The sequence below is a fragment of the Diabrotica virgifera genome, chromosome 7, assembly GCF_917563875.1.
Source record: "Diabrotica virgifera virgifera chromosome 7, PGI_DIABVI_V3a".
NCBI lineage: Eukaryota > Metazoa > Arthropoda > Insecta > Coleoptera > Chrysomelidae > Diabrotica > Diabrotica virgifera.
In genome coordinates, this window is record NC_065449.1 from 91,607,906 (window position 1) to 92,184,621 (window position 576,716).

The window sequence follows — 576,716 nt, forward strand, 5'->3', positions numbered from 1 at the left end:
TATTGCATAGCAAGCTGAGGATAGTTTCTTACTTAACACATCGATATGATAAATAAATAACCTACAAACAAAATTGTGTTACTGTTTTTTCCCTCTGTAGTACAACAGCAATTCATTAGTGTAAAGGGACTTTTCAGCCACCCTATAGATAAAAATAAGAGGAATTACTGTAATATCTTAGTTATTGATTAAGAAATTCATCTACTGAATATATGGTCTTTCAGATAGATAGGATTTTGTCATTTTAGGGAACTTGGGGAAAGGTGTTGCAGATTTAAGATGAAGAGGGAGATGGTCGTCTAGTTTCTTGCATAATATAGTATAGATTTCTTTACTAACTCGGTGGACAGGATCGGTAAATACACGTCAAAGGAAGAATTTTTGATGGAATAGTCATGATTAGGTCTTGCTGGAAAGACATGCAGATGTTTACGGATTAAACACACAGTTTCTAAAATATATAAAAAAGGAAGTGTTAAAATCCTGTGATCTTTGAAGTAGCTTCTGCAATATGTTGTTCTTTTGAGGCCAAACAGATATCTTATTGCTCTTTTTTATAATTAAAAAATAACATCGGATTGGGCAGCTATACCAGAACGCCAAAAACGAAGACCATATCGAAGATGCGACTCGAACAAAGAAAAATATGATATTTTGGAAGAGGGTAAATTGATATCCTTCGAAACAGATCTTATTGCATAGCAAGCTGAGGATAGTTTCTTACTTAACACATCGATATGCATATCGATGTATTTACCGATCCTGTCCACCGAGTTAGTAAAGAAATCTATACTATATTATGCAAGAAACTAGACGACCATCTCCCTCTTCATCTTAAATCTGCAACACCTTTCCCCAAGTTCCGTAAAATGACAAAATCCTATCTATCTGAAAGACCATATATTCAGTAGATGAATTTCTTAATCAATAACTAAGATATTACAGTACCTACTCTTATTTTTATCTACAGGGTGGCTGAAAAGTCCCTTTACACTAATGAATTGCGTTGTACTACAGAGGGAAAAACAGTTACACAATTTTGTTTGTAGGTTATTTATTTATCAAAATCATCGGAGTACATACCTCCATACTTCATTGTCGCAACGCAACTTCATACGACGCCATGTTCGTATGCTCACCCGCCTCAGCATGTCCGGAGTTACTGACGTAAAAGCTTGGCGAACTCCGTTTCGCAAGTCCTTATTTGAAACTTATCTGCGTTTTCGAAATCTTCTCTTTAATGAAATCCCACAGTGCATTGTACGGCGTTGTCAAGCCTGGACTTTTTGGAGGCCAAGAAATTGGAGAACCTCATCTAATCCATCGGTCCGGGAATATTTTATTCGCAGGCGATTGCGAAAGCAAAATGAGGGGAGGCGCCATCTTGTTGAAAATAAACAAGGCCCTAACTTGTAAATCCTTTCGCATATGATCTTGCATTGTTGACCGTGCAATACCAAACTCTGCAGAGCGTTTCCGCGTCGACTACATCGGTGAACGTTTAATGGAATCTTCAATACCGGCATAAGTTGCAGCTCCACTTTTTGGTGCGTCGATAACGGTTCCCAATGAAAAAGCATTCTTCTCCTCGACGTAAAACTTTGTCTGAATGGTAAGGGTTTTTCAAAACAAACAGCAAAATAATTCATAATGTCGGCCATTGTTTTATTGTTATGACGACGTTCGTGTATCCACATCCACACTGCAGCGACCAAACGCTCTTTAATTGTATACTCAGGGTCGATTTCTCATGCCTGCGGTAATCTATGGTTCAGTTGAACCAGGTTCACCGGTGATCTACTAGTCCGTTCTTTAACGGTAAAATATTGCAAAACCTCTAAATTTTAAAGAACCGCTTGGATTGACATGAAATTTGGCATACACATAGCTAACAAATCAAAGAAAAAAGTGATATTGTGCCGATATGTGCTTTTGTCTTGCGGGTGGTTTTCACCCCCTCTTGGGGGTGAAAAAATATTCGTCCAAGGAAAGTCAGGAAATGGATAAACTGGCTAATTTTAAGTAACTTTTGTTCTATAGAGTTTTTTCACTAAGTCAATACTTTTCGAGTTATTTTGCAGTGAATATGTTCATTTTTTCAACAAAATAACCACGCTTTTAGACGGTTTTTCGCAAATAACTCAAATATCAAGTATTTTGTCGAAAAAACATTCCTAGCAAAAATATAGCCTGTAAAAAGTTTAAAAAAATGGTGTATATATCACGTCTCTACACCTGGTAGAAGCAGAGTTATTGGTAATGAAAAATAGGTTCATATGCGTCAAATTCCAAATGGAATATTTTAACGTGAAATAACCAAAAATGAAGGACATTTCGGGGAAAACTCATTACAACTTATTTAAAGTGTTTAAAAAAAGCTTCATTTTTGTTTTATAAAAGAAATTTCTAGCATCAGAATTAAACAAGTTACGCTCAAAATAAAGTTAGTCCCTTTTGTTTTTGGTAAAAAAATCGAGAAAATCACCCTCTAATTAGTATCTTAAATGAACTTAATCGTTACGACTTCACAAGTTTCTTGACTCGTGTATATATTGTTTATATGATCTGTAAGTTTCATCGGTTCAAAGTCCTTATTATTGAAAGGGCTGTAGTTAAAAAGGGTTGAACGAGTCACTGAGATTACGAATGTATGCAAATTTAGAAACACCAAATCTTAATCAATTTTTGTCTAACAGAAAAACAAAAAATACATGATATTCAGAAAAGCAAATCTAACTTTTTTTGTTTTTCGAGATTTTTGGTATCTCTAACAATTTTTAAGTTATTTTGAAAAAAAGCATATTTTTCAAAATTTAAATTTTTAAAAATTTTACTTTGAAACCAAATTTTTTCAAAAATAAGTAATAATTTTTTGGATATTTCACGTCGAAATATTCTATTTGAAATTTGGTGAATATGAATCTATTTTTCATTGGCTATAACTCTGGTTTTACGAGATCCAGAGACCTAACGCGTACACCATTTTTTTACTTTTTTATAGGCTATATTTTTGCTAAGAACGTTTTTTTCGACAAAATACTTACTTTTTGAGTTATTTGCGAAAATCCGTCTAAAAATGTGGTTATTTTGTTGAAAAATGGACATATTCACTCGCAAATAACTCGAAAAGTGTTGACTTAGCGAAAAAGCTCTATAGAACAAAAGTTACTTAAAATTAGTCAGTTTACCCATTTCCGGACTTATTTTAGACATATATTTTTTTACCCCCTAGAGGGGGTGAAAGTCACCCCCATGGCAAAAGCACACATCGGCACAATATCACTTTTTTTCTTTGACATCCCACATAACAATTTCATGTTCTTAGTAGATTCATAGAACATACTTTTCAGAAAAAGTATATACTTAGAATATGCGTAATTACCATTGCGAATGTGCAGAGCATATACTGAGTATATACTACATTACAGTACTTAAACGTTCTATGTATATACTTAGAATGTACTACCGCACTTCTTTTCAGTATATACCAAGAACATACTTTTTAGAAGATTCTAAGGAGGTGCTATAAACCTTCTATTTATATACTTAGAATGTACTATCGCACATATTTTAGTATATGGGAAGAATATTCCAAGTAAGTGCTATATACCTTCTAGTTATATACTTAGAATGTACTATCGCACATATTTTTAGTATATGGGAAGAATATTCCAAGGAAGTGCTATATACCTTCTATGTATATACTTAGAATGTACTATCGCACATATTTTTAGTATATGGGAAGAATATTCCAAGGATGTGCTGTATTTCTCAGAAGTATGTTTTCAACATCACCCAATCTCATCCTATAGGTTCTACCAAAGAATACTAACACACCCACAGGGTGTGTTAGTATTATTTGGTTCTACTAATATATTATATTTACATATTCTAATTGCATATGAGAATGTAGTTATTACATTCTACAATATTACGTAAAAAGTAAGTATAAAATATATAAACTTTAGTTAGTTATATAAGTACCTATGTATAATAAATATTATATGGGTAAGTAGCCTATATATAAAATATAAGTAATATATTTAGTTATTATGTGCACATCAAAATAAAAATGCTGCTTATATAATTATATAATAGCCAAATATATTATAATATGTATGTAAATTACTAAAATTTATAGGTATCTATATACATTATACATACTTTTACTTACTAGGTATTTAGGAAATATTGAAGTACCAATATGAATTTATTATTTTCAAACTGCTTTTTATGTTCTTAAAAATGTTTTAGTCCTTGTAGCTAGAAATACTTGGTCCTACCTAACAGCGTAGACATAAATGCATAACTGTACTGGAAACTATTTTCATATTTTGCTCTTTTGTTACCTACCCCCTTCCCTTGTGCAGGTATAAAATGCAATGCAAGGGTCAGAATGAATGGCCGTTTCCGGATTCCCGAAAATTATTTTACTTATGGTATAAACTCAAATCAAAATGGTATATTCATTTCAACTGAAAACGAAACGAGAATTTTTCATTTTTCTTCACAATAGAATTAAGTTTTAAACTTTTTACCATACAATTAAAACGGTTTAAAAAAATTAATTAGATAGTTCAGTAGTACCTACTAAAATACATAAATTTTATTAATTATTCTTAACGCGAAGTTGATAATCTATAGGCTCACATTATTCTTCTTCCTATAGGTACGTACACGTACATACAGTATATTATTTTTTAGATATTTTAAAAGTATATACAAGTAGGTATGTGTTAAGTATATACTTTTGCATATACTTACGCATATACTAATAATATTCGATTAAGGTATATTCTAAGAATAAACTTTTACGAACATTCCGAGATATACTACGTACCCGAATGTGCTCAGTATATTCGGTGCAAGAATATTCTTTGAGGCACATGCAAAGAACATGAAATTTGGAATGTTTTTTATGGTACATGCTATGCTTGTATTACGCATATACTAAAAAGGATATACTTCGACGAATGTTGGTAGGATATGCTTAGAACATGATGCGAACATCATTGTTATGTGGGATGTAAGCTATACGTATGCCAAATTTCATGTCAATCCTAGCGATTCTTTAAAATTTAGAGCAAAAACCGTGAAAGAATGGACTATACGGTTTTGTTGGGAATGCATTTCTCATTGCACGTTCATGTCAGCGCTCGTTCTACAGCTTTCGAGAAATGCCAATAGATGGCAAAAGGTAAAAAACTGTCGCCATTTTGAACTAGGTACCTTTTTTATGCTGTTTTTGAATAAAGTTAAATTTAAGTATTTATAGTCAAATAGTCATGTTAATAATTATAAAAAAATATTATAAAAACAAAAATAATGTTATCGTTTATCGTTAGGCTTAATATAATAAAATAGGATATATTTATATTATGACAGCGTTTCGTGTTATTACAACGCATGCGTAGTCCATGAAATCATCTGAACTGAGTTCTGAAATCTTTGAACGGCCGAATTCCACCGTTCAAGCATCGTTCAAGTTTAAACTGCCATCGGTTGAACGTGCGAATTGAGAAAGACCATTTTGACTTTAAACTGACGTTTATTAGAAGTTCAGGTTAAACTGGAGTTGAACTCGATATGAGAAATTGGCCCTCAGTGATATGCGTCCGCCATTACGTTTCAATCGCAAATTATTGTTGTCCGTCTGCGTGACCAGACAGGTACCATTGACGATACGCATGCGTCGGAACGCCAACAAACATTGGCGCGGTGTTTGAAACGTTATTATTTTTAGTCTAAAGGGACTTTCCAGCCACCCTATATATTTTGGTATCATAATAATATGTAGCAGCTTAATTTATTAAACTTGTTCTTTCTTAAGGTTGGTTATTTGCAATTTATTTAAATTTTGCAGTAGATTGTTTTTGTTTTACTTTTTCTTGAAGTGAAAACTTATCTAGGGACGTTGTACGATTTTTGAATAGGGTAAAAAGCAATGAATTCGTGACCGTCATCGCGATCTTCATCTTTAGGGACGTTGTGTGATTTTTGGATAGGGGAAAAAGCATTGAATTGGCGACCGTCATTGCGACCGTCATCGTTTATGCTATCGCTTATGCTTATGTGTATGTATATATAAATTGTGTAGAGGCATTTAAATTTTAAATCCTGTGTAAAACCTATTTTAGGATGAGGAAAAAGGATTGATTTCGCGACCGTCATCGCGTCGGCGAAATAAATTTTGTACATAGGTATATTATGTACATAAATTGTACAGAAGTATATAAATTTAAAATAAATGTAAACCCTATTTTAGGATAGAGAAAAATGATTTATTTCTCGACCGTCATCTCTTCGGAGAAATAAATTTTGTACGTACGTATCTATATTATGAGTATGTATACATAAATTGTATAAAAGTATTAAAATTTAAAATAAATGTAAAATCTATTTTGGGATGCGGCAAAAAGATTGATTTCACGACCGTCATCGCTTCGAAATAAATTTTGTACGTGTATTATTATAATCTACGTATAATAATAATACTAATATTATTGAAGTGAAAACTTCTCTAGGGACGTTGTGCACTTTTTAGATGGGGAAAAAGTATTTAAATAGCGACCGTCATCGTCTTGGCGAAATCAATTTTTGAAGTGAAAACTTTTTAGAGACGTTGTGCACTTTTTAGATGTGGAAAAATTGTTGAATTAGCGACCGCCATTGCTTCTGCGAAATAAATTTTTGAAGTGAAAACTAGCGACGTTGTGCACTTTTTAGATAGGCAAAAATATTGAATTAGCGACCGTCATCGTGACCGTCATTGCTTCAACGAAATACATTTTTGAAGTGAACACTTCTTTAACGACGTTGTGCACTTTTTAGATGGGGAAAAAGTATTGAATTAGCGACCGTCATCACTTCAGCGAAATAAAATTCCCGAAAAGTTCATTAGGGACGTTGTGCAGTTTTTAGATGGGGAAAAAGTATTAAATTAGCGACCGGTAAAGTGAAAGTTTTTGAAGTGAAAACTTTTTTAGGGATCCACAAGGAAGAATTTCCTGTAGCTGGCTGTATACCATTAATTACAAGTAAAATTTAATAAAAAAATTTTGGCTTGGTAAAAGGTATATTAGTTTAAAAAACCCCTATAGGGCTACAAACATAGAAACAAAACATTTTCGCTCTGTAACCAGAGCATCATCAGTGTTACAAGAACATGGTGAGCCAATGGTGAGTTGCCTGTCACCTCTTGTAACATAATGACCTAATTTTTACCTATTGGCCCACTTACCACGTGTGGGAGTCATATCTTGCCCTAGGGCCTTAGCCATAAGAATTTTATCTATCCTTTGGATTTTGCCATGTCGGCATCTATATAAGACTTTTAGTCTGTTTTTGAAAGGCTTTGACCTTTGTATTTTTTGGTTGGCTCACCATGTTCTTGTAACACTGATGTTGCTCTTGTTACAGAGCGAAAACGTTTGGTTTCTATGTTTGTAGCCCTATAGAGGCTTTTCAAACTAATATGCCTTTTACCAAGCCAAAATTTTTTTATTAAATTTTACTTTTTTAGGGATGTTGTGCACTTTTAAGATGGGGAAAAAGTGTTGAAGTAGCGGCCGTAATCGCTTCGGCGAAATAAATTTTTGAAGTGAAAACTTCTTTAGGGACGTTTTGCACTTTTTAGATGGAGAAAAATATTGAATTATCGACCGCCATCGCGACCGTCATTGCTTCGACGAAATAAATTTTTGGACGAAACCTTTTTTAGGGACGTTACACACTTTTTAGATGGAGAAAAAGTGTTGAATTAGCGACCGTCATCGCTTCGGCGAAATAAATTTTTCAAATGAAAATTTCCTTAGGGACGTTGTGCACTTTTTGGGTGGGAAAGAGGTATTGAATTAGCGACCGTTATTGCTTCGACGAAATAAATTTTTGAAGTGAAAACTTCTTTAGGCACGTTGTGCCCTTTTAGATGGATAAAAAGTATTGAATTATCGACCGTCATCGCGACCGCCATCACGACCGTCGTTGCTTCGACGAAATAAATTTTTGAAGCGAAAACTTTTTTAGGGACGTTATACATTTTAGATGGGGAATAAGTGTTGTATTAGCGGCCGATAAATTTTTCAAATGAAAACTTCTTAGGGACGTTATGCACTCTTTAGATGGAGAAAAAGTATTAAATTAGCGACCGTCATTGTTTGGCGAAATAAATTTTCAAAGTGAAAAATTCTGTAGGGACGTTGTGCACTTTTTAAATAAGAAAAAAGTATTGAGTTTGCGACCGTCATCACCTTGCCGAAATAAATTTCGTACGTACATAAATGTGTATGTATACATAAATAGCATAGAACGTACGCAACGCTTATATAATATAGGTATAGCACTTCTTTTTGGATGTTGAAAAGCATTGAGCTTGTAATTTATACACTATAAGAAGATTTTACTTCTGCACTCCCATGACTGCTTTAAAAAATTTTTATTTATATTGACGATTTATGTAATTTTAGTAAATTGTAGTTGTTATTGTTTTGTTTTTCTACTGTTTCTATAAAATTGTACAAGTTTCAACGACAATAAAGCGTATTTATATTCTAAAAAGATAGGGTGACTTGGATAGAGACTCCTATCTGGTTACACTAGGTCACGTGCTTATGCATTATTAATTATTATCATTCCATGTGGTTCGTATTCTTATCATTAAAGAAAACCTAAGTTGGGATAAAATATGTATGGAAGACTTATGCAAAGTTATTGTACCATAACTAATGGACGAACTTGACATTACAGCGATGGCAAGGTCAGTTGTTACGTATTGAGTATGCAAAATTAAATAATTTATTTACTATTATCTATACGTGAACATTACTTACATTTATTTGATTTAAAGTATAAGCAGGAAAATCGTGCATAAATTATAAACCTATAATAAAATCAAACTATCTACGGCATACGGCAAAATCAAATTTTCTACGGCAAATTTATATGTTCCTAAAACAGGAAAAACATACTCAGACAAATTTTATGGCCCATGAAAATTATAAACAATGATTTGAATTTCAATGGTGTTTTTGTAAAATTAAATATTTTGTTCTTTTACAAGGTGCCGATAGCGTTTTATGTTTCTGTATAAATTACAAAATTTATAACCATATATTATTCTTTCACGGTTTGTGCTGTAAATTTTAAAGAACCGCTTGGATTGACATGAAATTTGGCATACCCATAGCTAACATGGTAACGAAAAAAAAGTGATATTGTGCCGATGTGTGCTTTTGTCGCGGGGGTGAGTTTTACCCCCTTTTGGGGTGAAAAATATATGCCCAAAATAAGTGCTGAAATGTATAAATTAACAAATTTTAAGCAACTTTTGTTCTATAGATTTTTTTCACCAAGTCAATACTTTTTGAGATATTTCCGAGTGAATATGTTAATTTTTTAACAAAATAACCACGTTTTTAGACAGTTTTTCGCAAATCATTCAGAAAGTAAGTACTTTATCGAAAAAACATTCCTAGCAAAAATATTGCCTGTAAAAAAGTACAAAAAAATATTGTACGCATGAGGTCTCTACACCTAGCAGAACCAGAGTTATAGATAATGAAAAATAGGTTTATGTTCGCCAAATTCCAAATGGAATATTTCAATGTGAAATATCAAAATAACTAAGCACTCTTTGGGGATTACTCATTAGACCTTTTTTGAAGTGTTTTAAAAAAGCTTTATTTCTGTTTTTATAAAAAAAGTTGCTAGCATCAAATGTAAGCAAGTTACGCTCAAAATAAAGTTGGTCTCTTTTGTTTTGGCATAAAAAATCGGGAAGATCAACCCCTAATTAGCCGCTTAAATGAAATTAATCATTGCCGCTTCACAAATTGTTTTAATTATGCTGTGTTTATATGATCTATAAGTTTCATCGATTCAAAGTACTTATTTTAAAAAAAAATTGGTTTTAAAATAAAATTTTTAAAATTTTTAATTTTGAAAAAAATGCTTTTTTTAAAAATCACTTAAAGTTTGTCACAGATACCAAAAATCTCAAACAATAAAAAAAGTCGGCTTTGCCGAATGCTTTTTTGCTTTTCTGAATATTTTGTATTTTTTTGTTTTTCTGTAAGATAAAATTTGGTTAAGATTTGGTGTTTCTCAATTTGCATACAGTCCTGATAAGAGAATCGTTCAAGCCCTTTTAACTACAGCCCTTTGAAAAATAAGGACGTTGAACCAATGAAACTTACAGATTATGTAAAAAATACATACACGAATAAAGAAACTTGCGAAGTGGTAACGATTAAGTTTATTTGAGGTGCTAATTAGGGGGCGGTTTTCACGATTTTTTTACAGAAAAAGACCAACTTTATTTTGAGCGTAACTTGTTTACTTTTGATGCTAAAAATGTTTTTTATAAAACCAAAATAAAGCTTTTTTTAAACAATTTAAGAAAGTTGTAATGAGTTTTTCCCAAAAAATGCTTTATTTTTTGGTTATGTCTTCTTTACAGGCTATATTTTTGCTAAGAATGTTTTTTTCGACAAAATACTTACATTTTAATTTATTTCCGAAAAACCGTCTAAAAACGTGAATATTTTGTTGAAAAATGAACATGTTCACCCGCAAAGCTTAGAATTAATCAGTTTATCGATTTCCGGACCCATTTTGGACATATATTTTTTCACCCCCAATAGGGGGTGAAACCCACCCGCGGGGCAAAAGCACACATCGGCACAATATCACTTTTTTTCTTTGACTTGTTAGCTATGTGTATGCTAAATTTCATGTCAATCCAAGCGGTTCTTTAAAATTTAGAGGTTTTGCAATATTTTACCGTTAAAGAACGTACTAATAACCAAAAAACATTTTGTCAATATAATAATAGAACTAATAAAATACAAAATCGACAGAGTGCAAAATCAAGAAAGTAAGGGCACCTACTATCCAAATTTCTATTTTCCATCGCCTCTTTGATACCGCCTTTCAATATTTTTGCTGGACGAGCCTCCTTCAAATTTGGTTCTTTCCTATGGTATTCTTGTATATTCTCCAACCACTTGTATAGGAGTGTATATTGGGCTTAAGTTGCTAATAACTACAAAGTGACATTTATCTTCTGTAATTATTGACTTTTGCTCTGGAATTGCTTCTAAATGCGGAGGGTCTTCAATTTGGGTACTTAAGATGGTATAAAATGTATTTTTCTTCAATATTTGTTTTCTTTTGTATAGTAGATAGATTGTTGGTAAGATTACTCATTTAATTAGATATTTCACTGATGTTTGAAGAGAGCCTTTCTAATCACAACTTAATCTGTGAACCTCACAAAAAGCCAAAAACTCGCAAAAACTCTTAAAAGACTTATTCTTTCTGGGGGTTTAAATAAAAGTATGAATAGAAAAAGACTCTATAACTTGTACACACTTCTATACAAATAAAAAATCAAAACGGGAACTGGTGTATGTTTTCAAAAAACTGATAGTATGTAAAAACTTTATTATAAATTCAGTTTAGTAGTTTCAGCATATTAAAATGCCATCATCAGAGGCCATATACCTCAAATGAAGAGAAATCATTGAACAAACATATTTAAAATTGACTCAGGGATCAACCACTGGTCAGGGTAAAAACCCTTAAAATATATATAATTGTCACATTTAATGTATTCTAAATAATGGCTGCCATTTTACATTTAACAGCTAACTATTTTACATTTTACTAGCTTCTCAGTTTTTTGAAAACCTACACCAGTTCCAGTTTTGATTTAAATAAAAGTGTTTCACCCAATTTTCTAATGTCCTAAAAGACTCATTTACTTCAAATTATATATTATAAAAATGTATATAAATTATATATAATAAGCGAATCTTCTACAGCTGTCGCTGCATCTCGCATCCTAATTTCCATCGTTTTCTGTCGAAGCAATCTTCAGTTTTTACTGTTTTTACTTGGTCTACCTCGTTTTCTTCTAGTGGGTAGAGTCCTTTTTTCTATTTTTTTCGGCCATCTATTTTCAGGCATTCTCTGAAGGTGTCCATACCAGTTGAGTCTTTTGGCTTCGATTGTATCTATTATATCTAGATCAATTTCAATTGCCCTCCTACTATCTTCGTTTCTCACCCTATCAAGTCTAGTGAGCCGGCAACATCGTCTCCAATAGTTCATTTCCATGGCCTTAATTTTTGATTTGTTTCTTTGGTTTATTGTCCAGAGATCGGCGCTGTTCAACCCAATACTTTCTATTATTGTTTTATACATTCTTCTTTTATTTTCTTTTGTTATTTTATTATTCCACAAAAGTCCGTGTAGCTGTCTGGTGGCTGATCTTGCTTGGCCAATCCTGAAATGTATTTTGTCGTTACTCCGTGTAAAAATATAATACATTTTTCAGGCCACCCCTAAAAGTCAGGCCACAGGTATTGTAAGAATGTGAGGGTTCTTGGGTTTTTGGGCACCAGGTGTACCGGGGGGTCGGTTCTAATGGCGTATCTTGTGGAGCAACCCCGAAAACCCCCGAGTAATCTGTTTGCATCAATTTAGTGCCGAAATATGTACTTAAAAAACCCTAAAATATGCATGCAAATATGCACAAAAAACAGTTAAAATATGCACTGAAACATCCTTTTAGGCATTTAATGCATATAAATAAAAACACAGTAATCCTTGTCTTGAAGGTATTTAATTTATTTTATGCTAAAATCAGAGAGAATATTTATTGGCATTTCTATTACCTACTATTTCTATCATTATATTCATTTATCCTTTATATTCATCATCATCATTCTTTATTATATTATTATTACGGATAAAACTATATTATATTATTGAATGTTTTTTTCTAAATTTTCTAGAGAAAAACTGTGCCATCTATCTGATAATAATTGTTTATACGCGGAAAAACTATTTTTACTTCACATGAAGTTAAAGGACCAAAATATTGTATAATTGAGGATTCTAACGAAAACTAAAATATTTTTACAATTCCCCGTCTTAATACTATTATTTATTTGAATTATTTTTGATATCACTCATTTTTTTTAACACCGTGCAGAATTTTTGATATACTTTGTTGGTTTTCCCAAGGTGTTTAATCTTTTCATTTAGTGAATTGATGCTTTCAATACTTATGAAATGTTTCGCTTTATAATTTAGTAATGAATTCAGCAATATTTTCAAAGTTGGTTTGGATGTGGCAAATTACTTTCTAATATCGGTTTTTATTAAACATCCTCAATTTTTTTTATAGCAACTGAGAGATCTACATCGAAATTACTAATAATGACGTCTCTAATTCCCTCAAAATTATCGCTTATGAGATTTAGAGAATTTAACCATATTCCCCATCTAGTTATCACAGGTTCAGATGGTAAAGGCACATTAGAAAACGATTTTTATACACCTATAATCGCAGAGGGACTTTTAAAAATATATTTTCTATATTTGATACAAGAATATTGATCATTGAAAATTCTCTCCTTACAGTTCCTGCTACTCTATTTCAAGCGTGTGCTAGACAAGTAACGTGTATCAAATTTGAAAAAAATATTTTTAAATGTTGTCCAGCTTTGATCATAATATATGGTGCAGCATCACTTAACAATAACAATTTTTTTTTGTTGAGCTAAAGAAAGTTACTCAGAGATTCATTTAAAAATCTACAAATAGTTACATTGTTCATTTTTTACAACTCCCTAACGGAAAATAAATATCCGGTGCTACACTCACTCCCGTTTAAATTTCCTATAACCAAATTTGTAATATACCAAATAATGGATTATCCAATGGGGAACTTGCACATTTTTTTTATTACATACTAGTGTTCGTTTTGTATAAAAATGAGATTTCTAAAATTTCACGCTTCAAAAACTCATAATACTTTAGATATACAAATTTAAAATCTTCTGTAATTTAAAATACTTCATACGGCCCGTGACGTCACATAGTTTTACTAGATTGTTATGTTTATGGTTATATTTAGGTATATTCTTCTCCTCCTTCATTAGTTTATTGGCCTCCATCTACTTGGGTACTTTGCCAGCTCAGCGTCGCGGAATAAGTGAAAAATATGTATATTCTAATGACATTTACCGTATATCATTGTAATAATATATACCAGTTTGTTGAGATTGGAGTTTGATACAGTTTTTGAAGGAAAGGAAAGAAGGTTTACTATGGAAAATAAAACCATTTTGTAAAAGTACAAGTTTTCTATGAATAGTTCAAACGATCAAAACACTTGTGACGTCACATAACTGTATTTTCTACTGACGTTTATAATGTCTAATTTAAAATTATATTATACAATAGGGAACTTGCACATTTTTTTTTATTACATAATAATGTTCAGTTTTGTATAAAAATGAGATTTCCAAAATTTCACGCTACAAAAACTCATAATAACTTAGAAGTACAAATTTAAAGTCTTCGGTATCTTAAAATAGGTCAAACGGCCCGTGACGTCACTCAGTTTAACTATATGGTTCTGTTTATGGTTATAATTAGGTATATTCTTCTTCTTCTTCTTTAGTTTATTGTCCTCCACCTATTTTGGTATACCTCGTCGCGAAATAAAGGAAAAATATTTATATTCTATTAACATTTATCGTATGTCATTGTAATAATATATACCAGTTTGTTGACATTGGAGTTTGATATAGTTATTGAAGGAAAGGAAAGAAGGTTTACTACGGAAAATAAAACCATTTTGTAAAAGTACAGTTTTCTATGAATAGTTCAAACGATCAAAACACTTGTAACGTCAAATAAATGTATTTTCTACTGACGTTTATAACGTCTAATTTAAAATTATGTTTACTTTGTTGGAAAAATGTAAATGTACAAACGAGTGACGTCACGACGCGTTTTAGGCCACCTGTTTTAATTTGAATTTTTATTCGCCTTTGGGGGCCAAACGAAAGACCTACCAAATTTTTTTATCTTTGATACATGTTTTAAATTATGTTCTGTTGTGATTTATAACATTTTTTTCGAATTTAAAAATTTATGCAAGTTCCCTATTTTGTTTACTTTGTCGGTGCAAAATGTAAACATATGATCATATGACGTCACGACGCGTTTTGGGCTAGTTGCTTTAATTTGAATTTAGAATCGTCTTTAGGGGCTAAACAGAAACAAAAACAACTTTTTTATCTTTGATACATGTTTTAAATTATGTTCTATTGTCATTTATAACATTTTTTTTTCGAATTTAAAATTTTATGCAAGTTCCCTATTTTGCAATTGGAATATTTCAACCTGTCCACTGGGGTCTATTATCATATTATGCTAATACCAATAAGGGGTATTTCCTAAGAATATTTTTACCTACCTCGCTAACCTGCATTATTTGTGTCCTCAGATGTTTGTCCATATTTTGATATATCTGAAAATATGCACTTTTAATAAAGGCATATGCACTTACACAATTTATTCAAAATATGCAAATATGCACTTAATATGCATTTTGCATATTTCCCGAGATCTAGTCATCAGCGACTCCAAAAATCCACGAGTAACAAAATCTGGCCCTTAATACACCTCTTTTGACATGTTTGTGTACTTTTGGATGTATCTTATGCAATTTAAAATGCACCTATGCATTTCCACCCATTTTTCTATAGTAGACTTTTTTCTTGATATTATCCTGAACATAATGCAAAATGGTTCTAGGGGCCATATTTAAAAATCGATTTATTTTGTGCTAAATACCCTGGTCTATAAACATACTACGCTTCCACTAAAATTTTTTGGAATATCGATTACGCTTTTCAGTTACTACGTCACTATTTCCTTATTAGAACAGTATAAACCCTGAAGACGGGTATATGACGTAGGAAGATAATTTAAACCAAGCCCATATTAGTAACTAAAAAATAAGATAAGTAAGAAAGTAAGGTAGCCCACGGTTTTAACGGGTTCACGTTTCACAAACTCGTAATTATTGTACACTGTATCTACGTCATTGGCAGTCCGTGCATCATTGCATCATGAATTTTGGGAAAGTTTGATAATCAAACAGACTTTGTGGGTGGTTTATAAAAAAATTATCTTATGGATTTAATGCAAGGGATTTAAAAAGAATGTGTTAAATATTAATACATTTTGTTGCTGTGTCACGTATCGTACTAGGTGTTGATAATACCGGGTTCGTCACTTTGCAATTTGGAACGCTCACTTAAACAGGGACATTTTGCAAATAATAATAAACGAGGTACAATTGAACGCACAGTTAGACGTAACCAAAACCTTTTTAATGTATAGCATGTGCTAATTTTAATCCCAAGGTGTCTGTTAGAATCCTTGCCAATGATTGTGGCATCTCAAGAAGTTCTGTGCCTAAAATTCTCAAAGATTTTAAGTACCATCCTTTTGTAAAGTGCACCTAGTTCAAGGATTACAGCCTGGTGATGACCAAAGACGTCTTGATTTTATTGCAAAAATGATGTTAAAAATCAATGATAATCCACATTTTTATCAAAAATATTGTGTAGCAATGAGGCTAGATTCCACAATAATGAATTTTCACTCCCGTGAACCCACATTGGATGATGGAAACACGATTTCAGAATATTTGGGATATAAATGTGCTGTGCAGTTTATTTAATGGCCGTGGTATAGGTCCTTACTTTTTTAACGGCACTCTAACAGTTGTTCGATATTTAGACTTTTTAGAAAACATTCTACCCGATTTGCTAGAAGATATTCCTCTTCATTAGCGTCAAGAAATGTGGTGGCAACAAAACGGAGCTCTTCCACATAATGCGAGAATCGCTAGCGACCACCTACAAAACCGTTTTGATAACCACTGGATAGCAAACAACTCTCCAGAAATTATGTGGGCGGCAAGTTCACCTGATTGGTCACCTCTTGACTATTTCTTTTGGGGAGCGATAAAAGATATTGTTTATCAATCAAAACCGCAAAATGTAGAGGAATTAAAACATAAGATAAGCATGTCGCCAAGTTACCTTACATTATATTTTTAACATACCTTACAAACCCATTATATGTTTAAATAATCTGTTGAATAGACGATAGAAGACAACATCCAAAACTATAAAAAAATGTACGGGGTGCTATTAAAAAAATTAAAGTTAGGGATTGTAACTAAGGAATGAATATTTAGGGAATGATTTTTTTTTCTGCGCCATATTAAGGTGTATTACAAATGGAATAGATCAGTTTTTGCCTCATTCGATAATATCTATTCATTTAAGAGATATAGCCTGGAAAAATTAGTCTGGGATACATAATTGACAAAAATTAAAAATAAACTGATATTTTCTTGATTATTTACTAACCGATTTTATTTTTAATACATTTGTTGAATAGACGATAGACCACATCCAAAACTATAAAAAATATACAGGGTGCTATTAAAAAAATTAAAGTTAGGGGTTGTAACTAAGGGATGAATATTTAGGGGATGTTTTTTTTCTACGCCATATTAAAGTGTATTACAAGTAGAATAGATCATTTTTTGTCCCTTTCCAAAATCTCTATTCGTTTAAGAGATATAGCGTGGCTAAATTAGTCTGGGACACCCTGTATATAAGAAGGTTATATACAATTTGAAGTAACTGACTCCTTTGGGTTATAAAAAAATGGGAGAAATACGTTCAAACCCCCAACAAAGCCCCGAAAAAAAATCCCTACGTTTTTGTGGGGTTTAAACGTGTTCCTTTTGTTTTGTTAAATTAAAAATACTCTCAAGACCGGCGAAAATAAGAGTATATAAGATAATAATTTGACCCACAATAACGTATGGAAACGAGACATGGACTCTGAACCAGCGGGAAGCAACAAAGTTACTGGTACTTGAAAGAAAGATACTGCGGTCTATCTATGGGCCTTGCGGAGAAAAGACAACAAGAGAATGGAGAAGAAGACACAATGATGAACTCCAGACAATATATGGAGATGAAAACATAGTACGCTACATCAAAGCAAACCGAATAAGATGGGCGGGTCACGTGCTAAGATCGAGTGACGAAAGACTTCTGAACGCCACATTCTGGGAAAGGCCCGATGGTAGGTCAGTTGGTCGCCCAAGAAAGAGATGGAAGGACGCAGTAGCCAGTGATCTACACAAAATGGGAGTACAGCAATGGGAAATAGCTGCTCAGGACCGACAACAATGAAGGAAAATAGTAAACGCGGCCAAGACTCACATAGAGTTGTAGAGCCAAATGGTGATGATGATGATGAAACGTGTTCCTCCCATTTTTGAATACTCTAAAAGACTCAGTTACTTCAATTTATATACAGGGTGTCCCATAATTAATTGGACATTAGCTAGTGGGTGATAGATGACATCAAAATATTAAGATTTAACCAAAATCGCTTAAATAAAATATGCCTTCTTACTGAGTTACAGGGTGTTTTATTTAAAAATTTAAAAATTATTTTTGCGCAGTGTTTTAAAACTATTCGACGCATGACGGATCCTCTTCATACTTGACAGAAAGTGTAGGTTTTATACACCCTATGAATTTATGATAAATAAACGTTTCTGGCTACTACCGGTGGCGTACGACAGGGTACAGCGAATGTTTGATCCTTCCCAAATGCTACGCCACTGGCGGAGTTGCCATTTTAGCGCAATTTTTAGATTCTCCAATACTCCTTATGTAAATAACGTACTATTTACTCGTAACAATAAAGTCATTAGCTTTCGAGATATTTGAACGGTAGGTAACGAACGGCACAGATATTTTGATTAATGTATTGTGCCGCTTAATTTTAAACTTCAAATATCTCAAAACTAATGATTTTATCATTAATTCTGAAGAGCATATTATTCATTCTTAACGATAAATTCATTAGTTTTGTGGGTGGGTTGTGATTGCGCGCAGCGGTCAAATACCTCATGCGGTTCTCTCACTCTAATACCCGCAAGTTAGGTTTGGACCGAAGGGTTAGGTCTTCCTCCTTTCTGACCGCTGCGCGCAATTGCAATCTGCCCTTCGAAATATTTGAAATTAAAAATTAACCGGCACAATACATTAATTAAAATAACTGTTCCGTTACATATTTATCTCAAATATCTCTAAAACTATGGACTTTAACGTTACGCGTGAATAGACGTTATTTACATAGAGAGTATTGGAGAATCGAAAAATTGCGGTAAAATGGCAATTTCGCCAGTGGCGTAGAATTTGGGAAGGGTGAAACATTCGCTGTTCCCTGTCGTACGTCACTGGCAGTAGCCAGAAACGTTTATTTATCATAATTTCATAAGGTGTATAATACCTACACTTTCTGCCAAGTAGAAAGGCAGAAGTGTGCCAAATGAAAAGGTTACGTAGAATAGTTTTAAAATAGTGAGCAAAAATAGTTTTTTATTTTTGAAATAAAACACCCTTTAAGGAGGCATATTTTATTTAGCGATTGTGGTTAAATCTTAATTTTTTGATGTCTTCTATCACCCGTTAGCTATGATGTCCAATTAATTATAGGACCCTGTATAACCTATAAACAAAACTTGATCTTATCTATTTTAAAGTCTCTAAAATGGGGGAAATCCTCAAAAACCCACTAAAAACAGTTTTTCAAATTTTTTAAGGTGTCGCACCTTACGGAAAAATCTAAAAAAAGAAGTCCAGTATTTGGCAAAATACAAAACATGTAAAAAAATTAGATATGCATCCATCTCCAAAAAAAAAGGTATACGCTTTATTAAAAACAAAAATTTTGAGATTATATAGCCTCAACATACGGGTCTATAAAAAATATACATCTTTGTAAGAGTCAACCATGCGTGTGAATTTTTTTAATTTCTAAAATTGATTGCATCCCACCTTCAAAAAATATAAACGAAAAAATAACGTTTTTGGTTTTAGGTAGGAGGGAAGAGTGGGAGGGTTAAAATTGCGCTGACTTTATTTTTTAATCGCATAAAACGTAAAAAATGAAAAAAAATTATTTCTAGTAGTGAGGGCATTTTGCCTATCATTTGTTGAATATGATGTCCGGTTATCGAAGTCTTAACTTCATGAGGTACAATTGATGTGGATGGTTTACTTTTCACTTACTTTATATTTATTTTTTTATATTTGCCTCTTATTATAATCCAATACTTTGGGACGTTAAAATCTAATTTGTCCACACCTCCCATCCCTTTATTGTGTTCTGTAAAAAGTTTAGGCTGGGGTAAACGGACATCTTTCTTCTCTCTGCGGCTATATCTTCTATTCACGTATCATAGTGGTTCGACTTCTAATGAGTTTATTATACGTTAACAATGTTAATTGTGTAGGTATTATCTTGTTAATGTTGCTGCTGAGATTGCATTATCCGGGTCAAATCTGTAGTCTAGTTCCTCTGGCTGATTTGTTGTGAAAGCGCTGTTGTCATTTGATATTGGAAGAGAACGAACCCGTTCGAGTTAGTGCAATAAGTTCAAGTGCGTGAAAGTTAAAAAGCAGAGCAAAGTGCGGCTAAAGTGTACACGTTAGCTAGTAGTACTGTAATTTATTAGAGCCTAAGGAATATTGTTGAATATGACCTTAGATAAGTTTTTTATAATATTTTGTATATAGAACTAACTTGCTTATTGATCATAGTAATAATCAGATAGCAATAATCATAAGATTCCTGTTGGAGTTTTATTAAACAAAAAAAATTGATATTAGACAGTTTTTGCATCTATTGTATCGAGCAGTAAAAGTTGCTCTTACTCCATTTTCCCACAGCTTTAGCATTAGATTGAAATCTGAAAAAAGTTTTCATTTTATATAATAAACTCATTAAAGATTACACTAAAACAAGACAGTACCAATACCCAGAAGGTACTTAGACTCGCTAACTGATCCGGAACGAAACGATTGAAAATTATAAAAAAATATAAAAAATAGTTTTTCATGCAGCGTTAGTCCTCGCGCTACTTCTACAGGTATAATAAAGTTTCCTACTATATCCAATTCTGTTACTCCTTCAATGCGAGTTGACATTATTAGTGAATAACGAACGTGGCTTACGCTTACGTATTTTGCCCGTGCTATTGTTAGATATTTTATTATCTATTTTCAAAGTTGATATGTCAAAAATCATGGTTTTCAGCTTTGCGAAGTTATATTTTTATTTGCCAAAACTTGATATGTCTAAGGACAATATTATTAAAGGTATAAGTTAAAAACTTAACATGACGTATTAAATTACCTCATTTTAATATTTGCCAAAAGTTGATAAGTCGACATATCAAGTTTTGTCACCATCAGATTTAAAATGGGGACGGATGTTTTATAGACATATCAAGTTTTGGTTACCAGCTGACGATAACATAACCTAATTTTATTGTTGTGCATTTTACTAAATTAAGGTGGTTCTTTGGTTGTCTTAAGAAAACTATTAGTAAAAGTATGCCGCGTGGAAAGCTGTTAGTTGATATGGTTATTAGCCAACATGAAGATTCGGCGGTTTTAGTAAATATCGAAGAAACAGTATTACACACTGAAAGTGAGGACTTTAAAAAATCAGTGGGAAGTGATATAAGAGGATTGAAAAGGTGTTTAGTTGATGCCGAAATTAAAGAATAAATTCAACTTCTGGATCCACTGGCCATTCTGAAGAATTAGTGTCATATTTGAATAGTGATAATTCAGATGTAGATGAAGATTATATTCCTTCGGACACTTCATCTGACACAAGTGACAATGAGAGGCCAGGTAAATATCAAGCAATGCCATCTAAAAAGTGTGAAACAACAGCTACTTCCAGTAATAATACGGATGACATAGTAAGTAATGATACTTTTACAAATAAAAGTGACGATGGCAAAGACCAAATAAATAACTCTAATGTTCAACCTAAAAAACCGAAATATAACAGAGTACAAATGAAAGAAAGGAAAATGTTAGGAGAAGAACATATTACAAGAAAAGGTATAAAAAAACCTGCAAAAGTATTTCAAGCGCTTACTAGTTGCTGTCGCATTAAATGTCACGAGAAAGTCTCCATAGATGAACAAAAAGAAATTTTTTATGATTTTCTTAAAAAAGTGCAAGACAAAGACCAAGTAATTTCTGAAAGAGTGAAGATTGAGTCAAAGAAGACAGAAAGAAAAGATAAAGGAGAACGAGGAAATAATAAAAACAGACAAATTGTGATATTATATAATATCACATATAACGACAAAACGTTAAAAGTTTGCAAATACATGTGCCAGAATCTACATGGTATCACAAGAGGAAAAATTGATATTTTGATAAAAAAAAACAAATATCACCCACGGGTTTTATAGAACCTAATGGATCTGGAAAACGCCAACCACATAACGCTCGACCAGACGAAAAAGCTGAAGCTACAAAACACATAGAGTCTTTCCCAAAATATGAGAGCCACTACTCTCAAAGACACACAAGTCGACTCTATTTAGCTCCCAATCTAAATATTATACTTATGTATGATCTTTATGTATCAAACAGAACAATGCCTTGATCATATTCATTTTATGCTAATATTTTTAAAGAACTTGGATATAAATCTAAAAATCCTACTATCGATACATGTAAGACTTGTGATTATCTAGAAAATAAGAAAAATCCTCTAATAGTGAAGAAATACGTGCAGCCGTGGATGAAGAGAAAAATAAACACCTTCAGCTAGCAGAGATTGCCTATGGTGAAAAAAAATGCAAATATAGAGTTCTCCAGAAACAGTAACGGTAAAAAGGTTGTTTTAGTATTTGACTTACAACAGAACCTACCAACACCCTATTTTAGCACAAATGTAGTCTACTATAAAAGATTGCTCTGGGCATATAACATCACCATCAGAAATTGCACTGAAAATACCACTTCATGTTTTATGTGGCATGAGGGGTTGTAAGACCGTGGATCAGATCAAGTTGCTTCTTGACTTTTAAAATACCTTGACAGCTTATTTGATACAGTTGAAAAAGTTGTTCTATATTCGGATTCTTGTCCCGGACAAAACAAAAATAACATTGTTGCAGGAGCACTGCCTTTATTTGTTTATAGATCAACAACCATAAATGAAATACAACACAAGTTCCTGGAAGTGGGTCATACTAGAATGGAATGTGATGCCGACCATGCAAGAATTGAGCGTGCCAAAAAATCGTCACAAATTGAAATAAGGATACCTCATGGTTGGTACCAGTTTTTAGAACTGTCCCCGGTAAGAAGAAATTCCAGGTTATGGAAATGCAGAGGAAAGATTTTCTAGCGTATTCAAAACTTTTCCAGAATATCTATGTAAAGCGTGATAAAGGTGTGGATAATGAAAATGTGAAATGGCATGATATAAAAGTTCTACGTTTTGGTAAAGAGTTGGGTGTTATAGACATTAAATATGCACATAAAGGTCTTGACTTTTCTACCCTTAATATTAAACGCAGAGGGCAGCAGATGGATCCTACATTAGAACCTGTTTATAGTGGACCTAAACCCATAAAACATCAAAAAAAGGAAGACTTGCTTTTCCTGCTGCAATACCTTGATCCAGTGTACCATCCATTTTACCACGGACTCAAGACTAGTGAGAATGTAGATGATGGAATTTAATGTTTTATTTTTAAATGATAAACATTGTTTTTTTATGTAGATTGATAACAGTGAACAATAAAAATAATTTTGCTAATTGTTATTACTCATTTCAAAGAGATTTATACTGAAGTTTAAATTTAGATATTCAATAAATTGGTGAATTTTACATTATTTTATAAATTGATTAAAAATCTTTATTAAATATCAAGTTTTAATTTCAGTATAAATTTCTTCAGTTTTTATTTTGTAATTATGATATTCACGTATTTTATATACTTCACTTTGACATGATATGTCTATATATGGCATCTAAGATATTTGCCAAAACATGATATGTTAGTAAAATCATTTTTCACAATAGAATTTCCAAAATTAATGTACACGATTAGTTTAAGGAGCATTTTATTTATTTATATACGAAATTTCATAAAAATCTAATAAAATTTGAGCGAGTTAAAAATAAAAACAAATTGTCATGAGGTTATATATTTTTAATTTCACTCTACTGAAAACTTGTTCTATTTGACATATCAAGTTTTGGCAAATAGCCACAGATTTGTAATTATTCAATGCATAGATACAAATGTACTGCTCGAGTTTGAAAATAGATAATAAAATATCTAACAATAGCATGAGCAAAATACGTAAGCGTGAGTCACGTTCGTTATTTACTAGTAATGTCAACCCGCCTTCAAGGAGCATAGGGCATCCACGAAGCTTCTACATTTCTCCATCTGCATCTCTCCAGGTTTTCTTCATAATTTTGTAGTCATCTTCAATCGTGCGTCTCTCTCAATTGTTTCTTGTTTAGTTTTCCTTCACAATTTTTCATTTGTAATGAAATTGGGCCAATATATCCTCAAAATTTTTCGTAGGCATCTATTTACAAAACTTGGATTTTTGTTTCATTTCCTTCTGTCGTTGTCCATATGTCCACGTCTGATTCCCGTATAGTAGTACTGATTTGACGTTACTATTAAATATTCTTATTGTAGTGTTTTGGCTGTGTTGATGTCGATATGTTTAAAAGGATTCCAAAAGCATGTTGTGCTTTTCCTATTCTGTGTTTAATTTCTGCTTGGACTCCATTTTTTGCACTAATTATACTGCATAGGTAGCAGAATTCTTTAATCTGTTTTAATTCTTCTTGAAGGACGCATGGTTTGCCATGTTCACATATTACTACTCTCATCTCTACTGTCTTATTAGTGTTGATTTTAAGGCCAGCTGCAGCTGACTTTTCCTCTAGTTCCATAAGACCTCTAGCTCCTCTAGACCATAATGTTGCAAATTTCGTTTTAATGTAGTTTTGTAAGTGCTGGAAAAAATTTGAAATTTACAATAGCAAAACATTAACATTACCCTTGGTTTTTTAAAGGTGTCGTACTTTCAAAATAATTTTTCAGTTTTTTTCAAATAGAAAAACGATCATAGTCCAAGTGGTGAGACCGCTCCCGTCTGAAAAAATTTCTGATTCGGTTAAACACATCTGAGGGGTGCCGGGCGGAATTTTTAGGCAGAGATTGTTTAAACAATTTTTTAAAAGAAATACCAAACATCAAATTTTTTTGCATATTTTTTTAGATTTTTTGGGTCATTCTAAACAAGAAAGGTATCTTATGATTTTTCTCAAAAATTGATAGTTTTCGAGTTATAAGCGATTTAAAATCTAAAAAATGCGAAAATACGCATTTTCGAGGCTTAAGAACTCATATTTAAAATAGTATTTTTGAGGGTACCAAGTACTTAGATTGTAGTTTAAACATTCATTTTCAAGATTCTAAACAGTGATCGGGTGTCTAACTTCAATTTACACCTTTGTTATTTAATTGTTAAATATGCGTGTCCATCCGGTTTTTTGCCGGTGCGGCGCGCTCTATTTCAACAATCTCCTATTTTCCTCCGAAAAATATTTTATTACATTCTAAATAAAATAGGTTCCTTGTCATTTTTCTCAAAAATTAATAGTTTTAAAGTTATAAGCGATTTAAAAACCGAAAATGTGTATTTTCGCTTTTTTCGGATTTTAAATCACTTATAACTATTAAACTATTAACTTTTGAGAAAAATGACACGAAACTTATGTTATTTAGAATGTCCCAAAATATCTAAAAAAAAAATATATTTCTACGACCGTTTAATAATATGCTCATTATTCACTATTTTTGAATAAATAATGACACCCATTACTTTATTCGTGCGTAATATTTCATTACTCACGGGCTGAAGTTACACACGGGTTATTACTCACGGGTTGAAGTTAGATTCAAGTGGTGTATGGCACTTTTAATATACTTATTATTAAAAAATAAAATTACTTAAACTTGTTTATTTAATAAAATAATCATTGTAATTTATATCAACAATTAACTTCGAAAAATGTTTAAAAGATTTTTAACTGTAACAATGCGTCAGTACATATATATTTTTAGTCAGTACATTTTTTACTTCTAAATTTCAAAATTTGACAGTGTAAGATTGACGTTATTAAAAGGTAAACAAATAATGCGTAGGTACTATTAGGTACTATGGTACTAGGTATTAGGTACGTAGGTACTATTAGTTACAAATCCAAATAAAAAAGGTCGTAGAAAAAGTATAGTATTCTAGTCGCATGTAATGGGTATTACTCACTCTGATGAATTACGACACTCGCCTACGGCTCGTGTCGCAAACTTCATCATCGTGAGTAATAGCCATCATTACATGCTCGTTGAATAATATACTATTTTCGTAGGAAAATGGGAGATTGTTGAAATAGAGCGCGCTGCACCGGCAAAAAAATCGGATGGACACGCCTATTTAACAATAATTAAATAACAAGGTCTAAATTAAAGTTAAACCCGATAACTCTTCAAAATCTTGAAAACGAATGTTTAAACTACAATGTAAGAGCTTGGCAACTCAAATATGAGTTCTTAAGCCTAGAAAATTCCAATTTTCGCATTTTTCAGATTTTAAATCGCCTATAACTCGAAAACTATCAATTTTTGAGAAACATCACGTTTTTTGTTTAGAATGCACCAAAAAACCAAAAAAAAAATATGTTCCAAAGCAACAAAATGTGATTTTTGGTATTTGTTAAAAAAATTGTTGCCCAAAAACAATTTCTGCTCCAAAAATTCCGCCCGGCAACCTTCCGATTTGTTTAAAGGAACATTTTTGAATAGGAATCCGCAAAGAAACCGAATCAGACATTTTTTCAGACGGGAGCGGTCTCACCACATGGACTACATGGATACCTAAATTCTTAAGAAAAATACAAAAAATCCACAGATTTAAGGTACGTGCAAAAGAATTTAATATGACCACCTAATATAAATAAAAATATTATTCATAATGTATTGGCTGACTTGTGGCTCAAAGACAATAACACGTAATATAAAGGATTCACTTGGATTATTAGAATTCGTACTTGTTAAATATATTTATTGTAATTTGTATGATTTCCTATTAAATCTATTGTTTTAGCAATAAAATAAACAATTGCTAATTAATATCGTGATTTATTGATTTAGATGTAAGATAAAAGTTATTTTCCCAATATTATACGTGAGCAATAACAAACAGCTTGTAGTCGTAATTCACAAATATGTGAATTATGTATGAGTCATTTCTTTTTCTAATCCGAACTAATACGTGAGATGATAAAACGCAATATATTGATATATTGTAACTGATAGGTAATATTCTTCTTCTTCTTGTAGTGCCTATCCGTTTCGGATGTTGACGACCATCATGGCAATCTGTACTTTGCACACTGCTGTTCTGAAAAGATCTGTAGTGGTTGTGTTGAACCACGTACGTAGATTTTTCAGCCAGGAAATCCTTCGCCTTCCTGGTCCTCGCTTTCCCTCTACTTTTCCTGCAATATTAGTTGCAGTAGTCCATATTGTTCACTGTTCCTCATGACGTGGCCGAGGTACTTGATTTTGGCTGATTTTATTTTGATTAACAGCTCTTTTTCTTTTTACATTCTAAGCAAAACACCCTCCTTAGTAATGTGGTCGGTATTAAATATATTCAGGATTCGACGATAAAGCCACATTTTCATAGTTAATATAATATAGAAAAAATAGTACAAAAGAACATTGGAGATATCTCACTGTAAAATTTCTGCAGACAAATGTAAAATTGTAAATGATAATAGCTAAAACTTTATTCTGAATTGTTCTTATCAACTTATTGTGATACATTTAAGCTTTTCAAGTGCTTCATACATGCGACCAAAATGAGTACCTATTTATGTCGTTTTAAAGGTACGTATAGATATGCGTGCCGCGCACTTTGCGCCGTATGTGCGCTGCGCGTTCGTGGCGCGTTCGTTCAATTAGTACGTGTTTTAAAGTGGCGCACAAACGGTGCGCACTCGCCGCACCACGATCCAACTTCTGTCGGCCCCACGAACGCACGGCGCACACACGGCGCGAAGTGCGCAGCGCGCATATCTATACGTAATTTAACACATTGGGAAACCATACGTGGACTTACATTCGGACAATATGCTCTGCTATAAAGGCAAGAGACTATACACAGATACGGTGGAGTAGATTTCTCAAGCAAAAAGAAAAGGAAATTACAATTTCAAATAATTAATAGCATCTCCGATAGGGTAACGAACATGACCTTAAAAACCACAAATTCAGAAACCAGAATAAAGATTGTGCACGGTTATGCTCCAACTGACAAAGCATCTGATGATGACACATCTGCTGTATACGACAACAAAGAATCTAAAATAAAAATAATGGGAGATTTTAACAAAGAACTTGGGAGGAAGATTGAAGACTATGAAAGTTTGGATTCGGCACAAGCAACACAAGAGCAGAAAAACTTATGAAATTCCTGGAACAAGGAAACCTGTACGGTATGAATACGTTTTATACAAAAAGGAACCTAACCTAGAAATTTCACACGGATCGCGCCTGGCAGAACAACCAGAAATGCAATAGATTCAGAGGTGATGCACAATCTACAGACAGCTGTTCCCGTTTAGAACTTCATTAATAGTGTATAGTGCGCGCCCTCCCTCCTCCTCTGATTCAAAACGAAACGAGATTGTCGTTTTAAGGGAAATTTCAAAAATAGATTGAAGTCCACCATTAGGGTGCTGCCGCGACATCTATTTACAAATAGAACAAATTCTGGCCTTCACTGCGTCACCTCCAGTCCACGGTACTGCTCACGTCGCCAACGCATGGTCACTCGATACGAAATTATCTATTAAGCTGGGATCCCATCGAACGTGCTATGGCATGTCAAAATAAATAGAAAACATGTAATAGAAAAAGATAAAAACTAAAGACGGGAATCAACGCAACGTAAAATAATGTTATTTCCATCAAACTTTGTAATTTATGATCCTTATTGGACTAGAAACATACCGTTCATTTATGGCCAGCTGCGATGGATCGGCGCGAGGTCTCCAATCGTTTGTCGGTAAATGAACACGGTTCAAAGGAAGTCAGAAGCTGGTACAGACTAAGAGGAGCTGGTACGGTTAGTGCCGTGGTAATTTTAATATGGAGTGAACTAACGACGTTGTGTTGTATTTTTTATCATTGTATGAATTAACCTGTAGTACTGATGGACTATCCATAAAAATCTTCTCAAATCTCACAGAAAATGTGTTGGAAAACCTCGTCTCACTAATTAATGATTCCTTTGAAAGAGGCAAATTCCCAGAGTGCCTAAAGATAGCCATTATTATTCCCCTTCATAAGGGTGGTGAAAAATCTAATGCTTGCAACTATAGACCTATTGCCTTACTACCGGTACTTTCAAAAATTATTGAGAGACTCATAAAAACCCGTCTCATGTCCTTTCTCATTGATAACAACATCTTATCCCAAAATCAGTTCGGCTTTTTAACTAATAAATGTACCACTGATGCCTTGTTTTCTGTGTTTCATGAGGTTTACCAAGCACTAAACAATAATCTTTATACTGCCACTGTTTTCTGTGACTATGCCAAAGCTTTTGATTGTGTAAATCACGACATTTTGATTAAAAAACTAAATTTCTATGGGATTCGAGGTATTTCTTTGAATTGGTTCCAATCTTACTTGAATAATAGGAAACAAATAGTTAGAGCAAATGATACTGACTCTAGTCTCAAAAACATTGTATGTGGAGTACCACAAGGTTCAGTATTGGGTCCTCTACTGTTCCTTATCTTTATAAATGACATCACTAACTTAAAAATCGATGGAAAAATTTTTCTTTTTGCTGATGATACCAGTATCACTTGGAGCAACTCAACTATTGCATCTCTTCATGCAACTATAACTTCTGATTTGCTTACGATAAAAACCTGGTCTGACTCTAATTTACTCTCTTTTAACGTGGATAAGACAGTAGCATTATCCTATAAAAGTGCTCTTCAACCCCTGCTTGTTAATAACAGCCAGATCTCTACCGTTGATTCTGTAAAATTTCTTGGTATTTTTTTAGACAGCAACCTCAAATGGTCCCTTCATATCGATGTGTTAAGTAAGAAACTCGCCTCAGCCTGCTATGCTATAAGATCTGTTTCGAAAGAACTCAATTTAGCATCTTCTAAACTAACATATTTTTCTTTGTTCGAGTCTCATCTTCGATATGGTCTTCCTTTTTGGGGTTGTAGTACAGCTGCCCAGTTAGATGTTATTTTCAAATTACAAAAAAGAGCAATAAGGTATCTGTTTGGCCTCAGAAGAACAACACATTGCAGAAGTTACTTCAAAGATCACGGCATTTTAACCCTTACATCTTTATATATTTTAGAAACTGTTTGCTTAATTCGTAAACACATGCATGTCTTTCCAGCAAGGCCTCGTCATGACTACTCCACCAGAAATTCAAATTTTGATGTCTATTTACCGATCCCGTCCTCTGAGTTAGTAAAGAAATCTATATTATATTCCGCAAAAAAACTATACAACCATCTTCCTTTACAACTCAAATCTGCAACATATTTCCCCAAGTTCCGTAAAATGACAAAAGCTCATCTATCTAAAAGGCCATATTATTCAGTAGAAGAGTTTCTGAATGACTAACTAAGAAATTACAGTAATGTACAAGTAACCAAACTTATTTATATTTGGGTGTCACATGCAGCAGCTTAAACTTATTAGTTCCTATTCTATAAATAGTTTACTTTGTTGTATATTCACTTTGCAATTTCTATAAATTGTTGCAAATATATCGATTTTGTTTTCTTTTCTTTACTTTATTAACTTATATTTTGTATTTATGTATATTTTTTTTATATTGACGATTTATCAAATTTCAGAAAATTGTATTTGTTATTGTTATTGTTAGATATTATTTATTTATTTTTTCTGACTTTAATTAAGCTTTGTCCATAAAATTTGTATTTTCAGTGACAATAAAGCATACTTCTATTCTATTCTATTCTATTCTATTCTATTATATTCTAAAAAAACCAACTAAATTTTTTTATGGTACACTGGTTTATTAATTTCACAGTAACGTGGGGCGCCAATTGTGCTCTCTTTTCTTTTGATTATTATCTATTTCTCTTTGCCGACATGAACTGGCGAAAATACCACATCACATTCCATGGGATCCCGTCTTTAAATGTGTGTATCCTATACAATCCTCCTTCATTCTCCCTCCTTCATTTCCATTCCAACTAAACCTATATCCCCCAACACACGAGGTAAAGATGTAATTGTGCCGGGCCCAGAGCTGCATGGTAGTTGTGTGTCAAATTGAACTGTTCCAAACGGTCGGCTGAGGGAAATAGGTCGCATCCAGGGCCGTAATTACCATTGGGGCGACAGGGACAGTGCCCCGGGCTCTTCAGCAAGGGGCCCTGTTGGGGCCCTTATTTGGTTGGCCGTACATAGATTTTAACGAGGAAAATAAAAAGATGTTTTTTAAAAGCCGATCCCAATGAAATATTTTCAAATCATACAATTTTAAAACACCTTACAGGAGCACCCTAGACCTCAACATAAAGTTTTAATTTTTTACTGGGGAAATTAGTCTTTTCGGCTAAAATGCAAGTGGGACAGAACAGGGACCCCTGAGGTCTGAGATAAGCTGGGGCCCCGAGACCTTAACATAAAATTTAAATTAATACTTAGGAAATTAGTTATTTCGGCGTGATAAATCCTAAAATGCCATTGGAAGAGGGGGCCCGCGCTAATCTGGTGCCCCCAAGACCTTTCGTAAAGATATAAAGAATTGAAGAATGAATTAGAGGAATCTGTAAACCATGAAGTAGAAAGGGCCTAGCCGGATAAGATGGTGAAAAGTGCCCCCAACCCAATTTAAATTCCATATAGGCCACTTTTTAGCACATATAGAGGAACTCACTGTCTGAAATTTTTAGCCCCATAGGTGGTCCCGTGACCCCCCTAGAGCCTAATTAGGCTTTTTATGTTTTTATTTTTTCTCTCAGCCGCATCAAGAGCTAGCCAAAAACTTTATTAAAAAAAGTTGTAAGTTTCAAAAAGATCTATATGAAAAAATTTTTTTTATTTTTTTGGCGGGAAATTCGAATTTTTAGAACAATTTTAAACTTTTAAATACCTCTGAAAAAAAAACTAAGACACTCGTTTTTACGAAAATTAATTATAATGTGTATTTTTGCACAATCTTTCACTCTTAATTTTTTCAGATTTTTAAAATTGGTGAAACGTACCTTTAAAAATAAAAAACCGCATTTTTTCGGTTTTTTTTTTCGTTTTTTTGATACAATTTTATACATATTTTTCAAAAAATTTAACACCGTCACTAGAATAGGTAAAAAACTGAAAAATAATTGGGGTTTGCTTAATAAAAATTTTTTGTAACGATATCCATTTTCAAGATACAGGGCGTTGAAGAAAACAAAATTTTACATATTTTTTACGATTTTGCCGAAACTACTGGCAACATTGTAATTAAACTTAGCGGGTTTTAAGAGGTAGTTATTGTGCATGTTTTGACATACAACTAAGGATTTGATATTCATCATTGGCGCGCATAGGGGTAATGGTCTGAACTTTTTAAAGAAAAAAGGATAGTACGCCACTGACATATTTCAAATTAACAATCATTTTTGAATTTCTCGTTCAATTTTCAATAAAAAATCTATCTTCTCATTTTTTCATACGACGCGCCGTTTTGCTGCAAAAAATAAAATATCTTAACGCTTCCAAAGTATTCGAATTAATTTTGATAATAATGGATGTACGAGTTTATTATGTAGATGTAGGTAGAGAGTACTAGAAGTTCGAATAATTTGTAAGGGTTAAGATCTTTTATTTTTTGAATAAAAATGGCGCGTCGGATGAAAAAATAAGAAGATACATTTTTTGTCACAAATTGAACGAGAAATTCAAAAACCATTGTTAATTTGAAATATGTCAGTGGCGTACTATCTTTTTTTCTTTGAAAAGTTCAGACCATTACCCCTATGCGCGCCAATGATGAATATAAAATCCTTAGTTGTATGTCAAAACATGCACAATAACTACCTCTTAAAACCCGCCAAGTTTTATTACAATGTTGCCAGTAGTTTCGGCAAAATCGTAAAAAATATGTAAAATTTTGTTTTCTTCAACGCCCTGTATCTTGAAAATGGATATCGTTACAAAAAATTTTTATTAAGCAAACCCCAATTATTTTTCAGTTTTTTACCTATTCTAGTGACGGTGTTAAATTTTTTGAAAAATATGTATAAAATTGTATCAAAAAACGAAAAAAAAAACCGAAAAAATGCGGTTTTTTATTTTTAAAGGTACGTTTCACCAATTTTAAAAATCTGAAAAAATTAAGGGTGAAAGATTGTGCAAAAATACACGTTATAATTAATTTTCGTAAAAACGAGTGTCTTAGTTTTTTTTTCAGAGGTATTTAAAAGTTTAAAATTGTTCTAAAAATTCGAATTTCCCGCCAAAAAAATAAAAAAAAAAATTTCGTATAGATCTTTTTGAAACTTATAACTTTTTTAAATAAAGTTTTTGGCTAGCTCTTGATGCGGCTGAGATAAAAAATAAAAACATAAAATGCCTAATTAGGCTCTAGGGGGGTCACGTGACAACCTAGGGGGCTAAAAATTTCATAAAGTGAGTTCCTCTATATGTGCTAAAAAGTGGCCTATATGGAATTTAAATCGAGCTAGGGGCACTTTTCACCATCTTACCCGGCTAGGCCCTTTGTCATTACTTTGAAGAAAATGATAAAAATCTGCTTGATCTGCAAGTAGAATCAATTACTAAAGAGTCTGGTCGTAGTGAAGATACCATTCCGGTTTAAGAACCAACCTCTACAGATAAAGAAGTAAGCTTGTGCGATGTTTTCCCAAGAACTGTGCATGAAAGTGACCTGAAGCGAAAACTTATCCAGGCAGGACCTTTTCAGCATGATGGACCTTTTCCAAGAGATAAAGATCAACAGGGTAGATGTTTCTCAAACCACTTTTACACCTTAACCACTAAGGGTGGAATGAAGCTAAAAATAAATTTTTTGTGCTACTCTAAAATAAATGATAGTGATAGTATTTATTGTTTTCCTTGCTGGTTATTTTCTGACCATAAAAAGACGTCGGTCATGGAATGCATTTGCATTAAAATGCGTTTTCAAAAGGTTAACCTTTAACTACACACGCTGGCGTATTTTGTACGCCAGATATAAGAATTCTACTGCAAATATATTTAAAAATTTAATTTTTGACCTTGTTTATCTCTCTAACCTATCACTGGAATGTGCTTTGTAATTTGGTCTTAGTTTCGTTATAATCGGCGTTCTGGGAAGATCGTAATTTACAGTTTATTATTTGTTGTTTCCGGTGGTGAACAATATACGTCACGATTATATTAATATAAGTCGTAATATAAGTACATATTTGAATTGTTTTTTAGTCATTATGGCACAAAATATATTTTTCTTTATAAACAATACTTTTTCTCCTGTAAAAAATCACATTTCAAAAAATTTTTTATTAGTAATTTTATTTATCATGGAAGCCAGTTATTCCATGATTCCAGTTATAAATCCCAATTGGCTTACTGAGAAGGAACTCCAAGCATTCACTGATGCCGAATAAGGTTTATAACAAACAACTCAGTGTATTTAAAAAAAAAAAAAATAAACAAATCCGCTGTTTTTAAGTGTATTTACTTGTGGCGTATAAAGTACGCCACGCGTGTAGTTATGTTATAACTTGATGCGCGGGTAGTTAAAGGTTAAATATCAAATACTTTTTTGGACCCCGGCCCCCCTTCCACTGGAGGGTAAACCCCCACGGCCCTCCGGTATGGGGTCCCCAAATCACGTTTGCCCCGGGGCCCCCAACATCGTACTTACGGCCCTGAGTCACATCCCTTTCATTTTAGGCCTTATACCTGTACAGGGGGCGAGGCAGGTATGGACAAATTACTCTTCTCATACTGGTGGGATCAACATGGAACCATGCATGAACTAGATGGGACAAGAGGAGCCAACAAAGTCTAATAATTCTGCTGTGGCTGTTCGGCTTACTTTTTTCTTTTGCTTCTTCCTTTTTCCCTAGTGTTTTCCTAATTAAACATTTGTATTCGAAAAAAGACTAAGTTTTCACTCTAATGGCATATAAAACAAAATAATGCTATTCTACACCCCACCAGAATGAAAACAATGGGAACCTTCTCTGGTTACACCTCCGACGCTTCTACAATTTGCAAGCCATACGGATGCTGAGACTAAGGAAGATGAGGGAATTCTACAATTTAAAATTCACGTCCCATCTGCTCAGCGCGGTAAAGTTCCAACGAGAATGGTTCCCTTCATACTCCACACAGAGTAAATGTAAATCAAAAATGAATAACCATTTTCAATTTCGTTGCAAAACGAAAACACAGCCGAACCATATTCTAGTCCAATCAGAGAGTGCTGCAAGCACCCCTACCGGTTTCGAAACTTATTAGTCTTTCATCAGGAGGCACATATGCTGCTCTCCCCGATCCAACCAAAACAAACCCCAGCGTGCAGTCCCGGATTGCAACGAACGAAAGGGCATAGATGCCCTAGCGGCAACTGCTAGCAAAAAGACTAAGTTTTCACTCTAATGGCATATAAAACAACATAATGCTATTCTACACCCCACCAGAATGAAAACAATGGGAACCTTCTCTGGTTACACCTCCGAGGCTTCTACAATTTGCAAGCCATACGGATGCTGAGACTAAGGAAGATGAGGGAATTCTACAATTTACAATTCACGTCCCATCTTCTCAGCGCGGTAAAGTTCCAACGAGAATGGTTCCCTTCATACTCCACACAGAGTAAATGTAAAAAAATGAATAACCATTTTCAATTTCGTTGCAAAACGAAAACACAGCCGAACCATATTCTAGTCCAATCAGAGAGTGCTGCAAGCACCCCCACCGGTTTCGAAACTTATTAGTCTCTCATCAGGAGGCACATATGCTGCTCTCCCCGATCCAAGCAAAACAAACCCCAGCGTGCAATTTGTATTCGACTATTATCTTATTTTTTATTTGCTTCTTTTTTTCATCACATGCATAACGTCCATTACTTCGTCTAAGTGGTGTTCTACAAATTACAAATGAACTGGAAAAACAACAAGAAAAGGTTTTTCACGTTTAGCTTTCCATGGGTATACGAAAAACTGTTGTCCAAATATAGAAATAAAATATTTAAATTTTAACAAAATCATCGTATGTATTTACAATAAAACACATTTATTTTTATGTTTTATAACATTTATTCAACGTAATCTCATGTACAAAATTTAGATAATATTATAAGAAATTGTATGTTTTTAATTAATCTTATAGTCGGTTCGCTAAACTCAGACACAACTGGCTAGTGATTTTAGTAGGTAATTTTTTTTGTTTTTGGCCAATTTTTCCAAAATTGGTAAAATTACTAACTATTTAGTAATTATTAACTAGTATTTAGTAATTTTTTTGCCAATTTTACATTATTGGTAAAATTACTGACTAAAATCACTAGTCAGTTGTGTCTGAGTTTAGCGAACGGACTATATTAAGTATCCTTAATATAATAAATCAGTCGCTCACGCTTAAATTGTGCAAGACTTAAAAATTTATAACTCATACCTATCCATTTTTTTTATTTATTAAATTTTTCATTTAAAACTTTATAAATCTGACAACTCTTATAAATATATAACATATATGTATTAATTTCTAATGTGTAAAAATGACTAAATTGTTAATAAATAATATAACGATATCTACTTATACCTATTTGACAAGAGGTGTAGATTAGTTTGAAAATGAGATAAAACTATTTATTAAAAACATTGGTAATAATCCAGTAGGGTTAGATGAAAAAAATGTCTATCCTTACATGGCGAGCCACCACAAATTTTATTGTTCTAACCAGGCGCGGATCTAAAAATTCATAATAGGGGGGTCAGACGTACCGCAAATATTTTATTGTCCAGATTTAGCCATACGATTCACGCTTACTCTAAGGATAAAATTCAGTCATCTCAGATACTTACGGTATCAAAAGAATTGATCTCTGGTTGACAAAAAAAAAATAAATAATAAAAAAATACTTCTAGACTAAATACAATAGGGGCTCCATGGACCCGTTGACCCCCCTCTGTATCCGCACCTGGTTCTAACCTTTAGGCTTGAATTTAAAAGAGAGAATCCTTGTTGCTCAGTATCTCCGCCATTTTCAATTTTTCGACAAAAATACAAACAGCTGAAATTGTTGCAAATGTGATCGCTAGGGAGCGGATTTATATGCGACAAATGTTGATAAAACATACGCATATATAATTTGCACTAAAAGATTACGGAACATGAGCAAGAATATGAACAAAAATTTCAAAAAAAATATGGGCATTTAGAGAAACTACATATGTTTCTGTTCTATTCTAGTGGGATTTTTTAGATGTTATCTTTCAGATAAATAATTACATATTGTTTTTTATACAATGTGATGAGCGCGCTAATAACCGGCAAAATAGCACAAAAGATGGAAAACGTATTAAATTGTGAGATAAAAAAATGAAACTACTCGAGCCTGGAAGTTTAGCGATATTAACTCATAAATCTACATTATATTGATTGTTTCCCACCTTTACACGTATCAGAGGAGTATGTCAATTAAAACTCTCACTGTGACAGTGGTAGTTGCCAAACTCGTGCGATACGTCTAAAGGTGGGAAACAATCAATATAATGTAAATTTATAGATTAGTATCGCTAAATTTCCCAGCTCGACTAGTTGCATTTCTTTTTATCTCACAACTTAATACGTTTTTCATCTTTTGTGCTATTTTGCCGATTATTAGAGCGCTCATCACTGTATACGCAATTTATTCACCTTTTTTACAAAAGCTAATATCAATAGTAAAGTAGGTACCGATTCAGAATAAAACAACAATATAACTGCATATATCTTCAATTATAATTCGATTATAATTCGATAATTAACTACAATGTGATTGTCCAAATTATTTATTAGAAAACATTTTCTTTGGTCTGATAAAATATTTTTATTACTTGAAAAACTCCTTTCAACATCAACAGACGTAATTGGGGCGTATTTAAAATAACGTGTTAAAGCCGAAAATTCTACAGAAAAATCAATTTCAAAGTTTCCATTCAAAAATTTCGTAAATGTCCTGCAAACTTTTAAAGCCGTTATTTCATGTAGAATTGCCCCTTAAAGTTTGTCATAATTATTTACTAACATCCTGTATTAAACATGTCGTAAAGTTAATAAACGAAATAATTCAATAATTACAGTTGGTCATAATTTTCAAAGAAAAAAGTGTAGGAAATCGCAATTGCAACAACTTAAGTCCTCACTATTTTGGTGAAAGTTTAAAATATCCGAGATACTAAGCAGAAGCGGTTCGCCTTTAAATTCAAGATGGCAGCTAACGCAGTGCCGGAATTCAGTCATGATTTTAAATTTACACTACTATTGAACTCTCTAAAAACGCCACTGTAAGAATAAGAAGAGGAAGAAGAAGAAGAAGAAGAAGGCGATGAAGAAGAAGAAGAAGAAGAAAGGTTAGCATAACAATAGGGCATTCCAAGACTTTGACGTTTATGTCACCGCTGGGAGGCAAGTCTTGTATTTGTTTATATTTTTGTCATTGTGTTTCTTAAATTTTTTACCTTTATTAGTTTTCTAGTTGTATTGTGCGAACATTTTGTTGTTGATTTTGTGTAGTTTTTAGTTGTAAAAGTACCTGAACGACTTCTTTAGTTTTAAGCAGAGAATAAATAAACATGAGTGAAGATTTTCGAAAGTTATTGGCAGACAATAGAGATGTTGTTAGTAGGTACAAGCAAAAGATTGTCAAAATAAATAATATAGATTAATTTTTCCTTCAAAGACTCTGAGTTAACCTACAGTGTAGACAGTTTTCCAAGCGTAAGTAACATGGACATTAATTATTTAGCATTTTTATACGACATTTTATAGCATTGAACCATTGTTTTGTTTCTCAGATAATAAATTATTTAGTTCAGTTCGTTTTATGCTTAAAATATAGCACTGATGGTAACCGATGACCGATATAACTGAACTTTATCACGATTACTTCGCATTCCATACTTCAAAAGACAACTAAGATGATGCATATTATCTTTCTAAAACTATTCTTCCAGTGAAAATGTTAAATTAATCCTTGTGCAAAACAAAATTACAAATAAACGCAACTAAAATGATTTAAAACACATTAAGAACTATTGTGCCATATTGATTTAATTTTGACAGCATGTTGGAATGGGTCTAGGACATTTCGGCGTCGCCGTTTCGGCGTGGCCATTTCGGCGTGGCCGTTTGGGCGTAGAGCCGTTTCGGCGTAGGCCGTTTCGGCGTCGGCCATTTCGGCGTCAGAGATTTTATTTTAGTTGACTAAATACCTACATTGGAGTCTATTAGTAAGACATTATTTTGAAAAAAATCTTTTAATATAGTTATTTAAGTAGATACATTGGAGTCCATTGATCACAAAATTTTAATATTAATGGTAGATTTGTATATGTCAATTTTATACTTATGTGTGTGTGCTTGTTATTTAGCTCATAGTTAATGTAATATCTGTAATTGGCTTCTAGCTGTAGATATTATATATAAATAAATGAATAAACAAGATTTTGGAAAAATGAATATTTTATTTTAGTTATTATTTACATGTTATAATTAGATATGTGCTAGTCCAATTAAAAATTCTGAAACATTTATACTTACATACAAGACATTTATATTTAACCTACAAAACTTATTCACGAAATATTAATTAAAATAAAGTACCTACTTACATATTATAATTATGTGCTAGTCCTCTTAAAAATTCTAATATATTTAGTTTATTTTTCTACTTGACCATTAATGTTAAAATTGTGTGACCAATGAACTCCAATGTATTTAAATAACTATATTAAAAGATTTTTTTCCAAAAAATTGCCTGACCAATAAACCTCAATGTAGGTATTTAGTCAACTAAAATAAAATTTCTGACGCCGAAATGGCCGACGCCGAAACGGCCTACGCCGAAACGGCCTACGCCGAAACGGCTCTACGCCCAAACGGCCACGCCGAAATGGCCACGCCGAAACGGCGACGCCGAAACGTCCCATTCCGTGTTGGAATGCCTTATATTTTGGTTTAGCTAGCCATGCAAGGTCAAATGAAATCCTATAACAAATGACTGTACTATAACCGACAAGAGTAGAACAAGCAGCTGGAACAGTAATCAAAATTAATAAAGGCAAAAAATATATTCAGTACACTAAATTTCTTTAACATAGGTACATTTACTAATTTTAAATGTAACTCAATACAAAAATCAGAGGTTCGGCAGGAAAAGTGATGTATACCCCATTCCACGAATATACGACCCTCTTGAATTATCGCGACAACGAATATTTTACTGTGCAAAATATGAAGAACGAAAGTAAATTGCAAATTATATTGTTGTTTATTGGAGTAAATATTAGAGCAAAATACTTTCGTACTTCTTATGTTGCACACTAAAATATTCGTTGTCGCGATAATCCAAAACAGTCGTATATTCGTGGAATACACCTAAAGTCAAAATTTGCGAAAAAATGAGGTAAATTCATGTCTGAATTTACCAAAATTGGATCCAGATATTAAAAGTAGTGTAAGTTAAAATCTATTCAAATTGTATGAAAATAATGTTATATAAATATGCTAAAAGTTTGATTTAGCAATTCTTTTTTGGCAATTTTACTTGGAAAATGAACACATTCATGTAATCGTATGTGACTAAAGTTTCTCTAGGACATTATTTACCTCTAACATTATTTCAGTATAACTCAACTAAATAATGTATTTCTATTAATAGATAGGTACCTATAATTAAATATATTGCGTGCCCTAAATAACTACGAGATTATGGTATCCTGGTCATAATGGCAACGAAAAAACAGATAAAATGGGCAAACAAGGCTCGCAAATGCAATTTATTGCACCGAAACCCTTCTTCGGCATTGCAAAGTTAGTAGAAAGAGAATGGCTACAATGGGTACCTCACAAATCTATGGCATGGTAAAAGGCAAAACCAGGACAAAGACAGGCATCAGGTGTATCATCAGACAAACCTAATAATATAAGCAAAGACAGAACAGTCAAAGCCTAGCAGGTCTGCTAAAAGTGCACAGTAAGCTGAATAGGCAGTTAAAGCTGATGGGATTGGCAGATGATAACTTCTGTTAATGCAGATTCTGTCTCCTGAAGGAAAAAAATAGCAAAGCACATTTTGTCAGTGTGACAACCTGGCAAATGTGCGATTTATTGCATTAGCTTGAAGAAATTCCACCGAAAAAGAACTACATAGAAAGTTCAGAGTCAAAGTTATTAGACCTTTTAAAAAGGGTCAGGTTAGAGAATTTAATCTAGCCGTTAACTATTGACGTGAATGTTTCAAAACGTAGACACTAACATGCGGTATGCCATACCGTTGTCTATTCTCATTTGTTTTCAATATGAGTTTGTCTTATATCACGGTATTTGTTTTTAACATCAACTAAGGAATGATTATTCACACTGCTGTAGATTAAAATACTGCTCCAAATAAAATAATCTTTATTTTTTTTAATTATGAACGCATTCATAATATTAAAAAAATGGTGGAGGTTTTTACAAAATCTTTTATAACTGAATTATAAAACAACTAGCATTGGTAACTAAAAAATAGTAAAATAATGTTGAAAGCACTTGAAAGTAGAACGACTGGATGAACTTGCTGCCATACTAGTAGCGAAGGAATACTAAATGGACTGTTTTTAATTATAGAAATGTAAACTCTGACATGGGGGTAGCGGGTAGACTTTTTTTACGATCCCAGTAAAGACAGGTCTGCTTCAGGGATGCGCCCCTGCCCTTGCATATGCGAGCTCGGCTTTTTCTCCCAATCCTCTTCCGGGAGAGAAGCAGATCCTAGTCCCCATATCCTACCCACCAACCCAAACCTACCCAAATCCTCCCCTCCTCAACCCGCACTGGACCAGCGTGAGGAGATAACGGTCCAAACCTTCAAGTCAATGGATAGCACAAAAAAGAAAAGGTCCCCAGTCCCCAGCACTTCCCAAAGTCTTGATCAAGGCAGCGATCAAACAACAGACGGAAGAGGGGGTGCCAAGAATCCCTGGGCAGGACCCGGCTGCCACAAGATGACAATTTGGCTATGTTCTTACAATATTCGAACATTGACGGACGACAATAGATTCCTAGAAATAAAAAATGAACTAAAGAATATAAAATGGGATATCCTGGGTATATGCGAAACCAGAAGAAAAAGTGATGAGTATGTAATATTAAAAAATGGCACACATTTTATGCATAAAGGTCGCGAATACACTGGAGTGGGATTCTTGGTAAAACAAAGCCTCACACAGTGTATCGAAGAATTCAAGCCCATATCAGACAGAGTAGCATATCTTATCATCAGAATTAATAATAGAACCACTTTGAAAGTGATCCAAGTATACGCCCCAACAAAAGCCACGATGAAGAAGAAGTAAAAATATTTTATGATGAAATAAGAACAGCTATAGAAACAAATAAAGCAAACTATGAAATACTATTAGGAGATTTTAATGCTAAATTGGGCAAAAAAGAAGAAGATTATGAACATTTAATTGGCAATTATGGCTACGGGAAAATAAACGATAGAGGAGAAATGCTTCTCAATTTCATGAATGAACATAACATGTACTAAATGAACTTCTTTTTCAATAAAAAACCAAGCAGAAAATGGACATGGATGAGCCCCGATAAAAAGAGAAAAGAATGAAATAGATTATATCTTAACGAAAAATAGAAACCTAGTAAAAGACGTATCGGTATTAAATCAGTTTGACCTAGGAAGCGACCATAGACTAATAAGAACAAAACTAGTAATAAACAAAAAACTAGAAAGAAAAAGAATACATGAAAAAAGATACAAATGGACATCTGAAGAAATAAAAAATAGTGAATTTAATAAAAAAGATAATTGCATTAAATCAAGTTAACATGCAGCAGATAGACTCCAATGATATTGATGATTTGAATAACCTGATAACCGAGACAGTGAACAAAAGCATTCTTCAACTGAAAAATCCAAAAACAACACACAATGAATTAGACAAAGAAATATTACAACAAAAAGAAAAAAGGAAGTTCTTAAATAAATCTAACAAAAAGGGAACCGCAGAATATAGAGAACTTAGTAGGCAGATTAGAAAAGGAATCAGAAAACAAAAAAGAAAAGAAGAAGAAAAATTAATAACAACAACTATTGAAAAAAATAAGAGTATGAAATGCCTCAGACCAACACTAGGACGACGTTAGATAATATCATTAATGGGCAAAGACGAAAATGAAATCACAACTAGAGAAAACATACTGAAACGAATAGAAGAATTTTACACGGAACTCTACAGAACACATCAACAAGACGATGAAATGAGACCAGGACGGAAATTAATAAAAAATGTTGGATCGGAAATAATGCCAAAAGTAACAATTTCAGATGTAACTACAGCATTGGGAAACATGAAGAGAAATAAAGCTACAGGAGAAGATATGATTACCACAGATACGATATTAGAAGGAGGTTAGCAACTCATTGCAATGGTAACTAAGCTTATAGACAGTTGTTTACACCAGGGCAAAGTCCCTAAGAGCTGGAACAACTCTAAAGTAATCTTATTACACAAGAAAGGTGATAATCGAAAGTTGGAAAACTACAGGCCCGTCAGTCTATTGTCACACCTATTTAAAATACTCACCAAAGTCATAACTACCCGACTAACAAGAAAATTAGAAGAATACCAACCATATGAACAGGCAGGTTTCCGATCACCTGTTAACCACAAAAATATTAATAGAAAAATGTAACTAATCCAAGTTTCCAGTTTTTATAGCATTTGTAGACTACGAAAAAGCTTTCGACACTATAGAACACAGGGCCGTAATAAACGCAATGCAAAATTGTAGAATAGACAGCAGATATATTAACTTAATAAAAGAAACTATGAACCAAGCTACAGCTACATACTACCTAAATGAAAATGAATACACGAACCCTGTACCATTAAACAGGCGAGTCAAACAGGGAGACACTCTATCGCCCAAACTGTTCACCTTAGTTTTGGAGGACCTTTTTTATAAAATCTAAATTGGAAATATAAGGGAATAAACATCAATGACCGCTACCTCAGTAATCTACGATTTGCGGATGACATACCTAATCCTGATAGCTACTGACCTACAGGAACTGCAAACCATGCTTTCAGAACTACACACAGAATCTTTTAAATTAGGACTGAAAATGAATTTAAACAAAACAAAAGTCATGCACTCCGAAGAAACGATGACAGTAATAAACAACAAAGTTATAGAAAAAGTTGAAGAATATACTTGGGACAAAAAATAATACTAAATGGGGAAATTCAAACGGAATAAATAAAAAGAAGAAGAAAGTTAGCCTGGGCAGCATTCGGCAAACTGAACTATATACTCAGAAATAAGCAAATTCAACGACATCTTAGATCTAAAGTTGTGATGCATGCATTATTCCGATATTAACATATGGGGCACAAACATGGACAATCACAAAAAAGAATATGAACATACTCAGAGTCACTCAGCACGCGATGGAAAGAGCAATGCTTGGCATATCACTTAAGGACAGGAAAACAAACACATGGATAAGACAGAAAACCAAAGTCACCGATGTGGTACAAAAATCACTAAAATTGAAATGGGAATATGCTAGACATGTAGCTAGGAGCGATCTTAACAAATGGCACAGAACAATTCTAACCTGGAGACCATACAAACACAAAAGACCCAGAGGCAGACCGCCTATGAGATGGACAGATGATTTGAAACGAACTGCTGGGAAAAATTGGCTACAAGTAGCGTACAACAAAAAACAATGGAAAGGAAGACTTGAAGAGGCTTATGTTCAGATATGGACGTGAATGGCTAGACGAAGAAGAAGAAGAAGAAACTCTGACATGTGTTACGTGATACCACAAGAAAAATTTACGTCAACGTAGCTCAAAGACCAAACCATACTAAAACTGTAGAAGTTGTGAACAGGTACAATTACACACCACTTAAAAGTACACAGAGGGTTTTCTGGAATTTTTTATAAAACAAGTTTTACAACAGAATATATTTTCGGCGGGGTATGGCATATCGCATGTCAGTAGTTAAAGGTTAAGACTAGATGACTAAAATAGATCTAAAAAGATCATAATGAACTAGGTCAAAATTCACTTCATTTGATCAATCGGTATCTATTTATATCTATACAAAAATACTTACTGGATAAATCTTAAAAGAATATAAAAAAGAACTCATACAGAAGTAAAAACTTCGAGATGTATTCTGGTATAAAATCGTTTATTTAAAAACTATCTAAAATGTCATGGATTGCAAAACGTTTTCGTTCTAATACAGAACATCTTCAGGCCTCCTGCCGAGTAGTTTGAAACTAGCACACTGTATATAGTGGTAACCCCTTCATATATGGTTTACATAATATAATTTACTAAAATTTTATGACTACAAGTCGATGTTTATAGATATAATGGAACACATGCTAAAAGGATCCCATGCTTCCCTACTCGAAGATGCTAGGTACTGGCCAATTCAATGGGCATAGACCAACCAGTGTACCAACCAGCACAGACCAACCAGTGAATTGGCAAGTACCTAGCATCTTCGAGCAGGGAAGCATGGCACCCTTTTAGCATGTGTTCCATTATATCTATTAACATCGACTTGTAGTCATAAAATTTTAGTAAATTATATTACGTAAACCATATATGATGGGGTTACATATACAGTGTGCTAGTTTCAAACTACTCGGCAGGATGCACTGAAGATGTTCTGTATTAGAACGAAAATGTTTTGCAATCCATGACATTTTAGATAGTTTTTAAATAAACGATTTTATACCAGAATACATCTTGAAGTTTTTACTTCTGTATGAGTTTTTGAAACTATGGTATACAGCCAACTATTGGGATTTTCCCATTGATTTTTTTTTAATATAAAAAAGGTTAAATAATTTAATGCTATGCTGGAACAACGTTGTAACCGCCAATACTTTCATATGTGGGTTTTCCATGGAACAACGTTCTAAATGTGCAAAATAATGTACTGCTGACTGTGGGGAATATTATGAGACTTAACTTGCCTGTTTTGGTAGTTTAAAAATTAGTCAACTTTCGGTGTAACAACGTTGTATTAAGTGGGTCGTCTTTCGAGTCAAATTTTGTGCACGTGTTTTGTAAATCAATGTTTTCAATCGTGTAATTTGACATTTCGAGCTAAAATGGAAGTTAGTATAACCAAGTCACTGATTATCTACCCAAATAGGGAAGTGCATATAGATTTTCACTTCGGAAAAAATAGAACTTTTTGTAATTTCATTAAGAAATGTTTAATAAACAACATATCAAAAAGTTCTACTCGAGAAGTGGGTGCTTCATTTTTATTAAACAAAAATGAACTACGAAATTAGATGTTTTTTTAAATAACTCCGAAAATATAAATTTTAGAAAAAAACTGACTTGACCATTGAAAAATTCAGAAAAGTTTACAAAAAAAACCTTATATAAAGAATTTTCTAAAGTTAAATCTGTATCTTCTGAAATTTTTTATTTATAACGCTAAAGTCACCCTTCTCACAAACATTGGCGCACTGTAAACTAGCGTACGGCGAAGTGCACGGTTGAGTTAGTTTAATGTAATTCTTTAACTAATGGATCAAATGAAATTTTACATATTTAACATGAAAGAAGAGTGATTAAGCTATCTTATGGTTATAACAGAAAAAAATAATATGTATGGGCATAAGTACGGTGTGGGCGGAAAATGAGCCTTACATGAATTTTGTTTAAAAATGATTTAAAAATGTGTAACTAATACAATTTTTCTTATAAAAAACTCTCAATTTTGCACAACTTACCTTTCAAGCATCTTACTAAATGACGATTCATTCAAAAAAATTCTCAAAAATTTAATTCAAATGATATGACGTCTCAAAAAATGTAATTTTTGAAATCTTCGTAGTTTTATAGAATTACCACCAATTTAAGACGGTGTTACTCAAGTTTGAACAGATCTATTACAGTTTTATAAGTACTTTTTAAAGCTTTAAATTATTTTACTTTAGAGATGAAATAAACTATTTCTTTTTGAGAAAATTAAGAAAGATAACAAAAATGTAATACAAAAGCCGAAAACTACCAGCTAAAAAAATGTTTATACAAAGTGATTAAAACTTTTTTCTGTAAAACTTACCTAAAATACATTTAATTATAAGCTGTAACAATAATAAATGCTCAGTAAAAAATTTTTTTAGCTCTTATACAGTATGTCTGCGTAACTTGGAACCTATTGATAACTTTTTTATTATCAGTTTTACGAAAAAAAGTTAATATTATTTATAAAATACTCTGCATCATATATAATCTAAGATGCAATCATCAAATATCAATTTTAATTAATTTTTTACGAGTTATGTCAAAAAGTATGAATTTCACTCAAGAGTAAAATACCTTTACATTTCAAAATATCGAAAAGTGTTATTAAGAAAAGTTTTTTGGAATTAAAAAATTTGTTTTAGTGTTCAATTAGATCCTTCTAATATTGTGAATAATAAAGGCACGTAACTATTAAGAAAAATTCATATTTTTTAGATACCTCATATAAAATTTAAAAAGTTTGATATCTGATGGTTGTATCTTAGATTTTAGACCAGGGAGGGCATTTTATGAACAATAACTTTTTTTCGTAAAAGTGATAATAAAATAGATATCATAATTGTAATAAAATAATGATGAGTATCCGTAATTTGGGAAAAAACTGATTTTTTTTTTCGATTAGAATGATGTAATTGTATATTTAAACATAGTTTTTAATTTCAAACAACTTTTCATAATACCATATTTTGATATTCTGGAATATAAAGGTAATTTACTCTTTAACGTAATTCATATTTTTGACATAACTCGTATAAAATTGATAAAATTTGATATCTGATGGTTAAGTTTTAAATTTTTGACTATCCAGAGCATTTTATGAACTTTTTTTGGTAAAAATTCATAATAAAAAAGTTTTCCATGTGGTTCCTAGCTAAGCATACATACTGTATAACAACTTCTGTATAAGAATTTTTAAATTGCAATGCCATATTCGGATTCAGCATAATCAAAAACAAAATAGAAACATATTTGATCAGAGTAAAATGATGAATTTGACGATATTTTTAAAATTATTTATACAAAAAAATTGTTATTGTTTAAACAATTAGTAAACAATTAGCGGCCAAATCTGCGAGTAGAACTTTTTACTTTAACAAGTATATAAACTAACACAAAAATTTTTAGAAAAATATAAGCTTGTTTGAATTTTTCCGAAACAATGCATGTTTTCGTTCTAATTGCACTCCCCTAAAATTAATAGAGGGAAAACACGTTTCTTAATTTCAGGTGTACTTCATTTTTTCTTTCTTAAACAACGTTTTAACCGCCTTACTTCCACACAACAACGTTTTAACCGACGGGGATTTAACATATTGTTTTATTAAAATATAGCATATTTGTTCATAAATGCTTGTTTTGTATAACCTAAGGTTATTTTTGTTGATATTAATATTATGCATCCTATAGTCTATCATATTACTCTCATAATTTTTTTTTCAAAACTATCAATTATAAAGTGTTTTTTGCAATTTGTCAACAAAATGTGATTTGGCGTTGACAACGTTGTTCCAGCATAGCATTCAATTCGAGTTTATTTTTAAAACATGTATGACCAAAGCTGATAAATTAATATTCCGGCTATGTTCCTAACAGTTTCTAATTGCCAAAAGTAACAAAATATAATGTTTATTTTAAACTATACGCACTAAGTTGTTTCCTATCTATTCTAAATATGGACATCGACCTACAATCAGGCGATAAATTTATACGCAATCTTGAAGAAATCTAAGCAAATAGTATTCTGGAAATTAGGTTTATAATTATTTATGGAGGCTAAAAAACAATTTTTTATAAAATCAGTAGTAATCGAAATATTATGCTTTATATTGCCTTTCAATGTCGTCTCTAGAAAAACAATTGGTATACCCAGGGAGTAATTTACTTACTGCAATCCCTCTATACCTACCACATCGTTCGGATTCGACGTTAGAACACTCACAGATATTCGTTTATGGTAACGACCATTTCCACCCCTGCAAAGATAAACGTTGTAACTAACATTTTTGGCGATTTTGAGTTACAGTGTTCTTCTTGTACGACTTTTTATGCTATATCTGACAATATGATCGGTGTGGCTGTAACTGCATTTAAGAAAGATTCCGAATGGGGTAATACCGTAACTGTAAAAACTATTTGGAATATTTGTAGGATAACATAGTAACTACACATACAATGCATCAAAATAATTGTCGTATTTCAAAAACTACTGTTGTTACAATTTTAATCGCCGTACTGGCTGCTAACCCAGACAACCAAGTGACGTCAAGAACGTCGAGGAAACGTCAGTTTTTGGTGGAATATATACACGTGGTTGAACATTACGTCATATCGACGTCTTTTGTAGATGATTTTAAATACGTAAGATTAATGACGTTAAAATACGTTTAAAAGACGTTTTCATTTCAGACAGCCTAAGTCTGACGTCACGAAATTGGGAGGAGCTTAAAAGTTACAAAACAAAGGTTATGTTTGTATCGTCCTTTCATTTCATTGTTTATTGTTTGTCGTCGTATTTTGCCTATTTTGGATTCATTTGGATTTTGTTGGCTTTTTTTGTGTATTTTTTAAAACTTTTGTTTGTCATTTGTGAATTTTATAAATTTACTACAATGCAAAGTGATTATTTAAGGAAATTATTATTGGAAACTCCCCAGATGTTTTAGAAAGATAGGCGAAAGAGTTTTTATTTACTATTCATTTTTCCCTGATATTTATCAATAATGATGAATTTTGCAAGCAATAACATTATTTCTTTTATTGTTTTAGATATTCATTGAAGCTGAAAATAATTGGAGATTTGGATTTAAAACCAGAATTGGATTTTACAGTAAAGGAGTAAAGTGCATTCCACCAATTACTATTATAATGCTATTATAGATATTTATACATATCTGGTAGAGTCTCACAGGTACTACTTTAAGCAACAGATGAAAGCATACAAAAGCCTTCAGGCACATAAAAGCCTTCACAACTGGATTTGTTTTGAAAGTTGGAGTAAAAATTGTTAATGATTTCTATATTATTGTTGGAAAGGTAAGCCTTTATTTTATTTAATCACCATTAAGAAATATATGGATAACAGTATTAGTGTCTTTTGGATAAATTGGTTTTAAATATTAGATTTATTTACATTTATATATCTATATGAAACCAGACATATTGTCGTCCTAATTTGTAAACTGTGTAACTCCATATTTCTCTGAAAATGAGTTATTACTGTCATTTATTTGAAAAAATCATTTGAAAAAATCCCTACTTGTTTAACCCATTTAGCGCCAAAGGTGCGAAAACGCACCATTTTTTTGTAGAATTTTTTTTTGGCAATTCGTTAATTTTTTTTAAATCTTTGTATTTTTTAAGCAACCAGAAGATATAAGTGTAACTAAATTTAATTTTGTTTAATTTCCAAACTCATGCTTTCATCACAAAAATATTTTCTAAATGTCCGACATTTTCAATCCTTCGACGCAACTTTATTTTTACTGTAGTAATTTTATCGGCATAACACTTTTGTGGTCAAATAAATTAAAACATTATTTTTTTAAGCTATTTGTACACCAATTGTTATAAAAATACAAAAAAAATAATTTCTGAGTCATCAAATCTCGTGTTTGAAAATAATGGTTCGATAACGAACCATTGGCGGAAGTCGACATATAATCCTGTCTGATTAGGAATAAGTTCAAGGTGATGCACAGGCAGTAATTTGTTGGGATATTTCTTTATTATGTGTAAAAATACGTATCCACTATGCTTGCACTCCGAGCTCCTGCAACTGCTCCACATAGTGGACACGTTTGGCGCTCCCGGGCTGTGCAATTATGCGCATTCTGCCTCGGCGCTCCAATCTGGGGCAGTTTATATGTAAGGGAGCGCATACCGTATCGATTGGAGCAGTTGCAGGGAGCGCGGAGCGCAAGAAGTTCGTGAACATAGTGGATGGTTGGCGCTCTCGGACCATGCAACAGTGTGCGCTCCTCCTCAACGGTCCAATAGGTGGCGGTTTATATGTAGAGGAGCGCATGCATGTAGATGGGAGCAGTTGCAGGGAGCGCGGAGCGCAAGAGGTTTGTAAACATAGTGAATGGTAGGCACTCCCGGACCGTGCAACAGTGCGCGCTCCGCCTCGGCGTTCCAATTGGTGTCGGTTTATATGTAGAGGAACGCATACCGTATCGATTGGAGCAGTTGCAGGGAGCGCGGAGTGCAAGAGGTTCGTGAACATAGTGGATGGTTGGCGCTCCCGGACCGTGCAACAGTGCGCCATCGACCGTGCGGCAGTGCCTCGGTTGTCCAATATTACGAACATAGTGGATACGTACCTTTAGAAAGACGGGTATTCTGGTATTCAGTTTTGTTATAATCTAGGGTGGGGGAGGGGGGGCTCCATAAGGGAGTTTGTGTAGTGTTGTAGACAATATGACGATTTGTTGAATTTATGCAACTGGCGCAGTGCAAGATACAGGATTGGAAAGTGTAAACTTGAAATATCTAAAATAATTTCTAAAAAGGATAGAGGGCCGTTCGACTTCGTTTTTGACAAAGAAGCTGAAGAAGGTGTAGGCAATGTTCTAACCATATTATTTTTGTTTATGAAAACTTCCACGTCCATTTACACTCTAAATGTTTTGAGACTTTTCACAACAAATAAAATTGTGTATTTCAATTTTTATATCTCATTTCCGCCAAAGGTTCGAAAACGAACCATTTTGTTGTTGTGACACCTGCCATTATCAAAGTGTAAAAAAAGTTTTTTACGAATGTTTAAGTTTATTTTACTCTAGTTAATCAAATATATTACATATTATTGCAGTATTTCTTTGCTTGGCGGTTAATGGGTTAAACATCATTGTTTAAACAGGTTTTCTGTAGGTTTTTTCACAAACAATACAAAAAAAATTCGGTGTCCAAGCTAACCCCTCCCAGAAGAAAATTCTCGGTGCGCAACTGACAATAATGATGAATTGAAATTAAAAATTAAAAGCGGCTACCTACAATTCTTGAGCGGAAAAGGACATACATACGGAGTATCTTAAAAAATATAGGTTGGATGTAATTAAAAAGTTCTTAATTGCATTTCCTTGATAATATTTAGTGTAACGTTAATTTATTGTAGTAACCAATTTCTTAACAAAAAACAATAAACTGATTACTAATAGTCAACAACGGTAATTTAATATTAGAGCTGACGAAAATAGAGCCGATATTATTTGGTAACAACACACCAGGTTCATCCCTCTGATTAAGATGATTTCGAATATTTTAACTTTTTTTGCACTGCTTTTCTACTCTACGTAGTTTCATAATTTTAAGGTTCAATGTTCATTTGTTTCCAAGTTCACTTATAAACAAACAGACCATATAATATTTGGTAAAAATTATTTCAGAATTTTATACGCCAGTCAATGGGAGCAAGAATAGGATATTACCTCCGAATAGGGATGTTCACTAATTTTTAAATATAGTTAAATGCAATAGATTACAAGGTATATAAAAACGTAACAATCATAAAACTGTTTAAAAATGTATATTTTTTAAGATAAATGAGTTCATAATGTTGATTTTCTTGGAGGCTAGAAAAACGGTACCCTGCAGCGAGGCTACGGTCTGTGACGTCAGCAGTCGTAACGTCTTTGATCGACGACTGACGACTAGTTTTGTATACTTATTTACTCAGTGTATTTGAATGTGCGCAGTTTTTTACGTATTTAATTGTATTAAAAATAAAGCCAAATAAGTGGTGTTTTGTTCCTGGGTGTGTAAATACATCAAAAAACAGTTCTGACAAGATTTTTATTACCGTTCCAGCCAATTTAAAACAGAAAAAGAAATGGTTTGTTGCAGCTAGAACTTAAAATAACACTAACTTAAAGAACTAACTTAATAAAATAAACATTATAGAAGTTTTCCAGAGACTTTCGGCCCTTGGTAATAATGTAATTGTTCTTTCTGCATCTACATTTTTCAAAAATACTTATTAGTTTTCTCAGGATTCGAAAAAAATGAATGAATTTAAATAGCATTGGACCAAGATTTTGCACCTACCCCCTTAAAGAGTAAATGAAACCTTTCGGGACCTCAAATTTGTATTCCTTAAACTGGGATATTCCTAAAAACGGAATTCTAATAATACATACAGTAAAAGTAAACCTTGAAATAACTACATGTGGATGTAGGTATGACTTTATATTATATTAAAATCATTAATAATTTAGTGAAAAGATTGGTTGAAATGAAAATGTATAATACCCAAGTTCAAAAATATTTTTTACCTTGGAACAGTTGTCAACTCGAAATACGAAGCAACCGAAATAAGATCTAGAGTTGAAAAGGACATAGCAACATTTAACAACATGCATGAGAAATATTTTCACCCATTGCGACATAATATCTCTCCCACTAAAAATGCGGCTGCTAAAATGTTATTATTTCCGGTCTTGCTATATGGCGCAGAGGCCTGGACAATAATGGAAACATTAATGAAAAAGCTAGAGGCATTCGAGATGTGGGTGCACCCACGTATCCTCAAAATATTCTGGGCGACCCACACCAACGTACAGGTATTGCGTCGAATGGGAAAACAAAAATAAATCTCTTTTACAATTAAGAAACGAAATCTTAAATATTTCGGTCATATCATGAAGCATAATAAATATCGTATACTCCAACTGATAACGCAAGGTAAAATAGAGAGCAAACGCGGAACCGGAAGAAAAGACACTCATGACTTAAAAACTTACGCCAATGATTTGGACAAAAATCGATCGAGTTATTCAGAAACGCCTCAAATGAAATTAAAATTGCCATGATGATAGCCAACGTCCACAACGGACAAGGCACATGAATAAGAATAAAAATATTTTTAATACACTTAACCAAGGTAAAGTAATAACCAGCCAATGTATGTATACAATATGCATGCGTACAATGCATGCATACAACTTTCTCTATTTTTTTTTTGTGGAGTATTAAGCATTTATTTTTTTAGCTTAAAGAAGACATGGAAAATTATATGGAATATACACTCAGTAAAGCTGTGGTAGATTTATTTTTTTACAAGATGCCAATAAATCATACACCATTGTTACATCTACACTACAGTCGGTAGTTTATACGAATCGGCTTTCTGAAAACCTTCTTCCATTTTATTTGTTTATTTTTGTAAAACCCAAAATATGTCCTTACAAACAGTCTATCCACTTTAAACTAAACAAATTCACTATAAAACTCCACTTTAACCCTGATAAAACAAGAAGAGAACAAAATAAAATGACCTGAAACGTCAAACAGGTAAACAGTAACACTATGAGAATGGCGCGCGCTTGGGGTATGCAACTAGTGACGTCAGGCCAATAGAGAAGCGTTCTTGAAATTTAAAATAATGCTAGATTTCTAATAAAGATTTTTTATAGAAAGGCTTTTTCAATTTTGTTGAAATTTTGGACAATTATTCCTAGGGTGTTTCTTAATCGTTTTACATGTTTGAAATGACTTTTTAATTTTTTGTGAACATCCCTATTCTATCCTACTGCATGGATTTTAATGAAATTTTGGGAATAGCCTCCACTTATCATCTAATTCAAAGTCTACCCTACACAAATGTGCGCTTTTATCTTGGGGGTGGTTCCCATCCCTTTTCGGGGGTGGGAAATTTCTTGATAAAATAACCACGGAAATGGCTAGAGAACCTAATTCTAAGCAAAAACTGTTCTATAATGTTTTTTTGAAAACTCAATACTTTTTGAGTTATTCGCGGTTGAAAATTAGTCATTTTCATTGAAACGTAACACCTTTTCCAACGGTTTTTTGCGAATACCTTACAAAATATACATCTAACTAAAAAAACTATATAAAACAATTTTGTAGCTTATAAAAAAACAAAGAGATGTGTTCCTTCACAAATCTTCTAGTTATAATACAAAAAGAGATATGGTAGGTGAAAGAGTTTGTTTTTTTGCTGCATGCTCAAATCGGTGTATTCAACTTGAAATAACAGAGAAACGGTCGATTTTAGGGGTATAATGCTATAAATCCGTTTTGTAGTGCTTGAAAAGACCTTTAAAATGAGGAATATTAAATGTCGATTGCATTCAAACTAAGTGAGATATGCTACAAAAAAAATTGACGACTAATGTATTTTAAGAGAAAATCAGAAGTATATTTAACCCATCCACCAGAATTTAAATGCATCGATTTCTTCTGCAATACCTTTTATTATAGTGTTATTTCTATGTTCAAAACATTGAGCAGGTTTAAAATGAATGGTTTTTGTAAAAATATAAGATTAGGTAAATTATAAAGCGCATTTTTAAATTTTCCTAAAATTCTTCTTTTTCTCCATCTAACTTGAAAATAATAAGAGATGCAGTAATGAAAAACCAAAACAAAATTTTTGCCTAAAAAAACCAACATTTTTGTTCGATATCCTTTTTCGTATCTCTGTTTATTTTCGAGTTACATGGAAAAAAAGAAAGATTGTTAGGAAAATTTAAAAATGCGTTCTATAATTTGATCTTATTTTTTTCAAAAACCATTAATTTTAAACCCGTCCAACTTTTTGAACATTTAAATAACACTTTAGTAAAAAGTTTTGTAGAAGGAAAACGATGTATTTAAATTCTGATGGATAAGGGGTTAAATATACTTCTCAATTTCTCTTAAAATACATTAGTCATAAATTTTGTTTGCAGCATATTTCGCTTAGTTTGAACGGAATCAGCATTTAATATTGCTCATTTTAAAGGTCTTTCCAAGCACTACAAAAGGTATTGGTAGCATTATACACCTAAACTCGACCGTTTCTCTGTTATTTTAAGTTGAATACACCAATTTGAGCATGCATCAAAAAACAAACTCTTCTCACCTACCATATCTCTTTGTGTATTATAATTAGAAGATTTAGGAAGGAACTAATCTCTTTGTTTTTTCTAAGCTATAAAAATATTTTCTATAGTTTTTTTTCGTTAGATGCGTAGTTTTTAAAGTATTCGCAAAAAACCGTCCGAAAAGGTGTCATTTTTCAATGAAAATGGCCAATTTTCAACAATGAATAACTCAAAAAGTATTGAGTTTCCAAAAAAAAATTATAGAACAGTTTTTGCTTATAATTAGGTTCTCTATCCACTTCCGTGATTATTTTACCCAACAATTTTCCACCCCCGAGAAGGGGTGGGAACCACCCCCAATATAAAAGCGCATATCGGTATAGGTTAGACTTTGTTTCTTGAGCTCTTCCCTACTTACTGTGAAAATATCAAGTAAATCGATGTAGTACGATGGAATTCGGAGCTAAATACCCTCATTGACTGCCCTATTATAATTTAAATTGTACATAGAGAAACAAACAATCCATTAGAATAGGTAACAATTCACCCTGAGTATATTACTATAACCAACCTCTATCTAACTCTTTATATTGTCAAGATAAGACGGCGTTTAAAAAAAAATAATAGGTGTATATTTACAGAAATACTGTTTATAATAATTATTCCGCCACTCTAGTAAGATATGTAAGTAACTTCAAATTATATACTGTTTATCAGTTAATTCTTAAAAGGCCTTAATTACCTTATAGGCATAGCATAAGGCTACTTCTAAAATACTAATAAAATATAATATCGCCACAATAATGTATAAACAAATGTAATGCAACTGTCACACAAAAAGAACTAATAAACATCATAAACACCGATAAACACTCATAAAATAGGGTAAAAGATCAGTAGAAAGATTCCAGAATGCATGGTAAAATTTTCAATTTTCAAAACTACAATTATTGCAATTTGGATCGATTATCTTCGAAAGGACAACGCGTAATAAGAACAAGTATCTATTATTTTAAGACAAAATCTACGGACTATAATATTGTTAACTAATGAAAAAAAAAAAGAATGTATGTGTACGTTGTACGCACGTAAGAAGTTATACTTCTATTAGGTATATGATTTCGACGAAATAAATAAACTTTAAACAGTTTGTTTTTATTTTGTTTAAATATTAAACTAATTTTTATACTTACCACTTTCCAAAAATATTATTAAAACAATACCAAAAATAAAAAAAAGAACAGGAATCGTCCGGATTTGAACCCGGGACCTCTCGATCTGTAGTCGAATGCTCTACCAATGACCCATAATCGCTTTATTTACATGATTTCTCGGACATAATGACAACTCACGGTTACAAATAGACGAAGACAAATATAAAAATGTTTTAATAATACTTATATCTTACTCTCGAGAAAGATAAATTAAAAGACACAAAAACTATAATAAATATTGAATAGAAAAATACTGTTTGACTTGTACACACTTCTATATAAATCTAAACGGGAACTGGTGTATGTTTTCAAAAGACTGATAGTGTGTAAATAAATTTATTAAATCAGCTAAGTACTTTCAGCATATTATGCCATCATCAGAGCTATCGTCTTATAGGTGTAAAAACCTCAAAAGAAGAGAAAACTTCGAACAAACACATTCTTTAGTTTAAAATAAACCCAGGGATATAACCACTGGTTAGGGTAAAAACCCTTAAATGTTTAAAAATCACATTTAATGTGTTTTTTTTTTTATAAAATGGCTACCATTCTTACAAACAGCTGTTACTAATTGTAAGAATGGTAGCCATTTTATAAAAAAAAACACATTAAATGTGATTTTTAAACATTTAAGGGTTTTTACCCTAACCAGTGGTTATATCCCTGGGTTTATTTTAAACTAAAGAATGTGTTTGTTCGAAGTTTTCTCTTCTTTTGAGGTTTTTACACCTATAAGACGATAGCTCTGATGATGGCATAATATGCTGAAAGTACTTAGCTGATTTAATAAATTTATTTACACACTATCAGTCTTTTGAAAACATACACCAGTTCCCGTTTAGATTTATAATAAATATATCTACTAAAAACACTAATAATATATTCTTTTCACACCTTACTTGCACTGATACATACATAACTTAAAAGATTTAGCAACTAACTCCATACTGTCTGTGTGCGCATGCGCGTGACATAATAAAAATTCACTCCCAATCGCGCCTAAAGAAGTATAACTTCAAAAATTAATGGAGATTATATATTTTTTAGATTTCAAAATGGCTATATTGTTTCTAGGTTCTAGTAATTTTAAACCTAGCATATCTGCAGAAAAGTTCGATCGCATTTTATTGTTTATACTATGGTATTTCACTCGGAATTGTCATTCGCCACAATATTGTCGATTTATTTGATCTATGATGAAACTTAATTTGTAATTAAAACACCAAAATGGAAAATTTTTACAATTATCACAAATACAGGGTTGTCTTTAAGTAATTGTACAAAAAGAAACAGTAGATTCTACACTCTAAAATATTACGATTTAACCCAACCTACTTTAATAAAATGTTGATATTAAGAAAGATACAGGGTGGTAAAGTTAAACTTTTTTCTTATTATTGAATATTTCCTGACAGGTATGAGATAACAACATTAAATTTGGTATGTGGGGGTTTCTTGGGCGGAGAAAACTAAATTCTCTACCAAAAATTATGTATTGCCCAGAGGGCGCCACATACGCCTTTCAGCACTCATTTATTATGTTCAATTTTTTTTATCCCTCACTTTGTATAATTTTGACATTCAAATTTTTATTCTCATATTAGTTTTACTTAAAAAAGGTATACTTCTTTCATCTCCCTAAACTCAACCGTTTTCGAGATAAACGCATTTTAAATCTGCGATACACCATAATTTTTAGCATAATATCATTGTAGTTACATCCGAAAAATAACTTAAAACCATAAAATTATCCAAAAATGTATCGCAAATTTCTTCAAATGGAATTTGCGATGCAATGATATAAATTTGAGAACTGGCACAATTATTATTACTCTGGGCTAATTAGCAAAATTCATGGAAAAGTTATTTACCAGCAATTTTATTGCTGGAATCGAATTATAAGATCCTATATATTAATAATATAGGTATGCAAAGTCCGCAGATAGTGTGCTACTTTTTTAATAAACAAAATGGAGCCGAAAAATCGTATTTTTTTCAATTATTGCTCTATAACTCCGAAGATTTTAATTTTACAACTAAAACACCTTAATAAAAATTCACCGCAATTAAATTCTGCATAGAGATATGTTTTTCACGATTTGCTCCGACGAAAATTTTCCTCGGAAAATGCGGGTTTTCCTAACAAAAACTCTAATTTTCAAATAAAGTTTTAGATAAGTAATTATTAATCAATAATTAAATAACTTAGTGACATCAAAGCTTTCTTGGTATAGATTGTAATTCCAGAAGCCGGTGAAAATTAAACGAATATTTTAGCAACAATTCAATTGTTAATTAACAAATTACGATCGCAATAATAACCAAAATAATCATGATACATTGATCAAACTTATAAAGATTATAAAGATGAGATGCTTATTTAATATTTTATCGACAAAATATAAATTTTTCTTTTTTTTTGCATAATCTTTAAATTTTGAAAAAAAAAATAGTTATAATACGCTGGTCTAATTAGTAAAGTACAAAGAAAGATTATTTACCAGCAATTTTATTGCTGGAATCGAATTATAAGATCCTATATATTATTAATATAGGTATGCAAAGTCCGCATATAGTGTGCTACTTTTTTATAAACAAAATGGCGCCGACAAATCGTATTTTTTTCAATTATTGCTCTATAACTCCGAAGATTTTAACTTTACACCAAAAACACTCAAATAAAAATTCACCCCAATTTAATTCTGCATAGAGGCATGTTTTTCCCGATTTGCTCCGATGAAAATTTTCCTCGGAAAATGTGGGTTTTCCCAACAAAATCTCGAATTTTCAAATAAATTTTTTGGGCCAGTAATTATTTATCAATAATTATATAGCTTGGTGAAATAAAAGCTTTCTTGTTATAGATTATAAATTCAGAAGCCGGTAAAAATGAAACGAACATTTTAGCAACAATTCAATTGTTAATTAACAATTTACAGTCGCAATAACAACCAAAATAATCATGAGACATTGATCAAACTTAGAAAGATTATAAAGGTTTGATGCCTATTTAATATTTTGTCGACAAAATATAAATTTTTCATTTTTTTTGCATAATCTTTAAATGTTTAAAAAAAATTGTTATAAACAAATTAACATTTCTCAGAAATTGTTTATTACATTCTAATTTAAAAAAATACTTAAAATGCGTATTTCATAGGTCTTGAAAATAAATGCTTTAAAAATTTTTTCCAACCATTTGCAAAAAAGTTATGAAGCAGCAAAGTAAATATACGAAGTCTCCGTTGTTTATAATTTGTTTTAATTGTTTCAAAGCGTAAAAGTGAGTCTATGGTACAACCTAATTACTCACAAATAATGTCAAAAATTAGTGCAATGGTTATATTTTAATCAAAGATTAAAAATACTTTTTTTTGTAATTTTTAGCGCAAACGTAGGCCTGATACAGAGTCGGAGCTAAAATGTTCACTCGAACCGACTGACACGCAGCATGCATTATTTATTAAAAGTGTACATCACGCGGCTGGTCGTCGCCCAGAGTGAAAATTTTAGCTGCAGTACTGTGTTACTCTACTTTCGCGCGTGTAAATTACAAAAAAATATATTTATAATCTTTAATTAATATATAACCATTAAACTGAGATCGATATTTTTTTGTAAATAATTAGCTTGTACTCTAAACTCACTTCTACGCTTTGAAAGAATTAAAAAAATATATAAACACAGCAGTAATCGTATGTTTATTTTGCTATTTCATAACTTTTTTACACATGGTTGCAAAAAAGTTTTAAAGCATTTATTTTAAAGATATTTAAAATGCGCATTTTAGCTATTTTTTTAAATTATAATATAATAAAAACTTTCTGAGAAACGTTAATTTGTTTATAACTATTTTTTTTAAACATTTAAAGATTATGCAAAAAAATAAAAAATTCATATTTTGTCGACAAAATATTAAATAGACATCTCATCTTTATAAGATTTCAAAGCTTGATCAGTGTATCATAATTATTTTGGTTATTATTGCGACCGTAAATTATTAATTAACAATTGAATTGTTACTAAAATATTCGTTTAATTTTCATCAGCTTCTGTAACTATAATCTAAACCAAAAAGTCACCAAATCATTTAATTATTGGTAGATAATTACTTATCTAAAACTTTATTTGAAAATTAAAGGTTTTGTTGGGAAAACCCGCATTTTCCGAGGAAAATTTTCGTCGGAGCAGATCGGGAAAAACACGTCTCTATGCAGAATTTAATCGCGGTGAATTTTTATTTGGGTATTTTTGTTGTAAAGTTAAAATCTTCGGAGTTATAGAGCTATAATTGAAAAAAACACGATTTTCGTGCGCCATTTTGTTTATAAAAAAAGTAGCACACTATCTGAGGACTTTGCATGCCTATATTATTAATATATAGGATCTTATAATTCGATTCCAGCAATAAAATTGCTGGTAAATAACTTTTCCCAAAAATGGCCTATTCTCCGGTAATCAGCCCAGACTATATGGCTTTAAGTTATTTTTCGGGTGTAACTACAATGATATTATGCTAAAAATGATGGTGTATCGCAGATTTAAAATGCGTTTATCTCGAAAACGGTTGAGTTTAGGGAGATGAAAGAAGTATACCTTTTTTAAGTAAAACTAATAGGAGAATAAAAATTTTGACGGAAAATTGAACGTAATAAATAAGTGCTGAAAGGCGTATGTGGCGCCCTTTGGGTAATACATAGGGGAACGAGGGGCTTGTTGTAACAGGGGTAAGTAGTAACACGGCTTTTTCATAGGTTATTTAACCGTTTTTAACTAATTTAGCTGACTCAATCTTATTCTCTTATCGCCCTGCAAATGACACCGTCTAGCCAGTCATCCTCCGATAGTTGCAAATATGTACATAGTAGTTTTGTGCACGTGCTTCATTTGGATGAGGTAATTTAAAATTTGACTCTCATAAAATGTTGGTTGCCACTATTGTTTTAAACGGAAATGAAACTTTTGGTGTTCATTTCTTTTCTAAATTTAGTTACACTTTGATGTTGCTTAACGATTTTACGATTAGCAAGGTATTTTTACAGTTATTTTACTAAATATACAAAAGTGTGCCACGGGGCATGTTGTAACAAAACTTAGGGGCTTGTTGTAACATGTTACAAATTGCGCTGAATCTTACTAAATTTATGATCTACAAAATAAAAACGTATTATTTAGTTTAGTACTAGTCCAGAATGACACAACATAAAAGAAAATCAAAAAGGACAACTCAAAGCCAGAAAGTGAAGTCTACCAGTTAGGTTCAGCGGATATTTTAGATAATCAATGTAGCATAAAGCAAGCAAGTAAAACAGCACAGACTGTATCATGTATCTTGATACCGATAGAGAAAAAAAGAAAAACATTAAGAGTCTACAAGTGGCCTTTACTAAACCAGGGATAGTTTTTACAGCCGAAGAAGAAAGTAAAATGGCTTCGTATATTCTGAAGTGCACCGAAATATATTTTGGACTAATTCCCATGAAGATGCGAAAACTGCCTTACCAATGTGCTCTGAAACTCAGTGCTAAGCAATTTCTTTCTTCTTGGTATCAAAATTATACGGTTGGTCCAGATTGGGTCCAAAATTTTATGCGTATAAATCTACATTTATATTTAGGAACACCGGAAGCCACGTTATTAAGTCGAGGTCTTTCAACAGGACCAACGTTGGTATTTTCTTCGAAATATTACAAAAAAATTCGAATTTTTTTAATGTTACAACCTGCCCCAATAGATGTTATAACTAGCCCCAAGCGCGGGGTAAGTTGTAACAATGCATTTTTTTTTTGGTAAAATGCTAGTTAATTACAAAATACCAGTCTTTTTAACTTTTCTTCAGTTCAATTTTATTCAGAAAGAGTTAAACTAACGTTTAGTGTTTAATTAGTGATAATTGGGAAAATAGCTGTCAAGATATATTTGATTATATGAAAATTGTTACAACTAGCCCCCTGCTCCCCTAATTTTTGGTAGAGAATTTAGTATTCTCGACACCAAAAAACCCCCGCATACCATTTCATGTTGTTATCTCATACCTGTCAGGAAATATTCAATAATAAATAAAAAGAAAGTTTAACTTTACCACCCTGTATCTTTCTTAATATCAACATTTTATTAAAGTAAGTTGGGTTAAATCGTAATATTTTAGAGTGTGGAATCTACTGTTTCTTTTTGTACAATTACTTAAGAACCACCCTGTATACAATATTTACCCGCGATAGTTCTTTCGGCGTTTGTAAAAATATGGAATATTTTTTTTAAATTCAAAGAGACCAAAATATTAAAATTTAATAATATTGTAGGTATTATTTATAATTAATATTTGCAGTTTTTAACACATCTTACTATAACAGCGATATACAGTGCGTCCATAAAATAACGCATAAATTCGTTATTTCGTAAACCGGCACTTTAAGAAAAAATCCCGAAACAGGTCAATTTTTATTTTTAAATTACGATTTAAATTACGATTTTTGTGGGATCGGTACTCTCCGGAGGGACCGCAGACGTTCGGAAACAATTAGCGTCTCTTTGCAAAGACAATGACGTTGACTTTGTAAAGTAACAAGACACTTACTCAACACACACACACTACACATTATTCCCCTGACTTAGTGATAAGTTATACAATTACGTGGCTAAAGGTTCTAATTCTAAACCAAAGCCAGAATCAGAGAAAAAAAAAATTACGATTTTTTGGCATATATATCATCCTCGTGACGTCATCCATCTGGGCGTGATGACGTAATCGATGATTTTTTTAAATGGGAACAGGGGTCATGTGATAGCTCATTTGAAAGGGTATTTAATTCTCTATCCAATAATATAAACATTAACATAATTATTTATACAGGGTGTTCAAAAAACATTTTTTTAATTGAAATAATTGAGACAAAAAGAAGAATATATGTAATTTATTTTAAATCAAAATGCATTTTACTACTGTCTTTAAAGAGAAAAAAATTTTATTTGACAAATAAACATTGATTCTCGTTTAAACGAAATGTTCAAACTGCCAAGAGACAGGTGGGTGGCAGCTTTAACATTGAATTTAAGCGAAAAACAATATTTATTTGTCAAATAAACATTTTTTTCCTGTTTTATGACAACAGTAAAACGTATTTTGAATTAAATAAATTACATACATTCTTCTTTTTGTCTCCATTATTTTAATTAATAAAATGTTTTTTTGAACACCTTGTATAAATAAATAAATTCTCTATTCACCTTGTGAATAGAGAATTGAATACCCTTTCAAATGAGCTATCACATGAGCCCTATTCTCATTTAAAAAAATCATCGATTACGTCATCATGCCCAGATGGATGACGTCACTAGTATGACATATATGTCAAAAAATCAGAATTTAAAAATAAAATCGACCTGTTTCGGGATTTTTCCTTAATTAATATCACCGGTTTACGAAAGAATGAATTTATGCGTTACTTTTTGGACGCACTGTATAAACTAAACTTGTACCCATACAAAATTTTCAAGTTTCGCATAGGTACATTCCAAAATAAATTACGTAAAATTAAAAAACTAGATCGTTAACTCCTCGGTGAATCGTGTTTTTCCTGTATGGTATTCGAACAATCCTCAAGTTTAACTCCTGTTCAGATACAGTCTTTAAGAAAAATCTTTGGAATCTTGTACTTAAAATCCAAAGATACCCATCATTTTTCCATCTTAACTCAGCACAAAATTGGAGTTGATCAGGATCGTACGCCAACAAACTAAAAACAGAATAATTAGACAGACGATTTGTTTATGTTTATATTTAAATATTTCCTATACAATTTATTGTTTATCAATTTTATTGTCATATAATTTGTAAAAATAATAATAAAACTACTGTTCCAAGGGATTTGATGATCTGGGGAGTGCTAAAAGTACTTTTCTGATGGTATTTTGTTGCCTTGAAAACTTATGCAAGTTTCCTGCAAGTGCATATTTAATTTATGTCAAATAAACACATCGGAGGAGTCTAAATAGGTATACTTTTAGAAAGAGGCGTAGTTTCTTCTTTGTACTAGTACCTACACTTTAGAAGACCAAAAATTATTATTTTTTTTTCAAGAATTTTTTTCTCATAACCTTTATTAAAAATGAACATAAAACTTTTTACATATTAATTTGTCACTCTTCGAGAGTACAAAAAAATATATCTTTTTCATTTATGCACGTACACTAATATTGTAGAGGGCGCAAAACTCGAGACCTCGAAAAATGATGGAGCACATCATTTTTCGATACATTTTTTTCGATAAAATTAATAGTTTCCGATTTATTCGCTATCGAAAGTGTTAGTTTTATATCGAAAAAATCTATGTTTTTAATCAGTTTTCTGCTAATAACTCAAAAAGGTTTCGTTTTATCAAAACAACTTTACTTAACAAAAATGTACCTTTTGAAAAAATAAACAAAACCGTTTTTTTTTTATTTGTTTCAAAGTCAGCGGACGGGGAGACTATGCAGTTTACGAGGATAACTTGTTGAAACTAATTTAAGCTATTTAAAAATATGTCTCTTCAGAAATAAAAAAATTCTGTAACTAAAAAAATTAAGTGACTTATGATGAAAAGAACGTCAGTCCCTATTTTTTTCAGCAAAAACGTGATCGTAAACAACCCCTAATCACCACCCTAATTAAAATTTGTCATTGGCCTGATTTGATTTTATTGATTTATATATTGATAATAGGTCTTAGAAGTTTGATCGGCTTAGAATGATTATTAAAAAAAATGAAGTTAAAAGCGAATAACGAGTTTTTGTAGTTTGGTAAAAAATACCTTTTCTTCAGAATATAAAGATTAGCATCAGAGATACGAAAAAATATTTAAATATTAAATTGTAGCTTATTTAATTCTCAAGAATTTGGTTTGCAAAAATTTTTTTACGGCAAAAATCGAGTGAGCTATTGACAATTAAAACTTGTAATATCATGCAAAAACCACCTTTACCAACCCTTTCAATGCCACCTCTTTTTGCCACTGAGAATTTTAAAAATATTTAATATCAATAGCCTTATAGATCTTATAAAAAACTACAAAATTCTTTTTTAACGAACTTTGTAAGATAAAAAAGTTTCAATTAACAAATCAATATAATTTTTTGAAAAAAAAGGGAAATCCAATTGGAAGCATAATAATGTAAGTTAGCGATGTTTTTAGTCATGCGCCTTGTTTGTTCTTCTTTATTTATGTATTGTTAATAGATTCTAGAAGTTTAACTGGCTTAGATTAATTAGTTTTTAAAAAACTGAAGTTTAACACTAGAAGCACCAACATTTCTGCATACCTAGAAGCACCGCAGCGGTCAAAATGACGGGTATTAGAATTTCTATTGCGAGCCGTTTTTAAATTCTTTTTTACTTGATAAAAACCTATATTGAGTTAATAACTAATAATAAAAGACATATTTAATTAATTTAAATGAATTATTTAATTATTTAAGCACGATTTATGCAGAAGCAAAATTTTTCAATTTTGCTTGTACAAGACCCACACAAATTTTATTTACATTTATGTATATGACAAATTTCACATGTTTTTTACTTTAACTTGCTACGTCTTCTCTGTTGTTTTTTGTGGTGTTGAATCGTGGACCTTGAACAAAGAATATGTGCAGAAAATTGGAAGATTTCCAAATGTGGCTATATCGGAGAATAGCCACAAAAGAATCGGAGAGTCACAAATGAGGAGGTCCTCAGAAGAATGTAGAGAAGAACCGAGAGGTACCACTATCAAATCTCGAAAGTTCGAATACTTTGGACACATTATACGAAATGAATCCAGATATACCCTTCTAGAAGCCATCTTGCAAGGAAAAATATTTGGAAAACGGGGTCCAGGAAGAAGAACATCCTGCGGATAAGGTAAAAATTCCCATGATGGTCGCCAACATTCATCACGGATAGGCACATAAAAAAAGAATATCCTCAAAAATATTATATGCCTAAGTGAATACATAAATATAAGCTAGTGAAGCTACTAATATAATATAGTTGCTAACCTGGTGTACTAGCGCTATTGCAAAGTAACTCCCATCCTATAGTGTCGATGGAGGAACTTTTGCGGTCAAAATATTTGACCGCAATATAAAAAATTTCCACCCTCGAGATGGGGTGGCAACCACCCCCATGGTAAAAGCTTCTATCGGCATCATATAGATTTTGATCCATGGACTATACACTACTTATTCTCAAATTTTCAAGGAAATTGATCCATTCTGTAAAACTTTCGAGGAGAAAAGCTTTAGTTCCTGGACTACAGGTATAATGTTACCCATATACATATATGTGGAGTAATTCTTCGTTGAAGCATGTCCCACACATGCTCGATGGGATACAGGTTTAGGGATTGTGCTGTCCAAGACAACACATCAATACCTTCGTTCGTAAGCCAGTCTGTCACTGAGCGTGCGACATGGGGACGAGCATTATCATGCATCAGGTGGAAGTTTTGACCAACCGCATCAGCAAACGGGGAATGATAGGTTGTATTTAGAATGGTGTCGAGGTACTGATGAGCTGAAAGGAAGCGGTTTGAAAAAACGGGATCCGTTCTGCCACCGAGTATTTTTTTAATCCATACCATTATTATACCACTTCTGTATGTGTAAACGTCCAGAACATGTTTCAAGCGTTTTAGGTTTTCATACTCTTACTCGACGAGAATCTGGATAAAATCCAAATCTAGATTCGTCGACGAATAAAACCGTAGTCCAGTCATTTGCATCCTAGTTGTAATATTCTTGACACCACTCTATAATATCTCTGAGACGATTTCAGTAATTGCTGTAATTGTTGGTTGTCTTCTAGAGCTAGAGGTAACACTAAAAATGGGTTTCCCATGCCGTTTGACCATCGAATGTAAATAGCTTTAAAATCCTGCTATAGTTCTATTTCTGGACCTCGGATATAAACTACACTACAGTCGGAAAAATGAAAAAATACCCATGAACGAACATATAAAACACGCTGTATTTTCCTGTCACCGTGTCACAAAGAAAATTGACCAGCGCAAGTTCATATAATAATAATTATAACATGTATTTGCGCTGGTCAATTTTTTGTGTGACACAATGACAGGAAAATGCAGCGTGTTTTATATGTTCGTTCATGGGTATTCTTTCATTTTTCCTACTGTATGTCATTTCGAGCAACTGTGTTTAGCGTGTGTTTGCAACAAAGTTTCGAGATGTTAATAAATATCTGATATATCGCATAATTGGTTGAAAGACAATATGACCTTATTTTAATGATAATATATAACCTGTATTATTATGTTTATTGTTGACATGTAACGACACACACATTAGCTTTTATATTTTATTAAGTATTATTCAGTATCTCTTTACAACGTGTTCATCTTCTAACCTATCTATGTTCTAACCTAACCTAGTCAACTTGTTGACAGCTGATCTGTATGAGATCCCTGCCTTCACGCCTAGTGTTGCCAACCAACCTAAGCTATATCATACATCTCCCTTTTTACTCCCTAAATCTAGAAGGCTTGATTATTCTCCTACCTGATCTAGTTTGAAGTGGAATATCATTTTCACTACTATCACTTGAACTGTTAATATTATTATGGAAATTGTTATCAAGTTTGTCTGGTGATGTATTAGATATATTTTTAGAAGATTGATTAGAAGGTTCTATAGCAGGTAATTCTAAACTAGGATGAAATTCAGTATGAGTATTAAAAGGATGTGGAGAAAATTTTATAAATGATGAGTTTCTTCTATATACGTTATTTTCAAAATCCTTTACAATATAGGACCTGGGACTCTCATGTGTGTCTACAATTTCTGCAGGCACCCAGACCCTGTCTTTCTTAAGCATTACACTTTGTCTCTTATAAAACCCATCTCTTTCCTTTGCCTGTCTATCATGATAATATTTCCTCTCTGCCCTCTTTTTTCTTATTTCATTTTTTTCCACTGTAGGTTTCTCTTCTAAAATTTTACTGCATACTGGTAATGTTGTTCTTAACAGTCTATTATTCAACAATTCTGATGGAGAAATATTTAGTCCTGATAACGGCGAGGTCCTATATTCTAAGAGTGCCAGCTGCACATCATTACCAGAGTCATTACATTTTTTTAATATGCCCTTACAGATTCCTACAGCTCGTTCGGCCAGTCCATTGGACCTTGGATATAACGGACTAGAGGTGATTAGGTTTATATTCCAACTTTCACAAAATTTTCTAAACTCACAGCTGCCAAATGGCATATTATCTGCAACAAGACTGCTAGGAATGCCATGAGTTGAGAACAGATTTCTGAGTTTATCACTTACTTCCTTGGCTGTTTTACATTCCAATGGAATTAATTCAAGCCAATTGCTGTAGTAGTCGACAACAGTTAAATAATCATGGCCTGCATAGTTAAATATATCTGCAGCTACTTTTGCAAACGGTATGTCTGGTCTTTCATGTTGCAATAATGGTTCTTTTTGCATGTTGCGACTATATTTTAGGCAAGTTTTGCATTTAGAAACAAATTGTTCTACATCAGAAGCTAGCTGCGGCCAATAAAATATTTTTCTAGCTCTAGATTTGGTCTTTTCTATACCAAAATGTCCTACATGTAATTTTGTTAACATTAGAGATCTTAACTTAAATGGTACAACCAGTTTAAAATTATTATACCTATAGAAGATTACCAGATACATGAAAGTTATTCCTGATTTTGTAATACACTCCAAGTTCTGGACTTATTTTCACCTTTTCTGGCCATCCATTCTCACAATAAGCTATTACTTGCTTTAAATTTACGTCTTCACCTGTTGCATCTTTTAGTTCACTCATCCTCGCTTGGGAAATAGGTAATTCAATTTCTACGGAGTGAACAATGTCTAACATGTCTGGAACGTCTTTTACTTTATTTTTAACGAAAAACCTGGAAAGTAAATCTGCTATGTACATATATTTTCCAGGCAAGTAGGTTATTATGTAGTTATATTTAAGCAATTTTAATTTTAGTCTTTGTAAGCTATTGGTAAGTTTACAAATATCTTTTATGTCTATGCTTACAAGTGGCTTATGGTCACTTTTTACACAAATTCTATTACCATATATAAAATGATAAAACTTGCTTAGACAAAAGTATATTGCAAGATATTCTTTCTCTATCTGTGCCCACTTTATCTCTGTTTCTGTTAAGCTACGAGAACAGAATGCTACTGGTTTTCCGTTCTGCAACAAACATCCACCAATACCATTTTGACTAGCATCGGTTTGAACCTCTATGGGTAAATTTTTATCAAAGATCTGTAAAGTAGGTATTTTAGCTATTAAGTTTTTTATTTTTGACAAACACTCTGTATGATCATCAGTCCATAACCATTGAACATTATTTTTTATTAGATTTCTTAGCGGTGTAAGAATATCTGAAAGATTAGGCAGATACTTAGTTAAATAATTTATCATTCCTAAAATTTTTAAGAGTTCATTTTTATTTTTAGGTTCCTCAAGCTGTACTATGGCCTGAACATAATATTCTGGGTCTGGTTTAACTCCACTTTCAGAAAATATTTGGCCTACATAACTAACCTCTTTTACTTTGAATTGTACTTTTTTATCATTAAATTTTATGCCATTCTGTCTAGCTCTTTCTATTACTTCAGCAAGAATCTTATCATGTTCTGCTTCATTTTCACCTGGAATAATAAAATCATCAAAATAGATACCTACAGGCAAGTCCCCAAATATCTTTTGATTAACTCTTTGGAAGACTTCTGGGCTGACATTTAACCCAAATGGAAGTCTTTTAAAGGCATATTTCCCAAATGGTGTTATAAATGTACAATATTTTGTACTCTCTCGATCCAACGGAATATGGTAAAATCCTTCCTTTAAATCTAAAACAGTGAAGACTTTCTTTCCCTTTAACTTTGACCCTAACTCTTCTACGGTAGGTATAGGGAATTGATCAGAACAAACATATTTATTTAGGTGTAAAGGATCTAAACACAACCTTAACTTACCATCATTTTTTTCTACAATTACTAGATTATTAACCCATTCTGTCGGTTCATCCATTTTAACTATTATATCCCTATTTTCAAGGTCATCAAGGGCTAATTTTAGTTTTGGTTTTATTGTCTCTGGTACCCTTCTACAAGGACTTACTACCGGATTAGCGTTATTTTTTAAAATAATTTTATATTTGAAGGGTACTTTACCAGTGCCTCCAAAAATATCTTTGTTATGAGTTATAAACTTACTGCATTCACTTTGATTATCATTATTTATCTCATCTACCTTTTTTATCAAACCTAACTTTACACATGCATTAAGGCCTAAAATTGGCATACTGTCGACATCGACCAAAACAAACTTGATATCATAGAATTTACCTTTTATTAAGCATTTTAATATTACTTGACCTATGGTATTTAATTTGTTGTTACCATATGTTATTAAGGGAGATTCATTTTTTGTTATTTTTGCAATATCATTTACATTTAAACCCTCAAATTTTTTTAAAGGCAAGCAGTTACAATTTGCACCAGTGTCTAATTTAAAACTAATAGTTTTATCATTGATAACAACTCTAGTTGTCCACAAGTTGACTTGATTATTTTTACAATTTATATTATCTAATAGTAAAATACTGTCTATATATGGTTTATCACCTACAGTTGTGTCATAACTATCATGTGTAACATCGTAGACTTTTTGATTAGTACTAGCAGACCTAGAGTAGGTTGCTCCTGCATTAGTTAAATTAGAAAACTTGCATCCTACCTGGAAATGATTTGGTCTATTACATCTTTTACATGTTTTACCATAAGCTGGGCAGCTTCTTGGACCATGTCGTCTCCCACATTTGAAACAATTGTACTCTTGATTGTTAGATATATTACCATTATCTGCACCTGCATTCCTTATATTACCATCTTTAAAGCTATTATTTCCTCTACTTCTTAAACTGTTAACTTCCATTTCTTTTCTAAGGTCCTTCAGTTGAAACTTACTTGCTTCCGCTGTTCTACAGTGAGTCTCGGCTTGAGTCAACGTCAAATTTGGAACTCTTAATAATCTCTCTTGCATTGTCTGGTCTCTAATGCCACTAAATATTTTATCTCGGACTAGTGAATCTTCTAGTGTTCCAAAATTACACAGCTTTGCTAACATTTTAATATCTGTCAGGAACCTATCAAATTCTTCGTCTTCACCTTGACTTCTGTTAAAAAACTTATATCTGTCATATGTTTCGTTCCGAAGTGGCTTGCAATACTCCTCAAACGCCTGTATTACTTTATTATAATTTTTTCCATCGTCACCAACAAATTTTAATGTCCTGAAAATGTCTTGAGCTTCTTCACCAGCTAAATTCAAGAAAATTGCAATTTTTGTTTCATTATCTTTATTGCAGAAGCCAGTTGCCGTTAAATAAATAGAAAAACTATTAATAAATTTCTCGTAATTTTGACTGGTATGCTGATCGAACACAATGCTTTTTGGGACCTTGGCAGACTCCATTTTATAGGTCTCTTACAACTGGATTCTTATTTAGGGTTCTTATAAACCTGACACCATGTATTATTATGTTTATTGTTGACATGTAACGACACACACATTAGCTTTTATATTTTATTAAGTATTATTCAGTATCTCTTTACAACGTGTTCATCTTCTAACCTATCTATGTTCTAACCCATAGATATATAATACTCTTCTAACCTAACCTAGTCAACTTGTTGACAGCTGATCTGTATGAGATCCCTGCCTTCACGCCTAGTGTTGCCAACCAACCTAAGCTATATCATCAGGGCCGGATTAAGGCACGGGCCAACTGGGCCGCGGCCCAGGGCGGCAAAATTTTGGGGCGGCGGATTTGAGAAAAAAAAAGTGTAATTATTTTTGATTGATTATAAAGCTTTATTATCGATTATCAAGACCAGTGAACCTGAGCATTAAATATTAAAAAACTATTTTATTGTTTATTATTTATTTATAACGCGACACTCTGCGCGGTGTAATGTGTCGCAGTACACTACGCTACGCCACTCTATCCAAGTGAGTCGAAGGGGCGAGGCGGCAGTCTGTATCGTACGCTACGCACGGGAAATTTAGTTGTGGGATCGTAGTAGTTGCTAGCATTGGCTGATGGCAGGCGTCTTGTCGCCTTGCCGCTTCCCTCCCCCCACCAACTCCATCACCGCCACGCGCCATTGTCATTCGGTTGTCTGGTCTCAACTCCACGTACTGCAGTCTGTCTAACTGTTTAGGTTTAACGTTTTTGTAATTTGTTTTGAGCGGAGTAACATTTTGAAATTGTAACTTGTGAGGTAAGAAATATTTATTTGTTTATAGTAATGGTAATGTAAGTTAATATAGACCGCGCTCTAGCGGTCGCAATTTTTGACCGATTTTCTTCAAATTCGGCACACGCACACACTTTCCTTTTTGCAATATCTCGGCTAAGTTATTTAGCCAAAAGAATCCCATAACATTTACCCCCTTTTTGGGGGGGTTTTACCCCAAAATTTTGGTTTTTGGGGCCCGTATGGGAAAAATTCTTCTTTATGTTTTAAATTCGTGTAGAGCATATTTTTCTGAAAATGTTAAGGCAAATTTCGATTTTCTAGCTAATTCCGTTCTCTATAAGGAAAAATGTAATTCGGCATGTTGCCATACGTATAGGTTTCACAATGAGTTGAATAAGTAATGGAAGGAAATTCGCTTCCCTCATTTTTTCGCTTCATTTTTCCTGTCGTATCGTACTACAGTTTTGAATTATACAGATATTCTTTTTTTTACAGTCAGACCTTTACTTCCGATGTCATTGATGCTATAACAAGCAGCTGTACAAATGGATGGACGCAAACGGCTCAGTGGGTGGCAATACAAAAAAGTAGCCGAAGAGAAGAAAAAAAAATTGACAGAAGTTGTAAATAAAACTGCGAAGCTTGATACATTTTTTACAAGAAGTAACCTACCAGTGCCACCAGAACCAGTGCTTTTAGAAAGTGTCAAAGAATTTTGTGAAGTAGAACTAGAAGTATGTTCCATATTAACGCCTTCAGCTTCAACAGCTTCAGCATCAGTGCCTTCAGCTTTAACATCAACCCCTCCAGCTTCAGCATCAGCCCCTTCAGCTTCAACATCAACCCCTTTAGCTTCAGCATCAGCCCCTCCGGTTTCAACATCAACCCCTTCAGCTTCAGCATCAACCCCTTCAGCTTCACCCTCAACCCCTTCAGCATCAGCACCTTCAGCTTCGTCATGTGTTGATACTGACAAGATCAAACCAGCTATATCCGAATTAACTTTTGTTGTTGACGAGATTGAAGATCAATTAACAGTCTCTGAACCTGACTCTTCTGTCCATTTGAAACCAAATTATGATCCTGCTTTATGGATAGTGAATGAAGAGACGCGGGAATATTTTGTTAAAAATGGATGGAATCAAAATAAAGATTGCGATTTTAAAAAATCTGAAAGGCAATATCCAGACAGGAAAAGAGTGTTGGCTAAATGGCTATTCGACAGAAAACTTGCAAATGGCGAAATTGTAAATAGAGATTTCTTGATTTACTCACCAAGTTTAGGCTCTTTGTTCTGTGGTCCATGCAAATTGTTTAGTTCGACCTCTACTCAGTTTACTGAAAATGGGTTCAGTGATTGGAAACATGCATCAGCGAGAATAAAAGAGCATGAAAACTCGCACGTTCACTACAATAGTGTAATAGTATACAAACAAAGAGCAGAAGCAGCCGGGAGGATCGATAAGCTTCTACAAAACCAAGTGGAAGAAGAAATAAGGTATTGGAAGGCAGTTCTCCAGAGAGTGGTGGCCGTAATAAAAAAACTTGCCTCGCGTGGTCTTGCCTTTAGGGGGACTGACGAAAAATTTGGTTCTTTTTCAAATGGCAACTATATGATGTGCTTGGAGCTGATTGCCGAATTTGATCCATTTTTGAAAGCACACATTGAAAAATATGGGAAAGCGGGTAAAGGCAAACAGTCATACCTATCATCAACCATTTGTGAAGAACTCATCGAAATAATGGCAAAAACCGTTATTGATACAATTTTGAATGATGCTAAGAAAAGCAAGTACTATTCTATAATAGTAGATTCCACCCCTGATGTAACACACATTGATCAATTGTCTTTCATATTAAGGTATGTGAATGAATTGGGAATCCCTGAAGAACATTTTGTTGAATTTATGAAAAATCAAGGTCATACAGGTGAAGAACTAGTGAACTCAGTGCTTTCTTTCCTACAGTCGAAAGGATTGGACATACAAAACTGTAGGGGACAGTCCTATGACAACGCGTCAAATATGTCAGGAATGTACTCGGGGTTGCAGGCAAGACTTAAAGAAAAGAATCCCTTGATATTTTATGTGCCTTGTTCAGCGCATTCACTAAATTTAGTGGGATCAAGCGCAGCAGAATGCTGTTCTCTTGCAAAACATTTCTTTGATCTCTTGCAAGGATTGTACAATTTTTTCTCGTCTTCTACGCACAGGTGGAATCTTCTTCTGTCAAATTTCACGGCCACAGGAAAGGACAAGAACACGTCGTTGAAGTCTCTCAGTGTTACAAGATGGTCTGCAAGGGAAGAAGCTTGCAAAAGCCTTAATAAAGACTACAAACCCATGGTCAAGACGCTGATAGACATGACTTCAAGCAATCATGAAAACAAACAGACACAATCCAAAGCCAAAGGGTTGTTGCGAAAACTAATGTCTCTAGAAACATGTTTCATGGCAGCCCTTTGGGGAGATGTACTTCAAAAATTTAATTCAGTCAGTGAAAAGATCCAGGCTGAAAATATGACCGTGGACAGCGTTGTAATCCTGTACAACTCACTCACAGAGTATGTGATGAACATGAAAGACATGTTTACCCACTATAAGAAAGAGGGCGAAAAAAAACTGCAAATTGCGCAAGGTGAAATGAGACAGAACGATGAGCCAGAACTTCCACAAGAGACGCAGCCGCAGGTGCAGCAAGATTTTGATCGCCCAAAAAGAAAGGCGAAAAGAAAGAGGTTCTTTGATGAATCTTCAGAAGAAGATGAAGAAAGAACTTATGATGAGGATGATGACATTAGGGGAAATTGTCTTCAACAAAGTTATGACATCATCGTGGAAACACTTCAGTTTCAGTTAGACAAAAGGATCTCTGTGTACACAGACTTCGTTGCAAAGTTTTCATTTCTAACAAAATTAAAGACTCTAACTACCGAAGAAATTACTGCTAACGCGACGTCTTTGCAGAAAATCTATATTGAAGACATTGAAGAGTCAGAGTTTATTTGCGAGTGCATCCATCTGAAAGGACTTCTGATCCGAGGAAACTACAAAGAAGCCGAAAAAGACTTTTCACTATCAAACTTGTACAGATTTTTGATAGAAAAAAATCTACAGGACTTGTTTCCCAACGTGGCTATTGGTTTGAAAATGTTTTTGACAACTCCTGCTACAAACTGTTCTGCTGAGAGATCGTTTTCGACCTTGAAAAGAGTAAAAAACTATCTGCGTTCAACAGTGACTCAAGAACGACTCGTCAGCCTGGCTGTTTTAGCCATAGAACATGAACTGACAACAAAACTCGATTTCAGTGCAGTTGTTGATGATTTTTCCAATGCACGTGCAAGAAAGAAGAAGTTTTAAGTTATATTTACTTTAACAAAGCTAATTTAGTGAGTAAGTTATTTGTTTGGATATGTGATTTGTATGCTCTGAACAGTTATATTTCGATGTTGTATATATTTGTTATTATCCTATATTCAATACAGAAATTATCATTTATTTTGCAGTCTTACTCTGTACACCTTTTACTAATTTTAGCCCCTTCCTAACTGTCCTGTTTTTGCCCATAAATCGACAGCAATGACCGATTATGGCTCAAAGCCTGCGGGCACATTCACAGGTGAGCCGTCGCCGAGTAACGAAGCCGAATTTTCACTTCACTCCAAATCAATCATTCTCAGCCAAAATAGTCATAAAACTATAAAAGAATTGTTGAGTTTGGGAATTACGAGCTGCATGATGTTTCACAAAATAATATCAACAACGATTTTATTTACTATTATTGTAATCTTAAGTAATGGAATATCACGGTTGTAGAAAATGGTTTCGTAATTAACGGAGTTTTGTCAAATAGTTTATTTTAATTAATAAAACGCAATTTTAGGACATAGTTTCTTGTTTTCATCATGAGAGGTACTAAAACCATTACAATATCAAGAGACAGTTGAGCGCTGGAAAATGTCCCAAAATGCGTTATTTTGCCTCTAAATTTCAATTTTTTTCGGGGGGGGGGGCCCCGGACCCCCCCCCCCCGGTGTTGCACCCCCGCTAGGGCGGCAGGCAGACCTCTGGCCCATGGGCGGCAAAAGTGTTAATCCGGCCCTGTATATCATACATAACCAATTTGTATAATTCAACTAATAAAATAAGTGGATTAAAGGAACTTATTCAAAACAACACCATGTTGACATCCATAGTGTAATTTACTGCCTAGGTAGACCAAAAATAACACCAACAATAAGCCTAGGTCCAAAATTGTGCCTGGTGCAACTATCAAAGATGATAAAGCTGTTTGTCCAGATTCAACATTAGTTTTATTGAAACAACATTAGTTAAAACAGCTTGGGTATTATTTTTTGTTTCTAACTCAACTGTTTGTCTTTCTAAATTAGATATTAAAACGTTTTGTTATTGTTATATTTGAATTTATATAAATAGGTTTGTTGTTTTTTAATTTTTTTTTTCATCGGTTTTTATATCGTTCTGTTGTTCTTCTAATTTGTCTCTTCTACTAGTAATTTGAGATAAACTATTTATTATTACTACCTCTGCCTTTTACCCCTCTTCATAATAGAACTTGATATATTACGGGGTAGTTACCCTGAGGAGAGGGTTGATTTGGAAAAACACTATTTACTCATACTCTATTTATTGATCACCTCTAAATATCTGTAACGAGTTGGTCCCCTTGAGGTATAACTATCTAATCATGTATCTGAATCACGAATGATGATTGATTAAAGAATGAAATAGAATGATCCGCGATGCTTTGCTGTAACTGTAAATAAACTAGAAAAGTGTTGATGTTTTTAATGCTGACACGGGCTGGCCATGAATTGAGAATAATATTGATTAGCTGACAAAGCGTTATTGAAACTAGTGCACTCGTGTTGAGGTGTCACCTCATTATTTAACAACAAACGTGATGTTTGTTTTGTAGGACATTTAAAAATTAAATGAATATGTGTTGCTCTTATTTTGGATGCTGATAATCCTGTACATCTTCTTCTACTCTGTCTCGTCTGGTTTGCGCTTTTCCATCACCTTTTTCTCTTCTTGCGTACGCTTCTCCGTCACCACCCTACGCTTCTCCCATTCATCTTCCATTTTTAAAAACCATGTGGGAGGTCCGGACGTATCGATTTATTTTGATCAAACTCAGTAGATGTTGTATTAACCATTAATCATTACTTAATATCTCTTTTAATCCCACCACTGGCACCAATGTTAATCTTCTTTAAATTACTTTTATTGAAACACCAACAATAAGGCATAAACTGTCAACTTCCTGTATTTATATACATTTTCTGATGATCCTGACCTTACTAGACATTTTGGGATATTTTTATGACACCTTGAATATTCTAGATATCTTTAAGACATCTTCTTTTTCGTCTTTTCGGGATTTTTTCTAGATTGAACAAATCTGAGGGAAATGTCGTAACAATAAATAATTATTAGAATAATAATTTTGTTTCCATCTAAACAAAATCCATCTATAGGTACTAAAATTACAATAAAGATGAACTGGAAATAAACAAACCAAGGCACGTTGAGTATTACGAGGAGCACTCCCGAATCAATATTTAAAATGTATAAACTTTTTGTATTGTATACAGGGTGGGCCAAATAAAAGAGTCCACCTCGATATTTGGCAGTAGTTATTAGATTTCAAGCAAATGCCGAAACATATATTTCATACTAGTGACGTCATCCATCTGAGCGTGATGACGTAGTAAATGTTTTTATAATGGGAATAGGGGTCGTGTGGTGGTAGCTCATTTGAAAAGGTGTTCAATTCTCTGTTCAGTAGTAGAAACATTTATATCATTACTTATACATGGTGACCAAAAACAATTTTTAAATTAAATTAATTTACACAAAAATAAGAATATATCTAATTTATTTAATTCAAAATACATTATACTGCTGTTAGAAATTAGAAAAAAATGTTTATTTCACAAATAAACATTGCTTTTCGCTTAAATTACATCACAAACTGCTTCACCTACCTCTTAGCACTTTGAACATTTAATTTAAGCGAAAAGCAATTTTTATTTGCCAAATAAACATTTTTGTACATACACATACATTCTTTTTGTGTCAATTAATATAATTCAAAAATTATTTTTTTGGCCAGCCTGTATAAATAATGATAATAATATTTATATTACTGAATAGAGAATTGAACACCCTTTCAAATGAGCTACCACTTAACCCCTATTTCCATTTAAGGAAATCATCGATTACGTCATCACGCCAAGTTGGATGACGTCACTTAGTATGAAATATATATCAAAAAATTGTAATTTAAAATTAAAAATCGACCTGTTTCGGCATTTCCTATAAACTTTCTAAATCATGATAATAGGGGATATTTACAATGTAGGTATATAAATTGTAAATCATGATTTGGGAATGCTCCTCGTAACATTCAATGTGTCTTGGTTTGTTTATTTCATTTATTACCAAAGAATAACATTTTTGGTCTTAAACTAGAATAAAAATTGTAAAACATTAAGAACTAACGAAGAATTAGAAGGTGATTCCAAGAATTTTAATACACCTTTCTCATAATATAATAAATTTTTTAGACTGATACATAACAAGCTGCTCCGCTACTCGACATCTTTCAAAGAGAACTCTAACTATACTAACGGTAAAATGTTAAAATTATAGATTTAAAGCAAAAAGCTTAATTAACGTTGAAATAATATTCACACTCAGAGAGGGCGCCACAAACAACATCAAAGACGCCATTTTCTATCTCCAATTTTTAAATTTTAAAGTAATATTAAAATAAATTAATTGTAACACAAATTAGCAATATTGCCAAAGAATATTTCTTACAATATTATCTTTGGTTAATTCCACATTTTTTTATAGGTAAATGTGCTTGTAATCTGATATCTGATACAATACTTGGTGAAATTCTGCAACCATAGATGGAGAAAGTAATAAGCAGGGAGAAAGCAAAGAAGGCAAGATGGCACGACCGTTCCGACCCGGGGTGCAAGGGATGCCGGGAAACTGGGCGGCAAGTCAAGAAGCCAGTGCGAACCGCCCTTAAAGCAGGAAAAAAATAATTATAAAAATTATAAAAATATAAATACTTATATATGGTTATAGTTGTAATAGTAACAGGAAGGTTGAATTAAGGAAAATAAATTGTAATTGTATATTTCAGTTCAGGTCTCAACCAGTTAGAAAATAAATATAATCTTATATATATTTTGTTGTTTCAATACGTTTTAACCTGTAATGTCAGTTATGTGGTCATAGAATATAAACGCATGCTGCGGGATAATTTGTGACATTTTAATCTTGAACGTGATCTAATGTATCACAGCGTAATTGTAGCAAACTTGAAACAATTTTGTTACATATTGTGTTGTGGTTAGAGAGACAAAAGAAATTAAAAGGAAAATAGTCTCCATCCCTAAAAACACAAAACATTCCACGAATGTACTATCAAAGTTCTATTAATGTTTGAATGTACTGGACATTCAAGGAACATTCGGTGAATATCTGATTAAGTTATTCGTGGAATGTTACCACAAGACATTCTATGAACAGACTACCAATGTCCTATATTTTAAGAGAGGCCATTTACTATTCAATTTGCATTCATTTTCAAATTTGCTGCGCGTGTATATGTATTTAGGCAATCCAAACCACGTGACTTCTGGCGTTCTGTATGGCATACAGGTTACAGAGGTTATGTTTGTAATTTGTAATATCATTTCATTTCATCATTTCACTGTTTATCGTCATATTTTGGATTCATTTGGATTTCGTTTGCTGTATTTTGTGAACTTTATAAACTTTACCACACTGCAAAGTGATTATTTAAGGAAATTATTATTGGAGACACCAGATGTTTGCATGTTTGGAGAAAGGTAGGGCAAACAATTTTTATCAATGTTCATTTTTCTCTGATATTTATCAATATTGATGAATTTTGCAAGCAATAACATTATTTCTTTTATTGTTTTAGATATTTATTGAAGCTGAAAATAATTGGGGATTTAGATCCATATGCAATTCAGTCAGAATTGGATTTTACCATAAAGTGCATTCCACCAAATTACTATTATAGATATTATAGATGAAAGCATAAAAAAGTCTTCAGGCATATAAATATTTTACAGCTGGGTTTGTTTTTAAAGTTGGAGTAAAGTTGGAAGTCACAAGCAACAACTTCGTAAGTACCTACAAGAATATTGAGGAAATCCAGCTCCTGGATACTACTGGGCAAACTAGAAGATTGAAAAGGACAAAGCCTTTTGAACTAGTTTGAGTGATAGTGAAAAGCAGAGCATAATGCTTGTGTGCATGTGTATGTTAGAATAGTGCGGTTAGCGTTTACAAAAGCAGAGCATAGTGCTTGTGTGCCTGTTAGATTAGATAAGAGACGCTATGGGTAAGCTCTTCATTTTAAGGAACAGTAGTAATTTAGGTTAAATTAAAATTGCTCATTGGTCAGAGTTATGACCAGATTGTAATTCTAATGAATAATTCAATACAATGAATCGTCATCGTAGTGATGATTATGGAAAAAGATATATGACAAGATTTTGTGCAATAAAAATGTTTATATTTATCAAGGATGTATTATTTGGTATGGCTACATATACAGTCGGAAAAATGAAAGAATACTCATGAATGAACATATAAAACACGCTGTGTTTTCCTGTCACCGTGTCACAAAGAAAATTGTCCAGTGCAAGTAACAATAATTATTACATGTACTTGTGCTGACCAGTTTTTTGTGTGACACGGTGACAGGAAAATACAGCGTGTTTTATATGTTCGTTCATGGGTATTCTTTCATTTTTACTACTGTACTTCTGGTATATCGTTGGTGATGTGACAATACCTCCTATCTGCTTTTTCATGAATTTTGTAGATGAAAACTTGTTTGGGCCACCTCGTGTTTTCATATATTTTTTGATTTGTTTTGTAGTAAATTCCAACTATCTATTTACTACAAAACAAGTCAAAACTTACGTATGAAAACAGGAGGTGACCGTAAAAAATGTTTTTCGTCTCCTGCAAAACTCATGAAAAAACATATAGGAGGTATTGTCACATCACTGACGATATATTTCAGAGAATGTCTAAAAAATATACTTTGAATGTCCTAAGAACATTCATGGAATGTTCCAACAAGACATTCAAGGAATGTTTAAAATTCTGACACAGCACTTTCCTGGGACTTTCCAGGGACGTTCGTGTGCTTTTGGGGACATTCCAGGAATGTTTTCAATGTCCTGTGTGTACCTTCTAGGAACATTCCTGGAATGTTTTGTGTTATTAGGGATGTTTCTGAAAACTTTACAAAAATTATTATTTTTCGTTAAAAAGCCTGCTTTATACTTCTGGAAATAGTCAAAATTAATATTTCTTCCACGCATCATAAACTAAAATTTTTTTATACATGTCTAATAATCAAAAAAGTTCCCTGGAGCTGAGTATAGAAACAGGAAGCGGCAAAACGAAGAACTAGTTAAAAAGGCTAGTGGTTTACCCGAAACGTTTACATGAAGCAGCATCAACTTCCCGATTCCGTAATGCAAATGTGACCGTAATGCAAAAAAAGATGAACAAAAGAAGAATTTTTCGAATACCACAACTGTAATAGAAGGTACTTTAGCAGAAGAACAAAGTCCTGAAGAAATAAGTTTTGAAAACAATGATATTCATAAGGATAGCCTAAATTAACTCACTCAAACATAAATTTAGATCTTGAAAGATTGGGTTTAGAGTTGTACAAGTTTGACTTGAATGTTTGAAATTGACTTGATTGAGTTTGACTTAATTTCAAGTCAAACTCAAGTCAATCCTTCTGACAAATAATTCAAGTCAAGTCAAACTGGTCAATCGTACAGGTTTGAAAATTCAAACTGTTTGTCAAACTAGTTTGAAAGATCAAAAATGAATAACCATTTTCAATTTCGTTGCAACACGAAACTACAGCCGCATCATTATTCCAGTTCAATCAGAGAGTGCAGCAAGCATCTCTACCGGTTTCGAAACTTATGAGTCTCTCATCAGAAGGCCCATATGCTGCTCTATCTGACCCAACTAAGACAAACACCGACGTGCAGTCACGGATTGCAACGAACGAAATGGCAGGGATGCCCTAGCGGCAACTGCTAGCAAAAAACTAACATACTACCAGATTGAAAACAATGGGAACCTTCTCTGCTAACACCTCCAAGGCTTCTACAATTTGCAAGCCCTAACAGATGCTGAGACTAAGGAAAATGATGGAATTTTACAATTTATACCCCTGCACGCCGGGGTTTGTCCTAGTTGGGTCAGAGAGAGCAGCATACGTGCCTCATGATGAGATACTAATAAGTTTCGAAACCGGTAGAGGTGCTGGCTGCATTCTCTGATTGAACTGGAATAATGATGCGCCTGTAGTTTCGTGTTGCAAGGAAGTTGAAAATGATTACTTATTTTTGATTTACATGTTTACTCTGATTGGAGTACGAAGGGAACCATTCTCGTTGGAACTTTACCGCGCTGAGCAGATGGGACGTGAATTATAAATTGTAAAATTCCATCATCTTCCTTAGTCTCAGCATCCGTTATGGCTTGCAAATTGTAGAAGCCTCAGAGGTGTTGCCAGAGAAGGTTCCCATTGTTTTCAATCTGGTAGGATGTAGTTGTAGCTTTTTGGATGTTGTTTTATTATGTGCTATTAGATTAAGAACTTAGTTTTTTTTTAGTTTGAAAGAGTTTGAAAAATAATTTATTTAGTAGATATGTTACAGTTCAAGTTGATTATCCAGTTGGAGTTGACTCCAACTAGTTGGAGTCAACTCTAACGGCTGGTTTCAGTAAAAGTTGATTATAAATATAAAATGAACATTTATATTCAACATTTACTAGTAAAAGTAGACTCCAACTAGGAAAAGTATACTCTTCCCAATGCCATTTAGTAAAAGTTGATTCTGATTCACACAAACGTCTGATTCTAGAAATTAAATGTTACTGAATATGTTCAAATTAGTCTACGCTGTATCGTCGCCCCCGTTAGGTAAATTACTCCGATTCGAATTTTTTGCACAAACTTACTCAAAAAGAGGTCCTTATAACAAATCTACTGGGTGCCAGGCAGTACCTTGATCGATAAATTGTTTAAACAATTTTTTTTAGACAAATTCATAAAAATAATTTTTTCACTTTGAACAATTTTTTTTAGATCATTTGGGTTATTCTGAGCAAAAAAAGGTATTTTGTGATTTTTCTCTAAAATTGATTGTTGTCGAGTTGTACGCGATTTAAAATTTGAAAAATGCGAAAATAGCGATTTTCAAGGCTTAATAACTCGGTTAAAATCCATTATTATGAAAGTCAGAAAGTAACCAAATCAAAGTTTATAGCCTCTACAATATCCAACAGAAATTTTTGTCACTATTTTATTTTATTACTAAGCTTTATCCTTAATTATTAACAATGAGCGCTAAGTGCGTATTAGGCGGCCGTCAATAGTGAGTGCTAAAGAGATGCACCATTCCAGCCGTCCAATGGTGAATCTCACTCGCGCTCACATTGACGGCCGCCTCAATACACGGTTAGCGCTCATTGTTGATAATTAAAAATAGTATCTTATTAATGAAATAATGACAAAATTTTCTTCAGGATCTTATGGAGGTAGCTTTAATCTTTGATTTTTTTAGTTTCTGACTTTCATAATATATAATATCGTATGGCAATTTTGCCTTTCGGACAGTTCCGGCGCCAATTACATCTTTAACCCTGTTTCAAGTAACTAGTGTCGATGTGCACTAGCCCAGGGGGACCGACGCGACGGCTTAACGTGCTCTCCGAGGCACGGTGAGACGGCTCGTGTCATTTTGGAAATTAAAATGGTTTGTCTTTAGCACGGCTCGAACCCACGTGCACTGGCGTTTGAGGCCAGCGATTATGCCGTTACTCCACGGCCGCTCGCTCGACTTTCACAATAATTATCTTTAACCGAGTTATTAAACCTTGAAAATGGTTATTTTGGCGTTTTTCAAATTTTAAGTCGCTAATAACTCGACAACAGTCAATTTTAGAGAAAAAAGACCCAACGGATCTAAAAAAAAAATTTGTACGAAGTGAAAAAAGTACACACCGGCAAAATTAGCCGAACACCTTAAAAATGGGACATGTTTGATGTCTCGAATTTCCTAAACCTGTTGTCCGATTTGAGTGATTCTTTTAGTAAGTTATAAGTTCAGTTTATTAAGTTTAGTAAGCCTTATTAGTTAAGAATATCGGTGTAATAATATTGTTGCTAGACAGGTACATGTCATTTTATACCGGGTGTTACAATCATACTGTGTTTTTTTTCTTAAAGTTCGGAACACCCTGTGGAATATTCTAGTATATAATATTTTAAAATTAAAACTCGATTGTAGACTTAGGCTTTCTTAACATTTTCTTTTTTGATTCATTTACTTATGTTGGAAAATAAAAAAGTTATGTGCTTTAACAACTAGCCATGTTTTTTATCAATAAATCCTCATAGTAGGGCAGGAAAGTATGCTAAATTTGCAGTTTGTAAAGATGTCTCCTATTTAAGATTTTAAAGTAACCCCCCAGCCCACCTCCGTCGGGGTCGTGTTTGGTGCCATTCGGTAGATTTTTGAAAAATATTGAATAGGTGTATTTTGCAGTTTTACGATCTGATGCTCATTTTGCGAAATCGCAGGGTTCGTATTTAAAATTTTTAATTTACCCCCCTCCCCTCTTCGTGGGGTGTCACGAACCTCCACGGAGGTGGGGTGGGGGGTTTAATTTAAACTCTTAAATAGGAGCCCCCAATTTTTACTGCAGATTTGAATTCTTTACGTAAAAATAAGCAACTTTTATTCGACACATTTTTTCTAATTATGGATAGATAGCGCTATAAATGGATAGATAGCGCTATAATCGGAGAAAAATGATTGTTTCAAATGGAAAATTAAATTAAAAAATGAAAAGTCCCCCAATTTATGGAAAATTTAACTTAACCTTTTTCTGATTTTAGCACATACTCTTCACAATCCAATAGATTCCCATAAAGCTCGAGTAACTGCAAATTTAGTATACTTTCCTCCCCTACTATGAGGATTTATTGATAAAAAACATGGATAGTCGTTAACGCACATAACTTTTTTATTATCTCACATAAGTAAATGAATCAAAAAGAAAAATGTTAAAAAAGCCTAAATCTACAATCGAGTATTAATTTTAATATTTTACATGTAATAGAATATTCCACAGGGTGTTCCAAACTTTAAGAAAAAAACACAGCATGATTTGTACACCCGGTAAAAAATGATATTTACCTGTCTAGCAACAATATTATTACAACGATATTCTTAAATAATAAGGCTATAACATACTAAAAGAATCACTCAAATCGGATCAGTGGTTTAGGAAACTCGAGACATCAAACATGTCCCATTTTTAAGGTGTTCGGCTAATTTTGCCGGTGTGTGTATTTTTGCGAATTTGTTTAAAATCATTGTTTATCGCCAAACGTCACTAAAATTATTCATTATTTTACTCATTTGCCCTCATTTTCCGCAGTAAAGTAACACTTTGTTGTATTGAAAGAAGAATGTTATTTACCTGCCGCGATAATTAATCAAATTAACCGAGATTAAATGTAAGTGGTCAATGGCAGCAATCGATTATTTATTTGAGTGAAATTAAAATTTATTTACTTTAATTATTAAAAATATTGTACAAAATGTATCTTATTATTAATAAAATTTATGTCAAAAAGTAAAATTCTGTAGTGTTTCGCAATTATAGTGTTTCATACAAAATAAATAAAAACTTTACAGATTTAGTAATTAGGTAGGTACCTATACAATATTGATAACTATCGATTAAACATCAAAACCGGATATCATGCAAAAGTCATCTGTCATTACTGTCATACAATTTTTTATTTCGTCTTAAATTAAAAAAAATTCCACAAAGTTGTAAGTAAGTGTTAATGTTTTTTATGATTGACGATACAATTTTGTACGCACCACCTCAATACTCTTTATCGAATGCGTCTGTTCCTCTACTCGTAATATCAGACTCGTTCGATAAAGAGTCACTTTACTGACTGACTTTACTGAAATTGGTTACACAATTTTTCGACCGCGGTACCGCGTGACACCCTGTGTATTTGTTATAAGGATTGTTATACGGATGTATTTCTTTGAGTAAGTTTATGCAAAAAATCGAATTAGAATAATTTACCTAACGGGGGCGACGTTACAGACTATACTAATAAGTAGTTGAAACGGACAAAACAAAGAAACGCACACTCATCAAAAATGCACTTGAGATTCTCGTATAATCAACATTTACTGAATCGATCCAGGAAGAGTCAACTCCAACTAGTAAAAGTTGATTTAAATTTTTAAAATCAACTTTTACTGCTCGTTTCAGTTGGACTAACTGAGAATCAACTTGAACTGTAACAGATATACTTTTTGTCGAGATAGATATGTTAGTTGCCAATTAAGATAAGAAAATTAATAATACAATGAGTGCCATATAAAAGTAACTTGATATAGGAAGCGATTATACTCAAAATAGGGTCGTAAATTTCTTGAAAATGATTCCTGTACGCTTAGAACTGCTTGCTGGCAAGTTTCGTTTTATCGATATCACTTTTTTTATATTTTTATCTGAGTGTTAATACTAGATTAAAACAAAGAATATGTTGGATGGTTTTTTTATCATACCAAGCGTAATTTAATCTACTTTAACAAAAATTTATGAAGGAACAACAAAATATTATATTTTTGATAGAGTAGGTTTAATGAATTTTTTGCGAATTGCAATGTCGTTTTAAAGAATTAGTTCACTATTTGTCATTTTATAACGCTGTTCTTTATCTTTACATAATACAAGTATGCACTTTCAGAGTTAGGCGTATTTGAAATACTTATATTGTATTTCAAATACTATTTAAAATACACTAATGTATTTTGTATTAGAAATACCAAAGCCGAAAGTATTTTGTATTTTGTATTTCAAATACTCCAAATAGTATTTTCAAAATACTTTGATTGCAAAATACACCTTCTGATGTCTTGTAATGCTTATTTGTTAGGATGAATCACCTCTTTGCGGCGGTTACCTGGAATTAAAATTAGGGGAGTAGGATAGAAGATGGCTCATAAACCTGACCCTAGCAATTTAGTTTATGGCTATGTTTGTGGCAATTCATTTTGAATTAAGTATTTTGTTCTTTTATTCTAGTCTCTATAAAATAACAAATTTGTATTTACACCAAAGAATATTTTACACCACAAGTTGCGCACAACTAGTCTAAAAATAGTTAGATATTTACTAAAGCAATAAAGCCAAAAAGGACAGCAAGAACTAATAGTCCTATTATTCACTTCTTCATTTTCGTCGTCAGAAACATGTGGCCGGCCAGGTGACCCGCCCCGCCCGGCGCTACGAAAGAAAAAATTACAGTGGCGCCTTGACGGGCACCGGTGACCGCATACTTAAAATATGGGTTTTTGTCTAAAAAAAAACTAGAAACAAGATTGAAAAATCAATTGAAATTTACATTTCGGAATATAATGAACCTAAGATAAAAAAAAAATTAATCATTTTCGATAAAAAGTCGACGGCGATCAATGTATTGGAATGTATTTAATGTATGTAATTTAAAATAACATTTTGTTCAAACAAATAAGTTTTTCATTTTTAGTTTTTTTTTTTGAAAAAATTTAGGTTAACCTCCAAAAAAGTCTTGTTAAAGAACACCAGATTGTGACCTCTTCGCACTAGCGACGGATCTACGGGGAGTAGGTATTTGTAATTCCTAAAATTCCTAAAATTCGTCAGGAAGTAGGTATTTGTATTTTGTATTTGAAATACATAGGAGCAAAGTATTTTGTATTTTGTATGTGAAATGCTCATATACAGTATTTTGCCCAGCTCTGGCACTTTGCAATTTTCATTGTTTTAAAATTACCTGGCACAACATCAAATAAATCAGTATATTTATTTTTCTTAATTACTTCTGATTGACTACATATTTTTTTCTTTTAACTTTTGCAGTGGGAATACCTTCAAAATCAGACTCAATTTGTTCTGATACTTATTATGAGCCGAAAAATATTCAGGTTGAGATATTATTTTTTCACAAAGCACACATTTCAAAAAGGCCGTAATAAACAAGCCAAGCATAGACTTCTTAATACGAACTACAAACTTAATTGCGGAGCAGCAGAGTACAGATTCAGACCTATCCAAATAAGTCAAAACAAAAGTTTGGGGGCGGCAAAATTACACTTGCACCCGGGCGGTACATACACTAGAAATGGCACTGCATGGTGGCAGACGTTTATAAAGGAAATTTTTGTAAAGGAAGTTGATATTAAAAATAAATAATCAATTTAAATTTCGTTGCAATACGAAACTACAATCGCATCACATTCTAGTTCAATCAGAGAGCGCAGCAAGCACCTCTACCGGTTTCGAAACTTATTAGTCTCTCATCAGGAGGCACATATGATGCTCTCTCTGACCCAACCAGGACAAACCCCGGCGTGCAGTTACGGATTGCAACGAACGAAATGTCAGGGATGCCCTAGCGGCAACTGCTAGCAAAAGACTAAATTTTCAATCTAATAGCACATAAAATAACATCAAAAATATTACTCTACATCCCACCAGACTGAAAACAATGGGGATCTTCTCTGGTTACACCTCCGAGGCTTGTAAAATTGGTATTGGAATTGATATTGTTAAAATACAAAATATGTACTTATGACGAAATGTACTTATTAAGAAAGTCGTCCCCGCTTCCCCACACTACGAAAAATACAAAGTGAATATGAATGGCTATATAATTTTACAAAACTTATGACTTACGTTTGTCCATTAGTAAGCGGATTCCACGATGCCACTGATGTTTCCGTTAAAGGACTAAAATAGATAGTTTCATCTAAAAGGTTAAGTGTTAGTCCTAATCCTTGAGACGATTTTTTTCCTACGAATGCTATAGGTAACTTTTCAAATTCGGCAGGTGGGCCCTTAATTAACGTTGATGTAGGAATACTGAAGATTCTAAAACAAAAAATATGTTATTTATTATTTTCATTCAACTGGTTAATCGTCGTCATCGTCATCTTATGTTGCAAACATTCTAACTAAAATAAAATAAAAAAAAGAAAAAAAATTTTAAATTAAATTTGAAAATAAGAAAATATTCGTTTATAAACAAATTTTAAAGCAAAACCGAATTGACAATATGCAGATATAAACAGTTATATGCAGATATAAAATACTTCGATTTCGGACCTCACCACGACACCACCACAAACCAGTATAGGATCAGAACCAATATCGAATTAAAAGCACTCTACAATGACGCCGATATTGTCCAAGAAATTAAATCACAGCGACTAAGATGGGGCAGGCCACGTGCACAGACTTCATAGCGAGAGACTTGTAAGACTGGCATGGGACGAGATTCCTACAGGCAAAAGACCACTCGGACGTCCCAGAATGCGATGGAGAGATAACATCCAAGCAGATCTCCAGAAAATGAACATTCCTTTTGACCCGAGGTTGATTGAAGACCGAACAAATTGGAAAAAAGTTGTACAGTCAGCCAGGACCACTCAGGGTTGTAGCACTACGTGATGATGCTAAAGCTCGGATTTATAGGCAACAAAAATTGAAGAAAAAGGCGCCTATATAGGCAAAGATTTTTATTAAAAAAGGCAGGAATATTAACATTTAGGCAAAATATAGGCAATAAAGGAATATAACTTATTATTTATAACCACTTAAAATTTTATCATTAATAGAAATAACTAAATGTTTTTCAATATTTTCGGTCTTAAAACTATGTCTTCGATCACTTAAAATTAATTTGTACATTGAAAACGAACGTTCGACATCGACAGATGTAATTGGAGCATATTTCAGAGCGGATAATAAATCTGGCATAATTTGTAATTCCTCGGAAAATGTCCCATTCAAAACTTTAGCAACATTAGGTAAAAACGAAAAACCTTCATTCTTGTCGAAAACATATTTCATTTTTTTAAAAATTAATTTACCGTTACTTCCAGGTGCCGATTTAATTTTCGTCTTTAAATTATCTATTAATTTTACTGACTCACATAAATTTATCTCTTGTTTTTCTAATAAGGTAATTGTGGTAACTATTAATTTATAATTGTCTTTATATAGTCTTTATATAGTAATAAAGAAGTCTTTCTTTATATATTTGCACCCTCAACGGAGCCTTTACAAAAACTTTTTTTATAAAATTTATAAAATTATTTACCAACGGAAATAGATTTCTTATTTCTTCAGCAATTAATAATAATAATAATAATAATAATAATATCGTCTTTATTATTTCTTCAATATAGAAATGTACATTTTTATATAAAACATAATATATTATTTTCAGAAATAAAGGGCGAAGTTCATTTTCTGAAATGTCGCCATTTACAGAAAATGTTCTTCCACTTAACCCGAAAAAGAAAAAAAAACTTATCTATATAGTGCCATTATAAAAACAACAATAATTTCGTTTCATTTACCAATTTGTTCGAGCTCGAGCATTATGTTCGTCCAGAACCAAAATTATGATTGAGAAATAAACAAATAGTCTCTAGATTTGGATTTAAACTGCCCAATGTTTAATACTTTTATTGTTGATGGTAATGAATTATACAAATGACATACCTGATACCTAAAAGACCTTCTAAATATCTCTGTTTTAAATTTCGGTATTGCCAGCAAACCTTTATATCTAATATTTAAGTTGTGTATGTCCGTTCGATACGTGATTTTACGATGAAGATAAGACGGTTTTTTTGTTAGAATTATTTTATGATAAAGACAGACTGTATGATGTACCCTTCTATTTTCCATATTCAGCCACTCAATTTCCTTAATTTTATGTGAAACCCTTTGTCTTCTGCGAATGCCAAATATGAGTCTTAGGGCCGGTACTTTATGTCCCGGTTAAACCTCGGTTAGCTAACCCCATAGGGCCTCTTGCGTTCTAATAAAAGCAATTATAATTATTATTATAATTATTTATGAATATAATAATAAGTATAATTGCGTTTATGTCTATGTTTTGCATATATTTATGTCCCGATTAAACCTCGGTTAACTAACCGGTTGTTAACGGAGACATAAAGTACCGGCCCTTAGACAGGAATTTTGAACTTTTTGAATTTTATTCTTGTAGTGAGTGGCTAAATTAGGACCGTAAAGAGCGTCAGCATAATTAAAATTTGAAAGTACAAGAGATTCACACAAAACTTTCTTAACATTAAATGGTAGAAAATGTCGATTACCGTATATAATCTTAATTGAAGCGTAGGCACGCTGTATCAATTTATTTATATGTTTTTCGAATCTTAACTCTGAATCCATTAATACACCCAAATTCTTTGCCACATCAACAACATCAAGAATTGAATCCTGAATTTGGATTGATGGTAAAACTAATTCCCTTTGATTTTTTGGCCCAAATATTAATATGTTTGATTTACTGGAATTGATGCATAGGCAATGGTTTAAAGCAGCTTCTACAAATCTTTTTAAATCGGCATTAATCAGATAATTAGCGTTTTTTAAATTTTCGATTGGGAAACTGTAGTAGAGCTGAGTGTCATCAGCATATAAATGAGCTTGGCATGACTGAAGCTTAGAGAGAAGATTAGAAGTATATAGAGAAAATAATAAAGGACCCAATATTGAGCCTTGTGGAACTCCTGAATTAATATTCAAAGAGTTCGAATTTTGACCTTCTATATTAACATGCTGTTGTCGCCCTTCCAAATAGCTTATTATAAGTAACAACGCATCATAGGAAAATCCTAAATACTTTAAAATGCTTATCATTAATTCATGGTTAATAGTGTCAAAAGCTCTGCTAAAATCTAATAAAATCAATATAGTACATTTTCTGTCATCTATAGCCGTAAGTATGTCATCGACAATATGCAAAAGTGCAGTTGTGCAACTAAAGCCTTTGCGAAATCCAGATTGAACGTCAGGTAAAAGAGAAAATTTTTGTATATATTCCTTTATTTGAATTTCCATAGCTCTTTCCAATACTTTGGATAAAGTAGGTAAAATACTGATACCTCGCAAGTCTTTCATTTCTTTTGGATTTTGTTTCTTCGGCAATACCCTCACAACTGCCCTCTTCCACATCGCCGGACAGACATTCTCTGTTAAACAATAATTTATAATATGTGTAATGTAAGGTACGATATGAGGACAACAAAGTTTAATTAATTTAATATTTATACCATCACACCCTCTCGCATTCGTTTTTATATCTGATATGGTCTTAAAAACAAACAAGTCATTAATTTCCTTAAATTTAAAGTTTTCATTGAGTAATCTATTATTATTATAAAAATTTAAAAGATGTTGGGGTGGTTTTTTATTAGGAACAGATTTTATAAAAAAATTATTTAGATCGTTAGGCTTTTTTAAATCCTCTGGAATATTTTTATTTTTATCGGGAAGAAATTTATTCAACTTTAGTGTCTTCCACATTTCTTTTGATGAATTATTATTGAATTGATGTATAAAGTATGCCTTTTTTTCTCTCTCAATAGCCTGATTAGTAAAGTTACGCATTTGTCTATAAAAATCTAAATGTCTCTGTAATCTAGTCCTTTTAAATTTGCTTAAAGCTTTGTCCCTCTCGATCATCATAATTTTGATGACATATGTCATCCATGGTGCTCTGGCTTTAGTGACTCTAGAGGTAACTATGGGAATATGTCTATCAAATAAATTATTTAAGCAATTAACTAAGTACGATATTTTTGCATCAATATTTTCCTGGTCATATATTCTGAAAAATGAAGTATTAAACAAATCAGCCTGAAAGGATTCTTGATTAAAATTTTTAAAGCTTCTATATGTACACATTTTAGATTGTTGCGATGTACCACCTACATTTACCTTACAATAAACAATAGAGTGATCTGAGATGTTATGATGTATGACACCCCCCTCCACTGCAGCTCCTTTTTGTACTATTACATAATCTAGAAGTGTTGCAGATGTAGCAATGACTCTAGTAGGAACGTCTATCAATTGACAATAATTCAGTGATTCTAAAATTGAATAAAAATTCTTAACACTACTATTGTCATAGTCAAACAAGTCTAAATTAAAATCACCCATACAAATTATTTCATCTACAGTTGGTCCAATATCAATTAGACTATTTTCAAACTCATCCAGAAAAGAATTTAAATTTTTTTCATGAGGTCTATATATTACACCTATTCCAAATGTTTTTTTATGAACCGTAATTTTAATCCATAACTGTTCCCAGATATAATCCTGCCTACTTATAAGTGGTTCACAACGCAATCCATCTCCAACATATATACATATTCCTTTACCTCTGCAATTTCTATCCGCCCGGTATAATTTATAATTATTAAAATTTAATTGGTCATCAACAATACTATATTTCAACCATGTTTCACATATTAAAAGAATATCTAAAGAATTATCCGAAACTATTTGTTTAATATTTTGCAATGAAGGTACTAATGATCTTGCATTACAGCAACCTACTTTAAACATTTTGTTTTATTTTAAACAATTTAAATGCTCGAGTTCGAAATTAAAACAATACCAAAACAAACGATATCTAACTTAAACAAAAAATTGTAGTTCTTGTAGTTTTTGTTCCACCTAGATAAAAATCTAGTAACGGGAACAACTCAATTGGTCAAATGCTGCAAATATAATCCTTAACATTGTTATGCTCGTAAAAGATAAAAATAACAAACATCATGATTCTATCTGTTAATTTCAAAAGCCATTAAATAGAGAATAATAATAATACATTATATACTAAGTAAGTAGTTTAGCGACATCCTCCAGTGAGCTGATTCTTCTACGATTTTGTTGACCATTCAGTTTGACGTAAACTTGACCATAATTTGTCCAAACCACACCTGAACCATTAATTTTTTTCACTGCCTCCGTTACAATATTTAGCTGCTCTCTCGTTAAATCCTCTCGAATTATTATATTTGTAGACTTCAGTGACCTTTCTATTTACCCCGTGGGCTACACAAGTGCAATGAATTAAATTAGGATAAAAAATCTTTAAATTAACAGCAGCTTTTAACATATATGCCGCAGCATCTGAAAGCATTAAAACTATTTTATTCACTGGTATAGGGTTGGGTAAAAAGAGATTTGTTAAACTATCTTGTATAAATCGACTTATTGTTAAATTGTTTGTTTTTCAAATTCTTTAACGGCAACTAAATAAGGTTTTCTCGCAAAGTTTTCGTTCAAAATTCCAATCATTAAATTAGCTATATACCTGCCGCATACATATGTCGTTTCATCCACGATAATATACAAAAAATTGCCCTCTAACTCCCGCTTAATTTTTGAAATACATTCCACATAACATTTTTCCACAGTATGTTTTCTCAATGTACTCTCGTCCGGTAAGGATTTATTAAGATATTTTTCGAAAAAGCATTTAAAACTAGGGTTATTAACTTTATATAGAGGAATGTTGGATGCAATCATCATCTGGCATAAATCAAATTTAAATGCGTCTTCCTCCTTTTTTTTGAACTGCTTAAACTATCCCGCAGAGATATTTGGGCTAACTTAGAGGAATTTAATTTTCCAAATTACGTTTATGAAGTGGGGTTCCACAATGCTGGTCAATAAAGTACTTTTTTCTACTTGAAATCTGAGAATTAAAAAAAAATAATTAGAATTCTAAAACCGCTTTTAGTTATGTTGTGGGACGAGAAAAAAAGAGAAAAAATAAAACTTACCGATTTGCCGCATTGTTTACAAAATGCTCCATCTCCTTCTAGAGAAAGTTCCGAATAAGGTGCGATCCATAGCCTTAATTTAGATGTCATCTTTTCACACAAATGTCTAAAACGTGTTCTTTGCTTTTCGGTATACGCAACAAAACTAAACTAAGGTATAGCAATTTGTGACTAAACTCTGATACAGTAACCGACTGTACAACTGATAATAACTAATAAAGCTTAGGGATTTCCCAATAGTTAACCCTCAAGTGTCGATCAGGTACATTTTTCTAGAAATCTGTTATATAGGGTGTCCCAAAAGTAGGGGAACGGTCGAATTTTTCGCGAACTAAACATCGGATCGAAAAACTGAAAAATACGTTTTCATCACTTTCAAAAATCTATCCAATGACACCAAACACCAATCCCCACTACAACCGCTGGAGGTGGGGTGAGGGGTAACTTTAAAATCTCGAATAGAAACCCCCAGTTTTTCTTGCAAATTTAGATTCGTTACATAAAAGTAGGCAACTTTTATTCAAGACATTTTTTCGAACTGTGGATAGATGGCGCTATAATTGGGAAAAACCATGTATCCTGATACCATAGGTAAATTATAGAAACGGTCTAATATCTCACGAAATACACTTCCAAATAAGAAACAAAAAAATAGATTTTTAATATTTTTCGAAAACCTATCGAATAGCACCAAACATCACCCTCCAACCCACCCCTTGGAGGTGGGGTGGGGGGTAACTTTAAAATCTTAAATAGCAATCCCCACTTTTTATTGCAGATTCGGATTCGTCATGAAAAATTAAGCAACATTTATTCGAAACATTTTTTAAAATTTCTGATAGATGGCGCTAATAAATCGTATTTTTCCAATTAAAGCGCCATCTATTAACAATTCTAAAAAATGTTTCGAATAAATGTTGCTTAATTTTTCGTGACGGATCTGAATCTGTAATAAAAAGTGGGGGTTGCTATTTAAGGTTTTAAAGTTACTTCCCACCCCACCTCCATGGGGTGGGTTGGGGTCACGTTTGGTGTTATTCGAAAGGTTTTCGAAAAAGATTAAAATTAATAATAATTAAAATCTGTTTTTTAGTTTCCCATTTGGAAGTGTATTTCGTGAGATATTAGACCGTTTCCATAATTTACCTATGGTATCAGGATAAATCGTTTTTTCCAATTATAGCGCAATCTATCCACAGTTCGAAAAAATGTCTTGAATAAAAGTTGGCTACTTTTACGTAACGAATCCAAATTTTCAAGGAAAACTGGGGGTTTTCATTTGAGATTTTAAAGTTACCCCCACCCCACCTCCAGGGGGTGTACTGGGGATTGCTGTTCCATGTCATTGGATAGATTTTTGAAAATGATTGAACACGTATTTTTCAGTTTTTCGATCCGATGTTTAGTTCGCGAAATATTCGACCGTTCCACTACTTTTGGGACACCTTGTATAAACAAACCATTTATATTTTATTATTGACCCAAAATTTTATTATAGAATTGTTTAGTAATAGAATAATATCATGGGTAGTACCATGAAATTTTAAAAAAGGCACAAATAAGCGGAATTTACGAAAAAAGGCAAAAAGTGCAACAAACAATTTTAATAGGCAAAATAGGCAAAAAAAAGGCATTTTGCCTATAATCCGAGCTTTAATAATGAGATATAAATAGTGTCCAGCTAAAACTAACAATTTACAGTCTAGGGAAATAATTTCTTTTTCAGCACATCACAATAGCCAGCATTTGACCAAATAATCTGTAAATATTTCGACGTGATGTAGATGGACAGGATGGAGTCATCACGATATAGCTGGCTTTTGTAAAGCGGTGGAAGAAAATTCCGTGTTAACTCTGTTAAGATCTATATATAGTATGGTATAGCTAGACCCAAACCCAGACATCCAAAGTGAGAGTTATCCTTCAACACCAAATTTTTCTATATGGTCCACATAATGTTCAGAAAAAAGTCACAGCATTTTGAGCGTCGGGTTTGGGTCGGAGAGGGGGGAGAAATCTGTAAATTCGTAGTTTCTTAGGTTTTTTGTCAATATTTCTAAAACTATGCGGTTTAGCATGAACAACCTTCTATACAAAATTGTTCTACATTAAATTTGAAATAAAAAAGGCATAATCATTCTAAATGAACGGTTCCAAATTTACGGAGGTAGTATAGTATAATTGGTCCAAAAAAAGGCCTAACCCAGACATCCAAAGTAAAAGCTTTCCTCCAATACCAAATTGTTCTATATGGTCCACATATTGTTCAGTAAAAAGTTACACCATTTTGAGATGGGTAAAAGTCGGTAAATTAGTAGTTTTTTTACGTTTTTCGTCAATATTTCTAAAACTATGCTTTAGCGTAAAAAATGTTCTATACAAAATGTTTTACATGAAATTTAAAACAAAGAATGTCCTATACATAATTGTTATAAAATCAACGGTTCCAGAGTTACAGAGGGTGCAAAGTGGAGGTTTTCGATACTTTTTATATTTTTTGGGCAATGTATGGTATAACTAGACCAAAAACCCAGACATCCAAAGTGAAAGTTATCCTCCAACACCAAATGTTCTACATAATGTTCAGAAAAAAGTCACACCATTTTGAGGGTAGGGTTTGGGGGGGAGAGGGGGGAGAATTCGGTAAATTCGTAGTTTTTTAAGTTTTTCGTCAATATTTTTAAGATTATGCGGTTTAGCATAAACAACCCTCTATACAAAATTGTTCTACATTAAATTTGAAATAAAAAAGGCCCTATCCATAATATAGTAGTATAGTCATTGGAAAGATGGGAACGGAGTATGCTGAGGAAGATTTTCGGTGGTGTGAAAGTGAGAGAGAACGAATGAAGAAGACGGTCGAATGCGGAAGTTCAAGAACTGTTTGGGAAGCCAGTAATCAGCCCAGTAACCAGTAATATGGTAAAAACTAGAAGACTTTGCTGGCTGGGACATGTGGAAAGGATGTCAGGGGACCGATGGGCGACAAGTATATTGTTAAGAGGTGAGAGAAGAAGGAGGAGGGGTCGACCGCAGGAAAAGTGGCTGGAAGCAGCCAAAGAAGATCTACAAAGACAGGCGTTTTAAACTGGAAGACAGCTGCCCTGAACAGAGTAAAGTGGAGAAAGACAGTTGAAAAATTTCAAGCCATGGGCCCCTGAGGCCTGCAGTGCAGTGCATATATAACTTTTTAATAAACTTTGTGATACATTCTTAGAGTCGAGTACTTTGTTGGTAAGTTATATATTATTCAGTAACAAAATTTGATACATGGTAACACTTTTTGTAGGTTTTATTAATAAGCATAATACTTACCTGTCTGTTGCTAAAGGTTGGAAATATACAGTTGCTAGTTTCGGCGAATGTGTTATTCCTACAATGCCATCCATAAGACTAAAAGACTCGCCATTAATATTATAATCGCCAAAATTAGGATCTGGAAACATTGTAGGATGTGTGAACCTCCATGCTGTATCTCTTAAACCATCATATACAATCAGTCCTAAAAATTAAATGAAACTATATTTTTATTTTAGGTAAATCTAGAAATATTTACAATATTAAAGGATAAGAAAATCAACAAAAAAATACTAGAAGATAAAAAAAATTAGAGATTAACACACAATTTTAAATATATGGCTGAGACCGGCATGTCTGCTGAAATTGTTCAATAACTACAAGTCAACTAACAGGATTCCCGGAAGCCAAGATGGATGTGGATAAGCTTAAGGCAGTCGAAATAGCCATCTTGGCTGCTTATGAAAAAATTCCGCAAGCAGGACCACAGGTTCGCTTCCTGAAGAGTACCTACAGACCGGGTTTCCTAGAACTAAATTGTGCGGATGACATCAGTGCACGGTGGCTAAAGGAGGTGATTCCATCCCTGAAGCCCTGGGAGAGTGCATCTCTCAGGGCCGTGGAGGACGAAGATATACCCAAGCCGCACTCGTGCACTGTCTTCGTACAGGATGAATATGGGGAACGCCTTGAGTCCAAAAGGATCCTTAATAGACTGAGGATAAGTAACCATGGGCTCAAGACACATCTATGGACAGTCTAGGGTAGTAAACCTTCGGACAAAGGGGTGTTATGGGCCTTCTCAATGGATTCTGAATCTCGAGAAGAGCTCCAGAAATTAAAAATGTCACCCTTTTTCGGAGTAGGACGGTTAACTTTCCGACCCAAAGAAGGGAAGACAAAAACACGGAACGAAAAGCCAGTAGCAACTCGTTCCAGCGAAACAGGGGAAACTTCCCTACCTATGGAGGTTCAAGAAGAGGAACAACCTTCTTCGGATGGAGCGGGCACACTCATAAGGACTAATGTCCAAGGGTGCGTCGGGCCCACGGAAGAAGGAAAGTTCACAGAACCACAACCGGACATCTCTTCTCAGTGAAGAGAAAAATAAGGCTTCTGCAGGCCAATCTTCAACACGCAAAAGCAGCATCGGCAACGCTAGTTAGAAGATTGGAACAAGAAGGCATTGATGTGGCCCTCCTACAGGAGCCTTGGAGGATAGGCGAAAAGATTGCTGGCCTATCAACTAAACAAGGTAAGGTTTTATACACACCTAAAGCTGTAAGGCCAAGGTCGTGTATAATTCACAGTAATAGAGTAGATTGTACACTAATCCCGGTGCTCTGCACCGATGATATTGTTACAGGTATTCTAACTATAAACACGGAAATAGGAGAGAAGAAACTGGTGATTTGTTCAGCCTACTTTCCCGGTGATGAGGCTCTGTGTCCACCAAGCATTATAAGCGACATAGTTGCATATTGTCTAGGAAAAGGATTACATGATGATGCCAACGCACACCACACCATATGGGGCAGCAGAAACATCAACGCAAGGGGTGAGTCTATTTTGAATTTCATCTTATGTGAAGGCTTGGTTATATCCAATATAGGAAACAAACCAACTTTTGTCACGAAGGCACGCAAAGAAGTGTTGGATTTAACACTCTGCACAAGCAAGATAAGTGATATACTAACAAATTGGAGTGTGTCTGACGAACCCTCATGTTCGGATCATAGACATATACGATTTGACCTGGATATATTTCCATCAGAAATTAAATACAGAAATCCTAGAGATACAAACTGGATAGGATATAGGGAGTCCCTCAGCAAAAATCTCGAGGAAAGCATGACCTTGTTTAAAGGCGCAGATGGTGTAGATTTGGCGGCAGAAACAGTAAGCGAAAGTATTATGGCGGCTTAGCAGGAAAACTGTCCAGAAAAAAAACAAGGAAAAATACGGGCAGTAATACAGTCTGGTGGAACAACTGCTTAAAGAGGTTGTGGTCGGAAGTCCGAAGCCTATTTAACAAAGCCAAAAGTAACCAAGATTGGGATGCCTACAGGTATAAGCTAACGCTATACAATAAAGAAATTCGGAAAGCTAAAAGGAATTAATGGAGAGAGTTTTGCGAGGAGATTACAGATATCCCGGCCTGTTCTCGAATCCATAAGGTCCCGGCAAAGGATGGTGCTACAGCTAAAGAAGTAGGTTTCCTAAAGAAAGCTAATGGCAAATTTACGGACACCAAAGAAGAAAGTCTTATAGAACTGATAAACACGCACTTTCCGGGCTCAACATTTCTGAATGATGCAGATAGGCGAACCAACATAGACCAAAGGCTGATTAGGCCGAGATCTATAGATTGGGAAATAGCCACAGCAATCACAAGACCGAACAGAATTAGATGGGCTATAAATAAATTTCGGCCATATAAGTCTTCTGGGACAGATGGCATATATCCGATACTGTTGCATATGGGATTGGAGGTATTGATACCACACCTATGCAAGCTCCTCAAAGCCTGTTTAGCATGGGGAGTCATACCGGAAATATGGCAAAAGGTTAAAGTTATATACTTGCCTAAGGTAGGTAAAGTATCAGACTTAACACCAAAGTCATATAGACCAATAAACCTATCCTCTTTTCTATTAAAAACACAAGAAAGGCTTCTGGATAGATACATCAGGGAAGAAGTGCTAAAAGATAATCCTCTAAGCAATCGTCAATACGCATACCAACCTGGTAAATCTACGGACTCTGCATTGGATGATCTAAATAGGCTTATCTCAAAGTCAATGGAGGACAAAGAGATAGCAATGGCCGCTTTTTTAGATATTGAAGGGGCATTTAATAATGTTACTACCAGCTCTTTGATAGGGGCTATGAGTAGACGAGGCGCACCTGCGGTAATTTGCAGATGGATAAGGGCATCCCTGGAGAATAGGATAGTAATATCCACTCTGGGTAAAGCAACCATCACAGTAAGAGTAGGTGGAGGCTGTCCACAGGGAGAAGTTCTTTCACCTCTACTTTGAGCAACCTTGGTAGATGATCTTCTCAAAAATCTGTCCACAGAAGACTTACTGTCTAGGACGATATAGCAATCGTTGTCAGGGGCAGGTTTGCCCAGGTGGTGTCTGGAAGAATGCAAGCAGCCCAAAATATAGTTGACGACTGGTGTAAACAAGAGAGACTGATAGTCAATGCTCAGAAAACATAAATCGTCAACTTCACCAAAAAGACAGCACTACAAGGCCTAAAACCACCGGTGCTGGGAGGAAAAGAGATTTCATTTCCCAAAGAAACAAAATACCTTGGGGTTTATTTTGATCATAGGCTTACATGGAATACTCACATCATAAAAACCACACAAAAAGCTACTATGTCCTTGGGCAGATGTAGAAGAATGTGTGGTAAGAATTGGGGGCTTAACCCCAAAATGACTCTATGGTTATACACAAGGGTTATTAGACCCATGATAACCTACGGCTCGGTGACGTGGTGGACAAAGACGCAGCAAGTGGGAGCAATAAGGCTGCTAGGTAATACACAAAGGCTAGCATGCCTGTGTATTACGGGGGCCATAAAAACCACTCCTACAGCAGCGCTGGAAGTCCACTGAATCTACCACCACTTCATATCTTTGTGCAGGGCGAAGCCAGATCAGTGATGCACAGATTAATCCATGGTCAGCCACATATAAGCCAGGTGCATGGTGCTGACAATAGAAAGCTAACCGAGGAGCTAAAAGCCGATATTGTGATGGGTAGGGAGCGGATTTATATGCGATCAATTTTGAGGAAATATGCGCATATATATATGCAGCAAAAAATTACAAAATATGCGCAAGATATGCAAAAAAATTCAAAAAATGCGCATTTCGAGAAACCACAAATTTTCTGTTCTATTCTATTCTAGGGGTTTTTTTACTCTCAATCTTATTTATTATCTTTCAAATAAAATCATTATTTTTTATATATGCAATGTATTCACATTTTTTACAAAAACTGATACCAGTAGTTACATATTTAAAATAAAACAACAATATGACTATATAAAATATATCTTTGATTATAATTCACTACAATGTGTTTTTCCAATTTTTTTACGAGGAAACATTTTCTTTGATCAGATAAAATATTTTTATAACTTGAAAAACTCCTTTCAACATCAACAGAAGTAATTTCCGTTAGATAATCGTAAAACTATGATTAAAGGTGTAAATTCTCTTAACAGTAGGGGATTTAAAAGAATCACCAGAATTATAGGTATGATAATAAAAGTAAATAAAATTCGGATTCCCCGGTACACCATCCTTCATCATTTTAACATCCTACAATCATTTTATAACGGCGTACTATACGTACTATAAGCACTATAAGTACTTTGTGTAAAGATCGGGTATTTTCTAAGAAAAAATGAAAAGGCAATGAATGAGCCGTCTCTCTTCAGGTAGTTCTCTAATTAATAGAACAGCCTGTGCGGGGAAATATTTTGTATCGAATTAAAAAATTAAAAATTTTTTTGGACTTACATGTTTTTAAATAAGCACAGAATAGGCATTTTTTTTTTGAAATATGCAAAATTTAGTAAAGTTCTCAAATATGCGAAATATGCATGCAATATGCATTTAGCATAAAATCCGCTCCCTAGTGATGGGGCAGCCTATCGATGCAACAGCAACGAGATACAGCTTTGACAATAAGTTTAAAATTAATATATCAGGCAGGGAAGACTGGAAGGAAGGTGTACCCATACAGGCGGTTGCTACCTGGTACACTGATGGCTCAAAAACATCGGAAGGTGTGGGAGCTGGCATAGTAGGGACAAATCAAGGAATTCAGTTCCCGGTTAGTCTATCAAAGGATGTCACAGTTTTCCAGGCGGAAATAACGGCAATCCATCACTGCGTGGAAGAAATAGAAAGGCAGCAAAGAACGTTCCGTTCAGTTGCCATCTTCACAGATAGTCAGGCAGCGCTTAAGGCACTCAATTCTGTAGAGGTCAAATCTAAGCTAGTATGGGATTGTGTGAGTGCCCTAAATAAACTAGGATATCGTAGCAAGGTTACGGTGGCCTGGGTACCGGGGCACGAGGGTCATAAGGGCAGTGAAAAAGCAGATGAAATGGCCAAACAAGGCTCATCAATGCCATTCGTTGGACCGGAACCCTTCTGCGGCGTTGCAAAGGCAGTTACAAAAACGGCTACAAGAAAGTGGGTAGCTCACAAATCTTTGGAATGGTGGAGGAATTCACCAGGTCAAAGACAGGCGAAACAGTTCATTGCAGAACATTCGCCAAAATTTACGGCAGACCTAGTAAGCAAAGACAGGAAAACAGTCAAAGCCATAGTAGGTCTGCTAACAGGGCACTGTAAGCTGAATAGGCACTTAAAGCTGATGGGATTGGCAGATGATGACCTGTGCAGATTCTGTCACCTCGAAGAAGAAACAACAGAGCACATTTTATGTCATTGTGACAGTCTGGCAAATGTGCGGTTATTTGCATTAGGAGAACAAAATCCAAGGGCAAATAGCTACATGGAAGGTTCAGTCTCGAAGCTATTAGACTTTTTAAAAAAAGGGTCAGGCTAGAGAACGTTATCTAGGACTAGAGGGCCACAATAGATCTGAAATGGTCGCAGTGGAATAGGCCAGAAAGCCACCTCTATGAATCTAATCTAATCTAATCTAACTACAAGTCTTAATAAATAGAAAGTCTAACTTCGGAGAAACTGAAGTTATTGGAAAATATTATCTAAAAATCAACATAAACCAGACAAAAATTACGTTAATTAGTAAAGAATAAATTTAAGGTCTACCAATGAGAAATGATAAAATGTTCCTTTTTATGCCTAAAACTAAAATTGTAAAAAGACAAAAATAATGATCCACAAGGAAAGAAAACTTTTCCTGTAGTTGGCTGTATACCATCAATCACAAAAATTGGAATAAATCCTTTGTAAAAGGTATACAATTTTATTAAAATCCCTAAAGGGCTACATCAGAACAAAACGTTTTCGATTTTATTACAAAATCATCATCAGGGTAAGACAGTCTGGATGCTAGCTGAGCCACCAAAGAAATATCGGTATCTGCCCAATATTTCTTTGCCCGATATTACCACCACCAGGAATTTGGTTTTAACAGTTGATACCTTCATGCTGTAGTTCTTCGCCACTCCCATTGCCATGCGCTGTAGATTATTCTCACTATTAAAAATTAAGATTGCGTCGTCTACGGGGCAAAGGATTTTTAATCTACAATCACAATAGAGATGCACTGGAACAAAACAAACCAAGACACGATGAATGTTACGAAGAGCACTCTCATATCATATCATGATTTATGAAGGTTATACAGTGAGTACGTAAAGGTAATTCAATTCTCCATCCAGTAATATAAACATTGACATAATTATTTATACAGGGTGTCCAAAAAATTTTTTTTTGGATTCAATTTATTGACATAAAAAGAAGAATGTGTGTAATTTGTTTAACTCAAAATATATTTTACAGCTATCAGAAAACAGGAAAAATGTTTATTTGACAAATAAATATTGTTTTTTGCTTAAATTCAATATTAAAGCAGCCACCTGTCTCTTGAGAGTTTGAACATTTAATTTAAGCGAAAAGCAATGAATATTTTTCAAATAAACATTTTTTTGTTGTTTTCTAGGAGCAGTAAAATGTATTTTGAATTAAATAAATTACAGACATTCTTCTTTTTATGTCAATAAATTTAATTCAAAAAAAAATTTTTTTGACACCCTGTATAAATATTTATATTAATATTTATATTACTGAATAGAGAAATAAATTACCTTTGGAATGAGCTACCACACGCCCCCTATTCTCGTTAAAAAAATTATCGGTGATGTCATCACGCCCAGATGGGTGACGTCACTAGTAGGATATATATGCCAAAAAGTCGTAATTTAGAAATAAAAATTGACCTATTTCGGGATTTTTTCCAATATCTTTATTGTGATTTTGGTATAGTTTTCTCAAGTCTTGTATTCTTGACTGTACTTTTAATTTCTACCAATAAGTAAGGGCTTAAGTTATTACCCTTACTGATTTCTGAATTGATTTTTACTTCCGATGTTAGTTCATTTTTATCTTTTATTGTGTTTTTTTTATTTGTATTAATGTCTCTAACTATTGCTATTACATATTTTATTGGGCTGATTTTTCTCCTTTATTAATATTAACAGATCTTCTAAGTCAAAGACAATCTTTAAATCACATATGCATTTTTATTATATTCCAATACTTTTTCGACAATTTGTCTGGCTATGAACACAGTGTCCATCGTAGAACTATTTATCGAAAGCCTTGTTGTTGTTCACTAATTATTGTGCATTCTTTATTTATTTTATTGAATGTATTCCTATTGAAAGTTAAAGTTTAAGACTAAAGAGAGAAGTAAAAGCTCAGCAAGGCTCAGCTATGGTAGGGTCTTTCCTGTTTTTTTTTTTCTTGTGTATTGGTACTGTTACGCTCACCCCTCACGGTGAGGGGTGAGCATGATTGGTACGGTATATACTGGGTTGGGATAAAATATGGAACCAAGCAAATATCTTTGAAACGAAAAGAACAATATTTATGAAACTTTGCATGCAAGTACAGTGACGCAAAAGGCATCTGTTGCCATATTTTTTGTTACTATTCCACTTCCTGTTTCACCGGAAATACCCCTAACTTATTTAATTTAAATGGGACACCCTATATATTTTTGCGGATTTTAAAAGAACTTGTTATTTTTAATTCATACATACCAAATTTGGTAGAGAAAATTTGTTAAAAATTGTCTGTAGATAATTTTTTGTATTAATACAACGTAATAGGAAATAAACGAGTACCATCTATACTGTAGACTAAAAGTGTTGTTTACATGCACTGCATGATTTATTTGAACTTAGTATAGTAGGTAAAACTGTTTTTTGGAAGTGAATTTTCCAAATCCATGGATTGGACATAGAGGATTCATAGAGTGGCCCGCTCGTTCTCCGGACCTCAACCCGTTAGATTTTTTCTTTGGGTTATCTAAAATTACGTGTTTACGTTAGGCGACCAACATGCTTGCAGGATTTGAGACAAAGAATAATAATTGATGAATGTGAACTAATACGTGGAGAAATCTTGCAAAAAGTGACTCACGAATTTATTTATAGGCTTGCACGTTGTCAGGAGGTGAACAGCAAACATTTTCAACATTTGAATTTTTTTTTTTATTTTTAATATCATTGGTCTAACGTAAATAAATTAACCTATTTTTCAACTCTAAAGAGATTTATTTCTTGTTTTAATAGTTTTTTCTTCCAAACTTGGTCTGTATGAATTAAAAATAACAAGTTCTTTTAAAATCTGCAAAAATATACAGGGTGTCCCATTTAAAGTAAATAAGTTAAGGGTATTTCCGGTGAAACCGGAAGTAGAGTAGTAACAAAAAATATGGTATCAGATGCCTTTTGCGTCACTATACTTGCATGCAAAGTTTCATAAATATTGTTCTTTTCGTTTCAAAGATATTTGCTTGGTTCCATACTTTATCCCAAATCTGTATATATTAATTAGTACAAGTGTACCTACTCGTGGTGGGGCTTCTGTGGAAAACTTTAAACAAGGTGTTCTCCACTTCGGTTTAACGTATTTTCGTTGAATTTGTTTAATGTCGGTTCCTAAACTCAGACAAAAGTTACTAGTGATTTTAGTAGGTAATTTCTTTGTTTTTGGCCAATTTTGCAAAAATTGGCAAAATTACTAACTGTTTAGTAATACTTATTAACTATTTAGTAATTATTTTTTTGCCAATTTTACGAAATTGGCAAAATTACTTACTAAAATCACTAGCCAGTTGTATCTCAGTTTAGCGAACCGACTATTATATTAACTATTTTTAATGGGAAATAAGCCACAATTTTACTAAAAAAATGATTTTATTAACGTTTCGACGTCCAAATGGGATGCCGTTGTCAAAATACAAAAAATATTAATCAATTAAACAAAAATGTTGCTTAGTAAAAAATTCTTCTAATAATTTATTTAATCTGACTCATTTATATCGGCAATTCAGACATATATTATACATTTTTGATATTGCCAATATTTATGAGTTGCGTTCCTGGGACGACTTTACTGAAAGATAGTTCATTCGATTACATGAAATCAACCCCAACTTAAGAATATCCGTCACAAAAAAATCATAGCATGTGATCTGTCTTTAAAAAGACAACCACATACAACGGTGACAGTAAAATTCTCGCGTTAGAGATTCCATAGTAAATCACGAGGGAAAACCAGGAAAAAACCTCGTGATACTATCCCGACATCATAAGTAGTAGGTCTTACATTAGTTTACTCTCAAAACTGATACCAAATTCTGACTTTAATATGTACATATTTAAAATTAATAATATTAATAATACATAGATATATAAATAATACTAAAATATAAAATATGTACTGACTCGATATGGTATTGACTTACTAATCGTGGTATTTTCTTTCTATTGACTTTCTCTTTTAGTATGGTTAACCACAGCCTACTGCATTATACCGAGGAATTTGCGACACAATTGGTTTCATTTAGCATAATTAAAGCCGCTTCTTTGATTTTTCTCTTTTTACTATCTGTTTCTTTCAGGACTAGACTTGAATCTCTCCACTGAACTCTATGTTTATTATCCCATTAGTGTTGACATAGGTACTTGAGATCTATCAAATTCTCTATTTTTAATATATGACTGATGTTCACTTATTCTAACGTTTAATAATTTTTTTCCTGGTTTTCCCTCGTGATTTACTATGGAATCTCTAACGCGAGAATTTTACTGTCACCGTTGTATGTGGTTGTCTATTTAAAGACAGATCACATGCTATGATTTTTTTATGACGGATATTCTTGAGTTGGGGTTGATTTCATGTAATCTCATGTCTGATTGACTTTGATTTCTGTAATTCGGTAAACATTTGATTGACGGTTGTTTTCTGTAATCAGTAAAGTCGTCCCAGGAACGCAACTCATAAATATTGGCGATATCATTTTAAAGTCTTTCACTTTAAAATGTATAATATATGTCTGAATTGCCGATATAAATGAGTCAGATTAAAGAAATTATTAGAAGAATTTTTTACTATGCAAGATTTTTGTTTAATTCATTAATATTTTTTGTATTTTGACAACGACATCCGATTTGGACGTCGAAACGTTAATAAAATAATTTTTTAAGTAAAATTGTGGCTTATTTCCCATTAAAAATAGTTAATTACAAAAATGCCATAAGAAAATAGCTTCAGAACAACATTGTTTGTCTATCTATAGTGTCGTTTCCTATTCTTGCGTTAATTGCATTTTCTTGCATTTTCAAGAATAATGATTTTTCTTTCTTTTGTATTTTGTCGATGATATTGTTCAGTTTATTATAAAGGTCATCTGCTTCATCCACGGGCTTAGTACATCTGATGCGTAAACTGATATAAGGTGAGTTTACGGTTTTCCACATTCAAGGTGGTATTCAGGATTCCGTGGCTCACGTGAACCAAAAAATCCACTCCTAAGCTGTCATAATCCCCTCTGTAGGAAATCTTGGTATTTTTAAATTCCTTTTCCTTTCGTTCTGGTTACTGAAAAAACACATTTCGATTTTGTGACTGTTCATTTTTTATTATTGTTATTTGCCTTGTCTTGAGATATTTATGTCCCATATCTGAGACTTTGTGATCGGTTCTATAAGCATTCCTTTTTAACGAGAGCAGGTCGCAAGTATCTCGCTCGAACCCTACTCATTTATCAGTTAGATATGAACTCCTTTATCAGTGGCGTAGCTAGCCCCACGGGGGCCCCATATCAAAGTTTATCACGGCAAACGCTTGTATAGAATCGAATAGAAATATGCTTTATTGTCACTGAAAATTTTACAATTTTATGGACAAAGCTTACAAAAAGTCGGAAAAAAAAACAAAAACAAATACAGTTTACCGAAATTACATAAATCGTCAATGTTAGTACAAAATAAAAGATAATGAAATAAAACAAAACACCCAAATATAGATAATAATAATAAACCTTATAAATTTTAATTAACCAAAGTAGAAAAATAGATTTGAATTGTCGAGACTCATTGTTTGAAAACAGATTCAGCTTTTTTAATCCAAGGATGAATGGGCATTGCAAATGAGCTTAAACAAAGAAGCTCTGTTCTTATGGTATAACGGCGAGCGACAGGCAAATACACTTCTCCAAGAAATTAACGTATGTACCATCTAAAAATTGGTCATTTTTGATGTCTCGAATTTCCTGAACCTGTTGTATGATTTAAGTGATTTTTTAATGTGTTATAGCCTTATTCTTTAACAATGTCATTGTAATAATATTGTTGCTAGACAGATAAATTTTCATTATATACCGGGTATGCCAATCAAACTGTGATTTTTTCTCTCACAAAGTTCGCATTACCCTGTGGAATATTTTAGCATTTGTAAAATGCTGAAATTAAAACCCGACCACATAATTATAGTCTAGTGTCGTAAAATAAAATTACACTACATGTAAATCAAAATGTAAATTCGTACAGGTTGGAACAAATTTTTTATCAAAGTTTAGGTGAGTACAAAAGATATTTTCAAGAAAATATCCAAATCATGTAAGGGGATCATTGTTTAAATAATTAAAAAGGGGTCATTTTTGCACCATATTTACTTTTTTAACTGCTAAGGCAATTCACGTTTTAATGAAGGTGTTTAGAATATTTTTCTGCAAAGCTGAAGGGTAGTGTTGCCCAAAATCGGTCTTGGTCTTGCAGTCTTGGTCTTGTTCTTGCGTTTTAGCAAGACCAAGACCAAGACCAAGACCGCCTTATTTTAGCAAGACCAAGACCAAGACTGACCGTGCAAGACTTGAGCAAGAACAAGACTAAGCCTGCGAGACTCTTGCGTCTTGCAGTTTGAGTGTCGTTTTATGGAATAATACAGGGTGTAACAAAAATACAGGTCATAAATTTAATCACATATTCTGGGAGCAAAAATAGTTCGATTGAACCTAACTTACCTTTGTACAAATGTGCACATAAAAAAGTTACAGCCCTTTGAAGTTACAAAATGAAAATCGATTTTTTCCAATATATCGAAAACTATTGGACATTTTTTATTGAAAATGAAAATGTGGCATTCTTATCGCAGTAGTATCTTAAGAAAAAATTATAGTGAAATTTAGACACCCCATAAAAATTTTATGGGGGTTTGCTTCCTTTAACCCCCCCCCCCAAACTTTTGTGTACGTTTCAATTTGATTATTATTGTAGTACCATTAGTTAAACACAATGTTTTAAAAACTTCTTTGCCTCTTGGTACTTTTTCGAGAAGTTAGTATTTGTCGAGATATTTTGCATATTATTTGTCAAATCCACCACATATTTGTATATGGCTAAGTACGATTATGGAGACTTGATAATAATAGGAAAATTTATTTATGATTTACATTTTTAGGTATATTTTGAACCATATTAAAAAAGAAGTCACATCTCGATAAAATGTGCCTTATCGAAAAAATACAAAGAAGCAAAAAAGTTTTAAAAACACTGTGTTTAACTAATGGTATCGCAGTAATAGTTTAATTGGAACGTACACAACCATTTGGGAGGTTTAAAGGAACAAAACCCCCATAAAATCTCTACGTAAACATATTAGAAAAGAAGCCGCAAGTCGATAAAAACTGCCTTGTCGAAAAAATACTAAGAACCAAAAAAGTTTTAAAAATATTGAGTTTAACTAATAGTATCACAATAATAATTTAATTGGAACGTACACAAAAGTTTGGCACAAAAGGGAACAAAACCCCCATAACATTTTTATGGGGTGCACTATAATTTTTCTTTAAGATATTCCTGCCATAAAAATGCCACATGTCCATTTTCAATAAAAAATCTCTAATAGTTTTTGATATATGTATTGGAAAAAATCGATTTTCATTTTGTAACTTCAAAGGGCTGTAACTTTTTTTATGTGCATATTTGTACCAAGGTAAGTTAGGTTCATTCGAACTATTTTTGGTCCTAGAATAGGTGATTTACTTTATGACCTGTATTTTTGTTACACCCTGTATATTAGTTCGGATATATATGCTTAGAGACTATGAGATACAGAAAAATATGTAACAAAAATTTGGAAAATTGGATTTATCCGCATTATGAACAATACGATGAACATACATATACATACCGAATTAAAAATATAAATATTTATTTATTGGATACGTACTCAGAGGTCATAATAAATTATTATACAATGTAGAAATGAAATATTTCATTTTTTCCTAATATCAGACGACGCCTTCGTTCCGAAATTAATTACAATTGAGCAATTGTCTAGATTTTGAGAATAGCAACCTTTCATAAAATAATCGTCTTGTGTTGTGTGATGCCGACAAGACAGTATAATAATAACGCATTGAAACTTTTAAAGAACTATGTCGCCTAAAGTGATAGAAATATAATACGAATAGCATATCTTGTGTTACGGACAACCACTCAATTGTTTTTCCTTATCCATATCGTAAAGACTAAACGTCCTACTGTTTGCAGGGTGTGCAATTAGATATTAGTTCAATCGGCCAAACAAAATTTTTTGCTGAAAAAGCACTAGATAAGATAATGCCTGGCTACCTTGTATAGTCCATTCACGCACGGTAAAATGTTAAATACAAAACCTTCAAATTTCAAAAAAAGATATTATATAAAAACAGATATTGGACGATGTGTGATTTTGCCATTGTTTTTTTATTGTTAATAAAGAACTTATGAGAGGATAGGCAATTAAAAACTAAAAAACAATGTTTTTTTAAAATGAAACAAACAAATTACTTATCGACAACTGATAAATAAAGTTTAAACTTCAGTTTAGGCACTTCGAGATTTCGAAAATAATATTTTTTACTTGTGTTTTTGACCCTTGAAAATCGTCATTTTTCGATTTTTTTCAGTTTTAAATTGTTTATAACTCGGAAACGAATAACTTTAGACAAAACAACATAAGACCTTTTTTGTTCCATTTGGTTCAAAGAACCTATAATAAGTCTGCCAGGGCTGAAACAATTGATTTTTATAATTTGTTTAAATTATTTTTTAAATAAATATAGAAATAACTCAGAAAGTACGGCATTTCGGTATAGGAAATATTACATGAAAATTAATTAGTAGTTATTATGGTTGAAAATGCAAAAATATACAGGGTGTTCTATTCGAAATATGAAAGTTCAATAAATTTTCAAAAAAACGAAAGATCTGACAACAATGTGTAATTACCACTATAATATCGGCGGCATTAGAAGACCTTTACCCACCAAATTCTATAAAAATCGTTCAAGTCGTTTCCGAGATATTTGAGGCGTTTCATACATAATACTCACTCTGTATAAATGTTATTTAATTAAACTGCGTGTATTACTGTGTATTAATTCTTATTAAAAAAAAAGTCAATCTTAAAATTTTCAACTAATAGCAAACAAAAATTATCAACTAATAATAGTGTCAAGCTATTGCGTACTGTGCTCTAATTTAATTTGTATTTTTTTTATTTTTTATTTGAATAAATGGCAAATTGTAGAACTCTTTTATTCCATTTCATTTCATATACCTAATGTGAGAGTCCATCAATCCCTTTCTAGACAGATAATGTTCTTTAAAATACAGTCAATTTTATGTCATTTATCTGTTTTTTTGTGTGTTTCACCATGTTTTAGCACATGTCAGATTATTAAATGCAAACGTTTATTAAGAAACAGACTAACTCCCGTGGGACATGGTAGATAGCCCAGTTAGTTAGAGTATAGGCAGGGATAGTTTAAATCGTGGGTTCAAACCCACCTAATGTGAGTTGTTTATTAATAAATAGCAATATAGCTAGTGGGTAACTGCGAGACTTGCAAGACTCTTGCTGCAAGACCAAGACCAAGACCAAGACTGGGAGTGCAATACCAAGACCAAGACCAAGACCAGGTGTACTGGTGCAAGACCAAGACCAAGACTGTCCAAGTCTCGTCTTGGTCTTGCATTTGGGCAACACTACTGAAGGGTAAGTCTTTCACCTAAGACTTACTAAATTCAATTTGACTCCCTATTTATTTAAAGAATTGTATTATAAAACTTAAACAAATTTGCAAAAAATAGTATTTGTGATTAAATAAGCACTATAAAATATTTGGTTTTATAGGAGAAGTTGCGCTATTTTCCAGTATTAAGCAAAAAAATTGGTCGAAAAATATTTAATAATTTATGAGATATTGAATATGTCACTATATTTTCAGTTGTAAAAACGCGGTTGTTGCCAAAATAATTTAAACCTGCAAAAGATCTCATTATTTTTATTTTTATGTATATTTTCAATAAATGTATTGATAAATTCAAATTTTAATTAAACTCTCCTCTAAAATGGCATTTAAAAATTGTTCTAATTTGTTTATTACTTCTTTTTTAAATACCGTCGCTGGGGTTAAAAAATTCAATATCTCATAAATTGTTAAATATTTTTCGACAATTTTTTTTTTGCTTTATACTGGTAACATGAACTTCTCGTATAAAACAGAACGTTTTATGGTGCATATTTTATTTGTGTTTTAAGTTTTGAATATATTTGTTTAAATAAATAGGGGTCAAATTTAATTTAGTAAATCTTAAATGAAAGCATTTTTCTTCAACTTTGTAGAAAAAAAATCGTATAGACCTTCATAAAAGCGTGAATTACTGCAGAGAAGTGAAAAAAGTAAATATTGTGCAAAAATGACCCCTTTTTAATTATTTAAACAGTGATCCCCTTGAAGAACACAAAAGATATTTTCAAGAAAGTATCCAAATCATAAAATATGATTTGGATACTTTCTTGAAAATATCTTTTGTATTCACCTAAACTTTGATAAAAGGCTGTCCACAATATGTCTGCAACGAATTCTGCAATTATTTAGTCACGTGATTCGCAGAGGTGACGACAGTTTGGAGAAATTAATTGTTTCTGGAAACGTTCCGGGAGAAGATCAAGAGGACGATCACCAACAAGATGGTCCGACCAAATAAAGAATTCAGCTGGAAACTCATTCTGCGAAGTTCTTAGAGCGACTGAAGATAGAGACCAATGGAGAAACATTGTTAGGAATATTGGAGGAAATCACGATCCCTCAGTAATGGGGAAACGACAAAAGAGAGAGAGAAACTTTGATAAAAATTTAGTTCCAACCTGTATTTAGTACGGAATTACATTTCTGTTGTTTTATTCATTCGCTTTTGGTTAATTCATTTTTATGTTGGATAATAAAAAAGTTACTTTAACAACTTTGTTTTTGGCCTCGTTTTTCAGCAATACAGAGTGTTTTTAAATAAGTATGGCAAACTCTAAGGGGTCATTCTGCATGAAAAAATAATGACAGTTTGCGTTTGCTTTATGAACCTGCTAGTGTGCAAATGCTTCGTCTCCGAGATAGGGTTATTAAAATTTTTCTTACACTCTGACGATTTATTTATTGTCCTAAAACCGGCTAAAATATGCAAGTAAAATTTGGTGTGTTTTAAGAGGTAGTTATTGTGCGTTTTTGATATACAATTAGGAATTTAATATTCATCATTGGCGCGCATACGGTTAATATGACCCATGTGTGCGCCAATGGTAAAACCGGCTAAAATATGCAAGTAAAATTTGGTGTGTTTTAAGAGGTAGTTATTGAGCGTTTTTGATATACAATTAGGAATTTAATATTCATCATTGGCGCGCATACGGTTAATATATATGACCCATGTGTGCGCCAATGGTAAACATGAAATTCTGTTAAAACCCACCAAATTTCATTTGCATATATCAATCGGTTTTAGAGTAATAAATAAATTATCAGTTTGTAAGAAAAACGTCAACACCCCCTATCTCGGACATACGTTTATAAAGCAATCTGTCATTATTTTTTCATGCAGAATTAGCCCTTAAAGTTTGCCATACTTATTTAAAAACACCCTGTATCGATGAAAAATAAGACTAGTTGTTAAAGTATTACCTAACTTTTTTACTATCCAACATAAGCGAATGAACGAAAAACAGAATGTTAAGAACACATGAGGCTATAGTTGGCAGTATTTTATAAATGCAAGAATATTCCTCAGGGTGTGGTGAACTTTGAGAAAAAATTACTGTTTGATTGGTACACCCGGTATACAATGACAATTTACCTATCTAGCAACAATATTATTACAACGATATTGTTCAAAAATACGACTATCACATTTAAAAAAATCCCTTAAATCGGAAAACAGGTTTAGGAAATATGAGACATAAAAAATGACCAATTTTTAAGGTGGTACGTTAATTTCTTGGAGAAATGTAGATATACATAAATACAATTATAGATAAAGAACAGATTATACGAACATACATAATATACTCGAACAATACATACTGTTTCAAATATTCAAAGATAAAGCGATTACAAAAATTGCAATTCGGCATTCTTCAATATACATTATAAATATACATTATACAATAACTCACACACAGCCAACGGAATTGACAATGAGAGATACCTTGAAAATAATAAAGCTCTGTTTTTATGGGGCAGAGAATAGATAATAGATAGATATGATTTATATAGGTATAATATAAAGAATCCACTACACCAAAATGTTGATATCCAAACAACATACACTGTTTCAAAGCGTTTTAATAGTGAAACAATTGTAGAATATTTAGTTCAATCTTTGTAAATGGAATTTTGTTTGGGGCGATGGGGCCCTTGAATGTCGGGGGCCCCGTATAATTGATACGGCTGATACGGCGGTAGCTACGCCCCTGTCCTTTATGTTGGTACAGTTAGATATGACTAGTGCCGGATTATGACTAGAAGACCAGTGCCGGATTAACCAATAGGCAAAGTAGACACTTGCCTAGGGGCCTCGGCCCCAAAGGAGGACTCGCAGGGCCCAAAATGAAAAAATAATAATTAGATTTAAATAAAAATTATAAATCATATTAGGTTGAACAATTCAAATATCGCGCAATACCATAAAATTGATGGTGGACGTATAAAACTACATTACAATGCATAGTTTTGTTCACATAGAAAGCCTATGTTGTGAGAATAAGTCGCTAATGAATGTCATTTGGTAGAAGGAACAGTACTGGCTATCAGTCTGCACGGTTTCTTAGAAAAGTAGTAAGAGGAGCAAAAGCAACAAATAAGTCAGTGCCCCCTCGTTACCCTCTCCTTCATTACCCATACCAGGCAAATACAATGGTCTCATTTATCTAAGATTAACAAACTTCTAATTTAAAAGCAATTTACATTTTTTGTGCTGCATACTCGCTTTAGTCGGAGTAAGTGCTGTAGTCCGTTCTTTAACGGTAAAATATTGCAAAACCTCTAAATTTTAAAGAACCGCTTGGATTGACATGAAATTTGGCATACACACAGCTAACAAGTCAAAGAGAAAAAGTGATATTGTGCCGATATGTGCTTTTGCCCTGGGGGTGGTTTTCACCCCCTCTTGAGGGTGAAAAAATATTCGTCCAAAGAAAGTCAGGAAATGGATAAACCGGCTAATTTTAAGTAACTTTTCTTCTATAGAGTTTTTTCACTAAGTCAATACTTTTCGAGTTATTTGGCAGTGAATATGTTCATTTTTTCAACAAAATAACCACGCTTTTAGACGGTTTTTCGTAAATAACTCAAATAGGAAGTATTTTGTCGAAAAAACATTATTAGCGAAAATATAGCCTGTAAAAAATTTTAAAAAAATAGTGTATATATCACGTCTCTACACCTAGTAGAAGCGGAGTTATAGCTAATGAAAAATAGGTTCATATTCGTCAAATTCCAAATGGAATATTATAACGTGAAATAACCAAAAATTAACCACTTCTCGGGGAAAATTCATTACAACTTATTTAAAGTATTTAAAAAAAGCTTCATTTTTGTTTTATAAAAAAAAATTCTAAAATCAAAATTAAACAAGTTACGCTCAAAATAAAGTTAGTCCCTTTTGGTTTTGGTAAAAAAATCGAGAAAATCACCCCCTAATTAGTATCTTAAATGAACTTAATCGTTACGACTTCACAAGTTTCTTGACTCGTGCATATATTGTTTATACGATCTGTAAGTTTCATCGGTTCAAAGTCCTTATTATTGAAAGGGCTGTAGTTAAAAGGGGTTGAACGAGTCACTGATCACGAATGTATGCACATTTAGAAACACCAAATCTTAATCAATTTTTGTCTAACAGAAAAACAAAAAAATACATGATATTCAGAAAAGCAAATCTGACTTTTTTTGTTTTTCGAGATTTTTGGTATCTCGAATAATTTTTAAGTTATTTTGAAAAAAATCATATTTTTCAAAATTTAAATTTTTAAAAATTTTATTTTGAAACCAAATTTTTTCAAAAATAAGCGCTTTATATCAATAAAACTTACAGATCTTATAAACACAACATAAGTAAAATAATTTGTGGAGCGGTAACGATTAATTTCATTTAAGTTGCTAATTAGGGGATGGTCTTCCCGATTTTTTTTTTTGCAATAACAAAAGGGACCAACTTTATTTTGAGTGTAATTTGCTTCAATTTAATGCTATAAACTTTTTGTAAAAACAGAAGTAAAGCTTTTTTTAAACACTTTAAAAAAGTTATATTGGGTTTTCCCCAAAAAGTGCTTAATTTTTTGGATATTTCACGACGAAATATTCTATTTAAAATTTGGTGAATATGAATCTATTTTTCATTGGCTGTAACTCTGGTTCTACGAGATCCAGAGACCTAACGCGTACACCATTTTTTTTACTTTTTTATATGCAATATTTTTACTAAGAACGTTTTTTTCGACAAAATACTTACTTTTTGAGTTATTTGCGAAAAACCGTCTAAAAATGTGGTTATTTTGTTGAAAAATGAACATATTCACTCGCAAATAACTCGAAAAGTGTTGACTTGGCGAAAAAGCTATATAGAACAAAAGTTACTTAAAATTAGTCAGTTTACCCATTTCCGGACTTACTTTGGACATATATTTTTTCACCCCCAATAGGGGGTGAAAGTCACCCCCAGAACAAAAGCACACATCGGCACAATATCACTTTTTTTCTTTGACATGTAAGCTATACGTATGCCAAATTTCATGTCGATCCAAGCGGTTCTTTAAAATTTAGAGCAAAAACCGTGAAAGAATGGAGTACTGCTAAAAGTTGCGTTGGACCGGTTGGAGCAATATCGTATTTTGAATTTGTTCAGTCCGTGTACAACGTTTTTTCAGCCTCTACCCACCGTTGGGAAGCTACGATCAAATGCTTAAATAAAACTCAACTAAGCGATCCCATTCACCACGATCTAAACCTTGTCCTTAAAAGAACAAGCAGCACTAAATGGACTGCAAGGGCTGATGCAACCAGAGCTTTGTCTAAAACTTACAACGCCTTCAAATCTGCTCTTTATACTCTTGCTGAGGACCCTAATCAGAAAGCTGAAACACTTCGTGAGGCTAAGTGTTTGTTGAAAGAAATGTCAAAACAGAAACATACATAATGAATGAGTTTTGGGCAACAATTTTAGAACTCATTAACGCTGTCAGTAAATCGTTACAGAGAGAAGAGATTGAAATTGAAACTGCAGTTCAGCTTCTAAAATTACTTTTGGAGTTCTTAAAATCCCAAATGCGATTACAGTACTCTAAATATACCGACGAGAGTAAACAAACGCCAGTAAGAAAACTACATTTTGATGATGCTAATTCCATGAAGTTTTTCTACAGGGTGGAGAAAAGTTAAAGGTTGAAACGAATCTACCAATTTCGGATAAGCTAATTATTGAGCTGAGTTGTCAGTTGACAGTGTACGAGTCAGTAACTCAGTATTTGGTATTTTGTGTGTTTTTCTAAAACTGAGTGGTACTCAAAACAAAGGAGTGTCCTTCAAAACTACATGAAAACTATTATACTGATGATATTGAACCTGAAATTTCAGATGAACTACTGCAGTTCAAATATTTTATAGTTCATCTTCAGGATTTGTAGCGAAAACAATAATTTATTCCTGCTTCATAGTCCCTTTGGGTTATTTTTATGAGAACAAATTCGAATCGAAGTTTCGAAATTTGTCAGTAGCTTGTAGGATTTATCTTACGCTGATTATTACAAGTGCAACATGCGAACGGTCATTTTCAAAAACGAAAATTATTAAAAACTGTCACCGATCTACAGAGGCACAAAATAGACTATTTAGCATTTACCTCAATTATGGCTATTGAGAATGATGTGCTCGAAAATTTGGAAGTAGAAGATATTTTAAGTAGTTTTGTTTCTATGAAACAGACCAACTGTTGGTATGTGCCCATTGAACTGGCAAGTACCTACTTTTTTTCGAGCAGGGAAGCATGCTGCCCTTTAAGCATGTACTTAATTTAATCTTATAACATCGACTGGTAGTCACCACATTTTCATAAAATTTAACATGTTATATTATGAATGTACCACTTTGAATAGTGTGCTAGTTACAATTACTTAACAGAATGCACTGAAGATGTTCTAAATTAGAACGAAAACGTTTTGCACGACATTTTATGTTGGCTAAGTTTTTTAATAAACGATTTTATATCAGTTTAATACAACTTGAAGTTTTTACCTCTGTATGAGTGTTTTAAACTATGGTATACAGCCAACTATTCGGATTTTCCCATTGATTTTTTAAAATGAATCGTTCGTTTATGGATAACTACGACAAAAAACAGTAGGAGAACATGTAGGAAACTATGGACTTGGAAACAGAAACGACAGAGGAGATCGATTGATTCAATTTTGCCAGAGCGAAAACTTCGTAATAAAAAACACCCTTTTTAAATTACCTCCTCGGCGATTATATACATGGACATCTCCACAACATACCAAAGAAAAAATAGTGAGAAATCAAATAGACTACATTCTGATAGCAAGGAGGTATCGTAATGCTGTTAAATGTACTAAGACGTACCCAGGAGCTGATATAGGTTCAGATCATAATCCGGTAGTTACTGTGATAGAGGCGAGACCAAAAAAGATAAGGAGACCACAAAGAAAGACACTAGATTTAGTTAAACTTAGAAACAAAAATATACAACAAGAAACAGGAGAAGAAATAAATGAAAACCTCAGTTCAGTGTAACAACAAATTAACGATACAGATAACGTTAACCAAAAATTAAAGTACATAAATACAGCTATACAAACAGCAGGAAAGAAACATCTGACAAAAACGACAACAAAGAACAAGGGGTGGATGACACAGGACATACTAGACTTGATGGAACAAAGAAGAAATATGAAGAATTACCTAGACAAATACAAAGAAATAAACAAACACATAAAAAAGAGAATAAAAGAAGCCAAAGAGGCGTGGATTAAAGAACAGTGTGAAGAAATGGAAACCTATGAGAAAAAGTACGATGCGTTCAATATGCACAAAAAAGTAAAAGAGATAACAGGAAGCATAAAGAAATGCCAAATAGGTAAACTTAAAGACAAAGATGGAAACCTTATTGTAGATCTAGAGAATAAAATAAAAAGATGGACAGAATACCTGAATGAATTATTTGAAGACGATAGAAACAACTTAACTCAGATAATCAATGCAACTGGGCCAGACATATTGAAAGAAGAAGTAGAATACGCAATAAGAAACGCTAAAAATGGAAAAGCAAACGGACCTGATAAAATCCCTACAGAACTGCTGAAGCTTTTGAATGTTCAATCCGTAACCATAATATTGCATATATTCAATACAATATACAGTACTGGTATAATACCACAAGAATGGTTGCTGTCTACGTTTGTCACCATACCGAAGAAAACTAAGGCAGTGCAATGTTCAGATCATCGAACAATCTCCTTGATGAGTCACCTGCTTAAAATATTTCTTAGAGTCATCCACAACCGAATCTATCAAAAACTAGACATCGATATTAACGATACACAGATGGGATTCAGAAAAGGATTAGGTACAAGGGATGCTCTCTTTGCCCTGAACGTTCTAACACAGAGATGCCTAGATGTTAACCAAGAGGTATACGCCTGCTTTATAGACTTTGAAAAGGCCTTTGACAAAGTACGCCACAGTAAACTCAAAGAAATCCTGGAGAGTAAGAACATTGACACCAGAGACATACAAATAATATTAAATCTGTACTGGAATCAGCGAGCTAATATAAAAATAGAAGACCAAACATCGGACGAAATAGAAATACGTAGAGGGGTACGACAGGGTTGTATATTGTCACCGCTCTTGTTTAATATCTACAGCGAACAAATATGCCAAGAAGCTCTCTCATATGCAAACGAAGGGATAATAGTCAATGGAGAAGTTATCAATAACATTCGATATGCTGACGATACTGTGATAACGGCAAGAACAGCCGAAGATCTACAACATCTAGTTGAAAGTATGAATGAGATATGTAATAACTACGGCATAAGGATGAACGTCAAAAAAACCAAATATATGACCTTCAGTAAGAATCCAATAAATGACACTAGTATCACAATAAACGGTACCCAACTTGAAAAAGTAAACGAATACAAATACTTGGGAACCCTTATCAATGAAACAGGTGACCAAAATCACGAGATAAAAAGACGTATTGAAATTGCCAGGTCTACTTTTATAAAAATGAAAAAATTATTTTGTAATCGTGATATTAGTATTCATCTACGAACTAGAATGTTAAAATGCTATGTATTCAGTACTTTGCTCTACGGTGTTGAGTCATGGACTCTTAAACAGAGGAATATTAAAAATCTTGAAAGCTTTGAGATGTGGTGCTACCGCCGTATACTAAGAATAAGTTGGGTGGATAAAATTACAAATGAAGAAGTAATACGCAGAATAAATAACAAGCCAGAAGTTCTACTGAATATAAAAAAGAGAAAACTTGAATACTTAGGCCACCTGATGAGGGGACAAAAGTACACATTCCTACAAAACATAATGCAAGGAAAAATACAAGGACGAAGAAATCCAGGCCGTAGAAAAATGTCCTGGATGAGAAATTTGAGAGAGTGGTTTGGCTGTACCACTAACGAATTGTTCAAAACAGCAGTAAATAAAATTAGAATCGCCCTAATGATATCCAATCTTTGATAGGAGCGGCACTCAAAGAAGAAGATGACAAAAAAATAATTTTTTATTGCAAAATTTAATCAAAATTATATAAATAGTTTCTTGACTATTTCTTTTTTTTTAAGCAACACGTTTTTTAAATGAAACAAAAATTTTAAGTCCACTAATGTCCACTAATATTAATATATCAAAGAGATGCCGCTGCTCGGAGATGGAGGGGTTATCAGGGGGTTTTGGAGGGAAAAGATAAAAGTTTCTTGAGGGGCCTCCTAGCTTGGGTTGCCTAGGGGCCTCAAGATTCTTAATCCAGGACTGCCTAGTACCTACTCCAGAAATTCGAAACACAGAATTAAATTCAACGCTGAAAATAAGAATTGTACATATTTTATTTGTCTTGTTGTACCTATGGAGTCCTGGGCCTTAACGGGAAAACAGCGTAGTGTCTGGAAGTTTAAATAATTTGGACTCCCAAATAAAATGGAAAATTGGAAAATTCCCAAATACCATGTATGGATAAATGGTGACGTTACAGAATATTTTAAAAAACGTAATAAAGACGGGGACATAGCTAAATAATAAGAGCATTAATTATAATGTAATCAACGATATTAAATCAAAAATATTCACTTAAAAATAATACGAAGGATCTATCACAGTTACCAACTTCTTCTTCTTTTTTTGGTGCCTATTCGTTTCGAATAATTACGATCATACTGGCTATAATTATTTTATTAACTGATGCTTTAAATAGTTTTTTGCACGATTGATCGTTTGTGACTGTTTACCGTGACAGATTTTACGTCAGTAGGTGACATTTACTAGCAACTCGACGGTAAGTAATCCAACTCGACGGTAAGTACTCCAACTCGACGGTAAGTACTCCAACTCGACGGTAAGTAATTCACTTACCGTCGAGTTAAAAAATCTCTTAATTTTAATTTATTTTTTGAAAGAATAAAGAAAACTAACGAATTATTTATTAATATTGAAACTTATGGTACAATTTGTTAAATTATTTAATGAAATCCCACTTGTTTGGGCTGTGGTTTCACTTCTAACAGAAACTCCTGCAGAATCGCATACATTAGTAGTATCCAACATTTTTTCTCTTCAAATACGCGATCAAAGTTGAAAACTAGGAAATATCATTGCCATCATAAATAAAAACGGTGGATTTAATCATTGAATATTCTGCCCAGAGGCTTTCAGGAGCTTTCCACTGCATATGTCTTTGAACGAAATATGCCAATAGAGTCTTTTCTTCGATTCTTAAATTCTTGTCTTCGCACCATTTTTTAAAACTTTGGTAGGTATTTTGATAAAGGATTTTGGATTTTTCGGGAATAATTGCGGAACACCCTTCTTCCCAAGCCCGTTCAATTTCTTCAAATTCACTTTCGCTCATATTTTAATTTATAATAATCAAAATTGTACTTAAAATTATTGACAACTAAATAAAAACTCAATTCTCCATTGTTGTTATGCACCCCAGTTACTACCTAACAACCAATCAAAGTATTTATCTTGATAAAATGAATGAAACTAGTCAATATGACGAAAATGTTTAATTTTATAATTTATAATGGTATCAATCGTGCAAAAAACGTTATAAGCATGTCGAACGTTAAGGGTAACCGATCTCAGACAATAATTAGAGTCGTCGTTCCGCTCCTCCTCCAAACAATTGTCTTCGATCGGTATAAAACCCTTACCGTTCTCCATACTTAATTTACTATAGTTGTTGCTGTGGAAAACCATTTTCTCAGATTATTTAACCATGATATTCTTCTTCTCCCAATTGCTCGTTTTTCGAATATTTTGCCTTGAAGGATTATTTTCAGTAATCTGTATTTAATGTCGTTTCTCATTATGTGTCCGAGATATTCTAACTTTCTTCTTTTAATCGTATACATCAACTCTCTTTCTTTCCCCATTCTTTGCAGTACGGTCTCGTTGGCTATCTTGTCCGTCCACGATATCCTTAGGATTCGCCTGTGTAGCCACATCTCCAAGGCTTCAAGTTTTTTCACCATCGCTTCAGTGAGTGTCCAGGATTCAACTCAGTAGTAAAATAATGATAGGATATAACATCGTAGGGGCCTTACTTTTATCTCCAGATTAAGGTTGTAGCTTTTAAAGAGTTTGGCCATTTGGGTGAATGCACCCCTAGCCTACTGTATTCTACACTTTACTTCTTGTGAGTGATCCCATTGTTCGTTTACTATTGTTGCAAGATAGATATACTGTTTTACTCGGAGTAAAACAGTATATGCAGGAGTTTTACTCCGGGTATACTGGAGTATTCTTGATAAGCAGTTGAACGTCTCTAATTTTATTTTTGATGATGACCATAAATTTAGGTTTTGATATGTTTACTTTTAGTCCAAATCATTCACTTACTTCCATTATTTTTTTTATTTAGTTGCTGTTAACTGTTCAAACTGTCTGCAAAAATAACGGTGTCGTTTGCATAGCGGATGTTGTTTAGGCGTTCTCCATTTAGGAGTTGTTCTGAAGCTATTTCCTTGTGGCATTTTTATGATTAACTATTTAGTGGGAAATAAGCCACAATTAAATTGAAAAAATAATTTTAGAATAAGTGAACATCAGTTTTATATTAAAAATAGAGAATTTGATAGATCTCAAATATGTCAACACGCATGGGATAATGAACATAGAGTTCAGTGGAGAGATTTAAGTATAGTCCTGAAAGAATCAGATAGTAAAAAGAGAAAAATCAAAGAAGCGGCTCTTATTATGCTAAATGAAACCAATTGTGTCGCAAATTCCTCGGTAGAATGCAGTAGGATGTGGTTACCCATATTGAAAGAGGAAGTCAATGGAAAGAAAATACCACGATTAGTATGTCAATAACATATCGAGTTACAAATTTTATATTTTAGTATTACTTATTGTATATCTATGTATTATTAATATTATTTAAAATTTAAACATATTAAAGTCAGAATTTGGTATTAGCTTTTGAAAGTAAATTAAATGTAAGACCAAATACTTACGATGTCGGGATAGTATCACGAGGTTTTTTCCTGGTTTTCCCTCGTGATTTACTATGGAATCTCTAACGCGAGAATTTTACTGTCATCGTTGCATTTGGTTGTCTTTTTAAAGACAGATCACATGGTCTGATTTTTTTGTGACGGATATTCTTGAGTTGGGATTGATTTCATGTAATAGAATGAACTATCTTTTAGTAAAGTCGTCCCAGGAACGCAACTCATAAATATTGGCGATATCATTTTAAAGTCTTCTACTTTAAAATGTATAATATACGTCTGAATTGCCAATATAAATGAGTCAGATTAAATAAATTATTTTAGTAGTATGTATTTTGTATTTTGACAACGAAACCCGATTTGGCCTTCGAAACGTTAATAATAGTTATTTTCCTAACTGATGCAGAAAGTGATACTTTCACGCACGAGACTGCCGTTGACCCGAACGACGCGATAGCGGAGTTCGAGCAAGCAGTCGAGTGCGGGGAAGACACTTTTCGCATGAGTTAGGAACAATATTTTTTCTAGGGCCGTACGTTTGGAAAAAAAGCCACAAAAAATAGAGTCGTATCAATTTTTATTTAGGAGTGAAAATACACAAATTAATTGTTTGACAAGTTTGTCAAAACCAAACTTTTTCAATATAATGGGTTACCACGACGACGATATTAGTTTCCATGACGATGATTTAAAACCATTGTAATTGTCTACTGATTTGACTTTTAAGAGGAAACAGTAGCGATCAACAGGTAGCGAAAACGCGTTCCAAGATTGCGGCTGTAATTTTGAATATTTTTTCGAGATATTCGGCACACGTATTCGTAATATAATTAGGAATTGCAGTACAGAGCCGAATTTGAAAAATATATTAATATAAGGAAATTACTCTGTAATTAAATACAATATTAAAAAAACGAGCCTTTACCGCCATTAAGAAGAACAAAAAAATACACTTTCTTCAAATAAACTTTTTTATCCGATGCCTAGATTTTGTGTCATTTTGGAACTACTAATGAAATAAAAATTTTAGTAGTTCCAAAATGACACAAAATCTAGGCATCGGATAAAAAACTTTATTTGAAGAAAGTGTATTTTTTTGTTCTTCTTAATGGCGGTACAAGCTCGTTTTTTTAATATTGTATTTAATTACAAAGTAATTTCCACATATTAATATACTTTTCAAATTGGGCTCTGTGCCGCCATTCTTTATTATATTACGAATAGGTGTGCCAAATATCTCAAAAAAATATTCAAAATTACAGCCGCAAACTTGGAACGTGTTTTTGCTACCTGTTGATCGCTACTGTATCACCTTAAATATTATGTCAAAAAAATTTTATTTCATCTAATTTTTGCGTTAGTTTCATTAAAACATGAACACAATAAGATACATTTGAAATAAATTAGTAAATAATATCTAAATACTAATTTATTGCATGTACTATAGTATATTATAATGCCATATTAGAAGATATTCTACTTTTCCGCACGCCGTGCGGGAAAATTTACTTTTACGCACGCCGCGGTGCGGAAAACTTTCGGAAACGAAATGCGTGCTGTAAAGTGGCTGTTTAAGCACGGCCGTAGAAAAAATTATTTTTTCAATTTAATTGTGGCTTATTTCCCACTAAATAGTTAATCATTTAGGAGTATTCCATGTTTGCAATTTTCCAAGGCTTCACTAAATATTTCCTCTGAATATTGGTTAAATAAATTATGTGAAAGTATACATCCTTGTTTAACGCCTGGCAGAATGATCGCTTCCGTCGGTTCTTCTCCAAGATTTGTTTTTATTGTGGCTGGTTTATTCCAGTATAAATTTTGTATTATACGCCGGTCTTTATATTTAATTTTATAATGTCGGTCTTTATAGTTACCAACAAGATTCCTTTATTCGGTTATGTCTACATACTACTATTATCGGTCTACAGCGTTCTCCGACGCCTTCCGACTACTAACCGCCATTCTTCTCTGTTTAACCATAGACCTGGAGGGATTTCTCTTTCCTCTAGTTCTTTTTCAATTACCTCCCTCCAGCTTCTTCTCGGCCTTCCTCTTTTTCTTCTCCCTTGTGGTGTCCATGCCAAAATCTGTTTAGGGATCCTGTCATTTGGAATTCTCTGTACATGGCCGTACCATACCAGTTGTTTTGATTTTATGTCATCAATTATTGTATGTGTTACTCCCATCATTTCTCGTATTCTCTCGTTCGGTATCCGATCTCTTCTTGATTTGCCTGCTGCTCTTCTCCAGAAGTCCATTTCTGTTACTAGTAACATTTTCTGCGCTCTTTGTTTCAGTGGCCAAACTTCACTGCCATATACTTTTAAGTATGCTATTGTATATAAGCTCTTTGTTCGCTTTAGATATTGTCTGGTCCCACAGAATGCCGTTCATCATGGATATGGCTTTTCTACACTGTATGTTTCTGTCTTTTATAGCAGCATCGAGTGTTCCATCTTGAGTTATCTTCATGCCCAGGTATTTGTATTCATTGCAGTGTTTAATTTATACCCATCGTCTAATGTAATGGACTGCTTTGTTCCTCCAATACACATGGCTTCAGTTTTCTTAATGTTGACTTCGAGGCCCCATTTATTATATTCTTCTATTAGCTTCCGCGTCATGTAACTTAAGTCGTCATGATCTTGAGCAATCAGAATTTGGTCATCAGCGAAACATAAAGTGTATAGTGTTGTGTCGTCATTGAGAGGGATTGCCATGCCATTACATTTTCTTTTCCACAGCTTGAGTGCTTGTTCCAGATAAATTTTAAAAAGGGTAGGCGAAATACAACAACCCTGCTTCATTGGTTATGTCTATATAATATTTATAAAATAACTTACCTGGTGCAGCTGTATCAGTCATATAAACAAAAGAAGAATCACAACGCCCCTGAATACTTTCATCCACTACGAGATTCGTTAAAAGAGAAGAAGGTCTAAGAACTCCACTAGGAAGATAAACGGTACGGAGAATTTGATCTCTAAATAAATCAAAAACGACCAATTTTGGTTGACATACTCTGGTGAATTCATCTAGAGAGTTTAGAACTCCAGAATCCAAAACCTACAAACAAGAAATTTGTTATTATTATATAGTATTATATTAGTTTAAGCTTTGATATTAGAACGATTTTCACGATATGTTTAATGTTTAATTTTGTCCTGACTATAGTTAATTAATAATTAAAAAAAAACCTTTTGGCCCGGGAAAATAATATTTTGGATTTTTTGGATCATTCGAAACAAAAAAATGTTTTTTGTTATATTTCTCTTAACGGGAAAGGCGCAAAATGTCGTCTGTCAAAATTTTCAATGTGTTTTAAATGTATTAATTTTCTTTGAACCCTGAAAAACTAATAAATATTTTTGAAAAATTTAAAAGCTGTATGAAAGATTACGTTATTACCGAGGGCCGAAAGTCCCTTCGAATAAATAAAAAGTTTTTTTTTTGAATGAAATATTTGCAAATAAAAATCACCCTTAATTTTCTCTTTTATTTTCACCCCTGTAACTTATTAAAATAAACATTATAGAAGTTTTCAGGAACTTTCGGGCCTCAGTAGTAATGTAATATTTTATTCTGCGTTTAAATTTTTCAAAAATATTTATTAGTTTTCTCATGATTCGAAAAAAATGAATATATTTAAAACGCATTCAACACTTTGACGGGCGATATTTTGCGCCTTTCCCCTTAAGTTGATGGTTTTCGAGTTACCTATAAACAATTTAAAAATAAAAATAAACGAAAACTGACTATATTCAAGGCTCAAAAACAAAAGTTGAAAATATAATTTTTGAAATTACGAAGTACATAAATTCAAGTTCAAACTTTATTCTATCAGTTCTTGATAAATATTTTGGGCTTATTTCATTTAAAACATTGTTTTTTTTTTTTTTTTGTTAATGCAGCCCAGCCCGATCGCCCGTCTTTCCATAAGGAACATTCCTCATTAACAATTATAAAAATATATTTTATAATAGAACATGGTAAAAATGCTTATCGGGATCTGATAGAAGGTTTGAACTTGAATTTAGGTACTTAATGATCACAAAATAGTATTTTTATTTATTTCGTAAACGTTTAATTAAGAAATTAATTTTTCAATTTGCGCAAATTGTATTATTAATATTAATGTTAATAAATTAAATATAAATATTTTGACGTCTGCTTTCAATAATTGACATTTCATTTTAAAATTTTAACTGCATTGCCTTGAAAATTTTAAAGCACCCAGTGCTTTAAAGTGACATTTTTAAGGCTCCTATGGACTGCTAAAATTGCATTTTAACACGTCAGTAGGAAAAGAACGTTGAATATGTATAGTATAGTGCCTTTTTATACGAAAATCATAATTAGGTATTCTGTGGTATCATAATCATTCTGGTTATTATTGCGACCGTAAATTTTTAATTAGCAAATTACTTAATTATTGCTAAACTATTTTTTAGATTGTCGTCGGCTTCCGGAAATATAATCTACTATAATAGCATTTATGTCATCAAGCTATTTAATTATCGATAGGTATATAATAGGGAACTTGCACATTTTTTTTATTAGATAATAATGTTCAGTTTTGTTTAAAAATGAGATTTCCAAAATTTCACGCTTCAAAAACTCATAATAACTTAGAAGTACAAATTTAAAGTCTTCAGTGACGTCATTATTTACATTTGGTACATGCTATTTTCATATGTTTAGTGTTTGTTTGATAGAAAAATATTTGCTAAGAGAAGGGAAGAACTATTCAGATGTTTCAAACTTAATTGTAATAAATCAATGTATATATATATATATATATATATATATATATATATATATATATATATATATATATATATATATATATAAAAGTATATATTTAGGTTAGCAAAATAATTATACTTATGTATTTAGTTGACATGACATGTAGGTACAAAATATTGTTAAAATAATTTTTATAATACGTAAGTGAATTATTATAATCAACTATTCTAAATGCAAAATAAGCCACAATTTAACTAAAAAAATTATTTTATTAACGTCCAAATCGGATGTCATTATCAAAATACAAAAATTAGTCAGATTAAATAAACTATAAGAAAAAATTTTTTACTAAGCAACAACATTTTTGTTTAATTTAATAATATTTTGTATTTTGACAACGACATCCGGTTTAGACGTCGAAACGTTAATAAAATCAATTTTTTAGTTAAATTGTGGCTTAGTTCCCATTTAGAATAGTTGATTAAAAAAATGCCGCAAGGATAATAGCTTCAGAACAAGTTAATTATTATTGTGAAAACTTTAGGTCTTCCTTTTATTTTAAACTTGGACGGTAATACTATTTCATTTAAAACTAAAAAAATATATATTAATTTATAGTCTCTTATCTTTTTCGTACTGTTTTAAAATGTTCTTAAACTCATTAAAAGAACTAAATAATTGTCCACACTCCATAGTTAATTTAAAAACAAATACTAAACAAATAAAAAATAAGAAGTCACTGACACTCTAACTTCTTTATTTGCGTACACGTTAGCATATACCTAGACACAACCTTATATTTAGGTATATTCTTCTTCTCCTTCTTTAGTTTATTGGCCTTCACCTACTTGGGTATTTGGCCAGCTCATCGTCGTGGAATAAGTCAAAAATATTTATATTCTAATGACATATGTCGTATGTCATTGTAATAATATATATATACCAGTTTGTTAAAATTGGAGTTTTATACTGTTTTTGAAGGAAAGGAACGAAGGTTTACTATTGAAAATAAAACCATTTTGTAAAAATACAAATTTTCTATGAATAGTTCAAACGATCAAAAACACTTGTAACGTCACATAAATGTATTTTCTACTGACGTTTATAACGTCTAATTTAAAATTCTGTTTACTTTATTAGAAAAATGTAAATGTAAAACTGAGTGACGTCACGACGCGTTTTGGACCACCTGTTTTAATTTGAATTTTTAATCGTCTTTAGGGGCCAAACGAAAGACAAACAAATCTTTTTTATCTTTGATACATGTTTTAAATTATGTTCTGTTGTGATTTATAACATTTTTTTCGAATTTAAAAATTTATGCAAGTTCCCTATTACTCCCCTAAAATGTTAGTTGAAAATTAAAGATTTTGTCTAAATAGCATACTTTCTGCGGACTTTGCACACCTATATTACTAATAGGATGCAATCTTAAGATTTGATTAATAACTTTTTCTTGTTTTTCCCAATTTACCCAGAATAACGATTCTTTTAAATTCTGACCATCTAGTTTTTGGAATCCACAGATACAGAATAAAACAGATACAAAATTAGGCAATCAACTCATTCAAGTAGTCAAGTAGGTACCTACCGCTATTCTGGTTTAATTTTTTTTGTGCAATTTTTGGTTATTAAGTTTAAGTTTATGAATATTTATCAATAGATAATAGTAGATTTACACTTTAATTTTTTGACATTGATTGACAAAGTAATAAAATTTTTCCGTGCGATAGTTGTACACTTTGATTTTATTTCCTATTTGAAAAAATGGTTCAGCCTTGCGTTAAATGCAGGGTGTGACTAGATGTACACAAGCGAGTAAATTGTTATTTGGTTACATAAAAACCATATTGTGTTCATAAGTAGAACTATGCATGTGTCGAATTGTTTAGATCATTATCGACCATGTTGCAATTCACGGTCATGGCTAATTTCAATCACCGTATTGTAGTAATAGAATGTCTTTTTATGTAAACTATTTATTGTGTATTCGAAGCCACCGGATAAATGTTATTATCTATACATACAGATCAATATCAATACCAAACCAATAATAGTAAACCAATAATATCTATTTGAGGATTTATTTATAATGAACCATAAAGAATTGGTCGATTATAAGTACTACTTATATAGAAATCAAAAATATTTATTTATTTAAAAGCACAACAGGCCTTGGAGGCCTAGGGCTAAAAATACAATTGATACGATACAACAATACAATAATATACTCCTACAGAGACTCAAACTTATATGGAATCACCATGTATTTCAAAGTAATATTTATTTCTTTTGAAGAAAGTTGTTATCGTTGCGAAGAATAAAGGTTTTTATTGAAAATAAACAAATCGATAAGACAATCAGATAGTACAGCTCGGTACGGTGTAAGTTATTTGCTTGAGTTGCAAATTGAACGAAAATAAATAAACTAACTTTTGCGCCCAAAAACGAAAATATGCCTCATGTGGGGTTATAGAACTTACAACGGGGAATTGGTCTTGTGAAGAAAGTAATGTTCTATAGCATAGCTGTAACACAGGGCGTTCTGTCCAAAACCTATGCTAGGTAACAGGAACTAAGAAAACTTAAAAATAAAGCAAGGGAAAGTCGCCAAAAAGTAATAACGGCTTACCACGATCGTTTAATTGTCCAATCAGCTGAAAAACACCCAACCATTTCTCACCTGCAGCTCAAAAGGCAGCTTTTGGAATCTACAGGTGTAACTTTTTCAGTTGAAACGATAAGAAGAAGAGTTCGTGCCAAGATGTATACAGCAGGAGACAGTTACGAGTTCCCGAGTTATTCAATCAGCACAAGATTGGTCTCCTAAATTGGTGTCTTCACCATCAAAACTGGAACATTGGGAATTGACAAAATGTGCTATTTGCAGAAAAAGTCAGGATTGGTGTAAAATCAGATGACCCACGAAATCGTGTACTTAGAGGTCGAAGAAGACAAGCAAGAACGAAAACTGTCAGATCTGTTCACAAATATACAAGGGGAAGTATAATGTTCTGGAGAGGAATTGTGATCCGTAAAAAAACTCCTTTCATTTTCATCCAATCAACTTTAACTACTCACAGGTATGTTGATAATCTGTAGTTAGGCTCTGGAGAGATGCAACAGGAGAAAATTTAATTTTCATGCATGATAATGGACCTCAACATACCATTAGAGTGACTAAAGACATCATTGAAGCAGAAGGTATCCCTTGTTTGGAGTGGACTGCTTGCTCACCCGAGCTTAACACTATAGAGTATTTGTGGGATATGCTTAAAAGAAAAATTAGACCTCACCGGGATAATTAACAAAATACCGCACGGCTAGTATAAGCTGCTTTTGAAGAATGGAGCAACCTACCACAAAAAAATGTTGAAATTTGATTAGGAGCGTGCCCACGCAAACTGAAGCTTGCATAGGACTAGAGGTGATAAAACTGACTACCAAAAAAAAAATAAAAAAAATAAATAAAAACCATTTACACATTATTAGTTTGACATTGAAATTTTTTATTCTTAAAACAACTAGTTTTAATTTGTTTGTTAAAAGTTTGTTTTTTACTTTATGGTTTTATTTAACTGTTGCGTATTTGTTATTAAATTGCTTTAAAATAAATTATGTTTGACTTCGTGTGTTCGTTTTTTTAAATTCGCACGAAATAATAAGAAATATCAGATGCTTCCATAAGTTTGGGTGTGTGTGTATACAAGGTGTTTCATTAATAACTGTCCATATAGTAACTGGAGAATCCTTAGCACAAAATACGAAGATTTAACCTAAAACACTTAAATAAAATGTGGTTCCTTACTGAGTTACAGGGTGTTTTATCTAAAAATTTAAAAACTATTTTACTCAGCATTTTAAAACTATTTGACATATCCTTTTCATACGTGGCAGGAAGTATAGATCCTATACAAGCTACTAAATTATATTAAACAAACGTTTATGGCTATTACCAGAGGCGTACGACGGGGGAAAGTGAATGGTTGACCCTTTCCAAATTCTACGCCACTGGCGAAATTGCTATTTTTGTTCAATTTTTGGATTCTTCAATACTTTCTATGAAAATAATATACTCCTCATTCGTAACGATAAAGTCATTAGTTTTCGAGATATTTGAAGTTAAAAATGAAACGACACGGTTATTTTGATCAGTGTATTGTGTTACTTCATTTTTAATTTCAAATATCTCGAAAACTAATCATTTTATCGTTAAGAATAAAGAGTATATTATTTACATAAAAACTATTGCAAAATCAAAAAATTACACTAAAATAGCAATTTCGTCAGTGGCGTAGAATTTGGGAAGGGTCAACCAGCCACTATCCCCTGTCGTACGCCTCTGGTAGTAGCTAGAAACGTTAATTTATCTTAATTTAGTAGGGTATACAGTACCTACAATTTCTGCGAAGTATGATAAGGATACGCCAAATAGTTTTAAAGTACTGGGTACAAATAATTTGTAAATTTTAATCCTACGAATCATATCATAAATTAATCAAAATAACTGTGCCGTTTCATATTTAACTTCAAGTATCTCGAAAACGAATGACTTTATCGTTACCAATGAAGAGTATATTGTTTACGTAGAAAGTATTGTAGAATCTAAAAATGGCACTAAAATAGTAATTCCTCCAGTGGCGTAGAATTTGAGAAGGGTCAACCATCCACCATCCCCTGTCGTACGCCTCTGGTAGTAGCTAGAAACGTTTATTTATCAGAATTTAGTAGAGTGTCTAATAGTTGCACTTTCTGCCAAGTATGAAAAGGATACGTCGAATAGTTTTAAAATTTTGAGTAAAAATAATTTTTAAACTTTTAGATAAAACACCCTGTAACTCAGTAAGGAACCACATTTTATTTAAGTGTTTAAGGTTAAATCTTCGTATTATGTGATAAGGTTTCTCCAGTTACTATATGGACAATTATTAATGAAACACCCTGTATACAGTGCAGTGGAATAAGTGTTACCCCCCCTGTTAACTTGTTTATTTTAAGAACTTAAGCAAAACGCTCGGACAGGTCGATTTTTAAACTAACCATAGTATACTATAGCATCAACGTTTCGAACTTTACGCGATCCCTCTTCAGGTGACAGCTATAACTTTGATTTTTTTAAATGGGAAAGTACATCATGTGACATCTCATTTAAAAGCTCTTAAAATACTGATTTCAAAAATGTATAATACTTTAATCCTATTTGAGACCGTAGGTGCAAAATTTCGGTCGAATTCTTTCTAAATGCAATCATTTTTTCGAATCCTGAAAAAAATAATACATATTTTTAAAAAATTTAAACGCAGAATGAAATATTACAGTATTCTCGATGGTCAAAAGTCCCTGAGAACTCCTATAATGTTTATTTTAATACGTCACAGTGGTGAAAAAAAGAGAAAATTTAGTGTGATTTTTAATTTCAAATATATCTTTCAAAAGAACCTTTTTGTTTATTCTAAGGGACTGTCAGCCCTCGGTAATAATCTAATCTTTTATTCTGCGTTTAAATTTTTCAAAAATATTTATTAGTTTTCTCAGGATTCGAAAAAAATAAATGCGTTTAAAAAGAGTTCGACCGAAATTTTGCGCCTACGCTCTCAAAAAGGATTAAAGTGTTATACATTTTTGTAATCAGTATTTCAAAAGCTGTTAAATGAGGTGTCACATGATGTACTTTACCATTTAAAAAAATCTAAGTTATGCCTGTCACCTGAAGAGGGATCGCGTAAAGTTCGAAACGTTGAGGCTATAATATACTATGATTAGTTTAAAAATCGATCTGTCCGAGCGTTTTGTTTATATTCTTAAAATAAACAAGTTAACAGGGGGGGTAACACTTATTCCACCGCACTGTATATATATTACAACACTTGTATCCAGTGGGGTGGCTTCATGTCCAGTGATACTCCTTGCCTACTATATCGACTTACAATTCTCCTTCATTCGTCCCTGTTTGTAATTTTTTTTTTTCCAACCAATAACTCCCTCATTTCTGAGATCTTCCTGTACACTATCAAACCACCTTTGTCTGGGCAAAATTAATGCATTTAAATAGCATTGAATTAAGATTTTGCACCTACACCTTCAAATAACGTGAAAACGATGCATTTTATAAAACGTACCTACTTACTAAACACCTCTTGTCAAAAAAATTATTAAAGAATACCAATCAAATGAGCTCCAGAAGAAAAAGTTAATACCATCAAAATTAAGCAAGTTATGAATTATTAGATTTTTTTAGGAAAAAGTGAAAAATAAAACATAAGTACGCCAATTCTACAAAAATTTAAATTTATAGTAATCCCGAAAAAACTTTAGCATAAGTAATTACCTACCTCAAAAATTTTCACCGGTTTACATTACAAAAAAAATATGATTTAACCAAATCAGAATTCTTCAAATTTTCAGAAATTTCATTTTCTTTCAAAATGAAATCCCAAAATACTCCATTTATCCAAATGATGATAGAACAAAATTTGAGTTTTTTTAACAAATATCTTACGTTTTTTATTTTTGTACGGTGAAAATAACCTAGATAGAAAAGTTTAAACTCAAATTTTACTGCGAGAACCATGTAACCATGACTTGTTAACCTTTTATCTTAAAAAAAAAATAAAAAAATGTTTTTTTTGATGAACCTAATACCATAAAAATTAACGGAGTTATTCTAAAAACAAAAGAATAACTTTTTGGGAAATATTTTTGGAACATAAATTTTGAAAAATTTTTGGAGTATAAATTTTGATGATATCAACTTCTTCTGGAGCTGATTTGATGCGTATTTTTGAGTACTTTGACATGTCTTTAGTACAGTGGCGCACCTAGAATTTTCATCTGGGGAGGGGGGGTTTGACTTGGGCACCGAAATTTTTTTGTATTGTTTGTGAGAGACAAGTTACATTTTCCTACTATTCTTTCTATATTTTTTATATGCCCTGGGAGTTTTAACCCCCAAAACCCCCCTGGGTGCGCCACGGCTTTAGTAAGTATATGTTATAAAATGCATAGTTTTCCGTTATTTAGGCTTGCACACTTAGTTTTGAGTATTCGCCGAAAATAAATTATACATTCAATTATCTATAACTCACTTAGATTTTTTATTAGCTTCAATTTTGTTATTAGTAACTTTTTGTAAAAACTTATAGTGTTTGAAGTTATTTATGAAACCCCGCTTTAAAACACGCATTTTTTCACGACAAATTAAAATGTTTGATCTTTAACAACTCTAACTGTATTAATTTATTTTAATAATTTTAAGAATATATTTTACTTAGAATTTGTCCCTATGTCGATGTTTTGAGTTATTTTTAATAAAATAATTTTCACCCCCAAGAAGAGGTGATCCGCCATTGGGGTAAAAGCGCAAGTTTGCACCTTGTCACTTTTGTTTTTTGAGATATCCTCTAACTGCTCCCCAAGTTTTATAAAAATAAATGGAGGTTCAAGCAGAAGTGAAAACCTTCAGTAGGGACCAACTATTTATTACATAATATATTTTTAGACCAGTAAGGATCTGTTTTTAGGTGGATGTGAGAGGTGGCATTCAGATTTTTGCGGATAAAGTTAGGTGATAACTTCGTTAATAATAACTAAATTATGCTCCTTCTCAAATATGCCCGGAACATTAATAAAAAAAAAAATATTTAAAAATTTCAAAAAAATTCGTTTTTTTTTTCTACTTTTTTTGCTTATAACTTAAAAACTGTTCATTTTAGAACAAAGTCGTATAGGAATAAAACATAGATAACTAAATTTTCTATCAGATGAGATTGGTTAACAATGTCTTAATTTATCACCCTTGCTTCAAAATAGCAATAAATATAAAATAAGGGGGCAAAACAAGCCTGTCTTTATTCAATGATTTTCCATCACTTAGGTTCAACTTGGAACCTTCCTAATTCGCTTAGAAAATTTTTGTAACATGCTAAAACCGTACACTAAATTTCATTAAAATTGACTTACTAGATTTTGCATAATAATTTTGCAATCTAAACTTTTTTTAAAAAATTAAAATTTTTTAAAATCTTGCAAACAAAAACTAGAACATACAAAGATTTCTCAATTTTTTTACATATAAAGAAGTACTCCACCTATCTAATGCACTTTACAGAATTGAAATAGGATTATTTAGGCAGCCTCAGCAATGTTTTAAATTTATAAACAATTTTTTGGCTTATAAACAAATTAGTGCTGTGGCCAGGAGGGGGTGTTACGGTCTCCTTTATTTAGATGGACTTACCCACGTTTTCTATGTATTTTGACCCGTAGAACACGAATTTTTGGGTAACAGTTGATCCGGATGTCGATAAGATTGTTATTAACAAAGAACTTGAGGAATTACATAACATCGATTTTTCGCAAAATAAAATATTTTTGTATTTTTTGGGTAATTCTAAGCAAAAAATGTTCTTACAAGTTTTTTCGTGGGATACATAGTTTTCGAGATAAACGCGGTGGAACTTTCAAAAAATCGAGAAATTGCAATTTTTGAACGCGAATAACGTTTGATTAAAAAATAAAATAGCAATTCTGTTGACAGCATTTGAAGGTTTAAGTCAAATTATACCGGTTTTAATTATTTGCATTGCTAAAAATTAATTTTTTTATTAATAAAAAAAGCTATTTGTTTATAAGCCAAAAAATTGTTTATAAATTTAAAACATTGCTGAGGCCCCGTAAATAATCCGATTTTAATTCTGTAAAGTGTATTAGATAGATAGAGCACCTCTTTACATGTAAAAAAATTAGCCAACTTCTAAATGGTCTACTTTTTGTTCAGAAAGATTTTAAAAAATTTGAACTTTTTTAAAAATATTTAGATTGCAAATTTATTATGCAAAATTTATTGTCGATTTTAATGAAATTTGGTACACGATTTAAGTATGTTGAAGAATTTCCTAAGCGAATTACTAAGGTTCTAAGTGCCAACAAAGTGGTTAAAAAATATTGAATAACAACAGACTTATTTTGCCCCCTTATTTTGTATTTATTGCTATATTGCAGAAAAGGTAATACCCAAAGACATTTTTTACGTCATTTTTTTATATCATACAAAATTCAATTACCTATCTTTATTTTATTTCTCTACGACTCTGTTCCAAAACGAATCGTTTTAAAGTTATAAGCAAATAAAGCAGAAAAAAATCGATGTTTTTCGAAATTTTTAAATATTTTAATTTTTTTATTAATGTTCCGGGCATATTTGAGAACGAGCATAAGTCAATTATTATTGTTGAAGTTGTCACCTAACTTTTTCTGCAAAAATCCGAATGCCACCTCTCACATCCAAAAATAGACGTTTTTCCGCAGATCCTTACTGGTCTATTTATATTCAAACAAAAACATTATATTCTGATACTAAGATATTTTTATGTATTATATATAAATATAAAAAAATAAAATGATCTCTTTTTACGTGTTATTAAAAGAAATATTACAATACTTCCAGATAATAATATAGGCTAAGGTTTCAAAATTACTGATTTAATTTAGTCTTAATACTGTACTTAATGATGGTAAATATAGCTTTAAAAACATAGTTATTTACAAGTTAATAGTGCCATAATAATATGTACTTTAATAACTACAAATAAACGAAAATACTGTTTACTGTTATTATTATCGTATTTTTGAATGAATATTTTACAAATAAGTACATACCCACAAATTATTACACGAATCTATTCTCATCCTGTAGACAGAAATAAGATTGGAACAATTGACATCACCCCTGGCGGCGCCATGAAAGGACCAATCAGGAAACGCCCTCAGAATGGGACTTGAGCCCTTGGGGGTGTTTCTGGGGATGGTCGCCAAGGTGGCGGGCACTCCGGCACGCAACCGTGGCATGGCTAAAAAGAGACGATCGGCGGTTACTTCGAGGCCTGTGAAGAGGGTGTTTTCTGGCCTGAAAAGAAACAAATTAGAACCAATTACATGTGTGTACTGAATTAATAAATACAAGTGAGTGTTAGAAATCGTTATTCACTTTTTCTTTGAAATAAAATGAAGAATTTATGAAATTCAGGAATAAACAGGTCCCAACGCCAAGGGATGGAAAAATTATATAAATGTGTTGTAGCGTTAATTGAAATATTAATATTTCAATCAACGGTAGTAGGTACAGTCGAAAAAATGAAAGAATACCCATGAACGATCACATCAATCACCTATTTTGTATTTGCTATCTTTTTCTATAACAAACGTTTGTTATTTAGAGAAAAATACAGCAAATACAAAATAAGTGATTGATGTGATCGTTCATGGATATTCTTTCATTTGTCCGACTGTACATGGATCCTAATATAGGTCGATCTGTACCTGTACCCATCTGCTTGCCGGACGAAACATTTTTTTTTTATTAAATTTCATACCAGGGGCGGCCCGTCGGGGTAGGCAAGGTAGGCGCCGCCTACCCTCTTCAAATGTAGTACAATAATATAATTATTTATTTCAAAATTGTAATTTATAAATTTTGACACAATACCTACAATAAAATAGCAAAAATTATCCAAATTATTTTTAAAAATATCCAAAAAATTTTCTCCGTAGTTATAATTATTGTACGCTCCTTGTAGTATCAGTAGTACTGTATAAGATTCTATAATTCTTCCTTGGTCAGGCACTTGAAAACGTAGCCTGAAATAGAACGACGCCAACACCGAATTGACGTGCGATCTCTCTCTGTTTACGCGAACTAAAGGCCTGCTGGCCACGATTTTGAAAGGACGGATAGGCACAGAGTCTTATAGCCGGACCTACAAAATTTTATCAGTTGCTTCTCTTGTGTCTTGTGGAAACTGTTTTAAATAATTGTTTTTTGATTTTGGCTGTTATTAGTAGGTTAAGTATTCAATAAAACTGGGTAGGGCAATTTAAATTTGTTTATGAAAACTGAATAATAAACAGGTAAATTTGAGATCGGTCTATTGAAGGGCATTTTAATTTTATATTAATTTAGTAATAATTTACTAACGACAAATAAATCTGTGAATAGTTATTTGTCAGTCGTCCAGTATATTTTTATTGTGTTTCAATACAATTTGGATAATTTAAAGTTAAACTGACGAATTGTGTTATTAGATTATATAGATAATTAAAATTTTAAAGCGAGGTTAATTGTTTTTTTTTTGCATAGGCTTTTGCCATTCAGCCAGTCACAACTTTTGAGAGGTTAATTGTTAACTTATCAATTTATTCGAAGAGTTTTTTTTTATGTAATTATGTTTATTTACAATCTACATCTGATCATTTAAAGAGTATTAAGTAAATTTTTTCCATGTTTTTGGTCATGAAGAAGAGACTTCCAATGATGTCTCATCTTATTCTATTTATGTTTAAAGTTTTAAAATAGGTCCTGAGGCCAGGTTCTATCTAGTCTCCTTGTGAGAGGGCCATTATGAAATAATCCCCTTACTAATTCGTTGTCATGGTGAATGGTACGCTCGTTTTGTGATTCCGAGGCTCGATGGATTTCTTCTCTAATGAAAGGTATATTTAAGTCTTCGTGAAGTGTTTGATTAGTTACATACCAGGGTGCATCCACTATTGATCTTAGAACTTTCGACTGAAATCTTTGAATGATATTCAGTGATGTTGACTTTGCACAGCCCCAGAGGTGTAGTCCGTAGTACCAAATAGGTTTGATTATTGCTTTATACAGAAGAATTTTGTTTTGGATGTTGAGTTTTGATCTGCGTCCAAGGAGCCAATACATTTGCCGAAATTTCAAGTCTAGTTGTCTTCTTTTAGTCTGTATATGTTTTTTCCAAGTAAGACGTTGGTCAAGATGGAGGCCAAGGTATTTGGCTTCTGTTACTGTTGGTATTCGTACATTTTCCATTCTTACAGGTGGGCATGTGTTGTGGCGGTTTGTAAACGTTATTTGAGATGATTTTGTTTTATTTACTTTAGTTCGCCATTTTGTGTACCATTCACTGAGTATGTCCAGATGGTGTTGCAGGTCTTGTGAGGCTTGTATGTGATCTTCATTTACTGCTAGTATTGCTACGTCATCAGCAAAGGAAGCGATCGTAGTATTAGGAGACTCTGGTATATCGGCTGTGTAGAGTGAGAAAAGCAGAGGTCCGAGAACACTACCTTGCGGAACTCCGGAGTTAATAGGACAGAGGCTGGATTGTTGGTCTTTGAATTTTACTGAGAAATATCTATTTGATAAGTAGGATTTGATTAGGAGGAAATAGTTACTAGATAGTGCTAATTTTACTTTGTAAAGCAGTCCTCTGTGCCAAACTTTGTCAAACGCTTGTGAGATATCTAGGAATACAGCGTTGCAGTATTTCTTTTCTTCGAGAGTTTTTGATATTTCATTTATTATTCGATGGACTTGTTGTGTAGTAGAGTGATTTTCCCGAAAACCAAACTGATGTTCTGGTAGTAATGTTAGGAATTCATGATCTGCGTATATTCTTTGTAGCAGCAATCTTTCAAAAACTTTGCTAACTATTGGGAGTAGGCTGATGGGTCGATAAGATGTTACTTCATTGGGAGCTTTGCCTGGCTTAAGGATCATTATAATTTCTGCAAATTTCCATATTTTTGGAAAGTATGATAAACTTAGCATGCGATTAAATATTACTGTTAGCATAATAATGGCCTTACGAGGAAGTTGTTTTAGTACTTGTGCCGAGATTAAGTCATCACCTGGAGCTTTTCGTGAGTTGAGTTTGATTATTTCTTTCTTGACTTCTATAGGAGTAAAACTTTTGATTGGAAGGGACATTTGACATGCTGCGCTAATTAGTTCTTCCACTTCTTCATCAAGGTCTGGTGGCACGGTTTGAAATACACTCGTAAGATGTTCAGCAAAGACGTCCGCTTTGTCTTTGTTGGAACGAGCCCATTCGCCATTTGGTTTATGGAGGGGAGGAATAGTTGTGTATGGTTTTTTGAGTTTCTTAGTCGCCTTCCATAGCGTCTGATCATTTGCTGTAAGGTTTGTAATGTAATGTTCGAAGGTTTCGTTGTTTGCAGCTTTGATGGCTACTCCAAGTTGTCTACGTAGTCTATTGTATATATGTTGATCTATGTTGTTTCTAGATCTTTGCCAGTTTCTTCTCGCACGGCGTTTTTCAGCAATGAGTTGCCGAATGTGTAGGGGAACATTTGTTGCATGTGTCGGTCTGCGTTCAGTTCGTGGTGTAGATTGCCATGCCGCTTCTTGTAAATTCGAAGAGTAAATTATTATTTGATACATAAATAATAAAATAAGTAATGTTTGACGTTGTTGAAACGTAGGTTTGTTAGTTTTATTGGTGGAAAAACTTTAGTCATCGAATATGAATATTTTAAACGAGGTAATAGGGTAAGTGCACCAGTTGTTGGCCATGTACTAGTTATTGGCCTACTAATATATTTTGATTAGAATTAGGAAAATATTGGTATTTTGTTAATTCTAACTGCTTTTTCTAAGTTTGGCAATATGTATCCTAGAATATGGCACATCTAGTTTCAAGGTAACCATTACATTTTAGTCAGTATTCGATGTTGAAAGAGACACTGTTTCGTGCCGCTAGTTTGCAACCGAAATTTTGTTATTTACCTAGAGAAACTTGTGTTGGTCGGTAAGTACTATATACTGCAATTCACTTTCTACTTTATATTTTGTGTTTTTGTGAGAATATAGTATATGTCCTGTTCCTAACTGCATAACGAATATAACGCTATTTATTCAATTAACGTAAATTTTAAGGTGGCCAACAACTAATGCATGAAATTATCAATGTATCAGTTATTGGCCTAGATGGCCAATAACTGACACATTAGTTTTTTGTAAGAATCTAGTGATTGACATATGTTAATAACTAATGTTTTATGTGTGGCCAATAACTAATTATTATAAATTGTTTTAGAAAATATGCCAAAACGACCTAAAATTGAAAACAATTATAAAAAAATTATTCCGAAGACGAGGTTAAAAAAGCGTTAGATTTGAAGCGTTAAAATGTGAACAAAACTGTTAAGTTAACCTTTGGGTTATGTTCAATTTCGTAGACGTTTCTGGAACCCTTCATAGCCAAAACCTTTTTATTTTTGGGACATAAATAAAAACATGTCTCGTCACCACTGAAGATTGTTGTTGGGTCTTGAAGAACGTCTGCAAATTTTTTTTATCTAGATAAGATTTTATGTTGTCGAATCATTTGGTAATATCTCTTTGGTTAATGTTTGAACTTGCTGATGTCACTCCCTCTGAAGTCCTTAACGAAATGTTGGGATTGCGCTTTAAAAATGCTGATAGCCATCTTCTACCCGGTCTATTTTTTTCAACACATGGATTAACTCTATGGTTACTCTGTAAAAATGATTTAACGGTTTCAGTTGTTCCTCTTCGTCTTTCGAAAGAAATGGATCTGGCCCATGCGTTATCTTGTTATGAAATTTTTTCACTTTTCCGGTAACTTATGGGAATATTTCAAATTCTTGAGGCTTCCCGCTCACTCATATTTTAAGTGCTGCGCCGAATTCGTGGGGTATTGGTTTAACAGAAAATGTTGATGGACAATAAAAACTTTTACGAATATATTGGAAATATATTTAAGCCTTATTTAGATCGAAATAATATAGCACGTCCGGTGATACTTTTTATTGATGGGCATAAAACCCATTTAACTGTACAGACAAGTCAACTTTGTACAGATATAAAAATTATTTTAGTAGCTTTATATCCTAATGCCACGAGATTAATGCAACCAGCGGATGTGGCTGCATTTAAGCCTCTGAAAACTTTTTGGAACAAAGCTGTGCTTCAGTATAGGAGAGACAACCCCCAAAAATTGTTAACTAAAGTACAGTTTCACTGAAACAGGGGTACTCTTTTAAAATCTGCTATAGACAGGTTAAATCCAGATGTTGTCAGAAGTGGGTTACAGCAGGCGGTATATTTCCTTGGAATTCTTCTGCTCTTGACTATTCAAAATCTGTTGGGAAAGAATTTGAAACTGAAGATAATCTGGATGAGCACAATGATTTACCAACACTTATTGATCCAAATAAAACAATTTCTTATAAAAAATTTTGTGAAATAGTTAGCAATGACAAAATTAAACAGCTATGTCGAAATAATTGTAATAGTAGGGGAGGAAAGTATGAAATATGCAGTCACTCAAGCGCTTTGGAGACCTATTGGGCAGTGGCGGTTTCTCCATAAGTGCACATGTGCACGTCAACCCCCAAAATTATTTTCACATAAACATTCATATATGTAATATTTATCATTCTATAAATAACATTTTAATCTAACTATACAGTAATTGAAATTCGAAATAAAAGATCCAAGGAGTTTATAAGTATCTAATAGGTAACATTTAATTATTTTTATTCTATTTCAAAGGAGAAAGTTCACGGATGCGAGGCCTTAGACAGAACCCCGCGTTCACCGCTCTCACAGTGGTTCCTATACCAATGACTTTTCATACGACTAAATACAACTCACCACCCACCCCGCTACCCGCTATAGCCCACAAGTTTAGATGGCCACAGGATCACAAGTTGGATGTGATCTTATGGCATGATCTTTGGTGTTTTCAACGTGCACGGCACACGTATGTTTAAATTTTGCTTTCATGAAGTTCGAATTTCGGAACTATATTAAGAATGGAAGGATTTGTGGACGTAAATATTAGCGTGGAATATTTAAAATCAATTAAATTTTCTTCATTATGTTTAGAAGAAAAATTAAAAATGTCGAAACCAAATTTGTTAATTAAGAATGTACCAAAGTGCAAACGTCGGGATTATAAATGATTATTTAAAATGGAGATTTGTGTAAAAACTTACAAATTGTGTAGGTGTGAAGCACATATTTGGAGAAGAGGAAGCATAATAAATAAAATAGAAGATACGATTTTAACTGTCCAGTTGGAATTCCAGATTGGAATTCTCCAATTATGTACTTGTTACGATGCCAGTGACAACTGCAGAAACAGAACGATGTCTCTCTGCATTGAAACGTATCAAAACTTTCCTTAGAATAGCTATGGGCCAGGATCGATTAACTGCACTTGCAATGTTTTCAATAAAAAAAAATGATTCAAGAAATTCCAAATTTTACTGAATTTGTTTGTGAATAATTTTTCTAAAAAATAACAGGCGACTGACTTTTGTTACAAAACTTGCTTGTAACATTTAAACACTAAATTATAATTTTAAGTCAATAAAATACATTATTTATTGTAATTTTTAATTTAAGGTCCTTTGATTTTTACAATTTGAAGACACTCAAAAACCTTTACCTACGGAAATAGGGTCTCAAGGTCTTTTTATATGTTAACATTATGTGTGCACCCCCAATATTTTACACCAGGCGCCGCCACTGCTATTGGGTTGTGAAGAGTAGGTTCTAAAACCAAAAAAAGTTAAGTAAACTTTTTCATTTTACTGGGGATGTTCATTTTTTATTTAATTTTCCATTTCCAACAATCGTTGTTTCCGATTATAGCGCCATTTATCCATAATTCGAAAAAATGTTTCAAATAAAAGTTACTTATTTTTACGTAAGGAATTCGAAACGAAGCAGATTAAGTATATGTTTGCAAATCTTGTCAGAATAAAAAATAAAAGTTTACTTTGACATGCTCTTTTTTTGTGTCCACACGCATCACAAAATCCTTGCTTACCCAAATACCTACCTATCTACCTATCTTAACTTACGAATTAATTGGTAAAATATCACTTTAAAAAATGATGGCCAATCAGTAACACATATGGTGTCAATAACTGGAACAGGGTGGCCAATAACTGGTTCATTTGCATATTTACAAAAGAACACATGTAAAATATTTTCAGACATGAAAGATTAATATAATAAAATTGCAAAACATGTAGAAATAATAATAAAATTCCATGATGTTAAAAAAGTTATACTTGGCCACCGTGTCAAAACATTTCATAGATATATCGACGTGCTCTCCTTAAGAGGCCAATAACTGGTGCTTTTACCCTATGCAGTTTGATCGAGACGCCTTTTTCAAGGCGCCAAAATCAAGAAAGATCAGAAATTATTTCAATGGGCCGGCCTTTACCAAATTTAACAATTTTATCCACAGATAAGACAAAAGACAATCGACCATTTTCGAGATCGTTTAAAACAGTATGGTATGAAAACCATAAATGGCTAAGCGGAAGTTATTTTAAAAATTCACTTTTCTGTTGGCCTTGTCTGTTGCTCTCAAATTCAGATTCAGATTTGAAAAATTTATTAGCTAGTGTAAAAAACATGAATCTTCGAAAGAACATTTAAACAATTGCTTAGGTTTAAAACGGTTAGAAAAAAATAAACAAACTATTGACAGTGCTTTAGCTGGACATATTTCTCTATCTAATAAGATATAATGAAGAAGTTGAAAAAGATTGAAGTTGAAGAAATTGATGTTACAATTCTGTTAGCAAAACAAGAACTTGCATTTCGCGGTCGTGGTGAGAGCCATAATTCTTCAAACATGGGTAATTTTAAAGAAATTTTTAATTTAGTAGTTAAACGCGATCAGGAAATCCAGGATCGTGTTAAAAAATAGAAGGGGTGTTCACGGGTTTGTCAAAAACAATACAAAATAATTTAATAGATTGTCTTGCCGATTACGTAAAAAATGAAATTTCAACAGAAATTAATGAAAGTCAATTTTTTTCTATACTAGCGGACGATACTGCTGATATAACCGAAAAATCACAGTGTACTTTAACAATCTGTTTTGTTAACAAAGTTGGTCAGGTAACAGAAATATTTTTAGGGTTTTTTGATGTTAGCGAGAATAGATCTGCAGACGCTCTATATAGTTTAATTTCAAACGTGCTTGAGCCATATGATTACAAAAATAAATTAATTGCTCAATTTTACGATGGTGCAAGTGTAATGGCTGGCTCTTTGAACGGATTACAATCAAAAATTAAAGTAGATGCTCCAAAAGCAATTTTTACACATCGTTGCGCTCATAGATTACATTTAGTATTGCAAGACGGCTCAAAAGTTATTAGAAATTGTAGGATATTATTTGTCGCCTACCCGTCGCCTACCCGAAGTATATGTGTAGCCTACCCGCCTACTGAGGTCACGAGCCGCCACTGTTCATACATAGACAAATATTTCTAGAATGGGTTGCCTATCAAAATCGTATCATAGATACCATTAAGGGGAGGCCGTAGGGGTTGAAATCGGGTCTATCCAAAAATCGCAACAGCCAAAATTCCGACGGCCTAAACACCGACACTCCAGAATCCCGACAGGCTAAAATCCCGACACGCCAGAATCCCGACAGGTTTGATAAGGTCAAGGTCCTTTTTAACATATTACATTAATTTATTTCTGGTTTTTTGTTTATGGCCATCTGTTTTTATTTTTTGTTACTAAACAAAAGTATTTACCATTTAATATGAACTAATTTTCTAAATAAAATTTCTAACATGGGTATATGAATTAAATTATTTTTTTTCCAATATAATATAGTCCAATAATATATTATAATCAAATCCTGATTTCAAGTTTACTTTCATATATGTCCGTCCGCTATAACTTTTCCCATGCGGTACGATTCATTTTCAATCAAATTAAGTCAAAACAGAAAGTGAAACGTACGCCGATGTGTGTAGTAAGTATATAGTATACAGCAGAGGTTCTCAATCTGTGGTACATGTACCACGGGTGGTACATATCATTATTGGAGGTGGTACACAAAACACAGAAAAAAAGAATGTGTGTGTACTTTGTACGCACGTAAGAAGATACTCTTCTATTATATAATAGGTAATTTAAACGAAGTAAATATACTTAAAAGGTTATTTGTACTTATTTTATTTAAAAATCAAACTAACTTTCTTATCTACCACTTTCAAAAAAGAAGAATATCTTCAAAAATGATATAATAATATACTTACAATCATAAAATCTATAAAAAAAATAAAAAAATAATAACTTCCTTGGGGCTTGAACCCACTTCACGTCTACCGCGCCGTACGAAAGTTGACGCCATTTCAAACTGCACCAAACTCTCGTATACGTCATGTGGGAATATACACAAACTAAACGTTTACACCATAAATTTATATGAATTTAATACAATTATTAGTTTGATTTTTGTCGAAATAAAATACAACAAAATATAGAGTAAGAAAACGATATATGAGATGAAGATTTGTAGAAAGTTTGTTCGTAATCAGATTATGTAAATTAAAGCATTACCGACTAATAGGTAACTACATTATTTTGTTTACATTTTCCAAATAGATAGGTATTGAAACTATTAGGTATTTCCAACTGAAACATTTAGAATTACGTACCTGCGGCTTTTCAAAACTATTTAAAAAGTCACTATAATTATAAATTTGATTTTATTTCTGTCCACACATCAATAAAAACTAATATTATACAATATTTTTGTTTACCGATAACCTCCATATTGAACAATTATTGACAGATCATTTCAAAATTTCAACACCCAATCAGAGCCCGTATAACAACTAATACCATACTGTCGGTGAGCGCATGCGCGCGGATCAATCAAATTTTACCCTCAATCGATTCGCCGCTAAAGAAGAATATCTTCAAAAATTAAAATAGTAGTACTTACTACTTAGTAAGTATTGATAATATAATTTAAAAATATAGGTGGTACCAAAAATAATAAAAATGACTGTCGGTGGTACATCACTCAAAAAGGTTGAGAACCGCTGGTATACAGTATACAAAATGTATATACACATCGACGTTCGTTTCAATTTATGTTTTGACTTAATTTGATTGAAAATGAATCGTACCGCATGGGAAAAGTTAGGTAGGTATAGCGTATAGCGGACGGACTACTCTGGGCTAATTAGCAAAATACAAGGAAAAGTTATTTACCAGCAATTTTATTGCTGGAATCGAATCTTATGATTGTATATATTAGTAATATAGGTATGGAAAGTCCGCAGATAGTGTGCTACTTTTTTATAAACAAAATGGCGCCCAAAAATCGTGTTTTTTTCAATTTTTGCTCTATAACTCCAAAGATTTTAACTTTACACCAAAAACACCCAAATAAAAATTCACCGTAATTAAATTCTGCATACAGACGTGTTTTTTCCGATTTACTACGATGAAAATTTTCCCCGGAAAATGCGGGTTTTTCCAACAAAATCTTTAATTTTCTACTAAAATTTTAGATAAGTAATAATTGTTTATCAATAATTAAATAACTTGATATCATCAAAGCTCTTGCTTGTTGTATAGATTATAATTCCAGAAGCCGATAGGAATTGAATGAACAGTTTAGCAACAATTGAATTAAAAATTTACGGTCACTATAATAACCACAATAATTATGATACATAAGAATAACTACGATTTTTGTATAAAAAGACACTGTATCTATCTAAAGTAGGGGAGAGTTGGACAAAACCGGGTAGGTTGATAAAACCGGGTACCCCTTAATTCTTCTAAGGGCCAATTTCTCATATCGAGTTCAACTCCAGTTTAACCTGAACTTCTAGTAAACGTCAATTTAAAGTCAAAATCGTCTTTCTCAATTCACGTTCAACCGATGGCAGTTTAAACTTGAACGGTGGAATTCGGCCGTTCAAAGATTTCAGAACTCAGTTCAGCAGTGGCGACGCGTGACTTTTTCTGAAGTGTTACCAAAACCAGATGCAAAAAATCTTATTTAAAAAAATGAAGATATGGCTAAATGTATATATACACTCACCGGCACAAAATTCCGCCACCCAAAATTTTTTATTAAGTTTGACAATCTATAACTTTATTATTTTTACTCCGATTTTAAAGATTCTTGCACGAGTTTGTAGGTACATGTATTGCTGTCAATTGATATTATTCCGGTAATAAAAATTTTTTGCTTAGATGGCATTATACGGGGGTGAATGTAAGCGTTGTTTTTTCTCCTAACTTTAAAAAATTCTGTGGAAAAATTGGAGGGCTGATTTTGTTTCATACTCCTTTTGTATTATCCTGGAGGTATCACTAAGGTCTTGTTTTTTGAATTATCTGAATATCTCTTTTCTTGTAAGAGCTGTAATTAAAACACTGTTTTGAAGGTTTATTTAATTAAAAATATCAAACGCACTAAAATTAACAAAACAAAACAAATTTAATAACAAAACAAAACAATTCAATAGCGGTTATGTCCACCTCTTGCAGCAACGACTGCTCGCAATCTGTTTAGCATCTAATAAAGATGTGTTTTCCTTGATGGGGAATATTCCTCTACCAGGGCCATAACTGTATCAAATTTTCTGGAGGCCTAGGATGACGGCAAATAGCTTTTTTATTCATCCCATAAATGCTCAATATGATTGAGATCTGGGCTGCATGCTGACCATTCTAATCTTATCATTCCAACCTCAATTGTATGAGTTGTAACATTCCTGTTTTCTGTGAGAAAAATTTCTCACGTGTGTTCAAAATTTTTCTGATGGGTGAGAGGAGTGTGTAACGTTACAAACGTCACATCTTTGATATTTTATTTTTAAATAATTATTTTACCTTATTTTCTTTAATATTTCATTAATAATTATCTTCTTCTAATTGGTTTACCCATTTTCCCCTTTAAAAATCGGTTGGCGCTCTCTTTTATTACCCTCTTTTATTATCTTCTATTTAATATATCTCTTTCATTTAAATCATCATACTGAACATACCTCGTATATTCATACTCTCCAAATATCTGTATTTTCAATACGGAACATGCCGCTACTTCATAGTACTTGGTTGTCATTTTAAATGTCGTTTTCAATGACAGTGTCACTTCATCGACTTGACCCCCTACTCCCTGACATACACTGGAAGGGAAAAATTAATCCTTAAAAAGGCATGTAATTCGAAAAATAAATCATTTCTATTTCATCAAATCATCTCTTGGGGTAAGGATAACATTATATTGTGATTATATTTCTCCGTCTAACAGTTTTTCTAATTGTTTTTTATCTAACCTAACTTCCAATGTCAGACCATGTGTTCTGATATTTTAGTTTCAAATATAATTATCTTTTAATTTACATGTATGCACGTTTAGTAATCAGAATTTTAACTATTCTCATCTAAATTTCATTTGATTTATTCTTGTCATCTGCTACTCTTTCTGACGATTAGAACGGCAGATGGCACACGTTGGTTTTTCTTCTTGATGATTGATATGTGTCTCTATTTTATAGTTTTTTGGAAAGAAACCACTTTTCTCCCTCCGGGAGTTTCAACAACCCTCAAATCGCCAGCGATATAACAACGAGGACCATGTCATCAGGGCTGCAACCACATAACCAAGACTGCAACGACCAACATCCGTAGGCCTGGTGGAATACAACACCTACAACCCCAGAGCCCGTTGCAGAACCAGCAGCAGTACCATACGACATCAAGAAGATACCATCAGCTACCAAAAGCCATAAGTATAATCCAGAATTGTTAGTTTTTGGCAAGAATTTGAATACATTTGTTAATGCAATTTACTAAGTCATTTTATTTATTATATCTTTATGAACAATAAACATGATTAGTTAAAAACTATGTTTTGTTTGCTACCATTCCAATTTTCATAGTTCATATCTGAGGTTAGGACAAGACGAACACACACCTGAGTGACTGAGCTAAGCTAAGGGTGTAACGATGGCTATCTTGGTTAGTTGAGGTAATATTTTCGAATATTGTTTCAATTAGCTGGGGTAGTCAATCGCTTTTTCGTTACACTGGCGCCGCTTTTACTCGTTTCACTGGCGCCCAACGTGGGGACTGCCTTGCAATGGAACTTGCAAGACTGCAACGACCAACATCCGTAGGCCTGGTGGAATACAACACCTACAACCCCAGAGCCCGTTGCAGAACCAGCAGCAGTACCATACGACATCAAGAAGATACCATCAGCTACCAAAAGCGATAAGTATAATCCAGAATTGTTAGTTTTTGGCAAGAATTTGAATACATTTGTTAATGCAATTTACTAAGTCATTTTATTTATTATATCTTTATGAACAATAAACATGATTAGTTAAAAACTATGTTTTGTTTGCTTCCATTCCAATTTTCATAGTTCATATCTGAGGTTAGGACAAGACGAACACACACCTGAGTGACTGAGCTAAGCTAAGGGTGTAACGATGGCTATCTTGGTTAGTTGAGGTAATATTTTCGAATATTATTTCAATTAGCGGGGTAGTCCATCGCCTTTTTCGTTTCACTGGCGCACCAACGCACTTGTCTTATCCGAAGAATCGAGCTGTGGGTGTGTGGTTTGGTAGCAGACAACAAGCATTAATAAATACTATTTTCATACATTTCATTTTTATATTCAATTTTTGCAGTAAATCTATATATATTATCTATTTTGGTACTTTTTGACTAATTTTTATATATTAATAAACACTAATTTCATGTTATGGGTCAAAAAAAACTATTACCACTTTCAATAATTTAATTATATATTTCAGCATAATTGATTTAAAATACATTTACAGTTGCAAATATTGGTATATTTAACATCTGGAACCTTTTATCTACTATTTTTTGGCTAATTTTTATGTTTAGGACCTTGATAGTAATGTCCACATTGCATTTTTTTTTCTGTTTTTTCAATTTAACCAGTTTTTTTTGGTAGTTCTTCTTTAATTACTTTCATATTTTGTTGTAACTTTCCAAAACCCAAGAGAATTTTTCCGTTTATTGTCATATTTTCTGTACTTTTTATACGTACTATTTCTTCTACGTTCTTTTTATAGGTACTTCTGTGTACTCTAAAGTGCATTTAAATCTTGTTTTATTACTTATTTTCAATTACTTTTTACTTATTCTTATTTTTTCTAGTTGTTCTCATATATTTATTACCAATTTTGTATAACTACCAAAAATTTTGTTGTTTCCGTCGAACTTTCTGTTCGGATGGTATATACTATTACTTGTATAGTAAAGACTAGGACAATTTTCAAGTTCTTTTCTCTCATTGAGGTATTTTATTCTTATTCTTCTTCTTTACGTATTCAGAATATTAATTTAAACCATTCTTCTTCTTGTCTTGAATCTCAAAAAAATTTTTGTTCGTAAAGCATGATATTTTACATTTTTCAATTTTTTGCATTATTGCACTTATATTAATTATGATAAACATTATATTTAACATCTTTTTTATTTAACAATGCCCTATTTATCTATATATTATTGTTTTATTATTTTATTTTGGGTGTTGTACTGATTTTTGATACAGATTAGCACAAAAGCCTCATCCGGCACTTATAAGTTGTGTATGGCTTATATATAGCTGCATAGACACCTAGTGTTTTTTTTTTCTCCTAGGGTACATATAAGTTATCCATAGGGTTGGGCCAGATCTATTGAGTCTGAGTTCCGTTTTTTTGGTCTTAATGACTGTTGATATACAGTTTAATGCTGTATATTATTTTTAGGATGATGTCTTTTATAAATTTTCTCTTTTGAAGTTAAAATAATTCTATGCATCTCTACTCTTCATGAGCCTCTGGTGTAGAATTATGGCGCTTTGAAGTATGATTGTAGTTTAGCTACTAGCATTTGTTATTTTCCATCTTTGCAAATCATATTTATGCATTTTTATACATATATTTTGTTCTTTAGTGTAGATCCCTGGTATGCATTTGATGGAAGTAGCATTTGCATTATGTATCATTATCTCTCTCTTTATTAACTCATTGGTTAAGTCTTTTATGACTAGTTTTATGCAGTTTTTTTAAACCCTTTGGTGTAGAACTTTGTCTTATTTGGCTTTCCATGTAGTTGGTACTTATTTTTTAATGGTTTATCTATAGTTCCACTTGCATTTCTTTTTATTATATTATATTTATATTACCTTTATCTACTTATATGCTTTTACTTACCTTGTCATATTGATTATTATATTATTACCTTACTTTAGGTACTTGTTATCCGAGTACCTACTTGTTATTTTGTTCGAGATTCAGTTGTTGTTAGTAGCTCCAATAGCTATTTATTTATTTTATATAGGATGTGATATCCCTTATATTTACTTAAATTTGGTTATAATATGCCTTTTATTTTATATAAATACCAGAATATTTGCAATGCAATTCATTTTTAATATGTCTACATTATTTGACTATGGTTACTTACTTACTTTTGGATTATTAGTTAAATTTGATTATTACTTACACTTTATACGATAAGTCTTTACACCGAGAGAACAATTTCTTTTCTCCTAAAACACCGATTTCTTTGAGCAATATTTCTTAAAAGTTAACATATCCTATTAACTTAAATATACCGGTTCACTAATAAAGAAACGAGTTTTTTAAACACAACTTAATAATTTCTTACAGATAATTTCTTCAATACTAAGAAATGCATTAATGGTTGCATTTAATTTTCTTATTCTAAAGTTTTTATTTCTTAAATTGAAAACTACAAATATTTTGCAGTATAAGAAATATAATGTTAAGTTAATCCATATTTATATTTGTGAACAAGAAATTTTCTTGTAATCAAATAAATATTTTAAACCACAAGAAATAATTCTTCAGAAATACCCTCTGTAGTAACTGTGGTTATAAAATAAAAACTTTGTCATTAATGCCGAAATGTTACTTGCAAAGAATTTTCTTCCGCAAAAGAATTGCGCAGATTAACTATTTATGATTTAGTCGTCAGTGTTTGTCAAGATGGCGTGATATGTTCATGTTCATATAGATGGATGTTGGATTTATTGGTCTACTTTAAAAATTAACGGATATTTTGAAGGTACGTACATATATAGGTATTAAATAAAAGTAAATTGAGTAATTTAAGATGTAATAATAATATTGTTGCGTATCCGAATGGTTAAAAAAGAAACATAGTAGTATCTTTATATGCTTTTTAGGTATAATGATGGACGACTCTGAAATAAAGGAGCTTATTATTCTAACTGGGAAATATGCCACAATTTAAAGCTGGGACAGAATGATATAATATATAGCTTCAGAACAATATTAAGAAAGGAGTTATTAACCAACTGTGGGGCCTTCCAGAAATGGTAGAACTTCATACATGTAGGTAAGTACCTTTTTAAAAATGTGTATACTTATGTATCAAAACTATAATAGGTTTCTTCAATGTATCGTCTTCTATAAAAATATACAATACAACGCTATATCAAACATGGCGGGTGCAATGCTGAGGATTTGTTCTGTTAATTTATTTGAGATAAAGAAGTCAGTTAGTCTAAAAGAAATATATGTTTATGGTTAAGAAATGTTATTGCCGAAAACCGTGAATTAGTTAATATGTATTAAATGACTTAGATGTAACCTAATAATATTTTCCCCTAATAAAATTTCTTAATGATTAGGTATGCTGTCTCTTTCTGATTATAAAAATTAAGAAAATTACATATTATTATGTCTGCTTCGATGTTTTATATTGGTTGTATTTTCCCTCTTCTTTTGGCTAAACAATGTTTATTGTGTGACTTAATATTATACAGATAAATAATTAATATTTCATTAACAAAAAGAAAAAAATAAACAAAGATGTGTAGGTTAAATAATGCCATGTTTAAACTAAATGTGATTGATTATTATTAGTATTAATAGTTCTTATGTGGGGCCGTGTATTTGTTTTTTTTTTGTATTTCCTAAATTTGTCAAAATAAATATCTATATCTTTATAAAAAAATTTTATTAAAGTAAGTTTACTCTTTCTACATAACGATTTTGTTTTAGTGAATTGCTGATATACAAAGTGTTATTAACAAAAGAAGGAACGTTGTTCTGAAGCTATTTCCTTGTGGCATTTTTATGATTAATTATTTATATGGGAAATAAGCCACAATTAAAATGAAAAAAATTATTTTATTAACGTTTCGACGCCCACATCGGGTGCCGTTGTCAAAATACAAAATATTACTAAAATAAACAAAAGTGTTGTTTTGTTTATTTTAGTAATATTTTGTATTTTGACAACGGCACCCGATTTGGGCGTCGAAACGTTAATAAAATAATTTTTTTCATTTTAATTGTGGCTTATTTCCCATATAAATAATTAATCAAAAGAAGGAACATTTGAGGAAGTTGGATTTGCCTCTCCATCCTTTTATTGTTGTGTAGAAGATGGTAGAAGCCAGTGGTTTAAGAGTGGAGAAAATATTTGTATGTAATAATAACGTTTTATATCTTGTTTTATTAATAAATAATGATTTTACCTTAACACAATGATTTATTTCGCCGTATGTAATATCACTTAATTTTCAAGAAATATTAACTTAACCCTAAATATACGTTTATCTCTGCGAAATATATTTCGTAACATTAAATAAATTAATTATTAATAGTAAAATAATAATATTCCTTACTAAGAAATATTATTGCTCAGAAAGAATAGTTTTCTAATGTGTAAAAAATATATTTTTATGACTAATAAAATTAATTAACATCAAGTGTAATTTCTTTCTGATAAATAGGTTTGAAATTTGCCAGAAAGTGATAGTTCAATCATGTTGAAGATATATTTCTTTGGCTATAGTAGAATTTATTTGAAATATTTTAGAAAATTATATCTTACATACAAAGATATATTTCTTAGGCAATATGCCAAGTCGATCTTTCTTAAATATTAATAAAGTTTCTTTATGTCAAGAATTTTTTTCTCTCGGTGTATAATTTTGAATTAATTTCATACTTTTTTAAAGTACATTTATTTTTTTTACCCAGAGATAGATATTCTCTGATGTCATTTATTTATAATAAATATTTTATAGTGTGATGAATGCTACAATTCATTGGGTAATATTTTTATTTTCCCCAGACTAACATCTGAAAATTATTTTGGTACTTTAAAATTTTTTATGATTAATAATTTAAATTAACTATATACATTGACTTAATAATTACTTTATTATGAGTATTTATTTTTGATTTGTTTTGAACGATTACTACTGCATATATTTATTTCTAGTTAGAACTATGTCTTCTTATTTTCTTTGAGAAAAATTTCTCACCTGTCTTCGAAATTTTTCTGATGAGTGGAGGGAGTGTGTAACATTCCTGTTTTCTGTGAGAAAAATTTCTCACGTGTGTTCAAAATTTTTCTGATGGGTGAGAGGAGTGTGTAACGTTACAAACGTCACATCTTTGATATTTTATTTTTGAATAATTATTTTACCTTATTTTCTTTAATATTTCATTAATAATTATCTTCTTCTAATTGGTTTACCCATTTTCCCCTTTAAAAATCGGTTGGCGCTCTCTTTTATTACCCTCTTTTATTATCTTCTATTTAATATATCTCTTTCATTTAAATCATCATACTGAACATACCTCGTATATTCATACTCTCCAAATATCTGTATTTTCAATACGGAACATGCCGCTACTTCATAGTACTTGGTTGTCATTTTAAATGTCGTTTTCAATGACAGTGTCACTTCATCGACTTGACCCCCTACTCCCTGACATACACTGGAAGGGAAAAATTAATCCTTAAAAAGGCATGTAATTCGAAAAATAAATCATTTCTATTTCATCAAATCATCTCTTGGGGTAAGGATAACATTATATTGTGATTATATTTCTCCGTCTAACAGTTTTTCTAATTGTTTTTTTATCTAACCTAACTTCCAATGTCAGACCATGTGTTCTGATATTTTAGTTTCAAATATAATTATCTTTTAATTTACATGTATGCACGTTTAGTAATCAGAATTTTAACTATTCTCATCTAAATTTCATTTGATTTATTCTTGTCATCTGCTACTCTTTCTGACGATTAGAACGGCAGATGGCACACGTTGGTTTTTCTTCTTGATGATTGATATGTGTCTCTATTTTATAGTTTTTTGGAAAGAAACCACTTTTCTCCCTCCGGGAGTTTCAACAACCCTCAAATCGCCGGCGATACAACAACGAGGACCATGTCATCAGGGCTGCAACCACATAACCAAGACTGCAACGACCAACATCCGTAGGCCTGGTGGAATACAACACCTACAACCCCAGAGCCCGTTGCAGAGCCAGCAGCAGTACCATACGACATCAAGAAGATACCATCAGCTACCAAAAGCCATAAGTATAATTCAGAATTGTTAGTTTTTGGCAAGAATTTGAATACATTTGTTAATGCAATTTACTAAGTCATTTTATTTATTATATCTTTATGAACAATAAACATGATTAGTTAAAAACTATGTTTTGTTTGCTTCCATTCCAATTTTCATAGTTCATATCTGAGGTTAGGACAAGACGAACACACACCTGAGTGACTGAGCTAAGCTAAGGGTGTAACGATGGCTATCTTAGTTGATTGGGATAATATTTTCGAGTATTGTTTCAATTAGCTGGGGTAGTCAATCGCTTTTTTCGTTTCAGAGTCAATCAGTGTTTTTATTTACAAAAAAATGGTACAGCTCTTACAAGAAAAAAGATATTCGGATAATTCAAAAAACAAAATATTGGTGATACCTCCGGAAAAATATGACAGGACTATGAAACAAAATCAGCTATTCCATTTTTCCACAGAATTTTTTAAAATTAGGAGAAAATACAACGCTTCCTTTCATCCCTGTACAATGACATGCAAGCAAAAATTTTTGTTACCGGAATAATACCAAACAATATGAATACATGTACCTACAAACTGGTGGAAGAATCTTGAAAATCGGAGCACAAATAATAAAGTTATAAATTGTTAAACTTTGTGCCGGTGAGTGTAGCTTCAATATTATCATTTTGTATATCTCTTGAAACTCTCCAAAAAACAGATGTTTCTAGATGTTGACAAAATTTTTGATCTTTTTTTGGCAATTAATGTTAACAATTCCCTGTAATTGCCTGGATTGTCAGAGTCGTCGCACTCAAAATGACCACGAAACGCTAGTTCTTGTTTGGCCCAAAAACATACAGTATCTATTATAAGTGTGCTAAGGATATACCTATCTATTTTTTTAACAAACTCATTATGTTTAGCAATATTTGCTTTAAAAGCTTGGTTAAGAGAACTTTTGATTTTTGTTTTGCCAAACTGAATCAAATTGGGTATACATCTTACATGTAGGTAACGGAGAAATTTCATGTCTCCTTTTTAAAAAGCTAACACTATTTAAATCGTGAACCTGGTCCACCCATTTTTCTGTAGAAATCAGAAGACATGGCCAACAATACAGTATATTTTTCTTGCAACCATAATATAACCAAGGATTTTCACTGTACCAACTAAATTTAAAATATCGAACTACTTTTGTTGATTCCTTTTTTAAATTGTTTAAAATAGGTCTTTCATTTTTAATCTCATTTTTTTCTTCAAAATTATACAAGGAGAATTACTTTTCAAGTAGTTGATCGATTAAAAAGCGACACTCATCCACGGTTAAGTGCACGCACACTTTTTATAGGTACTGTCACCAATTTTAAATGTGGTAACAGCGCTACTGATACACAGCGCGGTTATGCCGTCGCTTCTTCAAAATTTCCAGTCACTAGCCGGTCTCGAGCGCCAGCGTGGGTATATAACCATTGTAACCAGAAATGAGTCTGGTAACAGAGTATAATAAAGTGCAACTGAGTCACATAAACTCGCCAATATTTTCGTGTCTACGAGTAGTTGGCTATTTACTGAATTAGGTACTATTACCACATAATATAATAATATATTTCTGTTGTTAAAAATATTGGTAAATAGAATTATTCATCGTCATAAAATATTTATTTGCAAGATTTTTAACTGTTACCAATGGTAACAGTGGTTACAAGGACGCTTCGCCAGTGCAGTTCAGATTTCATGGACTACGCATGCGTTGTATTAACACGAAACGCTGTCATAATATAAATATATCCTATTTTATTATATTAAGCCTAACGATAAACGATAACATTATTTTTGTTTTTATAATATTTATTTATAATTATTAAAATGACTATTTGACTATAAATACTTAAATTTAACTTTATTCAAAAACAGCATAAAAAAGGTAGTTCAAAATGGCGACAGTTTTTTACCTTTTTCCATCTATTGGCATTTCTCGAAAGCTGTAGAACGTGCACTGTTGTGAACGTGGAATGAGAAATGCATTCCAAACAAATCCGAAGATCACCGGTGAACCTGTTTCAACTGAACCATAGATTACCGCAGGTATGAGAAATCGACCCTAACTGTCTGCTGCTATCTATTAGAGAATGTTAAAATTAGTCTCCCTTTACCACTAACAGTCGTGTGTATTCATTTCTACCTCATTTGAATAATCTGTGCCGGAGCAGTAAGACCTCGCCTGTTTTTTGATGCAGGAAACTCGATTTTTAAGGTAAGTTGATAGCTGTTTTCTCCTCTAATGAATAACTAATGGCCATTTCAAAATTTAATACATGTAACCTAGTATATTAACTTTAATTTGACCAAAATTTTTGAATATTATATCATAATTTAAAAATTTAAATAACATTTAATGTTTTGTTTACGAGTTTGACAAAACCGGCTAGGCCGAAAATCGACAAAACCGGGTACCCGATTTTATCAGACCTCTTCTTACTTCCAGTTTCTGCAGTGGTTTTTATGCTTCTAGTTAACTACAACCTGTGGCTTTTTCTGTTGAAGAAGCTAGTAAGAAAGCTAGGAGGAACAATTTAAAAAAATCTCCAGTCGTAAAAAAATTAAAACTAAATGAACTGGACAAAAAAAAAGAAAAAACGTGGTAAAAAGGGCTGCACCAAAAACAAAATTTTGGAGAGTTTGGAGGAAGAAGATAATAATGACGATGCATTTCTATATTACAATTAACTATTTTCAAATTATAATGTGAGGGAAGGCTGGATAAAATGTGTGTCTTGCACCAAATGGGCTTATGACGCGTATAGTGCCTATGATGATGTAAATGAAGTTTTATTTGTGACTTCTGTTCATATATTTTCGATTTTTGTTCACATACTTTTAATAAAATATTTTATTTTCTGCCCATTAGTAATTTTACATGGTAATTAAGTTACTACCCGGTTTTATCATACCGGTTGGACAAAACCGGGTATTTTGCAATATTTTCATAAAAATAAAAAAAATTAAAAATCTAAGAATATTCTTAAAAATTGGAGTCATTTGAGAATATTTCAATCTGCAGCAAACATTTGCTACTCTCACATAGCAAAAGATACAGACGGTTTTTGGAGTGGTACCCGGTTTTGTCCAACTCTCCCCTACTTTACAGAATTGAAATTGGACTATTTAAGCGGCCTCAGGAATATTTTAAAATTATAAACAATTTTTTGGCTTATTAACAAATAGAATATCTCAGGAAATATTAAATTAAATTAAGTCATGAGAACGGTATTGGAAAAAACGCGGTAGGACGCTTCTTTTAAAAGAAAAAACGTTTAATTGTGATGAGTGGTTCCTGAGATACAACCGGTTAAAGTTGACCGGCATTTACGGCAAAGATATAAACAATAGGATCATAATTTTCGAACCATCGCCTTTTTATTTTTATCCTCTTTCTTCACACCAATTTTCATATCTTTAAACTAATCATAACATATATTATTATAATAAAAACCATCGATATTACGAGTGAAAATTGCAAAAAATAGCAAAATTTCAATCAAAAATCAGGTTGGAGAAAATGTAATCTCAAAGTTCAAAATCGGTATACGTTAAAAAATGCATTTTCTCGGCTTCCTATGGAGCAATTTTCTTCATTTTTTTTTTGTTCCCAAGTAACTCGAGTAGAGCTATCTATCTATTTTTAAATGTCAAAGTTGCTTTTGTTTTGTTTAATTTATTTATTATAACAAAACAGGTTTTATTAGCTTATAAGTTATATACCAGATACCAGATAGAGCTTACCAAATATACAAGAGAAATAACTCAAATAATTCAAGAAAATAAAAGTTTAAAAGTTTTGCGGCGAAACACGAATAACATTGGCAACCAAAATATGTACAGAATAAGAAACAAAGACAACAACATTGCTACAGATAGAGTCGAAATACTTAAGGTTGTCGAATCGTTTTATCACGAAATGTATGAGAGCACCAACGCAAGGCAAGATCAGCCCCTGCCCAAAATCACAAACCAGGGATCAGAACTAATGACAGAAGTAACACTATACGAAGTTAAAAAGACACTTATAGAAATGAAAAATAATAAATCCCCTGGCGATGACGGAGTAGTGATCGAGGCAATCAAACAAGGTGTAAATAAAATTATCCAGGTTTTGGCCAAACTTTTCACCGAGTGCATTTACCAAGGAAAACCCCTTCTCAATGGAACAATGCAGTCATTGTTTTATTGCACAAGAAAGGTGACACAACAGATCTAAAAAACTAACCGGTGTTACCTTAGCCATAAATTTCATCCATAATTTTTTTTTTCATATTTTCACAAAAATTTGGTACAAATTTATCAAAAATGAATAAAACAGATAATATTGACAAGAAAAATGTTATATATGTTATATATGTTTGGAAAAAAAATTTAAACGGGCGATGTATTGACGGTGAGTAGATAATGCCAATCAAATTCAAAAATCCTTTATGGATGGTACGTTAGTCAACTTTTTTTCTCAGTTTTTTGTTAAATTCTCAAAGTAAATATAATAAAGCATAACATATAAAAAAATCGTGATGGAGGTATTTTTCAAAACAAGCCCGCAATACATCTAATTTTCAGAATTTTTTTCTCTTGTTTTGGAAAATACTTCCATCAAGTTTTTTATATGTTATGCTTTATTATATTTACTTTGGGAATTTAACAAAAAACTGAGAAAAAAAGTTGACTAACGTACCATCCATAAAGGATTTTTGAATTTGAGACGTATTAACGAATACCGCGCAATACATCTAAGTTTCAGAATTTTTTTCGCTTGTTTTGGAAAATACCTCCATCACGATTTTTTTATATGTTATGCTTTATTATACTTACTTTCAGAATTTAACAAAAAACTGAGAAAAAAGTTGACACTAACGTACCATCCATAAAGGATTTTTGAATTTGAGACGTATTAACGAATAGCGCGCAATACATCTAAGTTTCAGAATTTTTTTCGCTTGTTTTGAAAAATACCTCCATCGCGATTTTTTTATATGTTATGCTTTATTATATTTACTTTGAGAATTTAACAAGAAACTGAGAAAAAAGTTGACGAACGTACCATCCATAAAGGATTTTTGAATTTGAGACCTATTAACGAATAGCGCGCAATACATCTAAGTTTCAGAATTTTTTTCTCTTGTTTTGGAAAATACCTCCATCACATTTTTTTATATGTTATGCTTTATTATATTGACTTTGAGAATTTAACAAAAAACTGAGAAAAAAAGTTGACTAACGTACCATCCATAAAGGATTTTTGAATTTGAGACGTATTAACGAATAGCGCGCAATACATCTAAGTTTCAGAATTTTTTTCGCTTGTTTTGGAAAATACCTCCATCACGATTTTTTTATATGTTATGCTTAATTATATTTTCTTTGAGAATTTAACAAAAAACTGAGAAAAAAAGTTGATTAACGTACCATCCATAAAGGATTTTTGAATTTGAAACGTATTAACGAATAGCGCGCAATACATCTAAGTTTCAGAATTTTTTTCGCTTGTTTAGGAAAATACCTCCATCACGATTTTTTTATGTGTTATGTTTTATTATACTAACTTTGAGAATTTAACAAAAAACTGAGAAAAAAGTTGACTAACGTACCATCCATAAAGGATTTTTGAATTTGAGACGTATTAACGAATAGCGCGCAATACATCTAAGTTTCAGAATTTTTTTCGCTTGTTTTGAAAAATACCTCCATTACGATTTTTTTATATGTTATGCTTTATTATATTTACTTTGAGAATTTAACAAGAAACTAAGAAAAAAAGTTGATTAACGATCCATCCATAAAGGATTTTTGAATTTGAGACGTATTACCGAATAGCCCGCAATACATCTAAGTTTCAGAATTTTTTTCTCTTGTTTTGGAAAATACCTCTATCACGTTTTTTTATATGTTATGCTATATTATATTTACTTTGAGCATTTAACAAAAAACTGAGAAAAAAAGTTGACTAACGTACCATCCATAAAGGATTTTTGAATTTGAGGCCTATTAACGAATAGCGCGCAATACATCTAAGTTTCAGAATTTTTTTCGCTTGTTTTGGAAAATACCTTCATCACGATTTTTTTATATGTTATGGTTTATTATATTTACTTTGAGAATTTAACAAAAAACTGAGAAAAAAAGTTGACTAACGTACCATCCATAAAGGATTTTTGATTTTGAGACGTATTAACGAATACCGCGCAATAGATCTAAGTTTCAGAATTTTTTTCTCTTGTTTTGGAAAATACCTCCATCACGTTTTTTTATATGTTATGCTTTATTATATTTACTTTGAGAATTTAACAAAAAACTGAGAAAAAGTTGAATAACGTACCATCCATAAAGGATTTTTGAATTTGAGACGTATTAACGAATAGCGCGCAATACATCTAAGTTTCAGAATTTTTTTCGCTTGTTTTGGAAAATACCTCCATCACGATTTTTTTATATGTTATGCTTTATTATATTTACTTTGAGAATTTAACAAAAAACTGAGAAAAAAGGTTTATTAACGTACCATTCATAAAGGATTTTTGAATTTGAGTGGCATTATCTACTCACGGTCAATACATCGCCCGTTTAAATTTTTTTTCCAAACATATATAACATATATAACATTTTTCTTGTCAATATTATCTGTTTTATTCATTTTTGATAAATTTATACCAAATTTTTGTGAAAATATGAAAAAAAAATTTATGGATGAAATTTATGGCTAAGGTAACACCGGTAAAAAACTACCGTCCTATCAGTCTGCTATCACACATATAGTCCGTCCGCTATAATTTTCCCATGCGGTACGATTCATTTTCAATCAAATTAAGTCAAAACATAAATTGAAACGAACGTCGATGTGTATATACATTTTGTATACTGTATACTATATACTACACATATCGGCGTACGTTTCACTTTCTGTTTTGACTTAATTTGATTGAAAATGAATCGTACCGCATGGGAAAAGTTATAGCAGACGGACAATATATAAACGTTTCACAAAAATTATCAAAAAATGACTGGAGGCTAAGTTAGACTTCTATCAGCATAGAGAACAAGCTGGGTTTAGATCCGAATAAAGCACTAACGATCACTTATTGGTAATAAAATAAAAAAACTTGATAGAGAAGTCGGCGGAATACAACAAACCATTGGCACTGATATTCGTGGACTATGAGAAAGCGTTCGATACCATAAACCAGCAGAAAATGTTAAAAACATTGACAGAATGCCGAATAGACGATCACTACACTAACATGATAAAATATATCTACCACAATGCAACGGCTAGCGTAAGACTCTCTGATCAACAAACTAATAAATTCTGTATGCAGCGAGGAGTACGGCAAGGAGACACCATCTCACCAAAGCTGGTCACAACCCTTTTAGAACACACTTTTAAGAAGACAGATCTGAACGAATATGGTATCAATATAAATGGAGAGAATCTCAGTCATTTGAGATTCGCAGATGACATCGTCCTTATAGCCGATCGTATGGATGATGCAATAATAATGTTGAACAAGTTATATCACGCTTCCTTAGAGGTCGGACTAAAGATTAACATCAACAAGACGCAAATAATGACTAATCTGGTGCTAAATCGTAATATTGTTGTTGACGGGATGGATATTGAGCAGACTGCATCTTATTATAAGTACTTGGAACCTGAAATTCGGTTGGGAAGAGATAATCAGACGTGCGAGCTTCCACGTCGCATAGGATTAGCCTGGGCAGCGTTTCGTAAATTGAGCTATGTATTTAAATGGGACTTACCCATATGCCTGAAAAGGAAAATCTTTGACCAGTGTGTATTGCCTGTACTAACTTATGGAGCGGAAACATTAACACTCACAAAAAAGGTAGTGAACAAGATTCGCATAACTCAGAGGGCTAGGGAGCGCCACATGATGCACGTCTCCCTGAGGGACCGAATCCCAAACCAAGAAATACGTCGTAGAACAAATACAACTGACGCCGTCGAAAGAATCGCGTCGCTTAAGTGGAATTGGGCAGGACACGTCGTCGCCAGATTGTCAGACAACCGATGGACAAAACATATTGTCGAGTGGAGGCCATGAGAAGAAGCACTAGAGGAGCAGAGGACGACCACCAACCAGATGGGCTGACGATCTGAAACGTATTGTCGGCAACTGGATGCAAGCCGCACAAAACAGAGAAAGATGGAAAGAGCTGAGGGAGACCTATGTCCAGCAGTGGACGAGTACGGGTTGATGATGATGACACTAGAAGGATACGTTATGACATACGCATTATAATATGGTGCAACCGGCAAATCCGCAATTGCTATAATGCCAATTCCAATAGATTCCAATACAAGGGTATGAAGTTGAGGTGGCTTGTATATGACAAAAACATCGCACTGTAGAGTATGATTTTATGGTGCATAATCTACTGCATTACATTACGTTAATATACTGCATATGATTTTATGATGCATTACAACTACTAATTTTATCACGGCAGGATATCGGTTCATTTATTTAGGAATTAATAATTCAACTAGAAATAACAAGGGATTTATTAAAAAAATGCTTAATCAGTGGCGGATCTACGAGGAGTGAACATGGGAAAATTTCCCCCCTAACAAGGTTCAAACTTAAAGAAAAAAATTGTTGAAACATAAAAATATTAGCTGACATGAAGCTTAAATCACAGGCACACAAATTCAACCCAAATTAAGGGAAGTTAATGCATATAAGTATGTATTTATCTCTTTTATGTAGTTTAGGTTTACCTTTGTTATGTCTTTTAGTTGGTGTTTCATTGGATGTTCCTCCACTAAAGGCCAATTTCCCCTCCCAAGATCAATGTCTAGATCTGTCACTGTGCTTAATAATTTAACTATTTCAATTAAGGGCATGGGCGCAAAATGTCGCCGGTCAAAATGTTCAATGTGTTTTAAATGTATTCATTTTTTTCGAATCCTGAGAAAACGAATACCTAAATATTTTTGAAAAATTTAAACGCAAAATAAAAGAGTGCAATATTACCGAGGGCCGAAAGCCGAAAGTACCTTAGAATAGCCAAAAAGTTTCCTTTGAATGAAATATTTGAAATTAAAGTCATAGTAAATTCTCTCTTTTTTTTTTCACCCTTGCAACTTATTAAAATAAACATTATAGAAGTTTTCAGGAACTTTCAGGGACTTTTTGAAATAAGTACATTTAAAACACATTGAAAATTTTAACAGGCGACATTTTGCGTCTATACCCTTAAAAATATTACCACTATTTTCGATTTACATAAAAAGCAACATATAATGTAAGCATGTAATAAATTTAAAAAATCGACCGAGAATCGATCCCGAATATATTTTTATTAAAAATTATGAATGTACTTATATAATTATGTAACTACATACACTACTTTGTAGGTACCCTAAAAAATTAGAATTTTATTTTTATTTAATCATAACTTAAGATTAATTTATCAATTTTAGGTTAAATCTAGTGTAAAAATTTCATTTTTGATTCGTTACCTCTTCACATAAAAATAAAAAGAGATGCGATGGCCGGGAATCGAACCCGGATCAACTGCTTGGAAGGCAACTATGCTGACCATTACACCACCATCGCACTTACACGCGATTAGAAATAAATATACATCAGGGACGGCTTTGGATTAAACGGTAAAGTGCTTAGAATAATTAGATATTTTAAATAACCAATAGTTTTCAACGAAAGATATAATCAGGTTATGATTTTCTTTGTTTTATAAAAAAAATGCTCACTAATTAAACTTTTCAAATCAAAAATATGAATATCAAAATACCGACACTTTGATATCTTAGATTAAAGAAGAAGCGACGTGACGTGTCTAAGCTATTTTGTTTTCTAAGAGGAAGGTAAATAATACTTTATTCTCCCACTCTATACAATAATTTAAAAAACATGCGATGGCCGGGAATCTAACCCGGATCAACTGCTTGGAAGGCAACTATGCTGACCATTACACCACCATCGCACTTATATGTGAATATATTAGAAATAAGCATCAGGGACGGCTTTGGATTAACGGCAAAGTACTTTGAATCGTTTAATATAAATTATATGTAAATTTAAATAATCAATAGTGTTCAATGAAAGACAAAATCAGGTTGTGATTTTCTTTATTTTATAAAAAAATGCTCACTAATTAAACTTTTCCAATTAAAAATGTGAATATCAAAATACCGACACTTAGATACCTTAGCGAAAAGAAGAAGCGATTATGTCTAAGCCATTTTGTTTTCTCAGAGGAAGGTAATACTTTATTCTCCCACTGTATACAATAATTTAAAAAAGATGCGATGGCCGGGAATCGAACCCGGATCAACTGCTTGGAAGGCAACTATGCTGACCATTACACCACCATCGCACTTAGGCCCGGTTTTTCAGTGAGTGGTTAAAATTTTGGTTAGCTAACCTAGTTTAAATTTTAACCAATATTTTAACCCTTATATCGTTTTTCAGTGCTTTAAACCAATATGTGCAACTCTATAGATTTTTGACAGAAAAATAAACAAAATAGAATTTCATAACCTATTTTATAAATAACAAATAACATAACATTACAAAAATGATTAATGCATTCAAGTTCCGATTCTTCATCTGATGATGAAGATATAATCAAGAATATAATAATACATAATACAATATTTCCCGCGATAACACAAAACGTCATAATTTAACTAACCTCTTCTGTCAGCAAATATAGATAAACGTCTGTCGGAAAATTCGGAGTTAAACCACCTATGATAGCGAGTATCGGTTAAAATCTTGGTCAACTTAAACGTGTTTAAGCGATAACCTAGTATTGAAAAACTGATTAACCATAAAAATTTCGGTGACCGAAAAATCTGGGTTAACCCAGCACTGAAAAACCGGCCCTTAGACGCGGTTAGAAATATGCATCAGGGACGGCTTTGGATTAAACGGTAAAGCGCTTGGAATAATTAGATATTTTAAATAATCAATAGTTTTCAACGAAAGATATAATCAGGTTATGATTTTCTTTGTTTTATAAAAAAAAAGGTGAATAACCAAAAAAAAAAGGTCTTTGTTTTATAAGGGCAACACCCTTATAGACAAAAAACACGCACACAAAATCTGAATAGATTTACGAACGATTACAGAACGGAAGCGAACAATACGACTTTACTACACACAATACCGTCTCTGATGTTGTGTTATTTAATAACAGTGATGACTAAGACCATCGTTAAAAAAGAATTTTAATAGTCTTTTCAAAACAATGCTAAGACAGTTTCAAATAAATAAAGGATAATACAGGTGCCTGTTGTTTTCGATAACACGACAATGAATGTGGTGTGCCATGAGTCATTTTTACTATGGTATATGTAGTTCAAATTACACAAATACCCATTATCTTTCAAATATTATATTGCATAGAGTTGGCACAAAACCTCGTGAACCTTGAAAATGCGTATGTATAACCGAAATAAAATGAAGCCAAAAACATACGACTATTTTATTTGCTGCGAATTGCGCGACAGGGTCCCATCTGCACCCTGATATTTTTAGTAATGTCGGATTCAATCGTTTCGTTCGTATATTGACGTCACCAAATGAATGAATTAAGTTCACGAGATTTTGTAACAGCAATACATTTTTATTGTTGAAATGTTTGTCTGATAAAAATCGGTCCGGTTTAGCCAAAGTTCCGGGTTATCGGGGGCCGACTTATCGGGGTTCCACTGTACATTTAAAACACATGGAAAATTTTAACAGGCGACATTTTGCGCCTATACCCTTAAGAATATTACCACTATTTTCGATTTACATAAAAAGCGACATATATGTAAGCATGTAATAAATTTAAAAAATCGACCGAGAATCGATCCCGAATATATTTTTAATAAAAATTATGAATGTATACAGTACGTAAATCGTTCGGCTGGACATAGGGATTATACATTGAGAGAATTGTGGCAACTGCGGTAACCTGTGTTAGTTGAAGCTTCTGTTCGAGTACGAGTTTTTGGTGTAATAGAGCTGTTAGAACGAATATAATGAGTGAGTTTTGAAGCAAGGCTGTCCATAAATAAATCGAAAACAAAGTTTATGATTAATGAGTTAATAATTTTACTTTAATTTTTAAAATATTTATTTTTAAAACTAATTTCAAAACTAAACAGTTTTCCCATTCCCTTAGGCCAAAAATATTTAGCTACTACATTGTAATATTTTGACGTTTATTTGTGTCAGAGTTGTCAATTTTGAGGTTAATGCCCCTTAATGCTAACAACCATATTGTCATCAAGAGAGCTTAGTTGCCACAATTGTCTCAGTATAATACAATGTATGTATTTATGTATCTAAATATGTACAATGTATGTTCCCTATGTCCAGCTGAACGATTTACGTACTGTATATAACTATATACATACATACACTACTTTGTAGGTACACTAAAAAAATTAGAATTTTATTTTTATTTAATTATAACTTAAGATTAATTTATCAATTTTAGGTTAAATCTAGTGTAAAAATTTCATTTTTGATTCGTTACCTCTTCACATAAAAATAAAAAGAGATGCGATGGCCGGGAATCGAACCCGGATCAACTGCTTGGAAGGCAACTATGCTGACCATTACACCACCATCGCACTTAGACGCGATTAGAAATATGCATCAGGGACGGCTTTGGATTAAACGGTAAAGCGCTTGGAATAATTAGATATTTTAAATAATCAATAGTTTTCAACAAAAGAAATAATCAGGTTATGATTTTCTTTGTTTTATAAAAAAAAATGCTCACTGATTACTTTTCCAATCAAAAATATGAATATCAAAATACCGACACTTTTATATCTTACATTTTAGATTAATGAAGAAGCGACGTGTCTAAGCTATTTTGTTTTCTAAGATTATTCTCCCACTGTATACAATAATTTAAAAAACATGCGATGGCCGGGAATCGAACCCGGATCAACTGCTTGGAAGGCAACTATGCTGACCATTACACCACCATCGCACTTAGATGTGGCTACAAATATGCATCAGGGACGGCTTTGGATTAAACGGTTAAGTACTTTGAATAATTGAATGAATTGAATGAATTTGAATAAAGCAGCGGCGTAGTTAACACTGTTGCACAATAAAACGAAGCAAAATAAATCTAAAAAGTTTGCTTGAAACTCTATACCCATTTTCCTACTTCGAAACAACATAGACTAAATAGACTTAATTTATTAACAGGTTTATGTTCTAAATTTATAGGAAAAAAAACAAAAAATAATTAAAAAAAAAAACAAAAACCAAAAATGTCCTATGAAATTGAAGCTTTTTAATTAGATGGCATACCTATCTGAGGAGACAAAACCTTGCCGACCCTGCCTCTAAAGCCACGAGCCGCCATTGTCAGAAGAAGGTAATACGTACTTTATTCTCTCACTGTATACAATAATTTAAAAAACATGCGATGGCCGGGAATCTAACCCGGATCAACTGCTTGGAAGGCAACTATCAGGGCCGGCGATAACGGGCCTGCAAGGGATGCACTGCAGGCGGGCGCTCCTGTTTGGGGGGCGCCAGAATGAGCTTTTTTTCTGCTGGTGTTATGCAAAATACTAAAATAAAAAAATTCATTTTCTAAATGTGGTTTAAATTCGTCATAATACACTAATCTGTGTTTGTTAGTTTTGCATATCACACACATATGTAAAATATATCTACAAAAATTTGCAATGCCGCATAGAATTCTTACCATTTAGTAATATAATTTATTGGTCAAAGATATCATTTTTCAACCAAACAACTTTGCTTTTAATGAGAATGATTTGTTTATTTTCTTCAAATTTCGTGCAAGTTGTTAGTTTTGTAACAGCAGTCATGAGAGGAAATGAATATGATTTCTAAATAGTAAAATAAACAAGATTGTGATACTGCTTTCTTGCCGCCTATCTAATTTAAGTATTATGTACCTATTAATAGGTATCAAGTTAAGTATTAATCCCATAAAAACAAAATATTTAAAATAAAGATTTTATATAAAATTTAGTTTAGTGCTCTTTAGATCTAGTATTATTTCATGTGATTATAATACAGAATAGTTTGTCAGTTGTACTCTGCAGTTAAAGAATCTAGTGTTGCATTCAATTAATATAAAATTATATTTCTATTGTAAAAATATTAAATTACGGTTTCACATTAGTGCAGAAGCATAATCTTGAGGTTTTAAAGTTGTTATTTTTATTTAGTGGAATAAAATTGTATAAAAAAAATTATCTGGGGCACAAATCGAAAAAGAATAGCCGAAAAACAAGAAATAACAAAAAAAACAATGTTAGTTCTCTTACCCAATTACTTAAAAAAGTTAAAGTGAAATTGTTTTGTCAGATGATGGGTCCAATAAAACTGTAACCGAACTTTATTTTCCGGGGACATTTGCGGATAGCGGGACACCGACTTAAGTCGGTGCCTCGCTGCCCGTAACACACATTTTTAAAACACAAGTCCAAAATCAAGTCATTAATAGGGAGAAAAGCTTTTCTAGCTGCCGCTAAAATCAGGTGGTTTAACCACATAAAGAGGATGTCCCATTACCGAGGACATTCAAGGTAACGTTCACTACAAAACCTCCTCATTCGTTATGTACTGCGATGGGGAGGGGTGGTGGTATAGCTTGGGGGTCAGATAGATACAATTCCAGGTTATTGGCGGGCAGATAGGTACCACTTCAGGTTACGCAGTGTGAAGGGTTTGATCTTCGGACATGTGGGTCTCACGTCTCACTGTGCCATTAGAACACATATAATGTCCCCGAGGCTGGGGTTGTACTACGGTATCTGTGTGTATGTGTGTGTGTGTGGGGGGGGGGGGGGGGGCGCTTGTGATAGTTTTGCAGGCGGGCACCTTACACCCTAGCGCCGGCACTGGCAACTATGCTGACCATTTAATTACACTACCATCGCACTTATATATGAATATATTAGAAATAAGCATCAGGGACGGCTTTGGATTAACGGCAAAGTACTTGGAATTGTTTAATATAAGGTATATGTAAATTTAAATAATCAATAGTGTTCAATGAAAGACAAAATCAGGTTGTGATTTTCTTTATTATATAAAAAAATGCTCACTAATTAAACTTTTCCAATTAAAAATGTGAATATCAAAATACCGACACTTAGATACCTTAGCGAAAAGAAGAAGCGATTATGTCTAAGCGATTTTGTTTTCTCAGAGGAAGGTAATACTTTATTCTCCCACTGTATACAATAATTTAAAAAAGATGCGATGGCCGGGAATCGAACCCGGATCAACTGCTTGGAAGGCAACTATGCTGACCATTACACCACCATCGCACTTAGACGCGGTTAGAAATATGCATCGGGGACGGCTTTGGATTAAACGGTAAAGCGCTTGGAATAATTAGATATTTTAAATAATCAATAGTTTTCAACGAAAGATATAATCAGGTTATGATTTTCTTTGTTTTATAAAAAAAATGCTTACTAATTAAACTTTTCCAATCAAAAATATGAATATCAAAATACCGACACTTTGATATCTTAGATAAAAGAAGAAGCGACGTGTCTAAGCGATTTTGTTTTCTAAGAGGAAGGTAATACTTTATTCTCCCACTGTCTACAATAATTTAAAAAACATGCGATGGCCGGGAATCGAACCCGGATCAACTGCTTGGAAGGCAACTATGCTGACCATTACACCACCATCGCACTTAGATGTGGCTACAAATATGCATCAGGGACGGCTTTGGATTAAACGGTTAAGTACTTTGAATAATTTAATATAGTAGGTTGTGATTTTCTTTATTTTATTAAAATTTGCTCACTAATTAAACTTTTCCAAACAAAAATGTGAATATCAAAATATCGACACTTTGATACCTCAGATAAAAGAAGAAGCGACATTCCTAAGCGCTTTTGTTTTATCAGAGGAGGGTAAAATTTTATTCTCCCATTGTACCTATACAATTCAGAGACGGCTTTACCTATTGTGCAGAGTGTGCGGTGCACACAGGCGCCGGCATGTTTGGGGCGCCGAGCGCCAAAGAGCGGGTCCTTTACTTTGTTTCAACATAAAATATGCTTTAAAACGATTAATGAAAAATGACATTGGCAATTAAGCGCGATTTATAGATTGCCGCCCGCCCGTCTGTCCGTCCAAGGCTTCAATGGATGGGCGTCAATCTTTTGATTCGTTTGAAGACATATCGACAATGATTTCGAAATAGGTTGTGGAACCTATAAAGGTCAAATTGCTTGGGACTTGCCGGGCATTTTCAAAGGCGTTTGGGTTTCAAATCGTTGACGGAATGGATTAACGCCCGGTTTCATAATCGTTAAAGTGGACTTTAAATTTTAAGTTGGTAGCTTTATCAATGGAATTGTTATGGGTAAATGTCAACCTTAAAGTGAACTTTAGTTAATCTTCACTTTAAGTTGATTATGAAACCGCGCGTTAGTATTATATATTTAAGTTAACATGTAAATAAAAAGTAAAGCTTTTGTTTAAAATTATTTAAAAGGAAGATTTTCTTTTATTATTATTACGACTTTCAGCGGAGTCAGAGCTTCTCAAAAATTATCCGTAGGTACTAACAATTTGTTGTTGGTTTTTTTAGTAATACTTCAAATACGTAGTTCATCGTAGATTAGATTCGGGTAGGTTTTTCTGACGCCGTGAATATCTATTGGCTCCCGACATCATTTAATATTGCACTATTTGCATCTGGATTTTTGTGTACATTATAAGCGTATGTAACACCCTCTGATACCCTATGTACTAGTACTAGGCATGATGCTATAAATAACGAGATAGTATCTTCCCGTAGCTCAAATACGTCTGAGTTGGCGCATGATGACGTGACTGGAGACCGGAAGTTGAATTTGTATTCTTGATAAAGTTAAATGGAATTTGTATGCATTCCGTGATGAAATTACTCAATTAGCAACAAAACATTAAACTTCAATGTATTCGAAAAAAATTAGTATCGAGATTCCTGTCAAAATTTCGTCAAAAATAAAATATAAAATACACTTAGCTTACAGCCACGAACAGTTCAAACTAATCGAACATTACGAATGATTACGAACCATTACGAACTTGCCGGTCTCCAGTTACGTCACGACTTAAGGATGGTCAATATATTATCTTGTTATTTATAGTATCATGGTACTAGGTAGGTACCTATTCGACTATTCCATTTTGACTACGCGTCTACCAAAGGGCGCCAGGGTTTCAACTGCACACGGGCGCTACATGGGCTAGAGCCGCCTCTGTATACAATAAGTTAAAAAAACATGCGATGGCCGGGAATCGAACCCGGATCAACTGCTTGGAAGGCAACTATGCTGACCATTACACCACCATCGCACTTATCTATGGTTGATTAGAAAAAAGCGTCAGAGACGGCTTGATGTTAAATCGGTAAGAAGAGTATGTAAGTAAATATAATAAAAATGATAAAAAAAAATAAGAAATATAATGGAACGGTCAGATTTGTAAGTTTTGATAACAATTTTATAGAAAAGTGTAGTGCATATAATAAACCACATGCTGTAATACATATTTGTGTATTATGGAAAGGCTTTCGACACCATTAACCAACAAAATATATTGAAAAATAAATAATATAATTAAACAAAATAATATAATTAAACACATAAAATATACCAAATTGCGACAGCTAGTGTTAAGAGTGATTGATCGTCGATCTTTAAAATTCCCAATACAACACGATGCAATAGATCCTGCATCGACTTTTAAAAAGTCAATGAGTTATCAGCTAAGTACGCATATAAATTACCCAGGATATCGGAAATTCTGGGTAGGTTTAAAGAAGCAAACTCTATTTTTTCAACCCTCGATTTAAAACAAACAAATACTCCTAGAAGAGGCAATCTGGTTGGACCTCAACCACCATTTATTTCTAAGATCAGAATTCTTCTGTAGCAAGAGACCGTTTTTCGTCTATTTTATCGGTTTTTGATGCTTTCCTCTGCTTTGATGTAATCGTCGTCATAAGTTTCGTTGGCTTGGAAGCAGAACGTTACAAGTCGAAAAGTTCTAATTTTCAGGAGCGACGTTTTAAAATCTTAATGTGCTAGTTTTCATTATAATTTTGGTAAGGTAAAAAATAAGAGGTAAAATCTTTTACAATATTAAAGAGCCCATTATTATCATTTAAATATCTATAAATAGAAATACCTTTCTTGTTCTCACCTTTCTACCCGTAATTAGCATTTATAACAGTTTTTCCCAAAACTTGTTGTAATGTTACTGTATTGCTCATAATAATTCTATATAAACGCACATATCCTGTAAGGAATAATTACCTAAGACGAAATGTAACTGTCTTACATTAAATATTAAATACAAAATCCCCAAAAAAATACGGTTCTTTTTTAACTTGTAACACTGTTCTCCAAAAAACACGTGGTAACTTCCACAACAACTGAAACACAACTATATTGCGACGCTCTTCCATAAAATGTAATGCATGGGTTTGACAAAGTCAAACTGTTATAAGTCGCCATCTGGCGGTAATTACATGAGTGCAACTCCTGACAATTTTTCCCATAATAAAGGTAAACATTTAGAGTTGGTTAGAGGGTAAACCTCAAAAAGGGCCATTTTTGAGTTGTAGCGTTCTTCTTCCAAACCGACGGTTTCACCACCATATACGACAGATTCTCGTAGTGTTGCATCCATTGTTGTTCCGTAATGACATCTAAGTGGTATCTTTTTCTGTCCTATTCTTTTGCTTTATCATATTGTGTAGCATTACAAATTTCGCTACCATATTTTGTTCTAAGAACTCGCCCAAATAAGTATTTTTCCAATTTATTTTATGAAGTAATTTACCATAAATATTCTGAACCGCCCATGCTTCTGGATATTACATTTTGTTTCACAATATTGTATAAAGAATAACGCGTAGAATGAAAAATACCTAGACCCCAGTAAATAATGCTTTGAAAAAGTCCTAAACAAATAAGTTTGGCAGATCTTATGTCGTTAAGGATCAAAGTCGCCCAGTAATGGCGCGATTTTTCTTGATCTGTGGCCTCACCCAATATCGCGGGGAAAAGGTAGTTTAGTTCCACACGAATCTCTGCTGGTGTTACATCGACCAGCGGTGGAGCTCATAGAAGCCACCACTTTGCCGGCATCAATAAGATATTATCGCCATGTGAAACAAAGTAAAGAGTTTGTAGTTTGTTCCGTGACCATTGAAGAGTATTCGTAGAAAGTTTCACTCCCTAATTTTGGGTTTTTGAAGTGAAAATGCAAATACGCAGTACAAATGAATTGAATAGCTGATGGCAGGCCTTGTGTGGTAATGTTCTATTCCTGTTCCCGTATTGAAGTCCCCTATTGATGTCCCAATGAGATGTTTGTTTCCCAATTTCGTCCTGTCTCCATTGTCTTGAGCCTGTTTTCATCTATAAGAAGCCCTGCGCCCCACCAACCTGTAGATTGACACATGAAAGTGTTTGCTTTGTGCTTTGTTCATGTGTGACAAGTCGTTTTAAAAGAGGTACAGTACTATTTTGATGGTAAATTAAAAGTGATTAATTTCCAAGTGGATATTAGAAGTTGGTAAAATTTTAAATATTTTTTATAAAGATATTTTGCTTTCAGAATGGTAGTTTTTATAACGTTTGTTGTTTGTTAATATTTAAAATAAAGTGGCAGTGACATTTAACATTTGACACCTTTAGTTTTGTTTTGAAATACACTGCTAACCAAAGTTAAAAATTTTTGTATTGATAAAAAATCATGTAAAGTTGAAGATTTTTTTGTATTGAAGTCATGTAAAAAAATTTGTGGTTGTTCATCTTTAATCCTGTAGTAAAGTCATTCATTTCCTTTGAGGTTTGAAATAAATGTTTTGAAAATGTACCTATTTTTATTTTCTGTAACCCTTTGGAAAGTTATTAACTAGTTTCTAATGCAACCGAAATTGAGTTTTAGTGTAAAGGAAACGGAATATGGCATTGAAGCCAAGAAAGATGATAAAGATTGCCCAGTTTGACCCAAAGAGGAATCTTAGATGAATGTCCCCCCAATTGGTATCCGTAAGTACCGTAATATTTCCAGTAAGTACCCAATATGTGAATCGGAGGAGTTTATACCAAACGGCGTCATTTTTAAATAGTAGGAAGGTCCTCCAGTCTGTGTAAGTATCCTTTGCTTATTTGGTAATGGTAGTTAGTCCTCTTTAAACCCTCCCATCTCCATAACGAATCTACGGCTCAGTTCTCCGAACAACAAACTGATGCGCCGTTCGCAATGAAGTTTTGAGTGTCTGCTTCTTCTTCTTTAGCCCCATTTCGATTCCAGTATCTTTGTAGTTAGTTCTATCCCTGATCCCATCTGAGCAGACATTTTAAAATGCTTCAAATATTAGCAACATTTTGTGTTTAATGTAAATTTTCAATTTGGCTAATAAATGTTTTCAACATTGCTGATACATTTCTCTTGAAATACTTTTTGCTAAACTCCGTTAAAACGCAAGTGTGTTATTTTAAGTTTTCAAAACAGGCGATCATCATCTACTACGTATAAGATAGTAAAAGACAAGGACAGATTGCTGTAGATTAGTAAAATAATCAACAGAAAAGTAGTAAGGAATCTAAACATTCTCCAAAATATCGTCAATATTTCGATCATGTTTGATAAAATAATTTTTTTAATTAAAAATAGTTAGGTAAATACTACTTACTTGACATCCCTATAATCAAAATTGAATGGCAAATCGAAGTCTAAGAAGTTCCATTGGTTTATAACATCCAGCCTCACATTTAACACCATTTGAAAACAACATATTAGATAAAAAGCCGATGCCGTCGTGGACATATTTATGAATTAACCTAAAACAAATAATGAACAAATTAGTGACACAGAAACAAAAATTCAACGTAATTTATTGTATATATTTTATTTCATTAAGATTTACACGGAACATTTCAAATTACACGGCAAAGACAGACAGTAGGGATGGCGGTTTTTGTCAAAACACCGGTTTTCGGTTATACCGGTTTTTTTACTTACGGTTTAACCCGGCGTTATAACGGTCAAAAAACCCGGTTATTCCCAAAACCGATTTTTTGAATCAATATTCAATACCCAATAGGTTAAAACGTGAAATTTGTATTGCACTTTAGTTTGTGATACTCCACATGCCCATTTTTAATATAAAATCCCTAACAGTTTTTGATATATTGTAAAAAATATATTTTCATTTTGGAACTTGTAAGGGCAGCAACTTGTTTTATGTGCACTTTTGTACTAAGGTAAGTTAGGTTCAATCGATCTACTTTTGGTCCCATAATAATATGTGATTTAATTTCTTACCTACCTTTTTGTTACACCCTTTATAATAAACTAACGCAATGAAAATGTCGGCTCCAAATAATATCAAATAATTGCAAAATACACATGGTGGTGAAATTAGGTATAAGACTATAAACGTAATAAATTATAAAGCAAATTATACTATAATCTGTAGAGGTATACACATATGAATTATAAAAACAAAAATAAAAATGTAACATCAAAAATGGTAAAACTTATAAAATCAATTTTAAAATTCTGAACTGGATGTATTATTGTCTTCAATTTGTATGTGTATTGTATTCCCGAAAACAAAATCCTTTTTGTACAACATACACAAAACAATTTTATTATTTTCATAAGTGATTATAGAGGAATGGTTTTTTTCTCCTGGATTTATAAAAATATAAGTTTATTCTCGTTTGTGTAGGTATACAAGCAAGACATGCTTATTCTCAAGTTTATCAAAATAGCCAATTCAGCTTATCACATTTCTTAAACATATTTCAGTTTCAGTGACTGCGAGAGTCATTAAGGAATATGTATAAACATTAAATAAATCAAGAGTTATTGATGAATTTAAACAAACAATATTTTTTCTTCGAATTCCTTATTTTTTTTTTCAGAAGTAACTTATCCGGTTTTTCACCGGTTATTACTGTAAAAAGAAAAAACCGGTTATAACCGGGAGAAAAAACAACCACTTAAACCGGTTATTGGGAAATAAAAAAACCGGTTTTAGGTTACAACCGGTAGGTTTTTCCCATCCCTAACAGACAGCACTATCTGCATATCAGTGGTGTACTTCCGCGACATCGAGTGAACCAGCGCTACCGCTAAATTAAAACAGATAGTCGAAGACTTCAACAAAACGTACAGTTCGTAAAGTAAGCCTAACAAATCAACAAAAGAAAACCTCAAAAGAAAAGAAATAAAAATGTTATTCGAAATAAAAGAGCTAAAAGGCAGTAATAATACCTAAACTAACAGAGCTACTTAAGAGATACATATCTCCATAATTTCAATAACCCTAAAGACTGGAACGAGAGTCTAGGTCTACACTTACACAAAAAATTGACAAATGTGACCTAAATAATTATAGATCTCGTTGCTTAGTCAAGTAGACATACTGTTACAATCGGTCGACTTACAAAATGGATAATATCACCAACTGGTTTCCCCAATTTTTATAGTGGGACAATCTGCTGACAATGAGAAACCATCCCCAAACTGGATATTTTTATAGTCAGACAATCTGCTGACAATGAGAAACCATCGTAGACTACAAAAAAGCGTTTGACTGTCGAAATGTGAGCCATACAACAAGCTATTAATAATTGTAGAATAGATTCGAGATACATTCAACTAATAATACATAATACTAATAATACATAATTTTAATGAAAACGCAACTATGATAGTACAACTAGACGAAAATACAAATTCCATGCGCATACAATATTCCAGCTACAAAAGAGCTGATATGAATATTACCTGGCGCGAAAACGTATTTTCATTTTGATGGAAAATAAAATTCTAGTTTTATTTTGAAAAACTTTTTCCATAGTATTTGCTAAATTTGATGTAAATGGTGCGATGAGTGAGGTGAGAGGTGCGAAGTGCGAGGTGCGAGGTGCGATATGCAAGGTGCGAGGTACCATGTGCGAGGTGCGAGGTGCGAGGTGCGATGTGCGAGGTGCGAGGTGAGAGGTGCGAGGAGTGAGGTGCGAGGTGCGAGGTGCAAGGTGCGAGGTGCGATGTGCGACGTGCGATGTGCGAGGTGCGTGGTGAGAGGTGCGTAGTGCGAGGTGCGAGGAACGAGGTGCGAGGGGCGATGTGGGAGGTGCGTGGTGCTATGTGCGAGGGGCGATGTGCGAGATGCTTGGGGCGAAGGGCAAGGTGCGAGGGGGGAGGTGCGAGGTGCGTTGTGCGAGGAGAGAGGTGCGAGGGGCGAGGGGCGAGGTGCGAGGGGCGTGGTGCGATGTGCGAGGTGCGTGGTACGATGTGCGAAGTACTAGGTGCGAGGTGCGAGGTGCGATGTTCGAGGTGCGAGGTGCGATGTGCGAGGTTTTCTGCTAAAACTGGGTACTCCTGGCGGCGAGACAGCCAAAAATTTACCAGTGCCCTATTACATGATAGTTTAATTGCTGACTCAATATCTAAATCCAGAAGTCCTGTCTCGGATTCTATACGTCCATTGGAAATAGATTCCTTATCGATGCTTTGACCCGTGTTGAGCTGCCCCCCCCCCCCCACTTGCAAAAATTAAAAAACAAATAGCCCTGATTTATGAACTATTTATGAGCTCTCATATTACGCAAACTAAAAATTTTGAGCTCGTTCCACTGAGCAGGAATTTAATACTTTATTGGGGGGGCTGAGTCAGCCCCCCCACTACTTAAAAATAGGAATATTGAATCGGTTTTTGCGGCAGAATTACGAGCTATTTATGAACTCTTGAAATTATATAGTTTAGATTTTTGAGCTCATCCCCTTCACCCCCAAACAACCCTTTAATTGATTTAACTTAAGAGAAAAATGCTGAGAAAATTTAAAATATATCGTATTGCGGATATAATTCCTCTAGCTTATATACTTTAAGAATAAACTATTAAATCACATGCATTTCGATTATTGAGCTACAACCCCTTCGCAAGAAAACCACCCTATCTTCCCGGCTTACGAGAAAGTTGTATTTAAATGCATTAAATTAATTATTTGGCGACTACATATCATTTAATAATTTATAAGCTTCCAAATTACGCGCATTTAGATCAGTAAATTGCAATTTATTTTGTATAGTGCAGTCACTGAAGGTAAAAATTAACGATAACATTCAATTTCGGTGAACCTTTATCGATTTTCACGAAAATTGGTCAGTGGTTAGAGGATACCTCAAGAAATAAAGGTGACATGGTACCACCTTGCGCCTTTACCCTGAGGGTGGATACCGCCCTTTCTCGGGGGTGAAAATTATTTTATAAAAAATAACTGCACAAAACTATTAAAGAACAAATTATAAGCAAAATTTATTATATAAAATTATTAAAGTAAGTCAATACTTTTTAAGTTATTAAAGATCAAAAATTTTAATTATTCGTGAAAAAATGCATGTTTTGAAGCGGTTTTTCGTAAATCACTGAAAAACTGTAAGTTTTTCCAAAACTTAATAGTAGTTTAATTCGTATAGCTTATATTCTAACAATAAACTCTTAAATCACGCGCCTTTCGATTATTGAGCTACAACCCCTTCGCAAGAGAACCATCCCATAATGGAGATTTACCGAAATCGAAGGTCATAGTTGATTTTTACCTTCAGTGACTGCACTATAGAAAACGGCAATTCCATAATTAAAATGCGTACATTTTGCGAGCTCATAAATTATTAAACGATATGTAGTCGCCAAATAATTACTTTAAATTATTTTAAGTACAACTCTCTCTTAAGCCGGGAATATGGGATGGTTTTCTTGCGAACGTTGTAGCTCTATAATCGAAAGGCGCGCGATTTAAGAGTTTATTCTTAGAATATAAGCTATACGAATTAAACTACTATTAACTTTTTTGTAAAAACTTACAGTTTTCAGTGATTTACGAAAAACCGCTTCAAAACATGCATTTTTTTTTCACGAATAATTAAATCTTTGATCTTTAATAACTTAAAAAGTATTGACTTATTTTAATAACATTATATAATAAATTTTGCTTTTAATTTGTTCTTTTATTGATTTGTGCAGTTATTTTTTATAAAATAATTTTCACCCCCGAGAAGGGGCGGTATCCACCCTCAGGGTAAAGGCGCAAGGTGGCACCATGTCACCTTTGTTTCTTAAGGTATCCTCTAACCACTGATCAATTTTCGTGAAAATCGATGAAGGTTCACCGAAATTGAAGGTAATCGTTTATTTTTACCTTCAGTGACTGCACTATACAAAATAAATTGCAATTTACTGATCTAAATGCTCGTAATGTGGAAGCTTATAAATTATTAAATGATATGTAGTCGCCAAATAATTAATTTAATGCATTTTAAGTACAACTTTCTCTTAAGCCGGGAAGATAGGGTGGTTTTCTTGCGAAGGGGTTGTAGCTCAATAATCGAAATGCACGTGATTTAATAGTTTATTCTTAGAGTATATAAGCTATAGGAATTAAATCCGCAATACGATATATTTTAAGTTTTCTCAGCATTTTTATCTTAAGTTAAATCAATCAAAGGGTTGTTTGGGGGTGAAGGGGATGAGCTCAAAAATCGAAACTATATAATTTCAAGAGCTCATAAATAGCTCGTAATTCTGCCGCAAAAACCGATTCAATATTCCTATTTTTAAGTAGTGGGGGGGGCTGACTCAGCCCCCCCACTAAAGTATTAAATTCCTGCTCAGTGGAACGAGCTCAAAATTTTTAGTTTGCGGAATATGAAAGCTCATAAATAGCTCATAAATCAGGGCTATTGGTTTTTTGATTTTTGCAAGTGGGGGGGCCAGCTCAACACGGGTAATGCTTTGTTGGTGTGAATGGGGGGAAAATATTTTTCCAGATTTGCCTCCAGTCCTAGCAGGTGTTTGTTGAAAGCCGCTGAAATCTCATCCGGCAAAGAATTCTGTCAGCTTTGTAATTTCCTGCTTCTCTTGTACTTTAAATACAGTTAATTGCTATCTTGTAATGTTATATTTAGATTATCAAAGAAGTCAAAAATACCACAAAGATAGGCTACTTTGATTAACCAATTGACATCATGAAAACTGTCTTTAATTTGAAATATTGCATCCCTAGCCGTTGGTGGATGGTGTTCTAGGAATAGTGAAATTTCTTCTTTTAATTCAATAAGTCTTTTTAAAACATTCCCTTTTGATAGCCAACGCACTTCGCAGTGTAAAAGATGTTCATGTTCACTTGAAGATCTGAAGCGGCGAGGGGAGGCGACCCGGCATTTTGCTTTCGTGGCCCGGTACTGGGTCGCGACTCACCGTTTGGGAAACGCTGCTACATTATATCGTTTCCAATCCTGAACAAAATGGCTTGGTTTGCTTGGTAATAAAACATTTTCATTTAACTTGGATTCCTATGCATAGGCCTCTACAATAAGGGCATTGCTAATTAGCATTATCGCTGGAATAAGTTTGTTGGTCGAGCAGATATTAAAAATAAAATATTTTTGGGGAAATTTATATTTTCTTCGGACGTAATTTTTTTTGTTGTTATCGAATAATATTCTTTGTACCTATGTACTCTCGGAGAATATAGCAAAATTCAGTTTGATACCATTGTGTGAATACCCAGTCTTCTAAGATATCAACAGAACCGTAATTTAATCCAGACAAATTAATATTTTTTTAACAACAAAACTGAGATGTTTTAATGAGATGTGAAAATAATTTTGAATTCGGTTCCGCCAATGAACTTGCTTTTTTGTCCTTTAAAGTAGAAAAAACGTTTAATTACCTCTTGCATAATATTTATCGTCTAATTATTTTAACTGTACAAATATCAAAGTGTCTACTGTAAGTTCTAAAACGGCTATTTTAGAATGATTAATGCGATATTTAAATATCTTATCTAAAGCGGCCTTTCGAATTTCTTTAAATATTAATACAAAAAATTGATACCGCCACTTTGTTGCGCATTCTGACCGTTTTCCGTTTCGACTATACCTATCTGTTTCATGGACATTACCTCTAATAATTTTAAACTACCAAAAAAATAAAACAGACTTATAATAATAATTTTAATTTAAATACCGTAATAATGTAATGACTGTAATACAATATAAGTGTAAAATAATATATACAGGGCCGCGTTTATGTCAATTGACGCCCTAGGCAATTCTCTAGTAGCCGCCCTTCAAACATGTACCATTTTTGCGAAAAAAAAATGGCAGAAATTTTTATCTAAATAAGAATACATTATAAATGGATTTAAACTACGATGTTTATATATCTATAACAGAAAAAATTGTCATTCCAGTTCGATCACATCAGAGACATCTTTTCAAAAAAAGACTTTTCAAAAAAATTTTTTTTTCTTGACAAAATCGACAAATTGTCAACACGTTCTTGTGTCATACTTGATGGGAAATTCTTTTTAATTCTTGAAATTTTCGAAAATGACCTTTCAGCGGACAGGTTGGCAACTGGGATGCACAAATAAATGTGCAAAGCAATGTCAAAATTAGGGAAAATATCTTTCAATCCACTTAGTTTTCACCTCCGATTCCGTTGAACCTCCATCGATTTTGATGAAAATTGGTGAGTAGTTACAGGATACCCCAAGGAATAAAGGTGACATGATGCCAACTTGCGATTTTACCGTAGTGGTGGATGCTATCCTTTCTCGTGGGTGAAAATTATTATTTTTTAAATAATACCATAAATCGATAGAGACAAATTCTAAGCAAAATTTGTTATATGTATGTATAAAGTATGTAATTAATATAAATCAATACTTTTTGAGATATTTTATTGAGATTTATACAAAGATTTTATTTTTTCGTAAACAAATGCATGTTTTAAAGCTGTTTTCCGCGTATAACTCAAAAACTATAAGCTTTTACAAAAAAGTTATTATTACCAAAATTGAAGATAATAAAAAGCTGAACACTCCTCACTTAAAGAACTAAACTAATGTTAATTCAAAGTGAGTTATGGGTAATTGAATGTATATTTTTTTCGACGAGTACTCAAATCTAAGTATCCAAGCTTAAATAACGGGAAAACGATGCATTTTATAAAATATACCTGCTAAACACTTGTCAAAGTACTTCGAAGTACCTATCAAATGAGTTCCAGTAGAAGTTAATAGCATCACAATTAAGCAAGTTATGATGAAAATAAGAGAACCCTTTAGAATTTTTTAGGAAAAAGTGAAAAATAAAACATACGCCATTTCCACAAAAATTAAAACTTATTTCTTATATCCTTAGAAGAATTTATTTATACTAGCATAAGTAATGACTTCAACAATTTTGACCTGTTTAGAATGCATATTTTTGAAAAAAAAAAGATATAATTTAAAAAACTCAGAATTTTTAAAATTATCGTAATTTTCATTTTCTTTTGATAATAACTCCACAAATGCTCAATATATGTAAAAAGTGATGTGTATAATTTTAGTTCTTTCTGTATCAAATATTTTACCTTTTTAATATCTCTGTAGGGTAAAAAATAACCGAGATAGAAACGTTTAAAGCTTAAATTTTGCTGCGAGAACCATGTAACCGGGGCCATTTAACCTTTTATTTTTAAAAGAAGTAAGGGGTTTAAAAGATTAAATTTAACGTGGTTTAATAGCCAATAAAATTAACTTTCAAATAGTTGCTAGACGAACCTGATATCGTAAAAATTAACTGAGTTATTTAAAAAAAACAATCACTTTTTTGGAATTTTGAAAAATATTTGGTGCATAAATTTTAGTGCTATCAACTTGTTCAGGGGTTCATTTGATAGATATTTCTAAGTACTTTGATAAATGTTTTATAATATTATGTTATATATTGCATAATTTTCTCGTTATTTAAGCTTGAATACTTAGATTTTAGTACTCGTCGAAAAAATATACATTCAATTACCTATAGGTAACTCACTTTTAGTTAACATTAAAAGATTTTTCCAGTAAGAAGTTTATTTAGTTTTTTATTATCTTTAATGTTAGTAATAATAACTTTTTTGTAAAATTTTATAGTTTTTGAGCTATTTATGAAAAAGCGGTTAAAAACATGCATTTTTCTCACGAAAAATTCAAATCTTTGATCTTAAACAACTCAAAAAGTTTTGATTTATTTTAATAACTTTATGTAACAAATTTTGCTTAGAATTTATCCCTCTATCTAATTCTGGTGATATTTTTAATAAAATAATTTTCACCCCTGAGAAGGGGTCATCCACCCCCGCGCAAGTTGACACTATGTCACCTTTGTTCCTTGAGATATCCTCTAACCACTCACCAATTTTCATGCACATCGATGGAGGTTCAACGAAATCGGAGGTAATAGCTCATATCCAGCTTCAGTGACTGCACTAACTTTTCTTTAAATATTAAGATATGTCAATTGGTGATTTTATTGTGGTATCCAAATGACCCTTTACGTGAATGCATTCATTTATGAATGATGTATCTTGGTCGTCTTTATTTTGTATCAGATTTTCAGCTTCTTTAATTTCTTCATTGCTTAATTTTGGCAAATCTGTTAATAACACGAAAACGTTGATAAATAAGTCGATAAGATTCCAAACGTCTATTCAGGTCTCTTATCAGAGTGTCGATTATAATATAGAATGTGTGGATTTTCATCTCATCACTAGTTGAAAAGTTTAGTTCATCATCGGCCCCCTCGTCAAATTGAATTTTTCTTTTTCTCTTTCTTATTTCTTTATGTGTTTTATTTGGGCACAATTCTTTGGCTTCCTTGTGGTAAAGTAATTTGAAAGAGCTTCATATTCTTTAACGACAGAAGCCAGATCCATAACTTTTATGTACAAATATTTTTTGTACAATCTTTTTGCCGCCCTCAAATAATGTGCCGCCCTAGGCAACTGCCTATATTGCCTAATGGATAAAGCAGCCCTGAATATATAATAGTATAACAGTAATTATTCTTTTTAAAATTTAAAATTAAATTTTATTTGCTTAAGTTAATTACATAAATTAAAAATTGTTTTCCATGTGCGATGGTGGTGTAATGGTCAGCATAGTTGCCTTCCAAGCAGTTGATCCGGGTTCGATTCCCGGCCATCGCATCTATTTTTTATTTTTCTTTTATTTTATTTCAAATTACCATGAAAACGTCCAAATTAAAAAACAATTTTAGTTATAATATAGAAAGTTGTATTCATTTTTAATGAAAGTACAACAGAATTATTGCAATAGCAGGGTAAGTGAGGGTAAGTTCGGCGCCTTATTTGTTAAGGTATAATTTTTTAGCACAAGCACTTCTCAGTTATACACATTATAAAAATTGCAGTATGTGATTTCGGCTCAGAAATAATGTCTTTATCAAAAGGGGAAGGCTAGTTATTTTATTTATTTTTCTGATTTAGTTAAATAAAAAAAGAGTGCAGAAACTACCTTCTTCTAAAAGTGCCTATCTTCTAGAGATGTTGGCGACCACATTGACCCATCTTATTCTATTTACGGCAGCTCGAAATAGATCAGTTGACGTTAGACCAGTCCACTTCCTAAGATTGGCCAGCCAGGATATACGTCTACGTCCAGGGCCTCTCCTGCCCTCAATCTTGCCTTGTAGAATCAACTGCAGCAGTCGGTATTTTTCATTACGCATAATGTGGCCGAAGTAAGCCAATTTTCTGTTCTTTACGGTGTTAATTATTTCTTTGTCTTTTCCTAGCCTCTGGAGAATAGTTATATTAGTTGTGTGGTGTATATATGAGACCCTCAACATACGTCGGTAGCACCACATTTCAAACGCCTCTAACCGTTTTATGGCATCTTCTGTCAGGCTCCAGCTTTCAACTCCGTATAGGAGGACACTAAAGACGTAACATCTAAGAATTCTTATGCGTATATTGATACTTAAAGACAAGTTGCAGAGAATTTTCTTAAGACTGTTAAAAGAGCTTCTGGCTTTTTCAATACGAGTTTTTATTTCGTAGCTATGATCCCAAGTATCCTTAATGTTGCAGCCCAGGTAGCATATTTTCTGTACTCTCTCTAGAGGTGTATTGTTTACTGTAATTTGGGCGTTTATGTTGGTGTTTTTACTAATGATCATTATTTTTGTCTTCTTACAGTTTAGTTTTAGGCCGTATTTGTTACATGCTTCTACAACATTATCCATGATCCTTTGGAGCCCCTGCGCACTATCCGCCAGCAATACTGTATCGTCTGCATATCTAATATTATTTATAAGTTGTCCATTTACTGCAATACCATCTTCTGATTCGTCCAAGGCCTCTCTAAAGATGTTTTCAGAGTATATGTTAAATAATGTTGGTGACAGTATGCAACCCTGTCTGACTCCTTTTTCAACCGTGAAGATTTCGGACAGTTCATTTTCGAATCGAACTGTTGCTTTTTGTTGGAGATATAAGTTTGAAACGAGTCTTATATCCTTACCATCGAGTCCTGATGTTTTTAGGATATCGATTAGTTTTCCATGTGGGACTTTATCAAATGCCTTCTCGAAATCTATGAAACATGCATACACATCGCAATTGACATCCCTGGCTCTCTGTATTAGAACTTGCAAGCTGAAAAGTGCTTCCCTCGTTCCGAGTCCTGATCTGAATCCAAATTGAACTTCACTCAGCTGTTCTTCTAATTTGGTGTATATGCGCGAGTGAATGATAGTAAGGAGTACTTTAAGTACATGGCTCATCAAACTAATTAATCTATGTTCTTCACATTTTCTAGCGTTGGCTTTTTTGGGAAGTGGAATGAATATTGATAGTAGCCAGTCTTTTGGTAAGTAACCAGTCTCGTATATGTTGTTGAATAACTTCGTAAGAGCTGTAATTTGTTGTGCCTCTAATAGCTTTAAAATTTCACCATGCACCTCATCAGGTCCTGGTGATTTCCCATCTTTAATCCGCTTAATGGCCATAGTTATTTCTTCGTTTGTTATTTCTGGGCCATAGGGATTGTCTATTTCATACGGACTTCGTGCAGCATCTTCGAATAATTCTTGCATATATTCTTTCCATCTTCTTAATTTATCTTCAATTGTAGTCAAAATTTGACCTTCGACGTCTACGACTATGCCTATATTGCGTTGTTTTCTGATGTTCTGTACTTCTTTAATCTTTTTGTGCATATGGAAATCGTCATGTTTGCGTTGTAGTGTTTCAATTTCTGTACATTTCTCCATAAGCCATGCTTCTTTTGCCCCTTTTATTTCTCTTAGTATACTCTTATGCAACTTTTTGTATTCATTGTCATTTCTACCTTTTAATTTCCTTCGCTCCTCCATCATCTGCAATATTTTATCTGTCATCCATTCTTGCTTCTTTTCTCTTTTTGATTTAAGATATTCATGCGAAAGTGTGTTGATAGATGTCTTCATTTCGTTCCATTGTTCTTCTACGCCACTAGGAGCGTCTTCAACTATTTTCGCAAAATTCTTATTAATCTCTGTTTTTACTTTTTCCTGGATGCTATTTTCTTTCAGTAGTTTTATATCTATCTTGGGTCTTACTTTCTTTTGAATTATTTTGAGTCGTATGTTGATATTTGCAACTAACAGACTATGATCTGAGAAGACATCGGCGCCTGGATATGTTTTTGTTGAGGTGACAGAATTTCTAAACCTTTTGCTTATGTTAATAAAATCAATTTGGTTTCTTATGATTTTCCCTGGGGTATCACCGGGTGCTTTCCATGTATAAAGCCTTCTTGGATGTAATTTAAAGAATGTGTTCATTACAACCATATCCGTCTCTTGGCAGAATCAGTCTTTCTCCTCTTTCGTTTCTTGTGCCAAGACCATATGACCCCACAACATTCTCGACTGTACCTTGTCCTATTTTGGCGTTGAAATCGCCCATGATGATAGTTATCTCATGTTTTTTTGTCAGCTTTAGAGAGTTTTCTAGAGTCTGGTAGAAATTTTCTATTTCTTCTTCGGTTGATTCGGATGTCGGTGCGTAGACCTGAATGATATTTATATTAGAGGGACTTGAATTAATCTTCAATAGCATAACTCTATCTGATATGGGCGTAAATCCTATTACTGCTTTGGCTATTTCCCTTTTTACTATCATCGCTACGCCATTTCTGTTTCTTGTTGTGTCATCTCCCGAATAGTAGATATGGTGTTCACCTATAATTTGTATGCCAGAATTTGGCCATCGAACTTCACTGCATCCTAAAATATCTATGTTTAGGCGAGTCATTTCTTGAATAATATTTGCTGCCTTGCCTGCTTGATACATGCTTCGAATGTTCCACGTACCGATCTTTTTCACTTTTGGGACATTATTGGCTGACCGGGGGATTCTTAGCACCCTCTCCCCATTTAAGGGTTTCCCGGGACTGAGGGCCGTTTGTTTTGGGTTTTCAGCCATTGTGGTGTCCTGGGGATATCCTTATGGATCTTTAATGTGGTAGTCATCCCGTGGCTTTCCACATCTCAATGCCGTTGGCTAATTTAGCTCATCCGTCTTCGGAGTCAATTTCCCAGCTCCAGGGCAATGAAGTGCCCTACCAAATGTCGGTTCTTCCACCCGTAGCTGTTGACCAACAAATGGGAGATTACTTATACCGGTAATCCTTCGGTTAGTAGAGGGTGTAGTAGCAGGAAATATAGTGACCCGTCTGCCTTCGGAAACCTAATCGCCATTCGGGGTCGGAAGAAACAAGAGTTAGCCAAGAAAGGCTGATAGGAAAGATTGAAAGACATTTCACTCAAGACAAGTTGAAAGAGAGTAAAATGTGAAGGCCCTTATGATCCGCCAGGTGCGTTTCATAAGCGTATGAGTATTAATACATTTTGTGTTCCCGCTCATACTTCGGGGTGTTGACTACCTACGTCAGTAATTTCGGCATCGGGAGGTGCTATTTTCGTGATGGTTATGCTGGTAATTTCGGTGGTGACTGAAGACTAACTATTGTTAGAAAAATATTTGCCTTTTTTTATTTAAAATTTAAATAAGAAAATTTTAAACAAACATTTAATAAACCAACATTTATTAACATTTTAAACAAACATTTATAGGAACTAAAACTGAAATAAACACCTAAAAAATGTATAGATGTGAAAATATGACAACACATTAAACATTACTTACTTCATGTTGTCAAAAAAACGTTCATAACAAAACAGAACGGACAAATAAGTACTTACATCTAAATGTTTAAAAATATTCCTTAGTAATAATATACCAACTAATAATCACAAAACATTTATTATTGCAAAACAGTGTTGAACTTAATAGGTATTTAACGGTATTTAAAACTATTTTTTGGTATTATAGCAACCCTTATTTATTAAATAATTTGATAAACTCTTTTGGCATATCCGGTACTTCATATATTTTTTTGGTTTCATTTATCGATTTTGGTTCTTTAATCGAACAGACAACATGTTCTTTTGGATAGGTTAATATGTCCTCCTTTTTTGGCCACTTCCAAAAAGACCCCGACTTTTCCATACACCTGACATTAAAACTTTTATTTTCCTTATTCACAGAGATAATTATTCCTGGAAATAGGTTGTCCTCATAATTTACCACCAAATACTCTCCAACATCTGATTTTAAAGCAGTTTTTGCTGGTTCATCTTTGGAAGATTTATTTTTTTTTTGTATTTGGTTTCTTTTTTAACTGCTGGTTTTCCTTTTCTTGTTGTTTATCAATCCTGCTTTGTTTTCTTTCCTCTTTTTCTTTGATTTCTTTTAGTTTTTTTTTCGACATCTAAACTTTGTTGCAGATCCTGAGTAACACCGTTTTTAAAAAACTTTTGGAATTTTATGTTATCTGGGTTAAAGAGCGCGAGCCCACAAGTTCGAAATCCATTTTGTATTGTTTTTGAAAAGTGACAATTTTTTAATAACGGTTCATTTAGAATTATAGCAAAATTATCTTTGGCAAAGGTTTTATTTGGATTATCTACGCGCCAGTTTTGAATAAGTTTTTTGTAGGTTGATTTAAGAGAATGGAATAAAGCCACATCCAATGGTTGCAATATGTGGGTAGAGTTTGGATATAGGCTGATCAGAACTATTCCATTTTTGGAGCAGAATCGGCTGAGCTGAAGGGTTAGATGAGAAGTGTGACCGTCAACAAATAAAATAATTGGCCTTTGAATTTTGTTATCATGTAACCACTTAATAAATACATTCGCAATGTATTCAAAAAAAGTTTCTTGGGTCATCCATCCATTTTCGGAGCGTCCCATTGCCCAACCTTTGGGAAAGCTGGAACTGATCACTTTTGAAACTCGTTGCATTACGTAAACTACCATAGGAGGAGGCAACTGGCCTAGAGCATTAATCATTATTAATGAAGTAAGGCACTCTTTTTCGCTTGTAGTAATAAACGCATAGACGGTTTTATCTCCTTTTTTGGCCAAAACTTTGTCTCCTTTTGGAGACAGAAAAAAAGCCGTCTCGTCACAATTATACACCCTACTTGGATCTAGGAGGATATCTAAGAAGCCGTCTTTTTCAAGGTAGCTACTTATTTCTCTGCAAACCAGTTACGTATCTGTTCTTCCGATACTTTAGAACGTTGTTTAGTCAAATTTTGGGACATCCTTAGACTTATATTGGGGTGCCTTCTCATAAATCTGTCATACCAATCCCTACCAGGCCGGTTGTTGTGAAAAGGATTTGGGCGCTGCAGATCATCCAGTATTCCTTTTACGCTATTTAAAAGCTGCTCTTTTGTAACGGGAAATCCTTGCCTTGCTGAGTTAAGTATCCATTCTTCTAAAAATTGCTCTTCATCTTTAGACAAAATTGTCTGAGTCCCAACTGATCCAGTATGTTTGTTATTTCGTTTATCAGAAAGAATTTGTCTGGGTATGTTAAATTGTTTAGCAGCAGCTGTTATGGACATTCCTGCTTCAATGGCATCGACAGCTTGTTTAATATCTTCTTGAGTATAAGGCTTTGTTTTTTTGGGCTTCATTATGCTAAAAAAAATAGCTAAGTACTTACTTAACTACTGAAGACCCAATTTATTGTTTAGTTAATATTAGTTAACTAAAACTAAACTGAAAGAAGATATAACGAAATTACCGCATAAAAATGTTGGACAATTTTTAATAAAATACTTACTATATACGTTTTTATCAATTTTGTTAAAAACTACTTAAATTTAAAAACTTTATGACTTAATGAAATTGGTCTGTAAGGCAATTACGGCAGTAGCACCGAAACTACAAAACTTAGTTCTGGGCTATTGGTAATTTCGGCGTTTACTTTTTTTTGTAAGTATAAAACAAAAAATTAAAATACGACTTAAAACATAAAGTTTAAACCTTTGAAACTAACCCGGGGTTAAAATAATATTTGCAACACAATTTTAGAATATAAAAAAATCTATGACATAATGCATGCAACGTTCATTTTTTTAATGTAATGTATAACACGTTAAAAAATAGAAACAGTAATACTTAGAATAAAACTAACAAAAAGAATGACGAATTTACCTCAAGAAAAAAATTAGTTACTTTTTTATTAAACTTGATAGTTTTTCATATTTTTTGTTGGCAATTGAATTTAAAGAATAAATAATAATACAAATTGTTCTAGCGGGAAATTTCGGCAGTACCGCTGAAATTATCAATATTTTGTTTTAGGCTGTTGGTAATTTCGGCATTCACTTTTTTTTTTGTAAGTATAAAACAGAAAGTCAAAATATCACCTAAAACAAAAAGCTTAAACCCTTGAGGTTAACTCGAAGGTAAAACAATATTCAAAACACAATTTTATTATAACAAAAATGTATAGAAAAAATGCATGCAACTTTAATTTTTTTTAGTGAAATGCATAACACGTTAAAGAATAGAAATAGTATTACTTAAAATAAAACTTATAAAAAGTATGACGAAATTACCTCAAGAAAAAAATGTGATATTTTTTTATTAAATTTAATAGTTGTTCGTATTTTTTGTTAGCAATAGAATTAAACAAACTTTATGTTAATACAAATTGGTCTAGCAGGAAATTTCGGCAGTACTGCTGAAATTACCAACACTTTCTTTTAGGCTGTTGGTAATTTCGGCATTCACTTTTTTTTGTAAGTATAAAACAAAAAACTAAAATACGACTTAAAACACCAAGTCTAAACCTTTGAGGCTAACCTGGAGGAAAAACAATATTTAAAACACAATTTTAATATAAACAAAAATATATAGAAAAAAAATGCTTGCAACTTTAATTTTTTTTAAAATTAAATACGTCAAAAATTAGGAATAGTATTACTTAGAATAAACCTTACAAAAAGTATGACGAAATTACCTCAAAAAAAAAGAGATATTTTTTTATTAAGCTTAATTATTGTTTTTTATATTTTTCGCTGACAATTAAACTAAATAAATAAATCCTAATATAAACTGGTGTAGCGGTAAATTTCGGCAATACCGCTGAAATTACCAACACTTTATTTTAGGTTGTTGGTAATTTCGGGGTGATCTATTAATTGTAAAAACAAAGCCAAAACGTAAAAATACGACTCAAAACATAAAATTCAAACCTTACAGACTACTCCGAAGACAAAATTATATTTTCAAATACAAGTAAAATGCAAGAAAAAATAATTTTAAAAATCCGTACAGATCTCTTACCTTTTTCGCAGATTCGTCTTCCACAATGTCTAACACACGAGTAAACTATGATTTTTTAGGCCGGCACGTAGGTATTTATTCCAACCGAAATTATTTAATATTGTTGCCAGATGTATAGGGAATGAGTAGAAATGCCTATATTTTAATTTCTTTTATTGTGAACGTTAATAAATTTAATAATTTGAGAAAACCGCCGAAATTATACTCGTTTACCTTACTTGAAAAATACAATAGACTCTTAAATAAGAAAAATGCGGCTGGTTGGCAGATCAAGATTTTCGAGTGCTGGAAGGAATGTGAGAATTTTGAAACATGGTGTGTGCCAAATTTTGTAATACAGTAAAACCTCGATATAACGGACCTCTATATAACGGGCTTCGGATATAACGGACGAAAAATCCGGTCAAATGTAAAAAAATTAAAAACGTCCTGTTGATATGATACATGCTTAACCAGTCACATACCAAGGTACATTGAATACCAACGGGGTCCCCTTGGACCCCAAATGCTACATCTACCTAGAAACTTTAGTTGTATGTTTTTGCCAAAAATACAACATCGCATATTCAACCCATGGATCAGGGAATAATTTTGGAAACCGAACGAATATCTAGTAAAAAAAATTGTCTGTTGGCCAAGATGCAGACATAAGATTAGAAGATTAAATTACATATCTTATAATGCCGGAGAAGAAGTAGGTAGCTGAGATGTTTTATTTTACAATGGCTAGAAGTAGATGAAGGTGTCCCTGGATATAATATCACGACTGGAAGTGAAATAGCAGATGAAGTTATGAACCTAAAACATGAGGATGGAAGTGAATATAGCAAAGAAGAAGGCAAAACAACACTGCAAAAAATGAAGTTCTCAGAGGTAAGATCGCATCTTAACGATCTAATAACATTTATTGATTATTCAGACAACGAAGTTCAACTGTATTATACGCAATTTCGGAATAGTTGATTATAAAAAAACAGCAAACTTCAAAAGTGCAAACAAAACTTGATTGCTTTTTCAAAGCAGAATTACCGAAAGCAAGCGTGTCGATATCAAACAACGTCACTTCACGACGAATTTCTGAAGATAATTAAATAGAATTTTGTTTATGTTTTTTATTTATATTTAAATACAGTGTACATATTTTCAAAAAAGAAGTTTTTTTATTTATTTTAAACCTATTTTTATATAACGGACTTTCGGCTTTAACTGACCCTCCCAAGGGTCCCCCAATTAGTCCGTTATATCGAGGTTTTACTGTACTTTTGAATTAACAAATAATGAAGATCTAAGGGATCTTATCGCACTCCGGCAAGAATGAGGTCACAACTAAAAAAAAAGCAACATTTTCAGTAAAGGAAATAATATATCGTATATTTTTGTTTGCTATTGAATATTGAATAAACTTAAAAACAACCTGCTCTGCTAGTTTTCACAATCATAAACTTGTCAGGATGACACGTTCCACAATTAAAACATCCCCTGTTCCAGTGTTCGCATACATCAAAGTTTGTCCGACTAGACACCGTTAAGCTATTAACAAATTTTCAGTTTGCTACTAATAAACTTTTTTTGTACGCGGGATCCAGGCCTATTACAAGAATGCAATACAACTTGGAAAGAATTACAAGAGTTTGTAACAAAGTAACAACACGTAAATACCCTAATTTTTAGAAATGCGTTATAAGCAGTAATGTATGTGCCAATTAAACAGAGTTAATGAATTGCAAACAACAATAAAAATAAAATGAATGATAGAGGTGATCGTGTGAAAATTCTTGTTATTATAGGGGAAAATCTAGGCATGGATTAAACAAAATGTAAGCAATATTAAAGAGGGCAATGCCAATGTAAGAAAAATAATGATGTATAAATTATAAAAATAATTATGGTGCCTACTGAATTTATATAAATATTAACAATGTAAAAATAAAAAAAACATGCGATGGCCGGGAATCGAACCCGGATCAACTGCTTGGAAGGCAACTATGCTGACCATTACACCACCATCGCACTTTGTGTTTCAAGAAATAAATATCGAGACTCTCTATCTATGTACATAGGTTTATGAAAAATAGGTACATAAAGTGATAATCTGTAAACTACTTATAGCCAGTGGCGGATCTACGAGGAGGGAAAAAGGGAAATTTCCCTCCCTAGCAAGGTCCAAAATTAAAGAAAAAAATTGTTAAAATACAAAAAGATACTAGTTGCCATGAAACTTAAACCACAGCAGTGGCGTAAACAGGGGGGGTTTTGGGGGTTGTAACCCCCCATTGGCATGTACTTCGAGCTCTATACGCTTAACCTTCGGATGACCAAGCGGGGGAAATTGTGACCCCAGCGTATGTTTTTCTTTAATAAATTCAAAAGTATTTTCAATTTTTAACTCATTATTTTTTTATTTGACTTTAGTATCATTCTAGATATCCTCATATTTTGAAATAAAAAAAATTCCCTATATTTTACGAATAAAAAATATATTCTGAAGTTGATGTTTAGTAAAATACCGTCTATTATGTGTAATTCCAAGTAGTTTTACGCTAATGATGTCGAGTTTGCAAAGTAACAAGACACTTACTCAACATACACACTACACCTGACACTAATACTCATGTTGTGACTGGCTGAATGACATAAAGTCCATGCCATAAAAAAAAAATAAAAAAAAAATAAAAAAAAAAACTTCATTTTTTTGTTAATTGTCATTTTTGACATTTTTGACATTTTTGACCTGGAGTCATTTCCCCCCCCCCCCTTGGTCATCCGTGTAACAAAAAAAGGTTGGTCATCGGAAGGTTAACACCATTACTATTATATACCCTCTAGAGACCCCCCAGTAGTTGTACCCCCCTTAGGATTATCCTGGTTACACCGTTGAACTACAGACAGACAAATTGAACCCAATAAACACGCTAGTTAGGAAAATTATAAGAGAACTTAATGCATATAAGTTATTATTTATGTATTTTATGTAGTTTGGGTTTATCTTGTTATATCTTTTGATTGGTGTTTCATAGACAGTTCCCCCTAAGGAAAATTTCCCCTCCCGACGCAAATGTCTACCCACTGATTATAGCTAATACAAGATAACTTTGCTATGACTTTTTGTCTATCTATCTATAAGCGAGGTTCCTACAGCCTCTGCCGCTTCTCGCATTTCGACCGCCATCTTTTCTGTCCATCCATTCGTCTTCCTTGAGAAATAAGAAAAAAAGAAGACTTTTTGTCAATATGATATAAAATTTACTACGTACCTACTACAACTACAATGGTTAAGTAAGGTGTTGTTTTAATTTTTATTTAAAATGGCTTCGACTTTTTTTGAAGTTATACTTCTTTAGGCGCGATTGAGATTGAAGGTGAATTTATATTGATCTGCGCGCATGCGCACACCGACAGTATGGTATTAATCGTTATACGGGCTCTGATTGGGTGTTGAAATGATCTGTCAATAATAAATAATTGTTCAATATGAAGGTAAACAAATGTATACCTAATATATTAGTTTTATTGTTGTGAGGACAGAAACAAAAAAGTTTATAATTGTAGTGACATTTAAATAGTTTTTAAAATCAACAGGTACGTAATAATTGTAAATGTATCATAGGTACCTACCTATTTGAACCTACCAAAATACATAGTATGTAATACTTTTATTTACATAATTTGATTACCATCAAAATTTCTATCAATGTTCACCTAATATATTGTTTTCTTACTCTATGTTTTGTTTTTTTTTCAATTCTAAATCATTTCAATTCAAAATCAAAATAATTTAATTTAATTCAAAAATGTCAAAAGCTTAATCCGTTTAGTTAGTCGATCTTCGCACATAATGACACATTGCCTCCGTGGCGAAGCGTTTAAGGCGAATGAACCCCAATATACCAACCGCGCTGATAGCTGGTTCGAATCCCAATAAAAACTTTTATTTTTTTATTTTTTTTATACATTTTATGATTGTAAGTATATTTATTATATAATTTTATTTTCAGAAAATACGTATTTAGTTAAATTAGTAGTTAGACAATTAATATTCAGAAATCATTTGTGGCATTTTTAATGTGTTTGTGTGTGTTTTATTCTTTTATTATTTTAATTTTTGGCACTGTTTTAATAAAAATGTTTGAGAAGTAGTAAGTATAAATTAGTTTAATATTTAAATAAAATATAAATAAAAAGTATATTAATTTCGTTTAAATCATATAATAGAAGTATAACTTCTTACGTGCGTACAAAGTACACACACATTCTTTTTTTAATTGCCTAACGATTCTTGTAGGCCTAGGGCCTAGGGCGTCTGATCTTTTATGTTGTTCACAAATTTTATATTAAATTATTTTTATTCAATTTACATTACACTCACCAAAAAAAATTGTTATCTCATTGATTGTCTGGTTCCTCCGTAGTACCTATGCATTTACTATTCTTCTCCATTGTCTCCTTACCTAGGTCCTACTATAAATAATGTTCCTGATCTGCTCTCTTTCATAAATTATCCTGTTTTCAGTTTCAGTTACTTAATGAAACTGAAAGGACCAAAAAAGGTCTAATCTAGAAATTCTAAAGACTGGTCCTTCCAGTCTTTAAAACTTAAATTGAAAATTAATGACAAAGTGTCTCTTATTAAAAAATTAACAGGAAGGGACAATCTTGATCCTTCACTCGAAAGAGATTACACTTAATATGTGTGACGATAGATGGAAACCAACAATACTATCCCCTACAAAACTTAATTAACAATTAACAATAAAAAAACAATTTTTTTAATACAAACTATGTGAGAAAATTATCTATTACATATTGTTGTAGAATGGTTTTTTTGGGAAAAATTCAGAAAATAAATTTATATCATGGACCACGAGATCGTAGATTTTCTTCACCCTGTATATGACCAAAAATTGTATAGAGTATAATTGAGTTAATAAACAGTGCTTTTTCAAGGAAGGTGAAATCGGTAATGTGGTTTTCGTTAATGGGTTTTTTGAAAGGATTTACAGACAATGGTTCGAAAATATTGGAAAGTGCATGTTATTTCGTTTTGTAAACATCAATAGGATTTTTGTAAATAATTCGTAGAAGGTTTAAACGATAAACAAATTTTATTGAGTTTAGAATGTTTTGTTTAGTTTTTGAAAAACGATAGTAATTTGATGTCTCTTAGAATTTTAAAAAAATGGGAAGTTGGATACAAATTAAGTTGGTTTTCTTAGGAAAGGAAAGTATGAATGTTTTGGGTAGAGAGACTGTTTTTGATTGGTAGATAAAGATCGATGGAAGAGAAGAGAATGTGGAGTCGGAATTTCAGAGAGAAAAGATAGACTGTGTGATGAATATCGGGAGAGAGCAGTCCAGTTTTTGAAAAGTGAGAAGTCAGTGTAAAGTGGTAAAATCGGCCTTAGTTGAAACGAAATTGTTGACCGGTTGAGAAGTAAAATTTTCCTGTGTCCGAGGAAGATTCCTTTTGTTCTGTCTAGAACGAGTAGCTGATTGGTATCTATTTGCACAAAATATCGAGCAAGGAGAAAACTGAGTGGAGAATTCGAGCGAGTCCTGGTTTTGTTTGTTTTTTGAAGCAGTTTGGACGAGAGGGACCTTTTCGCAACGTAAAAAGAGTACGTGTGGGAGAATCAAGGACAACGCAATCTGGGAAAAGAAGGAGTGAAGAAACCAAAAGGTTAGTCAAATCATTTGTCGAAACGGAGAGAGCTTTTTTATATCCACACCATATATGCTCATATTTTTTTGTATTGAACAGTTCTATAACTCAGTTAGTCATTCCAACTTTAAGTAATCAATTCAAAATGAGAAAAGTAAATTTTATTAAATTTAGTATGAATAAACAATTATTTATTTAAATATTTTTTTTTGTTAAAACAAGGAGACATCAGAATTAAAGCTTGATTTATTAAGTAAGAAATTGTTGCAACAAATTTAGATTTTAGTAATTTTGTTTAAAAATCTTATTTACAGAGCATATTGGATAAATAAATAATAGATTACATTTATATGATATTGAATGTGTTTAATTTCCCTGTTTTATCCTGGAAGGAGTAAGCAACTAGAGATACTAGAAGCCACAAATCAAAGGTATTGCATCGAATACAAAATTAGCCCTGATAATAAAGTTTAATAGAAAATTTAATTTGAATTTGGTTTTGTTTTTACCTACATAGGCAGAAATTAAAATAATTGAGTAATTAATTAAATTAAGAATTTGCTAATCAATCTAATAAAAGAGATAAAGTAGAGCATAACAACATGGCGTCCCAACTGGTGGTGCATTAGAGAGTATTTCTGGTTGCAACTTTGAAAGGGAAGACAGAGGAAAAGCAGGTGATTGAAAGTCTATTCATTGAGTGGTCAAAATTGATATAATTGAATTACGATATATAAACTTCCTTTAGGTACAATTTCTAATAATTAATTTTATTAATTTGATATTTGCATTTGATGACTTTTTGAAATATTTGACAATAATTACATTGGGTAAGAGAGAGTGTTCGTGTCTGCAACAGATAGGGTGTTTTAAAATTTCCTATTTGGCGGGGATAGTATTTCTTGAAAAGAAATGCCCAGAGACAAGAAACAAAAGTAAAAAAAAACAAAAACAAGGAGAACATTTGGAAAAAGAAGAACATTCAGACCAAGAAGAACATTTAGAACGAGCAGATATTTTAGAAACAACAATCATGGCAACAGGAAAACAGGAATTACCAGAATTAGAAAAAATATTAGAGCTTATGCAAATGCAATCACAAAAAATGGATGAAGCAAAAAGGACAATGGATAAAAATCAGAACCAATCGAAACGAGTAATGGAAGAAAACCAAAAAGAAACATCAAAGAAAATGGATGAAATCAAAAGAACAATACAAGAGAATCAGGAGGAAACAAAACAAGCAATAGAAGAAAACAACAGAAATAGAGAGAGTATCAAGAAGGAAATGGTTAAAAAAATCTAGAAGATTGTAGAAAAAAACGAGAAACAGGAAATAGAGATTAAAGAAATCAAAATCAAAATGAAGAAGATCAACAATTGCCAGAAAAAGGAACTAGAGAATTTAGAAATCAAACTTGAAAACGCGTTACAAGAAGACAAGCGAGAAATAGAAGAAAAATTTAAACAAAATGAAAGAAAAATTGAGGAAATCAGGACAACAAAATTTCGGAGAAAGAAGAGAAATAATTATACATAGCACAGATGACGTGAACATACGGTTTGGCGGGGATGTAAGAAGATTACACCCAGTGCCCTTCATAAATAGCCTGAAAAAGAAAGTACAACACATCGGAAATTTTGAAACAGCTAAAGAAACGATCAGGAACCATCTTAAGTATGAGGCAGGTCTGTGTTTTGACAGCAAGGAGGAAGAATTTGACAGTTGGCAACAGTTTGAACAAAAATTTTTAAATTATTTCTGGAAAAAAGTCCAACAATTGGAAATAGACAAGGAATTACAAAATGGGAAATAAAATGATAGGATGGGTATCTCAGAAAGAACATACGCATTACAAAATATATAATAATGCAAAACATTTACAATATAATTATTCGTCAGAACAATTATTCGAATTGATTTCAAGACATTTTGAAGAAACGCTAGAAGACCATATCATGTTGCAAAATTACAAAGACATAGATAATTTGTGCCAATTTCTACAAATAAGAGAATCGCGTCCAAGGGAAAGAAAATCAAGAAAAGCGCAAGAAGATTACAGACACCAAGAAACAGAGGATTACAGAGATAGAAAACAAAATTATAGGAGGGAATATACAAGACGAGATTTTAATCCCAGGAGGGAAAACGAAAATAGAGACAACGGAAGAGGAAATTATGAACAAAGAAATAAGAAATGGAATGAGGACAGAAATCGAGAAAACCAGAATAGAAACACCACACGCACAAATCAAGAAAACAGAAATAATGGTAGGCAAAATGCACAGGGATATCGAGAAAACCGAAACAGATCCGACAGGCCAAGAGAAAATAGATGGGGATGAGAATGTGGAGTCGGAATTTCAGAGAGAAAAGATAGACTGTGATGAATATCGGGAGAGAGCAGTTTAGTTTTTGAAAATTGAGAAGTCAGTGTAAAGTGGTGAAATCGGCCTTAGTTGAAACGAAATTGTTGACCGGTTGAGAAGTAAAATTTTTCTGTGTCCGAGGAAGATTCCTTTTGTTCTGTCTAGAACGAGTAGATGATTGGTATCTATTTGCACAAGATATCGAGCAAGGAGAAAACTGAGTGGAGAATTCGAGCGAGTCCTGGTTTTGTTTGTTTTTTGAAGCAGTTTGGACGAGAGGAACCTTTTCGCAACGTCAAAAGAGTACGTGTGGGAGAATCAAGGACAACGCAATCTCGGAAAAGAAGGAGTGAAGAAACAAAAAGTTTAGTCAAATCGTTTGTCGAACGGAGAGAGCTTTTTTATATCCACACCATATATGCTCATATTTTTTTGTATTGAACAGGTCTATAACTCAGCCATTCCAACTTTAAGTAATCAATTCAAAAGGAGAAAAGTAAATTTTATTAAATTTAGTATGAATAAACAATAACTTATTTAAATAATTTTTTTTTGTTAAAACAAGGAGACATCAGAATTAAACTTGATTTATTAAGTAAGAAATTGTTGCAACAAATTTAGATTTTAGTAATTTTGTTTTAAAATCTTATTTACACAGCATATTGGATAAATAAATAATAGATTACATTTATATGATATTGAATGTGTTTAATTTCCCTGTTTTATCCTGGAAGGAGTAAGCAACTAGAGATACTAGAAGCCACAAATCAAAGGTATTGCATCGAATACAAAATTAGCCCTGATAATAAAGTTTAATAGAAAATTTAATTTGAATTTGGTTTTGTTTTTACCTACATAGGCAGAAATTAAAATAATTGAGTAATTAATTAAATTAAGAATTTGCTAATCAATCTAATAAAAGAGATAAAGTAGAGCATAACAACATGGCGTCCCAACTGGTGGTGCATTTCTGTGGTAGAGAGTATTTCTGGTTGCAACTTTGAAAGGGAAGACAGAGGAAAAGCAGGTGACTGAAAGTCTATTCATTGAGTGGTCAAAATTGATATAATTGAATTACGACATATAAACTTCCTTTAGGTACAATTTCTAATAATTAATTTTATTAATTTGATATTTGCATTTGATGATTTTTTTAAATATTTGACAATAATTACATTGGGTAAGAGAGAGTGTTCGTGTCTGCAACAGATAGGGTGTTTTAAAATTTCCTATTTGGCGGGGATAGTATTTCTTGAAAAGAAATGCCCAGAGACAAGAAACAAAAGTAAAAAAAAACAAAAACAAGGAGAACATTTGGAAAAAGAAGAACATTCAGACCAAGAAGAACATTTAGAACGAGCAGACATTTTAGAAACAACAATCATGGCAACAGGAAAACAGGAATTACCAGAATTAGAAAAAATATTACAGCTTATGCAAATACAATCACAAAAAATGGATGAAGCAAAAAGGACAATGGATAAAAATCAGGAACAATCGAAACGAGTAATGGAAGAAAACCAAAAAGAAACATCAAAGAAAATGGTTGAAACCAAAAGAACAATACAAGAGAATCAGGAGGAAACGAAACAAGCAATAGAAGAAAACAACAGAAATATAGAGAGTATCAAGAAGGAAATGGTTAAAAAAATCTAGAAGATTGTAGAAAAAAGCGAGAAACAGGAAATAGAGATTAAAGAAATCAAAATCAAAATGAAGGAGATCAACAATTGCCAGAAAAAGGAACTAGAGAATTTAGAAATCAAACTTGAAAACGCGTTACAAGAAGACAAGCGAGAAATAGAAGAAAAATTTAAACAAAATGAAAGAAAAATTGAGGAAATCAGGACAACAAAATTTCGGAGAAAGAAGAGAAATGGTTATACATAGCACAGATGACGTGAACATACGGTTTGGCGGGGATGTAAGAAGATTACACCCAGTGCCCTTCATAAATAGCCTGAGAAAGAAAGTACAACACATCGGAAATTTTGAAACAGCTAAAGAAACGATCAGGAACCATCTTAAGTACGAGGCAGGTCTGTGTTTTGACAGCAAGGAGGAAGAATTTGACAGTTGGCAACAGTTTGAACAAAAATTTTTAAATTATTTCTGGAGAAAAGTCCAACAATTGGAAATAAACAAGGAATTACAAAATGGGAAATAAAATGATAGGATGGGTATCTCAGAAAGAACATACGCATTACAAAATATATAATAATGCAAAACATTTACAATATAATTATTCGTCAGAACAATTAGTCGAATTGATTTCAAGACATTTTGAAGAAACGCTAGAAGACCATATCATGTTGCAAAATTACAAAGACATAGATAGTTTGTGCCAATTTCTACAAATAAGAGAATCGCGTCCAAGGGAAAGAAAATCAAGAAAAGCGCAAGAAGATTACAGACACCAAGAAACACAGGATTACAGAGATAGAAAACAAAATTATAGGAGGGAATATACAAGACGAGATTTTAATCCCAGAAGGGAAAACGAAAATAGAGACAACGGAAGAGGAAATTATGAACAAAGAAATAAGCAATGGAATGAGGACAGAAATCGAGAAAACCAAAATAGAAACACCACACGCACAAATCAAGAAAACAGAAATAATGGTAGGCAAAATGAACAGGGATATCGAGAAAACCGAAACAGATCCGACAGGCCAAGAGAAAATAGATGGGGATGAGAATGTGGAGTCGGAATTTCAGAGAGAAAAGATAGACTGTGATGAATATCGGGAGAGAGCAGTTTAGTTTTTGAAAATTGAGAAGTCAGTGTAAAGTGGTGAAATCGGCCTTAGTTGAAACGAAATTGTTGACCGGTTGAGAAGTAAAATTTTCCTGTATCCGAGGAAGATTCCTTTTGTTCTGTCTAGAACGAGTAGCTGATTGGTATCTATTTGCACAAGATATCGAGCAAGGAGAAAACTGAGTGGAAAATTCGAGCGAGTCCTGGTTTTGTTTGTTTTTTGAAGCAGTTTGGACGAGAGGAACCTTTTCGCAACGTCAAAAGAGTACGTGTGGGAGAATCAAGGACAACGCAATCTCGGAAAAGAAGGAGTGAAGAAACAACAAGTTTAGTCAAATCGTTTGTCGAAACGGAGAGAGCTTTTTTATATCCACACCATATATGCTCATATTTTTTTGTATTGAACAGGTCTATAACTCAGCCATTCCAACTTTAAGTAATCAATTCAAAAGGAGAAAAGTAAATTTTATTAAATTTAGTATGAATAAACAATAACTTATTTAAATAATTTTTTTTGTTAAAACAAGGAGACATCAGAATTAAACTTGATTTATTAAGTAAGAAATTGTTGCAACAAATTTAGATTTTAGTAATTTTGTTTTAAAATCTTATTTACACAGCATATTGGATAAATAAATAATAGATTACATTTATATGATATTGAATGTGTTTAATTTCCCTGTTTTATCCTGGAAGGAGTAAGCAACTAGAGATACTAGAAGCCACAAATCAAAGGTATTGCATTGAATACAAAATTAGCCCTGATAATAAAGTTTATTAGAAAATTTAATTTGAATTTGGTTTTGTTTTTACCTACATAGGCAGAAATTAAAATAATTGAGTAATTAATTAAATTAAGAATTTGCTAATCAATCTAATAAAAGAGATAATGTAGAACATAACAACATGGCGTCCCAACTGGTGGTGCATTAGAGAGTATTTCTGGTTGCAACTTTGAAAGGGAAGACAGAGGAAAAGCAGGTGATTAAAAGTCTATTCATTGAGTGGTCAAAATTGATATAATTGAATTACGACATATAAACTTCCTTTAGGTACAATTTCTAATAATTTATTTTATTTATTTGATATTTGCATTTGATGATTTTTTGAAATATTTGACAATAATTACATTGGGTAAGAGAGAGTGTTCGTGTCTGCAACAGATAGGGTGTTTTAAAGTTTCCTATTTGGCGGGGATAGTATTTCTTGAAAAGAAATGCCCAGAGACAAGAAACAAAAGTAAAAAAAAACAAAAACAAGGAGAACATTTGGAAAAAGAAGAACATTCGGACCAAGAAGAACAATTAGAACGAGCAGACATTTTAGAAACAACAATCATGGCAACAGGAAAACAGGAATTACCAGAATTAGAAAAAATATTACAGCTTATGCAAATACAATCACAAAAAATGGATGAAGCAAAAAGGACAATGGATAAAAATCAGGAACAATCGAAACGAGTAATGGAAGAAAACCAAAAAGAAACATCAAAGAAAATGGATGAAACCAAAAGAACAATACAAGAGAATCAGGAGGAAACGAAACAAGCAATAGAAGAAAACAACAGAAATATAGAGAGTATCAAGAAGGAAATGGTTAAAAAAATCTAGAAGATTGTAGAAAAAAGCGAGAAACAGGAAATAGAGATTAAAGAAATCAAAATCAAAATGAAGGAGATCAACAATTGCCAGAAAAAGGAACTAGAGAATTTAGAAATCAAACTTGAAAACGCGTTACAAGAAGACAAGCGAGAAATAGAAGAAAAATTTAAACAAAATGAAAGAAAAATTGAGGAAATCAGGACAACAAAATTTCGGAGAAAGAAGAGAAATGGTTATACATAGCACAGATGACGTGAACATACGGTTTGGCGGGGATGTAAGAAGATTACACCCAGTGCCCTTCATAAATAGCCTGAGAAAGAAAGTACAACACATCGGAAATTTTGAAACAGCTAAAGAAACGATCAGGAACCATCTTAAGTACGAGGCAGGTCTGTGTTTTGACAGCAAGGAGGAAGAATTTGACAGTTGGCAACAGTTTGAACAAAAATTTTTAAATTATTTCTGGAGAAAAGTCCAACAATTGGAAATAAACAAGGAATTACAAAATGGGAAATAAAATGATAGGATGGGTATCTCAGAAAGAACATACGCATTACAAAATATATAATAATGCAAAACATTTACAATATAATTATTCGTCAGAACAATTAGTCGAATTGATTTCAAGACATTTTGAAGAAACGCTAGAAGACCATATCATGTTGCAAAATTACAAAGACATAGATAGTTTGTGCCAATTTCTACAAATAAGAGAATCGCGTCCAAGGGAAAGAAAATCAAGAAAAGCGCAAGAAGATTACAGACACCAAGAAACACAGGATTACAGAGATAGAAAACAAAATTATAGGAGGGAATATACAAGACGAGATTTTAATCCCAGGAGGGAAAACGAAAATAGAGACAACGGAAGAGGAAATTATGAACAAAGAAATAAGCAATGGAATGAGGACAGAAATCGAGAAAACCAGAATAGAAACACCACACGCACAAATCAAGAAAACAGAAATAATGGTAGGCAAAATGAACAGGGATATCGAGAAAACCGAAACAGATCCGACAGGCCAAGAGAAAATAGATGGGGATGAGAATGTGGAGTCGGAATTTCAGAGAGAAAAGATAGACTGTGATGAATATCGGGAGAGAGCAGTTTAGTTTTTGAAAATTGAGAAGTCAGTATAAAGTGGTGAAATCGGCCTTAGTTGAAACGAAATTGTTGACCGGTTGGGAAGTAAAATTTTCCTGTGTCCGAGGAAGATTCCTTTTGTTCTGTCTAGAACGAGTAGCTGATTGGTATCTATTTGCACAAGATATCGAGCAAGGAGAAAACTGAGTGGAGAATTCGAGCGAGTCCTGGTTTTGTTTGTTTTTTGAAGCAGTTTGGACGAGAGGAACCTTTTCGCAACGTCAAAAGAGTACGTGTGGGAGAATCAAGGACAACGCAATCTCGGAAAAGAAGGAGTGAAGAAACAAAAAGTTTAGTCAAATCGTTTGTCGAAACGGAGAGAGCTTTTTTATATCCACACCATATATGCTCATATTTTTTTGTATTGAACAGGTCTATAACTCAGTTAGCCATTCCAACTTTAAGTAATCAATTCAAAAGGAGAAAAGTAAATTTTATTAAATTTAGTATGAATAAACAATAATTTATTTAAATAATTTTTTTTTGTTAAAACAAGGAGACATCAGAATTAAACTTGATTTATTAAGTAAGAAATTGTTGCAACAAATTTAGATTTTAGTAATTTTGTTTTCAAATCTTATTTATACAGCATTTTGGATAAATAAATAGTAGATTAAATTTATATGATATCAAATTTGTTTAATTTCCCTGTTTTATCCTGGAAGGAGTAAACAACTAGAGATACTAGAAGCCACAAATCAAAGGTATTGCATCGAATACAAAATTAGCCCTGATAATAAAGTTTATTAGAAAATTTAATTTGAATTTGGTTTTGTTTTTACCTACATAGGCAGAAATTAAAATAATTGAGTAATTAATTAAATTAAGAATTGGCTAATCAATCTAATAAAAGAGATAACGTAGAGCATAACAATATATATATTTTTAGTTGAATCAGGACGAAAAATAAAAACTTGCGGTTTGATAATTTCGCTTCAAATCAGTTTTAATACTAAACTGGAATCCGTCTTCAATTTTTCTGCGTATTCTAATTTCGATTAAAAGAACTTTTATTGCGCACAATAATAACTAGTTACTAGAGTGCCGAGTATTGGCGAGTATCTTTGTTTCCCATAAGATTAGTACATAGTATTAAACATAAATCCGTTTAAATATAAATCCTTAAAACGCTTTGCTTTTACAAATAAAAAGAGACGACACTGCTAACTACATAGTAACCATGATCTTATTAATCGGCAAGAGTAAGCGGCAGACAGAAGAAAATATGTAGCGATTACATAAACTCGTACTATTAAGTTCATTAACAACTTACTAAGAAATGAGAAAGCAATTGGTACATATCGTGGTTGTCGCAAGTTATTTGCTCGTGTCCAAAACTTACGAAACGGCAATTGATAATTTCAAAATCAAGTACAAATTTTAATATTTTATATTATAGGTAAAATTATGTAGCATATAAATATTATCTCTATATGGAAGGCAACTGTAAATACATATTTCTGACTAGTTGGTCGTCATCAGTACGGTGTAGCCAAGAAGTTACAAAAGAAGCATGTTAACTTGGGAAAGGGAAAGAATCACTTCAGGAGCAGTGTGACCAGTAATATTAGAAGACCTTAAGGACTCAGGGCAACAACTAACACATCCACGTTACAGCTACCTAAGAAGAGGAATGCCAAACGTTTAAAACAAATAAAAATCTTTCTATTAAATAGAAGTTTTCATATTAACATCGAAAAAACAAAAATAATGATCGTAGACAGGACAAATAATAAACAGATTTGCATAATTGTGCTCCCTGATAACCGACAATGGCGATTGCTTCTAGGAATTCAAGCGTAGATTAGCAATCACCCGCACCGCAGCAGCTAAATTAATTATATATTGTCGGTCGGCGACGTTGTCCGATGCCTAAAGCGCTGGTTTCCTCGAAAGCGGTGCCGACAAACTGCGACCGTAACACTGCGATGAATGACATCATAAAAAACTGTACCATGCAAAATAATAGCGATGGTTTCCAAGGATGCGTTGGAAGCCACCGCTTGCTGAGGTTGCACATTCCATTGCCGCAGTGAAGAGCCTTGAATTTTTCACCGTAATCTGATGTAATTCATCGCAGTGCTACGGTCGCAGTTTGTCGGTGCCGCTTTCGAGGAAACCAGCGCCAGTTCTCTCTGTTGCTCCAGTCCTCATCGGATAATTCTCTTACGCTCATAGATCTTCGTATACCACCAATACAAGATTTTTAAGATTTTTCGGTCTTCCTTTTTTCGTTTTTCTCTTGGTACCCATCTCATTGTCTTTTTAGCGAGTCTTTCCTAGCTCATCCATTGAACGTGCCCGTAACAAGCTAATGGTTTTTCCCCTATGCAGTCAGTAACTGTTTTTGTTACACCGATTGCTAAATTGATTAAAATATGGAAAGACCGAACAATAACAAGGAGTACCAAGCTCAGGTTGGCCAATGCCGTTATATTTCCCATTGCTATATACGCAGCTAAAACATGGACTCTCAAAAAAATCGATAGAAGTATATAAGATTAAAGACTTCGAAACCCAGGCAACCAAGTGACGTCAATAACGTCAGTTTTTGGTTAAATATATACACGTGTTTGAACGTTACGTCATATAGACGTCTTTTTTGGGTGATTTTAAATACATAGGATTAATGACTTTAAAATACATTTAAAAACATATTTTCATTTCAGACAGCCCAAGTCTGACGTCACAAAATTGGGAGGAGCTTAAAGACTTAATGCTTATTGTTTATCAGGGTTACCAGTTTTACTGACCCGTGTTGAGCTGCCCCCCCCCCACTTGCAAAAATCAAAAAACTTATAGCCCTGATTTATGAGCTATTTATGAGCTTTCATATTCCGCAAACTAAAAATTTTGAAGTCGATCCACTGAGCAGGAATTTAATACTTTAGTGCGGGGGGGGGGCTGAGTCAGCCCCCCCCCACTACTTAAAAATAGGAATATTGAATCGGTTTTTGCGGCAGAATTACGAGCTATTCATGAGCTCTTGAAATTATATAGTTTCGATTTTTGAGCTCATCCCCTTCACCCCCAAACAACCCTTTAATTGATTTAACTTTAGAGAAAAATGCTGAGAAAACTTAAAATATATCGTATTGCGGATATAATTCCCATAGCTTATATACTCTAACAATAAACTATTAAATCACGTGCATTTCGATTATTGAGCTACAACCCCTTCGCAAGAAAACCACCCTATCTTCCCGGCTTAAGAGAAAGTTGTACTTAAAATGCTTTAAATTAATTATTTGGCGACTACATATCATTTAATAATTTATAAGCTTCCAAATTACGCGCACTTAGATCAGTAAATTGCAATTTATTTTGTATAGTGCAGTCCCTGATGGTTAAAATCAACGATTACCTTCAATTTCGGTGAACCTTCATCGATTTTCACGAAAATTGGTCAGTGGTTAGAGGATACGTCAAGAAATAAAGGTGACATGGTACCACCTTGCGCCTTTACCCTGAGGGTGGATACCGCCCCTTCTCGGGGGTGAAAATTATTTTATAAAAAATAACTGCACAAATCAATAAAAGAACAAAATAAGAGCAAAATTTATTATATAAAGTTATTAAAATAAGTCAATACTTTTTAAGTTATTAAAGATAAAATATTTTAATTATTCGTGAAAAAATATGCATGTTTTGAAGCGGTTTTTCGTAAATCACTGAAAAACTGTAAGATTTTACAAAAAAGTTTATAGTAGTTTAATTCGTATAGCTTATATTCTATAAGAATAAACTCTTAAATCACGCGCCTTTCGATTATAGAGCTACAACCCCTTCGCAAGAAAACCATCCCATATTCCCGGCTTAAGAGAGAGTTGTACTTAAAATAATTTAAATTAATTATTTGGCGACTACATATCGTTTAATAATTTATGAGCTCGCAAAATATACGCATCTCAATTATTGAATTGCCATTTTCTTTCTATAGTGCAGTCACTGAAGGTAAAAATCAACTATGACCTTCGATTTCGGTAAATCTCCATTCATTTTCACGAATTGACAATAACAACTTGCGGGTTTAGCCTGGTGTATATGTCACCCCTTCTCGGGGGTGAAAATTACTTTATTAAAAATTACCCCACAAATCGAGAGAGGGACAAATTTTAAGCAAAATTTGTTATATAATGTTATTAATAAATCAATACTTTTTGAGTAATTAAAGATCAAATATTTTAATTTTTGTGAAAGAAAATTCATGCTTTAAAGCGATTTTTCATAAATAACTCAAAAACTGTAAGTTTTTACAAAAAAGTTTTCATCTCTAAAATTGAAGCTAATAAAAAATATAATAAATTGCTTACTTGTAATACCCTTTAATGTTAATTTAAAGTAAGGTATTGGTAATTAAATGTATATTTTTTTCTGCGACTGTTCAAATATAAGGATTCAAGCTTAAATAACGGGAAAGAGATGCATTTTATAACACTTAGGTACTAAATACTTATTATATATTTATATATATTTACTATGAGATCTCTAACGCGAGAATTTTAATGTCACCGTTGCATGTGGTTGTCTTTTTAAAGACAGATCATATGCTATGATTTTTTTGTGACGGATATTCTTGAGTTGGGGTTGATTTCATGTAATCCAATGAACTATCTTTCAGTAAAGTCGTCCCAGGAACGCAACTCATAAATATTGGCAATATCATTTTAAAGTCTTCTACTTTAAAATGTATCATATGTATCTGAATTGCCGATATAAATGAGTCAAATTAAATAAATTATTAGAAGAATTTTTTTACTAAGCAACAACATTTTTGTTTCTGTTAGTAGTAGGGTACCGGGTACAGTTGTTGGCCGGTCACTAGTGATTGGCCACTTTCACAAAAATCCGAAATATTAAGATTTTTAGAAAGTATAAGGAAATAAATGTATTTGCATTGCAATTCGGCAACATTGCTATATATTTGGTCTAGCCATTATATCTCTCAGTTAATATTGTCTAGTTGTGACAGCGTGTGTTGTTCGAAGCTTAACAGGTGCATCCAGTTTTAAGAGTTTTTTAAAGAATTTGTTAAGGAAGGCCATTCATGAGGTGAGTTATCTTGGCTAATAATATTGTGTATCTGCTTATATTAATGTTTTGTGATGATTTAGTGGGGTACATCTTACGTTATCGGTGGTTTTAATAGTAAGGTTATAATTTTTTGCCGGTAAATTTTAGTGGCCAAGCACTGTATCTTAAATATGTCCGCATTATAATGATTGGCCTACCGGCCAATTACTGTACCTACTTTAAATTAAAATATTTATTATATTTACGCTCTTTTAGCTTAGTTTGGCCCAACACAACATATTTCAAGCATTTTTTCTTATTTTTTATGGCAATAACTGGTGGTTGGCCGACTGCCAATCACTAAACCACAGGGTGGCCAATAACTGTAATGTGTAATAAGAATATATTTTTTGTCCGGATTCGTTTTTATAAAATTACAATTATTTTAGTTGTTATAAAATTAATGCCAATGCGGGCAATCTGAATCAAATTTGAAACGTCCGTATTGTAGATAACATTATTAGATACTATTAAATGATTTTTATTTTTATAATAAAAAATGCCAAATATCCGGAAAGATAAAACGTATCACAAAAAATATACAGAACAAGATCTTCAGTCTGCTTTTCAGGCCATAGAAAATGGCATGAGCCAACGGAAAGCCGCTGAACAATTTAATGTGCCAAGAGCAACACTGCAGTTTAGAGCAAGCGAAATATTTAATGAAAAAACTAACCTTGGTCCCAATCCTAGTCTTTCTTTGGAGGAAGAGAATCGTTTAAAGAATTGGATCGTAACATGCCAAGACAAAGGTTTTCCAGTAAGAGTGGAAAATATACAAGACTCGGTTAAAGGTTTTCTTGATGCAAATCCACGTGCTAATCCTTTTACTGACAATCGGCCCGGAAGAGGTTGGTATAGATCCTTTTTAAAGAGACATCCAGATTTAAGCGAGCGAACTCCAGAAGCGGTAAGAGCAGCAAGTTCAGTTGTGTCTGAAAAAGATATAAGAAAATGGTTCACCGGTGTTCAAGAATATTTACACCGTAAACGTTACATTGATATTCTTCAAGACCCCTCACGTGTTTTTAATGGGGATGAAACCTGCTTCCTCTTGTGTCCCAAAAATAAACGAGTGTTGGGTGTAAAGGGAAGCAAAAATGTATATCAAATAAAACATTACTCCAAAGTTAATTTGACGGTTATGTTTAGGTTTGCAGCATCTGAAGAAATAACAGCACCGATGATTATTTACCCATAAAAACGACTTCCTAGCAATGTTACAAATTCAGTTCCTCGAGAATGGGGCATAGGCTGTAGCGATACGGGATGGATGAAGAATGAAAACTTCTATGAATACATAGGAAAAGTCTTATATAAGTACCTAGTTGCAAAAAACACTAAATTTCCAGTCATTTTGTTCGTTGATGGACATAAAACTCACTTAACCATTCAAACCAGTGAATTATGCTCAAAGTTACAAATTATTTTAGTGGCATTATATCCCAATGCGACCAGAATTATACAGCCTGCAGATGTTGCTGCATTTAAACCATTAAAGGCAAATTGAAACCGGGCAGTATTAAAGTTTAGACGAGAAAACCCAAAAAAAAGATACTATCGTCACAGAAGATACAGTGATTCTAGATATTTAATCGACATCCGATAATCTGCCTTTAGTAAATCAAGACAACTCATTATATAAAGAAATTAACACCTCAATTGACAAATTCTTTTTTGGCCAAAAACCCCAGAAAGAAAGGGTAAAAAGCAAACAGAACGGTTGCCTTTCGTGCTCACTTCTTCAGATCGTCAAAATGCAGAGAGGCGTAAAATTGAAGAGAAAGACGAATAAGAAAAAATAAAATTAGAACGAAAACAAAAGCGAATTGACGCAAAAGTAAACAAAATAAAGAAACCAAGAAGAAAGTAATAAAAAAAATTGCCACAAGAGCCAATTCCGAGAGCAAAAAATGTCAAAATGTTGTGAAGAATAAAGAAAATGTTACACTAAATACAGGTGATATTGTAGATACAAATACTTTTAAATCAGACACACTTCTTGATCATACAATTAAAAGCACTACTTTGAGAAGTGGAGTTAGAGTACATATACCAGAAGTGATTAACGCCAAAGAAAACCACGAACTGCCACGGAACCAATTTCCTGATTCTGTAGAGGAAAACGCTATTCTGCCCTCAATTGATAACGTATCTTTTGATGTCTCCAACAATAAGAATTCATCAAATTTGAGGAATACTTCCCAAAGCAAATGTACAAATTTGGAAACCAGCAAAGAAAAACGTGCTGGTGAGTCGGCTAAAAGAAAGTTGTTTTTCGAAACAGAGGGATATCCAGAACATGAAAAAATACAAATTCTCTCAGATATATTGGTGCAACAATCAGACAACACCAACATATCTGTAAATAATAATCTTTTGTATACAGGATTGTGCTATTCTTGTTCCTAAAATATTTCTAAATCAAAAGTTGGAATAAAATGTTTATTTTTTGTCAGAGGCTCCCATATTGGTAGTTGTGTTAAAAAACAACAAGAAATTGAAAATCTAAATAGTTTTGTGTGCCCTAACTGCACAAACAAAAAAAGAAAATTAGGAATTTTATCAGTGGCCCATAACTGTAATTCTATATGCCAATAACTATGTTTGCATAGCCAATAACTGTGTAATTTTGTATGTTTTTAAATTTGTGTTAATTTTTTATGTACATTATTATTTTTACTAAAATAACCTGAGTTTTTATAAAATTTGATGTTTCATTGTTACTTAAAAACCATTACAAAATATTTCACATTAAAATATACCAATTTACAATTTTAATTCAATTTGAAATCCCTTAAGTGGCCAATCACTGTACCCGTTACCCTATTTTGTATTTTGACAACGGCACCCGATTTGGGCGTCGAAACGTTAATAAAAATCATTTTTTAATAATATTGTGGCTTATTTCCCATTATAAATAGTTAAAATTGTAAAAATGCCACAAGAAAATAGCTTCAGAACAACATTACTAAATACTTGTTAAAGTACTTAGAAATACCTATCAAAAATGAGCTCCAGGCTCCACCCTCAGAAACTGGCAATTCAATTATTGAGATGCGTATATTTTGCGAGCTCATAAATTACTGAACGATATCTAGTCGCCAAATAATTAATTTAAATTATTTTAAGTACAACTCTCTCTTAAGCCGGGAATATGGGATGGTCTCCTTGCGAAGGGGTTGTAGATCAATAATCAAAAGCAGCGTGATTTAAGAGTTTATTAAAAACTTACAGTTTTTCAGTCATTTACGAAAAACCGCTTCAAAACATGCATTTTTGTCACGAATAATTAAAATTTTTGATTTTTAATAACTTAAAAAGTATTGACTTATTTTAATAATTTTATATAATAAATTTTGCTAATAATTTTTTCTTTTATAGATTTGTGCAGTTATTTTTTATGAAATAATTTTCACCCCCGAGAAGGGGCGGTATCCACCCTCAGGGTAAAGGCGCAAGGTGGTACCATGTCACCTTTGTTTCTTGAGGTATCCTCTAACCACTGACCAATTTTCGTGAAAATCGATGAAGGTTCACCGAAATTGAAGGTAATCGTTGATTTTTACCTTCAGTGACTGCACTATACAAAATAAATTGGAATTTACTGATCTAAATGCGCGTAATTTGGAAGTTTATAAATTATTAAATGATATGTAGTCGCCAAATAATTAATTTAATGCGTTTAAGTACAACTTTCTCTTAAGCCGGGAAGATAGGGTGGTTTTCTTGCGAAGGGGTTGTAGCTCAATAATCGAAATGCACGTGATTTAATAGTTTATTCTTAGAGTATATAAGCTATAGGAATTATATCCGCAAAAAGATATATGTTAAGTTTTCTCAGCATTTTTCTCTTAAGTTAAATCCATTAAAGGGTTGTTTAGGGGTGAAGGGGATGAGCTCAAAAATCAAAACTATATAATTTCAAGAGCTCATAAATACTCGTAATTCTGCCGCAAAAACCGATTCAATATTCCTATTTTTAAGTAGTGGGGGGGGGGGGCTGACTCCACTAAAGTATTAAATTCCTGCTCAGTGGAACGAGCTCAAAATTTTTAGTTTGCGGAATATGAAAGCTCATAAATAGCTCATAAATCAGGGCTATTTGTTTTTTAATTTTTGCAAGTGGGGGGGGGGGCAGCTCAACACGGGTGTTTTACCGATTTTTCAGTAAACCTTTTGATTTTAACTCCAATATCCTGACCTACTGAAAAACTACTGAAATCTATCAATCTAATATTGGCCGATATTAACAGGTAAATTTCTATAAAATAGTCTTTAAAAATATGAGATTATTTGGGCGCGTCCGTATTATAAAGATGGCCGTAAATACCAGGTCATAAATAAGGAAATCTACATATAACTGCTTTGGAGATATTTGAAACTGGCCGTTAGTACAGATGGCCGTTAACACATGTTTTACTGTACCTATTTACATGGCCTAAAAAATCTACTGATTTTTTCAAAACAAGACTACTGAAAAAGTAAAATCCGACCTGGCAACCCTGTTGCTTATATTGACTTCAAACTCCAAACAATTTCGTTTATTTTATAAAAGAAGAAATTTTTCATTTATTGTTTATGTCCTCTGTGTTGTTAAATAAGACTTTTCATTTAGATATTTAGTTAAAGAAACGTGTTAATTAAGAGATTTTATTCGTTTTTCTCAAGTGAGTTAGTTCAATGCAATAATTCTTCTTGAAAACTGTTTAAGGTTATGTTTGGTGTTTATCTTGTGTTATGAACTAATTACGTGTTGTTCACGATTCTTTTTGATTTAATGGACAGCGTTAAATTAAGATATTATGCTGGATAGTTTGTTAATAAATTATTTATTAGTTAATATCTTGTTTCAGTTTTGACAGAGTAAGTAGGCCTATTAGTGAAAATTCTATGTTGCATTAAGGGTATTGTAAGTCTATACATTTTAGAAAGTCTTCCATTTAGTTTTACTTTTATCCTATGGGCTAAATTTAAAACAGTTAAATGAAAAATTGCAATACCAACAATGCCTATACGAATAATATGAAAAATAATCTAAAGAACGACATAACAACTACGTTTTTGCTATCACGTATTTAAAACGTGATAAAAATGACGTCAATAAAGGTGTGACAAATTCACGTGAATTTTGACGTCGAAAAACGTGATAAAATGACGTGGTTTGGTGATAATTATGACGTCTTTTCAACGTTTTGTAAACGTTAATTTATTGGTTGCCAAAAAAGTAAACCGATCATACCTAAATTACTTCGACCACATAGCCAGATAAACGGGGACCATGGAACTATTGCTAGTAGAAGGAAAGGTAGAAGGCCGAAGACCAAAAGGAAGATCTCCAAAGAAGATGGGCAGACCAAATGAACACTCTGGTGGAAAAATCCCTACATGAAGCCGTTCATATGACACACGATCGCAACCAATGAAGACAACAAGCTGTTGGAGACAGCAGCAGCATATTTAGAGTGTCACCACGCCCTAACAAGGGCTCCAGGAATGAGGAGAAGATATCTATGTCCGAACTTTTTACCTAATTGAAGCAAGTTCTTTTTTTTTGTATATTGAAGATATCGTGTTTTATTTCTAATTCATAAACATTGTTTACATGTACATTTTTTAGTGAGCCAAGGATTAGCTTCTTCGAGTTTCTTTCTAATGGCCTTTAGAGATGTATTTTTTCTCTATATTTTCGCCTTTCTACCCTAATTAGACAAGACGAAAACGGCGGGTTCGTTGGAAAAAATATTCCATGAGATTTTTTTGCATAATCACAGTCGTGAGACATCCCAGAATAAGGTTCAAGAAGTCGCCCACGCGAAAAGTGGTCCAAATTTTTTTAACGATTTTTTTAATCAGATTGCAAAAGGTGATTGTTTTCGGCCCGGACAATTTTTTTTAGATATTTCGGACCATTCGGGACAAAAAGGTTTCTTGTAATTTTTCTCTAAAAATGATCGTGTTCGAGTTATGCAATTTAAAATTTGTAAAACGCGAAAATGGCCATTTTAAGACTTAATAACTTGGTTAAAAATTATTATTATGAAAGTCAGAAAGTGACTAAATCAAATTTAAAGCCCCCCTCCCCTACATGATCCTGAAGAAATTTGTGTCATTAATTTATTACTAAGCTGTTATTTTTAATTATTAATAATGAGCGGTAACATCGTATTGACGCAGCTGTAAATGTAAGTGCGAGTGAGATGCGCCATTGGACTGCCTGAATGGCATCTCTTTCGCACTCATCATGGACGGCCGCCTAATACGTGTATGGCGCTCATTATTATTACTTAAAAATAATAACAGCTTAGTTATCAAATAATGACAAAAATTTCTTCTTGATTTAGTCACTTTCTGACTTTCATAGCAATTCAAGTAAAACTTTTTCCTGAGTTAATAGGCCTTGAAAATGGCCATTTTTCGTTTTTTTTTTTCAATTTTAAAATGCTTTTAAAATTAATTAAAAGGCCAAAATTATTTTTCAATTAAATCTCATCGAGGTAAGTATTCACTATTCTGGCGACATCAAGATGTGTGTTATCGTGCATTAGCACGAATCTTCCATATTCAATATGCCTGGAAAAGTGGCAAAACACTTACGTTTCCGTGTCTATTTCAAAACCGCGCTGTCGTGAAATGAACACGCAAACGGAAATACGCTCCCCGGCTTCCCCTGCCGATCTGTGATAATAATTCTAGCTAGTCAAAAGGTGTCCATGTGTTTAGTCGGTGCTCGAAATATAATTATTATAGCTTTATGTACCTATAAGAATTTGTTACTTGCACATTCTGTATAAAAGCGTCAGTACTTATTATTGAATGAACCAATTAGGTATTCATTAGTTTAACCCACGTACAGCGCACTAGCAGAAAATGCAGATCTTGTATTTGAAAATTTCGTTTTTCTGTAAAATTTATAGAAAGTTGGAATAATGTTGAAACAACTGTTTTTACATGCAATTTATATTATCAACTTTTCTAAGTGGACACTAATTGAATAGATAATTAGGGTTTGTGCATTTCCTTATATTTAATAGTACAAACATGATTTGTGTGTTATATAAAACTAATTTAGATTTGTTTCATGGTTTGCAGACTAATATTTTTAATTCTCAAAACTATTATTTTTTCACATATTTGTCTTATACTTATTTTAAAGATGCCTATTTTATAGATATGACCACATTGACCCATCATATTGTATTCACGGCAGCTCGAAATAGATCAGTTGACGTTAGACCACTTCCTAAGATTGGCCAGAAGGGATATACGTCTACGTCTAGGACCTCTCTTGCCCTCAATCAGAATCAACTCTAGAATTCGCTATTTATTATTACGCCTAATGTGGCCGAAGTAAGCCAATTTTCTGTTCTTTACGGTGTTAATAATTTTTTTGTCTTTCTTAGTCTCTGGAGAATAGTTATGTTAGCTGTGTGGTGTATATGAGACCCTCAACATACATACTTCGGTAGCACCACCTTTCAAACGCCTTTAATCGTTTTGTGGCATCTTCTGTAAGATTCCAGTTTCTACTCCGTAGAACAGGACACTAAAGACCTAAAGACGTAACATCTAAGAATTCTTATGCGTATATTGATACTTAAAGATAAGTTGCAGAAAATCTTCCTGAGACTGTTAAAAGAGCTGCTGTCTTTTTCAATACGAGTTTTTATTTCGTAGCTATGATCCCAGGTATCCTTAATATTGCAGCTCACATAGCATGTTTTCTGTATTCTTTCTAACGGTGTATTGTTTATTGTAATTTCTCCATTTATGTTGGTGTCCTTACTAACAATCACCATTTTTGACTTCTTACAATTTAGTTTTGTGCGCCGTATTTGTTACATGTCTCTACAACATTATCCATCATCCTTTGGAGCATCTACGCACTATCTGCCGTCAATACTGTATCGTCTGAATATCTAATATTGTTTATAAGTTGTCCGTTTACTTCAATGCCATTTTCTGATCCGTCCAAGACCTCTCTAAAGATGTTTTCAGAGTATCGCTTAAATAATTCTGGTGACAGTTTGCAACCCTCTCTAACTCCTTTTTCGACTGTGAATATTTCGGACAGTTCATTTTCAAATCGAACTGTTGCCTGTTGCTTTGTGTTGGAGTTATAAGTTTGAGACCAGTCTTACATCATTACCATCCAGTCTTGATGTTTTTAGGATATCTATTAGTTGTGCATATGGGATTTTGTCAAGTTCCTTGATAAAGTCCCACCTGAGAAACGTATACCATACGTATTCACACCATTCTATTATAAGTTCCGTGAATTTTCCAGCATTTGGTTTTGGTTGTTAATCTTACTCTTAATAGTCCCGTGGGAATGTCATAATTTGACATTTGACCTACCATGGCGGGCTGCCCCAAGCTATTATTCTCGCGTTTGGTGGTGGCAAATAACAGCAGTGCAAATTTAAAATTGTGACTGAATCGCTTCGCCGCGTTAACCTCCATCTTGATAAAAACCGTTTTTGCTCAATATCTCGGCCATTTTCAACTTTTCGAGAAAAACACGTTGACAATCATTAATAACTAATATTGTCAAATTTTAATAATACCCAGTTTTTTATTCTTTTGAAAAATTATTACTTAATGGTTTTTTCAGTTTCTCATACTGTAGCACCAGTGTGGATAACAAAGGCAAAAAAATAATAATATGTAACTCGACAAATTAAACAAACATAAAAATATAGTTGGTGCTACATAACTTTTCGGAGTACCTCGGTAGCTCTAAGTCTTCAGAGATCTAGGGGTGTGGATTCTTAATAGATTTTAAATATAATACAAACTCAATTGCTCGGGGGGCGCCATAATTAGAAAAAAATGAAAGACGAAACATACTTAAAACTTCAAAATAAAATAATTAAAGTAACAAGTTAATAAAAATATATAGTTATCATAAGATACAAACACATTTACATAAATATAAATATATTATGACCTACCATAGTGTTCTCAGTTGAATATCATTTAGGAACAAGAGAAAGGGATCAGATAATAATATTATCAATCAAAAAAAATATATAAAATGAATCTATCTGAAAATATTTTTATTAAAATTAAAAAATAAAACAATGAAAAATGATGGATCTCTTGTAGACAATATAAGAGATTATGTTTACAAAAAAACAATAAAAAGGTTTACAAATAATACCTTGTCATATAGTCCTGTCCTTATTCTTCACGTTGTGAATGTCCAAAACACGCACTTTTCACTGAATTTAGATAAAGAATAGTACAAAAATTTTTATTTCCATGAAAAGTTGCAGCAAAAAAAATAAACATCCAAATCTGCTCATATTTACTTTTTAAAATATTTAAATATCTTCTAATTAACTTCTTGAAGTATTTATTATTAATATTGACACCTAATGCATGACTTTATCCATGACTGCTTCCAAAAAAAACTTAGTGTATTACACACTAAAACTAACCAGCTTTTTGCCTGAACGCGGCAACGCCATCTCTACATTCTCATTTAAGTTCTCAATCAAACTTCCACTTAAAAAACTCAAACTAAAAATTCAACTCAACTCTTTAGAAACCGCTATAAGCGGTCTCTGTCTGAGGCTACAACCAACCTCTGACTTCCACTTCCAAAATTTGAACTCTTTTTCTCACCTTGAATGAATACCCTCAAAACCAAAACGCTTCCTTCCAAAAACCCACTCCATTTCTCTCATTCTACCCTACTCATTAAATCAACCAATAAGAAAAAAGCGTAATTCTTTCCTCTTTCAGTATTGACTAATAAAAAAATGACTAAGCTTCCTACATTTACTATCGACCAATAGGAAAAAACAAAATATATTTTAAGCCCAAACTACTTAGTAGGGAACCATCAAAAATCAGTTTGCAAAGTCAGCAAACCTCTCCCAGTTCCACAGTTTTCAAGAAAGATTAGAGAGTCCACAATTAACACATGTGCTCTCTAATACTTAAAGCAGCACGTATGTGTATCTAACTCCCAAGATTCCAGGAGCCAAAACGATATTTAGCTACAATGTAACTGTTTTTTACATCACAAACTGACTGTTTTAAGTTCACTTTTCGAGCGATAATATAAACACAGAAAACCGAAATTAGACATGACTGCAAAAATAATATAACGTATTTCTTTAACAAAACTGATAAACTACAATCCCATATAGAATTATACTCACGTTTTTTCAAGACAGAAATAAATTCCTAAAATTTACTTGGCATATGAAACGATATTCATATGTCTATAGGGTGAGACAAAAATGTGTTACAATACATTTACGATTTTTGGTTTCTGGGTGAGGCAAGAAAATTGAGTTCTTTTGAACCGTTTCAATACTTAGGTGCTCAAGTAGGTACCTATATTACATAGTGATAATTTAACTTGAAACACAGATGCACATTTAAATAAATGTTTGTGTAATTAGATAATAACTTAATAATCAAAATAAATATCATAAAATTGTGTTTTATACAAAAATGTAATGCGATGGCCGGGAATCGAACCCGGATCAACTGCTTGGAAGGCAACTATGCTGACCATTACACCACCATCGCACATGCGCGCCGAATTTGTAATTTTAAAAGCAGACGTGTTACATCTTGTTTTTATTCTTTTACCCAGGTCAAAAACTATTCCATTATGGACATTTACGAAAAAAATGTCCATAATTTAATAATTTTACACAAATAAGCGCATTCAAAATATTCAAAATAAGTAGGAAACCAGAATTGTTAATTCATTAAGGCATCCTAAATGTGTATGTAGTTCTCCAACTATGAACTATCAACTATGTACATTTGTATTTACATACTACTAAGCTACTAATACCAATACCAACAACCTACTATACCTAGGTACTACTACTACTCACTAATAGTAGTTTGCAGTGATAGTTGGACGTCCACAATTATTGTACAAATTACAATCAATCTTATTTTATTTATTCAATAAAAAGAACAAATATTGCTAATTAAAATTGAATAACTATTAATAATTTATAGTTAATATGCATGAAATTATTATTCATAATAATTATTATTATCTTTAATTATTAAAGCGCTTATTTAATTCAAACCCGCTGCTGACATTTATTTCTAGTAGAATGTAAATGCGATGGTGGTGTAATGGTCAGCATAGTTGCCTTCCAAGCAGTTGATCCGGGTTCGATTCCCGGCCATCGCATCTTTTTTGTTTTTTATTATGTATGGTATTGTTCAAGCAATCTATATAGTGTAATAGGTAAGATTTGTAGCTTTGGGTTGTTCTTCTTTAATATTAGGCCGGCAGCTGGTGTTTTCTGGTAATTAAATATGTAGTTAAAAATATTTATTTATACTTAGGTAAATACCGTTAAAGCAGGACATAATACTGTATGTGTTAAAATTAATTTTATCAATTTTTTAATAACATTTAACCTCACAGGGACCTCCCTCTTACCGCATGCTTGCATTAATAACTGATGTAGAATAGCTTTTATAATTAATCTTGTTATTGTTATAATTACTGATACTAAAAGAACTTTATAAAAACACAGTTAGATCTAAAATTACTTTAGGTATACAGTTCAAAACTTTTAAAATTCAGCACAAAATGCAAGCATGCCCCCGCTCTTTTTTTTATTAAAAATACAAAATCTAAAAATATTTTTTTAACCGAGTCATTTCATTAGTACACTTATGCTTGGAAAATGAATTGCACAACACAACAATTAAAACACTGATACACTTAACTCATTTTCTCCTTCTTCCGTATTTTCTTCGTCACTATCATCGCCCAATTCAATAATAAATTTATTTCCACCATTAATGTGGAAGTGCCCAATCTTCTTATAATATTCTTCCACTTTGATCACTTTGGCGATTCTTTTCTGCCAGTCTACTTTGGTAATATTGGCTACTTATTTTTTAATTATCTCAATTACTTTTTTGTAAAATTTAGGAAATGTATTTGAACGCCTTATACTTGGTTTTAATTGTCGCCAAATTAACTCAATAGGATTGAAAACACAAAAGTATGAAGGAAGTCTCAATATAGTGTGTCCATGCTTTTCGGCAATACTCTCTAGAGCGTATAATTTTCTAAATTGCTTCGTGTGTAGAACTTCAATAAGTTGTTTTTTTGTGTAAAAATCTTCGAAATACAAATCATTTTCCATTAAAAAATTTTGCAGGTCAGCTTCCTTTGAAGATGTATTTGGTATTTTAGTGAGCTGTCGGGAATGATAGGAAGCGTTGTCAAGCACTATTACGCTGTTTTTCTTCAAGTTTGGGATCAGCGAGTTTTCAAACCAATCTTCAAAAATGTCAGCTTCCATATTCTTGTGGTACTCAACGTTACAATCTTCCATTTTCTTCCCACATAATTTTAAAGCATTCGGAACCCATCCCTCACTTCCTCCGCAATGTACAATAATTAGTCGCGAGCCTTTATTTGCAGGCATTTCTGGTATGCACATGCTTGAACCATCTGTCCATCCTTTCTTTACTGTATCGTGGGTATCATACCAAGTTTCATCTAAATAATAAATTCTCCTATTTTCTTGCCTATATTTAGTAATTTCTTCTAGGTACATATTACGTCTGTTGACTATTCTTTGGCTTTCCATAATTGCTTGACGTTTATTTATTTTTTTGAACTTAAAGCCCATTTTTTTTATCCAATTTTGAAGAGTTTTCTCACAGCAGTTCATATTTCGACCGGTTGTTTCCAATTTCTTTCTTATTATTTCTATTGTAGGTATTTCATTACTTTTGTAGCAGTCGTATATTGTGGTTTTCAATAGTTTTACAAGTGAAGGATTTAAAGGTCTTGAAAATTTGTAGTCACATCGTTTCTTGCGATGACAGGGTTCATTTTTAACTATTCTATATACAGTAGAAAGTGGAATTTCTGTTAAATCAGAGGTGGCTTGTGCCAATAGTGTTTCATCGAAGCCGAATTTCGTACGTAGATTTTTGTATACATTCAAACATACTTGCTGTGTTTCTGCATTTAAATGCATTCGAATCTTCTTTACGAGCTCTTTTTTTTTTTAGTAATTACATTCACACTAGCACTGGCAATTTCTGCAATATCAGCGTTATCGTACGCGATATTTACATTATCCCACGGGCGCCACATCACTATTCACATTAATTAAATTACAATAATCAACACTTGACACTCTCCAAACGAAATACTAAACCAATATTCAAAATAATTACAGCAAACAAAACACTCGTATCAATTAACACAACTCCAGTACTAATACACTGCTAGCTACCGAACTAAAACTAAGGTTTTGCACGAAACTTGTGAATAGATATGCGGGAGTTCTGGCCGTAAAAACACAGATGCCTTCAAAGGGCCGCTTCTTAAACGTTTGACCTAATATCTATATTTGAAGAATATCATATTTCACCGGCTTAAAGCTATTCCACAATATTTTTTACTTGGACAGTATTATACTACATACCTATAATAGGTAACTAACCAATTTCAGTTTGTACCTAAATATGTAGATATAAATTAAAAGTCAAAGTAAATCTAAATAAAAATAAAATTCTAAATTAAAAAAACAAAAAACAATAAAATCCTTTATAAAAGTTATTTACACTCACCGGCACAAAATTCCGCCACCCAAAATTTTTTAAAGTTTGACAATAATTTATAACTTTATTATTGTTAAAGAAAAGAAAATAATCGTTTTCGTTTTGATTCAATTCGAGTTTCCTGCCAGAGGATGGCAGGAGACTCGAATTGAATCAAAACGAAAACTATTATTTTCTTTTCTTTTTCATACCTTACTCGGTTTAGAGTACAAAATGACCACGTTTCGTTAAAGTATTCTGAGACGCATTGTTGGAGTGCTCCTCCTAGCGGCGCCGCTTGGTACTATCGTATCTCGGTTAACAGAATCCGGTTATATTATGGTATGATTAGAAGGCGACTATTCTCATAATCCTGACAATTAATTTCAGAGAAGTCGTATGGATATTTTGATTCGCTTTATGTATGTTTATGGTATTGTTCGTAATGCGCATAAGTCCAATTTTCAAAATTTTTGTTACCATTTTTTTTTGTTTCTCGTATAGTATCTAGAAATATAGCCTAACTAATTTACTCCCTAAAACGACCCTCAATTCTAACTGCAAGACGCAAGAGTCTCGCAGGCTTAGTCTTGTTCTTGCTCAAGTCTTGCACGGTAAGTCTTGGTCTTGGTCTTGCTAAAATTAAGCGGTCTTGGTCTTGGTATTGGTCTTGCGAAGACGCAAGAACAAGACCAAGACCGATTTTGGGCAACACTAATGCATGCGACAAAGTAAACAGAATATAGTACTGAAATTAATATTGAGTTGTTTAAATGATTATTTATACAGTGATGAGCGAGCTAATAACCGGCAAAATAGCACAAAAGATGGAAAACGTATTAAGTTGTGAGATAACAAGAAATGAAACTAGTCGAGCTGGGAAATTGAGCGATATTAACCTATGAATTTATATTATATTGATTGTTTCCCACCTTTACACGTATCAGATGAGTATGTCAACTAAAACTGTCACTGTGACAGTGGCACTTGCCAAACTCATCCGATACGTTTAAAGGTGGGAAACAATCAACATAATGTTAATTCATAGGTTAATATCGCTCAATTTCCCAACTCGAGTAGTTTCATTTCTTCTTATCTCACAAATTAATACGTTTTCCATCTTTTCTGCTATTTGCCGGTTATTAGCATGCTCATCACTGTATATCTATTATCTATTAGTATATAATATAATATGGTAGTACAGTGGAACCTCGATAACTCGGATTAATCGGGACCGCGACCGATCCGGGTTATCGAAAATCCGAGATAGCCGGAGAATATGGTAAAAATTAATAAAATACGGTATACTTACAGATAAACTCCGTTAGAATTGAAATAACATGAAATATATTTATAAATATGCACAGTATTACCTACTCATTAAAATTACTAAAAAAAACACCAAACCCAAACGTAAGCAAATGGAAGCGAACAATACAAGACACACAATACTAAAGACCATTGTTTATAAAAGAATTTTTTAAATAGTCTTTCCTAAACAATGCTGACAGTTTGAAATAAAGAGGAATAGATACTACAGACAGGTGGCTGTTGTTTCTTCGGCGTGTGCTATGAGTCATTTTTAATATCCTATAGTTCAAATTACACACATAAGTACACGTTATCTCTCAAATATTATATTACATACATTTTTATTGTTGAAAGGTTTGTTTGATAATTAACTATTTTGATTGGAAATAAGCCACAATTAAATTGAAAAATACAAAATATTGAAAATCAAAATGTTTATCTGATGAAAATCGGTCCGGGTTAGCCGGACTTCCGGGCTATCGGGGGCCGACTTATCGGGGTTCCACTGTATATTATAATAGTTTTGCGAACATTATTCACGACGACGCGACTTAGGCTCCATATAAAACAGGGGAGAGAAAATGAGGAAATTTACCTCTCCAAAATGGTCCAAAATTAAAGAAAAAAAAATGAGGACAGAAAAAAGGACAGGCGTCAGATGTCATAGAACGAATAGCATGGCTGAAGTGGAATTGGATGGGTCATGTAGCCAGAATGAACGACTGGCGCTGTACCCAAAAAAATTCAATGTGGAGACCACGAACAGACAAGAAGTAGAGCTAGAGGTATTGGATTTTGACAAGAGCTATGGTCATGCCGATTTCGTACACAAGTTTACATGAAATTTTCAGGGTCATAGCTCTTCTCAAAATCCATTACCTGTGAACTATACCTACACGATGAACAAACAATGTCAAAATGGTCTCAGGAAATTGGTTGTAGGAAGCTCAAGACCGACAGAACAGAAAGAAATTAGGGGAGGCCTATGTTCAACTTTGGACGAAGAAGGCTCGATGATGATGATGTAAATTAGAAATAAAGAACAAAAATTATATTTTGATTGGGAAAAAAATTAATTATCAATTATTCTTGAATAAAACAAAACAAGTCACAACAAGAGAATCCTTATTTTAGTTTCAAACAAATCATTTATTGAGTTATGTTGAACTAAATATTTAAAGAGGTTAACGTGATTTATCCCAATCCGGCCCTGATGCTTATTTCTAACTACGTATACATGCGATGGTGGTGTAATGGTCAGCATAGTTGCCTTCCAAGCAGTTGATCCGGGTTCGATTCCCGGCCATCGCATACTTTTTAATTTTTGTTTTCATGTTAAAGTATACAGGGTGTTAGTAAATAAGTATGAAAAATTTTAAGGGCTAATTCTACATAAAAAATAATGCCGGTTTGCTCTATAAACATATGTCCGCAAATCCTTAGTTTCCGAGATATGGGGTGTTGAAATTTTTATTTCAAACTGCCAATTTATTTATTGCTCTAAGACCAGTTGAGCTATGAAAATAAAATTTGGTGAGTTTTAGGAGGTAGTTATTGTGCATTTTTTGACATACAACTAAGAATTTTTTATTCATCATTGGCGGGCATACGGGTAATAGTCTGAATTTTTTTAAAGAAAAAATAGTACGCAACTGAGATATTTTAAATTAAAAATTGTTTTTAAATTCCACGTTTAATTTTTGATAAAAAAACTTTCTTGCCTTTTTTTCATATGATGCACCGTTTTTATGCAGAAAAATAAAACATTTTGGCGCGTATTTTTCATTTCCTAATACACTATCAAGAACTATCCAAAATACTAAACTAGAACAATAACAGAAAATATTACTAATACGATTTCAATTAGGTGCAACTAGGTGCAAAGCTGCAAAAAATGTTTAAAATGATCTCCTTTACAGGTAACAGAAGAATTTTATATTCATCATTGGCGCGCGTACGGGTAATGGTCTGAATTTTTCGAAGAAAAAAATAGTACGCCACTGAGATATGTCAAACTAAAAATAATATTTGAATTGCTGGTTACATTTAACACAAAAAATCCTTCTTTCCTTTTTATCATACGAGGCGCAGTTTTTATACAAAAAAATAAAACATCTTAACGCTTACAAAGTATTTGAGGTAGTTTCCATATGCATAGAAAATTAGTTCAAATACTTTGTAAACATTAAGATGTTTTATTTTTTACATAAAAACAGCGCCGCATATGAAAAAAAAAGGCAAGAAAGATTTTTTGTCGTAAATTGAGCCAGCAATTCAAAAATGATTTTTAATTTGACATATCTTAGCGGCGTACTATTTTTCTCTTAAAAAAATTCAGACCATTACCCGTACGCGCGCCAATGATGAATATAAAATTCTTCTATGACCTCTAAAGGAGATCATTTTTAACATTTGTTGTAGCTCTGCACCTAGTTATAATCATTTAGTAATATTTTCTGTTATTGTTCCAGTTTAGTATTATTATATTGGATATTTATTGATAACGTATTAAAAAATGAAAAATACGCGTCAAGATGTTTTATTTTTCTGCATAAAAACGGTGCATCATATGAAAAAAGGCAAGATAGGTTTTTTATCATAAATTAGACGTGGAATTTAAAAATCAAAAAATGTGTAATAACTACCTCATAAAATTCACCAAATTTCGTTTTCATTGCTCAACTGGTCTTAGAGCAATAAATGAATTGGCAGTTTGAAATAAAAATTTCAACACCCCGTATCTCGGAAACTAAGCATTTGAGGACAATGTTTATAGACCAAACCGGCATTAATTTTTCATGTAGAATTAGCCCTTAAAATTTTTCATACTTATTTACTAACACCCTGTATACCCTGTATACCCTGTAAAAAATGGTATCACCAATGATATTATAGTGATATTGATTATAGTTACTTTCGAGTATTCGTTACACATCGTTACTTTTGTATAAAGTAATCATTTGCAGTATTCGTTACTTTGATTACTATGATTACTTTTGTTACTTTTGTATTTGTGTACCAGTAATCATATCGAGAATCGTATTTCTCAGTACGTAGGTATTTTGTATAGGTATTCCGATATAACAGCGAGCTTCACCGATCTGTTTAAGGGATAAAATTTACTATGATTACTTTTGTTATTTTTGTATTTGAGTACCGGTAATCATATTGAGAATCGTATTTCTCAGTAGGTAGGTATTTTGTATAGGTATTCCGATTTAACAACGACCTTCTCCGATCTGTTTTTACTCGCTGGGATATGATTGGTAGAAAGTAATCAATTGTACCTACTGGTTGTAGATACAATAGTCGTTACTCGCTCTGATACGATTGGTACGAAGTAACGAAGTAATCAAAGTAATCAAAGTAACGATTTGCCTCTCTGTAAAGTAATCGTTACTTTCGGTATTCGTAAGTAACGAGTACTTTGTAACGAATAGATACTTTTTCAACATCTCTACAATGATAACAACGATGCGAATTAAAATACGAACAATTAAATTGAACTTATGAGAAGATATCTACAAATCACCAGAGTACCAGAGAGGATGAAATTGGAACAGAGGAAATATGGAACAAAATAGATTTATTCACAATTATTATAATTGTTGGTAATATTTGTTATTTAATATCCTAAAGATACCGACCATGTTACTAATCAGGCCATGATATTAAGGGCGTAGGCGCAAAATTTCGCGCTAATGTGATTTAAATGCATTCATTTTTTTTAAATTTTTTAAGTACATATTTTTGAAAAATTTAAACGTATAATGAAAGATTACATTATTACCGAGGTTCGAAAGTCCCTGAAAACTTTTTAATGTTTATTTTAATAAGTTACAGGGGTGAAAATAAAATTAAAAAAATTTAGTGTGATTTTTAATTTCAAATTTTTCATCCAAAAGAAATTGTTTGGTTATTATAAGGGACTTTCGGCCAACTCTCTCAGACATGCGCGAAGAACGCCGAATAACTGCGCAAAATGAACAGGAATCAGCTCAAAATCATTATAGGTTTGCTAAAATCACTTTGAGACTATTATATATGGAGACTACAGACCATGTCCAAAAACATATAGCACTAACCCAATGGACCTTTACACACTTTAGAGGCTAATGAAGGGCACTTCTTTATTGGACTGGGTGTCATGTGTCATGAGAACAAACGGAAGAATGCACAATAAGCCAAAAGGCTAAAAAAATACTTTGTTATAATAAAATTAAAAAGAAAATAAATGTATGATATAAAATAAATATTATACAGGGTGAGGCAAATAAAGGGCCTATTAGAAATATCTCGAGAACTAAAGGGAGCAGAATCATGAAAATTGGAATGACGGGGTTCTGGAGGGTGATCTATATACCGGAGGGCGTTTATACCGGAAGTTGCTTATAACTTCGTTTTTTTTTTAATAAAACGCCCTGTATATTTTTACATTTTTGGATAGATAAAACAAAAACAATACCAAGTAATATTGTGAAATAATTATTATATACCTACCTAGTGCTTTGTGTAATAATATAATAGACGTATTGTTTGTGACTATTATGACAAATTATATTTAATCTAATCTTGTTTTAGATTGTAAATATGTAATTGTTTTTATTTTTCAATTATTTTATGCTTCAACGAGCATAAAGAAACAAAGCCCGCAAACTAAATTAAAGGTTACTCACTATAATGAAACTAAAGCCACTTAAATAATTATAGACCGTCGCATTTTCGACGAAGTTAAACCACGATATTATTGTTCTGTATACCTTTGAGAGTATCTACCTAAAAGATGAAATCAACGAAAGTAAATATGTGGAAACTGTCGGGTTTCCTGGAAAATTTTCTTTTGAAAAAAAGTATGTGCTCCGACAATTTTCTCTCTTATGCCATTTTAAATATCGAAAGAGGAGTATTGTTAGTATATTATGTAAGTTTGTTAGTTTTCACGATAAATAACTTGCAAAAAAGCATAACGGTAGGTCGTGAAAACGAAAAATTTTACCTTGAAAAAGATTCGGAAAATATAGTCCATTCTTTCACGGTTTTTGCTCTAAATTTTAAAGAACCGCTTGGATTGACATGAAATTTGGCATACGTATAGCTTACATGTCAAAGAAAAAAAGTGATATTGTGCCGATGTGTGCTTTTGCCCTGGGGGTGACTTTCACCCCCTCTTGGGGGTGAAAAAATATATGTCCAAAATAAGTCCGGAAATGGGTAAACTGACTAATTTTAAGTAACTTTTGTTCTATAGAGCTTTTTCGCCAAGTTAACACTTTTCGAGTTATTTGCGAGTGACTATGTTCATTTTTCAACAAAATAACCACATTTTTAGACGTTTTTTGCAAATAATTCAAAAAGTAAGTATTTTATCGAAAAAACGTTCTTAGCAAAAATATAGCCTATAAAAAAGTAAAAAAAAGGTGTACGTGTTAGGTCTCTGGATCTCGTAGAACCAGAGTTATAGCCAATGAAATATAGATTCATATTCACCAAATTTCAAATAGAATATTTCGACGTGAAATATCCAAAAAATTAAGCACTTTTTGGGAAAAACCCATTATAACTTTTTTAAAGTGTCTAAAAAATGCTTTATTTTTGTTTTTACAAAAAGTTTCTAGCATTAAATTTAAGCAAGTTACGCTCAAAATAAAGTTGGTCCCTTTTGTTTTTGCAAAAAAAAAATCGGGAAGACCACCCCCTAATCAGCAACTTAAATGAAATTAATCGTTACCGCTCCACAAGTTATTTTACTTATGTGGTGTTTATATGATCTGTAAGTTTCATCGATTGAAAGTGCTTATTTTTAAAAAAATTTGGTTTCAAAATAAAATTTTTAAAAATTTAAATTTTGAAAAATATGTTTTTTCAAAATAACTTAAAAATTGTTAGAGATACCAAAAATCTCGAAAAACAAAAAAAAGTCAGATTTGCTCTTCTGAATATCATGTATTTTTTTGTTTTTCTGTTAGACAAAAATTGATTAAGATTTGGTGTTTCTAAATTTGCATACATTCGTGATCAGTGACTCGTTCAACCCCTTTTAACTACAGCCCTTTCAATAATAAGGACTTTGAACCGATGAAACTTACAGATCATATAAACAATATATACACGAGTCAAGAAACTTGTGAAGTCGTAAAGATTAAGTTCATTTAAGATACTAATTAGGGGGTGATTTTCTCGATTTTTTTACCAAAATCAAAAGGGATTAACTTTATTTTGAGCGTAACTTGTTTAATTTTGATGCTAGAAATTTTTTTTATAAAACAAAAATGAAGCTTTTTTTTAACACTTTAAATAAGTTGTAATGAGTTTTCCCCGAAATGTGCTTCATTTTTGGTTATTTCACGTTAAAGTATTCCATTTGGAGTTTGACGAATATGAACCTATTTTTCATTAGCTATAACTCTGCTTCTACTAGGTGTAGAGACGTGATATATACACCATTTTTTTTTAAATTTTTACAGGCTATATTTTTGCTAAGAATGTTTTTTCGACAAAATTCTTACTATTTGAGTTATTTGCGAAAAACCGTCTAGAAGCGTGGTTATTTTGTTGAAAAAATGAACATATTAACTGCCAAATAACTCGAAAAGTATTGACTTAATGAAAAAACTCTATAGAACAAAAGTTACTTAATTAGCCAGTTTATCCATTTCCTGACCTTCTTTGGACGAATATTTTTCCACCCCCAAAAGGGGGTGAAAACCACCCCCAGGCCAAAAGCACATATCGGCACAATATCACTTTTTTTCTTTGACTTGTTAGCTATGCGTATGCCAAATTTCACGTCAATCCAAGCGGTTCTTTAAAATTTAGAGGTTTTGCAATATTTTACCGTTAAAGAACGGACTAATAATGAAAATTTAATTTTTAGGAAAACCCACCCTCTTTAAATTTTCCTTTCTTGTTATATGACAAAAAGGAGAACACCATTTAACTATGTACTACTTTGAGGATGAATCCTTCAAATATCGTTACTAAAATAACGTAGAAGGAAAGTAATCATTGTAGGCGAGCGGTACACCCCTAATTCAAATTATTATGCTTTTGATTTCTAAGCTTAGAAATCGAAAAAGCGACCATGATAGGTGAATGGCAAATTTTGGTCATTCTTTATGTTTTCGAGGTCGCTGAATCCGAATATCAAGTTTATTTTTATCTAGAATTTATGCAAAAATGCGAAAAATTAATTTTTGGTGATTTTTCAAATTTAACTCGCTGTTTCTTTGGTCGCTGTAAATATTTCCTTTTGAAAATTTTATTGAAAAATTTCAAGTCAAAATATGCAATAGGAAAAAAGTGGGGTCCGGACAAATAATCCCCGGACAAATAATCCCGGACAAAAAATCCCCACAAATTATCCCCGGACAAAAAATCCCCGGACAAAAAATCCCCACAAAAAATCCCTACAAATAATCCCCACAAATAATCCCCGGACAAATAATCCCCGGACAAAAAATCCCCACAAAAAATCCCGGACAGATAATCCCCATAAATTTTTTTGGACAAAATATCCCCACAAAAAATCCCGGACAAAAAATCCCCAAGAAATATTTTTGCCGAATAAAGTTGTCAAATGAATGCATATAATCCAAGGATGGTACTAAACTAAAGATGAGAAATTTAGACTGTCTGTCCGTCGGTACGTCCGACCGCGAATATAACTACTCCGTCATTATGCCAGGTAGAATGACAAATGGGGTGTCGAATGAACGGTTATAATCCAACGATGGTACTAAAGATGAGCAATTTGGTCAGTCGGTCTGCCTGACCGCGAATATAACTCCTCCGTCACTGTACCAGGTAGAATGACAAATTAGGTGTCTAATGAAAGCTTATAACCAAGGATGGTACTAAAGATGAGAAATTTGACGAAGGCTGTCTGTCCGTCTGTCCGTCAGACCGCGAATGTAACTACTCCGTCATTATGCCAGGTAGAATGACAAATGAGGTGTCGAATGAAGGGTTATAATCCAACGATGGGACTAAAGATGAGCAATTTGGTCCGTCGGTCTGCCTGACCGCGAATGTAACTCTTCCGTCATTGTACCAGGTAGAATGACAAATAAGGTGTCGAATGAAAGCTTATAACCAAGGATGGTACTAAAGTTGAGAAATTTGACCAAGGCTGTCTGTCCGCCTGTCCGTCAGACTGCGAATGTAACTACTCCGTCATTATGCCAAGTAGAATGACAAATGAGGTGTCGAATGAAGGGGTATAATCCAACGATGGTACTAAATATGAGCAATTTGGTCCGTCGGTCTGCCTGACCGCGAATGTAACTCTTCCGTCACTGTACCAGGTAGAATGACAAATAAGGTGTCGAATGAAAGCTTATAACCAAGGATGGTACTAAAGTTGAGAAATTTGACCAAGGCTGTCTGTCCGTCTGTCTGTCAGACCGCGAATGTAACTACTCCGTCATTATGCCAGGTAGAATGAGAAATGAGGTGTCGAATGAAGGGTTATAATCCAACGATGGAAATAAAGATGAGAAATTTGGTACTTCGGTCTGCCTGACCGCGAATATAACTCCTCCGCAACTGTACCTGGTAGAATGACAAATAAGGTGTCGAATGAAAGCTTATAACCAAGGATGGTACTAAAGTTGAGAAATTTGACCAAGGCTGTCTGTCCGTCTGTCCGTCAGACCGCGAATGTAACTATTCCGTCATTATGCCAGGTAGAATGACAAATGAGGTGTCGAATGAAGGGTTATAATCCAACGATGGTACTAAAGATGAGCAATTTCGTTCGTCGGTCTGCCTGACCGCGAATGTAACTCTTCTGTCACTGTACCAGGTAGAATGACAAATAAGGTGTCGAATGAAAGCTTATAACCAAGGATGGTACTAAAGTTGAGAAATTTGACCAAGGCTGTATGTCCGTTTGTCCGTCAGACCGCGAATGTAACTACTCCGTCATTATGCCAGGTAGTATGACAAATGAGGTGTCGAATGAACGGTTATAATCCAACAATGGTACTAAAGATGAGCAATTTGGTCCGTCGGTCTGCCTGACCGCGAATATAACTTTTACGTCACTGTACCACGTAGAATGACAAATAAGGTGTCGAATGAAAGCTTATAACCAAGGATGGTACTAAAGATGAGAAATTTGACCAAGGCAGTCTGTCCATCTGTCCGTCCGACCGCGAATGTAACTACTCCGTCATTATACCAGTTAGAATGACAAATGAGGTGTCGAATGAACGGTTATAATCCAACGTTGGTACTAAAGATGAGCAATTTGGCCCGTCGGTCTGCCTGAGCGCGAATATAACTCCTCCGTCACTGTACTAGGTAGAATGATAAATAAGGTGTCGAATGAAAACTTATAATCCAAGGATGGTACTAAAGATGAGAAATTTGACCAAGGCTGTCTGTCAATCTGTCCGTCCGACCGCGAATGTAATTACTCCGTCATTACGCCAGGTAGAATGACAAATGAGGTGTCGAATGAACGGTTATAATCCAACGATGGTACTAAAGATGAGCAATTTGGTCCGTCGGTCTGCCTGACCGCGAATATAACTCCTCCGTCACTGTACCAGGTAGAATGACAAATAAGGTGTCGAATGAAAGCTTATAGCCAAGATGATAAATTTGACCAAGGCTGTCTGTCCATCTGTCTGTCCGACCGCGAATTTAACTACTCCGTCATTATGTCGGGTAGAATGACAAATGGGATGTCGAATGAACGGTTATAATCCAACGATGGTACTAAAGATGAGCAATTTGGTATGTCGGTCTGCCTGACCGCGAATATAACTCCTCCGTCACTATACCAGGTAGAATGACAAATGAGGTGTCGAATAAAAGCTTATAATCCAAGGATAGTACTAAAGATGAGAAATTTGACCGAGGCTGTCTGTCCATCGGTCCGTCCGACAGCGAATGTAACTACTCCGTCATTATGCCAGGCAGAATGACAGATGAGGTGACGAATGAACGGTTATAATCCAACGATGGTATGTACTAAAGATTCACGCACGCATTTCGTTTCCGAAAGTTGCACTTTCCCGCACGGCGTGCGTGAAGGTAAATTTTTTCCGCACGGCGTGTGGGAAAGTAAAATACCTTGTAATATGGCATTATAATATATTATAATACATTCAATAAACTAATATTTAGATATTATTTACTAATTTTTTTAAATTTATCTTATTGTGTTCATGTTTTAATGAAATTACTGCGATAATTCGATGAAATAAAATTATTTTGACATAATATTTAAAAGTCAGATCAGTCTTCTTCTTCTTCTTTAAGTACCGTGCCCAAATTTTTAGGCGTGGGTAGCTTCCATAACAATTTGCCGATATCGTTCTCGATCTTGTGCGGCATGTAACAATTGATCTGCTGATAAGCCAGTCCATTGACGAAGGTTTCGGAGCAATGAATATTTCTTTCGACCAATTCCGCTTTTTCCGTCGATCTTTCCATTGAGTATTAACTGCAGCATCCTGTATCTGCTACCTCTCATTATATGCCCCAGATATTCAAGTTTTTTTTTTATCATCTTCATTAAGTCATCTTCGCCTTGACCTACTTTATTTAAGACTTCTCTGTTTGAAATGCGTTGAACCCAAGATATTCTGAGCATTCTACGATACGACCACATCTCAAAGGCTTCTAATTTGTTCATCATGTTAACCTTCATGATCCAGGTTTCACATCCATATAGTATTACAGGATACACATAACATTTTAGGAACTTGATTCTTAGTTGTAAGTTCAGCTGAGAGTTGCTGAGAATAGATCTAAGTTTCATAAATGCTCCTCTTGCAATTTCTATACGAGTTTTAATTTCTTCATCCGGATTTAGTGTCTCGTTTATTCAACATCCTAGGTATTTAAAATGGTTAACTTTTGTTATTGATTTATCATTGACAATTAGTTGCATAGGGCCGACGTCTTGTTTACTAACCACAAGTAACTTTGTCTTTGTTGCATTTATGTCCGTTATTGGAGACATATCAGATCAGGAGAGATATCAGATCAGTAGACAATTACAATGGTTTTGAATTGTCGTCATGGAAATGGAAACCAATATCGTCGTCGTGGTAACCCATTATATTGAAAGTTTGGTTTTGACTACCTTGTCAAAGAATTGATTTGTGTATGTTCACTTCTAAATAAAAATTGATATAACTCTATTTTTTGTGGCTTTTTTCCAAACGTACGGCCTTAGAAAAAATATTATTCCTAACTCGTGCGGAAAGTGTCTTCCCCGCACTCGACTGCTTGCCCGAACTCCGCTATAGCGTCGTTCGGGTCAACGGCAGTCTCGTGCGTGAAAATATTACTTTCCGCACTAGTTAGGAAAATAACTATTTCCACCTACCTCTACCGAAAGTATACTTTTCCGGACCTGATTGTAGGGAGCAAAGTTGTACTTTTCCTCCCTAGGGAGGAAAATATTTTTCCTCCCTAGGGAGGAAAAGTAAAAGTGACGTCATGGTATTTCATTCATGAAATGTAACTTATTGACGCCCTGTACAATATCTATTTTCTATTACGTAAGTTTCTATACATTTTAACGTTTATTTATAAAACACTCTGTATTTTGCAGAATGGTAAAAAACAGTAAATTGTTATTTTGATTTAACAATGTTTACATTATTAATTTGACTTATATTTGACAGTTGACAGTTATATTGTACGTATTTGTTAGTTTTAGTTCTAATAAATTTTGTTGATTAGTTATATAAATAAATTAAGTAAAAATGAAAAAATGACTTGTTATTTGAGGAAGGTGGAAAAACCATATGTATAACATGGGAGTAAAGTGCCTTTTCCTCCCTTGAATGATTACTGCCCTCCGCTACGCGTCGGGCAGTAAACTTCATTCTCGGGAGGAAAATTAGCACTTTCCTCCCTTGTTATACAAATAGCTATTTTATGATGTCGATATTTTCCGAGTTGTGGGGGAAAATAGTGACGGTTAGAGTTAGAGCATAACTATTGAATTGTCTCGATAATGAGTTTTACGATAAAAATGTAGGTACCTATACAAAAATAGAACTTAGTAGATGGAATTAACTTTTACATAATTTTGATCTCTTTCATTTTTTTTACGAATATTTAAAATTGTTTCAAATATGATTTCCTACAATTTCTTTTTGACAATTTTTGTCGTGCGGTTGATATTTTTTGAGTTAAGCGGGAATATATTAAAAAAAAAGGGGAAGCATAATTATTGAATTGAATCTTGTTTTCGAGCTGCCCCAAATTTTATAATTCTAACCTTTAGGGGAGGTCAATAGTGGTATAAATTTAAAATTGCGACTGAATTCCGCTGAAGCGTTAGCCGTCATCTTGATTTTAAAGTAGAACCGTTAATGCTAAATACCTCCACTATTTTCAACTTTTCTACTCTACTGCTCATTATTTATAATAATGAGCAGTAATATTTATAATAATGTAATAGGTAGCAAGACTGTTTAACGCGCTCTATCTGAATCTGCGTTCCATTAATGTACAGATGGGCAACCGCTTTTTGGTACGAAAATATTGATTAGCAATTAAATTTAAGCATGAATTGTAATTTCGATTACCAAATATCGAATTCCGAATTCCAATTGTGAGTTCTTTCAAAAATCGTGCAGCATATGGGGAATGAGCTAAGGCTCTGGGAATCATGTTGTAATTATTCGCTTATATTAAATCTTTTGCTCACTCTGCTTTGTATAACCCTGTTCAAAACATTTCCTATTTGTGATGATAATTGCTGGTCCTGAAAACGATAATATTGGTTGTAATACAAAAAAAACCTGTTCATTTTTGTAAATTTAACGTAAAAAGTATTTAGTCATCGTCATCATCATCATCATCAATGGCGTTATAACTCTTCGAGACTCGTTGCCACATTTTTTATTATTTAAATCAATACAGATGTCCATGATGTGATATTTGATACCGTTCACGTTATCAACATAAATAATAAAAAATTAATGTGTTCCTCGGTCGATTATAGAAATGTCACATCAGCAACTTCTTAATTATCGTGTTTTGACTGGAATAAGGATGTGAATTTTAATCGAATTTTTAATGTGCATACAAAGTGCACATACAGTTTTTTTGGTTTATGCTTATTTTTTATTATAATAAATATGTTGATTTTCACCCAATCTTGAGCAAAAATTTGGTTTTGACTTCTGAGTAATACTAAAAAGTCAAAAATCGTTATAACTAAAAAATCTCGACAGAGTTATGCTCGATAAACTCATAAGCTAATAAAATATTTTTGATCTTTTTGATTCACATGATTCACTGAGCGTTGGCTTATTGTTTAATATTTTTCCTTATTTTTTTTTAATTCATCGAATTATAGTGAATAAATATGCTTATTTAATTTAAAAATAAAATAATACTTTTTTTTCTTCTTGATGTGCCTATCCGTGACGAATGTTGGCGATCATCATGGCAATCTTCACTTTATCTGCAGCAACGCGGAAAAGCTGCACAGATGTTGTGTTGAACCAGGTTCTGAGGTTCTTTAACCAGGATGTTCTTCTTCTTCCTGGACCTCGCTTTCCAAATATTTTTCCTTGCAGGATGGCTTGTAGGAGGGCATATCTGGATTCATTTCGCATAATGTGTCCAAAGTATTCCAACTTTTAAGATTTGATGGTGGTTAATACTTCTCGGTTTTTCCCCAATCTTCTATAAGGACCTCCTCATTTGTGACCCGATCAGTCCATGGGATCTTAAGAATTCTATCATACGTTCAAAAAAATTTAAAAAAATATGCTTGAAATATTTATTTCAAACTCGATGCTCACCCCACCTTAAGGATAGCTATGACACGATTTTAATAGGCAAGCTATGCAAGTCGTTTTTGTCTATGTATGACATTTAATTAAAAAAAAAAACGTTTTATCCGGAAAGCAGATGGATGCAGGTCGACATAAATATATTCGGATCTTAGACTATAACCTTGTTAGTAGGAAATCGTTTGTAGTTTCGTAGAGTTTTGCTATCAGCCGTTGATGATTTGCCGATGAACGCTACTCGTGTTATTTCTTTCCGTTTATGTTCACAAGAGCATGTGTTAACAAGTAATTGGACTTCGTAAGTCCTAGGTTTTCATCCAAAGTAATCGAAAGTAGAACTGGAAGTCGATATTTGAACTCTTCGAGTAACTTTGCGTCGATGCATATAGGATTTTACTAATTTTGGATCATCTTCATTTACATTCATATCATACTTTGAGTCACTTTAAAACAGGTACTTGCGGTTGCAACTCTAAAACTGAAGTCCGATGTCAAATTACTCATTTCTAATAACATCCTTGTGTTATAAGCTTTCATTCAAAACCTCATTATTTTTCATTATATCTGTATTAATACGGAGGAGTTGTATGTAGGAGGACAGACGCAAAGACACTCATAAAACCGGAAGTATATATTTGTCCTCTCCTTGCGAAAGCTCGTCGAATAATATATCACTTTTACTATTCCGGTGACTTTAAAACAATACTTCCGGTCGCATTTCTAAAACCGGAAGTCCTTGGTCAAATTTCTCACCTTTAGTACCATCCTTGGATTATAAGTTTTCATTCGACACCTCATTTGTCATTCTACCTGGTACAGTAACGGAGAAGTTATATTTGCGGTCAGGCAGACCGACGGACCTAATTGCTCATCTTTAGTACCATCGTTGGATTATAATCGTTCATTCGAAACCTCATTTGTCATTTTCCCTGGCATAATGACGGAGTATTTACATTCGCGCTCGCACGGACAGATGAACAGACAGCCTTAGTCAAATGTTTCATCTTTAGTACCATCCTCGGTTATAAGCTTTCATTCGACACCTTATTTGCCATTCTACCTGGTACAGTGACGGAGGAGTTATAATCGCGGTCAGGCAGACCGACGGACCAAATTGCTCATCTTTAGTACCATCGTTGAATTATAACCATTCATTCGACACCTTATTTGTCATTCTACCTGGCATAATGACGGAGTAGTTACATTCGCGGTCGGACGGACACATGGACATCCAGCCTTGGTTAAATTTCTCATCTTTAGTACCATCTTTGTATTATAAGCTTTCATTCGACAACTCATTTGTCATTCTACCTAGTACAGTGACGGAGGAGTTATATTCGCGGTCAGGCAGACCGCCGGACCAAATTTCTCATCTTTAGTACCATCGTTGAATTATAACCGTTCATTCGATACCTCATTTGTCATTCTACCTGGCATAATGATGGAGTAGTTACATTCGCGGTCGGACGGACAGATGGACAGACAGCCTTGGTCAAATTTCTCATCTTTAGTACCATCCTTGGATTATAAGCTTTCATTCGACACCTCATTTGTCATTCTACCTGGCATAATGACGGAATAGTTACATTCGCGGTCGGACGGACAGATGGACAGCCAGCTTTGGTCAAATTTCTCATCTTTAGTACCATCCTTGGATTATAAGCTTTCATTTGACACCTCATTTGTCATTCTTCCTAGTACAGTGACGGAGGAGTTATATTCGCGGTCAGGCAGACCGACGGACCAAATTTCTCATCTTTAGTACCATCGTTGAATTATAACCGTTCATTCGATACCTCATTTGTCATTCTACCTGGTACAGTGACAGAGGAGTTATATTCGCGGTCAGGCAGACCGACGGACCAAATTGCTCATCTTTGGTACCATCGTTGGATAATAACCGTTCATTCGACACCTCATTTGTCATTCTACCTGCCTGGCATAATGACGGAGTAGTTACATTCGGGGTCGTACGGACAGATGGACAGACAGTCTTGGTCAAATTTATCATCTTTAATACCATCCTTGATTGTAAGCTTTCAATCGAAACCTTATTTGTCATTCTACCTGGTACAGTGACGGAGGAGTTATATTTGCGGTCAGACAGACCGACGGACCAAATTGCTCATCTTTAGTACCATCGTTGGATTATAACCGTTCATTCAACACCTCATTTGTCATTCTACCTGGCATAATGACGGAATAGTTACATTCGCGGTCGGACGGACAGATGGACAGACAGTCTTGGTCAAATTTATCATCTTTAGTACCATCCTTGGTTATAAGCTTTCATTCGACACCTTATTTGTCATTCTACCTGGTACAGTGACGGAGGAGTAATATTTGCGGTCAGACAGACCGACGGACCAAATTGCTCATCTTTAGTACCATCCTTGGATTATGAGCTTTCAGTCAACACCTCATTTGTCATTCTAGCTAGTACAGTGACGGAGGAGTTATATTCGCGGTCAGGCAGACCGACGGACCAAATTTCTCATCTTTAGTACCATCTTTGAATTATAACCGTTCATTCGATACCTCATTTGTCATTCTACCTGGTACAGTGACAGAGGAGTTATATTCGCGGTCAGGCAGACCGACGGACCAAATTGCTCATCTTTGGTACCATCGTTGGATAATAACCGTTCATTCGACACTTCATTTGTCATTCTACCTGCCTGGCATAATGACGGAGTAGTTACATTCGGGGTCGTACGGACAGATGGACAGACAGTCTTGGTCAAATTTATCATCTTTAATACCATCCTTGGTTATAAGCTTTCAATCGAAACCTTATTTGTCATTCTACCTGGTACAGTGACGGAATAGTTATATTTGCGGTCAGACAGACCGACGGACCAAATTGCTCATCTTTAGTACCATCGTTGGATTATAACCGTTCATTCAACACCTCATTTGTCATTCTACCTGGCATAATGACGGAATAGTTACATTCGCGGTCGGACGGACAGATGGACAGACAGTCTTGGTCAAATTTATCATCTTTAGTACCATCCTTGGTTATAAGCTTTCATTCGACACCTTATTTGTCATTCTACCTGGTACAGTGACGGAGGAGTAATATTTGCGGTCAGACAGACCGACGGACCAAATTGCTCATCTTTAGTACCATCCTTGGATTATGAGCTTTCAGTCGACACCTCATTTGTCATTCTAGCTAGTACAGTGACGGAGGAGTTATATTCGCGGTCAGGCAGACCGACGGACCAAATTTCTCATCTTTAGTACCATCGTTGAATTATAACCGTTCATTCGATACCTTATTTTTCATTCTACTTGGCATAATGACGGAGTAGTTACATTCGCGGTCGGACGGACAGATGGACAGACAGCCTTGGTCAAATTTCTCATCTTTAGTACCATACTTGGATTATAAGCTTTCATTCGACACCTCATTTGTCATTCTACCTGGTACAGTGACGGAGGAGTTATATTTGCGGTCAGGCAGACCGACGGACCAAATTGCTCATCTTTAGTACCATCGCTGGATAATAACCGTTCATTCGACACCTCATTTGTCATTCTACCTGGCATAATGACGGAGTAGTTACATTCGGGGTCGTACAGACAGATGGACAGACAGCCTTGGTCAAATTTATCATCTTTAGTACCATCCTTGGTTATAAGCTTTCATTCGACACCTTATTTGTCATTCTACCTGGTACAGTGACGGAGAAGGTATATTCGCGGTCAGGCAGACCGACGGACCAAATTGCTCATCTTTAGTACCATCGTTGGATTATAACCGTTCATTCGACACCTCATTTGTCATTCTACCTGGCATAATGACGGAGTAGTTATATTCGCGGTCGGACGTACCGACGGACAGACAGTCTAAATTTCTCATCTTTAGTACCATCCTTGGATTATAAACATTCATTTGACAACTTTTTTCGGCAAAATTATTTCTTGGGGATTTTTTGTCCGGGATTTTTTGTGGGGATATTTTGTCCAAAAAAAATTGTGGGGATTATCTGTCCGGGATTTTTTGCGGGGATTTTTTGTCCGGAGATTATTTGTCCGGGGATTATTTGTGGGGATTAATTGTGGGGATTTTTTGTGGGGATTTTTTGTCCGGGGATTTTTTGTCCGGGGATAATTTGTGGGGATTTTTTGTCCGGGATTATTTGTCCGGGGATTATTTGTCCTAGCTTCAAATTAAAAGTTTTTTTTAAATAATTTTATTCCCTGTACTCTATATTTTAACATAAATGTTACTAAAAAGCTAAATTTCAAATTTTGTCACTCAACTTTTGCCATCATGGCCAAAACTGGTCATTCACCTTAAAGTTGAATTTCGTGGTCGGTATAACGTAATTTTACGGGTTGCTGCCGGTCGCCTATTGTATCTTGAAGTCGTAATTATTTAATGTAGAAATTCATAATAGGAGGGGGGGGGGGGCAGACTTACCTCAAATCAAATATTATATTTTCCAGATTTACCCATACGACTCACACTTATTCTAAGGATAAAATACACTATATAATCCCAGATACCTACGGTATCAAAAGAATTGATAGACAATTCACGACTATTAATCTCACTGGTCCTTCTTTACCATAAAGATTAACCTTTCTACCATCAATGGGTAGGTACGCATGGATTATCTAGTAAAATACAAATGTATAACTTTATTGTATCGCAAATTTGAAACGTGAGTTTTCATGAGATAAGGTTTATACCCAGTGTAATTTATTTGCATTTTAAAATATCATTTTTGTTATTCTTTGAATTGAGAAAAATATTTTCGTTGTTTATGGTTCCACCGGTACCCAAACAAATGCGCCTGCAGATTATTTTTCAGAGAATGGTGTTTTATTATATTTTATGGCTTCTTTCAATTCTTTGGAAGCGATTGTCGTGTAATTTAGTGTTGTACTGATGGCTTAAAGTTTAGAGTTAACAGAAAAAAAATAATAAATAATAAAAAAAACTTATAGACTAAATACAATAGGGGGGTCCATGAACCTGTTGACCCCCCCTATATCCGCGCCTGAAAATAATAACAATATCACAGGTGCGTCACAAATATAAACTTCTATCCTACTCATACTCATATCTAACCTACGTAACTAGAGGATGTGTTTTGAGATATTTGACTAAAGTTCCACTATCAACACATTTTTTGGATTCAGATTAAAAGTGCAATTATTCTGAATGTAGAAAAGCATAATATAACACCTTCAGATATGAAGTAACAGCATAAGGAATGGAATACTCAAGATATAAACAATGGCAAAAACACATATAGAAAAATACAAATAAACTCCACTATAATAATAAGACACTCCTAGACACACAATAATAACACCCCCTTTTCGTAGCCAACATCAGACAGAAATGGGGCCAAGGGGCCAAGTATAATGACGTCAGGAATAGAGAACCGTTCTGAGGGGAATAAAACATGGTAAAGCGGCTGGACCCGATGAGATTTATCCAGAATTCCTGAAACTTAAAATGAAGAAAACTTAAAAATCTTATCCAAAATATTTAGCACAATTTATAACAATGGATATAGAGGGTGTAACAAAAAAGCAGGTCATAAATTAAATCACACATTCTGGGACCAAAAATAGTTCGATTGAACCTAACTTACTTTAGTACAAATGTGCACATAAAACAGTTTTTGAGATATTTTAAAACAGAGATATTTTGAACATTTATAAAATCCAAATTCCACATTTGAAATCTATTGGAATTAGAGCATGGAGAAGAGTTGAGAGAGACAGGGGCGAATGGAGGATTGTTCTGAAGAAGGCTTTGGCTCATAAAGAGCTGTAACACCACTGATGATGATATAAAATCCAACACATATCTTTACATGGTTAAGTAAGATTATAGAGACCTTTTTTTTTATTGGGATGGAAAGGTTCTAAACCGACTAGGAAAGGTGTCCCTAGTACTGTTGGATTCGATTCTGAAAGGAACACATGCTAGGCGCTAGCATCCAAAATATGGGTTATATGCGCCGAATACAGACCTGACCAGTCCCCTACCAACTAAAACAACAGTTCTTCGAACAAGGCAGTCCCGGACGAGTTTAATCGGTGAACGAAACATTGGGATGCCTTGGGCCGTCTGAAAAATTGGAGAGAAGAAACTGGAAAAAACGTTCTTATGTAGAAGCGATAAGAACCAGTTAAAATAACGCAAGGAGAGTATTGTAAGAAACAAGGTACAGGGATGATCAAAAGTACAGGTGTATGTGACCTGACAAGGGGGAATGTAAAAATAAAAAAGGATATGCACGAGGTCGTAAAACATCGTAGGCCCTAACAATCGATCTGGCTGTAAGTATGACAGCACTATATGTAATTTATTACCTAACCCGCCCTGTTCCTGTCTCGCTCTTTCTAGCGTCTCCTTTTTGTTGATTATTTGCGTAATTAGGTCGACAATAACATCATAGGATTCTTTGTTCTGCAATGGTTTTTGTATCAAATTGTTGGGCGTTATCGCTCCTAACCTTGATACTAGATTGTTCTGTCCCCTTTGAAAAGTAGTGCAAGTAAAAATGCAGTGTTCTGGGTCATCTAAGATGCCACAATCTATACACAAATCATTTGTGGTCTTCTTTATTCTGTACGTGTACGTGTACTACCTAAAAGAGCCATGGCCGGTAAGGAATTGCGTCAAAAAATAATTTAGTCTTCTGAACCTGCATTTAGACGATGTAACCACATCAGGGATTAATATTTTCGTCCATTGAGCCTTCGCCGTTTGTGCCTCCCATTAATTTTGCAATATTTGGAGCATATGTGATCTTACCTAGAATTTTATTTCCGGTAGATGGCGGTTTTCTCTGTGATATAGTATTTCTCTTCTTTTAGCTAGTACGTCAATGGGGAGTATACCCGTTATATGAACTGTAGGGAAGTCGTAGAAGTGGTCCGGTACACACTTGCTACCTTTAGAATAGAAATATGCTTTATTGTCATGAAAAATTGTACAATTTTATCGACAAAGCTTATAAAAAGTCAAGAAAACAAAACAATAACAATCCAATTTACTAAAATTACATAAATCGTCAATATATTTACAATAATAACAATAATAATGAAGTTAAACAGAAGTAATCAATTCCAAAATTTAAGTAAATTGCAAATGCATAGTCTACCTAGCAATTAATAAATTTAAAAGTTAAGCTGCTGCATATGACACCCAAATATAGACAAAAAAAAATGATAATAAAAATACTACGTGTTCAAAGGGTACTGTAATTTCTTAGTTATTGATTAAGAAAATCTTCTACTGAATAATATGGTCTTTCAGATAGGTAGGCTTTTGTCAGTTTACGGAATTTGGGGAAAGATGCTGCAGATTTAAGTTGTAGAGGGAGATGGTTGTAAAGTTTTTTTGCGGAATATAATATAGATTTCTTTACTAACTCAGAGGACGGGGTCGGCATATAGACGTCAAACGTAGAATTTCTCGTGAAGTAGTCATGATTAGGTCTTGGTGGAAAGATAATATAATATAATATATATCAATAACATTCGATATGCTGACGATACTGTGATAATGGCAAGAACAGCGGAAGATCTACAACATTTAGTTGAAACTATGAATGAGATATGTAATAACTACGGCATAAGGATGAACGTCAAAAAAACCAAATATATGACCTTCAGTAAGAATCCAATAAATGACACTAGTATCACAATAAACGGTACCCAACTTGAAAAAGTAAACGAATACAAATACTTGGGAACCCTTATCAATGAAACAGGTGACCAAAATCACGAGATAAAAAGACGTATTGAAATTGCCAGGTCTACTTTTATAAAAATGAAAAAATTATTTTGTAATCGTGATATTAGTATTCATCTACGAACTAGAATGTTAAAATGCTATGTATTCAGTACTTTGCTCTACGGTGTTGAGTCATGGACTCTTAAACAGAGGAATATTAAAAATCTTGAAAGCTTTGAGATGTGGTGCTACCGCCGTATACTACGAATAAGTTGGGTGGATAAAATTACAAATGAAGAAGTAATACGCAGAATAAATAACGAGCCAGAAGTTCTACGGAGTATAAAAAAGAGAAAACTTGAATACTTAGGCCACCTGATGAGAGGACAGAAGTACACATTCCTACAAAATATAATGCAAGGAACAATCCAAGGACGAAGAAATCCAGGCCGTAGAAGAATGTCCTGGATGAGAAATTTGAGAGAGTGGTTTGGCTGTACCACTAACGAATTGTTCAAAACAGCAGTAAATAAAATTAGAATCCGCCTAATGATATCCAATCTCCGATAGGAGAGGCACTCAAAGAAGAAGAAGAAGGAAAGACATGTAGATGTTTACGAATTAAGCAAACAGTTTCTAAAATATACAAAGATGGAAGGGTTAAAATTCTGTGATCTTTGAAGTAACTTCTGCAATGTGTTGTTCTTCTGAGGCCAAACAGATATCTAATTGCTCTTTTTTGTAATTTGAAAATAACATCGAATTGGGCAGCTGTACCAGAACCCCAAAAAGGAAGATCATAACGAAGATGTGACTCGAACAAAGAAAAATATGTTATTTTCGAAGATGCTAAATTGAGTTCATTCGAAACAGATCTTATAGCATAGCAAGCTGAGGATAGTTTCTTCCTTAACAAATCGATATGGTGGGACCATTTAAGGTTGCTGTCTAAAAAAATACCAAGAAATTTCACAGAATCAACGGTACTGATCTGGCTGTTATTAAGAGGTAAGGGTTGAAGGACTCCTTTATAAGACAATGCTACTGTTTTATCTACGTTAAACGAGAGTAAATTAGAGTCAGACCAGGTTTTTATTGTAAGTAGATGAGAAGTTATAGTAGCATGAAGAGTTGCAATATTTGAGTTGCTCCAAGTGATACTGGTATCATCAGCAAAAAGAAAGATTTTTCCATCGATTTTTAAATTAGTGATGTCATTAATAAAGATAAGGAAAAGTAGAGGACCCAATACTGAACCTTGAGGTACCCCACATACAATGTTTTTGAGACTAGAGTCTGTATCATTTGCTCTAACCAGTTGTTTCCTATCATCCAAGTAAGATTGGAACCAATCTAAAGAAATACCTCGAATTCCGTAGAAATTTAGTTTTCTTATCAAAATGTTATGATTTACACAATCAAAAGCTTTGGCGTAGTCACAAAAAACGGTGGCAGTGTGAAGATTATTGTTCAGTGCTTGATAAACCTCATGTAGTACAGAAAAGATGGCATCAGTGGTGCATTTATTATTTAAAAAGCCGAACTGATTTTGTGATAAAATGTTGTTTTCAACTAGAAAGGACATAAGTCGGGCTTTTATGAGTCTCTCAATAATTTTGGAGAGTACCGGTAGTAGTGCAATAGGTCTATAATTGCAGGTATTAGATATTTCACCACCCTTATGAAGAGGAATAATGATGGCTGTCTTCAGGCACTCTGGAAATTTACCTTTCTCAAAGGAATCATGAATTAGTGAGATGAGGACTTCTAACACATTTTCTGGGAGATTAGAAAAAATTTTTATCGATAGACCATCAGTACTACAGGAGGATTTGCTTTTGGTACTATTGATTTTTTGGATCAGTTCAGATTTATCGACTGGTTTTATAAAGAATGAATTCGAGACCTTTCTTGAATTAGGGAGATAAGCAATGGGATATTGTTTTGGCAAAATAGTTGATGTAATATTTTTACTCACATTAACAAAGTATTCATTTGGATTTTCAGGGTCTGGAAGGGAAATTGTTTGAGCAGTGTGGGTTTTATTTCGAAGATCGTTTATTATGGACTAAGTTTCTTTTGCAACACTTTTTGAGCTTCCCAAACGGTTATGGTAGTAGTCTTTTTTAGCTGATTTTATAAGTTTAAGGTAGGTTGCCCTGTACTTGGTGATATATTCAGTGATAGAAACGTTGGTAGTAAATTTCCTGATATAGAGAAGAGAACGCATATTCTTGGAAGATATTCGGATACCTTTAGTAGTCCAGGGTTTGCGATGTTTTGGCTTAATTGCAATTAAAGGAAATGCTTTATTGAAGATACAGACAAGCTTATCCAAAAAAGCACTGAAATTATTATCCACGTCCATAGCAGGAAAGCGCCACTCAGAGGTTAAGCATAAATTTTGGAAATTACGAAAGTGCCGGGTGGTAAAAATCGTGCCTAAACGTCGGGTTTTCGAGGAGGGTTTGCTCAAGATATTAAACTTCGTATAAACTGCTTCATGATCAGATAGTCCAGCATTAATAATTGTAGAGTGGACATCAAGGGGTGAAAAATCTGAGACAGTATAATCAATTATGGTAGATGAAGTTTTTGTAATCCTTGTAGGAGAATCAACGTGCATTGTTAGACCATACGATTCAAATATGTTGACCAAGGATATTTGTGTAGCACTAGCAGCAGCATAATCAATGTTAAAGTCCCCGCATAAAATTTTTCTACTTTTATGGGGCAGGTCATCTAACAAATTTAGCAGGTTCTGAAAAAATAGTTCCACGGAAGAGTTAGGTGATCTATAAATGCAAATAATATAAAGATTAAGATTCTTATTGTAAATTAACGAAAACTCAAAGAAGGCTTCACTTAGCAGAAAGTCATATTTTGTTACCGAAGAAAAATCATTGCTCGTAGATAGAATTAGGGTGCCTCCGTAAGCTGAGCTTGGACGATCATACCTAGCAATTGTGGTGTATTTTTCTACAAAAAAAGGCTCGTTGACTTCAAGCCAGTGCTCTGTAACCGCAACTACCGGGGGAAATCCTAATTCCTCTAGGAACAAAAATAATTCATCAGTTTTGTATCTTATAGAACGAATATTAATCAGAACCATGCTAAAGTTGTTATCACTAAAACAATTTGAGGATTCTAGTCCCTCAGAACACGTCGTGATGTTTAAAAATTTCGTTTTGGAGAGGCAGCGGAATAGTAATTTCGGTGACATTCCCTTGATTTTTGCAGGTGAATAATTCTTTCAGAAGTGAGAAAGGATCTGTAAGCATCAAGATCAGCTTCCACCTCATCTGGACCAATCCCATAGGCATTGTTAAATTCCAGCAGAATTCGTCGTAGATCTTCAGTCTTAGTGGGAAGTCCCTCGGAAGCCAAAAAGAGTTTAACGCTTGTATTGGTAAATCCATCGTAAAACACTGAAGCTGGTTGGTCGTGTAGATAAGCAAGGTGAAGTTTAATGGCTTTTAAGATATCCGGTTCCCTTAATCTGGCTAGAAGATATCGACTATTCGAGTTATTGGTTAATCTAACTCTTGGTGGGGTCAAAGGATCCAGATTTATCGAAGGTTCTAAAGTATCCTTCTTAATGAAATTTACAGGCGAATGGAACGGATTCTTAGATTTACAAACTTCGATAGCCTGCTTGTCTGTACGTATGTTTGTGTTTTCTACTTCATCTTTGTTCTTGCGAGAATTGGTAATTGGATTTTCAAAGGTGACAGGACTTCTGAGATTCTTCAGATTCTTATGTGACTCAGATGAAAGTGTTGGTTCAGAATTGGAAGATTCTATAGACCATTTGATGTTAACACCAGGTGGCCAAATTTCCTTATTAAATAATAGGTTAATAGCTGTTCTAGATTTTATACCTATTTTGAACGAAGAACCAGTTGCTGTGTCGGCATCTTTAAGGAGTGTGTAACATCTAATGTATTCCTTAATGCCTAGCCTCTCATTGATATAGTGCACAACTTGTATAGGGGTGTACGTTGGGGTCAAGTTACTAATAACTACAAAGTGACATTTATCTTCTGTAATTTTTGGCTTTTGCTCTGGACTTGGTCCGAGATGTCGGGGCTCTTCAGTTTGGGTACTTGCGGTGGCATAAGATGTATTTTTCTTCAATATCTCTTTTTTAGTTGGTATATTAGATAGATTTTTTGTAAGACTGCTCATTTGATTTGAAATTTCACCGATATTTGAAGAGAGCCTTTCTAATCCCAACTTAATCTCAGTTGAATTTGTGTCTTGGATTTCAACCTTGATAGTCTCATCTGAAGAAGAGCCGAAAAAAACTGACGATACATTAAAAATGTCGTGTTCCATCTGCCTTACAGATTTTAAAACCTTTTCAGGATTCAGCAGGTTGTTTAGTTTGTGGATCTCGTCAATTTTTTTCGTAAGATAGTCCAGTTTGCCGTCATTTTTAGTTAATAGGTCATAAGTCTCGATAAAAACAGGCAAATTGTCATTTAGTTTTTTAGTAACTTGAATTAAGGCCTCAAAGTTCTCTAAAGGTATTTGATTTTTTGATAAATTTGTAATTTTGTCATTTAAATAATTTAAACTTGGAGAGTCACACCGAGAGAACAATCTCTTTTCTCCTAAAGCACCGATTTCTTTGAGCAATATTTCTTAAAAGTTAACATATCCTATTAAATTAAACATACCGGTCCACATATAAAGAAACGAGTTTTTTAAACACAACTCAATAATTTCTTACATATAGTTTCTTCAATACTAAGAAATGCATTAATGGTTACATTTAATTTTCTTATCCTAAAGTTTTTATTTCTTAAATTGAAAACTACAAATATTTTGCAGTATAAGAAATATAATGTTAAGTTAATCCATATTTATATTTGTGAACAAGAAATTTTCTTGCAATCAAATAAATATTTTAAACCACAAGAAATAATTCTTCAGAAATACCCTCTGTAGTAACTGTGGTTATAAAATAAAAACTTTGTCATTAATCCCGAAATGTTACTTGCAAAGAGATTTTCTTTCACAAAAGAATTGCGCAGATTAACTATTTATGATTTAGTCGTCAGTGTTTGTCAAGATGGCGTGATATGTTCATGTTCATATAGATGGATTTTGGAGTTATTGGTGTTCTTTAAAAATTTACGGACATTTTGAAGGTACGTACATATATAGGTATTAAATAAAAGTAAATTGAGTAATTTAAGATGTAATAATAATATTGTTGCGTATCCGAATGGTTAAAAAAAACATAATAGTATCTTTATATGCTTTTTAGGTATAATGATGGACGACTCTGAAATGAAGGAGCTGGGAAATATGCCACAATTTAAAGCTGGGACAGAATGATATATTATATAGCTTCAGAACAATATTAAGAAAGGAGTTATTAACCAACTGCGAGGCCTTCCAGAAATGGTAGAAATTCATACATGTAAGTACCTTTTTAAAAATGTGTATATGTACTTATGTATCAACTATAATAGGTTTCTTGAATGTATCGTCTTCTATAAAAATATACAATACAACGCTATATCAAACATGGCGGGTGCAACGCTGAGGATGTTTTCTGTTAATTTATTTGAGATAAAGAAATCAGTTAGTCTAAAAGAAATATAGGTTTATGGTTAAGAAATGTTATTGCCGAAAACCGTGAATTAGTTAATATGTATTAAATGACTTAGATGTAAACTAATAATACTTTCCCTTAATACAATTTCTTAATGATTAGGTATGCTGTCTGCTTCAATGTTTTACATTGGTTGTATTTTCCCTCTTGTTTTAGCTAAACAATATTTATTGTGTGACTTAATAATATACAGATAAATAATTAATCTTTCATTAACAAAAATAAAAAAATAAACAAATATGTGTAGGTTAAATAATGCCATGTTTGAACTAAATATTATTGATTATCATTAATATTAATAGTTCTTATGTGGGGCGGTGTATTTCTTTTTTTTTTTTGTATTTCCCAAATTTGTCAAAATAAATATCTATATCTTTATAAAAAAAAATTATTAAAGTAAGTTTACTCTTTCTATATAACGATTTTGTTTTAGTGAATTGCTGATATACAAAGTGCTATTAACAAAAGAAGGAAAATTTGAGGAAGTTGGATTTGCCTCTCCATCCTTTTATTGTTGTGTAGAAACCAGTGGTTTAAGAGTGGAGAAAATATTTGTATGTAATAATAATGTTTTATATCTTGTTTTATTAATAAATATTGATTTTACCTTAACACAATGAGTTATTTCGCCGTATGTAATATCACTTTATTTTCAAGAAATAATAACTTAACTCTAAATATACGTTTATCTCTGCGAAATATATTTCTTAACATTAAATACATTAATTATTAATAGTAAAATAATAATATTCCTTAGTAAGAAATATTATTGCTCAGAAAGAATAGTTTTGTAATGTGTAGAAAATATATTTTTATGACTAATAAAATTAATTAACATCAAGTGTAATTTCTTTCTGATAAATGGGTTTGAAGTTTGCCAGAAAGTGATAGTTCAATCATGTTTAGGATATATTTCTTTGGCTATAGTAGAATTTATTTGAAATATTTTAGAAAATTATATCTTACATACAAAGATATATTTCTTAGGCAATATGCCAAGTCGATCTTTCTTAAATATTAATAAAGTTTCTTTATGTCAAAAATTTTTTTCTCTCGGTGTACATCCGTATACTTCCACTGCTGGAAAACGAATGAAGTAGGGGATTTAGTAGGGGATTTCTTTGTGCCTTTATATGCAGTTCTTTATATTTAGCTGTTCTCAAGGCTTCATACCATTTGGGGGCGCCGTAGAAGCTGTAGAAGGTAGAATGTACAAACTGAAGGTACATTCTTGTTTTGAGGAAGCTTGGGCCGCCAATATTTGGCATACTTTTTATTAATGCCGCGGTTCTCTCTTCTGCTCTGCTGGACTATTTTCATCAGGTGCTTTGTGAATCTTAGACCTGTGTCTAGTTGGATGCCTGGATATTTACAACAGTACATAGGCTCTATCCTCGTACTACCTATTACTAAATTCAGATTTGGGCGAGCTCTAGGGCCTTTTAAGATAACAATTTCTGTTTTTCTGTTGCCTACTCTAGATCTTGTTTTACCATCCACCTGTTAACTTTTCTGCAGCTTCTGTTCACTAGAGAAATAAGATTTTTTTGGGGGTTTGCCGCTCGTTTATGTATATACTCTCGTCTATAATGTAGTTGTTTTACGTTAAATAGCGGGTCATTTGTAGACCTTCCTGGCCTGAATTCAGCCTGAAATTCTCCTGGACTTTTAATTTATTATACGCTAAAACTCATAATGTTGAGTTCTTATGTACTAAAATCACAATAAAGCTGCATTATAAATAAACAAACCAAGACACGTTGAATGGTACTACACCGAGAGAACAATTTCTTTTCTCCTAAAACACTTATTTCTTTGAGCTATCTTTCTTAGAAGTTACCATATCATATTAACTTAAACAAACCGCTTCACATATAAAGAAACTAGTTTTTTAAACACAACTCAATAATTTCTTACAGATAATTTCTTCAATACTAAGAAATGCATTAATGGTTACATTTTAATTTTCTTATCCTAAAGTTTTTGTTTCTTAAATTGAAAACTACACATATTTTGCAGTATAAGAAATATATGTTAAGTTAATCCATATTTATATTTGTGAACAAGAAATTTTCTTGCAATAAAATAAATATTTTAGACCACAAGAAATAATTCTTCAGAAATACCATCTGTAGTAACTGTGGTTATTAAATAAAAACTTTATCATTAATGCCGAAATGCTACTTGCAAAGAGATTTTCTTCCAGAAAAGAATTGCGCAGTAACCATTATTCACTATATTTGTGATTTAATCTCAGTGTTTGGCAAGATAAGATGACGTGCATGGCATTAGTTCATTTTCATAGATGGATTTTGGATTTGTTATTTGTTGGTTTTCTTTAAAATCTAAGAGATAGTTTGAAGGTACGTACATAGGTATATAAAAGTAAATTGATTACCTAATTTAAGATGTAATAATAATATTGTTGCATATCCGAATATGTACCTAGTTCTAAAAGAAACATAATAGACCATAATAGACCAATAGTATTTTGATATGCATTTTAGATATCTATAATGATGGACAACTCTGAAAGAAAGGATTTTATTCTAACTGGGAAATAAGCCACAATTTAACTTAAAAAATGGATTTCATTGACGTTTCGACTTCCACCTCGGAGAGAATAATAGAATATCTATAATATAAAGCTTCAGAACAATATTGAAAGGAGCTATTAACCAACTAGGGACTTCCATAAATGGTAGAACTGTATACAGGTAAGTTCCTTTATAAAAATGTGTATACTTATGTATAAACTATAATATGTTTCTTAAATATATCGTCTTCTATAACAATCCTACAATTCAAGGTTATATCAAACATGGCGTGTGCTATATTTGTCATAAAGAAATATTAGTTAGTCTAAAAGAAACATCTTAACGGTTAAGAACTTTTATTGCCGAAAACCGTGAATTAGTTAATATGTATTAAATGACTTAAGATGTAACCTAATAATACTTTCCTGTAATAAAATTTCTTAATGATTAAGTTTGCTGTATCTTTTGGATTATATAAATAAATAAAATTACAATATATGTCTGCTTCAATGTTTTACATTGGTTGTATTTTTCTTCTTGTTTTAGCTAAACAATATCTATTGTGTGACTTAATATTATACAGATAAATAATTAATATTTCATATACCAAAAGAAAAAAATTAACAAAGATGATAGGATAAATAAAACCATGTTTAAACTAAACATGATTGATTATTATTTGTTGAGTTGCAATGTCAAGAAATGTTTTTGGATTGTAGCCTGTTTTACTGATGCCTACCGTTCTTATACCAAAACATTAATAGTTTTTATGTGGGCCCGTGTATTTGTTCTTTTTTTTTGTATTTCCTTTTGTCAAAATAAGTTTGTACTTATATCCTTATAAAATTTTTTTTTAAAATAAGTTTACTCTTTCTACATAACGGTTTTGTTTTAGGTAATTGCTGATATACAAAGTGCTATTAACAAAAATAAGGAAAAATTAAGGAAGTTGGATTTGCCTCTCCATCCTTTTATTATTGTATAGAAGCCAGTGGTTTAAGACTGGAGAAATTATTTGTATATGTATTAATATCTAACGTTTTATATCCTGTTTTTATTATCTAATAAAGAATAATTTTACCTTAACAGAATGATTTATTTCGCCATATGTAATATCACTTTATTTTTAAGAAATGTAACTTAATTCTAAATATACAATTATTTCTGCGAAATATATTTCTTAACATTAAATACATTAATTAATAATGGTAAGGTAACAATATTCCTTACTAAGAAATGTTATTTCTCAGAAAGAAGAGTATTGTAATGCCAAGAAAATATATTCTTTTGACAAGTATAATTTCTTTCTGACAAATGGGTTTGAAGTTTGCAAGAAAGTGATAGTTCAATCATGTTTAAGATATATTTCTTTGGGTTAATTAAAATTTATTTGAAATATTTTAGAACATTATATCTTACATACAAAGATATATTTCTTAGGCAATATGGCAAGTAGATCTTTCTTAAATATTAATAAAGTTTCTTTATGTCAAGAATGTTTTTCTCTCGGTCTAGAAGCACTTCCGACTCATGATTTAGAGTGTATTTACATTGTAAATCCCAAATGATGATTTACAAAGTTTATACATTGTAAATCTTCATAACATTCAAAAGTTGTCTTGGTTTTTTTATTACTGGTGCATCTTTCTTGTGATTTTAGTTTAGATTTCTATTGATAGTGCAGCAGAAACATTTAAAAAAAGTTAAGGAACCACGATTTTGGTAATTTCTATAAACTCCCACTATTCCAATTATTATATGGTGATTAACGATGTGCAATATATATCTAGAATTTTTTCTAGAGTTTTTATTATTATAGTGATGCAAGCACTCATTTATGTTAATGTGATATTGAATTTCATTATCTGTGCCACTATGTACACAAATATTATATCCTCCAATGATCAGGTGTGTGTCATAAAATTTTAAGTACTGAACAAAATATAAATCATTCGGTTAAAAAATGATAATTATTAAGAAATCATACAGGTATAATCTTCATTTGGCACGCATATTTTGCGACTAAGTATGTTACAAAATAGGACTACTTTTACTTTTCAAGATATTTCCAGTCAGCAAATGTTTTGTGGTATAAAAAAGAAAGTGGCAATTTAACAAGATATATATATGCATATATGTGCATTTTGTGATTGTCACATGCATGACTTTATTTTTTATGTAAATATTAGTATTACAAGGGAAAACAGCATAAATAAAACAATTTCTTGTAAGTTTATTTTAATTGAGAGCGTCTAGATCAGGCAAAAATATCGCAAAATAATAACAAGCTAAAAAGACTGGAATAAACTGGTGTCTGATCGGCCTATGGAGGAGCGGTACGGCAAGGGATAATGTCTTGCATCTTGGTGATACTCCTCCATAGATTCCTAGCGAAGGGAGTTAATGCCTAATAAAGGTGTATATATATGTAAATACAAATAAACATAAAAAACTCAAAAAACATAGAAATGTATACGTATTATGTATACGTAAGGGTTTCATTAACAATTGTCCATATAGTAAATGGAAAAACCTTAGCACACAATACGAAGATTTAACCTAAAACGCTTAAATAAAATGTGGTTCCTTATTGAGTTACAGGGTGTTTTACCTAAAAATTTAAAAACTATTTTTGCTCACCATTTTAAAACTATTCGACGTATCCTATTCATACTTGGCAGGAAGTATAGGTATTTTAACTTGAATTTAACCATAAATAATCAGCCAGTTGAAAGAGTTACGTCCTACAAATATTTAGGGGTTTTTTCACTGATACTAATGGCCAGACAAGAGAAATCAAGAGGCGAATTGAGATAGCGAGACAATCGTTTGTCAAAATGAAAAAGTTCCTATGCAGCCGGGACATAAATAACTACTTAAGAACGAGAATGTTAAGGTGCTATGTTTTCTCCGTTCTGCTGTACGACATGGAAGTTTGGACACTGAAAAAGATAAACATCAAAAACATTGAGGCATTCGAGATGTGGAGAATGTGGAGACAGGAGAATGTGGAAAATACCATGGACAGAAAGAGTAACAAATCAAGATGTCTTGCTGAAGATGGGGAAGGAATGCGAAGTCATAAAAACCATACAAACGAAAAAACTGGAGTATCTAGGCCACATAATGAGAGGAGAAAAGTACTCTCTGCTGAGACTCATAATCCAAGGAACAATCTCGGGAAAGAGAAATGTGGGACGTAGGAGGATTTCCTGGTTGCGAAATTTAAGGGAGTGGTATGGGTGCAGTTCAATGCAGTTGTTCAGAGCTGCAGCCAACAAAGTTAATAGTGATGGTAGCCAACCTCCGATAGGAGAAGGTACTGCAAGAAGAAGATAGGTACTGCACAAACTACTAAATTATGCAAAACAAACGTTTCTGGATATTATCAGAGGCGTACTACCGGGGAAAGTGAATGGTTGACCCTTTCCAAATTCTACGCCACTGGCGGAATTACTATTTTAGTTCAATTTCTGGATTCTCCAATACTTTCTATGAATATAATATACTCTTCATTCGTAACGATAAAATCATTAGTTTTCGAGATCTTTGAAGTTAAAAATGAAACGATACGGTTATTTTGATTAATGTATTGTGTCGCTTCCTTTTTAATTTCAAATATCTCGAAAACTAATCATTTTATCGTAACGAATGAAGAGAATATTATTTACAAAACAGGTATTGGAAGATCAAAAACTTACACTAAAATAGCAATTTCGTCAGTGGCGTAGAATTTGTGAAGGGTCAACCAGCCACTATCCCCTGTCGTACGCCTCTGGTAGTAGCTAGAAACGTTTATTTATCTCAATTTAGTAGGGTGTCCAGTACCGATAAGGATACGCCAAATAGTTTTAAAGTACTGGGTACAAATTATTTTTAAATTTTAATCATATGAATCATATCATAAATTAATCAAAATTACTGTGCCGTTTTATATTTAACTTCAAATATCTCGAAAACTAATGATTTAATCATTACCAATGAAGAGTATATTATTTACGTAGAAAGTATTGGAGAATATAAAAATAGCACTAAAATAGTAATCCCTCCAGTGGCGTAGAATTTGAGAAGGATCAACCATTCACTATCTCCTTTCGTACGTCTCTGGTAGTAGCTAGAAACGTTTGTTTATAATAATTTAGTAGGGTGTATTGTAGTCGCACTTTTTGCTAAGTATGAAAATTATACGTCGAATAGATTTAAAATGCTGAGCAAAAATGGTTTTTAGATTTTTAGATAAAACACCCTGTAACTCAATAAGGAACCATATTTTATTTAAGTGTTTTAGGTTAAATCTTCGAATTTTTTGCTAAGGTTTCTCCAGTTACTTTAAGGCAATTATTAATGAAACACCCTGTATAGACTTTAAACAACCTTTTGACAGTGTGAAAAGAGACAAAATGCTGGAAGACCTTCGTAATCTAGATATACCTAAGAAATATATCAGACTTATAAAAATTACGTCGCAGGGTTCAAAAGCCGCAGTCACGGTAGATGGAGAACTGACTCCCCTATTAGACATCAACATGAGAGTGAGACAGGGAGACGCTCTATCAACCATACTATTCAACGTAGTTCTTGAGTCAGTCATCAGAAAAATCAATGTAACCGGCCATATAAATACCAAAACAGTATAAATTACTGCATATGCAGACGATGTAGCTATCATTAATAGGAACAAGCCACAACTAATGGAAGCTTTCAAAGTTCAAAGTAAATTGATCCTGAAGCACGAAAAAAGGGGCTGAAAATAAACGAAGCAAAAGCACATTACATGACAGTACAGTTCAAAAGAACACCTGGTAATGAAAATAGTATCACAATAGACAACTATACTATTGAACGGCTGATGCCTTTACATATCTGGGCACAGAAATCAGTCAGAAGAATTCCGTAAGTAGCGAAATTAATGCACGTGTTTCTACCAGATTGACAACCAAAAGCCTATCTACAGAACATTGATTAGGCCCGTAGTAACCTATAGTTGTGAAATCTGGGTAGTGACGAAGAAAAATAAGCCCAAGCTCAGGACATTCGAGAGAAAAATACTGAGAAATGTGTATGGTCCGATGCAAGAGGAAGACGGCACATAGAGAATCAGAAGAAACAACGAGGTTAATGAATTGAATGAAGGTTATGATATTGTAAGATTTATGAAAAGTCAAAGACGACTGTCATGGCTGGAACATGGCCAGAGACAAGACGACGCAAAAACAACAAAGAAAATATTACAATAGAAACCGAAAGGAAGGCAAAAAAAGGCCCATAACGAGATGGTTGGATGACCTAGAAGACGATCTAAAACCATGAACATAAGACAATGGAGAAGAACACAAGAGAGATCTGAATGGAAGGACATAGCCAGACTGCAAAGACCCATCCAGGGTTTTTGTTCCAAAAGAAGAAGAAGAAGAAACTTAAATATTCACGAACAGATCACTACCAAACAAGAATTCGTAAGTCCTAGGTCACCCAACGTGACCAGACGTTGAACCAGAAGTCGATATTTGAATTCTTCGTGTAATTTTGCGTCGATTGATATACGATTTCATTAATTTTGAGTCACTTTTGCCACACTAAGGGTCATAAATTTTTAACTGGAAATGACGTCAAAACCGGAATTAAAGAGTCAAGCTGGACTTTTTAAAATGCGTGGATTGATATATCACATGTACTATTTCTGCGACTATAATATGGAACTTCGGTAAAAACTTTTTAACCGGAAATTATATAAAAACCAACGGCAAAAACCAAAAGAAAGTATACACTGTTTTCATCTTGCTGAGGCGCGTCGAGTAATATAACGATTGTACCATTTTGATGAGTTTGAAACCGTACTTCCGTTTGCAACTCTGAAACCCGAAGTCCGAGGTCAAATTTACTACCTTATTTTAAATACAAGCTCTCATTTGGCATCTAATTTGTCATTAAATCTGTTCTAATGACGAAGGAGTTGTGTTCACGAACAGACGGACGAACAGACAGGCATGAAACCGGAAGTACATACATATTTGTTTTTGTCTTGCTAAGGCGCTTTGAGTAATATATCGCTTGTACTATTTCGGCTTCGTTAAAACAGTACTTTCGGTTAAAACTCTGGAATTAAAAGTCCGAGGTCAAATTTCTCACCCCTAATACTATCTTTGGGTTATAAGCTCTCATTCCACGCCTCATTTGTGATTGTATCTGTTCTAATGACGGAGGAGTTTAGTCCTGTCGCCAGGGGGTACAACTGCCTCCTTTATTCAGATGGACTTATCCTAGTTTTTGTTATGTATTTTGATCCGTAAAACACGAATTTTTGGGTAACAGTTGATCCGGATGTCGATAAGATTGTTATAAACAGAGAACTTGGGGAATTACATCACAGCGATTTTTCGCAAAACAAAACATTTTTTTGTATTTTTTGGGTCATTCTAAGAAAAAAATGTTCCTACAAATTTTTTCGTAGGATGCATAGTTTTCGAGATAAACGCGGTTGAACTTTCAAAAAGCCGAAAAATTGCAATTTTTGAACCCAAATAACTTTTGATGAAGAAATAAAATAGCAATTCTACATACTGCATTTGAAAGTTCAAGTTAAATTATACCGGTTCTAATTATTTGCATTGCTAAAACTTAATTTTTTAATTGTCAAACAAAGCTATAAACAAATAGTGTTTCCCGTACCCAATGCTTGCGTTTTAATGAATGCTACGTAGAAATGGCCTGTTTGTAAGCGCGCCTACTCATTAGATTTTAAATTAGAGATGCATTGAAAACATTACTCAAGCACCATGTGTTTATAGCTTTGTTTAACAATAAAAAAATTAGGTTATAGCAATGCAAATAATCAAAACCGATAGAATTTGATTTGAACTTTCAAATGCGAAAAGCAGACTTGCTATTTTATTTTTTAATCAAAGGTTATTCGGGTTCAAAAAGTGGAATTTTTCGGTTTTTTGAAAGTTCAACCGCGTTTATCTCGAAAACTATGCATCCTACGAAAAAACTTGTAGGAACATTTTTTTCTTCGAATGACCCAAAAAATACAAAAAAATGTGTTGTTTTGTAAAAAATCGCTGTTATGTAATTCCTCAAGTTCTTTGTTTATTACAATCTTATCGACATACGATTCAACTGTTACCCAAAAAAATCGTGTTCTACGGGTCAAAATACATAAAAAAAACTTTGATAAGTTCATCTGAATAAAGGAGGCGGTTGTACCCCTCCTAGCGACAGAACTAGTTGTGTTCATAAACGAACAGACAGACATGGATAATTGAAGGTTTTAAAAAAATACACGAACTTTTTTCCTAAATATTTTTAGTGACTGCCTTTGAAATAATCCACAAGACAATTTAAAAAAATAAATCTTAACGTTTCAGCTCTTTAACTCTTTAGTCGGGTTAAAATAAAAAGTTCAAATATAATAATTACACTTTTATAAAAAAAAGAACTTGTTATAATAAACCGTTTTTATTATTTATAGGACTCAATATAAAATTATAAACTATTTTGTTGTTTCAATTTCTGCCATAAAAATTTTTGTAATCGACTATTTTAGAGGCATATTTTCTTTAGCGGATTTAAACTCATATAAACCAAAGAAAATATTTTAAATGGTATATAATATTTATATATAATATTTAACTTATAAAATATGAACTTTAAGTATATTAACTTTTAATTATTTATTTAAAAAATTAAAAAAAGATACGCAACAGCCGGGTTTCGACCTCGGGACCTCTCGATCTGCAGTCTAATGCTCTACCACTGAGCCACCATCAATTTGTAGTTATCGATTTGTTGACGCACTTTACAATGGAATCTAAATTTCATTGCATTAGTCACATTTTTATATAGTTTGAAATTTAAAAAAGCGATTTATCCATAATGAAAAACTGGAACGAACATGTAAACCGAATGGAACCATATAGATTAGCGAACATTTGTAAAAACAACAAGACGTATAGCAGAAGACCCGTTGGAAGGTCGCCGAAAAGGTGGAAAGACAATGTACAGTCAACAACTGAAACAGAATAAGAGGTAAACAGGAGTAATCCTAGTCGCACGAAGAAGAAGATTTGTCCATATAACAGCAGTTAAATATTCAGTTCTGGGCTATTCTGAAAATTTCAGGTGCCTAGGTAGCCTAGAACTCTGTTTAAAATGGATTACAAAATTTGCGGAGACAGTGACAAAGTCGAAGCCAAGTATATAAAAACGTTGTAAAAATGAACAGTGCTTCACGAATTTTAGAAGAACCTAGTACCACCATTATTTGTAATAAACTTTCAAGACCATGTAACTGACCTTTAACAGCACAATATTTATAGTTTAGTTATGGAGATCTTTTACAACAATATTGTCTATAATTACCAATGCAAACATTATGTATTCGTCAGTAGATGTAAGTTGCTGAAGTATAGGGCTGTAGAAAAAATATTGTGTGCATTACAGGCATAAAGTGTCTTTTTTACTTAAGGAACTGCAACATTCGCCGACGGTGAATCTTTCCATTCGTGACAAATACTACCACTTCCTTTTTTAAATTACTATTAAATACTAGTTTCCCTTTTAGAAATATTTTTTAAACCGTCAAAATATTTTACGGTAAATAGAAAGCAGTAATTTAACCGGAAAATAAATATAAATAATATATTTTGAAAACCAGCGGGACATTATTATTTTTATGTGCATGTTATTAGTAAGGCCATAAATTATAACCGGAACTTTGCAAACAAGTCTTACTAATAGTAATAATCCAATAAATTTTCTTTTTACAAGCGTTTGTGGATAATACCTACGGTATAAATATAATTAGAAACAAATTGATAAATATTTGCTTTAAGTTTCTCTAAATGTGGTTTAATTTCCTTACGAAGTAGGTATTCCACATACAAAACAGCAAAATTTTCTCATTTATAATAACTACCAAAATAATTAATATTGTAAGTATATAGGTATGTATATTAGCACTTCCGCTCTTCGAAATACAGGGGATGGAGATCTTCTTCTTCTTCCTCTTTTTGTATAGACATGACTGTCTGTTTTTTCAATGTGCCTCCAGTAACTTGTCGTTCCATCGTTTTCGTGGTCTTCCCACTTCGTCTTCCTATTGGGGAACCGTCTCCCGCTGTCCTTACTTATTTGTTGTCATTCGGCTTATGTAGTCATTTCATTCTATTATTGTGTTTAATACCCAGTTATTAATGTTATCCACCCTACATCTCCGTCGTATATCTGTACTTCTAGCTCTGTCGCACAGAGTCTTACCATCGATTTTTCGATGGGTTTTCATCTCCGCTGTTTGGAGCAATCTTTTTGTCCTCTCTGTGTCGGGTCGTGTTTCTGCCGCGTATGTCATTATTTGTCTGATGACTGTTTTGTAAATTCTGCCTTTCATTTCTTATTTCTCCATATTATGTCATTCAGGCAATCTGCGGCTCTGTTTGCTCTATTCACTTGATCTTCCACTTTTGTTTCGAGCCTCCCATAGCTAGATAGTGTGATGCCTAGGTATTTAAACTCCATCACTTGTTCTATTATCTGACCTTCCAGCTTCAATTTACTTCTTATTGGATCTGCTGTTATAACCATGCATTTTGTCTTTTTTGAGGAAATTAACATGTTAAATTTTCTGGCCGTTATGCTAAATTGGCGCAGCATACGTTGTAAATCATCTTCACTTTGAGAGGTTAGTATTGCATCGTCTGCATAGCAGATTATTTTAAGTTGTTTTTCTCCCATTTGGTATCCTTTTTTAATTCTTACTCTTTTATTATTTCGTCCATGATCAGATTGAACAATAAAGGACTCCAGGAATCCCCCTATCTTATCCCATTGCCTGCTTCAATTGGGTCAGTTAATCAGAATCAGAAAGCTAACATCAAAATAGAAAATGAGATATCAAAAGCAACAGAAATACGTAGAGGAGTACGACAGGGATGCATTTTGTCACCATTGCTATTTAATGTACTTATATAGTGAAAGCATCTGCCAGGAAGCCCATTTGCAAGCAAATGAAAGAATCGTAAGTAATGGAGAGGTTGTAAATAATATTCGATACGCGAACGACACTGTACTAGTTGCAAGAACAACAGAAGAATTACAGCGATTATTTACAAACATAAATATTGCTTGTAACAATTATGGCATAGACATTAATATCAAAAAACCCAAGTATATGGTATTCAGTAAAATCATGACACAACCAGCACATACTGGTATAAACGGCATTCAAATTGAAAAAGTATTAAGTTACAAATACTTGGGAACTTTAATAAGCGAAACTGGAGACCAAAACAATGAAATAATAAAAGACGTATCGAAATTGCCAGGGCCACCTTCATAAAGATGAGAAAATTCTTCTGCAACAGAAATATCAGCATCCCTCTACGATTAAGAATGCTGAGGATACGTATTTAACACGCTATTATACAGTGTAGAGGCCTGGACTCTCAAATAGAACAACACAAAAAATATTGAAAGTTTCGAGATGTGGTGCTACCGTCGAATGCTGAAGATAAGTTGGGTTGAAAGAATCACAAACCTTGAAGTAATACGAAGGATAGGAAGAGACCCAGAAATTTTGTTATTGATAAGACGAAGAAAACTTCGAGTATTTGGGTCACCTGATGAGAGGTCATAGATACGCATTACTTCAAAATATAATGCAAGGAAAAACAGACGGAAAACGGAATCCAGGCCGTAGAAGAATGTCATGGTTGTGGAATTTGAGAGAGTGGTTTGGCTGCATCACTAATGAACTTTTTAGGTCAGCTGTAAACAAGGTCAGGGTAGCCTTGATGATTTCCAATCTCCGATAGATGTTCTGGTAGATGTTTTTGATCGTTTTAATTATACCTAGAGGTACCTCTCTCGAGTATAACAAATGGATAACGTCCTTTAATGTGACCCTGTCAAATGCTTTCTCAAGGTCCACGAAACATAAATATGCCGGTTTGTTGTATTCCAACGATTTCTCTTGAACTTGCCTCATTATAGATATAGCGTCAGTGCATGACCTTCCCGACCTAAAACCTTATTGTTCTTCGGCTAATGGTGTTTGTTATCACTTTGGTTGTTAATTTTAATGTTGTGTTCAATAAGTTAATTCCTCTGTAATTCTCCGGGTCCGATTTGGCTTCTTTTTTTTAAGAGAGGTATTAGGATGCGTGATCTCCATTCTTGTGGTATTCTGTTTTGTTCTATTACTTTTTGTATTAGTTTTAATAGTTGTTATTTCTTCGTTTGTCTAACTTCACGTGTTGGTGGTTCATCATCGTCGCCTTTAGCAAATAGAGATCAGAAGTGGTCTGTCCATGTTTCCTCCTGAATGTGTTTCGCTTTTATTAATTCGTTCATCTCATTTCTTTGCCCTCTGATCATTCTCCATACTTCTTTTTATGTTCCGTAGAAGTTCGTGTTCCATCTGTTTTGAGAAACTCTGCCAGTGCTCCCTTTTTATTTGTCTCACTAAAGTATTCGTTTCGTTTCTGATTCGTTTATAGTGGTTGTATGCCTGTTGTGTTTGTTTTGTTCTATATTGTAAAAAGGCTTTCTTCTGTTCTTCACATTTTATCTTTACTTCCTCTCTAAACCACGGGGTTTTCTTCTTTAATATGTGAGTATTCGTTACTTTTCTCTCTCCAAGTGATTCTGTTGCAGCGTTGATTATGTTATCTTTGAGTTTTTGCCAGCTTTCATCGATGTTATCGTTTTCTAATATTCCATTTTCAGCAATCTTCTCTGATATTCTTTTCCTGTATAAGTATTCCGTGGATTCCGTATTTAGTCCTTCGACTTTGATTTTTGTTTTTGTTGGTGCTGCCCTCGTGGGTGTGAAGTATTTCATAATGATTCCTATTTTACATAATACTAGGCTATGGTCGCTACCTATATCTGCTGGGTTGAGGCATCTTACCTCGATTATTTTTGATAGATGTACTTATATCTCTGTTGGTTACAACATAATCTATCATAGATCTTTGTTCACGGGTGTTAATGAATGTATATTTGTGTTGGTCTTTGTTCGTTATTCGTGCAGAAGTTTATCATCAGTTCTCCATTTTCGTTTTTAACATTTTGATTATATTTTTGCTTAGTTTCGGGTATTACTTGGTTACCTATTCGAGCGTTAAAATCCCCTAGTATTATCATCTTCCCTCTAACTTAATCTAGTACTTGTTCTAATTCGTCATAAAAGATTTCCCTTGTCGTTTGAGGCTTGTTATTTTCTGGGCCGTATACTCCGATGAGGTCCGATTTGGGTCTTCCTTTTCCATTCCAATTTTTGCTGAGACAATTCTTTCCGATATAATATTGACACTCTTTGATGTGATTTTGGTATTTTTGATGTATTAGGGATGGAGATCATTCCAGACAATTGAAATTGAGTTAAAAAATTTAAAGTCATTTCAAATTAAAAAAAAATTGAACAAATTAAGTAAAAAATAAACTTTTAAGTGTTTCTATACATATGCTCCAAAACCTGGCTAGGTTAGCCTTGGAAACAGTTGCAATCACTAAGTGACGTTCTGTAATGTTGGTTCTGTTTGTAAGTGTCACACTGATGAGTTCCTATCATTATAATCCAAGGTTGGTACTAAAGGTGAGACATTTGACATAGGCTGTCTGTCCGCCCGATCGCGAATATAACAGCTCCGTCACTATACCAGGTAGTGGTAGGCAGAAGTACAAATGAGGTGTCAAATGAAAGCTTATAATCCAAGGATGGTACTAAAGGTGAAAAATTTGACCTAGGACTTCCGGTTTTAGAAATGCGAGCGGAAGTACTGTTTTAAAGTCATCGGAATAATACAAGTAATATATTATTCGACGCGCCTTCGGAAGACGAGAACAAATATATTTCCGGTTTCATAACTATCTGTCTGTTTGTCCGTCCGCGGATACAATTCGTCCGTTATTAATACAGATAAAATGACAAGCTGTCGAATGAAAGCTTATGACCCAAGGATGGTATTAAAGATGAGAAATTTGATATCGGACTTCGGTTTTAGAGTTGCAACCGTAAGTACTGTTTTAAAGTCACCGAAATAGTATAATTGATATATCATTTGACGTGCCTTAGCAAGATAAAAGCAAATGTAAAATGTTGGTTTTTATATCATCATTTCCGGTTATAACCGGAAGTGCCATATTATAGTCGCAGAAATAGTACATGTAACACATCAATTGAAGCATATTGAAAAGTCGAGTTTGAATCTTCAGTTTCGGTTTTGAAGTAGTTTCTGTTTAAACAATTATGACCCAAAGTTTAGTAAAGATGACTCAAAATTAGTAAAATCGTATATCAATCGACGCAAAGTTACACGAAGATTTCACATATCGAATTCCAGTTCTACGTTCGATTATTTTAAGTAAAAACCTAGGACTTACGAAGTCCAATTACTTGTTGAGACTTAAAAATGGTGTTTGCATCCAAAGACAGTCGGACTGCGGTTATTAATTTTCTGTATGCTGAAGGTTTGTAACCATTGCAAAATCATATTATGCAAATGCAAGCAGTCTATGGAAACACATGTTTTGCGTATTCAACTGAAAGAATGCAAAGAAAAAAGAACCATCAGTAGTGAATATACCACTATTTTTAATTTTAAAAGATATATTCAATAAAGGACACAAATGACAAAGAAACGAGTGCTCTTTTACCAATGCAAATGTACATTATTACAACTCCATTACAAGGATGACACAATACACAGTATGTAACAAAAAGGCAGGTCATAAATTAAATCACATACCCTGGGACAAAAAATTCTGGGATAAAAACTGCCTTATCGAAAAAATACTAAGAGGCAAAACAGTTTTAAAACATTCTGTTAACCTAATGCTACCACAGTAATAATTTAATTGGAACGTACACAGACATTTGGGGGGTTTAAGTGAACAAAACCCCCATAAAATTTTTATGGAGTACACAAATTTCACTGTTGCGTTTTTGAAGATCTTGCTGTCATAACATGCCACATGTACATTTTCAATAAAAAATATCTAATAGTTTTCTATGTATGGGAAAAATCTATTTTCCTTTTGTAACTACAAAGGGCTGTAACTTTTTTATGAGCAAGTTTTTATGAGCTAAGGTAGGTTAGGTTCAATCGAACTATTTTTGGTTCCAAAATATGTGATTTAATTTATGGCCTGTCTTTTTGCTACATTCTGTATAAATTGTACTTCGAATTGGTTTTGCGCCCAATCTTTTCTTCATATCTGGATGCTAACTATCAGTTATTCGAAGATCTGGAAAGAATGCTGCGGGCATATAATTTAACACTACAAAGTCGGGCTTAGCTTACCTACCTAGAAAGCCGGAAGGGATCATTTTGGACCCACGTTCTTTAATCAATTAAAACTCAGTTTAAAGAAATTAAATTTACTCTAAACGATAGAATCTGATTTTATTTTTTACTTCCAGTTTTTATTTCCAAGACATTCGCTGTCTATCAAAAACATTCGGAACACCATACAGTTTGCAGTTTTTTATATTTGCCACACATTGCCTTGTTACAGCCGCGGCAATGATTGGAAGTATGATTTCCTTTACAAAATATTTTCAACTGATATTTTTGTCGTTTTTGGATAGTAACAGTGATAGTTGTTGGTAGACCTGGTGTTGCTAGGCGTAGTTCCAGATTTCGGGAGGCAAGGTATGGAGCCCATAATTCTTCACACAGCCGAAGAATAAACTTACAAAGACTGAGTCTACTTCCAGTTATTTATTTATACATAATCCATGCATTTATTGTTTCCAAGTCAAGAGTATTATAAAACACGTACATAGGCCATCGTCTTGAAGTTACTTTTGTATTATAAAGACGCATCACATTTGGTCATCTACACCCACAATTGTATCTTTGTGTTCACTTGTGTTCACCAACAATTTTATCTTTATTACGTAGATGATCAGTACCCGTATAAGGGTAACCATTTACAATAAACATACATAAATATAATTTTACCCATCCGACAGGAATATGAAAGAAAGTCTCGTCGAATTTCCCAGAAAACGATAATAACTTACACATGGCCAATTTGGCCCCTTTAGACTTCTATGGTAGATTTGTTAGAAAAACCATTTAATAAATTTAGTGAACAATATTTTTTTGTGCTACATAAGTATTGATATCAAAATATTAAAAGTCATAAAATATGAAATTATTATTGCCTCAAATAAAAAAACTACAATAACTTCAAATACAAATAACAACAGGGGCCAAATTTGCCCCTCCAACTTTCTAGTGTTAAATCAAGTGAACAGTTTTTTTTTTCGGATGTTGAGATCAAAATATCGGATCAAATTCTATATTAGTCCAGAAAGCCACTGCGCATCCGCTAGGAAAAATATTCCGATTTGGATTTTTTGCACAATCTTATACAAAAAGGACCCCTTTTAACAAATTTGTATGTTGCCAGGTACAAAAGTGGGTCAAACATTTTTTAAACGTTTTTTTCCTAAAATTATTATTTTTGCATGGAACAAAGTTTTTTTAGGTTTTTTGGATCATTCCAAACAGAAAAGGTCTGTAGTGACATTTCTCTTAAGTTGACAGTTTTTGCCATATAAGCGATTAAATATTAAAAAATTTCGAAATTGGTCATTTTTAACCCTCAAAAACTATGTGAAAAACTGAAAATTTGAATGTTACCAAGGTAGGTAGATATTATTTAAACATCAGTTAATGAAATCGCGAAAAGTTTTTTGCAATACAGTATTCAAAACTCCTTTGTTTTTTAATTGCTAATCAAGCGTGCGCGACACTATTTTCCACCGACAATATGGTGCAAATGAAAGGAATAAATTCGTTATTTCGTAAAGCGGCGACTTTAAGGAAAAATCCCGAAACAGGTCGATTTTTATTTTTAAGTTATGATATTGTGGTATATATGGTACACTAGTGACGTCATCCATCTGGGCGTGATGACGTAATCGATGATTTTTTTAAATAAGAATAGGGATCGTGTGCTAGCTTATTTGAAAGGTTCTTTAATTCTCTATTCAGTAATATAAACCTCTATATAATTATTTATACAGGGTGTCCTTCTACTTCTTTTTTGGTCAAATAATTTAATTAAATAAAAATTTTGTGGACACCCTGTATAAATAATTATGTACATGTTTACATTATACTGAATAGAGAATTAAAGAACCTTTCAAATGAGCTACCACACGACCCCTATTCTCATTTAAAAAAATCACCGATTACGTCATCACGCCCAGACGGATGATGTCACTAGTATACCATATATGCCACAATATCATAACTTAAAAATAAAAATCGACCTGTTTCGGGTTTTTTCCTTAAAGTCGCCGGTTTACGAAATAACGAATTTATTCCTTTCATTTGCACCATACTGTATACACATGCAACGGTGGAAAATAGTGTCGCGCACGCGTGATTATAAATTAAAAAACAAAGGAGTTTTGAACAATGTATTGCAAAAGCTCTTCGGAATTTCATCAATCGATGTTTAAAGAATATCTATCTACTTTGGCAACATTTAAATTTAAAGTTTTTCACATAGTTTTTGAAGGTTAAAAATGGCCGATTTCGCAATTTTTCAATTTTTAATCGCTTATATGTCAAAAACTATCAACTTTAGAGAAAAGTCACTAAAGACCTTTTCTGTTTGGAATGATCCAAAAACCCTAAAAAAACTTTGTTCAATGCAAAAAAAATAATTTTAGAATAAAAACAAAAAAAAACTTTTAAAAAATCTTTGACCCACTTTTGGTCCTGGCAACATGCAAATTTGTTAAAAGGGGTCCTTTTTGAGTAAGATTGTGTAAAAAATTCGAATCGGAATATTTTTCCTAGCGGATGCGCAGTGGCTTTCTCGACTATATTGAATTATTGTAAAGCGTTAAAATCAGTGTATTGCCCTGTCAGGTAAGTATTCTAACGAGAGCTTTAATATTGCCTAAACGTTGTTTTTTATTAAGTAGTACGAGACATATTGAGTGAAGCACCACTTAGATCATGTAACGATCTTCAGGTATGTCATGTTCTACTATATATTACTAATAACTGCGCAATTGTTCTTCAAAATAAGACTAATGAATGACATTTTGGATAAATAAAAAACTGCACTTATGTACATAAATTCTTAGAATTTTTAAGTCGTCCTTATATGAATTTTCATAAATAAATATACCTACGTAGGTAGTCCGATAAGTACTTGTTACATAAGTTTATTCTTGTAGACTATCTATCTCAAAATATCGGCCGAATCAGACTCGTAGTTTTGTTTTGACCGCCTGTGGAAGCGAGCGTGTAAGGATTTTATAAAAATGAAAAAAGAGCAATAACGGCCGGCGATTCTATTCTTGTTTTTGGAAGGGAAACCGCACAGTAAAATTGAAGAGCGCTTTAAGGTTGTGTACGGTGACCCTTATTCTTTGATGACGAGCGACAAAAATTGGTTTATCGAGTTTCAACGTAGTCGCACGTCGGTTTTTGATAAGTCACGCCCAGGTGCTCCAATAACGGCGGCCACGAAGGATAACGTGAAAAAAGTCAGTCAATAATCGCCTACTGGCAGACCGTCGGCTGAAGGTTCGCAAGATAGCTGAGACAGTAGGCATCTCAAAATAGCACGTAAGTCATATCCTGCATAAACTTTTGACTTTGAGAAAGCTGCCAGCGCGATGGATGCCGCGTTTTCGCACTCAGGCCAACAAGCGCCACCATAAGACCATTTCAGAGAAATTTCTGAGGCTGTTGAGTAATCTGAAAGAGTATCTACGTTGCTTCATAACCGTCGAGGAAACTTGGATCCACCGGTACTCATAAGAAACAATCGATGTAGTGGACGTACCACGTAAAAATGCTCTGGAGAAGGCGAAGACTATCATATCGGCCGGAATGATGATGGCCATCGTTTTCTAGAATTCAGAAAGTTTGATATATAGCAGCTTTCTGAAAAAGGGAAAAACGGTCACAAAGCTTTACTATGCCTCATTGTTGGGTCGATTCGATGCTAACTTGCATGACTTGCGATGCAGAAAAAACATCCCCAATTAGGGAAGAAAAAAGTGCTCTTTCACCATTACAACGCACCGGCTCACACCTCCGTCATCGCCAAACATAAACGAATTGATCTGGGCTACAAACTACTGTCTTATCTATCGTATTCTCCAGATTTGACCCTGTATGACTTCTTTTTGTTTCCAAACTTGAAAAAGTTATTCCTCGTGCAGAAATTTAAGTCAAATGAGGATGTCATCGCCGCCATGGAAGCCTACTTTGCATATCTCGAGAAAACGTATTTTTCAGACGAATTAATGAAGTTGGGGCATCGCTGGGTCGAGAAGTGTTTGAAGTGTATCGTCGAGATAAAAGAAGACATTCTTGAAAATAAATCACCACTTTTTTAAAATCTTCGTTATTCTTTTGCAGGCTAAGTACTTATCGGACCGCCCTGGTATATTAGAATATCCTTCAAGTGCTCTCACTAAAAAGCAGTTCAAATTGATGCAACACAATCAATTCTATATTTTCAAGAGCACAGGTATATTTATAAATATTACATTAATCACATAGTAAACAAATTGGTATTTGCTCTACTTGAGTTGTGTTCAAAATTTGCATTATTACTTAACACCAGTGGCGGGTTGAATCTTATTATTAATAAATATAATTTATTATTGTAAAAATGCGTTTATTTGAAAAACAACACATTTGTCCATTTTAGTCCTGTCGCCAGGGGGGGTACAACGGCCTCCTTAATTCAGATGGACTTACCCAAGTTTTTTTTATTTATTTTGACCCGTAGAACACGAATTTTTTGGGTAACAGTTGATCCGGATGTCGATAAGATTGTTATAGACAAAGAACTTGAGGAATTACATAACAGTGATTTCTCGCAAAATAAAACATCTTTTTGTATTTTTTGGGTCATTCTAGGCAAAAAATGTTCTGACAAGTTTTTTCGTAGGATGCATAGTTTTCGAGATAACCGCGGTTGAACTTTCAAAAAATCGAAAAATTGCAATTTTTGAACACGAATAACTTTTGATTAAAAAATAAAGTAGCAATTCTGCTTACCGCATTTGAAAGTTTAAGTCAAATTATATCGGTTTTGATTATTTGCATTGCTAAAAATTTATTATTTTATTGGTAAACAAAGCTATAAACACCTAGTGCGTGAGTGGTGTTTTCAATGATTTCTCATTTAAAATCTAACGAGTAGGTAGAGTAGCTACAAGTGCAAGCGAGGCAATTTCTACGTAGCATGCGTTAAAACGCATGTATTAGGTACGGGAAACACTATGTGTTTATAGCTTTGTTCAGCAGTAAAACAATTAATTTTTAGCAATGCAAATAAACAAAACCGATATAATTTGACTTAAGCTTTCAAATGCGGTAAGCAGAATTGCTACTTTATTTTTTAATCAAAAGTTACTCGGGTTCAAAAATTGCAATTTTTCGATTTTTTGAAAGTTCAACCGCGGTTATCTCGAAAACTATGCATTCTACGAAAAAACTTGTAGGAATATTTTTTGCTTAAAATGACCCAAAAAATACAAAAATATGTTTTGTTTTGCGAGAAATCGCTGTTATGTAATTCCTCAAGTTCTTTGTCTATAACAATCTTATCGACATCCGGATAAACTGTTACCCAAAAAATTCGTATTCTACGGGTCAAAATATATAAAAAAAACTTGGGTAAGTCCATCTGAATTAAGGAGGCCGTTGTACCCCCCCCCCCTGGCGACAGGACTATTTTTCGCAAATTCGACTTTATGTATTGTTTCCATAGAATAGTAGTTTCTTTCTCCATCAGACCCATTCAGTTGTGTAAAAATCTCAGATGTCCGGAGTAAACTACATAGAAAATTTGGATAGTTTTAGAAAAACAACAGATGTCCATGCGTTTTTTTTTGTAAAAACAACATTGTCCCATCTTAGTCAACGGTCATCGCTGCGTGAATGATCTTATCCCAAAATTTATCAGTTGTTTGCGTTCTTTGTTAGTAACAGGTTATGATTGTTTCTTTTGTATTAGGAATAGTTCAACGTAGCGGAAACTGTTCAACACAATACCTATATATCTTCCAATTAATTTTGCCGAGTTTGTACCTATTTTTGCTCAAAATATCAAAAAAGAAATGAAACCAGCTTGTACAATTATTTTGATATCCAGATTCCTTCCAATGAATATCTTAGTAAATGTAAGATTTGAAATAAATTTGAAGCTGGACAGTTTTTATTGATTTGCCAACATTTTAATTTTTGGACGAGTGTTGTTTTTCAAATAAATGCTATAGAGCAATGTTATGATATGTTTAAAAGGACAATTAGGGCTGACCGGGATAATCCACAAAACAACACACAGTTAGAACAAGCTACTCTTTAAGAAGGGAAGAACCTACCAAAACAAAATGTTGACAATTTGATTATTAGCATGCCTATGCGAATTAAAGCTTACATGAGAGCTAGGGATAGTAACACTAACCCCTAAAAAACATAAATAAATAAAATAATTTAAGCATTATTGAATTTAAATTTTCTATGCTATTGGCTTTAAAACAGATACTTTCAATTTATTATTTCGAAAATTTATCTATTGTTGCCTCTAGTTTTGATGAATTAATATAAATATAAATTTATGAATTAATATGAATATAAATTAAATTTAATAAAAATTAAATTGCTTTAAAATAAATAATATTTGACTTCGAATGTTGTTTTTTTTAATTCAGTTAAAACAATTTCTTTAAATGTTTTTTTCTACGGCCGTGCTAAAAGAGCCACTTTCACGCACGCATTTCGTTTCCGAAAGTGGCACTTTCCCGCACGGCGTGCGTGAAAGTAAATTTTTCTGCATGGCGTGCGGGAAATAAAATACCTTGCAATATGGCATTATAATATATTTTAATACATGCAATAAACTAATATTTAGATATTATTTACTAATTTATTTCAAATTTATCTTGTTGTGTTCATGTTTTAATGAAATTTGCGCGATTATTTCATTCATAGGAGATTCTGACCGATAGAAAGCTACAGAAATCTGAATTAAATCGATAATTTTTGATAATTGCCCGACGTTAAGTATATTACGTCAGATGCCCTTCGTTGCTATGAAAAAATACATTCAGTGACATTAATGAAAATTAATGTTTTATAAATTATAAAAGTGATGACTTTCAATCGTCAAATATTTATAAAAACTTTGTGTTTAACTGTACTAATTTGTACTTACATAAATAAATTACAATAAAATTTTGGTTTTGAACAGTTTTATTCATGAAATAATCGCAACAAATTGCACTGGAACTCTAAAATTAATATAGAATTTTAGAGCTCTTGTGCAATTACTACTGATAATTCGATGAAGTAAAATTATTTTGACATAATATTTAAAAGTCAGATTAGTAGACCATTACAATGGTTTTGAATCGTCGTCATCGAAAGCAATATCGTCGTCGTGGTAACCCATTATATTGAAAGTTTGGTTTTGACAACCTTGTCAAAAAATTAATTTGTGTATTTTCACTTCTAAATAAAAATTGATATAACTCTATTTTTTGTGGCTTTTTTCCAAACGTACGGCCCTAGAAAAAATAATGTTCCTAACTCATGCGGAAAGTGTCTTCCTCGCACTCGACTGCTTGCCCGAACTCCGCTATCGCGTCGTTCACACAAGAGAGATCTGAATAAAAGGACATAGACATAAATACCCGTCCAGGGTTATGATGCCAAAAGAAGAATTATAATATATGAGGGAATATTAGATTGCATCATTATATCGTTTGTAAAAGTATAATGGTATAACAATTTTAAGAAGTCACACAATTAATCAAAATTACGTTAAAAATATTTAGTCGATTTTGACAGTGCTTCATTAATCATTCGATCACTACCAATATTTACTCCAGATAATCGAATTATGTATTACCTTGAGTTTTTATGCTTAATATTCTCTTTATTATTAAACCAGAATATTAAACCAGAATCCTATATCATCATGAATGTACCTAATTAATTACAGATTTCTGGGTAGTTTAAAAAAATTGATATCAGTAATTTAAATTGCCTATCCACGTGAGACATAATACACTTTATGTTCTTCTTCTTGTAGTGTTCCTAGCATCCGCTAGGAAAATATTCTGATTCGGATTTTTTGCACAATCTTACTCAAAAAGGACCCCTTTTTAACAAATTTGCATGTTGCGAGGTCCAAAAGTGAATCAAAAATTTTTTAAACGTTTTTTTTTGTTTTTTTTTTTACTAAAATTATTTTTTTGCGTCGAACAAACTTTTTTTGGGTTTCTTGGATCATTCCAAATAGAAAAGGTCTGTAGTGACTTTTCTCTCAAGTTGATAGTTTTTGGCATATAAGCGATTAAAAATTTAAAAATTGCCAACTCAGATATTTTTAACCTTAAAAACTATGAAAACCTGAAAATTTCAATGATATCAAGGTAGGTAGATATTCTTTAAACATCGATTGATGAAATCCCGAAGAGTTTTTGCAATACGGTATCGAAAACTTCTTTGTTTTTTAATTGCTTATCAAGCGAGCGCGACACTATTTTCAACCGTTGCATGTATGTAATAATAATATGCGTAAATATATGTGCGGAAAAATATTCTGAAAAAATTTTTTCTACCATCTTGCTTGAAAAGGTCTCCTTTTAACAAATTTTCATGTTGCCAGGATCAAAAGGCAGTCAAAAATTTTTTCAAACGTTTTTTTTTCCTGAAACTAATTTTTTTCCATCGGACAAATTTTTTTTAGTTTTTTGGATCATTCCAAATAGAAAAGATTTCAAGTGACTTCTCTAAATGTGACAGTTTTCGAGATATAAGCGATTAAAAGTTTAAAAATTGCAAAATTGGCCATTTTTAACCATCAAAAACGATGTGAAAAACCATAAATTTTAATATTACCAAGGCACGTAGATATTCTATGAGCATCGATTGATAAAATCCCGAAGAGTTTTTTGCAGTACAATATCGAAAACCTCTTTGTTTTTTAATCGCTAATCAAGCGGGCGATACACTATTTTCAACCGTTGCATGTATGTAGATGTAAACGGAAAACATTTAAAGTTGAAAAAATATTGTTTAAAAAAATTTTTTGCCCATTTTTGACTCTGACAACATGCAAATTTGTTAATAGGTAATTTTTTAAAGCAAGATGGTGAAAAAAAAATTGAATCAGAACATTTTTCAGCGCATATATTTACGCATATTACATATACATGCAATGGTTCTAAATAGTGTCGCGCCCGCTTGATTGGCAATTTAAGGGGTTTTCGATAATGTATTGCAAAAAACTCTTCGGGATTTCATCAATCGATGTTTAAAGAATATCTACTTACCTTGGCAACATTGAAAGTTTCAGTTATTCAAATAGGTTTTGAAGGTTAAAAATTGCCGATTTCGCAATTTTTAAATATGCGAATGTGGCAAAAACTATCAACTTTAGAGAAAAGTCACCAAAGACCTTTTCTGTTTGGAATGATCCAAAAAACCTAAAAAAAAACTTTGTTCGATGTAAAAAAATAACTTTATAAAAAAAAACAAAAAAGAAACGTTTAAAAAATTTTTGACCCACTTTTGGAACTGGCAACATGCAAATTATTTGTTAAGAGGGGTCCATTTTGAGTAAGATTGTGCAAAACATCCAAATCAGGATAGGTATTTTTCGTAGCGGATTCGCAGTGGCTTTCTGGACTATAGGCAATCTGTACTTTGCATACTGCGCTGCTTTGAAAAGATTAGTGGTTGTTGTGTTGAACCACGTACGTAGATGTTCAGCCAGAATATACTTAACCTTCCTGGTCCGCGTTTCCCTTCTACTTTTTCCTGTAAAATTATTTGCAGCAGTCTATAGCTCCCGCTGTTCCTCATGATGTGACCGAGGTATTCGATTTTGGTTGTTTTTATCGTGGTTAACAGCTCTTTTCTTTTTGTATTCGTAATAAAACGCCCTGTATCGTCACGTGGTCGGTATAAGATATCTTCAGGATTCGACGATAAAGCCACATTTCGAAAGCCTCAATTTTCTTGTAGGTGGCCTCTGTGAGAGTCCGTAGTCCGTACAACAGTATGTTTTATTTAGCGTATGGCTTAAGTACATCACAGAATATATTTAGATTTATGCATTATACAATGCATCACAAAGAGATGTCCAGTTTTTTTATATATTCGATTGACCCTTCGGTTGCCATTACAAAGTCTGTAGGGTCGCCTGTGTATGATCTGCGTGGGCAGTCCTGAACAATGTGACTGGTCGTCTGTCTTGCAGCGCCGCAGTCACAAGAAGGCGAGGGAAGTGTACCCCATCTTTAGAGGGAGTCGGCGCATCTTCCACAGTTTGTTCGAATTCGATTAAGGGCTGCCCAAATCTCACGGGGACGTTAAAATTCGCAAGGTTTTCCTATGATGTCCGGTAGACTATGGTAATGCGGATCTGTCTTACTTTCCCAATCTTCTCTCCATCGGGTATTTAAGTCAAAGTTGTATTGCTGCAGCACTTGAGCAGATTGTAGAGGGGGTAACCTGGATCGGAAACGGTTTCCAAGAATATCAGGGATGTCGTTGTGGACTAGAAGCTGGCGACTGTCCATTATTTTGTCATATTCTTTAACCAATGCATGTTCGCGACGTAGGTTGGGTGGTGCTATATGACTAAGGGTAGATAGCCATATTGTAGGGTGGGCTTAATTGTGCCTGTTATCATACGCATAGCACGGTTTAGTTGGGTGTCGACCAGGTGGGTGTGCCTGTTATTTAGCCACACTGGTGCACAGTATTCTGCCACCGGATATATCAGGCCAAGAGCAGAGGATCTTAAAGTTGATGCTGTGGACCCCCATGTAGGGCCGCAGAGTTTCTGTATTATATTGTTGCGTGTTTTCAATTTTGCTGCTGTTTTCGTCAGGTGTCCTCTGAATGTGAGCGTTCTGTTTAGAGTAACCCCAAGGTATTTTGGGTATTTATTGTGTTTCAACAGCTTGTTATTAAAATACACTCGCAATTCTCTGTTTGTCAGCTTGTTGTTGAGATGAAAAGCTGATACTTCAGTTTTTGTAGTACTTGGTTGTAGTTTCCATTTCTTAAGGTATTCGCTGAGGATGGATAAGTCATTCGTGAGAGTGATATCTGTAGTTTCTAAAGATTGGTGGCTTGTTGCAAGGGTCCAGTCGTCAGCATATCCAAACTTTCGAGATTGGTTTCAGGCATGTCAGCAATATAGAGGCTGAAAAGTAAAGGGGCAAGGACATAACCCTGTAAAGACCATTGTTAAGTTTCATCTGTCTACTCGTCTACTTTCCCATTAAAACCTGAAAGGCTCTGTTTGTCAGCATGTTGTCAATGAGGTTCATTATCTTTCTGCAGGGGATAATACGGGAGAGTTTATATATTAATCCCTGTCTCCACACAGTGTCATATGCTGCTGTTAGATCTATAAATACTGTTGCTGTTTTTTGTTTCTTTTGAAAACTAGTTTCTACAAAAATTGTTAATGAGAGCACTTGGTCCGTACAGCTTCGATGAGGGCGGAAGCCAGCTTGTTCAATGGGGACATTTTCTAGTATCCTGTGACAGTATAGGAAAGATATAACATCGTTGTAACCTGATTTTTATGGGTATTGGTAAATCATGTCATTTAAATAGCTTAGTCATTTTTTGAAATGCAGATCTTGCTTTATGGATCCTACATTTGATTATGTTTTTATTTCTACTGGTTTACCGTTCATACTGATTCGTCCAAATTGATGATCCTTTCCTTTCACATTATGTGTAGTAGGTAAACTAGCATCAGACATACTAAAGATATGGAGTTGAAAGATACAAGTCTTGGACCTTTTACCTGTTCAAAGGCAATTTTTTTCAATCTTGTATATTAAAACTAGTCCTTGATTTTTTAAATACCGCTAATTGGTTTATTAATTGTTATAAACGAACAAGCTATGAATTAAAAACAAAGTGACTAACTTGATCCTTAATTGTCGTAGTAACTTTTTTTTAAGTTTGTGGGAGATGACAGCTTTTTGAATATGAAAAAATAATTTTTCCTGGGCAATGGCAAAAAAGTTATTGAAAATGTTAACAAAAAATTGCAATGTTTTTGCAATTAAGTTTTGCAACGTTGTAAATGTTTTTTCTTACGCTACCCGTAGAATGACTAAATTAATTTCTTTTTTCTAACTTACGGTATTGCAAAAAATGTCACTCTAAAATTTGAACCACAATGTTAGCACTAATAAGATCCACTTTCCACGCAATATCAAGATTATAGGTTTATTTTTACAATACTTATTAGGTGACAAATAGGTACAACAGTTGATTGTTAGGATTATACAGTTTTCTAAAAAACAAATAGTCGGAGAGATAGAAGCGGATTTTGTGCGTGATAAGTAATATGGAAAAACTATACGGGGGTATGTTGAATTAGTTGTGTACATGACTTTCCATAACCGCCGGAAACCAGAGTGGGGGACGAGGGTAGTTATAAGGGGTCAAAGTCGCGGTTTTTATTATTTTTTGTGTGACGCTCATGATCGAGATGGTGCACCAAAATTTGGGAATAAGTAGGTCATGACGTAACTAAGTAAAATCTCTAGGGGCGGAAAACTGCGTGGCCAACAAAGGGGTGGGGGTAGGGGTGAGTATAAAAAATATATAGGGTTTCTTGCGACGTTCGTGATTGAGGTAGTGCAGCAAAATTTGGGAATAAGTAGACCATGACATAGCTGAGTAAAATCCCCAGAGACGGAAACCAGAGTGGGGACGAGGGCAGTTATAAGGGGTCAAAGTCGCGGTTTTTTTTTGTGACGTTCATGATCAAGATAATGCACCAAAATTTAGAAATAAGTAGGTCATGACGTAGCTAAGTAAAATCTCCTAGGGTGGTACGCTGCGTGGCTGAAAAAGGGGTGGGGGCAGGGAAGAATATAAAAATTATAATGTTTTTTTTGTGACGTTCGTGATCGAGATAGTGAACCAAAATTTGGAAGTAAGTAGACGTTACGTAATCATGACGTAACTAAGCAAAATCTTCAGGGGCGGAAACCAGAGTTGGGGATGAGGGTAGTTTTAAGGGGTCAAATCCGCAGTTTTTATTATTTTTTTTGTAGCGCAGCACAACATTTGTCCCCCACGCAGCGATCCGCTGTGGAGATTTTACTTAGTAATGTCATGATCTACTTATTCCCACGTTTTGGTGCACTATCTCGATCACGAACGGCAAAAAAACACCTTATATTTTTATACTCACCCCTACCGACCATCCCTTTGTACCCCAAGCAGCGTTCCGCCCCTGGAGATTTTACTTAGTTACGTCATGACCTACTTACTCCCATATTTTGGTGCACTATCTCCATCATGAGCGCCACAAAAAAAAAATAAAAACCGCGATTTTGACCCCTTATAACTACCCTCGTCCCCCACTCTGGTTTCCGGATCTGGGGATTTTACTTAGTAATGTCATGGTCTACTTATTCAAAAATTTTGGTGCACTATATCAGTCACGAACGTCGCAAAAAAACCACTTATATTTTTTATATTCACCCCTATCCCCACCCCTTTGTCGGCCACTCATCGTTCCGCCCCTAGAGATTTTACTTAGTTACGTCATGACCTACTTATTCCCAAATTTTGGTGCACTATCTCGATCATGAGCGTCACAAAAAAAAAAATAATAAAAACCGCGACTTTGACCCCTTATAACTACCCTCGTCCCCCACTCTGGTTTCCGGCCGTTGGGGAAAGTCATGTACACAACTAATTCAACATATCCCCGTATAGTTTTTCCATATTACTTATCACGCACAAAATCCGGTCCCAGCTCTTAAACTAAAATTATTAAATTAACATTCATAAATCTCCATTCAGAATGCATTACTTTTTACTGATTTTAGACGAGAGTTCTCAAAATGCGGTATTTTTTTGGATCAAATTATTGTCAATAATATAGTCAACAGAACCCACTGCAGGAAACCCGCTTCGTGTGTCCATGTATTTTAATTTTAAACTCCTTGTTTGATATGTTCTCTAAAGGTACGTATCCATTATAGACTTGGATCCCGCGTACCAAAAAAAAGGTCATTCATAGCAAGCTGAAAATTTATTAATAGCTTAACGGTGTCTAGTCGAACAAACTTTGATGTATGAGAACACTGGAACAGGGGAAGTTTTAATTGTGGAACAGGTTAAAAATTTGGAACGTCAGACTACGAAAAGGTTCCATGTATTTTGTTGGACAGAACTTCCAATTGATTTGTTACTATTTCATTATACTCTCATGCGAAAATCTGACTGGTGTTTATCACCAACTGGGCATTTTAATGAGTGGAACATGAAGAACATGTAAAATGACAGTATTCATGTTGGTTAGTAAGAGAAGCAGGTTTTAGCAGTCTGATTTTTGCATGAGAGTTTAATGTAATGGTAACAAATCAATTGGATGTTCTCTCCGACAAAATACATGGGACGTTTTCGTAATCTGACGTTCCAAATTTTTAAACTGTTCCACAAAATTAAAACTTTCTCTGTTCCAGTGTTCCCGTACAACAAAGTTTGTCCGACTAGACACCGTTAAGCTATTAACAAATTTTCAGGTTATTATTATTTAACTTTTTTTTTGGTACGCGGGATCCTGGCCTATTACGTTGGTGCTCCTTGCTTCGTGTAACTGATCTAGATAGTGGACACCTTGGTGCTCCCGGAGCGGCGCTCACCCTCAGCGATCCAATCAATGGCGGTTTATATGTAGGGGAGCCAGGGCCGTCTTAACCCGGGGGTGCAAGGGGTGCGAGGCACACGGGCGCCAAGTCCAAGGGGCGCAAGCTGAAAACTTGCTAGGCTCAAACTTGCGCTTTTTGTCCTTAAAAAAACTACAAAGAGCAAAAACATAAAAGTGCACTTTCGATATTTTTTACAAAGGCTATTAATGCTTCCTACACCTACGATATGGAAATGGAATATGAAACCCATTTAGATTATTCTTATTCCGACAATAGTTTCAAAAAGGTGACGCGTACTTACACTATTTTGACCAATATTGAATGTCGAGTGACAATGCATCACCGTCAAGATTTGAAATGTTGAGGGAACATAATTATAATTTTTCTTTCATGAAAAGTAGAAACTCCGAAGAAAACTTAAAATATAGACACAACTCCACTCGATATTTTAAGTTATATAATATAATTTATTCTCCGTTTTCCCAAATATTTCTACATATCTAAGGATATATTTAACACTTCCAGATAAATAGCTGAAGGAGAAAGGTCTTTTTCTAAACTTAAATTGATCAAAAATAATTGGCTTTAATAAGTACCTATAGAAAAGCAAGTAAAAATATATATCACCGAAGCAATAAAAACTTTTGCCAACTTAAAAGCTAGAAAAGTTGACTTTGATATTCTTTAAAAAATATGGTATAGTTTATAAGATTGATCTTTTTTGAATACTGAAACCATGTTTTTTAATATACAAGGTGGGCCAAAGAAAACAGTCCACCTTGATATTTGGCAGTAGTTATTAGATTTTAAGGAAATGCAGAAACATGTCGATTTTTATTTTTATATTTCAATTTTTTGGCGTATACTTCATACTGGTGACTTCATCCATCTGAGCGCGATGACGAAATCGATCATTTTTTTAAATGGGAATAGGGTCGTGCGTAGTTCATTTGAAAGGAAAGGGTGTTCAATTCCCTATTCAGTAATATAAACATTTATATCATTATTTATACAGGGTGGCCAAAAAAATTATTTTTGAATTAAATTAATTAACGCAAAAAGAAGAATGTATGTAATTTATTTAACTCAAAATACATTGTACTGCTGTCAGAAAATAGCAAAAATGTTTATTTCACAAATAAACATTTCTTTTCGCTTAAATGAAATCACAAACAGCTTCTCACCTACCTCTTGGCAGTTTGAACATTTAATTTAAGCGAAAAGCAATGTTTATTTGCCAAATAAACATGCTTTTCTATTTTCTGACAGCAATAGAATGTATTTTAAGTTAAATAAATTAAATAGTTTCTTCTTTTTCTATCAATTAATTTAATTCAAAAATTATTTTTTTGTCCAACCCTGTATAAATAAAGATATCAATGTTTATATTGCTGAATAGAGAATTGAACATCCTTTCAAATGAGCTACCACCCACGACCCCTGTTCCCATTTAAAAAAATCGTCGATTACGTCATCACGCCCAGATGGATGACGTCACTAGTATGTATATCAAAAAATTGTAATTTAAGAATAAAAATTTACCTGTTTAGGCATTTCCTTAAAATCTAATAACTACTGCCAAATATCGAGGTGGACTGTTTTCTTTGGCCCACCCTGTATAAATAAAGAAAGCAAACATACAGTCGGAAAAATGAAAGAATACCCATGAACGAACATATAAAACACGCTGTATTTTCCTGTCACCGTGTCACACAAAAAATTGGCCATCGCAAGTACATGTAATAATTATTGTTACATGTACTTGCACTGGACAATTTTCTTTGTGACACGGTGACAGGAAAATACAGCGTGTTTTATATGCTCGTTCATGGGTATTCTTTCATTTTTTCGACTGAATTAGTTTTAATTTTAGCATACCTATAACCTATGTAATCTTCTGACAAAAGGGGGCGCAAAGATGAATCTTGCGCCCCGGCGCCGTGTATGGTTAAGACGGCCCTGGGGGAGCGCATGCCGTATCCATTGAAGCAGTTACACAGAGCACCAACGTAATGGATACATACGTGTCTTTATATCAAAAGAGTCTGCAACACGTTTTTGAAGATTAACAAAAATAATACTAAATTTCTAAAAAAATATTGGTGTAAAAATTTTTGTCGCGGTGTTCAATCCTATCATGGTCTTGCTTCCTACTGCCCTCCAGTGGCATTCCCATTTCTAAGGTATATATTATTTGGTTTGGGTGTTAATTGACATCGCTTCGTTATCATGGTTAAATTTTTTGTCCTTGATTATTTGCTCTGTCATTAAAATCAACAATCTTTAAATCGGCTAAAGGAAAGTAAAAACAAGTCATCTGTAACGCAATATCCTCTTTACTGTTTATTGAATACACCAAAACATTACATCACTATTAGACGGCCACTAGACATCTTTATTAGGCTGTATTAGACATCTAACAGGCGTCATAAAAAATGCCAAACTGGATTGAAAAAGAAAGGTTTCCGAGTGCCGATGACCACAGGGATCATAATTTTTATGATTAATTTTAAAATGCATCATGTAAATAAATAAAAAGTGAAAATGCAGGAAAGTTTTGAAATTAAAAAAGCCACACAAAATTTGCTACCGAAAAATCGAGAGACGCATACGACAGAGAATACGACAAATTACTAAATGATTCAATAAAATTGTGTTTTGACTAGGAAAGTTTTGGGGTAGTTCTGATTTCTTTCATTATATATGAATGTTGGGCTGCTGAATCCGAATATGAGGTTTGCGGACAGAATTTCTTGCCAGAGCATTGAAAAAATCACGAAAAAAGCGAAAAATTTCAGCTTTTTTCCGCTTTTTTGCTCAATCTCGAAAACTATTAACTTTTAGTAAATGGTCTGACAACAGAAATTAAAGTACTTAAAATTATCTACAAATATCACTATTTACTTTTTTTTTCAGACGAACCGTTCGGTCTAAAGTACAAGTTGAAAATTGCCAATTTTTAACGGTCTCGGTAAAACCCACTTTTTACATTGCAAAACTTTATTTTTTATTAGAATGCTGTCATTTGATAAATTTCTCCTAGTTTTCTGTACAAATAATAAATGTTAGTTCATAGGTATGGTATGTTTCTTGTGACAGCCTCCACGAGTCCATTCCGTCGTAAGAGACCAAGAATATCTCTGTTTTTCCCTTAGAACCACAGAAGATCAGGCACAGTTTCAGTTGGTGTGAACATTTTCTTCGGATCTGTTATCTTGATTTCTGATAAACCCTGAGGTTTTGTCCTTGTAAAATGAATTAGTTGAACAAGTCAGGGTTCCATAAACCTCAGGCGCGGGTTTCTTTTTTATCCGAGGAATGGATGGCTTAGGAGCTACTGCATGTTTTGGTGCAATACAAGAAATGCCACATATGACGTGAAAAGTGTGGTATTCGTCGATTGTATGTAGGTTAAAATCAGCGTTATCGTACACCTGCTGTGTGAAGCACGGCAGGTCAATTTTTTGCAGATCGCCTGCGAATGCTGACACTTCCAGGCGAACAGCTTCTGTATAGGATGAACAAAACCCCAAAGAGGAAACTACATCAACCTATTTTCTTGAGCCGTACTTTTTGTAGAGAAAACGGCCAACCCTGCAAGGAAGACCAACTATCTGGGCCTTACTGCCGCTACAAGACTTTGAGCAAGCGCGTTGATTATCTAGAAGTGTCAGCAATCGAAGGCGATCCGCAGAAAATTGACCAGCCTTGCTTTACACAACAGGTGTACGAAAACGCTGATGTTAACCCTTTCTATGCCAGGCCTTAATTTGCATGTTGGTCCCTCAATTCCAAAGGTTTTTTCATGCTTAGAGTCCCATTTGCCTTATATATACGTCGCATATAAATAAACAAATAAATGACCAAAACATGTTTTTTAATGAGTTTTTTTTAAACAACTTAAAAGTTTTCTTTTCAAAAGTACTCATCAGAGAGCAAAACCAACTTGAAAAAATGTAACTAACTTAAAAAAAATAATGTAATGTAAATTAACATTAAAAGTTTTCTTTTGTGTGCTACTCCTCAAAACATGACACTACGCAAAGGCCGACTCCGCATCTTGCACACATGTATCTCGATTCGCTCCTTTTTTTTCTGGTCTTCTCTGTGGCTACAAACGCTTCACATTCCAGCAGCTACCTATAAGCGTTGCCACCAGTGCTACAATATAGCATAATATATCTAAAATATGTGAACAAATATATACGGCAATGTGTCCGCATGACCTGTCTTAGGTGCCAACATTTTGAGACTTTGGGAAGAATAATCTAACATTTTCGGACATATTTTTACGGCATTGGGACACCAATGAGTCTAAAATTTTATAAGCAACGCATATTTTCGGCTTTGGTAAATTGAGACCATAACACCTTGCACGTATATACACGGCGGCTGGGAATACAGACCCACTTTTTCAAAAACGTGTATATGCAGCGTTGGGACAGAAAGGTTAACGTGCATACAATCGACGGATACCACACTTTTTACGTCATGGGTGGTATTTCTTGTATTGCACCAAAACATTCAATAGCTCCTAACCAATCCATTCCTCGGCTAACAACTAAACCCGCACCTGAGGTTTATGGTCAGAGAACTGTTCACCTAATACATTTTTAAAGGACAAAACCTCAAGGTTTATCAGAAATCAAGATCCGAAGGGAATGTTCACACCAACTGAGACTGTGACTCCATCTGTGTCTGATCTTCTGTTGCTCTAAGGGAAAAGCAGAGACATTCTCGGTATTTTACATAATTTTACATTTTTATTTTACATTTTACATAGAAGAGACATACCATATTCATATTATGAACTAACATTTATTATTTCTACAGAAAACTATGAGAAATTTATCAAATGACAGCAATCTAATAAATACTAAAGTTTTGGAATGTAAAAAGTGGGTTTTGCCGAGACCGTTAAAAATTGGCAATTTTGGCAAAGTAAATAGTGATATTTGTAGATAATTTTATGTAGGTACTTTAATTTCTGTTAACAGACCATTTACTACAAGTTAATAGTTTTCGAGAGTTGAGCAAAAAAGCGGAAAAAAGCTGAAATGTTTCGCTTTTTTCGCGATTTTTTCAATGTACCGGCAAGAAATTTTGTCCGCAAACCTCATATTCGGATTCAGCAGCCCAAAATCCATATACAGCGTGTCTACTTAAGTTGGAAACATATGGGAAACTTTTTTGTTATGCATTTTACGAAAAAAAGTTATTCTTTATAAAAAGTTCTGCATGCTCTAAAACCTAAGATTCAATCATCAGATATCAAATTGTGTCAATATTATACGAGGTATGTCAAAAAATATGAACTTTGTTCAAGAGTAAAGTACCTTTATTTCTCTCAATATCGAAAACTCTTATTATGAAAAGTTGTTTGGAAATATAAACTAAGATCAAATATACAATCACATGCTTCTAATTGGAAAAAAATATTTTCCAAATTTTTTATCAAATTTATTGATACTAACTTCGTTTTTATTTATTACACATACGATAACTCTTTTATTATTACTTTTACGAAAAAAAGGTATTCTTTATAAAAAGCTCTGTATGTCCTAAGGCCGAAGATGCAACCATCAGATATCACATTTTATTAATTTTATACGAGGTATGTCAAAAGTATATATTTCACTCAAGAGTAAAATACCTTTATTTTTCACAATATTGAAAACGGTTATTAAAAAAGTTGTTTAGAATTAAAAACTATGTTTCAATATGCAATAACATCCTTCTAATTGAAATATTGTGAAATATAAAGGTACTATAATCTTGAGCGAATTTCATATTTTTTGACACACATCGTATAAAATTAATAAAAGTTGATATATCATGGTTGTGTCTTAGATTTTAGACCATGCAAAGCTTTTTATGAAGAATAACTTTTTTTCATAAAATGAATAATAAACGAGTTATCATATTTGTAATAATTAAAAACGATGTTAATTTAATAAATTTGAGAAATTTTTTTTTCCAATTAGAAGCATGTAATTGCATATTTGATCTTAGTTTTTAATTCCAAACAACTTTATATCATAAGAATTTTCGATATTGAGAAAAATAAAGGTACTTTATCCTTGACCGAAATTCATACTTTTTGACATACATCGTATAATATTGAGAAAATTTGATATCTGATGATTGAATCTTAGGTTTTGGGGCATGCAGAACTTTTTATAAAAAATAACTTTTTTTCGTAAAATTAATAATAAAAAAGTTTCCCATATGTTTCCAACTTAAGTAGACACGCTGTATAATGAAATCAGAACTACCCCAAAACTTTCCCACTAGGGAGCTCGTGGAGTACAAATTGACTGAATCATAAACTGGATAGCAGAAAATTGTGTAGAACATAAATTATTAATGAAACTGTAGCGCTTGGATCTTTCGACGATTTCGTTGAAACTTTTTCTCTGAGTTACTTAGGGTCCAAATATTCAAAGGTAAAAAAGATTTTACGGTAAATAAAAATAGTAACATCGCTAATTACCGTAAATTAAGCGCATATTTGAGGCAAGGGCTACAAGATTACCAGGTAAGGTTCCGTCTAGAGAAGATGTTTTAAAAATTGTTTCATGAAGCACCGAATGGGACATTTTTCATGAAAAAAGTTGCATTCATATTTGGTTTGTGTGTTGGATGTAGATGACAAGAACTAGTGAATATGCGAATTACTCATTTAATATGAGTATACTCATGAGATACCTCAAGATTGGCACACCAGTATCACAATACCGATTTTTAAGAAAGTGCAAAGAACATGTCCAGACAACTACAGAGGAAAAACTCTCTTAAATATGACAATGAAGTTATTTATAGGCATACTCAAGGATAAATTGAAATCACAGATAAAGAACAGAGAAGAACAGCAAGGATTCAGAAAACACAGGTCGACGACGGACGCAATATTTGTCATGAAACAAGTGAAAGAGAAGTCGATAGAATAAAGCAAACCTAACAAAACCATTTTTTGACAGATTCAGACTCAGCGATAAATTACAGAAAATAAAGCAGAAAAGGATACCGGCAAACATTGTGGAAGTCATGAAAAATGAACAACAAAAACAAGACAAAAATTAAAACAAGCGACACCACTACGGTCAACATACCAACACCAAGGGGAATTAGGCAGGGAGACAGCCTGAACCCATTTCTATTCAATATGCTAATGGATGAAGTAATAAAAGATGTGGAATCGCTACAATTATGATACAGACTCGGTCACAGTAGAATCAGAATAGTGTATCCGTTGTATCAGATGATGCAGCCCTGATTGTAGAGGATGAAGATCACCTACATAGACAACTTTATCGATTCTACCAAGCATGTCGACGACTCAACATGGACATATCCAGGCAGAAAACAAAATACATTACCATTGCGAAAAATCCAATTAGATGCAAGCTCATGGTAGAGGGGAAACAGCTTAAGTAGTTCAAATATCTAGGATTAGATTTATCAAGTTATCATGAACCAGCCAGAAACCTAAGAGGACAAATAAACAAGGCCGAATTCATGTTACGATGTTTGAGAGATGTGGTCAATAATAACCCATATATTGTGAGAATGGACAGTAAGTTAGAATTTATAAAACTTGCATCAGACCTAATATGACGTATGGTATTGAATCAAAAGAAGAGAACAATACAACCAAAAGCATGCTACGACAGCCGAAATAAAGACATTAAGAGCAATAGCGGGGAAGACAAGAAGGGATAGAATACGAAACAACATCATCAGGGAACAATGTGGCGTGCAAGATGTAGTAAGATGGGGTAGGCAAAGACGAAGAAAATGGTTCAGTCATGTAAAAAGGATGGAGGAGCACAGACTACCAGGAGTTGCGCTAGAAGGAAAACCAGCTGGCAAGAGTCCAAAGGGGAGACAACTATAAGAAGAGGACTCATGTAGAAGATAGAAAATTAGTTTTTGTGGTAAACGTACCAGAGACCAAAACTGATAAAAGGCGCGTTTGTATTATTATTGACAAAGACAAAATGAATAGTTTGAAGATAACAAGAGATTCCATTACAATTACACGACCTATGCATTAACTAAGAAGTCATCTTTCTAAACAAATCTCTAAAAATTTTTAAACTATGCCTTTTGGCTTTTCGGCAGACAGCCAGCGCCGAATCGGTGTGCGAATTATCATTCGTATTTATAGGTCTGGGTCCCGCATATGAAAAAAAAGTTGATTAATAGCAAGCTGAAAATTTGTTAATAGCTTAAGGGTGTCTAGTCAGACAAACTTTGATATATGGGAACACTGGAACAGGAAAATTTTTATTTGTGGAACAGGTTAAAAATTTGGAACGGTCAGACCACGAAAACGGCACATGTATTTTTTCCGACAGAACAGACTTAAACTCTCCGAACAGAGATTAAACTCTCATGCAAAAATCAGACTGCTATTTATCACCAAATGGGCGTTTTATTGAGTGGAACATGTAGAATATGTCATATGACAGGAATCATGACAGGTGATAAATAGCAGTCTGATTTTTGCATGAGAGTTTAATCTCCGTTTTCATGGTCTGACCGTTCCAAATTTTTAGCCTGTTCCACAATTCAAACTTCTCCTGTTCCAGTGTTCCCATATATCAAACTTTGTCCGACTAGACACCCTTAAGCTATTAACAAATTTTCAGCTTGCTATTAATCAACTTTTTTTTCATACGCGGGATCCAGACCTATTAGTTGTCAGCGCGCTGGCGCACTTTGGAGAGGCCCATTTAAATACGAAGGATTTAGCTACACAGACTCGACGTCGGCTTTCTAACTCGGAAACCAGCGTGCACTATGGAGGCGCCCTTATACAGTAGCCAACTGTACAATAATAATAATAATTGATAATCGGTTATTAAACAAAAGCCTGAATTCTCCATCAGGATTTCAGGACATTTTCTTAAAAATCTATTATAAACAATCCATTGATATTTTGACCCAAAATTTTATTAGAGAAAGGTTTAGTACGAGTAAGATTAATAATATCAGGGATAGTGGCATAAAATTTTAAAAAAGGCAGACAGTAAAAAATGCAAAAATAGACGTAAGCTTTGCTTATTACCAACATGAAAATTTAAATTATGACCATATATGGCATAAATAAATATGTATTATTTATTTATTCAATTAAATCAATGATCAAAATTGATAAGTAAATTATAAGATAACTACACATAGTTTCAAAATTATGCATCACCAAAAATGATGCTCATTTTCGTAGTTTATTTTTCATGAACAGTATTTGAACAGTATGAACAATATTTTATTTTTTTAATTTCTCTGATATCTTTAATAACAAAGAAACTACACGTTTTACTCTTTAAAATGTGTTTTAACTGACGACATGCGATACGTGAGGAGTCCGTGTCTTATCATACCACTAAGATGAAATCATTTCCTATATCTAGTACGAAAGAAACAGAGTATTCAAAGAAAGAAAATCTGTGCCATGGACCTCTCGCTATTTAAAGAGCCTCCACGTAGATACCAAATCCTTACTTAGTCTCAAGGAAATTCCACCCCAAACATCACAGAGCCACCATTAAACAATCTCGTCTCTCTTATGCTGCGCTGTGCATAACGCTCACATAGTCGACAGATAACTCTTAAGGACTTGTCCATATATGGGCGGTTTGTCAACGTCGACCGCGCGGTTTACCTGTTTTACTTGATCTAACCCCAGTGCCGCCTTTGAAGTTTCACCCTAATACCAAGGAAAACAGGTAAACCGCGCAGTAGACGTTGACAAACCGCCCGCATATGGACAAGCCCTAAGGTGTCGACCAGAATCGTTAACGTTATGTCCCTTTCTGTTTTTAAGGGTTTGTTAACTGTTATTTTTTATTGTTAATTTAGTTTTGCTTCAGTTAAAACACGTCATGTTAAAGAATAAATCCGTCTATTTTCTTTATTTCTTATGATATCAGGGCCATTCAAAAACCAAAATGTTCACAAAACATAAAACTACAATAAGGTTTCGATGTATACCCACACATATACCTTGTCCTCCTTACAGGGTGGACTTAAACTTAAGGTCAGAAGAACGTATCTTTCCTTCCACCCGGTATAAGTTCAAAAAAGAAGTTTGAGAAAAACTTTCCTTAACTGTGTAAATACCAAGCAAAAATCTAAAATAATGTAAAATAAAATTAGCGGAATTCGTTAATCTTTTCACGAAAAAATCAACTATGAAAATAAGCATAGTTTTAGGTGATGCATAACTTTTGAAACTATGTTTATTACATCAAATGACAAGAACAACCTCGATCCAGGATTAATCTATTTAAATTTGAAATTAATTGCTTTTTTTGCCAGATACATAATTTACTACTAGATTAATGCATATTACTTACGTTAAGCACTTAAAAACAGTTTTGTAAAATGAAAATAAAATGAATTAATGAGTTACGGCAAATTAGTGTTTCTTGTACACCTATGTGACAGAGTACAAGAAAAAACTGTTCTAAAAAGTAATTATTACTGACATGGCAATATATTTAATCGAACCATAAACGCAACATTTTGTATTTGTTACTCAAATAACCTACTTTTATTCTAAATGGGTATGGAATGCTAGCTTATTTGTAGCAAGACCAATGTCGAGTCAAACTTACAACTGCACTTTTAAACGGGTCAAGATACCAAAAAAATGAAAGATGAGGTTACAAACACTCGCATAAGAAGAGGTAAAATGAGTACGAAAGTTCTGGATCTCATTTTAAATGAAATGTCAAAAATCATCATCAATTTCACGTCTGCCAAATAAGTTTTTCTGCCAAACGCTGTAAAAACATTACTTTCAATATATATGTTACAGTTCAAGTTGATTCTCAGTTAGAGTTGACTCCAACTAGTTGGAGTCAACTCCAACTGAAACGAGCAGTAAAAGTTGGTTTTAAAAATTTAAATCAACTTTTACTAGTTGGAGTTGACTCTTCCTGGATCGATTCAGTAAATGTTGATTATACGAGAATCTCAAGTGCATTTTTGATGAGTGTGCGTTTCTTTGTTTTGACCGTTTCAACTACTTATTAGTATAGTCTGTAACGTCGCCCCCGTTAGGTAAATTATTCTGATTCGATTTTTTGCACGAACTTACTCAAAGAAATACATCCGTATAACAATCCTTATAACAAATACACAGGGTGTCACGCGGTACCGCGGTCGAAAAATTGTTTACCCAATTTCAGTAAAGTCAGTCAGTAAAGTGACTCTTTATCGAACGAGTTTGATATTACGAGCAGAGGAACAGACGCGTTCGATAAAGAGTATTGAGGTGGTGGTACAAAATTGTATCGTTAATCATAAAAAACATTAACACTTACTTACAACTTTGAGGAAATTTTTTTAATTTTAGACGAAATAAAAAATTCGTATGACAGTAATGACAATAATGACAGATGACTTTTGCATGATGGCCGGTTTTGATGTTTAATCGATAGTTATCAATATTGTATACCTACCTAATTACTAAATCTGTAAAGTTTTGATTTATTTTGTATGAATATAATTGCGAAACACTACAGAATTTTACTTTTTGACATAAATTTTAGTAATAATAAGATAAATTTTGTACAATATTTTTAATAATTAAAGTAAATAAATTTTAATTTCACTCAAATAAATTATCGATTGCTGCCATTGACCACTTACATTCAATCTCGGTTAATTTGATTAATTATCGCGGCAGGTAAAGTAACATTCTTCTTTCAATACAACAAAGTGTTACTTTACTGTCGAAAATGAGGGCAAATGAGTACAATAATGAATGATTTTAGTGAAGTTTGGCGATAAACAATGATTTTAAACAAATTCGCCAAAATACATAGTTTTTTCACTTCGTACACATTTTTTTTTAGATCCGTTGGGCCTTTTTTCTCTAAAATTTACTGTTGTCGAGTTATTAGCGACTTAAAATTTGAAAAACGCCAAAATAACCATTTTCAAGGTTTAATGACTCGGTTAAAGATAATTATTGTGAAAGTCGAGCGAGCGGCCGTGGAGTAACGGCATAATCGCTGGCCTCATACGCCAGTGCACGTGGGTTCGAGCCCTGCTAAAGACAAACCATTTTCATTTTCAATAATGGCACGAGCCGTCTCACCGTGCCTCGGAGAGCACGTTAAGCAGTCGGTCCCCCTGGGCTAGTGTACATCGACACTAGTTACTTGAAACAGGGTTAAAGATGTAATTCGCGCCGGAACTGTCCGAAAGGCAAAAACGCCATACGATATTATATATTATGAAAGTCAGAAACTAAAAAAATCAAAGATTAAAGCTACCTCTATAAGATCCTGAAGAAATTTTTGTCATTATTTCATTAATAAGGTATTATTTTTAATTATCAACAATGAGCGCTAACCGTGTATTAAGGCGCCGTCAATGTGAGTGCGAGTGAGATTCACCATTGGATGGCTGGAATGGTGCATCTCTTTAGCACTCACCATTGACGGTCGCCTAATACGCACTTAGCGCTCATTGTTAATAATTAATAGATAAAGCTTAGTAATAAAATAGTGACAAAACATTTCTGCTGGATCTTGTAGAGTGGGCTATAAACTTTGATTTGGTCACTTTCTGACTTTCATAATAATGGATTTTAACCGAGTTATTAAGCCTTGAAAATGGCTATTTTCGCATTTTTCAAATTTTAAATCGCGTATAACTCGACAACAATCAATTTTAGAGAAAAATCACAAAATACCGTTTTTTCCTCAGAATAACCCAAATGATCTAAAAAAAATTGTTCGAAGTGAAAAACTTATTTTTGTGAATTTGTCTAAAAAAATTGTTTAAAAAACAATGTATCGATCAAGGTACTGCCTGGCACCCAGTAGATTTGTTATAAGGACCTCTTTTTGAGTAAGTTTGTGCAAAAAATTCGAATCGGAGTAATTTACCTAACGGGGGCGACGATACAGCCTGGACTAATTTGAACATATTCAGTAACATTTAATTTCTAGAATCGGCTGTTTGTGTGAATCAGAATCAACTTTTACTAAATGGCATTGGGAAGAGTATACTTTTCCTAGTTGGAGTCTACTTTTACTAGTAAATGTTGAATAAAAATCTTCATTTTATATTTATAATCAACTTTTACTGAAACCAGCCGTTAGAGTTGACTCCAACTAGTTGGAGTCAACTCCAACTGGATAATCAACTTGAACTGTAACATATACACTAATATACAGGCCATCTAGTTAGATTCGATTGTGTGAGGTCGTTAAGGCTAGGCAATCTCTCCGTATTTCGACCTATACAGATCTTTTGGCGGGGTCTACCCCAAAATCCCGACAGCCAAAATCCAGACAGGCAAGATCCCGACGGCCAAAATACCGACACGCGAGAATCCCGACAGCCCAAAATCCCGACACGCCAGAATTCCTACAGGTTTGATAAGTTCCTTTTTAACATATAATTACATTTATTTCTGGTTCTTTGTTTATGGCCATCTGTTTTTTATTTTGTTACTAAACAAAAGTATTTACCATTTAATATCAACTAATTTTCTAAAATAAAATTTCTAACATGGGTATATGAAATAAATTATATTTTTGCCAATATATTATAGTCCAATAATGTATAATCAAATCCCGAATTCAAGTTTACTATCATATAATAGATATTATCATGTCACTTACAACCTTCCATTTTAGTAAGTATAGCTTTTATATTATAAAATGTGTTTAATGATTTTTTCTTTTAAAATACATAATAATTATTTGTACCCGTACTTATTAGTAAGTAATTAATTTTTCAATTTCAATTTCAATACTCTATAATATGATTTGGTGTTGCATTTGAAAAGGAAACAATAAATATTCAAAATGTAGTGGTCGGGATTTTTGCTTATGCGAGGATTTTGGATTGTCGGGATTCTGGCGTGTCGGGATTCTGGTGTGCCGGTGTTTTGTCGGTGTCGGGATTTTGGCTGTCGGGATTTTGGGCGTCACCGCTTTTGGGTACCTACAGAGTTGCTGTGGTATTTGATGACTATACTGATTGTACGAAAAATATTAAAGCAGAATAACGGACTGTAACATATTCATCTGCTGACATCTTATTTGGTAAAGGACCCCAACAGTGTTCTAATTTAAAAGTGATTTCAGTTAAATTGGATGAAACCTTGCACAGATTTAGCTTTGGTAACGGTGACCAACAGTTCTTATTGTCTCATGACTCAGAAATCAATTGTTTCTGAGTTATAAAGCTTCTAAGTGTCGGCTTTTTGTCCATTTTTAAAAATCATGAATTTTGAAACGTACAAGCTTTCAGCTTTATCATGCGAAACGTACAGGGTTATTCACTATATTTTGACCCCCCTGTAAACTCCTTTATTTACAGAATTAGAAAAAAATGTAAAATACAAAAGTTATTCGATTTTTAAGTTATGATTTTTTGACATATATGTCATACTAGTAACGTCATCCATCTGGGCATGATGACGTAATCGACTATTTTTTTAAAATGGGAATAGGGGTCGAGTGCTAGCTCATTTGAAAGGTTATTCAATTCCCTATTCAGTAATATAAACATTAACATGATTAATTATATAGGGTGTCCAAAAATAATTTTTTAATTAAATTAATTGACACAAAAAGAAGAATGTATGTAATTTATTTAATTCAAAATACATTATACTCCTGTCAGAAAACAGAAATAAATATTTATTGAACAAATAAACATTACTTTTCACTTAAATTCAATGTTCAAGCTGCCTCCCATCTGCCTCTTGGAAGTTTGAACATTGAATTTAAGCAAAAATCAATGTTTATTTGTGCAATAAACTTTTATTTCTGTTTTCTAACAGCAGCAAAATGTATTTTAAATTAAATAAGTTACATACATTCTTCTTTTTGTGTTAATTAATTTAATTAAAAAAATTATTTTTGGACACCCTGTATAAATAATTATCTTAATGTTTATATTACTGAATAGAGAATTGAATTACCTTTCAAATGAGCTAGCACACGACCCCTATTCTAATTAAAAAAAAATAGTCAATTACGTCATAACGCCCAGATGGATGACGTCACTAGTATATTATATATTATTATGTCAAAAGATCATATTTTAAAAATCGAATAACTTTTGTATTTACCATTTTTTTCTAATTCTGTAAATAAAGCAGTTTAAAGGGGGTCAAAATATAGTGAATAACCCTGTACATGGAAGAATCGTACCCAGGGTATCTCACTCATATTTTTGACACGGAAAAATTAAAAAATGTCATTCAGATCCCATAATCGTGTTTATTATGATTCAGATGCAGTATATTGAATGTGTGAGTCGATACGTTCACAAATTCATGATTTTGAAAAACTAACTAGAAATCGAAATTTTGAACCTGTACTTGATTTCTGAGTTTTGGGACATGGAGAACTTTTGACCAGCATGACAAAAGGTTTAAATATTTACGCGAATATGACAGCTGATGAGGCTGCGTTTAATCTTGTGTCACGTTTCAGGGAGGCCATTTGGAACATTTTTGTAGCTTTACTTCTATTTAAAATTTTATTAGTGGTAGATACTTTCTGTTATTGTTCTAGTTTAATGTCATTGTATTAAATTTCTCTTGAGAATGTACTAATGAAATGAAAAATATGCTGTAAGATGTTTAATTTTTTGCATAAAAACTACGCACGAAAAAAGAAGAACAATTTTTTGTAAAAAATTAAACGAAAAATTTAACCTTTTAGGGTTAAGATGTGGAATATGAGTCCGCTGGTCGAATTATCTGTCGATTTCTGACCATTACCAAACAAGGGGGTACTTAAGGTACTTTATTCAATTCAGCACAGTAGTTGTGAGAGTTGTCTATTAGTGCATTTAGTTCCGCTGCTATATCGAATTGAGAAACGTGAGTCCGCACGTTATATAAGTTGTAACAAATCTTCAGGTAAGACAATTTTAAAATATTTTATTTCTAGGGTAAATAAAAAGTATTTATGTGATTTATAATAATATTGTTAGTGATATACCTACTGATTATGTGTTCTGAATACTTAATTGATATAAACTTATTTTTTTACAGATTTTTTGAATATAAGTTTTGAAACGTAACAAGTCTATCTGTAAAAGCTTCATGCGGAGTTTCTCTCTGATTCTGAGCCAGAAGTTGAACCTGACGATGACGATGCTAGTTTGGAAGGAGATGGTCACGACAGCGACATTGAAGAAGAAGTTAAGTAGCTAATCTCAGAAGTCATGGATGTTCCACAAATAGTACCACATCTCATTGGTAGGGTTGGAACAACTAAATGTAACAAGTATGTAGGAAACCACCGAAAACTCTTCGTTTGATTTATTAGTTATAGTTTTCTGACTATATCTGTGAACACGAAGCATACATTTATTTAGCAAATTGTTATTATATTTTCATATATAGGGTGTCCCAAAAGTAGTGGAACGGTCGAATATTTCGCGAACTAAACATCGGATCGAAAAACTGAAAAATACGTGTTCAATCATTTTCAAAAATCTATCCAATTACATCAAACACCAACACCCACTACACCCCCTGGAGGTGGGGTGGGGGGTAACTTTAAAATATCAAATAGAAACCCCTAGATTTTATTGCAGATTTGGATTCGCTACGTAAAAGTAAGCAACTTTTATTCAAGACATTTTTTCGAATTGTGGATAGATGGCGCTAAAATTGGGAAAAACGATTTATCCTGATACCATAGGTAAATTATAGAAACGGTCTAATATCTCGAGAAATACACTTCCAAATGAGAAACCAAAAAAACAGGTTTTTAATATTTTTCGAAAACCTATCGATAAACACCAAAAATGACCCTCCAACCCACCCCCTGGAGACGGGGCGGGGGGTAAATTTAAAATCTTAAATTGCAACCCCCACTTTTTATTGCAGATTCGAATTTGTCATGAAAAATTAAGCAACATTTATTCGAAACATTTTTTAAAATTGCTGATAGATGGCGCTAATAAATCGTATTTTTCCAATTAAAGCGCCATCTATCAACAATTCTAAAAAATGTAAATTTTGCTTAATTTTTCATGACGAATCCGAATCTGTAATAAAAAGTGGGGGTTGCTATTTAAGATTTTAAAGTTACCCCCAACCCACCTCCAGGGGGTGGGTTGGAGGGTCATGTTTAGTGTTATTCGATAAGTTTTCGACAAGCTTAAAAACGTTTTTTTTTGGTTTCTCATTGGGAAGTGTATTTCTCGAGATATTAGACGGTTTCTATAATTTACCTATGGTATCAGGATAAATCGTTTTTCTCAATTATAGCGCCATCTATCCACAGTTACAAAAAATGTCTTGAATAAAAGTTGCTTACTTTTACGTAACGAATCCAAATCTACAAGAAAAACTAGGGGTTTCCATTTGAGATTTTAAAGTTACCCTCCACCCCACCTCCAGGGGGTGTAGTGGGGGTTGGTGTTTGGTGTCATTGGATAGACTTTTGAAAATGATTGAATCCGTATTTTTCAGTTTTTCGATCCGATGTTTAGTTCGCGAAATATTCGACAGTTCCACTACTTTTGGGACACCCTGTATAATCACTCCATGAAGTTTGTTGCATTTATTTACTAACACCATGTATATTATAGAAATATTTATCATTCAAATGGACTAATAACCAACACTTTAACCCTGTGTAACTCAAAAACCATTGATTTCTGAGTCTTGGGGCATTGAGACCTTTTGATCAGCATAACCAAAACTATGTACATACGTATCTGTAAAGTATCAGCCTTTTTTTACTGAAACCACTTTTCCACAGAAAAATTGTCGGCTAATGACAGTTCCCAATACTCAACGAAAATTTCTTGTAAGTCGTTAGAACAAGCCTCAGCGCAGTTTAATATTGAAAGAAAGGTACATAATATATAACACTGAAAATACACTGCGAGGCATAATTTAGGGATATACAAAATATAATGCTCATTTTCATAGTTGATTTTTTCGTAAACAGGTTAACGGATTCCGCTAATTTTTATTTCATTACTTTAGATTTTTCTTTAGTATTTACACAGCTCTGCAAAGGTTTAATCAAACTTCTTCTTTGTACTTATACCGGGTGAAAGAAAAGAAATGGAGACGCCCCGTAGGGAGGACGAGGTACAAATGTGAGTATACCATCGGAATCGTATTGTGGTCTTATGTTTTGTGAATATTTTTTAATGTCCCTGATATCCTTAGAAACAAAGAAAAAAGTGGTTTTACTCTTTAACATGTGTTTTAACTGAAACAAAACTAAATTAACAATAAAAAACAACAGTTAAAAAAACTGTAAAAACAGAAAAGCACATAACGTAAACAGTTCTTGTCGATACCTATAAGAGTTATTTGTCGATCAGGTAAGCGGTATGCACAGCGCAACATAAAAGAGACGAGATTGTTTAATGGCGGCTCTGTGATATTTTGGGGTGGAATTTACTTGAGAGTAAGTACGGATTTGGTGTCTACGTGGAGGTTTTTTAAATAACGAAAGGTACATTACACAGATTTTTTTCTTTGAACACTCTTTTCCATTCGCACTATAGATAGATCTTAGTGGTATGATAAGACATGGCCTCCTCACGTACCTCATGTCGTCAGTTAAAACACATATTAAAGAGTTAAACCGTCTACATAGTTTTTTTGTTATTAAAAATATCGGAGAAATAAAAAAAATAAATTTTCACAAAATATGAGACTATAACATAGTATCGATGTATACCCACCTTTATACCTTTTCAACCATACAGGGTGTCTCAAACTTTTGTTTCGGTTAAAACACATGTTAAAACACATTCTAAAGATATTAGGAACATTCGATAAACAAAATGTTCAGTAAATATAAGACTGCAATACGATTCCGATGTATACTCACATTTGTACCTAGTCCTACTTGTACCGTCTTAAAATTAATATGAGAAAAATATTTCTTTTCTTCCACCCAGTATAAGTATGTACAAAAAAGAAGTTTGAGTAAACATTTCCACAATTATGTACCAAATACTAAAGAAAAATCTGAAATAATAAAAAAAATTATTCATTGGAGTGCCGACAGAAGTGAAAACTTCTTATATGTAGTATCTAAATTACGAGATCAATGCTTTTCCCCATCCAAAAAGAAGTGCTATACCTATATTATATACGCGTTGCGTACGTTCTATGCTATTTATGTATACATACACATAATATATACAGTCGGAAAAATGAAAGAATACCCATGAACGAACACATAAAACACGCTGTATTTTCCTGTCACCGTGTCACAAAGAAAATTGTCCAGTGCAAGTACATGTAACAATAATTATTAGATGTAGTTGCGCTGGCCAATTTTTTGTGTGACACGGTGACAGGAAAATACAGCGTGTTTTATATGTTCGTTCATGGGTATCCTTTCATTTTTCCTACTGTATACGTACGAAATTTAGTTCGGCAAAGTGATGACGGTTGCAAACTCAATACTTTTCCCTATCCAAAAATAGCACAACGTCTATAAAGAAGTTTTCACTTCAAAAAAAATAAGCGGAATCCGTTAATCTGTTCACGAAAAAATCAACTATGAAAATGAGCATAATTTTCTATATGCCTAACTTATGCCTCGCATTATAATTTTGACAAGCAAGCTACTAATAATGCTGATGTTATGGTATTTAAAACAGTAATAGAACAGATTAACTAAGTAAAACTATTTTTGCTTTATGAAGATGTTGATTTACTAATATTACTTGCTTCTCGAATTCCAAACGAAAATATTAATTTTTTGAAGCATCAGGCAGAAACATATTCATCCAAAAGTTTATCTGCTTTTGCAATGTGTCAAAATCATGTACCGTTTTTTGAAATGTTTCAACTTTTGAAATTTTTGAGAAATAAGATTTAGTTTATCGTCTTGAAGTATTTGAAAAGAATAACTCTACTTTAAAAGGTACCATACGTTCAGTTTTCGATTAGATACTGGTGACTGAAGAAAGTGCTGAAATTGGCAACATTGCTTAGTCGACGCTAAATGCCGGCGGAGGACGGAGCGACGGAGTTAGAATCGGAGACATTCAGGTGCATTAGCGTGGGTAGTGGGGACCATTCCAGGTACTCAACAGTACGCTGTGTTGCCATCTATACATAGGCGTAACCGGTGGGGGGTTTGGGGGTTATACCCCCCATTGGGATGTACTTTGATCTCTATACGCTTAACACCATACCCCCAGCGATCCCCCAGTAGTTGTAACCCCCCCTTAGGATCACCCTGGTTACGCCGTTGCATCTATAGCCAGTAGATCTAACTTAAAACTAAACATACATTACAATCACCAACGGAATTCGCTTCCTTTTTTCGATCTATGTAGCCCTAAAAAAAGTAACCTACTTAGATAGGTTACGATACTTCTTGTCTTACACCACGTTCTTTACTTATGTCGTTTGTATCTCCTTCGGATGTTATGACTTTTGCTGCTGAGTCCTTCATTGTCATTCTAGTCAGTCTTATTAACTCTCCTGGTATTTCCATCAGTTTTATCTGTTTTAATAATTGTTGTTTGTATATGATGTCGAAGGCATGTTGGAGGTCAATGAAAAATATGTTTAGTTCTATGTCATGTTCGTAGCATTTTTCGATGGTTTGCATTAGTACATGTATGGCGTCTATTGTTGATCTCCCTTATTTATTTACTTCAAACAACTAAACTGTTTTGCAACTTTCGTTCAATGTAGTTTTGGACGTGATGGAAAAAATTGTCATTAACACTAGAAAAACATAGGTGTTACCTTTAGTTTTAAGGTATGTAACATTTTTAATAAATTGATACTAACACAAGAACAGAGTTAATATGAAAAAAAAATCATGAATGAGGCTGTATCGTCGCCCCCGTTAGGTAAATTATTCCTATTCGATTTTTTTACACAAACTTACTCAAAAAGAGGTACTTATAACAAATCCACAGGGTGCCAGGCGGTACTGTGGTCGAAAAATGGTTTAAAACATTTTTTTCAAACAAATTCACAAAAACATTTTTTTTACTTCGGACAATTTTTTTAGATCATTTGGGTCATTCGGAGCAAAAAAGTATTTTTCTCTAAAATTGATTGTTGTCGAGTTATACGCGATTTAAAATTTGAAAAATGCGAAAATGGTCATTTTCAAGGCTTAAAACTCCGTTAAAAATTATTATTATAGAAGTCACAAAGTCGCCAAATCAAAGTTTAAAGCCTGCTTTACAAGATCCTGAAGAAATTTTTGTCATTATTTTATTACTAAGCTGTTATTTTTAATTATTAACAATGAGCACTAAGGGTCATTACGAATTTCTTCAGGATCTTGTAGGAGGGAGTTTAAACCTTGATTTGGTCACTTACTGACTTTCATAATAATAATTTTTATCTGAGTTATTATTATTAAGCCTTAAAAATGGCTATCTTCGCGTTTTTCAAATTTTAAATGGCGTATAACTCGACAACAATCAATTTTAGAGAAAAATCACAAGAGACCTTGTTTGCTCAAAATGACCCAAATTATATAAAAAAAATTGATCGAAGTAAAAAATTATTTTTGTAAATAAACAATTTTTCGACCACCGTACCGCCTGGCACCCTGTGGATTTGTTATAAGGACCTCTTTTTGTGTAAGTTTGTGCAAAAAAATCAAATCGGAATAATTTACCTAACGGGGGCGACGATAGCCCGGACTATATACGAGTACGTACTACTTTAAACCAGGGCATTTAGCACTAAAAACACCCGAATAAATAAATTTTTAAATACAGCACCTAGAGACTTGCGTTTTTTTGCATTATGTTCAGGAGGACGTCAGGGAAAAAGTCTACTATTCAAAAATGGGTGAAAATGCATAATTGCATTGTAAAGTGCATAAAGTGCATCCAAAATTGCATAAAAATAAAAATAAAGCCAAATCAGTATACTAAGGAACACAATTTATTATTTATGGGGTTTTTGGGGTCACTGAATACGATTACGCCATCAGAACTGACCCCCGGATCAACTGGTGATCAAGGTCAGTGCTAGAGACGACATCTTCTGGAGTTTCGATAGTTTTCGGCATTAAATCGATGCAAACGGATTACTCACAGGTTTTAGGGGTCACCACGTACTAATATGCCATCAGAATTGACCTCAGGAGTACTTGCTGCCGAGGGTCGCTATTAAGGCACGTCATCTTCGGGAGTTTCGAGGGATTTCGGCACTAAATTGATGCAACTGGACTATTTGTGGTGTTTTTGAGGTGGTTAAACACGAATATGCCATCAGAACAGACCTCTAGATTACCTGGTGCCCAAGGTTACTGCAAGAAACGTCATCTTCTGGAGTTTCAAGGGCTTTCGGTATCAAATTGATGCAAACTTGGATGTTTTTGAGGTGGTTAAACACAAAGATGCCATCAGCACAGACATTGGGATCACTTGGTGCCCGAGGCCACTGTAAGGGACGTCATCCCCTGGAGTTTCGAGAGCTTTCGGTATCAAAATGTTGCAAACGGATTATATACGGGCTTTTGAAAACACGAATATGCCATCAAAACCGACTCTCTGTGCACCTGGAGCCCAAGCTCACTGCAAGGGGAGTCCTCTTCTGGAGTTTCGGGGTTATCGGCATTAAATTGATGTTCGGCATAAAATGGGTGAAAGTGGATTACTCAGGGGATTTTTGAGGTCACCAAACACGAATAGGCCATTGGAACCGACCTACTGAGCACCTGGTGACCATGGTCACTGCAAGGGACATCACTGTGCTATTCAATTTTTTTACTTACTTATATATAAAGTTTATATAAACTTTATTTATATCTGACAATGTTTTTCCTTTATTTATTTCCAGATCGAATTACTATATTCTATTATGACAATGTTATTATGCGTTGGCGTTATTATTGATCATCGTAATCACTAGGTACTCCAGAATCCTTCATCTAAGTCATACTCGTGTTCAACAACCCCAAAAACCCAAAAGTAATTTGTTTGCATGAATTTGGTAAGTACCGAAAACTCACGCAACCTCAGAATATAACGTGGCTTAGGCACAAGGTGCTAAAGTGTGTTTTATAACGGCGTATTTGTATTCAGCAACCCCAAAAAGCCATGAGTAGTCCGTTTGAATCAATTTAGTACCGAAAACTTTCGAAACTCCAGAAGATGGCGTGCCCTAGTCATCAGCTGGTCCAGTGTCTGTTCTGATGGCATATTCGTGTTCAGCAACCCCAAAAACCTATCAGTAATCAGTTTGCGTCAATACAGTACCTAAAAACCTCGCCCATAGGATGACGCTTTTTGCAGTGACCGCGGGCACCAGGTGCTACGACGGTCTGTTTTGATTGCATATTCGTGTTTAACTATTTTGAAAACCCTTGAGTAATCCATTTTCATCAACTTAATGCCGAAATCCCTCAAAACTTCAGAAAATGACGTCTCTTGCAGTGACCTTGGGTACCAGGTGCACAGGGTATCGGTTCTGATAGTAAATTCATATTTACCGACCTCAAAAACCCTTCAGTAATCCGTTTATATCAATTTAATGCCGAAAACACTCTAGACTCCAGAAGATTACCTGCCTCAGTAGCGATCCTGAGCACCAGGTATTCCGAAATTCAACTCTGATGGCATATTCGTGTTAAGCGACCTCAAAAACACGTAAGTAATCCATTTGCATCAATTTAATACCGAAAGTACTCGAAACTCCAGAAGATCACGTCCCTTGCAGTGACCTTGGGAACCAGGTAATCCGGTGGTCTATTCTGATGGCATATTTGTGTTTGGCGACCTCAAAAATTCCCGAGTAATCCGTTTGCACCAATTTAATACCGAAAGCCCTCGAAAGTCCAGAAGATGACGTCCCTTGCTGTGACCTTGGGCACCAAGTGATCCAGAGGTTTGTTCTGATGGCATATTCGTGTTTACCCACCTCAAAAATCCCACGTATAGTCCAGTTGCATCAATTTAGTGCCGAAATCCCTCAAAACTCCAGAAGATGACGTGCCTTAATAGCGACCCTGGGCACCAAGTACTCCTTAGGTCAATTCTGATGGCATATTAGTACTTAGTGACCCCTAAAACCCGTGAGATATCCGTTTGCATCGATTTAATGCCGAAAACTATCGAAACTCCAGAAGATGACGTCTCTTGCACTGAACTTGGGCACGAGGTGATCCGGGGATCAGTCCTGATGGCGTAATCGTATTCAGTGACCCCAAAAACCCCCCAAGTAATAAATTGTGTTCCTTAGTATACTGATTTGGCTTTATTTTTATATTATTTATGCAATTTTGGATGCACTTTATGCACTTTACAGTGCAATTATGCATTTCCACCTAGTTTTGAATAGTAGACTTTTTTCCTGACGTCATCCTGAACATAATGCAAAAAACTGCAAGTCTCTAGATGCTGTATTTAAAAATTTATTAATTTTGTGCTAAATGCCCCCGTCTACTTATACATATATCAATGAACGCAATAAGAACATCAACAGATCGCTAATTTTGTTGTTCTCATTAACACATTTTTTGCAGACTATTAAGTTTAGTGGAATAGATTGAGTAACATCCTTAATGAATTATTTAAGGTAATTAATTGGTTTTCACGTAACAATTAATTATTTTCGCAAAAGGGTAATTTGCTACATAAACGAAGTTAAAATGTGGAACTTGTTCAATAAAAATGGACTTGATTAAAAGCTTAAACGGACTTGATTAATTTTTATTTAAATAAATTATGGTTTTTACAAGGGATCAACTAAATTCTTTGATGGCAGAATGAAATTCTTGACATAAGTATTAAATTTATTTAAAATTTAAATATTAAACCTAGTGACATGAAAGATATTGTTTTAAGTTTTATTTTAGGCATAATTTAATAAATGGCATTGTAACTTCAGACAACTTTATTTTCTAGACCAGGGCATTTAGCAAAAATAAATCGATTTTTAAATGCTGCACCTAGAAACTTGCAACTTTTTGCATTGTGTATAGGATGATGTCATAAAAATCCTACTCTAGAAAAACGGGTGAAAATGCACAGTTGCATTTTAAAGAGCACAAGCATAACATGCATCCAAAAATGCATAAACATGTAATAATAAGTGTATTAAGGGACAGATTTTGTTACTCGGGGGGTCTTTGTGATCGCTGAAGATATATACGCCATCAGAACTTACCACCGGAGCACCTGGTGCTCAGGTTTTTGGCACTGAATTGATGCAAACAGATTACTCAGGGGTTTTTTTGGTCGCCGAATATCAATACGCCATCATGTCCAACCTCCCATGCATCTGATGCCCAAAAACCCTCCAATATCCAGAAGAAAACATGCCTTAGTAGTGAATTTGGATACCATGTGATCCGGGGGTTGATTCTGATGGCCTATTCATGTGTGTTTTCATGCATTCAAGGCTGAATGAAAACTTTCGGAAGTTCAGAAGATGACGTATCACTAGATGGTGAGGAAGTCAGTTCTGATGGCGAATTCGTGTGTAGTAACTCCCAAAAACCCCTTGTTTGCATAAGTACCCCGCACAAACCTTATGGAAATTAGGTCCCAGTGGATTTCGTTCATATTTTGGGAAAATACTCTTTGAAGCATCCTGATAAAAAGTTTTCATGGGCACAACTCAATCGTATGAAGGATTTTCAAGATATAGAGGCACAAACTAGGAAAATTATAAGATTTACTGGGTATTCCAATTCCCTGAGTTACTGGTTCAATGGCAACATGTACAAGTTTGAATCAAGGAAAAGTACTAGTAGTCTAGAATTTTTTCCTGGCTATCCAATGGCGACCTTTACTTTGACTTTGACCTTCAACGGACGTCATCTTCTACAGTTTCGAGGAATTTCGGCATTAAATTGATATAAACAGAATACTCACTGATTTTTGGGATCGCTAAACACGAATATGCCATCAGAATTGACCTCCGGAGGACGTGGTGGCCAGGGTCACTGCAAGGGACGTCATCTTCTAGACTTTCGATGGTTTTCGGGATTTAATTGATGCAAAGGAATTATTGGAGGGTTTTTGGAGATCACTAAACACGAATACGCCACAAAAACCGACTCCCGGAGCATCTGGTTTCCAAGGTTAATGAAAGGGGCTCCTGGAGTTTGGAGGGTCTTTGGTACTACATTAATGCAAACGGATTAGTTATAGGAGCACCTGTTGCCTAAGACAGGCTATCTTCTGGAGTTTCGGAGGAATCAAATGGAGGAATCAAATGGATTACTCTTAGGTTTTTAACTCCAGAAGATGACCTGTCTTAGGCACCAGGTGCTTCTGTGTCTGTGCTGATATTCGTGTTCAGCAACCCCAAAAACCTATAACTAATCAGTTTGCATTAATGTAGTACCAAAGACCCTCGAAACTCTAGGAGCGCCTTTCATTGACCTTGGAAACTAGGTGCTCCAGGAGTCGGTTCTGGTGGTATATTCGTGTTTAGCAACCTCAAAAAACCCTCCAGTAATTAATTTGCATCAACTAAATACCGAAAACCATCTAAACTCTAGAATATGACATCCTTTTCAGTGGCCCTGGCCACCACGTCCTCCGGAGATCAATTCTGATGGCATATTCGTGTTTGGCGATCCCAAAAATCCATGAGTAATCTGTTTATATCAATTTAATGCCGAAAACCCTCGAAACTCTAGAAAATGACATCTGTTGAAGGTCAAGATCAAAGTAAAGGTCGCCATTGGATAGCCAGGAAAAAATCCTAGACTACTAGTCCTTTTCCTTGATCCAAATTTGTACATGTTGCCAGATTACCAGTAACCCAATAAATCTTATAATTTTCCGAGTTTGTGCCTCTATATCTTGAAAATCCTTCATACGATTGAGTTGTGCCCATGAGAACTTTTTATCATGATGCTTCAAAGAGTATTTTCTCAAAGTATGAACAAAATCCACTGGGACCTAATTTTCATAAGGTTCGTGCGCTGTACTTTAGTAATGAAATCTCCCGAAACTCCAGAAGATGACGTGACCATAGACACCGTGCTCAGGGTGTCGGTTTTGATGGCGTATTCATTTTTAGCAATCCCAAAATCCGCCCGCGTAATCTATTTGCATCAATTTAATGCCGATAACCCTCAAAACTACAGAATATGACGTTCCTTAGCAGTGATACAGGGTACCAGGTGCTCTGGAGGTCAGTTCTGATGACGTATTCATGTTTAGCATAACCAAAAACCTCCAAATAATCGCTTTTCATCAATTTAATGCCGATAACCCTCGAACTTCCAGATTACGTGCCTTAAGAGTGACCCTGGGCCCCAGGTGGTCCGGAGGTCAGTTCTGATGGCGTAGTCGTGTTCAGCGACCCCAAAACCCGCGAGTAACAAAATCTGACCCTTAATATGCTTATTTTTAGATGTTTATGTAATTTTTGATGTATTTTAAGCACTTTGAAATGCAAGTATGTATGTATTTCCAGCCATTTTTCTATAGTAGACTTTTTTCCTGACATCATCCTGAACACGATGCTGCAAACACGATTTGGCAAAGATAGAATATTCAATTAAATTAAAAGCAGCTAAAAGTAGTCACTTCATGAGACAGTTAAACTAATCATCAAATAAAATGAAATGTATTTGGCATTTAGTAAACTTAATAGTCGGGAAACAAAATAACTCAAAAGTACCTAGTAATGATAATAATAATTTAGCAGACAAATTTAACCACCATTTTGTTGAAATGGCCTCAAAGTTACTTGCTGCGTTGGATCCTACTAAAATAGGTGGGTTTACATTAGCGTAAAAAACCGTAATAGTTGTTCCATGTTTTTATATTTTATCCAAATAACCCACAGGAAATAACTACATAGTATAGTCGGAAGTTTCAAAACCAAACAAGTTGTGGTTTTGATCAGATTTCCCTTAAGTTATTAAAACAATGCATTCACGCTGTCGCAGATCCATGACGGATATTTTTGTAAAGTTTTTTTTCAACAAGGAATATTTCCTAGTATGTTTAAACTATCTATTGTAATCCCTTTATTTAAAAGTGATGATAAAGACGACCTTAACAACACCGTCCCATAAGTCTCTTATCTGTGTTTTCAAAGATAATACAGTCGAACCCGCTTGTTGGAATAGCCTTCGTGCCAAGCAAAAGTATTCCTATAACGGGGTTATTCTAATAACCGATCATTGGTGCCTGGTAGAAACGTTTCGGGACCTCAAATTTCTATCCCTTAAAGCGGGATATTCCTTTAACAGGTATTCCAATAAGCGGGTTCGACTGTAATTGAAACTCTGGTTTATACTAGAATGAACGCATTCCTAAAAAAGCATAGTGTCTTGCATAATTTTCAACATGGTTTTACATCTTCTAAGTCTACAATTACAGCTCTTGCAAATTTCGTCAGCTTAGTGTTGGATGCTTTGGACAGACGAGAGAAGGCATGTGGTTTATTTCTCGATTTGTCCAAGGCTTTTGACAATTTGGATCATAATTTGTTGCTAAAAAACTTGAGGGGATTGGTATTCGTGGTGTAGTTCTAAAATGGTTTACTTCCTACCTGGAGAATAGAAGACAAAAAGTAAAGATAACATCTAATGGACTTGTAAACGAATCAAACACATTGGATATCCATTATGGTGTCCCTCAGGGTAGTGTATTGGGTCCTCTACTTTTTATAGTATTTATTAATGATATAGCTTTGGTAACTAATTCACTGACTGGGCTTAACATCATCAGTTATGCGGATGATACCAACATTCTAGTCACAGGAACATCTGATCAAAATTTGTAAAATAAAACTACACAGATACTATCCACCATCAACAGTTACTTCTTATCCAAGAAACTACTTTTGATGAAAAGAAATCAAAGTATATGATTTTCACGTGAAATAATTTATTAAACTATCAAGCCACTATACAAGCAGCAATAGATAAAACAGACTGCACGAAGTTGCTGGGGGTCCTTTTAGACAGTAATTGTAAATGGTCAAACCACATTTCTAATTTGAAATCCAGATTAAGTAGCGCATGTTATTCGTTGAGAATCTTTTCACTTCTCTTTAATACATAAATACTAAAAAGAGTATACTTTGCCCATTTTTACTCAATAGCCAAATATGGCATTGAAGTCTGGGGATGTACCTCTGAATTAGAGTAGGTATTCGTACTTCAGAAAAGAGCTATTAGGATAATGTATAACATGAAATTTAGAGATTCTTGTAGAGGCATCTTTAGACAAAATATTCAATATTCTTACAATTCCTGGTCTGTACATATTTTCGTGTATAATGTATTTACATTGCAAAATTTATGAATTTAATAAATTTCAATTTAACCATGTTTATTCAACAAGATTCAGAAACAATCGCTTTATGCTTCCACAACATCGTTCTGGTTTGTTGGAAGGTAGCGCACATTATGCAGCCATAAGTTTCTTTAACAAATTACCAATAGATACACGAATAAATTCACATCAGCCAAACTTTCGGAGGTTTGTTCATCAATACATTTGTGAGCTAGAGCCATATTCTAAAAATAACTTTTAAGTATGTTTTATCGTATTTATTAATTTATATACTTTTAAGATGTATGTCTGTAACTTTAACTTGTCTCATACATGTACTTTGTATAATGTCGCATGTGATCAATAAATGTGACTTGACTTGACTTGACTTGATGCAAAAAAATGCAAGTCACTGGGTGCTGTATTTAAGAATAGATTTATTCCGGTGTCTTAGTGTTAAATGCCCTGGTCTAATTGTATTGTAGCATTTAAAATTTCCTAGGTATTAACAGTCCTCGAAACTTTTGTCATCGCTGTACCAAGCAACGCCGTTTTTTAAGCTTCCATATCATTAACCTTGTTTACGTTTAGACTAAAAAACTGTTCAGTACGGAACATGCGTAATATTGTTGCCGACTATGCCTTAATTTCGAGCTCCATAATGTTATTCAATTCTGTCATAAGACCAGTTGTGTAATATAAACACACGTTCAAATATCCATGAAGTACATTTATGTATATTGCCACTCAATTGTTTTATTTAATTAGTCTGACGATCGGTTATAATAACCGATTGAGAAATGAACGAATACCCCATCTCATTTTTCCTCATCTCATTTCCAAGTTTTGTGTCACAATGGCCGCTGACGTCAACTTATAAGTTTTTTTACTACAGTTCAGTAGCAAACAACCCACGTTCATGTTAGGTTTTAATATTTTTTGCCACTTCATTTAAGCATGATATAAAGAAATACTTTTCTTTTATTCCCAGGATTTTGGAAATAAAAAATTACTTCAATAATGGGGATACATTCGTTAATAACTAAAAAACAAAAACCAAAGGAAAAAATCAAACATTGGTGAAATTAACTGTGTAAATGTAGTATTCCATTAATAGTATAGTATAGTTGATCCAAAAGATGGCATAACCCAGATATCCAAAGTGAAAGTTATCCTTCAACACCAAATTATTCTATATGGTCCACACAATGTCCAGAAAAAAGTCACACCATTTTGAGCGTCGGGTTTGGGGGGAAGAGGGGGGAGAAATCGGTAAATTCGTAGTTTTTAAGTTTTTCGCCACTATTTCTAAAACTATGCCATTTAGCATGAACAACCTTTTATACAAAATTGTTCTACATTAAATTTGAAATAAGAAAGGCCCTATGCATAATCTTTCTAAAATGAATGGTTCCAAAGTTACGGAGGTAGTATAGTATAACTGGTCCAAAAAAAGGCCTAACCCAAACATCCAAAATAAAAGTTTTCCTCCAACACCAAAATGTTCTATATGGTCCACATATTGTTCAGTAAAAATTTACACCATTTTGAGCGTCCGGTTTGGGAGGGAGATGGGACAGAAGCCGGTAAATTAGTAGTTTTTTTAGGTTTTCCGTCAATATTTCTAAAACTATGCTTTAGCGTAAATAATGATGTATACAAAAATGTTCTACATGAAATTTAAAACAAAAAATGTTGCATACATAATTGTTATAAAATCAACGGTTCCACAGTTACGGAGGGTGAAAAGTCGAGGTTTTCGATACTTTTTATATTTTTTGGGCACTATTTATGATATAACTATACCAAAAACCCAGCCATCCAAAGTGAAAGTTATCCTCCAACACCAAATTGTTCTATATGGTCCACATAAAGTTCAGAAAAAAGTCACACCATTTTGAGCTTCGGATTTAGGGGGGGAGAGGGGGGAGAAATCGATAAATATAAAAAGTATCGAAAACCTCCACTTTTCACCCTCCATAACTCTGGAACCGTTGATTTTATAACAATTATGTATAGAACCTTTTTTGTTTTAAATTTTATGTAGAACATTTTTCTATAGAACATTCCTTACGCTAAACTATAGTTTTAGAAATATTGACGAAAAACTTAAAAAAACTACTAATTTACCGGCTTCTCCCCCATCTCCCCCCAAACCGGACGCTCAAAATGGTGTAACTTTTTACTGAACAATATGTGGACCATATAGAACAATCTGGTGTTGAAGGAAAACTTTTACTTTGGATGTCTGGGTTAGGCCTTTTTTGGACCAATTGTACTATACTACCTCCGTAACTTTGGAACCGTTCATTTTAGAAGGGTTATGCATAGGGCCTTTTTTATTTCAAATTTAATGTAGAACAATTTTGTGTAGAAGGTTGTTCATGCTAAACCGCTTAATTTTTGGAAATATTGACGAAAAACTTAAAAAAACTACGAATTTGCAGACTCCCCCTGGGGATAACGAATTTGCAGACTTGGAGGATAACTTTCACTTTGGATGTCTGGGTTTGGGTCTAACTATACCATACTATAACAGTCTCTTAATCGTCATAAATGCAGTTTTAGTTTGATTCGACGTTGCTACAAAAAAAAAACAGGTAATTCCACAACCATTTAGAACAAAGGCTATTTCAGTTATTTGCTGAACAATTATTTTTTTCTTTTACGCTTAACGTAAGTACATAATATGCATTAATCTAATAGTAAATTATGTATTTGGCAAAAAAGCAATTAATTTTAAAAACTAGATTAATTCTAGATCAAGGCTATTTTTGTCAAATCGTTGTTTTTGATGTAACAGTGGTCTAAAAAAATTTACTATGTAATTTTGATTATTGGTTGATTAATGAAATAAGAAATACATATTTATTCATGATCTACATATGACCATGATTTTAAATTTTTATGTTCTTATAAGCATAATCTTGACCTTAAATTTCGCTTTAAGTTGAGATAATGTGCTCAAACGTCGTATGAAAAATATTTTATATAGGGTGGAAACCGGTTATGGAATAAAATTATTTCTGAAATGAGTGAAATGAATGTCGACAAGGAATCAATTATTCGACGAAATCAAGTTTAACTGATTTCATCGTTCCCCGTTATAGGACAGTCTAACCATACCCTAGTGTAAATATTTGAATATTTACACCACCTTCTCGGTGAGGTTTGATTCAGATCAGTCTTCTTACGAAGCCACTTTTCATCATTCTCTTTGCCTTATCCCTATTTGGGGTCGGCTTTCCTAATTGCATTTCTTCACACAATTATTCTATCTTGGGTCATATCAATGTTAAACCCCTTTACCAACATGTCCTGCCTTATTCTCTTCCCCAGTTCTTCTTTGGTCTTTCTCTCCTACTCCTTCCAGGAATCTGCACTTCACCTATTTTTCGTATTGGGTGATTAACGTCTCGACGTTGAACATGACCAAACCATCTTAACCAATGCTCTCTCATTTTGGCATTATTTGGTGCCACACCTAGACTTCTCCTAATATACTCATTTCTAATTTTATCCGTTTTTGTCGCTCAACTCATCCATCTAAGCATTCTCATTTCCGCCACATGCATTCGTTATTCCTCTTTCTTTTTCACTGACCAACATTCAGTTCCGTACAGCATAGCCGGTTTTGTGGCTGCTTTATAGAATTTTCCCTTCAGCTTTATTGGAATTTTTCTGTCACACAACACACCACTCGCTTCCTTCCACTTCATCCATCCAGCCCTAATTCTACTGCATGCATCTCCATCTATTTCTCCATTACTCTGTAATACCGATCCTAGGTACTTAACACTATTGCTTTTCAGAATCATTTCACCATCCGAAGATACCATTTTATTTGTAGTAACTGCATCTTTAAATGAACATTCCAAATACTCGGTTTTTGTCCTACTAAGTTTTAAACCTTTTTATTCCAGAGCCTCTCTCCACTGTCCCAGTTTTTGTTTTAAGTCGGTTTCACTATTTCCTATTAACACTACATCATTAGCATACATTAAGCTCCATGTAATGTTACCCTATAGTTTCGCTGTTATCTGGTCCAAAACTAATGAGAATAAATAAGGACTAAGCACCGAGTCTTGGTGCAATCCTACTTTCACATGAAATTTATTAGTCTCTCCCACACTTTTCCTAACACTAATCGTTACTCCGTCATACATATCTCTCACAATCTTTACATATTCACCAGGGACTTCTTTCTTATTGAGTGCCCACCACAGAATCTCTCGAGGAACTCTATCATAATATGCTTTCTCAAGATCAATGAATACCATATGAGCGTTGGTTTCTTTATTCCTGTATTTTTCCATCAGTTACCTTATAATCAAAATTGCTTCTATTGTTGATCTGCACTGCATAAAGCCAAATTGATTATCGGATATTTCGGTCTCTTCACGTATCCGTCTATCAATTACTCTCTCCCATATTTTCATGGTTGTGGTTAAGTAGTTATATATTCAATAGAATATAAAAAAAGAAAAAAGAGAAAAAAGAGAAAAAGGAAAAAACTGAATTAAATACATTTTTTTGATTTAATTTCACTACCAACTCGAACTCTGATTATGGATAAATGTGAAATGTGAATAATAGTGGAGTCACTGAAGGTTTTCACCTCCGAATGCGTTGAACCTCCATATATTTTCATGAAAATTGGTAAGTAGTTAGAGAATACCTCAAGCAACAAAGGTGACATGATGTGAACTTGCGCTTTTACCTTGGTGGTGGAAGCCACCCCTTGTCGGAGGTGAAAATTATTTTATCAAACATAATAGCATAAATCGATATAAGGACAAATGCTAAGCAAAATTTGTTATATAAAGTTATTATATAAGCTTTTAGAAAAAAGTTACTATTACCAAAATTGAAGATAATAAAAAATTTAATACACTCCTCACTTAAAGAACTAAACTAATGTTAAGTCAAAATGAGTTATGGGCAATTGAATGTAAATTTTTTTCAACGTGTACTCAAATCTAAGTATTCAAGCATAAATAACGGGAAAATGATGCATTTTATAAAATATACCTGTTAAGCACTTGTCAAAGCACTTCGGATTCTTACCTATCAGTTCAGCTTCAGAAGAAGTCAGTAGCATTAAAATTAAGCAAGTTATGATGAAAATAAGAGAACCCCTTCGAATTTCTTTGGAAAAAGTGAAAAATAAAACATACGCCATTTCCACAAAAATTAAAATACATAGTAATGCTTACAATTATTTTTTTTTATTAGCATAACAATTTTGACCGGTTTAGAATGAAAATTTTTAAAAAATAGGCATATTTTAAAAAAATCAGAATTTTTAAAATGATCGTAATGTTCATTTTCTATTGATAATAACTCGAAAAATACTTAATATACGTTAACGGATTTATTAAAAAAAAAACAATAACATTTTTTGGAAAAATTTTTAAAAGTTTTGAAAAATTTTTGGAGCATAAAGGACCAGGCAACACTCCTTATGGAAAAGTGGTCCCGGTCAAATTTGATGAAAGTTTGGTCAATGATACTTCTTGATGTATAGATTAAAAAAGTCCATGGCAGCTGGGTCTGAATAACTACTATTCTCGAGTTACAGCCTTCTGAAGTTATTGGATTCGGGTGCTCGGTTTACGTAAAGTGCACTAATTTACGGTCAAGTGAACGAAAATATTTATTATTAGAAGAAGAGAAACTCATGTTCTTCATACATACTTGCGTATTGTGTATGAATTGTGGTCAAAAATAGTTGGATCGTATTTTAGTCTTCAAAAAACCTCCGAAAAGTCTTCAGAAAACTAAAGAAGTGCGGTATAAAAGGTGCTGCTAGATCGATATAAGCATTATCATGTTTTCATGAATGCTTCTTAGTTATGGAATACCAGCAAAACTACAGTTCCGCCTTACCTTTAGAAAACTACTGAACAGTGGCGGATCTAGGGGGGATGGGGGGTAATTCCACTCGTAACATGTTCCAGAATAATTAAAGAAAAAATTGTTGAAACATAAAAAATACATTAGTTGACATGAAACTTGTCCCGCATATCAGATATAAGACAGGTAGAGAACATGGACTTGATTTCAATACAAAAAAAAAACAAAGTAAATGGTAGTTTGTAAATGCTAAATATTAATTACAATTGTCTATGGAAAAAACGGGTTTAAATCATCTTCGACTATTCGTATGTTAACATTCTGCTGATTTCGGTTAGATGCATCATACGTCGTGTTAACTAACGATCTATCAGGATACTTAACATTGGGTTGATGTCTTGCAAAGCCTAAAAACTATATAAGACACTGGTGATATGAGCACAAGTACCTACAGTTCTCGCACCAGATTGACAGGTACAGTAGTACCCGTTAATCGGTTCTTCTACAGGCTCATCTTCATCATTATCTTCATCAACCCTATAGGAAATGAATACTTGGTGTTTTGTAGCTTGCCGAAACCTAGAAAATATTCGAACTCTTATGAATTTCGGTTTATCCATATTCTCATCAATTTGAAACTCTTCGTCATTTTCTCTTATTATTTTATCTTGTATGTAAGATGGTGCCAGTTTAATTTGATATATCCCAATCGTAAGGTCTTTTAGGTAGTCTAAGTCGAAAACAGGAAAGTTAGCAAAATCATGATTATGAAGCCTTCTCCATTGACCATTTCTTCAATATGATTATACCTAAGTATGAATATTATAGTTGTTATAAAAATAACCCTACAAAATTATTCTCCGTAATATTTTGTATTAAAAAGCTCATCATCATTGGCTGTAGAACCCCTGGTGGACCTCGGTCTGTTCGAGAATCAGCTTCCATTCCATTCTATCCTTCGCCTTGGTTTTCCAATTTCGTACTCGTTAACATCCGTAACTCATCTTCTCTGGTCGTTAAATCGTACTCTGGGCCATGGGCGCCCATGCGCATGGGCAGGGGGGCCGTGACCCCCCTGGCTTTTCGGGTGCTTTGAATTATATTGGTTATTCAATGTATACAAAATATAATGTGCAACATCTTCACGTTTGCCACCCCCCTAAAAATTTTTATATGGGCGCCCGTGCTTTGGGCTTACGTCTTTTCGTCACACTATCCGCTCTTTGGTTATAAATGTGTTTTGATGGCTCCATCTCGTTCATTTTCGTTAAATAAAGTTATTTCATTAATCCTGGAACATGTTACCGGTGGAATTACCCCTATCCCTCCTAGATCCGCCACTGTTCAGTAGTTTTCTAAAGATAAAGCCGAACTGCAGTTTTGCTGGTATTGCATAACTGAGAAGCATTCATGAAATCATGATAATGCTTATATCGATCTAACAGCACATTTTATACCGCACTTCTTTAGTTTTCTGAAGACTTTCGGAGGTTTTCTGAAGACTAAAATACGATCCAACTATTTTTGACCACAAATTCATATACAACACGCAAGTATGTATGAAGAACATGAGTTTCTCTTCTTCTAATAATAAATATTTTCGTTCACTTGACCGTAAATTAGTGCACTTAACGTAAACCGAGCACCCGAAGCCAATAACTTCAGAAGGCTGTAACTCGAGAATAGTAGTTATTCAGACCCAGCTGCCATGGACTTTTTTAATCTACACATCAAGAAGTATCATTGACCAAACTTTCATCAAATTTGACCGGGACCACTTTTCCATAAGGAGTGTTGCCTGGTCCTTTCAATGCTATCAACTTGTTCGTGGACTTATTTGATAGATATTTCTAAGTAATTTTCCAAATGTTTAATAAGTTTATGTTATAAAATGCATCATTTTTCCGTTATTTAAGCTTAAATACTTAGATTTTGGTACTCGTCGCAAAAAAATATACATTCAATTACTTATAACTCACTTTCAGTTAACACTAAAAGGTTTTTTTAGTAATAGGTTTATTTCATTTTTTATTGGCTTCAATTTTGGTAATAATAACTTTTTTCTAAAAACTTATAGGTTTTGAATTATTTATGAAAAATCGGTTGAAAACATGCATTTTTCTCACGAAAAATTCAAATCTTTGATATTTAATAACTCAAAAAGTTTTGATTTAGTTTAATAACTTTATATAACACATTTTGCTTAGAATTTGTCTCTCTATCTAATTGTGGGATTATTTTTAATAAAATAATTTTCACCCCCGAGAAGGGGTGTCATCCACCCCCAGGGTAAAAGCTCAAGTTGGCACCATGTCACCTTTGTTCCTTGAGATATCCTCTAAACACTCACCTATTTTCATGCAAATCGATGGAGGTTCAACGAAATCGGAGATAATAGCTCATATCCACCTTCAGCGACTGCACTATAAAAATTACAAATTAATATAATCTGGTGAATTGACTATGCCAAGGCCATAGAAAAGAAAGAAAGACAGTCATTTAATATATCTTCTAACAATTTCTTTCTTTATGTAAATCAGTAGTTTTAAAACAATTTTTAGAGGAAATAACATATGTTTATTTATTGCGTATAATTCTTTGTTATGTGATAATGACTTTATAGAAATTTTTGCAACAATAGAAGTTTGTGCGAAAGAAATTATTCGGCAGAACATCACGATAAACGCTATAATTAATAATATTATTGTTGTACAATAAAATGCTAATTAGTGAAAAGTGCAAAAAATGCTTATTATAACACAAAATAATACTCTTGCAAAATTTGCGAATTTGTACTTGATATTGTGTCATATTCCTGGGAATTATTGTTGCTTCAAGGTTAAAAATTATTTCAATTAACAGATATTAACTAATTGCTTATTTTCACTTCCTTACAATAGGTTGAATTAAAACGTGAATTGTTTTGATTTTATTTCAAGGATAATTATGTAAATAATATATTAAAAATTTGATAAACTAATCCTTCTTATACATTTTTGACTGCAGATCACAGTCTGATTTTTTAAACAATTCTAACAACTAAATGGTGACGATTTAGAATTAACGGTTTTACGGTTCAACTGGGGGAGAAAAAGCCCATGAGAATTTTTTATCATCCAATATTTATTGCAATCTGTACCATTAAAAAAAATTTAAAGTACTCATGGGAGTGTCGACAGAAGTGAAAACTTCTTATAGTATATAAATTACAAGCTCAATGCTTTTCCACATCCAAAAAGAGGTGCTATACCTATATTATATAAGCGTTGCGTACGCTGTATGCTATTTATGTATACATACACATAAATATTATCTACGTACGAAATTTATTTCGGCAAAGTGATGACGGTCGCAAACTCAATAAACTCAATAAATTTCCTATCTAAAAAGTGCACAACATTCCTACAGAAGTTTTCACTTTAAAAATTTATTTCGTCAAACAATGACGGTCGCTAATTTAATACTTTTTCCCCATCTAAAAAGTACACAACGTCCCTAAGAAGTTTTCATTTAAAAAATTTATTTCGCCGAAGCGATGACGGTCGCTAATACAACACTTATTCCCCATCTAAAAAGTGTATAACGTCCCTATAAAAGTTTTCGCTTCAAAAATTTATTTCGTCGAAGCAATGACGGTCGCGATAACGGTCGTGAATTCAATACTTTTTCTCCATCTAAAAAGGGCACAACGTACCTAAAGAAGTTTTCACTTCAAAAATTTATTTCGTCGAAGCAATAACGGTCGCTAATTCAATACCTCTTTCCCACCCAAAAAGTGCATAACGTCCCTAAGGAAGTTTTCATTTGAAAAATTTATTTCGCCGAAGAGATGACGGTCGCTAATTCAACACTTTTTCTCCATCTAAAAAGTGTATAACGTCCCTAAAAATGTTTCGTTTCAAAAATTTATTCGTCGAAGCAATGACGGTCGCGCTGCGGTCGATAATACAATATGTTTCTCCATCTAAATAGGGCACAACGTCCATAAAGAAGATTTCACTTCAAAAATTTATTTCGTCGAAGCAATGACGGTCGCTAATTTAATACTTTTTTTCCATCGAAAAAGTGCAAAACGTCCCTAAAGAAGTTTTCACTTCAAAAATGTATTTCGGCGAAGCGATGACGGTCTCTAATTCAACACTTTTTCAACAGCTTAAAAGTGCACAACGTCCCTAAAAAAGTTTTCACTTCAAAAATTTATTTCGTCGAACAAATACCGGTCGCTAATTTAATACTTTTCCCCATCTAAAAACTTTTCCCCTTCAAAAATTAATTTCGTTGAAGTGATGACGGTCGCTAATTCAATAATTTTTCCCTATCTAAAAAGTGCACAACGTCGTTAAAGAAGTGTTCACTTCAAAAATGTATTTCGTCAAAGCAATGACGGTCGCGATGACGGTCGCTAATTCAATACTTTTTCTCCACCTAAAAAGACCAAAACGTCCCTAAAGAAGTTTTCACTTCACAACATTATTTCGTCGAAGCAATGACGGTCGCTAATTCAATATTTTTGCCTATCTAAAACGTGCACAACGTCACTAAAGAAGTTTTCACTTCAAAAATTTATTTCGCAGAAGCAATGGCGGTCGCTAATTCAACACTTTTTCCCATCTAAAAAGTGCACAATGTCCCTAAAAAAGTGTTCACTTAAAAAATTTATTTCGCCAAAGCGATGACGGTCGCTAATTCAAAACTTTTTCCCCATCTAAAAAGTGCACAACGTCCCTAAAGAAGTTTTCACTTCAATAATATTAGTATTATTATACGTTATTATACATTATAATAATACACGTACAAAATTTATTTCGTCGACGCGATGACGGTCGCGATGATGGTCGCGAAATCAATCCGTTTTCCCCATCCTAAAATAGGTTTTATATTTATTTTAAATTTAAATGCCTCTACACAATTTATATATACATACACATAATATATAGCATAAGCGATGACGGTCGCAATGACGGTCGCCAATTCAATGCTTTTTCCCCTATCCAAAAATCGCACAACGTCCCTTAAGACGAAGGTCGCGATGACGGTGGCGAATTCAATGCTTTTTCCCCTATCCAAAAATCGCACAACATAACTAAAGAAGCTTTCACTTCAACAATAAGCAATATGTATAATTCATAAAGAGTTCACATGGTAGAGAGAGAACTAATAAGACGAAGTATAGATGTATGATCTAGCAGAAACACATTGGAGAGATCAAATATATTATAAATTAAAAAACCACACTATATCAGGATCTGAAAACACAGGATAAAATGGAGTAGTCATACTAATAAACAGTGGAATATCGAAATACACCAGGCAGTATGAAACAATGATAAATGATAGCAGAGATAGTATCAGAAGCAACTCCAGAAAATTTTCATGTCATTCAGGTATATATTCCCACAACAGATGCCCCAGATGAATACAGTGGCGACATTTACAAGATAGAGAATATCTTGAAGAAAACCTGACAAGAGGAGCAAGTAGATACTTTAATATCAAGGTGGGAAAAACTGAAAATAAACCTTATTTGAAAGGATTTGTCGGGTCTTTTGGCTTGGGCATTAAAATTAACAGAGGAAAACATCTTCCACAGTTTACCAGTAAAAACGATCTAATGATAACAATTACACTTTTTAGACACTAACCAAGAAGATTATCAACGTAAACTAGTCCAAGTAAAGAAGACAAAAATCAAATCAACCACACACTGTGCGGAAAAGATGGAAAACACACTCAGTAATAAACGTAATGGCTATGCCTGGAGTATACTGTGGATCAGATCATAATATGCTAAAGATGAACTATTGTCTAAAATTTCACTCGACTAGAAAAATACATCAGACAAGACACCTAAGGGTGGATAATGTAAAAGAGTTCCAGATGAAATTGATCAGCAAGGAAAAACCACAAACCGTATCAAAAGATATATAAATGAAATAATGTAGTGGAATAAAAAGACTACATTCACCAGAATAAGAGTGCACAACGCGCAAAACCCGAAAGAACAACCACTGGATTAGACTGAATGAGTTGACTTACACTTAGTGGAAAAAAAGAGGAGTTATGCTACAACATACCACAAAAACAGGAAGCGAAGCTCCACTTAAGAAATAGAGGTGTACCATATCAAGAAATAGCTGTCAACATTATGGTGCACCAATTAATCAAAAATGTTAAGATGTTGGCTTGAAGGCAAATCTATGCCGTTTGGAATGCCAATAATTTGGAGTCATGATGATGATTCAGAATCATGAAAATAATTATATTTTGGATAATATCAACAGGAGGATTTTCGAAAAAAAAATATAGATAAAATTGTATATCCGAATATCGCATAAATATATAAAATTCCTCATGACAAAGGCACTTCACTTCCAGTTCGTTCAAAAAAATAACGAGAAGTCCTCCAGTCAACGAGAGGAAAAACATTATTACCTCCGAATTCTATCCAACTGCATGGATTTTAATGAAATTTTGGGGAAAACCTCTACTTATCTCCTAATTTAAAGTTTACCCTGTGCCAATGTGCGCTTTTATCTTGAGGGTGGTTCCCACCCCTTCTCGGGGGTGGAAAAGTTGTTGGTTAAAAAATCCACGGAAGTGACTAGAGATCCTAATTCTAAGCAAAAACTGTTTTATAATTTTTTTTTAAAACTTAATACTTTTTGAGTTATTTCTGGTTGAAAATTTGCCATTTTCATTGAAAAATGTCACCTTTTTCGGACGGTTTTTGGCGAATATCTTAAAAATTATGTATCTAACGAAAAAAACTATATAAAACATTTTTATAGCTTATGAAAAAACAAACAGACTAATTTCTTCACATGTGTTCTAGTAATAATACACAAAGGTAATATGGTCGGTGAAAAGAGATTTTTTTTGGTGCATGCTCAAATCAGTGTGTTAAACTTAAATAACAGAGAAATGATCGATTTTAGGGGTATAATGCTACAAATATCTTTTGTGGTGGTTAAAAATACCTTTAAAATGAGCACTGTTTAATTCGATTCCATTCAAACTAAGCGAGATACGGTGCAAAAAAATTCATGACTAATGTATTTTGAGGAAAAATGAGAAGTATATTTAACCCCTTATCCACCAGAATATAAATGCATCATTTTTCTTCTACAATACCTTTTACTATAGTGTTATTTCTATGTTCAAAAAGTTGGACGGGTTTAAAATGAATGGTTTTGGAAAAAAATAAGATATTATAGAGCGCATTTTTAGATTTTTTAAAAATCTTTTTTCTCCATGTCGAGATTCTCTATCAACTCGAAAATGATAAAGATATACAATAATGAAAGAAAAACAAAATTATTATCTGATAAAACCCTACATTTTGGTACTGTATCTTTTTTCGCATCTCTTTTTATTTTCGAGTAGAGAAAAAAGAAGATTTTTTAAAATGCGCTCTCTAATTTGATCTTATTTTTTTTTTCAAAAACCATTCATTTTAAACCCATCCAACTTTTTGAGCATAGAAATAACACTATAATAAAAGGTATTGCAAAAGGAGAACGATGCATTTAAATTCTGGTATATGAGGTATACTTCTCATTTTTTCTTAAAATAAATTAGTTATCAATTTTTTGCACCATATCTCGCTTGGTTTGAATGTAATCCACATATATCAGTGCTCATTTTAAAGGTCTTTTCAACCACCATAAAAGATATTTGTAGCAGTATACCCCTAAAATCTACCATTTCTTTGTTATTTTAAGTTGAACACACTGATTTGAGCATGTACAAAAAAAATCCCTTTTCACCTACCATATCTCTCTTTGTAATTTGTATTATGTATAACTAGAAAATTTATGAAGAAACGAGTCTAAGCTATAAAAATGTTTTAGTAAGTAAGTAAGTAAGGTATGCTTTATTGTCATAAAATTTTACCAATTTGTGGACAAAGCTTATACAAAATAAAAAAATACAATAAAAAACAAAAAATAATAAAAAACTACAAACAAAACAAAAACAGAAACAGACACCAAGTAAATGGCGTGAGTTATACTACTTAATATAATTTTACAGTTAAGTACACATTAAAAAATTAAAAATTTTGCAAACAATATGTATACAACGTCAGAGCAAAAAGAAGGCGAACAAGGAAAAGGGAAAGGGAAAGTAAATCAAAAGTTCTATGCCGCTGCAAATATGTACAAAAGTACTCGAAAGTAATAATCCTGCAAGTAAATTGGCTGAATTCAAATCGTTTATAAAAAGTCATTCACTGTATAAAAAGCTCTCTCTAGCAAATAAGCTTTCAAGGCCTTGCGAAAAGCGGGAAATGCTGTAATAGATTTGATGTTAGATGGCAGGTGATTGTGCATTTTTCTCGAATTGTATAGTATAGAGCACTTAACCAGCTCAGACCGTGGGGTTGGCAGATAAAGATTATGCTCCACGTTTCTAAGGGGATAGTTTTATATAGTTTTTTTCGTTAGATGCATAATTTTTAAGTTATTCGCAAAAAAACCGTCCGGAAAGGAAAGATGACATTTTTCAACGAAAATTACAAATTTTCAACCACGAATAATTCAAAAACTATTAAGTTTTCAAAAAAATATTATGGAACAGTTTTTGCTTAGAATTGGGTTCCCTAACCACTTTCGTGAATATCCTGACCAAACAATTTTCCGCCCCCGAAAAGAGGTGGGAACCACCCCCATGATAAAAGCGCAGATCGGCATAGGGTAGACTTTGAATTAGGAGATAAGTGCTATTCCCAAAATTTCATTAAAATCCATGCAGTAGGATGGAATTCGGGGCCAAATACCCTCACTGACTGCACTAAAGATGAATAGTAAAATTTTTTCAAGTCTACAGACTCAATCGACTTTTCTTTCTAACTGTACTTGGTCATCTGGTAAGTCGATGAAAATAACCTTACTCTCTAAAGCAATCCGATTTGAATGATTTTGTTCGAGGTTTAGGGTTATCAAAACCTAAGGCTTAGTTACTTGGATCAATATAAGGCTGTGGATTGTTAGATATTTTCTCATATTTTTAAGCAAGGAAAGAAAATTTGTTGAGTTACTTTTCCGAAGAAGACGATTTAGTGTATTGTAATGATGCTGCAGGGCTTCTTCAAGAACTGAATTTACCAGAAGAATTCGAAAACGGAAAACTTTTTATTGATACTTCTAAGATTAATTTGAAAGCCATCTTACTTCACAATACTAATAAGGACACAAGGACACCCCTTAGTGTCCCTGGGGCATGCAACAAACATGAAAGAAAATTACACAAATTTGGGGGTATTGTCGGTTCGCTAAACTCAGACGCAACTGGCTAGATATTTTATTCGATTTTTTTTTGTTTTTTGCGAATTTTGCAAAAATTGCCAAAATTACTAAATATTGAGTGATTATTAACTATTTAAAAATTATTTTTTGCCAATTTTGCTAAAATTGGCAAAATTACCGACTAAAATATCTAGAAAGTTGCGTCTGAGTTTAGCGAACAGACTATACCTATTCTTCTTCAAATTCCACCTTCTATCGAAAGTTGGATATTACTTGGGAAAATTTCTGTGCTGTTTTGATGTTTTTTCTGTGAATGCGACAGTCGTACAAGAGATAAACATTACGTACTAAAAAATGTACCAAAAAGGAAAAGTTTATCTTCTGGAGTTTAAAGTGTATCTCAAAAACCTTTATGTATGGCGCTAAACAAAATGTTCCTGTCACCACTTCCCATAAAGCTGGGACCCATGAAAAATTTCGTAAAAGCTATGCACAAAAATGTTAAAAGCTTTCGGTATCTTAACATTAACTTTCCCCGAATCAGTGAAGCGAAGTTGAAATAATGATATTTACATTTTTTTCCTAAAAATATTGGTGCCTTATCAAATGAACATGGTGGAAGTTTTCATCAGGGTTCACACAGGGAAGTATATTGCACATTGAAAGACAGTACAAAGGGAAATGGTAAGCAGCAATGCTTGCTGATTTTTTTGGTCGATTTACCGAGAAACTCCAATTGAAGCAATGAAAAGGAAGAAAACTAAAAGGAAAATAACTTGGATTTTATCATTAGAATGAGAAATTTTCATCATCCGTATCTGAAAAAATAGTATTTTTTACTGTAAAAATGAAACGTATTTTATAATTTTTATAGTTGTTTCACCCTAATAATATTGTTTTTTGATTAAAGGAACATTACGTGAAAACTTGATGTGCTGTATTTATTTCCATGGTAAATGCCGCATTTAGAGCATCCAAAATAAAGCATCACGCATGAAAACAATGAGGAAAACATTTTTGCAGACCATTGGATTTTAGATAGGTAGTATAGTGCTTCCATTCTATCTTTGTCCATACATGAAATTATTCACGAATTACTTTTTACACTAGGTCTCTTTTTACTTGCATTAAGTAAATAAAGTATCGCAATACTAAATCGCTAGTCCATAGAAACCACAAAAAGTTAAACAAGCATAAACAATAGGGCTTTTCATCAATTGTCATTTGTTTCGAGCTTCTGTCATGTGTCACATAATATTAATATATCTACGTCATACGTCTTCGGTTTGTATCACTGGTGATACCAATAATGTACGACGTAGATATATTAATATTATGTGACACATGACAGAAGCTCGAAACAAATGACTGTGAATGAAGAACCCTATAATTTGATACCGTTTTTACTATGAATTTTGACGTATGTATTGCCTAATAATTTTCAGCGACAGTGACATTGGTGAATATTTGTTTTGTTTGTTGGAATTTATACCTTTTATTGTGTTTACTTTATAAAGTTACCTTGTGTTAAATATATTATAACATATCGCACCTCCGCTTAAAGGTTGTCATAACTCAAAAAATTGTTCGGTTTTCTTGCACCAACAGTTTAATAAAACTATAAACTCCTATCTCACAAAGTGTCACGTCTATGGGTCAAGTATTTATCGTTAGATGACACTAGTGTCATTATACGATTATCCAAAATCAACGACGCACCGAACACAAACAGTGTCACATATCGACTTGTGCAAAGCATTTGTCCATCTAAGATGTGTATAAAGCGTCGTTTGTCGAGTTAAGACAGTATATGTGATTACTTTATTCAAAACAATCTGCGTATGTGCTCAAGAAAAGCGACACATTTATCACTTATTTATCTTTCTTTTGCAGTATTTTGTGTTTAATGTAGTTACTTGTATTTAGTTACATCTTACATCATTAAAAAGTATAAGTCTGTTAATCAAATAATAATAATGATATTATATTCTGTACTGCAAGTATCACTTTTGATAAATAATATTTCGTAAATTTTTCGTTATTTTATCTGTGTAGTGTCACAACTAGCGATGTGAAATTACGTGTAATTTCAGAAATTGTAAGTTACACGTGTAAAATTACCCAAAAATTACAAACCAGATGTAATTTATGTAACTTATGTAATTTATGTTCATTGTATTAAAAAATCAATTGTTTGCATTCATATTGAATATAATAAACACAAAGTAACTACATACTTATGAAATAAAGAAAAGTGGATAAGAAATACATACAAATAATAAAGAAATGAAAACATAGGTTCTTTAGTTTTGTTTTAAGCGGCTTTTATAAATCACAACTTCCTTTTTCGCAGACAACTGGAGACCTTCTTGTTATAAAACGTCGAAGTTTCAATTGTTTGCTCTTCCAATGAGCCTTGTGTAATTTTTTTTATCTCCGGCAAATCCAGAACTGCATCCTGAAATTAAATAGGAAAGTGTAAACATAGAGAGTAAAAATAATGGGTTTATAATATAATATATACAGATCTAACTACCTTGTTTTCGGCATCTGAAGTATCCTTCTCGACTTCCGTTTTTTTTTGGGGTTGTTCTGTGCCTTTACCCTGAAATTGATAATTTTGGAATATAAACAATAAATATGTATGTGTTTACACTAATTTACCGATTTCATTAAGACGTTTTCTAAAATGTTCACTTTGCTTTGTCTCAAAATGCGTGCTGGTCTCTGTTCCCTAGTTTCCATTCTTTGATCAATTTCATCATCGGTCATTGCAAAGTCAGCAAAATTAAAATCATCGTCGGAATTTCCATTTCCTGTTGTATTTGAATGCCATGATGATATTGTCTGAAAACATAAGATTTATAATTTTTTATTCGAAAACGGTGGAATGCATTGGAAAATCGGAAAAGAAGCAAACTGCATATATCACATGCACATATCACATATCTAAAAAATGCCTAAATTTAAAATTACCTCGTCTAATTCTTCCTCTTCGGAAATATGGTTTTCAATTACTTCTATCTCCTTCTGTAAGTTTCTACCTTCTATCGAAACGTTGTTCTGTACAGTCTCTTCTATAGGATATTGACTTTGTATGTGATGTTGTCGTGAACGTTTCAGCAATTTTGAATTATATTGTATATAATTTAAATTTGCTGCCCTTTGAGTTGTTAGGCGATTTCTTCTCTTCGTATGAATGCTGCTCTGGGAGCTAAAGCTTCTCTCTGTTGCCGCAGAAGTGCACGGCATTGTCAATATCCTGACTGCAACTTTGGAGAGGCATGAATGTCCACAAAATCCTTTCCACCATGTAACCAAAGAGACATTATCGAGTATGTTCCATAAAAATGTTTCGCCAAAAAAGTCTGTTTTAGCTAAATAGTTTCCTAAATCCTCAGTAATCTTTGACACTCCTTCATCACCAATCTCTATCGTGGTCGTGGTTGACATAGTAGTAATGTATTTCATCGCTTCAATCCTTTCGGCTGATGATAAATTTGCACCAACAGACCGAGGGTTTAGTAAGTCTGCGGCAAAATGGATCGGTTGAAGGGCGTATTCCTTCCTTGATATAAATTTATCCATCGCTTCTGTTTTTTCGCAATCCGTTAGTTTCACGCATTCTAAATGAGTAGATATGTTACTACCGATTTTCGCGAAAGTTTCACAAACCAAATGAATTGACGAAGAATCTCCTTCAAGACGTGTTATTGCTTCAGTAATTGGCTTAAGCAATTCAACAAGAGCGCTAGAATTTATCCAGAATCCTTCATCAAGTAAATTTGCTTTTGCGCTGCGTATTCTATCTTGAATTGTTTTATCTGGAGATATTGCTAGACGTTGTAGGACGGACTTGCATTTAGTCAGATCTTGAAGACATTTTACATGTGAACCCCATCTTGTTTTTACAGGTAGGCTAAGAGACACTCCACACTTCATCTCATTTCTTATTTCTGTGAATTGAGCTCTCAGTACTTGACACTGGTTAATAGTTTTAACGATATGTATAATATGTGACAAATGTGTCTCTATTGAAGATAATTTCAAAATATCGCTGCACAATAAATGTAATGTGTGCGCTAAACAGCCGTATGATACAAGATGGGGATACATCTCTTCACATTGTCTCACAGCCTTCCTCATATTCTTTGCGTTATCAGTCACAATAGCGAAAAATTTTTTAGGTCCATACTCCTCCAGAACTTCAACCATTAATTTTGTTATATATTCTGCGGTATGCTTCTCTGCTTTTGTTAGTACTGATTTGACAAATAACGGTTCGGGTGTTGTAACAATGAAATTAATTACACTTTCATTTCGCAAGTTGGACCAACCATCGCATTGCAATGATAAATTGTCAGCTTGCTTAATTTTATCATTAACTTGAACTTCAACTCGCTCGTACTCTTCGGTCAGGAGACGATTTGATAACATATATCTCGATGGTAAGGTGTATGAAGGTCTAATTTTTTTAAAAAACAATTTCCAATCTTCATTCTCGGTAATTGAATGTGGTGCTGAACTGGTGTAAATAGCTCTAGCAAGCAAAATATTCAATTCGTTATTTTGTTCGTGTGTCATTCGATCACAAAATGATTGTATTCTGTTGATTTTTGTGCAAACAGGTGTTTCCACATGAATGTTATCAGAAGCAGATGTTGATGCTGTGGAAACCGTTGATGATGTACAAGCAGCATCAGTGTTATCGTTATCCAATTTTGCCGATGTGATCTTTTTCATGGATGTTTCAAATGGAAATTTAGAGTGATTCCCCTTTGACTTTGGAGTTAAAATATTGAATTTAAGTTTTATCATATGCGGCACATAAGTGCATTGTTGAAGATGAGATTTCATTCTTGTAGCATTTTTTGCATGTACACTCTTGCAAAATTTACACCTCACATTTATGGTCTTTTGATTAGAAGAACCCGCAGGTAACACTTCAAAATAAAGCCAGATATCTGTCTTACGTTTCACCATGTTTTATGACCTAAAAAAAATATTCAGGTAGACTTAAACATTAAGAAGGGAAAAAACATTATTTTTCAAAGTATTTGATGGGCACGAGGGCATAAAAAATTGTTAGGCATCCTTAAATAGAAGAAAGATTAAAATTGAATCTGTGTAACAATTTAATGAAATTCGAATAAGCAGAATACTGGATCGGACAACTACATTATTTTGCCCTCAACGTTATCAAAATTTTTTATTTAGTAAGTTATGTCAGTGTAATTCAATTACACATGCTACATGCACAAGTACCCCGTTGCTCCTATCATTCTTATAGTTATTGTACAGTAAACTAATCTAAAAAATCGAATAAAACTTGGTAAACCGAATTCAGAATTAAGTACTGTAGCCACATATAAAATGACGCGCGTTAGATTTAACGTACAGTCGATATGCGATAGGCCCGCCCCTGTGTTTCCCAATCTAAGGTTGCTATGGACATCACCGGCACGTGTTTTGCTGTTTGTAGAAATAATATATTTCTTACCTTATAGTTTCTGTGCTTCCTTATAAATAAATGTAAAGTAACCAACGCTGCGTGAATGAATAGAGAAAGAACAGTCGAAAACTAACTTATACATACACATTACACATACAATAACAGAAATGTAAACATAACCTGCCTGACTCAGACTAAGGAACGACTAACGAGCGACGAGCGTAATAGCACCCACTGGTTCGCGCGCGCCGGCACCGGCGCACCGCACTTACGACAATTGCGCGCGCATAAGTTGCCATAATATATGTAATTTTACCAGTAATTACATAAATTACGGTAATTTATGTAAATTTATCATAAGTTACGTTAAATTTCATAAATTACGTAAATTCCAAAAATTACATAAATTACATTAAGTTACGGGTATCATGTAATATTACCGTAAGTTACGTGTAATTTATGTAACGTAAGTTATGTAATTTTACAACTCACATCACTAGTCACAACTCAAATTTTATTTTTAATATTTTCAATATACTTAATATGCTATTTTATAGAGCTTCAAAAACCATTGTAACTGACTAAAGTAGTTAGTATTCTAATTTTAATAGTTTTTGAATTAAACCCAAAAATGTTTAGGTCAAACTTTATACGTCTTTTCTCGAAACTTTGTTTTTTTGACTTATGACACTCTTTGAGCGGAGGTGCGATATGTAGTTAAATATAAATGTACAATATAACTTTATAAAATACGTCCACGATAATAGCTTCCTACTTCACAATTATTATAAACTAGCAAACTGAAAAGGACCCAGCACAAACCTTATGGAAAATAGGTCCCAGTGGATTTCGTCCATATTTTGGGAAAATACTCTTTGAAGCATCCTGATAAAAAGTTCTCATGGGCACAACTCAATCGTATGAAGGATTTTCAAGATATAGAGGCCCAAACTCGGAAAATTATAAGATTTAAGGGGTATTCCAATTCCGTGAGTTACTGGTTATTTGGCAACATTTTGTGTCTTGTTTGGTTGATTTGATGGTGGTCAGTACCTCTCGGCTCTTCCCCATTCTTCTAAGGACCTCCTCATTTGTGACCCGATCAGTCCATGGGATTTTAAGAAACCTCCGATATAGCCACATCTCAATGGTTCCAACTTTCGGCACATATCTTCGTTCAAGGTCCGTAATTCAACGCCATAAAAAAGGACAGAGAAGACGTAACATCTCAACATTTTTATTTTTATACCAAGAGAAAGGTTGTGGCTCTTGAAAAACGCGCCCATACGGTTGAATATTGATCTAGCTTTTCCGATGTGCGCTCTTATCTCTTGGTTGTTGGTCTATTCTTCATTTATTATGATGCCAAGGTAGTTGTAGTGCCTCACTCTTTCTACAGGGGTTTGGTTTATATAGAGTTGACTTTCTGTTATCTTTTTCTTGCTGACGATCATAAGCTTTGTTTTCTTTACGTTTATATTGAGTCCATATTGTTGACTATAATACGTGATTTTGTTCATGAGGACTTGTAGGTCTTCTAGGTTGTCCGCAAATACTATGGTGTCATCTGCATACCTGATGTTATTTAGCCGGTACCCGTTTAGTAGAATACCTTTTTCAGTTTCATGCAAAGCTTCGATAAATATTCTTTCAGAGTAAAGATTGAAAATTAGGGGGGACAAAATGCAGCCCTGCCTCACTCCACGCATGATTTTCACATATTCGGTGTGTTCACCGTCAACTCTGAGGTTTGCAGTCTGATTCCAGTAAAGGTTTCTAATTATTTTCAGATCTTGGTTGTTAATTCCTGCTTCTTTTAGTATTTGCATCATCTTGGCGTGTTGTACTCAATCAAACGCCTTCTCGTAATCAACCAGACATGCGTCTACGTCGCAATTGACGTCTCTGCATCTCTGGAATAAGGCTTGTATTAAAAAAAAACCCTCTCTCGTACCAACAGTATTTATGAACCCGAACTGGTTGGGCGAAATTTGACTTTCACATAGCTTGTAAATTCTCGTATGGATTACCTTTAGGAACAATTTTTAGAAGATGACCATCAGGCTTATCGTACGGTATTCTTCGCATTTTTTGGCTCCTGGTTTTTTTGGAAGTGCAATAAACTCAGACTTCAGCCATTCTGTTGGTATTTCTCCAGAGTTGTATATGTTGTTGAATATCTTTTTGATTATTTTTATTGATTCGTTGTTCATCAGTTTAAGTAGTTCTGCTTGTATATTATCGGGACCTGCTGCTTTGCCATCCTTTAGCTGTGTTATGGCAGAATAAACTTCCTGCTGTAATATTCTTGGTCCATCATTCACCTCTTCTTCTAACTCAAAGGTTTTGTCTCTTTGGTCTTCAAATAGTTTTTCTATATATTCTTTCCACTTTCCAATTCTTAAGGGAGATAAGAAGGTAAAATGTATCTATACCTAAAACCTACCAAGATGTAGCAAAGAGGTGGCTGACCAAGGATGAGCTGAAAAACTGAGTCTCAGGAATATTTCAAGAAACGGCATCACATACTAAAAAATAAGGCTACAACAAGAGCAACTGACACAGTTTTCACCAAAGTAATGATCGAATTAAATAGCATATTACAGAAACGTTTTTTATGGAACTTTAAAGACTTCGTCAAGTATGCGTTATGCATCAGTATAAAAACATCAAGCCAAAAGAGTTTGTAAGACTTTTCGAACATTATAAATAATAATACTATACGCACTAAAGTGTAAAAACATATAATGTGCTAGGAAATATCATATATACATTCTAACAATGTGAAAAAACTCTTGTTAACTGCAAAGAATTCATGTTACACATGAGATACCTTAGTTTCGTGGTTGACTTCGCATATTTTAACACACTTCAGTGAAATCAAACGATAGTTTGTATTTCTTGCGGACGACGATGTAAAAAAAGACAATTCTTGATTTTAATTATGCGGAAACCTCTACTAGTGCAGTAACTGAAGGTTTTCACCTCCCATTTCATTGAACTTTCATCGATTTTCATGAAAATTGGTTAGTAGTTAGATGATACCTCAAGGAACAAGGGTGACATGATGCCAACTTGCGCTTTTACCCTTGGGGTGGGTGCCACCTCTTTTCGGGTGTGAAAATTATTTTGTTAAAAATAATACTACTAATTTATAAAGGGACAAATTATAAGTAGAATTTATTATACCGGGTGTCCACTTATATTTTCCCCCATTTTAACTGCCTATAACTTCTAAACGGCTCAAGATAGAAATATGCGGTTTTCACTGAAATGTTTTATTTTATTAAAAGTTTTGTCTGAATGAATGGAATTTTTTATATCGCTTTCAAATACGAAATAAAAAATGGCGGATTTTTGAAAAAAAACTTTGTTGACTTTTTTTAATGGAACACCCAGTATATTCTTTTATAAATTGAAAGAAAGGTCATTCACCTATCTAGCGATATAAAGTTTTTCAAAATCGGTTGTCAAATCACTGAGTAATTAATTTTTAAAATGAGAGGTGCAACGTGGATATCACATACCTATAACTAAGCAAGTTATGTGATTTCCACATTGCATCTCTCATTTTAAAAATTAATTGCTCAGTCATTTGACAACCGATTTTAAACATTTTTATATCGCTGGATAGATAAATGACCTTTTTTTGAAGTTTTTAGGTAAATGATCATTTTTATATCGCTTTTAAATAAAAAATGGCGGATTTTTGAAAAAGAAAACGATGTTGACTTTTTTTATTAAAACACCCAGTATATTTTTTGTGCCTTGAAAAAACAGTCATTTACTTATCCAGCGATATAAAAATTTTTAAAATGGGTTGCCAAATGACTGAGCAATTAATTTTTAAAATGAGAGATGCAATGTGGAAATCACATAACATAATATCATTTTGCTCAGTTATGTGATTTAGGTATGTGATATCCACGTTGCACCCCTCATTTTAAAAATTAATTACTCAGTGATTTGACAACCGATTTTAAAAAACTTTATATCGCTGGATAGGTGAATGACCTTTCTTTCAATTTACAGAACAATATACTGGGTGTTCCATTAAAAAAAAGTCAACAAATTTTTTTTTTAAATCCGCCATTTTTTATTTCGTATTTGAAAGCCATATAAAAAATTCAATCCATTCAGACAAAACTTTTACTAAAATAAAACATTTCAGCGAAAACCGCGTATTTCTATCTTGAACCGTTTAGAAGTTATAGGCAGTTAAAATGAGGGAAAATATAAGTGGACACCCGGTATATATAAAGTTATTAATATAAATCAATACTTTTTGAGTTATTAAAGATCAAAGATTTTATTTTTTCTTAAAAAATGCATGTTTTAAAGATTTTTTTACGTATAACTCAAAAACTATAAGCTTTAACAAAAAAGTTATTATCGTCAAAATTGAAGATAATAAAAAATTTAATACACTCCTCACTTGAAGAACTAAACTAATGTTAATTCAAAGTGAGTTATGGGTAAATCTAAGTTTTCAATCTTAAATAACGAGAAAATTATGCATTTTATAAAATATACCTTTTAAACACTTGTCAAAGTACTTCAGAATACCTATCAAATCAGCTCCAGAAGTTAATAGCATTAAAATTACGCAAGTTATGATGAAAATAAGAGGACGCTTTTGAATTTTTTAGAAAAAAAGTGAAAAATAAAACATCGCCATTTCCACAAAAATTAAAATTTATAGTAATCCTTACTATAATTTCTTTATATCAGCATAAGTAATGATTTCAACAATTTTGACCGGTTTAAAATGCATATTTTTAAAAAAAATTATCGTAATTTTAAAAAAATTTAATTATCGTTATTTTCAATTTCTTTTGATGATAACTCCAAAAATACTCAATATACGTAAAAATGGTTTAAAACCAACTTTTAGTTTTTTCAGTATTGAATGTATTACCAGTTTTACTATTTTTGTAGGGTAAAAAATAACCTAGATAGAAACGTTTAAAATTTAAATTTTGCTGCGAGAACCATGTAAGCGGGACCATTTTTAACATTTTATTTTTAAAAAAGTAAAGGATTTTTAAGATTAAATTCAACAATTAACTTACAAATGGTTTTTAGTTGAACCTGACATCGTAAAAACTAATGAAGTTATTTAAAAAAAAACACAATAACATTTTTTGGACAAAAATTTTAAAAGATAAATTTTGAAAAATTTTTGGAGCATAAATTTTAATGCAATCAACTGGTTCGGGGACTCAGTTGATAGATATTTCTAAGTACTTTGACAGATATTTTATAAGTTTATGTTATTAAATGCATATATTTCCCGTTATTTAAGCTTGAATACTTAGATTTGGGTACTCGCCGAAAAAAATATACATTCAATTACCTATAACTCATTTTTACTTAACTCTAAAAGGTTTTTCTAGTAAGGAGTTTATTTCATTTTTTAGTAGCTTCAATTTTGGTAATATATAACTTTTAATATTGTAAATTGCTTCTCGCTAATAACCTTCGGGTTGATGCGAATTTCTAAATAAAAAAAAATTGGTAATAATAACTTTTTTGTTAAAACTTAGAGTTTGTAAGTTATTTATCAAAAATCGATTAATAACATGCATTTTTCTCACGAAAAATTTAAATCTTTGATCTTTAATAACTCAAAAAGTTTTGATTTATTTTAATAACTTTATATAACAAATTTTACTTAGAATTTGTTCCTCTATCGAAACGTGAAGTTATTTTTAAGAAAATAATTTTCACCCACGAGAAGGGGTGGCATCCACCCCCAGGGTAAAAGCGCAAGTTGGCACCATGTCACCTTTGTTCCTTGAGACATCCTTTAAACCACTCACCAATTTTCATGCAAATCGATGGAGGTTCAAGGAAATCGGAGGTAATAGCTCGTATCCACCTTCAGTGACTGCACTATACGTTTTATCGTTGATTTATTGGGGGGATATATACCCATATTAATATTTCAATCAACGGTTTTATACAGGACTGTTATACAAATCAAACATTATTGGATAAAATACTGAATATTATTTTGTTTTATTGAGGGGGTTAGAAGTAAAAGGGTTTAAGTATACTTTTCTAAAAATATTCTCGAAGTACAGCTTCACATACTTAAATGGTATTATAACTTGGTCGTGATAGGATTCAAGCAATATTTCCCCCTTCAGTCGCCATATGTCGCCATTACATTTAATTTAATCAAAACAATTGCATTTTGCATTGGTAGTAAATAGGTTTAAGTGCACTTAAACTGTTTTACCACCAAACTATTTTTAGTATTCTGTAAAAACAATAGTAGGAAACGGGTTTAAGTGCGCCTGAACCGTTTTACCACAAAACTGTTTTTAGTATTCTATAAAAACAAGTCGTAGTAAACGGGTTTAAGTGAGCTTGAATCATTTTACCACAAAACTATTTTTAGTATTCTGTAAAAACCTCATGTTAATATTTCAATTTCAAGTAAATAAATATTAGATTTGCACCGAATTTTGAAGACTAATAATTATGCAAACGTATTATATTATGCAACGTGTCAGTTGTAGTTACAGTGTGGATAACATTGAGGGGGTCAGACGTAAAAGGTTTTAAATGCAGTTTTGATAGTTCTGACATAATCAGTTTCACAGTTAATTGGGTTTTATATATTCTAGGAGCCATTAGACTAAAATATGTCGAGTGTACAATGGTCTATAAAATGATAAAAATATAAGGGTATATTATTACTTTTACTATATCCTTCCTTTTTTTTTCAATTATTAAAAAAATGTACTTGAATCGGTACATGGTGTTGATAAATGTTACTGGTAAAACGGTTCAAGTGCAGATTTTAACTATTACTAATCATATTTATCCCAGCTATGATACACAGTCTAACTACAACTGGCACGTTGCATAATACTTAATTAGTCTTTAAAACTCGGCACAAATCTAACATTTATTTACTTGAAATTAATCGTGTATTAACATGTGTTTTTACAGAATACTAAAAATAGTTTTGTGGTAAAATGATTCCAGCGCACGTAAACCCGTTTACTACTGATGCAAACTGCAATTGTTTTCATTAGATGAAATGTAATGCCGATAGATGGCGATACTCCATTAAAATGTTACATTTTTTAAGCCATACTTTGCATTTGTTAGAGGAGTCAATTTTATTTCTTTAATGTGTAGGGGGATCAGTAGAAGCTTAAGTTCAAGTTTTTAGGGTCGCCACCCTTGTCCCCCGGCCGCCATCTTGGAAATGGGGTGCAAAGGGGTTTAGCGCTATATCTGGTAAACTACCAACCCTACAGAAAATCTAATTAAACATAAAATGTAGCAAATTAAATTTTCTACAATTTTGTTTATATTACTTTTTATAGTCAAGTGACCAAAAAAAAAGATATAAACAAATATGTAAAAAATTTTCCTTTTGGAGGTTATAACTTTTTTTCAGTTCATTTGAAAATAAAATAACATTATAGCAATTTTGTAGAGGGTTTTTCAGCCAACAATTTCCACTATAAAGTTGTTTAATTCTATTTATTTATATAGGTTTTACAGCGCTCTAAACTTGACCAGATTCTCGAATGCTCATAGGGATACAATAAAAAAAAAGTTAGGCTTACTTTTCTATCTATGCATATTTTTTATTTATACAATTAATTATGATTTTAACATTTCTGTGCTATTATTAATCTGTTTTTGACCTTTCTCCTCACTATAAAACTTATAACCCTAAGCATATATAGAAAAGGCCCAAGAAGTTGTTTGCCGGTTCAGAAGAAGAATGACGCAACCGTAAAATGCAATCTTAAGAAGACCAAAAAACGAATTTTTGATATCAAAATCATAAAGTATGATCAAAATTAGCCATTCACCACACCGTGGTCAGGATCTCGAGATACAAGCGTTTTTTGGGGTGTGCCGCTTGTCTATGAAGTAACATAACTTTTTTCCTATTGTATATTTTGACTTACAATTTTCCCAAAAACTTCTTCATGAAGTATATTTTATTGTTGTGTTGGTTAAAATTATAAACTAAAAAATTCGTCACTCAACTTTTTTAAGTAAACATGAAACTAACGAAATATGATAACAAAATGTTTAAAAATTAACAACTCCTTTTTTAATGTGTCTAAACATTTTGGACAAATTCCATTGGTATTTACATACTTCAAAGATGACACAGGACCCACCTACACCCCCTGGAGGTGGGGTGGGGGGTAACTTTAAAATCTCAAATGGAAACCCCTAGATTTTCTTGCAGATTTGGATTCGTTACGTAAAAGTAAGCAACTCTTATTCAAGATATTTTTTCGAACTGTGGATAGATGGCGCTATAATTGGGAAAAACGATTTATCCTGATACCATGGGTAAATTATAGAAACGGTCTAATATCTCGAGAAATACACTTCCAAATGATAAACCAAACAAATTTTTTTAATACTTTTCGAAAACCTATGGAATAACACTAAACATGACCCTCCAACCCACCCCCCTGGAGGTGGGCTGGGGGGTAACTTTAAAATATTAAATATCAACCCCCACTTTTTATTACAGATTCGGATTTGTCATGAAAAATTAAGCAACATTTATTCGAAACATTTTTTAGAATTGTTGATAGATGGCGCTTTAATTGGAAAAATACGATTTATTAGCGCCATCTATCAGCATTTTTAAAAAATGTTGAATTGTCGAATAAATGTTGCTTAATATAATTTTTCATGACGAATTCGAATCTGCAATAAAAAGTGGGGTTGCTATTTAAGATTTTAAAGTTAGCCCCACCCCACCTACAGGGGGTGGGTTGGAGGGTCATGTTTAGTGTTTATCGATAGGTTTTCGAAAAATATTAAAAACCTGTTTTTTGGTTTCTTATTTGGAAGTGTATTTCTCGAGATATTAGACCGTTTCTATAATTTACCTATGTATCAGGATAAATCGTTTTTCCCAATTATAGCGCCATCTATCCACAGTTCGAAAAAATGTATTGCATAAAAGTTGCTTACTTTTACGTAACGAATGCAAATCTGCAATAAAAACTAGGGGTTTCCATTTAAGATTTTAATGTTACCCCCCACCCCATCTCCAGGAGGTGTAGTGGGAGTTGGTGTTTGGTGTCATTGGATAGATTTTTGAAAATGATTAAACACGTATTTTTCAGTTTTTCCATCCGATGTTTAGTTCGCGAAATATTCGACCGTTCCCCTACTTTTGGGACACGGTTGCATCATAAATCTTAGAACAAGAAGAGCTTTTTATGAAGAATAACTTTTATTTGTCAAATTAAAAATAAAAGAGTTATAAATGAAAATGTTCTTGGTATCCATAATTTGAGAAAAATCTTCAAATATTTTTTTCCATTAGAAGGATGTACACAGACACAGTACTGGCTAGTGATTTTAGTCAATAATTTTGCCAATTCGACAAAAAAATAATTTCTAAATAGTTAATAATTATTACTAAATAATTAGTAATTTTGCCAATTTCGGCAAAATTCTCAAAAAACAAAAAAATTACCTTCTACAATCACTAGCCAGTTGTGTCGAGTTTAGGGAACGACTAGGCATAATATTTTAATTTTATAGCAAATGGAACAGTCCATTTATCATAAACGGGCGGCCGTATTTATACCTACTGGTATAAACCTTTTTAAAACTGTTAATAAATTATTGCTTTTAAAATATTTACACTCAAATTATATTTTTGAACATCTTATTTATTTTATATAATAATTAAATTCACTATCAAATGCCATTGATGTTTTATTAATACTTAATTTAAAATTTAGTTTGACATTCACGAAGTGTCAAACTCAAATGTAAATAACATATGCTTGGCAAATCGAGATTTAAAAAAAAAGTAGCCTACTTCCTAATAAACCATTTGAGCTGACGTTTAGTGCGTCTGTAGGAGATAACCGGATTGTGACGTCACATTTTATATTTTGAGGTCGATTATCTCGAATACGGTTAGATATATCGAAATGCCGTTTTCAGATTTGGATTCAGAAGCCAAAACTACATAAGAATCCATCGATACACCTGCTCTAAGTATTGCAGGAGCGGCAACGCAATAACACACAGACTTTTGCAAATTTATAAACGAAAATTTTTCGTTGAAAATGGTAATATTTATAGGGCTGTGGATTATGTTTCCAAGGTGATAAAAATGTAAGTGGTAGGTCAAAGTTTTTATAATATAGTGTCAATTTTAAATAATTTAATATCTTTTACTTATAGCCATAAAATATACAGTGTGATCACTATTTCCAAATACAAAATTTTCTCATTTTTTTAATTGAACACCCTGTATATTAGTATTGCATTTTGTAGTAAATATTACAACCTTTCTTTTGGTATGAAGTTGTATGTACATAGCATGTTTGGTTTTGTAAATATTTAAAAAAGAACATAGATTTTACGTTTCGCGGATATTTTATATCCGCGATAATTTTAATTAAATTTTTTTGAAAAAAAAATTATAATCTGATTTTAGAAACATACACTAAAATATCAGAGATGAAGATAAAAACGTAATAAAAGATTAAAATAAAAAGTATGCAAGTGCAACTTAATTGAATTTAATAACTTTATAATTATGTTACAAACAATATTTTACCATACTAATAAGTAATTTAGAAATTAATATGGATAAATTAATTATTAAATTAAACAACCAATTTTAAAATCTACCCTAGAAATTTTTCTACCCTAGTAACTTTATTGGACCCAATTTTGTGAGTTAAATAATAATTGTATTTAGGTACGAGTAAGATCAGTTAATAACTTTTTAATTTACCTACATCTTGAGAAAGAATAAAGTACGCTGTGAAACAAATAAATGTTATAGAAGTATATCATGAAGTAAATAATATCTATGTAGTCGTGTCACAAAAGCTGGTAATAATTTCTAATGGTTTCGCCCAAAACAAATGCCATATCCACCAATTGTTCGGTTGAAAAATTAAAATTTAAAATTTAAAAAATTGTTACAAAAATTTCAACTACAAAAGTATTACCAGCTTTTGTGACACCAGTAGTTAATACTGTTTATATTAATAAATAATTTGGCTGATACATTTAACATTCATTTGTTTCAAAGCATACTTTATAATAATTATGTTCTCAAGATGTATGTAAATTTAAAAGGTAAATTAAAAGTTTAACTGATCTTACTCGTAAATACAATATAACTAACAATTAATTTGGTACAGGAAAGTTGCTGTGGTAGAAAAATTACTAGGGTAGATACCAAAGTTGGTTGTTTATTTAATTTAGTAACTAAATTATGCATTCATTAGTACCTATGGTAAAATATTTTTTGTAAAATAATTTTAAGTTATTAAATTCAATTGAATTGTACTAGTATATGATATATTTTAATCTTTAATTTTATTTTAATTTACATATTTGATATTTTAATGTATGTTTCTAAAACCAGATTATAATTATTTTTTTTGCCAAATTTTTTTTTAAAGCCGCAAAAACGTAAAATCTATAGTTTTTTTTAAATATCTACAAAACGAAACATGCTAGGTACATACAACCTTACACCAAAAGAAAGGTTGTAATATTTACTACAAAAGGCAATACTAATATACAGGGTGTCCCATTTAATAAATGAGTTATGTTATCCCAAATATGTTAATTTATTTAAAAATAACAGTATACTAAAAAAACTTTGACATATCATTTAAATTTTTATTACCTTGAAAGCCTAATTCACAGCACTTTGAATATTACCATTTTTCTCAATAAAAGTGTAAAAATACACCCTGTATAATCGAAAATAATTTTATATTATAGACGGCTTCGATATACATTAATTTTGTTAAAAACATTTTTTGTATATCCCATAATTTAGCCGTAATCAAAGAAAACCAGAGGTTTGGCACACCCTGTATCTATATTTTTTAATTTATTAATTTCCAAAGATTCTAATAAAGATAGCTTAACCCTTGCAGGACCAACCTTTTATTAGAGACAGCTAGTACCAAGGGGGGCCTATAAATGTTCACTCATATATTAATAAAAACGTGCTTCATTATTAAAACTAATTTAAAAATAGCACTACTACCAAAAAACATTCCTAGACGTTAGTGGAACAGTTAAAAGATAAGAATTTATAATGTACCGAGAGTCTTCGGCCTCAGTGGAATTGGCATCATCGTAGGCTACAGAAACATTTGACTTCGTGATGTGCTTATTTCATACACTGCGGTGCAAAAAAATTGATCTACTAAAAATTTGATAATTTTTGAAGTTTCGAATTTCCTAAACCTGTAATAAAAAAGTTAGGTACTTTAACAACTGGCCATGTTCATCATCAGTACAGGGTGTTTTATAAATAAGTGTGACAAACTTTAAGGGGTAATTTTACAGGAGAAAATAATGACAATTTGCTGTATAATCATATGTCCGCAAACGCTTCGTTTCAGAGATACGGGATGCAAATGAAATTTGGTGGGTTTTAAGACGTAGTTATTGCACATTTTTTAACATACAACTAAAAATTGTATATTCACCATTGGCGTGCGTACGGGTAATATTATCGGTCTTAATACCCGTTTGCGCGCCAATGGTGAATATTAAAATCTTAATTGTATGTCAAAAAATGTGCAATAACTACGACTTAAAACCCACCAAATTTTATTTGCATATCTCAACTGGTTTTAAAGCAATAAATAAATAAATCGTTAGTTTGTAAAAAAAAATTGAACATCCCGTATCTCGGAAACGAAGCGTTTGCGGACATATAATTATAAAGCAAATTGTCATTATTTTCTCATGTAAAATTACCCCTTAAAGTTTGTCGCACTTATTTAGAAACACCCTGTACTGATGACAAACATGGCCAGTTGTTAAAGTACCTAACTTTTTTATTATCCAACATAAGCGAATGAATCGAAAGACAAAATTTTAAGAAAACCTGAGGCTATAGTTGAGAGGCTAACTTTGAGAAAAAAACACAGTTTGATTCGTACACCCGGTATACAATGACAGTTTGACTGTCTAGCAACAATATTATTACAACGATATTGTCAACGAATAAGGCTATAACGTGGTAAAAAATCACTTAAATCGGACAACAAGTTTAGGAAATTCGAAACATCAAAAATGACCAAATTTTTAGTGGACTTCTGGCATTTTGAACAAACTATGGTTGTTTTTGCCAACTTATTGGTCTTTTACCTTTTAGATTTTCCTAATTTGCAACATGAATGGCATCGTCCCTTTCCATGTTGAGATGATGTTAAAGGTACTCAATGGGGATTATTTTATAGCCTACCGTAAATTTTTTATAAAAATGAAGAAATGAATTAAATTATAAAAATGCTAATTATGGCATCTAATGTACGCCGACAACTATTAATTATTTGAAATTTATTTTTAGGAACGAAGGTATTATATACAGGGTGTCCCAGACTAAATTACCCACGCTATATCTCTTAAACGAATAGAGATTTTAGAATGGGACAAAAGGTGATATATTCTACTTGTAATACACTTTAATATGGCGTACAAAAAATCATCCCCTAAATAATCATCCCTTAGTTACAACCCCTAACTGTAATTTTTTAATAGCCCTCTGTATATTTTTTTATAGTTTTGGATGTGGTCTTTTATCGCCTATTAAACAAATTTTTTGAAAATAAAATCGGTTCGTAAATAACCTAGAAACTATCAGTTTGTTTTTGTTAAATTGTGTGTCCCAGACTAATTTATCCAGGCTATATTTCTTAAACGAATAAAGATTTTCGAATGGCACAAAAACTGGTCTATTACATTTGTAATACACTTTCATATGGCTTAGAAAAAATTCATCCCCTAAACATTCATCCCTAACTTACAGGGTGCTATTTAAAAAAAAAATAAAGTTAGGGGTTGTAACTAAGGGATAAATATTTAGGGGATATTTTTTTCTACGCCATATTAAAGTGTATTAAAAATGTAATAGATCAGTTTTTGTCCCATTCGAAAATCTCTATTCGTTTATGAAATATAGCCTTGATAAATTAGTCTGGGACACATAATTAACAAAACTATACTGATATTTTCTTGGTTATTTACGAACCGATTTTATTTTCAAAATATGTGTTGAATAGACGATAGAAGACCACATCCAAAACTATAAAAAATATACAGGGTGCTATTAAAAAAATTAAAGTTAGGGGTTGTAACTAAGGGATGATTATTTAGGAGATGATTTTTTTGTACGCCATATTAAAGTGTATTACAAGTAGAATATATCACCTTTTGTCCCATTCGAAAATCTCTATTCGTTTAAGAGATATAGCGTGGGTAAATTAGTCTGGGACACCCTGTATATTTAGAAAATCGGATGTAATGCAATGTTGTAGATACTTTTAATAAGGTAAATAAGTGTGTGAACATTTTATAAGCCGAAAGCTGAGGCTTACAAAATATTCTTCAGAACTATGATCAAATTTGAAAAAAATACCACTTTAAAAGAGGGTAAAATTGTTTAAAAAGTGAAACAATTTTTTTCAAAATTTAAGAACTTTTACTTTAAAAGAATTTAAGAATTTTCTAACCTCTTTTAAATTATTTGGATGTTGTGGCTTCACTTCCTTTCACATTTTAATTTTTCTTAATTAAAATAAAAGACACGATATGAACTAAGATTAATTTTAATTTGTATTTTGCCATGATATCTTACCAAACGTGATGACTCTTTTAATTGTGAAAGTTGAGGCTAATAAGAAAATTAAAAATTAGCCTTTAATTTAGTGAAATAATAAAGTAATTATCTTTATTGTACACAAAAGGAAGTTTTCATTAAGAATTAGCATTGGCTTGATAGAAGGCCATTGGAAACCGAAAAAGGAAATAGTTCAATGCTGAAGAACAGTAGTAATAATTTCTTATGTAGTAATTTTATTGTATTACAATTTTAAGGATTAATTTAAAAAAAATAACTGTATCAGAATATACCATACTTCTTATGCTCATTTACTGTGGAACAAATCAATATCAAGATCATCATAAAATTTTATATTATCATCGCAACTAAGATAGTAAGGCTATTGATTATGTTCAAAATAAAAGAGCTAAAAGGAACTACAACGTTAAAGGGATTTCATTATCTCATATGGTCAATGCACCTCTAAATTTGAAAAAACCGCGGAGTGCTACCATTTAAATGGGTGCGTTTTTGAGAAAGGGGTGAATTAGTCCCTAGGCACAAGGTGAATTAGGGTGAGTTCTTTGCAATTTTTGGTACAAACACGTCTACAGGAAAATTGTTCCAGATTAAATTTACTATCGGAGTATGGCATTTTAAAGTCAAAAATATTTTTTCTTAGAAAAATATATTCAAAAGAAAAGCAAGAAAAAAAAACACGAAAGAAAGCAATTTGGTTTTTTGCCCCATAACTTTTTTCCACGGGGATATAGGTATAGGCATTTGCTTCGGCGAAAAATAACTTTCATACTTCCTGTTTAAAATGAAGTTTAGTAAAAGTCTCTAGGATTTATAGTTTCCGAAATAGTATTTTTCAGAATTCGCCGCTTACAGCATTTTTGGGCCATTTTCCCCATTATTTCGCAAACATTGTAACTTTTTTCTACGCATTTATAGGTATATACCTAATATGGTACATTTAGTAGAAAGAGAAGTCAATTACCTTTAAAACGGTCTATTATAAAAGGTCATACGGCTCTTTTTAAGCAAGTTTTGCCTTTTCGAGGTTTTATACTTTTAATGATTTTTGATATTTTTAACGATTATTTCTTAAACTCATTATGACTTTTTTTCTTGTACATTTAGGAATATACATCCTGGAATAAAAAAAGCTTATTTTCTTTACTTTAAAATGGCGTAGGACATCCAAGGGTATCCGTAATTTGAGAAAAAAAGTTATTTTTTTTTTCAATTAGAAGAATATAATTGCATATTATAACATAATTTTTAATTCCAAATAACTTTTCTTAATAACACTTTTCGATATTGTGAAATATAAAGGTACTTTACTATTGAGCGAAATTCATATTTTTTAACATACCTCATACATTATTGATAAAATTTTATATAGCATCTTATGTTTTGATTGCATATTAGGTTTTGGACTAAGCAGAGCATGTTATAAGGAATAAGTTTTTTTCATAAAGTTAATAATAAAAAAGTTTTCCATATGGTTCCAACTTAGTGGGACATATTGCATGTGTACATGTCACATTTTGAAAAAGCATATTTTGTTTAGAAATAGTAAATTTTTTACAATACACAATTTTAAAGTAAAAAAAATAAGCTTTCTTTTTTATTGGACAATCTATATACCTAAATATACAAAATAAAAGTGTTAATGAGAAATTTTAAAATAATCGTAAAATAAATAAATATATCAAAAATCATTAAAACTATAAAATTTTTGAACAACCATATCTTGCTTAAAAATAGTCATACAGCCTTATACAGTAGACAATTTTAAGGCAATTGAATTTTCTTCCTATTAAATTGCATATACCTAAAGCTACATAGAAAAAGTTTGAACAATGTTTGAGAAGTAAAAAGGAAAATGGGAAAAAATCGCAGTGAGTGGCGAACTTTGAAAAATTATATTTTGGAAACTATAAATCGTAGAGACTTCTACCAAACGTCATTTTAAACAGCAAGGATGGAAGTTTTTTTTCTGTGAAGCAATGCCTATACCTATATCCCCGTGGAAAAAAGTTAAGGGGCAAAAAACAAAATTGCTATTTTGGTGTTGTTTTATTTTGAATATATTTTTGTAAAAAAAATATTTTTGACTTTAAAATGTGACGTTTCGATAGTAAATTTAACCTGGAACAATTTTCCTGTAGACAGGTTTGTACCAAAAGTGCATAGAACTCACCCTAATTCGTCCTGTGCCTAGGGACTAGTTCACCCCTTTCTCAAAACGCACCCATTTAAATGGTAGCACTCCACGGGTTTTTCATATTTAGAAGTCCATTGACTATATGAAATAATAAAACCCCGTTACCGTCATATTTCCTTTCTAAAATACACAATCAATAGCCTATAGTCGCACTTATAGATGTTATAATTCTAGCATTCAGATAACATTCTAAGATTTATTACAGCTTAGTCTGGAATAAGCTGGTGTCTGATCAAGGGCGGATCCAGGACCGATTTTCGGGAGAGGCCATAAACTTCTTTTGGTGGGTGATACCCGAGAGTCTGGGGGAAATTTTTTAAAAATCAGGGTTAAAATAGTGAGTTTTAAGGCACTTCTTTTCACATACTTTTGAGTGCCTTAAAAATATTTTCGTCACAAACGTCAAGCACCTTTGTTACTTAATTTTACTTTAATTTGGCATTGGCAATAGAAGAATATTTCTCTGTGTATCACCAATGTCCATGATAGGTGAAAACTGTTCAACTGCTTTCTTCAAAGGTTTTAATAGTTCCACTTCTTTTTCTCCTTAGGAATCAGCCAGGAGTGTAGAAATAATGTCACGTAGCCACAAACAACGCAGTGAGGTGACATGTAATCTTGATGTTAAATCGGTACAACACTGTCTAGAAGAGGTATGTAAATTGTACGTCTGTAATATTTTTCTGGGCCACATGGATGATTGGCTCTCTTAGTCTGTCTACCTACAAATCTAGATAACTTAACTTTAACGTCCAATTCGTCTGCCAATTCTTTAACTTCGGTAAAGATCTTACTAATATTTTCTTCGCAGTTAGATCTTCTGTCTCTAAAGTCAACATGGTATTAGAAACAGCCTTAGTCGCCAGGTTAGCATCAAGAGATTTTGTTTATAGAAGTCGGCTTAGTGGTAATATTAATTTTAATATATCAGTCAGTGACATTATTAACTCTAGAAACTCAGATGTGCATGCATAAAGATTAAGCAACGTTAATGCAAGTGTAGCAGTCTTGGATCTTTCCATGATCATGTTGAGATAGATGTTAATGCTTCAGTTATATGTAAAATGACAGATCTGAACTGGATTACGCTTTCATGGCGCTCAACCCATCTTGTACGCATAAACTTGTTAAATTTTGTCCGAGTAGTTTTAAAACTTCAGTTCTCTTGGTTGACATGTTAAAAAATTACTGACTTCATTGTTCCCACCGTGTTTCTGATGGACGATACATTAATAGGAGTTGAGAGGGAATTGTTTAAAATATGATTCAGGCAAGGACATCTAATCAGTGGCGGATCTAGACATTTGCTTTGGGAGAGGAAATTTGTCTAAGAGGGGAAATTCCAATGAAACATCAACCAAAACATTAAAAAAATAAACCCAAATTACATAAAAGACACAAACAATAACTTATATGTATTAAGTTCCCTTAATTTTTCTAACTAGAGTATTTATTGAATCGAATTGGTCTGTCTGTGGTTTGAGCTGCATGTCAGCTAATATACATATTTCTATGTGCAACAATTTTTTTTCTATAATTTTGGACCTTGTTAGGGGGGCCTCCTTTTTCCCTCCCCGTAGATCCGCCACTGCATCTAACTGCATTTATTGCGACCTTTTTTATTTCTGTTATTGCATCAACCGTTTCAGAGCTCATTACTCTACAACTGTCAGTATTTTTCTCCTGTCAGGCCTTGTTCTTTCCCTCTTTCTTGATTTTCACTAATCATTTTTATATTCTCATCATAAGCGTCAATGGACTTGACAAATCTTCACGAAGGTTGTTATTGTGTATCTATGTATCTCAAATTTAGGTAAAGTTGTTCCACGTGGGATGTGTCAGTCCTTTCGTCAAATATGACTGAGTAATCATTTGCACTTTGAACCTGATTCGTTGTGAACGTGGCAAACGGAATATGCGTTTGAAACTAGAAACATTTGAACTACAAATAGTAAATATTTAAATTTATATATTTTTTTAAATTCTCGGAGGGGGCCATGGCCCCCTCTCTGGATCCGCCCTTGTGTCTGATCGGCCTATGGGGGAGCAGTACGGCAGGGGATAAGGACTTGCGGCTCAGTGATATAGAAAGAAGGACTAACTGTAAGTTATTTTTTAATGTTCTGGCTTGCAAATTGTACAAGCCTCGGAGGTGTTACCATAGAAGGTTCCCATTGTTTTCAGTCTGGTAGGATGTAGAATAACGTTGTTCTGAAGCTATTTCCTTGTGGCATTTTTTATGATTAATTATTTATATGGGAAATAAGCCACAATTAAAATGAAAAAAATGAAAAAAATAATTTTATTAACGTTTCGACGCCCAAATCGGGTGCCGTTGTCAAAATACAAAATATTACTAAAATAAACAAAAGTGTTGTTGCTAAGCAAAAAAATTCTTCTAATAATTTATTTAATCTCACTCATTTATATTGGCAATTCAGACATATATTATACATTTTATGAATTATGAAAGCTCTAATTATGCTAAATGAAACCAATTGTGTCGCAAATTCCTCGGTAGAATGCAGTAGGATGTGGTTACCCATACTGAAAGAGGAAGTCAATAGAAAGAAAATACCAAGATTAGTAAGTCAATAATATCGAGCTAGTACATATTTTATATTTTAGTATTACTTATATATCTAGTATTATTAATATTATTTATAATTTAAACATGTTACAAGTCAGAATTTGGTATTTTTTTTTTTTGAGAGTAAATTAAATACTTACGATGTCGGGATAGTATCACAGGGTTTTTCCTGGTTTTCCCTTGTGATTTACTATGAAGTCTCTAACTCGAGAATTTTACTGTCGTTGCATTTGGTTGTCTTTTTAAAGACAGATCACATACTATAATTTTTTATGACGGATATTCTTGAGTTGGGGTTAATTTCATGTAATCGAATGAACTATCTTTCAGTAAGTCGTCCCAGGAACGCAACTCATAAATATTGGCAATATCATTTTAAAGTCTTCTACTTTAAAATGTATAATATATGTCTGAATTGCCAATATAAATGAGTGAGATTAAATAAATTATTAGAAGAATTTTTTTGCTTAGCAACAACACTTTTGTTTATTTTAGTAATATTTTGTATTTTGACAACGGCACCCGATTTGGGCGTCGAAACGTTAATAAAATTATTTTTTTCATTTTAATTGTGGCTTATTTCCCATATAAATAATTAATCATGTAGAATAACATTTTTGGATGTTGTTTTATGTGCTATTAGACTAAAAACTTAGTTTTTTGATAGCAGTTGCCGCTAAGGCATTCCTGCCATTTCGTTCGTTGCAATCCGTGACTGCACGCCGGGGTTTGTCCTAGTTGGGTCAGAGAGAGCAGCATACGTGCCTCCTGATGAGAGACTAATAAGTTTCGAAACCAGTAGAGGTGCTTGCTGCACTCTCTGATTGAACTGGAATAATGATGCGGCTGTAGTTTCGTGTTGCAACGAAATTGAAAATGGTTATCCATTTTTGATAGAGTGTTGTATTGACTTACCATAACAATACATATCGCACACCTAGTTCAATAGTGCCACAAGTGCAAAACACAATATTCTCGAGAAATGAGCAAAACGTTCTGTAGTAAACGCGTTTTGCCCTGTAAATAATTTATTTTGAGAATGACTGGCTTCAAAATTAAAATTTAGGTACAAATTATACACTTATTGGCTGGATTTTATTACAATTTATTAAAAATAAAACGTTTTTATTATTTTGATAGTTATGGCGATATTGTATTGTGAAGAAAGTCATTTATAAAACGATACCTAGGAGATGCGGCGGCAAAATATATTTGTACATAAACGTTGAAACTCGATAAACATCATAAAGTACGATTTTTAAATCAGGATATCCTTACGACTTCCTGCTCGTTGATTTTGTTAAAGCTTTAATTTGTTAAAAAAGGATATCTAATCTAACGCACCAGACCTTGCATGTAATTTAAAGCAGTGTACCCATTCTTTCCTGTCAACAATATTTATCTAAATGCGCAAGAATAAACGACCACTGTTGAAACAAAATCAATGCCAAGTAATTATACATTACTTATTTCACGCATAGTTACGTAACGAATTCCTTTCTTGGTTTATATGGTACACTGATATATGATATGTGGAGTGACAGTGAGTGAGTGGGTATAATATTGCGACTATACTTTCTTTTATTCTGCGATTATTTGAACATAGAAGTCTACTTAAATAAAAAAAAAACAAAAGTGTACCTACTGTTAAGTAGATTGCAATCTTAAACAGTTAAAAGTTACGTTTTGGTTAGATCTCGTGCTGGATGTCAAAATATCAAATTATCTACTTATTTCTCGAAATTCTTTATATTATGTACTCTACAATGGTATTGTGAAGTCAATTCTTATTCTTATTTCTATTCTTCTTCTTCTTTTTGTATAGACATTACTCCGTCTGTTTTTTCAATGTGCCTCTAGTAAGTTGTCGTTCCATCGTTTTCGTGGCCTTCTCACTGATCGGCTTTCTATTGGGGAACCGTCTCTCGCTGTCCTTACTACCCCATTGGTTGTCATTCGGATTATGTGGTCGTTCCATTCTGCTCTTCTGGTTTTCACCCAGTTATTAATGTTATCCACCTTGCATCTCCGTCGTATATCTGTACTTCTAGCTCTGTCCCATATAGTCTTACCATCGATTTTTCGAAGGGTTTTTATCTCCGCTGTTTCGAGCAATCTTTCTGTCCTCTCTGTGTCGGGTAGTGTTTCTGCTGCTTATGTCATTATTGGTCTGATGTCTGTTTTGTAAATTCTGCCTTTCATATCCTTTCGATATTTTTATTTCTCCATATTGTGTCGTTTAGGCAACCGGCGGCACTGTTTGCTCTATTCACTTGATCTTTCACTTTTGTTTCGAGCCTTCCGTAATTAGATAGTGTGATGCCTATAGGTATTTAAACTCCAATTGTTTGTTCTATTATCTGTCCTTCCAGCTCCAATTTACATCTTATTGGATTTGCTGTTATAACCATGCATTTTGTCTTTTTTGGGGAAATTAACATGTTAAATTTTCTGGCGGTTATGTTAAACTGGTGCAGCATACGTTGTCAATCATCTTCACTTTGAGAGATTAGTATTGCATCATCTGCATAGCAAATTATTTTAAGTTGTTCTTCTCCCATTTGGTATCCTTTTTTAGTTCTTATTTTTTTTATTATTTGGTCCATGATCAAGTTGAACACTAAAGGACTCAAGAAATCCCGCTGTCTTCTCCCATTGCCGGTTTCAATTGGGTAAATTAGTTCTTTTTCCACTTTTACTTTTATTGCGTTGTTCTGGTAGATATTTTCGATCGTTTTAATTATTCCTAGAGGTACCCCCCTTGAGTATAACAAATGGATTACGTCTTAATGTATTAAGTGCTTTATTATTAGAAAGTGTAAAACTTATAGTGTCAAAGTTAAACTTTTATTATATTTATTCTTGAATATTTCCTGACAGGCATTGGATAACAACACGATATTTGGTGGGCGGGGTTTTTTGGAATGAAAAATCAAAATTCGTCACCAAAAATGATGTATGTATTACCCAGAGGGCGCCACATACGTATTTCAGCGCTCATTTAATACGTTCAGATTTTTTTATCCCCCACTCTACATACTTTTTTAATCAAAATTTTTATTCTCTTAATATTTTTACTTAAGAGGCTACAGTAGCGAGCAACAGGTAGCAACAAACGCGTTCCAAGATTGCGGCTCTAATTTTGAATATTTTGTCGAGATATTTGGCACACATATTCGTAATATAATAAAGAATGGCGGTACAGAGCCCAATTTCAGAAATATGTTAGTACGTGGAAATTACTCTATAACTAAATAAAATATTGAAAAAAGGAGCCTGTACCGCCACTAAGAAGAAAAAAATAATAAACTTTCTTCAAATAAACTTTTTTATCCCATGCCTAGATTTTGTGTAATCTTGGAACTACTAAATTTTTTTATTTCTAACAAGAAATCGAACATATTATAACTAAATAACTAATTAGGCAACATAGAGAAATTATCACTCTCTTTTTGACAAACCTGCGTCAGATTTTCTCTAATTGGTTCTGTCATCTTTATCGATATCTGTTCAGTGCAGTAGTGTGTTAATTTAAGAATTCGTTATAGTTGTTTCATAGGAAAATAGTGTTTATTGATAGTTAATTTATTATATTTTTGTTGTTGTTGTATAAGTTGTTGGCCTCTTTGAAATAATAGATTGTTGTTAATTGTGTTTTAGTTCTATGTAGGTAGGTAAGTATAATTTACGTAAAAATATTTCGAATTCTAATGCGAGTATAAAGTTTTAGGAGGATTTTTTTATTTTTAACATATCAACAGTTTAACGAAATGGGAAAACTTAATCAAACGAAAAATAAAGCGAATCATTTCAAGAAAAAGTCCATTAAAACCGTGCCAAAATTATGAGAACACCGAAATTGGAGCCACCACAAATTTTAATAATGTAAGTACCTATGAGAAGTAATCTACTGTTGTCATAAATAAAAAAAGTGTGAAAAGTTGTTTCCCATGAAAATGAAATTCGTAATAAATCTATGTATAGGTACAGAAATCCTGACTACAGTACAAATGCCAATTTTTTTTAGGTAGGTATTCATAGTCCTGTCGTTAGGGGGGTACAACGGCCTCCTTTATTCAGACCTTTATTCTTTATTCAGATCTTTATTCTTTGGCGCTCTATGAACTAAATAAAATAAGACGGCTCTCGTTTCGCTTCACAACGAAATTATTATTTATTATTATTATTTCGTGCAAATACCTATGTTAACATAAAATTTTCACTCATTTTGGTTTATTTTTATAAATATTAATTTACTAATACAAAATTGTTTTCGGTTACTTCCATTTAGCGCGCCTATGAGTTAAATTGTCAATAATATTAATCTTAGATAATGTCAAAGATTACCACTGTTGCCAAAGTTTATGATACTATCTCCCGAAGTTATATTTTATTGCTACCTGTTGATCGCTACTGTTTACTCTTAATAAAGGTATACTACATTCATCTCGCTAAACTCAACTGTTTTCGAGATAAACGCATTTTAAATCTGGGATACACCATAATTTTTGCATAATATTATTGTAGTTAGACCCGAAAAATAAATTTGAAACCATAATAATTGTACCAATTCTCATATGTGTGTCATTGCATCGCAAATTCTGAAGAAATTTACGATACATTTTTGTAAATTTTTATGGTTTTAAATTATCTTTCGGGTGTAACTAGGTACAATGATATTATGCAAAAAATTATGTTGCCTCGCAGATTTCAAATGCGTTTATCTCGAAAACGGTTGAGTTTAGCGAGATGAATATAGTACACCTTTTTTAAGTAAAAATATTAAGAGAATAAAAGTTTTGATTCAAAAAGTATGTAGAGTGGGTAATAAAAAAAATTGAATGTATTAAATGAGCGCTGAAAGGCGTATGTGGCGTCCTCTGGGCAATACATCATATTTGGAAGCAAATTTAGATTTATCGTCCCAAAAAACCCATCGCTGTTAGGAAATATTCAAGAATAAATAAAATAAAAGTTTAACTTTGACACCCTGTATTTCGGTTATTATTATCAATTTTTGTACTAAGGTAGGTTAGCTTGAGTAGACCTATTTTAACCTCAGGAATCTAAAGTTAAGCTATGGCCAATTCTTTACCAATCACCCTGTATGGATATATTGGATAATATATATAACAAAATAGTATAATAATAATTAACATAAGTAGAGATAATAATTATGTAATTGCTAATAATGTGTTTTAATAATTATCATAAGCAGAGGGATGAGGTGTTCGTTATAATACCGGCAAACTTCATAAATGAGGAAGGGAGAGAGTTAAAGGACGGCCGTAATTGAGAAAGTAACAACAAACATAATAATAAACAATTACTACTAATTAAATAGGGGAGTGCATATAGATTTTCACTTCGAAAAAAAATCAAACAAGATAGAACTTTTTGTAATTTCATTAAGAAATGTTTAATAAACAACATATCAAAAAGTTTTAGTCGAGAAGTGGGTGCTTCATTCTTTATTAAACAAATGAACTGCGAAATTCGATGTTTTTTTAAATAACTCCGAAAATATAAATTTTAGAAAAAAACTGATTTGACCATTAAAAAATTCAAAAAACTTTACAAAAAAAACCTTTTATAAAGAATTTTCTAAAATTAAATCTGTATCTTCTATAATTTTTTATTTATAACGCTAAAGTCACCCTTCCCACAAACATTGGCGCACTGTAAACTAGAGTACAGCGAAGTGCACGGTTGAGTTATTTTAATGTGATTCTTTAACTAATGAACCAAATGAAATCTTACAAATTTACCATGAAAGAAGAATAATTAAGCTATCTTATGATTATAATACAAAGAGATAAAATATATGGGTATAAGTACGGTGTGAGCGGAAATTGAGCCTTAAATGATATTTGTTTAAAAATGATTTAAAGATGTGTAACTAATACAAATTTTCTTATAAAACTCTCAATTTTGCACAACTTACCCTTTGAGCGTCCTAAATGACGTTTCATTCAAAAAAAATCTCAAAAATTTAATTCAATTGATGTGACGTCTCAAAAAATGTAATTTTTAAAATCTTCGTAGTTTTATAGAATTACCACCATTTTAAGACGGTATTACTCAAGTTTCAATAGATCTATTACAGTTTTGTAAGCGATTTTTTAAAGCTTAGGATGTAGGCTTTAAAATTCATTAAATTATTTAACTTTAGAGATGAAATGAACTATTTCTTTTTGAGAAAATTAAGAAAGATAACAAAAATGTAATACAAAAATTGAAAATTACCAGCTAAAAAAATGTTTATACAAAGTGATCAAAACTTTTTTCTGTAAAACTTACCTAAAATACATTTAATAATAAGCTTCAACAATAATAAATGTTCAGCAAAAAAATGTTTTTTAGCTCTTATACAGTATATATTGTTTAACTTGGAACCTATTGATAACTTTTTATTATCAGTTTTACGAAAAAAAGTTATTCTTTATAAAATACTCTGCATCGTACATAATCTAAAAGGCAATCATCAAATATCAAATTTAATTAATTTTATACGAGGTATGTCAAAAAATATGAATTTCACTCAAGAGTAAAGTACCTTTAAATTTCACAATATCGAAAATTGTTATTAAGAAAAGTTGTTTGGAATTAAAAAATTTGATTTAGTGTTTAATTACATCTTTCTAATTAAAATATTGTGAATAATAAAGGCACTTAATTCTTAAGAAAGATCCATATTTTTACATACCTCGTATAAAATTAAAATAGTTTGATATCTGATGGTTGTGTCTAATATTTTAGACCAGGGAGAGCATTTTATGAAGAATAACTTTTTTTCGTAAAAGTGATAATAAAATAGTTATCATAATATTGTAATAAAATGATGAGTATCTGTAATTTGAGAAAAAATTGAAATTTTTTTCGATTAGAATGATGTAATTGTATAATTAAACATAGTTTTTAATTTCAAACAACTTTTCATAATATAATTTTTTGATATTCTGAAATATAAGTACTTTACGAAATTTTTGACATAACTCGTATAAAATTGATAAAATTTGATATCTGATTGTTGAGTATTAGATTTTTGACTATCCAGAGCATTTTATGAAGAATAACATTTTTTCGTAAAATTGATAATAAAAAAGTTTCCCATGTGGTTTCTAGTTACGCAGACGTACTCTATAAGAGCTTCTGTATAAGAATTTTTAAATTGCAATGCCATATTCGGATTCAGCATAATCAAAAACAAAATAGAAACATATTTGATCAAAGTAAAATGATGAATTTAACGATATTTTTAAAATTATTTATACAAAACCATTGTTATTGTTTAAACAATTAATAAACAATTAGCGGCCAAATCTGCGGGTAGAACTTTTTACTTTCACATGTATATAAACTAACAAAAAAAGTTTTAGGAAAATATAAGCTTGTTTGAATTTTTCCGAAACAATGCATATTTTCGTTCTAATTGCACTCCCCTAAAATTCATTATTGGTATTTGTCTAGTTTTGAAATGTGTCTTGAAAAAATCACTATAGTATTGGAAAAGAAAGTCGCGTTGAATATCAGAATGATTAAAGAAAATTAGAGTTATACAATTCTGATAAAAACTGGTGAAATTGCATTACTTAACAAGTTATGTTTGAAATAGGTAATTGTTCAACCAATTAAAAAACTAGTTTTCTGTGAAAAAAGTTTTTATCTTCATTATTTTGCTTTATTAATTGTGTATATGTGAATCAAGGTAGTCAACTTAAGTATTTATAATTATTGGGTTGTGTGTATAATGTTTATATTGATTACATTGCTCATTATTTGTTTGTAAATATTTAAACTTAAACCAGTTAATGTTACAAAAAAATGTTTCAATATACGTATATTCTATGACTTTCTCTACCACTTCTTTAATAAACTTTAATCAAATCTTGTAGGTGTAAAATAGTTATTGCTGCAGCAGTAAACAGTAGTGCAGGATTTGTACTAGGACTTCCTTCTTAAGGATGATTAGTCACTCCCGCATAAGAAATTAATGAAAAATATAGGTACATAAATATAACATAATTTAACTTGAAGATACACTTTTCTGATTTCTTTAAAATACAATTAGGTAAATACAATTTTAAACAAAATTATGTTTAAGCTCTTTTAGTTAGTTTTGCAATGAACATGGGAGAGGTATTTGTCTGTAATCTTATAAAATTCATAAACAATATTGTTTAAAATCAAATCTTATTAATCTGGCTCTTGTATATTATAATTATTATAGACTGTTATCAGTATTTTTTAAAATTAAGAAGCATATTATGAAAATTAAATGAATATAATTAAAATTATTTAATTTAATTTAATTAATAATAATTTAATTAAACCTTTCCAAAAAAATTAATTTTTATCGTTTCTTTACTGACTCGTTAAGCGAAACGCTTTCATCGTTCGCTCACGAAGCAGATATAGCCCAGGGCGCATCTGTAAAAATATTGGTAGGTACATAATTATAATGTTAAGAGGTGACTTATTTTTTGCAGAAATTGCTTGAAAATAACCCATATATTAATATTTGAGTTATCCTCCCACTCAAAAAGGTCCGGAACATTGTTTAAATAATCAAAATGCCAAAAAATGAAGGAAAAATTCGATATTTTTCTTGTTTTTTTGATTATAACTTTAAAAGTATTCATTTTCAATAAAAGTGGCACTGATAAAAAAGTTGAGTGATTGAATTTACTAGAATATAGGATTAACTGAAAATTTTAACAATTGTCACCCTTGTTGCAAAATAGCAATAATTTCGAAAAAACCATAAAAAACAAGTATTCGCATTTTACGGATTTCAACCATTTTTACTACATTTAGGACCTTCATATTTCACTCGAAAAAACTTTTTGATATGATAAAATAATACTGTAAATTTCATTAAGATCGGTTTATTAAATTTTGCAAAATAAATTTTGAAATCCAGCTTTCGAAAAAAAAATTCATTTTTTCAAAATGTTACAGCACTGAAAATAAAGCAGACAGCAAGTTGAATTTATTTGAAATTTGCAAAATTAAAATCAGTGAACTACCACGGTGTCAAGAATTTTTTTAAATAAACAATAATTTTTGGTGCTACGCGCAGGACAGCTAGTCCGGAGAAATAAGATTTTCTCGTGACACATCCCCCTCCAGGCCGAAACCAAATTTTTTGAGTAGTATGGACATCTATATTAATAACCTATATGTTTCCTGCAGCCGATTTTGATGATATACATAGTTATAAACAAATGAAGATCAAAAAACGCTAAATTTTCGCCTTTTTCGTCTATTACTAAAAAGTGAAGCATTTTAAACAAATTTTAGAATAAGAAGCTGATAAATCATATAAAAAACTTTAATATGGCGTTCGCTGCATATGTCTATCCTTATTTGTTGCTTAGAAAATTGCAAAATAAATCATAAATTTTGAGATTTTATAAATGTTCATAACTTATGTAAAAATTAAGTTAGAACTTTCTTGTTCCACGAAATGCTGAGACTTCTGGTGCTTAAATTATATTCCAAATTTCAAAGCAGCTGGTCAAATTGTTTAAAAGTTATTTAATTTGTTTATCCCAAATTAATTTTTTTTGCAACACGATAAGTCAGAAAACGATAAGGTTACAGTAATACTTCGGACGGTTTGTGAAAGAAGAAGATTTATGCTATTAACTTAATTTAAAAAAAATGACAAAAAATAATTATAAATAGTGTAAATTTATTTTGCAAGAACATGTCGATTTTTTGCTTATAAACAATTAGAATAACTTTTTAACCGTTACCCGTAGAAAAATTATTTTTCCATATTTAGAAAGACTAAATTTTTATACACATTTAGAAAGAAAAACAATTGTCCTACGACAATTAGGGACAAAGTTAGCCCCCTTCTTTTTTAATTCACAGCAGTTTTGTTTATAACAATTAAGAAATAAAATTAGCCGCATTTGAAAGAACATACTTCAAAGTTTTAACGTACCAAGTATACAAAAGATTTCCTTTCAAGGAAATCGTCCACAAAGCTTAAAAATGTGGCCCTTAAAATCGGCCGGCGTTGAAACTTGTGATAGCGATGAGAGGGGGGAAGGAGCTGTTAACTGTATCTCTGTTATATTTTTGTTACACCCTGTAATTATTATATTACTAATCCTATTCAATTATTCCTAAATCTAAAATTGGCTTATAATATTAAATTGAAAATAAAAAATCTCAAATAAACTAGGTTTTATTTCTTGATAAACATGGTACTAGATAAACGAAAAATGAAATGTAACAAAATTAGAGAGAGGATAAAAAGAACAAAATTATTTTCAGAAATTTTCTACAATATTGTAATAATTGTATCTTACAAACATTGAAAGTTATAATTTTAAGATTGCAAAAAAAAAACAAAAATGAAGATATTTCATACATTTTGGTATGATAGCAAGACTATTAAAATAAAATTAAAGGAGGTTTATCTAGGAATACTTGTATTTTTATGAAAAACGTAACAATTATCAGTTACCCATTTATTATAAGTTTTTGTAAAGTCAAGTGCATATGATCCACTCCTATGATTGCCAACAAAGTCATCCTAAAAATATCGTAAAAGAATTTCCAAAAATTGTTTACACAATTTACATAGTTAATTAAATAACCACTTTATTAACAAAAAACATATCCGTAACGCACGCAAAGAGTACATACATATTAAAAGAAGAAACTCCAAAATAGATAATAGAGAAAGATTGAGGTTTTGATCATCGAAGTCCATAAACTATTTATATCTCTGTACTAACAAGAAGTACTCGCTGCAACCAGTTTTGCAAGAGCAGATAGTTTATTTTAATAAAATATCTGATATAAAGATCGGTTAATCGGATCGGCACTAACGGTTCTTAGCTTAATTTCCAATACCAATCAATTACGTTTATCTCTTGTTTGGTGGTTCTGTAACTTCAGTTTTTCATTCATCTAATAGCAGGTTTACTAAAAAAATAAAACCTAGTTTATTTGAGATTTTCTGATTTCCATAGACCAATACTATTTTTAGAAATAATTGAATGGGATAATTTGTTTTTTCATACTTTAAATTATTACTAAGTTTAATAAAAAACTATGCATTATTATATTATTCATAAATATGTATGTTTTGTGATTAAAATTACTTCAAATATTATTAAAAAAAATTGAAAAAAAATGTTTAAACAAATTTGATGGTGTATATAGCAATTAATTTATTTAAATAATGCATACTCGTACTGTACGCAAAAAGTACATACAAATTAAAAAAAGTAACGTCGAAATTCATAGGCTAGACCAAGAGATACAGCTAACAGTTCCTTCTCCCTTCTCATCGATCTCCCAAGTTTCGAGGCCGGCCGATTTTAAGGGTCACATTTTGAAGCTTTGTGGACGATTAGTTTGAAAGTATATATTTTTTATATTTGGTACATTAAAACTCTGAAGTATGTTCTTTCTAATGTGACTGACTTGATTTCGTAATTGTTATAAAGAAAGCTGCTGTGAATTAAAAAAGAGGGGGCGGCAACTTCGTCCCTAATTATCCTAGGACAATTTTTTCTTTTTTAAATTTGTATAAAAATTCAGTCTTTCTAAGTGTGAAAAAATAATTTTTCTACGGGCAATGGTTAAAAAGTTATTCTAATTGTTTATAATCAAAAAATCGACATGTTCTTGCAAAATAATTTTGCGATACTTAGAATTATTTTATGTCATTTTTTTTTAATTATGTTATTAGTATTGATCTTCTTCTTTCATAAACTATCCAAAGTATTACTTTAACTTCATCATTTTCTGACTTATAGTGTTGCAAAAAAAATTAATTTGGGATAAACAAATTAAATAACTTTTAAACTATTTGACCAATTGTTATAAAACTTAGTTTATAATTTAATCACCAGAAGTCCCAGCATTCCTTGTAATAAAAATATTCTATGTTCATTTTTACATAAGTTATGAATATTTATAAAAACTCAAAATTTATGAATTATTTTGCAATTTTCTAAGCAACCAATAAGGATAGACATATTCAGCTGACGCCATATTGAAGTTTTTTATATGGTTTATGAGTTTCTTACTTCCAAATTTGTTTAAAATGCTTAGCCTTTTGGCAATAGACGAAAAAAGCGAAAATTTACCGTTTTTTGATCTTCATTTGTTTATAACTATGTATATCATCAAAATCGGCTGCAGGAAACATATAGGTTATGATTATAGATATCCACACTGCTCAAAAAATTTGGTTTCGGCCTGGAGGGGGTTGTGTCACCAACAGGCTATTTTTTTCCTTATTTCTCTGAACTAAGCGGATACGTTCACTCTGATTGGGCATTCCAATGACCTTTGATAATGATTGAAAAATTTTGATTTTTAGTACATTTCGAAATAAATAAATTTTTTTATTGCAAAATACAAACACATACTCTGTCCTTTGAAATAACACTTTTTTTAGCAAAAACTTTATTTGTTCATATATTTTAATTTAGAAAATAAAATTGTATTATTTTTAAACATATGCAATGGTTTAAACAATTTTTCACAAACAATAATCAAATTAGTTTGATTTTTAGGAATTAAAATATGAACATCCAACAAAATAAAATATAGAGTAAGAAAATAATATATTAGATAAAGATTGGAAGAAATTTTGGTGGAAATCAACTTGTGTAAATCGAATACCGCTTTCCTGCGCGTAGCACCAAAAATTAATGTTTATTTAAAAAAATTCCTGACGCCGTGGTAGTTAACCGATTTTAATTTTGTAAATTGCAAATAAAAGGTACAGTATTCTTCTATTTGTAAAAAAAATTAACCTGCTATCTGCTTTATTTTCAGTCCTGCAACATTTTGAAAAAATGAATTTTTTTTGCGAAAGCTGGATTGCAAAATTTATTTTGCAAAATCTATTGAACCGATCTTAACTAAATTTACAGTATTATTTTAACATATCGTAAAATTTTTGCTGGTGAAATATGAAGGTCCTAAGTTTAGCAGAAATAGTTGAAAAACGTAAAATGCAAATACTTGTTTTTTAATTTTTTTTCGCAATTATTGCTATTTTGCAACAAGGGTAACAATGTTAAAACATTTTAACCAATCATGTATTGTAGGAAATTTAATGACGCAACTTTTACATTTATATAACTTTTCTCGGAAGTGAATACTTTTAAAGTTATAATCAAAAAACGAAGAAAAAAATCGAATTTGTCCTTCATTTTTTGACATTCTGATTATTTAAACAATGTTCCGGACTTTTCTGAGTGGGAGGATAACTCAATTATTATTATATGGGTTAATTTCAAGCAATTTCTGCAAAAATATTAGAGTCACCTCTCAACGTCCATCTCAAAACAGATCCGCCCTGGACTAATCGTCTCACGGTACTCTTGTGGTACTCACTCTGTGCTCCTGTAACTGCTCCGACGGATACAACTCCTCTACATATAAACCGCCATCGATTGCAGCGCTTATGCGGAGCGTGCACAGTTGCACTCTCCGGGAGCGCCAAAGTATCCACTATGTGGAGCAGTTGCAGGATCACGGAGCGCAAGAGGTTAGCGAACATAGTGGATACATGCCTTAAAACATGAAGGGATGTTTCGTTGCGCTGCGCCGTTTGTCGGTGTTGTGATTCTGATAAGGGTTGCCATTCGGATACTAGACTAGCCTTTGTGTGCTTTGTTTCAAGGGTCAACTTACCTCCAGCCCGATTCATTCGACATTGCAAGGCGGGTAGTTTGACTGGAGAGGTACATCTGTCAAATAATAACGCAGTTGCCTAAGACCAGCTCAGCGAGGACAGAAACCTCGCGTAGAGAAAAAGAACAAAAGATGGCTTTATCCTGATGTTCAGTAGATATGCAGAAAAACTACGAAAGCACAGATTATCGCTAGTTTTGGCTTAAAGAATTTTCAGCTAGAAGTGTTCCTGTCATTTAAAAGCAGAATTTGCCAAGAGTTGGATTGTTCAGCCATAGACAAACATTGTTTTACCCTACTGATGACTCGTCATTGCGGTAGTAATCAGTACTATAAGAGGAACCGAACTACAGAGCAACCGTAGGTTCAGACATTTGGTTGAAGCACTCGGCCGGTAATGGTGCGAAACACCCATCCGTAGGATTATGCCTGAACCTTCCTAAGCCAGTGTTCTTTCTATTTATGGTAAAAACGATATAGTCATTATTCAGATGGTCGAAATTTCACGACAACATTACTTTACTAGGCAGTTCCAGTTCGCTACGATTGTCGCATGACCGATTATTTCCACTGGGGTTATCGGTTTACTGTGGGATTTATTCTTGCTATTAGTAAATGAGATCTTTAGACTCTAACATTGCTATTCTAATCTTTTCGATGCAATTTATAAAAAATCTAAGAACTAGCAAAAAGGAAGAAGTAGTGATAAATCCATATCAGCATCGAAAGAGAAAGAACATTGTACAAAAGAAGAAACAAAACCAGAATATAGTACTTCATCAGAATATGTAGTCCATGTTTTGGAAGAGCTGATTACGATAAATGAGAAAAAGGTTAAAAAGCAATAGGCGTTTTTATAGAATGATTGTGCTCAAAGTCCTGAAGTATTACTGACAAAACTCCTAAAAAATGGATAAACAGAATTAATAAAGAATAGAAAAGATAATAAAGAATTAATAAAATAAACTGCTCGTCACAAGTCAGGAATATAGAAAATTCTGCTGAATTTTCATAGTAGATTTTTTCGTGAACAGATTAACGGATTCGGCTAATTTTTTTTTGTTATTTTAGATTTTTCTTTAGTATTTACACAGTTATGCAAAGGTTTACTCAAACTTTTTTTTTGCACTTATACCGGGTGGAAGAAAAGAAATGTTTTTCTTATGTTAAGTTTGAGACGCCCTGTAGGGAGGACGAGGTACAAATGTGAGTATACATCGAAATCGTATTGTAGTCTTATGTTTTGTGAAAATTTTGTTTTTTGAATGTCCCTGATATCTTTAGAAACAAAAAATAGACGGTTTTGTAATTTAACATGTGTTTTAACCGAAACAAAAGTTTGAGACACCTTGTAGGGAGAAAAAGGCACAAAGGTGAGTATACCTCGATATTATGTTGTAGTCTCATATTTTGTGAATATTTTATTTTTTTAATTTCTCTAATATCTTTAATAACAAAGGAACTAGACGGTATGACGGTATTACTCTTTAATATGTGTTTAAACTGACGACATGCATCACATCACACATGTGAAACAGAAACACATATTAAAGAGTAATACCGTCTATTAGTTTCTTTGTTATTAAAGATATCAGAGAAATTAAAAAAATAAAATATTCACAAAATACGAGACTAACGACATGATATCGAGGTATACTCACCTTTGTGCCTTTTTCTCCCTACAAGGTGTCTCAAACTTTTGTTTCGGTTAAAACACATGTAAAATTATAAAACCGTCTATTTTTTTTTGTTTCTAAAGATATCAGGGACATTCAAACAACAACATGTTCACAAAACGTAAGACTACAATACGATTCTGATGTATACTCACATTTATGCCTCGTTTTCCCTACAGGGTGTCTCAAACTTAACATAAGAAAAACATTTCTTTTCTTCCACCCGGTATAAGTACAAAAAATAAGTTTGAGTAAACCTTTTCACAATTGTGTAAATACTAAAGAAAAATCTAAAATAAAAAAAAATAGCGGAATCCGTCTGTTCGCGAAAAAATCAACTATGAAATCAGCATAATTTCCTATATTCCTAACTTTTGACGAGAGCAGTTTAATCACATTAGTCCATGTGGTGAGACCGCTCACGTCTGGAAAAATTTCTGATTCGGTTTATTTGTGGATTCCTTTTCAAAAATGTCCCCTTTAAACAAATCTGAAGGGTGCTGGGCGGAATTTTTGGGCAGAAATTGTTTAAACAATTTTTTTAAACAAATACAAAAGATCATTTTTTTTTGCTCTGGCACATATATTTTTAGGTTTTTTGGGTCATTCTAAACAAGGAAGGTATCTTGTAATTTTTCTTAAAAATTGATAGTTTTCGAGTTATAGGCGATTTAAAAACTGAAAAATGCGAAAATATGCATTTTTGAGGCTTAAAAACTCATATTTAAATTAGTATTTTAAACTCAAATTTAAGACTAAACATTCAGCTTCAAGATTCTAAAGAGTTATCGCGGCTAACCTTAACTTATACCGTTGTTTTTTAATTGTTAAAAAATATGCGTGTTAATCCGATTTTTTTGCCAATGCGCTCTCTATTTAAAAAATCTCCTATTTACCTCCGAAAAATATTTTTTTCTAGATTCTTTGAGATATTCTAAATAAAATAAGTTTCTTGACTTTTTATCAAAAGTTAATGGTTTTAAAGTTATAAGCGATTTAAAATCCGAAAAATGCCAAAAAACCCGTTTTTGGATTTTAAATCGCTTATATGTAACTTTAAAACTGTTAACTTTTGAGAAAAATGCCGGGAAACTTATTTTATTTAGAATGTCTCAAAGAATCCAGAAAAAAATATTTTTCGGAAGAAAATTGGAGATTTTTGAAATAGAGCGCGCCGTGCCGGCAAAAAAATCGAATGGACATGCATATTTAAAAATTAAAAAACAACGGTTTAAATTAAGGTTAGACGCAATCACTCCTTAGAATCTTGAAGCTGAACCTCAAAAATACTAACTTAAATATGAGTTTTCAGGCCTCGAAAATGCCTATTTTCGCATTTTTCAGATTTTAAATCGCCTATAACTCGAAAACTATCAATTTTTAAGAAAAATTACAAGATACCTTTCTTCTTTAGAATGGTCCAAAAAACCTAAAAATATATGTTTCAGAGCAAAAAACGTTATCTTTTGTATTTGTTTAAGAAAAATTGTTTAAACAATCTCTGCCCAAAAATTCCGCCCGGTACCCTTGAGATTTGTGGGACATTTTTAAATAGGAATCCACAAAGAAACCAAATCAGAAATTTTTCCAGACCAGAGCGGTCTCACCACATGGTCTACATTGTTTTTTAACAAATTTTAACACACATAAGTGGAGTACCACAGAAATGGAAAGAAGGACAGATAACTTCCATACATAAAAAGGGGGTAAACACGACCCCAATAATTACAGACGAATAACAGTAACGAGCCCGCTTAGCCGACTATATGAAAAAGTGTCAAAGACATGTCATTGTGAAGAATATAATCAGTATGAATATGAGGAGAACAATACACAGCCGGCGATAACGGACCAGCAAGGGATGCACTGCAGGCGGGCGCCCCTGTTTGGGGGGCGCCAAAATGACCTTTTTTCTGTCGGTGCTATACAAAATACTAATTCAAAAGACACCGAAGGGCGCCTATGCTTCTTTTGCAGGCGGGCGCCTTATACCCTAGCGCCGGTACTGGAACAATGAGTTCAGAGCCGGTATATCTTTAAAAGACAATATTTTTAACATAAGCCAACTAATTAACAAAGGCCTTAGGCAAGAGTACAAGAATTACATTTACTAGTGGTGGATTTAATGAAAGTATATGACACAGTACCTAAGATATGGGAAGTTCTACAGAAAAAGATATAAAATATAACTATCATTGACGCCCTGAAAGAACTGTACAGAAACTATACCTTTAGAATTAAATTAGGGAAGAAAATATCAAAAGCAATCCTTCCTCGTGGCCAATACAGGACTCAGACAGTAATGCTGATCCTTTATTATTCAATATACACATTTATGAGATCCTGAGACAGTGGAAACACAAATGGAAAAGAATGTGACTGCCGATAGACGACACAAGACTTTACACATACCAATACCCATTACGCAATTACTATTGCACAGGACAAGGAAGATTTAGAATATATACCAAGAGAGCTTGTGATAACATGTGATCCAAAATTATTGTCACCATAGGTGGCTCTGAACGACAGAGACAGCTATACAGTGCATGTCTATTCTTAATTCAGATATACTTTCCAGTTTACGTCAACTTTGCAGTGGACGTCAACTTAACAAGAAAAGTTAGGTTATGTAGAGATGTTGTGGAGGACATACAGCATCTTGTTTGATTTTATTTATTATTGTTACTTATAATTTTGTTAATTCTTTTTATTTTTGATCAAAGTTCTCTGTTAAAGGTTTTGACTGATTTTTATGTTTTATAATGTTAATCAAAATTAATTGATAAACCAATTAATTTTTTGCACGGCTAGCTTTGATCCCAATAATTGTGGATCGCTCGTTAGAATATAGGAAGTAGGGTTTGGATATCAACATAAAAAATACAGTACCTGTGAATATGAAGGAAATAAGCTACGACAAAACTGAACATAACCACACATATACCTAGTGAGGGGCAAAATTGTGGAATTAATTCAGTTTCTCTAGACTGGGTGATTTTGGAAATAAATCCTGAAACAAGTCGATTTTTATTTTTAAATAATTATAATTTTTTGGCATCATACTAGTGACGTCATCCACCTGGGCGTAATTACGTAATCTACGATTTTTTTAATGGGAATAGGGGTCGTGTGGTAGTTAATTTGAAAGGTTTTTCAATTCTCTATTCAGTAATATAAACATTAATATCATTATTTATACAGGGTGGCCAAAAAGAGTTTTTGAATTAAACTAATTAAAAAATGAATTTATTTCGTAATTTTGTCCCTCTCTATATATACTTACGAATTAAGCTAACTAGTATAGGACGAAATTAAGACAATATAAAAAATCGGTTACTAAAAGAAAGACTAGTAATAGAGACCCTGAATTCGGTTTTATGACATAAAAATATAAGAGAAAAAACCACAAACAGAACAATATTAAAGTGTGTTAAGTTTATGGACAAGTATTCTAATTCACAAAAAATATATATCGCTAAGCTACTAAGTACTGAAATGGACTTTTGGAGGAGAGTCGCAAAAAGATCTCGGTTAAAATAATTAAAAAAAAAATGATGATATTAGAAGACAAATGGGCGTGCAAAGGAATATAATACAAGACAAAAAAACCGCAACTTGTATTGACGGACACGTCAGTCACATGAAAAAAAGCAAAACCCACAAAAAAATATTAGACTGGACCCCCACCGAGAAACGGAAACGAGAAAGACTGGAAACAACATGAATGAATGCCATCAAAAATTAATTAATTAAACAAACTTTGTGTTTGTTTAATTTATTAATATTTTTGTTTTTTGAAAACGATTTCCGAAGTAAAAATCAAAGCGAAAAGTAAACTTATTTAAAAGTAAAATTGTAGCTTATTCCCAATGCCCAATAAAAATAGTAAATTAATAAAATTTGAACCTAAAATAATCCCTTATTCTTTAGATATATCCTCGTATATACCTTGCAAGAAAATTACAACGTAACAACACAAATTGTTACAAACCAAACAATAATTGTCGTATTTAGAGAAATATCAATATCACAATCAGACATTGTTTCATTATCATGAACATCTACTAAATATTTAAAAGAATACAGAATTTGTGTAAGAAACTCGTGCTAGTTGTACCGTTTTTCTAACAATAGTTTGCCTTGATGATATTATGCAACACTGTACATTATACGGTATTTGAGAAATTCTTTAACAAATAAGAATTGCAGAAATAGTCGATTTTAAAGAACGATGAAAATGACACCCATTATAAAACTATAATGATAATTTTACTGTAGCAATACTATTTCTTATGAACATTTTACCAAACAATATTTATATTTGTCAAAATATTAAGAATGAGTTTTAAAGTAAAATGGTTAGCATATATAAATCAAAATATACAGGGTGTTTCATTGGGAAAGCAACATACTTTAACTGTAGAAAGAGGACACTTAGGCGGTCTCAAAAATACCATACTTAATGGGTCTTACTCCATTAATAACAAAGATACTGAGTGTTTTATCTATTTTGCCATTTTTTTAATTGGTTCATAACTTTTTAACCACACTGTATATTTATCCTATATTTGGCACGCAAATATCATTTAAGGTGTCAAATAAATTAATTTATTTACAATTGTAAAAAATCCAGGCCCGGATTAAAAAATATTCGAAAAATATTCCGACCCAAAAAAACACCCTGTAAATTCAATTTTTTTAAAATGGATTTTTCAGTTGAAAAGAGGATGAAAAACTAAATTTAGTGGTATACTTTGAATTTTTGGCAAAATGATTTTTCTGGTCAAATTTTGAATTTGAATTCTGAAATTATGTGAATTTCGAGAGCTCTAAGTTGAAAAAAATTGAAATCCAGCTTACAACTTGTCAACCGCACTGTATATTTATTTTATATTTAACACGCGAATACTCTTTTAGCTGTCCAATCAATTAATTTATTTACAATTATAAAAAATCCAGGTCCGGATTAAAAAATATTGTATAAATGTTCCGACCCAAAAAACACCCTGTATATTAAGTTTTTTAAAATGGATTTTGCATTTGAAAAGAGGATGAAAAACTAAATTTAGTGGTATATTTTGAATTTTCGGCAAAATAGTTTTTCTGGTAAAATTTTGTATTTGAATGCTGAAATTATATGAATTGCGAAGCCCAAAGTAAAAAAAAAATTAAAATATGACTTAATTTTGATTAATACCATTATTTAATCTAAATTGGTAAAATATTAACATTTTGACACAACAATAATTTTTGATGGTGGTAATTTTGAATAGTTAATATGCTGCAAATTTTCTCTCTTTTGTTATAATTTTTAGATACTTTGTTTATTAAAGTGATGTATTCTTTATTGACTCTTTATTATTTATTCATTATTTAAAGATGAATGTTCGCCATAACCTATTTGTCACACATAATAAAAAACACTGAAATGTTTTAACATTTTACCAATTTAAATTAAATAATGGTATTAATTAAAATTTAGTCGCATTTTAATTTTTTCTATTTAGAGCTCTCGTAATTGACATAATTTCAGAATTCAAATTCAAAATTTTATCAGAAAAATCATTTTGCCGAAAACTGAAAGTATATCTCTAAATTTAGTTTTTCATGCTCTTTTCAAATGCAAAATCCAGTTTAAAAAAATTTAATGTACAGGGTGTTTTTTGGGTCGGAACATTTTTACAATATTTTTTAATCCGGACCTGGATTTTTTATAATTGTAAATAAAATAATTGATTGGACACCTAAAAGAATATTCACGTGTTAAATATAAAATAAATATACAGTGCGGTTGACAAGTTGTAAGCTGTATTTCAATTTTTTTCTACTTAGAGCTCTCGAAATTCACATAATTTCAGAATTCAAATTCAAAATTTGACCAGAAAAATCATTTTGCCGAAAATTCAAAGTATACCACTAGATTTAGTTTTTCATCCTCTTTTCAACTGAAAAATCCATTTTAAAAAAATTTAATGTACAGGGTGTTGTTTTTGGGTCGGAATATTTTTCCACTATTTTTTAATCCGGGCCTGGATTTTTTACAATTGTAAATAAATTGATTTATTGTAAACCTTAAAGGATATTTGCGTGCCAAATATGAAATAAATATACGGTGTGGTTAAAAAGTTAAGAACCAAATAATAAAATAGCAAAATAGATAAAACACCCAGTATCTTTGTTATTAATGGAGTAAGACCCATTAAGTATGGTATTTTTGAGACTGCCTAAATGTCCTCTTTATACAGTTAACGTATGTTACTTTCCCAATGAAACACCCTGTATCACTAAAATGATTAATCTTACAATTTCACTGTCTTAGTATAGTAACAAAAGGCAATGTATCTTCTCACATTTTTAATTTTAACTGCTTCACTTTGTATAAATAAAATAGTTCCAGTTTTAGATAGGTTCTCATAAACAATATCATGTGTAACACAATATTTTTAAGAGCAACAAGGCTAAGAGCAACAGACATTAAGCGTCAGCAGTTTTACAGCTTGGTAGGGGATGTCTTCCCAAGCATCCCTGCCAATTCCCTGCCATAATTGTAATACCATTTTGTTTAAAATATATATTTACAGGTCGAAGTGTAGAAAAAAGGTGATCAACTGGATTGTAAGAGCTATAGAGGCATTACTTTGTTAGCATCTGCATATAAAATCTTCGGCAATGTATTGTTTGAAAGTCTTAAACATTTTACCAAGGATATTTTAGGTCAATATCAATGCGGATTTACTGATGGAAGGTCAACTATACATCAAATTCAGGCACATAGGTAGATTCTACAAAATTCACTAGAATATAACATAGATACCGAGCATCTCTTTGTAGATTTCAAAGCAGCCTATGACAGTGTTAAAAGAACTGCATTATACAGGGTGAGGCAGATAACTGGCCTATTAGAAATATCTCGAGAACTAAAGGCAACAGAACCATGAAAATTCGAATGCAGGGGTTTTGAAGGATGATCAATTAAATGAAAATATTTCCATCTCTTTGCAACTCCGGTTATACCGGAAGTTGCTTATAACTTCGTTTTTTAAATGGGACACCCTGTATATTTTTACATTTTTGGATTCTCTTCGATGTCGTCTTTCTTAAAATATGAAGTTTTGTAATGTTGTACAGGGTATTTTAAAAGATAATTACGTTTTTTTTATTAATTTCGTAGCAAGAGTCACACCCTGTAGAATTGTAGAAGTTTAACAAATGAAACTCTACTTACGTTCAAATAATTTTTACTATAGTCTACTATTGTTAAGAATCATTAGTATAGCTAAATTTTTAATTTTAGTATACAGGGTTGGTCGAAACTCGGAATGAGTATTTTCTGAGTTTTCTTAAATGGAACACCCTGTATTTTAGTATTGTAATGAAATGATATTTTTGGTACTTTTTTATTTCTTAAGCATTCCCTATACCTAACTGCTTTCATTTGTGCTTAATTGTTTATCGCACCAACAATCTTAACTACGTAGGTATTTTGATAGCTAAACCATTATTGGTCATTTTAAGGATCAGTCTGGATTAATATGTATTTATTTCTGAAAAATTATTTGTGATTGAACATTTTCACGGCCAACCTAATAAAATGTTACGTATTTTTTTTTGCAATTAATGTTTAGTTTGAATCACCAATAACTCACAAATTAAAGCAGTTAGGTATAGGGAATACTTATAAAATAAAAAAGTACTATGAAATATCATTTCATTACAATACTAAAATATAGGGTGTTCTATTTAAGAAAACTCAGAAAATATTCATTCCGAGTTTCGACCAGCCCTGTATACTAAAATTTCAAAATTATTTATAATAATGATTCTTAACAATAATAGACTATATTAAAAATCACTTGAACGTAATCAGAGTTTTTAATGTCAAAGTATTACAATTCTACAGGGTGTGAATATTGCTACGAAATTAATAATCAAACGTAAATATCTTTTAAAATACCCTGTATAATATTACAAAATCTCATGTTTTAAGAAAGAAGATATTGAGGAGAATCCAAAAATGTAAAAATATACAGGGGGTCCCATTTAAAAAAACGAACTTATAAGCAACTTCCGGTATAACCGGAAGTTGCAAAGAGCTGGAAATACTTTCATTTAATAGATCATCCTTCAAAACCCCTTTATTCCAATTTTCATGATTCTGTTGTCTTTAGTTCTCGAGATATTTCTAATAGGTCAGTTATCTGCCTCACCCTATATAATGCAATGATAGACTTTGGGATCCCGCCTAAGTTAGTTAAGTTGACTCAACTAACAATGCAAAACGTAAGCTCGTGCATTAGAATTCAAGGAGAAAACTCTACATTCTCTGACATTAATAATGGTCTTGCCTTGGAAAAGGCAGTCAGAAAATTCAATATTAGAAATAGATCGATGCAAATTCTCGCATTCACTGACGATATAGTTATAGTGAGCAGAAGTATGAGAGACATGGTGCAGTGTTTTACCAGGCTTGCGGACGCGGCAAGTGAAAAAACCAATGTATATTTGGTTTCTAAAAACTCCTGAAATATCCAACAGGGAATTCAAATTAACAATCATACCTTTGAGCAAGTCAAGGAATTCACATATCTTGGGTCGCTAGTAAACTCAATAAACACGACAAGCGACGAAATAAAAAGACGCATAACAATAGCAAACAGAACTGTTCACGGTATCCACAAACATTTAAAAAATAAAAATATAAAACGTGCAGTAAAGCTCAATATATACAAGACCTTAACACGTTGAACATCGTAATGTATATGTTATAAAGAGTCTCTGGGCAGACTGAGCCGTGGTCCATACATTATAACAGTCACTACGAAGCCAGGTTGATTAGCGCTGCCCTGTAAGTAAAATAAGCGTGAATCGTATATGATTCGCGCAGCGTTCAACGTGTTAATAAGACCGTTTTCGATATATGGGGCTGAAACGTAGACCTGATCTCAAAGTGATGAAATACTTCTTGCTATTTTTGAGAGAAAAATTCTTAGAAAGATTTTTGGGATCCAGATATTGTGAAATTGGTTAAAGTGCAGAGACTTAGATGGGCTGGACACATTGCTAGGCTGTCAGATCACGAATACACTAAGAAATTAACATTTTCAAAACCAGAGGGCACAAGAAGTAGAGGACGACCACGAAGAGAAAGATTGATGATGTGGAAGAAGACCTAAAGATTCTAGGGGTCAAAAGATGGAGGGAAGTTGCCAGGAATGTCAAAGAGTGGCGACTTCTTTGGAAGCTACAGAAATAAAAATTACAGCGATAATTTTTGGTAATATCCCGTCGTCAAGTATTACGTCAGATGCCCTTCGTTACTACGAAAAAATGAACATTGAGTGACATTAATGGCAATTCATGTTTTACAACTTGTCAAAGAGAACACCAGGAAAATGTTTAGCAAATATTCAGGTGAAGATATCAATAAAATATTAGTTAAATTATTTAAAAAACAGTTTTATTCATGAAATAATCTCAGCGAATTACACTCTACCTCTAAAATTATTATCGACTTGTTGCCCTCGTGACACTTTGACATAATTTCACTTCCCTTGACATAATTTCACTTCCCTTGACATAATTTCACTTCCCTTCGGGTTGTGAAACTAAAACTGTCAAAGTGTCTCTCGGGAAACAAATCGATAATTTTAGAGCTCTCCTGCAGTTACTACTGATAATAATTAATATACTACTGATAAAATTGATTTAAGTGAAGATTTAAATTATAATGACAATAATGATGATATAGTATGTACCGATGAAAATAATGATAGCAATGAATTAACTATGTTAGTCAAATTTATATGTATAAATTAATAATAATAAAGAATAAAAATTTATACATATATACACAATTTTTACTGTATCTACCTGTTATAAAAGCTCATAAAATTACATGTAAAATATATTATTGTACCAAGAAAAAAGTTGTTATATTTCTGTAACAAAATTTTAATGTCAATTCAGTAATATTTTGTTAAATTTTTAATATCAAAAATTGTTTTAATAGTATTTTGTGAATATCTTTTGTGCCAACTTTTATTGTATCACAATATAAGAGAAAAACAAATTTTGAAAAAAATTAGTTTTGTCAAATTAATGAACATTTATTGCAAAAAGGGTATTGCATTCAGATGATACTATTAATATACACTACCGCAAATTAAAAAAAAAACATTGAAATTGACCCATTATTAACGGAAATATTGCAAACAGCTCTCCATTAATTTTCTGGCAAAAAGTTTTCATTTAGGGTCGCTACGAATATCATTATTTTTCAAAATATTCTACAATTTTTGTTATATTTATAAATGGCGTTGTTAAGTAGTAGGCTTGATAGATGTACTCGCGCACTTTTAAATATTAATATTGACAAAAATAACCAAATTATAAATTTTTAAATTTGGAAAAGCTACCTCGACATAAAATGGTCCTAGAAAAAATTGTTCTTCTGTAAATGTGTAAAAAATTACCAGGAACACGAATATCGAAACAGAATTTGATAATTTTTAATCCTGGCGATGTTATTAAAAAAACATGTTTTAAACAAATTATAACAATTTTCAAACGCCATTTTGGAGGGGAGTTTATTTAAAATTTTGATTTTTCAATGCATGTACCAAAAATATGCATAAAAGCAAAAAAATGGAATCTTAAAAAATTGTATACTCTATTGGCGACAACTGTTTTTTTTTGCAATTGAAAAATAGTAATATTTAATAAACAAATTAATTATCTCATAAAAACTACTGAATATTTTGCCACCAATTTTTTTTGCTTTATACTGGTACCACAACGCAACTTTTTCTGTAAAACAAAATGTTTTATAGTACTTTTTAATAATGCAAATAAAACTTTTTGCAAATTTGTTATTTAATCTTGATTTACAATTATTTAAATAAACTATGGGTCAAATTTAATTTAATATGTTTTAGATGAAGGATTGTTTCTTCATCTTTCCAGATAAACCTCACTAAAACCTTCATAAAAACATGAATTACCAAAGCAGTTAAAAAAGTAAATTTTGTGCAAAAAGTACCAATTTTTAATTATTTAAACTTAACAAAGATCCCCTCATATGAATCATATACTTTCTTGAAAATATCTTTTGTTTTGACCTAAACTTTGATAAAAAATGTATTTCAACCTGTACGGAATTACATTTTGATTTACATGTAGTGTAATTTTATTTGATCGGGCTATACACTCAACGAAAAAGGTACGTAATATCAATAAAAATGTTAATTCAGACAAAAAACGAAATACTTAAAATTTGTCAAATTCTTGGTTTTATTGGAACAACAAAGCGATATTCATCAATTTATTATTTTTGTTAGTTGAGCCAATGTATTACGTTTATTGAATGGACGAACATTCATTATGTATACCATAATATAATTTTATTGATATTACGAACTCTGTTCATTGAGTCAATGAACACTATTGATTGAAACAACAACGTCGTTAATTGACTGACGAAGACTATTCGTTGTGTCAATAAAAGTGTTATTTCTCCTAATGTACTTCGTTTATTTCTACAATTTTTTTTTTTTTTTTTTTATTTAAGAAAGACAAAGTCGCATCCACCCGAAGGTTATTAGCGACATTTCTGTAACATTTGTAACAATATTAAATCAAAAATTGGTAAACATTAATTACAATTTGTAAACAATTAAACCTTTGGAGCAATAATTGGATTCCACGCACTAACACTTTATTTTTGAAATGAACTTTCAGATCGCTAGCGACACTCCGACACTCTCTTTCTGATACATCATTAGTGATAGCGTTACGCGCACTAGTACTCTGCTTGTTCCTATATCCTTCTATGCCTATGTGAGATGGTATCCACAGGAAGATTCTTCTGAAACTTTCTTGAGCTTCCATTAGTTCGGCCTTGATTCTTTTCTCAATGGGGTGTTTGTGGTATATATTTTGCATAGCTTTGACTATGCTAAGAGAGTCGGAAAGGACTAGACAACAGGGGAGGTTTTTAATATTTACACGTTTGATGGCTTTAAACAAACCAAAGAGCTCTGCAGTATAGATGCTGGAATTTAGAGAAAGATGTTGGAGCATAGCTAGGCGATGGATAAATCCATCAATATTCTTTTGAAGTAGAAACTTAAATCTTAATGTTGACTTAATTGAGATGTGTCACTTTCCCAGTCCGATGCCTCCTCACTACCAAGGTATTTATGTTTTTTTTTTCTTAAGGACGTGATTTTGCGTTTTATAGATCTTTCCTTTAAATGGGGGTAAACTTCAATGAGCATCTCGGTTAAGGCTTCTAGGTCTGTGGTATATTCTTTAATCGTGGCTATATGATCTGTTGATCCCGTGATATTCGTTAGGAGCATGTCAAGTTGATCAAAGTTTAGAGGGAAAGGTAGAGGGTGATTTTCTATGAAGTTTTTGGCAGGGTCAAGTAAGAGAGAAAATGAGCGTTCAGAAGTGCTTGCTGAACTAATTTTAGCTTTTTTAGATTTTGCTTGGACTTTAGGCGGTGGAAAAATGTTACGTTCTTTTGAAGATGGGTCTGCTTCAGGTGAAATAATTTCATCAAAGTTACGTTTTGGTTGATTGATTATGTGACTGTCCTTATTTAATGCATTTACTTTGTTTGGTATCTCCGGGACATTAGAAATAGACATTTGTTCACACTGAGAAGGGTTTGTATCATTGGGTGCTTGCGAAGATATATTTGTTGCGCTGGATATCGATGCTTCATTGTTTTGGTTAGTGTTTAGTTGAGCTAGTGGTTCGGAGCACTGGGATGCAATGTGACCTGGCTTCTTGCATCTAAAGCAAACTAAACTGTCTTGAGAAATGAATATTCTATACATCGTGTTGTCAAAAACAAGAGTAAATGTCTCTGGTAGTGTTAGACTGTGAGGACTGATATAGATTTGTCTTCTAAAACTAAGGATGTGATTGTACTCAGGCATAGAAGCACTAATTTTGAGGAATGTCATGGGGGAGACAGGAACTATGCCGATTTTTTGTAACTCATTGATTAGCAAGTCGTGCGGTATTGAAGGACATACGCCGGAGAGCACAAGTCGTTCCGCTGGTGTAACTAACCTTCTCGCTCTGACAATTTCACCTTGTATTTCTATTTGACCATGATTATTCATAAAATCATCCACCATTTGTTTATTGGATAAATACATACATATGCGATTATTAGATAATCTAGAAGAGAAGATTATATTTTTCGGTTGAATTATATTTCCAAGCGGGAGAAGGTAGTCTTGAAGTTTGGTGTTTTCTAAGGCACTAAAGATAATTCCTTGGGACTTTAAAGGAAATTGCACTCCCGACGCTGCCAAAGAGTATGACTGTGGTGCGTTTATTTGACTTTGATGGTCTTGTATTGTAGAACTGTTGTGTGATTCCATGTTTGAATTAATTTCGAAATTTGGATAAACGTTAAGTGAAAAGTAAGTCCGACCCTGTACACCTGCAAAAACAGGTATATGGGTCTTTCCTAAAAGCGGTTATTTTGCTGGTAAAACTGGATTTGTTTATTGACAACAATAACAAATAATTGCAATTTGCAGACTTTAATGCTAATTTAACTGGATATTATGTAACGAGTTTGTACACTTACAGTTTATTTCCATATATCACTGAGATTCACAATTTATAACTTATATTAAACTTTGTTAATATTAAAAATATTCGGAGCCCCCATTGAATACAACATTATAGTTATCGATGCAGGACCGGTCTCCCTATTTCTACAATTATTTCAGTTTATTCTTACAATTAATTCTGTTCATTCCCACAATAAATACGGATATTCTTACGAGCAATTCTATTCATTCTTACAATCAGTTTCGTTCATTCTTATGAACGTATTTTATATTAATAATTACTGAATGCATTAGCCCAATGTATAATATTGATTAATAATAATTTTTTTTACAACCGTGTTAAAAATGCAATTTTTAGCACTCCATACGAGCGTTAAAAATGCTACTTTAAGGCACTAGTGCTTTAAAATTTTTATGGCACTCTAGTTCGTATTCACCGTATAGGCAATTTTGATGTAATTTCAAAAAAATATAAAAATGGATAGTAAAAGTCTTTGTAGATATTGTCCTGTAATTTCGTTTGTAGAAAAAATATTGTATGATATGCGTGTTAAAAAAACATTTTTAAGGCACTCATGTGAATTGCAGAACTCGCTTCGCTTATTCTGCAAACTTTCACATGCGTGCCTTAAACGTGTACTTTTAACACATATATCATAAATAACTATTAAATCCCCCCTTTTTGTCCTAAACCTAATGGACTTTAAACTGTGTGATTTATAATATAAGAATAGAGAAATCATATTATGATTTCACTTATACAGTGCGCTGGAATTCCTAAGTGTTACACTCCCCCCCCCCCCTCCTATTAACTTATTTATGTTTAGCACATAAGCAAAACGTTCGGATAGGTCGATTTTTAAAATAATCAAAGTATATTATAACATCAATGCTTCGAACTTTACCCGATCCCTCTTCAGGTGACAGGCATAACTTTAATTTTTTTTAAATAGGAAAGTAGATAATGTGACAGCTCATTTAAAAGCGTTTGAAACAGTGATTCCAAAAATGTATATCACTTTAATCCTTTTTGCGAGTGCAGGTGCAAAATTTCGATCAAATTCTTATTAAACGCATTCATTTTTTTTGGAATCCTGAGCAACCTAATAAGTATTTTTGAAAAATTTAAACGCAGAATAAAAGAATATATTATTACCGAGGACAGAAAGTCCCTTAGAATAAACAAGAAGTTTCTTTTGAATGGTATATTTGAAATTAAAAATCGTACCAAATTTTCTCTTTTTCGCTCCTGTGACTTATTAAAATAATCATAGAAGTTCTCAGGGACTTCAGACCCTCGATAATACTGTAATATTTTATTCTGCGTTTAAATTTTCAAAAATACTAATTAGTTTTCTCAGGATTCGAAAAAAATTTAAAAAGAATTCGACCGAAATTTCACGATAATAGACACACGAAAACTTCCTTCTATTACGGAGTACACTTCGAAACGAAATGAAATTATTATTCGGCACTTCGGCAGAGGTAACAGCATTGTTTAACAAATAATTATTTTTTAAACAATGGTAACACAGAGAAGCTAGGGGTATCACGATAAGGAAAAGCAGTTACATTTCAAATGGTCAAGCAAAACATTTATTGTTTCAACAACTACGTTTATTGTCACCATGAACGCATTGATTGTGTTTATTAAACGCAGTAGTAGATTGATTAATGCATTCGTTGTCACAACAATCAGTTTACATCTATACAATAATCATATATTACTCTATATTAACGACATGTGTACATTGTTTTAATAAAATCTGTACGTTGTCACGATAAACCAAGGTAATTGCTTGTTATCTACGAAATCAAGAAAGTGAGTTGCTGCCAGAATTAACATTATTTATTAAATATACGAAACTAAGTTATTGGCTGAATAAATTGAGTGTTAATAATTAAGTACTCTAGTTATTTTCACAATTATTATTCAATAATTGTGACAATAACCAAATACATTCGTCAATGTCTAAAAGTTTGTTGAAACAAAAAATTAAATTGTTGTTTCAACGAAATACTATTCAATAATCACTGTTAATCAATATTACGAACTAAATTTTTTTGAGTGTAAGTCATAAGTCTATACCACAATCCATAGACGCTAGTAACCCTGCGTGGTTGATAAGCCATGAAAGGAAAAATAACTAGTGGACATTTCGTTGAAGTTTAAACTGAATGTGTTCATATAGTTGAATAGTTCATATATACCTAAATAAATTAGGCAATTTTTGTTTAGCAAATTTTCTTTTTGAAATTGTGTACTTTAAAACTTCCTAGTATAGTCATAATTTCCAAATAAAGTTTTAATTATTATTTCTATGATTGAAGTCAAAAAAATGATATCTTAAACTTTTAGGGCCGGTTGTTCGAACGCTAATCAACAATGATCATTATCAAATATTTAATTACTGTCACCAAAACTGTCAATGTCAACTTTGTTTGGGTTGCTGAAAACATAATTAATTACAATTATGAGATTTATTATTAATTATGTTAATAATTATTGTTATATTAATTGATTATAGTCTCAGAATTGTAATTAATTATGTTTTAGCAACCCAAACAAAGTTGACATTGACAGTAATTAATTATTTGATAATGATCATTGTTGATTAGCGTTCGAACAACCGGCCCTTGGGTCGGTAAGTACTTACTACATATATAATACAAATCAGATTAGTAGATTTCTACGGTTATTAAATAGACAAAATGGTTTATTATGACGTTACGTTATATTTAATAACAATATTACCTTCAGTCTCTATAGAAATACAACCGACAGGCGTGTGATTACGAATATTCAAGATGTGAAAGGTACCGTGGAAAAAATGCTTTAAATGATTAATTTGTGCTGAATCATATCGTAAGTTTTAATTATTTTTTATAGAGCATAATGGGTTATCATTGACAAACCTTGACCACAAAGCGATTGGAAAATACACTTATACTCGCATAACTTTTTTCTATCTATTTGTTATGTTCGGTAATTAGTACCTATGTCGTCTAGCTTTAGATCTCAGTAGGTAGTAATTTATTCAATATTGAATAAAACTTATATGAATATACACAAATGTTTACGAAATTGGTCGAAACTTTCTCTATCGATTTTATTGTTTAATTTTCGCAATCTACGGAATTTGACAAATGATACTGAGATATTTTTTAATGTTAATCTTACTCTATGCATGGAAATTATGTAATAACATATTAATTGTTGTATATTATTAACACAGTTTTAAGATGTAGATACAATTATTATAAACAATTTACAGGCACTTGTTCAAAAAATAAAGAATACATTAACTTTAAAATATTAATATATCTAGACGGTTTTGTTTTGATTTAAATCTGTCTCCTGCCATCCCCCGATAGCGCTATTTCTAGGTCTACCTGTTATCAAGGAGGCTATACAAGAAGACAAATTTACATCAAAACTTCCGTAGTTCTCGGTATACAATAAAACTATTTATACCGGAGTAAGGTTAGAACGCCCTCTAACGGGGAATAAGTGAAATAAATGTCGATTCGATTCTAGTTTTCTGTTGACCCAGATATGAAAGATTTTGGTGAAGATTTGGTTGACCCAGATTTTGGTGAAGATTTTTCCCGCTAGGCTTTTTGCAACTCTTGATGTTCTGTAATTAGATTCATCAAGATTAACCCTTGGGTCATCTTCAATGAGTGTTGACCCAGGAAAGTGAGATTGTAATAAGCAACTCATGCTTTCCTCTATGGTTTCAGTAAACTCTCCGTTTGGCTTTTTTAGAAGTCCAATACCGTTTGAGTGGTCCTTTGAGATTACTTTTTGGAGGCGTACTGCTGGGGCTAATTCAGTTATCCCCTCGCAGAATTGCTTCCATGTTCTTCTCTTAGACCTTCTAAGTTCTTTATTGTATTCTGTTAGAGCCTTTTTGTAGTCATCCCAGTTACCTATACTTTTGGCTCTATTAAAAGCTTTACGAGTTTGAGCTTTTAACTTACTGAGTTCCCTGTTCCACCATGGCTCTTTTGACGGCTTTAGTCTTGATGGGACAGGCCCCCTCATAGCATCTGATTATCGTACGATTTAGCCATTGTGAGGCACCTTCCAGTTCCTCTATGGTTTCAATCGAATAAGTTACGCCTTCAACATCTGACCTTAGGGTGTCCTTATATGCACACCAGTCAGTCTGTTTCGGTATTCGACAGGAATGTATCTGTTCCCGCTCAGCCTCGACATCGAACCTTATGGTTCTATGATCCGACATCGATACCTCATCGGAGACATGCCAGTTCTGTATTAGATTTGTAGCAGAGCAACTAGTTAAGGTGATGTCAAGCACCTCTTTCCTATTTGCAGTGGTAAAAGTTGGTTTGTTACCTCTATTGATAATGTCTATATTGGAGTTAGCCAAATATTCTAAAAGGTACTCACCACGTTTGTTCGTGTCTGTGCTGCCCCATACTATGCTGTGGGAGTTCGCATCACATCCAAAGATAAGTTGTCTGTTCATTTTGTTGCACCAACTGATGAGGCCTTTCACTTCCTCTGGCGGAGGTTGGTCTTCATCACCCGGGAAATAGGCAGAGACAATTATAATTTGCCTTTTGCCCCTTTCCGTGGGAAGTTCCACTTCAGCTGTTGCTAAGTCTCTTGTGATAAACTCCGGAACAGAAATGAATTTTAGTTTTTTAGAGATGAGCAAAACTGCTCTTGGCAAGTCATGCATTTGTGAATAAATCAACTTACATGTATTATTTGGAAGTCCTTTGATAAGTCCTTTGTCAGCCCAGGGCTCTTGAATGAGCCCGATGTCAGTTAGGTTTCTGCTAAAACTCCTGTTAAGCACACTAGTTGCGGCTTTTGCGTGATGGAGATTTAACTAGAGAAACCTAATATTTTTGTTGGAAGCCATTTTACTGGCTTTTGGGACCTTTATCTTTAGTGGCTAAAAAGAACCTTTATACCAAATTTGGTTGAAATATGACGTCTAGTTCAAAAGTTATCGTGCTTTAAGTCACATATATATAGTCGCCATTTTGAATCCCCGCCATTTTTGTAAAAGGAACAAAATCTAGATGGCCTCATATCTCAATTTAAACCTTTATATGTGTCGTATATGTGGTCCAAATTATATGCTTCTACCATTAAATGCACAATAATTCTTATAATATTTGCACGAATCTGACGCACATAGGTACATGTGAAGATACGTTATGCATTTATTAAATGGTAATTAACACAAATAAAAAGTTCAAAATATTTCCTAAAAAATATTTTACGCTCTTTTTAATGGCGGTATTATTTTTTTGAGAAATTAATACATACAGGGTAAAAGAATTGAAAAAAAAACAACATATTTTTACATAGAAACCAGGAAAACCACAAAATATGGTAAACCGATCCTTGCGGTTCAAGAACTCGATCTTATACATAAAAAAAGAACCTAGATACCAAATTTGGTTGAAATCTGACGTCTCGTTCAAAAGTTATCGTGCTATTAGTCACATATGTAGAGTCGCCATTTTGAATGCCCGCCATTTTTGTAAAAGGAAAATCTGAGATGGCCTCATATCTAAATTTGAACCTTGGTATGTGTAGTATATGTGGTCCAAATTATGTACTTCTATCATTAAATGCACAATTGTTTCACATATCGGCTGCACTATATAAATATACAAAATTAGGTCTACAAGCTTATACAACAATTTCTGAAAAAGAAAACAATGTCGCACCACCGCTCAAATACTGTCACAACTCAAAAAAAAATTAAAAACGGTTTTATTGCACCAACAGTTCAATAAAACTACAAAATCTTATCTCAAAAAGTGTTACGTTTGTTCAAGTATTTGTCGATAGATGACACTAGAGTCATTATATTATGATTAACCAAAATCAATAGCGTACCGAACATAAACAGTGTTACATATCGACTTGTGCAAGGTATTTGTCCATCCAAGATGTGTATAAAGCGTCGCTTGTCGAGTTAAGACAGTACATGTGATTACTTTATTCAAAACAATCTGCGCATGTGCTCAAGAAATGTGACACATTGATCACTTATTTATTTTTCTTTTTGCAGTATTTTTTGTTTAATGTTGTTATTTGTATATCAAGTTACATCATTAAAGGGTATAAGTCTGTTAACCAGATAATAATAATGATATTATATTCTGTGCTGCAAGAGCCACTTTTGATAAATAATATTTCGTAAATTTTTCGTTATTTTACCTGTATCACAACTCAAAAATATTTTTTTGGAAATATTTTTAGCAGAATAATTAAAACACGATATTGTAGAGCTTCAAAAACGTTTTATTTGTAACTGACTAAAATAGTTGTTATACTAATTTTAACAGTTTTTGAATTAAATCCGGAAAAGTTCTAGCACGAATTTTAAACGTTTGAGCGGAGGTGCGATATAGAGAAAGAGGTAGTCAATTAAAAATATTGAGAATTGAGAAGGGGAGTTATACAAGCCACCAATATCAACATGATCTTTTTTTCGGATTGTTTAAGAGTCGAGTCACTTATAAAATCATAAAATACTCTATTTCTATGTTCAAAAGTACTTTTATATTCAGTCTAAATAAATTTAGAAATGGAGTTATATTGACTACCAACCACCATGTCGGTAGAAACAGTTGGAAATTTATCCATACTTGATATTGATTTACTCTATTCAAATATTGATTTATTTTATATGCATTAGAATTTCAAAAAAGTTTGATTTAAAAAGCTTAGGAGAGGGTAGCTGGAGCATTCCGTTTCGAGTTACAGTTGGCAACTTTTTAGAGCCAGTTCGACCCTGACTATACCACAGACACTGCTAAAGACTGTAAAAATTTTTGAAAAACGAAGAGAAAAAGAATTCCAAAAGTATATTCCAATCGGGAATGTTTTATATAATTCTAAGCATGTAAACATATTCTTCTTCTTTAAGATAAAATTATTTTTACAGTTGCAACAACATATATTTCTTTGATACAAACTTTTTATTCGCTATGGTAAGAGCGTAGGCGCAAAATTTCGGAACAATCCCAGCAAACAGGTTTGAGCCCAGTTACGTGATGATTACGTTAAATTTACGGCAAATTCCAACGAATACGTAACTCGGTGATTTATGACGGGAAAAAAACGTATTTCATTGCCAAATCATTCACCTATATATTAGGGCTTCCTTTATACATGTTTGACATTAGAATAATATAAACTCATAATAACGAATATAGTACATGTTTTTTATAATAGGTGTGAATGTCGGTTACATCGCAAAGGTACGTTTATTTCACGTAATAATCACGAAACAGAAATAACTTCCTTTGGTTAAATTTTGAGAAATATTTTGGAAAAAAAAATTACAACGGTGTTGGTTAAATACGTATCGCTTGAATTGTACTCACTGTATTTTATGGACGTCGAAAAATTAGATGTATTTCACGTAAAAGTAATGTAAATAATACCAATATTTAAAAAAAATTTTTATAATTTCGCTTTTAAAATCATTTAGCATAACTATTTCAATCCAACCTTGATTTGACGCTATTTTTTTCTTTAAAAATATCACAGGAGCTAAAATGATGTTGAGACTAATTTTCAAATCGCTCGCGGTGATGTACTACCAAGCCTTTCTCCTCCTTTAAATACTATCGCGTGACCACGGTACATGATTAACATAGTTGGTTCAAAAACTAAATTAATCGATTTATCGAATAATAGATACGTTTCGATAGGATTATTTTTTATATTATTCTGGTATTGAAATAGATTTTTAGTAAGACCAATTAGTTAATAGTAGAAGAAATTTAAAAATAAAAAGAAAATACGTGATACTAATTTAAAGTAAGTAGAATAGTTTAACTGTAATTTAAAAATAATCGATTTTTTAAAATCGATTATCATAACCTCTAATATCAGCTTCTCACATACACATTTCTCACAACAAAAAGTGAAAGTGAAACGTGAAGAGCTTTATTTCCTTCGTTTTATTTTAGGCGGGTTTATTTATAATAATGTCTTTCATATTAACGTTTACCTCACTGCTCGAGGGTTGAAGTGCCGATGATGCAATTAGAAAAAAAAACAAGAAAGTGTCGAAGTGTCCTCCTAGAAATAAAAAGTGACCTGTGTTGTGTTTTGTGTTGGCAAATTTTTTAATGTGTCTTTAGGTCGGTACCATTTTTGGTTCATGATATTGTATAATAATTATACAAGACAAATGTTTTAAAGCCTCTAAATTCTACTAAATAAATACATTGTTAATACTTTATATTATGCTTATTTTATTTATATCATATGAGGATAATAATTACGTGATTCATAAGTTAATTAAGGTCGAATTATTTACGTGAACCGAGGACGTATCTTTCACGTGAATACTAATATATACATTCCCCAAAAGATACGTTAATCAACACGTATTTGCAACGTGAATTTCCCGAAACATTTTATTGCTATTTAAGGTAAATAACACGTCTATTGAAGACGAGTTATTCACGTAATTTAAAGACGTATTTTCAATGTGACATTCCAACCAAATTTTCAAGTGAAATTCACGTAAGCAATTTACGTATATTGGTAACAAATGTACCCAAAATTCACGTAATTAACACGTCGGTCTGTTTGCTGGGATGTTCTTTTTAAAGGCAATATTTTTTTTCGAATCCTGAGAAAACTAATTAATATTTTTGAAAAATTTAGTGGCAGAATGAAAGGTTACATTATTACCGAGGGCCGAACGTCCCTGAAAACGTTTTTAATGTTTATTTTAATAAGTTACATGGGTGATTAGAAAAAGAGAAAATTTAGTGTGATTTTAATTTCAAATATCTCATTCAAAAGAAACTTTTTGTTTATTCTAAAGGAGTTTCGGACCTCGTTAATAATGTAATCTTTCATTCTGGTTATAATATTTATTAGTTTTCTCAGGATTCGAAAAAACAATGAATGCATTTAAAAAGCATTGGTCCGAAATTTTGTGCCTACGCCAACTCACTTAATTAAAGCAAATCTATCTAACAAAACGACTTTCTGCTACCAAAATCCACCACAAAAAAGTAAAAAATTAGAATCACTTACACAAACAAACCTTCAAAAATTGAACCATAAAATCACTGAAACAAACAAATTTCACGCAACTTTAAACCAGTGAACAAAATTGGTATCCGTAATACGCGTATTCCACCGGTACCGCACCGCGAAAGAACCACTGAATGATACCAATGTTAATGTTATCAAAGATAGCATGGCATGTCTTTGGCTGCTGCGGTACTTTCCCTAAACCCTACCACTTTGTGAACGATTATGGGTACCGCCGGCCTCGACGAGCCCCCCAAAATCGACACGCCTGTCGTATTGCGGGAGTACTGCGTGTAGTATGCGACCTTAACACTAGGGTATCCGTAGGGGTTTACTATTTATGTTACAAAAAACATGTTGATGTGGTACGATTTCAAATTTATTTTAATTTAATTGTATAATAAACAATTAATATAAATTAAAAACAAACAAATTGTTGAATAAAAATAATGTATTATTTTGTTACAATCAAAAGTAGTAAAATATAAAATAGAAAATGATAATTCTTATTATTATAACAATCATAGTATTGCATAATATACTCGTATTTATAATATATGTTGCCTTCTCCTTTTGATGCCTATCTGTTTCGAATATTGGCGATCATTCTAACTAATTATTTTATTAACGAATGCTTTAAATAGATTAGTAGTTTGGGAGAACCACAAGTTCTCCTTAGGTTCTTTAACCATGATATTGATTTTCTCCCAATTCCTCGTTTTCCGTATACTTTACCTAGAAGAATTAGTACCTAGTATACTTTACCCGTGTTGAGCTGCCCCCCCCCCACTTGCAAAAATCAAAAAACAAATAGCCCTGATTTATGAGCTCTCATATTCCGCAAACTAAAAATTTTGAGCTCGTTCCACTGAGCAGGAATTTGAAACTTTAGTGGGGGGGGGGGCTGAGTGCCCACCACTACTTAAATAGGAATATGGAATCGGTTTTTGCGGCAGAATTATGAGCTATTTATGAGCTCTTGAAATTATATAGTTACGATTTTTGAGCTCATCCCCTTCACCCCCAAACAACCCTTTAATTGATTTAACTTAAGAAAAAATGCTGAGAAAACTTAAAATATATCGTATTGCGGATATAATTCCTATAGCTTATATACTCTAAGAATAAACTATTAAATCACGTGCATTTATATTATTGAGCTACAACCTCTTCGCAAGAAAACCAACCCTATCTTCCCGGCTTAAGAGAAAGTTGTAATTAAAATGCATTAAACTAATTATTTGGCGACTATATATCATTGAATAATTTATAAGCTTCCAAATTACGCGCATTTAAATCAGAAAATTGCAATTTATTTTGTATGGTGCAGTCACTGAAAGTAAAAATCAACGATTACCTTCAATTTCGGTGAACCTTCATCGATTTTCACGAAAATTGGTCAGTGGTTAGAGGATACCTCAAGAAACAAAGGTGACATGGTACCACCTTGCGCCTTTACCCTGAGGGTGGATACCGCCCCTTCTCGGAGGTGAAAATTATTTTATAAAAAATAACTGCACAATCTATAAAAGAACAAATTATAAGCAAAATTTATTATATAAAGTTATTAAAATAAGTCAATACTTTTTAAGTTATTAAAGATAAAAATTTTAATTATTCATGAAAAAAATGCATGTTTTGAAGCGGTTTTTCGTAAATCACTGAAAAACTGTAAGTTTTTACAAAAAAGTTAATAGTAGTTTAATTCGTATAGCCTATATTCTCAGAATATACTCTTAAATCACGCGCCTTTCGATTATAGAGCTACAACCCCTTCGCAAGAAAACCATCCCTTATTCCCGGCTTAAGAGAGAGTTGTACTTAAAATAATTTAAATTAATTATTTGGCGACTACATATCGTTTAATAATTTCTGAGCTTGCAAAATATACGCATCTCAATTATTGAATTGCCATTTTCTTTCTATAGTGCAGTCACTGAAGGTAAAAATCAACTATGACCTTCGATTTCGGTAAATCTCCATTCATTTTCACAAATTAACAATAACAACTGTGGGTTTTAACCTGGGGTATATGTCACCCCTTCTCGGGGGTGAAAATTACTTTATTAAAAATAACCCCACAAATCGAGAGAGGGACAAATTGTAAGCAAAATTTGTTATATATTGTGATTAAAATAAATCAATACTTTTTGAGTTATTACAGATCAAATATTTTAATTTTTGTTAAAGAAAATGCATGCTTTAAAGCGATTTTTCATAAATAACTCAAAAACTGTAAGTTTTTACAAAAAAGTGTTCATCACTAAAATTGAAGCTAATAAAAAATATAATAAATTGCTTACTGGAAAAACCCTTTAATGTTAATTTAAAGTAAGTTATTGATAATTAAAGGTTTATTTTTTTCTGTGACTGTTCAAATCTAAGGATTCAAGCTTAAATAACGGGAAAGAGATGCATTTTATAACACTTAGATACTAAATACTTGTCAAAGTACTTAGAAATACCTATCAAAAATGAGCTCCAGAGAAAGTTGATAGCATCAAAATCCGCTCACCAATTTTCATGGAAATGAATGGAGATTTACTGAAATCGAAGGTCATAGTTGATTTTTACCTTCAGTCTCTGCACCATAGAAAGAAAATGACAAATAAATAATTGAGATGCATATATTTTGCGAGCTCATAAATTATTAAACGATATCTAGTCGCCAAATAATTAATTTAAATTATTTTAAGTACAACTCTCAAGCCGGGATTATGGGATGGTTTTCTTGCGAAGGGGTTGTAGCTCAATAATCGAAAGGCGCGTGATTTAAGAGTATATTCTTAGAATATAGGCTATACGAATTAAACTACTATTAACCTTTTTGTAAAAACTTACAGTTTTTCAGTGATTTACGAAAAACCGCTTCATAACATGCATTTTTTTCATTAATAATTAAAATCTTTGATCTTTAATAACTTAAAAAGTATTGACTTATTTTATTAACTTTATATAATAAATTTTGCTTTTAATTTGTTCTTTTATTGACTTGTGCAGTTATTTTTAATAAAATAATTTTCACCCCCGAAAAGGGGCGGTATCCACCCTCAGAGTAAAGGCGCAAGGTGGTACCATGTCACCTTTGTTTCTTGACGTATCCCCTAACCACTGACCAATTTTCGTGAAAATCGATGAAGGTTCACCGAAATTGAAGGTAATCGTTGATTTTTACCTTCAGTGACTGCACTATACAAAATAAATTGCAATTTACTGATCTAAATGCGCGTAATTTGGAAGATTATAAATTATTCAATGATATATATAGTCGCCAAATAATTAGTTTAATGCATTTTAAGTACAACTTTCTCTTAAGCCGGGAAGATAGGGTGGTTTTCTTGCGAAGGGGTTGTAACTCAATAATCGAAATGCACGTGATTTAATAGTTTATTCTTAGAGTATATAAGCTATAAGAATTATATCCGCAATACGATATATTTTAAGTTTTCTCAGCATTTTTTCTTAAGGTAAATCAATTAAAGGGTTGTTTGGGGGTGAAGGGGATGAGCTCAAAAATCGTAACTATATAATTTCAAGATCTCATAAATAGCTCATAATTCTGCCGCAAAAACCGATTCCATATTCCTATTTTTAAGTAGTGGGGGGGGGGCTGACTCAGCCCCCCCCCTACCAAAGTATGAAATTCGTGCTCAGTGGAACGAGCTCAAAATTTTTAGTTTGCGGAATATGAGAGCTCATAAATAGCTCATAAATCAGGGCTATTTGTTTTTTGATTTTTGCAAGTGAGTTTCTTTCCCCACTCTTCGTAGTACGGTCTCATTGGTCATCTTGTCCGTCCATGATATCCTTCGGATTTGCCTGTACAGCCACATCTCGAAGGCTTCAAATTTTTTCTCCATCGCTTCAATAAGTGTCTAGGATTCAACTCTGTAGTATATTATTGAGAAGATATAACATCGTAGGAGCCTTCACCCCCTTATCGGGGGTGAAAAAGTATAATTTCAAACTAAGTCCGGAAATAGATAAACTATTAATACTGTCCAAATTATTTGCGAGTAAATATATGTTCAATTTTCACCAAAAAAAAACACGGTTTTAGACGGTTTATTGAAAATAACTCAAAAAGTAAATATTTTATCAAAAAAAAATATTCTTAGTAAAAATACAGCCCATAAAAAGTGAAAAAAATGGTGTATGTATGAGATTCCTAGACTCGGTAAAAGAAAAGTTGGAACTACTCAAAAAGAGGTTCGTACTCGCCAAATTCCAAATCGAAAATTTCAACGTAAAATAACCAAAAAATTAAGCACCTTTTGGGGAAAACTCATTACAACTTTTTTAAAGTGTTTTGTGTTCTAAAAAAGTTTCTAGCATTAAACGTAAGGCAGTTATGCTCAAAATAAAGTTGGTCCCTTTTTTTAGTAAAAAAACGGTGAAAGTCACCTGCTAATTAGCATGCCAAATGAAATTAATCATTTCCACTTCACAAGTTGCTTTACTCGTGTATGTATTGTTTATACAGGGTGTTTCATTGGGAAACGGAAATACTTTAATGGTGAATAGAGGTCACCGAGCTGGTTCTAGATATACTCCATTTTTGGCACTACCGACTTTTATAACCGAGTTACAGGGTGTTTTATCGATTTTGCCCATTTCTTTCCTAAGCCATAACTTTAGAACCACCCCGCATATTTTTTTGATATTTGGTACACATATGTCTCATTCAGAACCCAAACGACCAACATACTAACTATAAGAAAAATCCAGGTCCGGATAAAAGAAAAATTATAAAGTAATTGTGACCTTAAAACAGCACCCTGTATATTCAAATTTTGAAAATATGTTTGCATATTTGAAAAATACACAAGAAAGTAAGTTTAACGGTTCGCTTCAATTTTTCGGCCAGACAATTTTCTGACTTTAATTTTGAAATTATATTGAATTTTTTAAGAACTCTGACATTAAAAAGCAGATATTATTAACTTTTAGTTCTAAATTATTAAATTTAATGAATAAAGACTAATTTTAAAAATAATCAATACTTATTTACCACATTGGAACGACCCAATTACTAATGACAAGACAAATCCAGGTACGGATTAACAAAAAAATATAAAGTAATTGTGACCTTGAAACAACACCCTGTATATTGAAATTTTTAAAATGTGTTTGCGTATTTTAAAAGCGCATAAGAAACTGCGTTAAAAGGTACATGTCAAATTTTTGCGCAGATAATTTAATTATGGCAATTTTGAAATCATATTGATTGATTCTGTCAAGGTCACAAGAAGCTGCCAGAAAAATGAAAAACAATCCCAATGTACTCGTAATAAGAAATCGATTAAAAATCTTTTAAAACGAGCATGGAAATGCATCGAACAAAATGGTGGACATTTTGAGCAACTGTTATAGTTCAAATATTTTTAATTTATGTTAAATTGTTGAATTGTTTAAACGAATTTTTTTTTTATTATATATAGCTGTTTTTTTAATTCTTTACTAAATCATTAAAATATCCCAATTCTGCAATTCTAATTTTTAATGATGTGCATACAGCTACCAATCCAGAGAATCCATGAAGCCAGCGTAGTAAATAAAATAAGTATTGATTCATTAACATTAAATTATTAAAATTTAATAATACATACCTGGTTTTTAATCTCAGAGTTCTTTAAAATTTCAATACACTTTCAAAATTGATGTAATTAAATCAACGGCGAAAAAATTAAAATGAACCTTTAATCACAGTTTTTTATGCTCTTTTAAAATGCGCTGACAAATTTTCAAAATTTCAATATACAGGGTGTTGGTTCAAGGTCACAATTACTTTATATTTTTTTGTTAATCCGGACCTGGATTTTTCTTGTCATTAGTAATTGGGTCGTTCCAATGTGGTAAATAATTATAGATTATTTTTAAAATGAGTATTTATTCATTAACTTTAATAATTTGTAACTAAAAGTTAATAATACCTGCTTTTTAATGTCAAGAGTTCCTAAAAATTCAATATAATGTCAAAATTAAAGTCATAAAATTGTCTGGCCGAAAAATTGAAGCGAACCATTAAACCTACTTTTTTGTGCTCTTTTCATATATGCAAACAGATTTTCAAAATTTGAATATACAGGGTGTTGTTTTAAGGTCAGAATTACTTTATAATTTTTTGTTAATCCTGACCTGGATTTTTGTTATGGTTAGTGTGTCGGTCGTTTGTGTTTTGAATGAGACATATGTGTACCAAATATCAAAAAAATATACAGGGTGGTTCTAAAGTTATGCCTTAGAAAAGAAATGGGCAAAATCGATAAAACACCCTGTAACTCGGTTATAAAAGTCGACAGGGCAAAAAATGTAGTATATCTAGAACCGGCTCGGTGACCTCTATTCACCGTTAAAGTATTTCCGTTTCCCAATGAAACACCCTGTATAATCTGTAAGTTTCATCGGTTCAAAGTGCTTATTTTTTAAGGGGATATGTAGCTTATAGGGTCAGTAATAGTTGAAAGGGCTAATCTAAGGCTAACGGTTGGTATCACTAATAAATTTAATTTTAAGTTATTTGAAAGAAAACAGCATTTTTTTTCAAAATTATAAATTAAAAAATTTAAATTTTAAATATGTTTTTTAATAAGCCTTTTAAACCGATTAAACTTACAGATCATATATAAATAATACATAAGTAAAGTAACTTAAGAAGCGGTAACGATTAATTTGATTTAACATGCTAATTAGGGGGTGATTTCCCGAGTTTTTTTTTACCAAAAAAAGGGACCAACTTTATTTTGCGCGTAACTTGCTTACTTTTGATGGTAGAAACTTTTTTAAAAAGGAAAAATAAATATTTATTTAAACACTTTAAAAAAGTATTTTGAGTTTTCCCCATAATGTGCATAATTTTTTGGTTATTTCACGTTGAAATATTCGCTTTGAAATTTGACGGATATGAACCTAATTTTAATTTGCTACAACTTTGGTTCTACTTGGTCTAGAGTCTATAGAGTTCGTACATACATCATTTCTTTCAATGTTTTAGAAATTATATTTTTACTTGGAATATTTTTTTCGATAAAATACTTACTTTTTGAGTTATTTGTAAAAAACTGCCTAAAAACTTGCTTTTTTTTTGTTGAAAATTGAACATATTTAGTAGTAGTAGTCGATTTAGTTCAGTTAGTAAGCTTAAAGGTCAGAAACTCACTAATTGTCTTACAACATTGTATAACAAAATCTTAGACAGAGCAGAGATACCACAAGATTGGCACACCAGTATCACAATACCGATTTTTAAGAAAGGACAAAGATCATTTCCGGACAACTACAGAGGAATAACTCTCTTAAATACGACAATGAAGTTATTCACAGGCATACTCGAATACATTGGAATCATATAAAGGATAAATTATCCTTTATCATATAATGGATAAATTTTAATCACAGATAAAGAACAGAGAAGAACAGCAAGGATTCAAAAAAGACAGGTCGACGACGGACGCAATATTTGTCATGAAACAAGTGAAAGAGAAGTCGATAGAATATAACAAACCCGCATATATTTGCTTCGTAGACCTAACGAAAGCATTTAACAGAGTCAGACTTCGCGATATATTATAGAAAATGAAGCAAAAAAGGATACCGGCAAACATTGTTGAAGTCTTAAAACAAATTAACAATAACAACACGACAATAATTAAAACAACCGACACCACTACGGCCTACATACCAACACCGGGGGGAATCAGGCAGGGAGACAGCCTCGGTCCATTTCTATTCAGTATGCTAATGGATGAAATAATAGAAGATGTGGAATCGCTACAACTAGGATACAGACTCAAGCACAGTAGAATCAGTATAGTGTGCTATGCGGATGATGCAGCCCTGATTGCAGAGGATGAGGATGACCTACAAAGACAACTTTATCGATTCTACCAAGCATGTTCGACTACCAAGCACGACTCAACATGAACATATCCACGCTGAAAATAAAATACTTTACGATTGCGAAAGATCCTATTAGATTCAAGCTCGTGGTAGAGGAGAAACCCATAGAACAGCTAAACTAGTTCAGATATCTAGGTGTAGACTTATCAAGTTATTATTCCCCAGCCAGAGACCTAAGAGGACAAATTAACAAGGCCGCTGTCTTGTCCGGATGTTTGAGAGATGTGGTCTGGAATAACCCATATATGAGAATTGAGAGCAAAGTTCGAATTTATAAAACTTGTATCAGACCTGTTATGACCTATGGTATTGAATCAAGAGAACAAATCAATAAAACCAAAAGCATACTACAAATAGCCGAAATGAAGACACTAAGAGCAATAGCAGAGAAGACCAGAAGAGATAGGATACGAAACAACATCATCAGGAAACAATGTAGCCTGCACGATGTAGTCAGATGGGGTAGGCAAAGACGAAGAGAGTGGTTCAGTCATGTAAAAAGAATGGAGGAGCACAGACTACCAAGAATTGCGCTAAAAGAAAAACCAGCAGGCAAGCGTCCACCGGGGAGACCACCAAAAAGATGGAGAGATTGCTGACAGTCTACCTCTCAAGAATTACTTCAACGTCGAAATTAACAGATAGACAAATCTACTTTTTCTTCTTCTTCTTTTGCCCTTTAATTCGTCCAATTTTGAACATAGGCTTCCCCCAGTTTCCTCCATTCGCTTATGTTTAGTGCTTTCTGTTTCCAGTGCGTTCCTCCTATCTTTTTAATGCCGTCTCCCCATCTCATCTGGGGTCGTCCACTCGCTCTCTTTTCTGTCCATGGTCTCCATTGTTGTATCGTGCTATTCCACCTATTGTCCGTTTCACTAGCGTTATGATCTGCGAAGCTCCATTTTAGTCTGACTATATGTTGTCCTGCGTCTTTGACTTTTGTTTTATTTCTTACCCAGTTGTTTTGCTTTTTGTCTGTCAATTTTACTCCTAACATTGCTCTCTCCATGGCTCTTTGTGTCTTCATTGTTTTATCCATGTTTGCCTTGGTCAAGGTCCATGTTTGGCATGCGTTTATGAGAATTGGGAGTATGCACTGGTCAAACACTCTTGTTTTTAAGTATTGTTGCATTTTTTTTATTCTTTAGGACCCATTTTAATTTTTCAAATCCTGCCCATGCTAATCTGACCCTTTTTTTTACATCCGCTGTTTGGTTTTACTTATTTATTTTTATCATCTGTCCCAAATATATATAATCATTAACCGCTTATATTGTGGTGTCGTTTAGTATTACGTTTCTATTATCTTGTGTGTTTGTCATTGTTTTTGTTTTGGCAAAATTCATTTTTAGACCTATTTGTTCGGATTCATTTGCTAGATCGGTTAGCATGGTTTGTAGTTCGTCAAAACTTGATGCTATGACTACTAGATCGTCTGCATATCTTAGGTGGTTTAGTTTCTTTCCATTTATGTTTATTCCCATGTTTGTCCATTCCATTGTTTTGAAAACATCTTCCAGTGCTAATGTAAATAGTTTAGGAGAAATAACATCTCTCTGTCGCACTCCTCTGTTAATTGGTATGGGTTTTGTTGTTTCTTCGAATTGTACTGTCATTGTTGCTTTCTTATATATATATATAAATATATATATATATATATATATATATATATATATATATATATATATATATATATATATTTATGCACAGATATCAAAGTGAGGTCCTGACATTACGCGCACTTAGTGAGGACCGGTAGAAAACGTAGACATAATCGTTTCAACTCATCATAGTGACCTTGACAAGTAAATAGCAATTAAAAAATGACGAGTATACACAAAAAAAATTACGTATATGTGCCCCGTATTGTTCAAGTATATTGCCACCCAAGTGAGGCCATTATACGCAGCTATTAAAGTGAGACTGTATATACTTTTTCGTTATGCGCACAAAGTGAGGACAACTTTACGTGTATATTTCCTTACAGCTCATCAAGTGAGGACCATACAGTGTTGTCGATAAATATGAGATTAATCGTTTCTACTGCCTTTTTCTGTATAACACAGTAAGAATTATTATTGTTTCGATGTTTCAGTCACTTGTAGTTATAAGAAGATGTGGACTCTTTGTTCTTGCTCGTACTGTTTGTTAATTTTATAACATTTTAGTACCTCAGCATTAAATCACGGTAGCCTTATCGGAGACTAGCGTTAATAAAGAAATAGTTTTATATTTTTTAATAATTTACGTTAAAGATGGATAGGAAAGCAAGAATTTTGAAAATAGCGTTAGTTGAGAACAATAATAATCAAAATGGAGGACACAGTGATAGTTCAGTTATGTGAAATTTATATTGAACTTTACATATAAATATAAAAGCCCGACTTTTGATCTAAGGGGAACACAGTTTTTACGGTACATACATATCTGTCATTTGTCAACCCCCTCCCTTCCATTTCCCCCACCCCTTATTTTTAAATAGGGAAGAGGGGCGTGTGCTAGCTCATTTGAAAGGATATTCAATTCTCTATCCAGTATTATTAACATTGACATAATTATCTATACAGAGTGTATTTTAGTATAGGTACTGTTGCCCCTGTCGATTTTCATTTTGAAATGAAAATTTTAGAACCTTAATTTTAGTATACAAGATGATTTACTTAATTTAATTAAACTTAATGTACCTTTTTTACTGACTTAATTTTACAGTTATTCCACTAGATGGCAAATACAGTGAATATTTGCATATGTTTTATTTCGAATAATCATTTTAAAATAGTTTTAGTTTTCTATTTTCTCTGAAAATTGTTGCAAGCTTCTTGTTCTTATACTTAAAATCATGTCACTACAAATTTATACGAGACTACATATTAAGAGTATAGAAAGTATTATAATATATGACATACATGCTTTTTTCCATTTATTGAAGATATTTCACCTTATCCTGAAACAATGCAATGTGACCAAGTGTCCTCAACTAAAAAAATATATCTCACTATTTTGATATTAAATGTATATTTTGTACTATAAACCGTATTGAAATAGATTGCAACATGTGTGCGTGGTTGGGATATTGACTGCGAAACCTAAGGCTTCATTCGCCTAATCATATTTACCTTTGATTCTTTTAACAATAAATAAAATTGATTAACATTTTATATCAATATTATTAGTGTTTTTAAACAATATCAGTATGATATATCAGTATGATAAAGTCAAGATAAACAATACTATAACAGAAAGCTTTGAGGTCAAACAAGGACTGCGACAGGGTGATCCATTATCGCCTATAATGTTTAGCATATTACTAGAAAAGGTTATACAGGAATCAAACATTAATAGAACAGGTCTGATCTACCACAAAAAACATCAGTGCTTGGCATTCGCAGACGATTTGGTAATCTTGGCTAACAACTCATGAAACTCGAGGAGAGGGCAGCAACCAAAGGATTGTATATAAATGAAGCAAAAACAAAGTATATGGAATGGACAAATAAGCAATTCGTTCGGGGGCAATACATAACAATGACAACAGCGAAGGGAACACAGTATAAATTCGAAGAAGTTGAGAGATTTGAGTACTTAAGAACTGTCTTCACAAGAGATCCTAACTGTGAAGAAAAAATACAAAAGAGAATTATGTCGGACAACCGCGCTATATTTGCTTTTAATGGGTTGTTAAGAAGTAAACATATATCACGAAGAGCAAAACTAAGAACTTACAAGACCGTAATAAGGCAGATAGTAACGTATGCTTCTGAAACATGGGTCACAACAAAAAACATCAAGAGTTGTTATTAGTTTGGGAGAGGAAAATGCTGCGCAAAATCTTCGGTGGGAAAAACTTAAATGGACAATGGGTAAGAAGAACAAATAAGGAACTAACTGAGCTCTATCAAGATCCTAACATACTAGCAGTAATTAAGGCGCAAAGACTTAGATGGTTGGGCCATGTGCAGAGGATGATTCCATCTAGAATTCCCAGAATGGTACTATCTAGTGCATTGGCAGGGAAAAGACGAAGAGGAAGACCGAGGTCACGATGGAGTAATGGAGTTAGAGAAGATATGAGAAGAATTAACTTAAGGAACTGGGAAACAAAAGCGACTGACAAAAGGGAGTGGAAAAGAATAGTACATCAAGCCATGGGCCTACTAGGCTCGTAGTGCTTACATATTATAATATCAGTTTTCTAATATTATCCAGTTCCATATCCAGTTCCGAATCCAGTGGTTATATTTCTTCCGTATTGTTTAGTTTCGCTTCCAGTGATTGTATTTTTTTTTCTTGTTTTTTTTTGAAATATTTATTTATTATTTTATTACTATATTTTTTTATTGTGCTCATAATAGATTGCAACATTGTCTACAGACATGAATGCAGTAACAATAAATAAAAAAATCGGAGATCCACACCCCGGATTTGAAATCGAAACCTCTGCTTTACGAATCCGAGATCCGAGGTCTACCCACTAGGTCACTAGGCTATCGCTCTTAGACAATATTTTTTCCTGAAACGGGGAACTTTTAAAGCCGGGTCTAGACTATGTAACAAAACATGCTAATAACAAAGTTGTACAACAAATTTGTTGTACAACTTTGTTATGTAACTTGTTAATAGCATGAGTATCCAGACTATATAACAAAAAACAAAACAACAACATAAGCATAAAGTTTGCAGCATTTTAGATGGATAGCTGGTGGGTTAGGTAGTATATAAAATTGCGTCATATAAGTATGGAGGATCTCTTCATAGCAACAGCAGCTTGTGTAATATTGTGGAGGCGACACCGGCGTGTTAAATTAATATTTTGGATGTGTCCTTCATTAGCAGCTCGAGCAAAATATAGGTAGTGGTACAGCTCTTTTAGCTGATCTGGAAAGAGATAACATAGACCCATCGACAGGAGACATTAAATGTGATGGCAGTTTTAAAAACTTCTTAAGAATAGAAAGTTCTGATTTTAAATTTCTTATAAATGAAATCGGCCATAAAATAGGCAGGAAAGACATTTCGAGATGCAATTCCAGTAAGAGAAAGATTAACAGTTATATTATTAGCAAAGTATATGAGGCGTTCTTTGCAAAAACCCCAGTTGTCCTTTTTTTTTCGGAAGTGGACTTATGGCTTCTATGGATTGAAGGACTAATTACCTACGTTCCTTGCGTAAGAAACTTGCATTAAAATTACAGTAGTTCAAAATATAAGCGACAAAAATATAGGCGATTCCGCCTAAACCCCATATGTCAAGCGCAATTCCCTTCAAAACCATAGTTGTTATTGGTGTTTTTGCGGGAAACTTTATCGCTTGGCTGTCAGAACCGTGGGCTGTCAGTAGGTTTTTATAGGTTAAATATCCTTCGAATAGTTGTGTTGCGTGATATTATAAGTAAACACCATTTTTCGTTCATTTTTTATTTTGCTTTATTACTATAAATATCGTTTTTCCTATAAATTAATGAAAAATTCCTGCAAAAACCCCATATGTCAAATGAATAAATGTCCTTCATAAATAAACAAAAGGAAAAAATAATGTTATTTATATTGTAAACTGTGTGTAATCATCAAAATAATAAATCACTAATTTGAGAATTTCCGTAAACTTAATAGGGTTCAATTAAATAACTTTTTTTTAAATATCTCCGATGTTGTAAAAAGTGACATATGGGGTTTTTGCAAAGAACGCCTCATATTTTTTAAACTTTTTACTCATTGTTTCAGAGAGGAAGTATAACATTTCTGTAGAATTTAATTCCTCAGTATTATCGTCTTCACCTGTTCATGATTGAGTGTCACTGTCTGTTTGAATTGGTGTAGCTGGAGAAGTAGCGGATGTAGGTGTAGTGGACGGAATAGAAAGGCTCAGATATATTGTATGATTGAGTGCCTGTTTGAGTAGCTGATGAAGCAGTCTGCATCTGTGTAGCGAATGAAGTGAATGTTACAGGTTTTATGTCTGAACACTCTGCTCTGTAGAGAATAGTATTTATGTCAAATTTAGAGTTGATTTGCACCGATTTGCTGTTAAGGTTCCGCGTACTGCTTTTCTTTTGTTGGCTTGAGTTATAGGCGTACGTGCATTGCATTAGTTTTAACTACAGTTTCTGTATCTATTTTCACTTCTATTTCAGTCTATTCATCGTGTTTTTTATTTGTTTTTTAAATCAATAAATGTAGCTCATCCCATAGCAATCCCATAATACTCGTTACTTACGAAATAGCTCAATTAAATGAGTAGTCAGTTCTTTCGACAATTTCATCGCGTAAATAACCCTACGTGAACAGAGCAAAGAAAAATCTAGCACAATCACTCCAGAATAAACAAGGCGATATGACTCCAACGGTTGCTGCTCGCGTAGGTACTATGCCAGAGAAATGTTTCAATAACATGTTTTTAGGTGTAGATCAGTCGCGGTGCGGTTTTATAACTTTCTTTGATGTTTACCGACATCTGTTGGATAACATAAAACATGCTATATAACCAGAAAAATGTTATACAACACTGTGTTTTAAAACTTGTTTATTTAAAATTTTGTAACAAGTTACAAAACTTTGTTATTTAACATGTTTTGTTACATAGTCTGGACCCGGCTTAACGGTAACTTCTTATAGGTAATACACTACAATTTCTGAATATTTTTTCTGAAATCTATCGAATGGTACCAAACACGACCCCACGGAGGTGGGGGGGGGGTTACTTTAAAATCTTAAATAGGAACTCCTTTTTTTTATTTCAGATTTGGATTCTTTGCGTAAAAATAAGCAACTTTTATTCGAAACGTTTTTTCTAATTACGGATAGGTGGCGCTATAATCGGAGAAAACGGGTGTTGGAAATGGAAAATTAAATTAAAATATGGAAAGTCCCCACTAAAATGGAAAATTTTACTTAACTTTTTTGGTTTTAGAACCTAATAATCACAACCCAATAGGTCCCCAAAGCGCTCGAGTGACTGCACATTTAGCATACTTTGCTCCCCTACTATATATGTATTATAAATAATATGCGAAGTAATTATTAACCCAAACAACCATAATTCAACTTTTATTTACTAATAAAGAACTGGACGAAAGTGTCACATCAGCTTTTATGAAACACATGAATATTTACATAAAAAGGTAAGTGATCTGCTTGAAATCGATATTCCCAAAATCATCTAAAAATTGTTTATACTTGAGTACTTTGAGACTCTTGTATGAAATGTGAATACCGAAATACGATTAGGAATCTCCATTATGTAATTTTTAAATAATACATAATTCTTAGGAAATGAAAGGTATTATACAAATGTGTTAAAAAATACTACCTACTGAAATTTTTTGATGGCAATAAATGATGAATTGGTTTATCGAATTTATTTTTAAGGTGATACAGTAGCGATCAACAGGTAGCCAAAACGCGTTCCAAGATTGAGGCTGTAATTTTGAATATTTTTTCGAGATATTTGGCACACGTATTTGTAATATAATAAAGAATGGCGGTACAGAGCCCAATTTGAAAAATATATTAATATGTGGAAATTACTCTGTAAATAAATACAATATTAAAAAAACGAGTCTGTACCGCCATTAAGAAGAACAAAAAAATACACTTTCTTCAAATAAACTTTTTTATCAGATGCCTAGATTTTGTGTCATTTTGGAACTACTAATGAAATAAAAAATTTTAGTAGTTCCAAAATGACACAAAATCTAGGCATCGGATAAAAAAGTTTATTTGAAGAAAATGTATTTTTTTGTTCTTCTTAGTGGCGGTACAGGCTCGTTTTTTTAATATTGTATTTAATTACAGAGTAATTTCCACATATTAATATATTTTTTAAATTGGGCTCTGTACCGCCATTCTTTATTATATTACGAATACGTGTGCCACATATCTCGAAAAAATATTCAAAATTACAGCCGCAATCTTGGAACGCGTTTTCGCTACCTGTTAATCGCTACTGTTTCCTCTTAAGTAAAATATGTCATTTGGATATTTTTTTAAACTCGATAGATCCTAGGGACATGTCGGTAGATCGGTAGGATCATCACTTTTGGGAGTTTTGGGAATATCCCAATTGACAACACAATATACACCGACGCCGTCTACAACGAGCGACGAATCAGAGATGCCAGATTGGGGTACTTTCGCCCATTTTTAGGGTAATTTGAAAGCACATGGGAAAATTTTTATAGGTTGAATTGGTTGGGGAATTTTTCGGGAGGAAAATTGAGCAAACTGAATTGCAATATAAATGTATTGTTATGATCTGCTTTTTATTAATTATATATTAATTATTATTTATCTGATTAATTATTTAATTGTCGCAAATCATACATAAAAATGAATAAAAAATCTCAGGGTGCCTTTTTATACTATAAAAAAAATCTAAATTATCTCACGTTATACTTATCTTCTCTCGTGGGTTCAGTATCTCTTAGTTGATCCTAATCGGGATAAAATAGGGAAAAGAAATAAAGCAAAATATTAAAACAAACATACAGAATTGTCTTTTATTTGTCAAAATCAATACTCTAAACTCTATCAAATCTAAAACCTGTGGACACAGATGTCTGAATGAAATCTTTACCACTTAAATTTATTATAGTTAAAAAAAAACAATTTATCGGTTTGTTCCCGATGACTTTGGTAAAACAAACTAAACAAAACAAATTTATGTATTCGCAAGATTAGCTATACTTCCTATTTACTTTTAGAAATATTGGAATTTTAATTCATATGCCTTTTACTCAAAATTTTAGTTTCCGAACATAAAAATATCTTTCACATAAGTTGACTGACCTTTTGCTTCACTCACTCTGATGTCTTCTCGTGACCCAAAACAGCTCTCCCTCGTTGACTATGTTAAAGGCTACTCATCAAAGCCCTCTCCGTTCTCCAGCTTCAAAACTATCAGCATACCAGCACCAATTCTCCAACAAGCCGGGCCTCTTTTGACACGTACTCGATTCAAACAAAACTCCAAAAATTCTCTGCTCTCCTTCTCACAATAATACAGAATCAAAGAGGTATTTCGTCTCAATTTGATCTGTCTCTCGTTCCACTTTTCAACACTATTCTCCACTATCAAACAGCCACTGGTATCTGCTAACTATCTATCCACTAAAACGTCGAACCGGTCCTCAGCGATGCCAAAAACATAATGACTTCCCCTTCAAACTCTCTTAATCATTCAAACTACTTTTCCCCTTCCACGTTGCCAAGAATCTGAAACATCGACTTTTCCATTCGACAAACAAAACAGTCACCCTCAAAACCATTCCGACCATCCTAATTACCTTCTGAGAACTATACAACATTTACTCGTGTTGAAACAAAGATACTAAAATTCCAAACTTTCTCCTAAAACCACTTTTCTAGAAATTGATAATTACCTCTACCCTAAACAATCTTTTTCCATTTTAAATCAAAATACATCGTTATTTTCACTTTAATTATTCACAAAAGTCTTTAATGCTTCATCGGAAAACTCATTAAAAAAAGAAATCCACTTACATCCAAACTAAATTCTAATAAATATTTACAGATCAATATACAGGGTGTATCAAATTTATGTGCCCGCGTTATTAAAAAAAAAATTAATTTAATTTTTATTTTGCCTTTGATTGATAAAATTGAAAACACAATATTATGTAACACATAACATTATATTAACATTATAACCTATCGAGTATTTGCTTCTGATTAAAAAAACCGAAAAATGGTTTTTGGAACAACCGCTTTTTTTGACCAGTTATAACCGCCAGGTTAAACCGTAAGTAAAAAACCGGTATAACCGAAAACCGGTTTTTTGTTCAACAACCGCCATCCCTACCTTGGTTGTTACAAATACAGTTCGCTGGAATAAGTTTTACCCCCCTTATTAACTTATTTATTTTTAGCACATAAGAAAAACGCTCGGATAGGTCGATTTTTAAAATAATCATAGTATATTATAGCGTAAATGTTTCGAACTTTACGCGATCCCTCTTCTTCAGGTGACAGGCACAACTTTGATTTTTTTAAATAGGAAAGTAAGTACATCATGTGACACCTCATTTAAAGGCTTTTTTCTACAACCGTGTTAAAAATGCAATTTTTAGAACTCCATACGTGCGTTAAAAATGCTACTTTAAGGCAGGGCCGGTTTTAGGGTTCTGAGCGCCCCTGGCAAAATAAAATTTGGCGCCCCTTCATATAAGAATATACAAATTTACTGCAAATATAAAAAAAATAGGAAAAAATCAAAATTTTACCATAAAGAACTATGTAAAAATATATTTATTTAAAAAATAGTAGGATAGTTATTACTTACAACTTATCCAACATAGGGCATAGCATAGCGAGCACATTTTAAGTTCAAGCGACGAAGAAGCGAGGTTAAAGATAAATGCACATTATCAACAACCAGTAAAAAATGTGTATAAATAACTATTTAGATGGAAAATAAGCCACAATTAAATTGAAAAAAATAATTTTATTATCGTTTCGACGCCCAAATCGGGTGTCGTTGTCAAAATACTACTAAATTAAACAAAAATGTTGTTGCTTAGTAAAAAATTCGTCTAATAATTTATTTAATCTGACTCATTTATATCATTTAGTGTGTATAAATCTTCTACAAGACCAAAAAACATGTTGATTGTGCGCAAGATATAGCTGCATCCCCAATAACTAAATTGAGGGAGTGGCATCCACTTAGCATAAAATAAGATGCGGATATTCTTTGCAAACGCGAGCTTGTACATCTTTATTTTTTCTCTTCCTTTTAGAGCCGTTGTGATATCCTTGGCCTTACAATCATCTATGCAAATTCAAATAAAATCATTCATTATTTTTTTTTATTATCTCATGAGCTTTTTATTATCTCTATGACTCGATACCTATAGAACCAAGCTATGGTTTTAGGTATCGAGTTACTAGGACAAACAGTATGCTGCATACTAAAATTAAACCCGGTACTGTGGGATAAGAACATCAGTATAAAAACAAAAAGAAGAATATAATATAACACCATGACAAAAAGTTTTCTGAATAATGGGTGTGAAAATTGAATAAAAAATACGAAAACCAAATGCAAAATAAGAGCAACAGAGATCGAATACCTAAGTAGAAGCTGTAGAAGGGATAGAATAAATAACATAGAGATTAAGAAAATAATGGTAATGAATTCAAGGGATAATAGACAACATAGAACAAAAGAGATTAACCTGGTACGGACATGGCAGAAGAGCAGACCAAAATCGTTGATAAACAGAATAACAGATTGGAGCCCGATAGGAAGAAGGAAGAGAGACAGACCCCGAAAATCTTTTAGAGATAAAATGGACGAAGCAGTATTAGAAAAGAAACCTGCAGGACTGGAAAAACAGAAAGAACTGAAAATAACGGTCAAGTGAAATAATACAGGAAAAACTATGGAAATCCAGGGTGGTCAAGAAAAAACAGGATGTTTCTAAATAAATGCAACAAACTTTAAAGGGTAATTCTATATGAAAAAATAATGACAGTTTGCTCTATAAGCGTATGTCAGCAAATACTTCGTTTCCGAGATATGGGGTGTTGACATTTTTCTTACAAACTGACGATTTCTTTATTGTTCTAAAACCGGTTCAGATATGCAAATGAAATTTGATGTGTTTTAAGAGGTAATTATTGCGCATTTTTTGACATAAAATTAATAATTTTATATCTACTGTTGAAATGGTGTGAATTTTTTTAAAGAAAAACATAGTACGCCACTGAGATATTTCAAATAACAAATCATTTTGGAATTACTCGTTCAATTTATGATATACGGGTGGGGCATTAGTGTGACAAAGTCCAATTACTCGCTTGTCGTAAGAGATACGAAATAAAGTTATTTAGGTAAAACGTGGGGCAAAGAAAGGATCATAATTTAAAAATATTTTTATGTGGTGGGGCATTAGTGTGACAAAGTCCAATTACTCGCTTGTCGTAAGAGATACGAAATAAAGTTATTTAGTTAAAACGTGGGGCAAAGAAAGGATCATAATTTAAAAATATTTTCAAATATACAGGGTCGTCCGTATTGACAGGGTGACACAAACTTTTGTTTTTTTTAATGGAACACCCTGTATATTTTTACATTTTTGGATTCTCCTCGATGTTTCCTTTCTTAAAATATATGGTTTTGTAATATTATACGAGGTAGTTTAAAAGTTAATTCCGTTTTTTTGTTAATTTCGTAGCAAAATCTACACCCTGTAGAATTTTAGTGATTTGACATCAAATTTTTATTTTATGTTCAAACGATTTTTAATATAGTCTACTACTGTTAATCATTAATAGTATAGCGAAATGTTTAATTTTAGTATACAGGGTGGGTCGAAACTCGGAATGAGTATTTTCTGAGTTTTCTTAAATGGAACACCCTGTATTTTAGTATTGTAATGAAATTATATTTTATGGTACTTTTTTATTTCTTAAGCATTCCCTATACCTAAGTGCTTTAATTTGTAAGTTCATCGTCATTCTTTAAGCAAACATTAATTGCAACAAAAATTACGTAAAATTTCATTAGGTAGCCGCGAAAACATCCAATCAAAAGTAATTTTTCGAAAAAAAAATACATAATAATCTAGCCTGATCCTTAATTTATTAATATTGGATGAGATATCCAAATACATTCGTAGTTAAGGTTGTTGGTGCTTAAAATATGAATCAAACATACAAAATTCTGCCTAGTTGGCTATGACACAAAATTTGCTTAAACATTTGACATTATACTATTTATATAGTTTCAGTTGATTTGATACCATTACTAATATTAATTTTTCTAATGAGGAACGGATTAAAACGGCTTTGTGCTAGGAGAGTATAACAAAAATGAGCTACTAGCAATAAAAATTTATCATCAGCAGTTCCCTGATAGACGACAACCACAAAGAGAAACTTTTGAAAGTATACTAAAACGGTTTCAACAGACTAGATACTTAGATTGTAAGAACGATTGTACTAATATGCAGATCCTCAGTGACACTAAGGATTACATATAATTGCTGTTTTCTTCACTTACAATAGTTTTTATTCGAGCAGATTTATCATAATCTAAGTGATCAGTCCGTTGAAACCGTTCTAGTATATTTTTAAACGTTTCTCTTCTTAGTTGTCGTCTATCAGGGAATTTCTAATGAAAAATTCTTATTGCTAGTAGCACATTTTTGTTATATTCCACTAGCACCAAAATCTTATTAGTCAGTTTCTCATAAGAAAAATACATATTAGTAATGGTAACAAAGCAACTGGATCTATAAAAATAGTATAATGTTAAATTTTTAAGGAAATTTAGTGTCATAGCCGACGAGGTAGAATATTGTATGTTTTTATTAATATTTTGCGCACCAACAAACTTAACCACGAATTTATTTGGATATTTCATCCATTAGTAATAAATTAAGGATCAGACTAGATTATGATGTATTTTCTTTTCCAAAAAATTATTTCTGATTAAATATTTTCACAGCCACCTAATAAAGTTTCACGTAATTTTTCTTACAATTAATGTTTGGCTTAAAGAATCACGAATAACTTACAAATTAAAGCACTTAGGTATAGGGAATGCTTAAGAAATAAAAAAGTACCATAAAATATCATTTCATTACAATACTTAAATACAGGGTGTTCCATTTAAGAAAACTCAGAAAATACTCATTCCGAGTTTCGACCCACCCTGTATACTAAAATTAAACATTTCGCTATACTGTTAATGTTTAACAATAGTAGACTATATTAAAAATCGTTTGAACATAAAATAAAAATTTGATGTCATATCACTAAACTTCTACAGGGTGTAGATTTTGCTACGAAATTAACAAAAAAACGTAATTAACTTTTAAACTACCTCATATAATATTACAAAACCATATATTTTAAGAAAGGAAACATCGAGGAGAATCCAAAAATGTAAAAATATACAGGGTGTTCCATTAAAAAAAACAAAAGTTTGTGTCACCCTGTCAATACGGACGACCCTGTATATTTGAAAATATTTTTAAATTATGGTACTATGTGTGCCCCAACTTTTACCTAAATAACTTTTTTTCGTATCTCTTACGACAAACGAGTAATTGGACTTTGTCACACTAATGCCCCACCCTGTATACAAAAATCTATTATTCCTTTTTTTCATACGTCGTTCGTGCCGTTTTTATGCAAAAAGTGAAACATCTTAACGCGTACAAAGTATTCGAAATAAATTTCTATATATTCATATTATGAAAAAGAACTTGTCAATTCTAATTCATATAGATATACCTGGTTTGTTTTTTTTTTATTTCAAATTACACACCCACGGACACACGACAATGTTGATAAAGCAAAGTTTACAGAACAGGAAGACAAAACTATCTAACCATTGAGGCTATAATGACAAGTAGCAGTATAATAATATCACTGACTATTCATAAATTTGTTGATACTTCGTAAATCTGATCTTCGTGTATTTTAAGTATGTATGTATAACATTGTAATACCATAAAAGTGATAGGTATTACCTGACAAAAATGACCTTTAAAAGCCATAACAGTTTTTAGGTTGCATTATTTTTATTAGAGAATTTTTGTGAGCTAGAAATAGTTTTCTTATTGTTACAATTATTTAATATTAATTGTCTTAGGAGTAATCTTAGCCCAAAGATAATCTATAAAGTCCAAAAAAATAGTGAATGTAAAAAATATTATATTTTTTTTTTGTTTAGCTAATGCCTCGACAACTAATGGCCATTGGCATGGTAGGTACGGTAATTTTGAACAGTTAGGTACCTAGTGTCATGTGTAAGTAGTGTGGGTGTTGAGTAAGTGGCTTGTTACTTTGCAATGTCGACGTCATTGTCTTTGCAAAGAGACGCTAATTGTATCCGAACTTCTGCGGTCCCTCCGGTGAGAACCGATCCCACGAGGACAGAAACTATATTCATTTATTAATTTATAATAAATGAAAAATTTCCGACCCTGGTGAGATTCGAACCCACAACCTTTCGGATTTTTCGATCCAAAGGCAGGCGCTCTTACCACTGAGCCACGGAGGGGGGTAAATATTATATTTATATATCAGCGTCTCTCAAAATTTGGCGCCCCCAAATTCTGGCGCCCCGGGCGGTCGCCCGGCTCGCCCGCCCCTTTATCCGGCGCTGCTTTAAGGCACTAGTGCTTTAAAATTTTTATGGCACTGCAATTCGTATTGATCGTATAGGCAATTTTGATGTAATGTCAAAAAAATATAAAAATGGAATGTCAGTCAAGTTCAAGTAAAAGTTTTTGTAGATATTGTCCTGTAATTACGTTTGTAGAAAAAATATTGCATGATATGCGTGTTAAAAAGTGCATTTTTAAGGCACTCATGTGAATTGCAGAACTCGCTGTCGCTCATTCTGCAAACTTTCACATGCGTGCCTTAAACGTGTACTTTTAACACTTATATCATAAATAACTATTGAAATACTGATTACAAAAATTTATAGTATTTTAAGCCTTTCTGAGAGCATATGCGCAAAAATTTCGCTCGAATTATTTTTAAATGCGTTCATTTTTTTCGAATACTGAGAAAACCTTAAGTATTTTAAAAAAATTTAAACGCAGAAAGAAATATTACTGTATTATCCATGGTCGAAAGTCCTTGAGAACTTCTATAATATTTATTTTAATAAGTCACAGGGGTGAAAAAAAATAGTCTGATTTTTAATTTTAAATATATATTACAAAAGAAACTTTTTGTTCATTATAAGGGACTTTCTGCCCTCGGGAATAATGTAGTCTTCTATTTTGCGTTTAAATATTTTAAAAATACCTATTAGTTATCTCAGGATTCGAAAAAAATAAATGCGATTAAAAAGAACTCGACCGAAATTTTGCGCCTACGCTCTCAAAAAGGATTAAAGTATTAAACATTTTTGTACTGTTTGAATTTATGCGACGATTGACGATCCACTGTTTTAAAGATTGGTTGAACAGATGTTGCCAGTTGTATGGTCCTCACTATGTGTATCGTAAGTTATTCAACAGGGCATAGAATATACATGGTTAGAAAATATACGCCAAAGTCAGCGCCTCTATGCGGAAAATCTCTGAACTAAAAATTGATGTGGACCATACAAAGTGAGGTCCCACTTTTTTTTGTAAAAAAACAGTGTTTGCTATCAGTACATGTCTACGAAAAAGTCTTACATTGATTGACTAAGTGAGGTCCGTATACTGGACCTCACTTTGTACAGGACCTCACTTCAACCGCAGTTTCTTTTGATGTGTGGCTCACTTCATACGCTGGGAGTAAATATATATATATATATATATATATATATATATATATATATATATATATATATATATATATATATATATATATGGTGTCCCAAAAGTAGTGGAACGGTCGAATATTTCGCGAACTAAACATCGGATCGAAAAACTGAAAAATACGTGTTCAATCATTTTCAAAAATCTATCCAATGACACCAAACACCAACCCTCACTACACCCCCTGGAGGTGGGGTGGGGGGTAACTTTAAAATTTCAAATGGAAACCCCTAGATTTTCCTGCAGATTTGGATTAGTTACGTAAAAGTGAGCAACTTTTATTCAAGAAAATTTTTTCGAACTGTGGATAGATGGCGCTATAATTTGGAAAAACGATTTATCCTGATACCATAGGTAAATTAGGGAAACGGTCTAATATCTCGAGAAATACACTTCCAAATGAGAAACCAAAAAACAGGTTTTTAATATCTTTCGAAAACCTATCGATAAACACTAAAAATGACCCTCCAACCCACCCCCTGGAGACGGGGTGGGGGTAAATTTAAAATCTTAAATAGCAACCCCCACTTTTTATTGCAGATTCGAATTCGTCATGAAAAATTAAGCTACATTTATTCGAAACATTTTTTAAAATTGCTGATAGATGGCGCTAATAAATCGTATTTTCCAATTAAAGCGCCATCTATCAACAATTCTAAAAAATGTTTCGAATAAATGTTGCTTAGTTTTTCATGACGAATCCTAATCTGTAATAAAAAGTGGGGTTGCTATTTAAGATTTTAAAGTTACCCCCCACCCCACCTCCAGGGGGTGGGTTGGAGGGTCATGTTTAGCGTTATTCGATAGGTTTTCGAAAAGTATTAAAAACTTTTTTTTTGGTTTCTCATTTGGAAGTGTATTTCTCGAGATATTAGACCGTTTCTATAATTTACCTATGGTATCAGGATAAATGGTTTTTCTCAATTATAGCGCCATCTATCCACAGTTCGAAAAAATGTCTTGAATAAAAGTTGCTTACTTTTACGTAACGAATCCAAATCTGCAAGAAAACCTAGGGGTTTCTATTTGAGATTTTAAAGTTACCCTCCACCCCACCTCCAGGGGGTGTAGTGGGGGTTGGTGTTTGGTGTCATTGGATAGATTTTTGAAAATGATTGAACACGTATTTTTCAGTTTTTTGATCCGATGTTTAGTTCGCGAGATATTCGACCGTTCCACTACTTTTGGGACACTCTGTATATATATATATATATATATATATATATATATATATATATATATATATATATATATATATATATATATATATTATGTAGTAGCATTCTGTATCTGGAATCTATTCTACAGTTGTTTATAGCTTTTTCTATTGCCCACATTTCTACGCTGTCAAATGCTTTTTCGTAGTCAACGAACGCTAAGTGCAGATCTATATGGTATTCGTTAGCTTTTTCTACTAGTGTCCTAATTGTTAGAAGATGGTCGGTGGTGCTACAACAAGTCTACAACAAGTATAAAAAGAAGAAGAAGTAAGTTTGAATTTGAACATTTTTTCCACAACTGTTTTGCCTTTTCCTTCTAAAACAAGGGTTTTTAAGTAGCCAAAATGGTTACCTGACACTATCTTCTGCACACTAACTATTAGTCTGATAAAATACTTACAGCTATTTTATAATAATATGTTGTAACAGATTACCGAATAAATTTTAAAATGAACATTTTGACTTGTCCATTTAGTAATATCAATATTTTTATCAAAAACTTCCTAATCGGAGGCTATTATTTATAATTTTTAACAACATATCGGACATCCGCTCAAAGAGTGTCATAATACAAAAATTTTAAAATCGGTTTTATTGCACCAATAGTTTGGTTATAGTAAAACTATAAACTCCTATCTCACAAAGTGTCACGTCTATGGGTCAAATATTTATCGTTAGATGACACTAGTGTCATTATACGATTATCCAAAATCAACGACGCACCGAACACAAACAATGTCGCAAAATCTTATCTGAAGAAGTGTTACGTTTATAGTTCAAGTATTTCTCGTTAGATGACACTAGAGTCATTATATGATTAACCAAAATCAACGGTGCACCGAACATAAAAAGTGTCACATATCGACTTGTGCAAAGCATTTGTCCATCTAAGATGTGTATAAAGCGTCGTTTGTCGAGTTAAGACAGTATATGTGATTACTTTATTCAAAACGATCTGGGTATGTGCTCAAGAAAAGTGGCACATTTATCACTTATTTATCTTTCTTTTTCCAGTATTTTGTGTTCAATGTTGTTACTTGTATTTAAAGTTACATCATTAAAAAGTATAAGCAGATAATAATAATGCTACTATATTCTGTAGGCCAAGTGTCACGTTTGATAAATAATATTTCGTAAATTTTTCGATATTTTATCTGTATAGTGTCACAACTCAAAAAAATGTTTAATATTTTTAATAATACTTAATATGGTATCTTATAGAGCTTCAAAAACCATTGTAACTAACTAAAATAGTTATTATGTATTCTAATTTTAATAGTTTTTGAATTAAACCCGAAAATGTTGTAAGACAAACTTTAAAATTTCGCTTTTTGACTTATGACACTCTTTGAGCGGAGGTGCGATATGTATAGGAATTTGTCTGCGAGATATACTTGTAGCCACCAGGCAAACTGTTGAAACCTTCAGAAGTTTTATATCTATACAGTAAAACCGCCGTTAACCGCAATAATTGGGGGAGGCCGTTTCGGATAACAAGAATTTCGGTTAAAAATAACATTGTTTTTGTACTTTTTTGTATCAAATTATATAGTATTGGAGAGATATAGCTGCAAAACGTCGTAGTCAATGGAAGACACAAAAGAAAATAGAAGATTTCTTTTAAAAAACACTCTAAACATGTTCGTTTTTCTTAATTTTATTGCGTTTATTTTTTTAATTTAATATTTATTGACGAAATTTTTGAAACAGTCAGCGAGTTCGGTTAAACGATGTTTCGGTTAAAAAGGTTTCGGTTAACGGGTTTTTTTAAGGTTTTACTGTACATATTTCAAAACGCATATTATGATATTGATATGAATAAATTAAGCTGACTATCAAACATTCTTAATGTTGAAAATTATTCATATGGTAATTGTTTACGATCACTTCAACTGTGCAATTAATAGTAAACAGTATTTATATACACTATGTCTAGGTCAGTGTTATGTGCATTTCCTCTTTAATATTAAAACGTATGTAGCTATACAAGATACCTTGACCTAACGTTACAAAAGCTTGCATATAAAATAGAATGAATGCAACTTTTCTCAAAAAAAAAAAGGTTTTCTGGATATAACTTATTGATGTACCCATATTAACGTTTGTCCCTAAAATTTTCGGAAAAAATAAATATGTATTTTCTAGTTGTAAAATATCTTTATTTTATTAACTAGACACAGGAAATTAAGTTTGCATATTTAAGGTTTATAATTTACGTATCTTTATAGAACAGAAAGAGGCCCGTGATCTTCGATGACACGTAAATTTGGTCTTGCATGTGAAATAAGCCTTTGGACTGTTTCTAAATCGATCTCCCGAAATTTTTTCAAAATTCTTCGTCTTTGTTGATCTTTATTTTGGTCTTCCCAGCAATTATTATACACCATTCGACAAAAAACAGTCCAAAACTCTTCTATAGGCCTCGCCTGCGGCACATTTGGAGGGTTGTCGCGCTTGGTCACAAAATGTATCTTTTGACCAGTTAGGTCGGGCCAAAATATAATTTCATCATTGGGATGATGAGTATGTATAAATTGAACAAGCTTTGTAAGAGACCTGTCGACGTAAATGTCAGCATTGAGAACTTCACCGTCAACACGCCCAACAAACGGCTGTAAAACACCAGCTTCTGAGATGGCACACCATACCAAAATTTTATCGGCAAACTTCAGTTTTCCTTTAAGCCAAACTTCTTCCGGTGCATCTTGTACATTGCGTGTATAAAATCCGCCGTTACCCTTCATTTCGGAATTGGATAAAATAATAGTTATTTTCCTTACAAGTGCAGAAAGTCATACTTTTCAGCACGCGATTGCAGTTTGCCGAACGAAGCGAAGCGGAGTTCGGCAAGCAGTCGAGTGCAGAAAAGAGACTTTCTGCAAGAGTTAGGAACAATATTTTTTCTACGAGCATTTAAAAATGACCAAATTAATTGAATTAATATAAAAATATATACAAAAATTAAATCTTTGACAAGGTTGTCAAAACCAAACTTTCTATATAATTGGTTAGCATGACGACGATCTAATAACACCGAATTAAATTCAATGCAGTGCCTAAATTCCTGTTATGTATAGGCTTTAATATTTTAAAGGCATAGCAACGATGTCAGACAAAGCAATTATTGTCAAGAAACACGTCACACACTTTAAAATTTATCTTTACTTACGAATTAAAAAATAATTCAGTGATTTAGATGGCATCAAGTGACGAAGAACTACCTCCATCTATCCTCGACGTTGTCAATTATCTTAATTTGTTACCGGAAAAATCAGCAAACAGGTACAAGAAAGAATACAATATTTTTATGAGTTGGTGTAAAAAAAAGTGTAAATAGCTTAAAAGAAGAAGTGTTTTTGGCTTATTTTATTAGTCTATCCAAAATCTGCAAACCAAATACTTTGTGGTTCCGCTATTCCATGCTCAGGTCAGTATTAAAAATTGAAAAAAATGTCAATATAGGCGATTATTTTAAGTTAACAGCATATTTGAAGAAAAAAGCGTAGGATTCAGTTGTGCGTTCAATATAAACATTGTAAATAATAGATAAATAGATATAATTAAAATTACATATTTTGTATTTGATAATAATAAAATTGTTAAAAAGTTGACTTAATTCTTTGACAATGTTGTCAAAACCAAACTTTCAATATAATTAGTTAGCATGACGACGATCTTGGTTTCCATGACGGTGGATACGCGTGCGGAAAAGTAAAAACCGCGTGCGGAAAAGTAAACCGCGTGCGGAAAAGTAACACGCGTGTGGAAAAGTAAAACTTTCTAAACTAAAATGTGTGCGCGAAAGTAGACATTTTTGCACGCTCGTAGAAAAAATACTTTTCAGCATCCATAATGAGAGTTTTACCAGGAAAATAAATACGTCTCAATGCACGGCAACACCTAGAAATTTTTTCTAACTGGACTGGTGTGTACTTAGGAGCTTTTTTACTTTTATATCGTTTTAAATTACTTCAAGAAATTGTTTTACTTATAGTCACTGAGTCACTCATGAAACATTATATCTTCGGCGAACATTTCGGAAAGACTTTCTTAGTTGGTTCTCCATACTCTGAATTAATGTATGTTCCCGAGCAGGAGTTAAAACTCTTGGTCTTTCACTTTTGGGCAAATTAAGGCATGGTATACCTTTTCGCACTCTTTAATTGTCTGGTAAATCGTTGACACAGAAATATTTTGAGTACTAAAAATTCTTAGAATATCGCGTTTTGTAACATGTCCAACTAAACGATAAATACCTTGACGAATATTAAGTTTGTACGATATCTTAACGAACCGTATTTGTTAAAACTGACATTGTTTATATCGTTTAAGTTGTTTATCAACTTTGGTTTTCAATGGCAACTTGATCCGATGCTTCCTACCAATAATACTTTTAAATCTAAAATTTTACGAAAACTTTAGGGAAATACGACATACGTTACCCATACCTACCGTTTCGGAAGCCAAACTTTTTATCACCAGTTATCCCCTCACAAAAATTATATATGCGAGAATGCAATATTTTCATAAAAATGACGCTTGAGCGTTTGACTCATTAAACTGATGTCAATAGTCGCTAAGGGTATTAAGGATACTTCAATTGAAATATTTAGGTAAAGCACAGGACAAAAATTTGAAAGTAAACAGACTTAGTGGAGGTTGTTGGTAGTCCAAGGATGTCCAAAAAATAAGGGAGATAAAAAACCTGTACAATGAGTTTCAAAAACTGGTACAATGAAGATTTTCAAAATTATAATTTCGTCAAAAATAAAATGAGCAAAAGAAAATTTTAAAAAAGATGAAGCGGTTGTTCTAGATACTATCCTTGAAGAAGTATAGATAGCATACCGCTCAGGTTAGATTAGTTTAGGTTAGGTTACGTATGGAGCACTCGTGTGTTAGTCTAAATACCAACAAAAGACGACTATACAGGGTGTCCCGGAAAATAGTGCGTTCCTTTAAGGTATGGAGAGAATACACAATTTGGAACAAGAAAGTCCTATACCATTTTTTTCTAAAGTTAACCGTTTCCAAAAAAAAGTTAACATTGTTTTCCATATACCTGTATTTTAATGTTTGGAAATTTTAATAAACTGGCAACATCGTACGCACTACGACATAATAACATAATAAGAACTCGTTTGTGATTTTGATTAAAAGTATTTAAAATAATCCAACCTAATAGTAGGTAATACTTACAGTAGGAAAAATGAAAGAATACCCATGAACGAACATATAAAAGACGCTGTATTTTCCTGTCACTGTGCCATACAAAAAATTGGCCAGCGCAAGTACATGTAATAATTATTATTACATGTACTTGCGCTGGGCAATTTTCTTTGTGACACGGTGACAGGAAAATACAGCGTGTTTTATATGTTCGTTCATGGGTATTCTTTCATTTTTCCGACTGTATGTATTTACTATTTGTTTACTAAAATTATTTTCTTTTGAAATGTATTGAAATACCTATTGCATAATTTTAAACGAATTACACATCTTTTAACATAAAAACACATCTTTTAACTAAACTAGTATTATGTATTTAGTAAGGTTTAAATGGGTTGAATGCTGAGTATTGCTGAGGGCTTTAACTGAATTACATAGTTTTAATAGTTTACAGTGGAACTTAAATACACCAGATAATGTCTCAGTAATTTGTTTACTTGTGAACTGAAATAACTAAGTTGTACTTACTTGAAAATAATTAATATACCGAATAGATGTTTCAAGTAACCTTTCACAAACACCATTCATAGGTAATAAATAATAGGTAATACACTCACAATTCGAAAACATTTTCGGCATTGACACTAAACAGGATTCTTTAAAACTATCTGTTTACTATCATCTTCTATCTATAGGGCTTGTCATCGATTGTCATTTGTTTCGAGCTTCTGTCATGTGTCACATAATTTTAATATATCTACGTCATACGTCTTTGGTTTGTATCATTGGTTATATCAATAACGTATGACGTAGATATATTAATATTATGTGACACATGACAGAAGCTCGAAACAAATGACTGTGAATGAAAAGCCCTATTTACATGGGACTGTCTATGCTTAAATTTGCGTACCACACATAGTTGTCAGATTTAAATTTGGATACCCAAATACATTTTAATTTTTTGGTCAAACGGTTGCATTTAGAAAAAAATGTTATAAGAGTTTTTTGTTCTACATGGTGCCTTCTACCTATACCTTTAAGGAACGCACTATTTTCCGGGACACCCTGTAGAGATGCTAAATAAGTAGGGATCGACAAGACAAGAATTCTTGTCTTGATAACAACTTCTTGTCTTGTCTTGAGAAAAAAATCAAGAAATTTAAAAAATCTTGTCTTGACGTTTTCTTGACATCTTGTCTTGACGTTTTCTTGACATCTTGTCTTGACGTTTTCTTGACATCTTATATCTTGTCTTGACTCAAGAAATTTCAAGATCTTGAAATTTCTTGATTACTCGGTCCGGTGATTCCCCAGCGACCTTTGTATTGCGTGACTTGCTAATAAAATAAGCATTTTGTATAATAGACTTACTTGTCCAACTTTTGAATAAATTTGTCTAAACTTAGCTGTCCAGGATTTCACAAGAGTTATTGAACCACATCGAAACAGTTTAGAAATCGAAAAGGATTTTGATTATTTGGAAGATGAGATCGAAATAGAAAATGATATTGCTTTAGACATTTTTTTCAACTCTCCTGTAAGTAAAATTAAATACCTTGTAAAAAAATCAAAAACTCAGAGCGAATAATGCAACTTAAACTTTCGAAATGCTAACATGGAATTTAAGTATAAAAAATCTTTTTAACTATATTTTGTGGTAACATCGAAAATCTAAATAACTGCAAGGTATTACATAAAGAATGGGTTCTGATCAGTAAATTTTGCCACTATCTGAGAACTTTTAAAACACTTTCTTAAATACCCGATGAGGAAAAATATTGCAAAATCGCCTTGGTGGTAATTGGAATAAACTTACTTTTAGACAAACTGGAAATCTGGGTTCATGAACTTGATAATAAAATTTATTAGAGACGCTACCGATGAGCAATTAATTTACTGCATTCAAGCTGCGAGAAATAAAATACTGAAACATTATAACAAAACTAATAATTGGATATACCGTATATAGTTCTTATTTTGGATCCTCGCCATAAAGTAGAGGCATTTTCCTCTTCATCTTGGGGAAAGCTTCTACAAGCAGAGACAGTACAATAATTTGCAGAAATCTTTAAAGCTAGCTACTTTAATAAATTTCAGAATGATTTAATCTACATAAACTAATACCGGAGCCAGTACTTAGTCATAAAAAAGAAGATAACGAATTTATTTAGAAATTACATACTTGCCAATTTAAGAAAGCTGATAATCATAACTTACACTCTTACAAACTATACAAAATATGTGTTATGTATTAATATAAGAATGGTGATATCCGGGATGCAAGGGATAGTGATGCGCAACGTATAGCCTCTCCTATCCAAATGTCAACCTCACCTACCCGTGTAATGGTCTTGATAATGACCTTTCGGTACATCCTGCCAGATAACAAACGAGGCTCTGACGTCCGAGCGATTGCCGGTATAAGCAATCCCCCCCCCCTCACTTACTGGCCAACGGCTCCGGGCGGATGAGCTGATAAGTGGAAGGGCATCTTTTTGTCCTGAGATTGATAAATCGGTCTCGAAGGCGGATGAACCTATTAACAACGTAACGGTCAACGGCATAAAGATGCAGAAGACAACGGGGAACCACTGCATTAAATACTCGGAGAGTACACCTAGTACAATTAGCATGACTACGACAAATCATAGAAACGATATTACTGATCATGGAACTCGGATACCAAGATCCGTCAGAGAAGGACAATCACAAGACGGCAAGGCCTTCTCGGTCGCCAGCAGAAGAAATCGTTGCCAATATAGTGTAAAGATAAACCTCACCATCTGCACATGGAACGTTAAAACATTATACGAGGCAGGTAAGACTCATAATGCAATCAAGGAGATGGATAGACTATCAGTAGACATAATGGGAAGAAGTGAAATGAGATGGACGAACTCTGGGCAATGTAAAATTAATGATCATCACATATATTATTCAGGTAACCCTAATGGAAGACACGAAAATGGGGTAGGTATAATCTTAAATCAAGAAACTGCCAGACATGTTAAAAATTTTGTACCTATATCGGAACGAATACTCCTCCTTCAACTTAATAATTATCCAATTACAACTAACATTATCCAGGTATATGCTCCTACAGCTGACAAACCGGACGAGATAATTGAAGCATTTTATAATGAACTATCCAACACCTTAAAATGCCTCCCCAAAAAGGATTATGGGTGATCTAAATGCCAAGATTGGTAGGGGACAATCGAGAGAAATTATAGGGCAATTTAGAGTTGGAGAAAGAAATGAGCGAGGAGACCGACTGGGTGAATTTGTGGCAGAAGAAGAGTTTGTGATTACTAACACTCACTTCAAACTCCCTTACAGAAGATTATATACATGGAAATCACCTCAAGACACTCCAGGCCGCATAGTGAGAAATCAAATAGATTACATCATGATTAATAAAAGATTCCGTAACAGCATGACATCAGTCAAGACATATCCAGGAGCTGATACCAAGTCAGACCATAACCCACTGATTGGCAAAATTAAGCTCAGGCTAAAGAAGGTTAGACGTAGTGTAAATCCAAAATTCGACATCAGGCTATTAAAAGACCAAAACACAGAACAGAGTGTAAAACGGTATATACAGAACAACTTGAATACCGTTATTCAATCGGATGTAATGGACCAGGAGATAGAAAAGTTGCATACAGTTTCACAAGACATACGGGAGAAATTCCTCAAACCACCAAAAATAAAGAAGAAATCGTGGATGACAAACGAGATTTTAGATACGATGAAAGAGAGGCGAAAGTCCAAAGATCAGGACATGTCATTATACAAAAGAATAGATAAAGAGATCAAAAAAGCAATTAGAGTAGCTAAGGATACACGACTAAGAGAACAGTGTGCGGAAATCCAGCAATTGCAACATAAACACGATTCGTTCAATATGCAGAAAAAAGTTAAAAAGCTGCAGGCTTATACAAACCTAGAAGAGTTGGGTGTTTGGCAGATAACCAAGGCAAACCATTGTTAAGTGTGGAAGAAAAACTAGACACGTGGAAGAAATATGTGGAAGTAAATTTTGCAGATAAAAGGCAGAATACCATTGAAGACACTGAATGCCAAACAGGACCCCCGATTACCATTGAAGAAGTCACGTCAGCTATTAAAACAACTAAAGATGGTAAAGCTGTAGGACCTGACCAGTTTTATGTAGAATTCCTAAAACTTATGGATGAACAAGGAATAAAATGGATAACAACTGTATTCAACAAAATATACGTAACTGTAAAAATACCCCAAAGCTGGTTAAAGTCGACCTTCGTAACTTTACCCAAAAAAGTAAATGCCAAAACATGTGAAGACTACAGAACAATTAACCTAATGAGCCACTTACTCAAAACGTTTCTGAAAGTGATACACGGCACAATATATAAAAAATGCGAAGAACAGGTATCATGGACGCAGTTTGGATTCCGCGATGCCTTAGGCACCCGAGAGGCTCTATTCGCTGTCCAAGTGCTTATGCAAAGATGCGGGGATGTTGACTGTGACGTGTATATTTGTTTTATCGACTACAAAAAGGCGTTTGATAGAGTAAAACATGATAAACTCATAAACATCTTGAAAGAAGCGGGAGTAGATGATAGAGACTTGAGAATCATATATAATTTGTATTACAACCACACTGCCAATATTAAAGTGGATGACCAATTGACAGAGGCAGTCTCCATAGATAGAGGAGTGAGGCAAGGATGCATCCTGTCCCCGGTGCTGTTTAATATATACTCTGAATGTATCTTCGAGCAAGCGCTGGGAGAACTACAGGAAGGCGTATTAGTCAATGGACTGCGTCTGAACAACATTAGATATGCCGATGACGCTGTAGTTTTTGCAGACAGTCTAGATGGTTTGCAAAGAATAATGTCGCGCATATCAGATATAAGTAGAGAATACGGACTTGATCTCAATACGAAAAAAACAAAGTACATGGTATTCAGTAAGCGCGAAATATTAAATACACAGCTTTTGGTTAACCAACAACTAATTGACAGGGTCGACAGCTACACATACCTTGGTACCAACATAAACAGCCAGTGGGACCACTCAAGTGAAATAAAACAACGCAGAGGAAAAGCGAGATCAGCGTTCATAATGATGAAGTCTCTTTTCAGAAGCCACGATTTACCTCTTGCTAGCAAAATCTCTATCATCAGATGCTATGTATTTTCTACAGAAGAAGTCACGTCAGTCAGGAAGTCTGTAGAGGCCTGGACACTTTCCGAGGCTTCTTTGAGAAAACTCGAGGCATTCGAGATGTGGTGTTACAGGCGCATTTTGAGAATTCCGTGGGTGGATCGTGTGACTAATGTTGAGGTTCTACGTAGAATAGGCAAGGAATGCGAGATTATTAACACAATCAAAAAGCGCAAACTAGAATATCTTGGCCATGTTATGAGGAATGAACAGAGATATGGCTTGTTGCAACTCATTCTTCAAGGTAAGGTATTTGGAAAGAGAGGACCTGGGAGAAGAAGAATATCTTGGCTTCAAAACCTGAGAAAGTGGTTTAATACATCGCCAACCGGACTATTCAGAATATCAGCAAGCAAAGTTAGGATAGCCATGCTGATCGCCAACATCCGGAACGGATAGGCGACTTAAAAAGAAGAAGATATACGTGAAAATTACTATTTAAATCATTTTCCTACGAACTTTTACACATTTGTTCTGGCTAATTGGGTTAGGTCCAGCGCCCTAAATAGACAAAGCGAAAACGGCGGGTCCGTTGGGAAAAATATTCCCATGAGATTTTTTTGCAGAATCACATTCGTGAGACATCCCAGAATAAGGTTTAAGAAGTCGTCCACGTGAAAAGTGGTTCAATTTTTGAAGTTATACTTCTTTACGATCGAGAGTGAAATTTTATCACATGCCGGGCGCATGCGCACACAGACAGTATGTATTTCGTTGCTAATCTTTCAAGATGTATATATCAGCGCTGTTAGCGCAAATAAGTCATATTATATCATATAAAAGGATATATTAGTGTTAAGTAAATGTATTATTTATTATAATTTTTGTGTCTTTGGGTTTGTCTTCCTCGGAATAAGATATTTTATAATAATACTAAGTATATTTAAAGTATTTTTGTATACTTCACTTGATCAGTATATGAGAATTCTTGTAACCTGTCAAAGCAGAAGGGATATAGCTCAGTGGTAGAGCGTGTGACCGGAGATCAAGAGGTCCCGGGTTCAAATCCCGGACGATTCATATTTTTTTTATATTTTTGGTATCGTTTTAATAAAAATTTTTTAAAAGTGGTAGGTCAAGAAAGTTAGTTTAATATTTAAATAAAATACAAATAACCTGTTAAGTATATTAATTTCGTTGAAATCATAATAGAAGTATAACGTCTTACGTGCGTACAAAGTACACGCACATTCAAAAATCAATATTTTTGGCTCGGACTTTTTTTTAGATTTTTTTGGACCATTCTGGCCAAAAAAGGTCTCTTATAATTTTTCTCTAAAGTTAATCTTTTTCGAGTTATAAGCAATTTAAAATTTGAAAAACGCGAAAATGACCCTTTTTAAGACTTTCCCTTTTTTTAATGACCCTTTTTTAATTATTACTATGAAAGTTAGAAAGTGACTAAATCAAAATTTAAAGCCTCCGCTACCTGATCCTGAAGAAATCTGTGTTATAAATTTATTACTAAGTTGTTATATTTAATTAATAACAATGGGCGGTTAGACCGTATTGACGCGGCTCTAAATGTGAGTGCAAGTAAGATGCACAATTGGACTGCCGGAATGGTATCTCTCTCGCACTCAGCATTTACGGCCGCCAAACACGTGCATCGTGCATGGCGCTCATTATTATTACTTAAAAATAACAGCTTAGTTATAAAATAATGACAAAAATTTCTTCAGGATCTTGTAGGGGGGGGGACATTAAACATTAATCTTTAGTCACTTCCTGACTTTCATAATAATAACTTTTAACCGAGTTATTAAGCCTTGAAAATCGCCATTTTTCATTTTTTTTTCAATTTTAAATTGCTTATAACTCGAAAACACAATTTTAATTGAAACACAATGAAAATTTATATTTTTTTATACAATTTAAATATGTAACGGCCCATTACATATTAAAATTGTATATATGACATTTACTTTTGGTCTACTTCACAAACAAAATAGCAAGCACAGATTTGTTGACTGTCTCTCACCATTTATCTCACCACCCTCAAGAACTTCCATACACTTGTTAACCTTTACAGCATTCTCCGTCTATTCCACCATATCCCGTTAACATAATTTGAGCAAGATATCATGTTATTGAATACTCAGGGAGTAGCTCCTTGTAGCCGAATCATTTAGTGACTTGTAACCGTTGACCTGAAGATGCTCTGCATACTGTAGAGAGCGAGACCTGTCGTCGGAAGTTACAATAAATGATTGAGAGTACGTCTGTCTTTTACTTCAGTATGTATTAAATTTTAAAAAATGCGAAAAATTCAATACATTATTTTTTCGTTAGTGTTGGTAACGTAATAAATGCAGTTTCAATATCATTATTTACGTTTACTATTGTAGTACCTATAATTTACTCACTGTAACAATAAAGAAGTTTTAACTTGATACAGTTATCCTATTTTTATGTTACTCTTACTTTTAACTAACAAAACAAACCAGATGGAATTTCAGAATTAATAATCAGACCATACAATATTACTTTACATATAAAATAAAAGTGTTATATTGTTGAAATTAATGGGTTTGATATCCAACTCAACTATTTTTATTCTACATAACTTTAGTCAATAATCAGGGCCGGTGATCACGGGCCTGCAAGGGATGCACTGCAGGTGGGCGCCCCTCTTTGAGGGCGCCAAAATTGGCTTTTTTCTGCTGGTGTGATACAAAATATTACCTAATTTAAAAGAAACTGAAGGGCGCCTATGCTAGTTTTGCAGGCGGGCACCTGATACCCTAGCGCCGGCACTGTCAATAATCAATATATCTACTGGTATTGCTATTTTAACCCGGGAGTAGTCGCGCTCACTTCTGTAACGTGAATAGTCGCGTGTTAGATTCTATCTCAAAATACGAATTTAAATACGAATTTAAAACAAATTTTTATTTTATAGTATTTCTATTTACTTGTTATGTTAGAAATATTATTTCTAACAATTGGCTCTCCCTAAAGCCATAAATTCCACAAATAGAAGAAGAAGAAGTAGAAAACAATTCTTACGCCTTACTACACCCTTCCACGAGGCACTTACGAAACTTTTCAAAATTGCAAAATTTTTCATCAAGCTATCGCGAAAAAGGATAAAATGTGAGATTCTATCTAACGGCGCGACTACTCGCGGGTTAATATATCATTTTCAATTTTAACCCAGTAAGTGAACGGGAAATACATCGACACCGTGTAATTTTCAGGGTCAACTACGAATTGCATGAAGATTTGGATCTAGGTTCTACTTCAAATTTGAACTTGTGCCGTTCTTTGCTTTTACTTGGGGTGTGACAGACATGGGGGCATCAAAACTAAGCGAGTTAGGCTCAAATTAAAGTCGGCCCCTTTTTTTGGTAAAAAAATTTTATTACTAAGCTGTTATTTTTAAATAATAATATTGAGCGCCATGCGCGTGGTAGCTGGCCGTAAATGCTGAGTGCGAGAGAGATGCCACTCCGGCAGTCCAATTATTGTGCATCTTACGTGCACTCACATTTACGGCCGCCTACCACGTGCATTGCGCTCAATATTATTACTTAAAAATAACAGCTTAGTAATAAAATAATAACAAAATTTTCTTCGGGATCTGGTAGGGGGGCATTAAACTTTGATTTAGTCACTTTCTGACTTTCATAATAATAACTTTTAACCGAGTTATTAAGCTTGAAAATCGCCATTTTTCGTTTTTTTTTTCAATTTTAAATTGCTTATAACTCGAAAACGATCAACTTGAGAGAAAAATTATAAGAGACCTTTTTTATCCAGACTGGTCTAAAAAACCTACAAAAAAATTGTCCGGGCCAAAAATATTGATTTTTGCAATTTGATTAAAAATTTTTTTTTTTTTAAATTGGCCCACTTTTCACTTGGGCGACTTCTTGAACCTTATTCTGGGATGTCTCACGAATGTAATTATGCAAAAAAATCTCATGGGAATATTTTTCCCAACGAACCCGCCGTTTTCGCCTTGTCTATAGCATATTTACGAAAGTAATACCAACATTGTTTTACTCTTTGAGATTTTTCGTATCACTAATACTTTTTAAGTTATTTTAAAAAAAATATTTTTCCAAAATTTTTAGAAAAAAATTTTTTTTTACTATAAAACTACATTTTTTTTAATAGGCATTTTGATCCGGTCAAACTTACAGATCGTTTAAACAATACACATACATATAAAGTAAATGGTAAAGCAGTGACGAATAATTTTATTTGGAGTGCTAAATAGGGGAGATTTTCACGATTTTTTAAACCAAAAAAGGGACCAACTCTATTTTGAGCTTAGTTTTACTTTTATAAAAATTCAAAATAAAGTTTTTTTAAACACTTCTAAAAAAATTTTAATAGGTTTTTTCCGAAAATTGTTTATTTTTTGGTTATTTCTAGTTGAATTACTCAATTTGGAACTTGACGAATAAAAACGTATTTTTCATGGGTTATAACTTTGCTTTGACTGAGTTTCTTAGAAGTTTATATGTTATACTTGCCCTCCACTTCAAAGTTAAAGTGTGCCGTTGGTTTCTTTTACTTGTAGGGTAACAGTCATCCCTTCTCGGGAGTAAAAAACGCGCATTCAAAATAAGTCCTTTATATTTTTTTATATAAGTTTCTTTATATTTTTGCTAAGAATATATTTTTCGATAAAATAATGTTAATATGTTTTTTCCGAAAATTGTTTATTTTTTTTTGGTTATTTCGAGTTGAATTATTCGATTTGGAGTTTGAGGAATAAAAACGTATTTTTCATGGGTTATAACTTTGCTTTGACAGAGTTTCTTAGAAGCTACATTTTTGCTAAGAATATTTCTTTCGATAAAATACTTGCTTTTTGAGTTATTTGCGAAAAACCGCCTGACACCGTGTTTTTTTGTTGAAAAATACATATTTTTACTTGCAACTAACTTGAAAAGTGTTGACTTACTTAAAAACCTCTATAGAACGAAAGTTGCTTAGAATTAATCAATTTTTCCATTTCCGGACTTATTTTGAATGCGCGTTTTTTCACTCCCAAAAAGGGATGACTGTCACCCTACAAGTAAAAGAGACCAACGGCACTTTAACTTTGAAGTGGAGGGCAAGTATAACATAAATCCAAATTCTCATGCAATTCGGAGTTGACTCTGAAAATTACACTCCAAAAAGGTCATTTACTGGGCTATACAGTTTCTAGGTTTAAAAAAAAATTGATTAAGTATATTATATTGCTAAAAGTTAAGAGATGTATAGTTAGTTCAACAGTAGAAAAAAATAAGTTAGTTAAAACAGAGAAGATAGTCCTAATAAAATTTGAAAACATATGACTTATACTATTAGAGCTATTGCAATTAATATACCTACATACTTCGAAAACTTCAGGAAATAACTTAGAAAAAAAATAGGCAGAAAATTCCAGGCTTACTTAAACATTTCGTGGTTTCGTACTTTTTGCAGGTACGGGTTACCGACCCATCGCCCAACCCTCAACCTGGAAGACCAGAATTTTTTGTCAGGGTTGGCCGTTTATCCGTTCTCGTCCGCTACAAAACGCACACCCATTGTATGCCATACGTTAAGGCCGATGTCAGATTATGCGTTTTGACCGGATGCGTTTCCGCCGCATCAGGTGAAAACGCATAGTGTGACAGATCGGTCCGGTTGCGTTGGAAACGGATGCGTTTTGAGTCATCGGTACGCGCTTACAAACTGCACCAGACTAAACGCATAGTGTGACAGGTCGGTCCGGTTGCGTTGGAAACGGATGCGTTTACACCGCATCCGGTCAAAACGTATAATGTGGCATCGGCCTTAGGGGCGTCTCGCCCCCGCCGTTTCGCCCCCGACCGTTTTGCCCCCGCCGTTTCGTCCCTAGCCGTTTCGCCCCCGAACCGTTTCGCACCCGAACCGTTTCGCCCTCGGGATTTTACCTAACATTTTTAACTAGTTGCATTGAATTATAAATACAATGTTAGTAATACATTTACCTATTGATCATTTTTTTGTTTGTTTTTCTTAGAAGTGCTTTGTTACACATATTTATGGTAGACAGGATTCATACATAATTGTTCTCAGAAATAATTTTACATATTTACTTACACAAAGGATTTTGTTCTCAGAAAACTAATTTTGCCTTTCTTACAAAAGTAAGGATTAAGATAAATTAGGATTAAGATACATTATTATTAGGGGATTTGTAAACATAAATTTAGTAAGGGTGGGTTATTTAAATCAATTTGGTCATTCAAAAGATACTGAGAGGATTTGTTTTTTTTTTATTTAAAAAAATCGTCAAAATACATATAATAGTAACAAAGATACATAAAAAGAAGAAACATCATCAAGTCAGTCAATAAATATAAATATACATATTCCAGAATAGTTGCAACCAGAATATTTTTTGTAATTTCAAAATTCAAAGTTGTACGCAATCCCACGCAAATAAACATTGGGTGCGTTCGGACGACCATAGCGGCTGGCTGTCAGCAGAAATCGGCTGAGTGGTTGTATCCAGCCGTGATAGGGAAAGCTTAGTAAACCTCTCAGCGGCTGACTTCCCGCGGTGACGTCTGACGGCTACTGCTGGCTCAGCTGTTCAGCCGATGTGGTCGTCCGAACGCTCCCAATAACTTCACGATTTCCAAAATCTTCAGCTATATTTTTGACACGAGCTGATATTGCGACATACTTTTATTTCTTCGATTTCCTTGATTTCCAGCAATCAATTGTATTATTTCGTATAGTCAGTCCGCTATAACTTTTCCCATACGGTACCATTCATTTTCAATCAAATTAAGTCAAAACATAAATTGAAACGAACGTCGATGTGTATATACATTTTGTATACTGTATACTATAATACTACGCACATCGGCTTACGTTTCATTTTCTGTTTTGACTTAATTTGATTGAAAATGAATCGTACCGCATGGAAAAAGTTATAGCGGACGGAATATAATTATGAATACCTTGTTGTTTCCGCAAACACCCCATTATTTAACTATAAGTTAAAGGTAGTTACAGTAAACGCTACAGTGTTAATCCTGTCTACCTAGTATAAATGCGCCAAAGAGGATTATTATTGTCGGTTTATTACCGCTTTAAAGGATAGCCTTACTAATAAATATGTGCAGCAAACCACTTCTAAGAAAAACAAACAAAAAAATGATCAATAGGTAACTGTATTATTAACATTGTATTTATAACTCAATGCAACTAGTTAAAAATGTTAGGCAAAATCCCTGGGGCGAAACGGTTCGGGTGCGAAACGATTCGGGGGCGAAACGGCGGGGGCGAAACGTCCGTATCCCATGCCATACACCTAGTGGTTACGTGGCAAAAACCTTCGCAGACGTGAGAGTAGAATTTGCTGGCAGAAGCTGAGTTCTATTTCCAGCAGCTCAGATTCTTTCCTTGGAAACAGTTGAAGGAAACTTTTGAAGCTATAAACGAAAACGGAGTATGGAGATCCAGGTAAAACCGTGAACTCTACCAACTGTTTAGAGAAGCACCGATCTCAGATCGTTAAACTTCAGAGACTTTGATGAGCTCGTCATTTAGTGCGAATGGAGGCCAAAAGATTGCCGCAAAAAGCCGTAGGTAGTAAAACACGAAGGCCACGGAAAAGTGGAGGAAGTAAGAGGTAAGAGGAGTAAGAGGAAGAAGTGATAGGAGGAAGAACGACAATAAAATTAATACAACAGTAGGAAGTGTGTTTTGGAGTAAGCTTTTAGCATATTTTTTTGTAATATTTATATACCTAATTTTGGACTTTGCTTTATATTTATTTTAGTATTAAAAAACTTGGGTGGTGTCAGGGAGACGGATAAGTTAGGCTATTTTGTTATAAAAAGAATGTTTAGTATACTTTTCTTAAGCAACATTTTTAATTGCCTTGTGAAACCTGAAAATACTTTCCAATTTAAACCGAATTTATTTATTCAAGTTCTATAAGGTATGGGCCATCCCACGAACATAGGCTTGTTTTGGATTACTTCGACAACGAATATTTTACTGTGCAACATAAGAAGTACGAAAGTAAATGGCGCTAATAATTATTCCAATAAACAACAATGTAATTTGCAATTTACTTTCGTTCTTCTTATTTTGCACAGTAAAATATTCGTTGTCGAAATAATCCAAAACAGGCGTATGTTCGTGGAATAGGGTATATTCCATTTCCCTTACAAAATAAATTCGCATATTAATGTAGTTTTCTAATTTTTAGTTGCCGTGGGGAAAAGAAAATATTTTTCTATTTCAACGCAATTTTACTAAAATACTAAATAGTGTGTTAGGCTAGGCAACTTTTGTGAGCTTTGTATTACATTTTCGTTTCGAAATAAAAATTTTTTTCGTCTGTTAACATTTTTTCAAAATTTTAATTGTCTTGGGGGGCAGAAGATATTTTCTAATTTCAAAAAAATTTTACCAAAATACTTAACAGTAAATTGGGCAACTTTTGTAAGGTATTATTTTCCATCGCAAAAAAAAATTGTTTTCGTCTTTTTCGATGCACCATATTATTATTATTAACAAAAGACCACTATTTACTATACAAATAAGGTCTTATGATTTTTTTTCGTATAAGCAACCGTTACGACACAGTGGCGCCGTAAACCTCAGAAATGCTTTGACGAGCTCCAGTTTTTGTCTTTTTTTCGTCACCTGTTCATTTTATTGATAAAGTACTTAGTGCAAATAAAAGAACAGAATGTCAGCTACGGATTATAACGTATGCATAATATGCATATTCTACGTTCTTTACACCCTAAAGCCACAGTGGTGGCCCAAAGTCAATTTTTGATTATTTTTTTTATTAATTCTCCTTTTTTGGGGTGGTTCCGGGGAAGAAATGGGGATGCATTATACAGTTTTGTAAATAACACCAGTACATGGCTAATCGTTGAAAGTTTTTTTACTCTAGCATAAGCGGTTCAGATCTATAATCAGTTCTATAATTAAAAAATGTGCAATTGCCCTTAAATGAAACCTATACCAAAAAATCAGCCACTCATTTGTGATTATTGACGCAGGGTTTCTTCTTGATTCCCATTACAGTTAGGCAAAACTTTTAAAAACTTGTCAACTTTGGGGCGCAACCCCTGCTAAACGGTGGGTGATAGACACGCTCTCGGGAAGTAAATAGTAGGAAATATAGTGCCCTTCATATTTCTATTAAAGAAATTTTTTGGGAAACGTAAAGGAAGGGCTACGTTTCGCAAAAACTACAAATTACCCCCTTTAAAGGCATGAAGATAAGGGTTCTGGGGCGAATTTTTTTAAGAAAAAGTTATTTTCATAATAAGCACCACTTGATATACCAGAAAAAAAAAATAAAACCGGACTTGTGTCCAGTTTGTGAATTTTAACCTCTGATTCTTACACTATTAGAAATATTAAAGCGAGCTGAAAGGTTTCATTTCGGCTTTGACTGATATATTTGAAAATGATCGACCGCAAATAGTTCGGAATGTGAAAGAACGTTTCGAGCAAAGCTTTATCCATATATGGACGCCGAAGATCATCAGTTTCACCATTTGGTCAACTAAGAAATAAGTAACCAGCTAAGAATATTAATTTTAAAATTTATATTTTCAATGAAAACATTTCGTTTATAAATTCGCAAAAGTTTGTGTGTTATTGCGTTGCCGCTCCTGCAATACTCAGATCAGATTTATCGATGGATCCTTATGTAGTTTTTTCTTCTGAATCCAAATCTGAAAACGGCATTTCGATATTTCTAACCGGCTTTGAGATAATCAACCTCAAAGTTTTAAATGTGACGTCACAATCGTTTTATTTTCTTCCGACACACTACACGTCCAGCTGAAATCGTTGCTATTAAGTAGGCTAGTTTTTTAATCTCGATTTGTTACGCAAAGCATAGGTTATTTACATTTGAGTTTGACACTTCGTGAATGTCAAACTAAATTTTAAATTAAGTATTAATAAAACATCAATGACATTTGATAGTGAATTTAATTATTATATAAAATAAATAAGGTGTTCAAAAATACAATTTGAGTATATTTTAAAAGCAATAATTTATTAACAGCTTTAAAAAGGTTTATTCGAGTATACTGCCTCCCCTTTATGATAAATGGACTGTTCCATTTGCTATGAAATTAAAATATAGTCGGTTCGCTAAACTCGACACAACTGGTTAGTGATTTTAGTAGGTAATTTTTTTGTTTTTGCGAATTTTGACAAAATTGACAAAATTACTAATTATTTAGTAATTACATATTAACTAATGAGTTATTATTTTTTTGCCAAATTGGTAAAATTATTGACTAAAATCACTAACCAGTTGTGTCTGAGTTTAGCGAACCGACAGTATATGAAATAATATTGTTTGATATAAAAAAATTATGGTCTCATGTGTGCAATTACATCCTTCTAATGGAAAAAATATTTGAAGATTTTTCTCAAATTATGGATACCAACAACATTTTCATTTATAACTCTTTTATTTTTAATTTGACGAAGAAAAGTTATTCCTCATAAAAAGCTCTTCATATTCTAAGATTTATGATGCAACCATCATATGTAAAATTTTATTAATTTTATACGAGGTATATAAAGAATATGAATTTCGATCAAGAGTAAACTACCTTTATAGTTCATAACATTTAAATTAGAATGATATAATTGCACATTAAAACATAATTATTAATTCTAAACTACTTTTCATAATAGTAATTTTCCATATTATGAATTAAAATACGTAAATAAACAAAGTTTTTGTTACGATAATGCTCGCATTTTCAGCTTGTTGTCTAATGAATCACATAAAATACTGGATCTGATTTAAAAATGTAAAGACTAATGCAAATTAAAGAGATGAACAGAATACATCAATGAACTGTTCAAAGACAACAGAATATAGCAGATGGAAATAGAAATAGAAGAGGATATGGTTTTAAAGGTATTAAAAGAGGAAATTAAAATGACATTAAAAAACAGAAAAAATGGTAAAGCTCTAGGTCCAGACCAAATCCCAGTAGAAGTCTTAAAATGCATAAATGATGAAACCTCAGACATTCTAGTAGACTTATTTAATACAGTGTACAAAACAAGATAAATACCTAAACAGTGTTACTCTCCACCGTTTGTACTATACCTAAAAATAGAAACGCTAAAGATTGCAGTGAATACAGAACAATATCATTAGTAAGTCACATTCTTAAATTGTTTTTGAAAATAATACATGGTCGTATAAATAAAAAACTGGAAGAAGGAGTAGATGATAGTCAGTTTGGGTTCAGAAACGGACTAGGAACCAGAGAGGCGTTATTTACTTTTAATTTGTTAGCTTAAAGATGCATGGATATGAATGTAGATGTGCATGTTTGTTACGTTGATTTTGAAAAAGCATTTGACAAAAGGACATGAAAAATTAGTCCAAATTCTAAAGACAAAAAACAGATAAAAGTGATTTACGAATAATAACAAACCTTTACTGGAATCAAAGAGCACAAATTGTAATAGATAACAAACCCAGTCCAGAAATTGAAACTTTACTTACTATTTAATGTATATAGTGAAGCCACCTTTGAAGAAGCACTACTATCTCAAAGTGAAGGAATAATAATTAATAGAAGATCTATTAACAACATAATAATGTAAAGAGCATGAGAGGAGCGGACTGTAACTCTGACCACTACTTGGTGAGAGCAGAATACAAAATCGAGCATAACATAAAGCGAAACAATAAAACAACGGAAAAAATTGGAAAACAATTCAACATAGGACTACTAAAAGATAACAACACACAGAAGAAGTATGAACAGGGAATAACCAACAGACTAATCAGGGAACAAGAAACGTCAAGCCCAGACAAACAATGGCAAAATATCAAAGAAGCAATCTTGAACACAAGTAAAGCAATAAACCAAAAGAAAACACAAAACAAAAGATTGGTATGATGAAGAATGTCAAGAAGTAGCAGAAGCAATAAGAAAAGTAAGACTCAAAAATCTCACAAATGACGAAGAAAGCACTAGAGAAGAATACAGAGAATTGAGAAAAATCATGAAAAGAAAATGTAGAAGCAAAAAGAGAAAATACAATGAGAACAAACTGAAAGAAATAGAAGAAAAATTTCAAAAAAAAAGAAATAAGATCATTCTACCAGGAAGCAAAAAAAATGGAAAGGGGATATCAAAAAAACAACCCATATATGAGAGATGATAAAGGGATGTTGCTAAATGAGCCGGAAAAAATAATGGAAAACTGGCAAAACTATTTCACAGAACTGCTAAATAAGAGCGAAGTACAAAAGGAAAAAAGCAATGAAATTGAAGATGATCAGATAGCAATAGAAATACCCACAGAACAAGAAATAAAGAACGAAATAAAGAGCTTGAAAAATAACAAAAGCCCAGGAATAACAGAAATATCGGCCGAAATGATAAAATCAGGAGGGAAAAGACTACAGAAAGAGATATATGACCTGATAAAAAGAATATGGGAAGTAGAAAAAATGCCAGAAGAGTGGACCATAGCAAGAATATGCCCTATACATAAAAAAGGTGATAGAATGCTATGCGAAAACTACAGAGGCATCGCACTATTAGAAATAGTATACAAAATCTTGGCACAAAGTATAAGAAAAAGGCTAAGTCATTATTCGGAAAAAATACTGGGGGAATACCAGGCAGGTTTTAGAAACAACAGATCAACGACTGACCAAATATTTGCCTTAAAAGAAATACAGACTACCTGTTACGAACATAAAACAGTACTATATGCTTTGTTTATAGACTTTAAGCAGGCTTACGACACAGTAAATAGACAGCAGATGTACGAACTGATGAAAGAACTGGGGATACCAAGTAAAATTGTTAGGATGATAAAGATGACGATGGAAAACAAAACATACGAAATAGCTTGGAAAGGGTATACATCCAAAAAGTTTGAAACCAAGGAAGGATTACGACAAGGAGACCCACTATCAACAATGGCATTCAATCTAACATTGGAAGGAATAATCAGGAAAAGCAGAATAAACATGCAAGAAACGATATTTAAAAACGGCCACCAATGCATAGCATTTGCAGATGATCTGACGTTATTAGCAACAAGCAAAAAAGAACTACAAAAGTTAATGAAAAACATAATAACGCAAGCCAAAAATTCGGATTTAAAATAAATGAAGAAAAGACAAAGTATATGATAATGGGAGAGATCCAAAAAGAAAAAGAGAATAACATCATAGTACAAATAGATGGAGAAAAAACATACTCGTTCAAAAGAGCCAAAGAAATTATTTACCTGAGAGCCAAAATAGATGAAAATGGTCATGAAGAAGGGGAGATAAAGGCAAGAATAGCTAAAGGAAATAAAAAATATGGAGCATTACGCACATTATTGAAATCCAAATACGTATCAAGAAAAACAAAAATAAGAATTTATAAGACTGTTATCAGACCTACAGTAACATACGCAAGTGAAACATGGGTGCTCAAAAAGTCAGAAACAGACCTATTAGAAAGATGGGAGAGAAAAATGCAAAAAGCAATATATGGAGGTGTGAAAATAGAAGGTCAGTGGAGAAGAAGAACCAATAAAGAATTGGAAGAACTATATCAAGAGCCAACGATTACGACGACGATCAAAGCACAGAGAATACGATACTTGGGACACATAGAGAGAATGGGAAGTAAACGAATGCCAAAAATGGTACTCTCACGAAGACCAATACAAAAGAGGAGGAAAGGCAGGCCAATGAAAAGATGGAAGGACAGTGTATATGAAGACTTGAAGAAAAGTAACATTGAGAGATGGAAAGAACTAGCATTGGACAGAAGGAGATGGAGAGAGGTGGTGAAGGAGTGTATAAAAAGACTGAAGTGTATATAAATAAAATTTACAAGTTTTATAAGTTATGTAAGTTATACTAAGTTATTTATTATATTATTTATGTAATCAGAAATGTAAACATTTTAGCCCTAGGCCTACAAGGCTTGTTGCGCTTAATAAATTAAATAAATAAACTATTAACAACATGAGATATGCAGATGACACCGTGATCTCCAATTATTACTAAATAAAACAAACAGTTTCTGTGAAAAATATGGACTAAAAATGAATATAAAAAAGACCAAATACATGATCATAACAAAGAAAACAGATATATATAAACAAACATAAATTTGGAAAATGTACCGAAAGGGTTGATAAATACATATACCTAGGAACCTGGATTTCAGACAATAATGATCAAACAACAGAAATAAGGGCTAGGATAGAAATAGCAAGAAAAGCATTTGTAAAAATGAAAACAATTCTCTGCAACAAAGACCTTAGATTAGAACTGAGAGTAAGAGCTTTGAGATGCTACGTCTTTTCAATACTTTAATATGGACTTGAAAGCTGGACATTGAAGCAAGAACACATAAATAAGCTACAGTCATTTGAAATGTGGTGTTACAGGAGGGTGCTTAGAATGGCATGGATACGATAAGGACACAAAAATACGAAATTATAAACACAATAAAAATAAGAAAGTTACAATATCTGGTAGATCGGTGGTCGACCGGATAGCTCAGTGCGACTAGCGGCTGACCCACACTTCACTTCGCCGTGAGGTATGTGCGTTCAAGCCCAGCCCAGGCCATCGGAAAAACAAAAAGGCTAACGCGTCAGTATAAAATTCTAAATATGAATCTGGCGCTTAGACTGGAATATGCGGGCTTCTGATCGACCTATGAGGGAGTAGTACGGCAAGGGATAAGGGCTTGCGGCTCGGTGAAACTCTCCCATAGATCCCTACCGAAGGGCGTTGACGCCTAAGAACGGTGTATACATACAATATCTGGGACACGTAATGAGGGGACAACGATCTGAACTGCTAAGACTGGTCATACAGAGAAAGATAAGAGGAGGAAGGAGTATAGGAAGAAGGAGAGTGTCATGGTTGAAGAATTTAAGGGACTGGTTTAAATGCAGTTCTATAGAACTCTTCAGAGCAGTGGTAGATAGAGTAAAGAGAGTGATGATGATATCCAACCTCCAATTGAGAGACGGTACTTAAAGAAGAAAGACTAATGCACAGTGAATTGCAAGAGCTTTCAAATCTTACTTGTCCTCCATTGCAAATAAACAAATGTTGGGGTTATTTTTACCTTGGCTTAGGTATTTTCGATTCATGTTATCTATTTCATAAAACTATGTATGCAATTATTTTTGTATTTCTGATAAAAGTCTAACCGAGAGGTCAGAGAACATTCTATTAATAGATATTTATTAGTCGATAACATTACTATGCATTCGTGACGTTTATCGAGTTTTATTGTTAACATAGTCACGTTGCGAAAAATTATGGCTAATTTTGAGTGTTTTGTTCAACAATATCCTTTGATATTTAATAACAGTGACATACCTGACTCATGGAAACCTCTACTGGGAAGTGTCTTTTCTTGCAGTCAGTGCCCAACTGTTTTTGATCAGATGCTACTTGGTAACCCACTAGATAACATAGCACTCGCTTTGAAAGACGATTTTGATTGGTTTCCAAAAAGTGATACATTATGGTCATTCACAAAACTTTGTAGACCTGAAGATGTGAAAGTGGTTATAGTTGGCCAGGATCCAAGTGATGCTAGTGCTACTGGACTGGCGTTTAGTAAAGATGTTGGTGAGGGGATTTATCAATCAACAGAAACTATTTTAGAAGAAGTTAGAAATGATATAGGTGAACACAACCTTAGACCTTTTCCAGAAGATTATGGAAATCTGGACTACTGGGCTAAACAAGGAGTCCTTCTCTTAAATTCAGCTCTAACAAAATCTCCACATAAGAGTCATCTGGAAATAGGATGGAAAACAATCGTAGCAGAATTAATTAAACAGTTGCAACAAATAAATAAAAATATAGTATTTGTGTTTTGGGGATGGCATGCTATGTTATTATCCCATAATGTTGAGTACGATGACTGGAATAAACTTGTCACCGGCCACCCATCTAAAAATAATGAAAAGAACGATTTTTTGGGCTGCAGACATTTTTCAAATGCTAATAGACGGTTAATAAAATACGGTATTGAACCTATAGATTGGTGTCCACTTCCCCCAAAAAATATTTCCTAATTGTGTGGATTATTATATATTTTTATGTTTCTAACTAAAAGTCCAGTTGGGTTAGATGAAAAAGGCTCAACCTTGCATGCCGAGCTGCCCAAAATTTTAGTATTCTAATCTTTAGGGTTAGTCACTAGTGTGTAAATTTAAAATTGCGACTAAATTCCATTGTTGCGTTAGCCACGCTGTTTATTTTAAAGAAAACCAAGATGGCGAATTTTGCTCAATATCTCCACCATTTTCAACTTTTCAACACAAATGGTAAGAACTGAATTAATTTTTGCAAATCCGATGTACTACAATTTCTTTTTTACAATTTTTTTGTGCGGTAAATGTTTTCCGAGTTATGGAGGGAAATAGTGAAGGGGAAGTAAACATAATTATTGAATTATCTCGTTTATTATTAAATTCGCGACATAACAGAATTATATTTTATATTTTTTTCCTCGTTTGTACATAAACAAAAATAAAACGAATTAAATTTTATAAAAATTTTTATTTCTTTGATTTTTTGTGCTATTTTGTGCAATCAATATTTAAGAATCTACGTTTATGATAAGCATAACGAGACATCTGATATTTTTCATAAACAGGAAATCAGTATATTTTTTAATTTGTGAAATTTGGGAAAAACTGAAATTTAGTTACATACATAAGTCTTGATTAAACAAAATTATGCATGTTGAGAAATGACTAAAGGTCCAAAATAATTCAATTGATTAAGTTCTTCTTCTTCTTTTTCTTTTACATAGGTAGTACTACCTGTTTTTCTTTAACAGTGCCTTTCATTCTGTCCCTAAATTGTCATTCCATTTTTTCCTTGGGCGTCATATACATGTTCTGCCTAACGGTGACTTGTCCTTGGGTATTCTTACTATCCTTGATTAAGACATCCTGCTTATCTGTTGATTCCACTCTTCTTTTCAGTTCTTTACCCAGGTATTTATATTGTCTACCCCACATATGCGTCTGATTTTCTCACGTCTTACTTTGTCCTGTAGTCCTTTTCCAGCAATCCTTCTTACGATCTTCATTTCGTTGGTCTCCAGATGTCTTTGTGTTTTGCTTGTTTCTGGTCTTGTTTCGGCCGTGTAAGTCATAACTGGCCTACTAACTGACATATATTCGGACCTTTGTTTCCACTCTTAGATGTTTGTTTTTCCAAATTGTGTCGTTTATGCATCCGGCCGTTCTATTGGCTTTAATTATTTGGTCTTTTACCTCTTCTTCGATATTATTGTCGGCTGATAGATTAATTCCCGGGTATTTGAAAGTCACTACTTGTATAATTTGATTGTCGAACTCCAATTTGCATCTTATTGGTTCTTTGGATATTACTAAGCTTTTTGTTTTCTGGGCTGATATTTTCATATTCATTTTTTTTGCGTTAATGTTGAATTTGTGCAGTAATCTTTGTAGGTCGTCTTCGCACTCTCCTGCTTACACGGTGTCATCAGCGTAACAGAATATTTTTATCTCTCTATTGCGCATTTTGTACCCTCTTTTTTTCTTCACTTGTTTTATTATTGCATCCAACATTATGTTAAACAGTAGGGGGCGTAGTGAATCTCCTTGCCTGATTTCTGTGTTTGCTTCCTCGGAAAATTTTCCTCGGAAAATGCGGGTTTTCCCAACAAAATCTTTAATATTCAAATAAAGTTTTAGATAAGTAATTACCTACCAATAATTAAATAATTTGGTGACTTAAAAGCCTTTTTGGTTTAGATTATAGTTACAGAAGCTGATGAAAATTAAACGAATATTTTAGCAACAATTCAATTGTTAATTAATAATTTACGGTCGCAATAATAACCAAAATAATTATGATACACTGATCAAGCTTTGAAATCTTATAAAGATGAGATGCCTATTTAATATTTTGTCGACAAACTATGAATTTTTTATTTTTTTGCATAATCTTTAAATGTTTTAAAAAAAATAGTTAGAAACAAATTAACGTTTCTCAGAAAGTTTTTATTATATTATAAATTTAAAAAATAGCTAAAATGCGCATTTTAAATATCTTTAAAATAAATGCTTTAAAACTTTTTTGCAACCATTTGTAAAAAAGTTATGAAACAGCAAAGTAAACATATGATTACTACTGTGTTTATAATTTTTTGCAATCCTTTCAAAGCGTAGAAGTGAGTTTAAAGTACAAGCTAATTATTTACAAAAAAATATCGATTATCAGTTTAATAGTTATATTTTAATTAAAGATTATATATATATTTTTTTGTAATTTACACGCGCGAAAGTAGAGTAACACAGTACTGTAGTAGCTAAAATTTTCACTCAGAGCGACAACCGGCCGCGTGATGTACACTTTTAATAAATAATGCATGCTGCGTGTCAGTCGCTTCGAGTGAACATTTTAGCTCCGACTCTGTATCAGGCTTACGTTTGCGCTAAAAATTACAAAAAAAAGTATTTTTAATCTTTGATTAAAATATAACCATTGCACTAATTTTCGACATTCTTTGTGAGTAATTAGGTTGTACCATAGACTAACTTTTAAGCTTTGAAACAATTAAAACAAATTATAAACAACGGAGATTTGGTATATTTATTTTGCTGTTTCATAACTTTTTTGCAAATGGTTGGAAAAATTTTTTAAAACATTCGTTTTCAAGACCTATGAAATACGCCTATTAAATATTTTTTAAATTAGAATATAATAAAAAATTTATGAGAAATGTTAATTTGTTTATAACAATTTTTTTTAAACATTTAAAGATTATGCAAAAAAATAAAAAATTTATATTTTGTCGACAAAATATTAAATAGGCATCACACCTTTATAATCTTTCTAAGTTTGATCAATGTCTCATGATTATTTTGGTTGTTATTGCGACTGTAAGTTGTTAATTAACAATTGAATTGTTGCTAAAATATTCGTTTCATTTTCACCGGCTTCTGAATTTGTAATCTATAACAAGAAAGCTTTTATTTCACCAAGCTATATAATTATTGATAAATAATTACTGGCCCAAAAAATTTATTTGAAAATTCGAGATTTTGTTGGGAAAACCCACATTTTCCGAGGAAAATTTTCGTCGGAGCAAATCGGGAAAAACATGACTCTATGCAGAATTAAATTGGGGTGAATTTTTATTTGAGTGTTTTTGGTGTAAAGTTAAAATCTTCGGAGTTATAGAGCAATAATTGAAAAAAATACGATTTGTCGGCGCCATTTTGTTTATAAAAAAAGTAGCACACTATATGCGGACTTTGCATACCTATATTAATAATATATAGTATCTTATAATTCGATTCCAGCAATAAAATTGCTGGTAAATAACCTTTCTTTGTACTTTACTAATTAGACCAGCGTATTATAACTATTTTTTTTTTCAAAATTTAAAGATTATGCAAAAAAAAGAAAAATTTATATTTTGTCGATAAAATATTAAATAAACATCTCATCTTTATAATCTTTATAAGTTTGATCAATGTATCATGATTATTTTGGTTATTATTGCGATCGTAATTTGTTAATTAACAATTGAATTGTTGCTAAAATATTCGTTTAATTTTCACCGGCTTCTGGAATTACAATCTATACCAAGAAAGCTTTGATATTACTAAGTTATTTAATTATTGATTAATAATTACTTACCTAAAACTTTATTTGAAAATTAGAGTTTTTGTTAGGAAAACCCGCATTTTCCGAGGAAAATTTTCGTCAGAGCAAATCGTGAAAAACATATCTCTATGCAAAATTTAATTGCGGTGAATTTTTATTAAGGTGTTTTGGTTGTAAAGTTATAATCTTCGGAGTTATAGAGCTATAATTGAAAAAAATACGATTTGTCGGCGCCATTTTGTTTATAAAAAAAGTAGCACACTATCCGCGGACTTTGCATACCTATATTATTAATATATAGGATATTATAATTCGATTCCAGCAATAAAATTGCTGGTAAATAACTTTTCCATGAATTTTGCTAATTAGCCCAGAGTATAATGATTTCTCCGCTATTTGCCTTATCACAAAAACTGCATTGTTACATGATCTTGATAATTTACACGAATTGATAAGTTACCTACCCTTAAACAAAATTCATATTTTTAATGCAATGAAGAAGAAGACGAAAAAGAAGAAGAAGAAGGAGCTTGGTGATAAAATTATCAGTATGTTAATTAAATGAAACAAATTTTGTATCAAGTGATGGAAAATGTGTAAACTTATAAATTTTTCAATCTTTTCTTATAATATATTTATTACTAGGTATCATACTGAAATTATTTCTTGTGTATTGTGATATTTTATTGTATCTTATTCTCTCTCTGAATGATAATAAAATATGGTTTAAGAACTAGACACTCTTTATGTTGAATTTTGTTTTAAATAATCTGGGAAGCCCATCTCTAAATATCAAAAGTCAAGTTTCTTGTACGATAGCTGACCAGGCAACATATTTTTTCCAATATTAAATTGTAGTTCATCCCTAAATACAGTGCCGGATTTAGGGTACTTGCGGCACTAGACCAAATTACTAGGGGAGTGCAATTAGAACGAAAATATGCATTGTTTTGGAAAAATTCAAACAATCTTATATTTTTCTAAAACTTTTTTTGTTCGTTTATATACATGTTAAAGTAAAAAGTTCTACTCGCAAATTTGGCCGCTAATTGTTTATTAATTGTTTAAACAATAACAATTGTTTTGTATAAATAATTTTAAAAATATAGTTAAATTCATCATTTATATATATATATATATATATATATATATATATATATATATATATATATATATATATATATATATATGTATGTATCGGTTTTAGAACGTCTTTCGACGTTGTCCGATGCCTAACTTCCACGTCCTTCTATCATCCCATTGGCCATCTCTAAGATCCCTTGCACTCATTGCTTTGGTTACCCCTTCTTTCCATGTCTTTTTGGGTCTTTCTCGTTTTTTGCGGTTTGGTGGTACCCACTGCATGATCTTTTTGGGCAATCTTATGTCTTCCATTCTTTGAACATGACCATACCAAATCAAATGTTTCCTCTCAATGTCTGTTGTTAAGTAGCCATCTATTCCAATTCGTCGTCTTACTTCCTCATTTCGAACTCTTTCCCTACGGGATATACCTAACGATCTTCTAAACACATCCATTTCTACAGCTTCTAAATTTTTTCTGTTGTTCTCGGTTATTCTCCAAGTTTCTGCTCCGTAAAGTAGGCTGCTTTTAATAAGTGTTTCATAGATATTGTATTTTCGCTGTATTCCTATTTCGGAGCTCCAAAGTATTCCATTTAGGCAGCCAATTGTTCTTCTAGCTTGTGTTACCCTTTTCTTTATTTCCTTATCGTCTTTTCCCGTTCTATCGAATATTACTCCCAGGTACGTGTATTCACTACAGGATGTGATTTGTTCATTATCCTCTAGTTCGATATTGGATAACTCAGCTCCTATGGGTAGGTATTTAGTTTTTTCCACATTAATTTCCAAGCCCCACTGTTCATATTCCTCCTTTAGTTTTCTTGCCATATACTGTAGGTCGTCTTTATCATTAGCTATGATCACTTGGTCATCAGAAAATTGTAAGGTATATAAACAAACCTCTCCGAGGTCTATACCCATACCGTGGCATTTACGTTTCTACTGGTTTAGTGCTTTTGCAACATATATCTTGAACAAAGTTGGTGAAATACAGCAGCCCTGGCGCAGACCCTTGTTAACTATGAACTTTTTAGTTAGTGTGTTGCCAATTTTTACTTGTGATGTAGAATTTTCATATAGATTTTTTAAGGCGTTGACTAGAGTGTAGCTGATGTTAGTTTCTTGTAGTGATTTCCACAATTTAGTCACAGGAACGCTGTCGTATGCTTTACGGAGGTCAACAAACATGAGATGGGTCTCTTGATTGGTTGCTGATTTTTTTCAATTAATTGTTTTAGGCAGAAGACATTATCTGTGCAAGTCTTCCAGCGCGGAAACCAGCCTTCTTTCTTCTTCTTGTTCCCTATACTCCATCTCAATGAGATTTCTAAGAATGCACCCGTACACCCGGCTTAGTGTACTAGTTACCGATATTCGTCTGTAATTTGAGCAATCCAACTTATTTCCTTTTTTATGAATGGAAGAAATATAAGCTACTTTCCATAAACTGGGTGGTGTGACTCCGTTTATATATTTGTTCATACACCAAGTAAGTGCTTGAAAGAGTTTATCTGTGCCACATTTTATTAATTCGGCAGGAATATTTTCTGGCCCTGGAGCTCTACCATTTTTTAGTTCATTTACAGCTTTCTTCACCATATCAACTCCCACTACTATCTCTTCGCCTTCAACGAATACTTCTGTTGGTGATTGGGTGGTATATTCGGCTCATCAGTAATCCATCATTTACTTTGATCAAATATGTTTCTATTTTTTGTTTTTGATTATGCTGAATCCGACTATGGCATTGCAATTTAAAAATTCTTATACAGAAGCTCTTATACAGTGTGTCTGCCTAGCTAGGAACCACATGGATAACATTGTTATTATCAATTTTACCAAAAAAAGTTATTCCTAATAAAATGCTCTGGATAGTCAAAAATCTAAAACTCAACCATCAGATATCAAGTTTTATCAATTTCCCGTATAGGGTTATGTCAAAAATATGAATTTAGTTAAAGAGTAAAGTACCTTTATATTCCAGAATATCAAAAAATGCTATTATGAAAAGTTCTTTGAAATTAGAAACTATGTCTATATTGTTGTAGAATTGTTTTTTTTTTTGTAAAGAAATTCAGAAAAAATTAAAATTATAGCAACGACCATGAAATGATAGTTTTTCATCACCCTGTATTTTCATCACCAAAATTGTTTAAAATTTAATTTTGCTATTAATAATAAATGATTCGACGAAATCCACGGGACATGAACAATCAAATCGGTGATTAGAAAGTGAACATCGTTGACGAAAATAAAAACGGCTTTAAGATCTTTTCCGGGAAGGTTTCTAATGTGGTATACCAATTGTATGAGATTTAGATGTTAAAGTAGAAAGTAGGATATAACTAATTATGATATCTTTTGGAATATGACAAAGTGGAAAAATTTTGTGAAAAACAATTTGTTTCAGAAGAAATGGGTATGAAATGTTTTGAGAGAGGCGTGCTTGTGATTGAGTGGGAAAGATAAAGTAGAAGGGGAAGAAATTAGGAGTCAGAATTTGGCGAGAGACGAGAGGTCACTGTGTAATTTACATCGGTGGAAGGCAGTCCAGTTTTTTGTTTTAAAAAGTTTAGTAATCAGTGTAGAGTGTGTGTAATCGGCCTTTGCGAGCAGATTCAAGTTGAAACCAAATTGTCGACCGGTTGAAGAGTCAATTTTCCTGGTCCGAGGGAGTTTCCTTTGTTTTGTCTAGAACGAGTAGCTGATTAATATCTTTTTGCACAGGATATCGAAACAAGGAAAACTGAGTAACAGAATTCGAGCAAATCCTGTATGATTTTTGGAAGCAGTTGTGACGAGAGGGACTTTTTCGCAACATCCAGAGAGTACATGTTTGGAAGAATCAAGGACGGCGCAATCCAGAGAACGAGGCAGTGAAGAAACAAAAAGGTCAGTCAAATTATTTGTCGGAATGGAGAAAATTTGTTTATATCAAGCCCATATTTGTTTATTTGTTTATTGAACTTTTCTTTTACGCAGTTAGTCATTTAAAATTTAAGAAATCAAGTCAAAAGAAGAAAAGTAAAATTTATTAAATTTAGTATGAGTAAATAATAAATTAATCAAATATTTTTTTTTGTCAAAACAAGGAGATATTAGAGTTAGAGTTTAATTGATTAAGTAAGAGATTGTTCCAACAAAGTTTAAATTTAATATTTTAAGAATCACATGTACACGGCTTATTTGATTAAAACAATAGATTACATTTATATGATATTGAGTGTTTTCAATTTCCCTGTTTCCACCCTGGAAGAAGTAATCAATCAGAAATATTAGAAGCCACAGATCACAGGTATTGTATACAATACAAAATTAGCCCTGAGAATAAAATTGATTGGAAAATTTAATTTGAATTTAGCTTTTGTTTTACACAGGCAGTAAATAAAATTATTGAATAATTAACTAAAGTAAGAATTTTGCTAAACAATTTCATTAAATATATATAATAGAGCATAGCAATATATACAATTCTTCTTCTTCTTTACGTGCCATCCCCGCGACGAAGGTTGGCAATCATCATTGCTATTCTCACTTTCGACACTACAGCCCGAAAAAGTTCAGTTGAGCTGCATCCAAACCATTCTCTGAGATTTCTCAGCCAGGACATTTTTCTCCTACCTATGCTGCGCCTTCCTTGAATCTTTCCCTGCATAATTAATTCTAGGAGTTCATATCTGTCACCACGTGTTATATATACAGTTACATCATTCAAATCTAAAAAAAATTCAATTTTTTCTCAAATTACGGATACTCATCATCATTTTATTACAATTATGATAACTATTTTATTAGATATCACTTTTACGAAAAAAAGGTTTTTCTTCACAAAATGCTCTACCTGGTCTAAAATCTAAGATACAACCGTCAGATATCAAACTTTTTAATTTTATACGAGGTCTGTAAAAAATATGAATGTTTCTTAAGAGTTAAGTGCCTTTATTATTAACAATATTTTAATTATAAGGATGTAATTGAACACTAAAACAAATTTTTTAATTCCAAACAACTTTTCCTAATATCAGTTTTCGATATTGTGAAATGTAAAGGTACTTTACTCTAGAGTGAAATTCATATTTTTTAACATACCTCGTATAATATTAATTAAATTTGATATTCGTTGATTGCATCTTAGATTATATACGATGCAGAGTATTATATAAAGAATTACTTTTTTTCGTGAAACTGATAATAAAAAAGTTATCTATAGGTTCCAAGTTACGCAGACATACTTAATAATAAGCTTCAACAATAATAAATGTTCAGCAAAAAAAATTTTTTAAAGCTCTTATATAGTATGTACCTATAAGAGCTTTAAAAAAAATTTTTGCTGAACATTTATTATTGTTGAAGCTTATTATTAAATGTATTTTAGGTAAGTTTTACAAAAAAAAGTTTTGTTTGTATAATAGTTATTTATGATATAAGTGTTAAAAGTACACGTTTAAGGCACGCATGTGAAAGTTTGCAGAATGAGCAATAGCGAGTTCTGCAATTCACATGAGTGCCTTAAAAATGTACTTTTTAACACGCATATCATACAATATTTTTTCTACAAACGTAATTACAGGACAATATCTACAAAAACTTTTGCTTGAACTTGACTGACATTCCATTTTTATATTTTTTTGACATTACATCAAAATTGCCTATACGGTCAGTACGAACTGCAGTGTCTTAAAAATATTTTAAAGCACTTGTGCCTTAAAGTAGCATTTTTAACGCTCGTATGGAGTGCTAAAAATTGCATTTCTAACACGGTTGTAGAAAAACATTTTTTAGCTGGTAATTTTCGGTTTTTGTATTACATTTTTGTTATCTTTCTTAATTTTCTTAAAAATAAATAGTTTATTTCATTTCTAAAGTAAAATAATTTAGTGCATTTTAAAGATTATATCCTAAGCTTTAAAAAAGCACTTATAAAACTGTAACAGATCTGTTCAAACTTGAGTAATACCGTCTTAAATTGGTGATAATTCTATAAAACTATGAAGATTTCAAAAATTACATTTTTTCAGACGTCATATCATTTGAATTAAATTTTTGAGATCTTTTTTGAATGAAACATCATTTAGCAAGATGCTTAAAAGGTAAGTTGTGCAAAATTGAGAGTTTTATAAGAAATTTGTATTAGTTACAAATTTTTAAATCATTTTTAAACAACATTCATGTAAGGCTCAATTTCTGCCCACGCCGTACTTACCCCCATACATTTTATTTCTTTCTAGTACAACCATAAGATAGCTTAATTATTCTTCTTTCATGTTCAATTTGTAAAGTTTAGGTTGATCCATTATTTAAAGAATTATATTAAAATAACTCAACCGTATACTTCGCCGAACGCTAGTTTACAGTGCGCCAATGTTTGTGAGAAGGGTGACTTTGGCGTTATAAATAAAAAATTATAGAAGAGACAGATTTAATTTTAGAAAATTCTTTATATAAGGTTTTTTTTTGTAAAATTTTCTGAATTTTTCAATGGTCAAGTCAGTTTTTTTCTAAAATTTATATTTTCGGAGATATTTAAAAAAAACATCTAATTTCGTAGTTCATTTGTTTAATAAAAAATGAAGCACCCACTTCTCGAGTGGAACTTTTTGATATGTTGTTTATTAAACATTTCTTAATCAAATTACAAAAAGTTCTATCTTGTTTGATTTTTTTCGAAGTGAAAATCTATATGCACTCCCCTATACCCCGAGCGACCCCCGATAACTTCACGATTATGCAATTAAATCATAAAGCACATAATATTAATACATTAATTGGTACAACATTGGCACTACAAAACGTACATTGGTAAAACACATTGAACATTTTGAGAGGCGACATTTTGCGCCTCTGCCCTTAATTGTTAAAATTAAATAGCATTTGTTTCATCCGGGGAAAAAGTAGATACAGGTGACAACAAAAGACTAAAAAAAGCCGAGTTGAAAAGACATTATAAGTAAAAGAACAAGCAAAATAATATTAATTGTATAACAGTAATAGGCTACAGTACTGAAAAATAAAAATATTAAGAATACCACAAATATACTTTTAGATCGTTAAATTGTCTCACTATTCTCTTATACTGAAAAACATCAATGTCATGTTCTTATTTTTATTTGGATAAAGTTGGATTAGTGATTAACATTGACACTCCACTCCATACTCATAATAAATCTCATATCCAAACTCTAAACAGTGTGTATGTTACAGTTCAAGTTGATTATCCAGTTGGAGTTGACTCCAACTAGTTGGACTCAACTCTAACGGCTGGTTTCAGTAAAAGTTTATTATAAATATAAAATGAAGATTTTTATTCAACATTTACTAGTAAAAGTAGACTCCAACTAGGAAAAGTATACTCTTCCCAATGCCATTTAGTAAAAGTTGATTCTGATTCACACAAACAGCCGATTCTAGAAATTAAATGTTACTGAATATGTTCAAATTAGTCTAGCCTGTATCGTCGCCCCCGTTAGGTAAATTACTCCGATTCGAATTTTTTGCACAAACTTACTCAAAAAGAGGTCCTTATAACAAATCTACTGGGTGCCAGGCAGTACCTTGATCGATAAATTGTTTAAACAATTTTTTTTAGACAAATTCACAAAAATAATTTTTTCACTTCGAACAATTTTTTTTTAGATAATTTGGGTTATTATGAGCAAAAATAGTTATTTTCCTAACAAGTGCAGAAAGTCATACTTTTCCGCACGCGACTGCAGTTTGCCGAACGACGCGAAGCGGGAGTTCGGCAAGCAGTCGATTGCGGAAAAGAGACTTTCTGCAAGCGTTAGGAACAATATTTTTTCTACGAGTCTTTAAAAAATTAACACGCGTGCGGAAAAGTAACACGCGTGCGGAAAAGTAAAACTTTCAAACTAAAACGCGTTCGCGAAAGTAGACATTTTTGCACGCTCGTAGAAAAAAGGTATTTCGTGATTTTTCTCTAAAATTGATTGTTGTCGAGTTATACGCGATTTAAAATTTGAAATATGCGAAAATAGCCATTTTCAAGGCTTAATAACTCGGTTAAAATCCATTATTATGAAAGTCAGAAAGTGACCAAATCAAAGTTTATAGCCCCCTCTACAAGATCCAGTAGAAATTTTTGTCACTATTTTATTACTAAGCTTTATCTTTAATTATTAACAATGAACGCTAAGTACGTATTAGGCGGCCGTCAATGGTGGGTGCTAAAGAGATGTACCATTCCAGCCGTCCAATGGTGGATCTCACTCGCACTCACATTGACGGCCGCCTCAATACACGGTTAGCGCTCATTGTTGATAATTAAAAATAATATCTTATTAGTGAAATAATGACAAACATTTCTTCAGGATCTTATAGAGGTAGCTTTAATCTTTGATTTTTTTTTAGTTTCTGACTTTCATAATATATAATATCGTATGGCATTTTTGCCTTTCGGGCAGTTCCGGCGCCAATTACATCTTTAACCCTGTTTCAAGTAATTAGTGTCGATGCACACTTGCCCAGGGGGACCGACGGCTTAACGTACTCTCCGAGGCACGGTGAGACGGCTCGTGTCATTATTGGAAATGAAAATGGTTTGTCTTTAGCAGGGCTCGAACCCACGTGCACTGGCGTATGAGGCCAGCGATTATGCCGTTACTCCACGGCCGCTCGCTCGACTTTCACAATAATTATCTTTAACCGAGTTATTAAACCTTGAAAATGGTTATTTTGGCGTTTTTCAAATTTTAAGTCGCTAATAACTCGACAACAGTCAATTTTAGAGAAAAATAAGGCCCAAAGGATCTAAAAAAAATTTGTACGAAGTGAAAAAATTTATTTTTGCGAATTTCTTTTAAATCATTGTTTATCGCCGAACGTCACTAAAATCATTCATTATTGTACTCATTTGCCCTCATTTTCGGCAGTATTGTACTCATTTGCCCTCACTTTGTTGTATTGAAAGAAGAATGTTACTTTACCTGCCGCGATAATTAATCAAATTAACCGAGATTGAATGTAAGTTGTCAATGGCAGCAATCGATTATTTATATGAGTGAAATTAAAATTTATTTACTTTAATTATTAAAAATATTATACAAAATTTATCTTATTATTAATAAAATTTATGTCAAAAAGTAAAATTCTGTAGTGTTTCGCAATTATATTCATACAAAATAAATCAAAACTTTACAGATTTAGTAATTAGGTGGGTATACAATATTAATAACTATCGATTAAACATCAAAACCGGCCATCACGCAAAAGCCATCTGTCATTACTGTCATTACTGTCATTCGAATTTTTTATTTCGTCTAAAATTAAAAAAAATTCCTTAAAGTTGTAAGTAAGTGTTAATGTTTTTTACGATTGACGATACAATTTTGTACGCACCACCTCAATACTCTTTATCGAACGCGTCTGTTCCTCTGCTCGTAATATCAGACTCGTTCGATAAAGAGTCACTTTACTGACTGACTTTACTGAAATTGGTTAAACAATTTTTCGACCGCGGTACCGCGTGACACCCTATGTATTTGTTATAAGGATTGTCATACGGATGTATTTCTTTGAGTAAGTTTGTGCAAAAAATCGAATCAGAATAATTTACCTAACGGGGGCGACGTTACAGACTATACTAATAAGTAGTTAAAACGGCCGAAACAAAGAAACGCACACTCATCAAAAATGCACTTGAGATTCTAGTATAATCAACATTTACTGAATCGATCCAGGAAGAGTCAACTCCAACTAGTAAAAGTTGATTTAAATTTTTAAAATCAACTTTTACTGCTCGTTTCAGTTGGAGTTGACTCCAACTAGTTGGAGTCAACTCTAATTGAGAATCAACTTGAACTGTAACATATACACTCACTTTTCTAGTTTTTTTGCTGCAAAATCTTTAACATAATCGTTAAGGGGATGTGTACGTAGTTTCGGCTTTAAGAGGAAACAGTAGCGATCAACAGGTAGCGAAAACGCGTTCCAAGATTGCGGCTGTAATTTTGAATATTTTTTCGAGATATTTGGCACACGTATTCGTGATATAATAAAGAATGGCGAAAGAATATAATAAAGAATAAAAATATATTAATATGTGGAAATTACTCTGTAATTAAATACAATATTAAAAACGAGCCTGTACCGCCATTAATAAGAACAATAGCTTAGCTATTGTACCGCCATAGCTACAGAGCACAGGATGGTTACTGCAAAACTCGAGGATGAAAAAATAAAGGAGGTGGAAAGAAAAGATTACCAAAGAGTAAAAGTAAATAAGCTCAAATTAGAACAGGTGCTTGAACATTACAAAAAAGAAACAAATAGAAGATTAAGACAACTAGAAAACCAAAAAGAGGCATGGACACTGGAAGAAAGACGGAACGCCTTCAAAGTAGTCATAAAGTCTACAGCAACAGAAATATGTGGAATCAGAAAACATAACAAACTCCATAAAAGAACGAGATGGTGGAACAATGAAGTTAAAACAGCAGTGAAGAAAAAGAAAATAGCATGGAAAAAATACATTGAGACCGAACTGGAAGAAGATAAAGAAGAATACAAAAGGCTGAGACGAGTAGCGAAAAACACCATAAAACAAGTAAAAACAAAAACGTGGGAAGAGTTTGGAGAAGAATTACAACAAAACTATGTAACAAATAACAGAAGCTTCTGGACAACAATCAGACATATGAAGAAAGGAAAACATAAAGAAATAACAGCCGTAAGGGATACAACAAACCAAATCCAAACAACTCCAGAACAAATAGCTAAAGTATGGAAAGAATACTATAAAAACAAATTTAGAAATGCAATAATAGATGATAGAAATGAAACATATCAAGATAACGAGAACAAAGAATTAGAGCAAATAAATAGAGAAGAAGTAATATTGGAAGTATCAAACGTAAAAATAGGTAAAGCTGGAGGGGATGATGACATAGACCCGGAAATGGTCAAGTACATGGGAGAAGAAGGGATAAACTGGTTGTTGAAAATATACAAAGAGGCATGGGAAAAGCAGCAAATCCCAAAAGACTGGCAAAGTAACCTTATAGTGCCAATATACAAAAAGGGAGAACACGTCAACTCCGAAAATTATAGAGCAATATGTTTATCATCGGTATGTTTTAAAATATACACGAAAATAGTAGAGAAGAGGCTAAGACAAGAGGTAGAAAAAGAACTGGGAGAAGAACAAGCAGCGTTTAGACCAGAAAGACAGACAAACGATAACATTTACATCATTAGAAATATAATAGAAAGAAGTATTGACTCGGGGGGAAACCTCATTCTAGCATTCATAGATCTAAGGACAGCATTCGACTCTATAGAAAGACAAATTATATGGAAATGCTTGCAGAACATGAAAGTACCAAGTACACTGATAAAAATAATTGAAAATATATACGGAGTAGTAAAAGGACGTGTACAGATAGCAGGAGAAAGATCTGAAGAATTCAATTGGGAAAGAGGTATCAAGCAAGGAGACAGTCTTAGTCCGCTACTATTCATAATAGTCATGAATGAATTGACTAGAAATACTGGAGAAAGAACGAATCAAATACAGACAACAATAAGATACCAAAGATTACAGCCAATAAAAATAGAAGCCCTATTGTATGCGGATGACATAGTCCTTATAGCAGATTCCGTGACAAAAATGCAAAAACTCATAAATATATGGACAGAAGAAATAGAGAAATTAAAAATGGAAATAAACATCGAGAAAAGTAAAATAATGGTCATCGGCGAAAAGGAAGAAAATGAAGTAATTATAAAATGCAAAAATACTCAACTGGAAATAGTTACAGCATATGATTATCTTGGAAGTATTATTACCAATGATGGGAAAATAGACCTCGAAATAACAAACAGAACTAAAAAATCAAATAAACTGTACTACGCACTAGCGCCAATTCTGAGGAAAAAAGAATTGTCCCACGAAACAAAAATTAAAATATATAATACCATTGTGATACCGACGATACTGTATACAAGCGAAAATTGGACTTTACAGAAAAAGCATAATAGTAGGATAAATGCAATTGAGATGAGGCATTTACGTGCTATAGCCGGAAAGACCAAATGGGATAGAATAAGAAATGAGACAATAAGAGGGATAACTAAACAGGAACCAATAATGAATAAAATAATAAAGAGGCAATTAAACTGGTATGGACATCTGATGAGAATGAAACCTAGTAGACTAGCAAGGAAAATTCACGAAACAAGGAATATTACAAAAAAGAAAAAAGCAGGCCGAAGAAAAAATGGATACAGCAAATAGTAGAAGCAGGAAAAATCAAACAGAAAACGCTAGAAGAAATGAAACTAATAGCACAGGACCGAAAAGAATGGAAGAGATGGGTGAATATGTAGCTAAATTAAACCCAAATCCGACACCTGAAAGGGTATAAGGAAGGGGAGAAAGAAAGAAAGATGATTGACGATACAATTTTGTACGCACCACCTCAATACTCTTTATCGAACGCGTCTGTTCCTCTGCTCGTAATATCAGACTCGTTCGATAAAGAGTCACTTTACTGACTGACTTTACTGAAATTGGTTAAGGGGGTATTAGTACGCTATGGTCAAAATAGGTGGCCAATTTTTAAACTAACGTTTAACAGTTCTTTGAATAGATGGCAGCACGTACATATATTTTATTATTAAATTTAGTTCTCTGAACGACACCGCATTGATGCCATGTATTGTAAAAATAACTTAGGCTCGGCACATCTCGATCTTAATCGTACTTTGTATTTACAGACGACAGTTGTTAATCCTTTCTTTACCTGCCTAGGGTAAATTCTCATTAATAGATACTAAACGTTCATTCATTTGGATATAGTTTATTATTCAATATTGTATTATACGGCAATTCGTAATTCTTTACCTGCTCAAAAGGATTTATTTCAAACTAAAGAAATTTGCAATTATTTAAAATACAAGTAAGTGCCTATCTAAATGACCAAAAAAGAATTATGCTAATTCTCAGAATGAAGATCGAGTATAAAATTAGTATTTTTAATAAATGTAAAATACGTAAGTCAATTGAAAAACAGAGTCACTACAATAACTTTTTTCATATTGAATGTTTTTTCAACAGGGAAAGTTTTTTCCTCGGAAAATTTCCCATTTTCATTTCATTTCTCATTTCAACATGCGAGGCAGAATAATAATTAGCCTAATGAACCACTTACTTAAAACATTTTTAAAAGTAATATACTGCAGAATACCTATATAAAAAATGCGAAGAACAAGTATTACGGACAAAGATTTGATTCCGCAATGCCTTGCCCTTAGGCACCCGAGAGGCTCTATTGACTGTCTAAGTGCTATATATTTGTTTTATCGACTACAAAAAGGCATTTGATAGAGTACAACATGATAAGCTGCACATACTCATAATTTATCTTGGAGGAAACTGGATTAGATGATAGATCTAAACAACATTAGATATGCCGACGAGGCAGTAGTTTTTGCAGATAGCCTAGATGATTTGCAAAGAATAATGTCGCGCATATAAGACATAAGTAGTGAACATGGAATTTCAATACGAAAAAAAAAGAAAGTAATGGTAGTCATTAAGAGCGAAATATATTACATACACGGCTTTTGGTTAACCAACAACCAATTGACAGAGTGGACAGCTACACATACCTTGGTACCTACATAAACAGTCAATGAGACCACTCTAGTGAAATAAAACAACGCATAGGAAAAGCGAGATCAGCGTTCATAATGATGAAGTCTCGTTTCAGAAGTCACATTTACCACTTGTTAACAAAATTTCTATTATCAGATCCTACGTATTTTCTAGATTATTATACTGAGTAGAAGCCTGGACTCTTTCCGAAACTTCTTTAAGAAAACTCAAGGCATTCAAGATGTGGTATTACAGTCGCATTTTAAGAATTTCGTGGATGGGTCGTGTGACTAATGTTGAGGTCTTACGTAGAATGGGCAAGGAATGCGAGATTATTAACACACATTATTATCAAAGAGCGCAAAGTAGAATATCTTGGCCATGTTATGAGGAATGAATAGAGATTGCCGCTACTCATTCTTCAGGGCAAGGTATTGGGAAGAGAGGACCAGGGAGAAGAAGAATATATCTGAGAAACTGGTTCAATACCTACATCGACAAACAGACTATTCCGAATAGCAGCATGCAAAGTTAGGATAGCCATGCTGATCGCCAACATTCGGAACGAATAAGCACCGTGAGAAGAAGAATATCTCATTTTAAATTCTTCTTCTTCTTCTTCATGTGCCTCGTCCGTTGCGGACATTGGCACGTTAGTCCAAACCATTGGCGTAAGTTTTGAAGCCATGAGTGTCTTCTTCTTCTGGGTCCACGTTTGCTCTCTATTTTACTCTGTATTGTCAGTGGCAGTATACGATATTTATCATATCTCATAATATGATCGAGGTATTCAGGTTTCCGTTTCTATTGTGAAACAGATTTCTCATTTTTGTTTTCTCCTCAGCGCAAATACCTCTACGTTGGTAGTGTGAGTCGTCCAGGACATTTTGAGGATAAGTCGGTACACCCACATTTCGAATACCTCTAGCCTTTTCGATAATGTTTCCGTTATTGTCCAGGTCTCTGCTCCATACAACAAGACTGGAAATACATAGCATTTTAGCAGCCGTATTTTTAGTGGGACAGATATGTCGCAATGATTGAATATATTTCTCATGTTAAATGTAGCTCTGGCCTTTTCAATTCTACATCGTATTTCGGTTGTTTGATCCCATTTCTAGTTGACGACTGTTCCAAGGTATACATATACTTCTACGTGTTGAATTGGTTTTTTATTTTCAATTGTCTGGCAGGTTTTTGAGTTTTGCTCACCAGTGTCCAGTTTTGTTTTATTTATGTTGATGGTTAAAATCTCTTTTTTCACTCGCTCTTTGTAGGTACCCGGGTATGACAGGCCTGTCGATACTGCTAGCAACCACAACTGTATCGTCTGCATATCGGTTTATCTAATTATTACTCCAGTAAATTTCAATATTTTTTTTTCACTTACGGAAATATTTGACATAAATTAATCAATGATTATACAATATTGTTTTGTCTACAATTTTTTTATTAGGATAATGCCTCAACAAATACTAATGGCCATTGGCATGTGTAATGTGTGTAAAAATGTCGACGTCATCGTCTTTACAAAGAGACGCTAATTGTATCCGAACAATGCATTATTTGCGGCCCTATAAAAATTAAATTTGCCAGAAAGTGAATAAAACTGAAATTGTTTTTAGATCCGCCCCACATAACATACTAGAGCTTACTTATGTTATTTATGTATTATGTCAAAACTAGTATAATCCCCCAGTAAACACTTTGAGTCATTTTGAACCTCGTTTAACTTTCAACCATTCGTATAACGTCACGGTTTCAAGCATAAAAAATGTATATTTGTATTGTTAAGACACTGTGACGTTATACAATCATGATTAAAAGTGAAAGTCAAACAAGGTCCAAAATGCGTACTGGGAGGGGGTGGGGCCACTTTTCTAAACAAAACCGCGTGATTCATCGTATTTCCGTGGTTACAAAACTCGTTTTCAATTGTTTGTAGATTTTCTTAAAATCCGGCAAACGCGCATCTGTCTCCATTTAATACATCACTGCTGCCATCTACTAAATGACACGTGAACTCATCTTCTCATCTATTAAGTGACAGCGGAACTAATTTATCACTAGAAAAATGCCAACTTATTGCTGTAATTTCAACAAAATCCCCAGATTGCAGCTTTTAACTAAAATTTTTACTTTTAGGTACAGTTAATTTAAAAATTATGGCAGTATGGACAATGAAATTTTGTTTAAAATAAAGCTTTTTGCATAGTTAATCGTTTCTGGTAGTTATTTTCCACCCAAATTCAAAAATTATTAGGCAAAACGAATTTTTATAGCAAGTTACTAAGTAAGTTATGACATGGACTCCTTTAAGTACAGTTATAAAAAATATACTGCTTTCTTTGGAAATTTTAACTAGATACTATTAAAATAGAAAGTCTACAGTTCACGTACATACCCCTAAGTTGAAGATTGGTTTTGAAATAGTGACGGTAACTGTGCCTAAAAACTATATAAATTTTAACATTGTGTCATACCACCAAACAATTTTTCGACCGCGGTACCGCGTGACACCCTATGTATTTGTTATAAGGATTGTCATACGGATGTATTTCTTTGAGTAAGTTTGTGCAAAAAATCGAATCAGAATAATTTACCTAACGGGGGCGACGTTACAGACTATACTAATAAGTAGTTAAAACGGCCAAAACAAAGAAACGCACACTCATCAAAAATGCACTTGAGATTCTAGTATAATCAACATTTACTGAATCGATCCAGGAAGAGTCAACTCCAACTAGTAAAAGTTGATTTAAATTTTTAAAATCAACTTTTACTGCTCGTTTCAGTTGGAGTTGACTCCAACTAGAATCAACTTGAACTGTAACATATACACTCACTTTTCTAGTTTTTTTGCTGCAAAATCTTTAACATAATCGTTAAGGGGATGTGTACGTAGTTTCGGCTTTAAGAGGAAACAGTAGCGATCAACAGGTAGCGAAAACGCGTTCCAAGATTGCGGCTGTAATTTTGAATATTTTTTCGAGATATTTGGCACACGTATTCGTAATATAATAAAGAATGGCGAAAGAATATAATGAAGAATAAAAATATATTAATATGTGGAAATTACTCTGTAATTAAATACAATATTAAAAACGAGCCTGTACCGCCATTAATAAGAACAAAAAAATACACTTCCTTCAAATAAACTTTTTTATCCGATGCCTAGATTTTGTGTCATTTTGGAACTAATAAAAATTTTTATTTCATTAGTAGTTCCAAAATGACACAAAATCTAGGCATCGGATAAAAAAGTTTATTTGAAGAAAATGTATTTTTTTGTTCTTCTTAATGGCGGAACAGACTCGTTTTTTTAATATTGTATTTAATTACAGAGTAATTTCCACATATTACTATATTTTTCAAATTAGGCTCTGTACCGCCATTCTTTATTATATTACGAATACGTGTGCCAAATATCTCGAAAAAATATTCAAAATTACAGCCGCAATTTTGGAACGCGTTTTGGCTACCTGAAATTGAAATGAAATTCATTTTTTTTTTCAAATCCTGAGAAAACTAATAAGTATTTTTGAAAAATTTAAACGCAGAATGAAAGATTACGTTCTTACCGAGGACCGAAAGTGCCTGAAAACTTCTGTATTGTTTATTTTAATAAGTTACAGGGGTGAAAAACTAAGAGAAAATGTAGTGTCATTTTTAATTTCCAATATTTCGTTCAAAAGAGACTTTTTATTTATTCTAAGGGACTTTCGACCCTCGATAATAATTTAGTCTTTTATTCTGCGTTTAAATTTTTTTAAACTATTTATTAGCTTTTCAGGATTTGAAAAAAATTGACACCATGTCCGTGGTGATATTTTCCAAATCAAACATTCGCTATCTTTGTCATACAACGCACTGAGTCAAATAGAATATGATGACAAGACAGTGACAAGTTTAAATATTTGACATGGCATCGGGAATATTTTGAGTTGTTGATTAAATAATATTGTGTGATGGTACATGACAACCCTCACGGAATTTTCCTAATTTATTTGTTATAAGAATAAGGTCAATATTATAGTTGCAATTTGTATAATTTATTACGACAGTAGCAAAGTTCAAAGTATTCAACTCATTCGCAAGACTGCAAACAAAGCACACGTCATTATCGAAATACGTATAGCATAACCATATATGGTAATACATATGGGCGTTGTTTTTAATGTAATAGATATAAGTGGGAAGGTCGAGTACCTGAGACATCGTTGTTGGATCAGTGTGTTCGCTGAACTCTGCTGGCGCGTAGTCAGGGGATATAGTTACCGAGATATGGGTCACCTTGACCTATCCTAACGATAATGTCGGTCGACGTAGTTGTAATTGTACCTTTAACCTTGTAAGAATAAAGTTATGTAAAGAATAAAGTTTAAGTTTGTTTGTTCGGGATAGTGTCTTCGTCCAGCAACCCCCAACATCACATGGCGACCCGTGCCTTAAGTTAAAGAATGGAGTTTTCTGGTTCGCATATAGATTGAGGTATGCAGCTCTACACGTAAGATGGGAAACAACCAGAATAAAGAAAAAGAGGAACAGATCTTCATAAACCAAGCAGGCAACAGCGGAGGTGTGACAGCTGAAACCGGCGAAAACGAGAAGCTCTCAATCCCTGGAGTTTTGGGAATTGTATCGTTCAGCCTGGCCATAATCATCGTCGGATGGCTACTGTATCGACGATGGAAGAAGCAGCTTCGACGCCACATCCGACAGGAAGTATCTAAATCAATGGAGATGCTGAGGTTAGACGCCCAGAATCCAGGAGCAAATGCATAGACACATGAACCCATATTCGTGAGTAATTTTTCTTTTTAATACAATACAGTTTAACTGCTTATGAAGTAAGTTTGATGACTATTTTTTTTAAATTTTCATATTGACATTTTTATTTTTTTTTATTATATAATTACTCACTTACTTATTTACTGACACTTTAAATATTGACGGTTATCCAATATTATTGATCCTTTTATTTTACTTACATTTATGTTTTATTAAAATATTTTATATGTTATATTTTGTTATATTTGATAAACTTAACGGCAATGATAAGCTTTACGAAGTAATTGAGACTTCGAGACACTAGGTCATATACTATTGAGTAACGTAGTCAGGCCAAGCCGAATTTATGTTCGAGGAAAGATTTCAACGTATTCTGGAAGATATAACTATATTAAATAGGAATCTCACAAAAGACACTATAGAACGAAGGAAAAATAAGCTAATCACAGATAAATGGGTGGAAAACTCAGGACTATCACGGAACAGTTTAGGACTGTGCATAAAATATACAAAGGTGACAGCTGTAAGGCAGCAGAAGACAAATTCATTGCAGATATTATTGCAAAAATTGGAGGAAAAATCGAAAAAGTCCAAACAGAACTACGGAAAAGACAAGTTGAACATAACAACGACAAGATGGGAGAGAAATTCGAACTGAAAACAGCAGGGAACCTGATCCCTCACATAGGAAACACCGAAGAATCAATTAGAGCATTCATAGACGCAATTGAACTGTACGATGAATTTTTAGATAATGAGGGAAAACCGCAACTAACAAAGTACCTGTTGAAGGTGAAACTAACGCAAGCAGCAAAATTACGACTGAAGACTACTTACAACTCAAACGCGGCACTAATAACCGATATTAAAGAAAAGTTTCTAGTAAAACAATCTATCCCTGTTCTGTCAGCGGAGATCAACTCAGCGAAACAAGAGAATAGGTCAATAGAAAAATTTGGAAGAAGTTTAGAGGAGCTCATGGCTAAATTAACAATAGCACAAGCAGAGGGAAACAGAGATGCAGAAGAAGTGCTGGCCAAAGTAAACGAAAAAATTGCAATAAGCGTGTTTACTAACGGTTTAAAAAATGACAAGATAAAGACAATTTTGAAAGCCAAGAACTTTAGCACTTTAGCGGAAGCGATAACAAGCGCAAAGAACGAAGAATCGCTAACTCGAACGGAAACTGCAGGAATGTACCACATGAATAAAACATATAGAGGCGGAAGAAGAAATACAACAAACGGATACAAAAATAGTTTTGACAGGAGAAAAGAAGGTAACAAGACATATAATAATAGAAATACAAATGGAAACGAAGTAAGACAATATCATAACAGAGGTAGGTCTCAAAGAAACAGAGGAGCAGGACATGGTCAACGAGGGAGAAATAATAATTGGTCGCAAGGTAGAAACCCCAGCAACAGAAATTCACCAGGAGCATATTTCGCAACAGAGGAGCAGCCCCGCCAAGAGCAGCCACACACAAGCACAATACAAGAAGTAGATTTTTTTCGTTGCCCATCGAATGGAGGCAGATAATTCCACAGCAAGTGGATTAAATTATATTAATGTTTATTACAGAGGAAAACGCAAAAAACTATTAATTGACACTGGCGCAACAGTCAGCGTTTTATTTGAAGAATGTTTAGATAAAAACTACACCGACATAAACAAAACCCGACGTATTAGCTTGCGAGGCGTTACCGGCAAAACTGTATATACAAGGGGAACCTTATTGTGTGACCTTGAAATATTAGATAACTCAGAGAAGATAACGTTGACACAGGAATTTGCAGTTATGAAGAGTTTCACAAATAAAGTCGATGGAGTTTGGAGGGACGCCGGTGTTCAACATTCCTCCATGGAGAGTTTGGAGTAGTTCCAATGTCTCTTTCCAGCGTTTTGCACTTGCAGTAAGTTCAATGTGTCGCTAAGCCTTCGATAGCTAAGAGGAGAACTTTTAATGAACCGTAAGATGCTGTAATTCTGGCCTGTTGAATTGTTAATGTAAATAAAACACTTTCTATTTTGCTATGACTGTAATGAAGTTGAAAAGGGCAAGAAATAGAATTTTAAATGTGAACAATTGAGTTAACAACTTATCCGTGAAAGACGCCACTACACATATATTTACACTTTGTACCGGCTTTTTGCTAATTGCGGCGTGAAGAATTCTCTTCGAAAAAGCGTAAATGAAAAGAGGTTTTTGCGTACGTTCTTAATGAGTGTTGATAGTTGACTGCCTGTTTCACCCCGCTCTTTCATCCCGTTAACAAATATTTCCGTTGGGTGCTTTGGGTAAAAGAGAGGGCGGAGATTAACATTCTTGGAAGTTTTCTTCAGGCACTGCGTAATGAAATTATTTATGGTTGTTACAGAGGCGGCGCGGAAATTTGTTGTTGGTGAAATAGAATTTATTTTGGGTGGAGAATACAGTTCTCCAACAGAGTTATTGGTAGCGATTTTTTATACCAATATTTTGCTACAATAAATTACGAATCCTTAAAATTATCGTTACATGTAGAAGGAATGAGAAGAGATTTGGAAATGCTATCTATGGGAGAAATTTATACGATAATAATACCTAGGAGATGTGAAAAATTATTTTTTTTCGAGATCGGGACACACTACGGAGATTTTGTAACTATACCACAGGAGATAGCGGAAGGAATTTTCTCGGCAGGAACAGTCTCAAAACCAGTCGACGGAAAAATACCAATAAGGATATTAAATATCAATGATAGAGAAATAATTGTTAAGAATTTTAGACCGAAGGTCGAAAGATTAGACAAGTTCGACGTTTTCCACATGGGAGAATCAAAACAATCGGTGAGTCGTGCCGAAAGACTTTTGAATATAATAAACACAACAAATTTATCGCTAGAGGAAAAAAGAGCAATAGAAAAAATATGTGTAAAATATTCCGATGTGTTTTTCTTAGAAAACGATCCATGCACAACGACGGACGTATACAAAGCAAAAATAAAATTGCAAAAAGGAGTATCACCTGCTTATACAAAACCGTATAGATTACCACATGGACAAAAAACGGAAATAAATAGACAAGTAGAAAGAATGTTAAAAGACGGGATTATTGAAAATGCAATATCAGAATTCTCATCTCCACTACTTATAGTGCCAAAGAAAAACGATGAAAATGGAAACAAGAAATGGAGAGTTGTGATAGATTACAGACAACTAAGCAACAAAATTGAGAATGACAGATTTCCATTACCATGCATAGAAGAAATCCTAGACGCTTTATCAGGAGCAACATATTTTTCACATTTAGATTTATACCAAGGATATTACCAAATAGAACTCGATTTTAAGTCCAGACCGTACACAGCATTCGCAACCGATAGAGGTCAATATCAAATGACACGACTTCCGATGGGGTTAAAGACAAGCCCAGGATGTTTCTCACGAGCCATGACTATGGCAATGTCAGGTTTAAATTATGAAAACATGTTTATATATCTTGATGATTTGATAGTCTTTGGCAACAGTCTACAACAGCATAATCAGAACTTAGTGAAGGTATTAGAGAGACTAAGGAAAGTAAATCTGAAATTAAATCCAATTAAATGTGAGTTTATGAAAAAAGAACTATTATATTTAGGACACAAGATTTCGAATAAAGGTATAGCACCAGATCCGGAAAAGATCACCGCATTGGAACAATATCCAATACCACAAAATGCAAAAGAAGCAAAAAGATTCGTAGCCTTTGCAAATTATTACAGAAAACATATCAATCATTTTGCAGAAATAGCCGCACCTCTAAATAGACTATCAAGGAAAAATGTAAAATTTGAGTGGACAACAGAATGCCAAAAAGCTTTTGAAAGCCTCAAGGCGTCATTATCAAACCCCCCCGTAATGGAATTCCCAGATTTATCGGAGGAGAACACGTTTATTCTACGGACAGATGCATCTGGCATCGCACTAGGAGCAACTTTGTCAAACGGGAATGACAAACCGGTAGCATATGCCAGTAGAACACTTAATAAAGCGGAAATGAATTATCCTACGATAGAAAAAGAATTACTGGCAATAATATGGAGCATTGCTAAATGGAGACATTACCTTCTACAGAAAGAATTTATTATTTTGACAGACCACCGACCATTGGTGTACCTATTTGGTATGACAAACCCTTCCAGCAGATTAACCAAATTTAGATTGAAGTTAGAAGAATACGACTTTACAATTAAATACGTGAAAGGAGCTGAAAATGTAACAGCTGACGCCTTATCACGAATAGAAGTTACATCAGAAGAACTAAAGCAACTAAATAAGGACTCAGACAAAAGTATATTAGTGATGACGAGAGCACAAACGAAAAAGCAGGAGGAAATCGCCGATTCGAAGAACGAATGGACTGATCAACCAGACGTAGTCGAATTGTTGAAATTCCCGAAAAGTGCGGTAGAGGTAAAACTGATAGACAAGGACGATTGCAAAACAATGAAGCTAGATTTGGCTGAAGAAAATACAAATAGTAGTATATTGTACAACGAAGAAGACGATATTATTTATCTGATTCGAGATTTTCGATCAACGTCTGCACTACGAGCGTCGTTGAGAAACTCGACATATCAAGAACCTCGATCAACGTCTGCGCTACGAGCATCGTTGAGAGCCTTGATTCAAATGTGCGCACAAAAGAATATAAAGGAACTAGTACTAGTAAAGAATAATAAGAATCAGCCAATTATTGAAGAGATAAGAAAGGATCCTAAAATATTTAAAGAAAGAGATATCAAAATATGTATAGTACAAGACAGACAGAATATAGCAGATGAAAAATTAAGAAGAATTATAATTAATGATTTTCACATGTTACCAACAGGAGGGCATGCCGGAATAAATAGAATGTACAAAAATATAAGGAAATACTATTTTTGGAATAGTTTACGAAAAGATATCGAGGAATTTGTGAAGAGATGCGACGATTGTCAAAGACATAAGCATTCTATCATAACCAAACAACCTCTAACTATCACATCGACTGCCACCTGCGCATTCGACACAATATTTATAGATCTAGTAGGACCATTTGAGATGGATGACAGTGGGAATAGATTGACACTGCAATGTGAGCTAAGTAAATACATAGAAGGATATGTAATAAAGAACAAAGAAGCCGAAACAGTAGCCAAGGCATTGGTAGAAAATTTTATTCTGAGGTATGGAGTACCCAGAAAAATAGTCACAGACCAAGGCTCAGAGTTTATGGCAAGAACATTTAAGGAAACATGCTCATTATTGCAAATAGAGAAACTAAACTCAACAGCATATCACCACGAAACAATAGGAGCTTTAGAAAACACTCACAAACATTTAAATGCGTACCTTAGGATACAACTATCAAAATTCCCTACAAATTGGAGTACATGGGTGCAATATTTCTGTTTTTCGTATAACATTTCAGTACACTCAGCAACGGGTTATACACCGTTCGAATTAGTGTTCGGAAAAATATGTAGACTGCCGACAAATGTTCAAAACGAAATAGAACCCCTGTATAATTTTGACGACTATCCCATGGAACTGAAATACAGACTACAAGTAGCCGCAAAGGAGGCCAGAGAAACACTAACACATACAAAACACAGCAGAAAAAAAATATATGATGCCAAAACGAGTAAAATAACTTATAAACCAGGAGATAAGGTATTAATAAAAAATGAGCCAAACACAAAACTTAACTCTTTGTTTTCGGGTGCATATACCGTAATTAAAGATGAAACGCCTAACGTAATTATTGAGAAAAAGGGTAAACAAGTAGTCATACATAAGAATAACGTTAAGCTGTATAATATATAAAAAGAATAAGTACTGAAAAGTGTTATAGTGTAAAAGTGTAATAATAGTCCACCATAAGACTTTTACTAGTACTTTAGGTTCAGTGTACATATTTATATATCTCATTTTTTTTCTTTTCTCATTTTCTTTTAATATGTTTGTTTAATTTTCTTATAAAGGAGAGACGTGAGTCAGCATAAATAATATAAAATAGAGATGAAAGGAAATTGTTACTGAAATTCCCTTTCGTCTTTTCCCCGCCCAGAGAGATGTGATGGTACACGACAACCCTCACGGAATTTTCCTAATTTATTTGTTATAAGAATAAGGTCAATATTGTAGTTGCAATTTGTATAATTTATTACGACAGTAGCAAAGTTCAAAGTATTCAACTCATTCGCAAGACTGCAAACAAAGCACACGTCATTATCGAAATACGTATAGCATAACCATATATGGTAATACATATGGGCATTGTTTTTAATATAATAGATATAAGTGGGAAGGTCGAGTACCTGAGACATCGTTGTTGGATCAGTGTGTTCGCTGAACTCTGCTGGCGCGTAGTCAGGGGATATAGTTACCGAGATATGGGTCACCTTGACCTATCCTAACGATAATGTCGGTTGACGTAGTTGTAATTGTACCTTTAACCTTGTAAGAATAAAGTTATGTAAAAAGTTTAAGTTTGTTTGTTCGGGATAGTGTCTTCGTCCAGCAACCCCCAACATCACAATTGATTATTTCATTCATAGGAGATTCTGACCAATAGAAAGCTACAGCAATAAAAATTAAACTGATTATTTCATTCATAGGAGATTCTGACCAATAGAAAGCTACAGAAATAAAAATGAAACTGATAATTTTTGATAATATCCCGTCGTCAAGTATATTACGTCAGATGCCCTTCGTTGTTGCGAAAAAATACATTCAGTGACATTAATGACAATTACTGTTTTAAAAGTTATAAAAGTAATGACTTTCAACCGTCAAATATTTATAACCACTGTGTGTTTAACTGTAGTAATTTGTACTTACATAAATAAATTACAATAAAATTTTGGGTTTGAACAGTTTTATTCATGAAATAATCGCAGCAAATTGCACTCGATCTCTAAAATTATTATCGAATTGTTTCCCTCGTGCCACTTTGACATAATTTCACTCCCCTTCGGGTCGTGAAATTAAAATTGTCAAAGTGTCACTCGGCAAAAATTCGATAATTTTAGAGCTCTTGTGCAATTACTACTGATAATTTTTGATAATATCCCGTCGTCAAGTATATTACGTCAGATGCCCTTCATTGCTACAAAAAAATACATTCAGTGACATTAATGACAATTACTGTTTTAAAAATTATAAAATTGATGACTTTGAACCGTCAAATATTTATAAGAACTGTGTGTTTAATTGTACTAATTTGAACTTACATAAATAAATTACAATATAATTTTGGTTTTGAACAGTTTTATTCATGAAATAATCGCAACAAATTGCACTCAATCTCTAAAATTATTATCGAATTTTTTCCCTCGTGACACTTTGACACAAATTAAAACTGTCAAAGTGTCACTCGGGAAAAATTCGACAATTTTAGAGCTCTTGTGCAATTACTACTTAGTGTATTTGATAAATAATTGATTCAAGATGTGAACTTAATAAAAAGTGAATTGTTTGTTATTTATGGACGATCAACGCAGAGAATTGACCAGGATATATTCTGTGATCTAAGTATTTTGTTGTTAAAGATGTTCAAAATTTTAATCGTTCCGTAGTAACAATAAATTATTAAAAAATCACTTTAACACTTTTCCTCTTTTCTCGATTGAGTATTAGTTTCTGTTGTACAGTATATAAATTATTACAATCACTGAATACACAATTAGTGAAAAAATAATCATATTTGTTAACTGAATTAATAATTTGCAATTATACAAGTAACAGTTGTTATCCAAGAACATTCAAAAGCCATCTCTTTAAAGTTAATGATGACATTGTCAAGTAGTAGTATTTACATATCCATACCAGTGAGAATTTTACTGCACGTAATGTGTCGTGTAATGACAGAATAGCCGTCAAAATAGGGATAGCCGTAAAATATTTGCGTATTATGTACCGATGGCCTTAAAGTCTAAGGCTTCAAAAAGCTCTTAGCATTTAAAAGAAAACTAACCAAAACCAATTTTTGATTCTTTTCAACACGCTGAATGATCTTTCTCCAGATCCATTAGATGTCATCATGCATAGTAGAATGCGCAAAGCCGTGTCCATATTCGGACACGGCTTTTTTACACGTTTTTTTTTACCAAAAAAGTTTTTTTTTACAAAACGCTGAGGCCCCCTTGGGCTTGCGGCCTAGTCGGCCTAGTGGTAAATCCGGCACTGCCTAAATATAGAATTAAAAAAAATAGGTACAATAATATCTTTGATATTTTAATATCTGAAAAGAGTTGATTGCATCATGGTATGTACAATTTTTTTTATAATAAATGAAAGTTTTTTTAGATTACCACTTTATTCCATTATAATCCAATCAACCGACATTTTCTCGTGAAATTTTGAGAATCAAGGTCGATTTCCATGAAAATTTTGATTTATTTAGTATTTATAACCTTTGTCAAAATCTACCCTACGCCGAAGCGGGCTTTTGCCCTGGGGGCGAAAACAACCCCATCTAGGGGATGAAAATTTTTTTAATCAAAATAACTAACTAAGTCGATAGATTGACCAATTCTGAGTAAATTTTGTTCCATAAATTTTGTTTGCAAAGTTGATACTTTTCATGTTATGATACATTTCATGCTTGAAACTATGCATTTTTCATTGAAAAAACTCACGTTAACCGATAACAACCTCACGGTTGTATAACCGTTTTTCATGAATACCTTATAGTCCAGTCGGGTTAGACGAATAACAGGCCTAACCTTGCATTAGGAGCTGCCCCAAATTTTATTTTTCTAATCTTTAGGGAGGGTCAATATTAGTATAAATTTAAAATCTCGACTGAATTCCACCGTTGCGTTAGCCGCCATCTTGATTTTAAACCAGAACTGTTTTTGCTCAATATCTCCGCCATTTTCAATTTTTTGACAAAAAGTGTAAAACTGAAATTGTTGAAAATATGATTTTATATAATATCATTTATTATAATTTTTTTCGTGCGGTCGATATTTTCCGAGTTATGAGGGGAAAATAGTGACAGTTGGAGCATAATTATTGAATTATTGAATTATCTCGTTTATTATTAGTTTAACAACAAATATGTACCTGTACAAAAATGAAGAGAATTAAATTCTACACAATTTTGATCTCTTTCATTTTTTTGCTAAAATTAATATTTAAGGTAGTACGTATGCGGAAATGGCGCGAGCGTAAGACCGGATTGATTTTATAGCAATTGTTTTTGTTCAATATCTACGCCATTTTCAACTAAAATTGTTCAAAATAAAATTTCCTACAATTTTTTTTTAACAATTTTTTTCATGCGGTTGGTATTTTCTGAGTTACATGGGAAAATAGTAAAAAGTGTTGGGGGAGCATAATTATTGAATTGAATTTTGTATCCAAGCAGCCCCAAATTTTATAATTATATCCTTTAGGAGAGATCAATAGTAGTGTAAATTTAAAATCTCGACTGAATTCCGCGGTTGCATTATCCGCCATATTGATTTTAAATGAGAACTGTTGTTGCTTAATATCTCCGCCATTTTCAACTTTTCGACATAAATGGTCGGAAAGAAAGTTGTTGGAAATGCAATTTCCTACAATTTCTTTGGCACAATTTTTTATACGATCAATATTCTCCGAGTTAAGGGGGAAAATAATGGAAGCGGAGGGGAAGCATAATTATTGAATTGTCTCATTTATTATTAACTTTACGACATAATTGTACATAAACAAAAATAAAGAGAATTATATTTTATATAATTGTTGAAACTTCCAATGAAACATCAACCAAACTAAGTATATAAAAGACATAAAAAAACATTATATACATTAAGTTCACTTAATTTTATTAACTAGCGGGTTTTGTTGGTTGAATTTGTCTGTCGATATTTTAAGTTTTATGTCAGCTAATATATCGTGATGTTCCAACAATTTTTTTTTTAATTTTGGACCCTGTTGGGGGGAATTTTCCCATTTCCCCCCTTGTAGACCCGCCACTGGTTCTCTCGAAAAATTGTAGTAAATCGTTATTTCAACAATTTCAGTTCTTACACTTTTTGTCGAAAAGTTGAAAATGGCGGAGATATTGAACAAAAACAATTGCTACAAAATCAATCAGGTCTTACGCTCGCACCTTTACCACATACGTACTACCTTAAATATTGATTTTATCAAAAAAATGAACGGCATCAAAATTGTACAAAAATTTAATTCTCTTCATTTTTTGTATAGGTAAATATTTGTTGTAAAACTAATAATAAACGAGATAATTCAATTCAATAATTATGCCACAACGGTCACTATTTTCCCCTCATAACTCGGAAAATATCGACCGCACGAAAAAAATTATAATAAATGAAACTATAGAAAATCGCATTTTCAACAATTTCAGTTTCTACACTTTTCTCAAAAAATTTAAAATGGCGGAGATATTGAGCAAAAACGGTTCTCGTTTAAAATCAAGATGGCGGCTAACGCAACGGTGGAATTCAGTCGAGATTTTAAATTTATACTAATATTGACCCTCCCTAAAGATTAGAAAAATAAAATTTGGGGCAGCTCCTAATGCAAGGTCAAATGCTATCCCGACTGGGCTATTAATAATTGTAATTTTAGAGAAAAATTTATTCTGAACAAAATTGTAGCTAATAAAATAACAAAGAGATTCGCGTCAGAAAGACTTATGAAAACCCAATAACTACTGAGTTATTGCTCTTTAACGGATGGTTAATTTCGAAGAACCTCGAAATGGAGAACCTTCAATCTCATATAGCCCGAATGTGGTGCACCGTTTTGGGAAAACTTAAAAGACATCTTTTAAGGCTCAATTAAAAACCTTTCCAATGAGCTTCAATGAAAGTTTTTTTATATAAGAACTAACTGACTTATGACGAAAATAAAGTCATTGCACATTGCTTTTTTTGAAATGTAACAATTAAACCCTCGTCATTACAATCCTAATAGAAATGAACAGATTCCCACTTGAAATTAACTTAATTTGGGTATAATTGATAAGATCCATGTAATTTGACCGGTGTGGAATGCTTAGTTTAGAAAAAATTGTTGATGAATTTGAAAATGACATTTTCTCTAATAATTAAAAAAATTTATTTTTCTTAAATAATCCTAAAAGTATTCCTGATGCAAAAACAAAAAAAAATCATAATTTTCAGTAAAAAAAATCCTACAATTAATATTTGAAATATTTTTTCATATTATGAATACTTTTAGATTTATTTAAGGAAAATTGCACTTTTTTACACAACTATTTCGACTAAACTAAACATTCCAAACCAGTCAAACCATGGATCGTATCAAATATACCTATATAAAGTTAATTTCAAGTAGGAAGCTGTTCATTAGGATTGTAATGACGACGGTTTAATTGTTACCTTTCAAAAAAAAAGCAGGGAGCGATGACTTATTTTCGTCATAAGTCAGTCAGTTCTTATACAAAAAACTTTTATGTTGATTCTCAAAATTCCACGGTTTTACAGTTTTTTACCGCTGATGGCTGCTCTATTATTAGTTACTTTTATTAGTTAATAAAAATACACTATAGTCTAAAGCAAGACCTACATAAGTCTCCTGCGACACATTCACATTCTTCATAGGAATAGAAATTATTCGGTGTATCGTAGCATCCATCCCAAATAACTGGTTCACAACATTGGGTGCAGTAATTCCAGTGGTATCAAACGAGACTCGCTTTTTTAACGAAACCGTCTATTTGTTTTTGTTTTACACTATACTCGGTATTAGAGTACAAAATTATGGCGATTCAGACGGGTAAACTGAGATGCCTTGGTGGAATATGATCCTAAGCATCGCCGATTGGTATTTTTATACCTGGGTAAACAGTTTACGTGAATCATTATCAACACTCATTTCATCTGTCCCCGTTAGAGGTCGTTCTAACCATACTTCGGTATAATATTTAAGTATAGGTATTTACGGACCAGTCGGTGCGTTTTAGTTTAAATCAGTCTTCTTGCAAAGCCTCTTTGATAAAGCGTAAACCTAGAAACACGTGTCAGGGGATGGTTAAAGACTCGATTTGAATCAAAACGCAACCGGCTATTTTAAATTAGGAAAAAACAAGGAAAAGCTATTTATCAGCAATTTTATTACTGGAATTGAATCTTATGATTGGATCTGTTAATAATATAGGTATGTAAAGTTCGCAGATAGTGTGCTATTTTTTATAAACAAATTAGCGCTCCGAAATCGTGTTTTTTTATTATTTTTTTTTATTAATCGTGTTTCAATAATTGCTCTGCAACGCCGAAGATTTCAATTTTACATCAAAAACACTCAAATAAAAATTCATCGTAATATAATTCTGCATAGAGACAGTTTTTTCGCAATTTGCTTCAACGCAAATTTTCCTTGAAAAATCGGCGTTTTTCCCAACAAATCCTTTAATTGTCAACTAAAATTTTAGATAAGTAATTACTTATCAATAATTAAATAACTTGATGATTAAATAAAAAGACACTTTACATATCTAACGTTTTTTCCACAATTGACTATTTGAGCGGCCTCAGGAATGTTTAAAAGTTATAAAAAAATTTTGGCTTAAAAAACAATAGCATATTAGATTAAATTAACTTAGGAAAACAATATTGTAAAGGGCGCGGCACTAAGCTTCTTTTAAAAGAAAAAAAAGATTAATTGCGATGAGTGGTTCCTGAGATACAACCGGTCAAAGTTGATCGGTATTTGCGACGAAGTTATAAACAATAGATAATACAAATATACAAACAAAATCGAGAAAAGATGTCTCCATGGAGAATTAAATTACGGTGAATTTTATTTGGGTTTTTTTATTACTTATTTAAAATCGGAGTTACAGAGCAAAAATTGAAAAAAAAACACGATTTTGGAGCGCTTTTTGTTTATAAAAAATAGCAGACTATCTGCGAACTTTGCATGCCTATATTATTAATATATATGTTACCGGTCAAACCCGATTTTAAGACAAACTGGTTTGGCCTAGGCCAAACTAGTTTGTCCTAAGTGCGTTAGGATAAACTAGTATGGCCTAGGCCAAACTAGTTTGTTCTATCGCGCGTAGGCCAAACTAGTTTTCCTAGGAAAAACTAGTTTATCCTGATATAAATACACACATTTCAGGCCAAACTAGTTTGGCCTAGGCCAAACTAGTTTATCCTGATATAAAGACGCACACTTCAGGCCAAACTAGTTTATCCTGAAGTGTATGTTTTTATATCAGGATAAACTAGTTTAGCCCAGTCTAAACCAATTTAATTTAGTCGAAAGTAATTGATTACAGATTGGTTGCTGATTTAAACGTAAGTTTAGAAGACACTATTAAGAGTTGTTCGTTCCACTGAGGCCAATAAAATAGGTTTAAAAATCAATATTGGTAAAACCAAATCCATGAGAATAAATGCAAGGAACAACACATAAATACAGACAAATTGCAGGTCTTTGTTAACAAATGTCTACGAAGAATTGTCCGTATTTTCTGGCCAAACACTATCAGAAACGAAGATCTGCTACACCTGACCCAACAGAAGAGGGTAGAAAATGAAATAAAATCCAGAAAGTGGGGGTGGATAGGTCACACACTCCGAAAAGATAGCTCCAGTATTGCAAAAACTGCCCTAGAATGGAATCCCCAAGGAAAGAGAAAAAGAGGTCGCCCAGCACAAACTTGGAGTAGATCCATCGTGGACGAGATAAGAAGTCAAGGAAAGTCTTGGAATGAGGTGAAGGCCCTAGCGCAAAATAGAACCCGATGGCGCGTTTTCACTGAAGCTCTATGCTCCACTTAGGAGTTCAAGAACGTTATATATATATATATATATATATATATATATATAAAACAATTTTAAGTTTCTGTGGGTTGGAGTCAATAAAAAAGGGCTTTTAGAAAACTATTTTATATCTCTTGAAAAGGAATGTAATTAACATTCGAAAGCTTGAGAGATATAAAATAGTTTTCTAAAAGCCCTTTTTTATTGACTCCAACCCACAGAAACTTAAAATTATATATATATATATGATTGTTAATATGTAATGACTGTTGGAATTGTAATAAAAAATTTTCTTTTTTTTTGGGGAATGCAGTCAATAAATTTTTGGGCTATTCAGTGAAACACTTTGAACTTATTAGTCGAGCTTTCGAAAATTTTATTTTCTTTATCAAGACTATCTACAAATAAAAATGTTTAAATTTAGATAAAACTCAAAATATAAAACTTAACTTACTGCTCGTGGTTACAAATTAATAATTATACAACTTATATAAAAACATGAAAATTTCTTAAAAGTAATATGTAAACGTAAAAGTTTTGATAGTATGTCAATTCGACATCACTCAAAAAAATGTCGTTGGACTACTATAATAGATTAATTTTTTTATAATATTTTTATTTGTAGATAGTCTTGATAAAGAAAATAAAATTTTCGAAAGCTCGACTAATAAGTTCAAAGTGTTTCACTGAATAGCCCAAAAATTTATTGACTGCATTCCCCAAAAAAAAAAATTTTTATATATATATATATATATATATATTAATGTGATATTCAAAGATCGGTGTGCTCAAAGCACTTGATTAGATAATTAACTAATTAATTAAATTTAATTTTAATGATGCACTTATGATTTAATCACACTATTTAATGCTCTAATCTCAGGGTTTTATATTCTCGTGCTTCAATATCTCCTTTGCTTTACATATGATAAATAAGGTCAAAGATTAACGGAATAAAACACATATATGGTACAAAAGCATCTATTGAAATAAATTCACCCTCAAAATATCCTCTAAAAATAATATCTCCTATTCTGATTATTGAAATAACCCTACCACTATCTAAAGTACTTATTGAAATTTGCGTTATGAATAATTCTACAAAAAAAAATAAAACTGTCTCTCCGATGATGAGTTGTCCAAATTCTTGTCTCTGGTCGCCTACAATTTACTCTTAGCAGCCCCCTATGTAGTCAGCAATCTCGCAACAAATTATTGCAAGCCTATTGTCATTAATGACCCCCTACAGATGCACGTATCTTTCAAAAAACAATGCTAGCCTTTTCTCCTCTCGATAAACTGAATCTATTTCTCGTTCCGGCATGCAACGGTGACTCTTGGAATATAAGTAGAACAATATAACTTACAATGCTTTACGTGATGAGCTTCCGTCAGGACACTTATTTCAACAAACTCACAACTATTCACTTATCTGCCTTACTACTTCAGGAGACTCTTAGAGATCACCACTAGTCGACTTAACGATCATTTAACAACTGACTCTTCTTCCACCCTCTAACATTTCTCTAAACTCCCATTCTTCATACCTAGCCCCTCCTTTTTCCTTCTTCACCAATCCGAGTTCCTCAATTTTATCCCCATCTACCTTTCAGATAACAAACACCAATTTTCCCTACCATTAGAAATTTCCTAAAACTAATTACATGCCAATCGGTTTTTTTTTTCCTTTCTTAATATCTAAACAAAGATTACATTCATTTAAATTTCTAAATACAATTATTCCCTCGCCGCAAAAGTCCATTTGGGAAACCCGGTCTCATTGTCCAAACACATAACCACTTTCTTATCATACTAACTGTACAAAGAAAATACTTAATCCCTATTTAAATTTTGTTTACCTACGGCCATCCAAAGATAATTGACTTTCATTTCTTCGAAATGAATTTTGGTATATTTTTATTATATGTTTTAACTTTTCTAAAATATTAAGATCGAAACCATATTAATTCAAATTTTACATATCTTAACAACTCCCCGCCATTTGATTTGCCGAAAAAATTCTGTTATTTATTTAAATGACACAAGTTTTTTTTTTAGAATCAAATTATTCCATTATGTTACCAAACTCTACTCATGATACTTATAAATGTCGTGAATGTTAAAAATACCCCGTATCTTGCCTGTCTCTATATGCGCTAATTCATAACTATTTTCCCCATTTTCCGTATTGACCCTATATGGACCTTCAAATACCGGCATCAATTTAGCACAAATACCATTTTGTAAATTGGACACCCTCAGTGCCCTCACTAAAACTTTATCCCCTTTCTGGAATGTAACCGGCCTTCTTCTTCGGGTCCTCTCTTGCCTTTGGAGATATTTCTCTCCACTTCGTCTCAATCTTCGTTGAACCACCTCGATCACTTCTTCGTATTGTCTGGGGGCGGTGTCTTCCCACGGTCTCGTAGGCATTGTTCCTTTCATTACATATAAAGGCGTCTCCTTGGTAACCGTATTTGGTGCACAGTTCAAATACGTCTCTATTTCAAACACTTTTCTGTCCCAATGTCGATGATGTTCTTCCGCAGCAATTCTTAGAAATTTTGTGACTTCTTGTATAAAACGCTCTGATGGGTTGCTCTGTGGATGTCGGATGCTTACAAATTTTGTATTTATGCCTCTCTCTCTTAATTCCCCTTTAAAACGGTCATTCCTAAAGTATGTCGCATTGTCCAACAAAATATTGTCTGGTCTTCCCACTGTTTCGATAAAATCGTCTATCTTCCGAAGTATTTCAGCTCCTTTCGTGGTTCTACATGGGTACAGTTTTAAATACTTTGAGAAAACATCCACCATAACTAATATGTGTTTATTCCTCTGTGTTGTCGTTATTAAATCGCTCAACATATCAATGGCGACAATATCCAGTTTCTTCCGAGCTATGACGTTTTTTTGTGATGTTTTCGTTTTTGAAATTCTTACTTTTACACTTTTGGCATGTCTCGCAATTTCGAGTCATCTCTTTGGCTATTGTATAGTCCTGTCGACAAATGTAGTTCTCCCTGAACATAAGCCACACCTTCCTGCTTCCAATGTGTCCGTTGTCACAGTGTAATTTTGCTAAAACTTCTTTTGCCATCTGTTCCGTGATTACATATAGTTCTTTACCATCGACCCTCTTAAAATATAAGTTATCTTCTTGTTCGGCCCTTTGCTTTTCTCTTTCATCCAGTTGTTCCTGATTTTCCCTGATCTGAGCCAAAGAAAATAAGCCTGCTTCTTCTCTCATTACGTTCATGCCAACGTGGAGAGTTTTGTGGTCCTCTTTGCGGAATTGTTCATCTCTCGTCAACGCATCAGCCAAGATATTGTCAGTTCCTTTGATATATTTAAATTCAAAATCATACTCTTGAAGTAAAAGAATGCCCCTATGAATTCTATTATTTACCAGCCTATTTTTCATTATATGTACCAAAGCTGCATGGTCTGTTTCAACGGTGAATTTTGCCCCTAGTAGGTAAAACCGTAATTTATTTACACAAAATAACACACTGGCGAACTCTAATTCAGTAACGCTGTACTTTCTCTCATATGTTTTGGTTACACGGGAGACAAAACAGATTGGCACCTCTACATCGTCTTGGATCTGTGATAACACCCCTGCGAATTTTGTTATGGAAGCATCGGTCCGGAGAATGAAAGGTTGATCATATCTTGGGTGGTGTACTCTTACAGCTGTGGAGAAAGCTCATTTTAAATTTTTGAAAGCCATTTCTTGTTCCGTTCCCCATTTCCACCTAACATTTTTCTTAAGTAATGCTATCAACGGTATTTCTTTTGTGCTGATGTCTGGTATTAGTTTTTTGAAATAGTTTACCATTCCCAAAAATCCCCGCAATGTTTTTAAATTGGTTGGCCTAGCGTAGTTATTTATAATTTCGATTCTATCTTCTGCAAGACTAATCCCTTTTGTGTCTAATTTGAATCCTAAATACAGTATTTCCTTTTGGAAAAACTGACACTTTTGAATATTTAATTTCAATCCCGCTTGATCCAGTTCTTCTAGCACAGTGTGAATATGTCGTAGATGGCTTGTTATATCTGGTGAGAAAATTAATAAATCATCTATGTAATGTACAACAAATTCTTCATGCCTATTTAAGATTGTGTTCAATGCGCGAACCAAAGCAGCGCATGCACTCTGTAGGCCAAATGGTACCACCCTAAATCGGTATACCACTCCGTCGATCGAAAAAGCGGTATAATTTCGACATTTCTCTGCCAAAGGTATTAACCAAAAACTATGTTTCAAATCGATTTTGGAAAAAATGTGTGACCCTGTGATTCGTCCAAATATGGCTTCGATGTTCAAAGGCGCTTCGTATTGCGCGATTGTGTGTGAATTAATGTTTCTTGCATCTAAACATAATCGCAAATCACCACTCGATTTTTTAACGCATACTATCGGGTTGATATATGGAGAGTCACATCTTTCTATCACCTTGTCTTTGATCATTTTTTCAATTTCCTGTCCGACGCTTTGCCTGTATTTATACGGGATTGGATATGTCTTGGATTTAAAATTTTCTAAGTTTTTAACTTTAAAAGAATGTTCATAATTTTTAGCCACTCGGCTTTCTTCATTAATCAAATCTCCATAACTTTCTAGAATCTTCTCTACTTCCTTTTCCATATTTTCTCCACATTTTAATTTTCTTTCATCCTCATTTTGTTCGCATGTGTTCACTGTCCATAATATTTCTTCATAAAATTCTGGATTCTCGTCCATTATTGCCATTTCTTCTCTGTCCTCATCCTTTATTTCTTCTTCTGTTTTTTTTTTATCTTCAATTTCCATTTGGTATCCCGAGCACCATGTTTCTACTGCTTTCATTTCTCTTATGAGAACTTCCTTTTCTTCCTGCTTCCTTTCTGTTTTATCGTCGATTGCCGACAATTCTTCCGTATCTTCGATTTCCTGTCTTTCTCTTGTATCCACCGTGTTTTCCTTCTTTCTTTTTGAACTCTTCTTCTTTTTCTTCCTTCTTTTTTTTTCTGGTTGATTTTTTTCTTGTACTTTCGGTTTTTCCTCTACAGTCATATTGATTTCTTTATGTTTTTCCTGTTCATTTATCTTTTCAACAATTATTTTCCTCTCTATTTCCGTTTCTTCTTCTATGTTGTCTGGTTCTGCTCTGATTTCCAGTTTATTCTCCGAAAAATTTATGGTGATATGTTTTTCACTCAATTCATCAATTCCCGCTATCATATCATGGTTTAAATCTTCGATCACCACACATTGCATAATATAGTATTTGTCTCCCACTCTGATCCGCACTCCCAAACCTTCATTTACTGTCGTCAATTTTTTGTTGTTTGCACCCACTAAAGCAACCCTAGGAATTTTATACACAAATCTGTCCAAATTTAATTCTTTTACTAGTTTCTTATTGATTAACGATATCTCCGATCCAGAATCAATCAAAATTTTAATCGCTTTATGTTTTATAAATGCATCTAAGAATATTAAATTGGAATTAGAACTTTGTCTTTCATTTCCCGCCAACTGTATAAACTCTCTCGGATGACAAAATATACCGGAGAGTTGTTTATGTTTGTTCAGTGGATGCTTTATTGAAAATCCTGTCTGGATTCATTGCATATATCTTCTTCCTCGTTTTCTATTGTTACATGATTCATCTCCCTTCTATTTTGTCGTTGGAAATTCTGATTGTTTCTACCGTCCCTTTGTTCGTTCGTATTCCTAGTCGGAGGATTTTGTGCATCTCTGTTTCTGTTCTGATTTTCATATGTTCTATTTTTTGCGTGATTCCTGTTATCATAATTTTGTTGTCTATTGTAATTTTGGTATTCTCTCGGCCTATCTTCGTTTGTTGATTGGGCATGTCGGTTTCTCTGGTCATAATTTGATTGATACCTTCTTGCCGGTCCATTATATTGTTCATGTTGTCTTCTGTTTCGCATTTCTCTTCGTTTTGCTTCCCTTACTTGAAGGAATTGGCACAAACTATCAATATCTTGATAGTTTCTCAAAATCACGTGGTCCTCCAGCGTTTCTTCGAAATGTCTGCTTATCATTTCTACCAGTTGTTCGGTAGAGTATTTGTAGTCTAGATATTTGGAATTGTTATATATCTGCAAAGCATATCTTTCCTCCGATATTCCCATTTTCTCGTGATATCTTCCATTCTGTAGCTCTTGGTTGATTTCCCTCTGTTTAACTTTCCCCCAGAAATAGTTGAGAAATTTATTTTCGAAATCTGTCCAATTTTCAAACTCATCTTCTTTACTTTCATACCATAACGCTGCTCCTTCTTTCAGATGGTTTCTAATTGTTTCTTTGCAGTCGTCAAAATATCTAATATGTTGCAATTTGGTTCTCAAATTTTTAACAAATGGTACTGGGTGTGTTTTTCTAATATCCCCGCCAAATTGTATTTTCGCGTCGCTTGTACCATGGATAATCATTTCCCTTCTTTCTCCACAATTCTGTTGATTCTTGAGTTCCGCAATTTGTTTTTCGTTTTGCTTAAATTTTTCTTCTATTTCTCGACTGTCTTCTTGTATTGCATTTTCAAATTTGCTTTCTAACTGTTCTAATTCCATCTTCTGCACATTCTTAATATCCTTCATTTTAGTTTCTATTTCTTCTCGTTGCATCTCCAGTTTCCTTTCTGTTTCTTCTCTAACTTTTTCTAAACAGGCTTTCATTTCATTTTCATATTTTTCCAAACGCTTTTTCAATTTGCCATCATTCTCTTCCAATTTCTGTTCTATTCTCTGTGATATTTCTCTTTGTGTTTCTTCCATGGCTCGTTTTGATTCCTGTTGATTTTCTTGCATTGTCCTTTTTGTTTCCTGTTGATTTCTATCCATTTGTTGTGACTGGAGTTGCATCAGTTGCAATAGTTTCTCTATTCCTGTTAATTCCTGTTCTTTTCTCTCCATAATCGTTGTATCTCCTTCATTATCCAATCCTTCTTCAACAATTTTTTCCTCTTCTCTGTTTTCTTGCATTTTGCTTTGCCTCCTTGTGGTCGACATGTTGTTTCTTTTCGTTACTGTTTTCTTTGTCCCCGCCAAATGTGAAATTTTACAACACTCTATAAGTTGCAGAACACGACAAATATTTCTCCCCAAATTTAATAAATTTTCGCCACAAATATCAAATATGCAATCAGTAAATTTCAAAATAAATATCAAATGTACGATTGGTAAAAAAAAATCAAATAATTCAATGGCAGTAAATATCCAATACCTACGATCAATCCATAAATCAAAATTATTTTTACACCTGGAAAAATTGTCAAATTATCTCTGGATCACCTGTAGTTATTCCTTATCTCTTTCCCTACCATCAAATGCAAAGCTGCGATATTTTTAAGCCACCACGTTCTGGGCTCCAGTTAATGTGATATTCAAAGATCGGTGTGCTCAAAGCACTTGATTAGATAATTAACTAATTAATTAAATTTAATTTTAATGATGCACTTATGATTTAATCACACTATTTAATGCTCTAATCTCAGGGTTTTATATTCTCGTGCTTCAATATCTCCTTTGCTTTACATATGATAAATAAGGTCAAAGATTAACGGAATAAAACACATATATGGTACAAAAGCATCTATTGAAATAAATTCACCCTCAAAATATCCTCTAAAAATAATATCTCCTATTCTGATTATTGAAATAACCCTACCACTATCTAAAGTACTTATTGAAATTTGCGTTATGAATAATTCTACAAAAAAAATAAAACTGTCTCTCGGATGATGAGTTGTCCAAATTCTTGTCTCTGGTCGCCTACAATTTACTCGTAGCAGCCCCCTATGTAGTCAGCAATCTCGCAACAAATTATTGCAAGCCTATTGTCATTAATGACCCCCTACAGATGCACGTATCTTTCAAAAAACAATGCTAGCCTTTTCTCCTCTCGATAAACTGAATCTATTTCTCGTTCCGGCATGCAACGGTGACTCTTGGAATATAAGTAGAACAATATAACTTACAATGCTTTACGTGATGAGCTTCCGTCAGGACACTTATTTCAACAAACTCACAACTATTCACTTATCTGCCTTACTACTTCAGGAGACTCTTAGAGATCACCACTAGTCGACTTAACGATCATTTAACAACTGACTCTTCTTCCACCCTCTAACATTTCGCTAAACTCCCATTCTTCATACCTAGCCCCTCCTTTTTCCTTCTTCACCAATCCGAGTTCCTCAATTTTATCCCCATCTACCTTTCAGATAACAAACACCAATTTTCCCTACCATTAGAAATTTCCTAAAACTAATTACATGCCAATCGGTTTTTTTTTCCTTTCTTAATATCTAAACAAAGATTACATTCATTTAAATTTCTAAATACAATTATTCCCTCGCCGCAAAAGTCCATTTGGGAAACCCGGTCTCATTGTCCAAACACATAACCACTTTCTTATCATACTAACTGTACAAAGAAAATACTTAATCCCTATTTAAATTTTGTTAACCTACGGCCATCCAAAGATAATTGACTTTCATTTCTTCGAAATGAATTTTGGTATATTTTTATTATATGTTTTAACTTTTCTAAAATATTAAGATCGAAACCATATTAATTCAAATTTTACATATCTTAACAATATATATATATATATATATATATATATATATATATATCAAGTAGTGACTCTTGAGGATGCAGTCAGTTTATTTGGCCCACAAGACAAAGAAAACTCTTTGACTTACTGTCAAGCTTTCGAATTATATTTAATTCTTTTTCAAGACATCTACAAAATTTATAAATATAAAAATTAAGTAATTACAATGTATATTTTGTTTACTCACTAGTCGTTGAGATTGGTTGAAAAAGTTGAAACTTTACTAGAAGGACAATCACACACATATTAAAATATTTAAATAATTTTAGTCAATCTATTACATTATGTTGTGTCCATGGTTCGTTGTTCAACATGTATGAAGTGTATACCATTTCTTTAGAAGGAAAGCAAAACCAGTAACAATAGTTTTTTTTATAATTACAGTTATTAATTTGATTGATGTAAAGTAAATTAGTCCAGTCAATGTGTCTACCAGCATAAAATGAATTTTTAATGGTGGAATGTACGATAGAAAATCAGATTATGATGTTGTGTCAAATGTTTGTTGATATGCTAATATGTAACAATAAATGTTACTTAATTTGTCTATATCTGACTTTCTATTTATACATTTTCTATTTTTCTGGATGTGTGTCATTTCTACAAATAACCTTTTCTGTTCATTTTTCACCCTCTCTAAGATTGACGCTTGTGAAAAATTAAATGTATGATTTAGATTAATTGAGTGATCTGCTAATGCACAAGCTTGCGATTTTTTTGTATTAATATCACTTCTGTGGGAAATTATTCTGCTGTGTAATGTCCGAGATGTTTCTCCTATATAAACTTTATCGCAGTCTGAGCAAGGTATTTGATACACAACTTTTGAACTTTCCTTAGTCGTAAGGACATTACACAGCAGAATAATTTCCCACAGAAGTGATATTAATACAAAAAAAATCGCAAGCTTGTGCATTAGCAGATCACTCAATTAATCTAAATCATACATTTAATTTTTCACAAGCGTCAATCTTAGAGAGGGTGAAAAATGAACAGAAAAGGTTATTTGTAGAAATGACACACATCCAGAAAAATAGAAAATGTATAAATAGAAAGTCAGATATAGACAAATTAAGTAACATTTATTGTTACATATTAGCATATCAACAAACATTTGACACAACATCATAATCTGATTTTCTATCGTACATTCCACCATTAAAAATTCATTTTATGCTGGTAGACACATTGACTGGACTAATTTACTTTACATCAATCAAATTAATAACTGTAATTATAAAAAAAACTATTGTTACTGGTTTTGCTTTCCTTCTAAAGAAATGGTATACACTTCATACATGTTGAACAACGAACCATGGACACAACATAATGTAATAGATTGACTAAAATTATTTAAATATTTTAATATGTGTGTGATTGTCCTTCTAGTAAAGTTTCAACTTTTTCAACCAATCTCAACGACTAGTGAGTAAACAAAATATACATTGTAATTACTTAATTTTTATATTTATAAATTTTGTAGATGTCTTGAAAAAGAATTAAATATAATTCGAAAGCTTGACAGTAAGTCAAAGAGTTTTCTTTGTCTTGTGGGCCAAATAAACTGACTGCATCCTCAAGAGTCACTACTTGATATATAAATCTACAGTCAAGAATACCACCATCTTATATATATATATATATATATATATATATATATATATATATATATATATATATATACATATATATATATATAAGAAATACTGGATATTAGTGACTGTCAATATCAACAAACAAGTGGTTTATTAGGGTTGCAGTCAGAAGTTTGGCCAGGATATCAAAGAAACACTCTTTTGACTTTTTGTCTAGCTTTCGGGGTTGTTTGACCCCTTTATCAAGACTCTGTAATATAAAACAAAAATGTAAGTATTTTAAAATATTACATTGTTTTAGTAAACCTACTAGTCGTTGAGATTATTAAAGAGAAGCTTGATGATGCTCAACATTTCAAATTAACACAAATATTGAAAACAGAAAACAAAGGACACAATACATTTTAAAATTTTTGAATAATTAGCAGAAATACAATAATTATTCTGTCATGTTAACCTACTGATAATGTAAAGACAAAAAGTCAAAAGAGTGTTTCTTTGATATCCTGGCCAAACTTCTGACTGCAACCCTAATAAACCACTTGTTTGTTATATATATATATATATATATATATATATATATATATATATATATATATATATATATATGTCTTCATATCAAGGCGAGGTCCGTTTGTATCATAAGCTATACAAGATGAGATCCGTTTTGCAAGGCGAGATCCGATTTTGGATCTCACCTTGTATTCACGTGTATATAGTGACATCTCGATGTAACAATGGTTAGGGTACAAGGAAATCGATTTTTGTCTAGACCTCATTTTGCACCCCTTTTGGTGAATTTTATATTGCAGTGGTTCCACTAAATCCGCTGTAGAGGGCAGCGCGCGCGATCCGTTGTGTATATGGTAAATATATATTTTGCAGACAACTCGAGATCCGGTAAATTTGGAAACATCGCAAATGAATTTCACGGTCAGCTCTCTCACTCGGCTTATGTCTAGCTTGAATAAGAATGTTTACATTATTTAAGGGCTCTGTCCAGAAAGGCGATTGTCAAATATCTCGAGAATTAGACGGCATATCGAAAAAACTTTGGAATGCTTTTTGAATGGTTTTTCAAAATCTATATACTTACGCAATAGCAGGGTTCTTATTCTGCCTGCGAAAGCGGTGGGTGTAGCAACTTTGAATTTTCAACTGAAACACTTTATTTTTAATTAAATAGTTGAAATTTAGAATTAAAAATACACAACTTTTGTTTGAATCGATAATAGCTTCTTTAATCCAGGCGGAAGAGCTTCAAAATCGTCGTTTTGATGACATTTTTAGGGTTTAGGGGTACCTCAGGTAGTTAGCTTAAAACGTAAGAAATAAATTTGAATAGTTAATGTTTATTGATAAACAAAGCTCCAATTCTATTTTACTTCAACTCATTTTAAGGCTATTTCAATAAACTAATCGGTTCTTTTTTCAGTTTTTTGGTAAAACATTGTAACTTATAGACGAAAATTCTTAAAATCGGCTATTTTTTATTTAAATTGTCAATAAATAATTAAATTGAGAAAAAATTGGTCAGATTTACATAAATTTTCTTATTCCGTTCATATAGAAACTAAAACAATTGTTACGTAGTTACACTGAGTATCATAAAAACCGTGTATTTTTACTCATTTCTTTGAGCTACTTCACGTAATATCGAGATATAAGTTGTATTTTTTACATAAGTTATATTAACGTTAAACTGACTTAATTTATAGTTTTATAAGCAACAATTAAGTATAGCGAAATTTATTAAACCTTGTTTAAATTGTTTTACATGCTCTATAATGCGGTTATCTTAAATTTTGTTTTGAATGTTTTTCTTCTTACTGGTAGACAAAAAATGCAAAATGTGCATTTTTGATATCAAATTGTTGATAACCAACATAGTTACTACTCAAAATATTAAAAAAACTAACCGTCGGTATAACAGGTTGCCTGGAAACCAGATGCAGAACAGTACCATAAATGTTTTAGACTTTTTAGCACTTTCTTTAAGTGAAATTTAAAATCATTTACCACCCATGTACACTCATTACGGAATCTGTTACAAGAATTTCAGCCATTTTTTCAAAATTTATTTGGATTTTCTCTAGTAATCCTTCCAAAAGACAATACATAAATGGTGAATACCTTTTACACCAACTTCAAGGAGGGTAATTTATACAGGTACATACCTGGAATTATTATATGGACCGTTCACTCTTGTTAGAGTATAGTTCGCTCAAATATGAGCTCTTTTAATCCATTTCACGCGGTAAATTAGTCCGCTTTTCCTTTAGGTCTTAGTTCATAGGTTGTGATGTTTTTTTGCCCTCTCTACTATCTTCTTCCACTCTCTCCGGTCCTGAATCTTTTCTCTCCAGTTTGCAATTTCCATCTTTGATATATCGTCTAGCAGTTGATCTTCCCATCTAATTTTTGGTCTTCCTCTTGGTCTATTTTTTACTGGTTTCCAGTTCATTATCTTCCTGATCAGTTCTTCTACACCTCTTCTTTGTGTGTGCCCAAACCATCTGAGGCTTTGTGCTTTAATGAATTTTACTATATCTTCTCCTTTATTTATATTTATTATTGCATGGTTCATCAGCTTTCAATATTCCCCTGTTTCTGTCTTTACTGGGCCATGTATCCTTATAATTTTTCTCTCAATTATTTTTAACTTTTCTTCGTCTTTTTTCGTAAGGCACATTACTTCTGCTCCATAGGCTATCACTGATCTGATTGCTGCTGTGTATATTTTTGATTTTGTTTTTTTTGCTCAGGTTTTTGTCCTTGAGTAGTTGGTGATATTTCCAATATACTCTATTACCTGCTTTAATTCTGTCGTTTATCTCTATACTCCTTCCGTTTTTGCCGTATACCATCACCCCCAGGTATTTGAAGCAATCTACTCGCTGGAATGTATTTTCACCTATCTTTATTTCTGCTATTCTGTTTACATTGTCTCGTGTGCTTATAAGATATTTTGTTTTATTCTGATTGATTATTAGTCCTCTCGTCTTTGCTTCTCTTACCAGGGTTAAAAGTGCCTCTTCTAGTCTTTTTTTTATCTCGTGCTACCAGTCCCAGTTCATCTGCATACCCTATGATCTGTGTTGAGCTTTGAATAATTGTCTTTTTCAGCCCTGTGTCCCTAATTACTCCTTCTAGAGCGATATTAAATACTGTCGTTTGTTGTTGACAGACTGTCTCCTTGTCTTACTTCAAGTTCTATTTTGATGTCATTTGTATCGCCCTCATTTGTTTTAACTTTTGCTGTTGAGTCTTTTATTGCCATTCTAGTTAGTCTTATTAATTTTGCCGGTATCTCCATTTTTTTCATTTCTTTTAATAATTGTTGTCTGTATATGCTGTTGAAGGCCTGTTGGAAGTCGATGAATAGTATGTGTAATTCTATGTCATGTTCATAGCTTTTTTCAATTGTTTGTGTCAGTACGTGTATTGCATCTATTGTTGATCTTCCTTTGATCTATTGTTCTAAAACCCTGTTGATATGGTCCTATAATTTTTTCTGTGTATTGATTTAGTCGGTTTCTTATAATTGTGGTCAATATCTTATACGTTGTATTTAGTAGCATAATTGGTCTGTAGTTGCAGCACTTAGTTTTATCCCCTTTCTTAAAGATTGGTGCGATGTGTCCGTTTTTACATTCTATGGGCATGCTTTCGTCCTTCCAAATTGTAATCATTAACTTGTGCATTCGCTTCGTGAGCTCCTCTCCGCCGTTGATGATCAGTTCGTTGTTGATTTCATCTGGCCCTGGCGTTTTGTTTACTTTTAGTTGTTTTAATACCTCCATGAATTCCTAATAAGTAGGTGCGACTTCCTCTTCATCTCTGTTATCTCTTATATCCTCATCCTCTGAATATGCCTTATTGTCGTTTTTGTATAGGTCCGTGAAATGTTTTTCCCAATCTTTTTTGTTTATTTTTGTGACAGATTTTTTGGTACTGTGTTGTTGTTTTATCTATTCGAACAATTTCTTGTTGTCTTTATTATTCGTTTCTAATTCTTGCATTTGTTCAGAGATCCATGTGTTCTTCTTTCTTCTATAGAGTTTCAATGCTTCTTGTTTTTCTATATTGGTCCAGTTGTTCCTGTTCGGCACTTTGTAGCCATTTGTTTCTTGCGAGGTGCTTCAGTTGACTTTTTTGGGGACATTCCTCATCAAACCATTCTTTCGATTCTTTGTTTTTTTGGAATCCTATTATTTGTTCTGCTGTCTCTATTATGCTGTTCTTTATGTTTTTCCATTCTCCTTCTATTTCTATGTGCTGGTACTGACCCAATTTCTGTTCCAGTTGTTCTGTATATTGTTGCTTTGTTTCTTGCGTTTTCAGATTGGCTATATTCCATTTCCTCCTTTTTCCTTCCTTATTATTATTTGCTTTGATTATTTTCATCTTAAGTTTTGCTATCAACAATATGTGGTCAGTGCCTCCATTTGCCCCTCTATATGACCTTACGTCTTGTACTATTTGTGTACACTTTTTCGAAATTAGAGTATGATTTATTTGGTTTCCATCTATTCTTCCTGGTATCATCCATGTTATTTTGTTTTCTTTTTTATGTTTATGCCCAGTACTAACTATATATGTATTTGTTGCTGCTGCTAGGTTGCAGATTTCTCCTCCATTATCATTCGTAGTTTCATGAATGGTTTTTTTGCCAGCTACATTACGATTATAGTCCTCCTTTCCGATCTTTGCATTGAAATCACCCAATATTATTAATATGTCATTCCTCGGAATATTTTCACAGGTTTCTTCCAGGATGTCTTAGAATTCTGTTTTATCTTCTTGGTTTGCTTCTTCGGTGGGTGCATAGCAATGTTTGCTTCTTCGGTGGGTTTATTTTCTTATGTAAGATATCCTTTCATTAACTGCTTTGAATTGTATCAGTTTTTCCCTCATTTTTTTGTTCACCATAAATGCCGTACCATTCGTTCCCTGTTTGTTTTCTCCCGAATAATACATGCTAAAGTTTTTCTTCTCAATTTTTCCTTCTTTCTTCCATCGTATTTCCTGTACGGCTAGGATTTCTAGTTGGTATTTTTTCATTTCAAGAGCTATTTCTTGCATCTTACCTGCTGCCAGCATGGTTCTAATATTCCAAGAGCCCATTCTAATGGGTTTTGTTCTTTTCTTCTTATTGAGAGTCTTTCTTTATTTTGTGTGCGTTATTTTGTTTTCGTTAACCGTTTGCATTTCCGAGTCTTTTTTTGCCATGGCAATATCATATTTCAGCCGCTGTTCTTCGTTTATTAGTTTTTTGAATTTTCTATCAGCTGTTCTCTCTCTTCGTCCCATATCTAGATTTTGCCATTCACTATTAATTTCTTGTAGCCGATTTTCGTTTGCTTACCTTTGCTTCTTTCGTCCTTTGCTATTTTAGTTATTTCCTTTTGTATTTCTTTTTCTTTCGATGTCCAATCGTTGTTTATATAGATACGATCTTTGTGCTGTTTTAGTTTACGTTTCTTGTTTAGGATTTCCATTTTATCCGTGAGGGCTTCTGTTTCTATTGCGCATACTGTTTCTCCTATTTTTTCTGCACTTCTTAGTTTTATTTGTATTTGCAACTCTTGGGCTCTGAAATTTTCCATTTCTTCTTTTAATTTCTTATAATCATTTGTTTCTACTTTCAACCCAGTTACGATCAAGCTTTTCTTTTTGCTAAATTTCTCCAGTTGCTCCATTCATTCATGTAGCTGTTTTACTTCTTTTTTTAGTTTTTGTTTCTCTGCTTTTACACCCATTAACTCTTTATTGGTTTGTTGTTATTCTTTCCTTATTTGTTTTATTTCCTGAAGCATTTCATCGTTTTTATTCATTAGCTCTTTCATTATTGTAATCATAACATTTTCCATGTCTTCCTTGTTTTCGTTGCCTGCTTTGCTTGGTGACCGTTTTTTAATTTTACTTCTATTAAAACAATCATCCAAGTTTTCTCTTTTGCGTTTCGTTTCATCATCGGTTTAATTTTTTGTGACATTTTTTCCATTTTCTAGGAGTGCAGCGCTAAATACCTGGAATACCGATATTAGATTATCAACAATACTTAAAAAATGAAAGTTACCAATTCACCGGTAGTTAATGCGTTATTTAAAAATTAACTGCGCACCAGAGTTGCCAGTTGATCTGTAATTAGGATGGGGATTAAAATAGATACGAATTCACCGGGACCCGGAAATATGCACACCCTGATATTCTAGTTACGTAAGCTCGTCCGATTGGCGCATGACGTTAACAACAGAGTAAAGCATAGTCCCGTCTATGCGTTCGTAATACGAACGCGATGAAATTTGAGAATAGTACAAATGAATGAATTATGACTAAAAGAAACTAAGTGATTTTTATAGTTTAGAGGAAAATTATTAAACTATTTACTGTTATTTAAATTGATTTTCAGTTATTTGTAAAGTTCCCAGTTTCTTGATTATATTGGTATCCGGAAAATAAAAATATTCATATAATCGATATCTACTAAAATTATTATATTTCGTTAGTTGGCAAAAATTGATTAGTGGCCTACACCTTAGTAAATATAATTTTTACCAAGGGGAAGAAAAGCCTCAAAATAAAACCATAAATTTAATGGATTGATAAAAAAACAAAACTTTTTACTTTTTAAATAATGCATTTCATCAGATTTAAGTAAGAGGCTTGGAAAAGACAAAAATAAGTTTTAGAGTTTTCATGCCATGCACTTTATTTAAATTTTGTGCATGTGAAATAGACGTACATACAGCAACTATGTAGCAGTTTTCATAATTTTTCTTTTACGCAATGTCAGGTTGTTAAGAGACTTGTTTAATTCTTTAATTCGGAAGTACATCCAAGACCTAAAAAATAACTTGTTCGCTTTGTTAGAACAGTCTACAATTACACTTTTGGACATAAGGTTTTCTAAATAATTTTTAGTTACCAAAATGGAATCACCATTCATGTGGAAGGAAAAATTGTCTCCAGTTACTTAATATATGACAAGAGAGTGTCTGATGGTTTACATAAACCACACTTACTCAAATGATCAACCCACGTGTACGTTGAAACATCTTCGGATTGAATACTGGAGTCCTTCAATTTATGGCAGATATAACCAGCCAAATTCTCCAAACCATCATACTCGAGGTCACTAATGTTTTTTCATTCTAACTCTCATTGAAAACTTGAAAATCCACAACTGTTTCGTTGTTAGAATCCAGCCTTTGGATTAATTGTCCAGAAATTGGTAAATCTGGGATGTCGTCTGTTTAAACGTTCGAAAATTCGTTCCGTTGTCTCTCCTACCCGTATATAACTTTTATAAAATAAAATAAAGCTTTTTGTTAACACTTTAAAAAAATTTTAATGGGTTTTCCCCGAAAAGTGCTTCATTTTATGGTACTATGTATCACGTTAAAATATTTGATTTGGAATTTGAAGGATAAGATCGTCTTTTTTATGAGCTACAAATTTACTTTTACTGGTTCTATAGACTAAGAATATACCATTTTTTCGTTTTTTTATATGCTACATTTTTTCCAAGAATATCTTTTCGATATAATACTTACTTTTTGAGTATTTGCGAAAAACCGCCGAAAAACGTGTTTTTTTGTTGTTGAAAAGTAAATATTTTTAGTCGCAAGTGACTCTAGTACCTACTACTAAATTAACCTAGTACCTAAGTTAAAAAAACTCTATAGAACAAAAGTTGCTTAAACTTAGTCAGATCTGTTTCCGGACTTATTTTAAACGTATATTTTTTCACCCTCCAAGTAAAAGCAATCAACGGCACAAATTCAACTTTGAAGTGGGGGATGGGTAGAATCTAAATCCAAATTTTCATGCAATTAGGAGTTGACCCTGAAAATTATGTGTGTTTCTTTTTATCTTTTAAATCATTTTACTTAAAATCATTTTTTAACTATCAAATAATAATTACATATTGAGTTATTTTATTTTTTAAACTTTAATAATATTTATAAAAAATTTTACTTTCTTGTAATGTATTTTTAAAACAAGCAATCATTTAAATAATTATTTTGTAACAATTTGTATTATTTAAGAATATAATCATTACATTTTGGTTTCGTAGTAAGTGTTTTTTAAGAATATTAATGTATAGTTTTAAAATATTGTATTGCAAATAATTATCATTATTAAACGGTTATAATTTGTCAAGTATTCTTTTTCTTTTTTCACACCCTTATGTATGTAATAAAACTAAGGGACTTTCGGAAAGGTCAATCGTAGACTTTAAAGACACAAAAGAAGCGATACTTAAAAGTTACGCCCATTATATATCTTTATGTCGTGGGAAATATACAATACAACACGAGCTCCAACCGCTCGACTAATACTCTTTAGAGCTGGCATCAGTGTGTGATCTCGCGTTGAACGGTAAATATCTAAAATTTCGTATATAAGTCCTCCCCTTTACTTTTCAGCGACGGATCTCGTTTCGCTGTAAATTTATCAGAAAAATTTAAGTACAAAAATCTTTTCCCCTCTAAGTGTGCCATGATTAATATGTTAATTATAAAGATACTTATGAACAATATACTCCAATAATTAATTTCCTATTGGTGGATCTCGGGTTGTCCTCGATTTAGTCGGATCTCGCCTTGATATGAAGACGTATATATATATATATATTTATATATATATATATATTCTATAACACTATAAAACAGTGTTGAAATTATCGGGAATTGCGGTCTGTGGCTTAGATTGAAACTACATTTAATTCTGTTGAATTCGATATTTCGATGAGTATTTATTAATTTTTCATCTTCATCAGGAACAAACTACAAAATTAACTAACAGTTAGGTACAAACATAATATTACAATGATATAACTTACGAATTGTTGTAGGTATGTTATATAAAGCAATTTAACTTAAAGCTATGCATGTCGTTTCACGAGAACGTCGAGGGCGGCACTGAGTCAGGTATCTTTTCTCACATGTGTTAAGGGTCAAAAGTTCCAATATCGAGCCATCTGTTTAATATTCTGCTATTTTTCGAATTTTAAAACATTGCAGTAAATTTCGCTTAATCTACTTGTGTCTGATTTGTAATTAATTGAACGTTTATTACTGTTTATATGGTACATCTCGAGGAACAATCTTTTCTTATAATTGCTTTCTGAATCTAAGATCTTGATATCTGACAAATTAAATTGGTGTCCTGTTGTTATGGAATGGTGTGCTGCTGCACAAGTATTTTTGTGTGTTTTACAATCACTTTGTGCTGCGTTATTCTTTGTTTCAGCCATTGCGATGTTTGTCCTATATACTGCCCATCACATTCGAGACAAGAAAGTTGATAGATGATATGACTCTGATTTAGAAGCGGTGTCTGGTCTTTAAGCTTCGAGAATAAGCTGTAGTTGGATATGCTATTGTATTTCGCTATTTTGATTTTAGGAATTCCGTTCAGCAGCTTGATTATATTGTTGGTTAGGCCATTTATGAAGGGCAACTTTTTGTAAATCACGGGATCTGATGGTCTGTTGTCACGTTGCCCGTCGTATAAGTCTGAGTTATATTTATATCAGTTGCTTAAGAATTTTACTTGGATAGCCGTTGTTCAAGAATATGTTGTAGAGTGTTTTTAAATTCTTTTGTGTGAACAGGTCATTGCTGATGTGTAAAATTCTGTTTTTCATTGCCACAACAGTGTTGTGTTTTTGGCTTTTCGAGTGCTGAGAGAAATAATTTATATATCTTCCAGAGTCAGTTGGTTTCTGATACCAATCCAAAATTATCTTGTTCTCTGTGGTTCTTATCACCTTAGTGTCTAAAAAGGGCACACTTTGTTCTTTCTCCTCCTCAACGGTAAATTGTAGGTGTTTGTGAAATCCATTGAAGAGGTCCAGTGTAGTTTGAATAGAGTCCTCGGGTATCGCACTTATCACATCATCCACATATTTGTATATGAACGGTAACTTGAACGGTAGTCGTGGAATTACTATATTAAATAGATGATCTAAAACTATGGTGGCTAGAATGGGGCTGATAGGAGAGCCCATGGGAGTGCCAAAGATTTGTGAGTAAAAAGTTCCACCGAAAGAAAAGTAAACATTAGAAAAAATAAAATCGATTAGTTTGAAGAAGTTATTCTTACTTAGTGTGGTGTTGGGTTCTATTAAGTGCCAATTTTGCTCTAAAATTTCAATAATCAAGTTAAGAGGAATATTCGTGAAAAGCGATACCGCATCTAAGGATATAAGTACATAGGTTTGAGGAATTGTAACATTCTTAATTAGTTCTACAAACGTAAATGTATCTTTCACATTATAATTAGTTTGATATTCAAAAGTGGCAGTTAGAATGTTTGCCAAGTATTTCGAGATGTTGTATGTAGTGGAGTTGATTGAGCTGATGATAGGGCGAAGAGGAACATTGCTTTTGTGAATTTTTGGTAGACAGTATAACTTTGGAAACATCGAGTTGTAGATCATTAGTTGTTTTGCAGCATTAGCGTCTATCTCACCTATGGATTTCAGGTTCTTAATAATATTGTTGTATTTGGTTTGTATTTTCACCGTTGGATCAGTGTTTAATTTGGTGTACGTGGAAGAATCCTGTAGCATTATCTCAGTTTTATCCATATATTCTGATTTATCCATGGCAACCGTACACCCACCTTTGTCTGATTGCAAAATGTATAGATCTGGATTTGATTTCAAAAACTTGCGTGTTTTTTCAAACATCCTGTTGAAGTGGTTTCGTTTGTTTGTTGTAGTGTGGTTCACATAATTAGTTATGATATTGGTTGCTCTAGCTCATACGACATCCTTTGATTCATCTGGAATATCATCCACTATATTTTCTAAGTCTGCAACAAACCTATCTAGTCTGACATCTTTACCAACACAGGGCACACTAAATTTAGGTCCCAATGATAAGAAATTTGCGACTTCTTCCGGTATGGCTATGCTAGAGATATTTTTAAACCATTTGCTGTTGTCTTTAAATACACGGTTGTGGTTTTCGTTATTGCTGTATAGTCGTTCAAATTTGTTGATGTTCGTAAGTTTTATTTTCTCAAATTCAGATCTAAATTTTCTTTTCAGACGATTTTCGTATTCACGTATCATATCAGTTGGAAGAATCTCAGAAAGTTCAGATTTGATGTTACATATAAGTCGATTATATCTCGAGATGTTATTGCAAGTAATTTTTATTTCTAATGATAATGTTTTCTTGTTAGTGCTCGACATAAAACTGTTAATCCTATTAGTCATGCTAAAATTGTTACCTGTTGTCAATAAGTAATGTAGATTTTTGGTGCCGTCTTGAACGTGTCGTGGACACGTGTTTGATGTTCTACACCTCAATAAGAAAATTCTTCTATTGGTGACACTTGCTAGCTTGATGTTGATGCTTGACCATTGCTTCATTAACTTTGTTGTTGTATAGCCATAGGTGTTTGATATTTGTTGATAGAAACCCATCATTTATACAGAACTGGATTCGAAATCCGATGTATTTATCGACCGTGCAAGTATATTCTATAACACTATAAAACAGTGTTGAAATTATCGGGAATTGCGGTCTGTGGCTTAGATTGAAACTACATTTAATTCTGTTGAATTCGATATTTCGATGAGTATTTATTAATTTTTCATCTTCATCAGGAACAAACTACAAAATTAACTAACAGTTAGGTACAAACATAATATTACAATGATATAACTTACGAATTGTTGTAGGTATGTTATATAAAGCAATTTAACTTATAGCTATGCATGTCGTTTCACGAGAACGTCGAGGGCGGCACTGAGTCAGGTATCTTTTCTCACATGTGTTAAGGGTCAAAAGTTCCAATATCGAGCCATCTGTTTAATATTCTGCTATTTTTCGAATTTTAAAACATTGCAGTAAATTTCGCTTAATCTACTTGTGTCTGATTTGTAATTAATTGAACGTTTATTACTGTTTATGTGGTACATCACACGTGCGGTTTATGTGGTACGGTTTATGTGGTATTACAAATCAGACACAAGTAGATTAAGCGAAATTAACTGCAATGTTTTAAAATTCGAAAAATAGCAGAATATTAAACAGATGGCTCGATATTGGAACTTTTGACCCTTAACACATGTGAGAAAAGATACCTGACTCAGTGCCACCCTCGACGTTCTCGTGAAACGACATGCATAGCTTTAAGTTAAATTGCTTTATATAACATACCTACAACAATTCGTAAGTTATATCATTGTAATATTATGTTTGTACCTAACTGTTAGTTAATTTTGTAGTTTGTTCCTGATGAAGATGAAAAATTAATAAATACTCATCGAAATATCGAATTCAACAGAATTAAATGTAGTTTCAATCTAAGCCACAGACCGCAATTCCCGATAATTTCAACACTGTTTTATAGTGTTATAGAATATACTTGCACGGTCGATAAATACATCGGATTTCGAATCCAGTTCTGTATAAATGATGGGTTTCTATCAACAAATATCAAACACCTATGGCTATACAACAACAAAGTTAATGAAGCAATGGTCAAGCATCAACATCAAGCTAGCAAGTGTCACCAATAGAAGAATTTTCTTATTGAGGTGTAGAACATCAAACACGTTTCCACGACACGTTCAAGACGGCACCAAAAATCTACATTACTTATTGACAACAGGTAACAATTTTAGCATGACTAATAGGATTAACAGTTTTATGTCGAGCACTAACAAGAAAACATTATCATTAGAAATAAAAATTACTTGCAATAACATCTCGAGATATAATCGACTTATATGTAACATCAAATCTGAACTTTCTGAGATTCTTCCAACTGATATGATACGTGAATACGAAAATCGTCTGAAAAGAAAATTTAGATCTGAATTTGAGAAAATAAAACTTACGAACATCAACAAATTTGAACGACTATACAGCAATAACGAAAAACACAACCGTGTATTTAAAGACAACAGCAAATGGTTTAAAAATATCTCTAGCATAGCCATACCGGAAGAAGTCGCAAATTTCTTATCATTGGGACCTAAATTTAGTGTGCCCTGTGTTGGTAAAGATGTCAGACTAGATAGGTTTGTTGCAGACTTAGAAAATATAGTGGATGATATTCCAGATGAATCAAAGGATGTCGTACGAGCTAGAGCAACCAATATCATAACTAATTATGTGAACCACACTACAACAAACAAACCAAACCACTTCAACAGGATGTTTGAAAAAACACGCAAGTTTTTGAAATCAAATCCAGATCTATACATTTTGCAATCAGACAAAGGTGGGTGTACGGTTGCCATGGATAAATCAGAATATATGGATAAAACTGAGATAATGCTACAGGATTCTTCCACGTACACCAAATTAAACACTGATCCAACGGTGAAAATACAAACCAAATACAACAATATTATTAAGAACCTGAAATCCATAGGTGAGATAGACGCTAATGCTGCAAAACAACTAATGATCTACAACTCGATGTTTCCAAAGTTATACTGTCTACCAAAAATTCACAAAAGCAATGTTCCTCTTCGCCCTATCATCAGCTCAATCAACTCCACTACATACAACATCTCGAAATACTTGGCAAACATTCTAACTGCCACTTTTGAATATCAAACTAATTATAATGTGAAAGATACATTTACGTTTGTAGAACTAATTAAGAATGTTACAATTCCTCAAACCTATGTACTTATATCCTTAGATGCGGTATCGCTTTTCACGAATATTCCTCTTAACTTGATTATTGAAATTTTAGAGCAAAATTGGCACTTAATAGAACCCAACACCACACTAAGTAAGAATAACTTCTTCAAACTAATCGATTGTATTTTTTCTAATGTTTACTTTTCTTTCGGTGGAACTTTTTACTCACAAATCTTTGGCACTCCCATGGGCTCTCCTATCAGCCCCATTCTAGCCACCATAGTTTTAGATCATCTATTTAATATAGTAATTCCACGACTACCGTTCAAGTTACCGTTCATATACAAATATGTGGATGATGTGATAAGTTCGATCCCCGAGGACTCTATTCAAACTACACTGGACCTCTTCCATGGATTTCACAAACACCTACAATTTACCGTTGAGGAGGAGAAAGAACAAAGTGTGCCCTTTTTAGACACTAAGGTGATAAGAACCACAGAGAACAAGATAATTTTGGATTGGTATCAGAAACCAACTGACTCTGGAAAATATATAAATTATTTCTCTCAGCACTCGAAAAGCCAAAAACACAACACTGTTGTGGCAATGAAAAACAGAATTTTACACATCAGCAATGACCTGTTCACACAAAAGAATTTAAAAACACTCTACAACATATTCTTGAACAACGGCTATCCAAGTAAAATTCTTAAGCAACTGATATAAATATAACTCAGACTTATACGACGGGCAACGTGACAACAGACCATCAGATCCCGTGATTTACAAAAAGTTGCCCTTCATAAATGGCCTAACCAACAATATAATCAAGCTGCTGAACGGAATTCCTAAAATCAAAATAGCGAAATACAATAGCATATCCAACTAGAGCTTATTCTCGAAGCTTAAAGACCAGACACCGCTTCTAAATCAGAGTCATATCATCTATCAACTTTCTTGTCTCGAATGTGATGAGCAGTATATAGGACAAACATCGCAATGGCTGAAACAAAGAATAACGCAGCACAAAAGTGATTGTAAAACACACAAAAATACTTGTGCAGCAGCACACCATTCCATAACAACAGGACACCAATTTAATTTGTCAGATATCAAGATCTTAGATTCAGAAAGCAATTATAAGAAAAGATTGTTCCTCGAGATGTACCACATAAACAGTAATAAACGTTCAATTAATTACAAATCAGACACAAGTAGATTAAGCGAAATTTACTGCAATGTTTTAAAATTCGAAAAATAGCAGAATATTAAACAGATGGCTCGATATTGGAACTTTTGACCCTTAACACATGTGAGAAAAGATACCTGACTCAGTGCCGCCCTCGACGTTCTCGTGAAACGACATGCATAGCTTTAAGTTAAATTGCTTTATATAACATACCTACAACAATTCGTAAGTTATATCATTGTAATATTATGTTTGTACCTAACTGTTAGTTAATTTTGTAGTTTGTTCCTGATGAAGATGAAAAATTAATAAATACTCATTGAAATATCGAATTCAACAGAATTAAATGTAGTTTCAATCTAAGCCACAGACCGCAATTCCCGATAATTTCAACACTGTTTTATAGTGTTATAGAATATATTCACATGTTTTATAGATTACAAGACGTTACAAGACGTGTTTATTACAAGACGTCGCTAGAGTTCTTAGGAACCCAAAGCCCCCTACTCCAAACATTAGTCAATCTGAGAGAAAAGCCCTGAAAGAACTTCAAGCAAATCCAGATCTAGTCATTCTTCCTGCCGATAAAGGAAACGCCACGGTCATCCTAAACACTTCGTCTTACATCGATAAGCTCTCAAATCTCATTAAGACCCCCGACTACAAGCCATTTTCTAATAATCCCACAACCTATTTGGAAAAAACAACAAAAACCATCATCAATAAAACTTCTCTTCCTCTTGCCGTAAAACAAACTTTAATTCCTCGTGAAAAGTCTTCTAGAACACCTCGAATATATGGCCTACCCAAAATTCATAAACCCGATCTTCCTCTACGCCCCATTGTCAGTGCATACAACTGTCCGACACAACCTTTGGCAAAATATCTAGCCAAAACTCTTCAACCTTTCGCCGAAAATGCCTCATCTTTCGTCAAAAATTCTTTTCATTTCATCGAACTTCTCAAACAATATCCTATCTCACCCTCAGACATTCTAGTAAGTTTCGACATCGTTTCACTTTTTACTAACATTCCTATAGATGACACCCTAAATATTCTGGAAACGAAACACAGTATCCAGCAAGACCACTTATTTCTCATTAAACATTGCATGTCCAACACTTATTTCATCGTCCAAAATCAATTCTACAGACAAATAAATGGTGCCCCAATGGGCTCACCACTCTCTCCAATAATTGCTAATATCTTTATGGAAGATTTTGAGACCCGAGCACTATCCACATCTACGCTCAAACCCACATGTTGGCTACGATATGTTGACGATACATTCGTCATTTGGCCCCACGGCAGGGATGCTTTAGCGTCTTTTCAGACCCATCTGAATGGTATACATCCCAGTATCCAGTTCACGATGGAGATGGAGACGGACTCATCCTTACCGTTTCTCGACGTTCTTATTAAAAAGAACCAATCACAAGGTTTTCATCACTCTGTTTATCGAAAACCCACCCATACCAACCGCTACTTGCATGGCAACTCTCATCACCCACCTTTTCAAATTAATTCAGTCATTAATACTCTTGTCTCCAGATCAATCCGTCTTTCCGATGATGCAAGTAGATCTACTGAACTCTCTTCTTTAAAACAAGCCCTCATCCAAAACGGTTACCGCGAAAATCACATCGATAGGAGCATCCATAAACTTCAATCTCCCGCTCAATCACAACCCAAAGAGTCAGATCCTGATCATACGAAAGCTTTTCTTCCCTATATCAAAGGTGTTACTGACAAAATCGACAGAATTCTTAAACCACGAGGAATAAAAACAGTATTTACCCCCCAACAAAAACTTTCATCTCTTGTCCGATCCGTCAAAGACAACATTCCAAATGAACAACACGGAGTTTATGAAATTCATTGTGCAGACTGCCCCCGATCTTACATAGGACAAACCAACCGTAGAATCCAAAATAGGATTTATGAACATTCCATATCTGTTCGCAATTCCGATTCAGTTTCAGCCCTAGGCCAACACCATCTTCATACAGGTCACAAAATTGACTTTGAACACTCCAGAACCATAGCCCCCATCCGCTTCTATAAACAAAGGATTATCCGAGAAGCCATAGAAATCGAAAAACGTCCAAATTGTCTCAATAAAAGAGATGACGGCATCCGTTTACCTTCGACTTGGAGACCCCTCCTAAAGAAAACATCGTCCGCTCCATCTACAAATACAATTCCCGCCGTCAAAAATCTTCGCGCCACCCCAAATAGTCTTCGCGCTAATTCCCACTCCGCCACGTCATCGACAGCCACGTCAGTCACATCAGTCCACGGTATAAATGACCGCCCCAGCGTCAGCAACAACAGTATTGCAGTGAGTAGTGAAGTAGTGAGTAGTGAGTGTAGTGTCTGGAGCCTCAGGAGACTCAGACCCCGGAAGCCCTGAAGATGACGTCAGAGAGGACGTCGAAAGTTCGGCCTAGAAACCAACGACGCGGTTCAACCCGGAAGCCTGGTGAGTTTAATTTTAATATTAATTCTTTTGTTGATATTGATTTTAGCTTTAAGTTTCATTGTATTAACCGCGGAAACCTTTCCGAACATTATATATATATATATATATATATATATATATATATATATATATATATATATATATATATATATATATATATGTGATATATGAAATAAACGAAAGGATTTCTCTGGTGTACAGAAGAAATCCTTTCCGTAGCGGCCGTGACCATGTGAATTCAAAGTCTTGATAAAAGACTATGAAACGACAAAAGATACCTCTTTGTATCACAGATTTGTCTACAAAGCCACGTTATTCACTAGGCATTCCTCAATAACGGAGAAACCGTGATAATATGAAAGAACGGCAATTGCATTTTATTACACTTCGACCACCACCGGTATTCTACACGACGTGTTTCGCAGGTTATGTCAACCGCTCGTCAGGAACACCTAGGTGAAGTGGTCGAAGAGGAATAAAATGCATGGGGCCTTCCTGGTAATAATAAAATACCAGACTTCAGTACACTAGGTACGACATCTATATGAAATAAACGAAAGGATTTCTCTGGTGTACAGAAGAAATCCTTTCCGTAGCGGCCGTGACCATGTGAATTCAAAGTCTTGATAAAAGACTATGAAACGACAAAAGATACCTCTTTGTATCACAGATTTGTCTACAAAGCCACGTTATTCGCTACGCATTCCTCAATAACGGAGAAACCGTGATAATATGAAAGAACGGCAATTGCATCGTTTATTTCATATAGATGTCGTACCTAGTGTACTGAAGTCTGGTATTTTATTATTACCAGGAAGGCCCCATGCATTTTATTCCTCTTCGACCACTTCACCTAGGTGTTCCTGACGAGCGGTTGACATAACCTGCGAAACACGTCGTGTAGAATACCGGTGGTGGTCGAAGTGTAATAAAATGCAATTGCCGTTCTTTCATATTATCACGGTTTCTCCGTTATTGAGGAATGCGTAGCGAATAACGTGGCTTTGTAGACAAATCTGTGATACAAAGAGGTATCTTTTGTCGTTTCATAGTCTTTTATCAAGACTTTGAATTCACATGGTCACGGCCGCTACGGAAAGGATTTCTTCTGTACACCAGAGAAATCCTTTCGTTTATTTCATATATGTATATATATATATATATATATATATATATATATATATATATATATAGACTTTAGTTTTTTATTGAGGTTGCATTTATATTTAATATATATCATTATATATATATATATATATATATATATATATATATATATATATATATTGATACATGTATCCATGTGACTTCCAAAGTAGATTCTCGTAATACGTTGTTACTTCATATATACCGTTATGACTTCCGATTTCGGAAGTCACAACGTTTTGCCTATATTTTTACGAATTTGGCTACTAGATGGTATCAGAAGGCTTATATTAAAAATTTCGCTGGAAGTCATATCGTATCTAACATACTCATAAGATCAGATTTTAGTTCGACGGTTTATCACCAGCGCTAGTGTCGCTCCCGTGCTACTATACAGGTTATGTACACAACGCGTAGCGTCTTCCGTATACCACACCGCTCGGTGTGACTTCCGTTTTTTGGCAACCCTGTGTAACGGTTTCCAGACATTTATCTGTTGTAGATTCGCGGTCCTAATCGTACTTAGTGTTTTGTGTGCCTTTTGTTTTTAAACATGAATAATAGCAGATCTGCTTTACTTTTAAAGTTAGCCTTAAATGAAGGTACAATAAGTGATTATATATCTCTATAATTATATATTTTCTGTACTTATTTCAATCTATAATATTTACTTACCTATTTACTTATATAAATTCATTTTTCTCGTGTTTTTGTTTACTTCCTTTTTTACAATGAACTTCTAATTTAATCTACACTCACCGGCACGAAAAACGGGCACCCTAAAAAAATGGGTAATTTTTGATGTCTCGTATCTCCCAAACCTTTGGTCCGATTTAAGCAATGTTTTTAATATGTTATAGCCTTATTATTTAACAATATAGCTATGATAACATTGTTGATAGACAGGTAAGTTTTCATTGTATACCGGGTGTACCAATCAAACTGGGTTTTTTTCTCAATTTTCACAACACCCTGTGGAATATTCTAGCCTTTATAAAATATTTAAATTAAAGCCTAACTATAGCTCCAGGTTTTATTAACATTCTGTTTTTTTATTCATTCGCTTGCGTTGGATAATAAAAAAGTTAAGGACTTTAACAACTAGCCATGTTCTTTATCGATACAGGTGTTTCTAAATATAAGTGCGACAAATTTTAAGGGGTAATTTCTGCATGAAAAAATAATGATCGTTTGGCAAAATATTTTATATTTGCAAGCATTTGCGGACATAGCTTTATCAAGTAAACGATCATTATTTTTTCATGCAGAATTACCCCTTAAAGTTTGTCGCACTTATTTAGAAACACCATGTATTGATAAAGAACATGTTTAATTGTTAAAGTCCCTAACTTTTTTATTATCCAACATAAGCGAATGAATAACAAACAGAACATTAAGAAAACCTGGGGCTATAGTTGGGTTTTAATTTCAATATTGTATAAAGGCTAGAATATTCCACAGAGTGTTGTGAAAATTGAAAAAAAAAACCAGTTTGATTGGTACGCCCAGTATACAATGATAATTTACCTGTCTAGAAACAATATTATTACAGCGATATAGTTAAAGAATAAGGCTATAACATATTAAAGAAATACTTAAATCGGAGAATAGGTTTAGGAGATACGAGCCATCAAAAATGACCCATTTTTTTGGGGTGCCCGTTTTTCGTGCCGGTGAATGTATCTATTAAATAATCTAAATTATTTTTAAAAATCTTATTAAAAGCTTAAATACAAGAAATGTAGGTAAATGTTCTCATTTAACGAAATTTCCGAAAATTGTGTATTTTTTTGACCCAAGTAGGCTGAAAAATCGATTTTATAGTTATTGTTATTTCGAAAGTAATAAAACGTGTAAAAATTACAAAAAAATTGAATGTACAATTACAATTGAATGGAATTAAATACACGATAAAATGAATCAAGAGCGATAAAAAGTTTAAAGTAATAAATTCTAGTAATAATATAAAATACAGTAAACTCTCTCCTAAGGGGGTAGGCGCAAAATCTCTGTCCAATGCTATTTAAATACATCTATTTTTTTCGAATCCTGAGAAAACTAATAAATATTTTTTAAAACATACACCCAGAATGAAAGATAACATTATTACGGGGGACCGAAAGTCCCTTAGAATAAAAAAAAGTTTCTTTTGAATGAAATATTCAAAATTAAAAATCACACTAACTTTTCTCTTTTTTTTTATCATCCCATTATCTTTATTAAAATAAACATATATTAGGTATATAAGTTATTAAAATAAACATTATATAAGTTTTCAGGGACTTTCTGCCCTCGGTAATAATGTAAGCTTCCATTCTGCGTTTAAATTTTTCAAAAATACTTATTAGTTTTCTCAGAATTCGAAAAAAATTAATGCATTTAATTAGCACTGGACTAAGATTTTGCGCCTATCCCCAACGAGCACCTCCTCTATACGGACGGTATTTAAAACAAAATTCATTTGCCGATATACTGAGCCTGTACTCTTCCGGACAATCCCTTAAAATGATGTGTACCTAAATGAAAAAAAAAAATACATAGATATTTTTTCCAAATATTTTAGAATACAAAACTACAATATTTATATTTTATTATTTCAAATTAACACAGAGATGACAACGAGTGATATTTGATAACTCTACCTTATCAGCAGTAGGTAATAAAAATCTGGTTCTAGTGTGGGATCCGTCATTAAAATATTTTGTGTGTCGGTCATTAAAAGAAATATGACACCATAACGCGTTGCTCTAATAATACTTTAACATTGATAGTTATTATGTTGTGACTAAAAATGTTAACGGAATGTCTGCTTGGCAAAAGAAAACATCGGCACAATATCAATTTTCTTCTTTGATATGTTACCTATGTGTATGCCAAATTTCATGTCAATCTTAAGTGGTTTTTTAAAATTTATGGGTTTTGCAATATTTTACCGTCAGCGAACGGACTAATAGAAGAGGATCCGATATAAGGCCGATCTGCATCGATCTATTTAATGGATAACAATAATTATTGGATATGTAATTTAGTATGTTAACAATTATAAAAAACAAGGGGTGCATGATCTAATTTTCTTCTGACTATAATCAATTAATAATTAATAAATGACTTTTATCTACTCTATGTCATATTATAATATATAAATTTTTAGTTTGTGAAAACTGTCATTATAGATAGCAGTGCTTTAAAGTAAGCATGAAGTAACAATGTATTTTAAATGGGATTTACTTTTTCTCACTGTTTTTGACACACTTTCATATAATTAAATATTCTTTCTTAACTTTCGCGTTTCATGGTGATGACATCTTCTTTTTCTTCAAGTGCCATCTCCGCGAAGGAGGTCGGCAATCATCATAGCTATTCGGACCTTGGAGACGGCTGCTCTGGAAAGTTCGTTTGATGTACATCCGTACTATTCTCTCAGGTTGCGCAACCACGATATTCTGCGTCTCCCTATGCTTCTTTTTCCTTGAATCTTTCCCTGCATAATGAGTTGGAGCAAGTTGTATCTCTCTCCACGTGTAATATGTCCGAGATATTCCAATTTTCTGGTTTTAATTGTATTTAAGACTTCCATTTCTTTATTCACCTTTCTCAGAACCTCTTTGTTTGTGACGTGTTCTGTCCATGATATTTTTAGAATTCTTCTATATACCCACATCTCGAATGATTCCAGTTTTTTCATTGATGCCGCATTCAAGGTCCAAGCTTCCATTCCGTAAAACAGAGTCGAGAAAACGTAGCACCTAGCCAACCTTATTCTTAGCTCTAACCTTAGATCTCTTGTGCAGAGCACAAGAGAGGTGATGACATAATGAGCAATAAATTACAAAAAAAAAGTTTGACAGTTTTGTGGTTTGAAAGAAATTAGAATTTTTATATGTCACAGTTCTAAGAATTGTAGAATAGAAATGAATTCCAGTGACGAAGAGTTACAGTATTTTTATTTGTTTATCGTAGCTAAAATATTGTATGAAATTGTGCGTGAAGTACTTTTTGCGAACTTACGCGATGTATAGCACTCACTCCGTTTCATAAATAACTATTTTCATATATTAAAAAAAAAATGTTTCGACCCGGTTAGATATTATTCCAGATTTTCAGATTTGGGCACAGAGTTGGATTGTTGGGGCATATATGGAGAGCAGGTAGCGCAACAACTATAAACTCAATTTTACAGTGGAGACCCGGAGACGCGGAGGAACTAGAATAAATGGTTACAGGAATTAAAGGAAGATTTATATAGGGCAGGAATTAGAGACCAGCAGAAAAACAAAAGAGGATAGAAAGAAATGGAGAAGCATAGTCAATAGTATCGAGTAGCAGATTGGGAAAAATCTGCTCGAAAAAGATGGATCTAGATAGCTTTTTAGCGGGTAATCCCCACCTGGAGGGTTTAGCCATTTAATTTTTTATTACATATTATTATTGGTACATCAAAAATTAAAAGGACGGTGCCTGTAATAAAATCTAAAATATTAAAATTTTCTATAAGTTCAAATTTATTTATTAACATTTTTGATATAATTTTCATAAATAAATGACTTACTATTAACACTTTTTAATTAATTCCAATAAATCCATTTTACAGCAATAATAATATATTAGTATTTTTGTTAAAATAAATATCAATCATATTATCATAAATAACACAGGTTTACAAAAAAAAACTAAATTTCGGACAATTTGACGAAACCATATGACAAGGGGGTTTTTGGAGTGGCTGATCACAAATCCGGGGTCTGCTCACCTCTATCGCGTCAGATAAAGGTCATTTCAAGGTCAAATCAAGATAAATCGACAGTCGCTCTGAAAAAGTATATTAGGGGGTTCTTGGGGTCGCTGAAGATGAATCCGGAGTCTGCTGACCTCTATCTCGTCTAGTTCAACGTCATTTTAAGGTCAAATCAACATAAATTGACACAATTGCTCTGAAAGTATAGGGAGTTTTGGGGTCGCTGATCATGAAAACTGCGGTCCGTTGAGCTCTACTACGTCATGTAAAGGTCATTTCAAGTTCAAATCAGGAGGAGTTAACAAAATTGATTTGACCTTGAAATGGCCTTTACCTGACGTGGTTGAGCTCAACGGGCCCCAGTTTTGTGATCAGGGACCCCAAAAACACCCTAATATACTTTTTCACAGCGATTGTGTTGATTTATCTTGATTTGACCTCGAAATGACCTTCAGCTACACGTGATAGAGGTCAGCGGATCCGGGATTCGTTATAAGCGACCCCAAAACCCTCCTAATATACTTTTTCAGAGCGACTGTCGATTTATCTTGATTTGTCCTTGAAATAACCTTTACCTGACGTGATAGAGGTTAGCGAACCCCGGATTCGTAACCAGCGACCCCAAAAACCCCCCTAGTCATATGGTTTCGTCAAATAGTCCGAAATGTATTTTTTTGTAAACCTGTATAATCAAAAGAATATCAATATTTTAATTTAAATAGACAACTTTAAAACACAGACAACTGTATTCACAGTAAAAGTTTCAAAAGATCACACATTACGCTCAAAATAGGAGGTAAATCTAGCAGACGAGTCGTTGTGACTTCCAAAATATGACAACACCGCTGGAAGTGACAACGCGCCTTGAACTACCCTATATATGGAAGCCATAACGTATGCTGTACGCTTCGGTATATACGTATATATATACAAAATTTATTTTGGTAAATCCTTTCCCCTCAATAGGTAGACCCATTTTATAAGCCCCCCTTTTACCAAATACACAATTTTTAAAAAATAATTCCTAGTAGAAAAGGTGGAAGTCGGACAGCCTCTTCTGTATACCGGAAGTCACAACTTAACGTGCATCAATATATATATATATATATATATATATATATATATATATATATATATAATGTTCGGAAAGGTTTCCGCGGTTAATACAATGAAACTTAAAGCTAAAATCAATATCAACAAAAGAATTAATATTAAAATTAAACTCACCAGGCTTCCGGGTTGAACCGCGTCGTTGGTTTCTAGGCCGAACTTTCGACGTCCTCTCTGACGTCATCTTCAGGGCTTCCGGGGTCTGAGTCTCCTGAGGCTCCAGACACTACACTCACTACTCACTACTTCACTACTCACTGCAATACTGTTGTTGCTGACGCTGGGGCGGTCATTTATACCGTGGACTGATGTGACTGACGTGGCTGTCGATGACGTGGCGGAGTGGGAATTAGCGCGAAGACTATTTGGGGTGGCGCGAAGATTTTTGACGGCGGGAATTGTATTTGTAGATGGAGCGGACGATGTTTTCTTTAGGAGGGGTCTCCAAGTCGAAGGTAAACGGATGCCGTCATCTCTTTTATTGAGACAATTTGGCCGTTTTTCGATTTCTATGGCTTCTCGGATAATCCTTTGTTTATAGAAGCGGATGGGGGCTATGGTTCTGGAGTGTTCAAAGTCAATTTTGTGACCTGTATGAAGATGGTGTTGGCCTAGGGCTGAAACTGAATCGGAATTGCGAACAGATATGGAATGTTCATAAATCCTATTTTGGATTCTACGGTTGGTTTGTCCTATGTAAGATCGGGGGCAGTCTGCACAATGAATTTCATAAACTCCGTGTTGTTCATTTGGAATGTTGTCTTTGACGGATCGGACAAGAGATGAAAGTTTTTGTTGGGGGGTAAATACTGTTTTTATTCCTCGTGGTTTAAGAATTCTGTCGATTTTGTCAGTAACACCTTTGATATAGGGAAGAAAAGCTTTCGTATGATCAGGATCTGACTCTTTGGGTTGTGATTGAGCGGGAGATTGAAGTTTATGGATGCTCCTATCGATGTGATTTTCGCGGTAACCGTTTTGGATGAGGGCTTGTTTTAAAGAAGAGAGTTCAGTAGATCTACTTGCATCATCGGAAAGACGGATTGATCTGGAGACAAGAGTATTAATGACTGAATTAATTTGAAAAGGTGGGTGATGAGAGTTGCCATGCAAGTAGCGGTTGGTATGGGTGGGTTTTCGATAAACAGAGTAATGAAAACCTTGTGATTGGTTCTTCTTAATAAGAACGTCGAGAAACGGTAAGGATGAGTCCGTCTCCATCTCCATCGTGAACTGGATACTGGGATGTATACCATTCAGATGGGTCTGAAAAGACGCTAAAGCATCCCTGCCGTGGGGCCAAATGACGAATGTATCGTCAACATATCGTAGCCAACATGTGGGTTTGAGCGTAGATGTGGATAGTGCTCGGGTCTCAAAATCTTCCATAAAGATATTAGCAATTATTGGAGAGAGTGGTGAGCCCATTGGGGCACCATTTATTTGTCTGAAGAATTGATTTTGGAAGATGAAATAAGTGTTGGACATGCAATGTTTAATGAGAGATAAGTGGTCTTGCTGGATACTGTGTTTCGTTTCCAGAATATTTAGGGTGTCATCTATAGGAATGTTAGTAAAAAGTGAAACGATGTCGAAACTTACTAGAATGTCTGAGGGTGAGATAGGATATTGTTTGAGAAGTTCGATGAAATGAAAAGAATTTTTGACGAAAGATGAGGCATTTTCGGCGAAAGGTTGAAGAGTTTTGGCTAGATATTTTGCCAAAGGTTGTGTCGGACAGTTGTATGCACTGACAATGGGGCGTAGAGGAAGATCGGGTTTATGAATTTTGGGTAGGCCATATATTCGAGGTGTTATAGAAGACTTTTCACGAGGAATTAAAGTTTGTTTTACGGCAAGAGGAAGAGAAGTTTTATTGATGATGGTTTTTGTTGTTTTTTCCAAATAGGTTGTGGGATTATTAGAAACTGGCTTGTAGTCGGGGGTCTTAATGAGATTTGAGAGCTTATCGATGTAAGACGAAGTGTTTAGGATGACCGTGGCGTTTCCTTTATCGGCAGGAAGAATGACTAGATCTGGATTTGCTTGAAGTTCTTTCAGGGCTTTTCTCTCAGATTGACTAATGTTTGGAGTAGGGGGCTTTGGGTTCCTAAGAACTCTAGCGACGTCTTGTAATAAACACGTCTTGTAACGTCTTGTAATCTATAAAGCATGTGAATATATTCTATAACACTATAAAACAGTGTTGAAATTATCGGGAATTGCGGTCTGTGGCTTAGATTGAAACTACATTTAATTCTGTTGAATTCGATATTTCGATAAGTATTTATTAATTTTTCATCTTCATCAGGAACAAACTACAAAATTAACTAACAGTTAGGTACAAACATAATATTACAATGATATAACTTACGAATTGTTGTAGGTATGTTATATAAAGCAATTTAACTTAAAGCTATGCATGTCGTTTCACGAGAACGTCGAGGGCGGCACTGAGTCAGGTATCTTTTCTCACATGTGTTAAGGGTCAAATGTTCCAATATCGAGCCATCTGTTTAATATTCTGCTATTTTTCGAATTTTAAAACATTGCAGTAAATTTCGCTTAATCTACTTGTGTCTGATTTGTAATTAATTGAACGTTTATTACTGTTTATGTGGTACATCTCGAGGAACAATCTTTTCTTATAATTGCTTTCTGAATCTAAGATCTTGATATCTGACAAATTAAATTGGTGTCCTGTTGTTATGGAATGGTGTGCTGCTGCACAAGTATTTTTGTGTGTTTTACAATCACTTTGTGCTGCGTTATTCTTTGTTTCAGCCATTGCGATGTTTGTCCTATATACTGCCCATCACATTCGAGACAAGAAAGTTGATAGATGATATGACTCTGATTTAGAAGCGGTGTCTGGTCTTTAAGCTTCGAGAATAAGCTGTAGTTGGATATGCTATTGTATTTCGCTATTTTGATTTTAGGAATTCCGTTCAGCAGCTTGATTATATTGTTGGTTAGGCCATTTATGAAGGGCAACTTTTTGTAAATCACGGGATCTGATGGTCTGTTGTCACGTTGCCCGTCGTATAAGTCTGAGTTATATTTATATCAGTTGCTTAAGAATTTTACTTGGATAGCCGTTGTTCAAGAATATGTTGTAGAGTGTTTTTAAATTCTTTTGTGTGAACAGGTCATTGCTGATGTGTAAAATTCTGTTTTTCATTGCCACAACAGTGTTGTGTTTTTGGCTTTTCGAGTGCTGAGAGAAATAATTTATATATCTTCCAGAGTCAGTTGGTTTCTGATACCAATCCAAAATTATCTTGTTCTCTGTGGTTCTTATCACCTTAGTGTCTAAAAAGGGCACACTTTGTTCTTTCTCCTCCTCAACGGTAAATTGTAGGTGTTTGTGAAATCCATTGAAGAGGTCCAGTGTAGTTTGAATAGAGTCCTCGGGGATCGCACTTATCACATCATCCACATATTTGTATATGAACGGTAACTTGAACGGTAGTCGTGGAATTACTATATTAAATAGATTATCTAAAACTATGGTGGCTAGAATGGGGCTGATAGGAGAGCCCATGGGAGTGCCAAAGATTTGTGAGTAAAAAGTTCCACCGAAAGAAAAGTAAACATTAGAAAAAATAAAATCGATTAGTTTGAAGAAGTTATTCTTACTTAGTGTGGTGTTGGGTTCTATTAAGTGCCAATTTTGCTCTAAAATTTCAATAATCAAGTTAAGAGGAATATTCGTGAAAAGCGGTACCGCATCTAAGGATATAAGTACATAGGTTTGAGGAATTGTAACATTCTTAATTAGTTCTACAAACGTAAATGTATCTTTCACATTATAATTAGTTTGATATTCAAAAGTGGCAGTTAGAATGTTTGCCAAGTATTTCGAGATGTTGTATGTAGTGGAGTTGATTGAGCTGATGATAGGGCGAAGAGGAACATTGCTTTTGTGAATTTTTGGTAGACAGTATAACTTTGGAAACATCGAGTTGTAGATCATTAGTTGTTTTGCAGCATTAGCGTCTATCTCACCTATGGATTTCAGGTTCTTAATAATATTGTTGTATTTGGTTTGTATTTTCACCGTTGGATCAGTGTTTAATTTGGTGTACGTGGAAGAATCCTGTAGCATTATCTCAGTTTTATCCATATATTCTGATTTATCCATGGCAACCGTACACCCACCTTTGTCTGATTGCAAAATGTATAGATCTGGATTTGATTTCAAAAACTTGCGTGTTTTTTCAAACATCCTGTTGAAGTGGTTTGGTTTGTTTGTTGTAGTGTGGTTCACATAATTAGTTATGATATTGGTTGCTCTAGCTCATACGACATCCTTTGATTCATCTGGAATATCATCCACTATATTTTCTAAGTCTGCAACAAACCTATCTAGTCTGACATCTTTACCAACACAGGGCACACTAAATTTAGGTCCCAATGATAAGAAATTTGCGACTTCTTCCGGTATGGCTATGCTAGAGATATTTTTAAACCATTTGCTGTTGTCTTTAAATACACGGTTGTGTTTTTCGTTATTGCTGTATAGTCGTTCAAATTTGTTGATGTTCGTAAGTTTTATTTTCTCAAATTCAGATCTAAATTTTCTTTTCAGACGATTTTCGTATTCACGTATCATATCAGTTGGAAGAATCTCAGAAAGTTCAGATTTGATGTTACATATAAGTCGATTATATCTCGAGATGTTATTGCAAGTAATTTTTATTTCTAATGATTATGTTTTCTTGTTAGTGCTCGACATAAAACTGTTAATCCTATTAGTCATGCTAAAATTGTTACCTGTTGTCAATAAGTAATGTAGATTTTTGGTGCCGTCTTGAACGTGTCGTGGAAACGTGTTTGATGTTCTACACCTCAATAAGAAAATTCTTCTATTGGTGACACTTGCTAGCTTGATGTTGATGCTTGACCATTGCTTCATTAACTTTGTTGTTGTATAGCCATAGGTGTTTGATATTTGTTGATAGAGACCCATCATTTATACAGAACTGGATTCGAAATCCGATGTATTTATCGACCGTGCAAGTATATTCTTTAACACTATAAAACAGTGTTGAAATTATCGGGAATTGCGGTCTGTGGCTTAGATTGAAACTACATTTAATTCTGTTGAATTCGATATTTCGATGAGTATTTATTAATTTTTCATCTTCATCAGGAACAAACTACAAAATTAACTAACAGTTAGGTACAAACATAATATTACAATGATATAACTTACGAATTGTTGTAGGTATGTTATATAAAGCAATTTAACTTAAAGCTATGCATGTCGTTTCACGAGAACGTCGAGGGCGGCACTGAGTCAGGTATCTTTTCTCACATGTGTTAAGGGTCAAAAGTTCCAATATCGAGCCATCTGTTTAATATTCTGCTATTTTTCGAATTTTAAAACATTGCAGTAAATTTCGCTTAATCTACTTGTGTCTGATTTATAATACCACATAAACCGTACCACATAAACCGCACGTGTGATGTACCACATAAACAGTAATAAACGTTCAATTAATTACCACGTTATTCACTAGGCATTCCTCAATAACGGAGAAACCGTGATAATATGAAAGAACGGCAATTGCATTTTATTACACTTCGACCACCACCGGTATTCTACACGACGTGTTTCGCAGGTTATGTCAACCGCTCGTCAGGAACACCTAGGTGAAGTGGTCGAAGAGGAATAAAATGCATGGGGCCTTCCTGGTAATAATAAAATACCAGACTTCAGTACACTAGGTACGACATCTATATGAAATAAACGAAAGGATTTCTCTGGTGTACAGAAGAAATCCTTTCCGTAGCGGCCGTGACCATGTGAATTCAAAGTCTTGATAAAAGACTATGAAACGACAAAAGATACCTCTTTGTATCACAGATTTGTCTACAAAGCCACGTTATTCGCTACGCATTCCTCAATAACGGAGAAACCGTGATAATATGAAAGAACGGCAATTGCATCGTTTATTTCATATAGATGTCGTACCTAGTGTACTGAAGTCTGGTATTTTATTATTACCAGGAAGGCCCCATGCATTTTAATCCTCTTCGACCACTTCACCTAGGTGTTCCTGACGAGCGGTTGACATAACCTGCGAAACACGTCGTGTAGAATACCGGTGGTGGTCGAAGTGTAATAAAATGCAATTGCCGTTCTTTCATATTATCACGGTTTCTCCGTTATTGAGGAATGCGTAGCGAATAACGTGGCTTGGTAGACAAATCTGTGATACAAAGAGGTATCTTTTGTCGTTTCATAGTCTTTTATCAAGACTTTGAATTCACATGGTCACGGCCGCTACGGAAAGGATTTCTTCTGTACACCAGAGAAATCCTTTCGTTTATTTCATATAGATGTCGTACCTAGTGTACTGAAGTCTGGTATTTTATTATTACCAGGAAGGCCCCATGCATTTTATTCCTCTTCGACCACTTCACCTAGGTGTTCCTGACGAGCGGTTGACATAACCTGCGAAACACGTCGTGTAGAATACCGGTGGTGGTCGAAGTGTAATAAAATGCAATTGCCGTTCTTTCATATATATATATATATATATATATATATATATATATATATATATATATATATATATATATATATATATATATATATGTTGATGTGATCTTGATTATTGATATGAGATAATATTCTTATATGTCACTTAATTTAATCAATGTATTAATACTAATCTAATTAATTAACCAGATCACATATCAATATGTTTTCAATCTCAGGGCGAATTATAAATTAATTACTTACTTTCGTGGCTTCAAATATTTCTTAATGGTTCCTAATCGGGATAGAAAAGAAAAGAGTAAAAAAAAATACACATATGGGTTACAATTATAATCAAAATATTTTTTATTTTATTTAAAAGGCAATCAATGCTTAATATTTGCTATTTCTTATTATTCTTAAACATAACATTTACAAATGGGAATCTTATTTCCTTTTGGTTTTCAATTGAAAGTTTTTATTAACATTTAACTATTAGGAGTTATTAGGAACAACTCTATTTAAGTTTGATGAAGCTTTTCTGATATTATTGATTATGTTATTCAATTTTTTATGTGGAATTTAATACGAAAAACCCATACATCCATGTCCAAACAAATGAGACTGACCTTTTCCTGGTGAACTGAAAATGTCCTCACACAAAACCCTTTCCTGCTATCCTTGGCTGCGATCAAACCTCGTCCTGGCTTCCAGTGATGTTCTCCTTTGAAAAACTAGCTCGAATAGCTCTCGTTCCTGCTTTTGTCGTGATGCTGTGTTCTACCTTTTTCGAAACTGCTATCAGCTACCGGGACACTCTGGGCTCAAGGAGGTTCTTTTACTCTCGACCTGGCCTACTTCTCGTTCCACGATAGATACTCCACACTCACGGAACTACACCGGCTTTCTCACTCCTCGAACACTACCGTCTACTACTCGACTTCACTTCTCGACAGCTCAAAACATTCTTTTCTCACTTTGTCATCCATTCCCCTACTTTCTAAATATCCCTTCCAGATTCACAAATCAATCTTCCACCACCAACTCTCATTCGTAATATTCCTCAAAACCAATTTTTAATCTTTCTAAATATGCTTAATGGATTTCAAAAGAAAATATTTAATTCCCATTCTAAAATACTTTCTAACTATTTACAAATTTTAATGACCTATTCTCTCTTTCAAATGAGTCTTATTTAGCATAGGCTAATGATCGAAACCTTCCGCGAAAAACGATAATGAACTATCATCTATTTCACTGAGTTTTATTTAGCATAGGCTAATGATCGACCTTCCGAGAAGAACGATAATGGTACGCGTCATTCACTTTGTTTATCTAAGCACATTGTTCCGAGTTTCGTACGCTTATTCTAATCACTTCTTAAAATTACATATAACAATTTATTGTATACAGGTTGTTTTAAATTTATATGCCCGTGGTTGAGAAAATTGAAAATATTTTATATTAAAGTGAATTTTGTTTATAATTATCAAATTTTAATTTTTATATCAAATAGAAATATAACAAATCCCCGCCTTGTATTCGATAAAATTTATCTGCATTTTTAAATAAATTTTCTCGAGGCAAAACCAACTCCCTGTATATTTCCTTACTTTAATCTACGTCTTATACCCCTTCTTCTTGTATTACTCTAATTAGTCCCACCTGTAGAGTAATTGTTTCCTTATTTTCAGTGTCCTCATCCTGTGTTAGAGTGTCGGCTATTATGTTGTCTTTCCCTTTTTCCCATATTAATCTTCTGTCTTTTTCCTCAGATTTTTCACATACTTTTATCGTGTATTCTGCATCCTCGTTTTCATATGCCTCCTCTTCAAATGCCACTGTTTCGATCAAATCTTTTTCACTTTCATTTTTTAGCTTTATTTCTTCTTCTCCTGAGCCCGTCTCTTCTTTTGAGGAATCCCAGGTTTCCTTTGTTTCTGATACTCTCAAATTTTCTTCTTCTGGGCTCAACTCTTCTTTTGAGGAGCCACAGGTTTCATTTTCTTTTGTCTTTTTCTGACTTTTTCTCCCTTTTCTTCTTTGTCCTTGCTTCGTTGCCAAATTCATTTCCACTGTTTGTTCTTTACCTGATTCGTCCGTATTTTGTTTCTCCTGTTCCTTGTCCTGTTCTTCTTCTTTTTCTTCTGTTAGATTCATCGTATTATTTTTAAAATTTATCACTACATGTTTTTCTGCCAATTCGTCAACTCCTACTATCATGTCATGTGACATGTTTGGCATTATTACACATTGTAGTGCATACATCTTCTTACCCAGTCGTACCATTACTCGTATGCCTTCATTTATAGTTGCCAATGTCCGTTTGTTTGCGCCCACTAAATTTACCCTAGGTATTTTATAAATTAAATTTGTTAAGTTAACTTCTTCTATTAGTTTTCTGTTGACCAATGTTATTTCAGATCCAGTGTCTATCATAATTTTAATTGGTTTCTCGTTGATAAATCCATCCACAAATTTTAAATTAACTCCATTTTTCTTTTCGTTGTTTCTTGCCAATTTAATAAACTCCTTGGGGTTACAAAAGATTCCTGTTTGATTTTTGGTTTTTAGTGAGCGCCGTCGTGAAAAAACGCCGGTTGCTCATCGTTGTTTATATTTTCGTCATAATGTCTCTCTCCGTCATATCCATCTGTCTGGGTATTATTTACTTCTCTTCTATTTTCTCTTGGTCTGTCGGATCTGTTTCGGTTTTCTCGATATCCCTGTTCATTTTGTCTACCATTATTTCTGTTTTCTTGATTTGAGCGTGTGGTGTTTCTATTCTGGTATTCTCGATTTCTGTCCTCATTCCATTGCCTATTTCTTTGTTCATAATTTCCTCTTCCGTTGTCTCTATTTTCGTTTTCCCTTCTGGGATTAAAATCTCGTCTTGTATAGTCCCTCCTATTTTCATTTCTATCTCTGTACTCCTGTGTTTCTCGGGACCTGTAATCTTCTCGCGACCTTCTTGATTTTCTTTCTCTTAAACGCAATTCTCTTATTTGTAGGAATTGGCATAAACTATCTATGTCTTTGTAGTTTTGCAATGTGATATGGTCTTCCAGCGTTTCTTCGAAATGTCTTGCAATCAGTTCGACTAATTGTTCCGATGAGTAATTATATTGTAAATGTTTTGCGTTATAGTAAATTTGTAATGCATATGTCCTTTCTGATATACCCATCCTATCATTGTATTTCCCATTTTGCAATTCCTTGTTAATTTCCAATTGTTGGACTTTTCCCCAGAAATAATTCAAAAATTTTTGTTCAAATTCTTGCCAACTGTCAAATTCTTCTTCTTTGCAATCGAACCATAGGCTTGCTTCATATTTGAGATGGTTTCTGATAGTTTCTTTTGCTGTTTCGAAATTTCCGATGTGCTGTATTTTCTTTTTCAGGCTATTTATGAACGGCACTGGGTGTAATCTTCTTACATCCCCGCCAAACCTTATCTTCACGTCATCTGTGCTATGTATAACCATTTCTCTTCTTTCTCCGACATTTTGTTGCGTATTGATTTCCGCAATCTTTCTTTCCACTTCTTCTATGTCTGCTTGAATAGCGTTTTGCAACTTGTTTTCCAAACTTTCCATTTCTTTTTTCTGGCAATTCGTTAACTCCTTCATTTTATTTTGAATTTTCATTTCTTGTTCTTTCATGTGGTCCTTCATTCTCATTTCTTGTTTTTGCATGTGATCTTTAATTTTCATTTCATACTTTTCTATGCGTTCCCCTATTTTCTTATTGTTCTCTTCTATCGCTTGTTTTGTTTCCTGTTGATTTTCATCCATTTTTTTCTCCACTTTATCCATTTTCTGTTCCATTTTTTGTTGTGTTTCCTCCATTTTTTGATCCACTTTATCCATTTTCTTTGATGTTTCTTCCTGATTTTTATCCATTGTCCTTTTTGCTTCATCCATTGCTAGTTTTGTTTCCTCCTGATTTTTATCCATTGTCCTTTTTGCTTCATCCATTTTTTTTGACTGGAGTTGCATCAGTTGTAATAGTTTATCTATTCCTGATAATTCTTGCTGTTTTGATGCCATGATTGTCTTGTCTAAAATATCTTCTTGGTCTGAATGTTCTTTTTGTTTTTTGTTGTCCTTGCTTTGGCTTCTTGTCACAGACATTTGTTTTCAAGAAGTACTGTCCCCGCCAAATATGAAATTTTACTAGTATGTTACCAAGACGACTTTTTCTCACCCAAATATTATAAATTGTCAATAAATATATCAAATGTAAATATCGTAAAAATAAAATATTAAATCAGTTATGTAAAATTTGTACCTAAAGAGATCTAAAATTTTATGTTATCAAATGTAAGTATCTCACTTTTTACCACAGGCATATAAATTTTCAAATACCGGCTTTACTCTTTCTATCCTTCAAATTTGCCACTAGAAATACTTTACAATGCTTTCCACGTTGGACGACAGTTGATGTGATCTTGATTATTGATATGAGATAATATTCTTATATGTCACTTAATTTAATCAATGTATTAATACTAATCTAATTAATTAACCAGATCACATATCAATATGTTTTCAATCTCAGGGCGAATTATAAATTAATTACTTACTTTCGTGGCTTCAAATATTTCTTAATGGTTCCTAATCGGGATAGAAAAGAAAAGAGTAAAAAAAAATACACATATGGGTTACAATTATAATCAAAATATTTTTTATTTTATTTAAAAGGCAATCAATGCTTAATATTTGCTATTTCTTATTATTCTTAAACATAACATTTACAAATGGGAATCTTATTTCCTTTTGGTTTTCAATTGAAAGTTTTTATTAACATTTAACTATTAGGAGTTATTAGGAACAACTCTATTTAAGTTTGATGAAGCTTTTCTGATATTATTGATTATGTTATTCAATTTTTTATGTGGAATTTAATACGAAAAACCCATACATTCATGTCCAAACAAATGAGACTGACCTTTTCCTGGTGAACTGAAAATGTCCTCACACAAAACCCTTTCCTGCTATCCTTGGCTGCGATCAAACCTCGTCCTGGCTTCCAGTGATGTTCTCCTTTGAAAAACTAGCTCGAATAGCTCTAGTTCCTGCTTTTGTCGTGATGCTGTGTTCTACCTTTTTCGAAACTGCTATCAGCTACCGGGACACTCTGGGCTCAAGGAGGTTCTTTTACTCTCGACCTGGCCTACTTCTCGTTCCACGATAGATACTCCACACTCACGGAACTACACCGGCTTTCTCACTCCTCGAACACTACCGTCTACTACTCGACTTCACTTCTCGACAGCTCAAAACATTCTTTTCTCACTTTGTCATCCATTCCCCTACTTTCTAAATATCCCTTCCAGATTCACAAATCAATCTTCCACCACCAACTCTCATTCGTAATATTCCTCAAAACCAATTTTTAATCTTTCTAAATATGCTTAATGGATTTCAAAAGAAAATATTTAATTCCCATTCTAAAATACTTTCTAACTATTTACAAATTTTAATGACCTATTCTCTCTTTCAAATGAGTCTTATTTAGCATAGGCTAATGATCGAAACCTTCCGCGAAAAACGATAATGAACTATCATCTATTTCACTGAGTTTTATTTAGCATAGGCTAATGATCGACCTTCCGAGAAGAACGATAATGGTACGCGTCATTCACTTTGTTTATCTAAGCACATTGTTCCGAGTTTCGTACGCTTATTCTAATCACTTCTTAAAATTACATATAACAATTTGTTGTATACAGGTTGTTTTAAATTTATATGCCCGTGGTTGAGAAAATTGAAAATATTTTATATTAAAGTGAATTTTGTTTATAATTATCAAATTTTAATTTTTATATCAAATAGAAATATAACAATATATATATATATATATATATATATATATATATATATATATATATATATATATATATATATATATATATTAAGAGTTGTAAGGCTTTTAAGTATTTAGGGTAAATGATAAATCGAGATGGCCCTTGTATGAAAGATATAGAAATGAAAATAGTACGGGGAAAACAAGCCACGAAAGCACTTCATGAAGTAATATGGAAGAACACTCTAACTAAAGAAAACACAAAAGGATTTTTCAGGGCATAGTGCTGAATATTACCCTACAAGAGCGGAAGAATGGCCAGTGACAACAGTAATACGAAATAAAATACGAACAGTTGAATTGGAGTTTATGAGAAGGTGTCTACAAATTACCAGGTAGGATAGAATAAGAACAGAGGAAATATGAAACAGACTAGAAGTAGAATGCTCAATTACAAAAAAGTTGTGGTAGTAAAAGTAGAGCCCTGAAATGGTACGGGCATGTACACAGAATGCCGGAGCACAGGTGGTCGAAAAGATTACTGAACTGGGACCCGCGGGGAGGAAAATGGAGAGGAAGACCTGCTGTGAGATGTAAAATTCACATAAGAAATGCTATGATAGATAGAGACCTCAGAGATGGCGACTGGGAGAATAGAGTGCTATGGAAGACGAAAACGGCAAACTCATTATGGGAAAAAGCCAAAAAGAAGAAAGTAATTTAGCGAACTAGTACGGCTTAACATAAATAATAAATTGAATAAAATACTTCGTTCTTGGAAAAATATTCATTTTTATTAAAATTATAATTATTCGTAACAAACAAACAATAATATTGAGTTATATTCGCGGTCGGACGGAGAGACAGCCTAGGTCAAATTTCTCACCTTTGTACCATCCTTGGATTATAAGCTTTCATTTGACACCTCATTTGTCATTCTACCTGGTATAATGACGGGGGAGTTGAGTTCACGGACAGACATACAGACGGACGGACAGACAGACGTGGACAATTCAACGTTTTCACATTTTTTCAAACTTGCTGAAAACAATATCATCGTACTCGATTTTTTTCGTAAGTGTATCTTTTCTTTTAATTTTTGGAGAAAACCTCATACTTTTATTTATTATTGTTTATATTATTTAATTATACAAGCATATATTGATTTATAGCATGTATCAATATCTTCATTCGACGTATCATATTATGATACAATATATCAATGTATAATTTTTTGCCATCCCTGTTGGGACGTAATTTGGGAATTCCCGCATGTAAAAGTCCTAACATGTTCGCTAAATTATTTTCGACTCGGCTAAATTGGTTCAGACTAGGCCGTACTAGTTTATCCTGAAGTGTGAGTCTTTATTATATCAGGACAAACTAGTTTGGCCTAGGACAAACTAGTTTGGCCTACGCGCAATAGGGCAAACTAGTTTGGCCTAGGCCATACTAGTTTATCTTAACGCGCTTAGGAAAACTAGTTTGTCCTGAAATCGGGTTTGGCCGGTAACATATACAATCATAAGATTCAATTCCAACAATAAAATTGCTGGTAAGTAACCTTTTCCAAAAATGGCTTATTTTCCGATAACCTGCGCAGAATAAGACAAAAACTTGTGCAAGACCGAACACTTAATAAAAATAGAAATAACAGAAATCAACAAAAAATCTAGAGAACACATAAGGAAGTACAAAGTAACGTAGGTAAATGAAATACTACAAGAAAAGAAAGGCGACACTGGAAGAAGGAATCAAGCGAAGGTAGAAATCTAATTAGAAGAAAAAACAGAAAAGATAAAACGACAGAGAGTGTTTGGACAAGGATATTCTATCTCACCCAAACTATTTACTTTGGCTCTATAAGATATGTTTCGTACATTAGTATGGGCAAATAAAGAAGTTACGACGTATGGCGAAAACCTGGACCATCTAAGATTTTCCGATGATGTTGAATTAATAGCAAAATACAGAGAAGAACTGCAGGAATGCTAACGAATCTCTGGATATAACTGACGATATAACTCTGGACAATAAAAATATAGAAAATACTATGTCGTAGATACACTAAGGATAAAAAATGGAAGTATGAAAGCTTGACCTAAAGACTGATTTAAATAGATTTTCCTTGGCATAAGCAGCGCTTGGTAGATAACAAACAATATTCAACTCAAACTTACCAAATACTTTGAAGGCAAAAACCTTATATCAGTATGTATTGCCAGTTGCTACATATGGAACTGATATATGAACTTTTAACAACAACATAGTACACAAACTCCAAGTAACTCAGACAAATATGGAACGACGAATGCTCAACATTAAGCTCAGGAATCGGAAATCTAATGAAGAGATAAGAAGACCATTAAAAGTAACAGATGTCATCCAAGAGATTGCCATGTTTAAATAGAACTGGGCCAGGATACATAAGAAGAATGGAAGACAACCGTTGGATGAAGCGAATTGCTAAGTGGAGATCAATAACAAATAAGAGAAGTAAAGACAGACTTCGAACCAGATGGACTTATGAGATCAAGCGATGGCTGGTTACGCATGGATGCAAAAAACAACGATGATGACATACCTAAAGGAGGCTTACATCCGACGACGGAATGGTATAGCTGTTGTTGATGATGATGACCAACCATAACTCTAAACGGACGAAATAAAAACAAGGATACTACTAGCAAACAAGATTTGAATTAAGCAAACACCGACGCTTGCGATGATCGTCAATTTGTCGAATTCTGAAGGATTCGAAACATCGACTATTTCTAAAACAAATGATGATCTACTTTTGTTCCAACGAAAGATATTAAAAAAGATAAATGCGGAACCACTAAATTTAAAGAGATTAGATATTTAAATTTAATATTAACTTGCCTATTTTAGCTCCCTAAGATGGATAGGACACATGTCACGAGTGAATGAAAACTATCCAGAAGAACGAGAATCTGAGAACAACGGTTTAAAAATCATTCGAATAAAACAAAAGTGATGACAAATCACTAAGGTTAGTATAACTAACGACGGTAACTGTGAAGCAGAAGTTCTGAGACGTATTGGTATGGCAAAAAATACGATGAGTCGCCTAACTAAAGTTTGGATAGACAGATCTATCTCTCAAAATATCAAGATGAGACTGGTGAATGCCCTTGTATTCTCAATATTTCTATACGGAGCAGAGACTTGGACTCTTCGTGCATACGAGCGCCAAAAAATTGATGCCTTTGAGATGTGGTGCTGGAGAATAATGCTACGCATACCTTGGATAGCTCATAGGACAAACGTTTCCATTCTAAACCAACTCAGTATTAAAAAAAAGGCTGTCCACAATATTCCTGCAACGAATTCTGCAATTCTTTGGTCACGTGGTTGGCAGAGGTGACGACAGTTTAGAGAAATTAATTGTTTCTGGAAACGTTCCAAGGAGAAGATCAAGAGGACGATCACCAACTAGATGGTCCGACCAAATAATGCATTCAGCTGGAAACTCATTCTGCGAAGCTCTTAGAGCAGCTGAAGATAGAGACCAATGGAGAAACATTGTTAGGAATATTGGAAGAAATCACGATTCTCAGTAATGGGGAAACGACAAGAGAGAGAGAGAGAGATGACAAATCAAAATATCACAATCGACTTACATGCAAGTGAGATCGAAAGAATATTATGTACCTAGGTCACACGATCAAACTAGGCAAGGAGAATCAAACGGCAGAGATAACTAGAAGAATCCAAATGACTTGGGCAGCAGTAGGAAGACTCAGTGATGTGTTGAAAAACAAAAAGCTACCAATAAATCTAAAAAAAGGGTATTCAACAGTGATAATCTGCCAGCTATGACTTATGGAATGGAGACCATGACAGAGTTGTCAGCCAGTAGATTAAGAACAACACAGAGGGCCATCGAACGAGCTATGTTCTCTGTATCTATGTATCTCTGAAAGAACATAATATACGAAACGAGAAAATGCGAATCAGGACGAAGGCGGAAGATGTAATTGGAAGAAATGTGTAAATGAAATGAAACTGGATACATATTGGAGACCACTGGACATATTGGAGACCACTCGAAAACAGTCGTAGTAGAGGTAGACCACAAAAACGATGGTTAGACGACATCAAGTCAAAAGTGCATAAAAATAGCATAAAACAGAGAAAAGTGAAGAACGCATGGGGAGGCCTTTGTTCAGCAGTGGGTGCAAACGGACTGAAAAAGAAAAAGCCAATCCTGAAGGAGCAGGAAAGACGAAACAGACCAGCGTATATCGGGGTCAACTAATACTGCAGCGCTGATGGTGATTGCCTTCAAATAGCCCAAAAGTCGTATACATTTAAAATAAAATATCGTTTGTATATAAAAAAAACAGTATTCTTACCATGTCGGTCAAAACTATCAGCTACTTAAAAAATTATTACAACGACAATGAGGTATGATATTGGTTTATTCATTTTTGTGATGTATGTAATACATACACAACCAATTAAAATTGCGTAATGCCTATTTTCATTCATTTGTTGCAAAATTTATACAGCACCAATAAACATTTTGTCATTATTTTTTTGCACAAATAAGATAAATGAGTATTGACCGATAAAGAAAGAGTCTGAAATATATAGAAAGTAGTATTAGTAATGCGAACGTTCTTAATTGGTGGATTTGGAATCATTTCAAATTTTATATTACCTTATGATCAGCATTATATTCTAAATTGTTCGTGTCTAAATACTACTTTTTTATCTGTGGAAGCACTTATTTTATCTAGAATAATAATTTTAGTTTAATTCCTTCTTCCTCTCGAGCTGATTTTCCTACCACTTACGCTCCCAAGCCTACTAGCAGGGCCCCCGCTACCATATGTGCAAAGTGTGCAATGCACACGGGTGCCACTTTTTAGGGGCGCTAAACCAGGGTCAAAAATTGAAGAAAAAAAATTGCAAAAAAAAACAAAAATTAATTTTAAAACAAAAGTTGAGAAATTAAATACTATTTGGAAACACACGAAACATATTTAAATTAAGGGGTGGGTATGGTTTGAAATCAACATATCAAGCACATTTTTGTGAATTTTTTTCGAAGCTATGGTAGAATTATTTTATTTTTAAATAAAATAAACATATTAAGTACAATTCAGAGAATATTTAAGAAAAAAATAAATCCAAAATATTGAAAAATAAGCCATTGGCGACAAATTTTGGCAGGCAGCTCAAAAAAAATGGATTTTGCGGTAGACATCAGAACTCGTCTCTGGATCATACGAAACAAAAAATTCAAAAAGATTTAATTAGCTTATGAGTTTCGCGAGGTAACAACGTCGAGTTTTTTTTATTTTTAATGATTTTTGAATTTTTGGTATCACTCAAGTCAAAAATACGAAATTTTTGATAAAAATTTTGTGAAAACCAACAGATTTAATATTGTTGAACAAAAAATAAGCACAAAACGAAAAATATCTCGACGTTGTTACCTCACGAAATGTCTAAAGAAAATATATATGCAAAATTTCAGGTAGCTCCGTCAAGTAGTTTTTCAGTTACAATGTCCACCGCATTTGAAAAAGCAGTTTTGAGAAAAATGCGTTAAAAGTTTTGACAACTGCATCTTCATCTTATTTGTCTGCCAAATCGTAAAGTGATCAACATTGGAATATGTGTTTTGAATTGCGGAGTAATCTACAAAAGAGAAGGCGAACAGTTGTTTAACGTTTCTCACTACGCTCAAGCCTGCTGGCGCGATGCCGCGGCAACGCGAGTCGAAGGAAGGGATATTCAACACCCTGTATCTCTGGTAATTTTACTCCGATTATTTTGAAATCTTCAGAGAGTATTCTTGAAAGTATGCACTTTTGTTAGAAATAATAAAAAAAATTAAATATTTTAAACCATCCCCCCCCCCCTTAAGTGACAGCGATCTTTTAAAACATTGTTTTGTTCTTGAAGAACGACTGACAGATCAGGATCAGGGTAATAAGGATATGTATAGACCTAAATGATTTGTTTAGTGAAATTAAAACGTTAAATTTATTTTCATTGCCTGACGATACTGACCCCTTAAGTATTTTATAATATATATTTGAAAACAATAATTTAAATGTCACCACCAAATTGCATGAAAATTTGGATTTAGGTTCAACTAACCCTCCACTCTAAAGTTGAATTTGTGCCGTTGGTTGCTTTTGTTTGGGGGTGGATGTTACCCCTTCTCGGTGGCGAAAAATATAAACTTAAAATAAGTCCGGAAATGGATAAACTGACTAATTATAAGCAACTTTTGTTTTGTAGAGTTTTGTAACGGAATCAATAGGTATTTTTCGAGTTATTTGCGAGTGAAAATGCTTATTTATCACAAAAAAAAACACGTTTTTAGACGAGTTTTCGCAAATAACTCAAAAACTAAGTATTTTGTCGGGTATAATATCACAAGAGAGTGAGAATAAATTGACAATAATGCGACAGTTTTTCGAATATTCGTTGTCTGGCAATAGACACGAGAGCCCGCAGGGCTCGAGTGGCTGTTGCCCAATGACAACAAATTTGATGAAAAGTGAAGCATTATTTTCTTATTTATTCTTGCTCTCGTGTGATATTCGTAAGATTATTTTTAATACATACATATAAAATTTAAGTTTTTATATAAATACCGTTGATTGATGAATATACGATAAAAACAGTCAGTGACATTGATCTCAATTAATGTGACACACATTTTTCAACTTGTCAAAGTATGAAGCACAGTTTAGCAAATATTTAGATGAAGATATAAATAAAATATTAGTTAATTTATTTATAAATACAATTTTATTCATGAAATAATCTTACCGAAGTAAATCGAGCGCTTAAATTTGCCTATTTATGTTCTCCTTGGGTATTTGGCCAGCTCATCGTCGCGGAATAAGGGAAAAATCCCTTATTCGCTTACAATTTAAAGTTAGTACAGTGTATAATTTGCTTCTTCTTCATCTTCAGTTGACATTAGATGCAGAACTAAAAGTATATTATGGATATTTTCTTAAATGTGGCAGTTGTCAAAACTAGGAAACTGTTTGCAATTAAACAGCAACAATCTACTTAAAAAAATCTCACTGTACCAATGTAACAATAATCTGATTGGACAGAATTAAACACGTGATCAAAAACATTACTTGGAATTAAAATTGGAAGTTAAAATCGATAAAAAATAATCGAAAAAATATTCTTATCAAAAATGTAGGTACCTAGTCTATAAAAAGACAAAAAAATAATGTTGTATTCATGAAGTCTATAGACCAAGTAAAAGCAAAATTGGAGCTTATGAAAAATACGTTCTTATTCATCAAATTCCAAATCAAATATTTCAACGTGAAATAACCATAAAATAAAGCACTTTTCGGGGAAAACTTATCATGACTTCTAAACTTTAGTTTTCTGCTTTAATTCAAGCACCTATGTATCTACCTACCTTCTAACAAATTAATAAACAAGCATGAACCAAAATTCCTAAGGGGCGCTAAAATCCCTTTTTGCACACAGGCGCCAGTAGCCCTTACGGGGGCCCTGCTTACTAGGCCCGGATCCCGCGAACCAAAAAAAAGTTGATTAATAGCAAGCTGAAAATTTGTTAATAGCTTAACGGTGTCTAGTCGGACAAACTTTGATGTACGGCAAACATTGGAACAGGGGAAGTTTTAATAATTGTGGAACAGTTGTTCCACAATTGTGTGGAAGCAAACAACTTTTTGAATTATTGATTTTTGATAGATAGATATCTTTATTTCAAATAGGTAACCTAGTATACCAAAAAATTTAAACTTAAGGGGATAGGCGCAAAATTTCGGCTCCAATACTATTTAAATGAGATTTATTTTTTCGAATTCTGAGAAAAAAGTTACAGGGTTGAAAAACTAAGAGACAATTTAGTGTTATTTTTAATTTCAAATATCTCATTCAAAAGAAACTTTTTATTTATTCTAAGGGACTTTCAGCCCTCGGTAATAATTTAGTCTTTCATTCTGCGTTTAAATTTTTCAAAAGTATTACTTTTTTCAGTTATCATTCTCTTTGACTTATCCCTGTGTGGGGTCGGCTTCCCTAATTTTTCAGTATTGGAAAAAAATGAACACCATGTCAGTGGTAATATTTTCCAAATTGAACATTCGCTATCTTTGTCGTACAACGCACTCATTAATTGATAAAAATTCAGATTAAAACAAGACAAGTAATTTTTTGCACGGCTAGCTTTGATCCCAATAATTGTGTATCGCTCGTTATCTTGAGTTGTTTATTAAATAATATTGATAGTGTATTTGATAAATAATTAAGACGTGAAATTAATAAAAAGTTATTTATTGTTTATTAGTTATGGAAGATCCCAAGCAGAGACTACACCAGGATATATAATGTGATATAAGCGCTTTGTTGATAAATATATTCAAAATTTATCTAAGCGTTCCATAGTAACAATATATTATTAAAAAAATCTTTTATTATTATCTTTTATGGCATAGTATATAAATTATTATAATCACTGAATACATAGTTAGTGAAAATTATCATATTAATAAACTAAATTAATAATTTAAGCGATGATACAAGTAACAGTTATCCAAGAACTTTCAAAAGTCATCTCTAAGTTAATGGTGAAAATGTCATTGTCAAGTAATGTTCATGTACGTATCCATACCAATGAAAATTTTACTACAAATAATTTGCCGTGTAAGAAAGAAAAATTAGAGGTAGAAATATTTGCGCCTGTGATCTTAAATAATTTTTTACATATAAACAAAATAAAATCAAGCAATAAAATGTTTAACAACAAAAAAGTCAATAAAAATATACAAGAATATGGTTCGTCTTTTGGAAACCTATATAAAAAGTAAACGTTATTAATTCCATTTTCGTAGTTGCCACAATATATTTTATAAATTTATTTATTTCGTATCTACACCACTGGTAAAATGGCGATTCTTTATGTTACTTTTAATTTTACATGTAAATTTTTCGCATTTTATAACGTAAACATGTAATTTTAATTATGTAATAAGGTATATTGAAGTGTTAATTTTCAAATTATTAACCGTTTAAGAGGCAATATCTAAGAATAAAGGAGTATTTATTAAATTTTCATCTACGCACACATAACAGAAATATTTATTTACCTGTGAAATGTAACTCCCACTTCCTTCCTTCTGCTGTCGCTTTTGCAACCGTAAGCCGAACACATCACCATTTTAAAGAGTTAAAAAAATTGCTAGTTTTCACTCAGAAATCGCACAAAAATCACTAATAAAACAATTGGTGTCAAACCTCAATGAGAACCAACCGTATTAAAATAAGGCCTCACTTTCGTTCAAAGAACAGATGGCGCGTTAGATCTCCAGAGAGGGTAAAAAAATTTTCCATCCTCTAAGGTTGAACCAAACATTTTAGGTTAACTGGCCATTCTGTTGAAGTGAAGGGATAATTTCGTTACTTAGTAAATCTAAATACTTATCACCAGTCAAGTTTCCGTCTATGAAAAATGGCTCTGTAGGCCAATTTTGAACAATTCCCATCCAAACATTTTAACTTTTTTGTTCTGTTCCATTTCGGTTCCGGTTAATTGTTCCACTCAAACAAAAATATATCATCAGATAACATTACATTAGTTGCAAAACGTTTGTCGTCATTACAAATTTCCATCAGTCGCTCGCAAAACTCTATCCGTCAGTCATCATCATCTGACATTTCTTGAGCCAACTGTATGGTGAGTAAGTTTTCGGTGATTCCTCTAAAGCAATTGCAAGCTTTTGTCTAATAACTTCGCTCGATATGGTTCGAGGTCTTCCAGATGTTGGACAATTTATGGACGATTCCAGTTGCATTAAAACGTTATTTTTCAGGTGCTGTTTCCGTATTCAGACGTTGACCGCCATTGTGTTTACAATTTCCGTTTCGTGAAACCTTTCTCAACCTGCTCTTATCTCTTTCCCTCCACTTTTGCTTGTATAACAAGACGAAGTAGATCGTATTTAGGTACTCTAATTATATGGCTGAAGTATTCTGTCTTTATTCTCTTTAAGATGTTTATGAGCAGACTTTCTGGATTCATCATTTTGATAACATCTTCATTGGAAGTGTTTTTTTAGGGACATTTTTAGAATCCGTCGATATCACCACAATTTGAATTAAGACGTTGCAATGTTTTAAAAACAGGGATTTATTTTTAAAAAGTCAAATTCAAATGATTAAAAATATTATATACTGCATGTTGAGTTTTAACACGATCACCATATACCGGGTGGTGAATTGGAAAACGGGCCATTGGAAACTCAATGTATTCTAAACTGTTGAATTCCTGCTTTCCTAATTATTTTACATCAAAAGACATCAGAAACTATTTGTAGAGGATTAAAATCTGTAGTGAAAACAACTGTTAAAATGGTTCTACGAATTAAACATATTCCAAATTTTGTAAAAATATAATACATTTTTCAGTTTTTCAGCTCAAAATTAGGCCACATTAGGCCACACAAAGTGCAATAATGTGTCACAATGAAGTTATTATTTTCATATTTTTGAGCTGTCAATAGTGTCAATATTTGTATTTTATCATTTATTGTTATGGTTTGTTCAACAGTAAATGGTTTGAATTCAATTAGTGCGGTCGTAAATATTATTAAATTTATCTGACCTGGCTCATTGTTAAGACCCACCCGGAGCGATAAGCCACCGAGGCAGACAGAGTTGGTCTTTTGCAATTAACGCTGACTAGACGGTATTCCCATAATAAAGCCTAAAATAAATTTTACCTGAAACCGGGCCTTTTATACTATTATCGGTTAATCCGGGCTGTTTATAGTGGTAACTAATTGAACTTAACCATTTACTGTTTAACATACCATAAAAAAAATACAGTTGATAAGATATCCTCAGTTGCGGAGAAATAATTAGGTAATAATAAAGATTTTTTATTCAGTCAATAGTGTGAGCACTGTCAGTTAAATAGTAACGTGTGGCCTAACTTTTACACACATACCTACTGTGGCAAATGTATTATATTTTTCAAAATTTTGGAATGCGTTTAAATCGCAGAACAATTTTTTAACTTTCGATTTTAATACAGATTTCAATCCTCTAAAAATATTCTTTCATGATTTTTTATGTAAAATAATCATTAGGAATACCAGAAATAGTCGTAACGTAATTATTGTGGTAACCATAGTTTTCCTTAGAATTTCATTTGTCAACTTGACAGTATTTAACTCCTTATTTAAATTTAATAGGCCCAAGGGCGTTACTTTTCAATAACACGCCCTTGGGCGTTATATCGTACTTAATAGACTTCGAAATAATAGACCAGTCGGACATTAAATAAATTAATAGGCTCACATACATAATAGGCACGCATTGACATGATGTGAACTGCGAGCATTTTCAACATTTGAAATGATTTTTTAAACTATTATTCTCATCATTCTTGACGAAAAAAAATCTACCAATCCTTTAAAAAAAAACGAACCACTGAATACATTGGAATTGATACTCACCATTTGTTTGTGGATTTTAGGTGTGTCTATGACAATGTAGACAGAAACGCATTATACAAAGCCATGATAGAATTTAATATCCCAATACACTTAGTGAGATTGGTGAAAACAACCCTCTCAACAGTCGAGTGTAAGGTTAGAGTGCAGAATAGAGTATCAAGAACTTTCCAGACACAAACAGGATTTCGACAGGAAGATAGCCTATTGTGCCTTCTATTCAACATTGTCCTAGAGAAAGCTATTAGGGAATCTGGAATAACAACAAGAGAGACCATTATTAATAGGAGTATACAAATACTAGCGTATGTAGATGACATTGATCTCATGGCAAGAAGAAAGGTGGACCTGGTTCAATCGTTCACGGCATTGAAGCAGCAGCAAAAAGAATGGGGCTACAAGATAATACTAATAAAACTAAGTATATGAAGGTCTCAAATAAAAAGTAAGTAGCAGAACCTGAAGATTTAAGGATTTAATACTTTTGAAGGAGTAAGAGAGTTCGTATATCTAGGCTCACAAATCAACCAAAGTAATGCATTAACTGCAGAAATTAACAGAAGTATACATCTAGCAAATAGAGCGTATGATGGATTAAAGAAACTTTAACGTCGAACATAGTCACAAATAGGACAACACTATTGATATACAGAACTCTAATCAAGCTCGTCCTCACTTACGTGTCAGAAACGTGGACGGTAACAAAAAGTGATGAAGAACGGTTAGGCTGTTTTGAACGTAAAATCCTCAGACATATTTATAAAGGCATGCAGGAAAACGGATTATGGCGTAGACGCTACAAATTTTGAGCTTGACCACCTTTATAGTGAGCCCAGTTTTGGTAGATCTATCAAAATAAACAGGCTGCGGTGGCTAGGCCACTTAAGAGAGAATTAATGGAACCTTCGAACAGGGCCGTGCCAAGGCTTTCAAGCGCCCCGGGGTAGGTAATTTTAAGCGCCCCTTTCCTCCTCCCTTTGTAAGTAGTTTTTTGCAACTTAGTGAATCGGTATACGGTATACCTACAAACTATTATTTGTTATGTGTTAGGAAAGTACCATCATCATCATAATCTAGCCGTTATCGTCCACTGCCGAACATAGGCCTCCTCTAATTTTCTTCATGTCTCCCTATCTTGAGCTACCATCATTTAGTTCCCGTCAGTTCTTTTTACATCGTCACTCCAGCGCGTTGGTGGCCGATCTCTGCTTCGTTTGTCCGCCCGCGGTCGCTATTCCACATGACGGTGTTCTTGCCACATGACCTGCCTATTTCCATTTCTTTTTTGCTACATGTTCTACTATGTCTTTGATTTTTTTCTTTGCTTGATGATATTATTTGGTATTCTGTCTCTCTTTGTGATTCCTACCATGGCCCTCTGGGCAACTCTTAGTTATCTGCTCTTAGATTTTCAGCAACATGAAGGTAATATGCTAACAAGTTATTATGAATACTATAAATATTTACAAAAAACAACGATTACACTATCAGAAAACAGATTACACTATCATAGCTGACGTATCAAAGAAAGAAATTGATATGGCATCGATGTGTGCTTTTACCCTGGGGATGAGTGCCACCCTTTTTCGGGGATGAAAAAATATATGTCCACAAGGCAATACTTTTCGAGTTATTTGCGAGTGAATATGTTCATTTTTCAACATAAAACCACGGTTTTAGACTGTTTTTTGCAAATAAAACAAAAGTGTGTATTTTACTGAAAAAAATTTTCTTATCAAAAATATAGCTTATAAAAAAAATGAAAAAAATTTTGTATGCATGGAGTCAGTAGACCTAGTAGAGGCAGAGTTGTAGCTCGTGGAAAATGGGTTCTTATTAGTCAAATTCCAAATCGAATATTTCAAGTTGAGATAACCAAACAATGCAAGTCTTTAAAAAAAGCTTTATTTTTGTTTTTTTTTTAATGTTTCTAGCATAAAAGTAAACCACTTACGCTAAAAATAAAGTTGGTGCCTTTTTTTGATAATAAAATCGCATAAATCTCCGCCTAGTTAGCATCTCAAATGAAATTAATCGTTACAGCTTTACAATTTACCTATGTATTTATGTACTTATGTATTTTTATATGATCTCTAAGTTTCACCGTTTCAAAGTGATTATTTTTAAAAAAATTGGATTTATTAAAAAAAATTGAAATTTTGAATTTTTTCAAAATTTTTAAAAAATTTTTCCAAGAATATTTTTTCGTTAAAATACTTACTTTTTGAGTTATTTGGAAAAACGCGTTTAAAAACGTGCTTTTTTTATTGAAAAATGAACATATTCACTCGTAAATAACTCCAAAAGTATCGACTTAATCTGAAAACTTATAGAACAATTTTACATACTTACAATTCGTCAGTTTGTCCACCTCCGGTCTTATTTTGAACTTGTATTTTTTTACCTCTAAGAAGGTGTGGTACTCACCCCTAGGACAAAAGCACACGTCGATACAATATCAACTTTTTCTTTGACGTTAGCTATGTGTATGCCAAATTTCATGTCAAATCTAAGCTGTTCTAAAATTCGGAGGTTTTGCAATATTTTACCGTGAGTGAATGGACTAATAGTTCAGTTTAAGGAGAGAAATACGGGTTCGTAGGTTCGTACACTTATGGGATCAAAGTAATACCACAGAATAACTAACCATACAGAAGCGAAACTCAGGCCCAAAACGGTAACATAAATTTCATGCTCATGCGTCACGTAACTGGTGCAACCTCACTTTTACGACTGACAGTGACAGTTGTTTATAGTTAAATTTTATATTTATACAGGGTGTCTGTGTAACTTGGAACCATATGGGAAACTTTTTTAATATCAATTTTACGAAAAAAAGTCATTCTTTATAAAGTGGTCTGCATAGTCTAAAACCTAAGATGCAATCATCAGATATCAAATTTTGTCAACAGTATACGAGGTATGTCAAAAAATATGAATTTCGCTCAAGAGCAAACTACCTTTATATTTCAAAATATCAAAAAATTTTATTATAAAAAGTTATTTGTAATTAAAAACCATATTCAAATATGCAATAACAGCCTTCTACTTAAAAAAAAATCTGAAATTTTCCTAAATTACCGATTTCGATAAAATAAAATGTGGCACAGATAAACTCTTTCAAGCACTTACTTGGTGTATGAACAAATATATAAACGGTGTCACACCACCCAGTTTATGGAAAGTAGCTTATATTTCTTCCATTCATAAAAAAGGAAATAAGTTGGATTGCTCAAATTACAGAGGAATATCGGTAACTAGTACACTAAGCCGGGTGTACGGGCGCATTCTTAGAAATCTCATTGAGATGGAGTATAGGGAACAAGAAGAAGAAGAACAGGCTGGTTTCCGCGCTGAAAGGACTTGCACAGATAATGTCTTCTGCCTAAAACAATTAATTGAAAAAAAATCAGCAACCAATCAAGAGACCCATCTCATGTTTGTTGACCTCCGTAAAGCATACGACAGCGTTCCTGTGACTAAATTGTGGAAATCACTACAAGAAACTAACATCAGCTACACTCTAGTCAACGCCTTAAAAAATCTATATGAGAATTCTACATCACAAGTAAAAATTGGCAACACACTATCTAAAAAGTTCATAGTTAACAAGGGTCTGCGCCAGGGCTGCTGTATTTCACCAACTTTGTTCAAGATATATGTTGCAAAAGCACTAAACCAGCGGAAATGGGTATAGACCTCGGAGAGGTTTGTTTATATACCTTACAATTTGCTGATGACCAAGTGATCATAGCTAATGATAAAGACGACCTACAGTATATGGCAAGAAAACTAAAGGAGGAATATGAACAGTGGGGCTTGGAAATTAATGTGGAAAAAACTAAATACCTACCCATAGGAGCTGAGTTATCCAATATCGAACTAGAGGATAATGAACAAATCACATCCTGTAGTGAATACACGTACCTGGGAGTAATATTCGATAGAACGGGAAAAGACGATGAGAAAATAAAGAAAAGGGTAACACAAGCTAGAAGAACAATTGGCTGCCTAAATGGAATACTTTGGAGCTCCGAGATAGGAATACAGCGAAAATACAATATCTATGAAACACTTATTAAAAGCAGCCTACTTTACGAAGCAGAAACTTGGAGAATAACCGAGAACAACAGAAAAAATTAGAAGCTGTAGAAATGGATGTGTTTAGAAGATCGTTAGGTATATCCCGTAGGGAAAGAGTTCGAAATGAGAAAGTAAGACGACGAATTGGAATAGATGGCTACTTAACAACAGACATTGAGAGGAAACAGTTGATTTGGTATAGTCATGTTCAAAGAATGGAAGACACAAGATTGCCCAAAAAGATCATGCAGTGGGTACCACCAAACCGCAAAAAACGAGGAAGACCCAAAGAGACATGGAAAGAAGGGGTAACCAAAGCAATGAGTGCAAGGGATCTTAGAGAGGGCCAATGGGATGATAGAAGGACGTGGAAGTTAGGCATCGGACAACGTCGAAAGACGTTCTAAAACCGATACATATATATATATATATATATATATATATATATATATATATATATATATATATATATATATATATATATATATATATATATATATATAACAGGTATATAATCTTTGCTGAACAGTTAGGAAACAAGGTTGAAATATTGGGGTAGCAGCAATCTCAAAGAAAACTCTTTATAATAATTCCAAGCTTTCGATAATGTTTATTATCATCTTCAGGAAACTACAAATATAAATATACAGTATTTAACAACTAGTCTAACTAAAATCAATAAAAATTGTTATCTTTGTGCCATCAAAAATCCAAAACACCATAGTTTTCTCTCACTAAACTAGGTGTCTAGGATCCCCAGAAACACAAAAATAACAAAATATTGCTCTGAGAAATGCAGAGCTAATACTCTCACTATAAACACCGCATATCACAGAACAACCTTACTAAAAAATTATTTATATGTTTTGGTACTTACATTATTTGAGGATGTAGAGCCTAGTTGTTAAATACTGACATAACAATGAAATTTTGTCTTGGTAAATAGTAAATAATATAAATTAAAGTAAAAACTATATAAAAACTTATAAAAATCTGAGTATAAAGCGATAAAAGCTAAAATATTTTTTAAAAAATTATGTATGTCTAATTGGCATTTTATAAAATGTCTAACAAAATGTTATGGATGTTTATTCATTTTTCTTTGAATTCATACGGAAACGTCACATTCACTGAACCAATTACAATTTTGTTATAAATTTCTAATAATTTTGAAATAGGAAAAGAGCGAAATGATAATATAAAAGTTTTAATAAATGCAAAATTGTTTCATAGTCCTTGTCTTTTATTATTATGTAGTATACTGAAAAAATCTACAAATTATGTATCAAATTAAAGAAGAATCTGAATTATTAAATTTAAATTGGTTATTTTTGTCTAAAGTGAGCAAATAAGAATAAATTTCACTGAGATGTCTTACATCTGATTTTTTGTTTATCGAATTTTCTTCTTGAAAGATAAAAGCCATTTCCAAAAAAAGTCTTTTTTTATATGAGTTCTCAGAAGCTAGTACTTTAGTATGTTGATAATCCATTACATGACCCTCTTTGGAAACATGTTCTGCTAAAGCACAACGTTCAGGATGTAGTCTAGAATCACTTTTATGTGAAATTATTCGAGATGATAAAGTTCTCGAGGTGATACCTATATAGCTCATATTACAACTACGACATGGTATATTATAAACTACATTTGAACAAGACAATGCAGGAGTTTTATCTTTCAGTCTAGTAAAAATTGAGTTAATAGATAATGTGATACTATTAGCTATTTTTATGCCACTAATTTGATTAAAGATTCTGCTTAGCTTTGGTGTGATGTTCTTAATGTAAGGGAGTGAAAAATATTTAAAGTTAATGGGTTCCTGGTTTTCTGCAACATTAGTAAGATTATTTAAATTTTGGTTGTTAATATTATTATTATTTGTGTATGAGATGTCAGATGTATTAAAAAGTAATTTCTTTATAAGGGTTTTTGGATAGGAATTGTCAATGAATATATTATATAATATTCTTAGATTTGTATTATGAAATGAGTTGTCTGATATTTTTAAAACCCTTGATTTCATTTGTTTTATTAAATTAACTTTTTGAGAAAATTTATGGTAAGACCAGTAATTCATATACCTGCCTGAGCTTATTGGTTTTTGGTACCAGTCAATCATTAAGGTGTTTGTAGTAGTATTACGAATACATTTAGTATCTAAGAAAGGTAGAGTACCATTTTCATCTTCTCTTTCTAAGGTAAATTGAATGTAAGGATCATAACTGTTGAAGATGAACAAGATTTCATCCAAGGCATTGGAAGGTAGGCTAAGTATTATGTCATCAACATATTTCTTAATAAAACAAAGGTCAAAAGGTAGTACTGGTATTACTACGTCCAACAAATCGTCCATCACATAACATGCAATAATAGGTGAAATTGTCGCTCCCATAGGAGTACCAAATTTTTGAGAATAATATTGATTATTAAAAGAAAAATATGTGTTATTAAATAAAAAGCTAATTAAATTTAAGAAGGTGTCTTTCTCAATGTTACAGAAATTACGAATAGAAGATGATTAAGAAATGACACTAATAATGATTACTACATAAAAGATTCTTTTGAAATTGCTAACAAATTCAACAACTTTAAACTTCCACCTAATTATGTTATTGCAAGCTTGGATGTTGTTTCCCTTTTTAGTAATGTTTACTTAGATGCAGCTCTAAGAGCTATTAATAAAAAATGGTCTTCTATTCGTAATTTCTGTAACATTGAGAAAGACACCTTCTTAAATTTAATTAGCTTTTTATTTAATAACACATATTTTTCTTTTAATAATCAATATTATTCTCAAAAATTTGGTACTCCTATGGGAGCGACAATTTCACCTATTATTGCATGTTATGTGATGGACGATTTGTTGGACGTAGTAATACCAGTACTACCTTTTGACCTTTGTTTTATTAAGAAATATGTTGATGACATAATACTTAGCCTACCTTCCAATGCCTTGGATGAAATCTTGTTCATCTTCAACAGTTATGATCCTTACATTCAATTTACCTTAGAAAGAGAAGATGAAAATGGTACTCTACCTTTCTTAGATACTAAATGTATTCGTAATACTACTACAAACACCTTAATGATTGACTGGTACCAAAAACCAATAAGCTCAGGCAGGTATATGAATTACTGGTCTTACCATAAATTTTCTCAAAAAGTTAATTTAATAAAACAAATGAAATCAAGGGTTTTAAAAATATCAGACAACTCATTTCATAATACAAATCTAAGAATATTATATAATATATTCATTGACAATTCCTATCCAAAAACCCTTATAAAGAAATTACTTTTTAATACATCTGACATCTCATACACAAATAATAATAATATTAACAACCAAAATTTAAATAATCTTACTAATGTTGCAGAAAACCAGGAACCCATTAACTTTAAATATTTTTCACTCCCTTACATTAAGAACATCACACCAAAGCTAAGCAGAATCTTTAATCAAATTAGTGGCATAAAAATAGCTAATAGTATCACATTATCTATTAACTCAATTTTTACTAGACTGAAAGATAAAACTCCTGCATTGTCTTGTTCAAATGTAGTTTATAATATACCATGTCGTAGTTGTAATATGAGCTATATAGGTATCACCTCGAGAACTTTATCATCTCGAATAATTTCACATAAAAGTGATTCTAGACTACATCCTGAACGTTGTGCTTTAGCAGAACATGTTTCCAAAGAGGGTCATGTAATGGATTATCAACATACTAAAGTACTAGCTTCTGAGAACTCATATAAAAAAAGACTTTTTTTGGAAATGGCTTTTATCTTTCAAGAAGAAAATTCGATAAACAAAAAATCAGATGTAAGACATCTCAGTGAAATTTATTCTTATTTGCTCACTTTAGACAAAAATAACCAATTTAAATTTAATAATTCAGATTCTTCTTTAATTTGATACATAATTTGTAGATTTTTTCAGTATACTACATAATAATAAAAGACAAGGACTATGAAACAATTTTGCATTTATTAAAACTTTTATATTATCATTTCGCTCTTTTCCTATTTCAAAATTATTAGAAATTTATAACAAAATTGTAATTGGTTCAGTGAATGTGACGTTTCCGTATGAATTCAAAGAAAAATGAATAAACATCCATAACATTTTGTTAGACATTTTATAAAATGCCAATTAGACATACATAATTTTTTAAAAAATATTTTAGCTTTTATCGCTTTATACTCAGATTTTTATAAGTTTTTATATAGTTTTTACTTTAATTTATATTATTTACTATTTACCAAGACAAAATTTCATTGTTATGTCAGTATTTAACAACTAGGCTCTACATCCTCAAATAATGTAAGTACCAAAACATATAAATAATTTTTTAGTAAGGTTGTTCTGTGATATGCGGTGTTTATAGTGAGAGTATTAGCTCTGCATTTCTCAGAGCAATATTTTGTTATTTTTGTGTTTCTGGGGATCCTAGACACCTAGTTTAGTGAGAGAAAACTATGGTGTTTTGGATTTTTGATGGCACAAAGATAACAATTTTTATTGATTTTAGTTAGACTAGTTGTTAAATACTGTATATTTATATTTGTAGTTTCCTGAAGATGATAATAAACATTATCGAAAGCTTGGAATTATTATAAAGAGTTTTCTTTGAGATTGCTGCTACCCCAATATTTCAACCTTGTTTTATATATATATATATATATATATATATATATATATATATATATATATATATATATATATATATATATATATATATATATATATATATATATATATATATATATATATATATATATATTCCGATTTCGAACATCATTTTTATTAATTAGACATGTAATAACTCTTTTATTAATAATTTTAAGAAAAAAAGTTATTCTTCACAAAAATCTGTGCATGGTCTAAACCTCAAGATGCAACCATCAGTTATCCACGTTTGTGAATTTTATACGAGGAGTGTCAAATAATATTATGAATTAAAAAAAATTCTTTCTAAATTCTTTCTAAATTCATATTATTTGACACACCTCGTATAAAATTAACAAACTTGGATAACTGATGGTTGCATCTTGTGGTTTAGACTATGCACAGATTTTTATGAAGAATAACATTTTTTTCTAAAATTATGAATAAAAGAGTTATTACATGTCTAATAAATAAAAATGTTGTTCGGAATCGGTAATTTAGGAAAATTTCAGAATTCTTTTTTCAAGTAGAAAGCTGTTATTGCAATTTGAATATGGTTTTTAATTACAACTAACTTTTTATAATAAAATTTTTTGATATTTTTAAATATAAACGTAGTTTGCTCTTGAGCGAAATTAATATTTTTTGACATACCTCGTATACTGTTGAAAAAATTTGATATCTGATGATTGCATCTTAGGTTTTAGACTATGCAGAGCACTTTATAAAGAATGACTTTTTTTCGTAAAATTGATATTAAAAAAGTTTCCCATATGGTTCCAAGTTACGCAGACACCCTGTATATGTTTTATTTTATGTTTTATTTATTTTTCTAGTTAAATTTTATATTTCATATTTATTTGGTAACTATTTGTCAAAAATATTACATCATTTGGAATGGTCTATTCCTTAGAACATCAAGTTCTATTCTGTAACTGGTGCACAAGGTCAAATATTTCGGTCCCAACAAAATCAATCGAAACGACACTCAGATTCGCTTCTGTATAGTTAGTTATTCTGTGGTAATACTAATTGCTATTTTAATATTTAGATACCTACGATTGGTAAGTTTTCAAGTTTACAAGAATGTAGAATGTAGAATGTAGAAAATGGGGCGGCCAATAGAGCCTGATACACTGCGACCTTAGTAGATCTATTGTGTTTCCCCTTTCTTTTAAAGCACTTCATCTAGCTTAGTCCTCTTAATGAGACTTAACAGCCTTGATAGTGGCCTTTTCATGTAGCCTGGTGCTTCCGGTTTTTCCTCACCGAGTTCTAGAAACCGCACTCGTGCGAGACCTTCGCAATGACACAGAACGTGTAGAGCGGTTTCCTCTTCTTCCAGACAGAACCGACAGGTGTCCTCTTCTGTCAGGCCTATGAGACTCAAGTGTCTATTGAGTCTACAGTGTCCAGTCAGCAGACCCACTATCATTCTGACAGTGCTTCGACTGCGCGAAAGTAAGTCTGTTGTAAATTTAGCCGAATGGCCTTTGATGAACTGTTTGGCCTGCCTCTGTCCTGGGGAGTTGTTCCACCATTCAAGAGACCTCTGTTGCGCCCATTTTTGTATAGCTGCTCTTTTTATCGTATTTGCGATTCCAAAGACGGGTTCCGGACCAACCAGTGGCGTAGATGCACCTTCTCGGGCCAATTCATCGGCCTTCTCGTTGCCACGATAACCCTTATGTCCCGGCACCCAGGCAAGTGTCAATCTGTTTCGACTTCCCACCTGAGAGAGGATACTCAAACAGTTCCATACCAGCCATGAATCGACCTGTACCAAACTGAGAGCCTTCAGAGCCGCTTGACTATCCGAATAGATAACGATGGAGTCGTTATCTAGATTTCGACTGATTAGTTCCATAGCGCACCTTTGTATAGCAGCTACTTCGGCTTGAAATACGGTCGCATATGTCCCTAGACATACCCGGACTTCCGTCCTTGGTTTTAAGCCATATATTCCAGCCCCTGTACCTATATCGGTTTTGGAGCCCTCCGTATACCATATTGAGTTTGCCGTTATCGGCGGACCAGTTTCCCAGTCCTCTCTTTTTGGTATTGTGACTTGAAATTTTTTGTTAAAGCTATACCTCGTAACCATTCGGTCTACAGGCATTCCTAGAACGGGGTCTGCCTTTATGTCCTGGTATAGCCTTAAGTTATCAGTTCCCTGCATCATACTTATTGGAGCTTGGCCCTGGATCAACCGATGTACTGTTGATCTGGCTTCACTCTGTATGTATTGATGTGATCTTGATTATTGATATGAGATAATATTCTTATATGTCATTTAATTTAATCAATGCATTAATCATAATCTAATTAATTTACCAGATCACATATCAATATGTTTTCAATCTCAGGGCGAATTATAAAATTAATTACTTACTCTCGTGGCTTCTAAGTATTTCTCAATGGTTCCTAATCGGGATAGGAAAGAAAAGAGTAAAATAATACACACATATGGGTTACAATTATAATCAAAATATTGTTTATTTTATTTAAATGGCAATCACTGCTTAATATTTGCTAGATCTTATTATTCTTAAACATAACATTTACAAATGGGAATCTTATTTCCTTTTGGTTTCCAATTGAAAGTTTTTATTAACATTTAACTATTAGGATTTATTAGCAACAATTCTATTTAAGTTTGATGAAGCTTTTCTGTTATTATTTATTATGTTCTTCAATTTATAATGTGGTATTCAATACGAAAAACCCATACATTCATGTCCAAACAAATGAGACTGACCTTTTTCTGGTGAACTGAGAATGTCTTCACACAAGACCCGTTTCCTGCTATCCTTGGCTGCGATCAAAACCTCGTCCTGGCTTCCAGTAATGTTCTCCTTTGAAAACTAGCTCGTATAGCTCCCGTTCCTGCTTCTGTCGTGATGCCGTGTTTCTACCTTTTTCGAAACTGCAATCAGCTACCGGGACACTCTTGGCTCAAGGAGGTTCTTTTACTCTCAACCTGGCCTACCTCTCGTTCCACGATAGATACTCCACACTCACGGAACTACACCGGCTTTCTCACTCTCCGTACACTACCGTCTACTACTGGACTTCACTTCTCGACAGCTCAAAACATTCTGATCTCTCTTTTCAGTCATTCACCTACTTTCTAAATATGCTTAATGGATTTCAAAAAAGAAATAGTTAATTCCCATTCTAAAATTACTTTCTACTATTTACAAAATTTAATGACCTATTCTCTATTTCAACTGAGTCTTATTTAGCATCGGCTAATGATCGAACCTTCCGCGAACAACGATAATGACCTATTATCGATTCCAACTGAGTCTTATTTAGCATAGGCTAATTATCGAACCTTCCGCGAACAACGATAATGGTACGCGCCATTCACTTTGTTTATTCTAAGCGCATTTTACCGAGTTTCGTTTAATCACTTCTTAAAATTAAATATAACAACTTGTTGTATACAGGTTGTTCTACATTTATATGCCCGTGGTTGAGAAAATTGAAAATATTTTATATTAAATTGAATCCTTTTTATAATTATCAAAATTTAATTTTCATATCAAATAGAAATATAACAAATCCCCGCCTTGTATTCGATAAAATTTATCTGCATTTTTAAATAAATTTTCTCGAGGCAAAACCAACTCCCTGTATATTTCCTTACTTTAATCTACGTCTTATACCTCTTCTTCTTGTATTACTCTAATTAGTCCCACCTGTAGAGTAATTGCTTCCTTATTTTCAGTGTCCTCATCCTGTGTTAGAGTGTCGGTTATTATGTCGTCTTTCCCTTTTTCCCATATCAATCTTCTGTCTTTTTCCTCAGATTTTTCACATACTTTTACCGTGCATTCTGCATCCTCGTTTTCATATGGCTCCTCTTCAAATGCCACTGTTTCGATTATATCTTTTTCGCTTTCATTTGTTAGCTTTATTTCTTCTTCTCCTGAGCTCATCTCTTCTTTTGAGGAATCCCAGTTTTCTTTTGCTTTTGATACTCTCAATTTTTCTTCTTCTGGGCTCAACTCTTCTTTTGAGGAGCCACAGGTTTCATTTTCTTTTGTCTTTTTCTGACTTTTTCTCCCTTTTCTTCTTTGTCCTTGCTTCGTTGCCAAATTCATTTCCACTGTTTGTTCTTTACCTGATTTGTCCGTATTTTGTTTCTCCTGTTCCTTGTCCTGTTCTTCTTCTTTTTCTTCTGTTAGATTCATCGTAATATTTTTCAAATCTATCACTACATGTTTTTCTGCCAATTCGTCAACTCCTACTATCATGTCATGTGACATGTTTGGCATTATTACACATTGTAGTGCATACATCTTCTTACCCAGTCGTACCATTACTCGTATGCCTTCATTTATAGTTGCCAATGTCCGTTTGTTTGCGCCCACTAAATTTACCCTAGGTATTTTGTAAATTAAATTTGTTAAGTTAACTTCTTCTATTAGTTTTCTGTTGACCAATGTTATTTCAGATCCAGTGTCTATCATAATTTTAATTGGTTTCTCGTTGATAAATCCATCCATAAATTTTAAATTAACTCCATTTTTCTTTTCGTTGTTTCCTGCCAATTTAATAAACTCCTTGGGGTTACAAAAGATTCCTGTTTGATTTTTGGTTTTTAGTGAGCGCCGTCGTGAAAAGACGCCGGTTGCTCATCGTTGTTTATATTTTCGTCATAATGTCTCTCTCCGTCATATTCATCTGTCTGGGTATTATTTACTTCTCTTCTATTTTCTCTTGGTCTGTCGGATCTGTTTCGGTTTTCTCGATATCCATGTTCGTTTTGTCTACCATTATTTCTGTTTTCTTGATTTGAGCGTGTGGTGTTTCTATTCTGGTATTCTCGATTTCTGTCCTCATTCCATTGCCTATTTCTTTGTTCATAATTTCCTCTTCCGTTGTCTCTATTTTCGTTTTCCCTTCTGGGATTAAAATCTCGTCTTGTATAGTCCCTCCTATCTTGATTTCTATCTCTGTAATCTTGTGTTTCTCGGGGCCTGTAATCTTCTCGCGACCTTCTTGATTTTCTTTCTCTTAGACGTGATTCTCTTATTTGTAGGAATTGGCATAAACTATCTATGTCTTTGTAGTTTTGCAATGTGATATGGTCTTCCAGCGTTTCTTCGAAATGTCTTGCAATCAGTTCGACTAATTGTTCCGATGAGTAATTATATTGTAAATGTTTTGCGTTATAGTAAATTTGTAATGCATATGTCCTTTCTGATATACCCACCCTATCATTGTATTTCCCATTTTGCAATTCCTTGTTAATTTCCAATTGTTGGACTTTTCCCCAGAAATAATTCAAAAATTTTTGTTCAAATTGTTGCCAACTGTCAAATTCTTCTTCTTTGCAATCGAACCATAGGCTTGCTTCGTGTTTTAGATGGTTTCTGATAGTTTCTTTTGCCGTTTCGAAATTTCCGATGTGCTGTGTTTTCTTTTTCAGGCTATTTATGAACGGCACTGGGTGTAATCTTCTTACATCCCCGCCAAACCTTATCTTCACGTCATCTGTGCTATGTATAACCATTTTTCTTCTTTCTCCTACATTTTGTTGAATATTGATTTCCGCAATCTTTCTTTCCATTTCTTCTCTGATTGCTTGAATAGCGTTTTCAAACATGTTTTCCAAATTTTCTATTTCCTTTTTCTGGCAATTCGTTATCTCCTTTATTTTATCTTGAATTTTCATTTCATACTTTTCTATGCGTTCCTCCATTTTCTTGTTGTTCTCTTCTATGGCTTGTTTTGTTTCCTTCTGATTTTCTTGCATTATTCTTTTTGTTTCATCCATTTTTTGATCCAATTTTTGTTGTGTTTCATCCATCTTTTGTTGTGTTTCATCCATTTTTTGTTGTGTTTCATCCATTTTTTGTTGTGTTTCATCCATTTTTTGATCCACTTTATCCATTTTCTTTTATGTTTCTTCCTGATTTTTATCCATTGTCCTTTTTGCTTCATCCATTGCTTGTTTTGTTTCTCTTTGATTGTCATCCAGTTTTCGTTGTGTTTCATCCATTTTCTGTTCCATTCTTTGTGACTGGAGTTGCATCATTTGTAATAATTTATCTATTCCTGATAATTCTTGCTGTTCTGATGCCATGATTGTCGTGTCTAAAATATCTTCTTGGTCTGACTTATTCTCTTGATTTGAATGTTCTTTTTGTTTTTTGTTGTCTTTGCTTTGGCTTCTTGTCACAGACATTTGTTTTCAAGAAGTACTGTCCCCGCCAAATATGAAATTTTACTAGTATGTTACCAAGACGACTTTTTCTCACCCAAATATTATAAATTGTCAATAAATATATCAAATGTAAATATCGTAAAAATAAAATATTAAATCAGTTATGTAAAATTTGTACCTAAAGAGATCTAAAATTTTATGTTATCAAATGTAAGTATCTCACTTTTTACCACAGGCATATAAATTTTCAAATACCGGCTTTACTCTTTCTATCCTTCAAATTTGCCACTAGAAATACTTTACAATGCTTTCCACGTTGGACGACAGTTGATGTGATCTTGATTATTGATATGAGATAATATTCTTATGTCATTTAATTTAATCAATGCATTAATCATAATCTAATTAATTTACCAGATCACATATCAATATGTTTTCAATCTCAGGGCGAATTATAAAATTAATTACTTACTCTCGTGGCTTCTAAGTATTTCTCAATGGTTCCTAATCGGGATAGGAAAGAAAAGAGTAAAATAATACACACATATGGGTTACAATTATAATCAAAATATTGTTTATTTTATTTAAATGGCAATCACTGCTTAATATTTGCTAGATCTTATTATTCTTAAACATAACATTTACAAATGGGAATCTTATTTCCTTTTGGTTTCCAATTGAAAGTTTTTATTAACATTTAACTATTAGGATTTATTAGCAACAATTCTATTTAAGTTTGATGAAGCTTTTCTGTTATTATTTATTATGTTCTTCAATTTATAATGTGGTATTTAATACGAAAAACCCATACATTCATGTCCAAACAAATGAGACTGACCTTTTTCTGGTGAACTGAGAATGTCGTCACACAAGACCCGTTTCCAGCTATCCTTGGCTGCGATCAAAACCTCGTCCTGGCTTCCAGTAATGTTCTCCTTTGAAAACTAGCTCGTATAGCTCCCGTTCCTGCTTCTGTCGTGATGCCGTGTTTCTACCTTTTTCGAAACTGCAATCAGCTACCGGGACACTCTTGGCTCAAGGAGGTTCTTTTACTCTCAACCTGGCCTACCTCTCGTTCCACGATAGATACTCCACACTCACGGAACTACACCGGCTTTCTCACTCTCCGTACACTACCGTCTACTACTGGACTTCACTTCTCGACAGCTCAAAACATTCTGATCTCTCTTTTCAGTCATTCACCTACTTTCTAAATATGCTTAATGGATTTCAAAAAAGAAATAGTTAATTCCCATTCTAAAATTACTTTCTACTATTTACAAAATTTAATGACCTATTCTCTATTTCAACTGAGTCTTATTTAGCATCGGCTAATGATCGAACCTTCCGCGAACAACGATAATGACCTATTATCGATTCCAACTGAGTCTTATTTAGCATAGGCTAATTATCGAACCTTCCGCGAACAACGATAATGGTACGCGCCATTCACTTTGTTTATTCTAAGCGCATTTTCCCGAGTTTCGTTTAATCACTTCTTAAAATTAAATATAACAACTTGTTGTATACAGGTTGTTCTACATTTATATGCCCGTGGTTGAGAAAATTGAAAATATTTTATATTAAATTGAATCCTTTTTATAATTATCAAAATTTAATTTTCATATCAAATAGAAATATAACAGTATATATGTAGAGGTGGTAGGTTTAGTAGAACTTCTACTAGCGCGTCCGTTGGGGCTGTTCTCATGCCTCCTGTAACACTCAAGCATGCAAGTCTTTGTGTGCTACTGAGCAATCGAATCGCCCCGGACTGTTGCGTTTTGTTCCACCACGCCACTGAACCGTAAGTTAGCATGAGCCTTATAACCCTTGAGTATAACCAGAGGTTGTTTTTAGGATTTAACCCCCAATTCTTGCCACACATTCGTCTACATCTGTTCAGGGCCATAATGGCCTTCTGTGTGACTTTTTGAATGTGTGTATTCCATGTCAGCCTCTGGTCGAATATTACACCTAAGTACTTGGCCTGACTTGTGAATGGGATTTCTACTCCCTTGAGCGCTAGTGGCTGTAAGCCTTGCAGTGCTCTTTTCCTGGTGAAGGGAACAACGGATGTTTTTTGACGGTTAACCTTCAGGCCTTCTTCCTCACACCAGCTGTCCACCATCCTCAGAGCGACTTGAAGTCTCTCTGAAATTACTTTGGTAAAGCGTCCTCGAACTACAATTACCAAGTCGTCCGCATATCCCAGACAGTAAAAACCCTCCCTGGACAGCGTGTTAAGTAGGTCGTCCATAAGCGTAGCCCACAGTAATGGGGATAGAACTCCTCCTTGTGGGCAGCCGCTTACTGCCTTCGCTTCAATGGTGGCTTCACCTAACGAGGACACCATGATCCTATTTGCTAAGGTCGCCTTTGTCCACTCGCATATGAAGGCAGGAACTCCTCTCCTTTTAAGCGCTTCCGTTACAGACTCGAAGGAGACGTTATTAAACGCTCCCTCCATGTCCAGAAACGTCGCCACCGCTATCTCTTTGTCATCTAGCGATTTTGAGAGCAGTCTGTTAAGATCATCCAGTGCCAAGTCAGTTGACTTTCCTGGCTGGTATGCATATTGACGATCGCTAAGTGGTTTTTCCATCAGCACATCGTCCCTAATATACCTGTCTATCAATCTTTCCAGCGTTTCTGCTAGGAAAAGGATAGACTTATTGGTCTGTATGACTTGGGGGTCTGGTCCATTACCCTACCAACCTTGGGGATATATGTGACTTTCACCCTTCGCCATGCAGTTGGAATATATCTCCATGCCAAACTAGCTTTAAAGAGCTTTGTTAGATGCGGGATAATCACATCCTGTCCCTTCTGTAGGAAGGCTGGATAGATCCCGTCCATTCCAGGTGATTTATATGGCTGGAATTTATTGATCGCCCACCTGACTTTTTCCGGTCTCGTGATGTCGGTAGCTAATTTCCAGTCCGCCTTAGTAGGCCTTCTGGGATAAGCTAGCTCTACCGGAGGATTATTGTCAATAGATGAGCCGGGGAAATGTGCCTTGGTGAGCATTATTAAGCTTTCCTCCAGGGTTTCCACATACGTTTCGTCCTCTTTCTTCAAGAGGCCGACCTGATTCACAATACCATCCTTAGCCAGGACCTTGTGGATTCTGGAGCATGCGGGAGCCTGTTCGACTTCCTCGCAGAACTTTCGCCACGAGTCTCTTTTGGCTTTTCGGATCTCCTTATTATATTGCGTCAGTTTTTCTCTATATATGGACCACTCCTGGTTGAATTTGGCTTTATTGAATAGCCTTCTTACATCTGCCCTAAGCTTTTGTAAGTGTTCATTCCACCAGGGTGTGTTATTCTTTCCTTTCTTTTCTCTCTCTGGACAATTCTCCTGGTAAGAGGCCAGATCAGCTCCGCTCACCGTTTCAACTGCCAGCTCGAGATCTTCCCTATCTCTTATGGTGCCGATTCCTCCCTCGAGAGACTTCTCGAGTGAGCCTCTATAGCCTTCCCAATCCGTCTCTCTCGGGTTCCTGAATCTTGCCACCATTCGAATCGAAGTAGCTAAATCGAATCGAATGTGCCTATGATCGGAACATGAAGGTTCCTCTGACACATGCCAATTCTTTATAGTATCATACGTTTTTTCACTGCAAAGTGTTACATCTAAGACTTCTCTGCGCGTGGCCGTAACGAAGGTAGGTTTATTTCCTATATTGGCTATTTCTAAATCCATGCTTAAGATGAACTGTAGTAAAGACTCACCTCGACTATTGATGTTCGTACTCCCCCATGCCAGATGGTGGGCATTGGCATCACATCCCAGTATTAGATGAAGGTTCTCCCTTCGACTGTAGGTTATAACGTCCTCTACTATGCCTGGGCGGAAGACCTTCTCTCCAGCGAAGTAGGCAGAACAGACCAACCATCTTTTACTACCTTCCTCGGTGGAAGCGGTTAGAATACCTGTAACAAAGTCTCCGCAGCAAAGATCCGGAATCAGTGTAGTTTACTTCGTTGCCATATACAATGCATGCTTGAGGTGTCTCTCCTTTCGCATCGTATAGTAACTTAACTTGTTGCGGCTTCAAGCCTGCAACTCTCCCTCCGTGGAACCATGGTTCCTGCAGTAGGTCCAAGTCCAGGCCTTCCATATCAAACCTTCTGCACAAAACCGCCGACGCAGATTTGGCATGATGTAGGTTGACCTGCAGGATCTTTATTCTGCCTTCCTCTAAATTGGAGGCTATCTTTCGGGTTTTCCCGTGTCCTCTACCCCTTCCATGGGAGAGACCACACGCTCAGTGGCTTCTAGCCTTCTGGGCGGGTCTGTAGCACTCCCCTGCAAGTCGGTGCGGACTTCTTCCGGGATTTTTCCTTCTTTTGCTCCTTTCCTTGACTTATCATCCTTAGGGGGAGCCTTGCTTTTGGTCGAAGTCTTAACCTTCTTTGGCGCTACTTTAGAGCTTTGCGCCTCTGAAGGTTTGACTTCTTTTCTTTTTTGCTTAGACTTAACTGCCGAGGTTGCGGCAGTTACGCCTTGCAACCCCCTTGGTCCGGCCTCTGCAACCTTCTCAATGTGCCCATCATCCTTGACACTGAATTTAATTCTTCCTATACCAAAGTAAGGACACATTTGAAGTTTTTTGAGTTCCTCAAAAGACTCTGTCCATTGAGAGGACTCATACCTGCCCTTTTTCTGCAGGTGTTTTGCCCAAAACGGTCCATAAAAGAGTATTGAGCTTTCGGTTGCTGACCCTTAATCGAGTCAGCACACTTTCCGCCTCCACCCTCTTTCCGTCCTCGTCTGGGATGTAGACAGTGCAAGAACACGGCCTCTCGACTTCACTCTCGTCCTTAGCCTGGAGGTTTGCACCTTCCCAAGGCTTTAGAGCGGGAGTAGTGTCGATGAGCCATTGTGCGCTTGCACTATCCGCGCACGTCATTACCAGGTAACCGGGTTTGAACGTGCTCTTTAGCAGCCTGATTTGCGGCCCTCCTTCTGGCGTTCTCTCCAAAGCCTCCAAAATGGATGTTTGCACTGCCTTAAGCTTTGTGGGTTCCATCTTGACTTCGGGGAAGCCATCACATACTACCGCCACCTTTGCCGAGCAAAGGGCTTGTGTAAAAGTCATTTCTGACTTTCTCGGCCTCTTTTTGACTTCCGCTGGTGGCGTGCTGTGGTCCGACCTTTGCCGTTTCTTTGAGGCTTTTGCGTAGCCATTTCCATTTCCAGCTTTTGCTCCGCCGTCTCTTTAGACTTAGGGGCACTGCCCTCCTGTCGTCCAAGGACCTTGGTGAAATTGGCCTTGATCACCGAGCGTTTGGCTTCAATGTAATCCTGGCCTTTTCCCACCAGATCCTTTACCTTCTTCTTGGAGGCCCCAGCCAGCCTGGCCTGAATGACCTCCTCGTCTGTCATCAGATCCACCTCCTCTAAGGAGGTGACTCTGACTGCCTTCCTTGTGGTCGGCTTCGCTATCTGCGTAGTAGTGCCTTCGGGGCTTTCTACTACGGGTTGTTCGTGAATATTGGATTCCATATTTTTGTCCATATTGTTCCCACGAGTAGCTAGGGAATTGCAGTCCACTCCACCAGAGCCCCGCATGTCGGAGTAAGGCTAATTACTGTGAGGTGTCGCCTGGTTCCTCGCAGGAATCGCTCTCGACCAACTACGCAAGGCCATTCATCCAGCCGCATCTTCGCCGCGATGTCTTCCAGCTTAGATTGCGGATTTTTTTAAAGCTGATTTTCTCCATCTGGACTCTTCTGTCTGGGTTACCATTCCATAGCCAAAAGGTCCCCGTTTTGTGGCGCCGGGAATTCGCCATTCATCCCCCCTGAGGGTAAGGACTAGTCGGTGATGCATGCTGATATGCAGTTGGGCTGGTCTTCTCTTCTACTGGTATTTATCGGAGTCACTTATTTGGCGTCAGTGATCCCACCAGTGCCCCGTCGACAATTTCCGAGCTACGAGCTTCCTGTGGGGTATGGGGGGGGGGTGAAGTTGGGTTAGGTGAGACATGTCGGCTACTCCTAGATAGTGCGTCGAGAAAGACCCGAAAAAGTTTGTGTCAGGGGCGAGGGCGGGGGCCCGCGCACTGACAGATGCGGCCAATGCGCGGGACCCCACCGCCACTCCCGGCGGCTTGGTTTTGGAGCTTGGCGACTGAGATTAGGGTGATTTGGAGTAGCCGTAGGGAAGTTGGAAGGGTAAACTAAAAGCTGAAGGCGAAGGCGCCGCAACTGTTCGCCTCAATTGCCACGCCTTTTTGCGTCCAGCGGCGGTGTCCGGCGGCCACCCGGTGCACAGGCGCTGGACGCTTAGGGACTGCGTTTAGTTTCACTGGTCGTGCTCCCCTCACAATTGCAAGGACCAAGACCAGTTACTCGGCCCTCCCACCGACGTCGAGGAAAAATTGCAGTCCCGGGGAGGGAAGGTTACAAGATAATAAAATATTACTAATATTTCTAGTAATTTCGGTATTGTCAAATTTTTTTTTCGACACCTACCGGCTCAGCGCCTTTTTGATTCGGCGCCGAGGGGCGCCGGCCCTCTTCGCCCTTATGGACGGCGCGGCCCTGCCTTCGAAACACATTTGCGAAAACGATTTGCGAGTGTTAGGAGTGCGAAATTGTAAGACCAAGACGACGGATAAGAAGGAATGGAAGCTGATTCTAGAACAGGTCAAGACCCACCATGGGTTGTAGAGCCAGTGATGATGATTAAACACATTTCTAATATAAAGAATTTTTTATTTATAGACTTAGGCAAATATGCAAATAAAAAAGTAAAAAATAAATTATCAAATGATGTTCAAAATTTTCTAATAAAAACTTATGATCTGAACACATACAGGGTGAGTCATGAGGAACTGTACATACTCCTACCTCGTATAGAGGCTCCTATGGGGAATAACAAATGACCATTAAAAAGTGTCTGCTCCCATTGTTTAATAATATACAGGGCGAGTTTCGCATTTTGACAGAAATTTGTATTCGTCATAATTTTTGAGCGGTCAGATCGATGTGTCTCTTATTTTGGCCAATCGTTACACTATTACCACCTAATCAACTAATTTATTCAAACTAGAAAAATCAGGTCCGGCTTTAAAAAAATTAGTTCGTTTGGGTCTTAGAAAAAATTTCACCATGTATACGCTTTTTGAAAACTCTAATATGAATTTTACAAATTAGACAAATAGGCAATTAAAATGGCGTATTTATTTTTTTCTGCACACGATTACTTAATTTTTTATAAAAAAATCAAATTTCACTATGAATTAAAAGTTTGGTAAAGTGAACCATAGAGTTAAAAAAAATAACTTTTATTACAAAAATTAATTTTTTTGCACAAATAAGTAATTTATGTTACCATCCAATCAACTGATTTATTCAAACTAGAGAAAAATCAGGTCCGGATTTAAAAAATTAGTTCGTTTTGGTCTTAGAAAAAATATCACCCTGTATACGCTTTTTGAAAACTCTAATATGAATTTTGCAAATAACACAAATAGGCAATTAAAATGCCATATTTATTTTTTTCCCCACACGATTACTTAATTTTTTATTAAAAAATCAAATTTGTCAAAATCGGAATTTTCTAAAAATGAAAAAAAAAATGAACTCACGGTTTAACTCGCTACAACTCTGTTCCATTTTAATATTTTTTTTTCTGAAATTTTTACAGCACATACCTCTTACCATTATGAAGACTATGAAAATTGTTGTAGACTTTCAGTCTTCTTCTTGTAAAAGTTGCAAACTTGTAAATCGCAAAAATTAGGTGGAAAATTTAAAATTTATCAATTTGATTACGTCTATGTTAAACTATAGAGTCCAAAAGAAGTGTTATGGGAAGTTTTAGATCTAGACGTGTTATAGAAAAAAAAATGGTAAAACTTTTAATTTTAAGAAGAACGTTGTTTTTGTAAATTAATTTTTGTAAAAAAAGTTAATTTTTTTAAATCTATGCAAAAACTTTGCCAAACTTTTTATGCATAGTCAAATTTGATTTTTTAATAAAAAAATAAGTAATCGTGTGGTGAAAAAATAAATATGCGATTTTAATTGCCTATTTGTCTTATTTGTAAAATTCATATTAGAGTTTTCAAAAAACGTATACGAGGTGAAATTTTTTCTAAGACCCAAACAAACTAATTTTTTAAATCCGGGCCTGATTTTTTTCTAGTTTTAATAAATCAGTTGATTGGGTGATAACATAAATTAAATATTTGTTCAAAAAAAAGTCATTCTTGTAATAAAAGTTATTTTTTTTTTTTAATCTATGGTTCACTTAACAAACTTTTAATTATTCTATCTACACTATTTAATTATTATAAAAATTAAGTAATCGTGTGGGGAAAAAAATAAATATGCCATTTTAATTGCCTACTTGTCTAATTTGTAAAATTCATATAAGAGTTTTCAAAAAGTGTATACAGGGTGAAATTTTTTCTAAGACCAAAACGAACTTATTTTTTAAATCCGGGCCTGATTTATTTCTTGTTTGAATAAATCAGTTGATTGGTGGTAACATAAATTAAATATTTGTTAAAAAAAAATTCATTTTTGTAATAAAAGTTATTTTTTTTTAATCTATGGTTCACTTTACCAAACTTTTAATTATTCATAGTCAAATGTGATTTTTTTTATAAAAAATTAAGTAATCGTGTGGGGAAAAAAATAAATATTTGTCTATTTGTCTAATTTGTAAAAATCATATTAGAGTTTTCAAAAAGCGTATACAGGGTGAAATTTTTTCTAAGACCAAAACGAAATTATTTTTTAAATCCGGGCCTGATTTTTTTCTTGTTTGAATAAATCAGTTGATTGGTGGTAACATAAATTAAATACTTGTTCAAAAAAATTAATTTTGGTAATAAAAGTTAATTTTTTTTAAATCTATGGTTCACTTTACCAAACTTTTAATTTATAATCAAATTTAATTTTTTTATAAAAAATTAAGCAATCGTGTGCGGAAAAAAATAAATATGTTATTTTAATTGCCTATTTGTCTAATTTGTAAAATTCATATTAGAGTTTTCAAAAAGCTTATATAGGGTGAAATTTTTTCTAAGACCCAAACGAACTAATTTTTTTAAAGCCGGACCTGATTTTTTTCTAGTTTGAATAAATCAGTTGATTAGGTGGCAATAGTATAACGATTGACCAAAATAAGAGACACATCGATCTGACCGTTCAAAAATTATGACGAATACAAATTTCTGTCAAAATGCGAAACTCGCCCTGTATATTATTAAACAATGGGAGCAGACACTTTTTAATGGTCATTTGTTATTCCCCATAGGGGCCTCTATACGAGGTAGGAGTATGTACAGTTCCTCATGACTCACCCTGTATATGTATTTGTAAATAGAAAAATTTCTTTCGACATCAACTGATGAATTAACTGGAGCATTTTTCAAATATACTATAATAGATGGTTCTAAATTCTAAATTAAGTGGTTCGGAAAATGTCCCAGCTAGTACTTGAACCACTTCAGAAAGAACCTGGTAACCACTATTTTTTTCCATGGTTACTTGAAATTTTTGAAAATTTTCCTTTCCAATAGTACCTTTAACGTTTTGACACAACGACTCAAATTCTTTTACTAAAACTGTACTCTCTAACAATGATAATTTGGAGGATTCTAATTGAGTTATAGTTTTCTGGACAAAACTATAATTTGGTTTTATGAATGACAGTTGATGTTGAAGGATGTTATTTTGGAAGGCTTGCTTAGCTTCCAATAAAGATTGGCAACTATCAACCGTTAAAGGGTTAATTCTTTTTTTAAAATCAACAAAATGATCAGCATAGAAATTAGCTGCTTCCAACCATGTTCCCAACGTGTTAAAATGGGTTGCGGTGGCAGTGGAACAGCAGTAAGCATATCTCTGTAACATTTTATTCTTCAGGTGATTTCAGAAATACCTTTTTGGCGCTCGCTATTAAACTGTTAACTAGTGGAAATTTTTTTCTTACTTCTTCCGCAACTCTATTTATACCATACGCTAAACAAGTGGCATGTATTAAGTTTGGATAAAATATTTTTAAATTTTGTCCTGCTTTCACCATATATGGTGCGGCATCAGATAAAATAAGCAATAATTTATCATTAGTCACAGCAGCAGGAAGAAAAAAGCTTGCTAATGCTTCTTGTAGAAACCGTGATATTGTTAAAGCGTTGGTTTTTCCACTTGCTTACAGGAAATTAAAAAACGATTTTGGAAAGGTTTCATCGCTAAGTACACCAATCAATAAGTGCACAATGTATCTTCCTGACGAGTCAGTGGTCTCGTCCACACATATGTAAAAGTAATTATTACCTATTTTGGCTTTTATGTTGTGGATAACTGAGGAGTATAACAAATTGACATTATTTTTTTTTCGAGTTCGTTCACTGGGAATGTTGTGTTTGCAATATTTTTTTAAAAAAGAACTAAATTTTCATTAGATAATTTTGAAAGCGGTATATTAGAAGATACTAATGCACGACAAAAGTCTTCGTTAAAAGTTACTTGTTCGGTTTATTTTTTGGAACTTGACTGAAAGCACTTGGACACTGAAGGTTGATATTTTTCACCAGATGTGGTTTTTACTTTTTTTAGCTAAATGTTTCGCGCTTCTGACATGCTGATCTATTTGAAATTTTTTTTCAGATGAAATCTAAAAAAGTATATAAATATTCTATAGTTGTACCCATTTTTAAAATCTAGGATTGTAGAAATAAACTAAGAATGAAACGTTTTTGCATAACAATTAAAATATTTAAATTAAATCAAATAAAAATCGGTGTAGCAATCTTGAAAATGTCAAGAAATGACTGTGCAAAAAGGAAGAACCCGCAAATATTTACAAGAGGCTCTTGGTCTTTTCTGTTTACATTTAAAGAAAAAATACTGTGAGCATAAATTAAAAGCACTTAATTAAAGTCCAATATATGATATGTTTTTGTTTTTAGCAAAATTAAAGCAAACTATGCTACTGTTAGAAAAAAAATGTTAGCGACCTTTCAGTAGACTATTGAATGATTTGAATTTTAAATAGGTATCCTAGTATTTTTTATCGCAAGGAGTTTAAAAAATGCTTGAAAAAAGAAAAAATACATCGATTTATTGCGAACTAGCCTTGTGTCGGTACTTTTCTTAAACATATTCCCCAATTTTAAAATCTTTGTTTGTACCACCGTGTAAATTTTTAAAATAAAATAAAAAATAATACGTGTGTACTTACGGTTTTGCCACAACATGAGCAATAAACTTTATCCATATTCATAGATAGCTCTTTGTAAGGTTTTATCCAAGTTGAAACATTGCTTATTTTCGGCATTTTCAAAGCACAATAATTATTCACAATTAGAAATACACGTTGTTTACGCCTCCAATTTTACAACAAAAGTGAAACCAAGTGAAACTGACCGTCAAAATAAAAATTTTTAGCTAGAGACATAAACTGGCAAACACAAACCCTTAATTCCAGGACAAAACGTGACAAAACTATAAGCCGCTGTCTTTTATTAGTTACTATACCAAGAATTTGAATACCAAGTGATTATAAAATAAAATTAAATATTGGCATTTTAATGCTATCTTTAAGTTTGAATATAAAAATATATAGTTATCACCAAATTTTCAAATTATATGCACTTTATGATTTGACATTTTTGCATTTTTTATGCATTATATGCAATTTGCATATTTGTCTAAGTCTACTTATTTACTTTTTAAAAATTGAGGTTCTATCAGGTGCTTCACTCAATCAAAAATGTTTTTTTTTTCTAAAATACAGGAAAAATAATCATTTTTAAATGAAAGGATTGAAATAATAAAAAAATAACATAAAAATCTCTTTTATTACCTATCACTAATAATGTACAACATTTAAGTCTAATATATCACAAAGGGATCACTGTATTCAGTAGCTTACTTAGTTTATGGGGCTAATCATAATAGCAACTCTTTGAGAAGCACCACATCCAACAGTATTTTGAATATAATCTGGGAAATTGCTCTCTAATACTCTAATTCTCCTTCTTCCTACGTCGGGGAAAGCCTGGGTGGCAAGATAGTTTTCAGGAGATTTGTAGACTAATTCATAATCTTTAAAGTACGGACAAACTTCCCATCTATAAATTTCAGGTTTGCCCTCAAATCTGAAGAATATGCAAGATCCCAAATCTGTTCCCAAAATTACGATCTTTCCTCCTTTAGGTCCGAGATCTTGTATCTTTCCAGCTGCGCAACCAGCTCTCAAGTAGTCGGTCCGGATCTGGAAGATTCTTGATCCCGATAAATAAGTGATGACTAAGAAGTTACAGCAGTGTGGCTTGTGGACAAGTGCAATATATAGTACATCTCTTCTACAGCTAGATACCAATTTTGGAAGAACCACTCTGTATCCCTTGTTTCCAGCTACATCGAAGACCAAGATTGATCTTGTGGCTGCGTCACTAACGTAAACGAACGGTCTGCCATCAGGTGCGTACTCCACGACCAAATATTGCAATCTGGAAGCTTGGGCTACCAATCCGCATAAGTCCAAAGTTTTAACTTTCTTTCCGTTGAGAATATTAATAGCAACAACTTTAGGAGGAGATCTACGCATGGGTGTTTCCAAGGAGTTAACAACACCTGTATCGAGTACCCACAAAATGTTGTTTTCATCCAAGTAGATATCAACAACAGACTGCAAAGCATTACAGTCCCCTTCTTCTTGTGAAGCCCAGCAAGGGAATGGTTCAATAACAGCTTCGCAACCTTTATGTTTTAATCCGATCTTTCCTAAAGTTAGAGGGACTCCTGGTTTGTATCTTGGCAGTGCTACGAATACATCATCTTTGTACACTTGAGCTCTGGTGGCAATTACGTTTTTGGGAATATACCTACCCGAGGATTTGTACATCGATTTGGTGGTATCAGTGGGCCAGTCAAAGTGGCCTCCAGTCCATTCGATAAGTTCGCATGTATTTTGGGCTTCTACATAGATGAGCACCAAGGCCAGAACCAGAAATTCCCTGAAGATCATCTTTCTAAAACAAAAAAAAATATTAACAATTTGCTTTTAGTCCCATTGAATAAATAAGTAAAATATAAATTCTTGGGTACTCTTGTTAATGAGCATCGTAATTTACAGGGTGTCCAGAAACTCTACCGACAAACGAAGACAGGAGATTCCTCAGATAATTTAAAGACAATTTAACCCAATTCACCTAGTCCGAAAATGCTTCCTAAGGGAGCTAGAGCTCTTTGAAGATGGCGCCATGTAATTAGTTTTTCTTAAATACCTCCAGAACGCTTCCATTTAGATAAACGAAAATTTGTATACCTACTTATTTACTTCCCAGAAATGAGTCGATTCCATCCATTGCGAATTTCTAGTACCGGTCATAGGCGCCCGTTTTGGGTAGGGCAACGGTTATTTTATCGAATAACTTTTTTGTCTTTAACTTTTAAGCATTTTTGATACTGGATTATTAAATTGTGAGGTATTCTAGTAGTAAAAGGTACTCTTACTTTAAGTCGGTAGGACACACCGTTTTCTAGAAAAATCGATTTGAAAATTTTTGGTTTTGGGAATTTGAAAAAAAAGTTAAAAAATTTTTTAAAAAAACGATGTATTTTACCAACTTAAAGCAAGAGTAACTTTTAGTACTCGAATATCTCATAATTGAATAATCTAGTGTCAAAAATACTTAAAAATTAAAGATAATAAAGTTATGCTATAAAATGACTGTTGACCTACCCAAAACGGACGCCTATGACCGGAAGTAGAAATTCGCCATTAATGAAATCGATTAATTTCTGGAATATAAATAAATGTACCAGTTTTCATCTTTCTAAATAATTTTTTTTGAATCTTCTTTTTTGAAATTCAAAGAACGAAAAATTTTCAAATCGATTTTTCTAGAAAACGGTGTATCCTATCGACTTAAAGTAAGAGTACCTTTTAGTACTAGAATACCTCACAATTTAATAATTCAGAGTCAAAAATGCTTAAAAATTAAAGACAAAAAAGTTAGGCGATAAAATAACCGTTGCCCTACCCAAAAAGGACGCCTATGACCGGTACTTGAAATTCGTAATGGATGGAATCGATTCATTTCTGGAAAGTAAATATGTACACCAATTTTCATTTTTCTAAATAGAAGCGTTCTGGAGGTATTTAAGAAAAACTAATTACATGACGCCATCTTCAAAGAGCTCTAGCTTCCTTAGGAAGCATTTTCGGACTAGGTGAATTGGGTTAAATTGTCCTAAAATTATCTGAGGAATCTCCTGTCTTCGTTTGTCGGTAGAGTTTCTGGACACCCTGTATACAGGGTGATTCATTAAGAATTTCCAATCTGAGTTGTAGACTCTAGACCTACACCCCAAAATATTAAGATCTAACCCAGATCAATCACCCAAATAAAATGTGAATTGTGACTGAGTTACAGGGTGTTTTATTTAAAAATTTAAGAATTTTTTTACCCAGTGCTTTAAAACTATTTGACATATCCTTGTCATACTTGGCAGACAATTTAGGAATTGTACCTCCTACTAAATTATGATTAATAAACGTTTCTGGCTATTACCAGAGGCTTACGACAGGGGACAGTGAATGGTTTTCCCTTCCCAAATTCTACGCCAATGGCGGAATTGCTATTTTAGCACAATATTTAGGTTTTCTAATAATTTCTATGTAAATTATACACTCATCATTCGTAACGTTATAGTCATTAGTTCTCGAAATATTTGAAGTTGAAAATGAAACGGCACAGTTATTTTGATTAATGTATTGTGCCCCTTCATTTTTAACTTTAAATACCTCGAAAACTAATGATTTTATCGGTACGAATGAAGAGTATATTATTAACATAGAAAGTATGGGAGAAACTAAAAATTGTACTAAAATAGGAATTCCGTCAGTGGCGTAGAATGTGGGAAGGGTAAACCTTTCCCCTGTCGTAAGCGTCTGGTAGTAGCCAGAAATGTGTTTATATTTAACATATTTTAGTAAAGGTGTACAGCACCTACACTTTCTGCCAAATATGATAAGGATATGCCAAATACTTTTAATAGTAGGGGAGGAAAGTATGCTAAATGTGCAGTCACTCGAGCGTTTTGGGGACCTATTGGGTAGTAAACAGTAGGTTCTAAAACCAAAAAAACTTAAGTAAAGTTTTCCATTTTAGTGGGGACTTTCCATTTTTAATTTAATTTTCGAAAAAATGTTTCAAATAAAAGTGACTTATTTTTACGTAAGGAATCTGAATCTGCAATAAAAAATGGGGGCTCATATTTAAAATTTTAAAGTAACCCCCAACCACACCTCCGTGGGGGGGTCGTGTTTAGTGCCATTCGATAGATTCTTCAAACATATTGAATAAGTGTATTTTTCAGTTTTTCGATCTGAGGTTCATTTCGCGGAATATCGCAGGATTCGTATTTAAAATTTAAAATTTACCCCCACCCCTCTCTGTGGGGAGTCGTGTTTGGTATCATTCGATAGATTTTTGACAAATATTTAGCACGTATTTTTTATTTTTTAGGTCTATCATTCATTTCGCGGAATATTCGCTTTTTTCTTATGAAACTGTGACTCACCCATTTCCTTACGCCCCGCCCAAATCGTCAGATTTTGAAATGTACACTGTTTTGCATGTACTTAACTTACCTTATCTTAATCTGACGATTTCGAGTTTTTCTAAGGATACATTTTCTTTTTCGGCCACCCCTAACGAACTCCCTTGTGTTTAGAGCCAGTATATGGTAGAAGTACATCTACAGGGTACCAGTTTTCTCCCCATAATCTGACGCGCTTAAGTTACTGCAAAAATCCCCGCTTGGGCTCCCCTACCATAAAGTACTAGATACAAATAATTATTATTATTTATGTAACAGGGTTTGATATAAAAAGTTAAAAATTATTTATACCCAGTACTTTAAAAATATTTGAAATATCCTTATCACACTTGCCAAAAATTGTAGGTACTGTAGGTACATCTACTAATTTATGTTAAACAAACGTTTCTGGATACTACCAGAGACATACAGTGGAAAGTGAATGGTTGACACATCCGAAATCCTACGCTACTGACGGAATTGCTATTTTAGCATATTTTTTAGATTCTCCAATACTCTCTATGTAAATACTTAATATACTGTTCGTTCGTAACGATAAAATCATTAGTTTTCGAGATGTTTAAAGTTAAAAGTGAAAGAGCACAATACATTAATCAAAATAGCTGTGCCGTTTCATTTTCAATTTCAAATATCTCGAAAACTAATGACTTTATCGTTACGAAAGAGTAGGTAGGTATATTATTTACCTGGAACGTATTGGAGAATCGAAATATTGTGCTAAAATAGCAATTCCGCCAGTAGCGTAGAATTTGCGAAGGGTAAACCATTTAACTCCACCTGTGGTGAAAAATGGGTGGATCAAGTAGCTCAGTAGTCACCACTGCCGGTCCTAAGCCCGGATAAAGGAGGAAGGTTGGGCAGTGGGCTGACAACCCACTCCCGGAAAAAATACACTGTTGCGAAACCTGAACATTTGCCTCGGAATACAGGACGGAACTTTCAGAAACGACTCAAGCTACGAAACATGGACTATGCATTTGGAAACTGGAATGTGAGGACGCTAAAGAGACCAGGAGCTCAAACCGCACTTCTGCAAGAACTAAAAAGATATAAGCTCATGATTACTGCTCTTCAGGAGACAAGATGGCTGGGAAAAGGTGTCAGGGACACTAAAACGCAGACGATTCTATTTAGTGGGAAGGAACAAGGAAGCAAGGAAGCAAGGAATGTGGAGTTGTATTTGTGGTGGATAATAATTATTTTAAGTGAAAAATCATAGACTTCGAGTCATTCAGTGAAAGGATATGCAAGTTGAGAATTTGCAACCACTTCTTCAACCTAACAATGATAAACATTCACTGCCCAACAGAAGAACAAGAGCAACATACAAAGGAAAGCTTCTACCAACAGCTGGAGATAGTATAATATGATAATGTTATATGAGCCGCAGTTCTATGGCACAATAGGAAAACACTCACTGTACAATGAAACAAGCGAGAATGGGGAGTTTTTGATAAATTTTGCCACCAATAAAAACATGCTTATAAGTTCCACATGCTTCCCACATAAAGACATACATAAAATGACATGGATTTCACCAGATGGAACCACAACCAGTCAAATTGACCAGTTGCTGATAGACAAAAGGGCAACCAGTAGTATCCCTATGTGAGAACACAACGAGGAGCATGCTGTGAATCAGACCATTTTTACTACAAACCAAATTTAGATGCAGAGTTGACAGGGAAAGAAACGAAAGACAATAAAGAACAAACAAACGACCTGGAAAACTGAAGATCGAGGAATGCAAAGAGAAGTTCGAACAAGAAGTCTCAAATGAGTTAAGGACGCTAGAACTGCACTCCATATAGGGCAAATGGAGTAATATCAAAATAGCAGTACTGACAGCAGCAGCGTCCACCTTGGGAAACAAGAAATAGGAGAGAAGAGGAGCATGGTTTGATGACGAGTGCAGACAAGCAATAGAGGAAAGAAATGAAGCACACAAAATGTACATAATAAGATGAACACGGGAAAGATGAACATTATTTGAAGTCGCAAGACGGAAACCAGACAAGATATGTAGAGAGACAAAGAGAGCCTATGAAAATAGACCAATAGAAAAAATGGAAGAAAATTTCAAAAACAACAAAATTAGAGGGTCTTACAAATACCTAAAAAAGATAAGAAGTGGGTATAAACCTCAAACAAGTCTATGTGAAGATGAAAGTGGGCAAATAATCAGTGACCAACAGAAAGTCACAGAAACCTGGAAGCATTATTTTCAGACCCTACTTGGAACACAAGTAGACATGGAAGATGAAATGGGTATGAACTACGTAGAAGAGAATGAAGTAGATAATGGAGTAGAAGCTCCAACTATAGAGGAATTTCTCGAAGCTCTTAAGGCTCAGAAAAACAATAAAGCTCCGGGAGTTGACGAAATACCAGCAGAGCAGTATAAGGTAGGTGACGACCACCTAGCAAGTCACATCCACCCGCTCATCAAAGACATATGGCAAGAAGAGAAAATACCCGACGACTGGAAGAAAAGTATAGCATGCCCGATTTATAAAAAAGGAGACAAACTCCAGTGCAAAAACTACCGTGGAATCTCTCTACTATGTACAGCATATAAAGTCCTCACGTATATTATAAACCAGCGGCTCCAACCACTAGCAGAAAATATTATTGGAGAGTATCAGACGGGCTTCCAACGGGGAAGATCGACACTGGATCAAATATTTACAGTCAAACAGATTTTGAGCAAATCATGGGAACACGATATTGATATTCACAACGAGACTTCAAACAGGCATACGACTCAGTCAAAAGGAACAAACTATACTATATATTGGCTGAATTGGCAATACCACACAAGCTAATAAGACTCATTAAAGCTACAATTGATGAAACTCAGGCATGTGTACTAATACAAAACCATCGGACAGACTTTTTCAAAATTTCGCAGGGACTAAAGCAGGGAGATGGGCTGGCCCCAACATTGTTTAACCTGGCACTGAAGTATGCGGTTA

The 576,716-nt window shown here is 33.1% G+C and overlaps 3 protein-coding genes and 13 non-coding genes across 16 annotated transcripts; 4 read left to right on the forward strand and 12 right to left on the reverse strand.

Annotated features, from left to right (window-relative positions):
• Positions 1-64,477: 64,477 nt before the first annotated feature.
• On the reverse strand, positions 64,478-397,325 carry LOC114335682 (protein yellow-like). Its single transcript, XM_050655707.1, has 7 exons — positions 397,181-397,325; positions 181,254-181,401; positions 141,170-141,416; positions 129,610-129,832; positions 99,661-99,847; positions 90,398-90,592; positions 64,478-64,959 (listed from the first exon to the last, which is right to left on the reverse strand). Exons 2-7 carry the CDS (start codon positions 181,385-181,387, stop codon positions 64,758-64,760), a joined length of 1,188 nt encoding a protein of 395 aa, XP_050511664.1. The 5' UTR covers positions 181,388-181,401; positions 397,181-397,325; the 3' UTR covers positions 64,478-64,757.
• On the reverse strand, positions 170,060-170,131 carry Trnag-ucc (transfer RNA glycine (anticodon UCC)). The gene has a single exon. It is a non-coding gene; the product is annotated as a tRNA-Gly (tRNA).
• Trnag-ucc (transfer RNA glycine (anticodon UCC)) lies at positions 170,448-170,519 on the reverse strand. The gene has a single exon. It is a non-coding gene; the product is annotated as a tRNA-Gly (tRNA).
• On the reverse strand, positions 170,841-170,912 carry Trnag-ucc (transfer RNA glycine (anticodon UCC)). The gene has a single exon. It is a non-coding gene; the product is annotated as a tRNA-Gly (tRNA).
• Trnag-ucc (transfer RNA glycine (anticodon UCC)) lies at positions 173,092-173,163 on the reverse strand. The gene has a single exon. It is a non-coding gene; the product is annotated as a tRNA-Gly (tRNA).
• Positions 173,460-173,531, reverse strand: Trnag-ucc (transfer RNA glycine (anticodon UCC)). Its single transcript has one exon. It is a non-coding gene; the product is annotated as a tRNA-Gly (tRNA).
• Positions 175,792-175,863, reverse strand: Trnag-ucc (transfer RNA glycine (anticodon UCC)). Its single transcript has one exon. It is a non-coding gene; the product is annotated as a tRNA-Gly (tRNA).
• On the reverse strand, positions 176,167-176,238 carry Trnag-ucc (transfer RNA glycine (anticodon UCC)). Its single transcript has one exon. It is a non-coding gene; the product is annotated as a tRNA-Gly (tRNA).
• Positions 177,827-177,898, reverse strand: Trnag-ucc (transfer RNA glycine (anticodon UCC)). Its single transcript has one exon. It is a non-coding gene; the product is annotated as a tRNA-Gly (tRNA).
• Positions 190,528-190,599, forward strand: Trnag-ucc (transfer RNA glycine (anticodon UCC)). The gene has a single exon. It is a non-coding gene; the product is annotated as a tRNA-Gly (tRNA).
• Trnag-ucc (transfer RNA glycine (anticodon UCC)) lies at positions 200,046-200,117 on the reverse strand. The gene has a single exon. It is a non-coding gene; the product is annotated as a tRNA-Gly (tRNA).
• On the reverse strand, positions 227,192-227,263 carry Trnag-ucc (transfer RNA glycine (anticodon UCC)). Its single transcript has one exon. It is a non-coding gene; the product is annotated as a tRNA-Gly (tRNA).
• On the forward strand, positions 227,820-227,891 carry Trnag-ucc (transfer RNA glycine (anticodon UCC)). Its single transcript has one exon. It is a non-coding gene; the product is annotated as a tRNA-Gly (tRNA).
• Trnag-ucc (transfer RNA glycine (anticodon UCC)) lies at positions 232,829-232,900 on the forward strand. Its single transcript has one exon. It is a non-coding gene; the product is annotated as a tRNA-Gly (tRNA).
• A 50,955-nt stretch (positions 397,326-448,280) lies between the features above and the next one.
• LOC126888556 (uracil-DNA glycosylase 1-like) lies at positions 448,281-449,048 on the forward strand. The gene has a single exon (XM_050656903.1). The coding sequence runs from the start codon at positions 448,281-448,283 to the stop codon at positions 449,046-449,048; it is 768 nt and encodes a 255-aa protein (XP_050512860.1).
• A 120,995-nt stretch (positions 449,049-570,043) lies between these two features.
• LOC114339413 (protein yellow) lies at positions 570,044-571,141 on the reverse strand. The gene has a single exon (XM_028290062.2). It carries the CDS (start codon positions 571,139-571,141, stop codon positions 570,044-570,046), a length of 1,098 nt encoding a protein of 365 aa, XP_028145863.1.
• Between the last annotated feature and the right edge of the window lie 5,575 nt (positions 571,142-576,716).

Excerpts from the sequence above, each read along its gene's own strand:
- LOC114335682 (XM_050655707.1), bottom strand. The coding sequence starts at position 181,387 with ATGTCCACGACGGCATCGGCTTTTTATCTAATATGTTGTTTTCAAATG. Across the intron at positions 129,833-141,169 it reads ATTCGTGTAATAATTTGTGG|GTTTTGGATTCTGGAGTTCT; the intron begins GTATGTACTTAT and ends TCTTGTTTGTAG. Across the intron at positions 64,960-90,397 it reads CCGCTTACTAATGGACAAAC|TTTGTTGGCGTACGATCCTG; the intron begins GTAAGTCATAAG and ends TTCTGTTTTTAG.
- LOC126888556 (XM_050656903.1), top strand. The coding sequence starts at position 448,281 with ATGGCTAATTTTGAGTGTTTTGTTCAACAATATCCTTTGATATTTAAT.
- LOC114339413 (XM_028290062.2), bottom strand. The coding sequence starts at position 571,141 with ATGATCTTCAGGGAATTTCTGGTTCTGGCCTTGGTGCTCATCTATGTA.